The sequence below is a fragment of the Aedes aegypti genome, chromosome 3, assembly GCF_002204515.2.
Source record: "Aedes aegypti strain LVP_AGWG chromosome 3, AaegL5.0 Primary Assembly, whole genome shotgun sequence".
In the NCBI taxonomy this organism is placed as follows: domain Eukaryota; kingdom Metazoa; phylum Arthropoda; class Insecta; order Diptera; family Culicidae; genus Aedes; species Aedes aegypti.
This window is the reverse complement of record NC_035109.1, coordinates 379,721,273-380,288,212: the sequence shown is the minus strand read 5'-3', so window position 1 is coordinate 380,288,212 and position 566,940 is coordinate 379,721,273. Positions and strand designations below refer to the sequence as shown.

The 566,940-nt window shown below is 38.1% G+C and overlaps 16 protein-coding genes and 3 long non-coding RNA genes across 45 annotated transcripts; 8 read left to right on the top strand and 11 right to left on the bottom strand.

The window, feature by feature from the left end:
- Positions 1-7,094: 7,094 nt before the first annotated feature.
- LOC5567459 (Bardet-Biedl syndrome 7 protein homolog) lies at positions 7,095-9,728 on the bottom strand. The gene is made up of 4 exons (XM_001657410.2): positions 9,012-9,728; positions 8,102-8,956; positions 7,564-8,050; positions 7,095-7,502 (listed from the first exon to the last, which is right to left on the bottom strand). The coding sequence occupies exons 1-4, from the start codon at positions 9,507-9,509 to the stop codon at positions 7,117-7,119; spliced, it is 2,226 nt and encodes a 741-aa protein (XP_001657460.1). The 5' UTR covers positions 9,510-9,728; the 3' UTR covers positions 7,095-7,116.
- Positions 9,729-32,757: 23,029 nt separating this feature from the next.
- On the bottom strand, positions 32,758-89,644 carry LOC5567461 (transcription factor GAGA). Of its 8 annotated transcripts, none has more exons than XM_021852843.1 (7): positions 88,593-89,644; positions 73,578-74,107; positions 49,073-49,357; positions 48,505-48,889; positions 48,286-48,438; positions 47,927-48,222; positions 32,758-39,079 (listed from the first exon to the last, which is right to left on the bottom strand). In XM_021852843.1, exons 2-7 carry the CDS (start codon positions 73,767-73,769, stop codon positions 38,927-38,929), a joined length of 1,464 nt encoding a protein of 487 aa, XP_021708535.1. In that variant the 5' UTR covers positions 73,770-74,107; positions 88,593-89,644; the 3' UTR covers positions 32,758-38,926. The 8 variants fall into 8 exon arrangements, with proteins under 8 accessions (XP_021708535.1, XP_021708534.1, XP_021708541.1 ...); XM_021852842.1 differs by having other exon boundaries at positions 89,358-89,644; XM_021852849.1 differs by having other exon boundaries at positions 48,295-48,438; positions 89,358-89,644.
- A 21,448-nt stretch (positions 89,645-111,092) lies between these two features.
- Positions 111,093-112,144, bottom strand: LOC110679000. 2 transcript variants are annotated; one of them, XR_002502125.1, is made up of 4 exons: positions 111,945-112,144; positions 111,606-111,880; positions 111,443-111,549; positions 111,093-111,377 (listed from the first exon to the last, which is right to left on the bottom strand). It is a non-coding gene; the product is annotated as an uncharacterized LOC110679000 (long non-coding RNA). The 2 variants fall into 2 exon arrangements; XR_002502124.1 differs by having other exon boundaries at positions 111,606-112,144.
- Positions 112,145-112,463: 319 nt separating this feature from the next.
- LOC5567463 (ubiquitin-like-conjugating enzyme ATG3) lies at positions 112,464-130,336 on the top strand. Its single transcript, XM_001657413.2, has 5 exons — positions 112,464-112,963; positions 113,020-113,155; positions 128,084-128,424; positions 128,484-128,764; positions 129,706-130,336. Exons 1-5 carry the CDS (start codon positions 112,892-112,894, stop codon positions 129,863-129,865), a joined length of 990 nt encoding a protein of 329 aa, XP_001657463.1. The 5' UTR covers positions 112,464-112,891; the 3' UTR covers positions 129,866-130,336.
- Positions 130,337-145,651: 15,315 nt separating this feature from the next.
- On the bottom strand, positions 145,652-172,765 carry LOC5567464 (calcium channel flower). 3 transcript variants are annotated; one of them, XR_002502122.1, is made up of 6 exons: positions 172,369-172,765; positions 172,039-172,159; positions 159,503-159,710; positions 159,332-159,439; positions 158,095-159,111; positions 145,652-146,869 (listed from the first exon to the last, which is right to left on the bottom strand). XR_002502122.1 is itself a non-coding variant. In XM_001657415.2 (6 exons), exons 1-6 carry the CDS (start codon positions 172,369-172,371, stop codon positions 146,810-146,812), a joined length of 606 nt encoding a protein of 201 aa, XP_001657465.1. In that variant the 5' UTR covers positions 172,372-172,765; the 3' UTR covers positions 145,652-146,809. The 3 variants fall into 3 exon arrangements, 2 of the variants coding, with proteins under 2 accessions (XP_001657465.1, XP_001657464.1); XM_001657415.2 differs by having other exon boundaries at positions 159,006-159,111; XM_001657414.2 differs by lacking the exon at positions 158,095-159,111 and having other exon boundaries at positions 172,369-172,741.
- A 5,653-nt stretch (positions 172,766-178,418) lies between these two features.
- Positions 178,419-196,928, top strand: LOC110679289. The gene is made up of 2 exons (XR_002502366.1): positions 178,419-179,015; positions 196,726-196,928. It is a non-coding gene; the product is annotated as an uncharacterized LOC110679289 (long non-coding RNA).
- A 544-nt stretch (positions 196,929-197,472) lies between these two features.
- On the top strand, positions 197,473-198,378 carry LOC5567465 (ER membrane protein complex subunit 4). Of its 2 annotated transcripts, none has more exons than XM_001657418.2 (2): positions 197,473-197,719; positions 197,788-198,378. In XM_001657418.2, exons 1-2 carry the CDS (start codon positions 197,664-197,666, stop codon positions 198,248-198,250), a joined length of 519 nt encoding a protein of 172 aa, XP_001657468.1. In that variant the 5' UTR covers positions 197,473-197,663; the 3' UTR covers positions 198,251-198,378. The 2 variants fall into 2 exon arrangements, with proteins under 2 accessions (XP_001657468.1, XP_001657467.1); XM_001657417.2 differs by having other exon boundaries at positions 197,505-197,719; positions 197,785-198,377.
- LOC5567466 lies at positions 198,266-204,861 on the bottom strand. Its single transcript, XM_021852807.1, has 3 exons — positions 204,720-204,861; positions 204,406-204,459; positions 198,266-198,618 (listed from the first exon to the last, which is right to left on the bottom strand). Exons 1-3 carry the CDS (start codon positions 204,732-204,734, stop codon positions 198,532-198,534), a joined length of 156 nt encoding a protein of 51 aa, XP_021708499.1. The 5' UTR covers positions 204,735-204,861; the 3' UTR covers positions 198,266-198,531.
- Positions 204,862-215,043: 10,182 nt separating this feature from the next.
- Positions 215,044-279,587, top strand: LOC5567468 (sorting nexin-8). 10 transcript variants are annotated; one of them, XM_021852795.1, is made up of 8 exons: positions 215,044-215,186; positions 215,434-215,671; positions 216,496-217,004; positions 254,758-254,855; positions 255,403-255,494; positions 270,550-271,092; positions 271,188-271,305; positions 278,983-279,587. In XM_021852795.1, exons 3-8 carry the CDS (start codon positions 216,560-216,562, stop codon positions 279,289-279,291), a joined length of 1,605 nt encoding a protein of 534 aa, XP_021708487.1. In that variant the 5' UTR covers positions 215,044-215,186; positions 215,434-215,671; positions 216,496-216,559; the 3' UTR covers positions 279,292-279,587. The 10 variants fall into 10 exon arrangements, with proteins under 10 accessions (XP_021708487.1, XP_021708486.1, XP_021708494.1 ...); XM_021852794.1 differs by having other exon boundaries at positions 215,431-215,671; XM_021852802.1 differs by having other exon boundaries at positions 215,044-215,671; positions 278,983-279,192; positions 279,260-279,587.
- Positions 229,949-232,416, bottom strand: LOC110678992. Its single transcript, XM_021852792.1, has 6 exons — positions 232,140-232,416; positions 231,920-232,072; positions 231,444-231,848; positions 230,980-231,385; positions 230,454-230,900; positions 229,949-230,389 (listed from the first exon to the last, which is right to left on the bottom strand). The coding sequence occupies exons 1-6, from the start codon at positions 232,236-232,238 to the stop codon at positions 230,271-230,273; spliced, it is 1,629 nt and encodes a 542-aa protein (XP_021708484.1). The 5' UTR covers positions 232,239-232,416; the 3' UTR covers positions 229,949-230,270.
- A 9,061-nt stretch (positions 279,588-288,648) lies between the features above and the next one.
- On the bottom strand, positions 288,649-389,111 carry LOC5567467 (transmembrane channel-like protein 7). 5 transcript variants are annotated; one of them, XM_021852787.1, is made up of 6 exons: positions 364,860-365,162; positions 363,890-364,188; positions 309,131-309,440; positions 308,937-309,068; positions 291,833-291,933; positions 288,649-291,767 (listed from the first exon to the last, which is right to left on the bottom strand). In XM_021852787.1, exons 3-6 carry the CDS (start codon positions 309,291-309,293, stop codon positions 289,161-289,163), a joined length of 3,003 nt encoding a protein of 1,000 aa, XP_021708479.1. In that variant the 5' UTR covers positions 309,294-309,440; positions 363,890-364,188; positions 364,860-365,162; the 3' UTR covers positions 288,649-289,160. The 5 variants fall into 5 exon arrangements, with proteins under 5 accessions (XP_021708479.1, XP_021708480.1, XP_021708481.1 ...); XM_021852788.1 differs by having other exon boundaries at positions 363,890-364,175; XM_021852789.1 differs by having other exon boundaries at positions 364,884-365,162.
- A 19,775-nt stretch (positions 389,112-408,886) lies between these two features.
- Positions 408,887-432,044, bottom strand: LOC5567469 (protein LTV1 homolog). Its single transcript, XM_001657423.2, has 5 exons — positions 431,885-432,044; positions 431,599-431,784; positions 430,637-431,391; positions 409,321-409,593; positions 408,887-409,255 (listed from the first exon to the last, which is right to left on the bottom strand). The coding sequence occupies exons 1-5, from the start codon at positions 431,885-431,887 to the stop codon at positions 409,006-409,008; spliced, it is 1,467 nt and encodes a 488-aa protein (XP_001657473.1). The 5' UTR covers positions 431,888-432,044; the 3' UTR covers positions 408,887-409,005.
- LOC110678987 lies at positions 409,600-414,666 on the bottom strand. Its single transcript, XM_021852775.1, has 2 exons — positions 413,398-414,666; positions 409,600-413,330 (listed from the first exon to the last, which is right to left on the bottom strand). The coding sequence occupies exons 1-2, from the start codon at positions 414,239-414,241 to the stop codon at positions 409,627-409,629; spliced, it is 4,548 nt and encodes a 1,515-aa protein (XP_021708467.1). The 5' UTR covers positions 414,242-414,666; the 3' UTR covers positions 409,600-409,626.
- Positions 432,045-454,724: 22,680 nt separating the features above from the next.
- LOC110678982 (protein PET100 homolog, mitochondrial-like) lies at positions 454,725-455,218 on the bottom strand. The gene is made up of 2 exons (XM_021852765.1): positions 455,117-455,218; positions 454,725-455,056 (listed from the first exon to the last, which is right to left on the bottom strand). The coding sequence occupies exon 2, from the start codon at positions 455,028-455,030 to the stop codon at positions 454,782-454,784; it is 249 nt and encodes an 82-aa protein (XP_021708457.1). The 5' UTR covers positions 455,031-455,056; positions 455,117-455,218; the 3' UTR covers positions 454,725-454,781.
- Positions 455,200-471,481, top strand: LOC5567471 (testis-expressed protein 10 homolog). The gene is made up of 4 exons (XM_021852764.1): positions 455,200-455,533; positions 455,660-456,255; positions 469,306-470,187; positions 471,084-471,481. Exons 1-4 carry the CDS (start codon positions 455,330-455,332, stop codon positions 471,439-471,441), a joined length of 2,040 nt encoding a protein of 679 aa, XP_021708456.1. The 5' UTR covers positions 455,200-455,329; the 3' UTR covers positions 471,442-471,481.
- A 32-nt stretch (positions 471,482-471,513) lies between these two features.
- Positions 471,514-477,313, bottom strand: LOC5567470 (signal peptidase complex subunit 3). Its single transcript, XM_001657426.2, has 4 exons — positions 477,126-477,313; positions 476,912-477,058; positions 476,576-476,842; positions 471,514-471,872 (listed from the first exon to the last, which is right to left on the bottom strand). Exons 2-4 carry the CDS (start codon positions 477,052-477,054, stop codon positions 471,743-471,745), a joined length of 540 nt encoding a protein of 179 aa, XP_001657476.1. The 5' UTR covers positions 477,055-477,058; positions 477,126-477,313; the 3' UTR covers positions 471,514-471,742.
- Positions 477,314-478,907: 1,594 nt separating this feature from the next.
- LOC110678673 lies at positions 478,908-479,320 on the top strand. Its single transcript, XR_002501825.1, has 2 exons — positions 478,908-479,094; positions 479,153-479,320. It is a non-coding gene; the product is annotated as an uncharacterized LOC110678673 (long non-coding RNA).
- A 4,567-nt stretch (positions 479,321-483,887) lies between these two features.
- On the top strand, positions 483,888-491,803 carry LOC110678979. 3 transcript variants are annotated; one of them, XM_021852762.1, is made up of 6 exons: positions 483,888-484,045; positions 484,105-484,766; positions 488,994-489,281; positions 490,507-490,852; positions 491,443-491,636; positions 491,702-491,803. In XM_021852762.1, the coding sequence occupies exons 2-5, from the start codon at positions 484,614-484,616 to the stop codon at positions 491,610-491,612; spliced, it is 957 nt and encodes a 318-aa protein (XP_021708454.1). In that variant the 5' UTR covers positions 483,888-484,045; positions 484,105-484,613; the 3' UTR covers positions 491,613-491,636; positions 491,702-491,803. The 3 variants fall into 3 exon arrangements, 2 of the variants coding, with proteins under 2 accessions (XP_021708454.1, XP_021708453.1); XM_021852761.1 differs by having other exon boundaries at positions 484,102-484,766; XR_002502106.1 differs by lacking the exon at positions 490,507-490,852 and having other exon boundaries at positions 484,102-484,766.
- A 26,577-nt stretch (positions 491,804-518,380) lies between these two features.
- Positions 518,381-526,244, top strand: LOC5567472. The gene is made up of 4 exons (XM_001657427.2): positions 518,381-518,643; positions 518,977-519,171; positions 519,488-519,613; positions 525,907-526,244. Exons 1-4 carry the CDS (start codon positions 518,577-518,579, stop codon positions 526,152-526,154), a joined length of 636 nt encoding a protein of 211 aa, XP_001657477.1. The 5' UTR covers positions 518,381-518,576; the 3' UTR covers positions 526,155-526,244.
- The last annotated feature ends 40,696 nt before the right edge of the window (positions 526,245-566,940 follow it).

The window sequence follows — 566,940 nt, the reverse complement described above, 5'->3', positions numbered from 1 at the left end:
TCAGAGAGTTTTCCAACAGTTTTATCAACTTTGCTTTCGAAGTTCTTCCTAGCTTCTTTACAGGATTGTTTAAAAAAAAGCAAGATATCTTAGAGAATTATATTATTTATCTGAGATTCATCTAAGTATTTACCAGAGATTTTTTTTCTTTAAACCGCACTAAGGGTTCATTCCCATATTTCATAACGCCAAAAATTGCCATTTTCGGAACCCACCCACTCCCTTTTTAAAGCTTTTTGTATCAATATTTTACAAATTTTATATGAACCGTTACATCACGAGGACATCCACCCACCCCCTGCAGCGTTATGAAATTTATAAATGCGCCCTAACGATTCTTTTGGGATTTTTTTTTGCAGAAATGTTTCTTCAGATATACTAAGATTTTAAATTTCATTCTTGAACATCTCAAAAAATTTCTCAAAGGGTCCAAAAGTATTGTTTCAGGTTCTGGAAATAGCTTCAATATTTTTTTATGAATGGTAATTTTAGGATTCTTTCATAAATAACAATTGGAAATTTATCCACTCTCCATTTTTTTTGGTTCAAAAACTGCTTACTCCAGGAATATCTAAATATTTTTAGAGATTGCTTTACAAAATCCTCTACGAATCACTCCCTATCAGATTTCTAGAGAAATACATAAAAAAGGTTCGAAAGAACTTTGTTGGTATATTTTTGAATAATTGCATCTTAAATATAATTAGGAAAAAATCACTAAATTTCTGTCGTATAATTCAAGAACTAAACCGTAGAGTTTATGAAACTTTTTGAAAATGTGCCTCACAGAAAAGCTTAAGTAGATTTGCTACAACAAATCTTGTTCTTTTGTTTTCTCTTTTTATAAAATAAAATGATTGCTGTTAAAACGGATGGAATTTTTACTGAAAGTATTTGTAACTAAAATCTTAGATAATAAAAAACTGTATGAATTCCGAAGTTTCATGATACTATTGATGTAGAAAGAACCCATTTTCTTTACTACCTTTAGAAATTCCAAACAATTTTTTTTAAAGGATCTATTATCGATTATTTTTCAGTACTGTAGAAGTTTAACGCGAAAATATTGCCGGTATTTTTTGAGAACATCACGGAAGATGTATTGTTGTAAAATTTGGAATGTAAGATTTTAATAAATTTAAATCTTAGGGAAAACTTTTGCATTACTTTGAAAATTTGCTGAGGGATTCCTGATAGACTTTCAGAAATCAGGAATCATACTTATAAGAATTTTGTAAAATGAGAGAAAATTTTATAATCTTTTCTCTAGAGGTAAATTACAGGATAGTTAAAACCTCTTTAATTAATTCACAAATAAAACAAGAAGTTCTATCAGAATCTTCTATAGAAATTATTCTTAAAATCTATCCTTCCTGTTACATGTTTCTCTATAGATTTTTTTACCGCTATGCTAATTTCGGAAGCAAAAGTTTTCCTGGGGTTTTTAACAAATTTCTTCTGAAGATTCGAAGGCAAGAGACATTTTAAAAACGAATTTCTTCCCAATTCTCAAATAATCCGGGGATGCGAAAAATATAGAAGAATATTCGACGCAATTTGTGATGTATTTTGAAAAAATTTCTAAAGGACTTTTGATGAACTTCGCGGAAAAATTTGAAATTATTTTTTGGGAAAACTATTTAAAGAAATTCACATAAGAATTTCTAGTAGAACTTTAAACGAAATATCTCATTATTAGATTTGGCAATATCAACGGTTTTTTTGAACTCTTGAATGATTAAGTAACATTTTTGGGTAAATCCTGGAACATTCTGGAATCAATTTGCTAATAATAAGTAGACATTGAAGGAATGATGTAAAGTAGAATAAAAAGTAGACCAGGAGGAATACGCTTTGAAAGTATGAACAAGTCCCACAATATTATTTGACTAATTTCCAAGAGATTCGCAAAAGTTCTGCAGCCACCCTTCAATATTCCTTGAGCAATTTGATTATACAGGTCGGACTCGATTATCCGGGATTCGATTATCCGGAATTTAAGTTTTCAAATATGATTTTCATATGAAATTTAAATATTATGATAACGATTTAATCCAAGAAACATTTGCCTATTTTACAATCAATGATTTAAGTAAAAATATATTCAGCTATGATAGCTGTTATGCAGCTTGTATTAAACACGTAAGTATCTTCAAAGCTAACAATTGGGGTCATGCACAAATTATGTCACGGCTCAAGGGAGGGAAGGCCAAAGCCAAACGTGACAAGCCTTACCAATTTTTTGGAGGACTTATACAAAAAGCGAGATACAGGGGGGTGTAGAATCGTAACCTTTATTGTAACGCTCAGAGAAATAAATTATATAATGGTTGCCGACTTTGGCGTCTAGCGCATTGAGCTACTACTGATAGCGATCGTCAGTTAACGAATAAAGATCTTTTTTTTTCTATCTTTATTAACGAGATTTTTAGCCCTGGGCTAGTTCATCTCGGGACCAACGGCTTTACTTCCCTTCCGAAGGAAGTCGTCACTATAACTTTTTTACGTCATAAGTGACTATGTCGGGGATGGGATTCGATCCCAGGTCCTCGGCGTGAGAGGCGAGTGTTCTAACCACTACACCAGGTCCGTCCCCGAATAAAGATCATTAGTGTTTGCATTGGCGTAAATAGGGAGGGGCCTGGCCCCCCCGAACCATGGCCTTCACCCCCCCCCCCCCCCCCCGAAAAAAATGGAGAAGAAATGACAATACAGTTAAAACTAGTTTTTAGTATCAAACACTTATGATACTAGACGCATTAAATGCATTTTGAATATGAATTTATGGATGATCATTGTTTGACAGGAAATAGCAATATGTAATTTTAAAACGTCACATACTGCCATACTGTTTCCTTTATGTCTTGTTTGTTTTAGAACTATAAGAACTAGCTTGATCCATTTGTGGTGGTATTGTTGATTAGAAAACCAAAGTCTTTTCATATTTTAAAACAAGCTGCGATATTTTGTGATCAATTATCTAGAATGAATCGTTGTTACTGGAAAATGTTTGTGTATGAGAGTTATGGTAAAGTTCTACAAAAAAAAAAATCTCGAAAATAACAATTGTGCAGTAAGCGTAGCAGTTCGTACGTACACGACAGTGAAGCAGTTGCATTCAAATGTGAACTTTGAAATTCCTTTACATATAGTAAGATAGTGGCGGATTCGTACAAAAAACCACATCGAATGTCGCAACAATGTTCAATGCTATGTTGACACCAATTTTCTGAAGTTTTTTGATTGGAAAGATAATAAGACCATGTTACTATTTGTTTCTGTAGAATAAACGTAAGCCTTATTCATACTGAAGATTGTTTTAAGACACGTTTTTAATTCTTCTATAAGTGTTTATAATATGACCCTTTTTTATTTATTTTTATTATTTTTTCTTGCGCCAATTATTTTGGCGTCTTACGTAGTTTATATGGACATTACATTAAATCTTTTTGTTTGTCTTTGTTAACGAGATTTTTAACCCTGGGCTGATTCATTTCGAGAAGAACAGTTTCACTTCGCTTCCAAATGAAGTCGCCACAATAACTTTTTAAGTCATAAGTGACTATCTTTAGAATGGGAACTACATCAATTCGGTTCAGAGATGTTATTTTTGTTATAGATATATATGCATTCATGTAAAATTTCTGTAATTAGAAGACGTTGCGTTATTTGTAAGAAATATAGATAAAACTTGTTTCTAGATTAATGATAAGAAATCGAATGTTTAGTATTCGATTTAGGATCTAGCTCAAATCAAATCAAAGCTTATAAATGCTATAGTGTTCAAGTAAGAGACTTTCACTACACATATCATAAGAGTGGATTATGATTTGGAAAAATAATGGCTATTTGTTGTTTTTGACGTAAACATTATCATTTTTTATCAAACTTTCATTGCATGAAAATAAATAAGGATAAAATCACAGACAAACAGACGTAACACTTAGAACAAATCCTAATCAAAATCATAGTCATGAAGACATGTACGCCCAATGCTATAATCGGTGTGTTTGGCCGACGGGCCAACAGATGGCGATAGTGTGTAAACGTCAAACACGAACAAAAACGATACGAGCGCTGCGGGTGGCGGATCGGCCACCTACCATATTTTTGAATCGACCGTTAAAAAGGTGGTCGATGAACAACGATGAGAGTGTGACGTCTGTTTGTCTGTGATAAAATCTTCTTAGATTTCTTATGTAAGGGCGTTTTTATGCATTATAAGGATGATTTGAGATGTATTAGTAACTACATAATTGCTTGGAATCAATTTTTAATCCATAGTGTGGCAACAGTTTGAATCAGCGGGCTAAAAGTTCGACCCACATAATCTAGCAGAGAAATTTACTAATTACCCCAAATTCACATATTATCTTCAAGTTTAGCGAAATTTGCCTGATCGTGCGAAAAAAGTCACCAAAATTTCACATTTTCACCCAGTTTTGCAAAAAAACGTTTTTTTGGGCTTTGGGCAATTTTTTGATGAAAAAGTAGAGTGTATTTGTGTAAACATAAGTTTATATAAAGTATGACTATCGTAAAAGTGTCGAGCCCTACCGATGGGGCAAAAGTTTGTTTAAGACAATCAGCGAAACTGTAGCAAATATGTTGAAGGTTCACTGTATGGTATTTATTTTCAACTGCTATTGTTTTTATAAAAAAAAATGATTATACCACTAAGGTCGAAGTTTTGCTCTGCCTTACTATGATTGGATATTAATAAATCCATGAGCAAAATACCTTTCATCCTTTTTCTTAAAATAACTGTTATCGTACGAATTTTCTGACAACAGCTTTATTTGAATATAAAAAAACTTCAATCCTTCAATATGATGGTAGCCAAGCAGCTTTAGGATTTAAAGTTTTTAACTCTGACAAAAAAAAAAAGGTATTATTCAATCCTATGTTCAAATTTTGTATTCGAGAGGTTTAGAGAAATGAATCGTTTGCTACAGAAATGTTGAGCAACAATAATCCATATTTTCAAACTAGCAAGCATTTTTTTTTTTTCAAAGGCTTGGGTGATACATTTAAATTTTTATCTTGTTTTATAACTTTGCAAACATCTAGTTCAAATCGAATTGGAAAGGTAAATCCTGATTATAATCTGCTTTTAAATCCTTGTATTCTATTCGAGATCTAAAAATAAGATTGGGTTGAATCCGTCATCTTGGCAATATAAAACGAAAACATAGATTTTTAATTAAATTTTTACTATTTTTTCATAAAAGTGACATTTGGTATCCAAGAAAGTTGATCAGTCGGTTTTGGACGATTTTTAGGTTTTGATCTACCTCTGTGTGAAAGTACGCGACTATAATCGGTTCACAAATATTATGGAAACAAGCATTGTTAAGTTATCTTAATCCTTTACGACTTTTATCTCTCATGAGAAGGGGCCGTGGCCCCCCTCAAGTCTGATAGCTATTTACGCCCATGAGTGTTTGAGAGACCAAACGATATCGACGAGTCATTCATTACTCCTGATACTCCCGAACGAGATCCCGACACTAGAGGGGTTGTTGAAATTAAGCGTGACATAATTTGTGTACCATCCTATTGTTCCTTGGGACATATGCTGAAGATTTAGCGGATTCAGTACCGCTGTCTTCGCATCGCGCTAGACTGCATGAACTCGACTCCCACAATGAGTTCAAAGGTACTTGCCTCTGACAGATCGTTTAGCGAAGTTAACACTCAGGTTCCTCATCCGTTGTGAGTTTCTCAATCCATTGGTTATTGAAAACCTCGAAAAGCTGCTAACTCTCAAAATCATTTCCTGAGTGTGTACTACTGGTACAGTTAACTTTCGTTCGTTGCACTAAACCTGTAGCCCACTTAGTGAAAGACTTTCGCTAATCGGGCTGAGTTTCGAGCTGTCAAATAACATAGAACAAAAGAAAAACAGAGCTACCAACATTTATGAATTGCGTCTTATGTCAGAAAATGACGTTTGCCTTCGTTTTAGGTGGGCTATAGCCCAACTAACGGGCCCAATTAAAACGTAGCCCACTTAAAGATAGTGCAACGAACGAAATTCGACTGTACATGACGCTAGAGGTCAGCCCATCTTCGGTTAACACCAATCGTGACAACTTCCTAGACTACGACTCTTCCTCTGTAGTATTTGACTTGTCCATGAAGCAAGATATTCGTGGTATGGTTGCAAGTAAATTCGGGCATGTCAGCAAAAACCTACAGTTTTTCACTGATGGGTCAAAAATGGATGGTATTACTATTTCGCTGTTTACAACGTTTTTCATAGCGCCTTCTTCATGCTTCAAAAGCCATGTTCTGTATGTTTCTGAGCTTGCAGCTATACAATACGCCTTAGAGTACATCAGATCTCTCCCACCCGAGCACTTCTTCATTTTTTCCGACAGTCTAAGCTCTCTGGAGGCGTTTCAGTCAATGAAGCCGGTGAAGAACTCAGCGTACTTCCTGAATGGAATACGCCAAGCATTGAGTGCTTTGTCAAATCGCTCTTACCTGGGAGGGAGGCACCGATACTACACACAAAATATAGAACAATGATTGTTTGAACTGCAAGATAACTCCAGCTTGCCAACAACAATCAAGGCAGGCATGGGGAAAATCGCTAGTTTTCTTTTGTTGTGTACTTTCGATTTTTTCTGACAAACATGGAAAAAGGGCCACAGTTTTCTATGCACTAAATATTCATTTTTATTGGAAAAAGTAAAACGATGCGTTTTTCAATACTTTATATTCAATCCGATTGAAAGGTGCTCACGTGACATTACTTGCATTGTGTGCATGAATTGATTTTCATTCGATTTTTGTCACTTTTGATCAGTGTTTTAATCAGTTACGCGCTTTTTCCATGTTAGTCCAATGTTAGAGATCTGGGCTCACAGTGACAGTTCGTGACAGCGGGATCCCGGCTCACTATGACGTACAGAAATTTTGTATTGGTTTCTCCCTCCCAGGCTCTTACCATCGCTATACCATATAATTCCACTAGAGTTTGTATCATTTGACAGATACGCGTATTTTGACCTCAACTGTAAGGCCGTCTTCAGTGTTGTGTACTAGACTCGAAAAGTCGAGTCTATGGTCACAGGTGAAGACAAAGGTTACTATATTGTAATCTCATTTTTATTGATCATCATCGCCACCTTTCAAAACACTATAGAAATTCACCAGCTCGTCATAATTGTAGTTATCCAGCAGTTCGATCAACTGCGGCAGTTTCGTCTTCACGCTGACGCCTTTGAACTTGAACTTGTCGATGTACAGATCCGTCAGTATGCCATAGATGCGGTTTAGAATGGTCGGTTGCTTCTTGAACTCCGCCTCAATCTGCCGCTGATTTTCCAACAACTGTCGATATTCCTCCGAAAGGGTATCGAACTCCTCGTCGCTCCGGATATCCAAATCAATCAGCGCCTGCAGGATTTGGTAGTCCTTGGTCAGTTTGTTGTAGTGAACGATTTTCGGTTCGATCAACTTGATCAATCCAGGGATCGTCTGTTCGTTGATGTCTGCGAAAAATAGTAAGAAATTACCATGATCGTGTGATTTGTATCAATATGTTGCACTTACTAGTATTAATTTCAAGTTTGATCCTCTTCTTCGTAGCTTCCTTCGTGATGAAGTCTTTCAGAATAGAAATAGTGGAAATGTTATCGCTTCTGAAGTCCGCTTCCGCCTTTCCGTAGTCGCAAATCAATAGTGTCCCGATGAAGACATGGCGAAACATGAGGCGGTTCCGCTCGTTGCCGTAGATTTTCTCCGGTATCTCCGGAATGCTGTTGATCAACCAGTTGTGCATCTCAGCCTGACTAAAGGCACCCTTAAGAACAAGCACGTTCATAGGTCTGGCCAGCATCTCGTCCGAAAGGTTGTGGACAATCATATGTAGCGATAGCGGCTTGATCGAGTAGCGTTTCAGCTGGCAACACTTGGGCTGTAGATTAGGCGTCGTGTATACCTGGAGGGTTCCGTTCTGACCTTCGACTGTACGGAACTTCAGGTCCACTCGATTGGTGTTGGACTGGCAGCGATAGCTTGCCAAAAGACTGTTGCCGCTCTGAAATTTCAAAAATTACTTTACGAATAACCGGCATGAAGATGATCTTACCATCTTGTCACATTCGCTGAAGCTGACAACAGCGGAGTTCTTCTCCACGTCAATCAGGTTGATCGGGGCGTCACATTGCAACAGTACATGCTCGATCGGGGTAGGGAGCTCTATAGTCAACGAGTAAGTCGCGTCTTCTTGGCAGAGTATCAAAGAATCGTTGACTGGGAGCATAGGTATGGCAGACACCCCGGTAGATAGAGCTTGTGTCGATAGTTGATACCTTTCGCGTTCCCTTGTGATCGCTTGCTCAAGCTCATAAATCTCGGCTCGCAGTTTATGTAGTTTACTAGAGGCATCCGGTGCCATGTTAACCGAGCCACGTTTGTTTGAATCGCTTAGACTTTTGCTGATGCATTGCGTTGTTAAGCCGAACACCCGTCCGGAATACGTGCAGACAACGATCTCTGCATAGTTGTTTGCACCAACGCAACCGCCCTGAACACTGGAAATGCTCTCATTGAAGTTCTCCCGATAGATTTGGGTGCATTCCATCTCGAACTGATATTCGTCCGAATTCATTGTAAACACCTGAAGCGTTCCATCTCTGCGTCCAACGATCAACTCGTCTTTACCATCGCCGGAAAGATCATACGTCCCAATACAAGTAACGGCACTCATGTTCTCCGTATCCTCGACCAAAGTTTCCCGCTTGACTTCGCTAATCGATAGATTGATGTGAAAAAGTATCACCTTGCCATCTGCGAAGCCACACAGGAGTCTATCGCCGAGGCACTTCGGAACATGCAGTACCGTGGGAACACTTTCCAGCTCCAGCGTTTGGCGAACACGTGAGTGTTCGAGAATTCGCAACACCCGACCCGAACATGCCAGGACAGTGATTAAACGGCTTGTCTACAATGTAATAAACGCTTCATTAGGTCAAACACCTTGAATTAATCAAACTTACATTATTTGGACAAAGTGCAGCTACGTCAACGATCGCGTCCCCGCACAGGTAAGATCCATGCTCCTTGCAGTCCTTGTAATGGTTGTACACGTGGTTGCCACATACCAGCAGATCGCTTCCGCTCACAAACATCGATCGGATGTTCTCCGTCAGGTTGGTCTCGAACGCTAGAAACATCTTACCTTTCTTGTTGAAGCCCCGAACTTTGTTCTCGGCAGCCGTGAAGATCTTGTCCGCTACCGATCCCGCCTGACCGCCCAATTTGACCGAGGCGATCTTATCGTGCGGCAAGGTCTTGAAGTGGATCTGCAGCTCGTCCTTTTTCATGGAGAAGACCTGAAGCACCCCGTCCTGGTCCCCGACGACTACCTTCTGCTGTTGTTTGCCGTTCCGATCGCTTCCACTTCCGGTGCCCGACGACGCCGGAAGCAGTTGGAGACAATTGGATGCCGTAAGACCGACGGTCGTGTAGTCGACGTGGGTCAGCTCCAGCTCCATTTCGGATCGTTTGACGAAAGTTTCTCAACTGCAACTGGGAACTGTTTTGTTGATGCCACTGGAAGCCATTGGCGACCGAGAAGTTTCGCGGGCGGAAAATGTGCGCATGTGCGGTGCCGTTGAAATGCAATCAAAGATGGTTAGCTTCCTTCCAACCTGAGACGAGACTCGCGAAGACGGTCTTCTTTTTCTGTGATTGCTGAGTTTTTTTCTTATTCCACTTTGTGTTTATACCAATTGTATGTATGTATGTATGTAAGGGTTACCACTCATTGTTGCAGGGCACAGCCGTTAGACAGTAGACTGTCCTCTTTGTATGATGTTATCCAGTTGATTGTTCCAAACCTTTGTTAAAATTCAAGGTTTACTCAAGGCAATCCCAAAATTACAACCCAGATTCTAGCCACTGATCGACTGGTCATGTCATCATACAAAAGGATGTCTCAATGAATGGGGTTGAAGGACCATCCTCTATCAACAATATGTTACTGACAAGGAGTTGGCAATTCCACTCTCCCCATCCATATTGCTTCAATTGGGTATCCTGTATGGTTAATGGTATATTATGATAGATACGATTTGTACAATTGATTATTAATTGTAAATAATTGACTTACCATCAGATTAAACCTCACCTGTTTGTTATTCCATTGTGTATCTTACCTTTCATACACTGAACGAAAGCTTCTGCCGTCAAATGAATGATTTGTAATTCACATTGGTCCCAAACTCCATATTCTTCAATTTGAATGAATATGAAGGAATATGCTGCATTCATCGTCAATTGAATAAAAATCATCCAATTCTAAGATGAAGTCCAATCTATTTTCGTATGACTATAATCAGGTAGTTGAAATATGCTAATCAAAATGAATAACATCGGACTTTTGACGGATTGTAATTTCTGCTATGACCCAAATCGAAAATCATTCAATTATTGTCTTGACTATCATACAGAAGATTAATGATCCTAGATAGAAAATCATCCTTGTTGACAGTTTTAGTTTAATGACGGCAGCAGCGTGATCACTTCGAAACTTCTTCGTGAATTCTACAGGTAATTGCACTTTACGATGGTATAATCAACATTTATATCGTTTCATAGCATTTGTTCACTCTTAAAGGCTCGACTCAACGGGTGCCTAAACCACAAACCGCTTAAATTCGAGGATTTCGGTTCCAGAATCAACAACTCTTAGCATGTACGCTTCAGCATCTTTTCCAGCAACTAAGAACAGTTATTGTGTTATGACCACTTATTTGTTACAGTGCCAATAAAACTGCATAGAAATGGGGAAAATTCGACTATCTGTTTTATTTATTTGTTTTCAATTATAAACTACCATGCAATGAGGTTTGTTTACATCATTGAATGATAATCATTCGATTTTTTGCAGCTTCTAGAGGGATTGAAATCATATCAAGATTGGATGATTTTCATTCGGGGCGATATGTAAACAGATGATTTCAACGCAGATGAAAATCATCCTGAATGTGTCTGAAAATAGGTATGGGGCTCGGATGAGGCAGAAATCATTCAATTTGTTGCGGGAGATTTCGTTCAGTGTATATTTGGAATCTTGATATGTAGGGTAAAAAGGGACAAAATGAGTCAGAGGGCAGGATAGGTCATTGTCGTTTTGACGCGCATTAAATATTGTTTTTCCGACATTAATATTTTTAGAGCATGTAAAGAGGCATTGATTTGAATCTACATATGGGCTACGTATTAGGATAATTATTTTAAACAATTCTTACTTGTTCCTTCAGCGATGCAATCGAAACATAATTGGAAAAGGAGGAAGTAAGTTCGCTCTGTTTTCTGAAGTCATTTGTGAAATCTTTTTTTTCTGCTGAAGGACTATTCTGTAATATATATCGTTGAAACACCATATGGCTTTGAAATTATTATGTAAGGTTGTTTTTATATTAATAGCATACATTCTGAAAACTGATGGAAAAGCGGATATCCAACTCAATGACTTTTCATTTGCCTTCTATCACATCATATTAGTGTATGAAATAGTCTTACGACCGATTTCTTCACCCCCGCTTAGGCCCTAAACTTAGTTTAGTCATATGGGCAAACGTGATTTACGGCCCAAGCGAAGATGAAGAAATCGGCCCTTGGAAGGAAACAAGTTAAGTCGATTTGTATATGGAATGTTATAAAGATCCTTTCCTTCGGTGACCCATCTTGCCCATCCTTACCCTACTCAAATACATTTTTTTACAATACACCGGTGATCTCCTCTCCTAAATACTGTTACTAATACCAATTCAGACCGCCTCACTTCGTTGCGATCTTCCTCCGTGCTCTCCATAGTAAAGGTTTTAGATCGACCATTGTTCTGCTGTTTTTTCCCCTCTGGCCAGGTACAACACTTCCTCCCCACACAGATGCACTTTCTCAATATACACTTTTCTCCCTCATAGCACAACAGAACCTGTGTTGGACAGCAGAGCCCGTTTTTGTGTGAATCAAACTCTAATACCTATGTGTTATTATTTTTAGAACTCCATGGCTTCTGTCTTCACCAAAAACTCGCATTCCACTTCTACAAAGTCACTATTCGACATGTTTATTAGATTTGAATTTTTCAATAAATCACTAAACACATTTTAGCATCACACAATTGTCTTCACATAATTTGCCGGGTGGCATAGCACCATCAGCCGAATCAACTTTTCACCACCCGAACTTGAAATAGCGCGGAAGCGAAACAAAACGTGACAGGAAATTTCAAACGCAGCCACCCGCGCGCACAGCCTGCTGCGATGTTTCTCGCTCTTTAAAGTGCACTAAGTCTTTGTGTTTATACCAATTATGCGCAAACCGTTCAAATCCTCACATGAACCTCTCAGCAAAAAATGATTGAATTTGCATCACATCGAATCATAAATAGCCGTTTGAGTGAAATTTCATGCCAGCAAACGTAGCAGACATTAGAAATAATTAATCTTCTGCTTAGATTTATCAGCAACTTTGGAAAAAACTGCTCCGCTGACTGAGGTTTTCAATAACAATTTCCTTTGAACACAATACTTTCCACTTTTTCAGCCATTGAGCTCTCGCCGAGCGGTGTCACGAACACGTGCGCAAATTTGCTGGTTGAAAATACTGCCGTTTGATTTTGCTGGGAACAGCTGATCTTTGTTTATATTTTCAACCAGCACTTTTTAAGTAGTGTTGGTGACATGTTACGTGTATGTACACGAGCGCAGAAACCACTATAAAAACGGTGGGCTGCATTTGACGTTTCGTGAGAGGGGAATCTGGGCTGCATATGACGTTGATATTTTTCCTCTTCGCGAGTCTCTCTCAGCTTCCAACCATCTTTTATGTTTAAGGCGAAGTAGGCCGTCATTGAAATTTGTAAGCGTCGTTGATGATTGTTGCTAATTCATCTCACAATTTCGAATCAAAGGAAATCAGTTGGTTTAGCACTGACACAGCTGAAAAAGTATCAGCATACTTCATGCATGTTAGCGCTTACAGTGATACATTTTCAAGTCAATATAAACTATCAAGATTGAGTTTTATCTCTTTGAAATGCAAGCTAAAAAGTCATCATTGTTGCCAAAACGAATGACAGGCTACTTAGCCTTAATATCCCAATGATTAACTTTTTTTGACTTGATTTATTTATTTATTTATTTATTTTTACTGATAATTTTGAAAGAGGGAAAAGCCCCTTTGAGTGATTTCCTTTCGAAATCTTTCTCAAAGAGGCACAAAACCTCTTTATCTTTTCTTATAACGTTACAAAATAACAAAAAAAAATCTTAAACTATAGGCTCATACGGCAAAAAAGAACCATAACAGAGCCGAGAACTGCAATATAATCTAGACTTGAGTGACCATTGATATCTTGAAAAAAAAGGGATGAGGGGGAGGGGGGTTCCAAGCATCATCTAGGCATCCAAACGCTATCTTGATACCTGAAAATAAAAAATGCAAAAAAAAGCGAGTATCAAACAATATAAGAAATATCGACTAAAAATTGGAATAAAAGTTTAAGTATAGGGTAGTGCTTTGTACCCAATATATCCCGAATTGAAACAGGAATTGGATGACCAAAATTGATTATATTGTTAAATAATTTTTCTCTCGGTAAAACGTATCTTGAACATTGAAGTACAATATGATCAATATCTTCATAATAGATTCCACACTCACACAAATTGGAATCCTTAATATTGATGCGATATAAATTACTGTTACATGAATAATGATTCGATATCAGTCGTGAAAAAGAGCAAATAAAATTTCTACTACCTGGTATATTCTGAAATTCTGCTAAGAAAATAGAACAAGGAGCTTGCAATTTAAAAAAGTGAGCCGAAAATTCATTATATACTCCGAAACCCGCGGTATCTTGAATTAACGAACCATCTGTAAAATAAAATTGTGCAGGGGTGATTCCATCAAATTTACGCTCAAATAAGATATTGGCAAAATAAGGATGCACATGTTTTGGAAATTGTTTTAATTCATGAAACAAAGACAAGTCAATCCATGGTTGATAAGTATGAACATCAATTTTACAATTGTAAAAACCATTCAATGGAACTGGTACAATATTTTCAGTGGAGCAATGAATATAAGGTTCCAATATTTTGCTCGTCGGGTTTATTTCAAATAGTGACTTCAAAATATTGATAATTGGATGATTAGTTGAGAAACAATTCATCAAAAATTTACAATTTAGTTCTTGAAAACGAATTTTGAGTGGAGCAACACCAGTAAGAACTTCTGTTGATTGAGTATGAGTTGAATTCATAAGTCTCAAACAAATTCTTAAACAACGAAATTGTATTTTTTCAAGTTTAACAAAATATGTTTGAGCAGCACTTTCAAAAGCAAAGCAACCGTATTCCATAACTGAACGGATAGTAGTTTTATAAAGCGTTATTAAATCAGATGGATTTGCACCCCACCAAGTACCCGTGATTGTGCGAAGAAAATTAATTCTTTTCGAACATGTTTTTTGAATTTGTTTGATATGAATGTTCCAAGTCAATTTAGAATCAAACCATATACCAAGATATTTATACTCATCAACTTGTTCAATTTCAATTCCATTGAGGTACAAATCAATGGTTATGATTGAATGTTTTCTTGAAAATATGATATATTTAGTTTTTTGAACGGAAAATGAAAATCCATTCTCATGAGCCCATGAATCAATATTATCAAGAGCACATTGCATAAAATGTCTAATGACTTCTCTATTTTTGCCGCTAATAGAAATAACATTATCATCGGCAAACTGAAGCAAATAACAACCATTTGGAATAATTGATGCAATATCCCTGGTGAACAAGTTATATAAAAATGGACTCAAACAAGATCCTTGTGGAAGTCCAAAATAACTATATCTTGATAATTTTGAGGATCCATTATGAAAAAAATTCATAATTTTAAAAGAAAATAAATTATAAATGAAATTGGAGATTAAATGTGGTAGATTTAGATAATTCATTTTTTCGAACAGTAATTCAATAAGTACAGAATCATAGGCTCCAGAAACATCAAGAAAAGTGGAAACTACATCCTGTTTTTTATTAAACGAAAGTTGAATTTGTGAAGCCAAAAGTGAAACACAGTCACGAGTACCACGACCTCTTCTAAATCCAAATTGAGAAGATGAAAAAAATGTTATTGTTCTCTGCCCACAATTCTAGACGATTCAGTATCATTCTTTCTAAAATTTTGCGCAGACATGATAACAAACTAATGGGTCTCCTACTATCAGCTAATGATGGATCTCTACCAGGTTTAAGAATACTGATGACTTTGATGAAACGCCATTCATAGGGAATTATATTTTGAGATAAGAAATCATTATATATTGAAAGTAAATGAAGCTTTCCATCATCAGGTAAATTTTTCAAAACAATAAATTTAATATTATCAATTCTGGACAAACATTTGAAAAGGGCTCAAGAGGTCTTGAGCCTTTTTTCGGAAACGTTGCTGTTGAGCCCATTTTTGCCCGCCCACGCAAACTAACACCACTATCAAGAAGATTAGTGTTAGCTCTTCCTGATAGTGGTATTGGTGAGCGCGATCGAGTTGAATTGGGCTCAACAGCGTCTTGCAAAGCCATTGTTTACCAATGTCGATGTGCCCTTTTGAAATGTTTGTCCAGAATTCCTGGAGAAGTATTTTTAGTAATTGACAATGCTAAATTAAATTCAGCTAATGTAAGTGGACTACAAAGTTCAGGAAAATGATCTTGACTTCAATTTTTAAACTTAATGGATTTGGGAACAAAATCAGGACAAATTGTAGATGCAAACTCGTCTATCCATTTTTCAGAATATTCCAAAACAGGATTTCATAGCTTCAGCATAAGACATAAGGTTTTTGTTTTTGATTTTTTGATTAAATTTCGACTGATTCTCAATATAAACGACACATTCATTTAAAGAATTATGTTTAGCGGACTTTGGGGCAAGTGTGCCATAGGGGCAAGTGTGCCACCCCTGCTTTTTATAAAAACTACAATATATATTTTCTATTTGAGCTTAGCAATATGTTCCCTTATAGTTCACAATACAATAATCAAAATATGATGAAATTTGCTTTATTTTTCACATATTTACATCGACTTTTGCAAAGACAACCAAATTTGAGTGAATTTTTATAAGATTTCGTTGTTTCTAAATAGCATGCTAAAAGGTAAATTATTAACAGATTTTTTTTATGTACTGTAGATCGTGAAACTATTCAAATGTTTATGTTATTGTGGCAATTGAACGAAAAAAGTATTTAGATCTACATACGAAATCCAGTTTGGTTGAAATCTATACTTATTGGGGCAAGTGTGCCACCTATTTGGTAAACGAAAATTGTTGGAGTGAAATTTATAAAAATGTAATCATCATCATTAAAATCATAATAATAAACCAAAATGAGGCACCAGTAGTGGTTTATGAAGTATAGTAGGGGAATAACTGACATTTTTGTCCCTAAAGTGACTTTTTCTCTAAATATTCAAAAATAACTTGTTTTTCGGCTTATTGAGTACCGTTTTACATATCTACATCAATATTTTACCGTTATATAGTGCTGATCTAGTGTAGTATTATACATATTCACCGTAATATAAGGGTAATACATATATTCTATTGAATGGAGACAAAAACATCCATTTAAGTTATTCGAATTGAGTAATAGAAAGCTAGGCATGTTTTGAACCTTGTTATAAATCATCCCCTTGTTACGGTAAACTTAAATTATTTTTTTAAATTATCGATTAGCGTATGCTTTGTAAGTAATATTATTAGGAAATAAAGAAAATTTTATTACAAGTAGAATTACATGCGATGTTCATTCGGTGGCCGTCTTGCCCCATATGGGTGGCACACTTGCCCCATAGTGTCGAAAAATAGGTTATTTTGGATGGTATTTGAGAAGCTCCAAAACTAATACTTTTTGAAGTTATTTTCTTTTTGAATGATACAGTGGTTATGAAAAGATGTGAAACTAACATCATGAGGCTAAATAAGTGGATTTTATAAGCTTTAGGCAAAGTTAGAGATCAATTTGCTTAAGGTGGCACACTTGCCCCAAATTCCGCTATGTTTACAATAAATACAAACTTCAGATTGATTTTTACAAGTGGAAGAATCGTGAAGTTCTCCACATTTCAAACATTTTTGCTTGTTTGAACAAAAATTAGAAGTGTGACCGAACAGAAGGCATCGATCACAGTGCATAAGTTTTGGATAATAAAGCCGCACGTGAAAAATAACATTATCAACCATTACATAATCTGGAAGTACAGATCCAGAAAACGTAATCTTGATACAATTAGAATGTACATATTTTGAATTGTTTCCATCAATGAATAATTTAGATAAACGAACACAATCCAAAATCTTAACCGGAGAAATGGAATTGTTCTTAAATAAGCCTGAACCATGATTTCTTATGTCATCACAGTTCAAAAACTCGTCATAAATAATTCCGTTTATTTTGCATGCATCACAAGGTGCGTACACACGATAGGAATTGAAAAATAATCTGGATTCTAAAAGAGCATTCGCATCATCGCGTGATCGAAAAACTACTCTTAATTTATCAAGAGAACTTTTTTTAATTTCCTTCACAGATTTATACTTTTTATAAATCTCTGAGGAAATAAGCAACACATTTATAGGTTTCTCTTTTTTCCTGAAATAGACAACAAAGGGTCCAGAGAAACTAGAAGGGTAAACCTTCACTCGAAAAGATTTGGTCATTGAAGTGGTGGCAGAATGCACAGAATTCTCTTTTGATCCCCCCTCATCCCCATCAGTTTCCATAACGGAAACAAAAAGATCAATATTACAACAAGATCAAATGTGAGATGAACAAACGAAAACAAAAAAAAGAGAAAGAAATTAATAAAATAAAATTATACTCAAGGTTTTCCAGTGAGCCAAACTCCAGGGACGGAAAAAAGGTGGAAACTTGAATTCAAATAACTTGAACAGCAACTCTTCAAGCAACCACACTGGGAAAATCCACAAACCAACTCGTCAAAATCATAAATCGAAGCCTCGGAAAATTCGAATCTGAAACGGGAAAAAAATTGACAAGCGAAGAAAAAAACCTTTTAGCCAGGTCAAGGCCTACTTACCGAGTATGATTTTTTTTGACTTGATATTAAGCGAAGTATGCACTTCAACAGAAAAGTAATCGCCTATCTTGATGCGTGGGAAATTTCTTGCAAGAAATGGTCAAGAAAAGCATTTTTCTTTGATCGCAGTACGTTGTACGACTATCTCGATGCGTGGAAAATTTCTCCCAAGAAATGGTCAAGAAAATCACTTTTTTCTGATCGCAGTACGCGGTTGAGAAGAAATGTCACTTCAAAGGGGGCTCTCTGTAGGAAATTTCTTGACCCTTTCAGTCAAGGAATTTCTTTACTTTTCTTGAGCGAAACAGCATACTTAGCTTTAAAAAGAAATGTCAATTCGAATGGAGCTCACTGTAGGAAATTTCTTGACCATTTCTTGGGCAGAAATTTTTACTTTTCTTGAGCGGAACAGCGTACTTAGCTTAAAGGTTTATTGATTTTATTTTAAAATAGATTACCGTGGACGTACCATATTTGACGCGGTTAAGAAAATTCTAAATTCAAACTCTTGTCAAATCGTCTAAATCTTTCCGATTTTGTTGAAATTTGAACATATGCTAGCTCAACTATTATAGAATTAAGGAAAAATCAGTAAAAAAATATGAAACGTTTTTTTCTTTATGTTTGATTGACTTTTTGTGGAACACATTAGGTTCCTTAATTGACGCATCAATTCTTCAATGTGCCTAATTTGACGCACTATGTTCCTTATTTGACGCACTTACAAATAATTGCTAAAGTTTAAAATATACAAGAGTTTCAGTATTCAATAGTTCAATTAATTGAAAAAAGCGCTTTAGAGTGGACATAAAAGTTAGAACCTTTGGAAAACGTTTTGAATGACGTCATCCGGTAGTACTTTTGCTATGCGTTTACTGCCATGAATCGCAAGTCAGTCCCATCTGCATTTTCGTCAAAATTGAGTTGATCTCAGTTTTCAACATATCTTCCAATGCTCTTTCAGCTGCACTAATGAAATAATATAATTTGTTTGAAAAAATTAGAAAAAAACAGCAAGTCAAATTGTCCCATAATGAAAAGTAACCGCATATCAGTCCCACTACAGACTTTCGCACCGTCAAACACAAAAATGTAACTTGTTTTGATCATCTTTATATTTTTCTCGGAAAGATATCGTAGTGAAAAGCAAGTTGTGAAAGTTGCATCAAGATTGGAACATGATACAATCCTCTGGAATTTTTTGAATATTCGTATGGAAAACGAGTTTGAAAACTTCACAGCCCATTTTCTCAATGCCTACTTTTTACAGATGGGACTGACTTGCGATTCACGGCAGTTTAGTTAGTGTAGAAAATAAAACCGGCGATTGAGTTCAACCCATAGTTAAGCATTATTGTTTAGTTTAATGAATTTTCGTCGCGATGTCAGACAAGGGCAAGGTTTGAAAACTACGTTGCGCTGGAACGGGGAAGGTAGTTGCTAAAATAAGGACAAATTGGTCAAAAAATAGAACGAAAACAACCGGTTCCAAAAATGTCCGTTTGAGATCTTCGTTACTTATAACACGTGAACTACGCCTACTTGTCCCATAGTCTATGTCACCCTTATGGACCGCGGGACAAATATGCGTAGAACTAACGGCAGTATAGGCCTTGAAATAGATCGAGAACCATATATGGGGTCATCCATAAAGTACGTCATGTTATTAGGGGGTAGGAGATGTTCTACCTTCACTTTCAATTCAATTTTTCGAATTTTTCTTCTATTCAAGATGTGACGAATCATATAAGTTTTTTTAAGGCTCCATATAAAAAGCGTGACGTAGGGCGGATGGGCGGGGTTTTTCTAGAAAATGGTATTTTTTGTGACACGTAACTCATGGACACCCCCTATTGTAGAAATTATACGAAACAAACCATTGAACCTACACCTCACCTCCTGGAGCATTTATTGAAGCTTCCTTAAAACATTAGGGGACGTCCATAAACCGCGATAAATTGTTCAATTTTCAACCCCTCTCAACCTTGGCCACATTTATTTTATGAAAAGTGCACATATTTTGTATGAATCGTTGCGTTTCCCTGAACTTTCTCCTCTTCCTAAAAACGTGACGTAATCTATGGATGACCCTTTACATGTGATTACATACACCATTGGGTTGTTCAGCGGACGGTTTTTTTTAATGCAATTACCATAAATATTTCTTTTCCTATTTTCGATTCAACAAAACATGCTGAACAAAATAGCAAATAATTAGGAACATTGTGTGCCTAATTTGACGCACAAGATTTTCATACAAAAATATGTCTTAAACCTTAAAAATAGAAAAATTTTGACATCAATTTATGAATAAAAGAATATTACTGACTGTTGTTGATGATATTGCTGTAAAACAGCACAATATTTTCATGAAAATTGTTTAACAATATTTAGCACATTCATTAAGGAATGAAAAAATTGACGCACTTGTCGGATGCATTTTCAAATAATGTTTATTGTTTGCCTATTTTTACTCAAAAATAAACTTTTTTTTATTGAAATCTTACAATAACATGTAAATGAAGATTTAGGAATAAATATTTGAATGCTATTCTGAACTAGAATAAATTTATAATCAAAATAATTAGAAAATGCGTCAAGTTTGGACCCGCGTCAAATATGGTACGTTCACGGTACTTGAATGAGTGGAGAGCAATAATTTACTTTTTACTATAATATACATATATAACTATAGTTTACTATAATATATACAACTATAGTTATTATTTTAATTAGCGTATAAGTTGCTTTCATGACATTTTTACTATCAATGTTCATAACAATGTTTGATAGCAAAATGTAAAAAAAACAAATAATTTATGTTTGTTTTAAATGGAACATTAAATACACTCATTAATTAATTAATTGGTATTACATTGTTATTACAATAAAACCGCGTCAACAATTCTACGCCATACAACTCGGTTCGCAGCTGCCTCCCTCCAGTTTCGGCTGCGGCCCACACTCGCCAGATCTTGCAGCACCTGGTCAGCCTACCGTGCCCGCTGTGCTCCTCGCCTTATTGTACCTGGCGGATCGGAAGCGAACACCATTTTTGCAGAGTTGTTGTTCGGAATTCTCACAACATGCCCCGCCCAACACATTCTTCCAGCTTTTACTACCTCCAGCATGTTAGGTTCGCCGAAGTGTACAGCGAGGTCATGGTTCATCCTTCGCCGCCACACACCGTTCTCCTGCACACCGGCAAAGATCGTCCTAAGCATCCGTCGTTCGAAGACTCCGAGTGCTTGCAGGTCCTCCTCGAGCATCGTCCACGTTTCATGCCCGTAAAGAACCACCGGTCCAATCATCGATTTGTACATGGTACATTTGGTGCGGGGACGAATCTGTTTTGACCGCAGGTTCTTCTGGAGCCCATAGTAGGCACGACTTCCGCAGATGATGCGTCTCCGTATTTCACGGTTAACACTGTCGTCCGCCGTCAGCAAGGATCCGAGATAAATGAATTCATCTACCACCTCAAAGGTATCTCCGTCAATCGTAACGCCGGTTCCTAGGCGAGCCTTGCCGCGTTCAGTTCCGCCCACCAGCATGTAGGTACTTTGTTTTCAACGCATTCACCACCAGTCCATTTCTTGTTGCTTCGCGTTTCAGACAGGTGTACATTTCTGCCACCGTTTCAAATGTTCTTCTGATTCTATCCATGTCATCAGCAAGGCAAACAAAGTGACTGGACCTTGTGAAAATCGTGCCTCGGCTGTTAAACCCGGCTCTCTGCATGACACACTCTAGCGCAGTGTTGAACAACAGGCACGAAAGTCCATCACCTTGTCTTAGCCCCCGGTAGCATTCTAACGAACTTTGCTCCCGAAATCTTCTGCACACCGTCCATCGTCGCTCTAATCAGTCTTGTGAGCTTCCCGGGAAAGCTGTTCCCCTCCATGATTCTCCATAGCTCTATGCTGTCGTATGCAGCTTTAAAATCAATGAACAGGTGATGCGTAGGAACCTGATATTCCCGGAATTTTTGGATGATTTGCCGTACTGTAAAGATCTGGTCCGTCGCCGAGTAGCCGTTTACGAAATTCCCTCTACGGTATTTTCTCTACGTATTCTACCAAGATCGATTTTAAATCGGCCTATGATACAATCGATCGAGAACAGCTATGACAGATTATGCACGAATACGGTTTCCCGGACAAACTGATAAGATTGATCAAGGCGACGATGGAGCGAGTGATGTGCGTAGTTCGAGTATCAGGGACACTCTCGAGTCCCTTCGAATCTCGCAGAGGGTTACGGCAAGGTGATGGCCTTTCGTGTTTACTGTTCAACATTGCTTTAGAGGGTGTGATAAGAAGAGCGGGGATAGACACGAGTGGCACGATTTTCAAAAAGTCCGTTCAGTTACTTGGTTTCGCCGACGACATTGATATTGTTGCACGCAACTTTGAGACGGTGGCGGACACGTACATCCGACTAAGGGCTGAAGCTAGGCGAATCGGACTGAACATCAATGTGTCAAAGACGAAGTACATATTGACGGTGATGAAATCGAGGTTGTCGAAGATTTCGTGTACTTGGGCTCCGCCGACAACGACACCAGCAGAGAAATCCAGAGACGCATCGTTGCTGGAAATCGTGCCTACTTTGGACTCCGCAGAACGCTCCGAACGAGCAAAGTTCGCCATCGCACGAAGTTGACCATCTACAAGACGCTGATTAGACCGGTACTCCTCTATGGGCACGAAACATGGACCCTACGTGCAGAGGATCAACGCGCCCTTGGTGTTTTCGAACGGAAGGTGTTGCGGACCATCTACGGCGGAGTGCAGATGGAAGACGGAACGTGGAGAAGGCGGATGAACCATGAATTGCACCAGCTGCTGGGAGAACCAACCATTGTCCACCTCGCAAAAATTGGGAGGCTGCGGTGGGCCGGGCATGTCACCAGAATGTCGGATACCAACCCGGTGAAAATGGTTCTCGAAAACAATCCGACCGGCACAAGACGACGTGGTGCGCAGCGAGCAAGATGGGTCGATCAAGTTGAGGACGATCTGCGGACCCTTCGCAGAATGCGTGGCTGGCGACGGGCAGCCATGGACCGAGTCGAATGAAGACGTCTCCTACGTACAGCAGAGGTCACCCAGGCCTTAGCCTGACTGGTAAGGCATAAGAAGTTATTTGGAAAAAAATATTAAATTTCAGAAGAATTCATGGAAGATTTTGTTGTTAGAGCATTTCATGAGAAATCACCAGGAGGCAACACTGAAGACTATGTAAGAAAATAATTAATAACAATTCCGAAAAAAATCGGTAGAAATTGTTGTTTGTTTGTTAGAGAAATTTCAGGAAAAAAAGATAAACATCGTTTGCACAACTATTACCGCTTAGGTATGAAAAAAAATCACGTGCTCGGCTGGGATTCGAACCCAGGACGCTTGTATGCTAGACGAGCGCTTTACCAACTAAAAGCCACTTGATGATCCAATAACTTGGATGGTTACAAGTTTCGAATTCTATACACTTCCCACACTTCATCTATACACTTCCGCCAAACAGTTGTTGTGGAAACAGCATAAACCTTGGCTCATAACAAGCATATAAGGAAAGTTTTTTATGACTTTCGAAATTTTTTTGTATTTTTGAAAAATTGATTTTTTTTGTAACCTACACTGAGGAAAGCAAACGTAAGACTGTCATAAGATTTGCTTATGGAATTACGACACACGAAAAATCTTTGAAATTCATAAGACCATCGTATGGTTTTCGGCAGATGTTGTTTCCATAATACATCTCGAAGGAATTTCGTAAGATGATCTTATAAACCAGCATTGAGTTGATAACAAAATCCATAGATAGTCTTATGAATTACGTTCTGATCCATTCTTGGTTCCATAAGACTGTCTTGTGTCATTTGAGCTTTAGATTATAAATTTCAATGAATGAATAATATTAATCCGCATTGAAAATAGTTTAACCAACTTGGGAAAATCAAATTTTCATCCATTTTGTCATGTCGCAATTCGATTAAAGCACTTTACTGTAAGCATTAGAATCGATTTGCGATACGACAAAATGGATGAAAATTCGATTTTCTCTAGTTGGCTAACCTATTTTGAACGCGAAGAAGTATATTATAGCAGCGAAACATTATTGAGAAAAGTTGTGAAGAACGCCTGAATTGGTGCAGGTGTACGTTAGGGGCGGATTATTGGATGAGGGGGGTTTGTGATTTCTTACGCGTCATACAAATTGTTTTAAATTTTCATTCAAAATCTTATTCTTTGGATACAATTCCATAATCTGATCGAAAGAAAGTGTTAGTTACAGCGGAATTGATGATAAATAGAAAATATTTACCCTTTGATGCATTAGAAACGGAGTCAGCCAGCGACAAATCAGCAAACACGTCCATTTCGGAAGCCATATTGAATTTATGATAGTGAAATGGCTGTACCGAGAAAATTTGCCTCACGTGGTTCTTCACAATGATGAGCAATGGGGTTCATAAGCGTTCTTATGACATTGACAATTGATTGTTGAGCTTGAGCTTGAGCTTGAGCTTGATTGGCCGCCCGTGGATGCACTCCAGTATCGCCAGATCAGCTGCACTTACACAAGGAACCAACCGAATGACTGCTTGGGACTAACAGGTATCCTCAGTGTATAAGTGCTGGTGATCTTCTATTTTTAGGCAACAATGGCACCTGCCACGTCAGAATGCAGACCAATGAGGGGAAGGGGGAGGAATTGATGATGCATTGAACTGACTCCCACGTAGACCGTATATTCCACTGCATCCACGTCAGTTCATGCGGGAGTGTATGGATTGGGGGAAAGGCATGGCAGAGAGGTTTGCTTTTGTGGTTAGCAGACTGCCTATGTATCAGGCGTAAGAAAGGCGTGCGCGTGGAAGTAGGAAGCGTTAGGGAAACGGTTTCTTGTCCGTCTCTGGTTCTAGCGTTTGCTATGAACGAATAGTTTGAGTGTGATATATTTAGAATGGAAGATAGAAGCAAGTGAGAGATATACAACTACAAAGTACGAGGAAAGGGACGGGCCTGGGATTGAACCCATGACCTTCTGCATATGAAGCAGAAGCGGTAGCCATCAGACCACCAATCCCGTCTTTATGACATTGACAATTGATTGTTATGGAAAAATTACACTTGTCTTATGAATCTCAATCTCGTCGAATGAAATACGCAAGTGTCTTATGAACCAACAAAAAAATAATAAAAAACGCGTTCATTAGTGTGATCTTATGAAAATCATGCGAGATTTTTGCCTCAGTGTACAAATGCCTGGGGCTCATTTAACGTAATTTTAATTTAATACAAAAAATCATACCTTTTATATTTTTCTACGATCAATTCATGACAGAAGAAGATTCTGGTGATATTAAAATAATTTCAAACCTGTTTTTCGTTAGTTACAAATATGCTGCTTAACAAATGTAAAAAAATAAGTACCGAAAAAAAAAGATTATTGCCAAAAATAAGCAACCAGAAGCGGCTTCAAGAAAAAATGAAAAAATATAGGGATGTTCAAAAATAAAAATAATAAAAGTAAAAAATTTGCGAATGAAAATAAATCATTGGAAATACTCCTGCGTCTACGCCAGTTCATGCGCGAAGGTTTAGAGGGGTGAAGTGTTTTTAAAGGCAAAGAGGTTTGCTTTTGGTCAGCATTCTGACGTGACAGGCGCCATTGTTGCCTAAAAATAAAACATCGCCAGCACTTATACACTGAGGGTGTCTGTTAAACCCAAGCAGTCTGTGGTTGATTCCGTGTGTAAGTGCAGCTGATCTGGCGATACTGGAGTACGGGCGGTCAATCAAGCTTAAGCTCGAGGAATTTCTGATTAGTTCCATTTAATGTTTATCATGGTTTTTTCACATATTTTTTTACTTTATTTTCTTCTGTATGTACACACATCTATAATTGTTTCTTTTCAGTTATGCTTTGATGTTATTTCCAGTTTTTTTTGTTCTCTCACATATTGATTTCGCTCTCGCTGTCCATTCGACCACAGTTGCTGCTAAAATGTAAACTACGATTACCTACTTCTCTATGATGGTGATTGCTGTACTGTCTTAATGGATTGATGTTTCATATTTTGTTATGAAATTTTCGTTTGCTGTGTTAGTGGATTTGTGTTGCTGATGGTTGCTATGCGGAGTTATTTAAATAGCGGAATTCATGGTTTATTCTTATCCAACATTACACGACAATAACTGTCTTATTTCTTTGCTTACGTTACTGATGTACAAAATATCTAAACGAAACAAATAAATTGATGTCCACGATTTCACCTCAAACTCGCTTCAGTTTTGAGATGATTTGTGTTTTTGAGCTACGGAAGGTGCCATTTTCGATGACTATTTTATCAGACTGTAGTATTCTACTTCAAGGTAATCAACGAAAAAGGGTGAATTCGTGATTAAAATGATGAGTTTCATAAATGCGCACCACTTTCAAGTGGTGTGTACTGCGTTCGAAGCGGTCGTAACAGAGAAAATCAAAACTGCACGTACACGTAAGTTTGCGTATTGAACTATGAGACAAACACATGGTTTACACTGTAGTTTTACAAGGGAAGGGGTGTTACGATTTTTGTCTCGTCAATGCACAACTATTACCGCTTAGGTATGTAAATTTAATTGTCGATTTGTATGTTTTAGCATTCAACAGCGCGGGTAAATCTAAAGTATGAAAAAGTTTTTCATTATGTTTTCTTTCTTTAATATTTGGTTGTACTTTTGTTTTCCGAAAATTTGGGTTCGAAATTGTTCCGTTTTTTTTACTGTTTTCAGGGTTTTTTTTCATCACCCATCTTATTCGTTTCCTTGTTCGGTTCGTTTACACTTGCGAGAGGGATAAATCTGCTTCATACATATGCTATATTTTCCATATATTACTACTTTTAAAGTTAAAAGAAATAAATTTCTTACCGGCTAGATTCTTGCATTTGTTTTCAATGTTTTTCTTTAACTTTTTAATGTATTAAAATTTCATAGTTACGGTCATTTTCATGTCTGTTGTTTTTCACTTAAGGTCTAAGACGCACTCACTCGTTCACACAAACAATGCATGATTCCTGCTGCTGTTCTCTTTCTACTTTTCTAACGCCGACGACACTCAACGACTTTTTTAAGTTTTCTTCCACCGATACGGTCAGTTTGTTGCTTCGTTTTTGTTAGTTTACAAGCTCTCGGCAATGTAAAGATAATTCAATCACCAGCAACTTTCCGACAGCCAGTATTCGAAAGCTTCCATGGATTACTTCATTACACTATTCAGTATTGTTCTAAGCCGAATCCTCCGAAAAATTGACGGTGGCGCTTATTCAGGAGCCGTGGGTCAATAAAACCAGGATACTAGGTATTCAACTAAACTCATGTAAGTTGGTATATGATGATAGCCAGCTATCTCCAAGAGCGGCTATCTTAATACGCAATAACACTAAATGTTTTCCTATTACAGAATTCGTTAAAAAGGACATCGTGGCAGTCAGGATGGAGGTGCCCACCGCTAGGGGAAAATCTGAGATCCTCATGGTTTCAGCGTATTTTCCTGGCGATGCGGAGAATATTCCTCCACCAGAGATAGCTGCGATTGTCCATTACAGCCGTATCCACAACATCACGTTCGTCATTGGTTGCGACGCGAACGCGCATCACACCGTATGGGGAAGTACAGATATCAACACCAGAGGTGAGTATCTTTTACAGTTTCTTTCCTCCAAAAACATCAATATATGCAATGTTGGCGACAAGCCTACATTTTCAAACTCCATTCGACAGGAAGTGTTGGATTTGACTTTATGTAGTCCATCTATTTCTGACAAAATAAAAAATTGGCATGTTTCTGATGAAACATCAATGTCAGAGACCATAAACACATAATATTCGACTGGGATGGGGGTCTAACGATAGAAAGAACGATTAAAGATCCTAAGAAAACTGATTGGGAAACCTATTCAGCAATTCTCCAATCTGAACCATACTTAATTGAAAATAATATTAAATCCATAATGCAGTTGGAATCGGCGTCCACCTGCATTAAAAACAAAATTCTTAATGCTTTTCAAGAGAGTTGTCCGACTAGAACAACTAGTTCGAGTAGAGATGTTCCATGGTGGAACAAAACTCTAGATAAGCTCAGAAAAACAGCGCGTAGAGAATTTAACCGCGCTAAGCGTACTTCCGATTGGAGCCTATACAAAAAGCTCTAACAGACTATAATAAGGAGCTAAGGCGCTCAAAACGGAAATCATGGGTTAGTATGTGCGAGAACATAGAGATGACCCCCGTGGTAGCCAGGCTTCAAAAAACACTCTCAAAAGAACACTCCAATGGTCGGGGTAGTATCCGTAGAGTCGACGGTTCATTCACTGTAGAGCCAAGCGATACATTGAGTGAAATGTTAAGAATTCACTTCCCTGACTCAATTCCTCAATCAAGAATAAGTGACGAAGGTACTGAGATTGTTGTTTCAGTTCACCAAAAGACCATATCTTTGGATTCTGGGACAAAAAGAGACGCAATTAAGGTTGCTAAAGAAGCTTTTACTTGTGCCAGAGTTGAAAGGGCTGTGAGATCTTTTGAGCCATTCAAATCTGCTGGCATGGATGGGATTTTCCCAGCGTTAATCCAAAAAGCGGAGAAAACGCTAATCCCACACATGGTAGAGATTTTTAGGGCGAGCTTGATTTTAGGGCATATTCCAGATGATTGGCGTCAAGTTCGAGTTGTCTTCATTCCTAAAACAGGTAAAAAAGACAAAACAAATCCCAAAGCATTTAGGCCGATCAGTTTGTCATCCGTGATGCTTAAAATCATGGAAAAGGTATTGTGCGAATACATAAATTCTAAATTTATGAAAGCAATGCCTCTTTCACAACACCAATTTGCGTATCAGAGTGGCAAATCCACGATCTCAGCACTACATTCGTTAGTCAATAAGATCGAAAAAACTCTACAAGCTAAAGAAATCGCTCTTGTAGCATTTCTTGACATTGAGGGTGCATTCGATAATGCTTCTTATTCGTCTATAGGATCGGCAATGTTGAGGAGGCATTTCGACCCATGCATTGCTACCTGGGTACATGCTATGCTAGCCAATCGACAGATCTCCTCTGAGCTAAGTGGTTCGTGCGTCACTGTAAAGGCTACAAGGGGGTGCCCACAAGGTGGGGTACTTTCACCGTTGCTTTGGTCACTGGTGGTGGACGAGCTTCTAGATAACTTGGAAAGGAGAGGCTTCGAAGTGGTAGGATATGCAGATGACGTGGTCATTATTGTACGAGGCAAATTTGAAGACGTTATATTCGAAAGGATGCAGCTAGCTCTTGATCATACCTTTTCCTGGTGTCAACGAGAGCAACTAGGAATAAATCCTTCCAAAACCACCATCGTACCTTTCACAAAACGTAGGAAGGTACAATTGAGAACCCTTCTCCGAAACGAAACACAACTGACCTGCTCAAAGGAAGCCAAATATCTTGGTGTCATACTTGACTCCAAGCTAAATTGGCATTCACATCTTCAAACAGTGGTGCAAAAAGGCCTCAATTCACTCTGGGTATGCTCCAGAGCACTTGGTAAGAAATGGGGCCTGAAACCAAGTATGATTATGTGGATCTATAAAACCATTGTTCGTCCTAGAATAACTTATGCTTCTCTTATCTGGTGGCCTAAAACAAAAGAGGCTACGGCAAGGGCAAAGTTAAATAAAATCCAACGTATTGCCTGTATAGCAATTACTGGTGCAGCACGCAGTACACCCACCTCTGCCTTAGACGCGATGCTTAATCTGCCCCGGCTGGATAAATTCATAAAGCTGGACGCTGAGAAAAGTGCGTTGAGGCTGAAACGAACAAAAACCCTACTATCAGGTGATCTTACGGGTCACCTCAGTATATTAAATGAATTTTCTATAAATCCAATTGTAGAAAAGTGTAGTGACAGGATGGAAATGGTAGTCAACTATGACATACCCTATCAGGTGATCATGTCTTCTCGTCAAGAATGGGAAGAAGGTGGACCCAACATCCCTCCAGGGTCTATTAAATTCTACACAGATGGTTCCAAAATGAATAATCTGGCAGGTTCTGGAGTCTACGGATCCCGAACAAAAACCTCAATTCACTTAGGACAGTGGTCTACAGTATTTCAGGCAGAAATATATGCTATCTTAGAATGTGCGTTACTATGCCTGAAGAGGAAATACAGACACGCAAGTATATGTATTCTCTCCGACAGCCAAGCGGCTCTTCAGGCGCTTAACACTTACACGTGTAACTCAAAACTAGTGTGGGAATGCATTCTAGCTTTGAAAAAACTAGCTCTCTGCAATCGAGTTAACCTATATTGGATCCCAGGGCATGCGGGTCTAGAGGGAAACGAAATTGCTGATGAGCTGGCCAGAAACGGATCTGCTAATAGGTTCACTGGCCCCGAGCCATTCTTCGGAATATCAGACAGTTTCTTAAAAATGGAACTGAACAACTGGCTGGTTAGCCAGACCTCATCAAACTGGGATGCATCTCCTTGTACGAGTCAGTCAAAAAGGCTTGTAAATATAAACCCAAAGAAAACCCAACAACTATTAGGTCTCAGCAAAAGGGATCTCAGTTTATACACTGGTCTAGTAACAGGACACTGCCCCAGCAGATACCATTTACAAAAGATCGGTGTTGTTCAAAACTCTAACTGTCGCTTCTGTGACGATGAGCGAGAAACATCAGAACACCTCATCTGCTATTGCAGTGCACAAATTCATTGTAGGTCCAGGATATTTGGTAAGTCCTTCTTAGAGCCTGCCGATATAAGGATCGCAACCCCCAGCAATGTTATAGGCTTTATTAAGCTAATTGCACCAGACTGGGGGAATCCTCACACTGCAGCTTAGGACCATTATTTCTCAATAATAAGGTGTTCATGAGCTCAGAAGTACATAGATCATTTAGTGACATACATGTCACTGGATGATGTATGTACTATACATACAGTAAAAGGGTATATCACAATAGTTCAAGTTAATTGAACGCAGTGATTCAACACCCGACAAAGAAGGAGAAAAAAAGCCGAATCCTTGAAATGAGAGATTTCATGACTTTCCAGTTAGAATTTTGATTTTTTTTTAATTCGGTAATAAAATGAATTGAAGCTTATTCTTATATGGAAAACATTGAATTGATAATCTCTTACACGGTTCTGGGTCATTTGGCTTAACAGCATAATGGACAATTGGCAATTATTTTTTAATCAAGAACAGGCATTAAAGAAGGGCTATAATTCAGGTTATGCCAAATGACCTGCTCCCAAGTTACACTACCAACATTTGTGCTTTTGAACCTCTCAAAGCTACTGTTAAAGTTTGGAGAGCGCTACTGTTAAAGTTTGGAGGGCCTGGTGTAGTGGTTAGAATACACCCGAGGACCTGGGATCGAATCCCATGCCCGAGATAGTCACTTTTGACATACATGTTCTACTGACGACTTCCTCGGAAAGGGAAGTAAAGCAGTAGGTCCCTAGATGAACTAGCACAGGGCTAAAAATCTCGTTAATGAAGACAGAAAAAAATTCAACTATCATCAATTAGCGAAATTAGGAGCCTGTTCGCAATAAAAACCATTGAGAAATGTATCTAGAGCGAAATTCACATGGAATAAGTGCGGAGACGTTAAAAAGGCATGAAGTTTGGCCTGGACGAAATTGTACGACGAAGAGGAAATTGAGAAAAAGGCACATTACAAATCTGTGATGGGTTCTGCTGACATCACAAATAATTAGCCAAGGATCAACTAAGGATTCTGCCAGAAATCCGGCCGAGATTGCGCCTTATTGTTAAAAAAAAAAAAACAGAATCTAACAAGAGTGAATTAGAAACCCCGTAGAGTCAAGAGTATTCCAACAAATCCCAGACTTTCAGATAAAGTAGGACTGATATTAACTAAGTTTCTTGAAAATAGAAACTATAGTGACCTCTTGCTTGAAAAACAGACCTAATAGAAACCAAAAGAGGATCAAATAGGTACCAAGAAAACAAATAAAAAAAGGAACAAAGGAATAAGATGTTTATTTTTCAGAGAATCTTACAAAACATGTCTCTAAGGGCCAATTTCTTCACCCTCGCTTAGGCCTTAAACCTAGATTAATCATATAGGTAAACGTGGTTTACGGCTTAAGCGAAGGTGAAGAAATCAGCCCTAAGAATATTTTTCCAAGGCTAGTTACATCAGAGATTCTTTAAGAAATTCCTACCCTTGTTTTCTCTGGAATTCCCGCCAAGATTCTCGTGTAGAACATCTTCTGGAATTTAAACGGTATTTTTTCGAAGGATTTCTTACAATATTGTTATTCAAGATTTCTTTGACTTCAATCAGAATTTATCTAAGAATACCATTAGGAAATACTCCAGAGATTACTCCTAAGATTTCTTCAGATTTTTGTTTAATTGTGCTCATTCTACGCAGCGTGTGAGTCGAGACGCGTCGCTCTCACCTCGACGTGACGTGAGCCAACTAATGTTAATCAAATGGGAGCGAGGAGAAAATTGTCACCTCATTCGATTCGTCTCACCTCACACGCCGCGCAGATTAAGCACAAATTTTTCGTAGAATTCTTTGATATGTTTTTTCCAGGGACATCTCCAGGAAAATGTCAAGAATTATGTCAGAAATTTTTGGAGATTTTTATTTAAATCCGCTGACATCACAAATAATTAGCCAAGGATCAACTAAGGATTGTGTGTGTGTGTGTGTGTGTGATCCATCTAACCCCCACTGTCCGGCAGTGGTATTATGGAAAAAAGTTTTCAGCAAAACTGCTTTGGTACTGCATTTTTGCAAAAAGCTTCAGTCCGGGAGTTAGAAGGTGATAGCTCTATTGCAGATCCGGTGACCCATTTCAGAATGGCTGGAGAGACACGTCCATTCAGAAGTCACTTTCACTAACAACAAGCCCCGCATGTATACATTACCGTTATCAAATGGATAATGATAATGCATACATACTTCCTGTTTCAAAGATGGTTACTTTGGAACTGGCGCGTATTTACTGTTCAATTACAGATAATTATATAATCAGAACAATCTCACCAAAATTCATCCAAGGCGGCGTTGTCATCACATCAAATCTGTAACTAATTTGGTATGCATTTTATTCTTCTTGTGACGCACATACCACTTGTCATTTCTAGACCACATTTTTTACTTCTTCTTTCACGCATTTTTCACAATTATTACAATAATGTTTTTTTTTTCATTGTCAAAAAAATCTGGTGGCTTGTCAGTCAAAATACAAACACAGCAACAACAACAAAATCACGTGGAAATTCATTAGCAAAGCCAATTAGAACCGGTCATAAAACATCACATTAAAGAAGTCTTTGATCGCACGGAACGCGCTGGTTTTTTTTCTTTTCACTATTAGATATCGAGGTTTTTTCAATATTAACATCCGAACTACAATCCGGATGGCGTAGCACCAACCAAATCATCGGCAAAATCGCGAAAAACTAGAGCACGAAAAAAGTGTGGCAAGCAAAACAAAACACGACCGTTCGCGGCAACGCCTACTGCGATCTCTTAGCCAAGGATCAACTAAGGATTCTGCCAGAAATCCGGCCGAGATTGCGCCTTATTGTTAAAAAAAAAAAAACAGAATCTAACAAGAGTGAATTAGAAACCCCGTAGAGTCAAGAGTATTCCAACAAATCCCAGACTTTCAAATAAAGCAGGACTGATATTAACTAAGTTTCTTGAAAATAGAAACTATAGTGACCTCTTGCTTGAAAAACAGACTTAATAGAAACCAAAAGAGGATCAAATAGGTACCAAGAAAAAAAAAAGGAACAAGGGAATAAGATGTTTATTTTTCAGAGAATCTTACAAAACATTTCTCTAAGGGCCAATTTCTTCACCCTCGTTTAGGCCTTAAACCTAGTTTAATCATATAGGTAAACGTGGTTTACGGCTTAAGCGAAGGTGAAGAAATCAGCCCTAAGAATATTTTTCCAAGGCTAGTTACATCAGAGATTCTTTAAGAAATTCCTACCCTTGTTTTCTCTGGAATTCCCGCCAAGATTCTCGTGTAGAACATCTTCTGGAATTTAAACGGTATTTTTTCGAAGGATTTCTTACAATATTGTTATTCAAGATTTCTTTGACTTCAATCAGAATTTATCTAAGAATACCATTAGGAAATACTCCAGAGATTACTCCTAAGATTTCTTCAGATTTTTGTTTAATTGTGCTCATTCTACGCAGCGTGTGAGTCGAGACGCGTCGCTCTCACCTCGACGTGACGTGAGCCAACTAATGTTAATCAAATGGGAGCGAGGAGAAAATTGTCACCTCATTCGATTCGTCTCACCTCACACGCCGCGCAGATTAAGCACAAATTTTTCGTAGAATTCTTTGATATGTTTTTTCCAGGGACATCTCCAGGAAAATGTCAAGAATTATGTCAGAAATTTTTGGAGATTTTTATTTAAATCCGCTGACATCACAAATAATTAGCCAAGGATCAACTAAGGATTGTGTGTGTGTGTGTGTGTGTGATCCATCTAACCCCCACTGTCCGGCAGTGGTATTATGGAAAAAAGTTTTCAGCAAAACTGCTTTGGTACTGCATTTTTGCAAAAAGCTTCAGTCCGGGAGTTAGAAGGTGATAGCTCTATTGCAGATCCGGTGACCCATTTCAGAATGGCTGGAGAGACACGTCCATTCAGAAGTCACTTTCACTAACAACAAGCCCCGCATGTATACATTACCGTTATCAAATGGATAATGATAATGCATACATACTTCCTGTTTCAAAGATGGTTACTTTGGAACTGGCGCGTATTTACTGTTCAATTACAGATAATTATATAATCAGAACAATCTCACCAAAATTCATCCAAGGCGGCGTTGTCATCACATCAAATCTGTAACTAATTTGGTATGCATTTTATTCTTCTTGTGACGCACATACCACTTGTCATTTCTAGACCACATTTTTTACTTCTTCTTTCACGCATTTTTCACAATTATTACAATAATGTTTTTTTTTTCATTGTCAAAAAAATCTGGTGGCTTGTCAGTCAAAATACAAACACAGCAACAACAACAAAATCACGTGGAAATTCATTAGCAAAGCCAATTAGAACCGGTCATAAAACATCACATTAAAGAAGTCTTTGATCGCACGGAACGCGCTGGTTTTTTTTCTTTTCACTATTAGATATCGAGGTTTTTTCAATATTAACATCCGAACTACAATCCGGATGGCGTAGCACCAACCAAATCATCGGCAAAATCGCGAAAAACTAGAGCACGAAAAAAGTGTGGCAAGCAAAACAAAACACGACCGTTCGCGGCAACGCCTACTGCGATCTCTTAGCCAAGGATCAACTAAGGATTCTGCCAGAAATCCGGCCGAGATTGCGCCTTATTGTTAAAAAAAAAAAAACAGAATCTAACAAGAGTGAATTAGAAACCCCGTAGAGTCAAGAGTATTCCAACAAATCCCAGACTTTCAAATAAAGCAGGACTGATATTAACTAAGTTTCTTGAAAATAGAAACTATAGTGACCTCTTGCTTGAAAAACAGACTTAATAGAAACCAAAAGAGGATCAAATAGGTACCAAGAAAAAAAAAAGGAACAAGGGAATAAGATGTTTATTTTTCAGAGAATCTTACAAAACATTTCTCTAAGGGCCAATTTCTTCACCCTCGTTTAGGCCTTAAACCTAGTTTAATCATATAGGTAAACGTGGTTTACGGCTTAAGCGAAGGTGAAGAAATCAGCCCTAAGAATATTTTTCCAAGGCTAGTTACATCAGAGATTCTTTAAGAAATTCCTACCCTTGTTTTCTCTGGAATTCCCGCCAAGATTCTCGTGTAGAACATCTTCTGGAATTTAAACGGTATTTTTTCGAAGGATTTCTTACAATATTGTTATTCAAGATTTCTTTGATTTCAATCAGAATTTATCTAAGAATACCTTTAGGAAATACTCCAGAGATTACTCCTAAGATTTCTTCAGATTTTTGTTTAATTGTGCTTATTCTACGCAGCGTGTGAGTCGAGACGCGTCGCTCTCACCTCGAGTGACGTGAGCCAACTAATGTTAATCAAATGGGAGCGAGGAGAAAATTGTCACCTCATTCGACTCGTCTCACCTCACATGCCGCGCAGATTAAGCACAAATTTTTCGTTGAATTCTTTGATATGTTTTTTCCAGGGACATCTCCAGGAAAATGTCAAGAATTATGTCAGAAATTTTTGGAGATTTTTATTTAAATCCGGGAGGTGTTTCCTAAAGATAGAGGAAATCGGAAGGTAACATCTGATGTCACTACATTAATTGCTCAAGTAACTCTTGATTAACGCACACAAGGTCTTCTGAAAAAAATCCTGGACTCTTGAGGAAATCTTGGATAGTTACCTAGACAAGTTGGTGGTAAGATAACTGAAAAAATAACCAATAACATCTTTAGATAGCATCTCTGATAATATTTCTTGAACATTATCGGACGAAATCCCTTAAGATATGTATGTAGGAATGATTGGAGGAATTACTGAAATTAATCTGATCTTCTTAAGAAAAAACCCTTAAGAAATTCCTCTAAGCACCCCATAAAACACAGCTGGAAGAATTGGTGGAGGAATCATTAGAGGATTTCGGAGAGATCTCTGGAGAAGTCAGAAGAAATCTATAAAGAAATCACTAGCAGTATTCCTGAAGCTTTTCCTCGAGGAATCGGAAAATAAATTTCTGAAAAACCTGTGAAATAGCTAAAATTTTTCAGCAGGATTAACTGCCAGCAGAATAAGGAAAATAGTGACCATTTTAGTTAAAATAGTGACTTTAGAAAACATCCGTTAAAATAGAAAGACCTACTACTACTATGTGTGTTGTGCTGGTAAGAAGTAATTCTAATCGCACTGTGGAGCGCAAAACATCACGACCAAATCGTGAGCCTGGAATCTTCATGATTCGTCATACGATGCCTCATACAATCCAATATTTCCCATTCTATTCGTTGGAATACTAGGTCAATTAAAAGAGCAAATCAAAAAGGATATAATTCAAAGCGTTCCAAGAGATACCTGGCGGACGGTGCGGATACCTAGCTGGTTGACTAGTAGCACCGTCAAGCCCCCTCTCAAGGTCGATTGAATATGGTTTCTAATCTGCTGAGTTAATATCGACTCATCGACTCAAAACTTCCGAATGGAGATAACCTTAGATCAGGTGCCTTCCTTAGCCGAATGGTTAGAGTCCGCGGCTACAAAGCAAAGCCATGCTGAAGGTGTCTGGAATGCTCTCAGTTAATAACTGTGAAAGTGCTCATAAGAACACTAAGCTGAGAAGCAGGCTCTGTCCCAGTGAGGACGTTAATGCCAAGAAGAAGAAGATAACCTTATTTCCTGCAGGAACATATAAGTAAGTGGAGTGAATCCTAGTCTTTGAAAAGAAATTCAAAAGTTTTTGAGCAAATTACTGGAGGTAGTAGCATTCAGAACAATGAAATACCAATAAATGAATGAATGAATAATTATATTTTTCTGTTGCAAATGGCTACAAACACTATGTAAATGTTCCATCACGATGAAACTGCCTGTCGATAGTAGTAATCTGATACCAAGAGTCCTTAACTGGATCACGAAATGCTTTTTCAAACCGGATCAAGTTCTGCCTGAAAGTGCTGCCTAAAATCGATCTATACAATAACCTCATTGTATCCTGTGTCTAGCCGCCCGTTTGGGGGCGGGAGAATGTAACCGAGTTTTATCATCAATATTTATAATCGCGTTGGTGGCTGTCTCCCTATCTTAATGCAAGCTGCTATTTACAAAGCGATAAAATATGCCGAGTGTCTATAAGTGTGCTGGTTTGTGTTTTACGTTTAATATGAATCCTTCATCTAGGTTGTTTGATTTTTTTTTCGTTTAAAAATATGTAATAATTATATGAGAGATAGAGCCTAACCTGTGCTTGTCGTTAGGTGTGCTTCGTGAAATTGAATAACTTTACTCCTTGGGCGCCGATTCGCTAAAATTTTACTAAAAAAAACGTTCTGTATCCTTTCATCTTTGTTTTACCCTAATTTTTAAGACTGCCAAGTCTAACTCACGATAAGCATTTGATCCTGTGACTAAACAAAACACTATCCTCTTCCTAATACGTGTTGCTTTAACGTAAACTTGATACTCCTTAAGTTGCTAGATCGGTCATAAAAACGTAGAAGGTAAGGGGTAAATGGTTTCTACTTTTGGGTGGTGCAAAAGTAGAAACCACTTGGTCAACAGAGGGCTTCTACTCAAGAGTTGACCATCAACTGCATTCAATAAATTAGAGAATTAAAAAGTGCTTATAGGACGACGCCATGTCACCATCGGTGGTGTTGTTACCCCTAGTGTTGCTGTTGCTGCCGTTACCACCATTGTTGCTGCTGGTTCTAGTGATGGTAATCGCATTACGATTGTTTGCTGCCACCGCCGATGCCGAAGTTACGGTAACGACGGTCGTTTCCCCCGTTTGAGTACCCACCTGGTGATGTTGCGGTTGGTCGTCATTGTCCAGGTCTCCTTCCCCGCCATCGTTAGTGGTATCGAAAATAACGCCGCTGGCATCGACACCGGATGCCGTGCCAACGCCGCCATCCATAACTACTTCCTCTTCGTCTTCTACGACGATGCCTTCGCCGGTTTCCTCCTCGATCTCCACATCCACGCCACTATCGATGATGCAATCGTAATCGACTCCCTCCACTATTTCGTACACGTCGCCTCCGTTGTCGACGTCATCGTCATCGTTCTAAGTCAAACGATTCGGCTGATCCGGCCGACGTTCCTCTATCGTGTAGACGGTGTTGCCGACGCGGAACAGTTCCGTGTGGGGGCGCAGCGTCGGTTCGTGTGTCGCTATGATGCCGGCTTCAATTGATTCGCTGGTACGGATGAGAGTGGCCTGTGGTGAAAAAAAAAGAAGAAAACGGTCAACCACTGACGGTGTTTCCCAGGATCCCAAAACTTTAGCCCGAATATCATAAACATGAATACGATGATCATGTATATGAGGAATTCAAATTCTAGTCTCGTTTCACTGCATACAGTTCGAAGAAGGAACAGTTCCAGCAGACTCTTTAGCAGGTCTGGCAAAACATTGTCATTTGGCAAAAAATTGTTTCATGAAGAACACGCATTTTTTGAAAGAAGGGATATAATTCTGTTTATGCCTTATGGTCATTATGACAAATTGGTCTAGGGGGCAGAATCCGTCATCGATTTTGGAATTTTTGAAAGCAGTTTTTTGTTTAAAATCAACAAAGTTTAAATAAAAACATAATCACTGATTCTATTCTCCAACCGAAAAATAGTGAACATTTTTTCAGTGAAGAAATTTCAGTTTTGAGCAAAAAATTGCTTTTGAAATTTCGATGATGACTCTTGTCCCTTCTCTTCTGCTTTTCGACTTTTTGTCATAGATTCGCCAAATGATAGTTGTGCCAGATGTCCATTATGTCAAACGACCTTATGCTAAACAACCTCACGCCAAATGGCCTGTTTCCCTTTTTAACCCGTATCCGTAATTTTTAGAAAATGTCCACCGGTTTGAAATAATCAATTCGGATAAGAATGACCTCAACCTCTTTTCAATGAATTTTTACCGAAATTTTTAGTATAAATCTGACTCCAACTCAACTTTCTTTTAGTTTCGACTACGGACGTCATGTGAGAACTAAATTGGCAATGAGACCAGCTTTGACCTTGGCTATTTTTTGTGTATGTTTGGGACATCCTTAGAATCGGTCAAAGATAGATAAATTTTATGTTTTTTTCTCATCTGTCGAAATTTGGCTGTTAAACATTTTCAAAAGCTAACTCAGACATGTTGACGGGGTTGGTGGTCTAATGGCTACCGCTTCTGCTTCATATGCAGAAGGTCATGGGTTCAATCCCAGGCCTGTCCCTATCCTCGTACTTTGTACGTGTATCTTTCACTTACTTCTATCTTCCACTGTCAATCTTTCACACTCAAATCCCCAACTCGTTCATAGCAAAACGCTAGAACCAGAAACGGCCAAGAAACCGTTACCCTACGCTTCACTCTATCATCATTTCCTTACGCCTGATACATAGGCAGTCTGCTAACCAAAGAGCAAACCTCTCTGCCATGCCTTTCCCCAAACCCATACACTCCCGCATGAACTGGCGTGGACGGAGTGGTATATACGGTCTACGTGGGAGCCAGTTTAATGCATCATCAATTCCTCCCCCTTTCCCTCATTGGTCTGCATTCTGACGTGGCAGGCGCCATTGTCGGCTAAAAATAGAAGATCACCAGCACTTATACACTGAGAGTGTCTGTTAATCCCAAGCAGTCATTCGGTTGGTTCCTTGGGTAAGTGCAGCTGATCTGGCGATACTGGAGTAGCAACTAGGGGCGGCCATGTTGTTAAACCTTGACGACTAATGGTTTATCGTTTTTGCTAAAATAAAACGCATCATCACATCCGTGCTGCTCATTTGGCAAACTTGCCTCTTCAAGAATCAACATGCTTACCAATCTGGAAAGTCCACAGTGACTCTTTTACACAAAGTTGTATACGATGTCGAGAAAGCGTTCGCCCAGAAGCAATCCTGCTTGGGTGTTTTCTTGGATATTGAGGGTGCCTTTAATAACGTGTCTTTCGATGCCATATTGGAAGCTGCACGAAACCATCACGGGCTGCCTACAATGATTTCCAATTGGATTCATCAAATGCTCAAAAACCGACATCTCTTCTCGACATTGCGTCAAGCAGCGATTCGAAAATTGAGTGTTTGGGGATGCCCACAAGGGGGAGTCTTGTCACCATTTTTCTGGAATCTCGTAGGAGGTACACTATTAAGGCAACTCAATAATTGCGGTTTTCCAACTTATGGATTTCACGACGACTATCTAGCTTTGATAGTTGGTATGTGCATAAGCGACCTGATGCAAAGTGCTCTTCAGGTAGTCGAGAGTTGGTGTCGCCAATATGGCCTATCGGTTAACCCGAATAAAACATCTATTGTTCTTTTTACTGAGATTAATGTGACTGATCAAGTAAAGTATGTCGGAGTCATTCTAGATTTCCAACTTTCTGGGACACCTCACATTGATTTCAGAATCAAAAAAGCTTGCCTGGCCTTCGGTCAATGCCGGCGAACCTTTGGTAATACTGGAGGCCTCAAACCCAAGTATATCAAATGGATTTACACAACAGTTGTTCGATCATTATTGGCACATATATATCTTGTGTGGTGGCAAAAGGGCGAAGTGAGAACAATCCAATCAAAATTGGGCCATCTTCAAAGGATGTGCTTGATGGCGATGTCTGGTGCGATCGCTACAATTCCCACAGCAGTGCTCGAGGTTCTTTTCGACGTTACGCCACTGCACATACATCTTAAACAAGAAGCACTTTCTTACTCTTATCGTTTATGGGTACTGGATCTACTGGAGAAAAAAAACAATGAATCGTAAATCTACACACACTTCGTTTCTTCCACTTTTGGTGAATTGGGACAAAATTGTCCTTGCTCCAAGTGATCTCACAATTGCTTGTCACATTCCTTACAGGACATTTACCACACAATTCCCTTCATGGGAAGAGTGGACGTCTGGCTATTTGGAAAGAAGTATATCAAACAATATAGTGTGTTACACTGAGGGTAGAGCTGGTGCTGGTGTATATTCTCGTGAGCTAAAACTGAATCAGTTTTACTCACTTGGTAGAAACTGCACCGTTTTCAGGCGGAAATAACACTGCCGAACACGTTTTTGTCTCCAGCACCAAAATACCGCTATTCACTTAACTAAGGGTTGCTGAATCCATTGCCGTTTTCAGAAATATCATAGCACGTCTAGTTTTTGAGATATTGACTGTTGAAAATGCAAAAAATGACTATTTCAGCCAACTTGCATGTAATGGGTAAAATCATATATTTTTGTTCAGATAGTCAGGCTGCTATAAAAGCTCTTGCTTCGGCCAACTCAAGGTCGAAGCTTGTTATCGCATGTCGAACTCAAATTGAGACCTGGCCTCGCTGGAAATGAAATGGCTGATGAGCTAGATCGCGATGGAGCCTCGCATGACTCCATGGGCCCTGAGCCAGCTATTCCAATTTCGAAGTGCTGGGTGAAGCTTCAGATAAATTCTTGGGCGGCAAATCAGCACAAGCAATATTGGAATTAGTTTGGAGTCGTGTGGTCAAACAAAATTGTACATTACTGAGTCATTTCCAAGGCTGGCGAAGTATTTAACAAATCTGTCAGAGCAGAATTGCAGTCTCTTGGTCAGAGCATTGACAGGCCACTGCCGACTCAACTATCTCCTGACAAATATTGAGCGTGCTGACTCATTTGTGTGTGATAGTTGTGACTCCGATTATGGAACTTCGTATCACCTGATATGTAACTCCAGATGTGTCCAGTTTTTGCGCAAATGCGATTCCAATTACTTGGTAAACACTTATTAAATGAAACTGAATCCAGAAGCCTGAATCTTCAGGACATTCTGTCATTCTTAACCCGCTGTGGTAATGAGCTATAGGCTCTCTTTACGCTCATGCGTTTTACAGTGTCTTTTTAAGGGCGCTGTTTGAACCCATTGAGGTATGGAGCTACATGCTCTCATTTCGCTTATGCGATTTTCCTTCAAGAGACCCCACTCCTATTTCCTCCCATCTTTCCCTTCCCTTTCCTCTCACATCGGGTAGATGATGAAATAGGCTCAAATATGGCGATGGCATAAATCTCCCAACTGGTGGGGAACATGCTTTTGGAGCCGGCCTTCTGATACCTGATCAGGAAACGAAATACCGCATGTCCTTGACAAGTACATCCTAAGATCATCTCTGGAATGCATCACACTGCCGTGAATCGCAACTCAGTCCCATCTGTAAAAGCAGGCATTGAGAAAATGGACTGTGAAGTTTCCAAACTCTTTTTCCATACAAATATTCAAAAAATTCCAGAGGATTGAAACATGTTCAAATATTAATGAAACTTTCACAATTGCTTTTCACTATGATACCTTTCCGAGAAAAATATAAAGATGATCGAAACACGGTTCATTTTTGTGTTACCCAGTGCGGAAATCTGTATCCGATTACCATTACCGAGATGAGCCAGCCTCGGGCTGCAAATCTCGTTGATAAAGATAATAATAATAATAATAATAATAATAATAATAATAATAATAATATGAATATGTATGTGATTCGCTGCTACTATGTCTGCACAAGGATGGAGACGGACATGTCTGGCAGATCAGGGATGCTGGAGATGTTCAACGAGCGATTTCCTCGCTTTGCGCGCCAGCTTGACTTGAACAAGCTGTACACACGGCAGCGTGCAATTATGTCTCATAATATGCTCACCGCTGCAGAAGTGGAGTACATCAAGCTGGAAGTGCAGAGGGAGATAGGAGAGGAAGGGACAAGATCGAGAAAAAATAATAATAATAATAATAATAATAATAATAATAATAAGGATGGAGACGGACATGTCTGGCAGATCAGGGATGCTGGAGATGTTCAACGAGCGATTTCCTCGCTTTGCGCGCCAGCTTGACTTGAACAAGCTGTACACACGGCAGCGTGCAATTATGTCTCATAATATGCTCACCGCTGCAGAAGTGGAGTACATCAAGCTGGAAGTGCAGAGGGAGATAGGAGAGGAGGGGACAAGATCGAGCGATACGTCGAGAAGGAGTTCTGTAGGGCTGGATGCATCGATCACGAGTGAGAGTCGTGATTCACCTGCACCCACTGCTCCAGGACCGACAGCGGATATGCAACGACAGCAATTACGAGACGAACTAGCACTCCATATGGGCACAGCAGTTACGCAGTTCCGTGGGACAGACCCCATGTCCCGGCACCGGATACCAAAGCTGCGGTATTCCTACCGGCTGACGAGTGCAGTAAGCATCCTAAATCAGGATATTTTGCCACAGTACTTGGAAGCCGTGGAGAACCTTGAGGATCTGCAGTTTATCGTGTATTCAGCTGCAATAGCTGTAGTTAAGACGTTGGGATTGCGAACGCGCCCGCAAGGAGAAGATGGCACACGCCCCAACGCACAGAAACCCGTATGGATGCGACGCCTTGAGAGCCGAATCGCAACACTGCGATCAAAGGTTGGTCGATTAACACAGTACAAGCAGGGGAATCGATCAACGAGGCTGGTTCGTCATGTTGCTGAAATTGTTAGGCCCGCAGAGCTCCGAGATCTCAGAGAAGTCGACATTACTGAGATCCTCGACACCCATGTACAGCGGTTGAGTGCTCTTGCGAAACGATTGCGACGTTATGGAGAATGTTCGAAGCGGAAGAAACAAAACCGGATGTTCAACATAAACGAGAGGGAGTTCTACAACCGCATCCGAAATGACAAGGTCGACTTTGGCGAGGGACTTCCAGAGATTGGCGACGTTACACAATTTTGGGCCAATTTATGGGAGAACCCCACCGAACACAACGGCGATGGGATGTGGTTAGCAGAAGAAGAGAGACAATGTGATGGAATTGGAGACATGACCGCGGTCGTGGTAACCGCTCAGGATATACGTGAAGCTACCCGGTATACCAGGAATTGGGCTGCACCAGGACCTGATTTTGTGCACAATTTTTGGTATAAAAAACTCACAACGATCCATGGGCGGATGGCGGAATGCTTCAATACGGTACTAGGAGACCCCACGCAGCTACCGGAATTCATCACCAGGGGTGTCACATTTCTTCTGCCAAAGGACCAACACACAGCTGACCCAGCGAAGTACAGACCAATAACGTGCCTTTCAAGTCTGTATAAAGTGCTATCGTCGGTAATAGCGAGGAGGGTGCAAGCCCATTGCGACGCCAACAACGTGATGACCGAGGAACAGAAAGGGTGTCGCAGAAACACGCAAGGCTGCAAAGATCAGGTCATCGTAGATGCAGTCATTGTAGGGCAAGCTACCCAAAAGCAAAGGAACCTGAGTATGGCGTACATCGACTACAAAAAGGCATACGACTCAGTACCGCACTCGTACCTTCTCAAGGTACTGCAGTTGTATAAGGTAGACAGGAACGTCATCAGGCTGATGCAACACGCGATGGGGATGTGGAGCACATCCCTACACATTACCGACGGTACAGCTGTGTTACGGTCCAGGACTCTCAGCATCAGGAGGGGGATTTTTCAAGGCGATACCTTTAGTCCGCTGTGGTTTTGCTTGGCCATGAACCCCCTCAGCAAAGCACTCAACCAATGCAACTATGGCTACCAACTGAAAAGTGGGGAAAGGAGCACAAGAGTTACCCACACCTTCTATATGGACGACCTGAAGCTATTTGCGGAATCAGTGCAGAGGCTGCATCAGCTGTTGCAGCTAGTTACGACATTCAGTAACGACATCCGGATGGAGTTTGGTATTGACAAATGCAGGTCAATTCATCTACGTCGGGGTCAAGTTATGGATGCCAGCTGTTTCCGCGTCAACGAGCAGGAGGAGATTCGGAATATGGTTGAAGGCGAAACGTATAAATACCTTGGATTCCTGCAACTTAGAGGTATTCGCCATACGATGATCAAGAAGGAGCTGCAGGAAAAGTTTTTGTCACGTGTCAACTGTATTCTGAAGAGCTTTCTGTCTGCCGGCAACAAGGTGAAGGCGATCAACACGTTTGCTGTGCCCCTGTTGACGTATAGTTTCGGGGTGGTAAAGTGGACCAAGACTGACTTGGAGGCGATAGAACGAGCAGTACGAGTGGCGTTCACCAAGCACCGAATGCGCCACCCAAAATCGTCCATTGAGAGAGTCACCCTGCCACGTGCAGCAGGAGGAAGAGGCGTCACCGATATCCAGGCACTATGTGTCTCCCAGATCCAGCAGCTGCGGGCATATTTCGTAGAAAGCCAGAACCGCCACGAAATTTACCGCACTGTATGCGAAGCTGACCACGGCTTCAGCGCCCTGCATCTGGCGCAGGAGGATTACCAGCTGAACTGCGACATCAAAACTGTCGATGAGATGATCGCAATGTGGAAGCAGAAGGAGTTGCATGGAACGCACCCCCATCAACTGGAGCTCGAGCACATCGATAAGGTGGCGTCAAACACGTGGCTGGTGCGGGGTGACCTCTTCTCAGAAACAGAAGGTTTCATGGTAGCCATCCAGGACCGGGTAATTGCGACGAAGAACTATCGGCACTACATATTGCACGAAGACGTGGAGGACCGCTGTAGGAAGTGCAATTCAGTAGGGGAGACTATCGAGCATGTCGTTGCCGGCTGTTCAGTACTAGCTGGATCAGCCTACCTCGATCGTCACAACGAAGTTGCCAAGATTGTGCATCAACAGCTTGCCCTTAAGCACAACTTAGTGGATCGATTTGTGCCCTACTACAAGTACCTGCCTGACCCGGTTCTGGAAAATAGTTGCATAAAGCTGTACTGGGATCGCGAGATCATAACGGACGTCCTCATCCGTGCCAACCGCCCCGACATTGTAGTCTACGACAAAAGGATGAAACGAGTTACACTCATCGACATCGCTGTACCGCTGGACCACAATGTCCAATCAACGTTCTCTAACAAGATAGCGAAGTACCACGACTTGGCGGAGGAGTTGAAGCAGATGTGGCACCTAGAGGACGTCCGTATAGTTCCGGTAGTCCTCTCAGCGACCGGAATTGTCCCGAAATCTCTCCTAAGGTCCCTAGACGAGCTGGAATTGAAGAAGGACCTACACAGCATCCAAAAAGCGGTGATTCTTGGAACCTGCAGCATAGTTAGACGGTTCCTGAACCACCACAACTGAGAAGCTCATCCAGCAGACTCATTAGGATAAGTAAAACCGACCAATGAGATCCACAGAGCCTAATCCCCTTTGGCATACAGATTGCCCGGGGTAGGTGAAAGTTTCCAGCATTTTTTTGCTGAGAAGTGCCAAAACTCTAATAATAATAATAATAATATGCGATTACTTTTCATTATAAGACAATTTGACTTGCTATTTTTTCCTATTTTTTCTAAATAAATCTTATGAACTCATTAGTGCAGCTAAAAGAACACTGGAAGATATGTTGAAAACAGAACTCAACTCAATTTTGATGATGTAATGTAATGTTTGAAATTAACCAAAACTGAAAGTTTCACAGAATATATGAACCTAGGCATCTGTATTTAAAAAATACAAATCTTTTTAGGGTTCTCATAAGCTGTAGAATCTTGAAATCGCTAGCTATGATCCTGATCCATGTAACTTCATGTATGAGTTTGGATTTTTAAGTTAATCATATAAAATCAAGCACAGTGATTTTGAATTCAATGAAGCGAAGAAATGACGAAGCTCCTTACTTTTCATAATCATCTCTCAGGTAGTGCTGATTTCTATTCCTCAATTTCAGTTCTGGCACGCCCTACACTGAAGTTACATTGATTTCGATTCTACTTGATTCTTTTCATCAGAGTGAGACTCGAACGAAACAATAAAAATCGGACAGAAAGATTCATTTTGAATCTCGGTATTAGAATGGCTCTTTACTCTATTCATCACCTCAAAAGCTACGTCCATGTTACAAATGGCTCAACAAAACAACTCCGAACCAAATTTTGTGGGAATTTTTCGTTTGACATTCACGAAAAATAAAAACCCCTTTTAATAAATCTGATTTCCTTTGAATGTATCAACTTCTGTCACAAAAAGGACAGTACTGATGAGCACAGATTCAGAGATTTGTCCTGACAATAACGATCGAAGGAGCATCGCCGTGTTACAGCTTCCATTCCACAAACACCTACCTGGTTCAAGTTTCCGATCGCTAGCTGGTGTCCATCCAACGTCTGTACCTGGGCAATCGAGAGCGAAGTCGTTCCGTCGGCATTCTCATGCTGCGTGACCACGTGCTGTTGTCCGTTTGCCGCTGCCTGTTCCAATTGTTGTGCCTGTGCCTGGGAAACCGTAACCGATATCGTTCCTGCCGTTTCAATAGTGGTCTGCTGTTGGGCTTGCTGCTGTACCTGTACCTGCTGTTGGTCCGCAGACGTTGTTCCATTACCTGACGTGCCGCTGGTGTTTGCCTGTCCGTTTGCGTTGCCTGTGAAAATCAAAGCATCAAAATTGTTTGATCATCCTTCTTATCCACTACCATTGAAAGTACCTTGCTTACTCTTCTTGACGCGTTCCTTCTTCATGCCGGGTTTCTTGAAATGCCTCAGTTCCAAATGGCGACGCAAGTTACGAGACTGACGGATAACGGCCTGACAGATGGGGCAAGTGGCTGGTTGTTCCGATTGAGATTTGTTCTTGATCTCTACAAAAGGTTGAGGTTGAGGTTCACATTCAATTGCACCCTGATAAGCAAATCCATCCGACTTACTGATAATGCCGTCCTTTGTGTCGATAACTGCAGTTCCATCAACCACCTGGGCTTCCTTTTTGATATCCTTTACAACATTGGCGGCTTCTTCTGCGCTGTTTACGATGATCGTTTGGATGGTGCCTTCTTCGTCCGTTTTCAATACTTTGGCCGCTTGGGTTCCTCCAGCAGAGACGGTAGCGGTTGCCTGTTGTACGACGCCGGTAGCATTGGTTCCCTGGGATTGCGATGGTTTCTTCACGCGCTGCTTGCGCTTACGGGTAGGCAAGAACTGGCTGATGACATCCTTGGTGACTTCGTCGCTCATCTGATCCGGTGTGATGGTCTCGATAACTTGGGCCTGGACGGTTTGCGTGGGGGTCAGCGTTGTGATGAGATCTTCGGTCTGGTGAAAGTGGAATGGTAATTCAAAGATTAGAGAATGCTTCCCAATGCTCCCTTGGAATGAAAGGGAAAACTTATTAGACTTCTAGGAAAACTGTATCAGTTTTGGACTGCTGAATTCTAGTGCGCTAGTCCAAAACTGATACATCCACATCAGGTTCCTTTGGAAGTCAAGGTTACTCACGCAAACATTGTTTCCAACGTCGATGACGGCCTTGACGGCCTGATGCTGCGGAACCAACGTCGGATGCAACTGGATCGACGTGGTGTACGTTGTGTTGTCATCCTTGTGGGACACTGTCTGCGGGGCCAGTCCTTGGATGTTGAGGCAGTGGGCCGCCTGCAGAAGTGAGGGTAGCTGAGAGTGGTCAACACTCACCTCGCCTCGATACACAAACTCCAACAGTGCTTCCAGATCGTTGGCATTGACGCCGGCCAACATGACCACTGGATGCTTGCATGGTGTGTTCTATTCGTTCAACCAGACACGTTAGCCGGAGTGAAAGAGAAAGAAAGAAAACAGAGAAAACAAAAATTAAAACGCGCTTCTATCGATTTCACAACCTCTCACACCACCCTCACTCACATGGCTCATTCATTCGCAATCCAAATAACTATCCACTTCAGAGACGTCGTAGAGATGCTGAGAAAAGTCTCATTCCATTACTCTAGAATATTAGCAATAGCTATGCATAAGAACACAAACATCGTAAGGAGGTTCCCAATCGTTTTGTGCTGACGGTTCATTAAGAAAATGTAGTTTCGGAATTTGGTATAATCTTCTAATATCCAACCCCGCCTTTAGAAGAGGTACCCTTTGGAATTTAGTGTATTTTCTCGTAGCTCGAAAATCAAAATGATTTTACTTTTGATCTGAACTTTGTATCATGACACCAATATACTGCTCATAATCGCATAACAGTCCCATGTCGACTTTTGACCGATTTGCGTTTTTTGCATAAATCAACTCAACATCGTCAGAAGATCGATAAAAACTGCTGAAAAAGTAGCCTTTGTTCCTAATTTGTACAAAAACAAATTCCATTTGTGTTGTCCCATCTTGAAAATATTCGCATAACAGTCACATCAAAGTCCGTATAGTGATCGGGCTCAGAATGGATACCACTTCTAGTACTACATTCGGACTCTCGATACTACTAGTTATTCACTGATGTGTAGCGAAAAAGAGGGAATTCAATTATACAGTGAAACCTTTATGAGTCGATGTTCTATGTCTTAATATCGACTCATGGAACCATACTTAAACAAAATTTCATGGTAACTATGATGATTCGCTCAAACAGCTTTCCAAAGCATTTCTGTTCCATGATTCTATGTTTCCATGAGTCTATGATTCCTTCAGATATCGACTCATGGAGGTTTGACTGTATTTAATACACACTTGCTTACGACATTGTAAATGTCATGTATTCACGTTATTTCGAAAATATTTTTAAATTAGTGAATATCACACATAATTATGTATTTTCAATTACGATGCATTACAAATTTTCATTTTAAATAAGGCTTATACAAATATATATTTTTTTTTTTTATTTTTTTTTTTTATCGGTAGCGATAGGGGTAGTACTGGCACTCTTAATCTGCCCTAAGCTCCTTCCCAGCATTTGCTTTTATAAGCCTCTATTGCGTTCATCACACAGACGATCCTAAGCAATGTTGCTCAAATGGTCACTGTGTACGCTAGCAGCAATCAGCCCTTGCCGTAGTTTTGCAGTCTAGTAGTTCAGACTACTATCAAACTATGATAAGGCCTGAAATGCTACTAGAGTGGTTAAAGTGAAGAACGAAATAGTTTTTTTTTTTTTTTTTTTTTTTTTTTTTTTTTTTTTTTTTTTAATTTCTTTATTAGTATCATTCCAAACATTACATTCATTATTTCTTATATCTAGGTGTTCTGTGTTATTAGACAACACTATCATCCTAATTTGGTAAAACAAATCTAAGATTTTATTAACATTTTGTTAACAACATATTACATTTCATTTGCCGTAGCAGTTCAGATTTTTTACAGGTGAGTTGATTTCACCTGCTTATAAGAGAAAAAAAAAAGTTTTTAATATACTTAACCTAACTTAACCTAAACATATAACGCATTAATCGTGGCAATAGAAGATTGTAACGATTTTTGCCTGAAATTATTGATTATTTTATTTGACATTTGTTCCAATGTTTCAACATTGGATATCCTATGTAACTCATTGGTACTATACCAGGGAGGAAGCCTCAGAATCATTTTCAAAATTTTATTTTGAATTCTCTGCAGAGCTTTCTTCCTGGTATTACAACAGCTAGTCCATATTGGTACAGCATACAACATGGCTGGCCTGAAAATTTGTTTGAATATCAAAAGCTTGTTCTTAAGACAAAGTTTTGATTTTCTATTAATAAGGGGATAGAGACATTTTACATATTTGTTACATTTGGCTTGAATGCCCTCAATGTGATTTTTGAAAGTTAAATTCTTATCTAGCATGAGTCCTAGATACTTAACTTCATCTGACCAATTTATTGGAACCCCTCTCATCGTGACAACATGTCTACTTGAAGGTTTCAAATAAAGAGCTTTTGGTTTATGTGGGAATATTATTAGTTGAGTTTTGGAAGCATTAGGAGAAATCTTCCATTTTTGCAAGTATGAAGAAAAAATATCCAAACTTTTTTGCAATCGACTACAGATGACACGCAGGCTTCGTCCTTTGGCGGAGAGGCCTGTGTCATCCGCAAACAAAGATTTTTGACATCCCTGAGGTAACTCAGGTAAGTCAGATGTGAAAATATTGTATAATATTGGTCCCAAAATGCTGCCTTGGGGTACACCAGCTCTTACAAGAAGTCTTTCAGATCTGGAGTTCTGATAATTAACCTGAAGTGTACGATTTGACAGATAACTTTGAATTATTCTAACAATGTATGTTGGAAAATTAAAATTTTTCAATTTTACAATCAAACCTTCATGCCAAACACTGTCAAATGCTTTTTCTATGTCTAGAAGAGCAAGACCAGTAGAGTAGCCTTCAGATTTGTTGGAACGGATCAAATTTGTTACACGTAAAAGTTGATGAGTGGTCGAATGTCCATGGCGGAATCCGAACTGTTCATTGGCAAAATTTGAATTCTCGTTGATGTGGGCCATCATTCTGTTCAAAATAACCTTTTCAAAAAGTTTACTGATGGAGGAAAGCAAACTGATTGGACGATAGCTAGAAGCTTCTGCAGGATTTTTGTCTGGTTTTAAAATTGGAACAACCTTAGCATTTTTCCATTTGTCAGGAAAATATGTTAATTGAAAACATTTGTTAAATATATCAACTAAAAATGATAAGCTACTTTCTGGAAGTTTCTTGATGAGGATGTAGAAAATTCCATCATCGCCAGGAGCTTTCATATTTTTGAATTTTTTAATAATAGTTCTCACTTCTTCCAAATCAGTCACCCAGGCATTTTCGAAAACGTTCTCTTGATTGAGAATATTTTCGAACTCCTGAGTAACTTCATTTTCAATTGGACTAGTAAGTCCTAGATTAAAATTGTGCGCACTTTCAAACTGCATAGCAAGTTTTTGAGCTTTTTCGCAATTAGTTAGTAATAATTTGTTTTCCTCTTTCAATGCCGGTATAGGCTTCTGAGGTTTTTTCAAGATTTTAGATAATTTCCAAAAGGGCTTAGAGCCGGGGTCCAATTGAGAAATTTTATTTTCAAAATTTTTGTTTCTTAATTGAGCAAAACGTTTCTTGATTTCTTTCTGCAAATCCTGCCATATAATTTTCATAGCAGGATCACGAGTGCGTTGAAATTGCCTTCTCCTCACGTTTTTAAGACGGATCAAGAGTTTAAGATCATCGTCTATAATCACGGATTCAAATTTTACTTCACATTTTGGAATTGCAATGTTTCTGGCTTCAACAATGGAATTTGTTAAAGTTTCAAGAGCATTGTCAATATCAATTTTAGTTTCTAAAGAAATGTTAACATCAAGATTAGAGTCAACATACGTTTCATATATATTCCAGTCGGCTCGTAAATAATTGAAAGTGGAGCTGATAGGATTGAGAATCGCTTCATGCGATATTTGAAATGTAACAGGGACATGATCAGAATCAAAATCAGCATGAGTAACTAATTGGCTGCAAAGATGACTAGAGTCGGTTAAGACCAAGTCAATCGTAGATGGATTTCTAGAAGAGGAAAAACATGTAGGGCTATCAGGGTATTGAATTGAGAAATATCCTGAAGAGCACTCATCAAATAAAATTCTGCCGTTGGAATTACTTTGAGAATTATTCCATGACCGATGTTTGGCATTAAAGTCACCAATGACAAAAAATTTTGACTTATTGCGAGTTAATTTTCGCAAGTCAGTTTGAAGCCAATTAACTTGCTGTCCAGAGCATTGAAAAGGCAAATAGGCAGCTATGAAAGTATATTTACCAAACTGTGTTTCAACAGAAACACCTAAAGTTTCAAAAACTTTAGTTTCAAATGACGAAAACAGTTGATGTTTTATACGCCTATGAATGATGATTGCAACTCCCCCACATGCCCCATCAAGTCGATCATTACGATAAACAAAAAAGTTAGGATCTTTTTTAAATTTGGATCCAGGTTTTAAATAAGTTTCGGTAATAATTGCTATATGCACGTTATTAGCTGTAAGAAAATTAAACAGCTCGTCCTCTTTACCATTCAGAGAACGAGCATTCCAATTTAAAATATTTAAATTATTATTTGGATCCATTAGAAAAACGTAATCCAATAACAATTTGATTTGTAAATTTTACACCTACTTGGACTGCTTCAGTCATAGTGGTGGCTTTGAACATTGCATCAATCATTAGATTCAATTGTTCAGTTAGAAAATTAAAATCAGAGGCAGACATCTCATCTGATGATTTCCCATTGGAATTTTCGGTAGACGAAGAAGCGGGGTAGGAGTTACCTGTGGCGGTAGGGTTTTTTCCATTTGATTTGAAACAAGTAGAATGGGTACTCATGGAACGAATAGGGGAAGAGTTCAAATTACCTGCTACGATATCGGCAAAGGATTTACCGTGGGTAGATACATTCGAAATTGAAAGATTCGAACGGCTACCCGACGGATTAAAATTTGTTTGTGAATGAGCATGATTATGATCTTCCTGGTGGGTATGATTCCTAATCAAGCGATCGTTAACTGAAAAATGAGCATTGTTCGATACTCTACCAGGCAAATTCCGGAAACGACCGTTATCGTAACGGATATTATCCTTCATCTGCTTGGCACGAGCCTCAACGACTCTTTTGCGTGAAATGCATTCCCAAAAGTTAGCTTTGTGAGGGCCCTTGCAATTGGCGCATTGAAATTTTCTGGTATCTTCTTTCACAGGACAGTCGTCCTTAGCGTGAGAAGAACCTCCGCAAATCATGCATTTAGCATCCATGCGACAATTTTTTGTACCATGACCCCACTTTTGGCACCGACGGCACTGAGTGGGGTTCTGGTAATTTCCTCCAGGTTTCTGGAAATGTTCCCACGTCACACGGACATCGAACATAAGTTTAGCTTTTTCTAAAGCTTTAATATTATTTAGTTCTTTTTTGTTAAAGTGAACTAAATAAAATTCTTGAGAAAGCCCTTTCCGAACAATGCCAGATTGGGTTCTCTTTTTCATAATGATTACTTGGACTGGGGAAAATCCAAGTAAATCATTTATTCCATTTTTGATCTCTTCAGGTGACTTATAGTCACTTGAGAGACCTTTCAAGACGACTTTGAACAAACGTTCAGTTTTGTCGTCATAAGTAAAAAATTTGTGCTTCTTCTCCTCAAGATATCTGAGAAGAAGTTCTCGATCTTTAAGAGTTTCCGGCAAAACGCGACAGTCTCCTTTCTTTGCGATTTGGAAGGAAACCTTGATTCCCCTAATGGAGTTCAAGATCTCCTGCCTAAATCCCCCAAATTCGGAACAACTGACCACGATAGGCGGCACTCTTTGCTTCCTCACTTGAATCAAAGAGCCTGGGCTAGAGGCTGCTTCGATTTGGTGTTCGGAAAATTTGTCTAGAGCATCGAACTGATTGCTCATTTCAATACAATTATTCATTTCACCCTTGGAAGAAACTTCGCATTCCGGGGAAGCGTCCTTTCTTCCATTCTTGCCACGTGTAGTGACAGTTTTAAAACCCACTTTTTTGAAAGGAAGTAGTGAATTCAGAGATTCACCCTTCCTTTTGTTAGTTGTTGATACCATGTTTAGTTAATAAACGAGAAAGACGTGACCTTCGAGAGGTTTTTTCCCTAGACGGTGTCCAAGAAGGATTACCACCGCTAGCTTTCGCCAACGGGTCCAACGAAAAATCGAAGGCACGGGTCCAAACAAGGATCGTAAAGGGATCAATAGTAGAAAAAATAGTACTGAAAAGTACTGTTTAAGTAGCACTGAAAAGTACCGTTTTTAATTTTAGCACTGAAAAGTACTGTTTGAGTAGCACTGAAAAGTACTGTTTTATTGCTTTAGGTAGTTTTTAAGAAAACTTCCAAGAGCAGAGAGAATTCGTGTACGCACAGCACGAAGGTACGATGCGCACTGAACGAAATAGTTTTATTAAAAGGTCCTCATTCCCCATTTCATTTCATCACTCACTATTAACACTTTTATTTTCGACACTATCACGTATATCACCGATTATCACTCATCAACTTTTGTAATACACTTCAGATATACTTTCCATTATATCACTTTTCACAGCACACCATTTTCATATAAATTCATTGTTATTATTTACCATTTACCATCTGTTATCATTACTAAGTAATTAAAAGATAATCAATTTAAATTTTTCATTATTTTTGTTGCTGTTGAGTCATTAATAGCATAAGCATAAGCATTGATGACCGTACAATTCGTAGTTGCTACTCCGTGATTGACCAGAATAATCGAAGTTGCACAAGGAACCAAGAGATGTAGCTTGGGAGCAGCTTTCCATCTTCAATGTACACTTTCGAGAACTCCAGACATTAAAAAGTCAATAACGGCGCCGGCCACGTCCTTACGGTCATCGGGGGAAGGGAAGGAATGTTAGTGTGACATCCATTGTTACTAGAGACCGAGATCACCTCTGCATCTCCATGGTTGTCATGGGAAGGAGTTGTGTTAGTGGGAAGGGATCATAGCTGCATGATCAGGATTCACCTTGGTAAGTGATGCGACTCATGCAACCTCAGTTCAAAAAATCACCCATCAATACTCTAAAGACAACGTGAACATACGACAAGTCGACTCTTTTAGCGTTGAACCATTCAAAGGTTATTTTTTTTTTAAAATGATAAAAATCAGGCAAAAGGAAATGTTTTTTAATATAAATGTACAAGAGTCTATGTTGACGAACTGTTCATATTTTGTTAGGTCAATTCATTTAAGTAACATTCCTACCGTTGTCATAATGTATAGATGTTCCATAATATGTGTTATATTTAAAGTAAAAGCATAAAACGAGCTCACCAAATTGATCCTCATCCATCCTTGATTAAGGAGCTGTAGCTAATTTAATCAGCATGCTCGTTTCACAAAACGAAAAGATCACTCCGGCGACGAGAGAACCTAAACTCAATTGCACTTAGAACGCGTGCAAACTAAAACGAGAAAAAAATTCCGGCGACGCGACGACGCAAAAAACACGATTTTTCTAGTGAAGATGAAACGATGCCAAAACCCAAACCCCCAAGACACGAATCTAGAGATCCAGACAGCATGTCAAGCAGAAAACCTTATCGATTGGTTACCACCAGCGAGCGAGCATTCGGTCAAGCCCTCAGCCCGATCCGCTGTCCGGCTTTCCAGATCCGTGCCCCCGAAAATTTGAGATCCGGCTAAGATTCATATTCACCTTCCGCTTGGGCTTTAACGAAACACTGCCCATCAGAACGCGTGCAGAATAACCGTTTCATTTTCGCTTTTTTTCACAAACTGCACCAGTCGTTTCACTGTTTTCACCAGCCGAATCTAGTAATTTGCAGAGACGATAAAAACGTGACAGATAAATTTTCAACACATCCGTTCGCGCGCGCTGCCTACTGCGATCTCCCCTTTTTTGTTGCTGTTGAGTCATTACTATTCAAACTACGATTTAGCACTACAATCAAGAAAGTTACAGTAAAAAAATCACTTCGATCCATTCTTCTGCACTCGCTGTCATTATTAACGTTTTTATCATGCACGTTTGAAGAACTAGGCACAACTAGGCAATAAGTTTATATTCAGAGAAATGATTGCACAATGTATTATGGCCATTATTAAATTAGTAGAGTTCACATCATTATTATTATATTTTTACAAAACTATCAGAATCACTTCCACTTTCATTTTCAAATTTTCATCACCATAGATTTTATTATAAAATCACTATTAGCACCTTCACAATCACTAAATTTAATAAACGACGAGTGTAACGCACAGTTCCACCAAACACCCATTCTTATGTTGCATTATAAAACGATTGATCACACGTTAGCTTCGAAACTTAACCACCATTGCTGACTAGTACAAAGGATGCTACAGCTCGTGTAAACGAATTGAAACATCAACAACCAGCACTGGTTTATAAGTAACTAATGAGCCCTGGCGGTCCCACCGTTCGAAGAGGACCTGATAATATGCCGAAACGTATTAACAGATCCTCCGCCTGAATGCAGCCGTTTCATGATAAATCATGAACCGTTGGAGGTGTGCCAAAGTATTGGGAAGGTGATATGTTTCACAGACGGGTATTATTATGGTGCACCTTCTACTTTGGCACCGTCAAACCCTGTGATCGTGGCCAGGGAATTACGATGCATTACAAATTTTCATTTTAAATAAGGCTTATACAAATATTAATCTTCTTTTATGTCCGTAGGTAACCATTTGGGTGGTAAGAGGGGAATAAAAACAAATGAGCAACAAAAAATAAAATAAAATAAAGTTTATTTTACATTTTTTATTTAAACATTGATTTTTTGCTGATGCTCAGGAATATCGCACAAGAACTTATTTTTGCGTTTTTCGATAACTGGTAAAATTGACTTAAGGAGTACTTGCTTGTAAGTGTGCAAAATAAAAACATTTCAATGCGAAAGATTTCCATATAAAATAATTAGCAACCACATCGTCTTCTTCATCTGCTTATTGAGAGAATACAGAAAGACTTTGGCTCGGCACATCCCACGAGCCACTGTATTTTAGATCTGCGGTCAAGGCTTACAGAAGTTGCATAAAAAATTTGTTTCGTCATTCTGGATCTCCCAAAAGATCTTATCCAAAAGATGATTAGCTAGGTTGTTTTGGAACATCTCGAATCATTTCCATCGGATTCCATTTCCGCATTATCCAAAAGATGATCATCTGGGTCTCTCATGACTGGGACTCATGACTGTAAGCGCGTTCCACATCATAACGTGTGTTTTGAGAAATCATTCAATCCGATGTTTTTTTTATCTGGTAATTCATCCATGGACATATAGTATACTATCCGTAACTCGCTATTCCGTATCTCGACATCGAGTTATAGAATGTGTTACAGTAGTAAATGTGGGTTTTCATGGATACCTCGATGGTCCTTTCAACCAAAGTAACCCTGATTTTGTGTTCTTTAACACGATATTTTCCTAACTCGATAGTCGCCTTAATATCGAGTTACGGAGAGTTGACTGTACTATAATAACTAAATTTTTACGGCCAAAGAACATAAATAGCAAATGAAACAACCAGTGCATTAATAACAATGAGTGTTTTAGTAGCTGTCGAACGAGCCGATGAACATGATGGGACTGGTATGCAATTACATTGGTATATTATATTGTATATAATCGCATAACAGTCTCGCTACGATTTTTGTGCATTTTAAGGCAAATTTTCAACCTGAATTCAAAAGAAATTTATTAGGTTTGTTCGTGTACTCAACAAACAGTGATATGTAGAAATTTGACACATTTTAGGCCAAATAGAGATTCAAAATAAAGCGAAATTGTTTCCACATTTCAATCGTCTTTTTCTCAGTTTGTCGTTTTGCAACATGGGACTGTTGTGCAAAGAGGGGCAGTATACCTCTGCAAACCTGGAAAGGATATTGGGTTAGTGGGATAAGGTGGTGATCTAACCGGATTCCCGATATTACCGTGAAATGGAGTGAGTTGATAACTTTTTAGCGATTCAGTTCGATAAGATTTGGTGGAATGCATGTACATATTAGCATCCAAATATTTTTTTAAACACGTACTGGTTGAATATTTATCGAATTATGTGTATTTTTTTTTTATTTCAATAATAACAGAAACATATTTGGAAATAAAAAAGTGAGGTTTATGATCCGGGGTAAAAAAGAAGAGATATGCAATTCACTAGATATGGTATCACTGAATTTGAATCATGTCTCAGAAATCTTATATCTCGTTGATTTTTTGATAAGTTTTATAATTAAGGCGAAGTAGGCCGTCATTGAAATTTGTACCCGTTGTTGATGATTGTTGCTAAATCATATTACAATTTAGAATGATTGAAAATCAGTTGGTACTGCATCTACGCATTTCAAATAGTATCAGCATACTCTCTGTATGATTTTATAGCATTCCCCAGGATCTTATTCCCCAGAATGGACCATTCCCCAGAAAGCCATTTCCCAAAATGTACCATTCCCCAGAAAGCTGCATGTTTAACCTTTTTTTATTTTTATTTTACGTGTAGCAGGCTATGATCTGATTTGACATAACATATACGTAGATATTCATGATTATTTTGCATATTATAATGATTCACCCTTCTTTTAGAAAATTCCCATAAATGATATAGGCAAAATATATCGATGAAGAGCCTATATGGCATAAACTTATTCGGCATAAAATGACTTGGTATAAAGCAATTCGACGTAAACATTCCGCAGTAAGTGTAGATTTATTTCTTAATGGATATGAAATCGAACAAGTATCTTGGTATTTGGAATGATTCAAAATTAAATTGGAACTTTCAAATTAAATACATCCAGAAAATTTGTTCTAAAATGAATTTTCTTCGTACTATAACTGGTACTTGATGGGGAGCTCATCCTTCCGATTTGATTATTCTTTATAAAACAACAATACGCTCAGTTTTAGAACATGGTTGTTTTACTTTTGGTTGTGCCACCCAAACTCACTTTTCTAAACTTGAAAAAAAAAATCAAGTTTCGTTGTTTAAGAGTTTATTTAAAATTAATGAATTCTACTCATACTAAATCTGTTGAAATTTTGGCAGGAGTGGTTACACTCAAAATTCGTTTTCATAATTTATTATTCAATGTTTCACAAATCAGCATCCTCTTATTCAAATTATAAGTGATTTACACGGGATAAATCCTACTAGTAAAATGTTGTACTCATTTAATCATTGTTCTACCGAAAACATATTACCTGGTTTGTCAAATACATTTTATATTAACCCCTCTACCGGCAGGTTCAATTTTGAACCCAAAAAAAAAATCAAAACGCGATAACATTTTTGTTTCTTGGTATTTGTGCACCAGTTTTTCACAAGCTCTCAAAAAACTCTTCTTGTTTTAGAATATGTGTCGATATTGATTATTGGTCATCTGGATCCGGAGATGTTCCAAAATTTCTTGGGGGACCGACGCGTAGCCATAACCCACGTGCATATCTAAGGCTACAGATTTTTTATCGCATTCGGATATTCACTCCTTGGAACAATACATTAATGAGAGTGTGTTGTGAAAAAATGGTGCAGCCGTCTTTGAGTAATAAACATTTATGTTTCTGATACCACACTGGCCAAATAAAGATCTTGAGAACTTCAAAAAACCTCATACCGTAATTTTCAGATTTCTCCAAGAATACTGAACCGATTTGCATGACTTTTTCAGAGAAGCTCCTTATTACCTGGCAATGTATAGTCCACATTTTATTTTTTTGATAAATTGATTAAAAAACAAAATGGCCGCCAACTACATTTTGTATGGAGAATGTCGGTCCCCCAAGGAACATTGGAATATCTTAAACACAAGATTACCAATGATTAACATCGACATGGATTCTTAAACTATAAGAGTTTTTTTTGAGAACTTGTGAAAAAATGGTGCAAAAATACCAAGAAACGAAAAAGTTATCGCGATTTGAATATTTTTTTTTTTGCTATAGAGGGGTTAATGTACATTCTTTTCAACCTTTGTTGATAAATCTTTACATTGGGAATTAAATCAAATACCAAGCCATATGTGTGTTTGATATGCCAAATTATTTTTTGAACGAAATGTTGTGGCTTTGACGAAAAATTTGTTTATTACACAGATGGATCATTAATTCAATGATCGAGCTGAAATTTTGCATAGTTGTTATAGAACCCAAATGCCATCCAAAATATGCACTAGAGCGAAAATTTATAAATTTCATATATCCGTGGCCCAGGCTAATGGTCTCCCTACGGAATGTTTTGTCTATATCGTCAATATGACAATACCGAAAAAAGGGTACACACTATGCTGTGCAAAATTGAGCAAGTCATTTGTACATTCTTTAGATTTTACGTATAGAAGGGTGTATCATTTAAATGTGCAGAATAGTAATGAATACTTATTTATTGCCGAATTTCCATAATATAGCTAATCAGCTCGGAGATGTAACATAATACTAAGAGAGGCTTTCTTGTATTTGAAAACGACTTTTGAAATTTGTATGGAGGTTCAAGTACATATTTACAACTAGATTTTTTTTTAAATTTCAAATAGGTTCATAGTGTTCTGGAGAATGAAATTGCTGAGTGGAATCAAGCTGAAAAATTCATTCTACTACTTAAAATCAAGATGGCGTCAAAATCCAAGATGGCCGCCAGATTTTATCACTCAAAATAATATACTCATTCGTCATTCGACTCGAATAAAACACCAAAGATTGAAAACTTGTTTCTTTGTTGGACAAAAAATAACGTTTGCATTGATTTCACTCGCCATATACGTCAAAATCGTAGAACATGATTTACAAAACCGTTCATTTCATAGGGTAAATACCATACCCACACAGTTACGGATCACCCACAGTGACGGATCACTTTGGCGCTCAACATTGGATAACTCGCTCAAAACATAAAAGTTGACGTTAAACATATTTTCCCATGTTATACTATTTGTCTTCTACCATTTGTAGTGTTAAGCACAACGTTCAACCGCTAAATAGCGGTGTATTTGACAAATGTTTAGTTGGTACCACACAGCTATCATTATATGTTCGTTTTCTGTAAGAAGTGCCGTCAGCATTCATAAGCTCCCACAGCTGTGTACAGGTGGTAAAATTCAAATATTATAGCATAAAACATACTCATTCGTTTTGATTGAGTATGAATTCATCTTTGGAAAACATTTTTCTCGATTGTTGATTCTAAATATCGAATATTAGCACTTCTAACTAGTGATCCATAATATGGATCAGGAAATGATTGTTTACCACGGTTATGGATCACTTCCAAAGAATCTAGATTTCTGCCATTTTAAGCATTGGATTCGACATTTTCAGAAAATAGTACTAAGGATAAATCTAATAAAACATCAAGGTTTGTAAATTTCATTTTTTAGCCGACAAAAATGGGTGAAAAACTTGGTGTGGAGCGAAAACAGTTCATGTCTCAGTTATTACAATGCAGCATCACAAACAAAAGGCATTTTACCCTTGTTTTCAGCTCGAACACTGCTATTTTTTGCAGTAATATATGATGCATTGTTAACTTTCGTCAAAACATACAATACATATGCATTGAGTTGAAAATCTCTTGATTTTGCGCACTGATCCGTAATATGTCACAATTTGATCCATAATATGAACGTTGATCCATAATATGGTTTTCAGAAACCGATACAATTTTTAATTTTTATGCAATCCTATGTAAATATTATACTCAAAATAGTTTACTAACCGAAGTTCCAATTTGAAACGATTCGATTCGTGCTTTTGAATAACCATTTTACATTTTCCATGTTGTTTTATTGAATTTTATAGGTTGGACTCCACACTATTTGATCCATAACTGTGGGGTCATGGTACCATTGCTCACCTAGTTTCTGTAGCCTATCTTACGCAATTTTTCCTCAGCTTTCTGAAAATTCAAGATGGCGACCAAATTCAAAACGGTCGCCAAAAATTTTTTACCTTTAAATGAAAGCTATATCTTTTCTCTATACGATGCCACTAAGTTTGCTATGTGTTCCAAGGGTAATACGAGACATATCACGTGAAGAATTATTATTATTTATTTATTTAGTTGGTGTTACATCAATTAATTTGATAAAACCTCGTTAACGATGTTACGCCAATTTACTCGGTCCATGGCTGTGTCTCTCCAACTTCGATTTTGGCCCACGTTCTCCAGATCTTGTTGCACCTGATCAAGCCACCTCGCTCGCTGTGCTCCTCGCCTTCTTGTGCCAACCGGATTCGACGAGAACACCATCTTTGCAGGATTGTTGTCCGGTAGTCTTGCAACATGCCCTGCCCATCACGTGAAGAAATACTCAATATTTATCAAAAAATGGGCTTTTTCGCGGCCTGGTTTCAGCGAGAATTGCTCAGTGGTAGAGACAGTAGAGCAAATCCACAGTTAGAACAGTTAGCTACTCTTCAAATAATGGTGATTGGTGTTTTGAATTTAGTCAACTGATCAATCCATTCAAACGTTTTTTTACCGTGGATGAATCGATCATGCGACTTACGCCCTTATTCTAGCACACGCTTGGCGTTTGAATGCGATATAAAAATAAATTGATAGTGAGGTGGTCTTGAAGTTTAGACAATCGCTATAAATTATGTCAATGTCAAAATAAATCGAGATAACATATAACCCGCATGGCCTTGCTTCATTGAACTAAATGCCAACCCACATAATATCACTACAGTACACGTACCAAAAATTTACAATTCACTAAAACTTCAAAGAGTGAGTGATTAACTGCAACTTTTGAGATATCCGTTTAAAGTTCCTAGCATGAATCGCTGATCAGAAGTTTGCCAACACCTGACCACCACCAGACGTCGAAGCATTATTATCATTATCAACAAGAAAACAGCCAGTACAACAAAAATCAAAATATACAGAGCGCAGCAGAAGAAACAGGCGACCTCTTCTTACGCTCACCTATCAGGGCTCTGCTCACACTCTTCTCCCCGACTCTCCACGTGCTGAAACTGCTATGACTTGATCTCGACCCTCTTTTCTGCGGAGTAATTTCAGCACTTTTGAAAACGCGTGCACGCGAGTTCGTCTCTTATTTCTCCGGGCTGCTGCTGTTCCCATATATGTATACACAGAGTAGAGTGATCCGCACCAAAACAACGGTGCTTCATCCCACAATCCCAATCCAGCCATCATTCCCAGCCAAGAGCAAACTTGCGTTGAGTTGAGTTGAGTTGAGTGAGCGGTGCTCTGAAGCCGGATCGGACGGAGCAAGAGGAGGGAGCAATCAACTATCGGAGCCGCGTGCACTCTCCCAGAAAAAAAAATGATAAAATAAAGTGGACCATCTCGGGCTCATCAACTGGTCGACGACGATGTCCATTAGGGTGGTTCAGAGGAAACAAGGTTCGAAAAGTCATAGAGCTCAGATTTAGTATGAAGAGTAAGCTGATTTATAGCGTTCTTGTATAACGATTCATTTTTTTTAATGTTTAGATGTTCCAATAGATTAATAAATGAAAAATTCACATTTTTATTGAGATATGACACACAATAAAACCTCCATTAGTCGATAATTGAAGGGACCGTCGACTCATGGAAATAACGAGTAATGGAACAGAATTTGACGTCCAACTGTAATTCATCGTGCATTTAAGAAAGATATCTCGCGTAACAATTCAAAAGGGCCAATCCTCAGATCGTTAGATTTAAGAAAATGCGATGTGAATATTGTTACGTTAGAGTGCTGCTTTTCCTAAGTATTTCGGAGCATTAAGCATTAAATAAGCATATCTTTCGTTCTAGGATTACCATGATTTTTCGAACCTCCTTCGAGGTGAACCAGCCACGGGCTGAAAGCCGCGTTAATAAAGACAATAATAATAATAATTTTTCGAACCTTGTTTTTTTTCTGGGACACCCTAATGCCCATGGTACACAACGGAACGACACTGCTCTGCTCTTTCGTTCGGCTATAGACGTTTGTGAATGTTGCCAGCCATTTGGCCAAAGCCATTCACCGTCAGTCAGTCAACCGGTCGTCGTGTACCTACGTTGGTTGAAGTTGAAGCACAGCAAGTTTCTCCCGCCCATTCGCTTGTGGTTCGCTCGGTTTGTTGGCGTATTGCGAGACGATGACGATCGCTACGAAAGTCATAAACCCGCATACATTGGACGGACAGAAGGCTTACATTTACGCTCGTCGTATCCTACCGATTGGCGTAGGAACATTGACGGCTCGTGGGTATGAAGTTTACAGCAAAGGTCGAAATTATTCAAATGTTGGAACATTTTAAGATATGATACTGAGTAGTCGTTATCACGGATTTTTATTTTGTGCGACATAAATGAAAAACCTCGCCCTACATACACAGTATCAGCGCGACGATAGTATCTATCTGAGAGAGACTCGCGAAGAGGAAAAATATCAACGTCATATCCGAAACGTCAAATGCAGCCCGTCGTTTTTATGGCTGAAAAGGTGATAAGTATTATAGGCCTTTTCACAAGACGTTTTAAATCAGCTGACCACGAAGCACTTTGACAGTTCTTGTACGGAAATGACAGCCCCGTGTTAGCACCGGTCCTCCACCGATGTAAACAAATGCATAGACGGACCTGTCAAATGAAAAGGCCTATATTCGAAATAAACTATTATTTAAAACCTCAGTTAGCGGATGCTGATAAATCTAAACACAAGACTAGTTATTTATAATGACTGCTACGTTTGCTGACATGAAATTTTACTCAAAAGGCCGTTTATGCTTCGGTGTGAAGCAAACGCAATAGTTTTTTTTTTTCTGAGATGTTCAAGTGAGAGTTTGAACGGCTTGCGCATGATTTATGAAAACACTATGTGGAATAAGAAAAAAAAACTCAGCATTCGCAGAGACAAAGAAGATCGTCTCCGCTAGTCTCGTCTCAGGAATCTGCTAGAGACGAAGTATTAGAACAGACAGAATCAGTTACGAGTTGGCGAATTGGCATGTCATATGAGGAATCATTATCTGGCCATCGCTACATCTTCTATGATCATTTGAATGTAACTTAGGTCTTGGGAATCCCCGGACAATTGGGAACTCTATACTAATTTGATTGCGACCAAATTTCATGGATATTTTCCGTTCATTGGAAATTGAAGTAATTTGTGTAATGCTGCCTAGGTAACCAGTAAGCACTGTTATAAGCGGTATATGAACCGTTAAACAGTTCTGCAGTGCCAACTAGCATTATAAGACATTTTCAAATGCTTCTAGGCACTGTGACCTTCAAACCCTAAAATAAGCCGTATATGAGTATATAACACTATATTACAGGGCTTGTAAACCCTGTGCCTATAGGCCGAATGCTACGGCTGTCAATGCTTATAAACGGCTTAAGGCAAAGTAGGCCGTCATTGAAATTTGTACGCGTCGTTGATGATTGTTGCTAATTCATCTCACGATTTCGAATTAAAGAAAATCAGTTGAATTTGCACTGACCCAGCTGAAAAAGTATCAGCATACTTTATGCATGTTAGCGAGTACAGTGATACATTTTCAAGTCAATATAAACTATCAAGACTGAGTTTTATCACTTTGAAATGCAAGCTGAAAAGTCATCATTGTTGCCAAAACGAATGACGGGCTACTTAGCCTTAACCCGTATAGGCCTGAGTGAAAGCAAAAATACTGAAACCCTCACCGCTCAGAGAATTCTTAACGGATTCCAATTATTTTTTGTCAGTTCACTGGCCTACATATCTTGTTTCTAGAAGTGGCCAGAGGAACTCGGAAATATTCCTGTGGCCGGAGTTATTCCGGTGGGTCACTGGGTCAAGTCGGGTAGAAAAGGGCTATTTTTTGGGACATGCCAAGATACCTTTGTTTATTTGCAATGACAATCGTTTTAATTTGCATAAATCATTAAGATCAGACATTCAACATTATAAATGAAGAGTTTTGCACCGTTTAAAATATACCGGATGTGGTCATTCGGACGTAATTCCCGGAAGAACCGGCTATCGATTTGTTGGATACTAATTCGTTTCAATTCACGAAAAGTAGAAATCAAACATAATTGTGCACTAAAATACATTCCCATATGCTTGGCACAGATGTTCAGATACAATTTGGCCACTTTATCGTAAGTTAAAGGTGTCCCGGGACCTGAAAATGGTCATTTGTAGGATTAATCAAATGCAATACTCATAGTTATCCAATTCAAACGTTTCTCAAAAGGTTTACACTGATCCAATTTTCTTAAAATTCCGTCATGTAGTGGCCACATTATAACCTATTCCGGAAATTATCTGTGACTTGAAATTTGACCACCTTCAGGGGCACAAACGCACAGTACCCTTCTCACCCGACCTGACCCAGTGATCCACCGGAATAACTCCGACCACGGGAATATTTCCGCGTTCCTCTGTCCACTTCTAGAAACAAGATATGTGTACCAGTATACTGACAAAAAATCATTTGAATCCATTAAGAATTCACTGAACGGTGAGTTTTAGAATTTTTGCTTTCACTCAGGCCTATACGGGTTAATACCTTGACGTTTATATCGAATAGAGCAAAACAGATTTCAATCAAAACAAAACAGTTATGAACGATGATGAAATTTGGGAACATTTTTTCCGATTCATAAATGTTACCGTAGTTTACATGATTGCATGACTCTTGAATTGACGATTGTTGAAATGAAACTAATGTGTGAGTAGAGAAAATACTGGTGAAATGCCTTTGCCCAATATAGTTTTTGATAATGAAGTTGGTTTGGCAGTTTCCTAACACGAACAATTGGAAGGAAACGGGAAGGAAACGAATACAAAATGTATCGTGAAAGCGTTTGCGGGGAGCTTTATCTCGGGAGGTACCATAAATCTACTTTTCGAGAAAACATATTCAGACAGCTTTTTATGCATTCTCCAGCCAGGTAGTAAGAAATGTCCAAGAAAGAGTCCAGGTCTAAATAACTATCTGCATGATCATGCTGGCATTATCAGCATCTTAATTTTTCTTTTGCTGGATGGTTACTGCAACTTTCCTTACTTTATATATGATGCTGGGCGACGTAAATCATAAGTACGTCGGTGGATGAAGTGGGGAAATGCAATGAAAATCATCCGATAGGATCTGGAACAAGCACAAAAAAAAAAGAACTTCGAAGAGGAACATAGAAAAAAGACGATGCAGAAATAAACAACTTTTTTTTTTTCTTTTTTCTTAGTTCACATGCTATAATATTTTTACATCTCTGATTCAGTGACGCGGAACGGATAGGCAGTTTATCAGCCGAAAAATTCGCCAAAAGTGACTTTTTAGCAGCCCTTAATCACGATATAGTTCCAATCAGCCCTGTAAGCCATGCCTTTAAATCGACTATAGAACCGACTTGAGGCTGATTTATACGGCTTAATAGTCACTTGGGTGTTGATACTACAACGTCCTACATTATGGAAGCTTTTGAAGAAGTTTGTCCACTGCGATCTGTGAAGATTACAAAAGGGTCCACATGATGGAATTCCGATATGATTAGATTCAGAAAACAATCTTAAAGTCGTTCAAATCGGCTCCAAAGGCTTACAAGAAGGTTCTTCGATCTGCTTAACGATCCGACTGAAAAAAAAAATTGTACCATCAGTGCACCAGTGGTTGGTAAATGGCTGGGCATGGCGTACCATTGGTACCTCGCGTACCTGAAGGAATAAAATAGACCCATGTGTGCGGTCCTCAGCTTCTTGCCCAGCAACTCCTATCCCTACTTCCTCACGGTACTGACCGGGGTACGAGTAACCTTAGGGAAGATCGGGTAACCAACCCCCGATGGGAGCTTTGGTTGTATGCTGACAGGGAAGGGGGGGTTTGCTTTTGCTTCTGCAAACCTTGAGCGTCTGTACTCCATATTAGGAGCGGCTCACAACAGCGTCTGTCCCCCATGTCAGGGGCGGCTGATCATCGTCCGAGTGCCAGAGAAGGAATCTAAGCTAAACTGTGCACTATGGTCCTCCGAACATTTAGGGGGAATGGTCCTCCGGAAATCTAGGGGGTTGGTGTCAGGCCCTGCAAGCCAGCCGTAAAAAAAATCAAGCAACGAATAATCAACGAGAGAATACGAACCGGGACAATCGGCGAAGACCACAGCGACGTAAAGGGACTAGCGATTGGAAGCTCGGTACGTGGAACTGTAAATCTCTTAACTTCATCGGGAGCAAACGCATACTCGCCGACGTGCTGAAGGACCGCAAATTCGGCATCGTAGCGTTGCAGGACCAGCACACTTCAATGGTGCGAACGTTTAGAGGTAACCATACCATCTACCAGAGCTGCGGCAATACACATGACCTGGGAACAGCTTTTATAGTAAAGTGACCAGACGTCCCGGATTGTGCGGGACAGTCCCGGATTTGAGCAACCTGTCCCACATCACCAAACGTCCCGGAAAAAGTCCCGGATTGTGGAGATTACCCAAAAACTTTGTACTTGAAACATGAACAATGAAAAGTTCTTAATTGTTATATAGAAATTCAAAATCATCCTTCACATACTGGTCGGCTTTCTCCATGGAAAAATAAGATTCTAATCGAGATCTTAACAGGATTCTAATCAAAATTTGAACAGGACTTTGTCGCAAAATATTATTGGAATCTTAACCTAATTCTATTCTCACTCAAAATGAATTAATCTGATTTCTGATCTAAATTTATTGAATCTACAAATTTTCCTATTGTCAGAAATTCTGGTAAAATTTAAAATTTTCACAAAATTTACACGAAATTTTCACAATATTTCAGCCGGAGTCTTGACAAAATACTAATAACTATATTTTCTGCTCATGATGTGGTGCAGAGTTTTCTCATGACACTGTTAGGAAACCTTTTATGATTTTGTTCAGAATCTACTTTTGATTTCCAATTGTTCTCAAAATGTTTTGTTCTATTCCTGTAAAGATTTTGATCGTAATGCAATCTGAATTCTTAGGATTTTGTTAAGCATATTAAATCACCGTGTCTAACTCATAATTTTTCTAGATTCTTCCTTGGATTATATTCAGTCTAAAAAACTAACAGTTCAAAATACCACACATTTTTGCTTCAATATCTCTTGAACTGGTAAGTGAGGCTTACAAAATTCTGATTGCAACTCATTGAAAATTATGGTTCGAAAATATCACGTGATCCAGATCTATATTTAATCTTATTTTGTCATTTTTCATCTATTAAATATTCAATATTAAGTCTTTCAAAACAGATAATGGAAATCCAACTAAATATTGGAAAACACATTTGAAATTTTGAGCAAAAGTGCAAATCAGAAAATGACTGTTAAATTAAAACTTCATAAAAAATAGCTTAAAAATCCAAATTTTATTATTAAAAAAAATAATAATAGGAATGTGTATACTGTGCTTGTTTGATTTTGGCACTGTTAATCTCATTGTTTCTGTGGGCCCTTTTGAGACATACCTTGTTCAAAATAGGTAAATTCAACTCGTGGTCATTATTACGGTGATAAAAGTTTTGATGGAATCAACCGTTCGATTTTGGCGCGTTTCAATTCAGGGAACATGAAAATTTTTGTCATGTTGGTAAAATCGAACCGGCATTGTACTTTTTAGTATTTCTTACAATAATTTTCAAAAGTTTACCATTTTTGTCCCGCATTGAAGCCAGTCACATCTGATCACTTTATTTTATAGTGATGGGTGATATGCAGAGGCGCGTGATCGGGTGGTGGCCGATCAATCAGAGAATGTGCATGTTGAGGATGAAAGGCCGGTTCTTCAACTTTAGCATAATAAATGTGCACAGCCCTCACTCCGGAAGCACTGATGATGATAAAGACGCTTTTTACGCGCAGCTCGAACGCGAGTACGACAGCTGCCCAAGCCACGACGTCAAAATCATCATAGGAAATCTAAACGCTCAGGTTGGCCAGAAGGAGGAGTTCAGACCGACGGCACCCATCGGCTGACGAACGAAAACAGCCTACGACTAATTGATTTTGCCGCCTCCAAGAATATGGCCATTCGTAGCACCTACATTCAGCACAGCCAATACACCTGGAGATCACCACAGCAGACATAATCGCAAATCGACCACGTTCTGATTGATGGTCGGCACTTCTCCGACATTATCGACGTCAGGACCTATTGTGGCGCTAACATCGACTCTGACCACTATCTGGTGTCAAACTGCGCCCAAAACTCTCCGTCGTTAACAACGTACGGTACCGACGGCCGCCCCGGTATGACCTTGAGCGGATCAAGCAACCGGATGTCGCAGCGGCATACGCGCGCAGCACCTCGAGGCTGCATTACCGGAAGAGGGTGAGCTGGACGAAGCCCCTCTTGAGGACTGCTGGAGAACAGTAAAAGCAGCCATCAACAATGCAGCTGAGAGCAACGTCGGAGGAGTGTCAGGAGGTTTTGGAGGAGAAGAATGCAGAGCCCAAGGCTTCAAAAAACGACATGCTGCGTTGAAAAAGTATTTATTTATTCTGGATATAGATGTGAAGTTTACCACCAAGAGTTTATTCGACTAGTGAACCAAAATATTCGCAAAAAAAACTCTTACCTCGTGAGATACCAATTCGAAACCTTTATTAATGAGTACCCGGAATTGGCATATTCCTAACACAAATATCATCAGGAATTCGGATTCACAATCTTTTCCAAAAATAATTTAACCTTTCGGTCGTCGCCCGAATTTTTGTAACGCGAGTAGTCGCGCGTTGTACTTTGTACAACACCCTTAGTTTTGCGAATATCTCAGGAGTCTGACCACTTAGATGGATGACGTCTTCGGCAAAATTGATCAGTAGCTTATGGGCTATCATTATTATAGCCAAGAAATTCGGGATTTTGCCACTAGACGGCGCTAGTAAGCATTAAGCTTTTGTTTCCCAGATCTCATGATCCTGACCACTTAGAAAGATGGCGTCTTCGGCAAAGTTGTTCGGTAACTCAAGGACAATCATTGTTTGAGCTAGTTGATTCAAAATGTTGCCATTAGGCGGCGCTAGTGAGCATAAAACATTTGTTTCGCAAATATCTCTGGAGCCTGATCACTTAGAAAGATGTTGCCTTCGGCAGAGTTGTTCAGTAGCTCAAATTCTTTCTTTGTTTAATCCTTAAAATTAGAGATTTATTAAAATAATGATAGTCCCTGAGCTTCTGAACAACTTTGCCAAAGGTGCCTGTCTAAAAAGTCAAGATCCTGCAGTATCCGCAAAACAAAAATTTCATGCTCATTAGCGCCGCCTGATGGCAAAATATCGTATTTTCTGGCTCAGATAATGATAGCCCTTGAGCTACCAAACTACTTTGCCGAAGACACCATCTTTCTAAGTGGTCAGGCTCCTGAGATATCTGCAAACAAAAGTTTCATGCTCACTAGCGCCGCAAAATTTTGAATCAACTAGCTCGAAAAATGATAGTCCTTAACTTACTAAACAACTTTGCCGAAGACGACATCCTTCTAATTGGTCAGGATCCTGAAAAATCTGCAAAACAAAAGTAAAACTTCCATGCCCACTAGTGCCACCTAGCGGTTAAATTCCGAATTAAATGAGGTACCATCAGATAGCGCTTCACCTCCAGAACAACTTTACTAAAAACCCCAAGTTTCTATATTATCTGGATTTCAAGATATGTCGATTTCAAACTGTGGTTTCCTTGAACCGTACATAGTGCGTTCATTATTATGCGACTTCCATGTACATTTGTTGATTTTACCGTATTAAAAAGGGTCATACTGTAAATAAAAACTGTCGAGTATTGTTCTTAAGAAGATTCTTGAGGAATACATTTTGGTTTGGTGTCGATAGATATCTTTGTTGCAAAATGATAGCATATTAGTCACAACTGTTGTACAAAGTACAACAGCGCGACAGCCCGAAGGTTAAAATCGAAGAATTTCAGGAATTGTCTGGGGATCATTTTTGTTTTAGCATAAAACGAGCTATTTTTATGGACCTTCTTGTGTGGTTTCATTTACAGAACTGTTCAAATATCTGTATTTCTGCACCTCAGGCCAGATATTTTGCTTGAAACGAATGCCTAACAATGCAAACGAAGTTCCCCCGGTGGATTTTTATAGGACTAAGGTTACTTTGAGTGTTAATTTTATGTTTTCTGTAGGGGGTCCATAATACGCAAAAGGTCCAAACCCGGCATCGACTGCCAATAAATCTCATATTTGGCTTTCAAATTCAGGAAATCACAGCAATGCCTAACACTTTTGACCGATAGTGTACAAAAAAGCGACAAACGACACCCCGCCAAAGTGTCTCTTTACGGTCGGTCGAAAACTTTGCATAGTAGTAGCTAATACTGCTGCTTGTCTGCTTGCTTACAATCCACGTACTTTCCCAAGTCCACCCCACGATAACCCCAACAAACTCTTCCAACGTCTCCATAACACAAACGCTCATAAAACACAAACATCCACGCTCATTCATCATAAATAAGTAAAACATAAGTTACTACGAGCACCAAATTTTTAAAGTGGGAAAGAGCAAAGCTTACCTTTAGCAAATCCAGCAGAAAGGGACTGGCCGCACAGAGCACAATCTTGTGCGCCGGGAAGCTTCGGCCACCGGCGGCCAACGTAACATCGACCAGATCTCCGTGGCACCGGAGCAGCTGGACGGCCGACACTAGCGATGTCCCATAGTCGCCCCACGTTAGTGAGTACAGTGAGTTTATCGGAAGCGACATTTCGCGGCACCACACTTCTCGTACACGCTCTGGGGTTTCTTCTAGCTGGTCTGGTTTTCTTATTCTTCCTCCGGTTTCAACTTGTGTTCCTTATGCACTGCCACTAGTGATATTATTATTCCGCACGGTACACTCGCGGGCACCGCTGCCGTAGCCTGTCGTCGTCGACCCGTGTTTGTGTAGACAACGCTTTGACTATGTATTTTCACTTCACTTGAAAAATATATTCCCTCTCTGCGTCTTTCACCGCCCTGGCACGTTTGGTGGAGGGCTTTACTTGGCTACACTGCTCATTCGCTTCGAGTCTCTAGCGTTTACCCGCACTACTGTTCTGCTACCTTTCGAAATAAAAATTGTGTTGAACATAAGGCCAGATCGTTCAGTGTTGCCGCAGACCGCGTTAGGTGGGTTAAATAGTTGAATATCTCAGATCTAATGACATAGGCTTGGTAAGCAGACCACAACTATTCTTTCCACGTAGTGTCGAATAAATTCGGATTGGATACAATTCCTTTAGGGATGTATAAGGATATTAGAAGGTGTACACTACCTGCTAAAAGTATGGAATCACTTCAACAAGTATTGCAAAACCCCCCAGAATCACTACAACAGAAGCTTTGGTGATTTTAAGCTATATTAGGTGTTACAAAATGATTTAATACTTTTGACGGTTAAGGTATATCTATATCATTGGATGTCGCAATACTCGGTAGAGCGATAATTTTGGAAGGTAATGTCTATAATATTAGGGGCCCAGATAGCCGTAGCGGTAAACGCGCAGCTATTCAGCAAGACCAAGCTGAGGGTCGTGGGTTCGAATCCCACCGGTCGAGGATCTTTTCGGGTTGGAAATTTTCTCGACTTCCCAGGGCATAGAGTATCTTCGTACCTGCCACACGATATACGCATGCAAAAATGGTCATTGGCACAGTAAGCTCTCAGTTAATAACTGTGGAAGTGCTCATAAGAACACTAAGCTGAGAAAGCAGGCTTTGTCCCAGTGGGGACGTAATGCCAGAAAGAAGAAGAAGAAGTCTATAATATTCCTACATATATATCGAAGAAACAGTACAACAGCTATTTGAATCCGGGAACACCACAAAAGCTTTGCACCACTGCACTTGACTTCCTTGGGCATAGAATATCGTCGTACCTGCGTATACGAATGCGAAAATGGCAACTTTGGCAAAGAAAGCTCTCAATTAATAACTGTGGAAGTGCTTATTGAACACTATGCTGAGATGAAGCAGGCTCTGTCCCAGTGAGGACGTAATGCCAATAAGAAGAAGAAGAAGGTTCAGGTCAACATAAGAGAAAGTGTCTTTAAAAAAAATAAGGAAATGCACGAGTTCACTAACTTGACGTTTGAGCGGTGCCGTGTTATTTATGTGGTCATGGTAACCAATGAATTTGGCACCGCTGAAACGTCATAATAATGAACCCGTGCATTGGTCCATACATATTATGTATGAAAAATATCGGAACTGAGCTGAACGCATTTTTTCGCTTTGAAAATCTCGTTGGTCTATATTGGCCACCATAATCAGTTTTGGCCAGAGATTTAGCTTCGGTTCCTAAATTGGCCAAAAACATTTATTTCTTATGAGAGGCCAAATTAGGAGAACCCTGGCCAGATAAGGTGTATTAAAGTTAAAATAATAAGGAAAATGAATTATTTTTCTCATGTTCATTCTTTTCCTGCTTTATTGCAGTACTCTGATGATTGGACTGATCAATTTGCATCAAAAATTTGCCCAGATCTTGTTCCTCAATCTATTAATTTTAAAACAAAACAATCAATCAGTTATTTTCCAGAACTATGTTCTCCATTTTTAATACATGAGTTTAATTTAGCATTATCTATTACTAATCATACTGCGCCAGGTATTGACAATATTAAATTTTATCGTTCTTAAGAATTTACTGCACGAAGGGAAAACGCATTTACTTTCAATTTACAATTCATTTCTTTCACACAATGTTATTCCATTAGAATGGCGTTCAATTAAAGTAGTAAGTATACTTAAACCGGGAAAATATGCTTCATTGGCTGATAGTCGTAGACCAATAAGTTTACTATCATGTCTTCGTAAACTTATGGAAAGAATGGTTTTAAATCGTCTTGAGATATGGGCTGAAAAAAATATATTTTATCTCCTAGTCAATTTGGATTCAGAAAATTCAATATAACCCATATTTAAATCACGTAACATCATTGAAAAAAACTATATAAACGTTTGAAAAGTTGGCCAAACTGTTATTAACTAGTACAGTGCTGTTCTGAATAATAGCAGCGCATGTCGATTTTCATACAAAATGCTCAACTTTGACATGCTGTAGTTTTGTTCCCTTTCAAGCAATCGAGTTGAAATTTTCTCCACAGAACTACAAATATGCCCAATTTTGTAAACACAAAATTTCAAAATTTTCTAAGCCCCTGCCGGAAAGTGAGATACTAGGTGAAATTGTTCGAAAAAATAGCAGTTTTAAAAATTTGAATTTCGGCTTGACATTATAGTTTTAAATTGTATATTGCTTACCATTGGAACAATCTCCTCTTACTTACCAAACCTACACCTAAACCGAAAATGTTTAAAATATTTGTAGAAGAAAAATTTTAAAATGAAAAACTGTTATTTTTTCGAAAAATTTCACCTAGTGTCTCACTTTTCGGCAGGGACTCAGAAAAAACTGAAATTTTTTAGTTACAAAATTGATCATATTTGTAGTTCTGTGGAGAAAATTTCAGCTCGATTGCTTGAAAGGGAACATAATTACAGCATGTCAAAGTTGAGCATTTTGTATGAAAATCGACATGCGCTGCTATTATTCAGAACAGCACTGTATATAATTCAAGCATAATTCTTCAATCTGACGTATCTGCAAAAATAAACAAACCGAGATTTGCTTTGCATGGGCTTGACAAACGCATAATCTACATATTGAGCCAACAAAAGTATTCCTAAAAGCATTTTTCGATTTTTTGAAATAAATTTCAATTCTGCCCTTTGTGCACTTTACTCAGTGTTTTTAATTTGGCTACATACACCCTGTGATTGTAAAGCGACTCAACTGTCAACATTTTCATGCTAGCACATACACCGTACATATGCTCATAGTAAAGCGACCTATATGCCGAATCAAAACATAAAATTTGAATCAGCAGATACGTCATACCGTTTCCGAATCACTAAACATGTTGGAAATTGAGAAATTCGGATTTCTACAATTGTAGCTAGCTGACGCGTCGGCAAACTGATGTGGAACATCATCAGTATTCGGTTCTAGACAATGTTTCTTACCAAATTTCTCACAAGAACTGTTCTCCATCTACTTTTGTTACTCACAGCTCCGTCCGGTGCTCCTGTTAGTCGAGTTGAAAATGGAAACATTCGCAAACCAATATTCGTTGTAGTTGAACGTAGAAACTGTCGAATTAACGAACTCTATTAGGTTTTAAGGGAATTTGCAAATCGGTGTATGTGCAACTTTAAAACAATACTGGTGTATATGACGTGACGCATGTGAAAAATGAACTGCAAAACCGACGCATCAAGCAAGGTGTATGTATCGATCAAGGTATGGTATCGACGAATCATCATGGTGTATGTGAGCAGTACAAAGCAAAAGGGTTTATTTGATAATTTCACCAGTTTTTCAATCTAATTCAAAACGAATCGTAATTGTTTAATAGTGGTTAGAAACAGTGTTATTTTTTTCAACTTGTATAAGACACAACAATAGAAAAAATGCAAAACATTTTAAATAGGATTTAAAATGCTTTACAATATATTGCATCGCATTTTTCTCGAATCCATCCAAATGTTAGATACGCCGATTTGAAAAATTATGCTTGAATTGTTACCGTTGGTATAATTAGAAACATTTACAACTGACTTAACTTACCAGAGTGGCTTAAGCCTGATTCGCTGCTGACAAGTAAATTCTCTTGATGCATGGTAAATTTCTAAAAGGATTCGCTCAAGAATTCGCGCTTTTCTGATCGCCGTACGCAGTTGAAAAGAAATGTCAGTTTAAATGGGAATCGCTGTAGAAAATTTCTGCAGGAATCGACGAGGAATTTCTTTGGCGATACCTTTTCAGTAGTAAACCAGGCTTTAAGTCTGTTTTTACATGGCTTAAACCAGTAAGCTGAGTTTTATAAAATGAAATCTAAGAAATGAATTTCAATATAATATTGAAACATTCAATGCTGAATATTATTTATTTACACCTTTTTCTTCGACTTTCACACTAAGTAACCAGACCACTAAATTCTGCCGTATTTATTCTGCCTAATAAAAATTGCTTCTTTCTACACTCAACACTTAAACACTCAACACGTAAAAATTATCCTGTTCTACATTCTCAGCCACAACAGGAAACACGGGAAACATGATTGTCATAAGTGTCATAGTCTGCAAAATCAAAGAGTTTACGCGACAAAACGCAATATTGAACAGTGAATTCGGAAACTCCTTTTCATTCCAGACAAAGTCAAAGTCTTTAACAACTTCAAACAAATCCCCAATCAGTGTTGTGAAAAACTCAATTTCTCTTAATTCACGCTTGAGATTTTCGTCAATCACGCAACTCAGCAGCCAAAAAATCATGAATGAGTTGGCTCACCTTTTCGACTCATTGTCTCGTATTTCCACAGTTTACTCAAACGGCAATAATTTCTTGTTAGTCTGGTAAAATTATAGTAATCATTTCTAACGTAAACAACAACATTTGGGTTTCACGAGTTTTTTATGTGTTTTGCGACTGAATATTTTTTTACGGTTTGAGTTGATTGAGTGATTTTGCATCAAAATCTCAAGCGTGAGATTTGCGAAGCAGACCTATAATGAGTTTGCTGTCACGGGAGAGAGTATTGATAGAGATTTGAGTGTGAGTCTATCAACACTGTCCCCAATAAGTACTACTTACGTATAACATCACTTGGACTTCAACGCTCTATACCTGCAACCGAACGAAGTAAAAAACAGAATTCATCGTCAATCTGTTTATTGAATTCCAGATCGCGTTCGACTCGGTAACGAAAAGAAAATCTAGCTGTGACAGGTAATATCATGGACTTAAAAATAAGATGGTAATATCTAAACATGAGCTGGAAACGCAGTACAATCAAGTGTAAGAATTATAGACGAGGTGCCTATGTTTTTACATTACTAAATTACATGGAATGAAAAGGAGATGACTTTCCGAATTCACTGTTCAATATTGCGTTTTGTCGCGTATACTCATTGAATTTGAAGACGATGACTTTATTGGAAACGATCGCAGTGCATTAGAATAGGGTTTCACTATTTTTTAGAAACAACTAGGATAAGCTTGTAATTCCATTAACTCTACCCAAACGTATATGGTTGCAGGTAAAGAACGAAGCAGCTTCTGTTATATTGGTTGCCTAAGCAAGGGGATGGGGATTTAGTTGAAGTTGTTGAAGAGCCATAGAATATTTGTGACGTGTGATAATAATGTTTCGCGTGTAGTGAAACACGTGTTCTGGCTGCGAATATATCTTTTTAAAGATTACGTAACCAGCTTAGAGACCCGCAACTTGCAAAAAGAAACGACATTTCAACATTATTGCCTAATAAAGGCTTATCTGTCATAGTGTTAAGTGTTTCAAAAAATAAATCAGTTTTTCATTATATTACAAGGGAGCAACAATGAATGCAAGCATGTCCAAATGAAACATTGTCAATTTTTCCTGTATAAAACGCTGATTCTTGGCTCTCTAAGCACATTTATTTAAGGACAGGAGCGAAGATTATTAAGGTGAAGATAAACCGAAGCCAAACATCAAATTTTCAAGAACTCTGATCTGGAGAACCAAACATCCGTTCGAGCAGAAAACTTAATCGATTAGACGGATTCCATGTCAAATCGGTCAGTCACAGAACTCGACCATCTTCGATTTGGATAAAATTTTGCACATGTTTTTGGTATGGTAGAATAAGTGTTTTCCATAGAAAAATTGATCATTTTGACTCAAGTGTAACTTTTGAAAATGGCCTATAAATTTTTGCTTGCAACTTATTTGAAAAATTTTAACTCCGAGACTGTTGATTTTAGAGAAAAATGTTCTATGGAGAAGTTGTAGTAAACCGTTTGGACTATAAGAAAAAAATAAACACTGAAAAAATATTTTATTTATTTTCATAGAAAAATCAAAAATAAAACTTGAATTATAAACTACACAAAAACCCCATTTTTAATATTTTTTAAATTTTCACCATAGAATCTTGATAGTAAAAAGATGTTTAGGGCAAAGTTTCATGATGCAGCAATTTTTAGTAAAAAAGTTTTTCTAAGAACAACTTTTGGTCGATTTTCCAAATATTGATATTTTGTCAAAATAAATACGTTCTGAGCATCTTGAAATGATTATAAGCCATAATGACTATATGAATAATTACTCTAGAAGTAGCCATTTTCGAATTATTTCGAGTTCAATGCAAAAAATAGTGTTTAAATATTAAAATAGGCCATTTTCATAAGTTATTCGCGTTTCTCCATTAATAATAATACGTTTTCGAGAGTTATGACCATATTTCTTTCCACTCACTTATTTTCCTTGATGGAGAATCATGAATAACTAATGAAAATGGCCTATTTTAATATTTAAATAATATTTTTTGCATTGAAATCGATATAATTTGAAAATGGCTACTTCTAGAGAAATTATACATTTAATCATTATGGCTTAGAATCATTTCAAGATGCTTACTGTATCATCAGAACGTATTTATTTTTACAAAATATCAAAATTTTGAAAATCGACCAAAAGTTGTTCTTAGAAAAACTTTTTTATTAAAAATTTCTCCATCATGAAACTTTGTCCCAAACATCTGTTTACTATCAAGATTCTATGGTGAAAATTTGAAAGATAATAAAGATGAGGTTTTTGTGTAATTTAAAATTTAAGTCTTATTCTTGAATTTTATATGAAAATTAATAAAATATTTTTTCAGTGTATATTTTTTTCTTATAGTCCAAACGGTTCACTACAACTTCTTTATAGAATATTTTTCTCTAAAATCAACAGTTTCGGAGTTAGCATTTTTCAAATAAGTAGCATGCCTAAATTTATAGGCCATTTTCAAAAGTTACACTTGAGTCAAAATGATCAATTTTCTCTGGAAAACACTTATTCTACCATACCAAAAACATGTGCAAAATTTTAGCCAAATCGAAGACTATCGAGCACGATTTTTATTTTTTTCGACTCATTCTGGGTGGAATTCGTCATTAGTCACCGCCAGCTAGTAATCAATCGATTAAGGTTTCAGTTTAAACGGATGTTTGGTTCTCCAGATCTGTGCTATTGAAAATTTGATGTTTGGCTTCGATTCATCTTCACCTTAAGCGAATAAAATACGGTTAACTTCAGTGAGCTGGTCATTTAGTGCGAATGCCGGAAGAAAAAGTTGCATCAATCATGTGGAGGTCACTGGCCCCGTGGATGACATCCACGTATGTTCATTCTGATATTGACGTGAGCGTGTCAGAGCAACAAAATCATTCCAAATTAGAAACAAACGGTTGATACTTGCTCTATTCAACTATAACAGTAATCACATGGCTTATCTTTCAACTATAATTGTGTTACATTTATTCTCAGATCCTTTTTATCCGAAATAACAACATTGGTAATTTATTTATTTAACCTTTAAATCGGTTCATCATAGCGAACAACAATCAATTAAACTTAAACCTGTAAACTATAGAAAAAAAAACACATACTTTAGCCACTCCGATAAGTTGAGTCAGTTGTAAATATGTCTAATTATAACAATGGCAACAATTGTATACTAGTTGGGAACAGTTTGGCCAACTATTGAGTGTTTTTGTAGGTTTTTCCAATGCCATTGCGTAATTTTATATGGATTATAAATCAAGATTTCTTGAGATTCCTCCTAGGGATTTTTTAAATTGGCCTAGAGGTCTATCGGGCACCGTGTTTCTAGATTTATAACGGCGCCGGCCACGTCCTCATGTCCATCGAGAGAAGGAAGGAATGTTAATTAGATAACCCTTGTTATTATAAAACCGGAGAATCTGTATTTCCCACAGCTACCTTGAAAGTAGGAATGTTTTTTTTTGTTAGTGATGGCTCATGTATTCGACCGGGAGGACACTACTGTGGTAAGTCAAGTTATTGAATTCTAGAACTGATGATGTTTATGATAATTATATATATATATATATATATATATATATATATATATATATATATATATATATATATATATATATATATATATATATATATATATATATATATATATATATATATATATATATATATATATATATATATATATATATATATATATATATATATATATATATATATATATATATATATATATATATATATATATATATATATATATATATATATATATATATATATATATATATATATATATATATATATATATATATATATATATATATATATATATATATATATATATATATATATATATATATATATATATATATATATATATATATATATATATATATATATATATATATACAGGTCGGACTCGATTATCCGGAGTGTCGATTTTTTTTCACTCCGGATAATCGAATTTTCCGGATAATCGAATCACTAAGAAAAATATTAAAATCTTCGATAAAAGAACTTAAATATTATCTTTTTTCGTTATTTTATTCATATGATGCGGTGGTGTAGCCAGAATTTTTTTCTAGGAACAGTACGGGCCTTTATAAGAAAAACAAATTTTTGACCAGCATACACAAAAAAAAAACAGTTTTTCAAACCCCCTCTTCTTAAACACGTTCTTAACTGCAAAATCATTCATATTGTATATGGCAATACCAAATTTTCTCAGATTTATGCATAAAAATTGAAAAACAAGAACATCAAAAACAAAACTCCGGATAATCGAGTCTAAAATTCCGGATAATCGAATCCCGGATAATCGAGTCCCCGGATAATCGAGTCTCCGGATAATCGAGTCCGACCTGTATATATATATATATATATATATATATATATATATATATATATATATATATAAAATCCCACAGTTTTCTGTCTGTCAGTAACGCTTTGAAATGTTTCATCAAAAAGTTTCATTGAGCGCTACAACAGCAATTTCAGAGCGCTACAATGAACAATTTTAATATTAGAACCAATAGCAAATTGTGCAACACTACAACAGCTTTTTGACAGAACACTCTGGAGTTTTCTGAAACATTGTTCATTCCAATACGTAGAATATCTTCGAACCCTTCATCATTGTAGTGTGTTTAGGAATTTGGTTGTTGACTAAAATGTAAACAAATCGACTTCAAGTAAACTTGAATCGGGTTAAAGTTAAGAATGTGAAACGGGTTTCTCCAGTTCCAACTCAGGTTCAAAAACGAACTCGACATATGCAAAAGCAAGAACATGAATGAGATGATGAGCGCAAAATATTCGAGTTTTATTATTTTCAGTTAAACCTTGATGAGTCGATGTTCCATGACTCGAAATCGACTCATGGATGCATACTATAAACAAAATTTTATGCTTACTATGATGACTCGATATTTCCATGAGTCGATGCATCATACAACAGTGCAACAACTAGGTATACAGGATAATATTCTATAAATTTTGGTGAGATTATACTCCCTAAAGCTAAGTACACCCGATTCTGTTTTTGCACGGGGGATGCGTACCGTGCAAAAAAAGTTTTCAGTTGAAAATTTCAAAAACCGTGTAAAAAAAGTAACACAATTTCTCCATGTTTCATGCAAAAATAAGATTTTGGTGTAAAAAATTGTATGGAACTTTTTTTTGCACGGCCGTGTAAACAAAATCCGTGCAAAAACAGAATCGGGTGTATGATGTTTCGCTCAAGAAAAGTAAAGAAATTTCTTGACTTAATGGGTCAAGAAATTTCCTACAGAGAGCCTCCTTTGAACTGACATTTCTTCTCAACTGCCTACTGCGATCAGAAAAATGTGATTTTCTTGACCATTTCTTAGAAGAAATTTTCCACGCATCGAGATAGGCGATTCCTTTTCTTGTCAGTAGCAAACCAGCCTTAATTCATAAAATCTTGTGGAATTTTTGAAACATTTCACAACAAAAGCAACACTACAACAGCATATAAGGCTGTAGTTATTTCAGATGCATAACGTTACAACCGTATTGAGGCCAAATGCTCGATGGAGTATGGTCGGAGCATCACGGTGTCTTTGTGGAGCAACTTTATTACAAAAAAATAGGTAAGCCTGAAATTTCAAACTAAAAACAATTAGACTTTGCTCTTTCATTTGCGACCAAAATCAAAAAAAAAATCGGTCGGGGGGTCCAGAACATTTTTTTTTTAATTTTGTGTAAAGTATTTATGGATATGTGCTTCTGTAAAGACGCACATTGCGTTGAACGTATGGAGATACGGAACAAACTGAAAGATCAAACCATTTGACTACCTTGGCATGGAAATCAAAGTTGTTCTTGGTCAAAAGAGCTGTAATAAGCATAAATGACATATGATATACGCATAATCGCGAAACTACCATTTTATTTTTTTGTTTTCACGAAAACCCTTGAAAATCGTACTTAAATTGGTCATAATGATGTAAGAAGTTGTTGGGAAATATTTCTTAACAATGGCTTTTTAAAACCATTGGTAACCGTGTGTGTAGCTCGTTGTTATGAAGCAGATAAACGAACCAAAATAAAAACTGTCACCGCTGGGAGACAGAGGAGGATCTTCTCTTCATCGTAGCATTGTGCAATACCGTTTGATCAGTGACAAGTTACACACTTGGTCACCTATGGCTTTTAGGACGAGATCATAAATTATGCGAGATTGCTCTTTTTACTCGTAGATACAAAAGTGAAATACCGGAATAGTTTCAAATGTTTTACATACTTGCACATAAATTACAAATCTTGATAATTTTTTTTTTTTTTTTTATTGGAAATAGTTGATAATAAATCTTCGAGCTGTTTAGTGAAATACCTATAAGTTGAGGTCGAAATGCGCGTATCTGTCAAAGGATACAAACTCTAGTGGAATTAAATGGTATAGTACTAAATTCAGTTTTTTCATCTACTTTTTGGAAATGGTTGTTTTATTTGTTATTATAATAGGTGGATACTAATAGATGGATAACATTTTTTTTTTATAAAATAACCGGTCGCATTTGAAAAAAGCACTGAAATCTCGATTAATATCCATTCTCCAGTATTCCTAGTATACTTAAATATTTACTTGCAGATATACATACGTACATTCATTTATACATGCATCCAAACATATGTGCATTATGGCGATTCAAATTTTAAAATAGTTTGAAAATCCAATCTCCCATATGCTTACATCCTTACCATAAAAATAGTGTTCTGTGAAATGTTCAGCTTTCTAGGTGGTGATTTAAAGGTGGCCCAAAGACAATGTAGGTTTATATGGAAATTACTATGGAGAAATTTTGAGAAATATACGCTAGTACTGTAATGTAAGTAGAAACGTATCATCCCATATTGAAAACAAATTCTTCAAACCTTAATGAAGGATGTTGCTTAAGAAACAAATCCTTTTGAGCAAATTTTGTTTGGGATTTTTGTACATGTTTGCAGGGCTATAGTCCCATATTAAGCTAAATAATAGAAAGCAAACTCTTGAAGATCTCTTCTGCTATCCGTCGGATTGAATTTCTTTCTTCAGCAAATTTCTTTATTATGGTTTGAAGAATGATTTTCACAATGGGATAATAAGTTTGTACTTACATTACAGTACAAGCGTGGTTGGAGCATATTTCAAAATATCTTCATAGTAATTTCCAAATAAACCTACATTGTCTTTGGGCCACCTTTACATCACCACCTAGAAAGCTGATAATTTCACAGAACACTATTTTTATAGTCAGGATGGCAAGGAACACATGGGAGATTGGATTTTCAAACATTTTTAAATTTCGACTTGCATTTTGTCACCTTTATTCGCAGAAGAGAGGATCGATGAAGAGAAATCGATCATGCGACTTTTTTTTTTTTTTTTTTTTTTTTTTTTTTTTTTTTTTTTTTTTTTTTTTTTTTTGTATGGTATTCAGTTGGAGCTGCCTGACAGCTTAACTTGTCAAGGCTGAACCCTCGGTCTGGCTTTTGCCAAGTTTCCCCTCTACCAGGACCAATACTCAGACGGACTAGGCAATGGCGCCCACATGAACACTGTTTTTTCATTAGTATTGTGACGTGGTAGTTTTTGAAAAGTGCCCATATTCCCTTGCTTCTGAGAAAAGGAAGCATTGTGAAAATCAGCAGCTCCATCAGAATTTGTTTGAAATAGTTGTGTAGTAGTGTCATTACTAATACTGTCTAGTCGAAATGGTTTTGAATAATTTGTCATTCAAGTGCTATTCTGATTACTCCTGTCTTTTACGTAAGATTAGAGTCTTAAACGTCAATTGTCGTCAAGTTTCAACAAAATTAGGCTGTTTAGTAGTAGTTCTAGTTAATTTTATTTTTTGTTGTTAAAAGTGTTTATTGGTCTCATTACGTTCATATATCCTTAAAGAAAAAAGTCGCTTTCCTTGTCTGTTCAACAATTTTTCGAAACTAGCAAGTGTACCCTAATGATCGATCTCAGCGTCTTACTTTCCATAGTCATTTTATAGTGAATATTGAAGAGTAAAGTTACCTTAGGCTTCTATTACAGTCTCCTACATGATTCACTTTTCGGTGGCAAATGCAATGCTTCACAACGCCTACTTTCTACTTGTAAATTTTGCGAAAATGAAGCTGGAATTAGATTATTTATACCGCTGTTACAAAAGAGGTATTTCTTATTATGGCAATGTAAAAACCATATTAAAATAAGATTGTCGCCACTTATTTCTACTCAGTGAATCTACTAGTCATTTTCCTAAGAGTTCCTAAGTATTCCCTACGTCGTATATGATAACGATGTATCTAGCTAGCTAATAGTAAGAGTGGCTACGGATCATTCTGGTTAGCAAAAGGCAAACTGAACATCGCCAATAGTATTAATGTCCACTTCGAATAGATTAATTATTTGAAATGGGCATCAATTCTACCAATGACGCAGAATGTCCGTTGGATCACATCCGAGATATTATTGCGTCTATGCCATATGAATTATGACGCGGCTTTAAGCAAAAAGTGCCAAAATGTGATACCACCACTACAGGTTACGCCTTTGGTTTCCATCATATGGGCTAATGGATTATGCCCTCCCATCGCGGCAAGGTCGCATAACCAAGGGGAGGGAAGAGAAATCGATCATGCGACTTAAGCCCTTATTCTAGCACACGCTTGAATATGTGCAAGTCTCTCGAAATCAAACAAAAATAAATTACTCTAGACCCCCCGACCGATTTTTTTGGTTTTTGCAGCAAATGAACTCGAGAGACCTAGACCTAATTGTGGGGAAGTTTCAGACTTATCTATTTTTTTGTAATAAACTTATTCTATGAAACACACCGTGAGCATAAATATAGGCGATTTTGTGGTCGTCAGTATCATGCAATTTCAAAGATTATACATAGCTGTTCGCCTTAAAATTTCCTTGGTAAGCTAGTTAAGAATAATGTTACAAAAATTATAAAGGGACGGGCCTGGGATCGAACCCACGACCTCCTGCTTGGGAAGCAGAAGCCATTAGACAATCAGCCCCGTGTAGTTCTTCTTCTTTCTTCTTTCTGGCATTACGTCCCCACTGGGACAGAGCCTGCTTCTCAGCTTATGTTCTCAGTGTTCTTATGAGCACTTCCACAGTTATTAACTGAGAGCTTACTGTGCCAATGACCATTTTTGCATGCGTATATCGTGTGGCAGGTACGAAGATACTCTATGCCCTGGGAAGTCGAGAAAATTTCCAACCCGAAAAGCACCTCGACCGATGGGATTTGAACCCACGACCCTCAGCTTGGTCTTGCTGAATGGCTACGGCTATCTGGGCCCCAACCAGTAGTTATTTTGAACTTATCTTAAGAAAGGTCAAATAATTTGTCTTTGGGTCACAAATTAACCCTCTCTTTCCCACGACTTTGATCGACTATTTCTTTACGAAAAAAGCGTTTTTATCAAAAGTACTTGAACAAACAATGTTGCAAATGGTCTTAATTTTTCGAATTCGGTAAAAAAGTTTTTAGTTGTTTTTCAATAGTAAATTGATTGTTTATCAATAGTTTTAATATTGAAACAGTTAGTTTACTTTTGGATTAATCTGATGAGTATATAAACATATTCTAGTAACTATTACTAAGTATTCATCTAATTCGGGTTGTCTCCAGTTCGTCGAAAACTAGTGGAGCTCTGGAGCTACCATGGGAAAGAGAGGGTTAATATTATCACTAATGACAAATTAATATTATCACTAATGACACTTAGTTGGAAATTTTGTATTATATATACAATTTAATAAATGTCTTAACTTATTTCCCAAATTTTGAAACGGTCAAGCTTTTCATTCTTTCTTTTAAAAGATCAGGAATTTTTCAAGCTAAACATCAACCCTAAATTAATATAAGAAAACTAGACACGCCGAACGCTCGCATTTCATAAATAAAACAAACACAAAAATGCAATATAGAACCAAGAAAGAACATAAACAGAAAAATCAATGAGAATAATAGGTTTAGGATCACTGTTTTGGACGACCGGAGAGATGATCAACATAAACAGAGAACACAATAATGCTCTTGTTTACAATCTCCAGCCCCGAGAATATTCCACCACGGACGGGAGCGCTATCTCGAGAAACCCTCCCCCAACAACTGGCAACACTGAGGAACGATCCGCGCTTACGGTACGCTCACCTCTCACACCACTACTCTTCTCTTCCTGATGCTTGCTTGTCTTCACACACTCCCCGTTTCTTCGTTTTCCCTCTCTTTTCCGCGCTCTCCCTAACACCCCCTCTCGCTTCCACAAACGAACGGAACTGTTCTTGCTCACACGACTCTGGTCCAACAAAATCCCGAAAACGAAGGCGATGACGCCTCTCACTCACTCTTGCTCAAGCGAAAAAATATCGACCCTAAAAATTCAGGCGTTTTCTTCGGGATGGAAAAATTTGATTTCGACGAAAAACTTGGAAATCAAAATATTATCCCGCTTAAATCCCGGAGTGGGTTACCACCTGCTCGCAAGAGGGATTCGTTGTTCCGGCTGCTGCTCCGGGGGTCTCCGGGAGCGAATAATCCGTCCGCGTATAGGAGCACTACACTCTTCACAGCTCTTGTCTGCTCTTCTGGCCACTGCTAGCTTCTTTTTCCTACTATACACTTTCCCAAGATGTCTCTCCAACAAAAACAACGACAAGCGACGTCGTCGTCAGCCACCAGAAAAAAAGAGGGCCACACGAATGAAAAATTCCCGTTCGATTTTTACGCACCGAAACGCGTTCCAAACTGCGCAAAAAGTCTGCAAAACGACGGTCTGATGGTCAAACTCGCGATTGGACAACTTTTCGCGACCGGAAGTGGCCGATTTCAATAGGTTTTACGTCCAATAATCCAAGCAGGCGATAGGTTTCCACTTTTGCCCTCTTCGATTCACCACACACTGAAATTCCCTCTTACCGTAAATCACCAAAATCGCGTTTTGCTCGCGACTTCACCAAAAACTTTCAAACTTCACTTTGCACACTGTTTTTTTTAGTTTTCTTACTATCCAGGAAAACAAGGGATCAGAAAAAGAGCTAAAGCTCCCACCGTCGCGAATAATGATCACACTTCGGACTCAATTTTGTGCTCCCTAAAATGCGAAAAGGAAAAGAGGCCTCGTAATAAGCCAAGAGCGATATTTCGAGAAAGCGCAGCGTTTCCACTTCTTCTTCACGACACGAATGCTCGAAAATGATGATGGCCGCCACGGAGTAGAGTAGAGAAAAAATTGCGCTTGCGGAGAAAAAATCGATTTCAGTGCGAGAGGGAGAGAGCTGGATGCGGGCTGACGCGAGAAAACGGTGTAGAATGGCGTTTGGTGGTGTGCATGTGTGTGTGTGTGAGTTGTGTTGCGAAGAGAGCCTGCGTGGAAAGCAAATTTACCGCAATCCCGTGTGAAAGTGCGAACGAGAGGGCACGTGGAATGTCCCCTACGATGGAAAGAGATAGCAGTATATATGTGATGGATGGGAACGATTGAATACGGGACTTGGTCAGAAATGAAGAACTCTCAAAGGAGACGGATTTTGGTGTTGTTCTCATCGAAAAAGTATTAAAACAGACTTATCTCGTTTTATGTCGTTTTCGTCAAACCCGAATCGGGTTGGGATTGAAACTGCGATTCTGAACAGGTTTCAACTTAGGTCCATAAACGAATTTTACATTATAGATTCATAACATTCCACAGTTTAAAACCTACACATTCCACTCTGAACCTACTATGTTTTCATTTTAATAACGTTTACCGAATTTACGAACACCTCTCGGTTATATGGAGAGACAAAACGACGTAAGCACCAATCAAAATAACAAACTACTTGGGTCGATTTCACAATGGTACAAAAAGTCGTAAGTTATAGAAAAAAAAATTTCTCACAGAAATTTAATGACAAAAAGATACACCGTTTTATTCGACTACTCATGCGAAGTTTTTGTACCACTGTTGGAATTGACGCAAGTAATGTTTTTTTTTGGTTCGAGTCTACGCCGCTTTATATCTCCATAACTAGGACTAAAAATGGGTGAACCAACGTGCGAAGTTCGATTTTTGATTTACGAAACGACGAAAGTAAGATTTTTAACTTTCGCATCCTAACCACCACTTTCACCGCCCCACTGCTTTTCATTTTGTCATAAAATTCTTGTGTGAAATAATATGAACTCCGTAGTTTTTGAACGCGAGCTCATTGTATGCAAAATTTAAGCAATGTACACGTCAAAAAAATGTTAAAAAGGTGATTCATTTTAAAACAGTTGTAGAAGACTGGTTGTGATTCTTCTGAATTAATTTTCTCAAAACCATGTGGAAGTTACTTAGGTCTATTTGAAAAAGTAATCGAGATTTGTTTTTCATTTTCAAGGCCGGTTTGCTACTGACAAGAAAAGGAATCGCCTATCTCGATGCGTGGAAAATTTCTTCCAAGAAATAGTTAAGAAAATCGCATTTTTCTGATCGCAGTACGCAGTTGAGAAGAAATGTCACTTCAAAGGGGGCTCTCTGTAGGAAATTTCTTCACTCTTTCAGTCAAGGAATTTCTTTACTTTTCTTGAGCGAAACAGCATACTTAGCTTCATGCTGCAGAATCCATCTATCCTGTTTCCGATTTTTGATTCTGCTCGCATGTGGAGACAAAAGATTGTCCTGTTCATTAAAAAAAAAATTAAAGTATTCAACAGCGAAAAATTACCATAACCTATGCTTTAAGACTTTAACCTGGGTTTGACTCTACCCAGGACGGAAGAAGTTAGGCGGTTGCCATTGTTAGACATTTGTTAGATATGTTGCCCACCTAAAAAAATCGAAGAGCATAAATCATAAACCCGAATTTATGCTGCATGTTCGATTTTTTCGCACATTGTTGACGGTTGAGAAAACAGTGCGGACAAAACCTGCAGCTATCTTTGCCGCATCAGTTTGTAAAAAAAAAGTCGCGTGCGTCGGTCAGAGAAATAAAAGTTCCGCGTCGTTTTGTCAGCTGCCATCACCGTTTACGTTTTGGACTTAGCCATTTTTCTTCATTCGTATTCGTCTTGCGGTTCCTGCTTGTTGGTGATCGTCTAGTGAACATGGAGCAGGCTCCTAGTTGTTCGTTTTTCCGGCTATCCCTTGCAATACAGGAGTTGTCGGGTGTCGTAAAGAACCGATATTTAGAGAAAATAAGTGTGATCAATTCTATCGATCCTTACTGTGCCCGAACAAATGGTGTGGAAATTCCAACAACCGTAACAACCGGACACGTCGTGGACTATCTACTCAATCACAAATCGCCGTTTTCGGGAAACTTGATTCAATCTGAAAAAAGTTTTCATGCGTACAATAAATTTGAATCTGGTTTTGTTACTTCCGTTGAAGGCTGCTGCATTAATAATTTATATGTCGTTCGTGGGAAGGTAAGTTTTGGTTTCAGCTAACTACGAAGTGGCATACTACAAATGAATTCAAAAGTTGAACAAAAAAAACTATTCCGTTCTAACATCACAACTGTCTGCAGATCCAACGATCTATGAATCTCTCAAAGCCACCACACACTCCCTGGATCATCGTCGAGAAACATGGTTCCATTAGAGTGCCTGTAAACAAGAGTGACGTCATGTTCCAGTTTTGACAGGTCTCCTGCTCGATTGGAACGCGGATTTGTATGGAAATGACAGTTCGCCGCTGTTCCAATTTTGACATTGACGCCACTCTTATCTAGATCCACTCTGGGTTCCATCAAATCCGCACACTGTAAATGCCCTGTAGGAGTTACCGAGTCTTGTTCTCACGTGGCAGCTGTATTATACGCGTTGGCCAATTTGCATTCTATTGCAATTAATCAAAAGGTGAGCTCAATATAGAGATAATTGGCATATCCTTTCCTTCAAGCCATCTTGTTAGGATTACCATACTTAGGAGGAATTTGCAATTATAGGCGAAGATTATAAAAGGCATGGAAATCTAGATAACATTTACAAAAAAGTAATTAATTTTATGATATTAGGTGTCCCAGAAGGTATGGGCACGACTTAACCATACTGCCATTTTGAGAATTGTGCAGATAGAAATCTGAGCAGATTTTGAATTTTAAGCTTTTCTTCGTTACCTGTTTGATAATGGTATATATATCGATATATCGAATAAAAAAACGTTTTGACAGCGGTTAGGGCGAAACGAGGGCGAACCTAGGTTCGCTCTAGGAATAAACGAAAACGCCATTAGTTACCAATCCAAGTTACAATTATTGTTTATTGTGAAAATTCTTATGAAAACTGAGTGAAATTTATTAAGAAGCTTGAATTAGTTTGGTAAGTAAATATACCGTTGCTCGGTCTTGCTCTTGAGCCTTATCTCCATACAGTGACTCTAATTCATATTCGTACAGGACGCTGTTTTCTCATCAAGTTGAAAGAAAAATAATATTGTCGCACCGCCACCAAACCAGATCGCGCCAGCGAGACTCGCGACGCGCCTCAACTTGCACCATTTTGAAATCAGTTTTTTAGTGTGGCGCTGCATTCTTACGATTTTTATGAATACAGCGCACTATTCACATATTAGCTGCGATGCTCGTGGCCCGAGAAAACAATAATTTAAAATAAGTGTTGGTCTGGATTTCTACCGGATGCATAATACGATATCTCACGTAACAATTCAAAAGGGCCGATCCTCAGATCGTTGATTATGAGAAAATTCGATTTAAATATTATTTACCACATTTTAAATGGGTTACATGCATGGTCTGATTCGCTACTCAGCGCACAGTAACGCACATGCGCTAGTGTTTATGCACGAAAAATCGCTAGAAGGAAACGCGAAAAATTTTTGTGTGGCGAAATGCATCTTACGAATTATTTCTCAAAATTGGGAACTATTTTCGAAAAAATATTTGGTACCGGTTGTAAGTAATGATGATGGCTATCACGCCTACCAAATATATTTTCGATTAATGCTTTCATTTACGAGAAATTCGAAGTTAGATGCCTTTCCCCATATAAAATAAAACGAAAAAACTTCTGCTGATCAAATGTGGACAAGAGCAAAGCCTATTTCTCAGTATTCAAATCAATCAATGTGATTTTTTGCTTGTTGAGTGACGATTTACTATTACTACACGCTAATAATTGATTTTATTCTGAAAACTGACAAAAATGTGGAAACAAGGATGAGTTTAAGGTGACACATCTCGGAATCCAAACATGGCAGGCACAATGGCCGGCACTAATCTTCTGAAATAATGAGAATACAAAGTCAATCTTCTTATTTTAAGCTTTCTGCTAGTGCACAAAGCTAAAATAGAAATGCCAGTGTAGTTTGATGCTTCTTTCGCTAGATTTGTGCCTTTAAAGTTTTGGTACATTATTGAATTTTGATTCCAAGCTGTTTCACCTTAAATCAATGTCGTAAAAATTCAGCCGAGTGATACCCGAACAGTGCGAAAACGAAAAAAAAACAAACTCCGCTAGCAAGAAGCCAACCTGACTTCGAGTGCGAATGCGACGAGAAAGAGAGTGGGTACAACACACGCACACATTCAGTTTCACCCACTGTTGGTGTCATTTCAAAATTCAATTTCACCTAGAGGCACTGAAATTGAAAATTGAATATAAAAAAATACAAATGAATTTTATATTACTGGTTCAAGAAAAAGGCAATGTGATGCCTCCAGTTGATGAATCATGATTGTCTTTTAATAAACAATACAACTTTTGCAATTTGCGAATGTTTTTGTGGGGTATTCTGAAAGAAATGATTTTTTTCACTAGCGGAATTGAATTTGCTGTAGGTGGATGAGAATCAGTGGGGAAAAAGTAATTGAAAAACTGAATGCACGTTCTGCCAGATTCGTGCATGTATTGTCAAAAAAACATTCACACAAAGAAGAATTATTCAACGATGACGGATCCTACTGAGGATCGACGATGTTGACTGTATATTGAAATATGCAGACACTGGTTTAAATGCTTGGCCCATTTTCGATTTTCAACAAGGCATGGGCCTTTTTTATTGGCCAAATTGAATTTTATTAGCGTGCTTGGCTCTAGGCTAGGCCTTTTCGGTTTTCAATGCATGAGCAAGAGAGAGCCATTGGCCTCTCAAGGGTTTATTCACAAATTTCATAACGCCAAAAATGGCCATTTTCATCACCAACCCACCCCGTCATAACGCATTTTATAAGAATATTTTCCGGATTTTGTATGACCTGTAACAACTTGAAAATACTCACCCACCCCTTCAGCGTTATGAAATATGTGAATAGGCCCCAACTTGCTAAGGCCAATAACAGTTTGCGAAATTTTCCGATTGTAGGCCCTCTTGATGAAGCGAGAACCGATCCACAGACAAACAGACGTAACACTTAGAACAAATCCCGATCAAAATCATAGTCACGAGGACATGTACGCCCAATGCTAAAATCGGCGTGTTTGGCCGACGGGCCAACAGATGGCAGTAGTGTGTAAACGTCAAACACGAACAAAAACGATGCGAGCGCTGCGGGTGGTGGATTGGCCACCTACCATATTTTTGAATCGGTTGTTAAAAAGGTGGTCGATGGACATCGATGAGAGTGTGACGTCTGTTTGTCTGTGACCGATCATTGGCCTTTTCGAGCGGGCGCAATGAATGATTTGGAAAAAAAACGATTAGGGTCCTAAAATGTTGAATGAAATCTTTTTTTTATTTAATAACACGAAAGAGCATGTTACTGTAACTACTTTAGCAAGTTTTCCCGCTCAAATAACGGCTATATCATATTTAAACCACAGACAAACAGACGTCACACTCTCATCGTTGTCCATCGACCACCTTTTTAACGGTCGATTCAAAAATATGGTAGGTGGCCGATCCGCCACCCGCAGTGCTCGTATCGTTTTTGTTCGTGTTTGACGTTTACACGCTATCGCCATCTGTTGGCCCGTCGGCCAAACACACCGATTATAGCATTGGGCGTACATGTCTTCGTGACTACGATTTTGATTAAGATTTGTTCTAAGTGCTACGTCTGTTTGTCTGTGTTTAAACTTTAATTTAAAAATTGGGTCTATAAATGAACCTTGACACTTTTGATCATGTTTGACGTTCGCTTAGTCGACAAAAACACCACAGGGGTTATAGTTTTGTCACTGGGGTTGTTCCTATATTCCTATATTCCTATATTAATATTACATTTCGGAAGGGACACGGAAAACAAAATACACCTAAAATTTGAGTTTAAGCCAAGGGGTGTGATAACATCTAATAAAAAATATAAAAAATGTTTTGTGGATTTAAACAAACAGAAAACATTAAAAAATTAGTTAGTTAGTTAGTTGTCTTTATTTGAGACGCTTTAACTGGTTAAGTCGTTCGCGTCTTGAGATTGATTTTGCTTAGTTACATACAATTCATTCTATCTTAATTACAATTCATTTTATCTTGATAAAAATTAGATTTTTTTAAACAAACCAGATTCTTTAAGAAATAGCAGTAAATTTTCTTCAACAACTGGGTCGTTGTCGAGAATTTGTCCAATTGATAACTCCAGGTGATACCTTTTTCGTAGGTCATCATATACAGGGCAGTTTACTAGTACGTGTTCCACAGTGTTCGTTCTAGCACCACATTCGCATCTGTCTTCTCTGCTTCCGCCACACACATGTGGATGAGAAAATCTGCAATATCCCACGCGTAATCTTGAAAGATTAATTTGGTGTTTCCGATTCGATTGATCGTTCCATTTTTTTGTTGAACTTTTAATCTTCCTTAAGAACGCATTTCGTTCAACATTCCATCTTGCAGCAAAAGTGTCATCTATTGATGATTTAATGTAGTGCTTTATGTCATCTCCTGGTGTTTTGATTCGTAAGCGCCTTGCAGTACAACCCCGCCCAGCTAACATATCCGCTTTAACATTTCCAGATATTCCACTGTGCCCTGGTACCCAGCAAAATACAATGTTTCCTGAGTTGAACTCCTCCAGTGATTGTACACAGGGATGTTTTGATCTAGGATTTTCCAACGCCGTTAACACGCTTGCTGAATCCGTAAAAATAACTGATTTTCCACTCAGTCTACACGCCATTTTGGCTGCAAGATTAAGGGCAACTGCTTCTGCGGAAAATACAGACATTTGATCTGGAAGACGGTAGTTTATTTCTTCAGTGGAGCTGTATATTCCAATGCCAACTTTGTTATCTCTGCGAGAACCGTCGGTGTATATTTGATGGTATCCTTGATACTTTTCGTGGATGGTACTCTGGAAGACTGCTTTCGCTTTGGCCGGCGCTTCGCCAGCTCGAATCGCTTTTTTGATGGTCCAGTCAATCGGTGGAGCAGGTACATCCCATCTTCTGTCTCCGACTCGACAAAGTTGGGACACAGGCGGAAATGTAGCATTAGTTAGTCGGTGAAACAGATTTTGAGCACTTGTTAGCAATTCTTTGAATTTGTTTAGGCCAGCCTTCTCCGCTAGACGAACTGCTCTAGTAGCGATAGCTGTTGCTATCGTGAGGTCAAAGGGAAGATGTCCGGCTTCAACACAGCTAGATAGTGTAGGGGAACTTGGAAGGAGTCCAGATGTCATTCGAATCGAAGAATTATATACTGGGCCGAGAATTTGAATCAAGTTTTCGAAACCAGAATAAGTAATCTCGATGCCATATAACAATTTGCTGCAGATAAGTGCATTTGCAACACGTTGTAGTACATGACGGTTACTACAGGTGTGTCTGCTGCTAATCGTTTTTACCAGCTGAACTCGACTCTTCACTTCTTGTTTTATTCTTTGGAAGTGCTGGCAGAAATTTAGATTGCGATCTAGTGACACTCCAATAACTTTGGGTGCTTTACGAAATGGAATTGCATTATCATTCACCTTCACTGGCCTCAGCATTGGATTGTGACGAAAAGCACAACAATGAGTTATTTCACATTTCTCTGTAGACATCTGGAAGCCTACTCTAGATGCCCATTCAAATACCATTTTGATGGCACTTTGAATTTTCCTTCTTACTCTAGTAGCATTCGGTCCAGCGACAACGATGACAATATCATCGGCGTATACAAATACATGAACACCAGATGGTAAATGCTGGAACACGGAGTTCATTACGATCAAAAACAGGGAGACGGCAAGCACTGACCCTTGGGGGACGCCATTTTCCTCAGTGAAGGTTGAAGAGAGTGATCCTCCGATGGCCACTCGAAAGGTTCGATTAGCCAGGAATCCATTGATGAAATTAAGGACATTTCCAGCATATCCCCATCTTCCCAATTGCTCAAGCACTCCTTTTCTCCATACGCGATTATATGCTTTAGAGATGTCCAGGCACGCGATGTCAGCATGCAGATTGTTGGCTTTTGTGTGGGCGAGAACCTCCCCCATTGATGCAAAATAAGCACCTGCACCCTTTCCTCTACGGAAAGCAAACTGACGTTGATCAAGCAGCTTTGATTTTTCTAGGGATTCCATAAGTCTTCTATTTACCATCCTTTCCATAAGTTTTGCCATACAACTCGTCAAACTAATAGGTCGGAAATCTCGAAGCTGGCAACTTTTTGGCCCAGCTTTTGGAATAGGTACAACTATGCTGGAATGCCAATCATCTGGAAATTCGCCAGTTTGCCAGATTTTGTTATAACCATCTAATAATTGGCATTTAATGATATTCGGTAATTTTTTTATCATTGGATAACCTATTCCATCGGGTCCACATGATTTGCTTTTACACGTGTCGAGAGCAAAAACGAGTTCATCCAAGGAGAAACGGTAATTGCAAGCTTCAAGAAGATCATGGTTAACTACGCCAGGACAGAACGGGAAGGGCCTATTTCGCTCACGTTCCATCAAAAATCTTTCGGAATATGCGTTGGTAGCAGACATTTCGGCAAAATATTGGGCCAGTTTTTCGCTAATTTCTCTTGGATTATCTGAAAAAGTGTCACCAATCATTAAAGAGAATCCTTTTATTCTCCTCTTTCCGCTCAAAGAGTTAATCCGACGCCAGAGTTCAACTGGAGAGCTGGATGCATTTATTCCGTCTAGGAAGCTTTCCCAGGCCTTCCTTTTAGATTCCGCCATTATTTTTCGACAGGTGCGACGAGCTTCACGGAATCTTCCTATGTACAGCTCTTTATCGGGATGTTGAGAGTTGATTCTTTTCATTTTTCGAAGTGCTTTCCTCCGCAATTTGACGGCTTCCTCTACTTGTGGGTTCCACCAGTAGGTTGCTTTGAGTCCCACTTTAGACGATGACATAGGTATACTTGATTTCCCTGCTTTTCTCATAAGTTCTGCGATTTGTTGTATCGAATACTGTGGGTCTTGGTCGAAGAGTGCTAGTAGATTACTTTCGTAGCTCTCCCAGTCGGCCGAATCAAACAGCCATTTTTTGCGGCGAGTGGTTTCAGGAAGTGCGTCGTTTCCCAGGATAAATATTGGATAGTGATCACTGCCGGACGTGTCGTCAGCCCTACGCCAACTAATATTCCTAACTACTCCGCTAGAACATATCGACAAATCTATAGCAGATTCAGCTACACCACGTGAAAATGTGTTGCTGCCGTCATTGAGTATAATAAGGTCCTTGTCTTCTGCCATTTGTGCGATGATATTTCCTCTCTTGTCATTTTGTGGTGATCCCCAGGCCATGTTGTGGGCATTGAAGTCGCCTAGTAAGAGAAATGGAGGTTCGAGCTCGTTCAATAGATCCTGAAGTTTGTTTTCAAAGTTTTCACAATTTCTCGGAGGAACGTAGATTGACACAATTGTAAGTTTGCTGTTCTGGTACAATTGAATCGCGAGTGCTAGCAAATCACTTTTCAAAGGGACTACACGATGAGGTGTTGTAGAATTCACAGCCAGTGCGATGGAATGATGTGAAATCGGTCTACTCTTAAGATACCATTTGTAGGTTCCTCCTAACCAAGAATCAATGCAGCGTGTCTGCTTAACATGGGTTTCTTGAAGCGCAAGAACGATCGGTTGCAGTTTGTTTGTTAGGACAATCAGATCATTAAGATTCTTAGGGAGGCTGCTTATATTCCACTGCAGAGCGATTATCTTCTTGGAGTCATTTTGGTTTGTTGATGTCGAGGATGAACAGGAACTCACAGAGGCTGATCTGTGCTCACTCGATGACTGGTTTTGCTGAGCGTTTTCGAAGATGTTCTGGAAAATATTTTCTTGGAGATCGTTTTCGTATTCCGATATTTTACTAGTTCTACTTGCCTGAGATGTTAGGCAACCCATGTCAACTGCCGCCCGAGGCTCATCAGAAAAATCTGGAACATCTCGGGTCAGGGTTGACATGGGGGGCCTTGCTCTACTAGAGCCATACGATTTACGGGCGACGTGGTTATCTGGTGCTCTACTGGTGGATGGCTGTTGATTTATACAGTAGATTGCGTCGTACTCTTCAGCGGATAAGGTGTTCGATCGGGTAATTTGAATTGAACAGTACGTTCCCATGACATTATATGCTTGATGATGATATGGTCGATTGTTTGCAGTGTGGTTATTGATTTCATGCGATGATTGCTGGGGACAGACGGTCACTGTGGTAGGTTGAAGGTCGACGGGTTGGGGTATTGCGTCCCGGACTATCTTCCTAACCGACAGTGCTTCTCTTCCTGGAAGTGAGGGGGGTACGTTACATTCCCCTCCCTCAAACCGCTTGGATGATGAAGAACTGCTATTGATGATTGATCTATTGTAAGTTGGGCTATTTGATGATGGGGATGTATTGGCCATGATCGAATTAGTGTGTCTGGCGATCAAAACTGTCGGCTACAGCGTTCTGATTGACAGCAACAGTATCATCGAGACATTCAATCATCCATAAAGCGTCGTCGTCATTTCTTAAGGGCTCTACCTCTAATACCACTTGTTTGGCTGGTGTGGCCTTAGGAGAGGACAGCGGGGAGACATTAATTCTTTTTTGAGTTGCTCGTGAGTTGTCAGTGGGTTTTCGGGCTCCTTTCGGTGGTGTAGTCATTCCGTTGTTGACCGATATATACCGGCTGAGGGCCAAACCGGTGCCAGGCGTTATTTCGTTCGGCGAATTGTTAGTTTCATCTTGATGGTTGATGTTTTCCACAGTTTCGCATGGAGACAAAAGAGTATCGTGTTGTGAAAGAGATGTTTGATTCATAACCAGTTTAGTTTTGATGAAATCTTTCATTTTTTCCATTTGCTGAGTTAATGCCTGAATTTGAGCATCTTTCGCAGCAATAACTTTTTTCAGTTCATTGACGAGATCTGACTCCATCATTCGACCCTGCGCAGTTATTTTGGCGTAACTGCCCGAACCTTCATTTACTCTTCTTCTGGCTTCCGGATAGGAGAGGTTGTGGTCGATCTTAGTCTTGATGATTTCAACCTCTTTTTGATAGACAGGACATTTTCTGGCACTCGGTTGATGACCTCCTTGGCAGTTAATGCAATATGCATCCTTCTTACAATCATCCTTGGGATCTGTGTCTGAGCAAGTCTTACACCGTGCTGGACCAGGACATCGCGATTTTGTGTGACCATACTTAAAACAATGGTAGCAAAGCATGGGTCCGGGATAATAAGGACGGGTCCGGACGTACAGAGGGCCGACCTTAATAGCCTCAGGAAACGTAGTGCTACACAGTGTGAGAATTAATGTGGGCGTTTTAATCTTCTCTTGGTTCACATTTCGGTAGATTCTCCGAACTTCCGTTACTTTCTGTGCTGTTAATTCCGTCAAAATGTCATCCTCAGTCATTTTCAGCAATTCTGGGCATGATATGACGCATTTGCATGTATTAAGCGTAGGGTGGTAAACAACCGAGACTATCGTACCGTCAGTTAAAGTTTTCATCGCTAGCAGACTTTTCACCTGTGTAGGGTTTCTTACTCTGAGGATGTACTTTTCGCCATCGTTCACCGATTTGGTATTTTCAATTTGCCCAGCAGCTCGTTCAATTGACAGACCCACAATAAAGGGATTAGGCAGATCGTTGTTTCCTGCTTTTTGCAGTAATAGGACAGTTAGTGCTCCAAATCGGTCTTGTGGGTCCAGAAACTCAGGAACAGTTCTTCCAGGAGGCCTTGTGCCCCCATAACTGCCACCTGTGGCCATGGGCCACGATTTCAGTTAGTCGATCAGCAGAAGAGCAATGTAGTTTCCTACCATGCAGTATAGACTAATTATAATTTTACCACTCCACCAAGCTGTCTCTTAAACCCCTAAAACACCAGCCAGTGTGATAGCCGTCACCGACTATCTACCCCTAGGTATGAGGTTTAAAGGGAAATAAACGACGATTGTTCACTGTGTGATGCTATCAGTTGCTCGGGCACTCACTGATATAGGTACACAATAACAGCACGTGCTACGACGACGACAACAATAGAATACTCTCACAGTACCGATGCTTTCTTGATTCTGAACTGAATCATAAAATTGTTCGACAATACGCAAATTGAGTATTTCTCACTACACCTCCATCAAATATCAGTGTCCCGATACGCGATTTTCGTATTTAGATACTATCTATGTTTTTAGAATAATTCTTAGCTCAGATTTTACGATAAAATTCGATGAGCATACAAACTATCGATATCACAGATGACAGTATCCCGACAAAACTGGTTAAAAAAAATTGAGTAAACATGTATTTGTGGCCTAAACTTAAGCGTTTGGCACTAAAATTGGGACAAAGCTTTAGGACCCTATTGGCCGTTTTGAACATCGAGTTTATAACGGTAAGTTTTATGATTATGTTGGCAATGTTTGCATAGTGTTGGGAAATGCTATCAAATGGTTTGAACCCGATTTGTTTACAATTTGATCATTAGCCCTTTAGAATTGTTACGCAAGATATGATATATAGCGTATTATATAAGTGTGAGATTGCGATTAAAAGTGCGGGATTACGTCGGTCGATCTTTTGTCTTCACCCCACTTATTCAGCATGAGATGACGAATAAGTGCAGTGAAGACGCCAAACCGATCAGACGTAATCCCGCACTTTTATTTACAATTCCGTACATAGAGAGTCAATAGTTTCCAATGCAATTTATAACATCGAATTCAAAATACTTTATCAGTAATGAAGGTCATAGGTGTTATCTATGAGCCATTTTACCTGGGAGTAAAGTTTATCTTTGCAATCATCGTGATGGAAAAACTTTTAAAATCGGTGGTTGCGAACACCATGGAAATTCAGTTTTTTCCGAGAAAATCCAATATGGTGGCCAAATTCAACATGGCCGCCAAATATTTTTATTTTTGCAAATGAAGCTTCTATGTTTTCTCTTTCTAAAACCATGTTATTGTGAAGGGGTTGTTGAAGAAATTTTCGAGTTATGGCAGTTTGAGTGTGGCAAGAATTGCAAAAAATCGAGGGGTCCTCAATAACAGTTTTGATTATAACTTTCGAGGGATCCATCAATTTGAGCAACCGAATGCAGTTTCTTAAGTTACTTAACAGGAGCTTTCGAATGAGCATAATTCAATATATTTTGAAAGGCCAAGTATAAATAGCGGACCGGTCTCAGCGAGACTTACTAAGGGGCCTTTCTCGACATGGAAGCATCACAAGCTCGTGATATCACAGCAATTATCTCTTCACCGTTTAAGTCTAGAGTGTTCCGTTCGCGGCTCAGGGCTTCAGTGAATAATTCGCCGTCGAAGCGCGCTGTTTTCCAACCTCGGGCTTGGGTCGTGTTACATCGCGCTGCCTTCCGCCCTACTATAGCGAATCGATTGATGATCACTATGAGTATAACCATAATCAACGCGCCAGTTCATGGTACATACCTAAAACCTTTTTTGAAAGGTGAGAATAGGACTACAAAACATCACGTCGATAATCGATTCTGCAGCATTTCTGCGGAAGGTACTCACTGTACCCACATTTGGCAGCTCTAAATTTAATGCGGGATTCCAACAATAGTTGGCCTCTTGGGTTGGTGCAGCGGCTACCGCACTCCACTGCCCATGCATTAAAGTCGCTAGCTATCACTACTGGCTGCCGAACAGCTAGTTCGGCTATCATCCTATCGACCATGTGGGAAAATTCCTTAATCGACAACCTTGGGGGCGCGTAACAACTGCAATAGAACACGCCGTTGATTTTTGCTATCGCAAAACCGTCGTTTGAGCTAGAGACTACTTCTCGGAATGGGTATCATCCTGTCATCCTCATAGCTGCTAGCTGTTGAGACCTATCCGCCACCCAGTTCCCGTTGTTGGCTGGTATGCGGTATGGGTCCGATAGTAACACCACGTCAGTCTTGGTTTCCGAGACTGACTGCCAGAGCAGCTGCTGAGCTAAAACTTCAAAGGCACAAATCTCACGAAGAAAGCATCCAACAACAGTGCACTTTTTATTTTGGCTTTGTGCACTGGCAGCAATGTTGACCAGACTCATTTCCCCGAAATTCAAATTGTGAAGCCATGAGCTGTTATAACTGTGCGTTGTTTTCCTGAGATGGAGGGGGAGGTGGTTGGGCTTGAGTGTTGCACATGGGGTCCGACAGTTTCGATCTCGGTGGGCCGCAATTCAAGTTTCGGTGAAATGATTCGCACTCACTCACTCACTCATTTCATTTCACCGAAACTTGAATTGTGGCTCTCTGGGATCAAAATTGATCGATTTTGTGTGCAGTACTCAAGCTTAATCATCTGCTTTTCTATCTTAGGAGGATAGAGCATGGTTGTAGTAGATCGTGGCTTCGTAGTTCGGAAAACGTTATTTTCGAGGAAATGAGTCTGAGCAACACTGACTGGCAGAAAGCTTAAAATAAGAAGATCAGAAATGGTTTCCAACTATTCAGTTTTGTGCCTTTGAAAACGTGAGTAGGCCATCTTTGTATTCCGAGATGTTTCACCTTAACTGTGTTACTTCCGTTTTGTCTGCTTTGATACTCCGCTTGTGTCCGGACATTTGGGTCCGCCCGTTGAGTGTCCGTTGTCTGCTCTGTCGACACATATTAAGCACTTAGCGATTTGCTTACAATCGCTTGCCCTATGGTGTTCGGTGGAGCATTTTCTGCACATCTTACTTCTGTCTGTGGGACCATTGCAATAGAGTGACTGTAGTACATACTACATATCTAAAAGATTTTTTTCATACCAAAAGTGTAGTAAACTTTGTGGATTTTGTTTTTGAGTAGATGCTACATGTATTAAAGCGATTTTTATTCATACCACCCATTGTTCCGATCATTCATACATTTTTTTTCTCTCCGGGGCATTATTCAAATATTCAAAAGTTTTTAGTTATCTTAGCAATTTATGAAACAGAAAGAATTTCATCAAGGCATATATAGAACGCACATAAGTTAAGGAGCTGTCCATTAATTACGTAAAGGATAATGAGGGGAGGCGGGTTTGAGATGTCTTACGCGTCATACAATTTATTTATAAACTTCAAACAAACAATTTAACCATGAGGGGAGGGGAGGTCGATAAATCGCCAAAATTGTCTTACGTAATTAATGGACCGCACCTTAACTCTTGCATTTTCTTTATAAATTCTTATTGGATTCTAAATTTTGTACAAAAAATTTCCTGGAGTGAATGATTGAAAAAATTTGATTTTTTTTTAATTGGAGATTTTTTGGTATTTTTGTTTTAATTGGAGGAATTGTTGAAGATGTTTTGAACGGAAATGTTGCAGAGTGCTAGACAATCAACAAAAGAATAGATGAATAAATTTTAGGAGAACTTGAAACTTTATTGAAAATTAAACGATCTTTAAAGGGATTCCTGATCCATAGAAAAAATCTACATTGAATTCGAAGTTCGTGTAATTACAAATGAAACTCCTGAAGAGATCATCGTAGTAATATGTGAAAGAAATTTACAGTAAAATGAGCAATTATATTTGTCGTAATGTCATGGGGTAATTCCAAAAGAAGTTTTAGACACATTCTCAAAGAAATATCTGCTCATAAAAGGAAATAAACCCTCATGTCGTGGTTCCTATAAGGTGCCTTTTTGTTGTTTTTTTCAGGTTGGAGGTCTCTAAAGTTGTTATTTCGAAGATGGTCGTTCACTTCCAGTCTTGATTTCGCCATTTGCTGTGTACGTTTTTTTTTTTATTATTTATTTTAAGCAAAAGGCTTTTTTTTCGTAAGTACTATTCGAACTGTATGTTCTTCACTGAAGTAAATTTTTTGAATTATTTTGAAAACTTGGAAGCCCTACATAAACCCTATTTTCTTGTCTAAATCTCAAACTTTGGTGAAGATAGTTGATGAAGACAATTATTAACTTACTCTCCCGCTGTTCTTATGCAGAGCAAATAGTGACGTCACTATTTGCGCTGCATAAGAACAGCTGGAGAATAAAAGAGAGAGCTAGTGGAACGCATCAATGATCTGCGCCACCTGAGTAAAATCCATAACATTGAGCCTGCTTCTCAGCTTAGTGTTCTTTTGAGCAACTCCACAGTAGGGCAATTCAAATTTAAAAAATGTTTGAAAATCCAATCTCCTATATGCTCCTTACCATTCTTATCATAAAAATAGTGTTGTGTGAAATTTTAAGCTTTCTAGGTGGTGATTTAAAGGTGGCCCAAAGAAAATGTAGGTTTATATGGAAATTACTATGGAGAAATTTTGGGAAATGTTTCAAACACGCTAGTACTGTAATGCAAGTAGAAACTTATTCCATATTGAAAACCTTCAAACCTTAATAAAGGATGTTGCTGAAGAAACAAATCCCTTTTGAGCTAATTTTGTTTGGGATTTTTGTAGATGTTTGCAGGGCTATAATCCCATATGAAGCTAACTAATACTAAACAAACTCATGAATATCTCTTCTGCTATCCGTCGGATTAAATTTCTTACTTCAGCAAATTTCTTTATTATGATTTCAAGAATGAGTTTTTACTGTGGGATAATAAGTTTCTACTTACATTACAGTACTAGCGTGTTTGGAACATATCTCAAAATTTCTCCATAGTAATTTCCATATAAACCTACATTGTCTTTGGGCCACCTTGAAATCACCACCTAGAAAGTTGAAAATTTTACAGGACCCTATTTTTATGGTAAGGATGGTAAGGAACATATGGGAGATTTGATTATCAAACATTTGATTTGTTTCTCAAACATTTTTAAATTTTGAACGGCCCTACTCAACAGATAATAGGGTCCTAAAGCCCTGTCTCAATTTTAGTACCAAACGCTTAAGTTTAGGGCAGAAACACATGTTTACTCAATTTTCAAATGATTTTCATTGGTTTAAGTACAAAGAAAAACATTTTTTTATGATTTTTGAGATTTTGTCACACCCTTTGGTTTAAACTCAAATGTTGGGTATATTTTGTTTTCCGTGTCCCTTCCGAAATGTCAGATAGGAACAACCCCAGTGTTAATACTATATGCCCTGTGGCATTTTTGTCGAAAAAACGAATGTCAAACAAGATCACAAGTGTCAAGGTTCATATTTGAAACCATTTTTAAAATTGAAGTTTAAAAATGTTCTAGCCGTTATTTGAGCTGGAAAACTTGCTAAAGTAGTTGCAATAACATGCTCTTTCGTATTATTAAATAAAAACAAGAATTCATTAAACATTTTAGGACCCAATTAACTGAGAGCTTTCTTTGCCAATGTTGCCATTTTCGCATTCGTATCGTGTGGCAGGTACGATTATACACGGTGCCCCGACAGACCGTTATTATGAAAGAAAATTGTCCATCAAATCTGAGAACAGGGCTCGATTCCTGAGGTCATTCTGCACCTCTGGGCCAATTTTTGAAAAAAAAACCTTAGGCTCTCAAGAAATCTTGATTTAAAGTTTTTGACTTAAAATTTCAATATAATTTATATAAAAATTACACAATAGCACCGAACTGGGAACTGATTTAACTGATACATATATCCAGCTTTTTACGCTCGCCATAAAAACAATATGCTATAAAATATTTGACAGAAGCTGACTTCCACCACTGAACTGAAACTTGGAAATATATCCTCAGCATGCCGTGACGAACAGTCAAATTTCATTGTTTTTTTTTCTGTCAAATAATCATGATTTGTTTTTGCTATATTTCTCAAGTAAAATTTAGTTATAAAAAATTCTTGAGTTGATGATGATGAAGTTGGTTTTCCATATCTCACAACAGCTAGAAGAAGTATTTAAAAGACCCGGCTTAGCTTTTCAAACTTTGCAAGACCAAGGCTTACAAATTTTCAAAAACAGAATCAAATAGATCAATCATATCCTCACCAAGTCATAGGAGGAAGTCTCAAAGAATCATGTTAAAAGTTTTACCTTATTTAAACAAACCTGGAAGGAGTTTACGCAGCATGTCGTCATGCCGTAATTCTCACAAAGTTCAAAGCATAGTTTTCACATATTTCTTGGTAGGATTATGATAAAATCCTGGACTACATCCTAACAAATTCCATGATAGGATTGTAGTTAAGAATTTCGGAAAATGTTCTGATGAAAAGTTTATTACAGATTCCAGCACACGATTCTCACCTAATCTTAAGAAAAATTGTTACTTAATTTTTGTAGGGATTATGAGAAAAGAATAAGAAAAATAGAAGAAAAAGATTCTCGCAACCTCCTTTACAATATTCTTACAAAATTCGAAGCTTTATTTAAGTTATTTGGCGAGATCTTAGAATTATTGTAAAATCCTGGAAATCATTCTCACAGATTGGCAAGAATTGTTCTTAGAATTCTGAGCTAGAGTCTGGTGTAATATTAAGCACGATTTTAAAAGTGGGTAATATTATCATAAAATCCTGGAAGATGTTCTCACAATATTTTGTGCAAATTGCAATGTAGTAGAGAGATTTCAATTTTCACGACAAATTTCATTCAATTTTTCAGACATCAATTCCTTGACTGATTTTCATTTGATTTACGGAAGATTTGTACCGCACTATATTGTTTCAAAGATTTGGCCTACAGCTCAAAAGATATAGCGGGAAGGAAACCTAAAAAAAGAAAAGGAACGATTAGGTATTAAGCCATTAAAACATTATCAATGCAAATCGGAATTAGATTTAAGTTTGAATGACAGAAAAGCAATGAAAATTATTTCAGTGAGTGATGGGTTACTAAGGATTTATTTTCAAGTTTCAGTTCAGTGGTGGTAGTTAGCTTTTGTCAGATATTTTATAGCATGGCGAGCGTAAAAAGCCCAGATAGCCGTAGCGGTAAACGCGCAGCTATTCAGCATGACCATGCTGAGGGTCGTGGGATCGAATCCCGCTGGTCGAGGATCTTTTCGTAAAGGAAATTTTCTCGATTCCCAGGGCATAAAGTATCTTCGTACCTGCCACACAAAGAAAGCTCTCAGTTAATAACTGTGGAAGTGCTCATAAGAACACTAATCTGAGAAGCAGGCTTTGTCCCAGTTGGGACGTAACGCCAGAAAGAAGAAGAAATATGGCATACCTCAGTGGGCTGCTCACTTAGTGTGAAAGTCGAAAAACAAGCTATAAACAAATAATATGAGCAATTGAAATTTTTACTTTTTGCGAAAAGTGCATCAACAATAAATTGTTTTTTTTTTTAGATTTCATTCCATTGAACATTGAACTAAGCTTACTGGTTTAAGCCATATAAAAACATACTCAAATCACTCTGGTTAGTTAATTCAGTTGCAATTTTTTATAATTATAACATTTATAACAATAATATACTAGTTAAAAACAGTTTGGCCGTCTTTTTGAGCGATTTTTCAGGTTTTCCCGGTGCTATTGTGTAATTTTTATATAAATTATATTCAAATTTTAAATCAAAAACTTAAAAAGGGATTTTTTTTAAATTGGGCCAGAGGTGCAGAATGACCTCAGGAATCGAGCCCTGTAGCGGAAATCAGGGTAAAACTGTGGGTAAGATCGACACCCTTTGTATTTTTATGTTTTGAGCAGATTTCCACGAAGTTGTGAAATGTTGTGTTTCGGATGACATTACAACTGATGATACCAATAAACTGCAAAAATAAATAACAAAATCATATTGGATAACAAGAAGCAACAGCAGTTGCAATATTTCGCAGTTATCCTTTAACTATTTTGGATGTGAAATTTTTAAAATGTCAATATTTCAATCCATCATTATTTACTATTATTAAGTTGATACAACATGTAGGAGAATTTATTTTTTGTATTTTCGACAGCTGAAAACGCTATTGAAAAATAGATGTCTACTCGGGGTAAGATCGACACTTTCATTTGGGATAAAATCGACACCTTTCTTTGCTTCATAATCTAACTTCAGGGAACCTTTCTTGTCGGAAGACTTTCTCTGTAGTTTATGTGAGTCTTTATTTTCGAATTCCAGTGAAGTTCGTGGATGGCGAACTTGTTAACATCTAAAATATGACACTATATGACTTGTCACAAGCTATCATTAAGTATTAACAAACATATTTCTATTTTGCACGTTTAAACTTATTTGATAAAGCTTGAAGAAATTTTTCTCATTTAAAATTGAAGAATTAATAGAATTTGAAATGTTTTCACATAAGGCGAAGTAGGCCGTCATCGAAATTTGTACGCGTCGTTGATGATTGTTGCTTATTCATCTCACGATTTCGAATCAAAGAAAATCAGTTGGTTTTGCACTGATACAACTGAAAAAGTATCAGCATACTTTATGCATGTTAGGGCGTACGGTGATACTTTTTCAAGTCAATATAAATTATCAAGACTAAGTTTTATCACTTTGAAATGCAAGCTGAAAAATCATCATTGTTGCAAAAACGAATGACGGACTACTTAGCCATAAATGAATTTTATTGTTTATTTACAAACCATGAGGTTCGACAGTTTTTATTTTCTAAAAATTACACTTTTCTGTTTTGTCAAAATAAAACAGTATTTATTTTCACAGCCAATCATTCGCCACAACTTCATCTTCTTAAACATTCCATGAACACAAATCTATCATATCCATTGCTATTCACCCCAACTTTATAACCTTTGGGACATTTGAAATATTTACATATATTTAGTGGATTTTTGGTCTCTCCTAAATAATTTACATAATATATGTATAATCCATTAGAGAAAGGGGTCATGGAAGTCGAAAGTCATGTTTGAAGCATTATTTTTAATATGTCATATGATGGTGATGTTCACAACGTATAAGTTCTACTCAAAGTGTATGTGTCGGTTTTACCCAACAGGGTGTCGATCTTACTCGCACTCTCAATTGTCTCACCTAAACATGATGAAATATCAATTTGGTTTTAATCACTATATATTTCTAATATATCATCCAGCGATCACAAAGATTGATTGATTGATAATGAATATGTGATTCTACAACAATTTTAGGTTCGTTTAACAAGCGAAAGTAAACAAAGTTTATCAATAAGCTTAGGGTGTCGGTTTTACCCCGAATTCTCCTACTCAGATTTGATGGACAATTTTTTACATAATAACGGTCTGTCGGGGCACTGTGCCCAGGGAAGTCAAGAAAATTTTCATTACGAAAAGATCCTGCACTGAGCCAACCTTTATCGTAGATGTTATATGGTAGGCATATAATCTTGCACTATTGGAATTTCATATAGGTCTTATCGTACAAGAAAACCGTCGACTTAGAATTATATGCAATGCATATAACATGTTGTTTGGTTAAGCATGTTATGATTATATGCGATGAATATAATTTCAACTAGTGGATGTGGGATAGAGAATATATATGCTTTCGTCATAAATATTAGTAATCAAAAATAGTTCTTTTTATATGAAGTTCTAATTCGTTTGATTTTGCTTCACATGTAATTTAAATTAGGATTCTATGAATACGATAAGAACATACCCAGACCATATTTTTTTGAAATTATTAAACTTATTAAATTTCAATTTGCTCATATTTTCATGCTTCAGATTAAATGTACATACAAATTTAAGAACTATATAATTAGTTGCAGTAAATCGATCCGCCACTCCTTAACTTAAGAGTTGAAAGTTTCTCCAGCGCATCTTGGCATCTTGTCAATTTCATTGTGGTTGCAGTTTCTACGACAAAATTGTTTAAATTATTATGTGATTACAAGAGCTAAAATTAAAATTTGTTTACTTACGAAATGAAATGCCGACATAGAACATCTTTGAGAATCGGATACCGATTTAGTTTGAAAACAGTGTCGGTCACCTTTGGATCTGGTCATTTCCGGTTGGATTACAAATTCTATGGAAAAGAAATATTGTTAGAGAGAAAAACATTGTGAAAACTGGCATACTTACCAAAAAATCAAAATTCTGTCCTGAAAACGTGTGGATTCGTACTAAGCACTTTTTGCTCTACCGCTTTGACATGAAAATGGTACTACCTACATGACACTCGCGCATATGTGATGTGCAACCTGGACAATATAGTGAAGGTTATATGCAATCCTTGTATCTCTTCCTATACTGTACATTTGACTTGCATATAAATTCTTCGTATACGAATCTTTGTAAAATACATAAGGTTGCAGTTACACTCAACCTGTTTAGCATATGGAGCGTATGGGATACAACTTGAAACAAACATGTCGATCGACAGATTAATACTATATGAAATTTCCGATAAAATAGCCTTACTGATTTATTTCAGTGTGAACCGACCGGAAATCGAGCCCAGACACCTTCAGCATGGCTGTGCTTTGTAGCCGCGGACTCTCACCACTCGGCTAAGGAAGGTCCCTCATTTTATATGGGAAATTTAAAAAGTTGCAGAAGCATCGTTCACTACTGTAGGTATCCACATGTTAAAAAAATGCCGATCCCCCATCTGAACATATGTTATAGGCCTATTCAAATGACGTCTCAAATCAGCTGATCGGGAAGCACTTTGACATTTCTTGTATGAAAATGACAGGCCCGTGTTAGCACCGGTCCTCCACCGATGTAAACAAATGCATAGACGGATCTGTCACATGAAAAGGCCTATATGTTTTGATTATTATTATTTTGTATGAGTCTTCTCCATTATAAGATAAGTGGAGTGAGACTGGTATGCGACTTTCGCATATGCAAGTCAGCTGGTCTTTCACTTCTCACGACTCACCCTAAATGCTGATAATCACTGATAACGTGCTCACCACAGCGCACAAACTACTGATGATGCTCCGTCATCATCGCGCATTTTTCGCGAGTTTCTCCTCATCCATCATCTGGCGATTGCAAGTGCCTATATGCAGCATTACTAGTCGGTGCCCATTGTGTGTTGTTTTGCGATTGCTAATCATCATCAGAATCCGTCGACGGTCGAACAGTCAGGGCGAAGGAGAACGTCGTAAACTGTCTTGGGTTCCTATGAAAATTACATCGTGTGGTCCCCAGATTATTAGCCACAGGTCTGAGTTCTCGCGTTCTAGCTCGTCTTAGGTCGTATAAGTGATCCACAAAAGAATACGCGATTGATTGAATTACGTACGGAACATTGCCCAAATAATACTCTTATTTGCGTTTTGAGTTGCTAATTGGAACGGGCTCTATTTGGCCAGCCTTTGTTGTTGATCTACGAAGACGACCAAGTTGTTCGAGTCATGCAGAACGTGATCAATTCGGTTAAGGGTACCGCCCTTGGAGTGGCGGAGTATTTGACACCGGTTCTGAAGGTTGGTATACCTGTAAAGGGGATGTATTGATTTTCTATAACGTGCCTTGTTTTTAGGAATCCAAATTCCGGGAGACGGGAGTGCTGACACCGGAGGAATTTGTAGCAGCCGGAGATCACTTGACGCACCATTGCCCCACCTGGTCCTGGGCGGTTGGAGATGAAACCAGGATAAAACCCTATCTGCCCAAAGGTAATCCATTGATAGTGCAAGCTCGGGGTGTCCATCCATTCGGGGAAATCGGGAAATTCCTTGCAATTCCCAAACGACCGGGAAATAGTAGAACATACTATAAAACGGGGTATCATTGATCAGCGGGTAACATTGATCGTAAATTGTTCAAATATACATTTTTCGTTGAAACCATTTCGATATATGAATAGTGCTCCGGAGGATTTATTTGCAGTATAATTATTAATCTGAGCCAATTTGTGTCTTCACCACTTTTATTAACCAATACAGGTATGTTCCGTTTTTATCAACACGATCGTCAATTTTCAGTTGACAAAAACGGAACCGTGACAAAAACGGAATAATTTTCTTAGACAAAATATTTTACAAATTTGAAAATAAAATTGCAGTTTGATCAGGATAGTACACATTTTCATCATATAAATGCACAGTATTGATCTTAAGGAGCTGTAAGAAACATTTAGATTTTGATTATTCATTTTTATAGGTTCGTAATGAAAGTTGATTGCCGACTCCTATCAATCAATATGATTTTGAAATAAATCATTAATAGTTTTAGTTTTCTTGGTTAGAATTTCAATAAATGTAATATTAAAACGATAATCACATAAGTGTCCTTTGCATCATGAGGTGCGTCATATTTGTAAAAATAATTACAAGTAAATGGGTCGAGCTGATCATCGTTTTTTTTTTTCAAGAAAGATTGAACAAGAAACAAATACTTTTTCTACTATTCATTCTTATCCTTCTGCTTCTTATGCTTCTTTTTCTTTATGGAATTACATTCCAACTTAGGAAGAGCCTTCGTCTCAGCTTAGTGTTCTTATAAACACTTACGTAGTTATCAATTGAGAGCTTTTTTGCCAAGGTACATATTTTGCATTTTTGGTCAAACCCAATTGGCGATTAAATGTGGAGTTATGTTGCGAAAATTTTGCAAACTGAACTAAATATGTACGGTTTTCTGTGCTTTGAATTGCCAAAATCTTATCAGTAAAATGATTGTGGTGATCTTGCTTCTAAAGTTATTACTACCAACTTTGATAGTGATGCACTAATCGCCTATCTAGAACAGCGCCATGCAATCTCCCATACAAAACGACAGATTAGTTTTCAGATGTTTTTCCAGAACAAACACCATTCCATTGGATTTATATAGAAGTTTATCAAAAACCACAAAAGCAGAACACTAGGAGGAAATTCCAGTGTTCGATCCCTGGATCAATGGACAACTATGGAGCAAAAATAACCTTTCTTAGCTAAATCACTCCCAACGATTATATTCCGATCGTATCACTCGCTTGTAGTGAATCCGAGACCACTACCTTCCCACCCACCAAAATCCTTGATATCTATGAGGGCGTCGGTCAGTCGCTGGCCTCATTCCATCATACCATTATCGTACCATCATTATACTTTCCTATTCCTGTAACGGACAATATGGAGCAATGGAAGCTTTCATGTCTTTTCAAGTCTGAACTCCGATCGGATGGCTATTCATTCCCTTCTTCTCCTTTTCTGGCCAACTGACACCTTTTGGTATCGGGTGTAGTTTTACGTCCGCCTATTTCTGGTACTAAGCCTAAACACGGACGCCCAGGGAGGCCTCGGGAATTGATACCCGACTGACTGGGGTGAGAGGCAACCACGCTTATCACTACACCACCGACGCCACTTATTCATTCCCAAATAGTCCTCCATAAGCAATTGGAATAACATTGAAAAAGCAAAAACATGACAGCTCTCGGTATGCAATCTACGAAATACTCCATTACTACGCAACGCAACGCAAGAAGTTTATCAAAAAATACAAAAGTGTACAAACTCTAGAACAAGCATCATCAAATTAGAAAGTTTTGGTAAGGAACTCTTTTGTAAAGTTTTATGAATAAGCGTAAGGCGAAGTAGGCTGTCATTGAAATTTGTACTGGGAATCGATGGTTGTGGCTGATTCGTGATTGTGTGGCTGATTGTGGACTTAAAGAAAATCACTCGGTTTTGTACTGACATAGCTGAAAAAGTATCAGCATACTTTCTGCATGTAAGTGCAAGTAGCAATACTTTCTGAATCAATGTTACTTAAGATGACTGAGTTTTATCACTTTGAAATTGCAAGCTGCAAAATCCACATGGCTGCCAAAACGAATGACGGCTACTTAGACATAAGACTCCTAATAAACCTTTCAGTCTCCATGTGGGGAAGTGGTTCATGTCTGCTCAAAGATCAAGATACCAGTAAATTTTGGATGGCAACGTGCGTGACGTGGGAACGTCCAGTATCAACAGTTTCTGAAATTGTCATCCATTTCAGACCTTTACCCTCTTCCTCGATGCAAACTTGTTCTATGGAGATTTCTAAATTCTCTATAGATTGCTTAGTTTTGCTGAAACTTCTCCCCTACTCCTTGGAACAGTATCTAATCAATGGCTGTTTGATATTATTTGTCCAATTCTATCTAGTTTAGGAGATAGAAGATAGTGTCCGTATTAGGGCACTTGCAGCCTTTGTTTAGTGAGCCCAACGTACCCCTTTGATTTTGCCGGGAAACGTTTTGTAACGTGTTTTCCGTTCCAAACCGTTACTCAGCAAAATCAAAGGGGGCTTCATTACTATCAAATTTACATAGAAAATTCTCTAATGCCATGTAATATAAGAAAAACGGAGAGGTTTCTGCAACTCTCTTAAGTACGTATTCTACTAATCACAAATTCTAGTTGTTGCTAGGACGTGGCCAGAGCAACTCTCGATTGTTAAAGGATGGGTCAATCAACAGACCATGCTAAGTTTGAAAACTATAATTGATTAGTGGATAAGAAGGAGTCAAACCTTATTGAATCGTATATGGCTTGACACGTACCATGCATCGTAGGTGCTCAACATCAACATAATGTCGAAAATTTAACTCTTTGGCTATTGAAAAGCGTTTAAATTGCTCAAAAATAAGTATTAACTAAATATTCTAAACATTTTGAAAACGGAATAATTTGTTGACGAAATCGGAACGTGACAAAATCGGAGCGTGACAAAATCGGAACGTGATAAAAACGGAACATACCTGTATATGCAATACAACCAGGCATGAACATTTTTTTGGAACATTATCAATAATAACAGGATACAAAAGAAAATATATCGAAAAAGTACAAGGCACGAAACTTTTGCTATGTAAACATTGTTAGAATTTTCCACGTATCCTGCAAAGTTATTGAGAGCATCACAAAACTATAGAATCGTCATGTCTCATTGAAATTTGTGATAGTTTTATGTAAAAAATTGTTGATTTTTTAAAATATTGGATCAAAGGTCTCAATTTTACGACTTTTTTTTATTATAAAGTGTTTACAACAGAATGAAACAAACAAAGCATTCAGAAAAGTAAAAAACTATAAAACATATATATTGTCAGTGCGCAGAACGAACACAAACTTCGCTCTACTATTTCGCGCGATCAAAACGTCGCTGGACTCTAGCAACCTTTCCATGTTACGTACGGGTTTCTGCGGTGCTTATTCCTAGGTTATTTCTATGGTCACAAAGAAACAGGGTGGCCATCTACTCTTTTAGATGGGTAACCACATGCTCAATAAACTTGAAAGATTGAGCCGTCGATTGTCTGCATTTGGTACAAAAAATAATGTGTTTCACTCCTATGAGTTACCCATATGGTCTTGTCTGGGACATTCAGTGGCAACAAAAAACCCAGAGTGACAAATCACTTGTTTTTTGTTTTTTGTCACATGTTTAAAAAACCTAGAAGATTGAGCCATTGAATGCCTCGCACGGTGTGTTTCGTAGAACAACTTTATTACAAAAAAATAGGTAAGTCTGAAACTTCGCCACAATAAAGTCTAGGTTTCTCGCGTTCATTTGCTGCAAAAACCAAAAAAATCGGTCGGGGGGTCTAGAGTATTTTTTTTTTTTTTTTGATTTCGAGAGACTTGCTCATATGTTTCAATTTGCGTATCTATGTGTTTATGTACATAAGGTCGGTTCAAATTTTAAAAATGTTTGAGATTCCAATCTTTCATATGTTTCTTACCATCCTTACTATAAAAATAGTGTTTTCAGCAATTTTCAGCTTTCTAGGTGCTGATTTAAAGGTGGTCCAGAGACAATGTAGGTTTACATATATGGAAATTACTATGAAGAAATTTTGAGATATGTTCCAAACACGCTTGAACTGTAATGTAAGTACAAACTTATTATCCCATTGTAAAAACTCATTCTTCAAAACATAATAAAGAAAATTGCTGAAGAGAGAAATTCAATCCGACGGATAGCAGACGAGATATGCATGAGTTTGTTTGCTAATATTTAGCTTAATATGGGATTATAGCCCTGCAAACATGTACAAAAATCCCAACCCCATTTTAGCCTCAAATTTTTTGCTAGTGAATGTTATGTCTGATTATTGTAGTATATTCTGACATTACTTTGCTATCCAGGACAATTGTTGTCATATTTTTTTTACTGTCCTAAATAATGTAATAAAGCAAAGAAGTTCAAAGGTTTTGGCCGCCAAAAACTAGAAACAGCGTCTGATTGTCGTATACTTTGGTGATAAACTTTCCACCTTCAAAAAACACACTTTATTGTTGAAAATTTTAGTTTGTTTGGAATCAGAAGATGGTGGAGTTTTTAGAGAACGTGTTTTTCATGATCACAATAAATAATTTTGCTAGGGTCATAGTTTTGAGGGCATTTGCATCTTAAAGGTTTGATATGCCTTCATTTTTTTTAAAGTTGAATAAAAATAAATAAGGAGGCCTATAACAGATTTTTGAGGATGAAATTTGTTCCTTCGGTTAGAGACAACTTATATCAATACGAGCTCATAGATTTTGAGCAAAACGGAGCCGTTTGTCACACTTATATGAGGGTTCAATCAAAGCTCTCCAAAATGAGCCGTTTTTTCGAAAATATGTTTAAGTCTCCAATGACCCAGGTATGAATCAATTCTATCATTTGATATTCACGTATGCTGGAGAGAAGGCTTGTGAAGAATCTCACGCCATCGTTGATGTGTTAGAAGCTTTCATCACACAGATATTGAACCCGACGTCCGCATGATAAAATTTGAAGGGATGTTTCCACTTCCTCTCTGGTAAGGTGAAAGTAACAGATAAAAATCATATCCAAAGCGAAAAACTTAGTCTAAATAGATTAAACAATACAAGTAATGAATAATATTTATGTTCCATTCACATTTTCCATGTAAAAACTACCATAAAACATGATATGACGATTTTCGCATTTTTTATGGGCCATACCAAAGACAAATTAAAGACCGCCAGGTCCCTTGCAGTTGCCCGATATTTTATGGCTCATAAGGTAATCTAGAATGCCGTGGTTCTCTAGATTTGTGATCTTGCAGTTGCCCGATATTTTATGGCTCATAAGGTAATCTAGAATGCCGTGGTTCTCTAGATTTGTGATCTTGAAAGTATAGGTTTGACCTCGATGCATCTTCACCTTAGGATGAGATCATAAGTTTTGCGAGAAATATTCTCTAGTAACTTCTTACATCATTATAACCAATTTAAGTACGCGTGGAAAATAATTAAAATGATGCTTGAGATAGTTTTGCGACTATACGTATATCATATGTCATTTATGCTTATTACAGCTCATTTGACCAAGAACAACTTTACCTTCCATGCCAAGGTGTGCAAATGGTTTGACCTTGCAGTTCGTCCCGTATCTCCAAACGTACGTCCAGGTCCGTCCCACTCGAGCTTGGTACCACTTCTAGTACTGCATTTGGTCCCTCGGTAGTACAAAAGGTACCCATGTTTGACAGATCGCAGTACACTTTGCACGGCATTCTAGATTACCTTATGAGCCATAAAATTTTGGACAACTGCAAGACACATGGAGGTCTTTAATGTGTCTTTGGTACGTCGGTACAAAAACACATATGCATAAGTACTTCACACAAAATATAAAAAAATGTTCTGGACCCCCCGACCGATTTTTTTGATTTTAGTCGCAAATGAAAGAGCAAAGTCTAATTGTTTTTAGTTCGAAATTTCAGACTTACCTATTTTTTTGTAATAAACTTACTCCACAAAGACACCGTGCTCGTCTTGGAACAAAAACTGAAATATCCCTCAATACAGAACACTCCGGTGGTAATGCCTAGCTTATTTCAGAGGTCATAAAGGACTTGAGTGATCATTCACTAATTACTGTATAGGATAAGTCACATACCTGAAAAACAAGGAGGAACATCGAATGCCTAGTTTTGGTACAAAAACTTAAATGCCCCACTATACAGGTTTCACTGGTGGTCATTTCTGGGTTATTTCAGAGGTCACAAAGGACCCGACTGGTCATTTAGTCATTATTGTGTGAGTAAAGTTACATGCCCGAAAAAACAGGGAAATTGAGCCGTCGTAATGTCTTGTTATGGTACAAACTAATGTACCACACGATACGGGTTCCTTCGCTGGTCATTCCTGGGTTATTTCAATGACAGCAAAGGACCAGACTAGCCATCCAATCATTATTGTGTGAGATGAGGCACGTGCTCAGAAAACCAGGAAAATTAGGCCGTCGCATGTCTAGTTATTTTGGTCAGATGAAGGCTCATTCAGCTATAATTGAACTATAAGAGTCACAGGTATTCAAACTCTTTAACCGGGTATGAATAAGTAGATGATTTGAGAATCTCTATTCACAGTCCACGTGAACACCTATTCAGCTTCGGTTCGGATTATTTGTTTAGTTACAAAACTACGGGTTGTCAAAGTAAGGGTCTCTTAAAGGGACATTTTTCAGATGTCGGTTCCCGGTGACCACAGTAACTGAATCCGGATCTCCATAAGGGTTTCTAAAACTAGACATGTGTGCCTTTCATTTAATTCATTAATAAGCAGATACCCACACTGTATTCGTCGCAAACATAAACGGGACCCTAACGAAAGGCGGAAACACGAATGGCGGAATCACAAAAGGCGGAAACTCAAAAGGCAGACTAACTTAGACGTGTAACAAAAGGCGGAATCGTTCAAAAACGATTGTAAAATGCTTACTTAAGCTTCCACACGATAATTAGACTGAGCTGTTTAGGTTCCTATTCATATCAACGTTTTCAAAATTTCTAAGCGGACTTCGAATTACTTTTGAGAAAAGGTGCTTTTTTGTTTTTCAATTAATATGTAGGTATTAGCCACTATAACCGATGTTGATGTTAGGTGGAATATCTGTCGCCCGTTTCTATTTCTTTTATTTATTGGCGACTGTTTCAGCCTTAGGTTTGCTCTAAATTTTCGATATTATTGCTTTTTCTTCTTGGCACTACGCCCCCACTGAGGCACAGTTTGCTTCTCAGCTTAGAGTTCAATGAGCACTTCCACCGTGATTACCTGAGAGCTTTCTTTGTCAAAGTTGTCATTTTCGCATTCTTATATCGTGCAATTCTACGTCACTAGCCCGAAAGACACTTGCTCGAAAGTAACATTAGCCCGAATGATGGACATAGTCTATTATTTGGAAAAAAAAAATCTAATACATTAGGGGCCGTCCATAAATGACGTAGCATTTTTTCACTGATTTTTTACAACCCCCTCCCCCCTCGTAGCATTTCGTCACAAATGCAGGTACTCCCCCCTGGAAAATACGTAGCATATCAAGCACTCCCCCCCTATATTTATTTATTTGTTTTCCTTAGTGACTGGGTTGAAACAAAAAATTGGAATTGAGAAGTTCAATACAAAGTTTAATATTAATTACTGACTGAAATGAAAGGATAATCTTTTCTAACATTTTCCTTGGTTTTGGTTTCCAGTTTCTTATAGACTAAATTATATTACTACTGCTGTTCTTAACATAAAAAACAAGTTTACTATTAAAATTGTGAAAAAAAAAATTGATTGGATTGATGAAGCTCGTTACTGTCGAGTTAGGGTCCAATATATTTTATAATATATTGAACAAAAGTTTCGTTATATTAGAGGATTGCTTTTTTAAATTATTCGTTGTTAGGAATTAGATTTCAATGAAAATGATCAAGAAAATATATTAATTTGAAATCAATCATCGTTAATATTATCCAATTTCAAATCATTTTAGCAAACAGTGGCCAGATACATAAAAGATTACACTTGAAATATTTGGAATGTTTAGAAAATTTTAGCGATTATTATACAAATACAATAATCTCTATTAATATTTCAGTTGATTTTCATTATCGTTTCCATACTGAAATGATCATACACAACCTATAAATAATAAAAATTCTTCAAATTACCGAGTTATTACCAAAATTTAATGATAGGGCAATTTTGTTAACACTCGAATCTACTATCCTCATTAATATTCGGGCTATTTCATCAAGAGCATTGATATATCAACACAAATGATGAGTTGATTGGGTGGAGATCTCTTGCAACATTGAAGGCATAATTCACGGAATAAATATCTTGCTTTAAATGTAATATTTGTCAAGAAGAGCATATATTATTTTCTTGAAGAAATAAAGCCCCAAAAGAAAATATGGATAAAACTAAAACGACTGACTTTATATCATGTTTACAAATGGCAAAAAAAATATACTCCAAGTAGTTAGAGCATTGATTTTTAATCAATTCATTAAAATTATTTTGTTTATTTATAAATTTATTAATTTGGACACGAATATAATATAATATTCACATAATTATTTAAAGCTTCAAAACATCTGTTTGATTGCATTTATCAAGAAAATCTTAAGTTCATTCAATTTTCAATCTTGTCATATGAATGTTTTGAAGCCTTATCATAATTTTATAACCCAAGTTTATAAGTAAAATAAAAGAAGTTTCATAAAAAATAATTGTCTGCAATTTTTTTCAGCGTTTTTCTTTTTACGGACTTGATTCAAAATGCTACGTCCGCTAGCTAAGACCCCTCCCTCCCCCTCGTCACACTTCATCACAAATTCGTGAAGACCCCCCTCCCCCCTAAAAAGCTACGTCATTTATGGACGACCCCTTATCAGTTCTTTTAATCATCGGCTATTCTTTCTGAACTTGTCAGCTTGAATATGTTTGGCGCCACGAGCCACTAAAGAGCCAGTTGAAATTGATTCTTCTGCGAAACATATACTTTTTTTTACCTAATATTGCTGCTAGTGGTATTTAAGCTGCTCATATTCGCGTTAATGTTATGGCACAGAAAAACAGACGTAACAGTTAGAACAATTACCCATCTGAAACTTTGAAAATGTTACTGTCCAATACTAAAAATCAGGTGACAGTAGTGCGCAAAAGCGATACGAGCGCTACGACTGGCCAGTCGGCCAACCATAAAATATTAGAATCGTGCACAATTTTGCTGTACGATGCAAATAATTTGAGTGTTCCGTCTGTTATCAGTGGTTATATAATCCTCACATTCCAAAATGACTCATGGAAGTGTCTTTGTAGTTATTTTACCCAACACGGTGCTATAACAGATTTACTACAAACTCCATGACTCGGATCATCGCATTGGCTCATGGAAACATCAAATCATGGAACAGAAAAGCTTTGGAGAGCTGCACAGAATGCAAAACTATTAAGTCATATTCTTTACTAGTGTGAAACTCAAATTTGATTTGTGAACATTTGACATCATTCCTATCGTAGCATTACCATCCGGACAGCTAGATCATTTTTTTACAAATTTGTTAGAGGGCGGCCGGCCGTTTGCTCTGCTGGTTCAAAAAGTCCGAGTCCGCCCAATTTAAATTAGCCTTATGTGATTCCGCCTTTCGTGTTTCTGCCTTTCGTGATTCCGCCTTTTGTGTGTAGTCGCCTTTTGTTAGTTCTGCCTTTCGAAATTCCGCCTTATGTGTTTCCGCCTTTCGTGTTTCTGCCTAACGTAGGACACCCCCATGAGGGTTTCTAAAACTAGACATGTGTGCCTTTCATTTAATTCATTAATAAGCAGATACCCACACTGTATTCGTCGCAAACATAAACATTTAAAACGGGAAGTACTGTGCGGAATCTTCTTAACCATATATCTTAAGGTGAAGCAGTTTGGAATCAACTTCTAAGATTGCACTAAAACTTCAAAGGCACAAATCTAGCGAAAAAAGCATCCAACAACCGTGCACTTTTTATTTTAGCTTTGTGCACTGTCAGAAAGCTTAAAATAAGAAGATCAAAAACGTTTTCTAACTATTTCTCCAGTTTTGTGCCTTTGAAAACGTGAGTAGGGGCATAAGTCGGCCATTATGCCGGCCATCTTTGGATTCCGAGATGTTTCACCTTAAATACGACAAATATCTTCTCTTTGATTGCCGGCATTCAAAAGATTAAATTCAAGACGCTAAAACAATAAATGCCATGGGTCTATCGCTAGCTTTAAAAGCGAATCCTGACTTTTATTTTCCTTTCCCAACCCCCACCTCCGTAGCACTTATGAGGGTGTCGCTGAGTCGGTGGCCTCTCATTAAGTAAGGGATTATTCAAATATTACGTAACGCAAATTTTGTCATTTTAAGACCCCCTCCCTCCCCCACGTAACAGATTTTGTATGGCAAATTTAAAAATTTTGTATGGACCGTAACACAATGGCAGACCCCCTCCCTCCCCCTGCTGCGTTACGTAATATTTGAACGAACCCTAAGTGCTACATCAACATTTCCTTCCCCTATCCCAAGTTACGGTAAAGATGGGCGTGGCCAGGAATAGCAATATTTATGGTTTTGGTCTTTTTGTTTAGGATTGGATCAAGGAATACTCCCCATCCTTGTTCTTGGGAGCAGTCTGAATGAGATTATCAAAAAGAAACATAAATGTTGCTACACGCAAAAAAATTGTGCGATAAAAACTACCATATTAGGGGGTTAACTTAAGCGCTCGCACCGGCAATTTTCAGCAGACCAGAAATGCGCTTGATTTTACCATGTCTGTAGTCGAAATCAGATTGTTGTAAATTATTGCTGTCAAACGTACCAGTAATGTGGTGGGATGTACCGTAAACATAGTAAATTGGTCTGAAATTGCATGGTAGTTTCAAGAATGGGCGTAGTCAGCTAAAATAGTCATTTTTATCGCAGAATTTTTTCCCGTTTTTCCAATCTACAAAGTATACCGTAACTACGCTAACGCTAACGCTAGACATGTGTGCCTTTCATTTAAGCCCAACAGAACAAAATTCGGCCAACGCACTGCCCAAGTAACCATGAAGCATTGGCTTATAGAGTTACTGTGCACTTGCTGTGGCCTTAGGTGCAGGGGCTTCATTGCTTGCAAGCGCACGAGCGCACTGTACATTGAGTGTCCTTTTTTGATGCGCCTCATTTTTCTTGAGATGTGTCTCACTGTGGTCTCATGTGCTGTTTAAAATTCAGCGCAATAATTGAAGTGATTACAAAAGTTTTCAACGAAGATCGAAATTGTTACTCTTGGATCACGAGTCTTCCACCATATCATGTAGACCATCTACACACCTGCATAATGAGACGAAAATAGTTGTAAAGGCTCTTCGATACTAAGCAGTTGTTTCACAACTTGGATACCGATAGCGAACCGTAGCGCCGAGACAGTGCATGAGCACATCACCTAGCGCGATTTTAAAACTTTCGCGAGCCTCCGTCTAGCGCAGCACACTAGGATTCTGATGAGCTGAAAGACGGTTTGGTTGGAGGCTCGTCAGTAGATTTATGAGCTCCTGATAAATATGTAACTCTAATCGCTTATATAAAGCAGCTGCATTGCCGTAAGTCTACCATTAAATAAGTTTAAAAGTGTAAAAAGGCCCTATAGTCCCTATATAGTCGAACTAATGCAAGAATGTTTATAAAGCAACCAAGCAGTTCATAAAGTAATATTAGTGCATTGATACATTTGTAATGTAGCGTTATTGCCTGACAGCTCTTGAAAAGTGTCGAATAAAAGCAATGTCGCATGAGTATTGTTGAAATGCAGTAGAATACGTGCAATTTTCGTATTCATTCATATTTGGGACTACGAAGCTGCTGCTGTTTTCCTCGGTTTTCTGTGAGAAAAACAAGGAGAGATATATTTTTTGCTTTTTTTCACGCACACGATGACAGTTCCTTACGAGGTTTTCCATAAGTGCGAGTGCTTTGTAAATCTCTTTTTGTTTCGTAGTCGCGAATAACATTAAGAATCAGAAAGAATGTTTTTGTGTAAAACTAATTAAATTCATACATCATTGCACTATGGGCCAGGGACGCAATCTGGCGGGACAAAATTAATAACTCGGTAACGAAGCGTTTCTGGTATTTGGTGTCTTCGGCAAAGTTTTTTGTAACAACGAGGACCATCTACTGCCATAAACGGATAGTTCGTAAATCGTCGGCATAGGTGGCGCCACAATCTAACTTTTTACTGTGACGTTCTAGAGACTTGGCGTGTTCGGCAAAGTTGTTCGTTTTGATACAATAAACAACTCTCTCGAAGACGTCAAAATTCCACAGCCTACTGTTTTCGAGTTATTGACAAAATTAGTGAAAATTTTTGAAAAAACCATTTTTTTCACCGAATTTGACTTTTTTTCTAAGAACCATGTCATATAATATTTTTTGCTGATAAATATATAACAAACGCTGGTGGAAAAAAAATAATAATACGACGCATAAAACATAAGAAATTATGAAAAAACTTAAAAAATAGAGCAATTTTTGAATCTTTATTTCTCCAAAAGCGCAAAAAATCGCAAGCTCTAATTTTTAGGCAACATAAAGTAATTCTTGATGAAACGGATGTTAAAATTCCAGAGAGGTATATTTTGGTGTTTTTGAGATATTTAATTTTTTACAATGATTATATTACTCCAATACAGTTAATTTCCATGAGGAATCGGAACGGGCGATCGACTTTAAGAAATAACGAGTCGTAGAACAAAAACTTTAGAAAGCCATAAAATTCAGTTTAAGAGCAGTTCCTTGAGTTGATATCGAGTAATGTAGGTGAAAGTGTAGATTAAAACTGGGTACATATGTGTGTTTCTTCAATAATTCAAATGATATAGTATGCCATGAAAAACTTGATCATGTGTCAGTTAATTGTTGTCATCATGGTTCGAGGTGAGCAATTTTTTTTATGAATGTGTTGCTTTTAACACGGAAAATCAAATTTTAAAGCATATTCATGTCGATACCTCTAAATACTAAAATTTCAGAGCGCACGAACTCTTGTTCGGAGCTTGTAGATTTGTTTCAAAGCGGAAAGAGCGTTGATCCTTGGATGTTTCGACACAGAGGATACAGATCAAAGGTATCAATTTGGAGATTCCTTCGATTTTGAGAACTGTTAGGTTGTTTAACCTCAAATATATGTTAAATCACCGGATTTACTTAAATTTTGAGCTTCCGGAAAACTGTTCCAACGAATTCGAGATGAAATCCAAAAAGCTGGCTGGTACTGTGAGCAGATATAATAATTTCATGAAATAATAAAATATAACTTTCCGCTAATTTTAAAATACTCTTAAATATTTGCCACGAAAATATGATTCGCGTAATGAAAAGAAAACCGTAAAAAAATTAAAAAATCTCAAAAACACCAAAATATACCTCATTGAAATTTTGACATCTTTTTTTATCAAGTGTGGCTCTATGTTGCCTGAAAATTTGAGCTTGCGATTTTTTGCGCTTTTGGAAATATTAAGGTTCAAAAATTGCTCTATTTTTCAAGTTTTTTCATAATTGCTTAAGTTTTATGCGTCGTAATATTATTTTTTTTCACCAGAGCTTGTGTTTGTTATATATTTATCAGCAAAAAATATTATACGACATGGTTCTTAGAAAAAAAGTCAAATTCGGTGAAAAAAAATGGGTTTTTCACTAATTTTCTCTAATTTTGCCAATAACTCGAAAACAGTAGGCTGTGGAATTTTGACGTCTTCGAGAGAGTTGTTTATTTTATCAAAATGAACAACTTTGCCGAACACGCCAAGTCTCTAGAACGTCACAGTAAAAAGTTAGATTGTGGCGCCACCTATGCGGACGATTTACGAACTATCCGTTTATGGCAGTAGATGGTCCTCGTTGTAACAAAAAAACATTTCCGAAGACACCAAATACCGGAAACGCTTCGTTACCGAGTTATTAATTTTGTCCCGCCAGATTGCGTCCCTGGCCCATAGTGCATTGATTTATATCAACTTAAACAATCAGACAATTGGAACTGTCCAATTTTAACTAAAAGTTAAACGAATCGGTGAAACGGTTCACAGCCTTAATAAAAATAGTTTCTCTTAGTAGTGCTACTATAGGAGCAATAGGTTTACTATAGGTGCAAGGGAGTTTAAATTTTAAGTAAAATTATTTATTTCAATCATTCTGTACTAAGGAAACACCGACCCTACCTCTATAAGAAATCGTATCGCATTTCCACTTTAAAATAAATCATTTATATAAAAAATAATTCAATAAAATTCTCGCATAACTCTCACTTAGTCTAGGATAACGCACCAAAGCCATTGATAGCCACGTGTGTAGCTTGTTCTTCCTGATAAAACGAATGGACTTACACGTTATTAACAACGCTACGATTATGAGATGATCCTCCTTTATATCCCAGCGGTGATAGGTTTTATTTTAGGCCATTCATTTGCTTAAAACAACGAGTTACACAATCGGATACCAATGGTTTTAGGGCGTTCATAAGTTATGCGAGAATCTCTCAAATACGGGCCTGTTGTGAATATTATACACCGATTTTCGTTCTAAAAAATGTTGAATGGTGATTTTTTTTTTGAGGCTGGTTTTGGTATGACAATTAGTGTTTGGGAGTGACTGGTTACATCCCAGACATTACGAAATTTTTAAAACAATGAATATCTCAAACCAAGTACTCCAGTTAACGATCATTTTGTATGAAAAAAAAAATGAAAAGCTTCGTATTACTTTATATCTATCAAGATTTTGAATGGACACCCTGCTGCGAGGATTGTAACATTTTTCACACAACGATTGGCATTTTCAGACAAACAATTTCTCATAACTCGTAATGTGCCATGTTACCGACGTTGCAAGCAGATGGAATACGTCGGGGAAGAAACGTTGGTCGAGGAGAGTGACCAGGACGGCGGGTGGGTGGAAACACACCATTTCAATCCGGATGGAGCCAGTGGATCCGGATTGGAAGATAAGGTCTGCGAGATGACGCTGGAGGGAGCCAAAATGGATGATGATGTGGCCGCCGATATGGATGACCCCAGGAACCTCGAAGATGGAGACGGGAATGGGGATGACGACGATGATGAAGGGGCGGCTATCGATATGGACGAGTTTGAGGAGAGCGGTATGTTGGATCAGGTGGACCCGGTGAGTATACGCTGATCGATAACTGTTTGGAGTTTACTCAAACCTTATGAATTTTACAGTCATTAGCTACCGTGGTTCCGACGGAGAATGTCCCAAAGAAACCCTCGGAACAGGACGGCGACTCGGTAGTCCACACGCGAACCTACGATCTGCACATCACCTACGACAAGTACTACCAGACGCCGCGGTTGTGGGTTGTCGGGTACGACGAAAACCGCAAGCCGCTCACCGTGGAGCAGATGTACGAGGATGTCAGTCAGGATCACGCCAAAAAGACTGTCACGATGGAGACCCATCCGCATCTGCCGGGACCGAACATGGCTTCGGTTCACCCTTGCAAGTACGTTTAGGGTTTAGTGAGGGCCGGTAGCAGGTCTCATTTTGGAGATTTAGTCACTATTTCAATGTCTCTAAAATGTATATTTCCAATAAAAGGTCCCTAAAGTCCCTTTTTCCATCAAAGTGGTCTCTAAAACCACTTTCTTCCTTTTTATCTTTGTGATACCTTCAGAGTTTCGCATGCGACCAATTCTCAGGTTCTTTAGGCTTTTCTTTTCAGATTTTTCGAGGAAAAGCATCAGGAGTTATTGTAGTGATTTGACCAGAGGTTTCTTCTGGAACACTTTCAGAAACATCTATAATCTTTCAGGTACTCCTCAAATAATATGTATCTGAAGATTTTGCCACCAATTCTGCTAGAAGTTTCCAGAAATTACAGGGATTATAACAGAATTTCATCCAGTTATTCTCTACCGATTGCTCCAGTTGAAACTCAAAGAGATTTAGCTAGATTACGGTAGTAATAACAATGTCATGAGAATTAAAAAAGAAATATTGTTGGAAAAATGTCTGGTCAGATTCCATTGGCGATCAAAAGTGAGATTAGGTCGTGAAAGTTTTCCAAATTGAAATGAATATTTACGATTAATTATGCCTTAAATTGCAAAAATTTGGCAGTTAAATGATTGCGGTGATTTTTCTTCCAAAGTTATCACTATAAATTTTGATTAGGATGCACTAATCCCTATTCTAGAAGAGCGCCATCTCCTAATTTTAGCTTTGTGTTAGTTCACCAATAAGAAATCAAACTCTTATCTCCTGGTTCCTGTTACCTAGGTTTCTTTGTGATTCCTTGATTCCTGTTTGTTTTCCTTTCGATCTATTTTTTATTCAAGAGCTCTCTAAAGTTATTTTCAAGACACCCACTCGCTACCAGCCTTCAGGTTTATCTATCAAAAACCACCTCCATCACTAATTGTCACCACTATTAATCATCCACAGGCACGCAGACATTATGAAGAAGATCATCCAAACTGTGGAGGAAGGCGGCGGCGAACTGGGAGTTCACATGTATCTGATCATCTTCCTGAAATTCGTCCAAACGGTGATACCGACGATCGAATACGATTTCACCCAAAATTTCAACATTACCAATAAGTAAAATACATCTGTCTACACCTAGAATCATACGATGATATTAGATTGAAGATGAAAACAGCATAAATAATAACGCTTAACGCGAATGTCCATTCGAGCAGTCACCCACGCCACCCTGCACTTGTATTAGATGTAACAACATGTATTTGGCTTGGATCATACATAAGCAATAATCAGCAAACACAAAACAGCAGCTCATCGCAATTGCTTCAAGTAAACGGGTTTGAAATTGTTACAAAAACATCACGATGAATCGGTCGGGAATTATGATAACCACCACCCGACCACGAATGGAAGCGCGCTGACGAGCGTATTACGGATGGAAACGGAACAATGAACAGTGGAGAGGTAGAAGAACCACAGGATGGGTTCCACCTCCATCAGGAAGAATGAATTAATTAATATTGTTTGGTGTATAAAAGTCATTCAGAGCAGAATAAAAGTGTATTTTAATATTGCAGCTTTAGAAAAACAATCTCAGAGACTTTTAGCGTAATTATGTTGAAGAACTTCTTGGGCTGATTCAATTTGGCAATGTGAGTTTTCTCGGTAAGTGTCTAAAACTATGCATTAGGTAGCCCGGAGAAATATGGATCACCTATGAACTTTCTAAATATCAACCAAATGGATGTTTTTCCCTATTAGTTTATTTCTGAGTAGCTGTTTCTGACATTTGGGTATTTATTGCGATGGTAAGACGTTCCTAGTCAGAATTCCGATTGTGATATTCAAAAAACGACTCAACAACTGATTTGTTTAATCCTTCAGTTATCTTGGTTTATTGGTTTTCATTATATATCGTACACAATAAATATATTATGTAAATATCTCGTTATCTTTACATAATGATTTATTCTGTTGTTTTCTTGGGGGTTGTTTCATGTTTCTCCTTGCTTATCTTGTTAATCGTTTTTGCTTTTTTTCTGTTGTTTGCTTGTCAACTTGTATTGAACTCTTACACACATTAGCTGTGTTCAACGAGCTGCTCGAACTTGGTTGCAACCACTTGCGAGTCAGCTTTTGGTGTTCATTGAGCCACTCCAACCTACTTCGAGTCGCTCGGGTTTGTGTTCATTGAGCCGAGTCCAACCAACTCCGAGTCGCTCGAAACAGGTTGGAAGCTAGAGTCCGAGCTAGTTCAACCAGCTCGCAGTAGCTCGTGTTTTTGACGTTTAAAACGTAAACATTGAGAAAAAAAAGCAAAATTCCGAAGCGATACGGATTGTTAAGTGCGCGAATTTTTTTCACGTGGAATTCCGGTAAATTAGTAAAAAGAGTAAAAAGAGCGTTCATTGAGAAAGCAGCTTGGAGTTGCTCGAAGTAGCTTTGACAGTTATTTGTTGACAAAAAATACGAGCTAGTACAACCAACCCCGAGCAAGTTCGATCAAAGTCATTGAACACAGCTATTGATAATGATGGTTTCCAATAGTTTTTGTTTGTTTGCAATAATCTGTTTTCTGTTTCTATTCAATATAATTACATGCTCGTGTACTGTTGTTTAATTGTTTAAACTTCGAGTTTGCTTCCGAATTTTTCCTTAGACACCGTTCTCCGTTGTGGGATTCAAATAGTTTGCCGGTAGTCGATATTTTGTATTGCTATTCAAACCTTTATTTTATTACTTCAACACAGTGAAATGCCACTCGAAACGACCTTTCACCTAAAGGTTGATTCCCCTTTGTTGGTAAAATGAGATCCTCTGATTGTTTTTTTTTTATTCAGTAAGCGATTTAAGTCTAACTTTGTAACGCATTCTCTTTCTTTTTTTTTGTTTACTGAATTGATATAAGTTTTCATATTGGCCTAATTTTTTCTACCGTTTCCCCCTACATTGGCGTTATTACTTTCACTTTGACGTTTTTGGATTTTTTTCTATACCGCCGTCGGTTCCCGGGTGGTTCAACGTGAGCAAATGACGTATGTGTTTGGGTGTGTATGTGTGTAAATGCGAATGTATGTATTTTCTGGCGAACAAAACTATAGCCATAACAGTAACATGTTTATTTAAATCCAATTGATTCGACGTCATATTTTACGCATTGGGTGCTAAAAATATAGCGATAAGCTGGACTACTGATCGAAAACTTTGAATGAGACGAATACATCGAATACATAGTAATCAGTTTTCAATGAGTATTTAAGTTAAATGGAAATCTTTGCAAGTTCTGACGCGCTTCACATAACATTCGAGCCAATTTTAAACGGGATAAAATATTTTAATTGAACATGGTTGGATTAAGAACTATTCGGAGCAGTGCAAATAGATATTCTTACCGAAATAGAGCTTAGTGACATTTGAACCACACGTAGACTAGCATACGCTCGTCATACACAGTTTGTTTTTGTTTTCCTCAAAGAAACTTGCACACGCTTTGCAGACTCATCAAAATGCATATGTAAATATTACCCAATTTGAAAAATTTAAACCCGGTTTCTGGGTGTTTTTCGAGACTGAGTGCATATTGTTTTCCTCTAAGGTTCACAACTACATCTACACTAGGGCACCCATCCCATTAGGCGTGATAACCTGAGAGAGAGGAGACAGCTGGCTTAGATTGCGAGCTCCCAAAAGTCAAGGGAACCTGTCATCAACTGTCACAGGAAAACCGCACATTGGAAGGGCAGAGCGTGAAAAACCGTCAACATTTGGCCAAACTAAAACTGGGTATGATTGAAAATTCAGGTTGTTTTCCTGTGATCTCGCATATAAAATAATTGATTATTTAAACATTGACAATTGGACTCAAATTGATATTGAAATTTTAAAATTTTATGACCTTTTTGATAGCAAATGGAATGTGAAAATGGTTTTGACCCAGTTTGTGCTCTCCGATCCATTGTGCACAACCCAAACATGAGAAGAAGAAATCCAAGAAGCCTAGAAAACAAGCCAGTTGTCAGTGAGCTGTCTCCTCTCTCTCAGGTGATAACCACTATAGCGTAGTCGACATGTTGCGAGTCGTACACTGAGGCAAAAATACTTAGATTTTCCATAAATCATGACTTATGAATCAACCAAATTATGGTTTCATTGGACGCTTAACCATTTCGAAAAGGGCTCATTCATTTATTTCATAACGCTGAAAATGACCATTTTTGACACCCACCCACCCCTTCGTAACGCTTTTTGTATGAATATTCTACAAATTTTGTATGAGCCGTAACATCGCGAGGACACCCACCCACCCCCTTCAGCGTTATGAAATTTGTGAATAAGCCCAAATGGGATCATAAGTTTCATAAGTTAGAGCCTTGAATTTTTAAAAAGCCATCACACGAAATATTTTTTCTAGCGATCGCTAGAGGAACTGCCCCGCTATCGATGTTGGGTACAAGTTAGTACAAAGTAGGTCACATGTTATCCAAACATGTCAATTTTTGAGCACGCCTAAAATTAAAGGCAAATATTATTATTTATTGATAAATTAAATTATGCAATTTTCATTGAATTGGTTACAGATTTTCATTGGTTGACTTATGAAATTAAGTAATAAAATACTTCACCAAAATCATAAGTAAAACTTATGAAATTCAACAATAATCGTTGTGGCGCCAGATCATAATTATTCCTTAAGAAATTATTTTTTTTTTTGCCTCAGTGTAGTGTCCAGTCATGTTTGAAAGGTGGAAGTGGCACCACGACAAACATCGGAATGATTCACGCGAAGGTGTGTTTGTCATTTATAGACGAACGCTGAACGTATTGCAGCGCTAATATTGTCTCTAACCACTACTGTAATTTCTGGTTAAGTTTCGTAAGCAATGTTCATCCTAATGAAATTCCTGGATTTTGTTTTGGCTGGAATTCTATAGGCTTGTCTGGCTACTCTTCCTAAGCAATTTATGCTTAATATTAGGTATAACTTATGATTTCTATGAATTGTGTTGGATATATTTCAGTAGAATTTAATATAATTTCATAAGGATCTCAGAAGAAGTTTCTCAACAAATGACATTGTTCAATTTCTGAAAGAATTCATCGAGAGATTCAAGAAGAAACCTGTTAAGGATTCTCTAAAACTATTTCTGTATTGATTTCTGACGTATAAACTTATAAGTCCTTGTGAAAATTATGGTAAAATTCTTAAAGTGATTGTTTGGAATAATTTGAAGAAGTAATTCTGGTTATCCCAGTATGATTTGAAGCCGGTTTTGCGACATTTTGCAGGGATTGTCACTGGCACAGCATTTCTCTCTGATTTTTCTAGTGGACTTGGTTTATCCAAGATGGCCGTCAGATTTTTTCACTTAAATTATTGCTCTTATTCTTCACTCGACTCGAACATGACACCAACGATTGAAAATTTGTTTGTTTGTTGTACAAGAAATGATGTTTTCATTGATTGCACTCGCCATAAACGTTAAAATCATAGAACATGATTTAGGAAACCGTTAATTTCGTAGAGTAAATACCATTGCTCACCTAGTTTTTGTAGCCTATCTTATTCAGTTTTTTTCTCAGCTTTCTGATAGTGGCCTCAGAATTCTAAACGAGCGGTGCGCTAATGGTGAAAAAACGGATTTTCCAGCAAAATTCAAGATGGCGGCCAAATTCAAAATGGCCGCCAAAATATTTTTAGTCTCAGGTGAAAGCTATATCCTTCCTCATTACGATGCCACTAAGTTTGCTATGTGTTCCAAGGGAAATATAAGATATGTCGTGAAGAAATACCTATGATTTATCAAAAAATTGGCTTTTTCACAATCTTTTAGCTAGCTGGCGTACGAGGTGTCCACTAATTTAATAAAAAAAAAACCGAAAACCTTTAGTTTTTGCATATACTATCGATCAGTGACATAAAATTGTAATTCTAACGATGGGTGCCGATGGCGGCCTAGTTTCAGCGAGAATTGCTCATCTAAGAAAGCATAACTGTTCCTCTCAGATGGATAATCTTGCTTAGGTTTTTAAATAGGTAGGTATATTCGAAAGTGCACTGAAAGCATTTACAGTTTAAAACATACAACGAGTGCTTTCATATTTTTTCGTTGTGGTTGGTTGTTCATGTGGAATGTCCTGGAGAATGTTCAACAGAAACATGTTGGCAATTTATTAAAGGGTTAAATTTACAGCTGCTAGGTTTCTGCAGAAGAATTCTCCAATAAATTCAAAATTTCTCCATAGACAACCAGACGTAACAGTTTATAATTCAACATATTTTTGAATTAATTCATTAATTAATTAAAAGGATGCCAATGGAAAGGGAGTAACGTACGTGTCACGTTTGTTTGTATGTGATTTCTCTTCCAAAGCTCGATTTGGTGGAGTTTTCCAAGGACAACTTTTCATTGAAAATATATCATAAGTTGGCAAAACTGTAGATGTCTAAAGGTAAGATCTTCTGATCTCTACAGGAAGTCCCATAAAAGCTGATCTATACAGGAAATTCATAAAAAAGCTCTTTACAGCTTTCAGAGATAGTTCTTCAGAGTATTCACAGCAACTCTCTTTAGAGCCTGTCGGTAGCATTCCTAAAATCTGCTAAGGAAGGATCTTTGCAGTATTCCGAGGAATGCTCTTCAAAGCTTCTTATAAAGAAAATCTTTGGAGTTTTTAGAGGAAGTCTATTAGGAACTTCCAAAAAATCTCTTAAAGCATTTCTTCTTATAACAATCAGAGAAAAGTCTATTAGAGTAAATCTAGCTTATAGTCTAGAAAAAGTCTCTTCAAAACTTCTCGACAGATATTTTTTCAAAGTATAGGAGCTCTCATACGAGCGTCTGTCAGGTTTTTTTTTGTGAGCTCATACTCCAGTGGAAGGCTCTTTCGAGCTTTCAAAGAGAAGGCTCTTCTGAGCTTCCATGGGGAAGATTCTTTTGAGCTCCCATGGGCTCTTAGGTGTCTCCAGGGGATGGCTCTTCCGTACTTCCAGTCCAGAGGAAAGTTCTTACAAGCTTCCAGAGAAAGGCTCTTCCGAGCTTCTATAGCAAAGGGTCTTTCGAGTTTCCTGGGAAATTGGGTCCTAAAATGTTTAATGAATTCTTGTTTTTATTTAATAATACGAAAGAGCATGTTATTGCAACTACTTAAGCAAGTTTTCCAGCTCAAATAACGGCTATAACATTTTTAAACTTCAATTTTAAAAAAGGTTCCAAATATGAACCTTGACACTTGTGATCTTGTTTGACATTCACTTTTTCGACAAAAATGCCACAGGGCATATAGTTTTAACACTGGGGTTGTTCCTATCTGACATTTCGGAAGGGACACGGAAAACAAAATATACCCAACATTTGAGTTTAAACCAAAGGGTGTGACAAAATCTCAAAAATCATAAAAAAATGATTTTTGTACTTAAACCAATGAAAATCATTTAAAAATTGAGTAAACATGTGTTTCTCCCCTAAACTCAAGCGTTTGGTACTAAAATTGAGACAGGGCTTTAGGACCCTATTCTCTTTCAAGCTTCGGGAGGAAGATTTTTTCGAACTAACAGAGGTTCACTCAAATAATTCAGTTAGAATTGATCTTGAAATTCATCCACAAATTCTACATAACATTCATTCTTAAAAAAAAGACTTTCTAAAACATGCATAGGAAGGCTCGTACGAGCTTTCAGGTGAAGAATTTACTCCTTGAATTTATCCTTTCATATATTTATTTAGTGTTGATATCCCAACTGAATTCAAATTTTCGGCTGACAGTGTCCACATTATCCGCGAAGCAAACAAATTGACTGGATCTGTTGAAAATCGTACATCGGTTTAACCTTCTAGCGCAATCGACTGGAATGTTCACCTAACATTTTCACACAGTTTTCGTCGATTTTGTCTGTACGTAATTTACACGATTCAAGCGGTAATTTTAATGAACGCTGACTATCACTCCTTTTACGTTTAGCTATCACAATAGGGTCCTAAAATGTTTAATGAAATCTCGTTTTCATTTAATAACACGAAAGAGCATGTTACTGCAACTACTTTAGTAATTTTTCCCGCTCAAATAACGGCTATATCATTCTCAACTAGAGTTGTCATGTACTTTACGGCTTAACCAGCCGACGGTGTTTTGGAAGGTTCCGGATCATTTGGCCGAATGCCGTTTGGCCGAACGCCATTTGGCCGAATGCCGTTTGGCCGAAATTGAAAACAAAAGTGAACTACAGTTAGCATGGATTTATGTAAATTCCAAAGAACTTATTCATCTTATTCATAAAAAAGGATGAATCATCATTAATATACATAAGTTATTTAGTGTTAGTTGAAAAAACAGACAGTGCTAAAAGAAAACATCCTAAATGTAAGCAGTTGTTCACTTCGATGCTAGCGATAGTAGCCACCAGCAGATGTTTTGGAATTGCGTTTGTAGTTAGCTTTTGACAGTAACTAAAACGGTTTAAAACTTATTCGTTCTTCTGCTGGATCGGCTTACTTCGATCCTCGAACCGTACTAAGTAATATATGTCATAATTCTGACACAGACAAACAGACGTCACACTTTCGTCATTGTCCATCGAGTACCTTTCAAATGGTCGATTGAAATATATTGTAGGTGATCAATCCACCACCCGTAGCTCTCACATCGTTTTTGTTCGCATTTGACGTTTACATATACTGCCATATGTTCGCCCATCGACTAAACAGGCCGATTTTAGCACGTACATGGTCTCTCGACTATGATTTTGTTACGGAGATGAACCAGCCTAGGGCTGAAAATCTCCTTAATAAAGCCATAATAATAATATGATTTTGATCGTGGATCGCAATTCGTTCTAAGTGTTATGTCTGTTTGTCTGTGGTTCTGACATCAACAAGTCTTGGCTTCTTCTTTTCACAACGGAGAAACAGTGTGCTTCTTTGACGAAAGTGTTCATCGAATCGTTTATTGCTATACGCAAGCAACGGTGCAGTGTTCAGTTCTCATGTTGTAATCTTAGGGCCCTATTTTATAAGTCGAGTCGATCAAAAACGACTCGACTGGAGTCACTGTGGACCAAAAATTTCACTCGACTCGGCTCTCTCACTCGAGTTTATCGACAGTTGTCACTCTAAGTGACTGGATTACTATGGACCTATGCACGGGATCATTATTTGACGTTTTAGCGGTGCCGTGTTATTTATGTGACCATGGAAACCAGTGAATTTGACACCGCTCTAACGTCAAATTAGTAAACTTGTGCATCGGTCCATGGGAGTCGACCACGGCATAAAAAATTAACAAGGCAGGCTCTTCACTGATGTAAACATCAAGTTTGGTTGAAAACATGTGACGTCACTCCTATCGTACCATATACCATCCGGACCACTAGATCATTTTTTTTGAAAATTTGTTCGAGGTGGATAGGAATGACGTCGTCAAGTAGCTGTCAGTTTTCGGAATATATCACCTTCTTAATTATAGTACACCGTGGGAGTCGACGAGTAACATCTGAAATATGCATGCTTACTTTGATCGACAATGATTACAAACGAGTCACATGAATCCGCTCGATTTACAAAATAGGCCCCTTAATCTTGGAGGAGAATGACATCTCACCTAAGTTAACCCTTGAGCTAAGAAAATGTGTTTTGAATAAAACGTATTATAAGCTTTAATTCCAATAACTATGAAAAATACTTTTCTCTTGAAAGAACAGCCTATGATCAAAAGAAGGAAAAATCTCTTATGAAAATTTAAGCAAGTGTAATGCATATAATCATTAGTGTGGGACAAAATTTAGATTCTCGCTCCAGTCCACTTTTTGGATTGCATTTAGGTCCCATAACAACTGCGCGAAATTTCAGCTCGATCGGAGAAACTATATTTTAGCGCCAGCCGTTCAAAGTTTGTATGGGATTTACTATGGGAGAACTTACTTTTGCAAAGAAAAATCGCCAGAGGTCGCCCATTGATCTCTATAAAAATTCTGAACACATACCTCGATAGGTATTTTTACGATGAAGAATATTGCCGAAGACCGCGAAACAATCCGACACTTGTGAAAAAAGTTATTCAATGAAAACCTTTTGGCAACGCGACGTTGATTAACACGTAAAGGAATAACAATAATAACAAAATCGAGCAAAATTTCTGAATAGTCTATGCTTAACAACTTTTTTCACAAGCATCGGATTGCTTTGCGGTCTTCGGCAATGTTGTTCATCGTAGAAATGCCTATCGAGATTTGTGTTCAGAATTTTTATAGAGGTCAATGGGCGGCTTCTGGCGATTTTTCTTTGCAAAAGTAAGTTTTCCCATAGTAAATCCCATACAAACTTTGAACGGCTGGCGCTAAAATATAGTTTCTCCGATCGAGCTTAAATTTCGCGCAGTTGTTATGGGACCTAAATGCAATCCAAAAAGTGGACTGGAGCGAGAATCTAAATTTTTCATATAACCGTGTCCCAGGCTAATAATCATATCATCAGTACAATTACAAAGAACTGTCGATGATTTAAAGAAGGAACAATTCCCAATTAAAATATAAGCTAAACTATTCCCGATAGTAATGGAACCAGTATAACTCGAAAGAATAGCCTATGTTTAAAAGAAGGAAAAAAATTGATGAAATTATTAAAAACACTTGAAACCTTATTACACCGTTGGTAATCCAGTGGCTAATCAATCATCACCTCAGAGTCTTGACGCGAAGTGTGGAGTTCACTGCTTTGTCTTGAATTAAAGGGTCGATGTTATCATTCTCTTGGAGCTCATATAGTGGCAAACATGACGCCCTGTCACCATACAAATCATAAAAATAAATTAGCTTATTAGTCATTGGGTCACACTTATGAATCCTACACATCAGCGTTGTAGCCATTTGAATTTTTTTGTTCATGATTCGGCCAAACGGCATTCGGCCAAATGACCCTTTCGGCCAAACGGCATTCGGCCAAATGGCGTTCGGCCAAACGGCATTCGGCCAAATGGCCGGACACCGTTTTGGAAATACCTGAAGGTCGTAGACTTTTGTGTCTACGACCTTCAGGCTATATCATATTTAAACTTTAATTTAAAAATCGGATCCATATATGAACCTTGCCACTTTAGATTATGTTTGACGTTCGCTTAGTCGATAAAAACACAACAGGGGTTTTAGTTTTAACATTGGGGTTGTTCCTATCTGATATTTAGGAAGGGACACGGTCAGATGAACTGGATTTGGTCAAAATCAAATTACCTTCTTGCTATTTGCTATGAAAAAGCACATTAATATAAAACAATCAATTGCAGTTCGCCAACACACAACTATATTTAGGTATTCAACTTTTTAAAATGTGAAATCATCGAAAAACACCTAGGAGTTTCAATTACGTTTGCTTGAATTTTGTCGGTTTTCACGTTCTGCCCTCCGAATGTACGGTTTTCCAGTGACAGTTGATGACAGATTCCCTTGACTTTTGGGAGCTCGTAATCTAAGCCAGCTGTCTCCTCTCTCTCTCTCAGGTTACAACGTGCAAAACATTGCCGATCATGGTCCGATACAGATGGGATGTTTTTCTTCGCTTGCTTTGATCGTGCCTCGAAATCAAATGAGAACGAATTCTGCTATGCCTGAGCTCGATGCATTATTATCCTGCAAAGTGTTCGCGATATGCGTCAATATGTGGAAGAAATCAGAGCTGGAGCATCTCTTCGAAAGGTGGAAGCAGCATCCCAACAAACACCTGGGTGCCGCAAAATGCATTAGTGTAGACGTTCATAACAGCAAAGATAAGGGTTTATTCATATATTTCATAACGCCAAAAATGGTCATTTTTAATACCCACCCACCCCCTCGTAACGCATTTTGTATGAATATTTTTCAAATTTTGTATGAGCTGTAACATCCCAATGATACCCACCCATCCCCTTCAGCGTTATGAAATTTATGAATGGGCCCTAACGTTAAGAGAACAATGAAATCTAATTTTTGGAATAGGGTCCTAAAGCCCTGTCCCAATTTTAATACCAAACGCTTAAGTTCAGGCCAGAAACACATGTTTACTGAATTTTTGAATAATTTTTGTTGGTTTTAGTCCAAAACACCAGATTTTGCCTCACCTTTTGATTTAAAATCAAATTTTGGGTATATTTTGTTTTCCGTGTCCCTTCCGAAATGTCATAGCCCGAGCAACACACATGTTATAATTGAGTATTATCAACTTTTATATGACTAGTTTTGTGTTATATCAGTTGATAATACACAATTCTCTTGTTACGCGGCCAAAAGGGCCAATCCTCAGATCGTTGACTCTGAGAAAATTCGATTTGAATATTACTCACTTCATTTTCAATTCCTATTTCTCAGTATTCAAATCAATCAATGTGATTTCTTGCTAGGTGAGTGACGATTTACTATTACTACACGCTAATAATCGATTTGTTTCTAAAAACTGACAAAAATGTAGAAAAAATGATGAGTTTAAATGCTTGGCCCATTTTCGATTTTCAACCAGGCATGGGCCTTTTTTATTGGCCAAAATTGAATTTTATTAGCGTGCTTGGCCCAAGGCTAGGCCTTTTCGGTTTTCAATGAATAAGCGAGAGAGAGTCATTGGCCTCTCACCATGCTAAGGCCAATGACAGTTTGCAAAATTTTTCGATTGTAGGCCCTCTTGATAGAGCGAGAACCGATCATTGGCCGTTTCAAGCAGTGGGCCAATGAATGATTTGGAAAAAAGCGGTTATTGGCCGTTTTGAAAATCGAGTTTATAAAGGTAAGTTTTATGATTATGTTGTCAATGTTTGCATAGTTTGTGGGTGTTAGGAGATGCTATCGAATGGTATCAAAACCTGATTTGGTAACAATTTGATCATTGGCCCTTTAGAGTTGTTACGCGAGAATTATAACATGTGTGTTGCTGGGGAGGAACCAAAGACAAATTAAAGACCTCCATGTCCCTTGTAGTTGCCTAAAATTTTATGGCTCATAAGGTAATCTAGAATGCCGTGAAAAGTGTACTGCGATCTGTCAAACTTGGGTACCTTTTGCACTACCGAGGGACGAAATGCAGTACTAGAAGTGGTACCCAATCTGAGCCCGAGTGTGACGGACCTGGAGGAACCCCAGTGTATTGTAAAATTGGTGTTTGGCAACATAGGTTATAAACTTCCGGATTCTTTGTTAGTGGTTGAATTTGTTGTGAAATCACGCGTATCGCAAGAATAAATTCATTTATTTTTTTAGTAATTCGGGTCTCATTTGCTTTAAATTAAAAGAATTTAGCACTTATTTACTTCATTACCATTACTGTGCTTCAAAAGTGAATCAAGTCTAATTCACTTTATATTCAAGTGATTCAGGACTGATTTACTTCATAGTGAAGTGCTTCATGTTAGATTCACTCCTTATCCAAGTGATTCGTGTCGGATTCATTGCGTATTAAAGTGCATCAGATCTGATGTCTCATGTGGATCACAAGAAAAACTTGTTTAAAACAGTGAATCAATTGTCATCCAACAAGCAGCAACAAAGACATTGTCATCTCCTATTCTTGTTGCAACAATTCTATTCCGCAACATCAGTTTTTCACCACTTGAACAGAATATGACAATGATCGATCACCACGTGCGCAGTGATTTTCTGGGCTTCGCATTGCAATTTTTGAGAACTTTCTCCGTGTTGGTAAACAATGACACATTATCGAACAGCATCCAGAAAAAAAAGGTTTTGTGTTTAACATAACTGGTTAATCGCGAGTTGAAAAGGTAGCAACAATGTTGCGACCTGTGATTGTCATGACAATTTTGCTTTTGATTGTATCCCTACCCGCAAAAGTTGGGACACACGGTTGTGAACGGGCTTGCTTTGTTGTTTGTTTTCGTTCGTTTAGATGGCCATTTGATTCACTGGTTAAAAAGGTACATTTCATATGCTTACTAGCGGCAACACTAAGCTATTTGCTTCCGGATGTACACTTTCTAAACAACTTTGTCAAAGACTCGAACTTTCCTTGGATCTTGAGATGTAAAGGGTGTCCACGATGAAATTGCCACACTATGAATTTGCTTTAACTTTTTAACCGTTGGGTAGAATTCAATGACAATTTGGGTGGATTCAGTTCATAGTGCATTATTTACATCCTGCAAGTTTTAAAGTCCTGTGATCAAAACTCGCGAAAATGGAGTCGAAAGAACAGCTCGTGCGTTATAAAATCTTGCGCATTCATCACGAGAACAAGGATCTCTCGCATCGTTCCATCGCTAAAACGTTGGGAATCGGGAATTCCACGGTGTCGCGAGTGATTAAGCGGTTCGAAGAACGGTTGACCACCGATCGGAAGCCCAGAAGTGAAGGAAAAAGTATTCCGTACAACACCAAAAATCACAACCGCGTAGTTGGGGCCTTCAACCGAAACCCGAACGCCTCCGTTCGGGATGTGGCTAAATTCGATTATGTACGTTATAGTCATTTTTTTCATCAATTGCAATCTTAACTGTAACAATAAAAAAGATGTATATCTTACGTTACAAGGTGATCAAAAAATAAATAAATAAATAAATAAGAACCTGCACCTAAGCCGAAGTTTTGTCCAGAAGGCCAAAACTAAGGCTGGGCTTCGAACGTTCAAGGTACAAAAGGCCCCTAATCGCGACGAGACGCAAACAAGTCCGCCAAAACCCGTGCCAGGAAGTTGCACCTCAACATGCTGACGAAAGTTGAATGCTGCATCATGGACGACGAAACATATGTGAAGGCCGACTTCAAACAGATCCCCGGCAATCTGTTTTTCGCGGCCAAGGATAAGTTCAGCGGTCCGGAGCATGTCCGCACTCAGAAGATGTCAAAATTTGCGAAGAAATTCCTGGTTTGGCAAGCCATCTCGCGTGCGGGAAGCGGAGTGCTCTTTTCGTGACCCAGGACACGATGAACGGACAGGTTTTCATGAAAGAGTGCCTCCAGAAGCGGCTGCTTCCTCTCCTGAAGGCCCACAACGTCCCAACAATCTTCTGGCCGGATATGACCTCATGCAACTACTCCAAGGAAGTGCTGAAGTGGAATGCGGACAATAAGGTCAATTTCGTGCCGAAAATGTTCAACCCTCCCAACACTCCGCCCCATCGAGAAGTACTGGGCGATTATGAAGCAGCACCTACTTAAACGACCTAAGGTAGCGAAGACAGTCGAGGAATTTAAGAAAGTATGGGTTTACATTCAAAAAACGGTTGATTCACAGGCTGTGCAGAATCTTATGGCCGGGGTTAACGCCAAGGTGCGGGTATTTGCGTATGGACTGTAAATAAAATACGAGTAAAATGGTAAAATGAAGTTTAATAGTTATTTTTCAATTCCTTAAAATTTAATGGGAATCGGATGAAAAATCGAATTTTGCGAATCAATTTTGTGTGTGGCAATTTCATCGTGGACGCCCTTTAGCAATATAAATTTACTTATTTTGAGATGATGCTAAACTTTTTGGTGGGTGAATTTTATCTTGTTGTCGTCTATCTATTTTATATAATTTATAGCTTTTGCTGTCTGATGTGTTTATTGAAGACTTTCGCATGTTTTTGATTCGAATTTTCTTACTCGATCTCATATTTCCATACTAATATCACAAAATTACTACTTCTGAACATGAAAATTAATTATGTGTATGAAAATATGTATGAGACAGAATAAACATAAATTACTTATATGAAAATATGATCGGCATCGGCTCATAGTTTTCGAAACATTATATGCCCATAACGACCACGTTAAAGTATAGAATCCTTCCGGTAAAGCTTGAATAACTGAAGAGAACGCTTTAGTTTGCTCGAAATTTGCAGTGAAATGCGTTGCAAGGGGCCAAGCTAACGATCAGATTGAACAAACGGCCAAAGCTCCATTTTTACAAGAGCCACTCAATTCGTTTGCTTTACTGATGATAAGGATACTACCGATAGCATGTTCTATGCAATTAAATTATGTAAATCTGGTTGGAATAAAAAAACGTGAATAGCAGAGATAGTCAAACTCAAAACCATTAGGACCTACCAAAATGAGAACTGCAATCGAAGTTGAACAATAAAAGAATATCGTTGCTACGACATGGGTCATCATCAGGCCGGATAATATAGATTCAGGAGATCTTTCATTACCGGAAAATAAAAGCAGGAGCATCGCGAAGAGCGGAGTGTTTTGTTTGAAAGGTGAAAGCAGCATCACAACAAACACCTTAAGTATGTTCTTCTCCGAGAGCTGTGCAATTGGCTCATAGATTTCGAAACCTTATACGCCACCAAAGGGGCGTTTCTTAGCCAAGTTGTTAGAGTCTGAGGCTACAAAGAAAAGCTCTCAGTTAATTAACAGAGGAAGTGGGCATTGAACACTAAACTGAGAAGCAGGCTCTGTCCCATTGAGAGCGTAATACCAAGAAGAAGATACGCCACCCAAAGATTACGTAAAAGTATAGAATCCGTTGGGAAAAGCTTGAATGACTGAGTGAAGATTCAGGACAAACACTTTAGTTTGATCGAAATTCATAGTGGATCAACAAGGTAATGATCTTTCTCTCCATTTTTGATTGAAATTGCGCTGCTAGGGTCAAGCTAAGGCTCGGATTTAACAAACTGACAGAGATACGATTTTGACTAGATCCACTCAATTTGTTTGCTTTTCTGATGATAGGGATACTATCGATAGAATATTCTATACCACTGATTTATGCGGATCCGCTTGGAACAAGAAGGTGTGGAGCAAAGCGGAGATAATCAAAATCATTGGGACCTACAAAACATGGACTGTTTTCGATGTTGATCAAAGAAAGAATATCGTTGCTGCACTATGGATATAAATCCGCTACCCCCATAACCACTGAATCCAACCAATGTTCATAAATTTTGTTCGTAACTACCCATTTAGGTTGCTTAAACTTATTCGAATTCAAACGAAACACTCCAATTTCAATTTTGTCACATATTTAATGGAAAGTTTATTCACTGCCAGTCTTAACTTTAGTGTAATTTAACTCGATAGACTATTACAAGCATTTCGTTTTCGCATTTCTTCTCTGTCTATTTTCTCCACACTGTTGTTAACCTATTACACCATTCCTTTCTGCTATTTGCTGTACATTTCGTCCAGAACGTACATCTCACTATTCATCTCCACTGGCGCTCAAGTGTTAGAATTAGACTAAATCCCGCCAGCTGATCTCAGCAATCAGAAATCATTCGTTATCCTTCGTCCCGGTTAGTTTTCAGTTCAGTAAATTAAGTTTGCAATAAATAGAGTTTAGGCTAACTAAATTTGATGTGTAGTTCTTTTTTCTTCTTCTCACAGAGTGCTTGTCTGTCTAATCATTCTCATTGTTTCCTGATGACGAATCACTTACGAGCAACAAATTTACACCTAACGCAAGAGAAAAATTTACAGCACATATCTCAGTTGGGTAGTTCAACTTCACTAATAAATATAGTGTATTTCTTCATGTAATCGTAATCAATTAAGCTAGTTCAGTAAGTTTCGCTAGTTAATGGGATTAAACTTTTTTGTTTCATAATCAGTATCCATAGGTGATATAATCAATAATAATAATAATAAGTTTATCTTTAGTTCACATACTTTGAATCGCCCACTAAACAGCAAAAATGCACATAGGTAATAGCTAAACTAACAGAAAAGTTTCATATGTGAAATAATCGGGTTCCTTAGCTTAGGGGAGGACTTGACTGCTTTTGGCGCAAGCAGCATCTCGATCAGAATCAGAACGTTGTTGCTCACCAATCCTAGAGTACAATTGTAGTAGTTATACTAGTATAACTAGCAGGAAGTTAGGGAAGGATCGGGGGAATGAGTAGCGACGTCTTAAGGGATAACAACATCTTCCTATATAAAGTCTTTACGCTCGTCCTTCGCTATCTTTGCACGTCTTCTACCCTTATAGTATTACACAACGAACTGTTGATTAATTAGGCTACACTATCGTACGGTGGTGGCATACTGTAGGCGATCGGTTGCACATTGTTGACCAGGGTCGAGCTTTGCTTGCTGTTCGGCATGGATCCTCCCAGGTTGGACCCGGATGTGGCACCGTTGGCGCCGCCGGCTCGACCCTGCTCAGCGGACGAGGCCGCCGTTGATGCTGCTGCCGCCGCCCGCATTTCCGCAAACGACGCTCTGTTGAGGGGAAACGGGGGGAAGGGAAATGATAAGAGATTTCATTAGAATGGCAAGATTTATTACTTAATACGGCGATAAAGCAATGGGCAAGCTGCTTCTGGCTAACTAAATGCAAAGCAAATCTACAATGCAAAGCTGAACGAACGTGAGCTGAAATGTAATGATGGAATTTCCTTTCTTTTTCCTTCATTTCAGGTGCTATTTGTGACACTGTGAAATTGTGCAAAAAATACAAAAATCGATATGGATGTTTGACGAGTGATTCATCTAGTCTTGCAATTTGAAGAAAAGCAAATCAAATCGTGTATTTGAAAATTGTTGTGTAAGTGATTAATTTAAACATTTTTTATAGTTTGTCATGCCTGTTTTTAAATATTTTTCAATTTTATTGTGGCACGCAAACTTTCTATTAAACATTATATTTGGGCAAAACATTATTTTAGAAAATTGATGATTCGTTTAAATGATAATATTTTGTTTCTAAATCAACTCTTTATGTGTAGTATTTGGTCTTTCGATTCCTTTGTATGCTCTTATAAGGTGAGCGACGAAAACAAGATCAATCGTGTCCAGTTCAAGTGCCGAAAGATATCCATGTTCAGTCGAAAATGGATTACCAACTGGTAAGCTCGTTTCATGCTTATGACAACGTTATTTTCATGTAATTTTTTATCAAACTATGGATGGTTCGTCATTACAAGTGTCGACCCTTATTTCTGTTTCCTTTCTTTTTTTGTGATTACTAAAAATAACCTTTGAATAGTTCGAAATTATGAATGTCGACTTAATTTTTCAATATTCTACCAATCTACCTTTATATTTTTACCGCAACACAAAAAAGGTTTTAAATACTTTATTGAAGTATTCCGTTCCAAGAAATTATTTCTCCCGAAGAGTTATCCGACTTTCTTAAAAATAATAACGAGCGATGGAAATTCTACAGAGCAGAAATGCAATTTCTGTCTCATGATGTAAGAAATAACATTGAAAATGTTGTAGTTATAATGTTGTTGAATCATTTAAGCAAACATAACTAAACAGAAGAGAATTGAATTGACAAGGGTAAATTTTTCTTCGTTTATATGGCATTTATGTTTTTGTCATTGGGACTCCTTAACAAATGTGTAAGTTGATATAAATCGTAAATATAACTATTAGTTTTTCAATTTATTGTTCAAAGCGACTTACTTTTTCCCACTAGTGGGGCAAGTAAAAAACAGAAATGCGTTTTCAAAAACTTGTCCTGTATTTTTCTCTTTAATTTTACATACAAATCAATTTCAGCGTACCACTTAGATTTGGTGGAAGTCAAGCTAAAAAATATTTATATAGAATTTAAAGAATCTCAACTATACGATTTCCACTACCCACTTGCCCCCCAGTACCTCATCTATTATTTACTATAATTGTCTTAGTAAAAATGAAACTATTAATCAAGCTGTTTTCCCCCAGAAGTGGAGAATCTATTCAATAACGTAGCATAGAACAACGTATGAAAGTACCAATAAAAACACAATTACGTAGACTCTATACTCTTTATTCAATATTGAAACCACCAGTTATCCATTGAACATTCAGAAATGCTTGATCGGCGTTTGTCTAACAGATTATAGAAGTGATTATTACCTATGAACAAGGTCATTCAAAATAACAGCCTTAAATCAACGACATGTTTTCATAGGATTATTAAGTCGTACGTTTCACTAGCAATTTTCAACAATAGTGTTCACAAGCAAAATACTTAGACTATGCTTGAACAATATAGGGAAGATCCATGGGGTATTTGGGTATTACCCCGTATCTTATTGTTTCTTTAAATACTGCTTTTACCTGCTGATGTATATAATCATAATTGAAGCAGTGGAGATGCATGCGCCTGTAAATCGGAAGGTCCCGAGTTTGAGCCCCGATATCACAACTATGTTTACTTAATTGAAATTTAATAATAATGTGTCAAATTTTTAAGCGTATATAACGGGACAGTATCGTTTTCACCACCTTGGCGAGCTGTCCCGTCGCTGTTTATTAAAAATGTTCAAATTGTCCCGTAATTTGGGAAACTGAGAATAGACACAGCATATTTTTATTTCATTTGTGAGTTTTTTGACCTACTCATTTTTTTCAGTCGTTATCAGTTTGTCATTCACAGTTTAACTAAATTTGTATACAGCATATGCTTCTGATACTTTTCTTTGTTATATGTTTATATTTATGCCAAATTTTAGCCGATTTCCAAAACATGGCTTAGTCTCATTTGTTTTGATAAATAAAAATAGTATAAGTAAGTTTAGAAAATCCTGGTTCAATAAAACATTTTTTGAACAATTGTGAAAGTCTCATATGAAATAGCAACATTTTTTTAAAGTCTAGCCTAAAAATGGGGATTAGAAGACCAAGTTTGGAGATGATTCCAGCAATCGAACCTATTTTCAAATTTCTTACAAAAATTATTCTTAAACAAAAAAATATCATCTTAAAACTCCTCTAAAAAAAAAAAAACATTTAAATCGACCAAAATTTGAGGTCATTTATCGATGTCATGTATTATTTAAATCTTTCAAATAAACGGTATCTGTTTTTGAAGTAATCTGTATTTAATACATACAGTCGACCAGAGGCGCGTCCACGTTCGGAACCATGGGTAGGACAAACGTTAGCAATTTTTTAGCAGTGAAACTAAGAAAAGATTAAACCCTGGGCTGGAAATTGAAAGCTATTATATTTGAAGAGCTCAAACACAAAGCAGTGTAAGTGACGTTTCGGCCGTTTTGAGTTGAGTTGAGATGAGGATTTTTTTTCTGTTTCCAAGCGTTCTAACGATATTTTCAGGTGACTTTTCCGCTCAACTAAAAAATAGCATAATTCTTGGAAGACCAGTTTGTTTTTTTTTTATTTCTCATCGTAATAGACTGTTTTTTATCCCGCCAATAATGGTGAATGATATGATTATGATTTCTGATACCCTTAAGTGGACCTCTACCAAAATACAAAAAAGGTGTAGAGTAAAGTGGGGCAAAAGTTCGAGTGGGGTAAGAGTTTCTTTTTAAGATTTCTAGCTCAATTCAAAACAAATCTAATAAATGTCATTGCGGTTCGAATGCTATTCAAGTAAGAGACTTTTACTCCAAATATCATAAAAATCGAAAAAAAACTGGGTTTTTATCACTAACATTCCTTTACTTCTGCACCTCAATTCGATGCCAGCATTTACCACAAGACTAAGAATGCTTTACGTTGGGCTGGTCGCGACTAAGTGTCTTAAAAATAGAAAATAGAAGACTCCTTGCCAAAAAGAGATATAAAGGGAACCATAAAGAGACCGAAAAGAAACCAAACATGAACCAAGAAAACAAAATTAAATCTAATAAGAGCCGGGAGATAAAAGTTTGACTCTTCATAGCATCAAAAGAGACACTTCTCTAATAACCTGAATTTTGGAACAGAAAAGTAATGTATCTAAACAATATTTCAGAAATCATATGAATTCCTCCAAAAATTCTTCGAGATTTTTTTCAAGACAGTCATAACTCCTCCATGATTTTATCCAGTGATTCATCCGTCGATTTCGCTGGGACATCCTCCTAGATTCAAGTTCAAAACGAAAGTTTTTTTCTTTCAGGATTTTTTCCAGGAATGTCTCCAGGGAAATGCCGAGAATATTTTTCTGAAAAATAAATCAGTGAGGTATTTCTGAAAAAAAAACTTATAGTAACATCTGAAAATATTGGGGTAAGTTTTGAAGTCACCCTTAATGAACAAGGATCTTTGAAATAACTCCTGGACTCTAGAAGAAATTTTAGAAGATTTCCCAAATAATTTGCTAAAAATCAATCGAATCGGAATAGTATTCTGCAGGATTTTCTAAATAAATTTCTGGAAAACCATTGGACAGAAACCCTTTACACATTTGTGAAATAATCGGAGAAATTATTGTCAAAATTTGTTTAGTATAAACTAGTGTAAAGACTTAAATGAACTTAAGAAAAAAAATGTTCAAGGAACTTTGGATTTTAGGGCGGAAACATGGATGAATTCTTGAAGGAATGCACATGAACAAGTGGAGAAATTCTTGAAGACTAACAATGGATAATTCGGTAGAAATATTAGTAAAAAATATCTGGAAGAAATTCTAGGATAGTTTTGGAAAAAAATCAAAGTTATACCTAAGGAAATTACTGGAGGTAGAAGCTTTGGAGTACTCAAGGATTACCTGGAGCAAATTCTGGAGAAGTTATTTAAGTATCCTTTGAAAAAATAGTCGAAAGGATTTCTGAAAGAAAGGGTAGAGAAATCTCTACAAAAACTTCTGAAGAGAGTCCTGTGGAAGAATTTGAAATAAAACAGCCTGATTTTTTTTAATAAAATCCCTATGATAATTCTTGAAGCTTTTCCGCGGGGAATCAAAGACGAAGTTCTTGAAGAGCCCATTGAACACGTTATACTTTCTGAAAGTTTTTTTGGAGCCTGTACATTCCTGCAATAGGATTCAATGTAAACAGAATAATTAAAAGGAGAGACTTTAAAGACCGTTTTGGTTGAAATAGATACTCTAAAGACCTTCCGTTAAAAGTAGAGACTTCTTGCCTCTACTACCAGTGTTGTTGTTCTAATTTTCTCATTTATTTCTAGACAATAAATGGATAAACAGCATATATTCTGTGAATTTGTGTATTTTTTTTTCTTTGCACCGAAGAGACCCGGATATTTGCAAAAGCTCACAAGTTCAAAAGTTCTAATGGTTGAAGAAGTTTCTTGTAGCAATTATTATACAGTTAGTTTCCCTTGATTTTCATTACAGATATTCTCAATCGCTCTTCTCGCGAGCCAGAACTTTTGGGGGTCATGTACAAATCATGTCATTCTTTACTAAGCATGCGAATACGATGGAAAACCTTACGACGTTGATCGTGTTTCTGTTAATCTAGTGTTTTGTTTTGTTGAATCGTGGGTAGGACAACCCTTTGACTGTCCTACCCAGGTGTTTTCGTGCGTAGTACATGTCCTACCTGTCCTACCCACTTCCCGCGCCACTGCAGTCGACTCTCCACAACTCGATATTCCATAACACGACGGATTTTTCGGTCCCTTCAAATTCCATACATCATGCTCTCCATAAGTCGAGATTTCTATAGCTCAATGTCTCCACTGTTACGCGGAAGGCAAATTTCCATCCATAACTCGATATCCATCTAAAAATTCTCTTATACAGGGAAACATGGACCACTTCTGGTTTGGAAGTGAGTGAAGACTTGCAAGTTGTAATGAAAGTTGAAAAACATGAAAATAAAAATATTAATTTTCAGTAAAATAAAACGTGATTTCTCGAGCATTTTGAAAAAAAGTTTTCAAACACATTTTTTTTTCAAGATGCCATCAACAAAATAATAATGCTTTCTTACAAAAGTGAACATAAAAGTATTGGAAATAAAGAAATTCGATCATCTGATTTCAGGATATTTTGTGTCGGTATGTTCTATAACTCGATAATTCTACAAGTCGATGGTCCCGGTTGGAAGGTCGACTGTATTTCAAACCCCATAAGTACACTATATTCCAAGCATTGTAAATTATATTGAACAACAATTCTATTTTTACTATTCATACACAATTGATTAAATTATCTTATTCAATGAAAGTATTAAAACAATTCAGGTCTATTATTTTTTTCTTATTTCTTAATATTTATTAACGAAATTTTTAGCCCTGGGCTAGTTCATCTCAACGTGTGTCACTATAACTTCATAAGTGACTATCGTGGGGATGAGATTCGATCCCGGGTCATCGGCGTGAGAGACATGTGTGCTAACCACTACAATTGGATTGGTCTATGATTTGATCATCATAACGAAAACATTTTCGTCTTACTTTTCCCAGAATCAAATTTTTAAAGTTCAAAACTATGATGAATTTTTAGAGTAAAATTTGTATTTATCGATATTTTCCAGAAATCATTAAGCAGAGTTCTTCATGAGAACATTTGTTTTCGTCTTTTACGATTGTCTAGTTTTTGTTCTTCATTTGTCCCGTTCAGCTTATGGTGAACCTACAAATTTTAGGTACACAGATTTGACTATGTAATAAAAGGTACAAATTAATAGGGTAGAAGCATCGGTTTTGGCCATATCGCCAAAGTGCCATAGTGGTTTATACATCGTCTTACAGAAAATTAGCGTTCATGTTTCAACATTTCGCGTTTGAAAGAACACGTTCACATAAGGGGCTGACCACGTGGTCTTTTTTTTTGGATTTCCAGATCTCCCTCTCCCCCCTCGTGGTCTTTTGTCCATACAAAAGTTTTGAAATTTGTATGGACCGTGGGCATTGGCGGTGCCCCCCATAAATGACCATGTGATTAATGGACCACCCCTAAGAAAGTTTATTCGTCCAAATTGAGCCAAATAAAAAAAAAAAACTTTATAGTTTTACATTCTTTACACCTAATTTGGCCAAGGTCTTCCTAATTTGGCCACACACATGAAAAAATCAATGTGTTTGACCAATTTAGGAACCGAAGTCAAGTATGTGGCTGAAACTGGTTCTGGTGGCCTAACGCGATTTTCAATTCGAAAACAAGGTTAAAGCTTTCATTCGGCCTTTTTTTAACCAATATTTTCTCTTGGGCTGACCAAAACCGGTGCTTCCATCCTACGAATGGCTTTGCTATTAAAATTATCAAATAAATGTCGAAGAAATACCGAACAAACATTTTATTGGTACGTTTATATAATCAATTTTATAAATAAATATGATAACCATTTTAGTTGAATCAAACACCAAAACAGACTGTTCAGTACAGGGTTGTCAAGTATCATGACTGGCTTGCGACACTGACGAAACGAACGTTTCACTGTCACTCGTCGAAACATTTGTGCTTATTCTGCGCGGCGTGGGAGGTGACAAAAGTCGAATGAGGTGACAATTGTCGACTCGTTCCCCGTTTGATTAGCATTAGTCGTCTCACGTCACCCGAGGTGAGAGCGACTCGTCTCAACTCATACGCCGCGCAGAATAAGCACAAATATTTCATGAGCTCACTTCGTCTTTCGTCAAGTCGCAATGACGGAACTCTCACGAGAGCAATTTTAATGCTGTTGTTCTATTCAAATTTCTATCTTATTTTGGACAATTTCGGGAAGTAAATGTGTTTCATGCTTGCAATACAAATGCAACTATACAAATAGCTGGGTCTATTCTACGACTGGCATGAGGTGAGAATTGTCGGTGTCGTATAGCGAGGTGACAATTCTCGATTCGAGTGAAGTGACTCGCCGTGTAAATCAAATGGAGAGTCACTTCACTCGAGTCGAGAATTGTCACCTCGCTATACGACACCGACAATTGTCGCTTCACGCCACTCGTAGAATCAACCCAAGCAATTATACCAGATAATAAACTAAAAATAAGCAAATTAATGATTCCGACACAGGCCCTAGCGACGGATAAATGAAAGAGAACTTGGAGAGAATCTTTGTCCCTGTCTCTCCGTCCGATGACAGGGAGAGAAGCATCTATGTAAAAGTCGCGCGATACCCTCCATTTACATTGACGCTTTCCAGCCCTGGTTCAGTAAGTATTATAGTTGCACAAATGCTGAACAAAGCCTATTATTTTATATAACCGTGATCATAAGTAGTAATGGCAACTATAACTTTTCTTCGATATTTTAGGAATAACACTGCATGTAATTCTATTAGACAATCGCTGAACAAACATTTCTGGATGTTTTGTGGAGACCTGGCGATTTAAATGTTGAATAAAAGTTGTGACTTATAATGTTACTAATGTTGAACAGCCGAGAGAAAACATTGAATAAACTTGTGTTATACTACGTAAATAAAATGGCTGTTGTTGAATACGTTCTCAATTCTTGGACAAATAAGGCTTGAATAATAGTTTTATTTTACTGAGTCGATTATAACTCTGAGTAACTTTTCTCAACTCTTGGGCTGTCGCGCTGTTGTACTTTGTTCAAAATTTTGCCACCAGGTGGCGCTAGTGAACATGAATCTTTTGTTTAGCAAATATCTCAGGAGCCTGACCACGTATAATGATTATTTTGTTCAAGAGATTCGAGATTTTGCTACCAGGCGGCGCTAGTGACATTGAAATTTTTGTTTTGCGAATATCTCAGGACCGTGAACATTTAGAAAGATGGCATATTCGGCAAAGTTGATCTGTAGCTCAAGGTCAGTCTCCAATTCCACGGCCTAAATAAAGATAGCAATTGAGCTACTGAACAACTCTGCCGAAGACGCCATCTTTCTAAGTGATCGGGTCAGAGACAAATAGGGACCTCCATGTATATTTTGATTTTTTGACTCAAATAATGATAGCCTTTAAGCTACTGAAAAACTTTAGCGAAGGCGGCATACTTCTAAGTTGTCAGTATCCTAAGATATCCACGAAACAAAAGTGTCATGCCCACTAACGCCGCCTGTGGCAAAATCTCGAATTTATTTGCTCAAACAATGATAGCCCTTGAGCTATTGAACAATTTTGCCGAAGACGCTATCTTTCTAAGTGATCAGGCTCCTAAAATATTAGCAAAACAAAACATTCATGCACACTAGCGCTGCCTGGTGGCGGAATTCTGAAACCTAATAATCACTGCTTGTCAGTCCTTGATCTCCTAAGCAACTTTGTCGAAGATGTTTTTTTTTGTATTTAACCTAGATCGCGAGGTGTGTAATGTTGAACATAAAAAAGCAAGGGTGTTGTACAAAGTACAACGCGCGACTATTCGCGTTACAAAAATTCGCGCGGCAACCGAAAAAATTTTTCTTGGGTATTCTGGACACTATATATTCATTTCGGCAGAGGAGATTTTTCGAAGCTACTGAGCTCATGTTTTATCGCAATATCCTATATATACACTCCCGTGCAAAAGTTTAGGGTCATTCCCTAAAAAAACATACAAAAGTGTTTTGTCCATATCTCCGTGATTACGCGTCCAATCAAAACTCTCTATGGCGTATTCAAAAGACAATGAGTTACTTCGTCTTACTTCATAGGTATTTTCCATTAACATTTTTTGAATTGTGTATACCATCAGTAGCCGCTCATGTTCTTATTACCACTCACTAGTGTAAAAACGGACTTTTCGTATGAAAATGCGATCTTTTTCTCACGGATCGGCAAAGGACATTAACAACTTTTAAATGAAGCCATCTGAAATTATGTTCATCTGTTTAAATTAAATAATTCTTTATATTAAAACTCGCAGAGACCTTGTGAGCGGCTATTAGTGAACTAACGTAAAGCTAAAATGCATAGATGGCGCTCTTCTAGAATAGGGATTAGTGCATCTTAATCGAAATTCCTAGTGATAACTTTCGAAGAAACATAACCACAATCATTTATCTGACAAGATTTTTGCAATTTAAGGCAGATTCCTGTGCCTTAAATAAATAAATAAATATTCATTTCAATTTGAAAAACTTTCGCAACCTAACCTCACTTTTGATCGCCAATTGGATCAGTTGGTATTTTTGTGTTTTCCAATTACCGCTCAGGCCAAAAATTCAACAAAATTTAAAAAAAAATGTCGGTTTTAGTACAGTCATCTCTCCCTTACTCGATATTGAAGGGACCATCGAGTTAGGGAGGTATCGAGTTACAGAACACAAAAGTAGTGCAACTGCGTTCCAAGGAACCATCGAGTTAGCCATGAAAATCAACTTTTACTATGGTTCTCTAACTCGATATCGAGATACGGAATATCGAGTAAGGGAGAGTTAACTGTATACAGTTTTCTTTATTGCTGTTTTTTTTAAATTCATTTTTTTGCCGTTGATTATCTATACTCGGAGCTGCATTGCGACATAAAAATGGTATTGATCGACTCAACAGATATTTTGTTAACTTCCCTTAAATGTGCGGAATCTGATGATACTATTTTTTTACTTTAAGTTGTGACATTTTTCAAAGAAAAACACTGAAGAAACATGGCTAATTTCCTCAGCATTGGATTGACCAAAACTTTAAATCAATGTGTCATTAAAATCCTCACACATCAATGAAACATTCAAGTCATTGTGCAAAAGTTGGTGTATTTTAAATGATTGTTTCATTGATTTTTAATTATTGTTTCATGAACAGTTTTCTGATTTTTCCGCAAAAATTTCGTGAGTGCTCTTCAAAGATTATGAGATTACGATTCTAATGACACATTGATTTTAAATTTGGTCGAACCAATTTTAAGGAAATTAGCCATGTTTTTTCGGGATGTTTTTTGAAAAATGTCACGACTTGAAGTTAAAATTTGTTAAACAAAATTTTAAAATATGTTTTTGTAAAAAAAACTACGAAGTAAGGATAACTCATTGCATTTCGAATACGCCATAGAGAGTTTTACTTGGACGTGTTATCACAGAGACATGTATAAAACAGTTTTGTATGTTTTTAAGGAGGGAACCCAAACTTTTGCACGGGAGTGTATAAGTGCATCCCATTACAAATTTCCAGACGATTTTGTCCGAAAAATAGAGTCCAAAGTAAATTATGGAGATGCCCAAGTAGTTCTTTACCCTATCTAGGTTCTTGTCAGAGAGAAAATCATCAAAAATAGAAAATTAGATTTTTGATCAACTTCGATCAATTAGAAAAAAGTTTTGCTTTGAAACCTTTAAATTTCCATCACTAAAAATTATAATAAAACAGAAAATTCGTTTTTCAATGTTAAGGCAATATCTTTTTGAAAAACTTCTATGCAACAAAACCGATAAAAAAAGCAATCATGCATCATCCTACTAAATTAGACTGGTACAAAAAACAGCCAAAATATGCTGTAAAAATATTAAGATGTAAAATTAGACGGGATAACCACTAGATTTGTGACTTCAGTTTGAAAGAACATTCTTTGACAGTTTTAGCTCTTCTGGTTGTCCCTTAGACTGAGGGCTTAAAAATAGCATGGAATTGTAAGTCAACCGTTGATTCTAAAATCTAGTTGTTTTGAATACTATACCGAATTTCGAAACAAGTAGAAGAAAAATGAGATGCAATGTTCTATACAAATGTACTGAATGGACTGAAAATTCCAAACGCAATACATTGATCGATATATCTAGTGCCCCAGGAATTTTACAACTTTGTTTTCGTTTCTGAACCAATCTAATACTACTTCATACCACTTGATAGATTGAGATGAAAAAAGAAAAACTACTACCACTACTGATACCACACTAGTTAAAAAAAGCCTCCAAAAAACATGGCCCACCTACATGTGTTATTCCTAACAGGCAGTTTGAGAGTAAAACTTGTCCTAATTATGATATCGTCGCGCAATACGCCCATTGGATTGAGAGTCCGCTAATTTATATTCCGTTCTTGTGTCGTGTTCCAATATAGTTTGTTTTCGTGTGTGAGTGTCGCTAATGTTAGGTTTGTGTGAGTGTGAGTCATAGTGTGATAAGTGTGCGTGAGTCTTTTTCTTTACCTGAAGGACATTTTCAAATACCTAACGAGATATTCTCTAGATTTTACTTTCATACGCGTCAAACTATTGTTCTTATGTTCCATATATTTCCGTTTAGCGGTCGAATGTAAGTTCAGACCGCAAACAACTACATTGCTGCTGCTGCTGCTTATTACAATCGTACGTACTTTCGTCTCAATTTATTTCTAACTTTATATGGCTAGGGGTTTACAATTACAATTACTGTTTGCTTTGGAAATGCTTAACTGTATTTGTGAGTGTGTGTTTGTCACTTTTCACATCGTTTAACATTATCGGCTTAACAAGTTATGAAATGTATGCGTGAGCTGCTTCTTGCATTTGTTTGTTGGTATGCATGTGTGTGTGAGTGTCTTTTACAAAGTTTCCCTCTCCTTGTCGTCAATTGTTTGTCTCAGCGCAGGGTTTGTTCTTGAGATGATTGTTCGTGGGTCAGTGGGATATTGCTGTATGCCTTTCTAAGATTGTTTCGCTGAGAGAGGAATACGTCCGTTTAAATGTATGTAATGTGTTAGTGATGGTTGGTGAGTGTTCTTCCTGATTTTAGAGGGTGAGTTTCAAAAATTCGAGCAATAACGCAACGCGATGCTTCTAATCATGATTAGTAGTATGCTTTGGATGTTGGTTGCTGTTTTTGGGAAAGTTAGTCTAGCGACTGATTTATGTTGGACGCCATACGTCGGGATCCTCCATCAGGGTCGAGTGCTGATCCGTTGAAGGTACGCCCTGTACCGGGGACATCGCGTTCGGCGAAGCCATCGCTGCCATGTCCTCGCGAGTTCCCCTTTTAGGAGCGCGGTCATAATGCAAACCATTCGACAAGTTCAATGAGTTTGTTAGCATGGAGTGGAAGCATAAAAGTCAGACCGTTAGAATGAGACTCAAATGTGGACATGAAGACACACACATGATGAGCTTAGTTAGTACATTAATATCAGACACCACTCTGAGACATTGTACATCTGCTTAAACAAACGAGATAATGTGAAAGAGCGAGTACTTACTTTTTGCCGAGCGACATCATGCCGTAAATCATTCCGGTGACGAAAATGAGCCCGCAACCGAATAAGCTACCCAAGCCTAGGCAGAGAATTACTGGTGGAAGCGCGATGCTACAAATAAAAATAAAGTAAAGTAATCGGAATACTCTCCAGAACATTCAGTCTGTCCCTTACATGCAGTACAGGGCGGCTCGGTTCCAGTAGGGCCGTTGGTCCGCCTTTTCCGCAATCTGCTGCACGTGGTCGATGAAGATGAAACAGCAAGGCGCCTCTATCGCTAACACCACAAAACCGGCCAGAATTTCTAGAATGCCACCGACCAGGCAGCCAACGTCCCCCAGCAGGATCCCGATGCAGTTGTACAAACCGAATAGGATGGCGACTGTAATAAGAAAAAAAATGAAAGAACTGGTTGTTGATCTATCGCTTTCGAAGGTTATTGACGAAACCAAGTGGTTAGTTTAAATAATCCAATTAATAAAGAATCCAATTTTTATTATAAATTTCTAAGTTGACTGCTCTTGAATCATTATAGGATGAATTTCTACCTTTGCATAGTCGTACTGACGAAGTGTTGCACAAATTGTCATTCAACGATTTTAGATTCCTAGATAATACGAAAAGATAAAGTCTAACTAGTCTTCAGATAATCCATAGATTTAAAATCTCCAATGAAGTTGTCATTACAAGCCCAAGGCATACACATGAATTGAGTGATACCTAACTGAGAGGTTTATACATAGGCACCTGATAACAATCAATTGAGACAAGTTGCAATGCAAAGCTATTTCAATCAACACAACACCAATCATCTGCAGTCCAGTTGAGATGATGATTCACCGTACGTAAACCACAAACAAAACAAAAATTCGCTCGCTCAATCCGCATAGATTTATCTGTGTGTTGCGTCTTTCTTATCTTATCACGAATCGCGCACAGTGTGCAAGCAATGCTAGAAAAACGCGTAGCTCATTGAACGAAACGTCACAACGTCGGTTTAGAGCAAGATCGGTGACAAAGTTTCTCCGGTGCGACGTACCCAGTACTGGCTTTAATTGGAATTAGTGGGTTGTCTCATTTTATGTTTTGCAGCCGAACAGCAGAGATGGCTTATCTCTTGTTTGAACTGATCAAGCGTTCGCAAATCGTGTTGATAGAAGCGACCTATTGAAATTCTTTCAAAGTGTGCTAAAATATTTAAATATCTTTTGCAAGATTGCTCTTTTCGATAAAATTTTATTTTAGAATTTCAAGCCTTTCATTGGTTTGATAAATTAATCTATTAGCTGCAATCAGCACTTTCTTTCAACTTCTTACCGCGTATGAAACGAGCGGGAGCTTCAAAGCCAACCAAAGCGTAACACTGCGGAACACGTTTTTGTCTCAAGCACCAAAATATCTCTATTTACTTAATTCAGGGTTGCTGAATACATTGCCGTTTTCAAAAATGTCATAACACGTCTAGTTTTTGAGACATTGGCTGATGAAAATGGAAAATTTGACTATTTCAGCTAACTTGCATGCAAGTTTACCAGCTTGTATGGCAAATTATTTGCATAATTTGCTACCTAATTGAAACTTCATGTGTATAGCAATACTTATCAACAAAGCTCATAATACTTTCGATGCTCAACAATTATTTTTTGGTGGTTCAGAAAAGTATTGTATTTTTCCATACAAGAGAGATGAAGAATTTTGTATGGAGACTGCAAGCATGCTAAAAAAATCGATTTAATATAAATTTTATGGCGCAATTTCAACCAAATTATATCTGAAATGAAAGTTTAAGTCCTATTTTGCATGCTCGGTGGATTAGATCACTAAAAAGTATGATAAATCACACTAAAAATATTATGTAAACATCGATGAAACTAATGATTTATTCAACTTTGACGACCTGTAGCTAAAATTGTGACGTGCTGGAACATTTCTGAGAATGGCATCAGATTCAGCAATCCCAAATCTACTCGAGACACATAACTTGATACTTGAGACACGTAAAAATGTCATTTTTGTTACGCTGTGTAATTCTCGACACTGCATAGAAACAATTGTGCCTATTGAAAAATGTAAAGGTAAAACTACATGACTCACAACTTTATAAAATTTTAAATTGAAAATACTGAATAACACTTTTAGTCCGCGCAAGTGAAAAACTTGGCAAATCTCGACACAAGACCAAATTACCGAAGAATCTATTACCAAAATGGAATCATTTTAGGGGTCATGCACAAATTATGTCACGCTCCAAGGGGAGAAAGGGGGGTGCTCGAGCCCAGCGTGACAAGCCTTACGAACATTTCGGGGAGGGGGTCAAAAAAGTTGAAATTCAGCGTGACATAATTTGTGTACCATCCCTTACTCCAACAAGATAGCTCAGTCTAGTAGTCGATACCCTACTTTCATATTGCTCATATCGCCATTAATTAGGAAAGCTGCTCGTCCACTAACTTTGCACGTCTCATTCCAGTGCCAAGCGATGGAGCTGAAAGCCGTACGCGCAAAACATTTCGAACCAAAATCCCAATGCATGTAGACATAGATATTAATTGTGCTACACATGTCCATTTACAGAACGTAAAATTTCAGCGAAGCTCTAATCAAATTTATCGTGCAGCACTTTTCGCCTCTACTCATTGCGCGGAAGATGTCCGAATGCAATGTTACAGATTATGATTTTTAGTATGATTGTTTACTCAAATGTTATGTAATAAATTAGCCTTGCGTAATAAATCATGACGCAACTAAACTCAGTTACAAAATATTCTATACACGATTCCTGGCTTGGTTTGCTGGGCATTATATAGGGTTAATAGTTATTTAAGCAACAAGTTGCAAAATGATGGTTTTTTCAGCACGAGTCGTACATTAATTACGTCGAATGCTGAAAAAAGGGTTTTGCAACGAGTTGCATACAACATTATTTGCGATTACGAAAAATGCCTTTCAAGTTGTTTTATTTCTAGGAAAACAAACATTTTTGCGTAGCAAGAACCTAGAGTATGGCCCACAAAAAAATGCGAAAAACGTCATATCATGTTTTATGGTACTTTTTCTATAGAAAATGTGCACGGAACATTAATTTTATTCATTTTTTGTATTGTTTAATCTATTTAGACTTAGTTTTACGCTTTGTAGATGATTTTTATCTGTTATTGTCACCTTACTAGAGAGGAATTGAAAGCATATCTTAAAATTTTATCATGTGGTCGTCGAGTTCAATATTTTTGTGATGAAAGCTTCTAAAACATCAACGATGGCGTGAGATTCTTCAAATGATAGAATTGGTTCATATCTGGATCATTGGAGACTTAAACATATTTTCGAAAAAACGGCTCAATTTGGAGAGCCGTTGTTGAACCTTCCTATAAACGTGATAAGCGGCTCCGTTTTGCTCAAAATCTATGAGCAAGTATTGATATAAGTTGTCTCTAACCACAGGAACAAAATTCATCCACAAAAACTGTTATAGACCTCCGTATTTATTTTTTTATTAAACTTTAACAAAAAATAAAGGCATATCAAACCTATAAGACGCAATTCCCCTCAAAACTATGACCATGGTAAAATATTTTATTGTGACCATGAAAAACACATTCTCTAAGAACTCGTCCGTCCTTTGATACCAAACAAACTAATATTTTCAACAATAAAATGTGATTTTCGAAGATGTAAATTTTATCACCAGAGTATACGACAATCAAACGTTATTTCTAACCTTATTTAGGACAGAAATATGAAGTTATGTCAGAATATACTACAGTAATCAGAACATACATTCACTTTTTAGAGAGTAAACTGATTGCCTCTGCTAGATGATCCAATTCCAAGCCAAAATCCCTTATCTGAACTGGATTTGGATCATCGGACGGATGTAAAATCAGAATCGCTAGCTGATGAAGTCATTGGGAAAACCAGAGTAATTTAACGAATGGTGTACTCTTGGTAACTTTGAAAACAGAACTGAAAAGTGCTACTTTTCAGCACCGTTTGCAGTGCTGAAAAGTAGCACTTATCAGCTTTATTTTCCCAAGTAACAATTCCACAGCAATTTGGCATTCGTGTGGATTTATTAATGTTTTGACAGTTACGTGCATGCTATGATAGCTAGAGGCGACATTTAACGTTGCTAGAAGATGACATTTTGTAAGTCAGCTCTTAGTTGTTTACAAAATCTTCTAGAGACAAACTATAAAGTTAAAATTTTGTGGCTACAAAACCAGCTTTATTGCAGCATAGAATATCTCATTTAAACTGCAAGTGGTGGCTGAATGATACTTGTTTGTGACGGCTATGATAAAAGATTGACATAATACACCTTGTTGTCACAAAAGCTGCCTTTAAACTGATTTACTTGCACTTCAATCTTGATAACCTACCTTATTTATACCTCCTAAATCGATATTTCTAGCGTAACATTTGAAAAGGGCCTATCTGCAAAACGTAAACATTGAGAAATTCTCCATTGAAGATTCCGTACCATATTTATTATTCCTATTTTAAACCCATTCGCATTTTTACTAGTTTCATACCTGTGTTCGACACCCATTAAAGTCTGTTGCGTGGCCCATTATGTTTCTAATCTCATATAACACAACAACTCGTAAAAATTGTTGAATTCAAACATCACCGGCAGATAGGCCCTTTTATGAATCTTCAAACCAGTTAGGCCCTTTCAGTTAGGCCCTTTGATCAGTGTTGCATTTGAACGCGTTCAGTTTGCGTTCCAGTTCAAACTTTTGAACGAGGGATCAAGTAGGCTTGAACATTGAGCAGTTCAAAAATTTGAACCCATGCGAACTGAAAATTGAACGCGGAATGAAAACTGTCGTCATGGCAGACACACGACTTATTTCAATGTTGCAAAGTTTTGCAAACATGTTAGGAAACATTTAAGGTGCCATATATTTGTAACGATTGGAATTCAATATGTTATAATGTAGTGTTTTCGTGTTTTCAGCTTCATTGTGCATTTTGAAGTGAACGGGCCGTTCTTGAGCAGGTGCAGAATCTTGTACGAGAGTTCAGTGCTTACTAGGTTCTCGTGCAAAATTAGAACGCGTTCAGTTCACTTTTGGCTCGCGTTCAGTTCAAAATGCATCACTGCCATTGATTGAACATGGTTTCAGTTAGGCCCTTTTATAATTTGCTAATTTTATTGATTTTTGAATTGGTTTGCATAAATCTTGAACAAAAATGTGAAAAACACTATATAGAGCTTAGTGACATTTGAACACACGTAGACTAGCATACGCTCGTCATACACAGTTTGTTTTTGTTTTCCTCAAAGAAACTTACACTCGCTTTCCAGACTCATCAAAATGAATATGGAAATATTATCCACTTTGAAAAATGTATACACGGGTTGTGGGTGTTTTTCGATACAGAGTGCATATTGTTTTCCTCTAAGGTTCACAACTACATCTACACTAGAGCACCCATACCACTGGGCGTGATAATCACTATAATAGCTAAATATTGGAAATTTTCGGTTGAAGATTCAGTACCATATTGATTATTCCTATTTCAAACTCATTCGCTTTTTACTAGTTTCATACTTGGGGAAGATCCAAAAATGACGTCCATCGTTTTTCGGGATTTCTAGAACCCTTCTACCCCCTCTGTCACGCTTTTTCTAATACCCAATCCATGCACTGTCACATTTTCGTACATCCCCCCATTGGAGAAGGCCCCAATTGATGGACGTAATTTTCGGATAACCCCTTGTGCTCGACACTTATAATGGTCTATTACGTGGCTCACAACGATTTGAATTTGAAATAGCACAACAACTTGTAAAAATAGTTCAATTCAAACATCATCCGCAGATAGGCCCTTTTACAAATTTTCAAATCAGTTAGGCGCTTTTTGAATTTGCTAATTTTATTGATTATTGAAGTGATTTGCATAATTCTTCGACAACATTTATGGTGGTAAGCTCCATCGAGCTTACCACCATTAATGATTATGTGAGAAAACAACACAATATCATACAAGCTAAATATTGGAAACTATTCTATACAAAATCAGCAACATATTGATTATTGATATTTCAAACCCATTCACTTTTTTTTACTAGTTTTATACTTGTGTTAGACACTCATTATGATTTATTACGTGGCCCAGATCGTTAGTAATCTAAAATAGCATAACGACTCGTGAAAATGGTTGCATTCAAATATCATCAGCAGTTGGGCCCTTCAATGAATCTTCAAACCAGTTAGGCCCTTCGATTGGACATGGTTTCAGTTAGGCCCCTCCAGTTAGGCCCTTTTATTAAACATAGTTCCAGTTAGGCCCTTTTGGAATTTGTTGATTTTATTGCTTATTGAAGTGATTTTCATAGTTTTTAAATAAAATAAAGCGAGAGAAAAACAATGTAATAGCTAAATGTTGGATATTCTTGGTTGAAGGTTCAGTACCTTATTGATTATATCTATTTCAAACAAATTCACTTTTTTACTTGTTTTATACTTGAGGGCCTTCCTTAGCCGAGCAGTTTAAGTCCGCGGCTACAAAGCAAAGCCATTCTGAAGGTATCTGAGTTCCATTCCCGGTCGGTCCAGGTTTTTTTCGTAATGGAAATTTCCTTTACTTTCCTGAATATAAAGTACCTTCGTACTTGTCACACGTTATACGAATGCGAAAATGGCAACTTGTCAAAGAAAGCTCTCAGTTTATAACTGTGAAGTAATCATTGAACACAAAGCTTAGAAGCAGGCTCTGTCCCAGTGAGGACGTAATGCCAAGAAGAAGTATAAGAAGAATTCTTGCAGGGCTGTTACAAAAACAAACGAATTTGTTTTTGTGAAAATCGCGACTTTTGGAACTCGATCCACAACTAGAGGCTACAAATAAAAATTATTCAAAATTTTTAATGTAATAATTACATTACATTACACAATTATTGATTTTTTTTTTCAGGATAAAAAATCAGTTTTTCAACTAACTTTGCATTGAGATTATGATAAAACTAGTAAAAAGAGAATGGGCTTGAAATAGGAATCAATATAGTACTGAATCTTTAATAAAGAATTTTTATTAAGCAATGTTGATTTTCTCACATACCTAATCGATTGATTTTGATCTAAAACTTTGAAAATCACTTCAATAATCAATAAAATTAACAAATTCCAAAAGGGCCTAACTGGAACTAAGTTTAATAAAAGGGCCTAACTGGAGGGGCCTAACTGAAACCATGTTCAATCAAAGGGCCTAACTGAAAGGGCCTAACTGGTTTGCAGACTCGTAAAAGGGCCTATCTGCCGATGATGTTTGAATTCAACCATTTTCACGAGTTGTTTTGTTATTTAAGATTTAAAACGTTATGGGCCACCTAGTAGACTATTATGAGTGTCGAACACAAGTATAAAACTAGTAAATAGGAGAAAGGGTTTGAAATATGAATAATCAATATAGTACTGAATCTTCAATCAAGAAATTTCAATATTCAATGTTGATTTTCTCACATAATCGATTGATTTTGTTCTTAAACTTTGAAAATCTATTCAATAATCAATAAAATTAACAAATTCCAAAAGGGCCTAACTGGAACTAAGTTTAATAAAAGGGCCTGATCGCGCACGGGAATGGTTTAGATCCTACGTTGTGTTCTTTTTGTCGTTAGTTAAAATAAAACAACCTTCTTTTGGACCGTCCTGCCATGGCGGAGGTATAGAGCGTACTGATAGTTTATTTAGCTTCTCTTTAATGGTGTGTGATACAAAGAATAGGGTTGGTGCACATATTGTTGCGTTGCACAAACATACCGCCCCCCAAAACCTACGGTTTTCCAACAAAAAAATCGTGTATTGGCGAGGGTAACGTTTCACTCTTAAATTGAAATCAATGAATGTACGTGTTCGTGAAAAAATACAATGCGATTTTAGCTGCTATGGAACTATTGTTCACTGATGTTTTGTCTCCTTGCAATATGTTGATAGTAGCGTTGCAAATAGAGTAACTACGCAAGTATCCGGTAATCGTACTCGCCGTTTGATGTGAACATGTTTCTTGGCTAGAACTGTCCGTAGTTCGGAATGAGCCAAGAACGTACATGCTCTGCCAGATGGCTACCTAATGGGCCACACCACCGTAGCTGGGAGTCGACAGGATTGATCGTAGTTGACAGCGTCTTCGCTCCGCTTCTGCACTATCATCACTTGCTCCAAATGGCACAAACAGCGATGAAAAATGTTGCCCGAGGTATCACGTTAATGGTCACGGCACCAATTATGATCGCGCACGGGAATGGTTTAGATCCTACGTTGTGTTCTTTTTGTCGTTAGTTAAAATAAAACAACCTTCTTTTGGACCGTCCTGCCATGGCGGAGGTATAGAGCGTACTGATAGTTTATTTAGCTTCTCTTTAATGGTGTGTGATACAAAGAATAGGGTTGGTGCACATATTGTTGCGTTGCACAAACAGGGCCTAACTGGAGGGGCCTAACAGAAACCATGTTCAATCAAAGGGCCTAACTGGTTTGCAGAGTCGTAAAAGGGCCTATCTGCCGATGATGTTTGAATTCACCATTTTTTTACTAATTTTTATGTTATGTTAGATTTAAAACGTTACGTGGCCCAGTAATAGACTATGAGTGTCGAACAAAAGTTTAAAACTATTAGATAGCAATGGGTTTAAAATAGTAACAATCAATATGTTACTGAATCGTCAATCGAGCATTTCTCAATTTTTACGTTATGCTGATTACTATACAAGGGCTAAATATTGAAAAATATGGAGGAAAATTAAAAATGCACGGAAGGGCCAATCTGATTTTGATGGAAATTTTCAGTTAGGCCCTTTCATGACCAGTTAGGCCCTCATAGTTTTATCATTTTCAGATAGGCCCTTTTAAATTTGAATAAAATTACCATTAATAATGCATTTTGCATGCCCGTAAGAGTATGTAGGAGTAATTTACGTAAAAAATGATACGAATAATCAAGTTTGTTTACATTTTGCAATTAGGCCCTTTTCAAATGTTACGCTAGATTTGGGCTCTTCAAATTAGTAATCCTTTAAAAGAGAGATTCGCGGAAGCTGACATTTCTGTCAAAGTGTGAGCCAAACGAACATGCGTTATGTTTGTTTTGAACTTTTCTTAAGTAGGGGAAGGGGTGGTAAAATGAACACCTTAAGGAAATCATCTTGTTTCTGATAGAAAAACGAGGAATTTGTATAGTTCTTTCGCACAATATCAAAAATAGGGATGTAATCTATAGCAGCGACATGGATTCAAACTAAAATAGATAAATTTTCACATCTTTTCATCGCTATCAAAAAGCGATGCAAATGTTCATTTTACCTGCACTATGTGGGTAAAATGAACAACTGTGTGTGGTAAAATGAACACCATGCAAAAAACGTGAGCAAAACAAATATTTCTGAAAATTTTCATTGCCCCACCGAAAATACATCCATTAAAGATGGAAACCCATTCAAAAAAAATTCTAAAGGTATCAGATTTGACATCATATCATAACGATATTCACCTCACTGAAAAACCTCAAGTCTTCCGAGCTAAAAGTTACGTCAGTTCTAATTTTCAAAGGTGATTTTCTAAAATCTTAGTTTTCGTTGATATTTTACTTCAATTGACCTACGTATCAACTCGAACACTTAGATTTATGCTCTAAATCGTCCGTGTGTGATAGAAAATCATCGAAATTTGATTTTTCTCGGTAAAAGTCACGGTGTTCATTTTACCACCCCTGTTCATGTTACCACCACTTCCCCTAGTAATGTAATCCGCTTGAAATTATTTCGATAAAAGTAATTTTGCATGAAGCAAAAATATGGAATATGTTTCTTTTTTAAATTTTTGTCAATGCGATTTTTAGTTGTTGATTTTTTAGTTTGAATATGTAGCTCAAAGATATATAACGTAACAAAATACACCTTTTAGCAATGAGGAAGTCATGTCCGTGTTACAATATTATTCTCGACGCCGAGCGAAATCAGCACTGCTGGTCTGTTGCCAAATCATTCCATTTTACTTCCGCATATCTCTCTATAAAGGATCACTACTTCAGATGCATTGCGAACACTTATTCCTGACGGAAAAACGACGAACGTTTTCATTTTTATAAATTGACGCTTATATTGAGCTGTTCGGTAATCCAATCCGCATGGTTATTAAATCAATTAACTCATTACGCGTGGTAAAGATGGACAATTTATGGGTGAAATCTCTGTAGTAGTCATGTCGTCACTTGAGTGAGAACGACACGTTGATAGCCTTCCCGGATTGGATTACCGAACAGCTCAATATAAGCGTCAAGTTATATTAGAGTGTTACTGCCTCTTTATTTGACCCCTAGTTTATTTATTTGACAGATTTGCAACCCGAAGCTGGCTCATCTTTTAATTTTTTTCAATACTTCATTTAGTGATTATTTTCTATGGAATCGCTTCGAGAAATTTCCTGAGGAATTGATTAAAGAATTTCGTTTTGGAAATCTCAGGAGTACAACCTAGTTTTTTTTTGCCAAATAACACTATAGAAATTAACTCAGAGATCTTCGGGAATTCCCGTAAAGATTGTTTAAGAAATTTTTTCATGAAATCCCCAAGTCCTCCAGGATTTTATCCGATGATTCTTATACCGATTTCCCTAAGACATCTTCAAAGACTCACATGTAGAACTTCTTCAAAAATTCAACCAGATTTTTTTTTTCAAAATAGCGTACAAAGATTTCTTACAACATTGTCCTCTAGAATTTCTATAAGATTTTAACTAGAAATTTATCTAATGATATCTCCAGGAATTACTCATAGATTTCTTTATGGAATTCGTATTAATTCTTTGAGATTTTTCAAGGAAGTCTTCGAAGGTTTGTCCACGTATTCTTCCATGATTTTTTCAAGGCATTTCTCTATGGAAATGTGAATGAACTTTTTCAGAAATTTGAAAAAATGTTCATAAAACAAATCATAAGCTATTTCTAAAGAAAATTTTGGAGAAACCTCTGATTAAACTTGACAATTCTTAAATCATCCTTGATGGATAAGGGTTACTAGAAGAACTCATAGACCCTTGAGGAAATTTTAGAAGAGATTCTAGATGATTGAAAAAAAAAAATCAATGCGAGCTCTGGATAATATCCTGCAGGATTTTCTGAATAACCTTGAAAAACATCTAACGGAATGCCTAAAAAAGGTGTAGGAATGATCGGAGGATTTTCTGAAAAAAAGCTGCAGTATTAATTAGTATGGAACCTTAAATAGACTTTTTTACATGGATTTTTTTAAAGAAATTCATTGAGAAATGTTTAAAAGCACTGCACTTGTAATCCTTGGGTGGAATTCATAGAAAGAAGTACTAGACTAACTAGACATAATTTGTGTACCATGCCTTATTAGATTTTCGCGAATAACCTTTTGAGGGATTTTTGGAGAAATTTTAGGGTTACGTAATAAATGGATGTTGCCAAAGATCCTCATTGAACAGTTCAAGGAGCGTTATAATGGCAGCGTCTTGAAATTTTTGGTGGATTTTAGCGCGAAAATCCTATGTTATGAACATATTCTACCATCAAAAAAATTTTCCTGATAATCCAGGTTTTCCAGTTTTTTTAGGTAGTAGACACCCTGCACTAGAATTTAGAATATACCAATATCTATTTGGTTTTTATGGCCAAAAATCAAAACTATCTTGATATCGAACGTTATACTTTTATTTCCAGAAACTAGATGTAAGGTTTCTGATATCAAAAGAGTCTATTTCACGTAATATCAACTCAAGTATGAATGTAGCATTAGTATTTTAGCATAGAATTGCTTGAGCCACGTGTTTTAGTAGCTGCGTTAGTGCTCCAGTAATATAAGTTCGAAAATGATACAAGAGATTCCGCTCATTTAAGGGAAGTTATCTATTCAAATGTTCATTATAAAAAAAAACTATCGTGTCGATCAATATTATTTATTTGCTATTCCGTTGCATATCATCCTACTTTTCATCAAAAGGATGAACAACATAACGGCCTACTTTTCCTAACAAAAGGAGCAGTATCGAAAAGTCGGAAAGTGCTAGTTTACAGCACTGTTAACGGTGCTGAAAAGTAGCCTTTTCAGTTCTGTTTTTCTTGTCGTCAATAATATATCTCATCCTCTTCTTGCGCGATTTCTTTAATGTTTATGGATTTCTTGTACGACTTGTGCTGAAAAAATCATCATTTTGCAACTTGTTGCTTAATAGTAGTTTACGGAACAAGTTGCAGAATGACGATTTTTACAGCATTTTACGGCTAGCTGAGTAGAAGACCACTTGAGGGAATCAGAAATGATATCGGAATGCATTCATCATTGTTTTACAATTTCTGAAAAAAATGTTGTGTAATGATTCATTACACAACTCAAAACAGTTGCGTATTAAGAAAACGTTGCGTAATGAATCATTACAGCACTGATTTCAGTTGCGTAATGACTATTCCCGCACTGCATACTTCAGCCGTTTCATGACAGATTGGCGTGATGAAAAACAACCTATTACGATGAGAAATATGCAAAAATATATTATGTCACAGTGTAATTTGTAACTGCATCTAAGTGTTCCTATTTCCGCTTCTGGTACATAACAACCATTTGTACCGAGACCCTACCGTTTTTATTTCATTGATAACTTTGTCCAACACATATTACAAATTGAACCACAGTGCTTGGATGGTATCCAGTATAATTCAAGCATAAAAATTACGATAATACTTACAGAATCCTCCCACAATTCCAACGGCGCGTCCACCGTACTTTAGGTGCCACGGTACGTCATCGCGGGGAACGTTATCCTGGCCGGGGCGGGCCATCAGCCCGGCTAATCTCTCGGCGAAAGACTGCAAAACACAGAAATCAAACGCAATCAATTAAACACAAAATTCAATGCGATAAACAAGAGTGTTCACCACCCCCCAAAAAAGAAAGGAGAGAAAAGCCACACATGAGCAAAAACCCCCACCCCCCCTCCGGGACCCCACCATGGAACCTGATTAGTGATAAACTCGGAAGGGGGTCAGAAATCGATCGGATTCTCCCATTCACTTACCATTTCTTCTTGTGCGGTTTGCTGTTACTTCTGAGTTCCGCGGAGAAGACGAGGGTAAGAAATTGGGCACTACGCTGGCAGAAAAAAAAACTGATGATGATGACGAGTTCAAATACACTGACTGACAAGCAGAACAACGGAACAACCCCGAACCGTACCGGAGGAGTAGTGTTAGAGCACTTCACTATTCTCACGCACGCACTCACGAGACGGTGGCTTTTCTTCGTTTAGCGCATCACACGGCGGTCGAACGGGTTGAGGATCTGTCCGGAACGCGAAACGGGACGATTTTTCCGATAAAGCGGACGAAAACTGCTTATCGCGAAATGTTGCGCGACGATCCTCCTTCGAAGGCGAGTGAAAGATTTTCTGTGTTTTGCTCCCGTGCGGTTGGCAGCGAAAATCGATTTTTGACAGCGACCGACGGCAGGCCGAAAACTGACAGTTGCAATAGGGGGGACTCCGGAGATTACGACACGGATGATTTCGACTAAAATCAAGCGTGTGCTAGAATAAGGGCGTAAGTCGCATGATCGATTTCTCTTCATCAATCTTCTCTTCTGTAAATAAAGGTGACAAGATGCAAGTTTGTTAGCATTTTTTTCACTCGAGACCGCTTGGCAGCGATGCAATCTTACATCCTGAGGTGAAAAAATGCTGACAAACTTGCATCTTGTCACCTTTATTCACAGAAGAGAGGATCGATGAAGAGAAATCGATCATGCGACTTACGCCTTTATTCTAGCACACGCTTGAAATATTCAGGCTATCGACATCGATGGAGACACCATCCCGCATAAATAAAAACCGTACTAGAACTGTATAAATTATGGTTTACATTCCTTGCCCAACCGTACTGGCTATGGTTTAATGAATCATAAGACGACCATTCTTGGGTAAAGTTTCGACTGTAATGGATGCAGTTTTCGGACTCTCGTCCATACACGGAGAAAACGAAGTACTTAAAAATAAGTTTTTTTAACTCAAAATTAAGTAAAGACGGTTGAACTCAAGAAATGGGTGATTTACATTCTGTCGAATACGTACATTTAACCCAACTTTTGAGTAGTTGGACGAAAACCCAAATTTGAGTAAAAAATAACTTATGCAAATTATTGCGCCTTTGACCATACAATAGTTGACAATTATTGTCATATTTGAACTTGCCTGCTTTCTGAGCAAAACTAGTTGCATCGCTCGAATTGTCACTTAACGTATTTTATTATGCCACAAAACGCAGTCAAAATGGCTAGACACATAAATATCTCTCATAATCTGAGATAACGCCCTAAAAGCCATTGGTAACCATGTGTGTAGCTCGTTGTTTCTAAGCAAATTAATGCATAAGCATCCAAACCAACACCACTGGCAGGTAGAGAATGATCCTTTCTTCACGATAGAGTTGTTAAAAAACGTGTAAATCTATTGAAATGCTCAAAAAACAACGATCTACACACATGGTTACCAATGGCTTTTAGGGCGAGATCATAAATTATGCGAGATATGTTAATCGATCATTCAATTGCCAAACACTCAAAAAACAAAATGTTGAGTAAAAATAACTCAACTTATGGCATTTAAGTTGCGTACTTTCCGTTGGGTAGTTTTAACTCAATTTTGGATGAAAAAATGTGACAGCCATAATGAAACGTCAACACTGTTCATTCCAGCTTAGTCGTCGTCGGTGTAAGACGTAATCGTCAAAATTAGTTATTATTTTTTTCAATTCTAAAAAATGTATGCAATCGGCCAGTGAATATTCCGGAATCCGGATCTACTAAAGGTAAATAATATTATGCTTGATTTATTTCCCGACGTACAGATCAGTGTGCATAAATGTAGAATGGTCCCTTTCTGTTTTTTCCAGGAAAAGTGTCGGATTCCTATGAAGTTAGTGCTCTGCTCTCGATGACTACCACCCTCTTAGAACTACTGATTGCCGTTCCAGCCAGCAATCGTTCAAGATTCCCGGAATCGTTACCGATTAACAATTGTTGTAAGTGAGAAGCTGGATGCTGTACCCAATATGTGTCGTTTGTTGCCTGCCCACTACATGCTGTTCCTGCCATCCTATGCTGCAAGTATTCTCACCCGATCCGAATTGTGGCCGGCAATGATGTCGTCGTTCCTGCCACCCACGCCCTTGGCTGAATTTCGTGAAGTATCCCAAAAATATCGGTTTTTAATATTATTCTAGATGTAATTTCATTGCATTGTTCCCTTCTTGAAATAAAATAAAATGAATGGTTGTATCGTTCAAGTTGAGTTTAGTTTATTTCCATGAATCATAAAAATATAGCTTATGCATATTGCATTTATGAATATTTTTTAGGTTGCATTTTGGACCCATTAAAAATTACCTATTTTTGAGTTTTGATATCCGAGGTGACATTAGGTAAAAATCACCCACTGAGATAATTTTGTGCGATAACCCAAATTTGAGTACTAGGCTATTTACTTAAATTTGGGGTAACGCACAAAGGTGCCAAGTTGGGCACAAAGAACTCAAATTTGAGTACTTCGTTTTCTCCGTGTACGATAAACGGGTTGTTAAGAATGTTTACCATTCCAAATAAGCACTTTTTACATTGAAATTTTGATCACCGACAGTATTACAAACATACGATCTATGGTTCGTGTTTCGGGTGAAAGAAAGTATGACTTATGGTTTTGAAATGTTTCGACCGTAACGAATAGAGCGAGCTTTTATAGTATTGATGCATTTTTAAAATGTATATAAAATATCATTTCAAATAAAACATGGACATATTGATGGAAACCCAGGCGCAGCGGACACGGTAACACCAAAGACAAAATAAAGACCTTCATGTCCCTTGCAAATGCCTAAAATTTTATGGCTCATAAGGTAATCTAGAATGCCGTGAAAAGTGTACTGCGATGTGTCAAACTTGGGTACCTTTTACACTACCGAGGGACCAAATGCAGTACTAGAAGTGGTACCCAATCTGAGCGCGAGTGCGACGGACCTGGTAACACTACCGTTCGACCGGATAATATCCGTCCCGGGTTTCGCGTGATAAACAGCAAAGAAAGATTACACGGGATGTAAGTTTTTAAACAACTTTACTTTCTTGCGGACAAGTACGGACTTCAATAATAACAAACATTAATATCACACATTTACAATTATGCTTCGTCAAACTTCTACATACACATACATATTCAGACACAATGTCATCGTTAACTGTCATCATCATCCAAGGTACTGACACATCTCAATGATTGCTCATCTCACCAGGGGGCTGCCTCTACTCTACTCCAACACATATTAGATGTATATAATCACGATTGATACCGATTTATTTTATACGATACTATTCATTATAGCCTGATTCGCTGCTGACAAGTAATTTTTCGGCCTATCTTGATGCATGGAAAATTTCTGCAAGGAATCGATCAAGAATGCGCCTTTTTCTGATCGCAGTACGCAGTTGAAAAGAAATGTCAATTCAAATGGAGCTCACTGTAGAAAATTTCTTGACCATTTCTTCCGCAGAAATTTTTACTTTTCTTGAGCGGAGCAGCATACTTAGCTTATAACACAAACTGCGTTGATTAAAATATTATTTAATTTTACTCCTAACTGTCTTCCATTCTACGGTGTTGAAATATTTTGGTACTGCCTATTCGGCTTCTGCGCTTGTTTCTGCACAAGGTTCTCCGTGGCTTTGTCCACTCTGCATAGTTCCCACATAATTCCGACGGACGATTATTCATATCCAGTTTTTTACGAGCTCTAATGGCTGCCGCAAACAGGCTCGCTTTCTGATAGGAATTAAACGATTTGACGTTTAGCTTGGGTCCGTTCTATCCAGGTTTTTACGATCGCTAATGGCTGCCGCAAACATGCTCGCTTTCTGGTAGGGATCAGTCGATCTGACGTTTGGCTTGGGTCCGTTCTGTATAAAACGACCCAAGCAAAACGTCAAATTGGCTGATCCCTACCAGAAAGTGAGCCTGTTTGCGGCAGCCATTAGCGCTTTTAAAAAGCTGGATAGAAAACGACCCAAGCCAAACGTCAAATCGACACGTCCCTACCAGAAAGCGAGCTTGTTTGCGGCAGCCATTAGCGCATTTAAAAACCTGGATTGAGACACAGCAACGAATGATCCGGAAAGACCTATAAAATTAGGCGGATAGTACTGCACTGCTATACATTTCACAAGGCAGAAAAATGCTGCAAAACTTACCTTACTAATAATTTTCTTCGATCCTGGTTCGAGCGCTAACTTAACGATAAAATAATAAGTCTTTGCACTTCTAAAACGACCTGAGGGAAAACATTAACGCTATTGAAAAGCTCTGCAAAAATGCTTAGGTATGTAAATAATGACGGCTGTTGATTTTCTGTTCGGAACCTCCAGACTAGCCTCGGAAACGAACATCAATGCTTATGGTTCAACTACGATTTGAAAATATCCTCTCACAGTGGGATAGTTTCGAACAATAATTGAACAATACTTGATAATGTAACATTAATACTAATAACCTGCTATATTGTTTAGCCACAACGAATAAACCATACATGTAGCATATAGAAAATAGGTGACAACAGGAGCTATGCTTATAACATGGTACGAACCCTTTCAGTTAAAGTAAATTTCCATGCGGGATCTTCTATGGTGACAGAGGGCTCGATTGGCTTGTCAGAATATTAGCGATGCTTCAACCCAGGTGAATTGACAAATACACGCAGCGAACTGGACTATCGAATTTCATACATTTTGCCTTATGAAAGGTGGAACTATTATTGCAATACGAACGCTTTATGTATCGATTTAGCATCACACCATATCAAGGCGCGTGGTGTACGCTCGGGCCTATCGTTTGCAAGGTTCTTGGTTCAATTCCGGGTTGCCGCGTAAACGTTTTTTGTTTTCAAATTCTGGTTTCATAAGGCAAATTTATGAATTTCAATCCGATTTCTTGTGGCGAATTTTCATAAGGGGATCCTATGTTTATCGATAGTCCATTTGCCTGAGTGTAGGAATAAAATTCCCTGCAGGATGAAAGAGAGGCAGATAGAAAATAGTCATAAATTCAGGCATAAATTACTAAAATTTAGTCATTCTGTGACTACCCGTGTTTCCGAGTATGAGCCTCTGTACGTGCCATAAAATCTTTTGTTCGTTTGACTTTTACTGTGCGCCGTGTGTTGGTGCTGTCTCGCTCTCTCTCACGGGCAACTTGAAAACATGACGCACAGTACACTTTATTTATACCGCCCACTGTAAAAAAAATATAACACTACTTAAAGAGTGCTGGTGGAAAATATAATCAAAGATCAGCTGTTCCCAGCAAAATCAAACGGCAGTATTTTCAACCAGCAAATTTGGGCACGTGTTCGTGACACCGCTCGGCGAGAGCTCAATGAGCCTATGCATGCTATAAAACGTTTGACTTTCACTGTGCGCCCTGTTTTCAAGTTGCCCGTGAGAGAGAGCGAGACTGCAGTAAAAGCACACAGCAAAAAATTATGTAATATGGCTCGATGTAATAATGCCGACGTAACGAAAAATCAATGTAATCACAAATTTCAGATGCATAATAATATTATCTGCTGTGTGATATCACATTGCCCTTAAATTACATTGAAACGACATCATCACTCTGCAGTACGTTGGTCTTGTGTAATATTTACATATGAAACATGAACAATATTACACATAAACTGCTGAAACCACATCATTCCGACCTGCTCAAGTGATATTACACAAAACCGATGTTATTTCACATTCAATCTCAATGCGATAATAAATCTCGCAACACTGTCCGCAAGTTGTTGTTTGATAGTCGACAAGTGACGGCGCCATTTTCTCGGAGCTGTTCGTGTTCGAATCTTTTTAAGTGATTATATTAGGAAAATTTAAAACAAAATCGAAAATTTAGTGCATTAGACCATGAAAACGTGTATTAATTGTGGTAATTGTGGTAAGTATCGATTTCGACGAAAAAAAACCATGATACGACGGGATCGGAATTTCGATCAACCGGGGGTTAAAATGAAAAATGTCCCAGCGGCCGTGGAGCGAAATCCACCAAAAATAACTTATGTGAATATTTTCTCTCATTCAACAGGATCAGGAAGAAGTTCAATACATCCGGTGCTTGGCCCACTACCAACGGTAACTTCAGCAATCCGGACAGGTGCCCATCAATGTGCCCCCGAAGGACATAGTCATTCCGATGCCTCCGCTTTCTCAGACCATTCCGGATCTTCCGCCAGGGACCAGGGGAATAAACCAAATATATGGAGCTGACAAGACTTTCAAATTGATTGCGTCGGAGAATCAGTTCGACCAGTTTTGCACCGTCGGTGCAGGGATCGGTTCCGATCCGCGCTACAAGATGGTTTACTCCACTAGGGTGCCCTGCTCTGTGGAGAAGCTGGGCTTGCCGATGGCGATTTTTCCGGCGAAAGGGATACCAATTTCAAGAAGCTGGAGAAACGCGGCGTGATTTGTGATTACCACAGCCCATGGGACACATTTGCCTATGTGCAAGGGAAATTATCGACCACCAAGGGAGTTGAACTAGAACACTGTTTATCATTATGGGACGATGAAGGATCTTCGTCAGCTTGTTTGGCTCGAATGGATCTAATTCCAGCGACGACAGTGAAAAGGGTAATTATTCATATTAATATCTTTTCCAACTTCTGCTTCATCTTCTTTCTGGCGTTACGTCCCAACTGGGACAAAGGCTGCTTCTCAGCTTAATGTTCTTATGAGCACTTCCACAGTTATTAACTGAGAGCTTTCTATGCCAATTGACCATTTTTGCATGTGTATATCGTGTGACAGGTACGAAGATACTCTATGCCCTGGGAAGTCGAGAAAATTTCCAACCCGAAAAGATCCTCGACCAGTGGAATTCGAACCCACGACCCTCAGATTGGTCTTGCTGAATTGCTGCGCGTTTACCGCTACGGCTATCTGGGCCCGCTTCTATTTAGCGTTACGTTCCATTTGGATTATATCCTACGTCTCAGCCTAGTGTTCTATGAGCTGTACTTTCCTTGCTAATTATATGGCCCATTCACAAATTTCATGACACTGAAGAGGAAGGATTAACTGTTATAGATCATACAAAATGTGTGGAATATTCATACAAAAAGTGTTACTAGGGATGGGTGGTTATCAAAAATGGCGTCATTTTCGGCGTTATGAAACTTGTGAATAAACCCATATATGTTCTTTTATCGTATCGTTATACGATCAACATGAAAATACCTTGAATTTGAAGAAATTTTACAGCTTTTTCAAACGTTTTGATAGTGATTTTTTTTTACAGAAGCTGAGTGTTCTCTAAAATTTGGAATGATTTCTGTGGTTTATTATAAATAGGCATTGCTGAAAATACTTGCTTTACTATTAATTGTCTCAGATTCCAAATACATTGATTTAAATACAAATTCAGTTAACAGTATTAATTACTCAATTCTCAATAGTTCCAGGGCTGGTAGCATGTCTTTTAAGAGACTTTGTCTCTATTTCACAGCAAGTCTCTAAATAGGTTTCTAAAGTCACTTTGGAATTTTAAACAAAATGCTTTAATTTTACATATGTTTAACTTTTTTCCTTCGGAGCAGCAACTCAAATTTTTCGAATGAAGCATCTCTGGGACAATTCTTTATTTTTGTACATCTATTTAAAAAACTGCTTCCGCCATTTGATCCATGACTGGAACACGAACGCAACTACTGGTGCAAGGGAGCAAACTTTGTTAATTAAAAAGCTGAAATCTGGCATATCGATCAAACTAGAGGCGATCTACCTACCAAAAAATAGTGCATGTCGTTGTTATCGAAAAATCTACGTTTTGTTCCATAGTCCAATCTACTGGTACATTACAACCACTTGGTAGCGGCACCCTATTAATTAAATCTAATACTTTTGGAGCGCTAAAAACTAAGAATATTTGTCAGTTATTTGAAATATTGAGAATCATTAAAAATTAATGATGATTACTTGGGACTTCTAGGTGAATATTTGAGCCTACTGTGAAACTCTCCCCTCGACTTGACCACCCCAAGGAAACTTTTTTTTAATCTTAACTAAGTATGTAGGGCTTCCATATTGTCGCATTATGAGCATAGCGCACTGTTAAATTTAAAAGTCTCGCGTTCAGTACCATAAGGGGATAACTGCAATGGTCTATGTCTCTTCATCGATTTTATCTAAGATAATTACTTGGTCAAGCGACAGTTTTCGACTGCTATTTTGGAATCAGTAGAAAGAACCCATCGTCCTTTATCATGGTGCATCGTAAAAAGTTACCAATATAGATTGAACTTTTGTATTAATTCAAAAAGAAAATCGATCACTGAAGATACGCGAGAAATGTTTGTATCTGATTTCTGCCGAATTCATAATATTTGAGTCAACCTAGAATGCTAGTAAATTATTTTCAAAATTATGAAAATATTTCTGAGTAGTTTAGAGCTTATAGCTTAAAGTTATTAGAGCTTTTGCAAAAATATTCGAAGACAACGACAAACTGAAAATGTTTATGGAATATTTGAAATTCTATGAATATTTATGAACACTCTATGAGTGCTCAGAAGTTGAGTGAATATTTATCAAATCTAAAATGAAGAGGATCAAATTATCTGAATCTATTTATAAATCTCAAAACAATTTCTCTCAATCTTGTAGTATTTTCGTAAGCTGGAGTAAAACACGTGAAGTCAGGTTACTAGTTAGAATACGAATGCCCTTTTATTGTCTCCTCGAGTATACTCTCCCCCATACATCTAACATGTACCCATAGTATATAAAATGGATGCTTTACGACAAGATCATTATTAAGGAGGTATTACATTAGTTTAGTTTAAAACACTACATTCACTTTCTCTTTTTTATATAAATTTAGTTTCTCGGCACTCTAATCAGTTTTAACCGCTTGAACATAGTCTCGCATATAAGCAGGCTTTCGGATGACCCGTTTAAGTCCAGGTACTTGTTTCCTAGTCAAATCCTCTGAACGGCTCTCCTTGCTCAACGAACTGTCTGGGGTTGGTGTGTCATCTGCTTCTTCAGGAATCGAAAGTGTATCATCGTCACTGCGGATCTGCTGTAGATGAGAAACATGTCTGCGGTATTTTGCGCCGGATTCTTCTGAAGATACAATGACATCTCCGCCTTTTCTTTTTAAGACTTTGAAAACATTTGGTTCAAAATTTGGCGTAAGCTTATTTGTCTTTGCCATTTTCTTTAACAGAACATTGTCACCTTCGGAGATTGGACTTGGTTTGGCACTCCGGCGTTCGTCGGCATACAATTTTCCTTTCTCCTTCGCAATCTTGTCTCGATCAGCAGTTTCTTCATCATCATCTTTCGGTTGGTAGATAGATGGCAGCCGATCCCGTATGTTGTAGCCGAAAAGCATTTCCGATGGCGTTTTCTTCGTAGTTGAGTGAGGGGATGAGCGATACATAAGCAGATATTTGTTTAATTCTTCGATCCAATCAGCATTTGTTGCCTGACTGATCGTTAGCCTTTTCAACAGAGATCGGTTCTGTCGCTCAACCTCGCCATTCTGCTGTGGCCAATACGGGGTCGTACTGATCAGTTTGATATTGCTAGAGTCACAAAAAATACGGAATTCTTCGCTGGAGAACTGGGGACCGTTATCAGCAGTAATGGACATAGGGAGGCCGAACCGTGCGAAAATCGAATTCAAACGCTTGATAGTCTCGCCAGAATCAGTCTTTGTCATAATCTCGACTTCTATGTAGCGGCTGAAATAATCAACAACTACAAACAAATAGTGCCCTGAAGGAAGCGGGCCGAGAAAATCAATGGCTACATGTTGCCATGGACCCGATGGCAACTCTCTCCGTTTCATTGGTTCCGGTGCAGATGGGGCTGCGACCAGCATGCATCCACGACAACTCCTGACATACCGCTCAACCTGCTTATCCAGTTTTGGCCACCATACCTTCGCTCTCAACCGTTGCTTCATGATGGTCATGCCAGGATGACCCTCGTGAGCCAAGCCTAACGTTCGCTCCCTCAAGGTTTCTGGTATCACTATCCTAGTTCCTCGCAACAAAATCTTATCAGCAAAGCATAGTTCCGTAGCAAATATTTTAAATGGATCCGCATCTTCGGACCAAACACCTTGGTCAATACCAACTCGAACCGACTGAATTATTTTGTCGGAATCTGAAGCTTTCTCTATTTCTGAAATTTTAATCGCCACCGGTAATGCATTTGAAGCAACCCATGCAATATAATGCTCAGCATATTCGTCGAAAGTTTTTCCAGTCGTGCTACCCGTAATTGCTAATCGGGACAACGGGTCAGCAATATTCGATTTTCCCGGGCGGTAAACAACTCTTGCCTTATATGATTGCAGCCGAACTACCCACCTCTCGATTCTAGCGCATGGTTTTGATCGTGATCCGAAAATAGTTTCCAACGGTTTGTGATCGGTTATCAGTTCAAACGAACGACCGTACAAATAAAAATGAAAGCGCTCAACCGCCCACACGAGAGCTAGCGCCTCCTTCTCAATCTGCGCGTAACGTTTTTCCACGTCTGAAAGACTTTTGCTGGCATATGCTATAATTCTTGGGCCCGTTTTATTTATCTGAATAAGGACCGCTCCTAAACCAACTGGGCTAGCATCAGCCACCAATTGTGTGCGATCCGAAACATCAAAGTAACCAAGCGTCGTCGGACGAGTCATATGTTCCTTCAGTTTTTCAAATGCTGTTTGTTGCTCCACTCCCCAGACAAAACATTGCTTCTGAACCGTTAGTTGCCGTAGTGGATACGTTAGTGTCGCAAGATCGGGAATAAACTTACTAAGGTAATTCACCAGACCCAAAAAGCTTCTAACCTCTTCTCCGGATTTTGGTTCGCGGAAGCGCCGAATGGATTCCAGTTTATCTGAATCGGGTTTAATTCCATCCGCCGAGAGAATATGTCCCAAAATCTTCATTTCAGACACCCCATACATACATTTACCATCATTTAGAGCCACATTCCAGTCATCTAGCCGCCGAAGAATCATTTTAAGCCTCATGTCGTGCTCTTCCTTGTCAGAGCCATGCACTATGACATCGTCAATGAAAATTAAACAGCCTTCACAACCACTAAGAACTTGTTCCATGGTCTTTTGGAATAGTTCAGGCGCGCAGTTTATACCAAACATTAGTCTGGTATAGCGAAACAGGCCTCTGCGCGTGATAAATGTTGTAATTTCACGCGATCGTTTTGAAATTTCAACCTAAAATAAAACAAACTAGCTCAATTTTCCAATGTTTGAAATCTCTTTTATTGGAGTCAACAACTGACAGTTTTATTGTAAAACAAATCTCAGGTAGTGCATCGAGAAAAAAATAAAAAAAATAAATCGAATTCAATTATGATCAATTGTTTGCACATCGGTAAACGTAAACGTGTCAATTCAGACTGAAATTACTCAAAACAAGGATGACATACCTGATGGAAAGCATTTCTCACATCCAAACGAGAGAAAACCTTAGCTTTCGCCAAATGCGGTAGAAAATCTTCAAACGTTGGAAGGGGGTGATTCTCTCTTTCCACGGCTTCATTCGCGCGTCGCATATCCACGCAAATGCGTACATCGTTATCTCCCTTCGGCACCACGACTACCGGAGAAATCCACTTTGCCGGCTCGTTCACCGGCTCGATAACTCCCTGGTGAAGCAATTCGTCAAGTTTTTTATCGACCATAGTTTCCAGCGCAACCGGAATGCGTCGATATGGTTGAACAACTGGTACAGCGTCCGCTTTGATCGGAATATCCACCACGATGTCCTTTATGGTTCCTAGTTTCTTGGATTTCGCACCAACTTCCACTTCGTTCACAGGTATGTCGATCTTTAGAACACCCATTGCCGTGGCAGTATCGCGACCAATCAAGATTTTACCGTTTCCTTTAACAACGAAGAATTCAGCTGAATTACGCGCATTTCCCAGTTTAACTGTAGCGGTAAATACACCAATCAGTGGCAACGACTGCCCTCCATAAGCTTTAAACACCATCTGCGCTTCCCGTCGTTGGTTCGATACAATCACTTTCTTATCCTTTAATTGCTCCCAGTTCGACTGACTGAGCAGATTGTATTTGGATCCTGAGTCTATCACAGCATATGTGCTTACACCGCCAATCTCACACTGCACTTCTCCGTTACCATCAGGTGTGGTTAAATGGAAGACGTATTCCACATGCTCATCGACTATGTGCTTCACCGTGTGAGTTTCGTCATCTTTGCGATCAATTTTATTGCTGCGACCGATTCCTTGTGGTTGAATTTTCTCGTTTCCATCCGTTCTTGCGTGTTGACTGATCGGATACTTGGTGCGACACTTTTTAGCAAAATGGTCCTTGCCGCCGCACTTATTGCACACCTTCCGTTTTGCTGGGCATCTGTCATCTTTAGCGACATGTCCGAAGTACCCGCAGCGATGGCATTCAAGCTGCTTTAAATCACTGATTCTCCTCCTTTTTCCATAGGGTGTAGTGTCAATCCTGTTAACATCGACGTCTGGTTTTGATTCACTTCGACTAACAAAAGACTTTTCTTGCTGAGCAACAGTCTCAAAAATTTTTGCGATGCTCAACACTTCCTCAAGACTGGCATCTCCTCGTTTCAGCAAATCGCGGCGTAGCGTAGCTGACTGGCAGTTCTGAATGATCTGGTCTTTAATGTTCTCCTCTACCCTATCGCCAAAGCCGCAACGCTCTGCTTGGACTCGCAGTCTGATAGTAAAGGCGTCAATATTCTCACCCGCTCGTTGTTTCATCTGCCGTAGCAAATGCCGCTCGTAGGTCGAATTCTCTTTCGGTAAGAAAAACTCGTTCAGCTTCGCTCTAGCCTCTTCGTAGCTCGTCATGTTCGGTGTATAATGTTCGATGTTCAGCAACGGACCACGCATCTCGGTTCCAGGTACTTCTGGTAGCGTATCAAATAGCTGCTGGACGTTCGATCCAGCGTAATGCAACAACAAGTCCTTTTTCCATTCTTCATCATCAATCCGACTCGCGCGGATCATTGTCTCAAACGATCTTAACCACTTTCGCCACTCAATGCCCACATCGTCCGTGTGGGTGGCATAATCGAACGGTTGCAGCTGCAATCCGAGTGAGCGTATCATGTCTGAAAAAGATCCAAACACGGCAACTTTAGCGTTTCCTTAAACTTATCAGTTTTCAACTTTTTAGGTCTCAATAAATATTAATTAATCACACTGTTTACATACTTTTTACGATTTGCAATTGCAGAACAGAAAAGGAACTGTAAACACGTCTTTCTTCAAAACAACACTTTCTGTCCAACTTTCAACCTCGTCGTCTTCTTGTCAAATCATCTGTCAGTTTTCGTGTGCATCAGTATTGGTTACGTTTGCCCCAGTGCAAAATATACGGCTCGCTCACTGGCAGATCATGTGCATCGTACCTTTGTCGTCTTATACCAATACTACCATATAGGCTGCTCACTTTGGAAATCAGTGCCCTTTTCTTTATAGATCAGATGTTTTTTTTTTTTTTTTTATCTCCGCATTGAAGCGACCATCTTGCAAACATTCCTTGCTCTTTCGCAAAACAGGTTTCGACTCACTGCATTTAAGCATCTGTACCATAACCAATAATCTGCTTGAACGCATATTAACTCATAATCCGACATAATGTTTCCGCATTTAAGCCAATTTTCATTTTACTGATTAATCTTCAAAGTCTTTTTTCCTCTTCCGAGTAAGTTCCAAATATACGAATTTTGAATATCAATTACTTACCAAATGAGCTGGCCATTTTTTTTTTTATTCTCGCCGCCAAAATGTAGTATTTTCGTAAGCTGGAGTAAAACACGTGAAGTCAGGTTACTAGTTAGAATACGAATGCCCTTTTATTGTCTCCTCGAGTATACTCTCCCCCATACATCTAACATGTACCCATAGTATATAAAATGGATGCTTTACGACAAGATCATTATTAAGGAGGTATTACATTAGTTTAGTTTAAAACACTACAAATCTAAAATGTTTGCCAGCCACTTACAGACTTCTTCAGTGTCGAGTGCTCGAAAAAAAAACCTTAGATTATTGCCGAAGATATCCTATTTATAGATCCATTAACGAAACCATCGCCCAAAAATGGTTTTGTTTTGAGCTGCTGGCAATATTATGGGCAATATAATAATATGTTTTGGCAAAATCTTTCAATAACTGGTTAGCATTGTTCTTTTTCATTGATCATGCATCGTTTTTTTCATTGATCATTAGAAGAAAGCTCCCCTCTATGCTCCTCTAACAACTAATCGGTCTCCTATGTTGCAGATATGTATCATCGTCAAAATTTTTCTAATTCTTAGATGGAATTGACCACTAGGGCGATTCAAATTTTAAAAATGTTTTCTAGGATTTCCTTCACATATTTTACACTTCATCTTTCGCTGATATCTCTACAGGGTGTCTACTACCTGGAAAAACCTGGAAAACCTGGAATTATCAGGGAATTTAATTCAACCTGGAAAAAAACTGGAATTCTCAGGGAATTTTGGCTACACTCAGGGAAGTTATTTAGAAACATTAATAGATGGAAGAATATGTCGGTTTTGTGACACAAAATCTCCTCAATCAAAAAATTTTCGGCTGCGCCGCTATTGTTCACAATTCGAGTGACAATCAGAAGTTCGGTAGTCAAAACTTCGGCGAAGTTCGGCGTCGGCATTCTAATTTAGTGCTTCGCCGACGCATAAGCAATACCTCTGTCGGCGTAGCACTTCGGTAGAATGCCGACGCCGAACTTCGGCGAACTTTTGTTGGGGATATTACATTTTTTTAATGAACTTTGGTCTGCACAATAAAACGCTAATTGACATGTTCAGACCTTTCAACGATTTTTAATTAATCAGCGTAAAACATGTTTCGACCAGGAATCTTAAGATTGCCAAATTGGTAAAGGCAAGTACAGCTCCAATAAGGAGGCGTTCATGAGCAGTTGATAAGTTAAAAACATTCAAAAAATTTAACAGAAATGATTTTTCGCCTATTATACAAAAATAATAAACTTTGTAGGAAATGAGCAAAAATTACAACAGGCACGGTACATAGTACATTTCTCAAGTAAACAAATTTTCTTTAAAAGTCTTGATCACTGTTTTAATGCAAGTCTCCATTTTTGATTATGGTCCTTAAAGTCTCTATTTCAATAAAAATTATCTCTCAAGTCACTTTTTCAATCTGCTTGCAGTGAATTCTGGTCCAAAATTCTGAAGGCTCAAAAGAAATCTATAAAAACTTTTTGGCGAATTTTCCACAAGTTCTTAATTATATTTTTCTTAGATCTCGCGATGAATGTTCCATTAATTCTAGTCATTTATCGAGGGGTTCCTTCTTTAATACACTCAGAAATTACTCCAGAGATGCTACCAGCGATTTTTCATTGGCTGCTTTGAGGAATTTCTTCAGAATTGGGTCCAAAACTCTTAGAGCACGCCAACGCTTCCACAAATGTTTATTCCAGAGATTTTGGAAAAAATCGTTTCGACTTTTTTCCACAAAATCCTACAATAATTCCTAAGCCGATTGTGTCATTTATTCCAGGCATTTTGATAAGGATTTTTCAAATATTCATCCACAATTACTCTCCGGAATTGCTCCAAAAATCCTTCAGGCATTATTAAATGATATGTATTATAAACATTCCTCGATAATTCCTCGATAAATTTGGCATAGGATTCCTCATCAGGTTCCTCCAGAAACTACTTTTGTAATGTCTCCAGCATATCATCGAAATATTGTTGCAGGGGCTCAAACATTTCTCTAAAAAAAATTCAAATAAAATTAACCAAATTTCCTTTAATTCTTCAAAACATTAGTCAAGGTTCAGGGATACGGTTCGAATTTCTCCAAGTAATATCTTAAAATCGTCTTGTAGGACATTATTTAAAGATTTTTATAATTTTTTTAATATTTTAGGAAAAATTTTATCAAAGAGATCCTCGAAGGAATTCATCAAGACGTACTTAGAACTCACACGAGATTCATCTGAGGTTACTCAAGGATTTTCTTCAGAAATCAAACTCATTTATTTTTTTATTTTTTCCAAAACAATCTAAAAAAATCCTTAATATTTCGCTGGATGAAAGAATATTTAAAAACTACTTTGAGAAATAAAAAAAAATTGGGGCATTCCTGAAGGAATTTTGAATTCTTGAAGATGCTCTAAAAGAAAATCAATGGAATAACTTTTGGATGGATAATTTTAGATGTGATTATCCAGATTGAATTATTGAAGGTATATAAAACGAAATTCATGAAAAAAAATACTTAGAAACTTCGTGACAAACTCTGGAAGAGATCTGCGAGCTGTTTTACTTGTCGTAATGTCATGAGAAGTTCCGAAAAGGACTTCAGAATTATATTTAGAAAAATGTCTGTTCAACTTAGGAATCAAACGCTCATCTCGTGCTTCCTCCTCGTTTTTTTTTTTGTCAAGGAAGAGGTCTACAAAGTTTTTATTTCTAATACGGTCATACTACCAGCTCTGATTTCCCCAAAAATGCTCTCCAGAAATCCTGAATCCCATTTTAAGGGAAAGGATATTTTTTTCCTTAGATCGAATAGACTATTTTTTTCATATCTGACTTTGACGATTTAAGGCACTTTCAGATCATTTGATAAACATTCTTTATTTCCGTGGAAATTTAATAGAAATCGTAGCTTCGTAGCCGTGCGGTTAGTGTCACCAGGCATTTAGCCGCATCGTGCTAGGGAGTGTGGGTTCGATTTCCACCTCAGGCCGAAACTTTTCGTGAGGACTGTTTTCAGACTGGGCCACTGGGCGTTGCATGCTAGTCCGTTGTCTAGTGTGGTGCTTCCTTCAAAGGGCATAAATGCCCACTGGAAGCATTAACGTGTCAGTGTCTTTAAAAAATCACCATTTTTTTTTAATTTTTCCTATGTTTACACGAAACACAAAACAGAAAATTGTTTTTTATTGAAGTGAAAAAAAACTTTGAAATTTTTTGTTAGATACATTTATTTTCAAAGATACCTTTCATTTGAAAAAAAGGTTTAGTCATCTAAAATTTACTATTTTTATATTTTGAGGGATTTCTTCAACCTGGAATTATTTTTTTAAAACCTGGAAATCTCAGGGAATTTCTTTTCCGTGAATGAGTTGACACCCTGTCTCCAGTAGTTATTCTAGCACTAGTGGTCCCGTCAAACTTCGTCATGCCATCAAGTAGGCTGTTGTATACGCTATGGATCGTCCTATACAAAATAACAGTTCCGTCCACTCTCGATTTTTCGGCTTTCCCGGTAAATATCCTGGGATTTTTATACGCACGAACATGTCGGAACCCTTGACGAACAAAACGGAGAAATAATCATTCAAATCCGTTAACCCGTTCGTAAGCCATTTCGTGACATACAAACACCATTCCATTTTTATTTATATAGATATAGACTAGTTGTCCCGGCAAACTTCGTCTTGCCATCAAGTAGGCTGTTGGAATACGTCAAAAAATCCCCCATAAGGTGTCATTGGTCTTCTCCCGTTTTCCCGATTATTCCGGAGACTTTCCCGAACTTATTCCTCGTACGAACACGTCGCATCCCTTGTGGAGGGCAACAGTGAAAAACTTGCGTAGATCCATTGACCCGTTCTCAAGCCATTTCGTGACATACGAACACCACTCCATTTTTTATTTATATAGGTATACCGTTTTGTCTCAAATTCCGAACACTCGGTTCTTGTATGGCGATTTGGTTGGAATGTTACAAAATCAACACAGTGTTCGGCATTTGAACGAAAATGTTGTTCCAAACTTTTACGTAAAAACAATACCAAACAAGTTTAAACAAACAATTTTAACGGCACATCCAACAGCTAACAGTTAGACTTTGTGAAGAAATTAAAATTTACACGAATATCAGCTAATTTATGCCTATCAGATGCATTTGAAGTCACTGTTAGCCTTAAGTGCTAGGAATATTAGTCAAAAAGGTATGCCAGTGATTATTTCAAGAGTTCTTCTAAGAAAGTTCTCGAAGGTTTAGTCCACAGCTTTTGAAGAAATTCGTTTAGTTCTAAACATTTTCCCAGAATTTTATTCGGGATTACTACTGCAGTTATTCTTAACATTTATTGAGTACTTTCTTCAATAAAATTCAATAATATCTTCAAATTCAATTCATGGTTTCACACCAGCAAATATTACAGGAATTATTTTAGCATTTGTTCCGACAATTTCCACACGAATTTCATCAGGACTTGTGCTTTCAGAGATCATTCCAGGACAGTGAATCAATTGTCACCCAACACACAGCAACAAAGACATTGTCACCTCTTATTCTTGTTGCAACAATTTTATTCCGCAACATGAGTTTATCATCACTTGCACAGAATATGGCAAAGATCGATCACCAAGCGCGTAGCGATTTTCTGGGCTTCGCATTGCAATTTTCGAGAACTTTCTACGTGTTGGTAAACATTGACGCATTTTCAAACAGCATCCATAAAACAAATTTGGTTTTGTGTTTCAAATAACTGATTAATCGCGAGTTGAAAAGGTTGCAACAATGTTGCGCTCTCCGATTGTCATGACAATTTTGCTTTTGATTGTGTCCTTATCCGCAACAGTTGCGACAAACGGTTGTGAGCGAGCTTGCTTTGTTGTTTGTTATTTGTCTATTTTGATGATAAGTTGATTCACTGTTCCAGGAGTTTATCATTAATTTTTTCAGACCTTTCATCATATACATGTTATCGGCCAAAAATAGAACCATTTTGATTTCCGAACTACGAAAAATACACAATATCCAGAGGGTATCCCGTCTGAAGGCGGGCTGGGTATATTCGACAGGTTTTTCAGGAATGTCTTCTCGCTTTCCTCAACGAAACTTCAGGAATCCTTCCAAAATTTTACATCCGATTCTGTTTTTGCACAAGGGATGCGCACCGTGCAAAAAAAGTTTTCAGTTCAAAATTTCAAAAACCGTGCAAAAAAAGTAACACGTATCATGCAAAAATAAGATTTTTGTGAAAAAAAGAGTATAGAAACTTTTTTTGCACGGCCGTGCAAAAATAGAATCGGGTTTATGTCACGTTTAAAATTTTTCAACCAATTCTTCTAGAAATTCTTCCAACAATTTTCAAAGGCATGCTAAAAAGATTTTTTCCAGAATTTGCTCTTGAGCACTTCAAAGCTCATTACATTTCATTTATTTAGTTAACATCAACGGATAACATTGAATCAACAATTTTACGCCAAAATGGTCAATTCGTGGCCGCATCTCTCAATCTTCGATTCTGTCCCACGCTCGCAAAATTGATGCACACTTGGTCCGCCCACCTAGCTCGCTGCGCTCCACGCCTCCGGATCCGAAGCGAACACCATCTTTGCAGGGCTGCTGTCCTGCATTCTTGCAACATGCCTTGTCCATCGTATCCTTCCAGCTTTGGCCACCTTCTGGATTCACTTCCATGGTATCTCCAAGAATTTTCATAGGGATTACCCTGAAATGTTTTCCAGAGTCTATCCCAGGATTACCTTCAAATAATTTTACACTTATTCTTCCAGTTCAGATTCTAAGAGACATTTCAACGATCACTTCTGAGTTCTTCCAACAAAATTGACCAAGTTTTATTGTAGGCAATTGTTCAACCCTCTTTTCCCCATTGTAGCTCCTGAGACAAACCGAATTAGATGAATACTTAGCAATAGTTACTAGAATATGATTATATACTCATCAGATTAATCCAAAAATCAATTATAGCTGTTTTAATAGTAAAACTATTGGTACACAATCATTTTACTATGAAAAAAACCCGATTTCGAAAAATATTTTTTTATAGATACGCTTTTTTCGTAAAGAAATAATCGATCAAAAACGTGAGAAACAGAGGGTTAAGATGAAGATGAATCGTTTGGCTTCGATCTCAAATTTTGAAAAGCACAAATTTGGAGAACCAGACAATCGTTTTATCTGAAAATTCGATCGATTGGGCATTCCATTGGTCACTTAGTGGCCAATCGATAACAATTTCAGAGTGAATGGCTTTCCTGATCTCTGGTCTTGAAAACTTGAGCTGTGGCTTTGATGCGTCTTCACTTTAAATTCCTACGACGATTTTGTTAAAAAAATCCTCCAGTTATAATCCGCACAAATCTATTACCAACTCTTCCAAAAATTTCTTAATAAATTCAAACTTAGTTTTTTCACGAATTTTCGTCAAAAAAAAAGTCCGGAGATTTCTCCAGCATTTCATCCATGGATTATTCCCGCAGCTCTTTCAGACCTTTGTAAAGTAGTTTGTCAAGTAAAATCTCCATGTAATTTAAAATTCCCAGGCCAGTCGATAAAACTGCAATTATCCTAGTAATTCCTCCAATAATTTGTACATTTCAGGAATTCCGTCCAATCTCTCGAAATCTCCAATAATTTTTGAAATACTTTCTTAACATTCCCCTGGAGACATCCCTGGAAGAAATATTACTGAAAAACAAGACATTCTTGGGAAATTTCTCAAAGAATCTTTGAACGAGTTGAAAATTGAAGAAATCTTGATCGACAACTTTTTACGAAATACTTCAAAATCCCTGAGGTAGAAATTACATACACTTGAAAATGTTATAAACCGAAAATCTTAGATAAAATCTTAAGAAATCTAATGATATTTGTCTACAAGAATCTTAAGAAATTGCTGACAGAAGCTCTTACGTGGTTTTTGTGATTCTATGATCTTTAAAAAAAAATCATGTTAAATTCTAGATGGTTTCTAAAACAAAATTTGTGTATGAATTCCTTATTCCTAAAAATGCTAGGAAAATCACCAAACTACCTATCCAGAAGAATTTTTCGGAGTTATAAATAGATATGAATTTGATACCTTTTATAGAACCCCCTGCCGATTCAAATCAAAGGTGCCAAGCTTAGAATTCGGCTCCCTACTAGGATTCCACCAAAAATATTTACAGGGATGTTTTGACGAATTTATCTAAGTTTATTTCAAAACTTTCATCAAGTAATTCCATAAAAAAACTGAATCATTGTCAACATTTCCAAGAACTGCGCTACGAAACTTCTTCAGTAATTAAAATAAAGATTGTCCTAGTAATACTTGTATCTACACATTTCTGTACCATTTCTAGAAATTTGTGGGTTCTGTTAGCAACCGTCCAAAATACACAAAAATAATTCCGCTAAAAATGTTCCATGCATTTCTTATCTGGAAAATAAGGAAGTGTAATGGTTTAATTCTTTAACCAGTGCATTATTCTGTGTGTTCGGCTGCGTACATGTTAGCAACGCAACTAACATTTTTATGCGGATGTAAACATTCTCGAAGCTTTCTTTATAAGGCTTTATGCTGAGTAAATGTGCTGTACATACGAACGAAAGCTTTTATGCGATTCTTTTACCAACAAATCTGGCGAATCTACTCAGCTATTTTAAAGCTGTGCTTAAGTCTATTGATCATATTCAATTTATTGCGCAAATGTTTGAAGGCTATCTTTAGAAAATCCAGATATTTTTCCATTTTTACACGTTTTTTTTTTCAGGCATTATGCTAGAACATCCACGAGTTTCCACCTTTTTCCGAATAGAAATTTTCATAGTACCTAATGTAAGTATTAGGTACTAGATATGTTTTCCTCAGAATTCCATCAAGAGATGTTATGACATTTAAAAACGAATTTACGACTCCGTCTCATTCATTCCCAATTTGTATATTTTGTTTAGAAAATCTATCATTTCATGATTTTTTTTTATTAGAAATAGGTAATTGTGAAATACCTAGGTGTTTATACTAAAATGTTGTATAAACTTTTCTCAATATTTATGTACATTCTACGAATCTCAAAATTGGCTGTAGATAAATAGATATTAAAAATCATAAAGTAACCGTAACTAATATTTCTTTTTATTTTTTAGGTCCCAATTGAATTAGCCTGGAGATATTTTTGATACAGCTCAATGAACTCCGTTGCAGAATTTTAGCAGCAATTAAAGTTCTGAGAGTCTGCAAGAAGAAACTTCGTTGGAATTAGTGCATCCGTGTAATCGCTGCAACGTCGCTCAACTGTCGCGTCGCTTAGACTGGCGAGTGCTTTTGCAGTATCGATATTGCCTGTGTCGCTCGAGCACTAAAATTAGAAGTTGAACGAAGTTTGTGTTTTTTCTTGAGTTTGTCTGTACTGACAATATTTCTGGCATTCACGAGCGAGTCATACACAAAATTGGTAGAACCCTGGATGACCGGAAAAGTTTCCGAAGAGCTTCTTAAAAAAATATCTAAAACAAACCCGATTATTGTTTCATGCGCAAGGTCATCATAATGTATTGAAAAGTCTTACGATGTTCTATCCCTCCCCTTGGTTATGCGACCTTGCCGCGATGGGAGGGCACAATCCATTAGCCCATTAGATGGACATCAAAGGCGTAACCTGTAGTGGTGGTATCACATTTTGGCATGTTTGCTTAAAGCCGCGTAATTTATATGGCATAGACGCCTTAGCCGAGTGGTTAGAGTCCACGGCTACAAAGCAAAGCCATGCTGAAGGTGTCTGGGTTTGATTTTCGGTCGGTCCAGGATCTTTTCGTAATGAAAATTTCCTTGACTTCCCTGGGCATTGAGTATTATCGTACCTGCCACACGATATACGAATGCGAAAATGGCAACTAAGGCAAAGAAAGCTCTCAGTTAATAACTGTGGAAGTGCTTATAAGAACATTACGCTGAGAAGCAGGCTCTGTCCTAGTAAGGACGTAATGCCAAGCAGAAGAAGAACGCACTAATATCTCGGATGTGATCCAACGGACGTTCTGCGTCGTTGATAGCATTGATGCCCATTTCAAATAATAAATACCTACTATTCGCGACGATCAGTTAGCCTTTTGCTAACCAGAATGATCCGTAGCCACTCTTACTATTAGCTAGCTAGATACATCGTTCTCATATACGAATTAGGGAATATTACTCTGAAGAAAATGACCAGTAGATTCACTGAGTACAAATAAGTGGCGACAATCTTATTTTATTATGGTTTTTACATTACCATAACAAAGAATACCTTTTTTGTAACAATGGTATAAACAATCGAATTCCAGCTTCATTTTCGCAAAATTTACAAGTAGAAAGTAGGCGTTGTGAAGCATTGCATTTGCCACCGAAAAGTGAATCCTGTAGGAGACTGTAATAGAAGTCTAAGGTAACTTTACTCTTAAATATTCACTATAATAATGACTATGGAAAGTAAGACGCTGAGATCGATCATTAGGGTACACTTGCTAGTTTCGAGAAATTGTTGAACAGACGAGGAAAGTGTCTTTTTTTTAAGGATGTATGAACGTAATGACCAATAAATACTTTTAACAACAAAAAACTAAATTAACTAGAACTACTACTAAACAGCCTAATTTTGTTAAGACTTGACGACAATTGACATTTAAGACTCTTATCTTACGTAAAAGACAGGAGTAATCAAAATAGCACTTAAATGACAAATTATTCAAAACCATTTCGACTAGACAGTATTAGTAATGACACTACTACACTACTAATTCAAACAAATGATGGAGCTGCTGATTTTAACGATGCTTCCTTTTTCAGAAGCAAGGGAATATGGGTATTTTTCAAAACTACTACGTCACAATACTAATAAAAATCAGTGTTCATGTGGGATAGCATAGTTCATCTGAGTATGGTCTTGTCCACTGGTGTACTAAACTAGCTCGGTCGAAGAATTTTGACACCAGAGCGGGTCCAGATCACGTGGGGATCATACGGGAGCGTGCCCCGCTCAAGTGTCACAATTCTTGAACCGAGTGAATTTAGTACGCCGGTGAATAAGACCATTGGTCCTGGTAGAGGGGAAACTTGGCAAAAGACTAATCGAGGGTTCAGCCTTGACAAGTTAAGCTGTCAGGCAGCTTCAACTGAATACCATACAATAAAAAAAGAAAAGTTTTACGATGTTCTACATCTTTTTTTTTTCAATAAAACGTTTAAGACATTTTGTAAATAATCGTGGTACCGCATACAATTGTTACACAAACGTTTTTAAAGCTTCCATATTGATTGATTCTAGGGCAATCCCTATAGAATTCCAGTAGAAGTTATAGTGAATGCAAGAGTTTCTTGGCCATTTCATATAAAAATGCGTAAAAATCTTGGTTGAGTTCACGAACAAACACATCCAGAACTTTGTATAGGCATTAGTACACGAAACTAGAAGCACTTAAGCATAACTATTTTGTCTATCAACGTACTTATCTTCAAACACGTGAATGTTATGTTTTATATTCAATTAATATTTTCTCTTTTTGTTTTATTTCTTCATGCTAGGTCAACGAGTTTGGATTTGCTGATCGAACTGTACTAACCGTTTAATTGGCTGCTTTTAGGAAATAAGCACATTTTGTATTTATCAATACCTTCAGATCAAAAGTTCATCCATCAACGACCTCTTGGGCCATACTTCCATGACGTATCTATTAATCATGTAAATAATTATAAAGAAAATAAAGAAAATATAAAAGATCAACGTATTTTCTTCGTTTCAATTATCATGCATCTGATTACATTTGAATTCTATTCAATGGCCGAATGAATTGCTATATATCCTTTTATTACTAAAATAATATTTTAATTCAATAAAAATCGTTTTTACACTTGCAAATGAAGTTTATGAGCGTAAAATCTCGCGTAAAAGGATAAAAATAAAGCAATTCAAAAAAAGCCATTGAAAAGAATTCGTGATTGCTTTATCGCTTTTTAAATAGCTTAGATTACATAGTTTTCATATTACATCGCACATATTACATCGTATTGTGTACGTTGAATCTATTACATCGGAAGAATTACATTGATTGCATCTATTACACCAATAGCCCGCGAGTACGTCGAGCCGTGTAATATTACACAACCTAGGGAACGACTTGGTTGCAGCGGTTTCGATGTAATATTCAACAACTTTTTTTGCTGTGCAGTAAAAGTCATCAGAACAAAAGAATTTATGGCACGTACAGAGGCTCATGCCAAGTCAAATTTTATTTGTGGCGTTATTTTTTAATTAGCCAACATTTTTCAAGTACCACCCTAATTAGCGTAACGTTCAGCTGTCAAAGTTTTGAAATAATCGCGCAGAAGATCTGTCACTTGCAATCGTGTGTTTTTCTGGATGATTTTTAATCAGCAGAGGAAATTAGTTAATTTTATCATTCTTGATTTTGTTGGATTTAGTATCGTAAAATTTGACCACATTTCGCATTGACTTCATAAAAATGTCCACCAAAGTCGCCAACAAAAAGTTCAAATGGCAGCTGGATTTTACTCCCAGGTAGGTGAATCTGAAAAATTTCCTCTTATAATTCACCTGATTCTTATTTTACCCGAAAACGGAAGCAGATCTCGCAACAGTGGAGGAGACATTGCCTCCCCACCGGGATTTAATCCATCCGCCGGGCAGACCCACAGTGAAGTGGCCCGGGACAACGACCAAAGCCACCTGATCCTGAAAAAATCCTGGGATATTGCGCTGGGCCCTATTAAGCAGTTCCCGATGAACCTGCTGATAATGTACATGTCCGGGAACTCGATCAGCATCTTCCCGATCATGATGGTGGTGATGATGTTCATCCGGCCGATTAAGGCGGTTCTCTCGACGGGAGCCACGTTCAAGGTGATCGAAGGAATTCAAGCCACCGGACAGAAGTTCGTCTACTTCCTGGGCAATCTGGTGAATATCGGATTGGCTCTGTACAAGTGCCACAGTATGGGATTATTGCCGACGCATGCCTCGGATTGGTTGGCCTTTGCAGATCCACAAGCCCGGCTGGAATACTCTGGAGGTGGTATGTCACTACTGTAGGAAATTAGGGGGTTCTTTCGCGAGACTTATCAAGTAAATAATTTATATTTCATCTATCAAAAAAAGATCATTTTTGTGGGAAAGTAAGATTTGGACGAAAATAATCGATAGCTGTTGGATACTATAAGCGATAATTTGTATTATTTATTAATGAGGTAAAATGAAAGAACAATCCTTTAGCCCCTTTTCGGTTGGGTTCTTTGTGGAGGCTGTTCTGATGTAAAAGCATAAATTTAATATAGGCTAAAACACACTTTCACGCTCCGGGCAATCGTCGGATTTTAGGGCTTTTTGTTCTGGTCCATGAAGTCTTTCACCTTCTCGGAAGCTTTGGCCCATAGCTTCGCTGGTTCGTCAACGGGAGGAACCTGCAAGGGATATTTTTGTTAGTTTTTACGAGTTCACATGATATTTAATCATCAATAGGGTGTCCCAGAAACAGTCCATGTCCGAAAATCATGGTGCTCAACCTAGTATGGAAGATATGCTTAATTATACCATTTTTGTAAAACATCAATTTTCCAAAACATATTTTAGAGATTGCTCCTGATAGATTTATGAAAATTGGTGATTTGTGATGAAAATTATAATTCTGCGGACAGTTTATTACCGTGAAGCAAAAGCGTAAACTCATGAGTTTCATCAAATTGTGCTACGAATTATATTTCAAACGCAAGTTGATACACTAAGACAAAGACACATGCATTTTTTTGTACCTATGACTGGCGAGAGCCTACAAATCACGCCAGACTGTTATTTCTGTCTCGTAACAGTTCAAGAAATTTCGGCAAATCACAAGAAAATGATTTGTTATCCAAACGTACGATAGGTTTACCAACTACATTCAAATGATTTGCCGATACCAGTTCCACCCAACTACCAGAGTGAAGAAATGGATGGTGTAGAAACATTTTTCGATATATTAACAGAATGTTCTTCCATTGCAACTTACTCTTCCAACGTCGAAATTCGCTCGATGAGTCAAGCTGATTTTTAATGATTTAATGAGGGATTTGAACTGGTCCAAGAAACAATCGGAACTTCTTCTCGGCTTCTCGGAACTACTGGATTGAAAGAAAGATTTTTTTTGGAACGCAAGTTTAGATTACATTTTATCGACAAAGGCAAAAGAAGTTTGAAAACTTTTTTGTGAGGAAAATGGACTTCTCTTTTGTCAATGGATTGTTATGGATGCTTTAGGAAATTCACATGTCCCAAGCGAATGGTGACTTTTTATAGATGCGTCTAAGTCAAGCCTCGAAGCAGCATCGCTTCATACTGGAAACTAATATCCTACAATTCCAGTAACCTATTCCGTTGCTATGAAGGAAACATACAATAATCTCAAACAAAATACACTATGATGACCACTGTTGGCCAATTTGTGATGATTTCAAAATTATTGCGTTACTTCTCGGCATGCAGTTGAGCTTTACTAAGCATAGCTGTTTTCTATGCGAATGGGACAGCAGAGATCGAAAGAAGCACTATGTGAAGAAAATATAGCCAAAACGACAAGAATTCACACCAGCCAATAAGTGTGTCATACATTCACCATTAGTTGATCCTCTCGTCGATCCTCTAATGCCTCCGTTGAATATCAAACTCGGATTGATGGAAAATTTCGTAAAGGCAATGAATCACTTTAGTTCCGGGTTTGATTACAAAAAACACAAAATTTCCTAAGATTAGCGAGGCGAAGAAGGAAGGAGTTTTCATCGGTCCACAAATTGCCAAGGTAATGAGGGATCAAGAATTTGACAAAACTGAATTGCGAGCATGATATGCATTCAAAGCAGGCTGTCGGGATTTTTTGGGAAACTGGAAAGCAGAAAAATATCGAGAAAAAATAAACGAACTTTTGAAAGCGAGACGTGAGCGACGAGCAAGGTGAAAGATTTCACCAGAATTTAAGAACTTTAGAAAAAAGCTACACATGAAGGACAAAACAATACAAATTTGCTGGCTGACTACTTGTGGACACTACAAGCTGGTTCTTCCATCCACAATCTAAAATCATTTAGATATATTCACGATCGCCGATACCTGTTTCGTGTACAAATATATAAATAGAAATCTCCAAAGTAAATATAATTTTATTTGTTCTTCATTTATACAACCGAACAAAAAAAAAAACACTTCAGGAAAACTGTGTCTCAATCTTGAAAAAAAAAAAAAAAAACATGGCGCTGCAAGGTGATATTTTCAGCGAGCTTTTCACATGGTCAGTGGTTCACTGTTTAAACAAAGCGCTGATTACGATTTCCATAAATATTTTAAATTGCTGCCGGAACTATTCAAACTTATGATTATTTGACCGTTAGTAAGTTATGAATTTATTCCAAAGGTCTACAGTGTTTTAGCTATGTAAAGATATTCTTTGAAGAAAGTAGAGAATATATTGAGTTATTCTCTTATTTTCGTTTGTTTACTTTATCATATCAAAGCTTTGTATAAAAAAATGTCACGTGCTAAGGAAAATGCAGAAGTCAAAGAAGAGCCATGCTATCACGGTTTAACTTGCATGCAACATCTTCAAGCAAGCTTGTAAGGTTTTTTTTTACATTACCGACACTACCTCCAACAGATCTGAAGTCAGATTCGGATACAGCGAGCCAACAAAAATTTGGACACATAAAATTATGTTTGAGACAAACCAAAGGCTATTTTTTGTTCCGCTGTGTTATGGTTGCATTCGACCATGCTTGCATGATCTGGATTCGTCAACTTTTTTAGTACAGATACTGTACTCATCTACAATACAGTTGTTGTGGAAGTGATGTAGGTATGATAGGCAAACAGTTTCAACACTAATAAGCCGCACTCGCTTTGCGCGCGTGTGTAGTATACATTAAATAGACGGATAAGGGTTATGGAAAGCGTCTGGAGTTGAATTCGAAACTTGTACCCTTCTGAGCTATAGTCACCAAGTGGCTCGGTAGCTTAGTTGGTAAAGCGCTCGTCAAGCATACAAAAGTCATGGGTTCGAATCCCAGCCGAGCACGTGGATTTTTTTCAGAATTTCACCCATAATTTATCCATCTTTACCACGCGTAATGAGATAATTATTTTATATTTTTTTTTAATTCACCGGCTTTTTTTGAATGAATGTTTTTAGCAACCTATTACAAAATCTAGATTGTTTATCAAGACATATCTCATTCTTCTTCTTTTAGGGATCGAATCGACAATTTAGCCGAAAAAAAGTGTTTTCTCTGTTCTCGTCGATTTTAGACGTTCGATGTCTTCAGAGAAGTTATTCGTAATTGAGTTTTGCATTTTTTAAGAAAAAGGTTGAATAGGGTGGCCCTTATTTAAGTTAAAATTTTGGCTCAAACTTTTTTTATTTGATGAAATTTGTGGCTGCGCTTTTCTGTGAACTTTTAGAAAATGTTATTTTGAACAACTTTGTCGAAGACACTTTTGATCTAGCTCTTCATTTGAGCTAAGTAAATTGATTTTAAAAGTTTTAACTTAGGGTAGACACAAAAAATCAGTTATTTTGGTCTAACTTTTTTATTTTCAGTTTTACGTGAATATGGTTTTCAGAAGAGTTGCAGAGGAAGTAAAAAAATTTTTTTTTTCTGAACATCGCAAGTTTGTAGTTCTTGTAATTTTAAAGTTATTAGCAAATTTAAGTGAAAAACTATGAAATCTTTAGATGCCCAGAACTTATAGAGTTGGTTCGATAAATGTTTTCTTTTATCGGCATTAGAAAGGCAATACAATAAGCAACTTTTGCTACAAAAATTGTGAGAACGTAATTTCTGTAAATTGAGAAAATTCACTTCAAAATTACACTTAAAAAACTCGAAATTCGCTTGTAACTCACAAGATTTTAAAATTAACGGCGAGCTGTCTTCAGCAAAGTTGTAGGTTTTAGCCAGATCTACAACTTTTTCATATCGAACCTTATGAATAAATGTGAAACAAGAAAATGTAGAACTTATAATACATTTTACTATTAGTTAATACAACATTATTCGAGTAGTAGCAATATAATTGTACTTTTATTCTATCAATAATTTTCCAAACCTGCACACTTTTTGATAACCTTAGCTTTTTCAATAATGTTAGATTATTCCACCATTTCCACAGTTCTGTACTCCAGGACACTATTGTATGTATTCAGTCACAATAATAGCAGTCACAATGACGAAACATTTAAAGTTTCTTATATTCTTATATATTGGCACCATTTCACATTTTGAATTATATGTGAATTATACCACTGAGTACTGATAAAATAATAATAAAATCATAATACCATACAAAGTTTACAACAGCAAGTATGTGAAAGCGATTACTGATGAAAGTGACGAACTTAATGTTTTATAGTTAATAAATATAAGGTGACCTACATCTGAATCGTATCATCATTTCTTCATATTTTATTTCACATTTCTCTAAAAAGTGATATATAGAAAAGTTGTAGATTTAGTTAAATTCTACAACTTTGCTGAAGACAGCACGCCGTTAACATTAAAATCTTGTGAGTTACAAGCGATTTTCGAGTTTTTAAGTGTATTTTTGAAGTGAATCTTCTCAATTCACAGAAATTACGTTCTCACAGTTTTTGCAGCGAAGGTTGCCTATTCTATTGCCTTTCTAATGCCATTAAAAGAAAAATTTTATCGAACCAACTCCATGAGTTATGGGTATCTAAAGATTTCATAGTTTTTCACTTAAATTTGCTTATAACTTTAAAATCACAAGAATCACAAACTTGCGATGTTCAGCGAAAAATGTGTATCTTTACTTCCTCTGCAACTCTTCTGAAGATCATATTCACGTAAAACTGAAAATAAAAAAGTTGGAGCAAAACAACTGATTTTTTGGGTTCACCCTAAGTTAAAACTTTCAAAATCAATTTACTTAGCTCAAATGAAGAGCTAGATCAAAAGTGTCTTCGACAAAGTTGTTCAAAATAACATTTTCTAAAAGTTCACAGAAGAGCGCAGCCACAAATTTCATCAAATAAAAAAAGTTTGAGTCAAAATTTTAACTTAAATAAGGGCCACCCTATTCAACTTTTTTCTTAAAAGATGCAAAACTCAATTACGAATAACTTCTCTGAAGACATCGAACGTCTAAAATCGACGAGAACAGAGAAAACACTTTTTTCCGGTTAAATTGTCGATTCGGTCCATTGTGGTGTGGCAGGTACGATGATACTTTATGCCCAGGAAAGTCTAGGAAATTTCCTTCACGAAAAGATACCGGACAGACCGTGAAACGAACCCAGACTCCTGCAGCATTGCGTTGCTTTGACTTTAACTACTCGGCTAAGGAAGGCCCTAAGACATATATCATAATTGTTGGAAAAATTGTGAAATTCTTTGAGTTAGGTTAGAATGTTTATAAGCAAAAGACTTGCATCTTTTAACGCGACTTTATAAAATTTTTTGTGAGAATCTCTTTTGACGTTGCGCTAAAAATTGCTACATGTGTTTAATGATTTTCCTTAGAAATATCATCATCAGGTTATTCAGGTATTTCCCTCAGAATTTATGTTTGAGTAATGATGCAAGAGCAATATTAGATTACGGTTCTAATATCACATACCGGTTTAAAATGTTGGTCCAGTGCAATTTTGGATTATGTAAGAACTCTGTCCTCGATTTTGTGAACAGCGCGTGATTCAGTGAGATTGTGTTTGAAGAATTTAGTTTTCACTTTCATTTCAATTTCTGCTTATTAACTTCTCAGAGTCATATGAGAGAAGGTGTTTGTTGTAATCCTTATAAAACAAATTTGAACAATAATATTTTTTGTTTCTTCTCATTTTTAAACTAAATTTAAGTGATACCTAACTGTATATGTATCTCAAACAATTTTACACATCTTGAAGCCCATTTACAAAAATAAATGTTTTCAAAACTAATGCAGAAATGCGCCATAATGATTATAGGAAAATTATTAATACAATATACATTACAATATGATACGCTTTGAAAACATTTGCACAAAACGTGGCCTTTTTTTAAAATGACGGAAACTCGATTTTTTTGAAAGTTGATTTGTTCTACAATAATGCTATAAAGTAAGCATTATTATTATATTATTATCTTTCATTCTATGTTTGATCTTGAGCGCCATGACTTTGTGGACATGGATTTTTTTCCTGGTACACCCTAATTATCAACGTTACATACCTCGAAGTTCTGAGTAATGTATATGCCAGTGTAAACACCGGCGCCGAAAGTCACCTGAAAGTAATCGAATCAAAGGGAAAGAGAAAATCATTAGCGAAGGGAAAATTTTTGATCCGCGAGAGAAAACAAAAGTTCCGAAACGAAAGTGAGCGAGATTTTCTAAAAATAACTTATTTCGCACACTTAACTAGCTTATATAACAGAGCGATCACTTTCACGCCACCGAGAACTACTGGCCGGTAAATCTAGGAAATTTCCCGATTGCCTTCCTTATCCAAAAAAGACGATTTTTCCAGAGAATTTCACAAACTTACCAAAAATTTGATCATGTCGGAAAAGCCAAATGGATCCACTTTGACAGATTTCTACGGACTGGAACGGGCAGAAAAAGGAAGCGGGGATGTCAGCCTGCTGCTTGTTTGTTGTGATGGAAAATAATATGCGCTGAATGAGGAGGAGTGAGCTGCGATGGGTGAGATAGAACTCACTGAGTAAATGAAAGTTCTCACCTGCGAGCTTTTCCCCATCAGCTGATGAAATTTACCGTTACTCACTCTTCAAGTTGTGGGCGGATGAGAAAGAATAGCCACACGGAAAATCCGTAAATTTTATGTTTCTAATAAGCGGTTTCTTCACCACCGCTCAGGCTTTAAACCTAGTTTAACAATAACTTGGGCGAAGGTGAAGAAATTGACCCTTATTCTGTTCTTACAAGATGAACAGTAAACAGTAAAAATACTGTTTAATTGCATACTTTTTTTTTGCTTTGGACTCATCGCCAAATTGTGACCTTAAAAACGAGCTTAACAGAGTTTACTGGAAGAAATTAATACCTAATTCCTTAACTGCCGTGGATCGTCAGTCCCATACCGTGTTGATTGGAATTCCCCGGACGCTTCGAATGCCGGACACCTGTCTCAATTGAGCTTGAGCTTGAGCTTGAGCTTGAGCTTGATTGGCCGCCCGTGGATGCACTCCAGTATCGCCAGATCAGCTGCACTTACACAAGGAACCAACCGAATGACTGCTTGGGACTAACAGGCATCCTCAGTGTATAAGTGCTGGTGATCTTCTATTTTTAGGCAACAATGGCACCTGCCACGTCAGAATGCAGACCAATGAGGGGAAGGGGGAGGAATTGATGATGCATTGAACTGACTCCCACGTAGACCGTATATTCCACTGCATCCACGTCAGTTTATGCGGGAGTGTATGGATTGGGGGAAAGGCATGGCAGAGAGGTTTGCTTTTGTGGTTAGCAGACTGCCTATGTATCAGGCGTAAGAAAGGCGTGCGCGTGGAAGTAGGAAGCGTTAGGGAAACGGTTTCTTGTCCGTCTCTGGTTCTAGCGTTTGCTATGAACGAATAGTTTTGAGTGTGATATATTTAGAATGGAAGATAGAAGCAAGTGAGAGATATACAACTACAAAGTACGAGGAAAGGGACGGGCCTGGGATTGAACCCATGACCTTCTGCATATGAAGCAGAAGCGGTAGCCATCAGACCACCAACCCCGTCAGCCGGACACCTGTCTCAATTCACCAAAAAAAAAAAAAGATATATTTCGTCATTTTTTATACTTAAATGCAGCATTTAGAAGGCGTCATAATTATAGATCCCAAGCGAAAAATATTGGAATTTAATTCAAAAATACCAAAAATGCGAGGCTTTCGAAGTTGACGAACTCGTTTTCAATACGAATTAGCTTAGACTGAATACACATATCAATGACTGCTATTGCGTGATTTATCGAAGTCAATGAAGATGGTGCTGGGAATGGTAATAGTAGTAGGCTTGAATTTCGCGAAAATCACGTGGCTCTCTCACTACAGCAGTTTAAAATCGTGAATCTCATCAAGTAGCATATATTGGGTACATGATTTTCTCTAAATCAGTAGTGTCATTGAAAGCTCTGAATGCGGGAAATGCAGCGGGAAATAGAACATTTTTCTACAGTAATTTTGGGTTGCCCTTAGCAACGGGTGTTTTGCTATTTTCAAGGCTTTTTGTCTACAGCAGCGATGGGCGTGAGTTTCACTGGCTTCGCTGACTGTGATTGGCTTTGTTTGACTACTGTAGAGTGAATTTCAGATTTTTTTCCCAACCCTGGTGAAGATGCACAAATAATCAACTAGAAGTTTTGCTGGGATTGGCCATAATCTTCTTCAGTGTGCATAATTCAGTACATCTATTTATACAGGGTCAATAATGGCGCCGGACACGTCCTTGCAGTCATGGGGAAAGGAATGTTGTATTTCTGTTGCTGTCTGTTGTCCTTTGCTATCTGGAGACCGTATTTACCTCCGCATCTCCACAAAGGTTACTGGAAGGGATGTTTGTTAATGGGAAGGATCGTTGGGGTCACAGGATTCACTTTTATGACATAAACATGCTTATAAATATAACATTTTCAACTGATATGAATAATTTCCAAGTAGAAGAAAATGATGCCGACACTTGTAGTGACGAACCATTCAAAGTTTCTTGAACAAATAGGTACACGGTAGTTTGCGAATACCCTTTAATGGGGAAAAATTCACCCATTTCCTCTAGAAGTGCCTCTCCACATTCAAAGAGTATACACGGTTTACTCTTTAACGGGTAAAAGCGGTTTCTGTCAATGAATGGGTATTTTTTTACCCTTTTTGTAAATCTCGCTCACGGCATAAAAAGGGTAAAAAAATACTTTTTTTGGCAGAAAAAGGGTAAAAATTTACCCTTTTTGCGATTAATAGATATAAATAATTATAATTATAATCTCAACTAAAATAAGACCATCAAAATAAAATTGTCAAAAATAAGGGGATTTTATTATAGAAATCAATGACTTACAAAATCAATTACTTATCAACTAGGTAAATTTGATTTTCACACCATCTGCTCCGTCATTTGAACGGTGGCTGGAATCATCTGGCATCTGTTGTAGCCTGCAGGAACAACGACAGTACAAATTAAATTTATAATATAGATATTAGTTTATTGCAATGCTTTATAAGTGCATAACTTACCGCTTGTTCAAGAATTGTATAAAAATAGTGGAACTAAAACAAAACAAACAATTTATATTTGAACTTAGCAACTGCGCACAAGACAACTGATATTTATGAAACGTGCGCTAACACTGCGGAACACGTTTTTGTCTCCAGCACCAAAATACCGCTATTCACTTAATTAAGGGTTGCTGAATCCATTGCCGTTTTCAGAAATATCATAGCACGTCTGGTTTTTGAGATATTGACTGTTGAAAATGCAAAAAATGACTATTTCAGACAACTTGCATGCAAGTTTGCCAGCTTGTAAGGTAATATATTGGCTTAATTTGCCACATAATTCAAACGTTATGTGTATAACAATACTTATCATCAAAGTTTGTATTACTTTCGATACGGAAAAGTTATTTTTTGATGGTTTAGAGAATTGTCGTATTTTGCCATATAGAGGAAACGAAGAATTTTGTATGGAGGCTGCAAGCATGTTAAAAAAATCGGTTTAATCGAAATTTAATCGCGCAATTTCAATCAAATTATGTCTGAAATGAAAGTTCAAGTTCTATTTTGCATGTTTGGTGGATTAGATTACAAAAAAGTATGATAAATTGTACTTTAAATTTCATGTAAACATTAATAAAACCAGTGTTTTATACAACTTTGGCGACCTGTAGCTAAAAATTGTGACCTGCTGGAACATTTCTGAGAATGGCACCAGATTCAGCAACCCCAAATCTATTAGAGACACATAATTTGATCCTTGAGACACGCAAAAATGTCATTTTTGTTACGCTGTGTAATTAGTTTTTCACCCATAAAAGGATTTTAAAACACCCATTTTTGATCTACATTGGCTTTACTATAATGGGTGTTTATTTACCCATTTTGTATTTCTGAATTCCCCCATTTTTTGACAGATACATGTTCTATTTGAAAATGAGTAATTTTTTACTCTTTAAAGGGTATTCACATACAACCGTGTAAACGCAACATTCCTACAGCTGTCAGGACGAAAGCATACCGAATGAATGTTTCGGTGACGTTGATCCATTAACTCTGGATTATAAATTGAAAGTTAATATATTTGAGGAGCTCAAACGCAAAGGGGTGTAAGTTACATTTTGGTATAGTGGTAATCACGCCCAATGGTATGGGTGCCCTAGTGTAGATGTAGTTGTGAACCTTAGAGGAAAACAATATGCATTCAGTTTCGAAAAACACCCAGAATCCGGGTATAGATTTTTCAAATTGGGTAATATTTCCATATGCATTTTGATGAGTCTGGAAAGCGTGTGCAAGTTTCTTTGAGGAAAACAAAAACAAACTGTGTATGATGAGCATATGCTAGTCTACGTGTGTTCAAATGTCACTAAGCTCTATATCTAAACATATTTCCAGGTGATTTTTCCGCTGAATAGAAACACATGACATTACGACAAGTATTACTATATTTTTTAGTTATTTTTCTCTAGGAATTTCTTCAGAAATTAATGCAGGTATTTGCCCTAATGTTTTTATATAACTCTAGAAATTTCTAAATTGAGTTCATTTAATGATTATTTCCCAAGGAATTTCTTCAAGAATTTTGTTTAGGATAACTCATGAAAATCCTGGGTTTTCCCAAAGAGATCCACAGAAATAGAATTTCCCCAAAGATTATTTCAGAAATCTTCTGAAGAGTGTGCAGGCTCATTGGACTCATTTTTCGAGAAAGTTCTAACTGCTCCAACATTTCAACGAATTTTTTTATTAAAAATGTCTTTCAGGATTTATATAAGATTGCAACTGGGGAATTCTCTAGAGATACCTTCATCAATTCCTTCTAAGATTCTTGAAATGTCTCCAGGGAAATGCCAAAGCAATAATTCCTAAAGAAAATTATAGAGTACCTGTTGGCGATCGGCGGAAACAGGTACACAGCGGAATGTCCAACGACCGAGATAAACCGTCAGGGACTTGCGCTACCGCAGAAAGAAAAGCGGGACGACTTCAACAAATGCACTTTATTGGGAAACGGTTGGATGTGGAATGATACATAATGCGATACACTTACACGACTGTACTTGTCTGTTCTCTCTGGTGTTCGTTCGTGGCAGACAGCAACGTCAGCCCAAAACGTTCAGTGGCGGCGGGTGAAAATATCGCCCCCACCAACACTCCTCCTCGATCTTTTCATCCTGCCTTGCCGAACTTGGAAACTAATCTCTGCTTAGTTGTTCCCACGGCGATCGATGAAATCCTTCCAGTAATCAAAATCGTTATCACCGCAGTCCAAAAACTGTTCATTACTTCCTTGCAACTCTCCTCGTGACACCGAGATTCCATTATTCTTCTTCTTGGCAGTTAACTCCTCCTGAATACGACCTTCTGACCCGGACTTCCGTTGCTCAAGTTTCACCGGACGCTTCACTTCCTTGCTCCGTACAAAATTACAGCTTGGCAAACACTTGGCTTCATTCTTCGACATTCTTCTTCCTACCTTTAGCTCGAACAGATTCTCTCGCAGCTCACCTATGGCCACTGTATCACCTGCATGACCGACGATACTGCACCTTGATGCTCCGAACTCCACCTTGAATCCTTTCTGCAACAGCGTGCGTACAGAAATCAGGCCACTGTACAAACTCGGAATAAACATTACGTTCTTGACCAAAATCTTCGTTGCATTTCCATTGCCGTCGATACACTGAATTGATCCTTCGCCGATACCAGCAGACTTCACAACAGAACCATCAGCCAGCACTACATCGACCTCAGCCTTTTGCAACTTGCTGAAAAATTGCTTGTCATTGGTCATGTGGCTGGAACAGCCACTGTCAATGATCCAAAGACCTTTCTGTTGACACTTTCTGACTGCAAAACACACACTCTTGTTGTTCTCCGTTGCTTGCTTGGCTTCAGCCGTACCTTCATCGTCATCGCTCCGTTGCTTCAGCCACAGACGACAATTTCGTCGGAAATGCCCCGGCTTCCGGCAAAAGAAACAAATTTTCTCCTCCTGTCGCTTTGCTACCGATTTCAATGCGCTTTCACCAGTACCAAAAGACGAACTTACATTTCGCTCCGTTCTGCGCTGCCACTCGTCGAGCAGCTTCTGCTTTACGATCTCCATCGTCAAGTCTTCGTCCTTCCGGCTTTCTAACGCAGTCACCAAAACGTCGAAGGAATCTGGGAGGCTCCGGAGAATCATAGCTATTTTCAACGATGGCTCCAGCTCTTGTCCCGCACACTGTAGGCGGTCGAAAAGCTCCTCCAGCTCGAAAAGATGCTTTTCCATGTTCGGCCCCTCTGCACTACCTTCGCTCAAATTTAGACTGCAAATTCGCTTCAAAAGCGACACTCGTGATGTCATACTTGCCTTTTCATGATACGCCTTCAGCTTGAGCCAAGCGTCTCGCGCCGTCGCGGCACCCTTCACCAAATTCATCTGACTATCCTCTATAAACAACACAATCGTCGCCAACGCCTTCTGATTGGCCTTCTTCCAAGCTGACGTAGCTGGTTCTGGCTTCGGATCCTCCACCGCAAACCAATAGTCATCGCGAGTCAACAACATTTCCATTCGAACTTTCCAAGTCGAATAATTTCCGTTGTTGAGCAGCGGGAACGAAATTTTCTCAGCCATTTTTGCTTCTTGACGTAAGCGTACACAGAACTCGGCCGAACACTGTTTTTCTACGCAACGTCTCACTTGCAAATCGCGCGGTGACGAACTTTTCCTGCGTTCACGCAACCGATCACACTCAAGTCTGTTTGTCTGTGATAATCCTCACTTTCACCGTCTGCTTCTTTGACGAACAAATTCTTTCTCACTCTACTGTTCTCACTGCTGCTCTTCAGCTTTTAGCCAGCCAACTCTTCCGCTGCTCACACGATCGCTTCACCGAGCTTTCGTTTCGAATGGGAACCAAAACAGCCACACCAACACACGCGCCGAAAACAAAACGAACCACCACGACGATGAGGAAACTTTTCCTTCCGATCAGCACGCCGTTTTCGTTTTCGCGAATTCACTTTTCCTCTGCTCAATCTGGGCCAATAACCTGTTGGCGATCGGCGGAAACAGGTACACAGCGGAATGTCCAACGACCGAGATAAACCGTCAGGGACTTGCGCTACCGCAGAAAGAAAAGCGGGACGACTTCAACAAATGCACTTTATTGGGAAACGGTTGAATGTGGAATGATACATAATGCGATACACTTACACGACTGTACTTGTCTGTTCTCTCTGGTGTTCGTTCGTGGCAGACAGCAACGTCAGCCCAAAACGTTCAGTGGCGGCGGGTGAAAATATCGCCCCCACCAACAGTACCCTCTGATAAAAGTTGGGTAGGTTTCAAAGTTACCCTTAATGAAGAAGGATCTCTGAAATAACTCCTGAAATCTTGAGGAAGTTTTAGAAAATTTCCTAGATAGTTTGCTAAGATAATAAAAAAATCCGAATCTCGCAGGATTTTCTAAAAAAAATTGTCGAAAAACATTGAACAGAATCTCTAAGAATTTGTGTAGGAATGATCGGAGGAATTATTGGAAAAATTGCTGTGGTAGAACTAGTGTGAAAACTAAAATAAACTTTTGAACATTGCATAGGATTTTTTTGAGAAACTTTTTAATAAATGTTTGGCAAAACTCGAATGAAATGCTGGAAAAATTCAAAAAAAAAAAAATGATTTGTTCATAGAACCCCTTAAGGAATTATGGATTTTTGGGAGGAAACGTGGATGAATTTTTGAAGGAATCCACATGAACAGATATAAGAAATCTTGCAGGGTTTCAACTCAACCCCTCGAAATTCTGTAGAAATCTTTGAAAGACCTCTGAGAGTAACAACAACAGGAGAATTCGGTATAGGGATTATCGAAAAAATCTCTGGAGGAAATTCTTGGATAGTTTTGGAAAAAAAATCAAAGCAATGCCAGAGAAAATTAAAGGCAGTAGTAACTTTGGAGTTCTCAAGGATTTCCTGAAGCAAATTCTGGATAAATTCTTCTGAACATTCTTTGAAAAATCGCTGGAAGAATTTCTGGTAGAATTGGTAGAGAAATCTTTAGAAAAAAGTAAGAGGTTGTTTCCGAGATACGACCGCCAAGTTGACGTTGGATAACTTTAGCTTTTTCTATTTCCTGACTTGAGTCCATCACGAACTTATGAAAGGTTTCTACTTAAAAAAATCCAATCAATTTCCATACTATTTGTTGCATGTCAATTCTGACGTATTATGGACATTGTGTGTTATTATTTGGTTGGTTCGGTTACCACTTGAACACCGATATAGAATCGGTCGATGGAAGAAGAAGCATGAGCGGTAGGGGAAATACCCATAGGGGGCAAAACGCGCCACCCTCGATTTGGACGAACGATGTGTTTTAGAAAAAGTAGGGTAAAATGGTCCAAAATGCCACTTTATGGATTTGCGTCGTTTTCTACTAAAGAGATCCACATTTTAACGCCATTCGAAGTCTTTTTTGCTAGCAACCATCATGAGAACATTTTCCCAATTTGAGTTTTTTAACGGGTGTAAATCGTGTAGGAAAGTTGGTTGAAAAATAGGGGTGGTTCAAAATGACCAAATGGATGGGGTAGAATGCCATTTAGTATGGAGAACTAGTAGTTAGCAACCATGTTTCTCCATGAGTTTGCTCTGTGGTATGGAAACGCTTATTCCTTAATGAAATCATCGGAAAACCTTAATATATAGGCAAAAAAGGGAAAACTGTTGAATTTCACCGGAAAATCAAGTAAAAATCTACGAGTTTATGTCCAAGGGTTATGGCGGCAACTCTTGGGTAAACATATTTTTAAGACATCGTTTGGCAAAGAATACAAATTGAAACGTTCTAGGTATGATTTAATGAGGTGAGCCATTTTACCCCATCAGTGCGTCTTGGACCATGTTCCCCTATTCACCCTAGGTTATAGAAAATCGATAAAAATGCTTCTCTTAATATATTTTTATGTGTTTTTCTCAAGAAAATCGTAGAAACGTTTTTCACTGTTTTCGTTGCAATTTTATGCGATTGTCAAGGTCATCTTTTAGGTCGATAAATAAATAAATTTTTGAAACGATCGCCGAGAGCCAACTTGTGCACTAACATAGTTTGTATCTCATGCAAACAATATGTTAAATTTGTCCTTAAAAAGCTTATTGAAGGACCTAAACTTCAATCAACTCGTGGGGAAAAACGCCCACCCCTATTTCATAACATCAAAACAGCCGTTTGAATTCAAATTCTACCAAACGTAATGCCATATTGAAGTTACGCGCAATATGGAACCTTACAAATGTGCATTTTTCGCATCAGCATGAATACTATTATTGAACAATAACATCTGAACAAACGCCCGGTTGTATGCAGCATATAAGCAGGCGTGATTGCGTGGGTACGTTTACAGCACGAGTAACACCGAACCCCGCAAAACAATACATATGCAGTTAAGCAAGCATTTAAAAAAAATGATTTATAAGACCCAGAAAAGTTAAAATGGATAGCTGTTCCCACTATTTGATAGAAAACATGTTTGTTTATCCGCCCATCATTAACAAAGAGCATAAAATAATGTTTTTCACATCTAAAACCGATGTTTTTCTTAACATGGACAAACTACCCCCAGTCCCCCTAACTCTTGCTCCCTAAACAAAGATTACGGTTGAACGTTAGGTCCACGCATGATCCACTAGGATTGGTTGCTTTAGTGAGTTTCGAAGCCAGTTTGAGGGTGTAGTACTTCTCCATGAACCGCGAACTCTATGTTCTCCTCTTTGCTCAAATCGATGTTAAAGTTGCGTGTACATGTTAACTTCAAAACGTCAAAACCTTATAACAGCAAGAAAAATGTGCTTTTTTATGAAAAATAAGACACACCTCGATATTTCCCAACTTTGCAATAGTTTAGTCATGAAAATCAATAGTTTTCATTGTTGGAGTAGATTCGTAGAAAGATTTCCAATCGATTGGTGCAAAAATCTGGAAAATCTATCCGGGCGTTAGTAAGTTATTAACAGTCAAAATCTAACCACTTTTCGTGACGCGAGCGATTTTTCGTTTTTCAAAATTGTACCCCAGTATGTAGCCGTAAGACGTTATCCAACGTCAAAAAATTGGAGGGATCCCTGTAGGAGACTCTGAAATTATCTATCTATATAAATAAAAATGGAATGGTGTTTGTATGTCACGAAATGGCTCACGAACAGGTTAACGGATTTGAATGATTCTTTCTCCGTTTTGTTTGTCAAGTGTTCCGACGTGTTTGCGTGTATAACAATCCCAGGATATTCACCGGGAAAGTCGAAAAAAAACGTTGTTTTTGTGCGTAGTACATGTCCTACCTGCCCTACCCACTTCCCGCACCACTGTAGAACACTAAACTGAGAAGCAGGATCTGTCCCAGTAAGAACGTAATGCAAAGAAAAAGAAAAAAAATCCTTCGATTTGATCTGGCATCTTCAAAGTCAGCATAATTTGAATCCTTGTTTGAATCATGCTTTTCAATATAGAACATCGCTGCCTGAATTCGCACCGCACAAACCTATCATATGAGAGACCGACGCGGGCGCCGCTCCAACTCTCTCAGTATCGAAACATGCCGACGCGACGCTGACGGCAGACATGACAAGACGGACGAACGACAAAAAGCGCGAGCTAATGCAACGCCTGCTTCATTCGCTCGCTGCCCACCACCCAAACGGTCTTCGTCGTCGTTGTTTCTCTGTTCGCGTCGTGCAGTGAGTGGCGTCGTGTTGAATTCGATATCGCGTGTTCCGCATTTCTTGTTGGTTGGCGTTTAGTGGTTGGTGCGTATCTATGGGTTTTTATGTGGGGAGCATATGTTTTTACTGATGCTGCTCCTGTGTGTCCGTATAGTGCCGAAATCTATCGATGGATTTGTCGAACAAGTGTATAGCTAGTGCACGGTGATTTGCACAAACTTCGAAGCTAGTATAATTTTTACTTCAGAACCTTGAGGGATTATTACTTGCGGGTAGCATAGAAGCACGAAACGACTGTGCAGTGAAGTAATTGAAGTGCTTTTTCAAGTAGCGACGATAGGTTCAAGTGCAGGTGTTAAAGTGTCGATCCGGTGCAGACACGATTTAGCGAATGCAAAGTGCGTTAAAGTGCAACACAAGTCGAGTGGTACAAAGTCAAAGGAAGCTCATAATCTGCTGGAATCGTGCACGGAAGCAGTGAAAAGAAATCAAATATCGATCGCTTCCTGGTGGATGGATGTCTGGATGAGAAAATCACTCAGCATCGGTCGCATATAGGGGTGCCTGGGGTAATATGCACTGTTGGGGATAGACGCACCATCTCTGGGATAAACATTTTTTGAGTGAAAAATACTACGTAGATTGATAAAACGTTATAAATTGTTTAATTACCCTGTGGGAAGTAAGAATCCGGGGTGTCTCACTTATTTCAGGCATAGCTCATTTGTGGATTTTCATGAGTGTATTCTTCTTAAAAGTTGAAGCCATAGTGACAAGAATTGTATTAGGCACAAAATATATTGTTTTTACATGAGAGAGATTCGCGAAGAAGGAAAAATGTCAATATCTCTGCCATATTTCCTCCGATTTTAATAGTTCATAGCTTTTTCAAACGCAAATAATGGCGCGTACATTATTGGTTTGAGATTTCACAGAATGTTTGCGTTTAAAGTAAGTTTTGCACGATGACTTTAATGACTGTTTCTTCAATTTGAATAGTTTTCAGATTTTTCTGCCAAATTTTGTAAGTGCTCTTCATACAATATAAGATTACGATTCTAATGACACATTGATTTAGAATTTTGATCGATTCAATGCTGAGGAAATTAACCATGTTTTTTGAGTGCTTATTTTTAAATGTCGCAATGTTAAATAAAAATTTAGTATTCATAATTCAAAAAATGTTTTTGAAAAAATACCTACGAATTAAGAATAACTGATTACCTTTCGAATGCGCTATAAAGAATTTCAATTGGACGTGTAATCTTAGAGATATGGACAAAACACTTTAGTATATTTTTTAGGGGGTGAACGCCAACTTTTGCACGGAAGTGTAAATGCTGTTTGGTCTTCATTTCGGCACATTTTTCCTAACTGGTGCATTTTACCCCAGGTTCCCCTAGAGAGTGAGAAGAGCAAAGAAGAAAATCGATAATCTCATCCAGGAGTAATAGGAGATGCCAGTGCGGATGATGGAGTCATCTCCGGTTGCTATGGTTATGACCTCACGTGGTCTGCTGTCGGATTCCAACCCAAACAAACTCAGGACAGAAGATTATCCTATGACCAGTATGAACGATAGCCGGTTCGAAAACAATCTCAGTCCGAGTTCGATTGGCATCGTGGATGTTTCAAGGTCGCCCTCGGTTGGGGAGACTTTTGTATCAGCTGCAACCGATGGACCCCATTCGTCGTCGGATGAATCCGATTCCAGTGACGATGACCTGGAACCGGAAAAGGTGGGGTCTCGTTCCTCAAACAGCAATCCAAACTCGGCCACCGTCTTCGATCAGGTTCCCTCGCTACCGCTGGAGAATAACCTGAGTGCCATTCGACGTCCACTGTCTCCGGGCGAGGGCCCTTCAGGATCTACGTCAATCTCGATGTCGATAGGCTCGATGGGTAAGTGAACAACGCCACCACACGTAAAAGTTGCGCGCGCGAAACGCGGATTTTCGGGGGAATTAGACGCGTAGTAATGTATGATTGATAACGGAAATTATCTGCGCCCAACGACTGCTATATCGGAGGTGTGGAATGGCCATCACCATATCGCCGAAGCTGATAAGAAAAACTTCGAAAGTTCGAGGAGAGCAATTAATTTGCACATTGTTTGAATGCTATCTCAGATAGGGTGATTAAACCTCTTTGCTATTTGAATATTATTTCCTAGGTTTTTCAAGGTATAAGATCCACAGCTTTGATTAAAGCATTCTACAGCTTAGGGAGACGTATCTCCCTCATCACTGGAAGGTAGACCATGACCTTCTCTTTATCAAAGCGTTGTTAAACAACGTATGGAAACAACGAGTTTCACACTTAGTTATCAATGGCTTTTAAGGCGTTATCATAAGTATACATATAGAAATTGACCCATTCTTATCACTTCCATGAAGTGACATGAGGTCAATTGAGCTTGAATAACTTCGCAATGTGAATAATTTATCAGCAATATATTTGCCCCGAAAATTATTCTCATAATGTCATTCTATTTTCCATCTGAAAATAATAAACTCTGTTTAAATATTCATTCTTAATTATTGGTGGATAATTTTCTGCGCAACTTCCTTAGGAATTCTAAGAGGATTGGTATGTAAATTGATTTGGGAAAATGAGGATAACTACTCAATAATTTTTGGCAGTGCTTGTCCAGTGTGTCTATCTAGAAATAACTGGAAAAACCTGGAGAAACCTGGAAAACCTGGAATTATCAGGGAACAAAAAATAGTACATTTCTAAAGTAAGCAGATTTTTTAGAGTCTTGGCCACTAATGCATGTATCTATTTTTGGTTAAGGTCTCTAAAATCTTTATTTCAATCAAAAAGGTCGCTTCTCTAATCTGCTTGCAGTGGATCCTAGTTCAAAATTCTAAAGATTCCCGAGAAACCTTCAGAGATCATTACGCGACTATTCCACAAGTTCCTAATGATATTTTCTCAGATCACGAAGAATACTTCATTAATTTTAGTAATATTCCAGTGATTTCTTCTGCAATACTTCCAAGAATGCTATCAGCGATTTTTTAATGAATGCTTAGGTCAATATCTTCAGATTTGTGTCCATAAAACCCTAGAGCAGTCCAACGCTTCCGCAAAAATTTATTCTAGAGTTTTAAAAATTTTCATAGAGATTACCCAGAAAACAAATTCTAGGGATTATTTCAGATTTTCCTCCAGAGGTTTTTCCACTTATTCCTTCACCAATTTCTTCAGGTTTTACTTCCAAAAGATTTCCCACTGATCCTACAGGAGCTGTTCCACAAAGGTTTATTTCAGAGTATAGAAAAATCGTTATTTTTTTTTTATTCGTAACATTTTCATAAGCATTCTTTTTCAAAATTCAACCGAAATTACCGTTTTGATTCATATTACGGACACTTAAGGCCTCATTGAGGTATAACTCATCAAAAAGCATGTAAAATATACCATTCCGTATGATTCCTCTGCGTTATTGAACCTTCAAAACACTCAACTTTCGAATGGTGAGTTAAATAAATAGAAATGTGTGGGCTTATCCTGATTCTTATTGCGGACGCTCCATCACTTTTGCCTCATATTCCGGACACTTCGATTCAAATTCCGGACAGGTCAAACAAATCATAAATAGAAAAGTCAAATTATCAATTGAAATTATCAAACCACTTGAGGGACACCTAAGGTAGTTGGGTATTATAAATTTTCATAGATATCTATGGAAAATGCTCATTAAAACGAGCCTCGAAAGTGAGAACTTTCGAATGGCAAAAATTGAAACATTTCGTGTGAAATGTTTCCCATACAAAGTAAAGTGTCCGGAATTTGAAGCTGTCCGTGATATGAATCAAAACGGTACTCTCGGTATTTGCTCCAAAATTTTTTCAGGCATTGTTCGATGAATTCTATTATGAACTTTTCCAAAAACTCCTCGATTAATTCGACCTGTGGTTCCCCATCAAATTCCTCCAAAATATAACTGCTTCGGTTCAAACATTTCCCTAATAACTTTTCGAACAAAATTTCCAACTTTATTCAAGGTTTTACGTACCAGTTAATACTATTCATTACATTTACAGTTATCGCTCAGATCATTTATAGATATTTTTTAAGTTATCTTAGCATTTCATAAAGGAACGTGATGCTCTTCGTGATCCTTTTTTCATGCAACTTTTTTTAAGTTTTGTATGGATCGTGGTATTTTGCCAGAAATCCCTTTCCCCATAGATGACCAAGTGGTTTATCGACGGCTCCAAAATCATATCAAGCATATTTTTTTCAATCTGACGTAATCTATTTTTAATCAATCTGTGGAAGTCTAAAGGAAATGTTAATAATCTTCTGCCTAAAATGATTAATGTATGAATGCACGTTTGATGACTTTGTGTATTTTACAACGCCGAAACCTTCGACATCGAAGAGTAGCAGAGAAAATTGTCAATATTATACATACACTACTCTGCTGCGGATACGTCACGACTGATACATATTTTAACCATACACTGTTTTTAGAGGAATCCATTGATGAATGCTTGGTGGAATTATTGAGGAAGTTATCTTAAGGAGTTCCTGGAGAAATCTCTGAAGAGTACGCTTAGGGAAATTTGTTCGAACAGCATTTGGAGAAATTCTTGGAGGAATCGTTCAAGGAATTATTTAAGCAGCTTCTGATTGAATCCTTAGAGTAGTATTTTGAAGTTATCCAATGAAAATCTCAGAGTCGTGAAAGAAGATACTATTGCAGAAATCTCTTTTGATATTATTGAAAAAAATCCTGGTAGGATGAATCTCTGGAGGAATCCCTGAGCGCATGTTTAGAAGAACTCCTGCTCCCTTCTCAAATTGCTTTCAAAATTTGCGGTATTCCTCTAACATGTTGAAATTTATCATGCATTCCTTAATTTTCTTATAAAATGTCTGACCTGCTTCTGGGGTTCTCTAATCATTCTTAAATTTCCATCGTTTGAGATATACCATTAGGTATACCATTTGCCAATGGCTGGTAGCGGGTACAAGTTTTCAACTCGCTTTCCGTTTTAAGCTCCACATATGTTATGTGCTGCAATATTTAAATAAATAAGAATACTTAATAATGAGCAGTATTCTTCAAATTGTATTCACTTTCTATGCAAATATCGCCAATTTATTCCATTTATTATTTATTATCTTTATTCCTACATTTTTTGCACTCATTACTTTACACTATTACATCATTTACGCTGGCTGTAAAACTGCGAGGGGTGATTCAATTTTAACATTTCTTGCCTACACATTTTATATCAATTAACCTAAAAGAATAAAACCATTAATATCATATAATAAGAAGATAGGGAATATTTTTTCGATTTTTTTTCCAAATTCAGCTAACAACCAAATGAAAATATTTGACGTTACCTTGTCAACACAAAAATAATCATAAGTATCAAAGCTTACCCCGACCCAGCTATAAAAATTGAAGTGTATGCAAGAAATGTCAGAAAGAGGTGAATCAAAGTTTATAGCAAGCTAGCCTAAAAAGCTGAATACTTTTATATCCTGTAAATAAAGAATAAAATAATATGTTAGTTCGTTAGTTCGAGAAGTCTCTCTTCTGCGCCAACTGCAGCCAGTACTTAAAACTCAGAAATACCATAGGTACGAACACATAAAAGGTACCAAGTCAAAAGGTAGAATAATTAATATCACTTGAGATAGGTAGACATGACAGTCCTTTCCCCTTTAGAAACTTTCTAATAACTCTTGAAAAGCCACCTACAATTTGCTACAACTCATACAACGATCAATCGAAAATATATCCAAAGAATTCCACGATCTTAAATACGCAAATTTGCTAATTCCATGACTAACAAAACATTCAAATCATTGGATTGTACTGCTCAACATTTGACAAATTCGTCAACACTAAAGAACAATTTCGTTCGTCTCAATACAGCAATCGCTTCACAAGAGAACAACTATGTTCACAATAAACGACAATTTCGTCAGCTCTGAAGAACAATTTGGTTCAACTCAAATCGGCAATTTCACCACACTTTCAAATACAGATACAATTGGCAATTCGCCACCCCAAAGAAAATCGATTATCTTCAACACACGTTTCCATGATCCTCGTCGCCACTTTTATATCCTGTAAATAATAGAATAAAATAATATGTTAGTTCGTTAGTTCGAGAAGTCTCTCTTCTGCGCCAACTGCAGCCAGTACTTATAGCTCAGAAATACCATAGGTACGAACACATAAAAGGTACCAAGTCAAAAGGTAGAATAATTAATATCACTTGAGATAGGTAGACATGACAAATACGTGCAATGAAATATCAAATTGCGAGCCTTTATACTTTCATTTGTTCACGAGATTTAAAAATAAATAAATATTTGGTAGCACTGGCTTTTATGTCGTCAGGGATTTTTTTTATATATTTTAAAGGCACTCTGTGCTCGTGTCCACTACTGTGCCGGAATCAGTTCATCTTTATCTTCTTTACCGATACGATCTATTTTTAACTTATGTATATTTACATTTACTTTCACTCTCTTCTACTCTTTTACTCTTACACCGAGCAGGTAGGAGAGTGCTCTGCTGTTAGTCCAATCGATTTCCATAAGCCATAGTCCATTGCTCTTGCGGTGGTTCATTTTTGCCGTGTTCCTGAGTCGTGAGTTCCTGAGTTCCTGTCTCAGTCACCATCTGATACTGACGGAGGATGGATGTGCTCCCCAAAGCACGGGTCCTTCGTACGGCGTCTTTTGGTGGCTGGACGAGTTTTTTTGTAGAGGGGCTGAGAATTGAATCCATGACCTTCCGCTTATGAAGCGAAAGCGTAACCTCAAGGCTACGGACCCCCTATGTCGTCAGGGATATTGGCTGAAAAACAACGGGGCAATCACGTCCTGTCCTAGATACAAATCATGGGTTTAATTTGTGGAAAAATATCTCATTTTCCAATTTTGCAAAATGCATTTAGTATGAATTGGTCGGTGTTCACATAGACTGGACCTGGGAGGGAGAAACTAATACAAAATTTCTGTACGTCATAGTGAGCCGGGATTCCGCTGTCACGAACTATCACTGTGAGCCCAGATCTCAAACATTGGACTAACATGGACAAAGCGCGTAACTGATGAAAACACATTTTTGCATTTCATCAAAAGTGACAAAAATCGAATGAAAATCAGTTCATGCACACAATGCAAGTAATGTCACGTGAGCACCTTTCAATCTGATTGAATATAAAGCATTGAAAAACGCATCGTTTTTGATTGATTGATTGTTGTTGGCAAGCTGGAGTTATCTTGCAGTTCAAACAAACGTTGTTCTATATTTCGTGTGTAGTATCTGTGCCTCCCTCCAGGGACTGGACCAAGGATTTTTCCACGATTTCAGGAAAACGTATCCCAACATATGGAACGGAGCTTTTGTTATAATGGAACTTATCTATGTGTTGAAACACCCGTTGCTAAGGGCAACCTAAAATTACTGTAGAAAAATGTTCTACTAGTATTTGATTAATAAATCTTAACTGACGCAATGTGTCAAAAATCTTGTAGTATAATGATAGATTTAATAATAAGTCCATTATATTTATATAAAGAGATGGTTATTTTGAATTCAGATATCTCAAATATATCAAAATATACATCCGGAAAACTTTGACATTTGATAGATTAAATATAGCGTATTTAGGAACATAGATAATTTTATGCAAGAACTTGCAACTTTTTGAGTAAAGTTATGTTAAAAATTATGATATTTTTACAATAATTTGTTCAAAAATTCAAATATTTATATAAAAATAAGATATTTTTTTCATACCGTACATGCATGTTATCGAAACCAAGCGACGCATGCTTTTTAAAATGAAACATTTTACGATTTTGACATAAAAAGTATAAAAAACGTAAAATTTAAGTGATTTACACATTTTTTTTACCATAACTTTGTTATTTGAAGTCTTAGAGCTTTGGTGTCTTCGACAACTTGTCGTATTTTTACGCGTTCTAAAACATTGCCGAAAACGCGAAGGCTCTAGGACGTAAAACAAAAAAGTTTGCATCGCAGCGCCACCTATGCGGCGAAATTTCCAACTAACTTTTATCATCATGTTGAAGAACAAACAAATTCAAGATAAGTCTCCTTTGACACCAACCCGGAAAAATGCACTCCTAATGCGCTAGAGGTTTTATCTGGCTAAATTCTGCTCCTGGCCCAGTGTGCACTGTTACCATTCCCAGCACTGGTCTCGGAACTATTTTTAAAACACGTTTAAAGCGAAGTAGGCCATCATAGAAATTTTTACTGGGTATCGATGATTGTGGCTAATTCGTCTGACTATTGTGAATTGAAGGAAATCAATTGTTTTTGCACTGACATAGCTGAAAAAGTATCAACATAATTTCTGCATGTAAGCGCAAGTAGTGATACTTTTCAGAATCAATATTTTTTAAGTTGACTGAGCTTTATCACTTTGAAGCGAATGACGGGCTACTTAGCCTTAAAGTTAGTGTGGAAATTGCATTGGAATCACCACTAGGCAAATTTTACTACGTGACGAGCTATCATCATGTAAATTGAAATGTCATTGAGTCTACAGTTTGGAATCTTCATTAATCATTTATAATGTTAAAATTAGGATATTGATGCCCAATAAAAATGTGCTCTTTCAATCAATCTATGACAACTTTCAATTTTTTCATCACTAAACAACCCAATTCATGAAGTCACTCGGTCTGTGTAGGTGTGAACACCTACCAATTGGGTTGTTTAGTGATGAAAAATTCGCAGTTTTTTGTAGCTTGATCGAAAGAGCACAGTTTTCCAAGTGTAACACGACTTTATTGCGCTTTAATATCTTAATTTTGATATAGTAAATGATTTCCATACGAAATTCAAACGTGTTTTAAAAATAGTTCCAGGGCACGGAAAATTATGAAACTTTGGATTCTGGCTCAGTTTTTAACGTAGAATCAGAATATGTAAAAAACAGGATACTCCTAAACAAGCCAATTCTCGCGTCACTTTTCCAAAAGGGCCTATCTAACATTGAGAGGCTCTTTTTGTTTATTTTCTCTTTATTCAACAACTGAGACACATCAACCCCTTCTATTGTGTTTTTTGTATGAAACGCTAGTATGTTATTCACTATGGATCGAGAGACAATGTCCTTGTTGTCTCTCGATCCTTAGTGAAAAACTTCCCAAAAGCTTTAGTATTGCTCTATGCTCTCTTATAATTGAAAGAGAGCGAAAGAGGAGATAACCTCTCATTGTTACATAGGTCCTTTAGTAAAGATCAGCGAGAATAGTTGTGGAAACTCGAACTTTAACATCGATTATCTTCATTAATGCCTTTTTTACATACGAGTGTTTTCAAATGTTGGTCTAGAATTATAGCTAAAGATTTCCAATCCAGAACCGTTTCACCAATTATTGACGTACTTTCGATTGATTTCAAAACTTGCATATAATAGCAATCGCTCTTGCATAACACATTGCAATATGCAATATACCTTCAGTTTAGCAAGCAAAACACCTGCTTCATACAAACTGCTTAAGTTAAAGTATGTCACAGCAGATGTTCGAGTGAGTTGTGTTGAGATGGCTTTACCTGCTTGCATATTTTCTTATAATTACCGTTTACTTGTCAGCGTTGTTGCAGCTGACCACGGTTCAAATCGTCCAGTTCAGCTCAACCATCAAGCCAGCAGTCCTCTGGTTCAGGTGTTTTGTACCATAGAATAGCCAGGTTAAACTAACTCTGTGTGGTGGTGTGATCAGAACGGCCAAAATAGCTGCCGTTACGATCTTGAAGCATGAACCCCAGAGACCTTTTTGGTCTCTGCATGATTACTAGAAGTTCGCATAGGCAGTTTGAAACCGAAACCAGTTTCACAAATTGCGGGCTCGGAAAGAGAGCTTGATTGCAATTAGGGCTTCATTTCGTTGTAGGAAATATATTCAAATGTATCGCGATCGAAGTACCGAAAACACGATATGATGAACGAAGGGTTCTCGCAAACACCAAAAACTGGATTTGGCCCCGCGGCAGTCAGTGTGACGAAGCTGACAAACACCTGAGGAGCAATTTACTGGTAGACGATAAATATGGGGCCCACCGTGCGTTGTTTGTGCACGCATACTGACTAGATAACTAAAGCCAAAACGAGTTACTATACCATGCCTGATCAGAAAGGTATAACAGAGAAATGACTATTAATATCGTCAATTTTATTTATATCAACGTTTGTTACATTCACAAATTCTAAAAATTTTGGTGTGAGAATACTAAACAACTATTTCAGAATTATAAGATTGTTATAAGTTATAAGAAAGGCATGGAATACCACTTTTTATGGATATAATAATCTAATTTGTAACAACCTTTATTGTAATTGCCATGCCAATCTCGATTTATTGTGTTATAATTTTGATAAAATTATATAAAGATCTAATATAATTGTAATACGATATCACGAATGTGAGCTACAGTCCACTCTCCATAATTCGATATTGAAGGGATCATCGAGTTAGGGAGGTATCGATTTCTAGAACACAAAACCAAAGAAAATGCGATCCAAGGGACTATCGAGGTAGCCATGAAAATCAACTTTACAATGGTTCTCTAACTCGATATCGAGATACCGAATACCGAGTAAGGAAGAGTTGACTATATAATTTCTGTAATTTTAATACCTGACCAGAAATTGTATAACAAATTCTGTTATAAAACATTTTATGAAATAATACCTCTGCTTGTTATAATTGTGGTACTCCTTTCTGATCGGGTTCTGTATCCATTGAGCGGTAAATACCTGGTTTTTCCTTTAAAAAGAGTTGTTTTCGGAGCGCGAAGGCAAATCAACCGACGGAGAATGTTTTGATCGATGTTCTGATGCGTTACTCGGTCTGTATAATAGCGTGAAGCGCATATCTACAGCTGTTCCGAGCTATTCCAGTCAAGGCCGTCTCCAAAGACCTGCAGCTCACTATAAGACAGACAAACAACAAATAATGGGAGTCACGTGAATGAACGCTGTATGTATCAAATTGTTGATTCAGATGCTAAGGCGTTATATTATGATACTGGACGGATTTCAAATTTATCTAGCGATATTGTTTCTCAATAGGACACAAACATTTATCTGCTATCATCATCAGACAGAAAAATACATACAAGTTGTACCGAACGAAACGAAAGAGTACATCGATGAAGTAAAGTCGGTCACTGCAGCTACGCCCTTATGATACAAAACGTGATAAATTATCAAAATGAACAAATTTTCAATATGGAGTGCAATTTAGTTTGCAAATGTAGCATATACAGTATTGGTCAAAACATTTGCAACTTTTTCGATTTTCCATACAAAATGACCAACTTTGGTAAGCTGTATCTCAGTTGTTTATGGACCGATTTGAATGAAATTTTGGCAGAACATCAGTCATAACTTGAATTTTAACATATATTTTTGAGTGATTTTTCCAATCACAGGTTCAAAAGCAGTAACGGTTTGACTAAAGTGAATTTTTTGACGGTTTTTTATAAATGACATAACTAATCATATTGAAGGAATAGCTTTATGGTATTTTTAGCAAAGTTGTAGATTTTAACGAGATGAACAGTTTTGCTGAAGACAGTTTTTGTGTAGAGCTATCAGATTTTGAGATAAATAGTTTTGCATTTTTCGTCGAAAATTACACTTTAGATAAATCATTATAACTTATAAGCTCGTGATTGGAAAAAAATATTTAAAAATATATATTAAAATTCAAGTTATGTCTGATGTTCTGTGAAAGTTTCATTTAAATCGGTTTATGAATAACTGATATCTAGATTACCAAAATTGACCATGTTGTATGGAAAATTGAAAAAGTTGCAAATGTTTTGTCCAATACTGTATGCCTCTACTCTTGTTTCCTAGTATATTTAAGGCGAAGTAGGCCGTCATTGAAATTAGTACGCGTTGTTGATGATTGTTGCTAATTCATCTCACGATTTCGAATCAAAGAAAATCAGTTGGTTTTGCACTGACACAGCTGAAAAAGTATCAGCATACTTTATGCATGTTACCCGAGCAAAGTTTGAGATCAAATTGAAAACTGAATTTGATGTTGTGATGTCGCAAAAATCTGATTACTAAATTTGTTTTCATTTTGGTCGTTTTAACGGTTAAAATATCAAAATCGAAAGCAGAAAATTATTCTCATGATATCAATTTGAAAACTATTTTTGCTGTCGGTGATAGCTAATTGAAAACTAGTTTTGTTGTCGTTTTTTTCTGCTGATATCAAAATGAGTAATCAATATGATGCTATGTTGAAACAATGAAACAAAAATTTGATAACACAGTCTGATGTTGATTTGCTCTTAAAATACACGAATGAAAACAAGATTATTACCATTAAATTCTGCAGTAGGTTTGATCTCCATCTGAAAGACCGATAACTAAACTTAGATAACATATGCAGTAATCGATTTGCTTTAAAATGGTTCTAATTGTTGGAGTATGCAATGATTGTGCCTCGTATGCAAAGCGGCAGCACTGGATGTGTGTAGCTGTATGAGTGAGGCTGCGACGCATGCGCCGGTAGGGCAGTCGGCGAGCGAGCCAAATAGCAAAGGAAGAGAGGGAGAATGGAAAGTTTACCATTCATCCGTAATGTGATGTTCAATCCGTTCAGACGTGTTTATTAAAGCTTTCTCGTTGCGTACAGTAGTCAAGTTGTAGTTGTTTCTTTCCTACCGAAATCCTGGTTCCGCGTTCCGCTTCGGTGACCCTGTTCTGCGTTGTGGTGTGTCCACCTCTGCCCAACAGGTTATTGGCCCAGCAGTGCCGAAGGGAAGGTTCTGGATTGCATAGGAAAAAGGTTCCGAGAGAGCGAAAGTGATCACGCCGTGTGTGAGTGTGTGTGCGTTGTTTTCTCCGCGGTGGTGATTTTGCGTAGGACAAAATGGCGGAAGTGAACAAGTTTGCGTTTGCCAGGTTGAATAACCAAAACTGGCAAATATGGAAGTTCCGGATGGAGATGCTCCTGACCAGGGAGGAGCTGTGGTATGTGGTCGGTGATGCGAGGCCGGCTGTAGTGACCGATCAGTGGACGAAAGACGATAGGAAAGCTCGTGCCACTATCGGACTGTGCATAGAAGACAATCAGTTCGGTTTGGTGAAAAACGTGAACAGTGCGAAAGCGTTTTGGGATCAGTTGCGTGCTTATCACGAGAAGAACACGGTAACGTCACGTGTATCTTTGCTGAAGAAACTGTGCTCGTTAAATCTCGCGGAAGAAGGTGACCTTGAGAGTCATCTGGTGGTGTTGGACGATTTGTTCGATCGTTTGTCGAATGCGGGGCAACCGCTGGAAGAGTCGCTGCGGATTGCGATGATCCTGCGTAGCTTGCCTGATTCGTACGGTGGTTTGGTCACGGCGTTGGAGAGTCGTGCCGATGCGGATATCACGATGCAGCTAGTGAAATCGAAGCTGATCGATGAGTTCGAGCGTCGGAGAGAGCGATCCGGCGAAATAAGTGAAATGCAATGTGAAACGAAAGCGTTGAAAAGTGCGGTAGTGCAAAGCGTGGGTGGACTCGGCAATAGAGCACCAGTGAGAAGATGCTACTTTTGCGACAAGCCCGGTCATTTGCGTCGCAACTGTCGTTCGTTTTTGCTAGCGAAGCAGGAGCTAGAACGAGAGTGCGAAGATAAGAAGAAGCCGGACGACAGTGCGCGTGTGAATCAAAATGCGAAACAAGTGAAGAACGAAAATTGTGGTGCCAGTGTGTGTTTTATGGCTGGAGTGGATCAGCGAAAGTGCTGGTACATTGACAGTGGAGCAAGTCGGCACATGACGAGTGACAGAAACTTTTTCAAAGTGTTCAAGTCGCTAAGAGAAGGACAAGGTCAAAGCGTTATATTGGCGAACGGTAAAGTGGTTACCGCCGCCGGCTGTGGCTATGGGTTTGTGTACGGTGTGGACGGAACCGGAAGTGAAGTGGAGATAAAACTTACCGATGTGTTGTACGTTCCGTCGTTGGCGAGTGGACTCGTGTCAGTGGACAAATTGACGGCGAAAGAGTTCTCAGTGAAATTCAAGAAAGATGGTTGCGACATTTGTGATGCATCCGGTAAGAAAGTGGTGATATGTGAAAAGTCGGGGCCATTGTATCGGCTGAAGCTAGCGAAGATTATGAAGAAAGTGGAGGGCCAGCGGCCGATAATTGGCGAGAAGAAGACGACGAGCGGAAGAAGATCACCAGTCAATGTAGTGAGCAGATATTCGGAAGTGAAGCCGAATACTGTCGATGAACGTGAAGAAGAATACTTCGATGCGAACACTTCAAGCGAGGAAGTGGAGCCGCTGCATGTGGCGGAGTCCAACAGTGGAAGCCCAGATTCGGATGCTGATAACTGGAGGGAAGTTAGGCGATCCAGGAGGAGTAATCGTGGAGTTCGACCCGGCCGGTTGGTTGATTAGTCGATGCTTGAAGCAGGAGGAGATCAACCCAGCAAGGAAGGCAGAGAGGATTAGGACGAGTACGAGGACAACATTGAGGAGGAGTGTTGGAGTATGCAATGATTGTGCCTCGTATGCAAAGCGGCAGCACTGGATGTGTGTAGCTGTATGAGTGAGGCTGCGACGCATGCGCCGGTAGGGCAGTCGGCGAGCGAGCCAAATAGCAAAGGAAGAGAGGGAGAATGGAAAGTTTACCATTCATCCGTAATGTGATGTTCAATCCGTTCAGACGTGTTTATTAAAGCTTTCTCGTTGCGTACAGTAGTCAAGTTGTAGTTGTTTCTTTCCTACCGAAATCCTGGTTCCGCGTTCCGCTTCGGTGACCCTGTTCTGCGTTGTGGTGTGTCCACCTCTGCCCAACACTAATGATAGCAGATCGGATTTCATTGTTTTTTTTTCTAATGATTACACTATACTAGATCGTTGATTAAACTTAAAATTTTATTTTATTCAGTTGAACACGTTTCACAACTAAAATCCAATGGATTGTTTCTATCAGAGAAACTGTGCTCAAAGGTTAACTAGTATGCACCATTTTAAAATGTTCTTAAAGCGTTCTTGAACGCTGATAAAATAGAGTTGGTTTCGTACCTTGCAGCATTTGCTAAGAACATTGTTTAAAAGAAATTCAATTTAAACCAAATAAAAAGATTATAAAAATGTCCTGGAATTACGAAAATGAATTCACGGTTAATTGTAACGGTTGCAGTTACTGATGACGTTCTGCATCAACCTATTGCATTTAGAAGCAATTTTCCGGGCCACCAATTCATTGTCATGTAGCAGAAGCCGTCTCTCCACTAGACAATCTGAAAAAAAAGACATACTGTTATACCTAAAATACAATTGAAAGTGCATATATTTGTTTATTACCGTTGATAAACTGCACTTTGTTTTTCTCCAGTGCAGTTCGACCCGTCCTTGCACGTTCATCGACATGTGCCCGATCGTCATCGATGGGTGGATTTTTCTTGCCACGACCTTTCGGATTATTTGAAGTACGTCCTGTGACAGATTTGCCCATGAAACCGTCTGGCCAGATAGCGTACATCAGCAACTTGATAAAGACATAATCACTATCCTTTGCCACTACGGACATCTTCGCTATCTTGTCAGCACTCGGGCAATCCGGAAATCCTTCGACGTTTTCAAACGGTTTATGAGTGGAAGGTAGCAGCTTTGACATCAAAGCTTGCTGCATTTTTGCATGCGATTGCTCAAGAATGCTTTTACGGTTTTTCAGGTACTTGTTCTGCTTCAGTAACTCAGAATTTTCTGCTTTAAGTTTGGCTACTTCATTCGCCAATCCACATGAACAATCTAAATAATAGGAAATGAACTCGGTAAAGATTAACACAATTGATGTTGGCTTGAACGTTTTTGTAAGCTGCATACTTACCTGGTGCTGAATTCTCCTGCTGGAAGGTAGGCGATTTGCGCACAGTTGGTTCCAACTCGTAATCGTCATCATAAAAACCAAGACAATCGTCTTCGACATCAGACTCTACAGCATGATCGTTAGCAACACGTTCTGCCGGAACCACCTTGGTTGGTTCTCGAGATTTTCTTGGTCCAGGTTGGTGATCATCCTGCAACTCACCAGACTTTTCGATTCCTGTAACCGTCTCATTCAGTTGATCCAGAGCATCGACGATTGGTGTTACTGTAGACAAGGTCCTTGGCTGTGCTAGAACCCAGTTCTGGTTTTGCGTGTTTGTGTCTTTGCCATAACGCTTCTCATTATCCTCAAGGGCATTTTTTTTAGTGGCAAGCGCGCTACTCGGCTTTCCGGATGAGAGCAAATCCTGTAAACATAAAACAAATAATAAAACTAAATTCTAATAGAATCCTAAACTATCTTACTGCAAGTTCCGGATGATTTCCTGAAGTCCTTTCGGAAGCTTTGTCGTTAGTGACTGGCAAAAACGTTCGGTAATATTCATCCACATCAGATCCATCAGAATCGTCAATTCTGTCGTCAACGGCACCGTGTGGAGGATCATTCAGGAAGATTCCACACTCCCGCGGTTCAGACAAACCGAGTATTTTCTCATTTTTTGACATTTGCGCTGTTTTTGAGACTCCTGTGCCATTTTTGCTTGCTGGTTGTCGTGGAGTTTTTGCAACCACTGTCGTATCCGGAATTGTTTTTGTATGTTTGAGACCCAAGTGTCGAGAATTGGCGCTTCTCGTGTTAACCTTACTTATCGCTCTTTTGCCGGAAGCAAGTTTCTTGACAACTGATGCACGTTCATTGCACGATGATTTCTGGAAGAAAAGTATCGCAGAAACAGGTTATAAACGAAGATGATCCAAAATGATTTTCACGTTTCTTTTACCTTGAATACTGGTAGATCGTCTTCGCTGTCGAACTCTTCAAGTTGTCCAGAAGCAACCAATGGTGTTACAGATGGCTCGACACTGGGCTTAAGAGATTCAGTGCATTTTTTTTTACGTTTTTTTAAGTTTTGTTCGTCGGATTCCAGCGATTTCTTGAAAGGAACAAAAGAAAGAGGTTATGAAAACAAAATCGCTTTTTTTCGTATTGGAAATACTTACCACCGATTCGGGAAGGCCTTTCAACACAAATTGTGAGTTCTGATCTTGGGCAAGCTGTAGCACACGTTTTTTAGAAGCAGTAGTACGTTTTCGAACCATTTTTACTAAATGGAGATTGTTCAGATTGTAAAAATATGCAGATCAAAAAACGCGCTTGAGGATAGACGTCAACACAGTTGTCTATAGTTGTCTTGATGGTAGGTTGTCTTGTCTCAAGAAACCCAATGTACACTCAGAAACACAAGTAGTCACAGAATTACTAAATTTTAGTAATTCATGACTATTTATTCTATTGAGGGTGGAAGCTTAGGGTTCATTCAAATATTACGTAACGCGAAATTTGCCAATTTTAGACCCCCTCCCTCCCCCACGTAACAGCTTTTGTATGTAAAATTTTAAATTTTTGTATGGATCGTAACACTATGTAAGACCCTCTCCCTCCCCCTATTGCGTTACGTAATATTTGAACAACCCCTTAGCTGAGCGACAAATAGCATAGAAATTCCCTGCTATATGAAGGAGAGGCAGATAGAAAATCGTCATAATTTACTAAATTTAGTAATTCTGTGACTACCTTTCTGAGTGTAATTCCGCGTTTGTTCAGGCTACACTATATTGACAAACTATGAACGATTGTTTCTAAAACCTGGGGTGCTCCGCGATTTGGGCGATACTGAAAAAATGTATAAAATATTTAAGAAAATATATCGATGAAATTGTAACTTGATTGTCTATTCACTGCACCTTCACTTTTCCCCACGACAATTTAACCATTTAAAAACACAAATTTGTAGAATACAAAACTTCACTGTTTGACAAAAAACACTGTTCATTGATTACGTCTGTGTTTTTGTTTACGGAAGTAATGGACGAATCTGAAATCATAAACAAAACAAGGCGAGCGAAAACGGCGACATTACCAACTCCAATTGGGACTAAAAATGTAATTTGTTATTTTTCTCATTATTATTGATTTGTCGGATAAGCCCTAACCGCGAATTTCTCTCGATATGTAAAAAAGCCAAAAACAAACAACAAAATTGCAAAATACAGCGAACTTATATTTAACATTCAAAAATTTAATTTGCGATTAACAAAACAAACTAAAGTCAGTATGGAACGCAGAAATAAACGGCATCATTATATGATGAGTGAAAATTTGGGACGTAAATATGTGCGAAAGGTATGTTTTTTTTTAATTTAAAATTTTACCTTTAGAACGAACCAATGTTATCTTTAATTTTAGCCTGTTATTCGAGGGCCTGATCCTGCACTATTTTGCGGTGAAATAGTTGAGGAACCCGATTCAATTTTGGAGAAGGCAGCTGAGTTTTCATCTAGCGAATCGGATTTCAACGGATTCGATGAAATTGATTTAATTAACGATGAAAAAATAGAATTTTCTAATCGATTCTTTTCTACTGCGAGTCAAAGCCAATCAATTTCAATGGAGAACGCATGTATTTTACCAACCAACCAAGACGGGGTCAGTTATACAGATCAAACTATGCATGCCGTTTTTGAGAACAGTCAAGAAACCCTTGATCTTTTGGATGAAACCCTTGATGAAACATTATCAGATGATAATATAGAATCAAGCTCAAACGTGGAATCTGATTCATCGGAAGAAAAATTTTATGAGGTATGCCCTATAATTGAGAATGAGTGTTTATACGTATCTCATGCTCGTACAACAATTATACAAACATTTCTTTCTATACCTTTCAGGATACATTTGACTACTACAACAAACCGCTGAAATTCAATACTGACATTCTAGTAAGCGATGTACTGAATATGATACTAAATTTCTACTTAAAATATCAGTTAACTCAGGAGGCTGTAGTACAATTACTTAAAATGGTGAATCTGATAGTTGGTGTTAAGAATTGCCCTGAAAGCTTTGAGGCATTCGCTGCTGTATTTCCCGATCCATATGATTCTCACCGCGTATATTTCTGTGCTGAATGCCAATGTGAATACGGCTTAACAGCTCCTCCAAAGGAAATGGTTTGTCCAATCCTTGGTTGCAATTCAACCAAGTTCGATTTTTTCATCGTGCTCCCCATTGAGAAACAATTAAAGGAAACAGTTTCAAAGTACAAGAAGGATATACAAGATTATGCAGCGATGGTTGAAACTGACAAACTTTCCGATATTAGCCAAGGCAATATGTTAACCAAAATAAAAGAAAAGGATGATGGCCAGTACTTAACTTTATCTGTGAACACCGACGGGGCAGCAGCATACCGTTGGACGTTAAATAAGCCATGTTACCCAATTTTCGTTGTACTAAATAATCTGCCTCCTCGCATACGCTTCAGTAAACATAATATAATTCTCGGTGCTATTTGGTTAAGCAAAGGAGATCCTAACATGTGCTTGTTTTTCAAATACTTTTGTAAGGAAATACAAACTCTGAGAAATGGACTGGAAATAGGTGAAGACCGATACAAAGTAGTTGTTCTCCAAGCCTGTTTAGATACAGTGGCCAGATGCAAAGTACAAGGAACCACACAGTTCAATGGCAAATTTGGCTGTTCAGTATGTCTACATAGTGGAAAGGTTGTGAATGGGAATCAAATTCGTTATCCTGCCATAGTTGTACAACAAAGGGACCATCATACGACTAAACGTATAATGTTGGAGGTTCACGAAACAAAAAATCCAAAACAGGGAATAAAGAATTTGTCGGTATTTCTGGCTGTTCCTGATTTCGACATAGTATTAGGTAATTATAGTAGATTGATTGTATTACAAATTATTAAAATAAAAAAAATAATTTCAGGCTTCCCTCCAGATTACATGCACAACGTCCTTTTGGGAGTGGTGAAAATGATGTGGGAACTTTTTACTGCTTCCTCAAACCACGACAAGCCGTTTTACGTAGGATTACAACTCAAAGAAGTTGAGGAACGGTTGACCAATATTCGCCCTCCAAGTGGATTTTCACATTACCCTGGGAAATTGGAGGACATGAAAAAAAACAAAGCCGCGGACTGGGAAAATATGATGTTCCACTATTTTTTCCCTTGTTTTTTTGAAATACTCCCAACGAAATTTCTTAATCATTTCATGCTATTATCTTCTTCTATCTTTGAGTTATTGGACACGCATCTCACTGAAGAACAAATCAATGCTTGTGAACTATCGCTCACAAAATTTGTAAAAAAATTTGGTGAATTGTATGGCGAAGAGAGCATGGTGTTCAACATACATTTGTTAACACATTTACCGCAGAGTACCAGAAACTTTGGGGCATTATGGAATTCTTCCTTGTTTCCTTACGAAAACGCTAATGGAGTAATTCTTAAATATCGTACAGGTAATAATCACCCGGTTGTACAAATCTGCACAAAATATGTTATGAACAGAATATGTCATTATGAAACAGTTTTGAATCCAGAAATCAAGCAATGGCATTCCCAAATTTGTAGCACAAAAAGGTTTGCCGACGTACACTACGACCAGCGATTATTATATATCTTGCCAGAAAATGTTTGTATTTATGCTGACATACATGAATTAGAGTTTAGTTACCATGACCGAATACATATTGGTAATATTCAATTTCGAACTCATCAATCCTGTAAAAAACTTGGCTATGACGATTCTTATGTTTGTGTAGATGATGAGTTTTTTCGTATTGAGCAGATTTTAACAGATAAAAGTAATGCGTCTTTCATTGTTGCAACAAAGTTAATCATCACAAAACTGTTCAAAAATATGTTTACCTACACCCAAAAGTTGAAACTGTCATTATAGGCGTTTTCTGCGTCTATTGATGGCGGAAAAGTGTTCTTCTGAGCGACATGACGTTTTTAGGCGTCTATTGATAGGCAGATAATCCGGTCATTGAGTCGAGCAGTTTTTACGGTACAAATGGGGAAGTAGAACTTGATATGCTTTTTGCACCACTCATACCAACAAGCGGGTTTAGTGCTGTGGTATAGTATTTGGTTCTCACGCTCATGGCCATGGATCGATCCTGGTTGGTGTCGCATGTGTATTTTTTTCTTTCATGTGCGTGCATCACCAACACATGTATTAAAAAATAAAACTTTCATACATATGCCTTTTAAGTGCATGTATTGGAAGTATGGAAAGACGCAAAAAACCGAAAGGGTGCAAACCAGATTCGAACCATAATCATCGGATCGACTAGCACACTATGTATCTACTGCTCCAAACTTACTTCTGAAATGTTGTGTAACCAAGGTCAATGTGGTTTTACGTTTCATATGCATGATTGCTCATGCTATTGATAAACATGTGAACATGTGTTATCCCCAGCAAAATAAAGATATACAGTCAAGTCTCCTTTAAAGCGTTAATCATCGTATGTTGAACAAGTTTAATGTATATTCATAATAATTTATCACCTACCAGAGTAGCCACATTCTCTATTGTAGAACTTACTTGAGGACTGTTCATTTTATAAAGTGGACACCTTGTGCATGCTATATCTTTATAATATATCAATAGAATCGTAATCGGTTTTCTGTATACAGTATCGTTCGACTATTATATTATTGCACGATGGTGTTATAACAAAAAAGCCATCAAAATAATTATAATTCACACGAATAATGAACAATGTTTAGAATGGTCAAAGATTGGTAGGTTGTATAAGTATAATAGTTGAGTATACCAAAACACAATTCATTCATAAAAATTCGGATTTTTGGTATGTGAAAAATATTGTTTAAGTTTGAAGAACATCTTTTCTAGGAAGTTTTTGTCGAAACTTCTTTGTTCTTCTTTGTAAGATCTTATATTTCCATATAAGAGGAAAATAATAGTATTACGATGCACAGAAAACCGATTATGATTTCATTGATAAACTAGCTAAACCAACCTGGCTAGTCACGTTCCATAAGAATTTTCAAGCAAAAACCTCTTTCAAAGATTAATAATGTTTATGTTCAATTGCAAAATGATAACATGGACAGAGAAATTTTTCTGTTGATAAGTATGCCATTGGTGTATGAATAATAAGCTGAGACACGCATGATATTTATGAACGCAAAATCGCCCAAATTTATGCTATAACCATACTCCATTGTTATAGTGCCGTTATTCTGATCTGAAATAATTACAGCCTTAAATGCTGTTGTGAAATATTTCAAAAGTTCCAGAAGCTTCTATAAATTAGAGAGAAGAATCTGACTGAAAATTCTAGAATATTCTATTGAATCCCGATTAAACAGAGCTACAATTTCTGTATAGATCTTTGTGCTGCGATGGCAATCGTCACCCGACTAAGGGTACATAACAAAATTATATCAGCATATGTTATTATGTTATAAGTTTTTTTCGAACATAGGTTGTTACAAACTTGATGCAGGATGTTGTTAAAATAACTAAAATTATAACAAAAAGTGTATGAGTAGTAACATAAACATAACAAAATGTGTTTTAATTCTATCAAAAACATATCAAACCAAGTTATAATGTTTGATACAAAGTATCAAAATTATAATACTGTTCGATATACGATAATATTGTATATTATTGAAATGCATAACTATCTATTTATTTTGTTATAAAGTTGTTAAAAATGAACAAAAAAATATCTTAAAGGGAAATAAAACACATTATGTTATATTTCTGTTTTATTATGTTCTATGGATAACGGAGCCTAACAAAATTATATCATAATATGATATGCATATCATATTCTGATACAATTTTATTATATTTTTGTTACAAGCCTCTAGTCGGGCAACGATTTAAAACGAATCGAATTGTAATTAGGAATGCTTTGGAAAGCTCTTTTTAGGGACTTTTAGTTACCATAAAAAAATATTTTTATTTTGCCCTCATAAGTCGATATCGAACCATGGAACATCGACTCAAGAAGGTTGTGTAAATAAAAAAAACTAGAATATTCGGCCCACAATCATATTTATCTTTCCTTTGCATATATCTTATTTGTTTTTGAACCTTATATTGAAATGACGAAACCCGTAATGAATCACATTTTCAACTTGCATCGGAATTTAAGTGCGGTCGAACAGCATAAAGTTGGTTTGTTTACATTTTGATTACCGTCCAAGTTCATAAAACCGGAAAACTACAATGATAAAAAGATCGTGACTTTTATACGAATTAGGAAGGACAAAGCTCCGGAAAACTCTAGAACACCCTGTGCAATAGCTGTTATAGTGCTCCACAATTTGCAATAGGGTCCTAAAATGGTTAATGAAATCTTGTTTTCATTTAATAACACGAAAGATCATATTACTGCAACTACTTTAGCAATTATTCTCGCTCAAATAACGGATATATCATATTTAAACTTTAATTTCAAAACTGGATCCATAAATGAACCTTGACACTTGAGATCATGTTTGACGTTCGCTTAGTCGACAAAAATATCACAGGGGTTTTAGTTTTAACACTGGGGTTGTTCCTATCTGACATTTCGGAAGGGACACGGAAAACAAAATACACCCAAAATTTGAGTTCAAATCAAGGAGTGTGACAAAATCTGACAAATGAAAAACATTAAAAAAATTAAGTAAACATGTGTTTTTGGCCTGAACGTAAGCGTTTGGCACTAAAATTGGGACATGGCTTTAGGACCCTATTGTAATGTTGTAACATTCAAATGGACTTTTGCAGTGCTCTTAATTTGACTGTTGTTGTGCTCTTAAATTTCTGTTGTATGCTGCTCAATGAAACCTTTCAAAGCGTTACTGACAGACAGAAAACTCTGGGATTTTATATACATGATAAAAAAGATATAGCATAAACAAGGTGTCCTCTTTATAAAATGAATAGTCTTTAAAACATGAAAACTCTGTGGAATCTTTTGCTGGTGCTATTCAAAGAAACCAACATCACGGTTCTACTTTCACATTGATAAAAAAAATCGATCCAATGCTGATGAATGCTACCCAGAATGAGCCGATTATAAGAAACCGTGCCCCATATATGGGATTAAATTTTAACCATGGTTTTAGTATAATAGTAAAAGAGTTTTCTATAGATGAATCGATCATTTTGACTCAAGAACAACTTCTGCAAATTGGCTATGAGTCTTTGCAAGCAATTTATTTTAAGAATTATGGCACCGATATGTTGATTTTAGAACAGAACGTTCAGTGGGGAGATTGTAGTAAACCGTTTGGAGAAGTCAAGAGAACATATATACTGATTTTTTTATCATGAAAAATATGAAAACAAAATTTCATTTTTATATAACGTAATAATCTTTTTCATCATTTTTAATTTTGACTATCTATGAATTGTGATAGGAATTAGTTGTTCAGGACAAAATTTCATGATGGAGACATTTTCGATAAGAAAGTTTTTCTAAGAACAACTTATGCTGCCCATAAAGGCCCATATTGAAAAAAGTAGGCACTGAGAAAATAGCGCTCAAACTTTGAAGTTTTTCTTTCATACAAATGTTTATAATTTTCTATTAGGGGCCGTCCATAAATAACGTAGCATTTTCCACTGATTTTTTACACCCCCCTCCCCTCTCGTACCGTTTCGTCACAAATGCTGATACTTCCCCTTGGAAAATATGTAGCATATCAAGCACCCCCCCCCCCTCTTCTTCTTCTTGGCATTGACGTCCTCACTGGGACAGAGCCTGCTTCTCAGCTTAGTGTTCTTATGAGCACTTCCACAGTTATTAACTGAGAGCTTTCTATGCCAAAGTTGCCATTTTCGCATTCGTATATCGTGTGGCAGGTACGATGATACTCTATGCCAGGGAAGTCCAGAAAATTTCCTTTACGAAAAGATCCTGGACCGACCGGGAATCGAACCCAGACACAGACTAAGGAAGGCCCCCCTTTATATTTTTTATTATTTTCCTCAGTGATTGGGTTGAAACAAAAAAATTAGAATTCAGAAGTTCAATACAAAATTTGATATTAATTACTGACTTAAATGTAAGGATAATCTAATCTAACAGTATGATATACAGTAGCGCTCGAAAGTAATTTGGAAAACAGTTTCAAATAAACACAGTTCCTGTAACATAATTTTGGTATCTAGTTTCATATAGGCTAAATTGTATTACTTGTGCTGTTGTTACCAAGACAAACAAGTTTACTATAGAAAATGTGAAAAAAATTGATTGGATTGATGAAGCTCGTTATTGTTGAGTTAGGGTACAATATATTTCTAGTTTATTTTGAGTTAGAACAGAAATTTCGTTATTAGAGGATTGTTTTTTTTTTTTAATTATTCTTTGTTAGGAAATAGATTTCAATGAAAATGAACAATAAAATATATTAATTCGAAATGAATTATTATCCAAATTCAAATCCATTTGGCAATCAGTGGCCAGATATAGAAAAGATTACACTTGATATATTTGGAATGTTTAGAAAATTTTAGCGATTATTATACAAATTATTTATCTCTATTAATATTTTAGCTGAACTTCATTATCTTTCTTCATAATAAAATAAACCTACACAACCTATAATGAAACAGTTAAATAATAAAAAAATATCATATTACCAAGTTATCAATAAAATTGAATGATAGGGCAATTTCGATATCACTCGAATCTGTTGTCCTCATTAATATTCAGGCTATTCCATCAAGAGCATTGATACATCAAAACAAATCGATGAGTTGATTGAGTGAGATCCATGAATGCATAATACACGGTATAAATATCTTGTTTCATGTAATATTTGCCGAAAAGACCATATTTTATTGTCTTCAAAACGGCTGACTTTATGACTTGTTAACAAATGAGAAAACAATGTACTCCAAGTAGTTAAAGCATTGATATTTAATTTATTTATTAAACTTTGATTTTGTTTATTTATAAATTTATCAATAGGGTCCTAAATCCCTGTCTCATTTTTAGTGCCAAACGCTTAAGTTTAGGCCAAAAACACATATTTACTCAATTTTCTAATGTTTTCCCTTGGTTTAAGTCCAAAAAATATTTTTTTAGATTTTGTCAAACTTTTGGCTTAAACTCAAATTTTGTGTGTATTATGTTTAACGTGTGCGTTCCGAAATGTCAGATAGGAACAAACCCAGTGTTAAAACTAAAACCCCTGTGGTGTTTTTGTCGTCTAAGCGAACGTCAAACATGATCTCAAATGTCAAGGTTCATTTATGGACCAATTTTTAAAATTAAAATTTAAATATGATATAGCCATTATTTGAGCGGGAAAAATTGCTAAAGTAGTTGCAATAACATGCTCTTTCGTGTTATTAAATAAAAACAAGATTTCATTAGAAATTTTAGGACCCAATTAAGACACGAATATAATATAATATTTACATAACCATTTAAAGCTTTGAAAAATCTGTTTGATTGCATTTATCAAGAAAATCTAAAATTTCTCAGATTTCTTTTCAATCTTGATGAATGTTGGGGCCCAGATAGCCGTAGCGGTAAACGCGCAGCTATTCAGCATGACCATGCTGAGGGTCGTGGGTTCGAATCCCGCTGGTCGAGGATCTTTTCGTAAAGGAAATTTTCTCGATTCCCAGGGCATAGAGTATCTTCGTACCTGCCACACGATATACACATGCAAAAATGGTCAATCGGCAAAGAAAGCTCTCAGTTAATAACTGTGGAAGTGCTCATAAGAACACTAATCTGAGAAGCAGGCTCTGTCCCAGTGGGGACGTAACGCCAGAAAGAAGAAGAAGAATGTTTTGAAGCTGAATCATCATTTTATAAACCAAGTTTATAAGTCAAACCTGGCGTAGCTAAGAAAGTTAATGCACACTTCATCGCTGTGTTCCTTTTCCTGGGATGGGACACAGGTATTTCCCCCGTATGTCCTGGCTCTAGAGCCTTGGCTTAAGCGCCATTACTCGCTCTCTGAAACGAAAAGAAATTTAAATCTGATCCCTCTCCTATTATGCTGTGAATTCAGATAAATGTGTATAAAAACCCACAAAATCATCACATTGAACAAAAAAAAAGTATTTTGAAATTTCTCACCAAAACTGCAACTCTGCATCAATTCCTATGCAGCAGAAACTAAATTTGGGGGCAACATGTATGACACATGAATGTTTTTTTATCTTACCTGAATGTGTATACGATCAAACACATACAAACTCTAAGTTTTCATAAACAAAAACTTTATTACCCGTTAACGGTAGACTAAATAATGCAACGCATTAGAAAAAAAATGAACATTTTCTGTTCACATCAAATATGTAAACTGATCATACCACACTCTCTACTTCTTCTTAGAAGTTTTGTCTTCACAAGGTTTCATATACCATGTACGTATCATTGCAGGCCATAGCATTTAAACAAAATATTAAATTCTCCTAGTAAGCCGACAAGTCATCACAGTCAGTTTCCTTGGAAACGCACGTGTTGAGCAAAATCAATTGCATCAAATTTTTCACCTTCCGGCCGACAGCGTGACACTTTTTCGATTGTCAAGGCTGTAGTAGCACACTCTGCTGAACAAAGTGATTTATTTTCACTACACATTTGTTCAATCCAATCTTCCTTAATTAGATTTTATAATTTCACTTCAATCAATTTCCTACGTGACTTTTACACTTAGATAAAATTTAGTAAAGCTAATACATAAACATTTTTATATATTACTGATTTATCAATTCTTGCAAGCAACGCATTTAGAATGATCATTACTTTAGAACCTGCTAATATTTCTATATAAATAATTTTATAACAAACACATGATATCTATTCGAGATATGTTGAAAAACATTATTTTAATCAATTTTCCATTCTTTCGATATTGTTTTTGATGTACACTTTCAAAATTCAAAATTTTTCCTTCTTTTACTAAGTAATTTTCTTCAAGAGTTTCATTCCAACTGGGACAGAGCTTGATCCACGGCGGAATGTTCTATGAGCGTTCCCTTTATTATTAACTGCGAACATTCTTTGCCTATTTACTATTTTCAAATAAGTATATCACAACAAGCTCAAAGACACCCTATTTTATTTAGTTATGCGGCTTGGCAAACCTCTGAACGAACACCAACACCAAAAAATCCACTTAAGGGTATAAGAAATCATTTCGTGACGCGTTCACCATTATTTTGCGATTATGTTGTGCACATAAGTTTTTTGAGAATTATTATTTATGTATATCAATTCCAAAAATATAGAAAATCTGGCTTTGGTGTAAAATGTTGAGTGCGATAATTAAACCTTATTGTAATTTCTGTAAATTCCAATTAGGTACTATTGCATCTTCTTTACAAAAAAAAAATATAACGGTAAATGTAAATGACTGCTAATAAGAGCGGTTTAAAATTTAAAAAAAGTTTGAAATTCCAATCCCCATATCTTTCTTAGGGGTCGTCCATAAACCACGTGAACATTTTTCCTGACTTTTCAGTCACCTCCTCCCCCCTCGTGCTTTTGTGTGGTTTAGACGAATAACCCCCCGCTCGCCCAATGATCATGTGTTTCATTTGTTCATGAATGAAACAGAAATTTGAAAAATGGGAGAAGAGATATTTATGAATTGGTTTGCTATTATTAAGCGAAATATGAGATTATAGTGTGACAAACTTCTGCAAAAATCCCGAACAAAATTAGCTCAAAAAAGATTTGTTTCTACTGCAGTGTTCCTTATTATTGTTTGAGGAATTAGTTTTCATTTAGAGATAATTTTGTATTAACATTACAGTACTAACATGTGGGGAACATATTTTTCAAATTTTGTCATACTAATTTCCATAGAAATCTTAATCGTCTTCAAATCGTTGTTGGTAAAGAAGATATGAAATATTGAATTTAATTTTTTTTTTAATTTGAACCATTCGACTGCTAATGAAACCTTTCAGGTTTAGTTGATGGTGGAATTTTCTTTGAAACACAAATGGGTGGACCGTGGTCTTTGGCTAGATACCCCCTCCCCGCTAAATGATCACAGGGTTTATCAACGGCCTCTATTTTGATAAGTAATTGTTAAAAGATACATAAAACATCCATGTCGTGATAATTGTTCCACTTCTAATATTGCGAAAAAATTACGGTAATCCTGTTTGCTGTATGCACACTTAGATGTTTGATTACAATATTACATCGTCAAATGAATCGAATCCCACAAACCCTGGGTCTCCTACTTCGAGGAGTCTCATACCGTCCCCAACCATGCGACTAATAGGAGACCAAAATGTAAATAAATGAAAAGTAAATCAATCAGCAAACGTCAACGATAAAATTCAGCTTATAAAGCGCCCGACTGTTATAGTCAAGTGTGTTTATTTGTTACTCCCTAATATATTACCCAATCCAACACGCACGGCATGAAATTCTATTTTCACTGCAAATGTATAAGTTATTGCCGATAATATAGATATACAAACATATAGATTTTGACTCTGGTATAAGTAAGAAATTCCCGCAGCACCGCGTTGGTACTTTAAATATATTTATAGAACATATCATCTCACCCCTTCTCGCACTTGGCTGTCCAACGGGTGTTGTATTTTGCTCCTCTTGCAGGTTGTCCTCCGTGACAAGATGGTTCCATCTTGTGGGATGTAGAGAACTCCATACATGAGAAACCATGTTAGGCCTGTGGTGTGGGCTTATGTTTAAGGATCCAAAGGTTGCAGTTTCGATTCTAGTTTTTGTTATTATTTTTTTGTTTTTCATATTTTGGTGTCTAAGGCAAAATTCTTGTGGCGGAGCCTTGGGGCAATCGGGTATATGGGGTAGCTAACAAGGGAAGGTCACGATGGTGTTACACGGGGTTTTCAACCGGACTATTTTTGTTGGATTCAACATGTCGAAATATGTAAAACCCAAAAGCCTTTCGGGTGATGAGCCAGGGAAATGTAATATGTTGTTAATAAAATCTTAAAGTTGTTTTACTAAATTAGGATGATAGTGTTGTCTAACACAGAACACCTAGATATAAGAAATGAATGTAATGTTTGGAATGATACTAATAAAGAAATTAAAAAACATGTACATCGTAATGTTCTGAATGGCTTAAACGGATGACGCATGAGTTTGGATACTAAGTTCAAGTAATGACTTATTCAGTAGGTACAAGAATGTTGACACTTTTGACCGGGTTAAATCCGCTCGATAAAGGCAATACATACATTATTTAGAAAAGAGATAACATAACTTTATATAAAATGAGTAGTAGAAAATCGGTAAAATAGAATGGTGTTTGATTTTCGATGATGTTATTACTTTTAATAAAAGTAACATTGTTGCTAAATAAATAACTTAACTCAAGAAAATTGTTTTAAAAAGAACAAAATGTTTATTATGTATTTATGTGTGATTTTTTGTGTATTCATACTCTAACAAATGAGGCCATTTGAAATCACAGATCTGACTGTTATATTTTTAGTTTCAGTTCAGTCATTTAAAACGACAATATTTTCACTTGTTCCACTAGTTTCCAAAATTTTCAATATTTACCTTGAACTTTGGCACAAACATTAAATTTAAATATAGCATAGATTTAGTAAGAAACAATCTGAAAAATATAGTAGATCTTATTCATTTTATTTTTTAAGAACCCTCTCTATATGATTTCCTTTACCTATTTGTCACACGGTACCTTATTTCGATAGTCACTCAAGCAAAATGATTATCTAAATACAGGGACCGGAATCTATTATGATAATTCGCCACAAGAAATCGGGTTGAATTTCATAAATTTGCCTGAAGAACCAAAAAATAAAAACAAAATACATATTCGCGCTTATTCGGAATCGAACCAAGGACCTCCCGATTTATAAACCAGTACTAACTACACCCACCTATCGACGGCTCGATGAGAGAAGTTACAAAAGCAATATATAAAGCGTTTCATATTGCAATATTCATTCCATTCCTCTGACATGTCCACCATCCATTTGCCGCGTGACCATTTGCCTAAGTGTGCGTTTCCGATGCCATCATTCGGCTTCGGATTGGTTGTGCAATTGTGTGGGTCGGGCGTTAACATTTAGATTGCTCGAATTTTCAAGTCCAATGTGCTCGATTTCAATTGACGGGTTTGCCCGTCTACGCTTAGGAGGCGAATCTTACCATCAATAGGTGGATTTAGCACCTAATACGCTAGGAGGGAAATCCGCCATCCGATTTATTTTGGGTGTACGAAATAAGTGATATTGTAGTACTAAAAAGAATCAATCTTAAATTTCGACAATGTGTTAACGTTGCTATAAAAACAGGAGGTAATACTAGGAACTTCATTTCATTATGTAAATATAACACTCAAGTTGATTGATGATTACAAATGAAAAGCTCGAAAGCTTTTGCATATAACCATTTTAGAAATATATGTTTTCCAAAGTTGAAAAGAATTATTTTATTCTTTTCTAGCATAAACAAACATACAACTCCGAATAATTGCTAAAAGTGCTAACAATTCAGAATAATAGCAGAATGAAAGTAAAATTTGATGTTACATAAAATTTAAATAAGCTGATATCAAATGGTGATATCGATTTGATGTTGAAAACAAAATATGTTTTCAATTTGCTGTTGTTTTGATGTTGGACTTTGCTCGGGTAGCGCGTACAGTGATACTTTTTTCAAGTCAATATAAACTATCAAGACTGAGTTTTATCACTTTGAAATTGCAAGCTGAAAAGTCATCATTGTTGCAAAAATGAATGACGTGCTACTTAGCCTTAACTTGTCTATAGTGAAACTCTTGGTCTGAGGAAACGCTAATGAAAAAACTGCACTCAGTGCACCTTTACCTTAATAGTCTTGCAAGCAAGTAAAATGGCCTTAGGCGTATTAATATCGACAAAATATAATTTCTCAAGATCGGAGGTGATTCTGTAACCCAAAAACGACAAAGGGGATTTTGATGATTGGCTCGAACCAGCTGTGTAATTACCAAAGCTTCGCTAAAGCTAACGAGCACTTTGCGTTTTACGATATCGAATAAAAAAAAACATATCGAGCTTTGCATTTGCAGCTTGAAAACAAAGAACCCGTCATCAAATCCACGATCATCGTCAAGAGAAGCCATTAAATACCTTCTACGTGACCAAGATGAAGTTCAATTTGCGCACCGACACTGGATCTCAGAGTTTGCGGCTGCCAGTAAAATTAAACAAAATCAACTAACATTTGATAACAGACAGGGCTGATTACACGGATCTCGTCGCTTCGCGTAGCTCTTACTGATGCAGGCCTTCGTCGAAGCTTTCCCTAACCTAGCCGTCCTTCAACGGCAGTGTGTTAACATACCTACTTTGAATAATGACAAGGCGTAAAGCAAAGTTGGCAAGCCCTGCAAATGAAAAATACATACATATACTGATAAGAAATCGTTCGCAATTTTTATATTAAGGTAAAACAGCTTGGAATCTGAATTCCATAATGTACCAAACTATGAAGGCACAAATCTCGTGAAAAAAGCATCAAACGAAATTGCAATTTTTATTTCAGCTTTGTGCCCTAGCAGAATGTTTATAATAAGGAAGAACAATTTCGTACGTTCGTTCTTTAGATTTAGATTAGTAACTTTAAAATCGTGGTTAGGGGCACAAGCCGGCCATTGTGACTGCCATGTTTGGATTCCAAGCTGTTTCACATTAAAGCTGTAATTGTTAGTTCAGAGTTGGCTTTAACTGTAGGGGCAACACTCGGTCTGGTGTAAATTAGTAAATCTCCCAATTATAGCTGATATGATCGCCCAACGATACCGATGCTTCAATGAGCTCGGTTGAAATATTCTTATCTTATCGCATAGCAGCGCAACTCGGTAGACGGTGGAGCGCGTTCAATAAAGCTTCCACAAATCGGTTGTATTTGCCTATACAAAGGTGGTGCGGATATTGTGTAAGCTTTATTGAATTTGCCTATTTGATACAGGTTTTGTGCTGCTGCCTCAATCCGAAAATTGAATTATTTTACGAAAATGTCATCAATATTGAATTTCAATTACTAAATACATATGTACATTCGACTCTCCACATCCCGATGTTCTACATCTCGATATTTCTCCCTATGTCGATGATTTCATGAGTCCCTTCAGTCTGCATACATTTTCACTCTCCATATCTCGATGTGTTTCTGTTGATTTTTCGTTCTCAATTTTCTCTCCGTATGTCGATATGACCAATATCAAAGGTTACTAGACCAAAGTTTTGGGATTCAAAACAAATTTGTAGCGCAAAATGACGTTTGTTTGTGTATTACTTTCTTGGCAACGGAGTGTTTTTCAATCTAGTATTCATCAAAAATTTGTTCTTTGTCTCTATCTCTCCTTATCTCGATGGTCTCTTTGATATCGAGATGTGGAGAGGCGACTGTATCATACTAACATGACTCACATTCAGAACACTCGTCTTAAAATAGTAAACATAAAAAAATCCCTAAAATTTCTTCACAAACTAAGTCCTCCATAATTAAAAGCTCCGAGGAAAATATTTTTTAAGCACAAAATTTTTGAAAACAACTTTCGAATTCAACTATAAACTGATATTTGAAAACATATTACTATCTTTTTTCTTCAATTATAACTATAAACGCATAACTGTCTCATTTGGATTTCCGAACCAACACATATTTTTCCATCGGAAAACTCTTGTGTCAATCCATACTTTACTATGCATTTAAAAATTAACGCAGTTTGTCTGAAAATGTTGTGGAAAAATATGACGTTACTGATGTTTCAAGAATGAGTGATCTACGCGATTATTATAAATTTATATGACATGCAGAAATGAACTAAATAATTCTGAATATTTGTTTGAAAAGACAAGCTTGAGCGATGTTTTCTCAATGTCTACTATTTCCTTAATGGGCAGATTATGCTTGGTACGTGAAATAAACAGTTTGAAAAAATTACGTCACTTTTCAAGGTGCTTGAATTCGGTGAATGGTAGCTTAACGGTATAATTGGTAACATTTTTCTTTTCTTATATCTGTATAAGGCATTGAAGAATCCTCTTTCAATATTTCCATTTTTAAGGCCAATATGACCTAATTTTTGGCGCGTACTCTCCATACGCCCATCCATGCTCCATATGCCAAGCACGTAATTGAATACATTACTACTTCCATCATATCCAATCGGTATAACGATGAGTCTTGACAAAAGACAAGACCGATGTCCAAAATTATCAACTTCCGTCAAAGCACAAATAAAAGAACGATCGCTAACTATAATACGATACGCTTTTACTGGTGAAATCTGTTTTGGATTTGAAATTAACGTAATTTATGACGAATGAGTTTGTTATTACATCGCATTGACGTTTACTTTGCAGTTGGAATATGAAATCTTGGAAACCATGGGACAAGTATGCTTGATACAGCAGAGTACTTCCCATAAAAGCATGACTGTTCAATATAGATTTATAAACAAAATGACGAACGAATTAACAAACTTTTTTAAGTGTTTCAGAAAAGTGTGAAAGGTTCAAAAGAAAAAAAAACTGAATTGAGAAGCAGACCCTGTTCTAGTTGAGACTTAAAAAGTAGAACAGATTGTAACCGATTGTTACAAATTGTTAGTCCTTTTTTAATTCGTGCTATTTTTTATTTGTATACTGTCACGTTTCTAGTATTCAGTGGTGTTGGATTAGGCTGAATCTGGCCATTTCGGTCATAACCGTTAAGGAGGTCCATAGCTCGGGGTACTCACCCCTAACCGTAAAAGAGCTTTCCCCTCTCGGCACGGTCTCTCCGGTACCGTCCTGGGCCGTGTCGATTGCCGTCAAAGAGGGACGACGCCTTATTTAACCAACCCCTTACGGCACTACGTCTACAGTGCCGTCAACGTTACCACCTGTCCGTCAAGCAACAACTCCATCAGCCTGTTAGCAGCATCAGCGAGCGCTCGCAGGACATCGGGAGATCGTCGGCAGCAACCAGAAGCAGCAAGTCGTACCGGTACGTGAAAACCCATTAACACCCACACCCCCACAATAGCTTGCAATAAATTCGGATAATTCTAGAAACCCGCAATAGTCAATCTTACCCAAATAAAACCCTAGCTTTCAATCTTTCAATCCACCCATTTCAATAGCCCTAGTCAGGTGACGGTACACTGCACACTTTGATCGCGTAGCCCCTCAGCTTACCCAGTAGCAAGCCGACCCTGAGACCCAGCTCGAGGGGTCTCTTGTTACTGAGAGATTGCCCGCCGATGAATCCCGTCTGCGCGAGGGGTACACCGAAGCGGAAGATCGAATGTGATCTGATGGACTTATCCACGGTCTTCTTTTATCCTCGACTTTCTTTTTCTTTTCTGCTCTAAATGCGGGCAATGTTTACATAAAATGACATCCGGACCAACATCCGGACGACGAATGTTCACCGGATGAACATGAAGTGGATGGATGCACAACGAAATCGTTCATTTTTTGTAAACATGGCCCGCAGTAAAAGGTGATCTTCCCGATGGAAGAAGCAGCGTGACGCCATTGTAAATTAGTTCATTGTATAAAATGTAAATAGTATAAATAGGGTTGTAAAATTGTTTTGCTGTGAACACACTTAAATTATTTCACCGACCTCAGTAAAATTTTTCGCCGAGAACCCAACAGCTGAGAGCTCGGTAAATTTTAACGCCGAATCTCGGTACTTATTTTACCGAGATTTCGGCAATCCGAATTTTTTGCCGAGATCTCGGCGAACGTTACCGAGATTCGGTAAACGTTTACCGAGATCTCGGTAAAAGTTTTACCGAGAATCGTCAAATTATTACCGAGATATCAGCTGTTGGGTTCTCGGCGAAACCGTTTAAGTGTGAATATTGTAAATATGTATAAATGAATTAATTTACCCATATTTCGGGATTAATTTTGTTATTTATTCGTAATTGAATGTTTCAAATAGTGCACGTTTTATATATTATTTTATTAATTTGTAATTATTTATTATTTTAATTTGTATGTATAGTACTATTATGATTTCGCGCGTTATCTTGTAAATATTTATTTTGTTTGTTTTATTTGTCGGTATTTTAAGTTGCACATCCACAATACCGCTTGAGCCGAAGATGATTTTGTAAATAGTTAAAAAAAAAAATGTGAATCACTTCGTGCTTTTACATTTTTTCATCGGGGTAGTGGATAGTGTAACCAGTTGGTACCAATAGAGCCTAACAGCAAAGGATTCGTCCTCGTCCGATTCCGGACAATTCCCTCAGGCCTTCGGCCTTAACCACCAAGGAGGGTCCCTTCTCGGCACGGTCATTCCGGTATCGTCCTGGGCCGTGCCGATTTCGCCTATGAAGGAAGACGCCTGTTCACCGAAACCATCACCGGCAACGTCCGCTGGATCAGCCATTCCGCCATCACCAACCCCGAGCAGCCTCGCTGCGAGTTTCTGGCCACACGGTAGTGCAGGAGCAGCCGTGTGGGCCAACGCGACGTAGAAGAATCAAGAATAGCTGCAGCAGTGAGTACAGTACTTCCCAAAGTCTCGCTTACACGCCACACCAATGTTCGACCCACACCCACACGCCACACAAGGGCTTAAATAAATGTTAGAAATGTGAATCTTCTTTTTTTTCATACTTTGTTCGCGAAGCCCCTCCGATTACCCAGTAACATGCCGACCCTGCGACACAGTTCAGGGGTCTCATGTTACTGAGCTAGTTACCCGGGAGTGGTTGGTAGCCTCGAGCTCTTCAGGGGTTCCCAAGGGAGTCTCGGGGGAGTTATAAGATTCACTATGGACCAATGCACGAGTTCACTATTTGACGTTTGAGCGGTGCCGTGTTATTTATGTGACCATGGAAACCAGTGAATTCGGCACCGCTCAAACGTCAAATTAGTGAACTCGTGCATTGGTCCATTCCGTTATTTACTTAAATGAGGGTTGATGAATCCATAGCCATTTTTGAAATGCTGAATTCACCACATAATTCAAACTATATGTGTTAAAGAGTACTTTTGATGTTCAAGATTTTTTTTTTGATTAGAAAAATTTCATTTCATTAGTTTGCTTGGGCGGGCTAAAAAGACTTCAACAGCAACGTTTCTGACAAAGGCTCAAAACTTCTTGGGCCCTTTTCAAATGTTTGTCCAGTTATTATTACGGTAAATTTTATATGCGTAGTAAAGTATATATTAAAACATGAATGTTGCGATAAAAAAAGGTGTGAGATCGAAAATCCATATGCGACAGTCATAGTTTTATGGGTAGTGCAATCATGTTAAAATTGATCTAATTGAAATCTAATTTGAAGTCAGGACAATTAACATGCCGTTATCTAGAAACAGTGGTGGAAAAGATCGCATCACGAAGCAGCTCACGAGTGTATACCAACCCATAAGGTGTGAGTAAGTCCATACCCGTCTGCTTGGGAGAACATACAAAAAGTAGCAACAAAAAGCTCCGGAACGTTTACTCGCGAGTAACCGAGTAATGTGTAATTTATTATGGTTTTGAAAGACAAATTAATTGTATAATCATCAAATCGACAGTAAACTACCAGTTTGTAGTCAAAAACCCTTGAAAACCATAAATCTCGGAGGGGAAGCAGTTTTTTTTCCCAAAAGCACAATTGACTTTGAACAGCTACGAACACGATCACGAATCACTTTAGCTTCGATTACTCGGGAGCACGATAGATGCAAGTAAAGCTAGTTGTTCGCCAATTTTCATCATTGCCTAGAAACCGCCGAGTGAATTTTCAGGTCGAATGGATTGTAAGTTGTTAAATCAGGGTAATTTGCATTTCCTAGAAGCCCACAATATCCGCTGTAAAAATAACTAGAAAGAACAGCTTTTGATTAATAGAAGAAAAAAAAAACACTGCTGAATGTGTTGAATCATTTTTGAAATAGTAGTAAATGATCAAATGCTATTTCGGCCTAACGACCCTTTCGGCCGAACGACCTGCATTCTTTTTATTGCATCTTTGATACCATGATCATCCGAGAAAAATGAATACATTTGAAGACACTGGTGCAAAAATTACAAAGATATCATGTAACAAATGAAGCTGTCCGAAGCTGGGGGATAGGAGGTACTAGACCAAAATTGTAGTTCGACCATATTTAGTTTTAATATGATACAAAATACATTCTCACTTTCAAACTACGATCATGCGCACTATTAAAAATCCCATCTACAGCGGCCCATGGTCGACAATGTATCGCAAATTGTAACAAGTTCTATAAAAAAGAGCAGAGAAAGAGAGCCTCAAAGAGAGAGCGGTGATAAAATCCTTTTTTTCTCTCTTGTTTACCATTGGGGGCAGATGTTTTATTTTATTGACACGATAAACAATCCCGAACATCCGATTAGTGTCGCCCCAGGTTAGTGTAGCAGTTTACGATAAACGGGCTCTCATGATGTGCTGCAATTTATGAGAGCGATAAGTGAAAGATTCTCTCAATTTTCTCAGGATTCAATCCCTGATTTCAACCGTTTATATCCTGTATCTTTTCCACCTATAGTGTCGAGTTCAATCACCTTTGATTTGTAGTCGCTTGCTGTAAGAGCAAAATAGAACTAGTAGGGTGCAGAGCTACTTGGGCACTTCCATGATTCACTTTGGCATGGGGGGTTTTCTCGGCCAAAATGTCTGAAACTTTGCAAAGAGAAGCACTTCAATACGACACATATTCTGGCCAAATAGGAGTTACGTAGCTTTCAAAAAACCCCACTGCCGAAGTGAATCAAAAGTGCCAAGAATAGGATCCGGCTCCCTACCTAGAGGCCTTCCTTAGCCGAGTGGTTTGAGTCCACGGCTACAAAGCAAAGCTATGCTGAAGGTGTCTGGATTCGATTCCCGGTCGGTCCAGGATCTTTTCGTAATGGAAATTTCCCTAATTTCCCTGGGCATTGAGTATAATCGTACTTGTCACACGATATACGAATGCGAAAATGACAACTTTGGCAAAGAAAGCTCTCAGTTAATAACTGTGGAAGAACATTAAGCTGAGAAGCTGGCTTTGTCCCAATGAGGACGTAACACCAAGAAGAAAAAGAAGAATACCTCCTAGGGTTATCTGGTATGCGTAAAACGACTTTTTAGGGTTGCTTTGAATATTTCGGAAAAATTGATACATTTTTCATGGAGTTTTTTCTTGTCAAATCGTATGTATGGGATCCTTGCTAAAAGATCATCGTGGATCGTTTCGCCTCAGGGGTGCATATTACCCCGGATTCCCTCATATTGCAGATCATTGCCCATCATTATTGTCTGCGTCCTTTACTACTCGTTCGTCAATCTCTAGGGCTTTGTTTGCAGACGGGGGAATCCTTTTGCCACACCTCAACACTCTTTTCGATTACTTTGTGATTCCATCAACGTTCCTTCACGATGCTAATAATTGACGCCGAGTAGAACCAGTTACACACATTGTGATTCACTTTATTGCGATTTCGCTCCGAGTGCGATGAAATTAGCGTCTTGTTTAGCGGATTTTGTGTTGATAAGACGACCGAAGAGTTTGGGCTGTATACCTTTTAAGATTATCGCAAAATGACACCATTCGGCGTCATATGACGACGACTGTGTATTGTATGTGATCAAGTGGCGAATTATTGGATAGCATTTGATCCAGTTGCGAATATAAGCTTGTGGGAGGTGATCGTATAACTCGAACATAGTTTATAGACAAATAAAGATGATTGAAACTAGTGGGTGAAATATACATCTCTACGATTGAAATTATAGCGATACTTATTGATAACTTGTATATCTGTTCTGTTTTGTAGGTGACGATTCCGTTGACGGTAGTCCAAGTGAACCTAATATTATGGTAACTCTCGTTCCGGAGAAGAAAGGACTGTTTCTGAAATATTCGGAATATGAGGTGAGTTGCAAGTATTTTGTTCAAACTTATCAATGGGTTCCGTCATTTAAAAAAAGGGTGTTGAGTTTCATGTAAATTAGAATAAATCAAAAAATGGTATTCCAATTTTTACACTGAATCCTCAATTGAAATCGATCCTTATTTAATATTATCAGACACAGCAATTCAAATAAAGCTTGATATCGTCAACTTCTACCAGGGTAATTGCTGTATTCGTAAGTTACTCGATTCACTTTTTTTTGTCGATTACCTTGCCGTAATTAACATTAGTGATAACCTCAGAAACCATCTAGGCTATAACAATCACTAATAGTGTTCACTAGTTGACGCTAGTGTGAAAAGAGTAACACTCTGTGTAAGATTAGATTTGGTATTTGGTAAAATTTCGTACTCGTTTATTACTCCTTTGTTTTCTAGAAAGAAAACTTTTTACAATTCATAATACTAGCACATCATACATCTGGATCATTGATTTTAAATACAGTTCTAAACAGAAACCAACACACCTTAAACTTTTATTAGATTTTATTAACATTTCCTGTTGCAGGTTAAATCAAAATCCTACGATACGGTTGTGCGACGACGCTACAAGGACTTTGTTGCACTGTACGCCTACCTCATGGAGCGATACCCGTACAGGTGAGTTGATTGAACAATCAGACGCAGACTATATAAGTGATTCATTAACTGGTGATTGATTTGCTTTTTTGTTGGAAGTTCTGCTGTGCTGCTATACAATCGTCATCGGTTTCCCTTTGGTCAGACGCTTCATGCATTGTTGATAGTAAAACCATAGACAAACAGACGTAAAACTGAAGAAATTTTAATCGACCGCTCAATTAACGATCATTTCAAATTTGCGATGTTTCAAACCTCACACCCGTGGTGCGTATCTTTTTCTTCGTGTTTGACGTTTCACACTACCGCCATGTGCTGCAGCAGGTCTTGTTGCACAAAACAGTATTCTGTGCAATATGCCCACCAGATGATGAGGGTGTAAATTGGGCGATGAATTTGATTAAAATTTACTCTATGTGTTACGGTTGTTTGTCTATGGTTAAATCATCATCATCATCATTATCAATATCGGATACATGTGGGCGGGTATATAGAAATATCTTACAATAGCCGGCAGTATGTACGAGTGCATCGTTCTACAATCTTGAACAATGAAGTTAGTTAGACAAACGAATTGCACTGATAACAAATGAATGTGCACGTGAGAATGAGGCATTATTGCTAGTCAGTTTTTATTTTGCTGATATCGCTAGTCAACAGTAAACGATTCACAGATGCTAAATATCTTCAATCTATGAGATAAATCTTCTCGTTGATAATACATCTTCTATTTTTTTAATACTGCTTTGAAGGAGACAATTTCCTAAATAACTAATATTAAGGTGAAGTAGGCCGTCATTGAAATTTGTACGCGTCGGTCATGCTAATTCATCTCACGAATTCGAATCAAAGAAATTGCACTGGTTTTGCACTGACACCACTGAATTACCGTGGAATAACGCTCCTCAATTCGCCGTACAAAATAATGTCACGTATTCTGTTCAACAGATTGAGACCGCTTGAAGAGTCCTGCGTCGGCGAATACCAAGCTGGTTTTCGTGAGGGCCGATCGACGTCGGATCAAATGTTTACCCTGCGACAGATCCTCGATAAATTCCGGGAGTACAACTGCAGACTCATCATCTGGTCATTTCAAGGCGGCGTACAATTCAGTTTATAGAAACGAGTTGTGGGAAATAATGATGGAACATGGCTTTCCGACGAAGTTGATTAGACTGATTCGTGCAACGTTGAAAGGATCGAAATCAAGTATACGGGTGAGATTTCAACATCCTTCGTAACCTCAGACGGATTGAAGCAGGGTGATAGGTAGGGATATTTTTGAAGTAGTTGAAGAATTTGTGTACTTTGGAACTCTAGTGACTTGCGATAATGATGTTACCCGTGTAGTAAAAAGGCGTATTGCAGCTGCGAAACGGGCTTTTTACGGACTTCGTAACCAGCTGAAGTCCCGCAGCTTACAGACGAAGAGCAAACTCGCATTGTACAAGACTCTAATTCTTCCGGTAGCTCTGTACGGCCACGAATCTTGAACGTTGAAAGAGGTCGACCGAAGAGCTTTTGGGGTCTTTGAACGTAAAGTGCCGCGAACAATAGTCGGCGGTAAATTGGACAATCGCATCTGGCGGCGTCGCATGAATCACGAGTTCTACCAAGTCTATAATGAAATGGATATTGTTAAGCGTATAAAATACGGCAGGCTGCGGTGGGCTGGGCGTGTAGCTCGCATGTCGCATGAGGAGGATTTATGGTCGCCAGGGCGACTGGAAGCGATTGGCCCAGGACCGGGTCCAATGGAGAAGGCTTCTTCATTCGGCGTAGATTCAACGCAATAGCAAGGAATTGTTGCCCATCAAGTATCAAGTTACTAATGGAAAAACAGGTTTGAAATTATCAATATCAATACCATCAGCCTTTTCTTCTGTGATAGGTTGATTGTAGAAAAATATTAGAGATACGATTTTTTATATAACACGTTAAATTAACCCCAGTCATTTTTAGGTTCTATAAGAATACAATTTTTAAAACATTTTTCAAAAATACAGAAAAGTTTCAAAAGTCATAAAAAACTTCCCTTATATGCGTGTTATGAACCAAGGTTTAAGCCAAAAATAAAATCATTTTGATTTCCGAGCTACAAAATAATACAAAAAATTGCAAAGTGTACCCAGTCAAAAGGTGGGGTTGGGTTTAAGAGGGTTAACAGTTTTGAGTTGAAGAAATTAGTGTAGGGCTGGCAGCAGTTTTTTTTTCTAGAGTTTTCTGGTCTGTATTTTAATGCGACTCTCTAAAATTTTTATTTTCAATGGAAGGTTTCTAAGGTCTCTATTTTAATCAAAATAACTTTTAAATTTTCTTTTTGCTTGGTCTGATTGCAGTGGATCCTGATGGAAAAATCTACAGGCTCCAGAGAAAAAATCAAAGACTATAACGCAGCCATTCAGCAGGTTCTTCAATAATTTTCTAGTGATTTGTCTAGAGATTTTTTTCTGGATTACTTTCAGAGACTAATACAGGGATCTGTCTAGAAATTCTTCTAGTCCTCTATCAATTATCCAGAAATACTGCCAGCAATTTTCGAAGGATGCGTAGAGGATTTTCTCCAGGAAATCCTTGAGCACTTCAAAGATACTACCTCCAGTAATTTCTGCAGCGATCATCCCGATTTTTTCAAAAGAGTTCCTCCATATATATTTTTAGAAATCCTTCAACCGCATTCTCTAGTTGTTACTCTAGAATATCTTATAATTTTTTTTTGAATCCTGAAGGACTTAGAACTTCATTGAAAAATATATTCAATGATAGAATAATTTTGTAGAAATTCTTGATTAGGTAATTTCTTTGGTTATCCTTGAAAATCCTCATGGGATATCCAAAACAAAATTCTTGGAGGAATTCCACGGGAAATAATCACTTAAAGAATGCCCGGAGAAATATTCGGAATAATCTATGAATCTTTGGGAAAATACCTGAATTCCCACGAAATTCCTAGAGGAAATCATGCAGAACTACATACAGTAATACGAGCAGTAATACTGCCCTAATGTCACGAAGAATTACAAAAAAAAAGAGAAATGTCGTTCTTGATTCTATGATGAAGAATCAAACTCTTATCTTATGGTTCTTATTAAGTCACGTTTTTGTTTTTTTTTTGTTTTCTGCAATGTCCATTTTTTTATCTATGTTTGATTCCTAACTGGGTTTTGTTCTCTTTTTCTCAAGGTAGCGCTCACCAATTTAAAGTTCCTATATTCAAGGCACTTAACTACTACTCGCCATGCAGTGTGATCAATAGAGTCATTTTCAAAATAAATATTTAAATAATTAAGTCCTGTTACTTGATCTGCAGATATACAAATTGTATTCGAACCTAGTCTAAAACTTTATTGAGAAAGGTTTCGTTTCAGTTAGAAAAGTCACGTTAGAAAAGTGTTAGGAATTGAAGCAGAAAGATAGCCTATCCAAATCGTTTTTAAGGTGAAACAACATTAGAAGATCAGGAACTTTTGCCTACTATTTCTCCAGTTTTGTGCCTTCAAAAACGTGAGTAGCAGCAAAAGTCGCCCATTGTGACGGTCATCTTTGGATTCCGAGATGTTTCACCTTAAATCTTTCTTAAGCTTCTTGTTTCTTGTGAAGTCAACAAAATCCCACTCTGAATGTTCTAATATTTTGTTTTAGTAATATTACACAGCGCAACAAAAATGACATTTTTGCGTGTCTCAAGGATCAAATTATGTGTCTCTAGCAGATTTGGTGTTGCTGAATCTGATGCCGTTCTCAGAAATTTGCCAGCACGTCACAATTTTTAGCTACAGGTCGCCAAAGTTGTATAAAACATTGATGTTATCGATGTTTACCTAAAATTTGAAGTATATTTTATCAAACTTTTTTGTCATCTTATCCATCTAGCATGCAAAAGAGGACTTAAACTTTCATTTTAGATGTATTTTGATTGAAAATGCACGATTAAATTCAGATTAAACCGATTTTTTCAATATGCTTGTAGTCTCCATACTAAACTCTTCGTTTCTCTTATATGGCAAAATACAATACTTTTCTAAACCACCAAAAAATAACTTTTCCGGGTCAAAAGTATTACAAACTTTGATGATAAGTATTTGTTGAATAGTTATAATAGATCCCTCGTCATAAGATCTAGATAAACTGTGGTAGATGAACTTGTATAAGTACTATCTTGAAGATAACAATTATCTTGACATGAATTGTATTTCCGGTTTACTACTATAAAAGGGATTGTAACGAGAGGCTCAGCCTCTTTCTCCTGTTGGATTTTGTGGAATAAAGAACATCAAGTAACAGTGGCGACGAGAAAATAGCAAAAAGTTTGCGGTGAGCGCGTGTGGATAAATAGTCTATCGTTTCGAAAAGTGCAAGTGGTGCAAGAGCACGTGGTCGCGAGTGTCGTTTGAATCTACGGTGTGCACAGTAAAGTAATCGCTAGGAGATGCCGAAAGAAGTAGTGCCTTCCGTATCCGGGTCTCAGGCTGCGAAAGTGGAAGCAGTCAGTGGAGTGAAGCTGATAGGAACACTGGAAAACTTCGTTCCAAGTGCGGACTTCGACGATTACCTGGAGAGAGCGGAAAATTTCTTCGAGCTGAACGACATCAAGGATGATACGTTCAAACGGAAGCTGATTGTTCACTTCATCGGATTACCTGCGTTGAAAAAGCTGCAGCAGTTGTTGTATCCCGACACACACAGGGATGTGACCTACGAAACGGTAATAGAGAAGCTTAAGTCATACTTCAGTCCCAAGAAGAACCGAATAGCCCAATCGGTGGAGTTTTTCAAGCGAAATCAGAAAGAATTCGAGAATGTGGCGGATTTCGCGGTTGAGCTACAAGCACTTTCAAAACACTGCGTTTTTGGAGAGTATCTGGACAAGGCGCTCAGGGATAAGTTCATAGCTGGCCTTCGGAACGCCAAAATCCAAGGCGAGTTGTTGAACAGCGACGACGACACCACGTTTGAACGAGCAGTATCCAAGGCGAAAAACCTGGAGCAAATCGAGGCGGATTTGGTGAAGATGAAGAGCAAACAGGAGTATACCAATCGGATTAACGCGGGGCAGTACATGCGACGAAGCCGTTCGAAAACACGTGGCCAAGATGATGGTAAGCACAGTCAGCAAGGAAGCCGGGAGAGACGGTCCTTTTCCAGGAAGAGTTCAAGGAATCAAGGTAGGAAGGTGATAACGTGCTTTGGCTGCGGTAAGAAGGGGCACATCGTTAGGAATTGTTGGAAGAAACGAAACATGAACGGCCTGGAGAGCAGCGATGATGAGAGCGACCTGCGGCAGACCGGAAGCGAGAGTGAGCTGCACCACGTGACAAATCTTCCCCTGTATAGAAAGTTATGACTAAACGGTAAGTGGTTTTATTTCGAGATCGACACAGGAGCAACGTATACGGTTATGAGCAAGTATGATTATATAGAGAATTTTTCCGATTTGCGGCTTCGAAGAAGTGAGGCAAAGTTGAAGGTGATTTCTGGAAGCTTTCTAAAGATAGCAGGATCGATTAGAGTTGAGGTTAGGGGCATAGGAGATCGTTCTCACGTTTTATCGTTGATTATTGTCGACGGGGATAGATTTCGTCCGTTGATGGGTCGAGATTGGCTTAGTCTATTGTATCCCGAATGGCGAAGCTTTTTTGTTCACGAATTAGGCGATAGTGCGAATATGAATGTGTCAGTGAGTGACCAGAAGTGTGAGAGAGAAAAGAGTAAGTTACTCGCTGTGTTGAAAACAAGGTACCGGGAGCTTTTTACGGATAATCTGCAGCATCCAGTGGAGGGCTTTGAAGCTAGTATTCGCGTGAGAGACCATGCGTCTCCGTTGTTCTATAAACCGTATGAGGTGCCGTACACGCTCAGAGAAAAAGTCTCAGATGAGTTGAATAGGTTGATCAGTGAGAATATTCTAAGGCCAGTGCGGCATAGTGATTGGGCTACGCCCATTGTGGTGGTTCCTAAACCAGATGGTAGTGTGAGAATCTGTATGGATTGTAAGGTGACAGTGAACAAGGTCATTTGCAATGAACATTATCCGTTGCCTAACATCAACGATGTGTTCGCCAATCTGAGTGGTTATAAGTATTTTGCTAAGCTGGATCTACAGGGTGCATACATGCAGATTAAGGTTACGGAAGAGTCGCAGAAGTATTTGGTTGTAAATACTCACAAAGGCCTGTATGCGTTTACGAGATTGCCGTTCGGTATTTCAAGTGCAGCGTCGACTTTCCAAAGAATTATGGATGAAATTCTGGCTGATATAGAGGGAGTGCATTGTTATCTGGATGACATTTTGATGGGTAGCAATACTATTGAAGGATTGCTTGCTACACTGTACAAAGTACTTGATCAGCTGCAGAGGCACAAGGTAAAGGTCAACTTGAGTAAGAGCGAATTCATAGTTCAGGAGATAGGTTATTTGGGTCACAAGGTGTCGGAAAAGGGACTTAGTCCATCGGCGGAAAAGGTTAAAGCAATCGCGGAAGCTCCTCGACCTAGAGATGTGATGCAATTGAAATCGTTTTTAGGGATGATTAATTATTATTCGAAGTTCGTTCCAAACTTGTCGATGAAGCTTAGTCCACTCTACGCACTGCTAAAGAAAAATGTGCGCTTCGAATGGAATGAACAGTGTGAAAAAGCTTTCACTGAGTGCAAAAAGCTTTTGCTGAGTCACAACCTGCTAGAGTTGTATAATCCTGAGTTACCGATCGTTATTATTTGTGATGCGAGCTCAAATGGGGTCGGAGCAGTGTTGTGTCATAGAGTAGGGGAATTCGAGAAGCCAGTCTTCTATGTGTCTAGTACTCTCTCTGCGTCAGAGAAAAATTATCCGAATCTTCATCGTGAGGCGCTTGCGGTAGTATTTGGATTGACGAAGTTCTTCAAATACATTTACGGGAAAAAGTTCACAGTTGTTACCGATAACAAACCGTTGGCAAGTATTTTTGATTTTAGGAAGGGTATTCCGTCATTGACCGTCACTAGGTTGCAGAAGTATGTCCACATGTTGTCAATATTTGATTTCGAAATTGAGTACCGGCCGGGTTCGAAAGTTACGAACGCTGATGCTTTGAGTAGGTTGCCCATTCAGGGTGAGACAGGAGTGGAAGATGTTGCAGATCTCCGTTGGTTGAGTGACGAAGCAGAAATTATTGATCTGGAGATGATCGGTCAGGCCACTCAAGATGATCCGAGAATGAGAGAGCTTTATGTGAGTGTGAAGAACGGATGGAACGAGAGTGCGGTTCCAGCAGATTTGAAATTCTACTTTTCGAATCAGAGCTGTTTGTCGTTGTACAGGAACTGTGTGATGTATTCGGAGAGAGTAATTGTTCCAATGTCTTGTCGGAAACGTACTTTAGAGTTGTTGCATGGATGCCATCTTGGTGTTATTTGCATGAAACAGTCGGCTCGAAGGTATGTGTTTTGGCAGGGTTTGGATAAGGAAATCGAAGAATTCGTTCAGCAGTGTGAGGTGTGTAGTAGTATGGGACGATCTGTTAAGAAAAAGTTCTCTGAATGGCCAAAAGCTCTTCGCCCGTTTGGTCGAATACATTTGGATTTTTTCCATTTAGCAGGGAAGACGTTTCTGATTTTAATTGATGCCTACTCTAAATGGATGGATATTACGATGATGCAAAGTACGGATGCAGAAGCGTTGATTGACGCGCTTAACTCGGTGTTCAGAATTTTTGGGGTTTGCGATACCATAGTCAGTGACAATGGTCCTCCGTTTAATAGTAATGCCTTCTTGAAGTACGCAAAATCGATGAAAATTGAGTTGTTGAAAAGCCCGCCTTACTCGCCAGAAAGTAATGGGCTTGCAGAGCGAGCAGTCCAGACTGCTAAGAGTGGGATTAAGAAGCTACTTGTCGATCCGAAGTTTAATCACATGAAGTTGGTGGCGATTGTAGATATATTTTTATTTAGTTATCGTAACAGTTATTGTCAGGCTATCGATTGTACGCCTGCTAGTAAGGTATTTTCGTTTACTCCTAAAACTGATCTGGACTCTAATTTGGGTATGAAATTCGAACAGTTGAAGAAGAAAGTTAGGTTTAGTTTAGACGTAAACGATCAGGAAACTTTGAAAGATGGTGGAAGGAGTTGCCCACCAAAATATAAAGTAGGTGATCTAGTGTGGTATAAAAGTGAGGTTAGGTCCACCAGATCTTGGCTGGAAGCAGAAATTGTGGGAGTGAATAGTACTAATACGTTTTATGTCGACATCAATGGAGCGGTAAAATTAGCTAGTAGAAATCAGTTGAAACCCAGAGTTCTCAAAAGAAATGACTACATCTACCCTAAAGTTGGAATTGAAAAAAGAGTTCCAGTGAGAACCCCCAATGAACCCAGATTATTGAGAAGTGTTAGTGTTGATTCTCCGAGAAGTTCTCCTGATAAAACAATAGAAGTTCGTAGGAGTAGAAGAGTAGGAAAGAAGCCGGAGAGATTAGTAGTAGGTTCGTTATAATTGTATAGAACCGAATTTAAGCAGGGAGGTGTTGAATAGTTATAATAGATCCCTCGTCATAAGATCTAGATAAACTGTGGTAGATGAACTTGTATAAGTACTATCTTGAAGATAACAATTATCTTGACATGAATTGTATTTCCGGTTTACTACTATAAAAGGGATTGTAACGAGAGGCTCAGCCTCTTTCTCCTGTTGGATTTTGTGGAATAAAGAACATCAAGTAACAGTATTGTTATACACATAAAGTTCGAATTCTGTGGCAAATTAAGTAAACAAATTGCCTTACAAGCTAGAAAACTTGCATGCAAGTTGGCTGAAATAGTCAATTTTCGCATTTTCAACAGCCAATATCTCAAAAACTAGACGTGCTATGATATTTCTGTAAACGGCAATGAATTCAGCAACCCTTTATTAAGTAAATAGAGATATTTTGATGCTGGAGACAAAAACGTGTTCCGCAGTGTTATTTAAGTTAATTTGCATGAATTTCGCCCATTATTCAGGATTTATGGAAACACTTGGAATCTTTCAAATCATATGATGCGATTCCAAAAACTATGTACTATTGAATCGATTATAATTATTTGTAAAAGTTTAACTAGAAATATGTTGGTCGAGATTTGTGCAGGCCCGAGTGCCATGCACCCCTCCGCTCTCCCGTAAATTCGACCCTGGAACTGAGGTAGATTATCTAGCTTTAAAAAAAATATCTAGCCTAGATATCCTAATAAGAAACTCTTGCCCCACTCGAAGTATTGTCCCACTTTACTCTACTGTGTTATTCTTGTAGATCTGAAGGACAATATTCAGATGAGTTCTTAGATAACCTTACATATTAGTTTGTGTCAAAACTTGTAAGACTACACCGCGGAATATTTTGCTTCGTCTCAAACATTGCAGAGTTGCTGAACTCACTGCTGTTTTCTAAAATATCATAGCACGTCTGTAGACTACAGTTATATCTCAATAGATCATTGAATTTTTTTTAATATTTCAGTCAACTTGCATGCACGTTTATCAGCTTGTACGTCGACTAAACTATATGTTTAAATAGAATTTTTATCAAACAAGTTCTTAACCTGTTGTACTGTTGTACTTTGTACAACAGTTGTGATTTATATGCTATCATTTTGCAACAAAGATATCTATCTACACCAAACCAAAATGTATTCCTCAAGAATCTTCTTAAGAACAATACTCGACGGTTTTTATTATACGGTTCGAGTAAACCACAGTTTTAAATGGGTATATCTCAAAATCCAGATAATATATAAACTTGGAATCTTTAGTAAAGTTATTCTGGAGGTGAAGCGCTATCTGATGATACCGCCTTTTATTCGGAATTTGACGGCTAGGTGGCACTAGTGAGCATGGAAGTTTTACTTTTGTTTTGCAAATATTTCAGGATCCTGATCATTTATAAGAATGGCATCTTCGACAAAAATGTTTAGTAAGTTAAGGACTATCATTGTTCGAGCTAGTTGATTTAAAATTTTGCCACAAGGTGGCGCTAGTGTGCATGAAACTTTTGTTTGCAGATATCTCAGGAGCCTGACCACTTAGAAAGATTCGGCGAAGTAGTTCAGTAGCTCAAGGACTATCATTATTTTAGGCAAGAAATAGGACATTTTGCAACCAGGCGGCGCACAGTGCTTCGAACGTATGGCACTTGGGGACAAAAGTCAGAACTGGATGTTTAATGCGGTTTTGCCCTACGAAGTTGAGAAGAAAGTCGTTATACACAAAAAATCTCATTATTGGCATGAATGACACATATTACATCAGTAATGGCATAAGTGGCTTATACGTCTCGTTTTACATTTGACACCATAGAACAGTGCTCGATTTTAAATAAATGTTTAAAATAAAAACGCATGAAAACATGCTTGAGTCGTTTGCATAAACGATGTATGTGGTATGCGTAAATGTAAAAGTGTCTCAATAACCAAATTTTAAAAAACATATTAAAGCAGGGGTTATTCCAACGACTAAAATCAAACCCAATAAAAAAGGTTATATAAAATTTATTTTTATTAAAAATACAATTCATTTACCAGCTATTAATCATCCAAAAACATATCAATCGAATCATTATCTTTTTTTCTACAAAGATAGTTGAAATGTCGTGGGTTTCTGTTTGATGATTATTAGAAACAATTTGATACATAGGCTACGAACGCGAGCTCTTCAGGTTCATTATTGTTGATAAGATATATATAGGTTTTTCTTGAACATTCATTGAACGGTATGAAAGGCCTTCCCATGCCAGCCTTTACAGCCGAATAGGAAAACTCTGCATCGCCAATTTTCTGTTGGCGTGGAAGCAAAACTGGCTTTGCTAATCAGTCGGAGTTTTGCTTCACAAAAATATCGTATAATCTTCTGTATTTACCCCATTTTTGGTGTTTTTTGCAGCAATAAAATTTGCTAAATGCATTTAACTTGTTTTCAAATATCTGGGAGAAAAAATCAGTGCTATAACAACCGTACATGAAATCCACAACATGATTTTTTCGAATACGTGGATTGGCAGAATACCATTACTTGAAGCAATCTTTATTGATGATTGTGGCAGCATAACTTAAAAATCATAAGATGACATACAATCGGCAAACATATGCAGCTGGAATCTTTTTCAGAATTTGAAAAATACTTCAAATTTTATTTTAAAGTGGATTTCAGAAAGGTACTTTGAGGTACTTTTTTGTATGGGCTAGAAGAAGATAGGAGTTTTAATTTTCTTCTGTATTAAAGAGCTTATTGTTCAGAAGCATCTTTTCCTTCAATTTTTAAAATATATCACAGAAAATAAAACGGAATGACTTCTACTTACTTGTTTCAACACGATCCTTAACGACTTTCACTTTGAAAATGTGATAGGTATGGGAATAAAGCGAATTAAAGAGGGATTGGATTGACACAAAAACAATAAATTATATATAACGATGAAACAACTTGTCAACACCTGGTGTTTTGGTTTGTTTTGATAAGCGCACGGACTTTCTAGTATCTGTATTACACGCTCAAAATATATGTCAACATCATGGCCTACTTGATTCTTTCCAATATGAAAGTTGATTTTTTGACTTTTGTCCAAGGGACGAAGCACTGTGCGGCGCTAGTGAGCATAAAAATACTGCAGGATCTTGACTTTTAAGACAGGCACCTTCAGCAAAGTTGTTCAGAAGCTCAGGAACTATCATTATTTTACAAAATCTCGAACTTTAAGGATTAAATGAAGAAAAAAAAATTGAACTACTGAACAACTCCGCCGAAGACGCCATCTTTCTAAGTGATCAGGCTCCTGAGATATTTGCAAAACAAATGTTTTATGCTCACTTTGCCGCCTATTGGCAAAATTTTGAATCAACTAGCTCCCACAATGATAGTCCATAAGTTACCGAGCAACTTTGCCGAAAACGCCATCTTTCTAAGTGGTCAGGATCCTGAGATCCGCGATACAAAAGTTTCATGCTCACTAGCGCCGCCTAGTGGCAAAATCCCAAATTTCTTGGCTAAAATAATGATAGCCCTTGAGCTACTGAACAACTTTGCCGTAGACGTCATCTTTCTAAGTGGTCAGACTCCTGGGATATTCGCAAAACCAAGGGTGTTGTACAAAGTACAACGCGAGACTACTCGCGTTACAAAAATTCGTGCGAGGACCGAAAGGTTAATACTTTCGATGCTCAGAAGTTGTATGTTGATGATTTGGAAAAGTATTGTGTCTTGCCGAATAAATTTAACACAAATTTTGTATGGATTCTGCAGATATGTTACATGTTCGGAGGATCAGATCACTAAAAAGATGAATCATAGTTAAATTTCTTATAAACATCAAAAGAACCTGTATTTACAAGTTTGGCAACCTGTAACTTAAAATTGTGACGTGCTGTAATATTGCTAATGGCGGCATCAGGTTTAGCAAACCTAAATTTACTAGAGACACATAATTTGATCCTTGAGACACGCCGACAATGTTATTTTTGTTACGCTGTGAAAATAATTATTCATTTTTGTTTGAACACAGGACCATAAATTGCAACGATGAAGCTCCCGATGATCACTAGTTATCCTTATATGTCTGAATACCTAAATACTTCAAATGATTCGTGCGTTCGAGAAGACATTTATTTTCAGCTTTATTAGGGAAATTTTCAGCCCGTGGTTGATTCATCTCCATTTGAGAAGGCATATCTTAGATCATCAAGTATGATACATGGTTCAATGCTACGAATTTACAAAACATTAATAAGTATGAGCTAAACGAATGCTAAAACGTTTTAGCTGACTGACAGAACCGATAAAACTTCAGAAATAAATCGGTCATCAAAGCCGAAATTATGTAAATGTAAAGTTGTATAAGTTATGTAAATGGAGTTTTCATATAAAGAAGTTGAGTGTACAAATTGATAAGTGTCTGTCTGCTACGAAGTATAGATGAAGAAATTTCAGATATACTGCTTCGCGTTGAAAAATGGGATAACCAACGTGCGAAGTTCGATTTTTGACCAACTTCGCCGTGTCGCGAGTGACTTCGCTATAGTGCGGCGCATCAGATTTAGGTAAGGGTGGCGGCAATGTCAAAATTGGAACAGCGCCGAACTGTCATTTCCATATACTGCTTCGCGTTGAAAAATGGGTTAACCATCGTGCGAAATTTGATTTTTGACCAACTTCGCCGTGTCGCAACTCGTTTTCAATAGTGCGCATAATGCACACGGTGGAGGGCATAGATGCGCACTATAACGAAGTGACTCGCGACACGGCGAAGTTGGTCGAAAATCGAACTTCGCACGTTGGTTCACCCATTTTTAGTCGCGAAGCAGTATACAAATCCGCGTTCCAATCGAGACATGTCAAAACTGAAACATGAAGTCACTCTTGTTTACAGGCACTCTAGTGCGCATCTTCGCACTATTGAGGATCGAGTTGCGACGCGGCGAAGTTGGTCGAAAATCAAACTTCGCACGTTGGTTAATGTTGAAATAAATAAACGACAAAACACAAGGCTTCTGGTCCACACCGCAGGCTGCTGACTGATATTGCTACCACGTCAGCATCTCTCTTTTATTCAATATCTGGGTATCAACCTATTCACAATCTAATTCTCTTTCCTCTACAATTCTTACACAAGACATCTCTACAGCAGGGTGTGTGATGTACCTGCCCTCCAAAAGTTCACTCATTTTATAACGCGAAGCAGTATATTTTTCGCAAAAACATACATTTTACAGGGTTTCTAATCCCGGAAAGAATTTTCCGAATTCAATTTACGGATAATATAAAATTTATACATACATTACTGGGAACTTCTAAACAAATCATTCAATTTATTTTTTTTTGCGTTTTTGAGAATTTTCCGAAATTTAGGTAATTTTTAGGAAATAACAATTTTATTTCCGTTCTCCGGGAAGTCAAATCCCAGGAAAATATGAATCTCTATCTATAACTACAAACAATGTTCAATCCAAGATTTTTAAAAACTAAAATGTGTTGAAATAAATAAGTACTGAGTACTTCATTTGCTTTGAACGCATTTAGTCTGAATACTTTTTAATTTGACTCATTTAAGCTCATGGAATGCAATGCAGTGAAATGGAACGTTGTGAAACTGAACGCAGAATCAAAACAAACCAGCCAATTAGGTGACCGGAAATACGCTTTTGCTTTGTGCGTAGGGTAACTTAACTAGACTAAAAATGAACCCCGATGATACCGTTCAAATTAGCGGGGGTGCACGGTAAATTTGAATGTAGTTCAAAATAAAAAGAAAAGTTAGAAAAATGTTCCCCCTAAGCTAAGATGGAAGATTGAAAAAAGTAAATGTATTTGTCCAAAATCACAGATGCTTAATTACGATATAGTTAAACGCACAATTTCAATTTACGACTCACTAACTAACTAACGAACTAATTACTGAGAGGTCCGATGTGAATACGGTCTAGGGCAAAGTTGTAGCTGATAAATGTATCTCACAGTATCAACGTAGCTGTAATCCCCAAGAGCAAATGGGCAAACACTATGAGCGATTGAATGATTTGCTTGCTTTTCTCATAGTAATTCCCATATAAGCATAGGGGAGCAAAAACTTTAAAATTTGCATCAGTCTAGTGAACACACTTTCGCCGAGTAAATTTCAAATTTGAACAGAAAAACTGCTGCTGAAGTTTCGATGATGACGATGATTACGATAACGAATCCTTAAACGTTAAAGTGGTTTTCATCATATTCATCTTTTATCTCGGGAATCCCGGGATTCCTGGGACATTCCGGGATATAGGGGAACGAGATGTCCCGAAATGGACACTCTTATATATCAGTATGATACTAGATCTAATTTATTCTAAAAATAACCTCCAATTCGCTGTTTTGCATAACTTTGATTGTTTTCATGAAACCCCGGGCTCGGTGTAAATTAACATGTGAATAAACATGAGAATGCAAAATTTTATAAGTACCTCGATGCAATTGCATCACGCCGAGGGTCGATCATCTGGTGCAACGTCATGTTGCTTCCGTGCAGTAGCTCTAGATGCGTAATCTGTTCATTATCTCCATGAGGCTAATATATTCACCACACTTTTTTTTATTTCGCAGAATGATCCCCCTACTCCCGCCAAAGCAGCTCATACTGGACTCCTTGCTTGAAGAGCGCCGTCACGGACTGCAAACCTGGCTCACCGTCGTCTCGATGCACCCGGTCCTCGGTTGCTCCCCGATCCTGGTGACGTTCCTGAGTGACAAAACGGCCGACTACCAGTACCGGATGCGAGTCATGTACGAAAAGCAACCGGACGAGTTCAGTCGCCTCCGGGAGGACGTCGAGTTGCCCTGGGAGGATCAGGAGAAGCTCCTGGCCAGTCGCGATCGGCTGCGCAAAATCCTTTACTCGCTTCATCGGTTGCGCAAAATCTTCGACGAGCAAGCATTCCGTGCCGAGCAGCAGGCACGTGACATGGCCGAGGTGGATCTGATCCTGCAAGGTCTCGAAGTGCGGGACGTGTTCGGCGAGCGGACCTTCGACGACGTGTCCCAAAGTGCCCAGGCAGCGGCACGGCAATCCGAGCGTTACGTGCAACTGCAGCGCAATGTCGTCAACGAGAGGATCCACGTGCTGATGGACCTTCTTGCCGCGCACAAGTAAGTAAGCGATTCCGATTGGTGGCACGTCCGTCACGTAGGAATCAGTTCGCATCGGAATGGATGTTAAATGTTGATTGATTTATAATTTGCAGCGACCTGTGCCAACGCGTGGAGAAAGGAATCTTCAGCGAACATCAAAAAGCTCTCTCAAAAACCGTCGGTTTTAGCCGGAGTCGGTTGAGGAATTCCGTTCGAGGTGGTAACGCAACGGTAAGCTTACTAAATGTAATTTTGGCTTGTGGTAACATGGTGCTCCTCTAATCGATTGATATATAGATACATATGTATATGTCACAGATGCACATCAATTTCATCGCAGCTTATGATCATAACGTTTCCTGTTTATCAACCGGATCCGAAGCGAACACCTTCCAAAGATGGTGGACAGCGATGCTGTCCGGCATTCTTGCAACGTGCTTTGCCCGTCATATCCTTCCAACTTTGGCCACCTTCTGGATATTCTCTTTGGTACAAACAAAGCAACAGTGAGACGCTAAAAATAAAATATCTCACTGTTGTTCGTAGGCACGCTTAGAAGAGTCGAATTGGGCATCTAAGAGAGCCGAAGGAGATGTAGAGTTGTGAAGGAGAATGTGGGGTCGTGACGGATTTTGGTTTCAGGTTGGCCGACGCACACTGTAACCTTCGCTGAAAAAACGTGATCGAAATTGTTTTGACCTTGAAAACATGATTTTAGTACTATAGTGTCTTCGGGAAAGTTTTTCCATAAATTATTATTTAGTTGGTGTTACATCAATTAATTTGATAAAACCTCGTTAACGATGTTACGCCAATTTACTCGGTCCAAGGCTGTGTCTCTCCAACCTCGATTTTGGCCCACGTTCTCCAGATCTTGTTGCACCTGATCAAGCCACCTCGCTCGCTGTGCTCCCCGCCTTCTTGTGCCAACCGGATTCGACGCGAACACCATCTTTGCAGGATTGTTGTCCGGTAGTCTTGCAACATGCCCTGCCCAGCGCACCCTTCCGGCTTTAGCAACCTTCTGGATACTTGGTTCGCCGTAGAGCCTAGCGAGCTCGTGGTTCATTCTCCGCCGCCACACACCGTTCTCCTGCACTCCGCTAAAGATCGTCCTAAGCACCCTTCGTTCGAACACTCCAAGTACTTGCAGGTCCTCTTCCAGCATGGTCCATGCTTCATGTCCATAGAGGACCACCGGTCTTATAAGCGTTTTGTACATGGTACATTTGGTGCGGGGGTGAATCTTTCTCGACCCATAGTAGCCCATAGTAGGCGCGACTTCCACTGATGATGCGTCTCCGTATTTCACGACTAACGTTGTTATCAGCCGTTAACAAGGATCCGAGGTAGACGAACTCATCAACCACCTCAAAAGTATCCCCGTCTATCGTAACACTGCTTCCCAGGCGGGCTCTGTCGCACTCGGTTCCGCCTATCAGCATGTACTTTGTTTTTGACGCATTCACCACCAGGCCGACTTTTGTTGCTTCACGTTTCAGGCGGGTGTAGAGGTCTGTCACCGTTCCAAATGTTCTGCCGACAACATCCATATCATCCGCGAAGCAAACAAATTGGCTGGATCTTGTGAAAATCGTACCTCGGTTATTGAACCCGGCTCTCCGCATGACACCTTCTAGCGCGATGTTGAACAGCAGGCACGAAAGTCCATCACCCTGTCGAAGTCTCCGGCGGGATTCGAACGAACTGGAATGTTCGCCCGAAATCTTCACGCTATTCTGCACACCGTCCATCGTTGCTCTTATTAGTCTTGTGAGCTTCCCGGGAAAGCTGTACTCGTCCATGATTTTCCATAGCTCTTCGCGGTCGATGCTATCATAAGCCGCTTTGAAATCGATGAACAGGTGATGCGTTGGGACTTGGTATTCACGGCATTTCTGGAGGATTTGCCGTACAGTGAATATTTGGTCCGTTGTCGAGCGGCCGTTGATGAAACCAGCTTGATAACTTCCCACAAACTCATTTGTTATTGGTGATAGACGACGGAAGATAATCTGGGATAGCACTTTATAGGCGGCATTCAGGATAGTGATCGCACGATAGTTTTCACATTCCAGTTTGTCGCCCTTCTTGTAGATGGGGCATATGACCCCTTGCTTCCACTCCTCCGGCAGCTGTTCGGTTTCCCAGATTTTGACAATCAGCCGGTGCAGACAGGCGGCCAACCTCTCCGGGCCCATTTTGATGAGTTCAGCTCCAATACCATCTTTACCAGCGGCCTTATTATTCTTGAGCTGGCTGATGGCATCCTTAACTTCCCTCAATGTGGGGGCAGGTTGGTTTCCTTCATCCGCCGTGCTGACGTAATCACTTCCTCCGCTGTCGTGACCCTCGTCGCCTGTGTTCTCCGTGCCATTCAGGTGTTCATCGTAGTGCTGCTTCCACCTTTCAATCACCTCACGTTCGTCCGTCAAGATGCTTCCGTCCTTATCCCTACACATTTCGGCTCGCGGCACGAAGCCTTTTCGGGATGCGTTGAGCTTCTCGTAGAACTTTCGCGTTTCTTGAGAACGATGCAGCTGTTCCATTTCTTCACATTCCGCTTCTTCCAGGCGGCGCTTTTTGTCCCGGAATAGTCGGGTTTGCTGCTTCCGTTTTCTTTTATATCGCTCCACGTTTTGTCGCGTTCCTTGCTGCAGCATTGCAGCCCGCGCTGCATCCTTCTCCTCCAAAACCTGCCTGCATTCTTCGTCGAACCAATCGTTACATGTCCTCCTTTCCGCGTACCCGACGATGCTCTCGGCTGCGTTGTTGATGGCTGCTTTTATGTTGCTCCAGCAGTCCTCAAGAGGGGCTTCGTCAAGCTCGCCCTCTTCCGGCAACGCTACCTCGAGATGCTGCGCGTATGCGGCGGTGACGTTCGGTTGGGCCAGTCGCGCTAGGTTATACCGAGGCGGGCGTCGATACCGTACATTGTTGATGACGGATAGTTTTTGGCGCAGTTTCACCATCACTAGATAGTGATCAGAGTCGATGTTAGCGCCACGATAGGTTCTGACGTCAGTAATATCGGAGAAGTGCCGTCCATCGATCAAAACGTGGTCGAGTTGTGATTCCGTCTGCAGTGGTGATATCCAGGTGTATCGATATGGGAGGCTGTGCTGGAAGTAGGTGCTGCGAATGGCCATGTTCTTGGAGGCGGCAAAATCTATCGGTCGTAGGCCGTTCTCGTTCGTCAGCCGGTGGGCGCTGAACCTTGCAATCGTCGGTCTGAACCTGACCAACCTGAGCGTTCAAATCACCTATGATGATCTTGACGTCGTGGCTTGGGCAGCGGTCGTACTCGCGTTCGAGCTGCGCGTAAAATACGTCCTTGTCAACATCAGTGCTTCCGGAGTGAGGGCTATGCACGTTTATGATGCTGAAGTTGAAGAACCGGCCTTTGAGCCTCAACTTGCACATTCTTTCGTTGATCGGCCACCACCCGATCACACGCCTTTGCATATCACCCATCACTATAAAAGCTGTTCCCAGCTCACGTGTGTTGCCGCAGCTCTGGTAAATGGTATGATTACCTCTAAACGTTCGCACCATCGAACCTGTCCAGCACACCTCCTGCAGCGCTACGATGTCGAAACCGCGGATCTTCAGTACATCGGAGAGTATGCGTGTGCTTCCGATGAAGTTGAGAGATTTGCAGTTCCACGTACCGAGTTTCCAATCGCTAGTCCATTTCCGTCGCTGTGGTCTTTGCCGATTGTTCCGGTCCGTATTCTCTCGTTGACGTTCCTGTGCTGATGTGTTTTTACGGCGGGCTTGCAGGGCCTGACACCAACCCCCTAGATTTCCGCTATTTTATGAAAGTGTCAATTTGGCGATTAATCCACCTAAAAGTGAGAACGAAATTTTAATTTTTGTATTTATGAATTTAAAAATAAACTTTATTCGGGAAAATTGTAGGTAATATTAGAAGAAACAACTTTGCTGAAGACACCGTATGCATAGTTTTTGATTTTCATGTACATTTCTGTAGTTTTTTTGGAACACCCCTAAAAATCACTTTTTTCATCATAACTTGGTTGGATGATTTTGTACAATTTTCAATTGTTCTAGTGTTATTTGTTACTTGCAAAAACACATAACTTTCTCCAGAAGAGCATATTTTTATCTCTCATACTTTTCGAGTTATTGAAGGTTTTATATAAAATTTTGCACCTTTTTGACACTAAAAATCATTAGGTCGCGCACATTTCCGCAGTCTGAAACATGTTCATCCAATGGTTTGAAACTAATACTATGAAATGCAGAGAAAGCCGCTTTTAGCCTGCTTTAGCCTGACGGTCAAAAGAAAGTCTGGAAAAATGTTTACTTACATGCAGAATATCTGGCATCAGTGTATCGAATTTTATGCAATAAAGTCAACAATATAATCAATCAACAAAAGGTCGGAATAATCTGTTCAGACAAGTTTATCACAGACAAACAGACAACATATCCAACACACTTTTCGTCGTTCACCATTCCAACGTTAGCTGTTTATTTTTTGCAGAAAAACACTTATTTCTATTTTTTCTGCAGGAAGTCTCAGTCCTTTCTTGAGAATTTTTCGGAGCTCGCAGCAAAAACTAAAATGTATAATATAACTATGAAACATTTATTTTTTCCTTTAAAATTCATATTCAATCCATAAATCAGTAAATATTAATGTTTAAGATTATCATCATTATTTTTAGCTTCACTATCACTGGTTTGTTCGTTATCTTTTTTAACCAAAAGATTTTCCCATCCTGATAAGGAAACACTTTTTTCTCGGGAATGCTCTAATAGATGTAATCACAGGATTTTATGTCGCCAACAAACAGTGTAATAATTCTTAGTCAGTATAAATTCTGGACTCTTAATATCCTTGTTACATCCTCTTGAGCCTCTTCGGTCAACTGTCCAATAGAGACCAAGAAAGAAATTACCTCACTTCCTCGTATAAGGATTCAGTGTACAAAGCGTTGAGCAAATTTCTCCATAGCATCGATGTTACTGACTCGATTCACATTTGAACTGTCGAATCTATTTATTGATTTAATCGAATCCTTTGCATCTATATATTTGAATTGAAATTTATGAAGTTTGGGTGGGATCAAATGAATTAGCAGTTGACACCAACATCTTTCAATAAAATCAGTTTTCATATTCGATACAACAAATTCACTAATTAAAAATTTGGTTTCTCTCCCATCAATTCATTAAGAAATATTTATCGATTTCTACAAAATGAATCGAATCAAAAACTCGAATTAAGAAAATCAATTCATTCGGTTCTAGATGCTCCAAACATCGATTCAAAATATCGATTAATCGTAATGACAACTTAAATATTTGAAATATCAATTTAAACTCAGCCAAAGCTAGTACGGATGCTGATATTGGATGCCACTCATATAAACCAAAAAGCAATTAAACAGTTTGAAATGCATACTTACCGATTTTCTCGCATTGAAACATATTTACACAATTATGAAGAAACAATCCACAATCGCCTTCGTGTACTGCCGTTCTACGCATATTTGGCTCGCAGCTCATAAGGTTTACATAGAAAATGGGACAAGTAAGTGTAGATGAGCAGTGTAAGCAGGTTGTAATTTATTAATGGTCTCTTTTATACATGGGTTCGATCACCACAAATGAACAAATTCAACAAAATGTTATCATAGAAAAATGTATGAACAAATTTTGTTACATGATCTTTAATATGATCATCTTAAGATTTCAGTAATTCCGCTGTTTTATTTTGTATGATGCTGATAAATAACCTTCGCCAATCGTATCATCAATCAAGCGGTTCTGGTGATGGCAAATCACATGACACGAGGGTAAATATTTCCGATAACTATTACTAATATTCTAAAATATTTCAACAAATGTATTTTTTTTCATTCTCCACAAATTATCAACTATTTATTGTAAAATGCATAAATGTTATAATTGTGAATAAAACTAAAATATAGGGATTTATGAACAAACGAAAACTATAACATTTTTTATTGGTTTAGTGGGAAAAAATGTCATTATCGGTATTTTACTAGTATTACCGATAAATCTATGACAAAAGGTTGAAAGACAAAAGGCCGAAAGGACAGAAGGTCGAAAGACAAAAGGTCGAAAGGACAAAAGGTCGAATAACAAAAAAGAAGGGACAAAAGGTCGAAAATCTTTTTTCAAAGAAGGAAAAATTTCCCACCAATTAAATCATTTTCGACCTTTTGTCCTTTCGACTTTTTGTCTTTCGACCTTTTGTCCTTTCGACGTTTTGTCTTTCGACCTTTTGTCCATAAACCCTACCGATACTGATCGATGTAGTACCGTTGAATCGGTATTCAGCAAAAGTAGTCGGAGCCGGAATCCCTAATTGACCACCTACTTCATATATGGAACTAACGTTAGAAAAGTGAACGATGAAAAGAGTGTATGATATTTAGTCTGTTTGTCTGTGGTAAACCTGTCTGAACAGATTATTCCGATCTGTTGTTGATTGATGTCATTGTTGATTTGATTGCATAAAATTCGATACAGTGATGCCAGATATTCAAGTTAAGCCAATATAAGGGGTAGTGAATAAGTGTATATTATATCTGCATGTAAGTAAACATTTTTTCAGACTTTCTTTTGACCGTCAGGCTAAAAGCGGCTTTCTCTGCATTTCATAGTATTAGTTTCAAACCATTGGATGAGCATGTTTCAGACTGCGGAAATGTGCGCAACCTAATGATTTTTAGTGTCAAAAAGGTGCGAAATTTTATATAAAACCTTCAATAACTCGAAAAGTATGAGAGATAAAAATATGCTCTTCTGGAGAAAGTTATGCGTTTTTGCAAGTAACAAATAACACTAGAACAATTGAAAATTGTACAAAATCATCCAACCAAGTTATGATGAAAAAAGTGATTTTTAGTGGTGTTCCACAAAAACTCCACAAATGTACATGAAAATCAAAAAATATGCATACGGTGTCTTAAGCGAAGTTGTTTCTTCTAATATTACCTACAACTTTTCCGAATAAAGTTTATTTTTAAATTCATAAATACGAAAAATAAAATTTCGTTTTCACTTTTAGGTGGATTAATCACCAAATTGACACTTTCATAAAATAGCGATTATTTTATGGAAAAACTTTCCCGAAGACACTATAGTACTAAAATCATGTTTTGAAGGTCAAAACAATTTCGATCACGTTTTTTCAGCGACGGCTACAGTGTGCGACGGCGCTGCAGAATCGTTACCCGTTCTGTGGCGTAGTTTATTAACGCGCCCAGTCTAGTGTTCCATATAATTTGTATGGAATGAAAATTTATTGAAAACACTTAAGTCTATTTTCTCAAAACTAGGTTTTTGTCACTCACACCCCTCAATAGTTTTTAGAAAAAAAGATCATAACTTCATCAGGTGAACAATTTCACTCCGAAATTGATTTTTTATTTTGAAGATAATTTTTAGCGCTTAAACACTTTCGATAGAAAATTTGATAATAAATAAAATGTAATAAAATAAAAACGTTTTGAAATCTTTTAGAGGAGTACAGTGTGAACAACATATTTTCGTGGTAGTAAACTCAAACAGAATATTGTTTAAACTGTACTAGAAGTATGTACTGATAAACCGTCGATAAGATCTAATATAGTTTATTTGACAAAAAAAAAACCCGGTTAAGTTATTTTCCGGTTAGAGCTTACCACCATCAACATTTTATCAAGCGGTCAACAGGTGAAATCCGGGTAAATCGGACTGCCTTCATTTGTCTCAGTCTTCATTATTTAGGAACAACCTGCGAAAAATTTCAATTCTAGCTTCGGTGAAGGTAACGTGTGTTGGATCATTCAACATGGTTTAAAAAAAAATCGGTCTCAATTTATTAACCCATATGCTAACGTTTCTCACTCTCCATCGCTTTTATAGTCGGAAAACGGTGCCACCGTGACAGCGTCCCAATCGACGGCGCCAGCTAGCGACACACCACCGGCCACATCAGACCCGCACCTGAACCGGAAGTGCGCCTTTGCCCTGCAATGCGTGCGCAGCGAGACGGCCCTCGCCGAGCAGTACCTGCAGTCGCTGCCGGCCATTCTGCTCTCCTATGCCACCGAAGAATCCCAATACCACAGCAAGGTAACCGATATCGAGTTCATACGGGCGAATCGTTGGAAGTATTTCATAAATTTCTCTTTCGCCGCAGATGTCGAAGATTTGGCATCAGCTAGTAGCTAACGAATCTGCTTCCAAAGTGTGCTAGTGGCTTCTCAGGCTGCTAGAGCTAGCTAGGGTTATTTTAGTGTCACGATGAGCGGGGGTTTTCCTGTTTCCTGTTGGAGACAATTCGTTTGTTTCGAGGGGTTGCCAAAGTAGACGTTAGAATTCCAGTAGAATAAAACTAAGACTATACTGAAAAACTGCATCATGTTATATGTAAAAGTTTATACGTTCCAAGAAATCTACGGCGAGAAGCTTATTTAGTGATAAAGATATTGACAAAAGATTAGAATACATTGTAGTTGCCATTTTAATTTCTGTAGAAATATTTATGAAGTATTGAAAGAATGCCATTATGTGTTTACCTGCTAGATTGTAGCAAATATCTTAGGGATGTTGAGCTCTTCATTACGTTAGTGTTCTTGTAACGGCAGGTGTTTATCACAAAGTCCTTGGGGACTCACAGAATACGTAACTAGGGATGTCATGTCTATTAACTCGCCCTGTCTAGTGTACTGGGTGTCGTGGGATAGAAGCCCACCAGAACGATTAAATTATTTTTCACAATTTGACATCTCAATTTGTCCAAATTGACTCTTGTATCTACGAGATTTAGTTTTATTTCACACAATTTGTTTATTTGACCTGTTTTTTTTTTGTTTTTTACAAGGGGGAAATCTGCAAACAGATCCCCTGAGAAGGTAGCTCAGAGAATGCGGGGATGACGCACCAACGACGACCCGCTAAAACCAGCCTATGCACTGTACTTGAGCAATTCTTTTAGAATTTAGGCAAACTGCTTGTCCTAGGCGACTTAAACAATGTTACAAGGGACCAGCCTCGGAAGGGCTAATCCTCTGCAGCCAACTCTTGGTCGGCGCGCCATAGGTGCTGCAATTCTAACATAATGTGACAGCCGTAGTTACTGCATTCCAGCACTCGGCATCCGTACACATTCTCTCATGACATCGAGTTGCTCAGTAGCTACCTGCATTTTTGGGAGGTACTCCCTATACGACCCATGGCCTCAATTAGTCACGGGCCATCGCACAATGGTCGGGAAAAAATGAAGTTTGGCCAGCACTAGTTTTATCACCTTAATCGATGAAATATGTAATCTGAATATGTTATTTGGCGTTTGTATCGTTTCAGAAGGGATTATTAACATATTACGTAACTTTTTTAAAAAAAGTTTTTTTATATATTTTTTTATTAGAAATGCAATCAAACTTGGCTGAAATCATAAATTTTGTTTATATTTGACCGAGTTTGATCAAAATGTGTATGAAAAGTGGATAAATAAGTTTTAAATAAACTTTGTATGAAAAATATCATCAAAATATATGAAAAATATTGTATTATTTAAATAGCTCTAACTTGAAAATCAGCAAATTTGTGCAAAAAATTCAAACGGTTTTTGTAAGATCTAAGAATGCTTTTTGATGTACAATATTTATTTATTTGATTCTTATTCAACTGACTTCCCCGAGTCTAATTGAATGTACTTAATCTAATATAACACAAATACAATCCATTTCGTACTGATAACATACAAGAGAATTCTACATAAACATAAACATACTGATAAGAAAAAAAAAATGTGATAAAGTACATATCATACCGACATAAATCATACAAACGAAACATAATTTATCATACGTGATTGACAAACAAAATAGAAATACGTTTTAACATGGGCTTATGGGTTTCCAAGGAGTGCTCTGGCGGATAAATTCTCGAAACTTTATACCACACGGCCAAGTCGATGCTTCCAATGCTCTATGCTTCCATTTAACATTCAGTTCAATTTTGTATGAAACGTAATCTAAATTTTGCATTCCTTTGGGAACTAATTTTTTGACACTTTTTAAATCCATTTGTGTCGTCAGCTATTTGCGTAGATTGTAAACGATCGTCGTGTACATCACTCTGCATATCCTCGTTAGTAAATGTGTGCCTGCTATTGGTTCCATCTAGTACTTTGGGCGTTTGAATCGGTGTAGAATGTCGCACTGCAGTGGTCGACAAAGGCGATGAAGACAACATTGAAGAGTACGATCCAATTGTCTCGATGATATCAGCTACTTGGGTTTTGATCGTTGCAATATCACGAGCAAGGGCTAAGGAATCAGCTTTATCTGCTTCCAACTTCTTTTTCCAGTCATCAAATGAACACAAACATCTATCGCAGAACCAAAGCACGTTTTTGGACAAAAACTGTAGCTGATCCATTTTCACATTAGCACACGTTATGTGGAATATTTTTTCGCACGGCCCCCCACACACGACGAATTGGCCGATGGCTGAATTGATTGCAAGCGGGCATTTAGCGCATCGCATTACAACGTTGTGATCTGTAGTAGGCATGATAAAGTTCACAGTTTTAAGATTTTAAAAAGTCTTAAATACTTTTCGCACAATGCCAATCGAACCGAGATGAAGTAATACGTTCCTTAAGCACTTTTTCAAAAATTTTCGTAATTTACAACAAGCGGAAATATACGATAAACCGACGGGCAAACAAAATCGATCAACAGCGTAAACAACACTTGCTCTTTTTGCGCGACAGTTCAATATTTGAAATGGTGGCGACATGACGCGACAAGAGTTGTTTTTCATGTTCAAAATCCTCAAAACTACTAAAGTGTAATTTTGAAGAGTACAAAAACTTCAACCAACTTTGGGGAAATATTGCATTCCTAAAATATGAATTTTGTACCTTATTTTAAAACAAAATTTTTAAATTGTTTAACTTCAGCCACTTTGCCGTCATAAAAGTCAAAGAAATTGAGATGTTAGTTCAATTTCAATTAAGGATAATAATAATATAATATAGGGTCAGTGTTCCCTTAGTGGACAGTCCCCTATAGTCGCACTAGTGGCTTTTTACGGCCGTTTTGCTATAAACCTTTTCAAAACATTTTTTGACATGAAGGTCAGGAGCTATTTATCTAAGTACCATTGATGCATAGCTTGATTTTGTTCAAAAAATGATCGAAATAATTAGTTTTGCTTAAAATTTGAGCTCCCTTGCGCCTATAGTAAACCTATTGTTCCTATAGTAGCACTGCTCAGAGAAACTATTTTTTATTTCACAAAATAATCGATGAATTAAGAACTTTTTATACATCAAACGAAAGCTTTTGATCCACACTTTGTAGGAAAAATATAAAAGTTTTGTAAAAATACGGTTTTGATAAGTGACGGGGTTAGTGGTCTGAGACGGGGTTGGTGGTCTGATGGCTACCGCTTCTGCTTCATATGCAGAAGGTCATGGGCTCAATCCCAGGCCCGTCCCTTTCCTCGTACTTTGTAGTTGTATATCTCTCACTTGCTTCTACCTTCCATTCTAAATATATCACACTCAAACTATTCGTTCATAGCAAACGCTAGAACCAGAGACGGACAAGAAACCGTTTCCCTAACGCTTCCTACTTCCACGCGCACGCCTTTCTTACGCCTGATACATAGGCAGTCTGCCAACCACAAAAGCAAACCTCTCTGCCATGCCTTTCCCCCAATCCATACACTCCCGCATGAACTGACGTGGATGCAGTGGAATATACGGTCTACGTGGGAGTCAGTTCAATGCATCATCAATTCCTCCCCCTTCCCCTCATTGGTCAGCATTCTGACGTGGCAGGTGCCATTGTTGCCTAAAAATAGAAGATCACCAGCACTTATACACTGAGGATGCCTGTTAGTCCCAAGCAGTCATTCGGTTGGTTCCTTGTGTAAGTGCAGCTGATCTGGGGATACTGGAGTGCATCCACGGGCGGCCAATCAAGCTCAAGCTCAAGCTCAATACGGTTTTGATAAGTATTTTACCAACGCCGTGATGCTAGTGCTACTATAGGAACAGAAATTAGAAATAGTGCTACTATAGGCATATGTATTCCTATAGTGGCACACAAGATAATAAATGCAAACATTTGAGTTTTCGTAGTTTTCATATTTTTCCCACAAGACCAAGATAAAAAGCTTTCAATTGATGAAGAAATAATGACGATAGCGTTATTTTTCGATTTTATATGAATATTTGTTCTTAGCTATGCGGCTATTGGTACATCGACCCTATGAGGTATATTTTAAAATAATAAAAACATAAAAATCTCAATAATTTTTGGTAGTTCTGGCCGCCCCTTTATATGGAGCCCGACCATTGTGCATCGGTCGTCTCACATGTTGCATTGGAGCGGCCAGTGCCTGCCGTCGCCACAATGTCTAGGCTTTTGCCCACACTGTTCTCACTGATGTTGCTCGCCTCGTTTCTTGGCGGGAACCTGAGCCGGTTACTGATGGGTCCAGAAGCCTCTCCTTCATATTTCGACACTTTCATATAAAATCCTCTCCTTCATATTTCGGTGCAAGTCAGATAATGGCATCTGTAACGGTTCGTAGTACCCCCTCAGCAGGTTATCGAGGTTTTGTGGCGGTTAGTGTAGTTTTCGTGTCACTTGAATATTTATAATTCAGGAATGTGTTTGTGTTGTGTTTCTGCTCTATGTTGGGTCATCCGATCGGTACGCAGCCTTCCAAATGCTACCATAACTTGAAGCCACCGACCAATAGAGGACTCAGCCTAAATCTCATGGGAGCAACCATTGCTAGCAGGCCATGATTAATATTCTGTAGCTCCGCAGTAGCTGAGATCGGCCATTGCCCAAGCATTCCCACCAGTGATAGATATGGGACAGTGAGTGAGGTTTTTGGAGGACACAGGTAGAATTTGGAGCCCTCAGTTGTGAAAGGCAGTAATACCTTGATATCCCCATCCCCCGCTCTCTACAGAACCCCGTGGCTATACCACAGAACCGTGGTTTACTCCAAAATTGGGCAACAGATCCGGCCAACGCAACATCTGGCCGAAGACTAGAAGACAATGGGTTGAAGTCATCCCTGGCCCATTCTTCAAGCTGATCATCGTGTGGTCCAGTTAGACTGCAAAGGTCAAAGAAGTTATTGGAAAAGGACAAACAGATGACGCCAGCTGAAGAAAGGGGCCCTTGAAGAAGCAAGAATGTTAAGGTCAGAATAGTTCTAAGAAAGTGGGTGAAAGCCAAGCTAGACAAGAAAACAGTGAGATAGAGAGAAGAAGAAGAAGAAGAAGAGGAAGAAGAATAATAATAAGAAGAAACAGGAGTGTGAAACGGTAACGCAAGTATTTTCCTGAATCCGCGAAACAGCATAGGATAAGCGTGTCGACCCTAGGGTTGAAGGGTATACAGAGTCTCGTTAGCCGCTGGGCAGGATCACCTTCTGTGAACCCTCCTTAAGCTGACTGTAGCTGCCGGTGAAGAGCCGTGAGTTCCACATCTGAGGCTACTCCCGCCTAGTTGGAACAACCAGGCGACGGATTTGGAACGTACTCTGGAAGGCGTACTTGGAAGGCCTGCCATGGTTTTACGGGATGGGGGCAGCGTGCGCCATTAGCCCACTCGCCGTTTCGGTCTGTTAAGCCCCTGGACTTTCGTCCCTGCTACCCCGGTAGATCTTACCTCGTAACGCACTACGTAAAGGTGATCTACCTATGTTACGGACCACTGTGCACTGTTGAACAGTAAATTCGTTCCCTTGCTTCAATTTATCTAATGCCATAAACTTGACACCTCGTCTGCAACAGGAACACTTGATTTCGAACCATCCAGCGTTGTACGTATCTGCCTAATTATAGATATTTTCGCCAAAAACGCCGGAATAAACTGTAAAATACCCTTATATCAATAGAAAGATAGTGGCGTTGGAGGTTATACCAGGTCCGTCCCACTCGGGCTCGGATTGGGTACCACTTCTAGTACTGCATTTGGTCCCTCGGTAGTGCAAAAGGTACCCAAGTTTGACAGATCGCAGTACACTTTGAACGGCATTCTAGATTACCTTATGAGCCATAACATTTTAAGCAACTGCAAGGGACATGGAGGTCTTTAATTTGTCTTTGGTTATACTCTCAGAATTTATCATCCGCGAGGTGAATATCTTGTTCATTTTTAATCGGTCCTTGATCAACATCCAGGCTTCCTTATGTAAGGCATTGGGCCACTGACCTTTTCCCTGTTGTAGAAGGCCAGGTAATATTAAGTATTGAGTTCGGACATAAAAAAAAACATACACTGCTATTTATTTCAATATTGATTTATTTCATACAAATGATGCTTATTTCCACTGTACTTCCCTCTCCAGAGCTTTTCCGGAATTCAGTACAAGTTAAATATATTGGGTATGTTGCATTACAAAACAGCAAAATACAAACCGGTCCGAAGCCACGTTTCGCTACCTTTCGTCGATCATCATCATGTCGGTTTTTTGTGAACCATGCTGAAGGATCAGATAAAGGCGTATGAAATACCAGTCTTCTAATCTGAGGAGAACAAAAAATCTATGGCATTTATATTGTTGAACTTGGAATGAGGAGATCGCACGGAAACCGGCAAGAGTATCGACGAAAGCCAACGACCAGCTTCAACAGAGTGGTATTGAATCTGAATGATTCAAATTTGGATTGGGTATATTTGTGTCGCTTGGTTGTACTTGCTCTGAAGCACAATGTTGCATTGTTTCTCCTTGAAAATATTGCTACAATAAAAATATGTTACACTTAGTACGGATGATCGGTTGTTTCGTGCTTCCTCGCGCATAAATATAAATCACTAGATAATGTGGTGAAGATCGAGTGAACTGTATATGATACAAACACTGGAAAAACGACCTTTGCTTCGCTAGATTTGTATGGTATGGGGGTATGCTTTCTATATGTATATACGTATGTGTTTTATCGTTCAGCTGAACTGCGGTTATGTCCTATGTTCCATACAACGAGTAGATTTGTGATGATCGTTTGCTTTGCTGACGGATAGTGTGCTGATTGAGTAGTATTTGTTCATATGAGTTTCTTTATGTACATGATCGTAGTCTCTGTGTGTTAATTTTTGTCTATGCTTCACAAAGTAATACCTCTATACAAACTAGCTCAAAATGGCAGTCTTATTCCTGTGTCCTTATTGTGTTTTGACTTTTGATGCTGGGTAAAAACGAATTGATTTAACTATTTCATGATTATCGTTTGTCTAGAACTGTTTCAAGCACACAGAGAAATAATTTGTAAAGATATTTTTGTATAGATGATAATTGAACTACTACCGATTAGAAGTGACATATTCCCGTCCTATACCTAAATTTCCTTCATCTCCCTCGTGTAGGAGATCATTTCTCGGGCGTACTTTTGAAGCGCGACCATTCGGGGTCTAATTTGATAGTCAAATAAATATGCTCGTCTCGCGGTGTTGCCCCACCGAATTTTTATTCACACAACACGTCAGAGCTCTGAATAATCAAACGAGTGGCGGCTTTCGATCGATCGAATTTGCTAACCGTCAATATTGGTTCTACGAATAAATATACATGCACATGTTATTAATTTACACTCTACCGTAAAAGGTGGAATATAATATCACGACTGCTTTTTTTATATTTGTTGTTTGGTTTCTGCTTACGGACTTTCCCGAAAACTCATCGCAGATTCCTCGTTCTGTGATATAAATTTACATTTTTTTTCTAAACTAAAACCAGTTCACAATACGGAAGCTGTGCGACTACATAATCTCATTCGATGGAAAACAGTCTCTATATATATTCGGGGGACTTAAAATTTGGAAATGCGGGGGTTCTTTTTTCAAGAGCAGAGGGATTAACTTTATCTAACTTATACCGACAGTGCAAGCGAAAAACTCTCCCCAACTTGTTCTAATCAAACTCATTTGAATGAAGGCTTGAATCTTGATCCATGTAGATAATTTGCAGGTTGCATGATCACATATTTGGCTGGAAAACATTACTAGTAGGTACCGTAAAGTGTCCTAATTCATCGCATTTGGTCCAAAATTTGTCGAAATTTAAGAAAATTCTGGTGTTTGCTCATACTGCTATATGTATATGATGGTAATAAATCACAATTGCACTTCTAATTATCATTAATAATCATTTCCAATTTATTAGAAATATTTCAAAATGCGTGGAATTAGGATCTTAGGTGCGCAGAATTACAGCACTTTACGATACTTGAAGATGAAACGAAACAATTAAGACATAACTCTCCATTTAGAGGCTCTGTGCTCTGCGCGATGATGAGCGACGTGTGCTTAAATTTGAAAATACCTCGTCGGATACACTTGAGGTGATTGCAAGGTGAAAGCAGGCTTGAACATCTGAATAGCGAATCCAGCGGGCGAGGAAACCCTGAGGTAATTGAGTCGAGGAGGTTCTAAGTTGCTCCTTATGTACTGACCTATACTTCAACTGACCCGAACAAGAGTATCACGCTCCTGAAGGAATAAGAAGAATTACTTTTTGATTAAATCTCTACAGGAAAAACAAGATGAAACCTTGAGCTATTCCTGGAAGATTTCTAACAGAATCCATAGACCAACTCTTTCAAATGTATGAAAGTCACTATTTATTTCAAATTTCCTTGTTAAAATCCTTGCACCAATAATAGAAACACTGTGCCTTTAGGGGAAGTATGTTTTTAGCAAGGTTCCTTTAACGAAACAGTCTGTTGGAGAAATATCTCATTGCTGTAAGAGTTTTACGAAATACGTCCGTACATGCATGGGCCTGTCGCATTAGAAAATGCCATCGACACCAACTTCAAGTTCCGGCAGATCTTCAAACCTCCCACTCGAGCAATTGGCAGGATGAGAAAACTGGTCTTCATGGAAGTTTGCAGCAAAAACTTTGCTTCAGCTGGAAGGACTATGGGAAGCCGTGAAGCCTGAGAAAAATGAAGACGAAACATTTGAAGCAATCGAAGAGAAAAAGGACCCTCAAGCCCGATTGAAGCTGATCCTGGTCCTGAATCCGGCAATCTACGTCCACATTGAAGATGCGTAATCGGCGCGCGTGGCGTGGGAAAAAATGGAAACGGCGTTCGAAGACAAGGGGCTGTTTTGGCAAATCGAAAAGGCAAACGGTAAAATGATTGCAGTGAACGGAGGTACGATGGACATCGTGTTTGTGGCAATGCAAACCTTCAACCGAAGTGCAGAGGTGGTCAATTTAGTGTGGCAGGCGAGCGGCGTGCAGCTGATACCGGGATTGACGGCAAACCTTCGTTCGGTGAGAAGAATTCGTGCAGAAGGGGTAGGTACTCCGTTCAATTCAACAACGCTGGTTGTAAGGTGCACAATGGCCATGGCGAGGTGGTGGCGACTGGTAGCCACTCCAACCATCAATTTGACAAGTTCATATTTTTACATATTTTACAATCCTTTGAGTAAATAAGCTAAAAAGTTGATAGTAGTAAATGCATCAAAACTCAAAATTGAAGGTCTTAGTGAAATTGAACAAAAAGGAAGCATTGTTGCTGTTACTTGTGCTGGATTGTGACCCTGAAAGCTCTATTTAAAGACATAGTTCTCTCCATTACTAGAAGGATTATAAGGTGGACTTTTCATCACCTCATTATACCCAACCTCATATTGAACATTTAATATTTCGATTTTTTTTTCTCTAAAACGATCTTATCAAATGCTCTTGGTACGGGATAAATGAATCTGTATTAACCCAAGGGTCGAGGAGACAGTGAGAGCTTAGTAAGTTCGTTATTCAACCTGCAGGATAAGGAAATTGCATTTATTCGAACATGACTGGCTTAAGACAACGTGGATCTCGAACAAGAGATTGGCGCAGATGCATCGAGATTTGGCAAGAGTAGGCATTCATCACCAGCAAAAAGATATAAACGCAATATTGTGGGGAAGCTTTAATCATTGGACGCATCACAAAGAACAAAACATAATAGAACAGGTTTAGGAATATAGTGCAATTTCGCGCGAGTATGTCGCTGCCGGTACCAAATTCAAGAAACTCCCTCCCGATTCCCCCATATCACCTTACTTAATCTCCCCTCCGGATCCTTCCTTCCGATCTCGGTCCCTATCCCGACTGCTCGGTTTCGAGTCGCGATCCGCTCGCGGTGGTAGAGGAGGCTGCTGTTCTTCCTGCTTGGGTGGAGGCTTCGGTGGTGCTACCGGAGGAGCGGATTGCGGATGGCTATGCGCTTGGATATTGTTACTACCCTGGTGATGCTGCTGCTGCTGTTGCTGTTCAGCCGCCTGTCGCATCATTCGTTTCTGGTATTCCTGCTGCTGCTTGATGAACAAACTCAACCGACTGAGCAGGAATTGTTTGTCGTGCCCTTCGAGCACTAGCTGATGCTTCAACACCGATACCATGTGGCGATTGGCCGCTGATACGGCGTAGTAATAGTAAATGAAAAACGTGAGCACCACGAAGCAAGGTATGGCAAACGAGGCAGTGCCGAAGTAGAAGATTATGTTCTGGCAGAACAAGGGCATTTTCATGAATGCATTGATGGCACGGTCCCACACAGTGGGAAGACCCCGGAATGGACCACACGATCGGGAAGGAACGATTTCGGCCCATGCGTACACCACCGGAATGATGGCCACGGTGAATGAGATCAGTAGGGTAGACATGAACAACGAGTTCGACCGCGAAGCTCGATACAGAATCGTCGATGGATTCGAGTTGACTAGACAGGCAAACTTCTTGATGTAGAACATCAGGAAGAACAAAACAGCGGCGATCGCTGGCAGGAAGGGCGTGTAAAAGGTGCCCAACCAACAGAGCGTCTGTGAGTAAATCACATCCAGCACGTGCTTGGACAGTTCGAACTCTTGCTCGCCTATAAACTTGGCGATTCGACTGTTGGAATGTCGTGCGAACATTGCTCTCGGGAAGTTGACAAAGAAAGTCACCAGGAAATGCGTCACGAAGTCAACCATGAACAGCTTGTAGAACTGCTGCCCCACAAAGGTTTCCCAGCATTGAGGCGTTCCTCGTTCCATGTCGTAGCACTGATCGGTCATAGTAGTGCCATTGACTACTTCCAGCGTGAAGTTAGTCATAGTGTCAGTCCCATTCGTTGGCAAGACCGTTTGATGGATTTTTGGCTTCACCAGGAAGTAGAATCGACTCAACAGCACAGCGAGCGACGACAACCTGAGAAAGACCGTCCGGAAGAGAGTAATTTTGATCACAAAAAGAGGAGAATATTTTTCAAATTGAACTAAATAATTGAAAAATAAAGGAACTACCAAATTCATGCAAACGATCGCAATGTAAGGAAGGAACTCGTAAAATAGCACTTCCAATCGCGCTGTCAGATTCGATTCCAGCCCTTCGGGAATCGGGGACGATGCCGCAGAGGACCCGTCTCGCGAGATCATGTAGTACGCAGAAGTTGAACTAGTGGATGGCACAGCCACGTTGGCAGAGTAACCAAATGACGGGAACGACGACCACGAGGATCCTCGCGGGAAATTGATCAGATGGTTGTTTTGAAAGTTGGGATCCAATTTGGACATCGACACATTGAACAGCACATATATAATTACGACCGCTATCGTTAATATCACAAAAACTATCAAATTTATCATAAACCGGATGGAAATTAACTTAACCATAAAATCTCGAGAGCGATTGATGCGTTCGTTTTCAAAACGCTTCGTATGAAGCAACGAACGAATCTCGTGGTACAGCGCCTTATGCTTAATATCAGCGGATTTTTCGTTGTGAATACAAAAATCCCAGCCTCCGAAGACTAAGTTACAGTACTGGTAGAACAGCCCTTCGCCCTCCGCAATTCGATCTTTGAATTGTCGCACCACAGCCTTCATCATGGCAATCAGAGCCACCACGTAGCAGATGGCCGTAATAATCACGTAAACCAACGGGAAGTCATAGTACAAAACGGTACCTGAGCTTACCTCCGCTGCACTTTGGTCGATAGCTTCCCCCATTTCCATTATAAGCCCCTCGTAATAGCTGCCATTGAGACTACTAAAGTTACTATTCCTAATCTCTGCTACCGCTCCCAGCGGAGTTGTACTAGACATTGTAGTAGTACTACTAGAAGTACTGCTGCTACTACTAAAACTACTGCTACTGCTAATTGTCGTACTACTAGCCGTAGTCGTCGTAATGGGCACTTCCATCCGCGCAGGACGTGCTGCTAGTCGATCTTCTAACGGACTGTATCCATAGATCATGTTCGTATACATTCCGTAGAACAGCAGGGTGCCCTCCATGAAGCCCGTCCCCTGTATCACATCCAACACGGCGAACTCGACCCGCTTCGTCGCATTGACGTACGACTCCGAACAGCACTGGACAGACCTGGGATCTATCTGCTGCTCGCACGGAAGATCCTGTGGCTCCCGCAGTACTACGTAGGGCAGCACTATGAAGGCCGACACTAGCCCAAACACGATCAGGTTCAAGAACATCAACCACCGCAGAAACAGGAAGTACGCTACGACGCCGGTGCCGAAGTTTCCCTCGATGGTTTTCAGCGACATGCGCCACAGTTCCAGTTTAGAGCGGTACTCGCTCCACTTGGCACGGACACTTTGCCACGCTTTCCGTCGGCGCCATTTGATCTGTTCGAACCCCTGTAGGCGGAGTTTAGTGGCATTCTGGAAAACGAAGTGGATGTGGAAATTAATCAATACGTTTGAGATTGAAATGTGTGAAGGCCTACCTGTAATTGTGCTTTCATTTCTCGCTTTTGTGCCATCGGAACAGGCATCGATTTGATCTCCTGGATCTCCTCCCATGTGCGTTCCTCGTTGATAAGATTTTCTGAAAATAGGGAAAAACATCACAATGTAGCATTTAGTAAATGTTGTAATCAGATGGAAATCATGGAAAAATATCTAAATTGTAGTACAATAACTAATTGATATGTCCACTGAATTGATTATTATTAGAGTGTTTTTGCCGTAAAGGCATATCGTTTTAATTGTATTAGGAAAGGCGTAAACTTGATTCATAGTGTATTTGCCAAATGTTTATAGCAAATACCTTCTATAAACGATCCGACGACTGTCGGTCTCTCTTGTTATCCTGACATCGAACGAAGTTCTACGAAGCTCCGAAACCTACAAGTATCTTTTACTTATCTCTTTCACCGTTACGATAAGTCTGCCCGCGAGTGTCCGCCTGCTGAATCTTAATCTCCTTTTTTAATCAAGTTATCGGAATATAATACCGTTTTGACTCATATTCCGAACACTTAAGGTCAGCAGTGACTTCAAATGCATCTGATAGGCATACATTAGATGATATTTGTGAAAATTTAAATTTCTTCACAAAGGCTAACCCTTAGCTGTTGGGTGTACCGAAAAAAACATTTATTTAGACTTGTTTACTATTGTTTTTACGTTAAAGTATGGAACAACATTTTGATTCAAATACCGAACACTGTGTTCATTCTGTCTCATATTCCGAACACCTTGACTCAAATTCCGAACAGCACGAATACATCTTATTCAAATGAATAATTTCGCAAATAAATTTATCTGAGCTAGTCTTACTGCTCTTGAACTAGAGAATCATCACTACTCCAGAGCTATAAAATAGATTTGAAAACGTTAAAATTACATTGCAATTGACAGCCATTTCGTAGTGATTTGATGACATATTTCAGCGAAACATTTCAACCAAGTCGCCATACAAAAACCGAGTGTTCGGAATATGAGTCTGTTCGGAATTTGAGACAAAACGGTATTTGGCGACGAGGTAAAGCAGGAAACCGTAGTGAAGTGATTTTTTTTCCTTCGCTGCAAGAGGCGGCAGCAGAAAAGTGCACTACCACCTGAGCGGCGGCTGGAATTTAACCTTCAAGAGGTCGGATTCCCCATCATCACGGCGGTGGAGTTTTCACGTTCGTGGTGGCAACAGTAACGAAGGGTATCGGAAGTCATCCAGAGACGTTCCGGAGGATTGGTAGAGGTAAGAAACAGGTTTTTTTTGGTTATCATTTTCGCATTAATAAGGTGGCGGATGAGAATAAGAAGGACCAAATGTTCCTCTTGGGGGGCGAATATCTTTTTGAAGTGGCACAGAATTTGTATCTCAGCGAGCAATTGCTTGACGCAGCTCCGCTTGATGAATTGGTGCAGAAACTTAAGCAAAAACTAGACAAGACGGATTCAGCTTTAATTCAACGTTTTAAATTCGGTTCTCGTATTCAGCAACCTGGTGAAACTGCCAGCGATTTTCTTTTGACGTTAACTACGTCTTACGGAAATATACTGGGTGTCCATTGAAAATCTAAAATTTTGCGACCGTCACGAAATTATGTAAGATTTTGAACGCTAATAACTCAGTCATTTATCGATAGATTTTAAATATTTTCCCACCAATCGATCGGAAATGTATACAACAATTTCCTCAAATGGAGAGAACTATTGATTATTGACAATAAACTATTGAAAATTGGGAAAATTTCGACCCCTTTCTTACGCAACCAATCACGTGCAAGCAGTTTTCCACGCTTCTTTTGCGTTCCGCTTCGCACTATAAAAGCAGACCGATTCCTGCTTCTTCGCTCATTCTTCTTTTTGCCGTCAGATTGTGAACATGGTCGGCGAGCAAGTCTCGAGTGCCTTTCGCATTCTCAGCTCAGTTTTCAATGGAACGCGAATGGAACAACAACACGCCGCCGCGACTGAAGCCGCTTGTTAAAGCGCCCATCGTCATCGCCACTGCAAACCTCATCGGGTGAGGAGGATTTCTACCAGTGCGCCGTCAGTACCTCGCTACCAGAGGCAAGCTCTTGATCATCAAGCGGCGGCAAAACACCAGCGTCCGGATTGTGAAATCGCTCAAGACTCGCGCTTCCAGAATTGGCGCTGCAGGAATCGGGGCGCAAAGGTAAGTTTGTACGAGGTGGCTGAAGAAAATCCACCAAAGCCGCTTGTTGAAGCGCACATCGTCATCAGCACCGAAAATCTCACCGGGCGAGGAGGATTGCAACCAGTGCGCCGTCAAAATGTGTCCGTGTTACGTAAATTCAACAATTCAATCGGCACTTTTCAGAGCCAACAAATGTGTTTTAAAGAGTTGACTGTGTAATATTCCCAAATTAGTTCGAGATGGCTGAAGAAAATCGACCAAAGCCGCCAAAATGTGTCCGTGTTACGCAAATTCAACAATTCAATCGGCCCTTTCCAGAGCCAACAAATGTGTTTTAAAGAGTTAATTGTGTAATATTCCCTAATGTGTTTACCACATACTAGCTATAATTTCTTAATTCATCTCATAGCAGCATACAATAATTGATTTATTACGAATAATTGACAATACGGCAATTTGACGATGTTTCCGAGGACGCTGCTGCAGTGCCGTCGGGATGCAATAACAGCATAATGCTAATCTTGTACATCCCTTACCCAGACATCAGTTTCATATAGCCTATTTCCCAGATAAGAAAACGAAGAATTTGAAAGGAGGAGCATCACCTGCTATTCTAAGGGTATAAAGCATCCCTTCTTCGTTGAATTCGGTTTCATTCTGTTTTCGCTTTCGAGCTGGTAAGAGCTCCTCCAAACCTGCTCAGCTCCTCGTTACCAGAGACAAGCTGTTTGTACGAGATGGCTGAAGAAAATCGACCAAAGCCGCTTGTTGAAGCGCACATCGCCATCCGCACCGAAAATCTCTTCGGGCGAGGAAGATTGCAACCAGTGCGCCGTCAAAGTGTGTCCGTGTTACGCAAATTCAACAATTCAATCGGCCCTTTTCAGAGCCAACAAATGTGTTTTAAAGAGTTGATTGTGTAATATTCCCTAATGTGTTTACCACATACTTGCTATAATTTCTCAATTCATCTCATAGCAGCATACAATAATTAATTTATTACGAATAATTGACAATACGGCAATTTGAGAATGTTTCCGTGGACGCTGCTGCTGTGCAGTTGAAATGCAATATATTAACGTTAACTACGTCTTACGGTAATATACTGGGTGTCAATTAAAAATCTATAATGTTGCGACCGTTACGATATTATGTTAGAGTTTGAACTAAAGGAAGGCTGCAACTTTGACAATCGACTAAAATTCAAATGCAGAAAATCACTTGGCGTAGTTAACGTCATGCGGTCGTGTCTTGTACACAACCCCCCCTGATTTTTTTCTCTAAAACTCCAAGCTGAGTATTGTAATTTTAAGGACGACAAAGACGGTCGCATCCTTGATCGTGTTCTCATTGGTTTGTCGGATGACGCTTTGAGACAGAAGTTATTGGCTTAAGATGGGGAAAAACTTAATCTAGCTCAAGCCGAGAAAATGATTACAACTTGGGAAATGGCGGCTTCTCATGCCAAAGCTTTAACAAAAGACGATATTTCCACGCAAATTGCTTCTGTCGGTAGCCTTACTGGAGGTCGAGGTGCTGTTTTACAGCGTATGGCGAATTTATCGCGCGGCCGAGGACCGGTAAAAAGCCGGCTAGGGTACAGGTCCCAGTTTCAGTCCCCGACAAGAAGTACCGAACGCAGCACTACACCATACAACAGGTACAACGATCGATCCTCTTCGCAGTCCAGACAATCGAAGCAGGTGCGGTTCCGTGAATATCAGCGCAGATTCCAAGATGCAGAGGTTTACCCAGCGGAAATGAAGCGCAGCCAGGAACCCATATACGATCAGAGATGGTGCAGCTATTGTGGTGTGCGGGGGCATGTGAGAAGGAAGTGTCTCAAACTGAAGCAATTGAAGCAAGATCCAATTAACAACATTGATCTGGAGAATCCTGGCTCAAGTATGGAGAACAAGTTGTCCATCGGATGGCGTGGGAGGATAAAACTGATGATTCAGATCAAGGTGAATTAGACTGTATGCACATTTCAACAATTAACCAAATAAGTAGCCCTTGTTTACTAGAACTAACCATAGAGGGGAAGACATTGCAGATGGAAGTTGATAGCGGAGCTTCTGTTTCTGTTATTGGGAAAAAGTTATTTATGACTAATTTCAATGTTCCTCTTCAGATAAGTTCAAAGAAATTAATTGTGGTTAATGGTTCCAGTTTAAAAGTTGCTGGAGAAGCTGTGGTTTATGTTAAATTTCGAGATAAAAGGAAAATTTTAAAACTTTTAGTGTTGGATTGTGATCATGATTTTGTTCCTTTATTGGGAAGAACATGGTTGGACGTCTTCTTTCCCGATTGGCGTGACTTCTTTGACAATTTAGCACCTGTAAATAATGTGATTAGCAATAAAAACAATGAACTGACGAATGAAATCAAAAGCAAATTTTCAGATTTCTTCATTAAAGACTTTTCCTCTCCAATTAGAGGTTATGAAGCCGAGTTGGTTTTTAAAACAGACACACCTATTTTTAGAAAAGCTTATGACGTTCCCTTCAGGTTGAGGGATAAAGTTTCAAATTATTTAGATAGATTGCAAAGAGAGAATGTAATAACTCCGATACGAACAAGTGAATGGGCATCTCCTGTTATAGTTGTAGCAAAAAAGAATGACGATATTCGTTTAGTAATTGACTGTTAAGTTTCGATAAACAAACTCATTATTCCTAATATTTATCCTTTACCTGTTGCACAAGATCTTTTTGCTGAATTGGCAGGGTGTAAAGTTTTCAGCGCACTTGATTTGGAAGGCGCTTACACCCAATTGTCATTGACTGAACGTTCAAGAAAATTCATGGTAATAAACACTATAAAAGGTATTTTTACCTACAATAGATTGCCACAGGGAGCTTCCTCTAGTGCAGCTATTTTTCAGCAGATAATGGATCAGATTTTGCAGGATATTGAGAATGTGTATGTTTACTTGGATGATGTTCTCATAGCAGGGAAAGATTTGGAAGATTGCAGACGGAAACTTTTTATTGTTTTGGATAGATTGTCCAAAGCAAATATTAAAGTAAATTGGGAGAAATGTAAATTCTTCGTTACTAGTTTAGAATATCTAGGGCATAACATTAGCGAAAAAGGTTTGTCGCCGTGTGCAAGTAAAATTGCCACAATTCAAAATGCAGAAACACCAAAGAACGTAACTGAGCTCAAATCATTTTTGGGTTTACTCAATTACTACAACAAGTTTATTCCAGGGTTGTCTTCTAAGTTATTTTGCTTGTATAATTTATTGAAGAACGATGTTAAATTTAACTGGAATGATGATTGCAACAAGGCTTTTGAAAACGCGAAGAATTTACTTCTTGAAACAGATTTTCTTGAATTTTATGATCCAAGAAAACCGATTGTAATTGTCTCTGATACTTCAGGCTATGGACTTATTGCGCATTGCATTGATGGTGTGGAGAAACCCATTAGTTTCGCTTCATTTTCACTCAATTCAGCTCAAAAGAAATATCCAATTCTCCATTTGGAAGCGCTGGCACTTGTGTGCTCAATAAAAAAGTTTCATAAATATCTTTATGGACAGAAATTCACGGTATTTACCGACCATAAGCCATTGGTTGGAATTTTTGGTAAAGAAGATAAAAATGCGATATTTGTGACAAGATTGCAGCGCTATATTCTGGAGTTGTCAATATACGATTTTGAAATTCAGTGCAGGCCTTCTGCGAAAATGGAAAATGCCGATTTTTGTTCGCGATTCCCATTGGAGCAGTCGGTTCCTAAAGAGCTAGATGTACAGTGCATCAAACACATAAATTTCAGTAATGATTTCCCAATTGATTTTGAGGATATTGCCAAACAAACAAAAACTGACTCATTCTTGCAGCAAATCATAAGATTTATGCACCATGGTTGGCTTCAAAGACTGGATAAACGTTTTGTGGATATTTTTGCAAACCAACACGAATTGGAAATAGTGGAAGGTTGTTTGCTTTACCAGGACAGAGTAATAAGAGAAAATTGAATCTAAATGGACACCTTCCACAAGACCATTTGGTAGAGTACACATTGATTTTTTCTACTTCAAGCAACACGTTTTCTTATTGACAGCTTTTCAAAATGGGTGGAAGTAGAGTGGATGAGAGAAGGCACATCGTGTACAAAAGTGATGAAAAAGTTATTAGCATATTTTGCAAAGTTTGGTTTTCCAGACACTTTAGTATCTGACAACGGTCCTCCATTCAATGCATTTGATTTTAAGAAATTTCTTGAAAGGCAAGGAATAAGGGTCCTAAATAGTCCTCCATACAATCCTGCTAGTAATGGCCAGGCGGAGAGACTCGTTCGTACGGTTAAAAACGTTTTAAAAAGTTGCTTCTCGACCCAGAATATATGAAATTGGAATTGGATAACTTGATTAGCTTATTCTTAATAAATTTTAGGAACAACAGCTCGACGATGAAGGGTTTCCTACCTTCTGAAAAAGTTTTAGCATAAACAAATAAATTACTAATCGATTTGATTAATCCAAAACGACATTCTAGCAAGTCAAATGTACATACTAATACCCATAACCGCAATGATGAGATGTCTTCTGGATCTAACGATAACTGTAGTATGGCGTTTCGTAAAGATCCTATGGACAGTCTGATGGCGGGAGACGTACTATGGTACAAAAACCATAATCCCCGACACCAGGCTAAATGGCTTAAAGCGCATTTTCTAAAACGTGTTTGTAAAAATATGTTACAGATTACAATTGGAAACGGAATAACTACAACCGCGCACAGAAGCCAAATCAAGATCGCCAATGACTCGAGCAGAGAGGTGCGTCGGAGGATGGTGGTACATGTCGATCCCAATGTCGATAAGCCTGATCCATTACCACTACCAAGAGTCGACGCCGAGGAACCTTTCCTGAGTAGGGGAAGACGGGGTAAGACCGCCCGCCTAAACAATTTAATTCTTATGTCAAAAACAAGAATCAATGAATCCTTTTTCGACGCAGCATGTCGTTTTTTGAAGCCTTAGGCAAAAAATATCACAGATGTTGTATTTCTAAAAAATATTTGTTTCTTGAAGCTCTAACAAAGTGATGTCTTATCACGATTATTTTTGGCGACGGGGTAAAACCGCCCACCTACGGGGTAAGAGCGACCACCACTATTTTCGTACACAATTTTGCGAAAAAACATATCAGTTCCCTGTGATTCTAAAAAGTATTATGTTTTATGAATTTTACATTGATTAACGTGGATATTTAATCATTTTTAGGGGTATTTTTTTCAAAAAACTTAAACATATACTTATTATTACCTTGAAACACCCATATTTTGGAAAATAATATGCGGATTTGGCTTGTATTTTTTCACAAATTGATTTCATTCTACTTGAAAAGTAATTTACAACGTAGTTACAACTTTTAAAATGGTTTGTTCAGTTATTTGGTATAAATTAGGGGTGGCGGTCTTACCCCGTCAACAGTGGTCTGTTTTACCCCGCTTGCGCAGTTTTCACAACTATGGCCTCATTTCAAAGCTTAATATTTACAATTCATATTTAACTTCACCGAAGCATATTTTACATTTCTGTTAAAGCATGGACGGGTAATTTGTTATGCTTTTCCAAAAAAATCCCTTCCGAAATCCTTAAGTGAGCATCTGTTAAATTTAGATCAAATTCAATATCGACGAGCAGAAACTTTGTTGTTGACATTTGTTATGAAAAATTTGATGTAGATATCTCACTAAATGCTCCGGAATGTCAAAAATCTTGTGTTTATGGAAAGTGCTTAGTGAACTTTTAAGAAAATTGCCATTTTCATGCCAAACTGAAGGTGGTCCGTCTTACCCCGGCGGGCGCTCTTACCCCGTCTTCCCCTAGTAGTCCTGATGCATCACCGCCACAAGAAACGAGCGATGAAGAAGAACCATTTCGGGGTTTCCCGGAGTTCGAGTTGGAAGAAGCTACATCAACGGTCAAACCGAATAGGAAACGAAAGATTGAGACAAGTGTGGCGCTCGATGGCCAGCCACGACGTTCAAAACGAAAGAGAAGAAATCATTTCAGAAGTGAATTCGAGTATTATTGATAATCTAGTTTTTTTTACATTGTTTGTAAATTTCAATGATAATATTAGTTTTTTTTTTAAACTCCAGTAGTTTATCGAATAACTCTAAAAGAGGAAGGACTGATATGTCCACTGAATTGATTATTATTAGAGTGCTTTTGCCGTAAAGGCATATCGTCTTAATTGTATTACGAAAGGCGTAAACTTGATTCATAGTGTATTTGCCAAATGTTTATAGCAAATACCTTCTAATAAACGATCTGACGACTGTCGGTCTCTCTTGTTATCCTGACATCGAACGAACAACACGTATCTCTACGAAGCTCCGAAACCTACAAGTATCTTTTACTTATCTCTTTCACCGTTACGATAAGTCTGTCCGCGAGTGTCCGCCTGCTGAATCTCAATCTCCTTTTTTAATCAAGTTATTGGAATATAATACTAATGCCAGTTAATTAAAAAACTGTTCAGCTAGGTTTTTTATCTCAAACGTTTAGAAAGCGAATTTGACTAGGACAAGCTCTACTTAGGTTCTATAACATCTGAACAAAAATAATCTTTTCGCGTGTCTCAAACATCAAGTAAATTTTATGGAGCTTTAAAGTCAGCTGGTATAATAAATGTTCCATCCAGTCATTACAGTTTTAAACTACATATAGATCGTCGGGGACTTTCCTTAGTCGAGTGGTTAGAGTCCGCGGCTACAAAGCAAAGCCATGCTGAAGGTGTCTGGGTTCGATTCCCGATCGGTCCAGGATCTTTTCGTAATGGAAATTTCCTTGACTTCCCTGGGGATAGAGTATCATCGTATCTGTTATACGATATACGAATGCAAAAATGGCAATTTAGGCAAAGAAAGCTCTCAGTTAATAACTGCGGAAGTGCTTTTAGAACACTACGCTGAGTAGCCGGCTCTGTCCCAGTGGGGACATTAATGCCAAGAATAAGAAGAAGATTGACGAAAATGTGCAATATTTATACTGGTTTCAGTGATGTGTAAATGGTTTTTTTTTGACGTTAACCACGTCTTACGGCAATATAGGGAACCGGATCCTATTCTTGGCACTTTTGATTCACTTCGGCAGTGGGGTTTTTTGAAAGCTACAGAGCTCATATTTGGCCACAATATGCGACGGACTGAAGCGCTTCTTACTGCAAAGTTTCAGACAATTCGGTCGAGAAAAACCCCTTATGCCAAGCACCCTAGGGTATTGATTGAAAATCTAAAATATTGCGACCGTCACGAAATTATGTTAGATTTTGAACACTAATAACGCCATTTATCGATAGATTTTCAATATATTCCCTCCAATCGGTCGAAAATTTATACAACAATTTTCTCGAATGGAGGAGACTATTGATTATCGACAACAAACTATTGAAAATTGGGAAATGTCTTACGCAACCAATCACGTGCAAGCAGTTTTCCACGCTTCTTTTGCGTTCTGCTTCGCACTATAAAAGCAGACCGTTTCCTGCTTCTTCGTTCATTCTTCTTTTTGCCGTCAGACTGTGAATAAGGTCGGCGAGCAAGTCTCGAGTGCCTTTCGCATTCTCAGCTCAGTTTTCAATGGGACGCGAATGGAACAACACGCATGTCGAATCCACCGCGACTAAAGCCGCTCTCACGTGACCAGCATAATCGTTTTCGGCACGAAATCCGTTGCTACCAGCCAGTGCTCAGCTGTCATTGCCATGCACGAGGCTCATTCTGCACGGGTAAAAATGCGGCACTCGAAATAAGGAGAATGAATTATGATTTCGGGAGGAAAGTGTGTTTTTATGTTATGAAAATACACCATGACCAAAAGTCATGAACGTTACGTTTTCAATTTTAAGCGTAGAAAAATGTCAATTGAAATCATCCTCAAATCGTGAAGCTTGTATGCTGGAACCATGAATAAAATTCATGGAAACATAAGCACTATTCATGGATCTAGTCATCTTTCATTTATGATTCTTATTTTTGGTACGAAAAGTGGCAATTACGGTCATGAAATCATGAAGCAGGATCTGATATCATGAACACAGTTCATGAAAGCGTAAGCACTGTACGAGATGGCTGAAGAAAATCAGCCAAAGCCGCATCGTCATCGCAACCATAAACCGCATCGGACGAGGAGTCCAATATGTGCGCCGTTAAAATGTGTGTTCGTGTTACTCGAATATCACAGTTCAATCGGCCCTTTTCAGGGCCAACAAATGTGTTAATTGTGTAATATTTCTTAATGTGTGTACTTGCTATAACCACTTAAGATGACACGGAAGACCGTGTTATTTTCCCTATCTTTTGTCTCACTCTAACAATTATCATCAAAACTTTGTGGAAGCAAATCTCGAGTTTTAGTGAACCGATGGAGCTGAAAATTTATTGGGTTGTGCACTACATATATAGAATCATAGTGATACATTTTTCACGTCAGCTTTAATCTCATATGAAGCTAATAATCAGTCAAAAACGTCCGTTCACACATCGGGATTGACCCATTTCATTTAGTTTCATACAAGACCAAATAGCATTTTACAGAAGGCATATAATTATCATTATGCCGAATATCCGTTATGCAAAACGTTCACACTTAAAATGATGCGAAACATCTTCATAAAAAATCGCTCACCCCCGCAATTATCACCGAACAAACAGTTCGCACATACAGCTGTCCCTCAATTAGAGACCTAATTTGCATCAGATCTCCTCCCCTCTACGAGTCGCGCGGCTTTCATCTACATCTCAATTTGCGACATCTCTTTTCACATTGCGGATAATAAATTACACTTGGAGCGACCATGATTCCAACCATTCGAACCATTTATTGGTCGTTTGCCTGTTTGAACCTTCCTTCCTTGCAGTCAATTAAGTAATTTACTTATTACAAGTAAGTCGGCGGCGGATACAACCGCAATAACCGGGATACCTCTGCTCTAGAATCTAGATCATCTTTGTCACTCGTCTTCCTATGTGATCGTCATCATATAAAATGTTTAGTTTGTATCTTCTTACGTTAGATGGCCGCATGGTATCCGAGTCCATGACAATCGTGCTTGCTTGATTAGCGCAGAGTATATTTCACGCGCATGGAACAAATTGTTTCTGACGATTGGTATAATGACCTCAATAAATGGAAATGAGGGTAATCTTTTCAATAGAATAAATTTCATCTTATGTCTTGCAATTGACGAGAGTCGTGGTCGTAGAAGTGCTTCCGTTCTCCAATTGGTGATATAAATTGTGTAGTTACAAATCACCGTTGCTTCAATGAAAAATAAAATTGGGAAACAAATGCATTCGCATTCTCTAAACAAAAAAACACATAATCGAGATAGTAAGGCATCGAATTGAAGAACACAAAACCAGTGCAAATGCGATCCAAGGAACCATTGGGGTAGTCATGAAATTCAACTTTTACTATGGAATATCGAATAAGGGAGAGTTGACTGCATTGAACATGAAAGAACCTTAAATTTTCTTTCACAGGGTTTTAGTTAATGTTAAAACCGTTCAGAAATTTCTTTTTTCAAAATGATCGGGTGATTCTAATAATGCCATAAACTTTGCCGAAGACTTTTAAGGCGAAGTAGGCCGTCATTGAAATTTGCACGCGTCGTTGATGATTGTTGCTAATTCATCTCACGAATTCGAATCAAAGAAAATCATTTGGGTTTGCACTGACACAGCTGAAAAAGTATCAGCATAATTTATGCATGTTAGCGCGTACAGTGATACTTTTTCAAGTCAATATAAACTATCAAGACTGAGTTTTATCACTTTGAAATGCAAGCTGAATAGTCATCATTGTTGCCAAAACGATTGACGGGCTACTTAATTTAACCCTCTAATCACTGAAACAAGCGTTGAAGTAGTGAGAACCATGAACAAGTTCTTAAATTTACTATTCCAATCACAATTGAGCTAGGGTAAAAGCACCGGTTTTGGCCAGCCTAAGAGAAAATGTCAATAAAAATTAAATGGGAAGCCGTATTTATACTACAAATATATCAAATGCAAGCTTTCAATCCATATTATGTGTGTAAAATATCAAAAGTGAGCTAAAACCATTGTTTCGCTTTAAAAATCCCGTTGGTCAATATAGGCCGACGGAACCAGTTTTGGCCAGATATTTATCTTCGGTTCCTAAATTGGCCAATCGCATTGATTTCTCATGAGAGTGGCCGAATTGGGAGTGCCCTGGCCAAATTAGGTGTATGGGAGTTAAAAGTATGAGCAAAATGAATTGTTTTTCTTATGTTTTGAATCAATTTGGACGATTAAACGAATGTAGCTCTATCATGTGAATGTGATCTACTGAACACAAAAGGTTTCATGCTGATTGGCTATGTAAAACGGTGTATAATACTCTATGGCTAAAACTGGCGTATGGCCAAAACCGGTGCTTCTACCCTATCAAGAACGCTTTTTTTTTGCGTTTTGGTTCCTCTCAATTCAACCGCATCGATAGCCGAGCGGTAAGCGTTCGCGCTTGACAATCGCAAGATCCTCATATATGATCTAGATCGCGAGGTACCGTTCTGATTCATATTACGGACACTTAAGGTTTCAGTAAAGTACAACTAATCACTACACATATAAATTGAATCGTTCTGTAAAAAACTTTAGCGTAATCAGGCCTTGCAAACACTAAAAATGTGAATGGTGGGTGAGGATTCGAATTCCACATCTTTAATTCACTTTGATTAATAAAAATGTTCGGCCTCTTCATGATTTTTATTCCAGACACAACCACACTTTCGCTTCATATTCCGGACACTTTGATTCGAATTCCGGACAGCTCTTGAAAAACACAATCAGAATAGTCAAATAATTAATTAAACGCACTTAACCGTTAGAAAGACGTCAAAACTAATTGAACATTGTAAATGTTCATGGATTGCTATGTGAATTGTTTATAAAAATCATCTTTAAAATTGGGAACTTTTCCACGGCGCATTTTGAAACATTTCGAGTGAAACGGTATTTTATGTTGAATATGAAAAACCAAGGATGTTGTATAAAGTATCGTTTTGATTCGAATCCCGGACAGCTTCAAATTCCGGACACTCTACTTTGTACGGGAAAGATTTCACTTGAAATGTTTCACAATTTGACGCTAAAAAGTTCCCAATTTGAAAAACGATTTAAGTAAACATTTTCCATAGGAATTTACAATGCTCAACCAGTTTTGACGTCTTTCTACCAGCTTAGCACGTTTAATTTATGATTCGACCATTCTAATTGTGTATTTCAAGAGCTGTTCGGAATTCGAATCAAAGTATTCGGAATATGAAGCAAAAGTGTGGTTGTGTCCGGAATAAAACTCATGAAGAGGCCGAACATTTCTGATTATATAAGTGAACTCAAGATATGGAATCCGAATCTTTATCCACCATTCGAAATTTAAGTTTACGCTCTGGTTTCATGCAGAACGACGACATTTATTTGTGTTTCGATTTGTTGAACCTTACTGAAGCCTTAATTTGTCTTTGCCTTAAGTGTCCGTAATATGAATCAAAATGGCGCAACTACCAAAAATAGACATTTTTTTTAAAATGTTGTTTTTGCATGAGCGGTTATTGGAACACACAAAAATACCTAGTGATCCAATAGCCACGTAAGTACAAGGTCTAGTGTTTACATATAAACCATAATTTTGACAAATGAATTAATGTGAAATGATATTATTTGGAAGATATCAATGCACTATGGGCCAGGGACGCAATATGGCGGGACAATATTAATAACTCGGTGACGAACCATTTCCGGCATTTGGTGTCTTCGGCAAAGTTTTCTGTAACAACGACACTTTTTTACCCGACCCAGTGACCCACCGGAATAACTCCGACCACAGGAATATTTCCAAGTTCCTCTGGCCACTTCTAGAAACTAGCTATGTGTGCCAGTATACTGACAAAAAAATCATTTGAATCCATTAAGAATTCGCTGAGCGGTGAGGGTTTTAGAATTTTGGCTTTCACTCAGGCCTATACGGGTTAAGAACCATGTCGTATAATATTTTTTGTTGATAAAAATATAACGAACACAAACTCAGGTGGAAAAAAATTAATAATACGAAGCATAAAAACAGAAAAATAATGAAAAAAAAACTTGGAAAAAGATTTATTTTTGTACCTTAATATCTCCAAAAACGCAAAAAAATCGCAAGCTCAAATTTTCAGGCAATATAGAGCTAAATGAATTAAATGAAACGGATGTCAAAATTTCAGAGAGGTATATTTTGGTGTTTTTGAGATTTTTTCATTTTTCTAAGTTTTTTTCACTACGCGATTAACATTTTCGTGGCTGAGAAATATAAGTATTTTATTATTTCATGAAATTATTTTATATGCCTACAGTACAAGTAGGCTTTGGTTTTCATCTGAATATTCGTCTGTTACAGTTTTTGGAAGCTTTCCGTTTAAGGAAATCACCGGAATTTGAACATAAATTTAAGCTTAAACAACCTAGCAGTTGCCAAAGCCGAAGGAATATTTAAATCGCTACCTTCAATCTGAATCCTCCGTTTTAAAACATTCAAAGATCAGTAAACACTCTTTCCGCTTAAAACCAAAACTACAAGCTCATAACAAGAGACCGTGCGCTCTGAAATTTAATATTTAGAGATATCGACAGGAATATACATTATAATTTGATTTTCTGTATTAAAAGTAACACATTCACAAAATTAAAAGTTTTTGTTCCATGACTTGTCATTTCTAAAAGTCGATCGCCTCCTCAGATCGACTCATGGAAATTTAACTGTATTGAATTATCTCAAAAACACCAAAATATACCTCCCTGAAATTTTGACATCCGTTTCACCTAGTATTGTTCTGTGTTGCCTGAAAATATGAGCTTGCGATTTTTTTGCGCTTTTGGAGATATTAAGGTACAAAAATGGTTCTATTTTTTTAAATCTCAATTTTTAGGCGTCGCAGTATTAAAAATTTTCCTCTCGAGTTTGTGTTGGTTATATTTTATCAACCAATAATATTGTTTCTCAAAAAATATCAAACTCGGTGAAAACAACGAATTTTCACTAATTTGGTCTAATTTTACCAATAACTCGAAAACAGTAGGCTGTGGAATTTTGACGTCTTGGAGAGAGTTGTTTATTTTATCAAAATGAACCACTTTGCCGAACATGCCAAGCCTCTAGAACGTCATACGTATACGTCCATCATATCCACGAATAAAGACGCAAACGCAATGATAGCGGAACGGCAATGGAAAGCGGAACCGATTCACCAGCATGAACAACAACAAGTTTGTCGACTTAGTGTTGGTTCACTTTCATTCGTTTACAGCTCAGCCGAGATGGTGTGATCCTTTCTGGCCGAACCGGTCCCGCATCCGTTACCGCCTGTGCCTTTAAAGAATTTATAAAAATAAATTCTTTATACAAACGGCTCTGTAATGCCAAATGCTGTAACGCCGTAATGTCAGAGGCTGATATTCAATACTGATGGTAAAATCAATATATTGTCCACCAAAAAAGGTTTTTTTTTTTCAATATCTTCAAACATGTTAAATCCTTGATTCTGTAGGTATTCACTGTAAACAAAATCCACGTGAGAGAAAATTTTAGGCTCAACTTTGATAATACAGTCAACTTTCTTTTACTTGATATTTCATATCTCAATATCCAGTTAGCGGACCGTTATAATTACGATAGTTAAAGTTGGTTTTCATGGTTAATTGGATGGTTCCTTGGATCGCAGTTGCACTGGTTTTGTGTTCTGTAACTCGAAACCTCCCTAACTTGATGGCCCTCTCAATGTCGAGTTATCGAGAACTGACTATAGAATGGTCCCAGGTTAGCGTGCGCTTTATGCATTTTATTAGGTACCATTGAACCGAACATGTCTGGCCAGAATTTTGGCATGGCAATGAAGGATTGAAGCTATTCAAATTATGGTCATACGATTGTGCGCCAAAAATGTGCCTCCATAATGTGAGAAGAAAACGTCCGCTGGACGTCACAAGCGTCCGACGTAATTAGTGTTTCGAGTGCTCTGCCGATTGGCCGATTGTTTCGCATGCCATCGCGAACTCAAACAGACAATCGAAACGAATGATGTTATCAACATCCGTCGTTCTAACTTCGAGTGCTGCTATCAGCACACATAGTTCAACCCTGAGACGAGACTCGCGAAGACGGTCTTCTTTTTCTGTGATTGCTGAGTTTTTTTCAAATTCCCCTTTGTGTTTATACCAATTATGCGCTAGCCGTTCAAACCCTCACATGAACCTCTCAGCAAAAAATGATTGAGTTTGCATCACATCTAATCATAAATAGCCGTTTGAGTGAAATTTCATGCCAGCAAATGTAGCAGACATTAGAAATAATTAATCTTCTGCTTGTATTTATCAGCAACTTTGGAAAAAACTGCTCCGCTGACTGAGGTTTTTAATAACAATTTACTTTGAACACAATACTTTTCACTTTTTCAGCCATAAAAACGGTGGGCTGCATTTGACGTTTCGTGAGAGGGGAATCTGGGCTGCATATGACGTTGATATTTTTCCTCTTCGCGAGTCTCTCTCAGGTTCAACCCTTCTAGCCATCGATTCGTTAGTGCCCGAGCAGAAGCAAATTGCTGCAGAATACCAAAGCAGGGTATTCCATACCAAATCATTTTCGAAAATTATCACCTGAATAAGGTATAAGAAAGCCTGATAAAAGAGGTAAAATAACTTCAATCATATAATACGAACACCAAATTGATAATTGGATTTGGTATTGCAATACCGTAAAAAACATGAGAAAATTTCATATAGAAGTGAATAGTACCCGGACTAATGAACAATACTGAATTATGGTATGCCCAGATACGTGCGAGTTATTCATTCCTGCTCGGGTAGTTATTAGCTACTTAGTGAGACTGTTGGCACTGGCGATTAGTATATGTTTACCTGATAAATCTGGAAGCGTTGCCACTTGAATCTCATGGTATTGCGAACCGCGCCGAGCCACCGTCGAAAAGCTGGTCCTCCTACGAGTTCCCTTCGTGTCCTGCTGGGACGGCCGCACTCGTCGAGTTGTAGCTAAAAATGCGAAAAATTGGTATAAATTACATCCACCACATGGGCATACCATCATCTCTTACCATTTCTGGTTTGCTTTGAGGGCAACAGGGTCGCAATCTTGGACGGATCCCGCTGCATGCCCTCCAGATCGGCGGGGTAGCTTTCCTGGTAGAACTCGCCGCCGGCTTCCTCCCAGCCTTGGGTTTTGCTGGCCCGCGAACGTCGATCTTTTCCGCCGGACATGATGGCGTCTCCTAAGTTTCGAACGCGCTTCTGAGGAGCAGAAGTAGTCTAGTCGTTCCGCTTTAGAACCCAGTCCCGCTGAGGATGACAGCCGGTGGTTCCGGTGCTACTACTGCTAGGGTGATGCATTCGCCTCGAATGGTACACCTGTAATGAATCAGGGTGGAAAACAGCGACACATGAGTGGGGAAATTAATGGCAATCCAGAATGAATGATACAAGCGTTCCACATGGTTGACGTGATGATTTAGTTTTGATACGAGCCGTTTGAAGTGGTTTCGAGGGGACAGTGGGGTCGAATGGATAGTGAGAGTAGATCCAAAGATCTACATTAGCAATCCCTATACGCCCAGCAAAAGAACATAAATATAGAATATAAAGCCTTCCTTAGCCGAGTGGTTAGTCTGCGGCTACAAAGCAAAGCCATGCTGAAGGTGTCTGGGTTCGATTCCCAATTAGTTCAGGATCTTTCGTAAAACAAAATTTCCTTGACTTCCCTGGGCATAGAGTATCATCCTAACTGCCACATGAATGCAAAAATGGCAAAGAAAGCTCTCAGTTAATAACTGTGGAAGTGCTCATTGAACACTACAATGAGACGCTTTGTCTCTGTGAGGACGTAATGCAAAGAAGAAGAAGAATCTGCGAGCTAGTAATGTCGTATACTGCCCATACTCACATAACCTAACTTATACACACTTCCGTGCATAAGTTTGGGTTCACCCCCTAAAAAAACATGCAAAAGTGTTCAGTCCATATATCTGCGATTACAGGTCCAATTGAAACTGTCTAAGCCGCATTCGAAAGGCAAAGAGTTATTCTTAACCCAAACCCTGGTACCCTGGTTTGATATTGCAAGTGCTAACAGTTTTCGTTCCAAGAAGCATATCATATATTATTTCTATATGAGCAAATGAGAGCAATTTCCTTACGACGTAATCGTGCAAAAAACTATTTTTGATCTCCTGGACAGTTAAATAATCGTCAAGTTATAGGTAATTCCCGCCTAAGGATTTTTGCTGTTATAAAGTTTTGACGTTTTGAAGTTCAGTTCGCCTTCGAGCGTCGGGGTCTCTCAAGGGGCTTTGCAGCTTGTAGGTTGAAGCGTGGGTTCGATCCCCACCGGAGCACGTGGTTTTTTTTTCGCAGTTTCGATTTCAATTTGTACATTTGACACGTGTTTCGTCGTGTACATGTAAACTTCAAAACGTCAAAAACTTTTTTGATCTCATTATATAGATTTTATTAAATTCAAATTGGTAACGAAAATCAATTTCACTTCAAATCTGCATAAAGTGTCGCATGCATAGCGTTCGCTTGCGTTGAATTTATAAATTTATTTGTTTTTATAATGTACCCTACAGAAAAGAAGAACTTGATTATATGATTAAACATGATGGAATCATGTACACAGTCTTATGAGTTCAAATTGAAAAAAGGATATAGACTTGCAGTTGTTATGCAATATGTACTGTAAGTATTATGTTTCAAAATCCAGAACTTATGATCTTCTTCTTTTTCTTCTTATTTCTGCGTTAATTCTTCTCAGCTTATTGTTTTATAAGCACTTCCACAGTTAATAATTATTATAGAGTGTGGTTTGCCAATTGGCCATTTTTGCAATTTCCATTACTATAACCTTCAAACTGTTGAAAGTGTTATGTTGAATAATGAATATTATAAGTAATTACAACATAAAATCGGCTCCGTAATACCTCATTGAACTTGAGGCTGCACATAATCAGCTAAATACGGCAAGTTTTTTTTTATAAAATTTAATGATTTTATGTAATTGCAAGCATTCCAAAGTGTCTTCTGGTATTTAAATATATTGTTAATGAATTGGAAATCAACGATTTTGACGATAACGTCTTCAAAAGGGTGTTACTCAAAATGTCGTCAAAGGTTTTTTTTTTAATCTGCCCAGATGTAGAATATGCATATATTTCAACTGGCGTTTGAAGTTTCCATGGCTATTTTTTAGATTTGATAATAAATGAAGCACTGTATGATGGACTTTGTAGCCGAGCATCTAGCGACGTCATTAGAGTGGACGTTTTGTGCTACGGAGTATACACGGAGAAATCTTTAAACTCAAATTTGGGTAAACTGCCTTTAGTTTTTATCCACGGTTGGGTTGTTTTGCCTCTCTCGCAACAGTAATATTGTTAAAAACAGAGCGAGATGCACCGACTCACCGTCGAAGTTCAATGGAATAAGCCAAATTTGAGTTCTTTCGAGTTTACCTAACATTAAGTTGTTTTAACCTACTACGGATACTTCGAAAGTTAACGATGGGTAGATTTTTTGCACTGAGTTGTTTTTCGCTAATGTCAAATGAGAACTACTTAACGTTAGCTAAATGTCAGTTTACCCAAATTCGGGTTATCCCACGGAGGAGGCGAATTGCGTCAAAAGTTTTATAATCAAAGTTGGGTTGATTTGTGGCTCCGTGTAGGCTCTATCAGACAATTTGTTTATATTTTCTCTGGGCTCGATTTCCGCTTTAATTGGAGGAAACTTTAGAGTGTTTTAACAAAAAATATATCAATTTTAAAGATGAAATTGATCATTGTGCTACACGTTTTCATTTTTTTACATATAGAATACATATATCACTCTAAGTTATGCGCTAAACGAGCATAGTTTATCTTAACCAGTGTTGTAAAAATTCAGCCGAATGATACCCGATTAGTGCGAAAACGAACAAAAACAAACTCCGTTAGCACGAAGCCAATCTGACTATGAGAGCAAATGCGACAAGTAAGAGAGTGGCTGCAACACACGCATACATTCAGTTTTACCCACTGTTGGTGTCATTTCAATATTCAATTTAACCTAGAGGCACTGAAATTGAAAATTGAATATAAAAAATTACAAATGAATTTTATATTACTGGTGTAAGAAAACGGCATTGTGATGCCTCCAGTTGATGAATCATGATTGTCTTTTAACAAAAAATACAACTTTTGAAATTTGCGGATATTTTTGTGGGGTATTCTGATGGAAATGATTTTTTTCACAAGCAAAATTAAATTTGCTGCCACCGAATTTCAGTTGGTAGATGAGAATCAGTGTAGAAAAAGTAATTGAAAAACTTAATGCACGTTCTACCGGATTCGAAAGAAGAATTCAACGATGTCGGATCCCATCGAGGGTCGGGATTCTTGACTGTAAATTGAAATATACAGACACTGGTCTCAACAAATATTGATTTGTAGTTTGTGAAGTTTCACGCGTAAACAAATATTTACATCTGTGTAAATTTGCTGATTTATTAAACCTTTATTCATGGGTTTTTTTATCTGACATTTCGAAAAACAAAATACACCGAAAATTTGAGTTTGGTCTTTCGCTAGTGGTGACCAATCGATTATATTTTCAGCTTCAATGGATCTACGGTTTTCCAGATTTGTGCTTTTGAAAAATTGAGGTTTGGCTTCGATTTATCTTCACCTTGACTTTGGTTGTTTTTGCCTTTGCAAGTCTATGCAATACATAGTGTGTGTCATCTATAGCGAAGGTATTTTGGGACGATACTCGGTAATGTTTATGATCTTTCTCGGCTGGAAATTCTTTGACTTCTTAGGGTGTAGAATATCTCCGTGCCGACACTTTTGATGATTTTCCATACCCCGAACTGCGGTACTTAAGAGTGTATTCAGAGTGAATTGACAGGTATGGATGCATTTTGAAGTTTTCACGACATTCGTGAAAAGGTGTCCAACAAATCTTCGTTCCCCCTTCGCAGGTATCGGCTAAGACATGGGAGTTCCCAATCGTTAGAGAATGCGTCACGTTTGTCTAAATGATAAGAGATTCCCTGATTTTATTTTATGATGTCGGTTTTGCGACCTGCGACTTGTTTTAAATTACACTGAGGTACAAATAGGACAAAAAACTTAGCGCTGGAGGAATGATCTATTACTTTAGGAAATCACACTTCTAACACGTCCAAAGGGTGTGTATATTGATGTAAATTTATTAAGTGTTCAACAGGTTTCAATTGCCTTAGAATTTTCACCATGAACATAATTATTTCTTGAAAGATTTTTTTATTTTTTTGAAATTCAATAGAGAATGAAAATTGTGTTACATATTATCAAGTTACTATAATAGTAAACACTCAATAACAGTTTTAAAGCCATATCTTTAAATCAAGTTTTTCAATGGTATTAGACTAAATCTTACACCTACGACGTTAGGTTATTTTTATTGCAACACAGTGTTGATAGTTTTAAGAACTTATATGGCATTTAGTGATAAACGATACAAAACATGTAATTTCCATTATGTTTTCATGTCATGTTGCGTTTCGTCCTCAAAAATTTTCCGTGAACTGATAAGCAGAATGAAAATATGTCTCTGTACCTGAGACCTTCACACCATTTAAGTTCATTGTACATCAAGCAATAAATAACTCAGATATTTTATTACAATCACTCAAAACATTTCATTGTCATAGCTGAGTTATTTACTGAGAAATAAATAATGGATAATCCTTTATAAAAACTCCTTTTGTTAAAAAGTCATTTGATACTCAATTACAGGAAATACCTCTCAATGAAAGTCAATTAACCACTTCATGAGTTCAATATAGCACCCACAATCGTCGCTTTCGCTTCACACATTCATTATTACAGCCGATAAGATATCAATTATGTTTCCCTGCAATAAAGCGTTTAACGTAAAAGATGATTGCCTTTCACCGAGGTTGTTACCTTTCGTCGAACGATTGCAGACCGTTATCGGCAGTCGGTGTCAATAGACACATCACAATTCTGTGGCGGAACAAGACACATTGTTCATTGACTAGTAATCAGTGTCAGTGGTTAATGGCATTTTCCATGCGAGTTCCAACAAGCGTGACCGATGATGGGCGATAAGAGCGTTTGAATCATCGAATTGATGCAGAGTTGGAAAAGGACGTAATATCTTTGGTTTACACTCCGAGAAAATAAAATTCCGAGATCATCTCTTCATAATACTTAATCCTTGCTTTTAGAATCCATGTTTTCTACACAGAAATAAGATAGACTTGAGTTGGAGTTGAATCGAATGACTAATCGATCATGTTTTCAGCATGAATGACTGTTTGATTCACCTTAATCCTCTCTTCCCCAGTAGCTCAAGAGCTCCATTGATTTTCGATTAATTTAACCCATTTGCTGCATAGTTTGTTCAACCACTTTCCATAAAAATGCTTTTATCGTAAATAAGTAATGGATCAATGCCTTGTGGAAGAAAGGGTTAAATACTCATCGTCAAAATATGTTACAAGTCAAGTCAAAAAGATTACAAGTCATACCTGTCAATTTGAAACAGCAATACAAAACTCAGCTTGTCGCGATCAAAATTTTTCAAATAAAGCGACATGTAGGTATGTCGGCAAACAGCCATAAAACTTGACAGTGAACTTTCAGTTTTATTTGTCATCCCATCCCAGCAACGATAACGGGCTTGGTTTGAGATATACCACTTGGTAGTCGCACTTGCGTTTACAACGCAATCGCTATAATTGCAGTTGGCACTTGCGTTATACGATGGATACATAGGCTACCAACCAGCTGAACCTGAAACAACGTCGCTTACGAGAGGGAAATTTCAACATTTTTGTTGGATGCTGAGCGCTAGGGGACAACGTTCAACTCGAACTGGCTTCAAGTTTTGCGCGCTACTAAATAAAAACACTTCTGCAGTCGCACGCCAAGAGTACTTACAGGTTGTTTTATACATTAGGAGCAAAAAATATGAGTAAACCATTTAGAGGCATTACTTTTAAGATAAAAACTTCATTGCATGATTCGTTTGTATCCTCATATCATTATAGACTTACAATCCTACGTAATATTCAATTGGAGAAAACTACAAAAAGTTTAAAATGAACTCCACAGAACTGAAACGATAAACGAATACTAACTTCTAGAACAACATGACAAAAAACACTTACAGAATGAAACGATAACCTTTCCGATGAACTTAGTCATATTGAAATCGGAAAAAAGAGTGCAACAAAGCAACGAGACAGATCAAGCAATTATCTCGATTTTTTAATCATCATGGTTCGCCACAGAGAGCTCGAGGAATACATTTCCAACTAGCAGTTGAATCAGCTGGAGACCTGTCATATCACAGCGTCTACTATCGATACATGCGCATTTCTATACAGATGCAGGAGATGATGTGTTACAGCTGTTACAGTTGACTCTCCATACGACGATTTTCCTGCATCTTCGACTGGCTCTCATGATATCGTTTCGGTCCAATTTTTTTTTGCGTTCCGTTATTTCAAAAGATTTAAATACGAAGAGTGACGCAGAGTCGACTGTTCGTGCAATGATGGGGCTGATGATAATAACTATAATCACCGGTAGTGAGAGTAAGATAGAGGCGGCTTAATATGATCCGATATTACCGTACTGAGATCACAGTGGAGTACATATGTACTGTACATAGAGGAATTGTATTACCTAATTTAGTGATCTCAGTACTATTGCGCGGGAAGAGTGGTTGATTTACGATGTCATTTACAGTAGAAGCTCGTTAGAACGACATTTTTTATAGCGACAAAAGCTCTATATAACGACAATTTCTGGTCCCTTGAAAAATATTTTTATGTTACATCCATTCTCTATACCGACTTTTCTCTATTACGACGGTAGCTTCGACTGTAGTTGAAATAAAATAGGGAAGAAGTAAAACATACTACAGTTAACTCTCCCTTACTCGATATTGAAGGGACCATCGAGTTAGGGAGGTATCGAGTTACAAAACACAAAACCAGTGCAACTGCGATCCAAGGGACCATCGAGTTAGCCATGAAAACCAACTTTTACTATGGTTCTCTAACTCGATATCGAGATACGGAATATCGAGTAAGGGAGAGTTAGCTGTAGCATACTTTTTAAAATTGCACCTTGTGATCGAGTATTAAAATATTCAAATAGCAAAAGCATTTAAAACCACTGGCCAGTTTGACATTACTTCATGACGCGGCTGTAAAAATGGCGTGAAGAGGTTACAGCAAAATGGGGACACGGTTTCACGAATGGGCTGAAGGGTTCGAAGGATGCGGCCATCGACCACTTTCAATTAGGCGAGCGTGTAGACCAGAAGTGCTCAGTGGAGTAATAAATTTTATAAAATAGTGCGAGCAGAGCCGTAGCGTGGCCTCATGGCGCCCTAGGCAAACATCCTTTTGGGCGCCCCTAAGTTAATTTTGTTTCCATGATGCTAGCTTGTATGTAGTGAAAATTATTCTTTTTATAATAGGACGACTACTGTATAACACATTTGTTATAAATCGACAAAAAAAACATTATGTCGAGACTTAAACATTCACTGATCTTCTTCTTGAGAAGCTGTTGAAGATTATGTAGAAAATGTTTCGAAGAAATTCATTAGAAAAATGTTTTTTCATGAGACGCATCTGTTGAAACATCTGAGTAAGATTTTTTTCTTGAAACCGCTGAACCATTTATTTATTTTTTTTAAATTTCCTGAATACAATGTGCTAATTATATTTTCACTTTCAGCAGTATTTTTTTTTATAATTTTGCTTAACAACTCCACCGGATTTTTTCTTCTTGGCATTAACATCCTCACTGGGACAGAGCCTGCTTCTCAGCTTAGTGTTCTTATGAGCACTTCCACAGTTATTACCTGATAGCTTTCTTTTCCAAAGTTGCCATTTTCCATTTTCGCATTCGTATATCGTGTGGCAGGTACGATGATACTTCATGCCCAGGGAAGTCAAGGAAATTTCCATTACGAAAAGATCCTGGACCGACCGGGAATCGAACCCAGACACCTTCAGCATGGCTTTGATTTGTAGCCGCGGACTAAGAAAGACCCTACCGAATTTATTTTGAGTTATTTTTCAAGTGGCTTCTAATAAATAAAAGCGAATTCGTCAAATCATTTGGATAAAGTTAAATGGAAATATTAAAAAAGCATTTTTTTAGTGGAATCAGAAAAAAAGTTATCCTTCCAGTCGTCGCGCGGTTTGCCACCGTCAAAACCACCACGCTGCTGTTGTGAACGAATAGCGAGGTTTTTTCAACGGTGTTGTACAAAATACAACAGCGCGACGACTGAAGTGTTAAAAAAAAGTTTTTTGTTAAGATATCATTTAGAAGTTCAATTCCTAAATACTAACATCAGAAAATAGAACAAAAACGCTTCGAAATAAGCGCAGTATTCACAACGAGTTTTTAAACACTGCATATTCAATAGCCTGAGGCATTTACTAACCCAAACACTTCCCCTTCTTGGGGTTTAAATTCCGTGTAATGTTATAAGGTGATCCAACATTGGTTAGTGTTAAATCATCTGCAGTAAATCAAATATTTTCGATAAAAAAAAAACTTTTGTCAGTCAGTGTGGAATATGGTCATACTATGGAGAAAAAATAATTTCATTATTTTTAACTCGTGCTTGATCTTCACTGACACAAAATTCCCCGAAAATGTTGTTTAGGATTATGTGAGATTTCTTCCCCGGATTGTTTTTATTTTCATATTTTGCCCAGCTGTGAAGAAGTTACCAAAATAAATCCATTCCATACATAATGTGAACAGCATATTAAGGGTTTTCTAAGCTAATTTTGTGCAACGATAACCCTGTGAATGATTCTGTAAGTTTCTTTCAGGATTTGGTGAGAATGCAACCTATGTGATTGCTATCAGTGCACAGTGGTCCAGGAATCAGTTTTACGCGGAAAGATGCATTTTGAGCTTTAGAATGAAACATTAGACAAAAACGGTCTTCTACAAAGTTGTTTGTATTAGTTAAGCCCTTTGTTTGGTGTTATTGAAAATAAGGGTGGACCACATTTTTATAGAAATTGTGTAACTAACTTTCTTATTTGTAGAAATTATATTATACATGCTTCAGCAAAGTTGTAGACCATTCAATTTCAAGCAACTTTGCCAAAAAAAGTTTTTTTGTATCTCTTAAATTGACCGATTTAGAGCTTTTTTCCTACGGTGACATAGGGTGGTCCGAACAAAACTGGTTTTCTGGCTCTAGAGTTTTCAATTCAAATTTCTCATCAAAGTAGTCTATGAAACACTTTCAGAGCTTTAAAAAATGCGTAATTTGGTGAGTGAAGAAACTCGCTATCTCATTCCGTTTAGAAGTTATTGTTGTTTTTCTCTCAAAAACATGCCTACTTTGATTGTGAATATCTCTGATTGGGGCAAACATAAAAAATATCTTTTGACGGCATTCAAAAGACAAAATAAAATTGTATATTATATCAAAAAATTACAGATGTGTTATTTTTGTAACTCTAATAAAATGCCTTGTTAAACAAAGGATTTTAAGTAGAAAAACTTTAATAACTTTTGAACCAAAATAGATATCATCAATATTTTTGCATGGAAATTTGCGTTTTATCAAGTTCTTAAAGTCGTTCACAGACGACTTTGACGAGAAATCTAAAATAAGAAACATAGGGCTCTAAAACTATTTTGAAGATTTTCATAGTATGTATTTCTTTATTATTTTGCATTATGAGCATGAAAATGAAATTTTAGACAAAAATGGTCTTCTACAAAATTGTTTCTTAAAATGTAAGCTTACATACTGTGTCATTTGAAACTAGGGTGGTCCACAATATCACACATATCATATAATCAACTTTTTTATTTGCAAAAATACTGGTATATGCTCTTAGGCAAAGCGGTAGAACTTGAAATTTTGATCAACTTTGCCAAAAAAAGGTTTTTCTCTAGCTCAAAATTTGACCAATCTAGAGCATTTTTTCCTAATCATCGCAGGGTGGTCCAACAAAAAAAGTTTTTCTACTCTAGTTTTTTTAATATTATTTTCTCGTCAAAGTCGTCTATGAACGACTTTTAGAACTTAACAAAACACATATTTTCATGCAAAAATATTGATGATATCTATTTTGGTTCAAAAGTTATTAAAGTTTTTCTACTTAAAATCCTTTGTTTTTCAAGGCATTTTATTAGAGTTACAAAAATAACACATCTGTAATTTTTTGATATAATATACAATTTTATTTTGTCTTTTGAATGCCGTCAAAAGATATTTTTTATGTTTGCCCCAATCATAGATATTCACAATCAAAGTAGGCATGTTTTTGAGAGAAAAACAACAATAACTCCTAAACGGAAGGAGATAGCGAGTTTCTTCACTCACCAAATTACGCATTTATTAAAGCTCTGAAAGTGTTTCATAGACTACTTTGATGAGAAATTTGAATTGAAAACTCTAGAGCCAGAAAACCAGTTTTGTTCGGACCACCCTATGTCACCGTAGGAAAAAAGCTCTAAATCGGTCAATTTAAGAGATACAAAAAAACTTTTTTTGGCAAAGTTGCTTGAAATTGAATGGTCTACAACTTTGCTGAAGCATGTATAATATAATTTCTACAAATAAGAAAGTTAGTTACACAATTTCTATGAAAATGTGGTCCACCCTAATTTTCAATAACACCAAACAAAGGGCTTAACTAATACAAACAACTTTGTAGAAGACCGTTTTTGTCTAATGTTTCATTCTAAAGCTCAAAATGCATCTTTCCGCGTAAAACTGATTCCTGGACCATAGTGCAGTGCTGTAAAACGGTGAACAGAGTCTGTTCATGCACACCAGAAAAATGCTACCGCATCGGTGGTTCATTTTGTGCGATTGCGTTCTTGCTTTCTTTGCTCACGATCGCCCGAACACATATACTGTAAAGGGCATCGCATCACTATATTTTGACATGCAATCACGCGTCCGATTCCCTGTGATATTTCTACAATAACGCCACATATCGGTCAATTTTCTCGATACTGTCGTACATTAGTTTGTAATTTATCTATTATAATCATAATCCATGCAATTATTCACAAAAATAGCTAGGAACGGAAAAAACAACGGCTGTGAGCAGACTCTGCTCATCCAGCAATCACGCTCTTTTTACATTTGTTTTGTTCTGGTTCTCCGATGCAAGAATCTGTGACCAAATCGGTCGCTGTTGGTTCGTGAGCGTGTGAGCGTGGATCCTGCTTAATATTGGTTCATTTTGCGTAAACGGCATGATTCTTTCCACCACTGATTGCTATATAAGATTGCTTTAAAAAAAAAAGATATAAAGCAATAACACGCTTAATAGAACTTTTGATTTGTGTTGTGTTTTCAGAAATCCATTTTTTTAAATTTCATCCTTTTAAATTTATTTGAAAATTTTCTCATTTCTTCTCAATATGAACAGAACGCTACAAACTTGATTTTTGCGATTTCGTTGCAAATCAATCAACTTTTCATTGACTATTTGCACTACAAATGGCCTGCTTTTCCTACCAAAAAAAAAAAACAATGCTGAAAAGTAGCACTTTTCAGTACTGTTTGGGAGGCGTCAGTCAAATATTCCAGTCTATTCTGCCCTTGATTCTGCCATAGCATCTGTTTCTATAGCTGATGCGCGATACAGATGCAAGACTGGTGATATTGTCGGCGCGATAAAAAGTTAGAATCGGTTTCTCGCCGGAGTTGGAATTTTCTCAGAATCTATGCGAGATACCTAACATCGGAAATAGTGCATTCGATTCGCATCCTGATATGCACTAATGCACTCTACTTACGATGCAGGGTATCTTGCATGGATACCGAGAAAAATCCGTTACCTGCGAACTGCATTTTCTAACGATTAATCAACAATACTGGTTCGGGAACGGTTCGTCCAGGTAGAGGATTCGTAGAAATGGCAGCAGAACCTACTACTGTACGCGTCGTCTTACCTGTTATGTCCTAGGGAATATATGTCGGTGAGCGAGAAAATTTGTGACATTCGTACACGGAGAAATATTTTTACCTAATTTTTGAGTTTACTTTACCCAAAATCAAGTATATCGATTATAGTTTCAACCCAAAATCTCTCGGTTTTCTCTTTCTCCCACACGAATGTTGTCAAAAATAGAGAGAGCTGCATCTACCCAATGGGGGTACTTTGGCCCAATAAGAGAAATTTGGATAAATGCAACTTGTCTTATGTTTGGGTCGAAAGAACTCAATTTTGCGTTAAATCAACAAAAAATTGAGTATATTTTTCTAATGGAATTAAAGCCAAACTACCTAGTGGGGACCTTGGAAATTCAGCCAAAATTGAGTTATTGGGATCAACTACGGAATTGCGTTGAAACAACCCAAAATTGAGTTGAATTCCGTCTCCGTGTAGATATCTACTGCTAAGTCGCAGCCTACGCGATTGAAAAACACTGAAATGACGTAGTAGGATGTATGCCCACGTGGTTTCTGTTGAAATGTTTGTTTGTGCTTTTGGAAATGATCCAGCTTAAACGGAGTTTTCCGTAATAGCAAAAAATGTTGTATGCAACTCGTTGCAAAACTCGATTTTTTCAGCACTCGTTGTATTTATCCAACTCGGCGAGCCTCGTGCTGAAAAAATCAACTTGTTGCATAAATAACTATTATGTTATCATCCAAAATCTAAAATAATCTTCGAAATCTATTCATGAAATGTTTCAATTTTCCATTATTACGTAAAGGAATATCTTTTGAAATTATAACTTAAACGGTGCCCTTATTTAATAAATCGCGCTCAAAATTTACTAAATGTGCGACGCATTTTGGCGCCCCCCAATGGCTGGCGCCCTTGGCGGGTGCCAACCTGGCCAACTGCACGCTACGGCACTGAGTGCGAGTAGTAAATCGAGTTACGTTTGGGAGACCGTTCACCGCAATTCAGAACCTTTTTGTTCTTGCCTTAAAGCATTCTGGTTGGCGCGTCCTAAGAACGCCATTGCAAGCTACGGTCGAAGTGACCTTTGTAGTCACGAGACCTAACAGTCAAGGATCATTTTTCTTCTGGCCAAGGGCCATCAACGTAAAGGACATCGCTCGGGCAACGGCCCTAAATATCAAGAAGTATCCCAGACAACCAAAATGTACGTAAAACGAAATCACCTGGAGGCTTTGTATGTGCAAAATTTCACTTATAAGATGTCGCAAAAAGGCCTTCTACGTACAAAAGTGGAGGCGATATGCGTGCATATATTATGTGATGAATAATAACATACATTGCGAGTGTATACATATTCTACCGAACTAACCTGTGATCTTATGCGACTTAACTTATGATAATAAATGTTGATTTGGCAGCTGCTACGGATTGATTCAACTTACTTTGTACAAGTGTACGGGACGAAGCAAAATGTACAAATGAACTCAGAAAAAAGGCGTTTTATCCGAGGAAACTCATCAATTTGACGAGTTTATCCACGGCGTTTTGCAAGTTTGATGTAATTAGTATGAATAAACGAGTTATAACGTGAACTTTCATGCGATTTCTGGTTGTCTGGGATTCCCTTCACAATTCGACAATTTTGCTGTCGTCGACCGATTTCGTCCGAAGGAAGCGCCTGTGCATTCAAACCGACTCCACATCGCTGAAAACCACCATATGCCTCAAGCTTTGTTCACCGGTATCGATGCCTTTGCCATCTTGCTGATCATCGCAGCGTCAGTAGGAGAGACCGTCAACGCCGGAGTGAATCCGGTAAATCGTCGCGAGCGTTCGCTGGACTGCAGATCACGTGACCCACGGAACAGGTTGGCCAAAATACACCGTTTAATTTGAACCGCTCGTGTGTACGATAATTTGAAAATTGACAATTCGAGTGACAATTAGAAGTTCGGCAGTCAAAACTTCGGCGATGTTCGGCGTCGGCATTCTAATTTAGTATTGCTGTGTGCGTTTGAAATGCAAATATCAAATGCGGGAAGACCAAATTTGGTAAGATTTTTCACAAGAAATGCGGTGTCAACGAAGGATTTTTCTTGCTAGGGTGGCGGTGATTTATATAATCGTTGCTAGGTGTCCTTTGATTGTTTTGTGTCATTTGGAGGATGTTTAGTCGAGATTTGTATCTCAAATGCAAACAGCAATACTTCGCCGACACGGCGTAGCACTTCGGTAGAATGCCGACGCCGAAGTTCGGCGATCTTTTGTTGGTGATATTTCATTTTTCTTATGAACTTCGGTCCAAAGTTAATCCGAATGCACAATAGTTGAGTGCCCTTTGAATCCGCGGAATTCCTCCGGCTGCCCGGTAGCGCGCCGACCCTGTGACTGTGTCCGAGTCTCGCGCTGCTGAGTTGTTGTTGGGTAGAACATTAGTTTCAGTAGAGCAGAGATTTAAGTTCACCTATTACAGTGGGACTACTTTGCTGAATTCAGTTTACAAAATACTTTATTATTTAATTAACTCATTACGCGTGGTAAAGATGGACAAATTATGGGTGAAATTATGAAAAATCCACGTGCTCGGCTGGGATCTCAATCATATTTAATATGCTCATGAAAGACTCTCAGCTGTAATTGGGAACTTTACTTGACTTTATCAGCTTGGTAAGCCCTGCTTTCTAGTCAAAGCATGTTTTATTCTTAATAAATAGAAGCCACTAAACACTTAACGTTCAAAAATCCATCATCGTTGAAGTTTCCAGAACTCTTTTTCCATTCAAAACAAAAGTTTAATTGATTTAAGTATGTTTATTATGTATCGATTAGAGAATGTAGAATGTAGTGAACACATTTTTTTTGTAACCATTCATTATATTTTGAAGAAAATGCTGCTTTCAAAAATTAAAAAAATAGTTATTTAAGCAACAAGTTGCAAAATGATGTTGGATAAATGTACGACTCGTTCTGAAAAATCAAGTTTTGCAACGAGTTGCATACAACATTTTTTGCAATAACGGAAGATGTCGTTAAACTTAAATTTTTGGAGACATTTCAAGAAAATCCAATTGGGCATCCATGCGTTGTAGCAACTCCGTATTTCTAAATCAGGTAGGCTGTGCAATGACTGTCACAAATTTTCGCACTTTCATTGCTGATTCTAAATACTTTGAAAGACAGACCAGGTAAGACGCCGTTTACAATTTTCTACCATATTGGAGGCTATTCAAGTGCAGAATTTCTTACATATAAACATACACGAACCGCCACAGAAGGCTCCCGTCTTTTTTGATAGTGAACTTATACATTTTACTGCCTCCTCTACTTTCGTAAGACTCAGAATCCCTCATGGTCAACTAGCTTCTGATTCTGGGATCCGAATCCGACTAAATTTGGTTCGATTTTATACCTCTCATTATACTGAAAAGTGATACTTTTCGATACTGTTATTAGTGATGAAAACTAACACTTTTAAGCACTGTTTGTATCGGTAGGAAAAGTAGGCCATTATGTTGATCATTCCATCATATCGGCCTATGCAACCGAATTGCAAGAAAAAAAATGAAGAGTTTTTTTTTTAAATAGGGTGATGTGCTAGTATCCGTCGTATTAAGCATTGATCAGTGAGAACTGCAATTTTCCCAGTATTGCAGTGAATGATGCTGATACAAACCGATGCCAAACAATTCTTTCTCAAAACGGCTTTAGCATTGTACAATAACATTTTGATAAATCTTGATCTGTTTTTGGAAATAATGCAAAGAAAATGCATCTTACCGTATACTCAATACGTCGTATCGTTTTCAACTCCGTCGCAATCAGTTTCCAGATTCGTCTCACAACTTACGGCTCACTGTGATGTATTGAGTGGTTAAAACACAATATATCAACGCTATAATAAAATGTCTCACTAGATTATATAGATCTACGATCATCTCCCTCCATTCCTTCAGCATGTTGGAATATACTAATTTCCTTTAAAATTAATTGTTCGTCATCAAAATTCAGCCCAAACATATGAACACAATTCCTTTTGACCGTACAATTGTGGCATTTGCTCACAGTACAGCGAAAACAACACAATTAAAGGAACCGTATTTTTACGTCGAGCGTCGAGCACACATTGATGCGCATAAGCTTTTTTTTCTCAGTACGACGGATAGAACTTTGTTTATATTCTCAATTATATGCGGCCGTTGAGGAAATTTCGTAAAATTTGGTGATTTATTGAAGTTTTACGGCGTGTGATTGGAATGAGATCCTTCAGTGAAGAAGTACGAAGGTTTTCAATAGTGAAAATAAGTGCCCGGCGAAGTAAGTCACCCACGGGGGCAAAAAGAAACTTGTGTTGGAAAGTGGTGTGACTGATGTTGATCTCTAATCATTTCTCTCAAATCGTGTTCGTCCATGCGATTTCGGTGAAAAAGTGTAAAGTGGATAATTGAACTGAAGTTATTTATCGAAATACATTAGTTTCATTGCATTTTTGGTGTACAGGTGGACGAATCATAAAAGCTTTCACAAAATTACATTTGGAAAATGAATCTATGTTGCAGGTAAGTTGGAATATCCGCCGTAGTGGAACATTTTAAGTTTGATACGACGAATAGTAGCTCTTACGACGAAGTAGAACGAAACCATACTTCAGATTCAATATTAATTCCCGGATTGTTCACTGGTCGACTGGTTGTTCTCTGTGTCCGTTGTCTTATGTAAATTATATTCAGTCTGTGCAGCCTTTGGCTGAAGATGGTGTAAATTGTCTTCTTTTTTAGTTTCCTCCTATGATTTCTCCCAGAAAGTCTAGCAAAAATTCTTTGATAAATTTCCCAAGGGAGTTCTCAAAGAAATTATGCAAGATTTTCCCGGGTAATTATGTATATATGTCAAGGGCAATTTTTAGGACATTTTTGGAGAAATCTCTGGAAAATCCCAAGAGTATAAGTATAATGCACTCTTGCGAGGCAGTGTTGTGAAAAACTGAATTTCTCACAACTCACACTTGAAATTTTTCATGCGTGAGTTGTCAATCATGCAACTCAGCATTCAAAAAATCATGGATGAGCTGGCTCACCTTTTTGACTCATTGTCTCGTATTTCCACAGTTTACTCACACACGGCAAAAAATTCTTGTTAGTCTGGTAAAATTATATTAATCCTTTCTAACGTAAACAACAACATTCGGGTTTCACGAGTTTTCGCCGGGTTTTGCGACTGAATCATTTTGTACGGTATGAGTTGATTGAGTTGATTGTGCATCAAAATCTCAAGCGTGAGATTTGCGAAGCAGATCTCTAATGAGTTTGCTCTCACGGGAGAGCGTATTGATTGAGATTTTGAGTGTGAGTCTATCAACACTGTTGCGAGGATTCTAAAAAACTCTGAAGAAGTGTTGGAAGTTTTTCTAAATGAATTTGTAAATGAAATAATTATTGAAAACAAAATAATAAATTGAATACCTGGATAAAATCATGCTGAGTTTTCTGAAACCATTCTATGGTAAACATTGAACAGAATCATCAACGAAACTTGCGTAAAAATGTTCCGAATAATATCCATAGAAGAACTGTCAAAGTGCTTCAAGATCAGCTGATATGAAACGTCTCGTCAAAAAAGCTTTAATCTGCAAAGAATAAGAAAATTCAGCGGGGATTCGCTGACCACGACTGCATTCCCTCTAGCAAATCCAGTTGAACAGCTGGTGAAAATGATTTATACTCACGCATCCGGAGAGCAAATCGTCACGTAATGCACATACATAAGCACATTGGTTCTATATATGTAGACTTCAATGCGACGGCGCTCAGACTTCGAAGTCTACTTGACTTCTAGTTTTCACATTCGAGTGCTTTTTAGATGGGCTTTTTTTCGACCAGCGAATACCCAACCATCGAGTCATTTCATGTAGTCAACGAGCGAATACCCACTGTAGTGACTTTAGAGACCACTCTGAGTAAAAATGAGGAATTGAAAATAGAGGTCAAGCCTATGAAAGGAGATACCAGCCCTGTATACAGTAATGTCCCTATTTTGTCAGCCCCATGCTGCAACAAGGGTGGACAAAATCGGGAAACAAATTCGACTGGTTACAAGTTTTATTTTAACTTGAAGACTTAGTTCTACAATTTTATCCATTAAAACAATTTTTTACTTCCGTTTTTCGTGTATCGTAAACCAAGGTACCATTGATCAGTTGCTTGGATAATTATTACAAATTTCAAAATTTCGGTTATTAGATGATTGTATAAACGTGACCAATATCATGATTGACTTTATACACCAAATTTTGCCAGTATATACGTGTTTAGTCTGATTAAAATAAATATAAATATTAGGCTGACAAAATCGGGCGCAAAAAAGAATGCCTAAATCGGGGTTTAATAAAATCGGGTTAAAAAGGGTGCTAAAATCGGGGGTAGATAAAATCGGGGGTAGACAAAATCGGAGGCTGACAAAATCGGGTCATTACTGTATAATGTATGTGCAGTGCATATTATTCAATTATGTCGGCCCACACGATATACGAATGCAAAAATTAGAGTTTTGGTAAAGAAAGCTCCGAGTTAATAACTGTGGAAGCGCTCTTAGAACACTAAGCTGAGCAGCAGGCTCTGTCTCAGTGAGGACATAAATATCAAGAAGAAGAGGAAGAAGAGCTGTTTCGACCCATCCATACAATTTTGGTCTATTTTGTAGGATAGTCCTTAACGATCAACGCTCCGTCATCGTAATCATCGTCATCATCGGAACTTGAAAAGCAGTTTTTCTGTTCAAAACTAAAAATTATTCGATGAAAATGTGTTCACTGTGTTTCGGTAGGGGAACAGAATACAGTGAACACATTTTCCTGTTAATTTTGTTGATTTTGAACGAAAAAACTGCTTTCGAAAATTCCGAAATCAATGACGGATCCTGCCCACAATTATGGCATACTGAAAATTAGTGCTTTTCCTTTGTTATGACACAAAAAATCGCCTGTCATCATCTGCGCTGAGTTGAATTTAACACAGTATCGCAAATATCATCCGCTACGCTTGTGCAATATTTCAACTTCTTTATAATTAAACATTATCAATTATCACCGACGGATTGATAGGCACGTCGATAAAAGAAGAAACAAACCAACAAATAACTTGCAGAAATCTCCATGTGATGAATTTGTAAAATGCTGCACGATGGTCACGAAATGGTGAGTTGACATATTTTGAACAGTGGATTTTTTGCAATATGATAATTTCGTACGGGAATCGTGCCTCTAGGGCCGGTATTCTGAAGGTACTGTCAACTCTCAATAACTCGATATTAAACGGACAATCGAGTTACAGAACACAAAACCATTGAAACTGCAATCCGAGGGACTATCGAGGTTCTCTAACTCGATATCGAGATACGGAATATCGCATAAGGGAGAGTTGAATTTAGTTGCAATTTTACAACTAAAAAATGTTCATCGCGTTTATCGTTTTCGAAACAAAAAAGCGATCAAAGGTTAGCTTCAAGCTAACAAGCTAACAACTCTTGTGAGTTCATTTTCGATCTATGTTAGTTACATAGTGGACAACCTAGCGGGTCACTTAAAACAAGTACTGCTATCAGTAGTATTCAATGAAGATGTAAAGATGTTGATAATCATGGTGTCACTTCTGGCAAGCATCAGTGATATTTTGACATGCTGATAATCTCTGACGAGTATTTATACATTGCTTATGACGATTTAAAGTTCAACATATGTGCATATCTCTATATTTTGCTGAGAGCTTAAGCGAAAGATCGCAAAACGCGTGCAATTTACACCTCACAAATCTACAGCGCGTGTATCCCATCGTGCGATACGGCCCGTTTATTAGAAGAAGCTGTATCTTTTTAGCGAAGCCGAAAAATTCTCAAGTTCAAAGCTACATACTCAGCATGTGATTCACATCACGAGGTTTCCGCAGAAACGTGTATAAATTTAGAACAAGCAACAAAAATGACGTGACATAGCAAGGGAAGCGTATTCTTGTGTTGTAGTACAGTAGAACCTCTATGAGTCGATGTTACATGACTCGATATCGCTCACCAAGCTAGAAACGAAATTTCATGGCTACCTTGATGGTTCCTGGGAACAGTTTTCCAAAAGATTTCTGTTCTATAACTCGATATTTTCATGAATCGACTCATGGAGGTTTCAATGTAGTGTTTTTTAACAGAAATATTGCAATCTTAGTAATTTTCCATTCCTTCCGATGAAGATTGGTAAGAGTGCCCTTCCAAATGAAAAAAAAAAGTGTTAGCTTTTACAAAACACTCCACACCCATCCGCCCTATGCGATTAGTTCGTACCCAATCAAATAGGGTTTACCGCTCTAATCATAGATTTGTTTACATTTCCTATATGCAGTACACACATTTCCACTTCCCAATCCCAAAAACCAATGACTGGAAACAATATGCCCACCCGGCCGTGCCTCTCGGTCTCCACGTGCAATATGAAAACATGCTATTTGCAACTACAGTCGCACCTCGGAGTGTGCGGAATACACAATTTGTTCAATGTTGAATAAGAAATATGAATACAACAAAACTCCTATATTCAGGCATGTGTTGTACATGAAGTTTACATCAAAACTACAAAATTTAACATGATGAGCATTGATAAGGTGAGAAATTCATTCTAATCATTCAAATGCTTAAGGTGAAGATGAATCGAAGCCAAACTTCAATTTTTTTCAGAGCACACATCTGGAGAACCAAACACCCGTTTGAGCTGAAAATTTAATCGATAACCAGCTAGTGACCAATCGATTAACTTTTCAACTTAAACGGATGTTTGGTTCTCCAGATTTGTGCTCTTGAAAATTTGAGGGTTGACTTTGATTTATCTTCACCTTAAAACAAAGATGGTGTCAAATTCAAATATGGCCGCCAGAAGTTTTCACTACAAATGACAGCGGTATTCTTCAATCGACTCGAGGAAAGATCATCGATTGGAAACCTGTTAGTTTGTTATACAAAATGTTCGAATCGTCAAAATCGTAGAACATGTCTATCTAGTTTTCGCAGCAGCTCTTACTCAATGTTTTCTTAGATTTGATGATAGCCTCAGAAATTTAAAAAAGGTGCACTAACTGTAAAAAACGGATTTTCTGATAAAATTCAAGTAGACGGTCAAAAAAGTCCGGCAATCTTTTTTTCATTTTCAATAAAGGCTACAACCTTACTCTGTACGATGTCACCAAATTTACTGTATGTTGAAGGTAAGCATAAATTATATCACGTAAAGAAATACCTTAGATTTTTCATAATGGGCGTTTTTACGGCTATCGAGGGATTCACCAATTTGAGTGAACCAAAACGCTTCTAATCTAGTTTTAGCATATTATAGTGAAGTCGACAAACATGAATTCTAACTTAAAAGTTTTGATGGCAACCAGCGGAAAAGAAATGTGTATTCGAAATGTGAACTCCCCATTAGCCGTGCTTCTGAGGCCATTACTGCCCAATACTACCGCCAAACCTGCATGGTTGCTTTGTTAAAGCAACTAACTATGTATGAAGCCATGTCGGGCTGTACGCCCTGTGCCCATAGGCAATCTACGAGCAACGGTTTTCAATCAGTAGGCTTGGACATCGCCGACTACTACTCGTCTTAGCTTAAGGTGATTATAAAACGAAGCCAAACTTTGAATTTTCAAGAGCACAAGACTGAAGAATCTGACAACAGTTCGCATTGAAAATCAATCAAATTACTTGCTTGCTGGTGGTAAACAATGGGATAAATTTTCAACGCGGAGCGCTGTTTGGTTCTCAAGTCTTGTGCTCTTGAAAATTTGTGGTCTGGTCTCGTTCTATAATCACCTTAACTACTGACCGATGATGGCACGTGCATACTGAACATGGGCTAAGTAACTGTACCTATAGTTGACGGGTTGCAGCACTTGCCTATATGTAGGTGGCTGGCAACTTTGCGGGGAAATTGAGGCTTCCTGAGCCATGCGAGTGAGTGAGTGATACAGTAATGATCGCACCACTGAACAGGTGAGGAAAAATACTTTGGTTAAAATCACGTATGTGCTTTGCAACAACATTCCTGCGATGAAGGATGTATCAAGTAAAGCCTATACACGAAGGCTAGAATGTGGAAGTTCCATACAATTGGTCAACTTCGGAGGGTTGAAATTCAAGTGTGTTGTGTCAATTGCATTCAAATCGGTCCAAATATAATACGGTCCTAAATTTTTTGATCAAACCTTGTTTTTATTGAATAACACGATAGAGTGTGTTCTTGCTACTATTTTGGAAAATTTTCCTGCTCAAGTAACGGCTACAGCATATTTGAACTTTATTTTAAAATTGGGTCCAAATTTGAACTTTGACACTTTTGATCATGTTTGATGAACGTCGACAAAAACGGTACAGGGGTTCAACTTTTTAACACTTGTGTTGTTCTTATCTGACATTTCGGAAGGAACGCGGAAAACAAAATGCACCCAAAATTGGAGTTTAAACCAAGGGGTGTGACAAAATCTCGATAACCGGGACCAATTGTATTTTGAATTTAATTCAAAGAAAAACATTTCAAAATTGAGTAAATATGTGTTTTTGGCCTAAACATGAGCGTTTGGTACTAGAATTGAGACAAGGCTTTAGGACCCAATAGAATTCTTCGTATAGAAAATCGAAAAACTTGCAAGTATATTGTTGAATATACAGGAATCGCTGGCCTTTATTGAGATTCTTAATCGAATATATTGAAGAACCCTTAAAAATCTTTATATGTTTCGAATAAATCTCTACAAAAATTACTGGAAAGATCCATGAAACATTGTTAGATACATTTCGGGAATGTCGTGAGAACTCAGAAAAATAAATAAATGTGAGTATCGTTTTGATTCATATTGCGGACAGCTTCGAATTCCGGACACTCTACTTGTAATAGAAAACATTTGAAACGATTTTTTTTTTCAATTTTTGCCGTTCAAGAGGTCTTACTCTCGAGGCTCGTTTTAACAAGCATTTTCATAAATATCTATGAAAATCTATAACACCCATCTGCCTTCGATGTCTCGTTAGTGGATTATCGATCATTATTTTTATTTTGTTCGGCTCATACTGGATGGAATTCGTCTCAAGATCTAGTTGCCGAACATCATGGTCGCTTAGGGGAATCAGAAAAAATGTGTTTTAGCTAGCGCCATCATGCGGTGAAATTCTCAATTAATCAATATAGTAATATAGCTTTCTCTATTACAAATCTTCCTCGAAGAAATTATACATAGAACTCCTTCTGAGATATAAGCGTCCAAAGTTCCAAAAACTAGGTGTTTTTAGACCTGTTTTCGCAATAATTCCTCCCCGCGATGAATCAGCTTTCTTTTGAATTTCTTTATATTTTCTAGTAAAACTCAATGAAATTCGCTTTCCAAAACTGCAGAAAATCCGTTCAAATTTGACGAAGGTATCATGAACGATTTGAATTTGGGGTCAATATAACCCCAAATTACAGGCAACGTAGCTTTTTTTTCGCACATAAATGAGATTAACTGACTACTGCTAAATACTAAAATTTATTTTTTTTTCTGTCTTAATTAACGAGATTTTTATCCCTGGGCTAGTTCATTTAGACGTTTTCAACAAATTGTCCATGTTTTAGCTTCAATGAACTCGTACAGATGTCTAGATTTACCAGGTACTTTGGAACATTGGGAAATCCACACCGGTCGGCAGTTATTCCGGTCACTTTTCCAGTAGACGAATTCCGGCGCGTATTTTCTACGAAGAAAAGAAAATTTTCGAGATAGCTTCCGCAAAAGGCTGTTAAGATTTTTGTCCTATTAATGGTACCTTCTTCTTCTTATTGGAATTATGTCTTCACTGGGACAAAGCCTGCTTCTCAGCTTAGTATTCAATGAGCACTTCCCCATCTATTAACTGCGAGAGCTTCCTTTGCCATTCGTATATCGTGTTGCATGTACGATGATACTCTCTGCCTAGGGAAATCAAAGAAATTTCCATTACGAAAAAATCCTGAACCGACCGGGAGTCGAACCTAGACACTTTTAGCATGGCTTTGCTTTGTAGCCGCGGACTCTAACCACTACGCTAAGGAAGGTCCCTGATGTCACCTTCATGAGTTGTGGAGATCGAGAAAAAAATGATTTAACTCTCAAGGAACCACTGGTGTCATGTTGCTTCATATCATGCTAATGTTAAAAGCTGATAGTAATGCTCAAGCAATGATAGAGCAGACAAAATGTTGGAAACACTTCGAAGCACTTTCTCACCCAGTATAAGTCCCGTACTACTTAAACAATTGTAACTTATATCCCTTTCCGCTTGTTCAGTGCGATAACGTTAGCGATAAAAGAGGCAGACGACAAACATAAACAATTTTGGCCACATGACCCCACGGCCGCCACGCGTCACACACTTGTTCTTAACCAGCCGGTGCCGATGACCAGCCATACCGGACGCGAACGATCGCATTTGGAGTGTTGCTACGCATTTACATTTAGGTACGTGCGTCTAAAGAAAGAAATCACTTGAAGTAGATTAGATGTGCCTGTCTGTTTGCAGCTATGTTCAACTTAAACTCTATAGCAGTGGTTTCCAACTTCTGAAAAGAGTTACGGCACTTTTTGATGATCTAAGGACGTCCCGTGGTTCCTAAAAAAAATATCCACTTAATTTTTAAAATCAGCACAAAATTTCATAAAAATTTACGATTTAACTAAATTTTGTTGTTCAGGTAATTTTGCAAATAAAATGTTGTGAGATATTTAAAGATTCAAAGAAAAGATACAACTAGTAAGAAATTCGAAGAAATTCAAACGTGAAGTTTCCTTAAGAACTCCCCAGAGATTTGCACAAAATATTGTCGACGGATCGCATTGGAATCTAACCAAGATTTCATCAGACATTCTTCGAAAGCCGTGTGATATCCGCTATATATGTTTATGGTATTTACTGATAGCTTAGAAGCATTGTCATTAGTATATTTTTAATGTATGACAACAACTTCAGAAAGAAAACGCATAGAATTCGACCCATGAGTACGTTGGAGTGTTCCAAGAATTTTAACGAAAAGCCACTAGAGATTATTATGTCGGCTAAAGATTTCTGAGAATATCTATGGTACATTGGAACAGCAATACACGTCATACTGTCATAGAGTCATTACTATGATAGATTTAGAAGAAAAGCATATATTGATTTTAATTTGTTAGAATATGTTAATTATTAAAAACCATTCAACTGTTGTCATTTAAAACTTACTGGCTTCATCCAGGTCTGCAGACCATTGGTTGGGCAACAGTACTTTGTAGTCTCTATGCCTGAGGTGGCGATGGCGATCACTAGCCACAGTGACCGTACTGTGGGAAAGTGCTTCCAATTCGTTGATTGATTCAATTGCCAGCAAATGTAATTTTCCAATTTCGAACGACAGCTGGCCAAAGAGCTCCGACCAAACGACGCACGCTTTGCTAGATGGCGGCGGCGGCGGCAATGAAATGCCGCGGCGACGTGTGGCGATCGCGATCGTCTGTTATCAGTAGGGGAGAGTGGGGATACATGATACCCGGAAAGATTTGAACCCACTCTATTTTCTAGGCATCTTAAACAGTTTTATTCCAAGTAGTTTAGTGAAATACTTCTTCTTAACAAAGGATAAGTTCAGAGCTGGGAATTTTTCATACAGTATGAAGAATAGTATTTAACGAGCAGTTTGGTTGTATTACACACTTAATTTAAAATGCCGAATCTCGGCAAAACATGTTCACTGGAGAGTCTAGGCAAAAGCTTGCCACATTATGAGCCGCATTAGTAAAAGAGAATCAAGTCTCCCCTATGGTTATTGTGCCACCGGGCGGTGTGTGGATGTCGATCTTGACTTGATGCGGTTTTTGTTTGCGCTGAAATGCCTTTTTTATTGCCACGACTCTCGCGAGCGCACGAGAGAAGGTCGAGCGTCACGTTTTCATGAATCACCCAACAACTGTCGAAATGTGTTCTGCCGAATCGGAAGGTTGCCGAACCGATCTTGGACGATCATCGATCGGCGTATTTGGTAATTGATGGTGCATTTGGTAATTAAAGATGCATCTTTTTCGGTAATGAATGTTGTACTCATCAAGAATTGACATTCATTGTCGACGCATCATGGCTTGTTTGCCAGAGACTGGTTTGAAGGTCGTCGCAAGTATCATAACGACTAAGCGACAGCCGCATTCTAATTATATGCACTAATTACGACAAGGATGTTGCCTCGCTGTGCAAACATTTAGTTCTGGGAAAATGGCGTTTCCCAAGAACTTTGACTCTTTGAGTTGAAGTAGTTGGTGTCTTTATGGAATGGAAAAATACATAACTAAACAAGATGGTTTATCACTATTTTTCTGGCACTTATGTTTAAAGAGCTTAAGGTCGTGTGATTTTTGTAAGTGTTGTCTCTTGATGACAAGGGTACTTATTGTTGTTTGTCTTCATTATGGTGATTTTCAGCCAGAAGTTGGCTTATCATCAAACAAATGTAACTATCCATAGATAGTCCAGCTTGAAGACAAGTCTCCGTCCGATGGCTTTCACATATCGCGTGTGTCAGGATGATAAATGTTCGCTCAGGGCGAGGCGTTTTAGGTGAAAGGGGGAGTTTATGATTACATTGCCATTTGGTAATGCAGGCGATTCCAATGAGTTGATGGTAATAAACAAGAAATTCAAATCTTTTTCTTTAAGGCTCAATGTTGTCATTCTTGATTGTGCCCTAAAGAAACTCATGATTTGTCGTCATGATATCAAAACCTAACCGATTTATGAATTTCATGACATGTAAGCTCAGAGGGGTCCCGTAGCCTCGAGGTTACGCTTTCGCTTCGTAAGCGGAAGATCATGGGTTCGTTTCCCAATCCCCCCACACAAAAAGCTTCGTCCAGCCACCAGAAGACGCCGCACGAAGTACCGTGTATTGGGGAATACATCCATCCTTCGTATAGGATGGTGACTGAGACACACTGACCCTCTTTGTAGGCTGTTGCCTCACACGACAAATAAACATGGCAAAATGAACCACCGCACACCAATAGACTTCGATATGGATATGGATTGGACCAACGGCAGCACTCTCCTCTACCTGCTCGGTATGAGAGAAATAGCAATAAGATAAAGGATATAAATAGATTCTGTATATGATAATCGGCATTGTAGTGGCCAAGTGCACGGAGTGCCTAACAAATAAAAGTAAGGGGAAATGACATGTAAGCTATGCCTTCAGAATCGGATTTTTATCCGCGGAAAGTAATAAAATAAGAAATACCCAACTAACAATTCAGAGCCACAAACAAGCATGTATGTTTAATTATTGTTTAATAATGGTAATGGCAGCTGAATAAAAAAATTGCTCTATAAAGAGCTAAGAAGGTGCTTTTTTAACACAAACTTAGATCAATGTTCAACGTTATGCATTAGAATGAACAAAAGTTGAATCGCCACTTTTTAAACGTTTCCAAAGATTCTCATTCGACTAGTCAAGATTGTTCTACAAATGAGCTGAACAAGACATGTTTCCCCCAATTAAAAAGCCAATATTCCACTAAACAAACGTATATGTATAAAAGGATATTCAAAAGACGAACTAACGTTTTACTTGCGTCGCACTTCAGCTATTCCCACATGTTTAACATAAGCATGAATAAGAGCTGAATAAGTATCTTATAAAATCCTAATTCAGCTTCAGTATATTATAAGAACAGTTGATCCAATAGAGGCCAAAATGACGATTAACAAACACATTGTTCAGCAATAAATAAGCCTTGTAAAAGCGATCACACTATAGCTAAATTTCAAAAAATGGACAAAATATCCGAAATTCGTGTTGAGTTCCGAATGCATTTCAACACTCATAAATTATGCTTTCTTAAAACTTTTGAAATAGCTGTTCAGAAAATAAACATGGTCAGTTTCCAGAAATGCAGAATTATTGTGAAAAACAAAAATAAACATTTAAGCTAAGTATTCCGAGTAGGAGCAAAGTACTGACAAACATAGCGAGAAATTGACTTGATTGACATAAGAGATAAAATATCTGAAGACAATATCAAAATTTTGTACCTGGAACTTCTAAACCTATGAAAAATTTGATGTACGCAGATCTAATGAATAGCTCGCAGCTATTGGTAAAATCTTGCAGAATCTAAATATGACATGCCAATTTTGTTCTAGTAGATTTTAGATATATATATATATCAAGTTAATATCACTTTTAGCTATCCATATTATATTTTCTATTGCTAAGCTTTTTTCGCCTGCTCGGGATGTTTTTCCGTACAAGAAAAATAAAAATTTCTTCGACAGAATTGATTAAATAAATTTCTATAGCCAGCTACATTTGAAATGACATTTCTTCACAACTGAATAAATACTGCGCTCTAAGAAAAATGATTTACTTGGCCATTTCCGAAAATAAAAATCGCATCAAGATATTCGAATATTTTTATATTAAGGTGGGTTTTGAGGACTAACCCTTCAAATGATTCAAATATATTCATACAGAGAACTTTTACTTCAATGCATATGTAATAGGTTTATGAAAAATACAAATAAAAAAATAATCAAACTATAATTTATAAAACTATTTAAGTTAATTAATCATTTTTGAACAAACTAAAGCTTATTATGAAATTAGATTAATCATTTCAGACTGTTTTTACTTTGTGTAAATAAACATTATTTTGACCAACATCGACATAAATTTTCTCACTGTGCGCTAAAAATAGCCAACTGAACTCAGCTTGGATCAGCACTAAACAGCAGCTGAATAATATGCTTGTTCAGTTATAGATTAGCGTACCATGTGTTGATTAGACGTTGTCGAATAGAAGCTCGAACATGGTCAATATTCAGCTATGAGAAGTTTATATTTTGCACTGGACAGAATAAACATCAATTCTAGGAAGGCGCAGATGGCAAGGCATACCGCTGACGATTGGAAGGTCTCGAGTTCGAATCCAGTATACATACGATTTTTAAATAAGATTGTTATACTATCATAATAATAGTGCACACTACATTTATAAAGTGCCTAGAAAAATATTTTTTTGTTTTGATCTTTAATTATTTTTAGACCAGCCGTATAAAAGCTGAACTAAATGCTTGTAAAACGTTTTTAAAGCTGAAAAATAAAGTTGGTATTCAACGACATGCTTTAAAGTTTCTCCAAATTTGTGTGAACAATGCTTTAACAAAGGTTGGCCATGGAAATTATTAAAATGTTATAAAACATGATGCTGGATAAAACTGCCATAATGGTGTTTGTTAAATGAGTGAATGTTAGTTGGGTAAGATGTCAAGGTTCACGTTTAGATTGCAACTAATACGAAGAGCTGAGCGCATATTATCTGTACTCTTGGACATTTTTCTAAAACTACCTAAACCAATAGAACAGTGCTTATCAGTGCTACTAAAACAGTACTTTTCAGTACTATTTTTCTACTATTAATCCCTTTATCCTTGTTAGGACCCATGCCTTCGATTTTTCGTTGGACCCAGTAGCAAAAGCCAGATGTCAAAGAAGGACTACCACCGCCTTGGAAAACCCCTTGGAAGGTGACTTCTTTTTTCGTTCATTCACTGAACATGGTTGCAATCACGAACAAAAGAAAGGAAGAAACTCTGAATTCACAATTTTCTTCCAAAAAATTGGGTTTTAAAACTGTTACTAAACGTGACGGAAGAAATGACGTTTCTCCTGAATGTGCGCTTTCTTCCAAGAGTGAAATGGTTAATTTTGATAATTGCATCGAAATGAGCAATAAGTTCGATGCTTTAGACAAATTTTCCGAACGCCATAGCGAAACAGCCTCTAGCCCAGGCTTTTGATTCAAGTGAGGAAGCAAAGAGTGCCGCCAATCGTGAGCAATCGTTCCGAATATAGAGGATTTTGGTAGAAGATCTCCATTAGGGGAATCAAGGTTTCCTTCCAAATCGCAAGAGAAAGGAGACTGTCGCGTGTTGCTGGAAACTCTTAAAGATCACGAAATTCTTTTCAAACATTTTGAAGGAAGCACATTTTTCACTTATGACGACAGAACAGAATGTTTGTTCAAAGGCGCCTTGAAAGGTCTCTCAAGTGACTATAGTCTAAGTGATGTCACCTAAAACATGGAATAAATGATTTACTTGGATTTATCCCAGTCCCAATCTGGCATTCGTCGGAAAAGACTTTCTGAAGAATATTATTTATTTCACTTTGACAAAAGTGATCATGTATAAATTAAAGCTTTAGAAAAAGCAACACTTATTTATGTTCGATGTTTGTGAGACATGGGAACATTTCCAGAAACCTGGAGGAAATTTCCAGAGCCCCATTCATTGCCGTCGGTGTCAAAAGTGGGGTCATGGAACAAAACATTGCCGCATGGATGCTAAAGGCATGAGTTGGGGAGGTTCTTTTCACGCTCGACGTTTGTCCTGTGAAGGATAGCAAAAGCTTGTAGGGTAGAAGCACCGGTTTTGGCCATACCGTCGGACGGGGCTACTTTTGATTCCGGGGGCTACTTTGGACACTCACCTTTGGTATTTATTTGCAGCGTAAATATTAATCTGAGCAATTTTGTGTCTTCAGCACTTTTATTAACCAATGTATGCTCTACCACTAGACATTATTTGTTTTTGGAACAATATCAACAATAACAAGATAAACAAGAAAATATTTCAAGAAAGTCAGAATAAATATTCTCAAGGTATAAAACATTGGCTATGCAAACATTGTTGGAATTCTTCCCATGTCATGGAAAGTTATTGGGAGCATCACAAAACTATCAAATGGCCAAGTTTCATAAAAATGTTGTAATTTGTTTTGCTTAAAATTGTTGTTTTATTAAAATAATTGATCAAATGTCTTATTTTAAAGACTTTTATTTTATTATAATGTTTTGGTTTGTATATTTTACAACATAAAACAATTGAAATAAATATTTAGGATAGTGAATAGACATGAAACACACATGTATCAATACGTATCAATGACAAGTTTATAAAATCATCTCGAAAATTATTGTCCGTCATATTTTACATGAATTTGCAGTACAAAACAATTGCATCCTTCAATTCCTAAAATAAACTACACTTAAGCCAGCTCTAAACTGCTAAGAAGCTAAACTGCCCATAACTGCAAAACAGTCACATTCGACATTTTTGACAAAATGGAGTTAATACCATGGAGAGTCATCAATTGATAAATACTTTCGATCAACTTACTGAAATCTGTGAGATTGTTCTAGAAAATTCGAAAAAAATACCAAGTTGTTTTGTCACATCGGTAATTATAACCGCATAACAGTCACATTGAGATTATAAATGAGCCTCGTAATGTAGTAGCAATGAAATTTCTATCAGAATTATTTTCTGACAATTCACCTAGTATGCGATGTGAGTTGTACAAAATATCAGCCTCAAATAAGCACTTTTGAGTTCCTGATAATTTTTAGAAATTTTAGTTTCCTCCCATACTGCCATGAAATGCTCACTTGGTATTCCATTTACTCAATGCCTACTTTTGTCGAATGTTACAAATATGCAGTTATGGGCAGTAAAACCATATTACAAAAGCAAACTTTTACTTCTTTACGACCTTGCAAAACTTTACTACACAGATTGCGTTGTTGATGAAAATTACTTTTTAGTTACAAGTATTAATGTGATCCTTCTATATATCGGTCATATAACAGTAAGAATAGAAAAGACAGTTTTTGTATATAGCTCATTTATCATAGCAGTACTTAGTAGTTACATCATTCGTTTATGTCAACTTACAAATCAAGCATTCGTAACTGATAGGTCCATTTAAGAGGAGATTGAAAGTTTAAGTTTAATACCGCAAACTAAAAATAGTGAATAGCATGTTTCGCAGAAATTTGTTACATATGAATAATTGTTTCGAGCTTTGCAATTTTTTAAATTATGTGTATCAATGAAAAACGTTCATTAACATCACAATGGACCATAATCTACAGAATCAGTTTGAAATTTATAAGAAAAAAAAAACATTCCATTATCAAATTGCAAAAATGTCCAAAGTAGCCCCTTTTTTGTCTTGAAGGACACACTTTTTTCGCTATCCAAGCATTTTTGTTATTTCTAGATGGATTTGCCTCATATTTTGCATATATGTTAAGTACATATACAACTTAAATATATGCAAGAATTATCAATATCTATCCAAAATTCTAAGAGTTACAAATCCTCAAAGTTGAAGAATGTGGAAATAATGTCAAAAGAAGCCCCGTTTGACGGTACGACAGTTGTAGCCATAGTGGACTCTACACCGTTTTACATGGCCAATCAGCATGAAACTTTTTGTGTTCAGTAGATCACATTGATATGATAGAGCTACATTCATTTACTCGTCCAAATTGATTCAAAACATAAGAAAAACAATTCATTTTACTTATAATTTTAACTCCTACAGTGATACCTCCATGAGTCGATGTTCCATGACTCGATATCGACTCATGGAACCATACTAGAAACCAAATTTCATGGTTACTATGATGGTCCCTTTAAGCAGCTTTCCACAGGATTGCTGTTCCATTACTCGATATTTCCATGAGTCGATGGTCCCTTCGATATCGACTCATGGAGGTTTCACTGTATATACCTAATTTGGCCAGGGCACTCCTAATTTGGCTACTCTCATGAGAAATCAATGCAATTGGCCAATTTAGGAACCGAAGTTAAATCTATGGCCGAAACTGGTTCCGTTGGCCTATATTGACCAACGGGATTTTCAAATTGAAAAAATGGTTTTAGCTCAGTTTTGATATTTTACACATATAATATGGATTGAAAGCTTGCATTTGACATATTTGTAGTATAAATACGGCTTCCCATTTAATTTTTATTGACATTTTTCCTTAGGCTGGCCAAAACTGGTGCTTTTACCCATGCGCAAATTATGGGGACAACCATTTGGGATTGTTCTTCGCGTAGGCGAGTCGTCAAGGCTCGTACCAGGCAGATAAACGGTAACGTCTTTCGTTTCCGGAATCACCCAGGCAGAATCTCCAATAATGCTCATTTTTCATTTAACTATAGCTTGCTTAAGAATCATATCCATCAGGTATATCATAAACATGCTGTGGGGCGGACCTGGTGTTTATTAAATTAATTTAATTATTCCTATTCGATAGAAGCACGAGTAAATTTTAAAGAATGAGAACTCACTAATTGCCTAAAGTTCTAGTTGTCAATTTGATGGAATTTATGTCACTAATGTTGAAAGAATGAGTGTATTTTGAAAGAATACATAATGCACTATTTATCAACAGATCGCTCAACCAGTAGCAAATTCAATTCACCTTTAAACAATTGCTGCAAAGATTCATCTTTAAACGTAATGTTTACGCTCGAAACATACAGACTATTGGGGATATTCGTTTCTAGTTCGATGAAACTCATATTGAAAGCAGTGTATATGTTACGCTAACTTCAATGCTGTAATAATATATTTTAATTCATTTATCTACATTCCTATACCGTTTGAAATGTCTTACATGATAGTTTCCAAATTAATATAACTAGAGACACAAACTCTCCAACCAAATGTATTGAATACACTACATACAAGCTATCAATCTCTCATGGCGTTTTCGGTTTTAAATCTGGGGTCAGACACGACCAGCAATAAACGTAAAAAACGGTTCCAGGTTCGAGTTAAATCAACTGTGTCATTTCTCCACTCGAACCAAAGACAAAATAAAGACATCTATGTCACTCGTAGTAGTCCAAAATTTTATGGCACCTCAGGTAATAGAGCAAAATCTATAATGCCATGAAAAGTGTACTGCGATCTGTCAAATTTGGGTACCTTTTGCAGTACCAAGGGACCAAATACAGTACTAGAAGTAGTACCCAATCTAAACCCGAGTGGGTGGACCTGCTCGAACTGTCAGAAACACAATTTCATCAAATTCTAATTTTTTTTTAGAACAATTGGACAAACAAGCCTTATTTATAAATTAATGAAAAATGACGAATTCTGTCGTAAACATCAGATGTCACTAATATATGATTATAATAGTTAATTTTGATAATTGCAAAAATGTAAACAGTCCATGAGATTTCTTACGCGCCATACAAATTATCTTTAATTTTGATACAAAAAAACTTCTAGTGTCAACTTCCTTCGGAAGATAGAAAAAAATGAGTCCAGAGGTGCGACGAAAGAAAGCTAAGCGTCTTTTTCATACTTTTATCATTTTTACATATACCCCAGGCTTTCTTTTTCAATCTTCTTCTCGAAGTGCTGCACTGCTTCTTCTGTGATCAGAAATGGATGTAAGAATGAAATTTTTCAGAACATGTGTTCCATGCTCACTTTGATGGATAAACACTGTAAATTTTGCAGTTTCCAACGACGTTCGCATCGCAAACATTTTTGTTCTTGGAAACGTCATAGTTCACTTGAAAAATTACTGATTTCGACGTATTGGGTTTCGACGTTTTGTCTTTCGACATTTTGTCCCTAAGCCTTCTATTCCGTCTCTTCATTTCCGGAAAATCCTAACAGGAAATCATCCTACTTCTAGTAACATGTCTCCCTCTGATTTTGATTTTTTTTACCACCCAATGGCTGAAGCAGTCCAAGTTGGTGTAAAATTTACTAATAAAACTGTTATTGGATTACGTTTCTTTAATGGATCTGAATATTTTTTCAAATATTTTGAATGGGACGGATTTCACGCCAACTCGACACGCGATTGGCAGCACCCCTTCAGAATTCAATGAAACTTTCTGGATGTCAAAAGTATGTGAAACTAAGATACTTTGCATATTTTGTTTTTTTCAAAATCGATCTAGACTAACATTTGGAAAGGGTCAGTTTTTTTTTTACTTTTTTTATAAATCCGTATAACTCAAAAACGGTAAGACCTACAAAAAAGTGTTGTATGGGGGACTGTCGTGAAATTTCTTCAAGTTTTAGAAAAAAATATTGAAAAAATAAAGAACATTTTGTACACTGAAAAAAAAAATGATTCAAAACTTTAAAGTCATTTTAAAAAAATACGGCCACTTTAGATTTTGATCATCCTTAAGCAAAAAGTTTCGTAATTAAATTTACTAAAAGTCGATTGTTAGACGGAGTTGATTTTCTCATAAGCGGTTTGGTGCGAGATCAATTGAGTTTAATTTTAAAAAAACTCTGTATGATTCCGTTTTATTTCTTTGAACTACTCCCAATAAAACAAATATGATCTATTTTGTGAATAAAACTCATTTATCACTTGAAATTATGATCATACTAGACTATTTAAAGCGACTATTTAAAATGTGTTTTTATTTTTTCAATATTTTTCTCTAAAACTTGAAGAAATTTCACGACAGTCCCCCATACAACACTTTTTTGTAGGTCTTACCGTTTTTGAGTTATACGGGTTTATGAAAATAATAAAAAAAAATTGGGACTTAAAAAATTCGATGTTAGAAAAACTTTTTTCCCTAAAATATGCCCAATTTGCAATGTGGAGATCGCAGCAAGCTGTGCGCGAGGTTGGCTGCGTTTCGTTTTCTGTCACGATTTTGTTCGTTCTCTGATAATTTCTAATCGGCCGATCAACGTACGGGTTGCGTACAAGCATGAAGTGGTAGTGAAGTTAGGCGTTTGTCAAGTAAAAAAGTAGTAAATCGTGTACGATAAGTTTCTTTGTTCGGAAATTTTCAATGCAGTGTGCGATAGAAGTTGAAAGGAAAGCATATGATTTTCCCGTCCTCAGTTACGAGTGAGCGAAAAATGAAAGATGGGCTGTAAATTTTGGAGCTGAATGTCATGAAGATTGCGAAGGCTCGCGATTGCAGTTACTTGGAATTTGAATTCAGTGTTGAAGTGAAGCTAACCACAGAAGGGACCGAAATTACCTATCAAGAAAGGTTCCGCTACTGGTGCTGCAGTTTAAACTTCATCAGAAGGCTTCTGTAGCTGCACCAATGCCTTTCGATTGTAAACGCTAATTGAGGAATTTGATGAGAGATTTCCATTTTAAACTTTATTTGTTCTTCTATACTTTAATTGTTTTGCGCATTTGTTTTTAAATTTATGGGAGACAGTTCGTTTCAGAGAGCGAGCAAAGCCGCTTAAACTAAGGCTCTAGGGCCAGGACATGAGGAGGAAATGCCTATGTCCCAACCCAGGAGAACAACAAGGAGTGTGCATTAACTTTCTTAGCAGCGCCACTCCCAACGACTATACCTATAACCCTGAATTGAAACGGTTGGTACGGTTGTCCCCGTTTCATTCTTTAATTAGTTGAAAACATTTTGGCTATCAGTTTATTCATGCGTGAATAACCTGATCGTCATGATTGTTTTCAATTATCTTCAACCCCAAAGTCTACACAGTGGGCCTGGCCATTTTAATATTTGTATCATATCGCTTATATTTTGCAAATATTAATGCTGACAAGAAAATACCTGAATAATTTTAGGTATTTCCAGGATGCTTTTCAATATTGGCTGTGTAAGTGCTTAGATTAGATTAGATTAAAATATGCCCAATTTGCAATGTATGGACGACTTTTAGTAAATTTAATTACGAAACTTTTTGCTTAAGGATGATCAAAATCTGAAATGGCCGTTTTTTTTTAATCGACTTTAATGTTTTGAATATATTTTTTTTTTCAGTGTAGAAAATGTGTTTTTATTTTTTCAATATTTTTCTCTAAAATTTGAAGAAATTTCACGACAGTCCCCCATACAACACTTTTTTGTAGGTCTTACCGTTTTCGAGTTATACGGGTTTATAAAAAAAAGTAAAAAAAAAACTTTGACCCTTTACAAATGTTAGTCTAGATCGATTTTAAAAAACAAAGTATGTTAAGTATCTTAGTTTCACATCGTCTTCACACCCAGAAAATTTCATTGAATTCTGAAGGGGTACTGCCAATCCCTTTGTCGAGTTGGCATGAAATCCCATGGAGATGCTCGTTCTTTTAATGGAAACGAGGAATAGCTGTTTAAATTCATAGCTGCCTATTTGCCTTTTCAATGCTCTGGGCAACTTTAATGCCAAACATCGGTCATGGAATAATTCGCAGAGTAATTCCAACGGTAGGATTTTATTTGATGAGTACTCTTCAGGATATTTCTCAATTTAATAGCCTTGTTACTTGTTTTTCCTCTTCTAGAAACCCTTCTACGACTGATTTGGTCTTAACCGACTCTAGTCATCTTTGTAATCAACTGGTTACTCATGCTGATTTTGATTACGATCATGTCCCTGTTAAATTTCAAATATTTCATGCAACGATTCTTAATCCTATCAGCTCCACTTTCAATTATTTTTGAGCCGGCTGGAATATATATGAAACATAAATATATCAATAGTAAACTTGATGTTAACAATTCTCTACAAACAAAATTTAATATTGACAATACTCTTGAAACTTTAACAAATTCCATTGTTGAAGCCAGGGGCATTGCAATTCCAAAGTGTGAAGTAAAATTTAAATCCGTGATCATAGACAATGATCTTAAACTCTAGATCCGCCTTTAAAATGTGAGGAGAATGCAATTGAACGCACTCACGATCCTGCTATGAAAATTATATGGCAGAATCTGCAGAAAGAAATAAAAAACGTTTTTCACAATAAATAAACAAAAATTTGGAAAATGAAATTTCTCAATTGGACCCTGGCTCTAAGCCCTTTTGTAAATTATCTAAAATTTTGAAAAGACTTCAGAAGCCAATACCGGCATTGCAAGAGAAAAACAAGTTTTTACTAACTAATTGCGAAAAAGCTCAAAACTTGGAAATTTGGAATTTATACTAGTCTAATAGAAAATCAAAGACTCAGGAGATACTAATTTGGAAGAAGTAAGCAAATATTATATAAAAAAATAAAAATAATGAAAGCCCCTGGTAATGATGGAATTCCAGAAAGTAGCTTATTATTCTTAGTTGATATATGTAACAAATGTTTTTAGTTGGCATATTTTCCTGACGTGCTAAGGTTGTACCAGTTTTAAAACCAGACAAAAATCCTACAGAAGCTTCTCTAGCTATCGTCCAATCAGTTTGTTATCCTCCATCAGTAAACTTTTTGAAAAGGTCATTTTGAAAAGAACGATGGTCCACATCAACGAAAATTCTTTTTTTGTGAAGGACAGTTCGGATGCCGCCATGGACATTTGATCATTCATTAACTTTACGTGTAAAAAATATGCCTCGTTCCCACAAATCTGAAGACTTGGTCTTGCTTTTCTAGAAAATAAAAGCATTCGACAGTCTTTGACATGAAGGCTTGATTGTAAAATAAAAAAACTTCAATTTTCCCACACACATTGTTAGAATAATCCAAAGTTATCAAATAGAACACTTCAGGTTAATTATCAGAACTCCAAGTCTGAAAGATTTCTTGTAATAGCTGGTGTTCCTCAAGCCAGCATTTTGGGGCGAACGCTATACAATATTTTCAAATCTGACTTACCTGAGTTACCTTAGTAGGTGAATTCCGGTGAACAAAGAAAATACGAAGAAAATACGCGCCGGAATTCACCTACAAAATTGTCAAGAAGACGCAATGTGCGTGTGATCTGTAGTTAGATAGCGAAAAAGTTTGGATATTTTTTCTTTATATTGGCAAAAACGGAAGATTTCTCCTAATGCTTCCAAAAAAGTATATTGTTCGAAATGATACTAATAAAGGAATTAAAAAAATCGCGATGAGATGTTCAAATTGAGACCTAACGCAAGAAGGTAGAAGAGGAAGTGTAACACTCCAACTTATTTAGATCATTCGTACTATGACACAGAGTTCGGAAAATAAATACTCAACCAATCTATCGCCAAACTATTAATACAGAGAAATCGATGGATCATCAATTCAAGTAACACTCCAAAGGCTGTTACTTCCCTCTAGTTATTCTCAACTCACAATCGTTTTCAAGCGAAACGCAAACTGTTTGTAAATAAAACATCCGCCCATGTGGTGCCTTTTGGCAATGATTGGCTGATGTGTACAAAACCTCGAAAACCACACAAAAAGAAGTACAAATTTTGCATACGCTTGCCATACCTTGATAAACAAAACTGGCAGGCACGCGTCTTGAAAAGTGCACAATTCTGCTTTCAAAAAGTGCAGTACCTATAAATCGTTGGATCTTGAAGTGTTAATGGGGCACGGCATGGGAAAACAATTTTGCGTCGTCTCGCACGTCATAATCGAATTTTGATACAATTTTCGAAGTAGGTTGTTGAGCTGACTCTCCTCGCGGACGGTTTCAATGTCAACAGGAACGGCCCGGAGAAGCGAAAACAAGCCACTCGGCGTCGGTTCTTGGACTTTCGTTTCGGAAAATATGACGGAAACATATTTTCCCATGACTGGTGATCAGGGTGCGGCTTATTCCTTGAAAATTTTCAAAACACTATCATGGGTCATTTCCATTTGAATTGCATGTAGAAAAGTGTATTTTGTAGCTTGAAGATTTATCTTAAATCACTTGCGCCACCCCTAAATTTTAATACTTAGGCTCAAATTCTAAACTTTCTCTCATTATGTGCTTTAAATTGAAAAAGCACAATTATTGGTTTTGAGAAACTTCTGAAAATCAATCCTCACCCGTGGTGGTCCGTTATATGGAAACATAGTTGTTCCTATCAAGATCAGCCAATTTTTAACCCCACCATATAGCGGAAGCTGCTCGTTAAACAGCAACGCGGATTACGACGGTGTCAGTTGGTTTAGCAGTGTTCTCGTCCATTTCCACTCAATGCCAGTGATCGTCGTCGTCGTCGTCGTCTCAGTATACTTCAACCATGATGAGAATTCTATTTTTGGGTCGGTTGTACTTTCATTATCATCTCGTTTTGTCGATGGCTCGAAACAGAAAAGCGCCATCGTCAGTCAGTAGAGAAGCAGCAATTTTGTTCTCGTTTCGCTTCGCAAATTGGCATCTCCTTGAGCGCAAGAGAAAAATTCAATCCAACAGGCGGCAACAGCTGACGGGTTGCTGCACGAGTCGCAAATTTCGTACAGACAATTTCGACACTGAAATTGCTATTAATTTTGGAGGGGCCCTTACGAAGAAACAATTTCGAAACGTACGCACATATGACATGATTCAGATTTTTACGTAAAATGCAATTATACCACTGTCGACTATATAGTAGCAATATATTGGAAGCATTTGCACTATTGGTAATTTATTTTGAAGTATCAATATTGTTGAGCAAGATCGCAACCTTGCTGGTCGTTCATAGTACGAATGAGAGCCATTTGATTCGTGGAAGAACATCGACGAATCACAAGCTGACCTCAGTGTCCATAGAAAGTCGCTAAGGTTGAAAGGATACAATGGGCGGGGCATGTTGTGAGAATGCCGAACAAAAAGCCAGGAAAAACGGTGTTTGACTCGAATCTGGCGCAGAGGTTCTCCTCTGGCTAGGAGACTCGACCAAGTGGAGAAGGGAATAAGAACTAAATGAAAACTAATTTTGATGTTGTGATCTGCCCATACTCGCATAACAGTCCCATATGAATTTTAACCATTTTTTAGTTAACTTCATGAATGGTGTTTATATTTCATGTATTTTATGAAATCATGCTTAAAATTTTATTTTTGTATAAACAAAATGCGAAAAAAATACCAAATCATGTGCGTCCCATGTTGAAAGTACCCGCATTATAGTCCCATTAGTGAATTCCCAGTAAACACAAACTCGTATACGAATGCGCATTAGAGTACACAAGTGGAGGCGATATACGTACATGCGCCATAAGGCTGCATGCAAGATGTACGTATATCGCCTCCACCTTTGTACTCCTATATACCATCATATACGATGGTGTGTTTACTGGGTTACAAAGAAGTTGAAGCAAACCTGGCCCTGTTATAAGTTTTGTAATTCTGCATCGTATTGTTTTTATTAAATGGGGAAATAATACAAATTTCAATGTCTATTCATGTAAAATATCTATTCTTACGTGTTATTAAAGTTTTCCCAGAATGAGTTCTGTTGCGATGTGGTAGAACCACATCTCGAAATGTGTGCTTGCGAGCCTCTACATCAAAAATAGTCAAAATGGTTTCCCTTTAAGTCAATGCTACTGCTCTCACTATTATTGTACTCCGGTCAATCATTACCGGACTCTCCGGCAGGCTTATCTTTTGGCATGAAATAGGGTTGACTTTTTTGGCCAGCCAGAGTTTCCACAGTCTCCCTAAGTAGGTACATGCAACATCTAAAAAATGGCATACAGCAGGATTATTGTGGATAAGATCTAAGAAATCTTCAATAGGTATGCCGTCTTCATACTGACCGACAATTGCTTTCTTGCTTTGCTTGAAACTCTCAGCTTGAAACCAACATCCCCGTGGTGCATTCAATTAACTTTCTAAATTTGCCGACCAGAACATGTTCTGGTCTCTCAATTTCTTGGGAAGTACCCGCATTCTTTCCGAATTATTGAGGGTCCGCAAGTTCGACATCGTAGCGCTGCAGGAGGTTTGCTGGAAAGGGTCGACGGTACATACGTATAGGGATGGTTATACCATCTACCAGAGCTGCGGCAATAGACATGAGCTGGGCACAGCTTTTATCGTGATGGGCGAAATGCAGAGGCGCGTGATTGGGTGGTGGCCAATCGACAACAGAATGTGCAAGTTGAGGATCAAAGGCCGTTTCTTCAATATCAGCATAATCAACGTGCACAGCCCTCACCTAGCAAGTGACGATGACGATAAGGACGCTTTCTACGCGCAGCTGGAACGTGAATACGACGGCTGCCCAAGCCATGATGTCAAAATCGTTATCGGAGATCTCAACGCTCAGGTTGGCCATGAGGAGGAATTTAGACCGATTATAGGGAAGTTCAGCGCTCACCAGCTTACGAACGAAAACGGCCTTAGACTGATTGATTTCGCCGCCTCCAAAAACATGGCCATACGTAGTACCTACTTCCAGCACAGCCTCCCGTATCGGTACACCTGGAGATCACCCCAACAGACTGAATCACAAATCGACCACGTTTTGATTGATGGAAGGCACTTCTCGAACATTATCGACGTCAGAACCTATCGCGGCGCAAACATCGATTCGGACCACTACCTTGTGACGGTTAAAGAGCGCCAACGACTCTCCGTTGTGAACAACATTCGGTACCGACGCCCGCCACGGTACGATCTGGAGCGACTCAAGCAACCCGAAGTCGCAACTGAATACGCGCAAAGCCTTGAGGCAGCGTTGCCGGAAGAGGGAGAGCTCACCGAAGCCCCTCTTGAGGACTGCTGGAGTAGTCTCAAAGCAGCCATAAACAACGCAGCGGATGGTGCCATTGGGTTCGTGGAAGCTAATCAACGGAACGGTTGGTTCGACGAGGAGTGTCAGACGGTTTTGGACGAGAAGAATGCAGCGCGGGCGATGATGCTGCAGCAAGGCACCCGTCAAAACGTGGAACGATACAAACAGAAGCGAAGACAGCAAACCCATCTATTCCGGGATAAAAAGCGCCACCTGGAAGAGTTGGAGTGCGAAGAGATGGAGCAGTTGTATCGTTCTCAAGAAACACGTAAGTTCTACAAGATACTAAATGCATCCCGCAAAGGCTTTGTGCCGCGAGCCGAAATGTGCCGGGATAAGGATGGAGGTATCTTGACGGACGAACGTGAGATGATTGAAAGGTGGAAGCAGCACTACGATGAACACCTAAACGGCGCAGAGGAGGAATATCAAGACAGCAGGAGGAATGGCTTCATCAGTACGGCGGATGAGGGAGACGTGCCAACTCCCACAATAGGTGAAGTTAAGGATGCTATCAAACAGCTCAAGAACAACAAAGCAGCTGGAAAGGATGGTATTGGAGCGGAACTTATTAAAATGGGCCCGGACAGGTTGGCCACTTGTCTGCACCGATTGATAGCCAGGATCTGGGATACAGAACAGCTACCGGAGGAGTGGAAGGAGGGAATAATATACCCAATATACAAAAAGGGTGACAAGTTAGAATGTGAGAACTATCGAGTGATCACCATTCTTAATGCAGCCTATAAAGTGCTTTCCCAGATCATCTTCCGCCGTCTATCGCCACTGGCAAGCAGATTTGTTGGAAGTTATCAAGCCGGTTTTGTGGACGGGCGATCGACGACAGACCAAATCTTTATGTTGCGGCAGATCCTCCAAAAGTGTCGCGAATATCAAGTCCCTACGCACCACCTATTCATCGATTTCAAAGCGGCCTATGATACCATCGACCGCGAAGAGCTATGGAAGATTATGGACGAGAACGGTTTTCCCGGGAAACTGACTAGACTGATCAAAGCAACGATGGATAGTGTACAGTGCTGTGTGAAGATATCGGGTGCATTATCGGACCTGTTTGAAACACGCAAAGGACTTCGACAAGGCGATGGTCTTTCCTGCCTCCTGTTCAATATTGCGCTAGAAGGTGTTATGAAACGGGCAGGTTTCAACATGCGGGGCACGATCTTCAAAAAATCCAGCCGGTTCATTTGTTTCGCTGACGACGTGGACATTGTCGGAAGAACGTTCCAGGTGGTTGCTGAACAGTATACCAGGCTGAAACGTGAAGCAGGTCGGGTTGGATTGAAAGTAAATACGTCGAAGACGAAATATCTGCTGGCTGGAGGAACCGAGCGCGATAGAGCTCGCATAGGCAGACGCGTGACGATCGACGGGGATGAGTTCGAGGTGGTGGACGAATTCTTACTATGGACTCCACAAGACCTTGCGGTCTGGTAAACTTCACTTCCGTACTAAGTGTTCCAAGACGCTAATAAGACCGGTAGTCCTCTAGGGGGCATGAGACGTGGACAATGCTCGAAGAGGACCTGCAAGCGCTAGAAGTTTTTGAACGACGTGTGCTTAGGACGATCTTCGGGGGAGTATGTGAGAACGGCGTATGGAGGAGAAGAATGAACTACGAGCTTGCGCAACTCTACGGTGAACCCAGTATCACGAAAGTCGCCAAAGCTGGAAGGGTACGATGGGCGGGACACGTTGTGAGAATGCCGGACAACAATCCCGCAAAAATGGTGTTCAACTCAAATCCGGCCGGTACAAGACGAAGGGGAGCGCAACGAGCTAGGTGGTTTGACCAAGTGGAGCAGGATCTTGGAAGTGTGGGACGATCGAGGAATTGGAGGTTAGCACCCATGGACCGAATTAGTTGGCGTAACATTGTGGCGCAGGCATGTCTTGAAAGACGTAGCGCCAGCAAAAGTAAATAACATGTTCTGCAGTTAAATAAAATCCAGGATAGTCTTCAACACGATCACTGTTACCACTGTTACAATAACTTTGAAGCGCATTTGTAATCCAAATATACTTAGCACTTGCAGTTAGGAAAATTCCTTGGATATAGCGTGGAATCTATTGTAAACTTGAAAACGAATGTGTCAAGGTGCGTAAAAACATAGTAAGCCAGTACCCCGTAATGGGACTGGTATGCGGGTATATTTGTGTTTGGCAAGAAAAATACTCGGATAACGAGTCCCATTGGATTGAATCTTAGATTAAGGTATGGAAAACAGCCTTTTTAACTGTATTGTAATTCCTGAAGGTATTATTATACTACAATGATAATGTGTTGAGTAATGCCACCACGATTTATTACTGTCAGCAACGGTGAAACGAAAACCTTTTATTTTATGTTTAGAAGCGTTTTTCTCGACATGATGATTTTCCTAATGGGACTGTATTGCGAGTATGGGCAGTGATATCATCGTATTTGCCAGTGATTATCAACCTTTCCGAAGTTGCGATCCCCTTCGAAGTCCTACAAACATCTCACGGACCACAAAAACTGGATTTGCTTATAATCAATATTTATGAATACCTGTCAAAGATCTCAGAACAATTAAATAGCTGTACTCGAAATTGATGAAAATATTTCAATTTAGATTTAGGAATATCAAAATAAATCTAATTTTGAAGATAGATTCAGATCTAGAAAATTGTAATCAAAACCTACTTTCTAATTGATAAATTTGACACACAAAAGAGATGTCTGTGATCCGTAACACTTTGTAGAGGGATCAATAACTACATGTACTCCGCTTTGCGAGGCTAGTAAAAGTAGTTAAGTAGGATCCCCGAGCTCAAAACCAAATGTTCGTCTTACTGGCATTCTCCAACTTGTGTTGTTGCAAGTTGATGCCCCGATTCATCCACCTTACATGCGACTCAACCGGAGTAGATTTTAATAACTGCCATTTGTATGCTATAAACCGACACCATTCGAGAACACAGAACCAGAGTGTGTTCTCTTTGTGGTTTGCGTGGTTGGCTCTTTGTTGAACAAGGAGTATCAAATCACCTACACCGCACATTTTGATACGCGATTTCCTGCGTGAACTAATGGGTGATCATACGGTCGGTACGATTCCCGAGCAAAACAAAAAAAAAAAACAAAGGAATTTTTCAAGGCGCCCACTCTTATTACTTATCGAAGCCGTTGCTCATTTTTACTTGCTATGCTTTCTTCCTCACATTCGATTCGACCGGTAACCAGCTTATGCGATGCGTGGCTGGAGACTTTTTTTTGTCGATTTGAAACTTGAATAATTCAACAAATCGCCGTCGTCATCATAATCAAAAAAGTGCTCGCAATAGGTTTCCGCATGTGGTAGGTTGCGCCTCAGCATTGCCTTTCATTATCCAGTCAATCGGCCGGTCTTAGTCACGTCATATGGTCGAAATCTTGAAATTGAATTTTCTGTGGTAGATATCGGATGGAACTTTCGAGTCGAATGGATGCGACAGAGGGACGTTGACCGTTACCGTCTGTGATCGCACTAACGACTGTTAATTCGTTGCGTGAAGCGCTCTGAATCAGCGCGTGGGCCTGATCAATTGAATGATCTCTCGGCGGCGGCTGCGGTGATGACACAGGCGAACTTATTCGTCCATGTGAATCATTTTTAGCACGCAGTGGTTGATTTTTTTTTGGAAAGCATATGTGATTGTTGCTAAAGCTATTACGACAATTTTACGACTGGTGTGGCGCGCCGGTTGTGACTTATCAACAGCAGAGGTGAAAGAGTAAACTATAGACAACAGATTCTATTATTTCATTCCATGGAGATTGGCCTGAGTTACCTATTTCTTGAATGTTTAGAAATATTCTATACAGTTGTCAAGGAGGGAGTTTCATCAAGAAATTCAAATTTTACGCAACACATTAGGGTCCTTCTTTGGCCTAGTCGTTGGAGTCCGCAGCTACAAAGCAAAACCATCCTGAAGGTATCTGGGTTCGATTCCCGGTCGGTCCAGGATCTTTTGTAACGTAAATTCCCTGCGCATAGAGTAGTATCATCGTACCTGCCACACGATATGCGAATGCGAAAATGGCAAATTTGGCAAAGAAAGCTCTCAGTGAATAATTGTGGAAGTGGTCATTGAACACTAAGCTGAGAAGCATGCTCTGTTCCAGTGAGGACGTAATGCCTAGAAGAAGAAGAAGTAAACAAAAAAAGTAAAAATACTTAACGTCCCATTTTACATTGGAACTTTGCTTAGTAAACGATTTGGTGTGTAATATTTCATGGGGATTTCACAAAAAATCAAAGTTTTTGCAATTGCTGAAAAAACACTATATGGATCACTTTTCAAATAATGGATCAAATTGTGACAATTTATGGATCAGCGGGCAAAACCAAGATTTTTTACCAATTAATTAATGATTTGTCGTATGTTAACAATGCGTTACATGCACGCTGTGAACTAAACTATCAAAATTCATACATTTTGCCTTATGAAAGGTAGAACGGTTATTGCAATACGAACTCTTTATGTATAGTTTTAGCATCAACTTACTTCAAGGCATCGATAGGCGCGTGGTGTAAGCACGGGTCTAACGAACGCAAAGTCCTTGGATCGATTCCAGGTTGCCGCAAAACATATTTTTGTTTTCAAAGTTTGGTTTCATGAGGCTAATCTATGAACTTCAACCCGATTTATTGTGGCGAATTTTCATAAGTGATTCCTATGTATTTTGATAGTCTATTTGCCTGAGTGTATATTATAACGAGGAATATCACTAAGGGCGATCAGGTGGCCAATAATCAAATAAATTACTTGTTTTGATAGTTTTTTCTTCTACATCATTACATAGCAGGGATTGAATCCTGAAAAAGATGAGTGAATTTCTCACGCATCGCTCTCTGTAACTGTCATAATATGCAGCACATTATGAGAGACTGTTTATCGAATACTGCTACAACTTTAATCAGATCGGGGGGATAGCAGTGCATGATAAAACCCCTCTAAACAAGCTCTAAACCTGGGGGACACTATTGCTATCGGAAGTTCTGGGATTGTTTATCGTGCCAGTAAAGTAAAACACCTACCCCCAACGGTAAACAAGCGAGAAAAATTGATTTTCTCGCTTGCTTTGATTGTGCTTCAACATCAAAAGAGAGCAAATTCTGCAATGCGTGTTACATTGTAAACACTTCTATTAAGATATGAGAGTAAGATTTTCTGTAGAAGTCGAGTCTAGTACACGACACTGAAGACGGCCTTACAGTTAAGGTCGAAATACGCGTATCTGTCAAAGGATACAAACTCTAGTGGAATTAAATGGTATAGTACTAAATTCGGTTTTTTCATCTACTTACTTGTAATTGTAAATTGTTGTAATCTTCTTGGTGTAATTTCTTGGCTTTATCAAAGGATCCGATTTTGACTGATAAAGGGGTGCGCCTGTGGAGAGTGTACCCACCATATTCTTCAAAGGATATAAATAGCGGAACCTTTCAATTAGAATCCTTTCCTGCGATCAAGTTAGGAATTACAACTGTAAGAAAACCGAATACTTTATCACTTCTCAATAGTGATAAGGTAACACGACATGCACTAAACAAAGGACACGGGATATACTACAATATATCAAATATTGGTCGCAGTGGTTATGTTCCGAAAAGAAAAAAAAATGTCAAAGTTAGAGTTTTTAAGGAAAGTGAAGAATTCAGTGCAAACACGTAGCATACGTTGAATGACATATACTGCATAATCGTAAACTTTCATATAGATTTTCATACACTGATCGAAAACTTACTCAAAAAGCTATTTAAAAAAAGAAAATAAAAATTTGTACTTAAATTCGGGTAAATGTGAAGACTACATTGGAAAAATATATTTGATTTTATTTATTAAAAATTTAGACATCCCATATTTTTTTCTCCCAAGTTGTTCCATTCTAAAATTTATTTCCAAGAGTATTTAAAGATGTAAAATAGAGGAATTTACAGTTTTAATCTTGGACTTTTTTATTTTTTCAATATTTTTAACAATTTTCCGACAATTACAGCTTAAAAAGCAGGGGATAATCGAATATCGCATAAGTGGCCTAACTAAACTCATTAATGCGATTTAGATAGGGCCTATTAAGGTGAAGATGAATCGAAGCCAAACCTCAAATTTTCGAGAGCATAAATCTGGAGAACCAAACATCCGTTTAAGCTGAAAACTTGGTCACTAGCTGGTGGTGAAAAATTGATCAAGTTTTCAGCTCAAACGAGTGTTTGGTTCTCCAGATTTGTGCTCTTGAAAATTTGAGGTTTAGCTTCGATTTATCTTCATCTTAAAAAGTTTGTCTCGAAAACTTGTTTTTTTTTAAACCAAACAAATGTGTATCACAAAACATATTTTTATGACATGAGATGGCAAACATATTTTTGTTCGCTATTCTACATGGGAACTGCCCATAGTGGAATAGCAGAATTGGCACTGGAAACAGGGGTTAAAATTCTAGAGAAAGAAAACTAATATTCGACTCACAAGAATTCTGTGCCAATTTTCAAATGTTCATACAAAGTAGGCCAAAATCGTATGAATAGGTCGAAAATTGGTGCACTTCCTCTATTATAAACAGTAGGAAAAGAAAATTTCAAGTCCAATGTTTAAATTGACAGAAACCTACTGTGTGTGGAAATGCTCCATAATTATGGAAAACCAAGACTTTCTGGTCCATATCCCTAGATAGAACTGCTAATATTAAGAATTTAGAATCAAGATATAGTTTTTTACGGAAAACGACGATATTTTGATAGTTGTGCACAGTCCATAAAAGTATAACTGTGCCACTGTTTTCGAAGCAAAACTTTTTTTAATTATCACATTTATGTTTTAATAGGGTAATTTACGGCTTCGGCACCATTCAACTATTATCGGCATCAAAATAAAAACGCCAAATTCACAGTACAGTCATCCCGCACAGTTGAATCACCCACAATTTATGAATCAACTGATTTTAAGAGACAAAATTATAATGGAATTTATTACAAAACATCACAGAAATATTTTTGCTTATAAGCTACACAATGTGTCTAACCATTTTAATGATTTCAATCGCTGTTAAAAGTCTTTTGATTTCGGTTTAAACCAAATAAATCAATGAATTCTGGTTGTTTTCAATGAGTATGTATTTTTAGTCAATTTCGTGAGAAGCACGTCTGTAGACGGCTATTTAGAAGTGACGTTTTAAAAGGTTAATGCAAACATATTTGTAGGAGAATGAGTTACATACAACATTCACGGATTAAATAAACATGGTTATACGATAAACATGTGAAATATGAGAGGTTTGTCTGAGATTTTTGCGTGAAATACTTGATTCATAAAATGTGGGAAATAAACACGCCTGTCACAATTTTCGAATCAGCGTTCAAACTTGATGAATTTTAAATGTTATACCCATTTATAATTAATTTTCAAAATCAGATTTTGTGATGGGAGTGCAAAAAGTGCATGATATGGCTTTGGGGCCGTTCATTAATTATGAATGTCAGACAAAGTAGTGCAATTCCATAAAGGTGAATAAATTGTTGCAGTCAAGTCTGGAAGGAACGAAACAGAAACAGTGTCAAGGGAAAGGACTTTTGAAGAATTTATGGCGTACTTGATATGCGCCTCCTTTTTCTTATTTTTTTCTGGCATTACGTACCAACTGGAAAATAGCCTGATTCTCAAATGATTTCTTCCACTTTGTCATTCATTCAACTAAGTTCTTCCACAGCATTATTTTCTAATTGATCATTGATCAAAAATTGTCTTTTTTTCCCACTCGAAAACATCTTAGACCGGCGGAATTCAAACGCACGACCCTCAACATGGTCATGATGAATTGCTACGGCTAATGGGCTCTTCCAGGTGCTTCCTGATCTTGTTTGCTTCTGCAGAAGAACCATAATTATCCAGTAAAAAAGCGCCGGTCTGCATCGCTCCTTTTTTGTATTGATATCAGGTATATGTCATAACTTGCGATCTCATTTGTGGCACGTAAGGTGATTAAGGGCATAATGAACACACGGGGCGAAATTGACACCCCCTTATTTTCCAACAATATGCATAATTCATAAAATGTTCATGCAATTTGTGAAATCTGTATTGTATATGAACTGTTTGATGGTATAAAACATAATCTTCTGCTTCTTTTGTCCTCTCCAATATAAGCAAGGTGGTGGAAGAATCTAATTTTTGAGAAGAGTAACTAACCTAGAACATTTTTATTGCTAATGTGAAAGAAGTGGAGCTCTTCTATACATCATCATGTTTGACACTAACTTATAGTATATTTTTCTCTAAACTCCACGAAAGTGTTCATTTTCCCCCCGATACCTTTTGACTATCCTTGCTTTTGACACAATTTTCTATGTCGTTTGTCTGACATTTGATGTGATTTTGTTCACCATGAATGAATGCAACACATCGTACTAATTGGGTTGTTTAGTGAAGAAAAATTCACAGTTTGTTGCAGCTTGATCGTAAGAGCACATCATTCTAAGTATAACACGATTTTATTGCACTCCAATATCTCAATATTGATATTATAAATGCTTAACAAAAATTTCAATCCGTTGACTCAATGACGTTTCAATTTACACAATGACAGTTCGTCCCGAAGTAAAATTTGCCGAGGGGTGATTCAAAAGTGATTTCCATACTAATTTCAAACGTGTTTTAAAAATAGTTCCAGGTAACGGAAAATTGTGAAACTTTGGATTCTAGTTCAATTTTTAGCGTAGATTCGGAATATGTAAGAAAATTGATACCCCTAAACAAGCCAATTACGAACTTGGTAATTAGCTGAGGGTAACTGAATAATATTGCAATTTCATGTTCTTAAAATATGTATTCTGCCTCTAATAGCCCTACGTTTATATGGATTAACTTTCAGGCTACTGTTGGCTCACGGCTAAATAAACAGACTTACTAGTATACTAGTCTAGAAATATATGTTTACTTTGACTCTCAGCAGCATAATTAAAAAATAAAAAACGAAAATGGCTTGAAATACTAACCAACTTGACCAAAGACGAAAAAATCAAATCTCTAGGATAAGACTAAGATTAGCAAAATTTAACTTTAATTGCCAAATGGTACAATTTCGAATCAAGTCATCAGTATTCATTTCCTGAGTTCTCGGAACTGGTTCCGGTCTTCCGCTGCATATCCTTTATGATGCCCGAGGCAGTGTTCTCCTACAACATCTATTGTAAAATAAATGGAAATAATCAGCTGATTCATATATGGTGGTCATATTGATTCATATTTGTGGACAGGTTTTTTGCCGAATCATAAAATTTGGTTTTAGACGATGTGTAAATAAGTGAAAATTTTCAATATTAGTAGCTATTCCAATAATTACAATGTGCAAGAACTGTATTGCTTCACCATTTGGTGTTGAATGCACTGAAATATGTTGTTTAATTAGCTTGCTAAATTTATTTGATTTTTACGCAAAGCCTTATTTAATTAATAATTGTGAGACCAGTGTCAAAAACGTTTCCAAAATATCTTAGACGATGATCAACAAACAAAAAAGCTTGCTTTGCAACTCCGTTGTATATCAGCCTACTTTTCATCTAGGAGATGAACAATATAATGGCCTACTTATCCTACCAGACGAAACAGTGCTGAAAAGGCCGAAAAATGACCGAACATGAACCAAGAAAACAAAATAGGAGTCAGGAGAAAAGAGTTTGATTCTTCATACCATCAGAGCAGATATTTATCTATGATCTAAGAGTTTTTTTTTTGAGAATTTCTTGTGACATTACGACAAGTATTGTGTATGTTTTTTTCATTATTTTCTCTAAAAATTTCATTTGAATTATTTCAAGTACGTTCAGATATTACTCCGAAAACTTCTAAAGGAGTACGTTTAGTACTTATTTCGTAAGGAATTTCTCCACGAATATTCATAGGGAATTTTTCAAAGAATTTCGTTTAGAATACTTCAAGAATTCAACCTGCATTTTCCCAAGGAGTACCACAGAAATTTATTTTTTCTCTTTAGATCATTTCAGATATCATTGGAATTCCTCCAAAAACTCTAAGATTTTTTCTAGGATTGTGCTAATTTCTTCAAGATCTTATCCAGTCATTCATCCATTGATTTCCCTGGGACTAGATTCCTGGGCAAAACATTTTCTAAAATTCAATCAATTACTTCTCCAGAAATTTCTAAGGATTTCCTGTGATTTCAACTAAAGATTTCTCTGATGAATTGCAGAAGGAATTGCTCCAGAGATTCTTTCTAAGATTTCTACAGAAATTCCTTCACTAATTCTATGTGATTTTCTAGAGTATGTTTTGAAGGTTTTTTTTCAGTAATTATTCCAGGGAAATGCCAAGATGTTTTACCGTAGGATATTTTCAAAGAACATCCTAAAGTAACCTCTGAAAAACATGTGAAAGTTTTAAAGTTATCCTTAATGAATAAGTATCTCTGAAAGAACTCCTGGACATTCGAAGAAAATTTCTTTAGTATTAACTAAAATCTTAAATAAACTTTTGGTGATTACATGGAAAGTTTTTGAAAAACTTATGAAGAAATGTTTGGATGAAATGTTTGCAGAATTAATCTTCTTCTTCTTCTTTCTGGCGTTACGTTCCAACTGGGACAAAGCCTGCTTCTCAGATTAGTGTTCTTATGAGCAGTTCCACAGTTATTAACTGAGAGCTTTCTATGCCGATTGACCATTTTTGCATGTGTATATCGTGTGGCAGGTACGAAGATACTCTATGCCCAGGGAATCGAGAAAATTTCCATCACGAAAAGATCCTCGACCAGCGGGATTCGAACCCACGACCCTCAGCATGGTCATGCTGAATACCTGCGCGTTTACCGCTACGGCTATCTGGGCCCCATTTTTTTTTTTTGCAGAATTAATACTTGGATGTAATGCTTGATAAATCCCTAGAAAAAAAAATTGGATTCCTTGGAGGAAACGTGGATGAATTCGTGAAGGAATCCACATGAACAGGCTGTTTTTCAAAAGTTTGGGAATAATCCTTTGTGGGTTTCCTCGGGAAAAATTCCTTAGAAATCTTTGAAAGATTTCCTAGAGTAACAACTGGAGAATTCGGTTAAAGGATTAGTGAAAATTCTAGGATAGTTTAGGAAAAAAAAACATAATAATTTCAGAAAAGGTAGTAGCGTTGCAGTCCCCATGGATTTCTTGGGGCGAATTCTGGAGAAATTTTTGTGGGCATCCTTTGGAAGTATTTTTGGGAGAATTGGTAGAGATAACTCTAAAGGTATTTCTGAAAAGGTCTCTCTAGGAGACCCTGAAAGTTTCTAATTAAAATCACTGTGGCAATTCCTGAAACTTCTCCATGGGGAATTGAGATTGAAGAAAAAAAATCGAAAAACAAATCGTCACAATCTGTTCTAAATATTTTATAAATAGTGCCATAAAACAACAGAGGGAATTTTAATCAATCAGTTTTCAAGAATTAATTAGAATTCCTTCAGCGATTTTTTTCAGCAGCAAATCAGTTTTGAAGAAATTTATTGTGACAATGCTTACAGTTAGTTTCCGAAATATTCATTGTAGATCTTCTCAAACTTTCTTCACACGACCCAGAACTTGTTGGGGGTCATGCACAAACTCTTATCGTGTCTTCCATTATCTATGAGAAGAAGTGCGACATTGATATATTGAACAGATGATAAATAGTTTAATTTATTTCTCCAGCGTTTTGCTGAAATTGTTTTTTTTTGTTTTAGTTGAATCGTGAGTAGAACAATCCTTTGACTGTCCTACCCAGATGTTTTTATGCGTAGTACCTGTCCTACCCACTTTCCGCGCCACTGTTCGTAACTGTGTGATCATGGTATGTGTAGATGGGGTTGTAAGGACCATCGGGTAGCCATGAAAACCAATTTTCATTAAGAAATATTAACTTGATATTGAAATATAGAGCAATGTAATACCAAGTATCAAATGCAGTACTTTTACAGCACAACTCAGTTCCATTTGTTGCTCATCACATACACTGAGGCAAAAATACTCAGGTTTTCCATAAATCATGACTTATGAACCAGCCAAATGATGGTTTCATTGAACGCTTAACCATTTCGAATATGGGATCATAAGTTTCATAAGTGAGAGCTTTGAATTATTTAAAAGCCATCACTCGAAATATTTTTCTAGCAATCGCTAGAGGAACTGCCCCGCTATCGATGTTGGGTACAAGTTGATCGAAAGTAGGTCACATGTTATCAAAACATGTCAATTTTTGAGCCCGCTTAAAATGAAAGGCAAACATTATTAATAATTGATAAATAAATTTTGCAATTTTCATTAAATTGGTTACAGATTTCCATTGGCTGACTTATGAAATTTAGTAATGAAATTCTGCACCAAAATCATAAGTAAACCTTAAGAATTTCAACAATAATCGTTGTGGCGCCAGATCATAATTATTCCTTGAGAAATTATTAAGTTTTTTTGCCTCAGTGTATGCCCATACCTTCCTGATTCATGGTCAATAACTAAACAGCGGATGCTGTGTCTCGCGTAACATACCCCGTTTCATTGAATTAAAGCAACAATGAGAAAGGACAATGGACAAATTCCAGCCTCCATTTAATATACTTACATATGAATATTCATTTATCCAGTACGGCTGCAAACGTTGTCTTGAGTGTTTTGGCTTTCAGCATTCAGGTCCCGCCCGCACACGGAACTAATCTCTTCCACTGACTGCGCCCTATATTGTGTGTATGTTTTATTCTGCGCTTGGCTCCTTCTACAGCTTCACGTCTGCCTGCCACCTTCTCCCCTATATGTACCCTTCTCACTCACGTTCTTGTTTGATCACTACACTTCACTGCCCTGCGGCTAGTGCAACATTTTCCGCTTTATTATCAGCCTGCCACCTACCACTGTAATTTATCACTGGTTTTATATATTTTTACGATTATTAAAAAAATCAATTCATTTTGCATTCCTGATCTTGCTCCAGAAACCCGCCCTGAACACCATATTCTGCATTATGAGTGCAGCTCTTGCCTTGCATAGCTGGAGGACAGGAAGGTGGGTTGGCTGGCTGCAAAACCTGATTTATTGTGGCAAATCTCGCCCAATCAACACTCCCTCTTCGCCTATACGTGTATGCATGTATGTATGCTGTACTTCCTGCTGCTTGGCAAAACCTCATACACAATATGCGAGAAATGGGCTACCACCACCAAACTATGGCCAATTTTTTCTTCACTCTTCTTCGGCCTCTATCTGAAGCCATTGGCACAAAGCTCTTCACCTTTGCTTATACACTTTTGCTTTATTCAACAACGCTGACGACTTCCACCGAAAAGTGGTGTTATGCATCCGCTATTCTTTCACGGTTGCTTGAATTTATATGAAGACCCATTGCACACAGTAGGTCGTGGCTTCGTGGAGAAATTCTTCTTCTTCCTCTGCTGCAATCAAACGAACCAACCTATTTGGCAGCTTTGTTTTCTGGGCCGCCTTCGATCGGTCACAATAAATCGCCACTTTGCCAAGTTCTCTAGACGACGAATGCGAATATTTTGCAAATTTCATTCATTACCACACAAATCACTTACTATTTTTACCCGACGAAAAAATACCTCTTTTGCATCACCTTACAGCTCCCTCTTCTTCTTTTTCATAGGTTGGCCTATGTACACTCTCGCACCAGTAGCAGCAGCAGCCAGCAATCAAGAGAAGAGGATGATGAAGATGATGAGCCCCAACAACCCTCCTCCACTATCCAGCTGCAGTGAAACGTGAACCAGTGCCACCACCCCGCGACGACGATTCGCGAACTAAACTGTAGCGAGCGAGCAACCGACCGACCAACCAGTCAGCACGAGTGCTGAGCGAGAATTGAGACGGGCGAGTGGTGAGACCATTCTATACAAGCAGAGCACAAAGCGAAACGCGATGATGAACAGGAAAAGATGTGAGAGCACCCCCTTTTACTTCGGTTCGCTCACATTACACTCACTATGCAATTCTTTTCACTGTCAACATTATGTTTTCTCACCGTATGATTTATGTTACTCACCGGTTAGCGATAAAGGTGCGTTGAAGAACAGGTAAACTACAAATGAACATGCGCACACATGTTTCAGCTAGAAACTGGCATAGGCCTCCAATCGCGAAACGCAACATACTGTTAGCCATCTGTACTTTGGTAGCGCAACTAGTCAGATGATGAGAGATTTGATTTTTCACGCATCCATCACATGCCGCTGGGGGGAAAAATATTTTATTTTCCTGATATAGGACGGTTCACAGTGAAACAGTTAAACGGAAAAGGTAGGAATATCCATTCTCTATGTTCTACATACGTTTGTTTTTTGTATTATTGCACTACTTTCATAAAAAATGAGATCCGGCTGGTAGGAGCACTAGTTTGAGGTTGGAAAACCAGGATATGTGAGGTTAGTTTCATTGGAACTTTCGCCTGAGCGATTTTTGCGCTTGAATAAAACACGCTTCGGGACATTCTCCGCTGCCCCTAAAACTACCATTGGGTAGATAAATGAATTCTCTACCATTGGATCTCATTCAATTTCATACATAAGTGAAGTAAGCGGTGAAAATAAATAATTTGTTCCGAATGTTTTGAAACCATGAATGAGTTTGACATTGCTCTCGTCAACCATCATCATGACGACAGCAGCACACCCCACCGGACGAATTGTCGTATTGGGAGCGAATTGGAAATCCCAAATGGTTTAGGTTTTCAATCCATCTCTTAAGGAATGCTTGAATTTGAAATGAATTTGAATTTCACCTAATGCCTGATTGCGATTTGTTTCGAAATTTCCAGAACATCTTCTATTTTTAAAATCCGTGTTGATTTTGATCATTGGTCGACACTATCCGTATAAAAAAAGGTCTAGCCGACATCTTGCTGTAAGTCAATTCATAAAAAAGGGCTGTAAAATGTGAGGTATAAGGGCGAGATTCTTCTATAAAATCATGCAAATCGGTAGAAAAACGAATAACCGAACATAAGAAAATTTTACGTGTTTTATGACACGTCGTCTCCCCAAGAATTTAGAAGCAGGGCAAAGTTGTTGGTCAATTTGGCCACCTGAAGGATAAATAGATAAAAGTGCAGAAAATATTATGAAATCTTCAGATTTTCATATTTTCCCATGACTGGCGATTAGGGTGCGGCTTATTCCATGAAAATTTTCAAAACACTATCATGAGTCATTTCCATTTGAATTGCATGTAGAAAAGTGTATTTTGTAACTTGAAGATTTATCTTAAGTCACTTGCGCCACCCCTAAATTTTAATACTTAGGCTCAAATTCTAAACTTTCTCTCATTATGTGCTTTAAATTGAAAAAGCACAATTTTGGTTTTGAGAAACTTCTGAAAATCAATCCTCACCCTTGGTGGTCCGTCATATGGAAACATAGTTGTTCCTATCAAGATCAGCCAATTTTTAACCCCACCATATAGCGGAAGCTGCTCGTTAAACAGCAACGCGGATTCCGACGGTGTCAGTTGGTTTAGCAGTGTTCTCGTCCATTTCCACTCAATGCCAGTGATCGTCGTCGTCGTCGTCGTCGTCTCAGTATACTTCAACCATGATGAGGATTCTATTTTTGGGTCGGTTGTACTTTCATTATCATCTCGTTTTGTCGATGGCTCGAAACAGAAAAGCGCCATCGTCAGTCAGTAGAGAAGCAGCAATTTTGTTCTCGTTTCGCATCGCAAATTGGCCTCTCCTCGAGCGCAAGAGAAAAAATCAATCCAACAGGCAGCAACAGCTGACGGGTTGCTGCACGAGTCGCAAATTTCGTACAGACAATTTCGACACTGAAATTACTTATAATTGTTTGTAGGGCTCTTACGAAGAAACAATTTCGAAACTTACGCACAAATGACATGATTCAGATTTTTACGTAAAATGTAGTTAGACCATTGTAGACTATACAGTAGCAAATTTATCTAGAAATTAGAAGCTATTGCACTATTGGTAATCTATTTTGAAGTTTCAATATTGTTGAGTAAGATCGCAACCTCGCTGACCATATTGAGTACGAGCGTGGTAACGCCAGTGGTGATCATTCTTCAAAACGATATCTCAACGAACCACAAATATTTTGCCTCCGAACACTGTGATATCGTCGATGGGCATAACAATAGGTGTAGAAGGGTGAGAATGGGTCAAACATAATTTGAAATATATCCGCAAATATCTGAAATATTGATGTACAATTTAAATGATGCATTCTCTCCCGAGGGGCCCAGATAGCCGTAGCGGTGAACGCGCAGCTATTCAGCATGACCATGCTGAGGGTTGTGGGTTCGAATCCCGCTGGTCGAGGATCCTTTCGTAAAGGAAATTTTCTCGATTCCCAGGGCATAGAGTATCTTCGTACCTGCCACACGATATACACATGCAGAAATGGTCAATCGGCAAAGAAAGCTCTCAGTTAATAACTGTGGAAGTGCTCATAAGAACACTAATCTGAGAAGCAGGCTTTGTCCCAGTTGGGAAGTAACGCCAGAAAAAAGAAGAATTCTCTCCCGACAAACTTATATTCGAAACTTTTAGCACCATTATCCTCAAAATTAAATTTATGATAACTTTGTAGAACATCAAATTTGTCTAAAATAAGAGGTGAACCCGCCTAAGGCTGAAAGCCTCTATAATAAAGAAAATCAAATCAATCAATTTGTCTAAAATGGAAACCAGTCTTAGTAAAAAATAGTTTTCTCCAAAATATTTTTCATTTTTATTAAAAAACAAATCATCTTTGTTTGAGCATAACTTCATAAATACTCAACCAATTTCAAATATGTTTACATGTTTTTGAAGCAAATTTTTATGTTATTGAACTGTTCATATAACACATATTTCTAAAAAATGTTTTTGGCTTAGTTATTTAACAAAAGCTATCCAAAAACATGATTTTTCAAAAAAAAAATATTATTGAAGTTTTTTGCCGGAAATTGCATGTTTTTAAGCTTAAGTGGATAAAGCATCGTGTTTTAATTACGAGTTGAACAGTGCATATATTTTTTTTAACATGCGCAAAAATATTTTTGTTTCAAAATTAATTAAAATTTGTTGCGAGATCCTTGTTAAAGGTTTAACAAATGAGAAAACCCAGTTTCAGCTTTAGAGGTATTATTTAACTGGCAACATTTTGAAGAAAATCGGTTAAGTATTCATTAAGTTAAATTTTTTAGTAAAATGAGGAAACATTTGGAGTAAAATACTTTTAACAAAAACTTGTTTTGAACTAGACGAGAAAATGGTGCTAAAACTTTCAAAATTGGTTGGTAACGAAGTTATGGGGACTTCACTGAAGGCCTTTTTTAATAATTTGACGCTTGTGCCACCTCTAAATCTCAATATTTTTAACTCAAACTTTGAAGTTTCTCTTTAATTGTGATTTGAATTCATAAGAACACACGAATTTATGGTTTTGAGAACTTTTGAAAAATAAGCCGCACCCTTCTTTTCAGTAGACATTGAAGTTTTAACATTCTATAGTTTCGTCAAAAATTCACAAATAAGAAATATTTTTAATTCATGCATTAAAAATTAAAATTTCGGAGATGGTTTTCCGGATTCATGTCCAAATTTATTGGGGTAGCTAGGGTATTTCTAAATGGAAATTGTGGAAAGAATTTAAGAAACCTTATCAAAAACTTTAAAACAATCAGAAGAACATTGATATTTGATAGAATATATCGCCTGTTTCAGTTTGGATACTATTGTGGTTCATTTCGGGAACGTGGCAACGAATACTGGTAGCGACACTTCCAGAATATCATATACTGATACCTTTCGACGGCTCAAAATTCATGATTTTTCACGCAAAAGTGATTAAATATCATATCATGAATTTTAAAGTAATTTTACCATTTTCAGACACTCGGTGACAGGTTCCGATAGGGATCCAAATGACTTATTTTGTCATTGGCGTACGGCGGCTTGAATTTCATGGTTTTTCACACAGAAAAAAGTTGACATTATCTCATATATGTAACTGTGGAAGTGATTACAAAAATACTAAGCTGAGAAGTAGGCTCTCTCCTGCCAAGAATAAAAGGAGAAGTTGTAAGATTAGATTCTTCAAAAATATTTTCAAAAAAAAAAAATCGTGGGGGAAATTGCAAACTTGAAAAATCAACCATAGAAAAAAAAATTGGAGGTAATCCAGGAAGAATTTTTTTTTAAATTGTTAAGGAAATGCGGAAAGATTGTTGCAAAAACGTGTGAAATTTCTGGTAGAAAAGCTTAGGGATGTTTAAGCAGTATCTATTTGAAAATATGCTGAACAAAACCGATTGAAAATCTATGAACAAAGTTCTGCGCAAGTGTCTAACGTAATTCATGGAAGAGTCCTTGTGTGTTTCCTGTAGGAGTTATTCATGCAATCCTTCAAGAAAAAATGTAATAATTAGAACAATCATTTAAAGATTAAAGATAAGCGGTAAAAAATTGAGAAAACCGAGAGGTGAAAATAAAATTTGGGAGCTCCTGATGATTTTAAGTTTTCTTAGTATATTTTTGAGGAAATTCACAGAAAAATCTCTGAAGGCTTTCCAAGAAAAATTAAATATAGGAATTCCGAGAAGGATTTTTTTTAAATGCCAGAGAGATTTCTTGTAGTTTTTTTAACGTCAGCTTTCATAATGACTCGTTCAAAAGCAAATTTATACGGTTCGAATGCGCATTTAAATTGCCATATATTGATTTTATTCGAAGTTTTCTTGATGGAGGAATATTTTGAAAACTCCTAATTTTTTTACAGGATATATCCCTGAAACTAACTCCAGGCTACTCATGGTCTTGTTTAGAACTTTTTTTAAAATGGCAACTCCAGGGAACTTAGCAGATCTCTGCTTAAGGCAAACCATGACCTCTCAGGTAACTCGTTCAACATGTGTAATACTTCTCATAGACCAGAAAAAAACTCTTTGAATAATCTCCAGTGGCAGTGATGCATTTTAAACAGAACGCGAGCCAAAAGTGAACTGAATGTTCTAATTTTGCACGTGAACGCAGTAAACATTGAACTCTTGTGCAAGATTCTGACGCTGCTCACTTCAAAATGCTCAGTGAAGCACAAAACGTAAAAACACTACTTCAAACTACATTGAATTAATATCACGCACAATCTATGGAACCTTAAATGTTCCTTGATATCTTTTGTAAATAATTTTGCTTTAAAATATCGCTTGAATCCGCCAAGAAAACAATTTTTTTCTCGCGTTCATTTTTCAGCCCCTTTAAGCTGAAACTTTTTAACTGATCAATGTTCAAGCCTACTTGAACTCCCATTTGAAAGTTTGAACTAGAACGCAAACTGGACGCGTTCAAATGCAACACTGGATTGATACCCATATTGTTGGGTTTATACTGATAAGCTTGTAGTCGCATATAAAACCAGTTCTAGAATGACCATCAGCACATCAGATGAAACCCTAACAAACAGAAACAGTTCTCTGATATAGTATTTGGAAGTTTGGTACCCATACTTATGGACATCAGGACATGACTAGACTGGATAATATTCCTAGCTTTTGAATGTAAATACTTGTGCGTTGTGCAGACAATCTATACGAAATCCGACAGACTTGAGTGGGCTGGTCACTCAGTGTAAATGTAAGAGAAAAGATGTTGAGAATTCAGTATAGATGCATATAGAGATCGCTGATTCCGTGAAACATTGCATACACATGACCATTCCGCTGTAGAACAGTGCGAAGCGAAAGAGTATTAATTTAAAACTTTCATTTGAATCGAGAATATTTGAGGCTTTATATTCGAATATTAAAAATTGATATGATTTAACCCTCTAATATTCAAAATTTTATTTTGGATCTAAATATCATTTTTAGATTTCTGAAATCGTTCTAAACACGTTTCGAGCAACGATTTATTTTAATTCGCAAATCTATGAATTTGGTTTTTGGCTTTCATAAATTTTATTTTAGAACATTCTTATCCTTTTTCGTTTTTCCTGAAGCATTTTCTATTTACTGATTATTGACAATAAAAAAAATGTCTTTACGGTTTTTGAAAATATTTTTTTTTGTTTTATTTTCAGGTACTTTTTTATTTTTCGTGTAACTAACGGGAAAACAGGTTTGAAATTATTTTAATACCATAAGGCTCTTCTTCTGTTGTTGGTTGATTGTAGAAAAATATAAAAGGTACGATTTTTTGTATTACACATTAAATGAACCACAGGTATTTCCATGGTACAAAATACATTTTTTTCAAGCATTTTTCGAAATTACAAAAAAGTTTCAAGTCATGAAAAACTTTCCATATATGTTTTGGTACAAGGTTCAAGCCAAAACTAAAATCATTTTAATTTAAAATACAAAAAATTCCAAAATGTACCCCGTCCAGTAGCGTAGCTATAGGGGTGCGATAGGTGCGGTCTGCCCCGGGCTATGGATTCTTGGGGGTGCCAAAATTCATGGTGGAAATTTTCTTATAGAATTAGGAATTGAGTTCCCTCCAAAACTTGTTATGAAGTCTCCTCTAGCAGGAATTCGTCTAGAAATTCCTTGCATGATTTCTTAATATATGCAAAAGAGGAATTATCCTTCAAAATTTGCTCCACCAAATCTTTCAGCAGTCTAATAACGGATTACAATGAAAATTCTCTCAATTTTTTTACGAAATTCCTGTAAATTTCTTGTAACGATTCCTCCAGATTACACTGAAATACCTCGTAAATATTCATACATTTTTTTTCCTGGAATGAACAAAGGTTTATTCTAGGATTGGTGAAATTCATATAGATTTTTTTTCGAGAAATTATATATGAATTCTTCGAAAAGATCGCTTGGCAATTTTTCAGAACTACTTTCAACCGTTTTTGGAATCAATCTTACCCCACAAACTCTCTCAGGAATTGTTCCATAAATTCATCCAAGTATTATTCCACAAAATATATTAGGAATTCTTCCAGGAATTCTAACAATAAATTTAACCAGGGATTCTCCATATTTTTTTCCATAAATTAGGAGTTTTTTTAAAGATGTCTTGAATCATTTTTGAAGTAAATTTTACTTGAACTTTTTAATTTGAAAAATGATTAAGTTTTTAAGGCAAAGAAACATCGAAGTCAAACCTCGAATTTTCAAGAAGCACAAATTTAGAGAACCAAGATTTTTCTCAGGTATTCACTTCAATAATTTCTGAAAAATTTACTTTGCATCTTCTTGGACAAATTACTAGTATTGTACCAATAATTGCTCACTTCGTTGGGAAATTGTTGTTTGTTCTTGTTGTTTACCAAACAAAAAGCTAAAACGACTTCAACAATGGATCAATGCACGAGTTCATTATCTGACGTTTGAGCGGTGCCGAGTTATTTACGTGACCATGGCAACGAGTGAATTTGGCACCGCTCAAACGTCAAATTAGTGAACTCGTGCAAAGGTCCATAGATGAACACAAAGTTCATTATTTTTAATCCCAAATATTAATGTTGATTGAAAGTATATTATTATTTATATTTATATTATAAATTGACTAGTCACCTGACACACCAGGCACACCGAATTTGATTCCGCACCGGGCCCCAAAAACCCAAGCTACGCCGCTGACCCCGTCTAAAGGCGGGGTTGAGTATTAGAGGGTTGAGCGTTTTAGAAACGCTTACACACAATCTGTTCTACGATCACTAGAATTTAGTATCAGATTTCTTAGCGAGAAGCATTTTTACAAATTGGGGCCATTTTTGTAATCAAAGTAAGACATTTCCATATATCGCTAAACGCCTAGTGTTGCGACCGCTTAGAGAGTATTTCAATGGAACTGGCGACACTGCCATCTGCAAGTCGGTTACTCGATTGTGCTTTGATTCGTAAATAGTGTGAAGGAATCGCTTGGAGTGTAAGTGTCTCTGGAAGTGTCGATTGTGAAACTATCATGTGACCAGGTGATTTGTTCAATAAATTTTGTACTTGAATGAAAGAAATGTACTCCACGTTCTTTATGATCATTATCCAATTCAATGTCAACTGCAATGATGTCAAACAGTAGTTTGGTTTCGGGATCCATTGCACATCCTTCATCAAAGTTACCCCAAAACAGAAAACCGGCTTTCGAGCACTTGTTTTAAAAATATAATTTATTAATCTTTGAAAAATATTCAGAATTTCTTTCAAAAACTATCAAAGTTATCCCGTTTTACGATATTTGGAATAATATCGATGAAGGTGGGACTCAGAGATGTGATTGGATCCATTTAGTTGTCAGATTTTATCTAAAATTTGAATTTTTACAGTGCACCTGTTACCGAATTGATAAATTTAACTCACAAAAATGATGTCTGTGATCGGTAACACCTTGTAGAGGAATTAATAACTACATGTTCTCCCGCTTTCCAAAGGCTAGTAAAAGTAGTTAAGTGGGATCTCATGGCTCAAAAGCAAAAGTCCGTCTTACTGGCATTCTCCAACTGTGCTGTTGATGCCCCGATTCGTCCACCTTGCATGCGACTCAACCGGAGTAGATTTTAATAACTGCCATTTGTATGCTATAAACCGACACCATTCGAGAACACAGAACCAGAGTGTGTTCTCTTTGTGGTTTGCGTGGTTGGCTCTTTGTTGAACAAGTAGTATCAAATCACCTACACCGCACATTTTGATACGCGATTTCCTGCGTGAACTAATGGGTGATCATACGGTCGGTACGATTCCCGAGCAAAACAAAAAAAAACAAAGGAATTATTTTAAGGCGCCCACTCTTATTACTTATCGAAGCCGTTGCTCATTTTTACTTGCTATGCTTTCTTCCTCACATTCGATTCGACCGGTAACCAGCTTATGCGATGCGTGGCTGGAGACTTTTTTTTTGTCGATTTGAAACTTGAATAATTCAACAAATCGCCGTCGTCATCATAATCAAAAAGTGCTCGCAATAGGTTTCCGCATGTGGTAGGTTGCGCCTCAGCATTGCCTTTCATTATCCAGTCAATCGGCCGGTCTTAGTCACGTCATATGGTCGAAATCTTGAAATTGAATTTTCTGTGGTATAGATATCGGATGGAACTTTCGAGTCGAATGGATGCGACAGAGGGACGTTGACCGTTACCGTCTGTGGTCGCACTAACGACTGTTAATTCGTTGCGTGAAGCGCTCTGAATCAGCGCGTGGGCCTGATCAATTGAATGATCTCTCGGCGGCGGCTGCGGTGATGACACAGGCGAACTTATTCGTCCATGTGAATCATTTTTAGCACGCAGTGGCGGATTTTTTTTTTTGGAAAGCATATGTGATTGTTGCTAAAGCTATTACGACAATTTTACGACTGGTGTGGCGCGCCGGTTGTGACTTATCAACAGCAGAGGTGAAAGAGTAAGCTATAGACAACAGATTCTATTATTTCATTCCATGGAGATTGGCCTGAGTTACCTATTTCTTGAATGTTTAGAAATACTCTATACAGTTGTCAAGGAGGGAGTTTCATCAAGAAATTCAAATTTTACGCAACACATTAGGGGCCTTCTTTAGCCTAGTCGTTGGAGTCCGCAGCCAGCTACAAAGCAAAGCCATCCTGAAGGTATCTGGGTTCGATTCCCGGTCGGTCCAGGATCTTTTGTAACGTAAATTCCCTGGGCATAGAGTAGTATCATCGTACCTGCCACATGATATGCGAATGCGAAAATGGCAAATTTGGCAAAGAAAGCTCTCAGTGAATAATTGTGGAAATGGTCATTGAACACTAAGCTGAGAAGCATGCTCTGTTCCAGTGAGGACGTAATGCCTTAAAGAAGAAGAAGTAAACATACTTAACATCCCATTTTACATTGGAACTTTGCTTAGTAAACGATTTGATGTGTAATATTTCATGAGGATATCACAAAAAATCAAAGTTTTTGCAATTGCTGAAAACACTATATGGATCACTTTTCAAATAATGGATCAAATTGTGACAATTTATGGATCAGCGGGCAAAACCAAGATTTTTCACCAATTAATTAATAATTTGTCGTATGTTAACAATGCGTTACATACACGCTGTGAACTAAACTATCAAAATTCATACATTTTGCCTTATGAAAGGTGGAACGGTTATTGCAATACGAATGCTTTATGTATCATTTTAGCATCAACTTACTTCAAGGCGTCGATAGGCGCGTGGTGTGAACACGGGTCTAACGAACGCAAAGTCCTTGGATCGATTCCAGGTTGCCGCAAAACATATTTTTGTTTTCAAAGTTTGGTTTCATAAGGCTAAGCTATGAACTTCAACCCGATTTATGGTGGCGTATTTTCATAAGTGATTCCTATGTATTTCGATAGTCTATTTGCCTGAGTGTATATTATAACGAGGAATATCACTAAGGGCGATCAGGTGGCCAATAATCAAATAAATTACTTGTTTTGATAGTTTTTTCTTCTACATCATTTTCGGCTGCTTGGGCACGTCAGGAGTTAATCATCAATATTAACCTCCTTTTCCCGAGCAGCCTAGATAGCCGCGTAGTGTCGGTAGCGGTTGTTTCAACTGGCTAAGAATTAACACTACGGACTGCCTGTTCCGGTGGTAAAAGTCCACCTCACAGGTGACCCCTAATTTATGGTGTGATGCGTACCGTGCCTAAGAATGAATGGTTAGGGGGGTCTAAATAAAACCTAACCGCAAACGGAGCCTGTGGGGTACCAGGGCGCCCTCCACAGTATTGAGTCCTTCCTGTGCTACCCGGAGCAATGGTGCAGGTGACCTTGTGTTTCTCCGAGATAATCGGCTGCCCTTCTTCAGTCTCTATCTTGAGGCTTAATAAGGGTGGGATTATGAATATGTTGACATTTAATTTAAATTATCACCTATATGGATTCGCATTATGCGTTTTACACAGTGTATTCTGTGCTCTTTCGCCTTTGGCGACTTTAAATAGATACCGATCTGGTTTTTTCGCTGCTGGTCCTTTTCGTGCTGAGATTGCAAAAAGCTTAATCCTGCCTAGTTTGGGTAGTGGCTACGGTTAGGTTAGCTCAGATCAATCTTCAGCATAAAAGAACAGCAACGATCAATCTTTGCAGACTCATGCAAAATGGTGCAGCCCAAGTGGCGCTAGTTCAAGAACCCTACTTTCGTAGAGGGAACTTCTATCTAGGTAACCTTGTGGACCCAGTTTTTGCTACTTTTAGCAAGCTTGAAATGGCAAACTCGCGCTCCATGCCCCGCGCATGCGTGCTCGTTAATAAAGCAATCGTTGCTACACTCATTTCTGAGTTAACTACCAGAGATGTATGTGCTGTCACAATCGATGTTTCTGTTGGTGACCTCAACAGGAAATACGTCTATTGTTCGGTATATTTACCACATGATGAACCATCCCCAACGGATGACTTCAAACGAGTTGTCGTACACTGCGTAACAAAAGGCCTTCCGCTGATTGTGGGCAGTGATGCCAATGCTCATCACATCATCTGGGGCAGCTCGGATATCAATTTGAGAGGCTCCAGTCTGATGGAATACTTAAGTAGTACAGACCTTGGATTACTTAACATAGGCAATCGCCCAACCTTCATGGTTTCTAATAGAGAAGAAGTGTTAGACATAACGCTCTGCTCGAATAGAATCAGTCACGAGTTGACGAATTGGCATGTATCAGATGAGGAATCATTATCTGATCATCGCTACATCTTCTTTGAACATTCAAATGTAACTGCGCAGACTTTGCGTTTTAGGAATCCCCGGTCAACAAACTGGGAACTCTACATTGAATTGGTTGCGACCAAATTTCATGGATATTCTCCGTCCATTGAAAATCCAAGTGATCTGGATGATGCCGTTGATACTACAACATCCTACATTATGGAAGCTTTTGAAGAAGCATGTCCTCTGCGGTCTGTAAAGACTACAAGAGGGACCCCATGGTGGAATTCCGATCTGACTAGACTCAGGAAACAATGTAGAAGGAGTTGGAACAGACGCCGTTCAGCTGGATCAGAGTCGTTCAAGTCAGCTCGCAAGGCTTACAAGAAGGCTCTTCGTTCTGCTGAACGATCCGGCTGGAAAAACCTTTGTACAAATGTTTCCAGTTTGAGTGAAGTCAGTCGGTTGAACAAAATTCTTGCAAAATCTAAGGATTTCCAAGTTAACGAAATTCGCTTACCTAATGGTGACTTTACTTCTTCCGATGAAGAAGTTTTAGAATGTTTATTCAATACACACTTCCCCGGATGTGTGGACATAACATCTACGGATGAACCAAATGTCTTTTCATGTAGTTACGAGTCTCTGGCCTCGGCTCGCAGTATCGTAACTACTGAATCGATTCAATGGGCACTTAATAGTTTTGCTCCTTTCAAATCTCCAGGAGCGGATGGGATTTATCCTGTTCTGCTCCAAAAGGGATTTGAGTTTATCAAACATGTTTTGAAAAAGCTACTTGTAAGCAGTTTTGCTACCGGGTACATTCCCAAATCCTGGCGTGATATTACTGTAAAGTTTATCCCAAAAGGAGGACGTGCGTCGTATGAGGAAGCGAAGAGTTTTAGACCAATCAGTCTGACCTCTTTTCTTCTGAAATGTCTGGAACGCATTATCGATCATCACATCCGTGATGTTTATTTGGCAAACATGCCTCTTCATGTGAATCAACATGCTTACCAATCTGGAAAGTCCACTGTGACTCTTTTACACAAAGTTGTATACGATATCGAGAAAGCATTCGCTCAGAAGCAATCGTGCTTAGGTGTTTTCTTGGATATTGAGGGTGCCTTTGATAACGTGTCTTTCGATGCCATATTGGAAGCCGCACGAAACCATGGGCTACCTACAATGATTACCAATTGGATTCATCAAATGCTCAAAAACCGACATCTCTTCTCGACATTGCGTCAAGCAGCGATTCGAAAATTGAGTGTTTGCGGATGCCCCCAAGGGGGAGTCTTGTCACCACTTTTGTGGAATCTCGTAGCAGATACGCTATTGAGGCAACTCAATAATTGCGGTTTTCCAACTTATGGATTTGCCGACGACTATCTAGCTCTGATAGTTGGTATGTGCATAAGCACCCTATTCGACCTGATGCAAAGTGCTCTTCAGGTAGTCGAGAGTTGGTGTCGCCAATATGGCCTTTCGGTTAACCCGAATAAAACATCTATTGTTCTTTTTACGGAAAGACGAAACCGCGATGGAATTCGACCTTTACGTCTTTTTGGCACTGAGATTAATGTGACTGATCAAGTAAAGTATGTCGGAGTCATTCTAGATTCCAAACTTTCATGGACACCTCACATTGATTTCAGAGTCAAAAAAGCTTGTATGGCCTTCGGTCAATGCCGGCGAACCTTTGGTAAAACTTGGGGCCTCAAACCCAAATATATCAAATGGATTTACATAACAGTTGTTCGACCAATATTGGCATATGGATGTCTTGTGTGGTGGCAAAAGGGCGAAGTGAGAACAATCCAATCAAAATTGGGCCATCTCCAAAGGATGTGCTTGATGGCGATGTCTGGTGCGTTCTCTACAACTCCCACAGCAGCGCTCGAGGCCCTTTTCGACGTTGCGCCACTACACATATATCTTAAACAAGAAGCACTTTCTTGCTCTTACCGTTTATGGGTACTGGATCTACTGGAGAAAAATCCAGTGAATCGTAGATCTACACACACTTCGTTGTTTCCACTTTTGGTGAATTGGGACAAAATTGTCCTTGCTCCAAGTGATCTCACAATTGCTTGTAACTTTCCTTACAGGACATTTACCACACAATTCCCTTCACGGGAAGAGTGGACGTCTGGCTATTTGGAAAGAAGTATATCAAACAATATAGTATGTTACACTGATGGCTCCCTTCTTGAAGGTAGAGCTGGTGCAGGAGTATATTCTCGTGAGCTAAGGCTGAATCAGTTTTACTCACTTGGTAGAAACTGCACTGTTTTTCAGGCGGAAATATTTGCTCTTATGTGTGGAGTGCAATCAGCACTTCAACAGCGCGTAATGGGTAAAGTCATTTACTTCTGTTCAGATAGTCAGGCTGCTATAAAAGCTCTCGCTTCGGCCAACTCAAGGTCGAAGCTTGTTATCGCATGTCGAACTCAAATTGAGGAACTGAATTCAGTCAACTCTGTAAACCTTGTATGGGTACCTGGCCATTCTTCCATCGCTGGAAATGAATTGGCTGATGAGCTAGCTCGCGATGGAGCATCGCATGACTTCATTGGCCCTGAGCCGGCTATTCCAATTTCGAAGTGCTGGGTGAAGCTTCAGATAAACTCTTGGGCGGCAACTCAGCACAAGCAATATTGGAATAGTTTGGAGTCGTGTCGTCAAACAAAATTGTATATTACTGAGCCATCTCCAAAGGTGGCGAAGTATTTAACAAATCTGTCAAAGCAGAATTGCAGTCTCTTGGTCAGAGCGTTGACAGGCCACTGCCGACTCAACTATCACATGGCAAATATTCAGCGTGCTGACTCATTTGTGTGTGATAGTTGTGACTCCGATTATGGAACTTCGTATCACCTGATATGTAACTGTCCAGTTTTTGCGCAAATGCGATTCCAATTACTTGGTAAACACTTATTAAGTGAAACTGAATACAGAAGCCTGAATCTTCAGGACATTCTGTTATTCTTAACCCGCTGTGGTAATGAGCTATAGGCTCTCTTTACGCTCATGCGTTTTGCAGTGCCCTTTTTAGGGCGCTGTTCGAACCCATTGTGGTATGGAGCTACATGCTCTCATTTCGCTTATGCGATCTTCCCTCTTCAAGGGACCCCACTCCTATTTCCTCCCATCTTTCCCTTCCCTTTCCTCTCCCATCGGGTAGATGATGAAATAGGCTCAAATATGGCGATGGCACAAATCTCCCAACTGGTGGGGAACGTGCCTTTGGAGCCGGCCTTCTGATACCTGATACCTGATCACTAAGGGCGATCAGGTGGCCAATAATCAAATAAATTACTTGTTTTGATAGTTTTTTCTTCTACATCATTACATAGCAGGGATTGAATCCTGAAAAAGATGAGAGAATTTCTCACGCATCGCTCTCTGTAACTGTCATAATATGCAGCACAATATGAGAGACTGTTTATCGAATACAGCTACAACTTTGATCAGATCGGGGGGATAGCAGTGCATGATAAAACCCCTCTAAACAAGCTCCAAACCTGGGGGACACTATTGCTATCGGAAGTTCTGGGATTGTTTATCGTGCCAGTAAAGTAAAACACCTACCCCCAACGGTAAACAAGCGAGAAAAATTGGTTTTCTCGCTTGCTTTGATTGTGCTTCAACATCAAAAGAGAGCAAATTCTGCAATGCGTGTTACATTGTAAACACTTCTATTAAGGTGAAACATCTCAGAATCCAAAGATGGTTGGCACAATGTCCGACTTGTTCCCCTACTCACGTTTTCAAAGGCACTAAACTGGAGAAACAGACGGCAAACGATCCTAATCTTCTTATTTTAAGCTTTCAGCTAGTGCACAAAGTCAAAATAAAAAGTGCACTGTTGTTGGATGCTTTATTCGCGAGATTTGTGCCTGTAAAGTTATAGTGCAATCTTAGAAGTTGATCCAAAGCTGTTTCACCTTAAGATATTCCTAATATGTGAGAGTAAAATTTTCTGTAGTTTCAATGATACAGTATGTCAAAGTTATACCCATAACGCGGGTAGATCACCTTTTCGTGGTGCGTTATGGGGTAAAGATCTACCAGTGAACCCTAGACCTGACTACTTCAAACGAAGAGACCTGGATATTATAGTAATCAAAGGAACATGTTTTTAGTCCTTGTTACATTTTTGAACCTTGTTTAAGGTGATTATAAAATGAAGCCACACCTCAAATTTTCAAGAGCACAAGACTTGAGAACCAAACAGCGCTCCGCGTTGTAAATTTATCCCATTGATCACCACCAGCAAGCAAGTAATCTGATTGATTGATTGATACTAAGATGACCGAAAATCTTCAGAAAAAATTCCGCCAACCGTTCGTCCGTCTTGGCGGCATACTTAATTCTTAAGAATTAAGTATACCGCCGAGACGGACGAACGGTTGGCGGAATATTTTCTGAAGATGACCGAAATAAAGTAGGTTGAAACGTAAAATTTCTAAATCGGAAATCATTACCCGTCACCGAAAAATACCAATAGAGTGGAAACGATTAAATTGTAATTGTAAATTGTTGTAATCTTCTTGGTGTAATTTCTTGGCTTTATCAAAGGATCCGATTTTGACTGATAAAGGGGTGCGCCTATGGAGAGTGTACCCACGATATTCTTCAAAGGATATAAATAGCGGAACCTTTCAATTAGAATCCTTTCCTGCGATCATGTTAGGAATTACTACTGTAAGAAAACCGAATACTTTATCACTTCTCAATAGTGATAAGGTAACACGACATGCACTAAAAAAAGGACACGGGTTATACTACAATAGATCAAATATTGGTCGCAGTGGTTATGTTCCGAAAAGAAAAAAAATGTCAAAGTTAGAGTTTTTAAGGAAAGTGAAGAATTCAGTGCAAACACGTAGCATACGTTGAATGACATATACTGCATAATCGTAAACTTTTATATAGATTTTCATACACTGATCGAAAACTTACTCAAAAAGCTATTAAAAAAAAAGGAAATAAAAATTCGTACTTAAATTCGGGTAAATGTGAAGACTACATTGGAAAAATATATTTGATTTTATTTATTAAAAATTTAGACATCCCATATTTTTTTCTCCCAAGTTGTTCCATACTAAAATTTATTTCCAAGAGTATTTAAAGATGTAAAATAGAGGAATTTACAGTTTTATAATATTGGACTTTTTTTATTTTTTCAATATTTTAAACAATTTTCCTACAATTACAGCTTAAAAGCAGGGGATAATCGAATATCGCATAAGTGGCCTAACTAAACTCATTAATGCGATTTAGATAGGGCCTATTAAGGTGAAGATGAATCGAAGCCAAACCTCAAATTTTCGGTAGCATAAATCTGGAGAACCAAACATCCGTTTAAGCTGAAAACTTGGTCAATAGCTGGTGGTGAAAAATTGATTAAGTTTTCAGCTCAAACGAGTGTTCGGTTCTCCAGATTTGTGCTCTTGAAAATTTGAGGTTTATCTTCGATTCATCTTCACCTTAAAAAGTTTGTCTCGAAAACTCGTTTTTTTTTAAACCAAACAAATGTGTATCACAAAACATATTTATATGACATGAGATGGCAAACATATTTTTGTTCGCTATTCTACATGGGAACTGCCCATAGTGGAATAGCAGAATTGGCACTGGAAACAGGGGTTAAAATTCTAGGAAAAGAAAACTAATCTTCGACTCACAAGAATTCTGTGCCAATTTTCGAATGTTCATACAAAGTAGGCCAAAATCGTATGAATAGGTCGAAAATTGGTGCACTTCCTCTATTATAAACAGTAGGAAAAGAAAATTTCAAGTCCAATGTTTAAATTGACAGAAACCTACTGAGAAAGGAAATGCTCCATAATTATGGAAAACCAAGACTTTCTGGTCCATATCCCTAGATAGAACTGCTAATATTAAGAATTTAGAATCAAGATATAGTTTTTACGGAAAACGACGATATTTTGATAGTTGTCCATAAAAGTAAAACTGTGTCACTGTTTTCGAAGCAAAACTTTTTATAATTATCACATTTATGTTTTAATAGGGTAATTTACGGCTTCGGCACCATTCAACTACTATCGACATCAAAATAAAAACGCCAAATTCACAGTACAGTCATCCCGCACAGTTGAATCACCCACAATTTATGAATCAACTGATTTTAAGAGACAAAATTATAATGGAATTTATTACAAAACATCACAGAAATATTTTTGCTGATGTGTCTAACCATTTTAATGATTTCAATGGCGGTAAAAAGTCTTTTGATTCCGGTTTAAAGCAAATAAATCAATGAATTCTGGTTGTTTTCAATGAGTATGTATTTTTAGTCAATTTCGTGAGAAGCACGCCTGTAGACGGCTATTTAGAAGTGACGTTTTAAAAGGTTAATGCAAAGATATTTGTAGTAGAATGAATTACATACTACATTCACCGATTAATTAAACATGGTTATACGATAAACATGTGGAATATGAGAGGTTTGTCTGAGATTTTTGCGTGAAATACTTGATTCATAAAATGTGGGAAATAAACACGCCTGTCACAATTTTTGAATAGCGTTCAAATTTGATGAATTTCAAATGTTATACCCATTTATAATGAATTGTCAAAATCAGATTTTGTGATGGGAGGGCAAAAAGTGTATGATATGGCTTTGGGGCCGTTCATTAATCATGAATATCAGACAAAGTAGTGCAATTCCATAAAGGTGAATAAATTTTTGTAGTCAAGTTTGGAAGGAACGAAACAGAAACAGTGTCAAGGGAAAGGACTATTGAAGAATTTATGGCGTACTTGATATGCGCCTCCTTTTTCTTATTTTTTTTTCTGGCATTACGTACCAACTGGAAAATAGCCTGCTTCTCAAATGATTTCTTCCACTTCTTTGTCATTCATTCAACTAAGTTCTTCTACAGCATTATTTTCTAATTGATCATTGATCAAAAATTGTCTTTTTTTCCAACTCGAAAACATCTTAGACCGGCGGAATTCAAACGCACGACCCTCAACATGGTCATGATGAATTGCTACGGCTATTGGGCTCTTCCAGGTGCTTCTTGATCTTGTTTGCTTCTGCAGAAGAACCATAACTAAAGCCTGTCCACGTTAAATTTCGGACACCCAAATAATGGCAGCAAAAAAAAGTTACTCATAATTTAACAAAAACAATTGTTTATTTCAGAATAAAAGAGTTATATCTACAAAATAAACAGTTGACAAGGATGTTAATCCTTCTTTCTGTAAAATTCTCGAACTTTCTGTGGTACACCCGCCATCCGTGTCCGAAATTTATCGTGGACAGGCTTTTTCCAGTAAAAAAGCGCCGGTCTGCATAGCTCCTTTTTTGTATTGATATCAGGTATATGTCATAACTTGCGATCTCATTTGTGGCACGTAAGGTGATTGGGCATAATGAACACACGGGGCGAAATTGACACCCCCTTATTTTCCAAGAATATGCATAATTCATAAAATGTTCATGCAATTTGTGAAATCTGTATTGTATATGAACTGTTTGATGGTATAAAACATTATCTTCTGCTTCTTTTGTCCTCTCCAATATAAGCAAGGTGGTGGAAGAATCTAATTTTTGAGAAGAGTAACTAACCTAGAACATTTTTATTGCTAACAAGTGGTCCCGGCAAACTTCGTCTTGCCATCAAGTAGGCTGTTGTAGACGGATCGGCCCGGCCCATATAAAATGACAGTTCCGTTCACCCTCGTTTTTTCTACTTTCCCGATGAATATCCTTGGATTTTTATACACTTAAACACGTCGGAACCCTTAACGAACAAAACGGAGAAAGAATCATTTAAATCCGTCAACGCATTCGTGAGCCATTTCGTGACATACAAACACCATTCCATTTTTATTTATATAGAAGATGTGAAAGAAGTGGAGCTCTTCTATACATCATCATGTTTGACACTAACTTATAATATATGTTTCTCTAAACTCCACGAAAGAGTTCATTTTGCCCCGATACCTTTTTACTATCCTTGCTTTTGACACAATTTTCTATGTCGTTTATCTGACATTTGATGTGATTTTATTCACCATGAATGAATGCAACACATGGTACTAATTACGAACTTGGTAATTAGCTGAGGGTAACTGAAAAATATTGCAATTTCATGGTCTTAAAATATGTATTCGTTTAATGTGTCCAATCTGCCTCTAATAGCCCTACGTTTATATGGATTAACTTTCAGGCTACTGTTGGCTCACGGCCAAATAAACAGACTTACCAGTATACTAGTATACTAGTCTAGGAATATATGTTCACTTTGACTGCTCAGCAGCATAATTAAAAAATAAAAAAAAAAACGAAAATGGCTTGAAATGCTAACCAACTTGACCAAAGACGAAAAAATCAAATCTCTAGGATAAGACTAAGATTAGCAAAATTTAACTTTAATTGCCAAATGGTACAATTTCGAATCAAGTCATCAGTATTCATTTCCTGAGTTCTCGGAACTGGTTCCGGTCTTCCACTGCATATCCTTTATGATGCCCGAGGCAGTGTTCTCCTACAACATCTATTGTAAAATAAATGGAAATAATCAGCTGATTCATAAATGGTGGTCATATTGATTCATATTTGTGGACAGGTTTTTTGCCGAATCATAAAATTTGGTTTTAGACGATGTACAACAACAAACAAACAAACAAAAAAGCTTGTTTTGCAACTCCGTTGTATATCAGCCTACTTTTCATCTAGGAGATGAACAATATAATGGCCTACTTATCCTACCAGACGAAACAGTGCTGAAAAGGCCGAAAAATGACCGAACATGAACCAAGAAAACAAAATAGGAGTCAGGAGAAAAGAGTTTGATTCTTCATACCATCAGAGCAGATATTTATCTATGATCTAAGAGTTTTTTTTTTGAGAATCTCTTGTGACATTACGACAAGTATTGTGTATGTTTTTTTCATTATTTTCTCTAAAAATTTCATTTGAATTATTTCAAGTACGTTCAGATATTACTCCGAAAACTTCTAAAGGAGTACGTTTAGTACTTATTTCGTAAGGAATTTCTCCACATATTCATAGGGAATTTCTCAAAGAATTTCGTTTAGAATACTTCAAGAATTCAACCTGCATTTTCCCAAGGAGTACCACAGAAATTTATTTTTTCTCTTTAGATCATTTCAGAAATCATCGGAATTCCTCCGAAAACTCTAAATTTTTTTCTAGGATTGTGCTAATTTCTTCAAGATTTTATCCAGTCATTCATCCATCGATTTCCCTGGGACTAGATTCCTGGGCAAAACATTTTCTAAAATTCAATCAATTACTTCTCCAGAAATTTCTAAGGATTTCCTATGATTTCAACTAAAGATTTCTCTGATGAATTGCTGAAGGAATTGCTCCGGAGATTATTTCTAAGATTTCTACAGAAATTCCTTCACTAATTATATGTGATTTTCTAGAGTATGTTTTGAAGGTTTTTTTCAGTAATTATTCCAGGGAAACGCCAAGATATTTTACCGTAGGATATTTTCAAAGAACATCCTAAAGTAACCTCTGAAAAACATGTGAAAGTTTTAAAGTTACCCTTAATGAATAAGTATCTCTAAAAGAACTCCTGGACTTTCGAAGAAAATTTCTTTAGTATTAACTAAAAACTTAAATAAACTTTTGGTGATTACATGGGAAATTTTTGAAAAACTTATGAAGAAATTTTTGGAAAAATTGCAGAATTAATACTTGGATGTAATGCTTGATAAATCCCTGGAAAAAAATTGAATTCCTTGGAGGAAACGTGGATGAATTCGGGAATAATCCTTTGAGGGTTTCCTCGGAAGAAATTCCGTAGAAATCTTTGAAAGATTTCCTAGAGTAACAACTGGAGAATTCGGTTGAAGGATTAGTAGAAATTCTAGGATAGTTTAGGAAAAAAAAACATAAGAATTTCATTTAGAATACTTCAAGAATTCAGCCTGCATTTTCCCAAGCAGTACCACAGAAATTTATTTTTTCTCTTTAAATAATTTCAGAAATCATTGGAATTCCTCCAAAAACTCTGAGATTTTTTCTAGGATTGTGCTTATATCTTCAAGATTTTATCCAGTCATTCATCCATCGATTTCCCTGGGACTAGATTCCTGGGCAAAACATTTTCTAAAATTCAAACAATTATTTCTCCAGAAATTTCTAAGGATTTCCTATGATTTCAACTAAAGATTTCTCTGAAGAATTTCTGAAGGAATTGGTCCAGAGATTCTTTCTAAGATTTCTACAGAAATTCCTTTAAAACTTCTTCAGCGATTCTTTTTCAGCAGCAAATCAGTTTTGAAGAAATTTATTGTGAAAATTCTTACAGTTAGTTTCCAAGATTTTCATTGTAGATATTCTCCAACTTTCTTTATACGAGCCAGAACTTGTTGGGGGTCATGCACAAACAATATCACGCTTTACTAGGCATGAGAAAACATTGGAAAACCTAATCGTGTCTTCCATTCTCTATAAGAATAAGTGCGATACTGATATAACGAACAGATGATAAATAGTTTAAATTATTTCTCCAGCGTTTTGCTGAAATTGTTTTTTTTTTTGTTTTAGTTAAATCGTCCTTTGACTGTCCTACCCAGGTGTTTTTGTGCGTAGTACATGCTTTACCTGTCCTACCCACTTCCCGCGCCACTGTTCGTAACTGTGTGATCATGGTATGTGTATATGGAGTTGTATGGACCATCGGGTAGCTATGAAAACCAATTTTCATTATTAACTTGATATTGAAATATAGAGCAATGTAATACCTAGTATCAAATGCAGTACTTTTACAGCACAACTCAGTTCCATTTGTTGCTCATCAGATATGCCCATACCTTCCTGATTCATGGTCAATCACTAAACAGCGGATGCTGTGTCTCGCGTAACATACCCCGTTTCATTGAATTAAAGCAACAATTAGAAAGGACAATGGACAAATTCCAGCCTCCATTTAATATACTTACATATGAATATTCATTTATCCAGTACGGCTGCAAACGTTGCCTTGAGTGTTTTGGCTTTCAGCACTCAGGTCCCGCCCGCACACGGAACTAATCTCTTCCACTGACTGCGCCCTATATTGTGTGTATGTTTTATTCTGCGCTTGGCTCCTTCTACAGCTTCACGTCTGCCTGCCACCTTCTCCCCTATATGTACCCTTCTCACTCACGTTCTTGTTTGATCACTATACTTTGCTGCCCTGCGGCTAGTGCAACATTTTCCGCTTTATTATCAGCCTGCCACCTACCACTGTAATTTATCACTGGTTTTATATATTTTCACGATTATTAAAAAAATCAATTCATTTTGCATTCCTGATCTTGCTCCAGAAACCCGCCCTGAACACCATATTCTGCATTATGAGTGCAACTCTTGCCTTGCATAGCTGGAGGACAGGAAGGTGGGTTGGCTGGCTGCAAAACCTGATTTATTGTGGCAAATCTCGCCCAATCAACACTCCCTCCTCGCCTATACGTGTATGCATGTATGTATGCTGTACTTCCTGCTGCTTGGCAAAACCTCATACACAATATGCGAGAAATGGGCTACCACCACCAAACTATGGCCAATTTTTTCTTCACTCTTCTTCGGCCTCTATCTGAAGCCATTGGCACAAAGCTCTTCACCTTTGCTTATACACTTTTGCTTTATTCAACAACGCTGACGACTTCCACCGAAAAGTGGTGTTATGCATCCGCTATTCTTTCACGGTTGCTTGAATTTATATGAAGACCCATTGCACACAGTAGGTCGTAACTTCGTGGAGAAATTCTTCTTCTTCCTCCTCTGCTGCAATCAAACGAACCAACCTATTTGGCAGCTTTGTTTTCTGGGCCGCCTTCGATCGGTCACAATAAATCGCCACTTTGCCAAGTTCTCTAGACGACGAATGCGAATATTTTGCAAATTTCATTCATTACCACACAAATCACTTACTATTTTTACCCGACGAAAAAATACCTCTTTTGCATCACCTTACAGCTCCCTCTTCTTCTTTTTCATAGGTTGGCCTATGTACACTCTCGCACCAGTAGCAGCAGCAGCCAGCAATCAAGAGAAGAGGATGATGAAGATGATGAGCCCCAACAACCCTCCTCCACTATCCAGCTGCAGTGAAACGTGAACCAGTGCCACCACCCCGCGACGACGATTCGCGAACTAAACTGTAGCGAGCGAGCAACCGACCGACCAACCAGTCAGCACGAGTGCTGAGCGAGAATTGAGACGGGCGAGTGGTGAGACCATTCTATACAAGCAGAGCACAAAGCGAAACGCGATGATGAACAGGAAAAGATGTGAGAGCACCCCCTTTTACTTCGGTTCGCTCACATTACACTCACTATGCAATTCTTTTCACTGTCAACATTATGTTTTCTCACCGTATGATTTATGTTACTCACCGGTTAGCGATAAAGGTGCGTTGAAGAACAGGTAAACTACAAATGAACATGCGCACACATGTTTCAGCTAGAAACTGGCATAGGCCTCCAATCGCGAAACGCAACATACTGTTAGCCATCTGTACTTTGGTAGCGCAACTAGTCAGATGATGAGAGATTTGATTTTTCACGCATCCATCACATGCCGCTGGGGGGAAAAATATTTTATTTTCCTGATATAGGACGGTTCACAGTGAAACAGTTAAACGGAAAAGGTAGGAATATCCATTCTCTATGTTCTACATACGTTTGTTTTTTGTATTATTGCACTACTTTCATAAAAAATGAGATCCGGCTGGTAGGAGCACTAGTTTGAGGTTGGAAAACCAGGATATGTGAGGTTAGTTTCATTGGAACTTTCGCCTGAGCGATTTTTGCGCTTGAATAAAACACGCTTCGGGACATTCTCCGCTGCCCCTAAAACTACCATTGGGTAGATAAATGAATTCTCTACCATTGGATCTCATTCAATTTCATACATAAGTGAAGTAAGCGGTGAAAATAAATAATTTGTTCCGAATGTTTTGAAACCATGAATGAGTTTGACATTGCTCTCGTCAACCATCATCATGACGACAGCAGCACACCCCACCGGACGAATTGTCGTATTGGGAGCGAATTGGAAATCCCAAATGGTTTAGGTTTTCAATCCATCTCTTAAGGAATGCTTGAATTTGAAATGAATTTGAATTTCACCTAATGCCTGATTGCGATTTGTTTCGAAATTTCCAGAACATCTTCTATTTTTAAAATCCGTGTTGATTTTGATCATTGGTCGACACTATCCGTATAAAAAAAGGTCTAGCCGACATCTTGCTGTAAGTCAATTCATAAAAAAGGGCTGTAAAATGTGAGGTATAAGGGCGAGATTCTTCTATAAAATCATGCAAATCGGTAGAAAAACGAATAACCGAACATAAGAAAATTTTACGTGTTTTATGACACGTCGTCTCCCCAAGAATTTAGAAGCAGGGCAAAGTTGTTGGTCAATTTGGCCACCTGAAGGATAAATAGATAAAAGTGCAGAAAATATTATGAAATCTTCAGATTTTTGCATGATTTCCAACAATTTTTAGAGGAACGTGCCAGATCCACAAGATTTCCGTTGTCTTATAAAGTTCGCGAATGAATGAACGATTTTTTACCGATGGGGTGATATGAGCACCCTATTTTTGGTTTTTGAATTATCTCATATAACCTAAAAATTCATTTTTTTACTACACTTGAAAGTTATTAGTATTTATAAACACTCCATGCAGGAAGATTAAATTTAAAGAACATTCTAACAGTCATACATCATCATTCTGAAATGACGAAATTTGAAAGAGTCATTCGGGGCAAAATGGTCAGTTTTTTCGAGCATCAATTATTTATTTTTCTTTGAGCTTGAAACTCTGACTTATAACATGCCTATTGTTTCATTTCATTATCAACTTTGGGTTGCATGTTACAGTCGACTCTTCACATCTCGATATCTCTCCCTATGTCGATGATTTTGTCGGTCCCTTCATTCTGCATACATTTTCACTCTCCATATCTCGATATCCTCCTTATTTCGATATCTCCCTATCTCGATGTGATTTTCGTTCCAGATTTTCTCTCCGTATGTCTATATACTGCCCATACTCGCATAACAGTCCCATATTATATGGGATTTCATATATAAATGAGACTGTTATGCGAGTATGGGCAGTATACCCATTATCAAAGTTTACTAGACTAGTTTTTGGGGGTTCAAAATAATTTACAAAGACAAGATTGCGTCTGTTTGTTTTTAATTTTCCTGGTAACGGAGCGATTTTCAATCTAGTATTCATCAAAAGTTTGTTCTATGTCTGAGACAATGTAATCGTTTTTATAAAAAGTGCTTGAACAATTTAGGTTTATTTTTCGACAGTTTTCAAAACCAAAACTTTTTGCATTACTCTAAACTTAAATCACATAAAATGAAAAAACTCAAAGTTTGAGCCAAATTATTTAGAGCTTAGAGGTGGCGCAAGCGACTAGTGAGTTTTAAAGGTCTAAAATATGACTTTCGGTGAAATCTCCATAACTTTGATGTCCTTTAACCATTTTTTCATGTAGAATGTTTGTAGAACACCGAATTTGTATAAACTATAAATTAGTATTCTTCTTCTTCTTCTTGGCATCACGCCCCCACTGGAACAGAGCCTGCTTCTCAGTTTAATGTTCAATGAGCATTCCCACAGTTATTGGCGGAGAGCTTTCTTTGCCAAAGTTACCATTTTCGCATTCGTATATCCTATGGCAAGTACGATGATACTTTATGCCCAGGGAATTCAAGGAAATTCCCATTACGAAAAGATCCTGGACCGACTGGGAATCGAACCCAGACACCTTCGTCATGGTTTTGCTTTGTAGCCACTCGGCTAAGGAAGGCCCCTTAAATTATTAGCTAGTCTTAATTAAAAAAAAACTCACTTTCCTTTCAAATGTTTACATACAGTGACTTAATCTCATTTTCGTACGGGGCACTGTTTCCACATCAAGTAGGTTTAAAACTATTAAATGATTTCCGGACTTCGATATACTTTATCAATTACAAAGGTTGTAGGTGTCATCTATTGCTCGGCAATAACAAACTCTATTCATTAGCTAAAATCTTTGAAATAATGGAAAAGTATTGAATTTGTGTCTAAAATTGAGCCAATCCCATATTCGTACACCTAACAAAAATCAAACATACAACATTCAAAACTATTTTTTTATGTGCAAGATGATTGCTCAATATCTTCATTACGTTGTTCAGATGTAGTAGAGTACATTTGGAAAAAATATAAGCGGACATATTTGAAGCTTAAGTAAACTTAAGAAAAATACCACTTTTTCAATGTTTTTTGCTAAAAACAATCTAGTAAATCGAACAATAGCGTAGTTTTTTTCAAATTCATTTAATTAGCAATGATTAATACGAATACTAAACGAGTTTCAAAAACTTATAATCAGTTAGAGAGGACTTACGAGTATCTCATATTTCACAATCCTGGTTAATATAACATTTATAAAAAATCTAAAACCAAAAATCTTAGTCAATTTCTTTTAAATTGGCTCTTAAATGGATGTACATAATCCAAAGTTAATGCTCCTATCTAAAAATTGCGCAATTATTATTTTTATTTCATATTTAACTACCAAACATTATCATAGAGATTGATAGAATATAAATATTGCCGTAACCGCAACACATGCGTTGTTTGAAATGATGAAAACAACAGGTTATATTCTAGTAAAAATTATATCAATGCTCTCCGCTCACTCACAATATTTTGTATTTTTATTATAAAATAAATTAACCGCATAATAGGATCCTATTTTGAGTATGATTTGAATATGAATTCAAAAATAATTGAATATTGAGATAACATCAATTATATGAAGGTATGTACAGAATAGTATAGGGTACGTTATTGTAAAACGAAGTTCTCATTGAGGATTCTTTCTACAGTCAAGTTTAAAATTAACCTTTTACTGTCGTTTAGAAAGAAAATTTGGTTTACATTGTTTGAAAATAGCATTTCAGAAGAGTTTTGAAGTTATGGCATAACATTTTTTTAAACTCAAGGGGGATAAAACTCTTTTTATGATTTCTGTTATCTGAATATATTTTAACCAAAACTCTTTCAGTGCTTACGAATATATATTTTAGATTGAATCCTACAACAAAAATGAACGCTTTTGCTATAATTATTGGGTTTTATAGCAAAAATAATTGAAAAACTGGTATTATTAATAATTTTACCAAAGTTTCATATGTGTCCGCTTATTAATTGTTCAAATGTACTCTACAACGTCTAAACAACGTAATATACTGTCCATAAACGCATAATTGTCCCATGTGAATAGGAAATCCAGCAAACATGGGACTGACATGCGTTTATAGGCAGTATAGCACTTGAACAATCAACTAGAGCATTAAAATTCAGTTTTGAATGTTGTATGTTTAAATTTTGATAAGTGTACGAATATGAGATTGGGTGAATTTTAGACATGAAATCAATTCTTTTCCATTAATCCAAAGATGAATGTAAATGGAAACACTTTATGACTGTTAATAGTTTTTTACTTACTTGATGTGACGCTAGTGTCCTGTACGAATATGAAATTGTACCACTGTAAACTTCCTTTTAGAACTCATTTGTCATTTGGAAACTAAATGTTTTCATTCAAAAGATGTACAGACAAGTTATTTGTAATAAGTAATAAGTTGTTGTAGGCTTCGTGGCCTTGCGGTTAGCGGCGTCAGTCGTTTAGGGGTATTGTCCAAAGTAACACCGAAAACATAAATCCAAATTTAAAAATACACAGTTTGTCCTACAATGATTGCTAGAAAGTTTTTGAAACATGTCTTGTCTCACGTAAGTCGCTATTTTGTTTTGTTAAACCTTTCAATATTGAACTTGAATGGAGATGTTCTACTAAGGCATATAATTTGTTTTGCAATACAAATCTACCATTTTACTGAAAATGTTCTAATTACGTTTACTATGTTTCAACCATATTATGTTTTATATTTGTCTTCTTATGTTTATCAAAACATGTGTTTGGATATATGTCTTATTTCGGTTGTTTTAGAGTTGTACGACAAATAAACAGTCTCAATATGTCATATTCATGTTACATGTATGTCATAATATATATTCTTTTCAAACATGTTCTGAATAAACAAATTATGTTTATTTTCAGTCAAATATAAGTTTTTCTAGTTGTCTATAAAACAAATGCAACAAAAGTGACATTTAATACTTTTGATAGCATGGATAATACACTGCCAGCTAAGAAATTCGCCATTTGGTGTTCACTGAATACTTTTAAGCAAATGTTTTGAGTAAATTATTATTTTTAAGGTATGCTCTAAATACCGATTTATCAATTTATATAAATGAATAGAGTGTGGTGGTTGTTTGCCACTGTTTAGTACGAAAAAGCTTCAATGGAATTACCTAACTCGCTTACAGTTGTGTTCATGCAGGGCTTAAGTGTTTTTGTGAAAAATTGTAGGAAAAAAATATAACTACTTAGAAAACACTTCATAGTCATTTGGTATAGGAGTTTTCCGTCAACAAAATTGTAACATAAAGTTTGCCGGAATAGTTTTTGGCAATAACCTGATTAGACTATTTTATTTCGGGTACAAATCAACAACGGTTCGTGAGATTTGAGAAGCAACTTCCATGCTACAACTTCAATTCATGCTGTCATAGTCAAGTGATTCATCAAACTTATATCACACTGTAAATTTATGATCACACTAGTTGTCCCTGAAAACTTTTCACTGCCTTGAATGAAACAATGGCAAATGAATGGCAATGCAATTTTTGTCTTTTCCCAAAACATTTGTCATGCAGTGTTTCTAAGGGGACCATCTTTAATTTTTGAATTTTATTTTGAATATTTACCATAACGATGAGATTTTTGTTCTGAAGCTTTGAAAAAAGTAATAATAGTTCAGTAAAAAATCAGTGTATTAGTAGAAAACAAAATAATGAACTAATTTGCAAAATGTGATGATTCCTTTTTGGAAATATTTACTTGGCTTGATGTCGAAAAATGTATATTGAACGATTTATAAGGGCGAATTGATTTTTTCGAAGCAAAAGTGCATATTTCACCATAATTTTTGATTCGCATATTAATTTAGTGTTAAATAACAGTTATGCAATCAAATATGAAGGCTTGTCAATGTTTGCACTTTTACATTTTTCATTGTCGACCTTCCAATGCATTTCCACTACCAAATGTTCTCAGTTATTTTGTTGCGTTAATGGTTTTTTGGACAAAGTATAATACATAATTATGTTTACCTAAACCCATATGAAACATAATTTTGACAACAAAAATATGTTGCACAAGCTCCACCTTCTGCGCTTTTCCAGTCATATATAAGTATGAATTCCAGTTTTTTCGCTATGAAACAGAACATTCTCATTAGTCATATTGAAGTCATTGTGATTTATATGAGACATGTTGTGTTACTTGGGGCGCCACGGGGTGTGGGTTCGATTCCCGCTTCAGTCGGTGGAAACTTTTCGTCAAACGAAAAATTCATCGCTGGGCTACTGAATGTTTCGTGTTGTCCGTTGCCTAATGTTAGTGATCCTGCAGTCTGTGCAGCCTATGTGCTGAAGACGGTGTAAATTGTCTTTTTTTAATAAGTTACGATGCACCAGGGGATTCAGAAATGTATAATTAACCTGAAACAATGCTACGGCCTCCAGAACATTCTGAAGTTTGAGCATAATCTACACAGGTTCATAAATTATTTCAAGCAAGTGATGTCTACTTTTAGTGCTTTACAGCACTCATTAAGCCCTAACAGACGTGTCCACAAATTTTGACAAGATATTGGATTTTGGAAGTCATCCAAATCGTCCTGGAGTTCAGGTCCTTTTGATCTACCGAATCTACTACAGTCTAAACTCACCCAATACTCGTGAAACATTTTTGATTATATCCATAAAGCTTCATATGACTCCAAAAGTGTACTGCCATTACACGCATAATTGTCCCATGTTCCAAAATATGCAACCGAGAAAAACGCGTTTAAAGATTTTAGCACATTAATGTGTCGTATTGGCTAGGTTTGTGATAAATCTAAATGAAATTATTGCAATAGTATGAAGTATACTATTAATAGATCACCACTGTTTCAGGATCTCTTTTGAAAATGAATAGCGCTTGAAAAACGGCGACGGTATTACTAAGCCTGAACGTCTCGAGATGTCATTCGCAGCTCCATATTCTCGAGTTTCCCTCGATGTCATCGGTTGCACCTGTGCATCCTGTTTAGGAGCTAAATTTAATCAATATAATTTTAAAATCTCATCCGCACAATGTTATTGATTTTATGAATAAACCGTATGCTATACCTACAGATTTGAAAGTAGTGTTTTTTATCGCCCGTCAAGGATTTTACTCGTCATTTATTGCAATCCAAATAATAAACACTATCCGAATGTTGATTTGTCCTGTGATAGTAATTGACGTTCATCTCACTATTGAATTGAACTACGGTTGCTGACCCTGTGATTGCCATCCGATTTTTAACAGCGTTCTGTCACCGGGCACAAGCTCAGTTTGTGTGCACTTGTACAGTTTATAGGTAGTTAAGTGTTCTGAAATTATTCATCCTTCATATGTGAGATTCCGGACCATTTATCCTAGATGTAAGTTGTCCTTGATCTATTTATTTATTTCGTCAATCAATAGTAGACTGCATGTTTGCTTAATTCTATGTTGTATCATATCTTAAGGAATTAAAATATTGTCTTAGCTTTGTTCGCGACATGGTCAGATCAATTTCTGTGCAATGCTGATTATAAAGAGACATCATTCGATTCATTGGGCCGAATTTTGCATAGTTAGTTCGATGATTATTTGATGCAAACAAATTCCGATTTCTTAGCTGTCTACCCGGATAAAAAATACAATACAAAAACAATATAACGTATTGAAACAGTACCATTCAATATATTGGAAATACAATACAGTATTTTGTGAAATGACAATACAATTACAGTACAATATATTGTTTTCAACAGTTCACTGTATGGTATATGAGATTTTTGCAATATAATGTATGGGTGGTTAAGTATCGTAACAATACAAATATAGATATTTTCTCATACAAATATTTTGAAAACACAATATGATATATTGTTCATGTATTGTCTTGATAAGCAATTCGTGTATTGTTGTACAATACAAAAACAATTCAACAAACTGTATCATGGTTGCATGTCAGCTAATGTCAAGTGACTTTTAAAAAACTACTTATTTTGACTTTTTGAATATTTTCCACCCAACATTTCTTGCTTTTTGAACTTGTTTTGTTTATTTCTTTCAGCAAAGCTACATAGAAAAAAGCAACAGTTGTTTTACGCGAAAATAGGAATTTGACCAAAATTGTAAGGTATAAAACCAATTAAAAACAATACAATGTTCTGTTATAACATATTATATTGTTTTTGAATTGTATATCCAAACATGAATAATATTGCTTCGACATTCACTTACAATACGCTGTATTGTATCCAATACGTTATATTGTACATTAATGGTTTATTCCATTCACTGAATGATACGTTTTTATCCGGGTAGCGGGCGTATAGAAATTCAAACATGATAAAAGATTGGTGGAATCAATACGCTGCGATACAATATCAATGACAAATGATCGTACTAGCCTGTATCAAAATTTTGGTGGATGGTATGGTCCAGCTCTAAGGTCGAATGACGTTTTTCGCACGTTCGTCGAAAATTTTGGAGATCACAACTCCATGATCAATCTAGTCATCGTTTGTGTCTTCAGGAAACTGAACATGAACACGAGAGCAATCAAAGGATCACTTGAGAACGCTCACAGAACATGAGCGTTCAAAATGCGTCTCTGGTGCGAAATCGTTTGACCGAAGAGTTTCCTCGCATAAAACGCTTAATTATGGGTTCATATGAAGATTTCGTTTCATCCCGCATAAACATACAAAGTAAATAGGATCAATCCGTAGGAGCTGTCAAATCAATTTTGTTGTTACAAATTAAGTCGTATAAGAGTACAGATTTAGGGGGGTCCGTAGCCTTGAGGTAACGCTTTCGCTTCATAAGCGGAAGGTCATGGATTCAATTCCCAGCCCCTCCAAAAAAATAACCCGTCCAGCCACCAGAAGACGCCGCACGGAGGACCGTGCTTAGGGGAACACATCCATCCTCCGTCAGTATCAGATGGTGACTGAGACAAACTGACCCACTTCGCAGGCAGCTAGCCTCAAACGACTCAGGAACACGGCGAAACGAACCACCGCAAGAGCAATTGACTATGGCTTATGGAAATCGATTGGACCAACAGCAGAGCACTCTCTCCTACCTGCTCGGTGTGAGAGCAAAAGAGCAGAAGAGAGTGAAAGCAGATGTAAATATAGATTAGCTAAAAATAGAACTGTATCGGTAAGGAAGATACAGATAAACTGATTCCGGCACAGTAGTGGCCACAAGCACGGAGTGCCTTAAAAAAAAAAAAAAAAAAAAAAAAAAAAAAAAAAAAAAAAAAAAAAAAAAAAAAAAAAAAAAAAGAGTACAGATTAGTTCGCGATAAAATATACACACTCACATTGCATACTACTTTTCATCATATAAAATATGCACGTATATCGCCTCCACTTTTGTACGTATAAGGCCTTTTCGCGACATCTTATACGTGAAACTTTGCGCATATAAGCATCGAATAACGCAAAAGGTGATTTCGTTATATGTATATTCTGGTTGTGTGGGTGGCCAAATTATCCAAAAACGGTTGAACTATTCTTTTTTAGACATAGTTTGCTAAATCATGAACTTTGGTGTGCCGCAAGCCTTGGACTTGAAATTAAATTGGTTACCAATTACCGTTTTGATTCATATTACGGACACTTAAGGCCTCAGTGAAGTATAACCCAGCTTGGACCATACAAAATAAATCATTCTGTATGATTTTTTAGCGTTATCGAGCGTCGGAAGCCCTTAACTTTCGGATGGTGGGTAAAGAATACGCGTCCGCAACTTGAATAATTTTAAATAAATCAAAACATGTGGCCTTTTCATGATTCTTATTCCGGACGTTTTGATTCGAATTACGGACAGCTCATAATAATCATTAATGGAACAGTCAAATCATCAATTGAAATCGTTCAACCACTTAAGAGACGTCTAAGGTAGTTGGGCATTATAAATTTGCAATGATATTTATGGAAAAAACCTAATAAAACGAGCCTCGAAAATAAGAACTTTTGGACGGCGAAAATTGAAACATTTCGTGTGAAATGTTTCCCATACAAACGAGAGTGTCCGGAATTTGAAGCTGTCCGTAATATGAATCAAAACGGTATTTAAGTTGGTTTACCTCAGTTCTCCCAGTAATAAATCAGAAATAACTATAATTTTCTAATCGACCACTGATGTACTACTGTACGATTGTAGGGACCCTGAAATTCAAAATAAAAATAAACACCGATGGTAAGGGATATTGTTGAAATAAGTGGGAATTCACGGTACCATTGAATATCCGTATGCCATTTCTAAAGCTTTGCGGATGTTTCTAGAGGCTTGATAACAAGAAATGATAAAAAACAAGTGAGAAACAGCACAGTTAGATTCAGTAGATATTGTAAATTTTATCATCAGAGTAATTTAAACTTCATAGTACAACCAATAAGCTCACAAACAATTGTTTTGGCCTACAACGGAATTTTATGATCAAGTCTAGCTGTATACCGGAATTGATGCGCACTACTTCAGTGTGTTCTAAAAACCTTAATATTAACTACAGTGTAGCTTTATGGGTAGAAATGGGAATGTTTCACGAGAATTGGGTGAGTATACACTGTAGTAGATTTTGTAGATCATAAGGACCTGAATTACAGGACGATTTGGATGACTTTCAATATCCAATATCTTGTCGAAATTTGTGGACACGTCTGTTAAGGCTTAATGAGTGCTGTAAAGCCCTGAACGTAGACATCATACGCTTAAAATAATGTGTAGATAATGGCCAAAACTTCAGAATGTTCTGGAGGCCCTAGCAGTTTTAGGTTAATTATACATTTCTAAATCCTTTGGTGCATCGTCACTTATTACAAATAACTGGTCTGTACACTTTTTATATGAAAACATTTAGTTTCCAAATGACAAATGAGTTCTAAAAGGAAATTGAAGGTTCAACGCTACGTCATCGTAATCATCGTCATCATCGAAATTTCAAAAACAGTTTTTCTGTTCAAAAATAAAAAAAATAGATGAAAATGTGTTCAATGTGTTTTGCTTGGAGAATAGAATACAGTGAACAAATTTTCCTGTAAATTTTCTTGATTTTGAACGAAAAAACTGCTTTTGAAAATTCCTAAATCAATGACGGATCCTGTCCCCGTATGTGATTTTTACCCTACCTGACCCAGAGATTCTCTGTGGAGTGCCAGCCGGAGTCAAGGGCTGAAGTAACCGTAACATCCTTGTAGATGGGTTCTTCTATCCAACAGTTGTAATGGATTTGACGCACCCTTCTTATAACAAACCATCCCGTGGAAAACTTGACAGGTATTGCAAATTTCATTATACTTTCCGTTGGAGAGTGATTCCAAGCAACAGCACCAAAATTTGGTAATTTTTTTAATTCATTTTACTCTATTGAGCTGAAACTTTGCACAGTTTTCCAGTTCCATCTAAATCGTCATTTTCCGATATCAAATCTTCAAGTTGAGTCACGACTAACTTTTCAAAAGGGTGTATGTGAATATGGTTCAAAAATATTCAAAAAGCTGCACAGCAAAAACGGTTCGTTCGATTGTTAGACAACTAAAAAAACAAAGTTAGACAACTAAATAAAGATTCCAAAAAAAATACACACAGTAAAAAAAATTTTTTTTGCATTAAAAACATAATTTTTGACACAAAAACTCAAATATCTCAAAACCCTATCGGAATACCAACGTAATTTTTTGAGGGAAAACGGTCCATTATATTAGCTATCTACCATAAAAATTTGGTGATGGTAAACCAATAAACAAAAAAGTTATGACATTTCAAACATGTCACAATTTTCACATTTAGTAGAAATTTTTTTTTCCGGTGTAAATTATTACGGGAACCGCAGTTTGTTGCTGATTTTATTGTTAAGGGCCTTGCGTGAATTAAACAAGTCGTTTTCATGTATTCATTAGTTTTATGTATATTATATGTATATGTATAAATATTATATGTATATGTATATATTTATAAATTAAAATGAATTAACAGATTACACGAAAATATTTTTTTTTTTATCAGGATATTTTTTTAGAGTATGATCGATTAGTTTCTAAATGTTATATATAAACTTTAAAAGTTTTGGATTTGGGTATGCGTTATGAGATCATGAAAACATTTTATTAATACTTATTTATTTATTTATTGTTATTCAATTTTTTTACAATATCGAACACTTTTGCATCATTATCAGCACAGTTCGAGTATAGTTTTGCTTTAATTTTATTTTCTGACAATGGAATGAAACAGTGAAATTTTTGGGTTCCTTGGATCGTTTTCGCGTTATTATATTGCTCGCTGAGCTCTGATGCCGTTAATTCGTACTCTTCAGTAGTAGTAAAACAAAATGATAATTTTGTTAAATCTTCTTCTTTTCTGCGATTCGCCCAATCAAATAGTTCTTTTGCAGTTTTAATTGGATGCTCACGTTCTTTGGCTAAACTTGCTCTTGTGGCCATGCGCTTTATGGTTCCTCCAATAGCATCACAAGGACCTTTGCCATGTGACGTAGCAAAGAAATGCCATTCTGCATCAATTCCGTACTTTGATTTAAATTGACATAGGCTCGAAAAATTCTTACGGTTTTTGTACTGCGATGCTGCTCCATCAGACATGAAATATATCTTTCTGATTTCTTTATCCTTATCAACGCGTAAAAAGTTAATCATTCTGGCAATGAACAAATTTACAGATACTGAGTCGTGTCTTAAATCTTCGGAAATTACAATAAAACTAAAATGTTCAATTTGCGTACTTCCATTGAAATAAATAACGAATGGATGAATTGTAGCTTGTTGTACGTTCCAGTGATAGGACTGCACTTCATCTTGCAATACAAAGCTATAGTTTTCAGAAAAATCACAAATGACTAAAAATTCACCATCTTGTAATGTATTTTTCGTATTTTTTAAAAAGCGGGATTGCTCTGTTTTAATAAAGTCGTGAGGAATTAAACTTTCTAATTTCAAGCAAAAAAATGACACAAACTCATCTACAGGTTTTACAATAGTTTCTAGGTCACACCCTGGGAGGGAGAAACCAATACAAAATTTCTGTACGTCATAGTGAGCCGAGATTCCGCTGTCACGAACTGTCACTGTGAGCCCAGATCTCAAACATTGGACTAACATGAAAAAAGCGCGTAACTGATTAACACACATTTTCGTATTTCTTCAAAAGTGATAAAAATCGAATGAAAATCAATTCATGCACATAACGCAAGTAATGTCACGTGAGCACCATTTAATCTGATTGAACATTAAGCATTGAAAAACGCAGCGTTCTACTTTTTCCAAGGAAAATGAATATTTAGTGCATAGAAAACTGTGGCCCTTTTTTCATGTTTGTCAGGAAAGATCGAAGGTACACAACAAAAGGAAACTACCGATTTTCTCGAAGCCTGCCTTGATTGTTGTTGGCAAGCTGGAATTATCTTTCAGTTCAAAATAACGTTGTCTTATATTTCGTGTGTAGTATCGGTGCCTCCCTCCCAGGTCACACCTATCCGTGGTCACCCATTGCTCAAATGATAACTGATCAATATAATTTTCTTCAAACTCAGCGAATAAAGTATTTTCCAATGATGAAGAATCTGGACAATCCGAACAAGATCGTAGATAGCAATTTGATGTTGTATTTTCACACAAAAGACTACCAGTTAACATTTTAATATCCTTTGATAAATTGATTCTTTTCAAACTATGTAAGATTAGGTTAATATTTTCGTGTGTTGTGCACACACAAACATTATGTGTTCCTGAATTGGATAGAAGCTTGCATTGCCTTGGACGAAGGCTTGCAAATGAGGAAAAACCTACCTTAATATTTTTGTTAATTTCCTTGAAGCGTGTATACGCTTCTTTCAAAGTAGTCATCATTAATCGTTTTTGGATAGCTTGACGCTTTCCATCTTTTTTTACAGATACATAATCTTTTTGGCCAGGCATAGCTCTACTTACTTCATCGTCTTCAAAATATTGAATTATTTTTTCTTTTGTCTCATCTGTTAATGAAGTACTCGACCTAGCATTTTTGGTTGCAAGACAGTTATTTTTGAATTGTTTTGCCTCTTTTGCTGTATTTCTATTGGTTTTGAACTCATCAATGGCGTCTTGAATACACCACGAGCTTGGCAGCATCGACAAAATCAATAATTTTTCTTTCCTTGTCGTGGCTAGATTCGAGAACCTTTCCTTCATATTCATAATTACCTCATCGTAGTCTGTATTTTCCACATCCTCAGGTCCTAATTTGAAGAGGTTTCTTCGTACAGCTTCGTTGATTTCACGGTATTTTTTCTCGGGATAATTGACGTAACCCATCTTCGTCCATTTAATCGGAGTCACGTTTATTCCAGCTATCCCTTCGTTGAAGCGTTCGATGTTGACCTTCTGGATGCACTCATCTTCTGATTGATTTGTTGAAACAGATGTCGCTGATGGTACCGCCGGTTTCAGTTTATCTATGGTGCTTTCGGTGAGATTTCGTAGCTCTTTCGAACACTTTTTTTTTCTGCAACCGGCCTGCAACAGTTGAGAAAGCGACTACTCATGTTGCTCGTTAGATTTTAATAAACAAAATCACTTTTAAGTTTTTACTGACTAGTTTGGTGTCGTTTGCTTAACTGAAGAAAAATTTTACAATTAAATCTTTTATAACCATAGTGGTAGTATATTTTTAGCTTTTTCGTGAGTATGTTCATGGTATGTACCTATCATGTTTTTGATGTTGTTGAAGTTACTCGCTTTCTCCCAAATATGATTAACAAAGTCTATTCTCTACCAAGGCGGGTCTATACCCAGGTGTAATCAGATTTTAACTTTGTGGAGAAAACCAGCGCCGAGAAAACCGACCTGCTTTACGTATACTAGATCACCTGGGTATAGACCCGCCTTGTTCTCTACGAGGTAAACTTTTTGCAGGTAAACTAGTCGTATACCTGTATAGAAAACTTTTTTTGTAGCTTTTGTTTTCAATATTAGATTTCTTATAGGTTTCTTTTATCAAAAGGTTTCAACACTATTGAGAGAATTTTTCTTCAGTTACGTACAATAAAAAATATGACACTATCAAGACTTTAGATCACAATACTGGATCGCGTCTAACTTTCTAATAGATGCTATAATACTTATGAATAATTAAATAAAATATCATGAAAACAACTTGTTAACCTCATGTGGTACCCTTAACAAAAAAATCAGCAACAAACTGCGGTCCTAAAAAAAATTAACAATGAAAAAAAAAATTCACTAAGTGTCAAATTTGTGAAATATTTGAAATGTCATAACTTTTTTGTTTATTGGCTTACCATCACCAAATTTTTATGGTAGATAGCTAATATAATGGACCGTTTTCCCTCAAAAAATTACGTTGGTATTCCGATAGGGTTTTGAGATATTTGAGTTTTTGTGACAAAAATGATGTTTTTTAATGCAAAAAAAAATTTTTTTTACTGTGTGTATTTTTTTTGGAATCTTTATTTAGTTGTCTAACTTTGTTTCTTTAGTTGTCTAACAATCGAACGAACCGTTTTTGCTGTGCAGGTTTTTGAATATTTTTGAACCATTTTCACATACACCCTTTTGAAAAGTTAGTCGTGACTCAACTTGAAGATTTGATATCGGAAAATGACGATTTAGATGGAACTGAAAAACTGTGCAAAGTTTCAGATATTTTTGAAATGGTCGATCAGAATCGACTTGCATGCCTCCGTGGAATCCCTCTGGATCATATGATTGGAAGGAAATTCTTTATTTCCCGCGGGTTTCGCGTAAGTGTTTCTGCTTACGGGTCTGCCACACCCCATTTTGGCCCTTCATACAATGGTATGTTGAATTTAGATTGATAATGAAAATTGACTGTACTGTTAAGTGGAACCGCATGCAGAGCAAGACTCAAGCTAGGATGATGGCTACCTACATACATACATGGTTGTGCTACTTTTCCCCGAATGTCGGTTCCCCGAATGTCGTTTCCCCGAACGCCACTTCCCCGAATATCCCGTTTCCCCGAATAACCCACTCCCCGAAAAGTTTTTGCAATCATAATTGTCGTAACTTTTTACATTTCAAGGAAGTGAACGTACTGGTCATCTGATATGCTCCCTTCTTTATTTGATTGGCGGTTCTTAGAAGTTTTACCGTCCTCAGCATTTTTGGCACTATGTGTATAGTCCAGAAAGACCAAATAGCTCCTTCTTTCGTTTGCTTATCGTTCTTTCTAGTTCACCATCTTGATACTAAAAAATATTAGAGCTCCTATTCGAACAGTATCACTTTTCGGGGAACTGGGTCATTCGGGGAAAAGGGTCAGTCGGGGAACTGGCGTTCGGGGAACAGACATTCGGGGAAAAGTAGCACAATCACATACATACATACATACCTGACCCAGAGATTTTCTGGAATAGCTTTGTCAACAATACTCCGAATGTATACTACAACTAATAGTGAAGTAATCCTTAAAATTTCATTAAACCATATTGAATTATGCTCAAACACGAGCAACTTGAATTTTGTATGTCAGCCCTGTACTGCCCATACTCGCATAACAGTCCCATTTATATATGAAATCCCATATAATATGGGACTGTTATGCGAGTATGGGCAGTGTAGCCTACAGGTTAATTTAGTAAATAGCAATATTTTGATGCTTGAGACAAAAACGTGTTTCGCAGTGTTATTTTTAGTAACTATGACAAATAAAAAAAACAATAAGCTCGTGCATCTATTTTTTTAAATAATAATAAGAAGGGCTTATGCCAAATCACAAACGGCCGAATCATAGAAGGTCATTATTTGAAAATCAACATTCATCATATTTTTCTACAATATTTTTACAGTAGAGTAAAGCGAGACAAGATGCCCAAGTAACATTACTAGCTGAATCAGAGTTTATTTAGTTGAAATATGCTCGGTATAAATATGTCCGTAAAGGCCTGAGTGAATGAAAAATTACTAAAACTCTTACCGCTCAACGAATACAAATACGGATTTCAATTATTTTTGTCAGTATACTTTTATTTTATTTTATTGATGTACAAGGGGGTCAGGGGCCAAGTCTCCAGCATAAGTTTGAAAACTCACACCGTCCATAATACACCGAGGGAATTTTGGAGTTTGGGAAGTAAGCAACGCAACATCTTTGACCAGAAGGTATTTAAGTTTTGCTTCTACTCTTGACTTCCAATACACGTATGAATGATGCAAGGTCAAAAGAACATGAATCAGTCATACATATAGCGGTATTGAAGTGTTTTGCCTAAGGATGTGGGAAAGGAGGGATTTTGGATGGTATTTTGTAAATAGCTCTGTGGAACAAGTTTGTTATTAGTTAAAAATTTAGTTAATCTGATTCACCTTGCAATCAGTAATAAGAATATTTACAAAAACATGATACTTATCTTTTCTCGGCCAATACGCTGCATGTCTTTCCTCTCCGATGGATTTTTCCTCGTTGTAATGGCGGGTTAGACATGAAAACAAGGATAAAGAGAGAAGAAATGTTAGTGATTGTTACATGCTTTATTGCTGTATTGGCCTACAATGAAATCATACAAAATTCGCTCTTTGGATTCCCATGGTAACAATCCCCATGCAGCTTACGAGAAACTCCATGGCAATGATAACTGTACGCCATGTGCGGCATTAAGGACATCTCAACAATACTGATGACGAACAACAAAAAATGAATCCAAAAGAGCGAAAACCTCAATGTTTCAATGTAGGACAACTCAGCTTTATTGCATGTGAGAAGTTCTTGGTGATATTCTCACAACGGCCATTCAGAATGGTTCGACGGATGTAGATAAAAGATCATTATGATAAAATTAACGCGACGATATGTTAGTGAGCTCAGAGCGATTATTATATTTGCAACTGTTAATTTAGATAGTTAAACTTAGAGTCGGTTATTGTATATAACTTTTAAGATAAGCAAGAGTAAAGCACGAACGCGAAGTAATGACCTTTCATCCCATCTTCAAGTGCTCCCCACAAGCACAACACTTCATTCTGGCACTTTAGAACGTCCATGTTGTAACTTGTTCACACAAGAAATCTGCCTCGACCGAGTTGGCAGAACGCGCCCATACCCCTTTCTGAATCAAAGGACAGGGGGATTTCAATTATTTTTGTCAGTATACTAGTAAAAATATTTAGTTTCTAAAAGTGGTCACAGGAACTCGGAAATGCTCGTGTGGACGGAGTTAATTCAGTGGGTCACTGGGTCAGGTCGGGCGAAAAGGCGCTTTTTGGGACATGTCAAGTTTTCTTTATTTATTTGCAACTAGATATGTGTACTGCGACATTGATATTGTTGCATGCAACTTTGAGACGATGGCGGATACGTACATCCCACTGAGGGCTGAAGCTAGGTGAATCGGACTGAACATCAATATGTCGAAGACGAAGTACATGATAGCGAGGGGTTCAAGAGAAGACACTACACGCCCCCATCTCGAGTTCATATTGACGGTGATGAAATCGAGGTTGTCGAAGAATTCGTGTATTTGAGCTCACTGATGACCGCCAACAACGAAAACCAGCAGAGAAATCCAAAGACGCATCGTTGTTAGAAATCGTGCCTACTTTGGACTCCGCAGAACGCTTCGATCGAGCAAAGTTCGCCATCGCACGAAGTTGATCATCCACAAGAAGTTGATTAGACCGGTACTTCTCTATGGGCACGAAACATGGACCCTACGTGCAGAGGATCAACGCACCCTTGGTATTTTCGAACGGAAGGTGTTACGGAGTGCAGATGGAAGACAAAACGTGGAGAATGTAAATCAACCATACATTGCACAAGCTGCTGGGAGAACAAACCATCATCCACCTCGCAAAAATTGAGAGGTTGCGGTGGGCCGGGCATGTCACCAGAATGTCGAATAACAACCCGGTGGAAATGGTTCTTGAAAACAATCTGACCGGCACAAGACGACATGGTGCGCAGCGAGCAAGATGGGTCGATCAAGTTGAGGACGATCTGCGAACCCTTCGCAGAATGCGTGGCTGGCTACGGCCAGCCATGGACCGAGTCGAATGGAGACGTCTCATACGTACAGCAGAGGCCACCCAGGCCTTAGCCTGATTGGTAAGGTAAAAGGCATGATAGTCGTCATCATTTCACACAAACTGTACCAAATATTTTTTGTAAAATATTTCCCAGTTTTAAGAAATAATTCGTTAGATGCATTTCACCATACAAATATTTTCCGAGTTACCTTTTGACGATTTTTCGCGCATAGACACTAGCGCAAGTGCGTTACTATGTTCTTCTTCTTCTTCTTCTTGGCATTAACGTCCCCACTGGAACAGAGTCTGCTTCCCAGCTTAGTGTTCTTATGAGCACTTCCACAGTTATTAACTGAGAGCATTCTTTGCCTTAGTTGCCATTTTCGCATTTGTATATCGTGTGGCAGGTATGATTATACTCTATGCCCAGCGAAGTCAAGGAAATTTCCATTACGAAAAGATCCTGGACCGACCGGGAATCAAACCCAGACACCTTCAAAATGGCTTTGCTTTGTAGCCGCGGACTGTAACCACTCGGCTAAAGAAGGCCCCTAATATGTTACTCACCACATATCACACAAACACATATAATCTGGCAGGAATCTAGAATTCTAGAAAGATTTATTTTTGAAACAATTATTGTTTCTTCTGACATAGTGTCAATTGTTCATGAACGTAACTCGAAAGTGATTTGAATAAAATTGCCGCACTTTCGAAATGATGGTGAAGCCCATAATGAATTTCTCATATTTTCTGCCAACAATAAATCTGTAAATTAGCTTATCTAAATAGTTACAAACATTTAATTCATACATCTCTCCCGTCAACCGGAAGTATTACTTCAATAAACTTACCAGAAAGTGCCGCCCCTCGCTTCTCAATCACACGTACGAATTACACAATCCGTACGCCCGCCGTGGCCCGCTTGTTGATCTGGATCTTCTCCTGCTGTTTCTTCTCCTCCTTGAACGCCTCGGTGTTGGCCTTCCGCTCTATCCTCCGCTCAGCGCGATATTCCTTCAGCAGCTTTTTGCGTTCTCGTTTTTCCTCCAGCGTTTCATCCTTCGGTCTGATTGATAGGACACTCAAGGTGGAAATCACACTGCCGTCGCACAGCGACTTCGGTCCACCGGGTTTCGGAGCGCTGTGAACAAACATGTTAGTGATAAGGCATTTAAGTGAAATTGATAGAAAATTCAAGTTAATTACCTCGCGTCTAGTTCGTGCTTGGCCAGCGATTTCATCGTGAGTTTGCCGCTGTCCGATCCGAGGGTGTTCATCGGGAGTCCCGTTTTCGGGTTGATGCTGATCTTGGCTGCGGATCTGCGTTTCTTCGGTTCTTCGATCAGCTTCGGGTGGTTGTAGCAGTTACTGTAGGTGGATAGGATACTCTCGCAGTCCCACTTCTTCTGGGTTTCATCTTCCACTTCAAGTACGACCATTTCTTCCTCGTCCGATGACACTTCATGCAGCTTGAGGATTCTGGGGGAAAAGGATCATATATGGCGATCACAGTTAGTGAATGGAGGAACTCGATAGTAAGGCAACTACGGCATGGTGTCCCTGTTCTCGAGCATGATCAAGGGCGGTTCTACCGCTGTCATCGAGCAAGGATCGATCGAAGGCGCAGTGCTGGAGCAGAAATTGAACCATGTAGAACCGATTTTCGTAGGCAAATTTGTGCAGAAAGGATGCCTTGTAGAGATCGAATCTGTACGATCGAACGGAATCAGAACTCGATCCTCGTGAAAGGAAATATTTAGCCAGAACTGTGAATTCATGCTCAACGGCTATGGTCAGGGCAGTTCGTTTGAAGTCATCTTCCGATTCTAGATCACAACCTGCATCGATCAGGCGTTCGCAAATTTCAAGATTGTTGCTGCCGGCAGCAATATGAAGAGCTGTTAGTCCACCACGGGTACGCGCGTCTAGATCTGATCCATGTGCGATCAGATAATCCAACATGATCAAGTCGCGATCAATGACGGCATACATCAGTAAAGTTCGATTATAGACGTCTTTGGTTACATTTAAAAGTCTGGGACTATGCTCAAGCAGTATTCGAGCTATGTCGTAAGCTTTGTAGTAACCAGCCTGTATTAGGTGTTTGTCCATCACAGTAGATCCCTTGGAAAGAAGGTAACGGACGTTTTCGATGTTCCGCTTGCCGATTGCTATACTCAATACTGTGAGCTGGCCATCAGCAATTGTGTTGATGTCGACGAGTGGATTTTGAAGCAAAGTATCGATGATAACCCGTTTCTGACTGTACACTGCACAGTGTAGTGCGGTAAAACCACTTTCGTTAACAAATGAAGCGTCAGCTCCGTTATGAAGTAGTTCGCAGAGCATTTCCGTTCGCCCGCAAACGGCTGCCATCATCAATGGCGTAAATCGCACTGAGTTGAGTGTTTTGAAGAGTCCTTTACCCTCTTCAGAAGAAATAATATACCGAAAGAAATGAGTTCGTTTAAGGTTTATGGCCTTATGAAGTAACTCTCCAGCATCGTAACCAAATCCATAGTTTTCGTGGAGTGAGACGAAGAAGCGCAGATTGTTTTGCTGTAGCGCTCCATCCAGAGGATTGTTTCTTTGAGGACATCTGTCGGTTTGATCGTTGACTAGATAGGGGAGCAACTTCAGGTCGTTCAATTTGGCTGCAATCCACAGAGGGTGCCACTTTCCCAGATTGATGTTTGCTTTGTATTCCAAAAGAAGGTTAACGATGTTTGTGAATCCGTATCGTACAGCCAGTGCTAGCGGAGTATCTTCGAAGACGTTCAGCTCGTCGATGAAGGCTTGGTGTTTGCTGAGGAACAGTCGTACCATTTCTACGTCGCCTCGTAAGACTGACCAATGGATGATTGTGTTCCGAAACCTTGAATCCACGAGGAATTGATCGATTGATAGGCAGTCGATCACTGCTGTGATCGATTCCTTTGCATAGCTTCTAAGAATACGTTCGATTTCTTGATTGTGGAGTCGTCTATTAAGATTTTGTTGTTGGGAAAGTGATTGGATATGACCGATCAATTCAAATCGGATGGATGTCGTAAAACAGAATTTGTAAGGATCATTCAGGAGATGATGGATCATGCTGCGTAATTTGAACTCTATCGGTTGATTCAGAACGAAAACGAAGAAATTCGGTTCGATTAAAGGATTCAGTAGATGTTCGATGAACGTGGAAGGTTGGCTGTTGAGAGCGATCGTCACGATATCATTGTTCAGCTGGTTACGCTGGAAAATACGCACCTTGTCGAACAATGTCATTCGCTTCAGTAGATCGATGTCGAAAGCTTCAACGGCTTTGAGAAATTCTTGTTGCTTGTTGATCCATTCCAACTTGTTGCAGAACGAGCGATCATACACTTGATCAGTCATCTCAATGGCAAGAATCGGTTTGCAATAGAGCTTGATCGGGTGACGAAGTAGGTAAAGTGCAGAGAATTGGATCATAGAGGAGTTTCCAGTTAGAGTTTCGTACGCTATGCGGTCATGGGCTAGACAATTCCGCAGATTGCGACCTGCGATAACCGGAGTATGACCTTTCAGTGAGTGGGAATTATCTCTGAGTACCTTCAGACTGCACAATATCTCGCACGCTTCCAGAAGGTGATATTCCAAAGCAAAGCGATCAACTGGCGACAAGTCCAGAGAGATGATCTTGTCAGGATTTCCGTATTTGATGACAACTTTCCTAATAGCTTCAATTAATGAATTAAATTTTCCCTGAAAATGATGTTCTTCTCGCGATCTCATCTCCTTGAGCTTCAGTTTGAGTTCCCTCGTGGATTTCGCGATCCGTCGATCCTTGATCACTTCGTTCAGTACGTGATATTTGTTGTTCAAGTCGAACAAATTTTGATAGTATTTCTTCTTCAATCTACTATTCACCATTCGAACAAATCCCTCATCATCTACTGCCATGCCTAAATCAGTCAGTATCTTCATCGTCTCATCCATGCATTGATCCTCGTGAACGACTGTTTGGTGTTTCAACGAATCAATGGCCGCAGTGTTCTGTCGAACCAAACGCGTCCAAAGCTCCTCCATCAGCACCCTTCTCTCCGGACTAGTCTCCTTCAATTTAAGCCGAGCAATTATATCCGCTGCTGTCCTAGTCAAGGCCTTATCCACACTTGCGTACCGCTGCGATCGAGTGGTATCGTTCAGCATACACTTCACTAAAGTTCGGACTCGATCAACACTCGCTGCATCCTGGTCGATGTACATTTCCAAAAAGAAAAATTGATCGACCGCATACCCGATCGTGCTCACGTCGTTTCTGATAGCGTTCCTGTGAACTGTGAGATCTTGGAGAACCTTAGAAAGGTCTTGTTTTTCACAAACGTCCTGAGATGCGAGGATCAGTTGCTCAACCAAGGCGATCGAGTCCATTATATCGGTGGGCTCGAAGCTGGGGATTAGTTTCGCTTTGAATTCCATACCGATGAAGTTCACGTACGATCGCATCTGATCGAGGCTTTTCATTCTGTAAAGCCTGCCGAGATACTGCCGGAAAACGTACGCATTTTGAAGGAACGATACGTAGGACAACCATCGAAGACAGTTTTTGAGTGTGGCGAGCGTAGAGCGGAAAAGTTCCATCGGACAGTGTTGATCCAGTCGCTCTTTGGCCAGTGAGTAGTCATGGCTGAAGAACTGCCGCAGATCTTTGGCCAGTTCGACAAAGGACTTGGATGGGAACATGCGAAGAATGCTGTCCAGTTTTTTGGTAATGTTCGGGGTCTGCTTGGAGGATTTCAACGCTTCACCAATGATTTGGAGAGCACGTTTTAGAGCTGCTATCGACACGGGTAGCGTAGATGGCTCCTGTAGATCGAGGTTGTGAATTGTTTCGATGCACGATATGATCTTGCGAACCGAGTAGAATTGCTTCGCCGTGTAGTAAGTTTTCAGTAGGATTCTGAAATGTTTTCGGTGTGTCGATGTAATCCAACGTTTCTTCATTTCGATGCAAATGTTGTCAAGTATGGTGATCTGATTCGACGTCAGTTGTTCAAAGGATCCGACGGTTTTGATGTTCTCGAGTTCGGAACGGTACTTGCTGTTCTGCCGAATTGAAGCAAATATTTTGGGTGGAATACTCTTGTCGGAAATCATATAGTTAAACAGCTTCTGAGCAGTCAGGGTTGTCACATCCCAATATTCGCCCAACACAATCCTCAACGAAGAAAGGAAGTTGATTACAGTATCTAGAACCAGATAACGGTAGTAAAGTAAAAGTTTCTTCTACTAAGTCAACCCTGTATCCCATCATACCTTTATCAATCATGAATCCAAAAATATCAACCTCTTCATTCCGACCTCCCGTTACCGTTCCCAGAAACATCGACAAACAAAACTGCAGCTGCATCAACGGTAGATCCTTCAGCCAGGTCTTCAGGGAGAACACATGTTCAAATATTTGCCTCACGTAGAGCAAAAATCGTTCGCCCATATCATTAAGTCGACAGCCACCTCCTCGGTGATGCCTTTCCAAGAATTCGATGCACTCGACCAAATGGCGCAAACGCCATTCGCGTTCCTGCTCGCCCATTCTGTTATCTTCCGCACTTGAAAGACCACGCTGATAATCGGCTTCGACGAGCAAATATTGCACCCAATCAACGATTTCCGCCGATAGGCGAACGTTACGAATACGCAATTCGGCGAAAGCTGCAGTCACTTCAGCCAACATACCAACGTGACCTATCTGTTCCCGGACTTGATCCGCAACCATCTGGACCAATTGCAGATTTCCTCTTAGCATAAACTCTTTGAAGCTTTCAACAGGCGACAAATTCTCACACTCCACGTGCAACATTTCACCAGCCAATGCGCCTTCGGGTTGCAGCGAGAGGGCCAATTGAATTGGAGTCAAACCATCAGCATTCTGCATCCGGCAGGCCTCTTTGAAGGAACGTATTTGGTCCAGTAAGGCTTCGACGCAAGTGTGGTCTCCCTTGGTGCACGCCTCACTAACTGCATGGTGCAAATCCGTACCAAAGAAGAGTGGGAACATCTTGACGATTCCAAGCGTGAACTTGAACTGAATATGCGAGCGAACGCACGCATTCTTTCGTCGATGGTGGTGATTGACTGATATATTTTTAGGGTCAATCATGAATGAGCGTTGCGAGCATGGTTAAGCGCAAACTGTGAGTGGGGGAATCCCCTTTGAGTCATGCGAATGTCGATACATAGCGTGGGACAGGTTTTGTTCTTTCTGTTTTGATCGTTTCATTCCATGCAGCGATGCATCGGTAATCGGTCCCATAATAAAAACCTTTATTTAAGGCGCTGATGTTCGAACTCAACCACCAATCACTATTCTCGCTTCGTTGGCGTTGATGTAGCTCTGAACAGAACCAATTCCGGATGACAAAATTCCTAACTACATAAACACGGTGAACTTTTACGGTAATCTTGAAATATCCTTTATAGATTTCTATCAAAATTTCAAGTTAATTCTCACAAAAACTTAAGGGTGGCATTCATAGGGTTCATTCACAAATTTCATAACGCTAAAAATGACCATTTTTGACACCCACCCACCCCCTCGTAACGCATCTTGTATGAATATATTTCAAATTTTGTATGAGCTGTAACATTTTTGAGAAAACCCACCCACCCCCTTCAGCGTTATGAAATTTATGAATAAGCCCCATAATAGAGTAAATCTTGTAGTTCGCATAATGTAATACAAAATTTAAAAAATCACTGAATAGATAGATAGTTATGGATGGCGGTAGTTTCACCCATGACTGACAAGGAAGCCTTGACATGACTGAAGGTTAATCGACCAGGTTTGCGCGTTACTTATAAAATACAAATACAAATAAATATATTTTGAATCTTGTGGTTGGGAGTATCGTGAATGTACCATATTTGACGCGGGTCCAAACTTGACGCATTTTCCAATTCATTTTATTATAAACTAATTCTAGGTCAGACTAGCACTCGAAAATTAATTGTTTAATCTTAATTTTCAAGTTAACTATTGAAGGATTCCAATCGAAAAAGGTATATTTGTGGTTAATAACAGGCAAAAAATAAAATTTATTTAAAAATTGATCCGACAAGTGCGTTATTTTTTTCATTCCTTAAGCTAAGTATACTGTTCAGCTCAAGAGAAGTAATTTCTGTAGAAAGAAATGGAAATGGCCATTTGAATTGACATTTCTTTTCAACTGCGTACAGCGATCAAAGAAAAATGTTTTTCTTGAGCATTTCTTGCAATAAATTTCCCACGCATCGAGATGGGCGATTACTTTTCTGTTGAAGTGCATACTTCCCATTAGTGAAAGTGCTAAATATTAAATTCTTTTTATTGAATTATAAATTTTGAATGAATTTGAATTCATTTCTAACATTATAAATTTTGAATGAATTTGAATTCATTTCTAACAATAGGTCTTAAATGGCTTCAAAAAACTTTAACAAAAAACAAAGATTTCTTTAGTTCTTTAGTGATCATTTTCCACCTACAATTTCATTTTAGAAACCTCAAGAATACAATATGGATTTTTTGAAGAAGAACCACAGAAAACACCTCAGAGATTTCATTGGGAATTCCTCCAAAGATTCCCCAACAAAGACTTAAGTTCTCCAGACAACGATTCTTCCATCGCTTTCTTTTGGGCACTATAAAAAATACCCGTTTGGAACATCTAAAAACAGTATCTTCTCCAGAAAGCACCTCTGGGTCTTTCTTTGAATCACCTACAACATTGATTTTCAGGAATATCTTTAACATTTCAACTTGAAATTTCTCTGTGGATACTTTCTGAATGTACCCTAGAGATTCCTTCTTAGATCTCTTAAGAAATTACTCCAGTAATTCTTTGAGATATTTCCCAAGTAAGTCTTCGAATATCCTAGACACTTGAGGAAGTTTGAGAAGATCAATCAATTGTTAAGATATTGAAAACAAAAATCGATCGAATAGCTTATCCAGTAGGATTTTCAGAATTCTAATTCCTTGAATAACATCGGAAGGAATTTCCAAAGAAGTTTGTATGAGAATGATCGGAGTAATTGTTGGAAAATTTGCACATCTTCCTTTGTACATCTTCAATGTACACTTTCGAGAACTCCAAACATTGAAAAGTTAATAACGGCACAGGCCACGTCATTACGGTCATCGGGAAAAAATGTTAGTGTGACATCCAGAAACTGAGATCACCTCTGCATCTCCATGGTTGTCACGGGAAGGAGTTTTGTTAGTAAGGAGGGATCATGATGCGATTCATGCAACCTCAGTTCAAAAAATCACCTATCAGCACTTTAAAGACAACGTGAACATATGGTAAGTCGACACTTTTAGCGTCGAACCATTCAAAGGTTATTTTTTATAATGATAAAATCAAATAAAAGGAAAGGTTTGGGATTTTTAATGTTAATGTACAAGAGTCTATGTCGACACTTACTATGACGAACTGTTCATATTTTGTTAAAACAAATTATTTAAGTAACATTTCCATCGTTCTCATGATAAATATAAGTTTTTTTTTGTATATTGTACATTTAAAATGAAAGCATGAAACGAACTCACCAAATTGATCATCAGTCCTTGATTGAGCAGCTATAAGCTACTTAAATCAGCATGGTCATTTCACAATAGCAAAATATCGCTCCGGCGATGCGAAAACGGGAACTCGATTTGAACTCAAAACGCGTGCAAACCAATACGAGAAAAGAAAAATCGACGATACAAAAACAAACGATTTTTCTGGTGAAGATGAAACGAAGCCAAAACTCAAACCTTCAAGAGCACAAAGCTAGAGTACCAGATAGCAGTTCAAGCTGAAAACCTAATCGATTGGTCACCACCAGCGAGTGACCAATCGATCAAGTCCACAGACCGATCCGCTATCCGGCTCTCCAGATTCGAGCTCCCGAAAATCTAATGTTCGGCGTCGATGCATCTTCACCTTCCGCTTGGCCTTTAACAAACCACTGCCCAGCAGAAAGCGTGCAGAATAGTCCGTTTTATTTCCGCTATAAGCACTTTTTATCAAAAACTGCACCAGCCGTTTCACCAGCCGAATTTAATAATTTTCTCTTGTGCGATTCCTTGGTAAAATATCTAAGCGAATTTCTTCAAAACTATGGTGGGTTTTCTTGAAGAAATTTCTGTATACGAATGTTTGGAAAATTCTTTAGAGTAACAACTGGAGGAATCGATTGAAGAATTAGTGCATAGTTTGGGATAATTTTCGAAAAAAAAAATAAATCAAAGAAATAAATTTAAAAAATACGGGAGCACAATCTGAAAAAATTCCTCTAAACATCCTTCGAAAATTCGGTGGATGAATTTCTGGGATAATTGGGTCCTAAAATTTTTAATAAAATCTTGTTTTTATTTAACAACCCGAAAGAGCATGTTACTTCAACTACTTTAGCATTTTTTCCCGCTCAAATAACGGCTATATCATATTTAAACTTTAATTTAAAAATTGGGTCCATAAATGAACCTTGACACTTGAGATCATGTTTGACGTTCGCTTAGTCGACAAAAACACCACAGGGGTTTTAGTTTCAACACTGGGGTTGTTCCTATCTGACATTTCGGAAGGGACACGGAAAACAAAATACACCCAAAATTTGAGTTTAAGCCAAGGGGTGTGACAAAATCTAAAAAAATGTTTTTTCGACTTAAACCAACGGAAAACATTAGAAAATTGAGTAAACATGTGTTTTTGGCTTAAACTTAAGCGTTTGGCACTAAAATCGGGACAGGGCTTTAGGACCCTATTGGTAAAGAGAACTCTATAATAAAAGTCTAAAGAACATCTTTGAAAGTATTCCAGATCCAATCTCTTGGAATTACTGGGATATTTCTTGAAGCTTTTCCTTGAGGGATCTGAGAAAAAATCTAGATGAGCCTATTGAATATTCGCATTATAGTCTTTGAATGTTACTGAGTAAAATTGTGCATCAGGATTAACTGCAAGCAATATAATGAATATAGTGACTTAAGAGACAATTTTGTTCAAAACATAGTCTTTAGAGATCTTCCTTCAAAAATAGAATTTTTTTCGACTTGTATTAAAATAGACACCAAATATCTTAAAAGAGAGGTTTACCAACACTGCAAAGGAAATAAAATGATTTTTTTTTTGTATTTCATTAGAATTTCTACAAAAAACAGGAATGCTTAAAATGTATTCTGAGATCGGGCTGAGATCTGACGAAAAAGGTCTATTCAGAAGTTCCATTAAAAACACTGCGGAACATTTTTTTTGTTTCAAGCTAATTCAATACTGCTATTTACTCAAATTATAGTTACTGAAAGCATGGTCGTTTTCAAAAATATTTTCTAGTTTTTGAGATATTGGGTGTTGAAATGCACTGTTTAACGACTACAGTCAACTTACATGCAAGAACCAGCTTATATGAAGATTTATTTGCTTAGTTCACTAAAGAATTCAAAGTTGATGTGTAAGAGAATACATTTCTACGAGTTTTATGATACTTTCAAAGCTCAAAATTTATTTGTTGATGTATTAGAAAAGTATGGTATCTTGCCATATATGCCATATAATAGGAACGAATAATTTTGTGTGACGATGGCGGCATGTTGAAAAAATCGATTTATTCAACATTTATTCGTGTATTCAAACCAAATCCTACATAATCCTATTCTGGTGATTATTGGTGGGATAGATCACTATATACCAATCATAGTTTAACCTTCAACATTAAAAAACAGCATTTTATACTATTTTTAAGATCAGTAGCTCAAAATTGTAATATGCTGGAACATTTTCATTTGATCTTTGAGACACGCAAAAATGTTATCTTTGTTAAGCTGCGTAATATTGAAATCTTTAATCATGCAGATTCATACTTGCAACAAACAGACATTTTTTCCGGAACTACGAATACTCGATGATTATAGTACTTTATGACAGATATATGGTGCATTATTTGAGAGCATTTCACGGAAAACATTGAAGTTTATTAATGAACTGAGTGTGCAAAAATAGTTTTGAAATAGTTAATTGTGAACATATTCAACCATAAATTACTGTTTCAAAATTATTTCCCTGAGTGTGGCCAAAATTCCGTGAGAATTCCAGGTTATTTCCAGGTTGAATAAAATTTCCTGAGAATTCCAGGTTTTCCAGGTTTTTCAGGTAGTAGACACCCTGTCTATTTTTAAGGGTCCTCACTGGGACAGAGCGTGCTTCGCAGCTTAGTGTTCTTATGAGCACTTCCATAGTTATTAACTGAGAGCTTTATTTGCCAAAGTTGCCATTTCGCATTCGTATATCGTGTGGCAGGTACTACTCAATTTAAAATTGAATTTAAGAAAATACTTCTGGTATGATGCAGTTGAAGAATATTTGGAAATCTCAATGAAATAGAAAATTGTTGCCTTCGAGAAAGTTGTTCAGAGTAAGCAGAGCTTCTCCGTTGGAATCTATGAAGTCCTAAATAAATCAATTCGTTTTTTTATTTTCCTAATAAAATCCCTAATGTATCCTTGGACAAAGTCCTAAAGGATGTATTTTCAAAAAAATCCATGAGAGATTTCCTTAAGAAATCCCTGAAAGACTACCGAAGTTCGAAGTTCCTAATTCGTCAACTTAGTCCTAAGAGAATTCTTGAAGAAATTCGGAAAGACTTTCGAAGTCTTGAGCTATTTCAGAAACAAATTCTGCAGCAATTCCTGAGATATTGCATTGAGGAATTCCTATATGAATCGCTAAAAGAATACCTGAAAGTATTTCTGGAAAATTCTCGGAGTAAGAATTTCTGAAGGTATCTCTGGAAGCATTTCTGTAGGAATCCCTGTAGGAATTCTGAAGAAATATTCGGAAAATTTCCATAAATAATGCTTGGAAGAATCCCTGAAGGGATAATTGGAAAGATTTTTGAAAAAACTAGAAGGAATTGATTGGGTACATCAAGGGTTAATCATCAATATTAGCTTCCTTTTCCCGAGCAGCCTAGATAGCCGCGTAGTGTCGGTAGCGATTGTTTCAATTGGCTAAGAATGAACACTACGGACTGCCTGTTCCAATGGTAAAAGTCCGCCTCCCAGGTGATCCCTAATTCATGCGGCTTTAAGCTTACCGTGCCTAAGAATGAATGGTTAGGGGGGGGTCTAAATAAAACCTAACCGCAAACGGAGTACAAGGGCGCCCTTTAATGTATTGTGCCCTTCCTGTACTACCCGTAGCAATGGTGCAGGTGTCCTTTTGTGTTATTCCGAGATAATCGGCTGCCCTTCTTCAGTCTCAATCCTGAGGCTAAATAAGGGTGGGACTATAAAAATGTTGTAATTTAGTTTAAATTTTCAGTTTTATGGTTTCGCATTATACGTTCTATACAGTGTATTCTGTGCTTTTCGCCTTTGGCGACTTTTGAGAGTAAACGTTTTTTTCTGCTGCTGGTCTTTTTCGTGCTGAGATTGTAAGAAGCTTAATAGGTAAGTTTGGGTAGTGGATACACAGGTAGCATTGGCAGCTGAATAACAGATTATTTAGCTGAAAAAAAGCTGTATAAAGAACTTTTTAGCTGACCAAGCTGTTGTTCAGCTACCAATGTTACTTGGGTAGCTCAGATCATGTTGTAGCATAAAAAAACAGCAGCGATCAATCTTTGCATACCCATGCAAAATGCTACAGCCGAAGAGGTGTTTATTCAAGAACCTTACATTCGTAGGGGAATTTCTGTCTTGGTAATCTTGTGGACTCAGTTTTTGTTACTTTCAGTAAACATGAAATGGCGAATTCGCGTGTCATGCCTCATGCATACGTGCTCGTTGATAAATCAATCCCTGCTACATTTATTTCTGAGCCAACAACCAGATATGCATGTGTTGTCACAATTGATGTTTCTGTTGGTGACCACAATAGGAAATACGTCTATCATACGGTGTATCTACCACATGATGCACCATCCCCAACGGATGATTTCAAACGAGTTGTCGTACATTGTCTAAGAAAAGGCCATCTGCTGATTGTGAGCAGTGATGCTAATACTCAGCACATCATCTGGAGCAGCCCAGCTATCAATTTGGGAAGCTCCAGTCTGATCGAATACTAAAATAGTACAAATCTTGGATTACTTATTATAGGCAATCGCCCAATCTTCATGGTATCTGCTTGAGAAGAAGTATTAGACATAATGCTCTGCTCTAACAGAATCACTCACGAGTTGATGAATAGGCATGTTTCAGATGTTGAATCCTTATCTAACCATCGCTACATCTTCTTTGAACATTTGAATGTAAATAGACTTTGTATTTTTATACTCCTTCTTATTGGCATTAACGTCCCCACTGAGACAGAGCCAGCTTCTCAGCTTAGTGTTCTTATGAACACTTCCACACAGAGGCGTCGCGTGCCCAACAAGAAACATTTTTTTTTTAATTTGGTTAATAACGCCTATTTTAACAGTAAGTTGGTGATTAACCGGATTTGGCACGTTTCCGCCACAAAACATATCAGAAATAAAAAAATGTATCAATGTGCAAATATGAATTCTTGCATTTAGTAAGATAACTGCAGTGATGGATATGTTAACAATTTCCTGCTACGTTTTACTTGACTAGGAAATATTTTCAGTCACATATTAATCTCGTGTATCCGGCAGAAATTCAGATTTTTTTTAATGATTTTCTTAAATAATTTTCTCGGTCTTTATGCATTGCAACCAATATGTGAACATGAGTGTATTGTGCTCTGCAAGAAAAATCCACGGAATGCGATTAACTGATGATGTCGATATACAAAATAAAAATCACCAAATGTTTCAGATTTAGCTCATTTTAAACATTCGCGTCTTTGAAGAACGAACAATTCAAGCCTACTTGAATTTTGACGTTGTGTTGAATTGCGCGCATATCTGCTTGTTACCGCCGCCGCTAGATGTGGATTTAAAATGAGCGTCGTAATACTTGAACATCGTAAGAATGCAGCGTAACCCAAGTAGTAGCTGAGTAACAGCTTAGCCAGCTGAAAATTTTACTTGGGAAGAGCACATCGCGAATAATTTGTACGCCGTCCGCTTCGGTGGCGATCCGACAATTACGTTAGAAAGTTTAATCCTTCTTAAAAAAAAAAAAATCAAAAACATAAATTCCACAATAATCTGTAGAGAAAACAAATAAGAAATCACATATTATTCAAAAAATAAAAATTGGAGCAGTCTACGAAGAAAAAATAAATGCGATAATTTCATTTATATACATAATACCCACATTCTTCCTGGGCTTTTTTTTATCTCCCTGAGCCTGTTCAATCGGCTGGGTTGAACGTGTCGAGAAAAACCGACGTCGTATTGCATGAAAGTTAGCAGAATACTTGCATGCTCAACACTCTAAGAACAGTCTTTTTCCATATTGACTGCGCTAACTTCACCAAAGACCACAATTTATTAGTTTAACAATGGATGAATCAAATTTACATATGCTTGGTGTGCATTTGATTGTTAGCCATATTTTGTCAGCATCTTCTCGTAGAATTGCCGTGCCCGAGTTTTAGCCATCGATTGTTGCCGCTCATCGCGGTTTGAGAAGTTCTGTACCTTGTATGTATGTAGTCTAGCTCTCTTCTTTGCATTATGGACGTAGCTCTGCGACATGCCGATCTTTTTAGCTAAATCACGGCTTGAGACGTTGGGATTTGCTTTAATCATCCGCTTCACCTTTCCCTCCGTTTGTTTTTGTTCTCCGGTCCCGGTTTTCTTCCAGCTCCTTTGCCGTGGTGTAATGTCAACCGCTCCTGGAACCGCTTCAACACTCTGGAGACGGTTGAATGGTGAATGTTCAACATTTTTCCCAATTGCCGGTGCGACAGGTCAGGAAATTTCAGGTGTTTGGAAAGAATTTGTTCTCTCGACTCGCGTTGGTTCACCTCCATTTTCGTTGAATCGAAAAACACGACGTCTTCGAGTTTGACAGCATGTAAACAATACACATCAATGAGAAAGTGTGCAAAATTTGGTTGATTTTTACCCAATGGTAGAAAAGTTATGCCCTGTTGAATGTGTCGCAATAATTTCGTTTTCGCCCTTTAGATATGGATGGATGGACACTGAACAAAAAACATTGTATTAGGAAACTTCTTAGAGTGTACAAATCTTTCGGAAAGACAAAAAGTGTTCAATTAATTCCGTTAAACGGGTTGTTTCCACACATGTATGCTTTTGAGCGTATACACAAATAACATAAGTGGAACTGAAGCTCAAAAAGTGGTACCCATTTTAATATTTGCATGCTGGTATAAGGTCATCGAAATGACAAAAGAGTTACATCACCAATACATAAATTGGCTTAGTATTGAAGTGAACCAAAGATAACATATATCCAGAGTGGCAACGAAGGAATTGGAAATAACTATTTTTTAAACAACATTAGAATCAAATTCACGCCACTGATATCCGACATAATTGAATCAATATATCCATGTTTTTTTTTCTAGCATAAAGTTTTTTTCAGGTGAATGGAAAGATTTTCGAAAACAGAAGCATTTTTACGTAATGAAAATTCATGTTCCATAAACACAGAATGTGATTTTTTCGAAAATAGTATTTCCGATCTTAATGTCTGCAATTTTTGCAGCTACTGGTCTACTGCTCGAATCATATGGTTTTTGTTTACCATCGGCAATGACAGTTCGGTGTCTTTTATACTAGATATACCGCTTGCCGGCAGCTGAAAGTGAGTACAAGTTTTGAACTCGCTTTCGCTTCTAAGTTCCACATATGTTATGTGGTACATATACAGATTACTAAGCTGTGAATGTATGTGGGACCTTAGTTATATGAGATTTAGTTCAACAGTTGCAGTTGAACAGATTGAATCACAGCAGTGTTTTCCGACGGCATGTCTCTTCAACTTTTGCGCTGCTGTCTTTAGTGAAGTATCACGCTCGTGCTGTGGGTATCAAGCGAGCTTTTTACATGGTGCGAGAACTAAGCACACTACGCGATCGTGGCGCCTTGGACAATTACTTTGCTACTTTCTATGTAGTGCGTATGAACCCACACTATACTGTAAACCCTCTTGCTATGTTAAGATTTGTTGAATTTGTTTTGGTTTTTTAAATTAGTTGTACGATTTTGATTCAAACGGTCTACCTGTTCAATGAACAGGTTGAACTGGCTGACGAGACGCCTCTGTTCCACAGTTATTAACTGAGAGCTTTCTTTACCTAAAGTTGTCATTTTCGCATTCGTATATTGTGTGGCTTATTTTTCAAAAGTTCTCAAAACCAAAAATTCGTATGCTCTACTGAATTCTAATCACATTAAAAGAGAAACCTCAAAATCTGAGCCAAAAATATTAAAATTTAGAGGTGGCGCAAGCGTCTTGAAGGTAAATTTTCAGGTTATGAAAAATGACCTTCAGTGAAGTAAACATAAATTTGTTATTTTTCAACCGATTTTGAAACTTTTAGCATCAATACCTTCAAAATTAAATTTATGAAAACTCTATAGAACATCAAATTTGTCTAAAATCAAAAATAGTTTTAGTTATAAGTAATTTATTCAAAAATTTTCCTCATTTTTCTAAAAATTTCAGCTTTGTTTGACCATAACTTCATGATTACTCAACCGATTCCAAATATTTTTATATGATTTTGAAGCTAATTCAATTGGTTTCAAACCTTTCATACATCACATTTCACTAAAAAAATGTCTTGACCAAGTTTTTCAGCAAAAACTGAACAAAAACATGATTTTTTAACGAAAAATGCCAGTTTTTTAAATTATTTGCCAGTTGAATATTATCTTCACAGCTGAAACTGGTTTTTCTCATTTGTTTAACCTTTGTGAGTGACTTTGCAACAATTTTTAAATAATTCTGCAACAAAAATATTTTTGCGTATGTAAAAATATATATGCACTATTCAACTCGTAATTAAGGCAAGATGCTTTATAAACTTAAGTTTAATAGAAAAAATGCAATTTCCGGCGAAAAAAACTTAAATAATCAATAAAAATTTGATTTTTTCATTGAAAAATCATGTTTTTGGGTAGTTTTTGTTGAATTACTACGTCAAAACCATTTTTCAGAAAAAGTGTTGTATGAACAATTTAAAAACAAATAAATTTGCTTCAAAAAAATGAAGAAAGATTCGCAATCGATTGAGTAATTATGAAGTTATGGTCAAACAAAAATGATTTTTTTAGTAAAATGAGGAAAAATTTGGATAAGAGTATTTTTAACTAAGACTAGTTTTGATTTTAGATAAATTCGATGTTCTACAAAGTTTTTACAAATTTAATTTTGAAGGTATTTATGCTAAAAGTTTCAAAATCGGTTGAAAAATTACAAAGTTATGTTTATTGCACTGAAGGTCATTTTTCATAACTTGAAAATTCACCTTCAAGACGCTTGCGCCACCTCTAAATGTTAATATTTTTGGCTCATATTTTGAGGTTTTTCTTTTAATGTGATAAGAATTCAGTAAAGCATACGAGTTTTTGGTTGTGAGAACTTTTGAAAAATAAGCCGCACCCTAAGGTACAATGATACTCTATGCCCAGAGAAGTCAAGGAAATTTCCATTACGAAAAGATCCTGGACCGACCGGGAATCGAACCCAGACATCTTCAGCATGGCTTTGCTTTGGAGCCGCGGACACTAACCACTCGGCAAAGGAAGGCCCCATTATACTCCACAAACTGTTAGTTGTGGCCAAATTTCATGGATTATCTCCGTCCATTGGAAATCCTAGTTATTTGGATGTTTCCACTTCTGATGAATTGGGACACAATTGTCCATGCATCGAGTGATCTCACAATTGCTTGTCACTTTCCTAATAGGAAATTTATCATATAACTCCCTTTACGGGAAGAGTGGATGTCTGACAAAGAAGTATGTCAGATAGTCAGGCTGCTATGAACGCTCTTGCTTCGGCAAACTCAAGGTCTAGGCTTGTTATCGCATGTCGAAATTAAATTGAGGAACTGAAATCAATCAGTCAACTCCGTAAACCTTGTATGGGTAGCTGGCCATTCTTCCATCGCTGGAAATGAATTGGCTGATGAGCTAGCTCACGATGGAGCATCCATTGCTTCATTGGCCCTGAGCCAGCTAATCCAATTTCGAAGTGCTAGGTGAAGTTTCAGATAAATTTTTGGGCGGCTACTCAGTACAAGCAATATTGGAATAGTTTGGAGTCGTGTCGTCAAACAAAATTGTACATTACTGAGCCATCTCCAAGGATGGCGAAGTATTTAACAAAAAATTGTCAAAGCAGAATGGCAGTCTCTTGGTTAAAGCGTTGACAGGCCACTCAACTATCACATGGCAAATATTCAAGGTGCTGACTCATTTGTGTGTGATAGTTGTGAATCCGATGGTGGAACTTCGTATCACCTGATATGTAACTGTCCAGTTTTTACGCAAATGCGATTCCAATTACATATTAAGTGAAACTGAATTCAGAAGTCTGAGTCTTCAGGACATTCCGTTATTCTTAACCAGGCTCTCTTTATGCTCATGAGTTTTACAGTGCCCTTTTTAGGGTGCTGTTTGAACCCATTGTGGTATGGAGCTACATGCTCTCATTTCGCTATGGGATTTCCCTCTTCAAGGGACCATCCCACACCCCCCCAATTTCCTCCCATCATCCGCTTCCCTTCCCTTTCCCATCGGGTAGATGATAAATAGGCTCGAATATGGCAATAGCACAAATCTCCCATCTGATTGGGAACGTGCCTATTGAAGAGAAACCTTCCATTGAAAATACATACTTTTTAGAGACGTGTATAGTGGCCAAGTCCCTAAAAAGAAACCTGCTACCTGGGAGGGAGGCACCGATACTACACACAAAATTAGATACAATTGTTTTACAAATTGCAAGATAACTCCACTTTGCCAACGACAATCAAGGCAGGCTTAGTGAAAATCGCTAGTTTTCATTTGTTGTGTACCTTTGATCTTTCTGGACAAACATTGAAAAAGGGCCACAGTTTTCTATGCGTTTAAAAAAGACAAAAAAACACTGTGTGGTTTCTCCCTCCCAGCCTGCTACCATTTCTGTTCTCTGGAATCCAATACTGGCAGAATCTAGAGAAAGAATTTCACAGAAAACTATTTTAGAAAACTTTGAAACAGTGAAGTGAGGACATTAGTAAGACGCACGATGTCTTTTTCATGTAACTTTATAACAAAAAAAAAAACGGCATGTCTCAAATTTGGACCGATGAAAGGCAAGACTTTCCTCTTTTTTTTGCTGCTAAAATCAAGTCTATTGCAACTTTTTTTTTGAAGTTTTGTTGTTTGTAATATCATTTAACATGCACCGTAAATTAATAAATTTTGATAAGGTGAACTGTTGTAACGGATTTAGATGAAAATGGTACATAAAATCTAGTGTCAATATCTTGTAGATTATATTCTAGACAGCTCTACACCTAAAAGATTTACAGGCATGGGTTCGAGTTGCCACTTTTTTGCTTTATTCATTGTTGAAATTTGCATTGCTTTTACAACTAAGTATATCAAATAACCTTTTTTCAATTTTAATTTGTAACTCAAGAGCAATATTCATCTTTCTGACTTGGTTTAGGAACAAACGATCGAAAGACAGAAGGTCGAAAGGACAAAAAGTCGAAAAACATAAGGTTGGAAGACAAATGGTCGAAAACGCAAAAGGTCAAAAGGACAAAATGTTGAAAGTGATTTGCATTATGGAAAATTTAATCATCTTCGAAAGAAGATTTTTGACCTTTTATCACCTCTTTATTCCTCTTCGATCTTCTGCCCTTTCGACCTTATGTCAAAGATTCCAGAATATTGACAAGTTCACATTTGTGCCAATGACAGACGTAATATAACACTTAAAAATCCAATATTCCAACCCAAATGCAAAAGCAGTACAATGTTGACACTATTGTCCATGTGCTGGTTATGATGATTGACAGAGCATTTCTTTTGTTTGCGATGGAAAAACAAACAGGATTGTTGACAAATATTTTAAGATTAGCCAGTCTATGGCTGAAAATCTATTAAATAAAGATAAGAATATTAATAAAAAAAATGCTGACAAATATACACTTCCTTGTTAAATTGATGGTAGAAAAGTGCTAATGAGTTCAAACATCGATAGGTTTAATTCATAACAAATCTACCTGTGAAAAATTGATGGTGTGATCGTGGCATTTTGCTTAGAGATCTCAATAAGATGCTGTAATGTTCAGTTTTAGCATAGTTTTATTAGAGTTGTACGGAATTTTATAATAATACATAAAACAAATAAATTCAATCAGTTTTGAAAATGTTACTTAGTAACTTTACGATTTTGCTAGCCTAATAACGAAATCATTCGAAGCTTTAACAAAAATCTCATGCGAATCATAAGAGTATCCGATTACTCCAGAAACGAGCCAAAAACGGTGATCTTTAGTGCATACAAACTTGTTTGCCATTTATATCCAGCAGATCTCAAGTACTATGTTTCGTAGGGGTAGTCGGGGCGGTTTGGCCAATGGGGTGAAATGAGCACCCCCTTAAAACTGCATAAATTCTTTAAATTTCATCTGAAATAACATGCAACCCCAAAGCTGATGAGGAAATGAAGCAATAGGCATGTTATAAGTCAATGTTCGAAACTCAAATAAAAATAAATAAATGATGTTCGAAAAAACTGCCCATATCGCCCCGAATGACTCTTTTAATTTTCATCATTTCAGAATGATGATATTTGACTGTTAAAATGGTTTTAAAAAATTATACCTTCTTGCACGGAGTATTTATAAATACTAATAACTTTCAAGTGTTGTAACATAGTAATTGATTTTTTAGATTATATGAGATTATTTTGCAATCAAAAATGGGGTGCTCATATCACCCCATCAGTAAAAAATCGACTCGAAAAATGAGAAATTTTGAAAAATCAATAATTTATTCGTGAATTTTATGAGACAAAGGAAATCATGCGGATCTAGTGTATTCATCTAAAAATTGTTGGAAATCATGCAAATATTCGAAAAATTCATAATATTTCCAGCACTTTCATCGACTTTTCCTTAAGGTGGCCAAACTGCCCCACTTTCCCCTATATATGTTGTGTTCAAAACATATGAAAGCGCCAACTCGAACGACTTTTAATACTAATGTTCCATCAAAAGACGTTCGAGTTGGTGCTATAATTGAACTAGAAGAGTCACAGAATACAAAATCATGAAGTTTGAGCCGTCGCATGCAGTTTTGGTGCTAGTGGTCACATATTACGGAGTTTCCGGTGGATATTCCAGTGCTCCAAAAAGGGCAAAAGGAATAACCATCCATTCATTCTTTTGGCAAGATACATCCAAACATAATAAATCGTTATGAGTTGGACACGATTCATTTGGTTTTGGTGCATAAATTCGAGTAATTTCATCCAGACATCCATTTTCAAATTGTCCAGATTTACTTCCTTCCGGGACTCCAGGAACCGGTTCCGCATGAACCAGACTGGACCGAAATTTTCAAGGGATGTGCGCCGGTAATTAATTCCTTATTACAGAGAAATTTTATGCCAAAATGTCCATCAACCGAATAGTACCGATATGAATTACATATACAAAACGTAGATGGAAACTTACTTTTCGATCTTCCGGGTTTCCAGAACCGGGTATAAAAAAGTAAATGATTTGAGAATCTTTAATCATAGTTCACGTGAATACCTATTCAACAATATGAGGACGGTTCAGATTACTTCTTTAGTTACGAAACTACAGGTCGTCAAAGTAAGGGACTTTTTTTAAGGGACTTTTTTTAGATCTATCAGGTTTCCGGTGGCCAAAGCGATCCAATTCCGGATCTCCGGAAGGGTTTCTGAAACTAGACATGTGTATCTTTCATATAAGCTCAACAGAACTAAATTCGGTAAACACACTGATTTTTTCAAGCTGTTTAAATTTCCGTGTCGAAAACGACCCTAAGTCACAGTTTGTACCTTTTTTATAGAAGCTCCCCTAGGGGTCATTCAAAACTTTTGTTTTCGCAAAAATAAAATTACCCACAAAAAATAATAAATTATTTCAATCAAAAGTTACAATGATTTGAATTTTTAAATGGGTCGAAAAAGACCCTAGGTGCTTACTAAAGAAAAGTTATAACCCAAAACTCCGTAAAAAATATTGAAAAAAAAATTGCTCCAACCGATTATTTTCGTTTTAGTTGCAAATGAAAGTGGACAATCATGGCTTTCTTGTGTCAAAATTTCAGACATGCCGATTTTTTTGTTTTGAAATTGCTCTACGAAACACACCGTGAGACACATTAAAACTAACGTTCAAAACACCACAAAACTAAAATCAGTAAAAAATGTCTCCAATTAAAAAACTTGTTAAAAACTATTTAAGAACATTTTTAAAATGAAATCTGCAAAATTGACATTAACAACTGCTCTGCAAATAAGGGACATTTAAATGATTTACATTGCGAGTCACTTTCCAACGTGGGACAAATGGTCGAAATTAGGGATTTTTCTACGAAAAGCGATACCCTAAGTCTGGTCACTTCAACGAATTTAGGCTAAAGCTATTGCTGTCAATCCACCTACCTTTCTTTGTCCCACTGCTTATCGTAATCCACATCGTACTTCTCGTCCCGCTCCTTCCGATATTCTTCGGCATACTGCAGCAGCACACTATCGTTGATCTCCACATGGCCTTCAATGTCTTCGCAATCCAGGGCGCCCAGTTCCGGGTCGTCGTACTGTTCGTAGAACTTCTCGAACCGATCATCGAGCAGCGACAACTGTTCGTTTCTCCTGATCACACTACTACTCATGGAGTACTCTGTGAATCTGGATTTGGTTTCTTCCCGATCGAAAGCCAACGGTCCCAATCCGTCCCGTTCTTCGTCATCGTCGTCCGACATTGCCGCATCGTTAGAATCAACGTCGCTGTATTCCCCATCTTCGTCTTCTTCGTCGAAGAAATCCTCATCGTCTCCGGCCCCCTCTCCGCCCATGGCCAGTTCCATAAAGTTATCCTCCAGCTCATTGTTGGGATCTTCAAAGTTGAAGTCCTCATCCAGGGCGGCCACTACGTCCGGATCCCAATCGGGTCGTGGACCAGGACGCTGTTGTGCCTTCTTCTTCATGAGACCTTCCGCCTCTTCCACCTCCGAAGCAAACACCGAGCTGGGCAGTTTGATGCTAACTTTCTCGGCACCGGCGGTCTTGGCGGGTTCCACCGGTTCCCAGTACACTTCGTTGCGGCCGGGTTCCCGCAAGTGCTGCAGATAGTCGTAGTCATCGTCGAAGTAGACACCGAATTTGGCCTGTTCTTTTTTGCGCTTTTCTGTGTCCATCTGGAAGAGGAAAATGCGATAGATGTTAAATTTCAGATGGGGTCATATCAAGCAGAGCGCCAATGACCAAAGGCATTTTTGTAGGACCTTTAAAACAAACAAAAGATATCATTTAGGTCATTCGCCGCAACGCACACTTTGAGAAGTATGTCGTATCGAGCATTGATTTTGTCTGGAACACCCTTGAGAAAAAAAATCATTGCTTACCTGGCCAGCGGAACTGGACGGACGCATTGCACTTGCGAAGGAGCGAGGATCTCCCTTGCCGGGTGCCGAAATCGGAACCAGCACATGCTGAGGGGCCGTTTCGTCGACGTAGAGCGGATCCTGCTGACTGCGGTTCACCAATCGGAATGTGACCGCTTTCTTTTTGTCGATAAACTTCTTTTTGCCCTGTTATGGGTGGGAGAGGTAAACAGAATGGGATGAAGAGGTTAGTCGATGCGTTGCTGGTTGAAATTAAAGCTCAATTTGGAGTTAATCGTAGACCTACCATTTTCACGATGTGATTCTAATGCTGTGCGAGTTGTTGGCTATTGCGGAACACAAATTTTCTTCGATTTTACGAGGATTTTAGTGGAAAATGTGTTTTCTCAAACACGCACTCGTGTTTACTTCTGGTGAAGTTTTGTTTTGAAAGGACTAACTGACAGCATTTGGGAAGAATTTGATCGACGCTCGATCAAGAGTGCACTCAAACGTCAACTTTGTTCATCGATTGCATTTGGCAAGGAACATTAGGTCGAGTGAGCAATAGGTCGAAAGAGATATTACTGGTTGCAGTCTGGGAGGGAGAAACCAATACAAAATTTCTGTACGTCATAGTGAGCCGAGATTCCGCTGTCACGAACTGTCACTGTGAGCCCAGATCTCAAACATTGGACTAACATGAAAAAAGCGCGTAACTGATTAAAACACATTTTCGTATATCTTCGAAAGTGATAAAAATCGAATGAAAATCAATTCATGCACGTAACACAAGTAATGTCACGTGAGCACCATTTAATCTGATTGAACATAAAGCATTGAAAAACGCATCGTTCTACTTTTTCCAATGAAAATGAATATTTAGTGCATAGAAAACTGTGGCCCTTTTTTCATGTTTGTCAGGAAAGATCGAAGGTGCACAATAAAAGGAAACTACCGATTTTCTCGAAGCCTGCCTTGATTGTTGTTGGCAAGCTGGAGTTATCTTGCAGTTCAAAATAACGTTGTCTTATAGTTCGTGTGTAGTATCGGTGCCTCCCTCCCAGGTTGCAGTGAATTCGAAAAACAGGTTCCAAAGAGTGAACCATTACATCGATAAAGCTGAAATTTTGCAAAGTATAGGGTAGGGGCCCAGATAACCGTAGCGGTAAACGCGCAGCTATTCAGCATGATCATGCTGAGGGTCGTGGGTTCGAATCCCGCTGGTCGAGGATCTTTTCGTAAAGGAAATTTTCTCGATTCCCAGGGCATAGAGTCTCTTCGTACCTGCCACACGATATATACATGCAAAAATGGTCAATCGGCAAAGAAAGCTCTCAGTTAATAACTGTGGAAGTGCTCATAAGAACACTAATCTGAGAAGCAGGATTTGTCCCAGTTGGGACGTAACGCCAAAAAGAAGAAGAAGAAGGGTAGGTGTACCAGTTATGGACATAGTGGTTCCCTTTTTCACCATACGTGATTACTTTTCTGTCTTCAAATTTTGAAAACATTGGTGTGTTGTAGTAGTTAGTGTAGTAGTTGCACAACTTAAATAAATATTCACAAATATTCGATCCCTTATCATTTTTTACAACGATCACTAGCTCTTCCAGCAAAAAGAAATCAAAACAAAGTACATCTGACAGATTATGCGGCCAGTGTTGCTAAATTTTCGTTTAGGTTCAATTTTGTTGTCAGTGTTGCCAATATCACTTTTCGTGCAACTTGATCAACAGATGTCGCTAGTTCACATATGGGTGATGAATTTTAATCATTTTTGTTCAAGCTGTTACGTCTGTTTGTCTGTGGTTTAACGATAAACTTGCGACGATCGACGCGCCACCATATTTCATATAACGGAGGGCATTAGAACTAACTTGGAGGTGATGATTTGAAGGTTATTTGGCAATTTGGAGGTTAAAATCCCCTCCAAACACTGGCGATTTTGCGGTGGGATGTTGACGTTTGATGACCAATAATCATCAACTTTTAACCACAGACGTAACACTTCGAACAAATGTCGATCAAAATCATAGTCACGAGGACATGTACGCCCAATGCTAAAATCGGTGTGTTTGGCCGATAGGCCAACAGATGGCGGTAGTGTGCAAACGTCAAACACGAACAAAAACGATGCGAGCGCTGCGGGTGGTGAATCGGCCACCTACCATATTTTTGAACCGACCGTTAAAAAGGTGGTCGATGGCCAATGATGAGAGTGTGACATCTGTTTGTCTGTGTTTTAGTGCATTTGCTGAACTCGGTAGCTCATTTACAGAAGAACAGCATGCACTGAACTAAATTTGCTTAACACACAAATACAACAATATACAAATTTCAACAGTTAGTTATTGACTAATTTCTTCACAGATTACCCCAGTTGTTACTGTAGGAGATCTTCCAAAGATTCCTACACTCAGGCAAATGGACTATCGATAAACATAGGAACCCCTTATGAAAATTCGCCACAAGAAATAGGGTTGAAATTCATAAATTTGCCTTATGAAACCAAAATTTGAAAACAAAAAACGTTAACGCGGCAACCTGGAATCGAACCAAGAACCTTGAGATCGATAGGCTCGAGCGTACACCACGCGCCTATCGACGCCTTGATGTTGTAACGTTCATTTCTACTTGGACGATTGTCATCACTAGAGGTATGAACTCTCACGCTTTCCAGTCAAGAATGATTCTTTATTTCAAATTGATTTGTTACAAGGTCCTACTGGAGACACTCGAAGCTTCGATCTATGTGAAACAGCATGTAGGCGATCACCTATCAGTGATCGATGCATGCGGAAAAGAGAAAGATAGAGTATTCCAAAAAGGGCCATGCCTGCGGATGGCAACAGCATGGTTCAATAAATTGTTACCCGACACTTCTGGCAGTTGCCATAAGTGCTGACTATTTTGAGCAGGCATTGAACTGATGGTTCAATGCCTATGACGGTAATTTACGATCGCATGTTTCCACTGGTGTGGTCTGCTGGATATGCTAAAATGTAGGAATAGGAATGACATGTTGAATGCACATGTCACACCATTCCCCTACGGGCGAGAAAGGATAATTATATAGAAAGGTTCAGCTTCAAATGTCTCTCACAATTGTTATTATTATTTTTGAATTTTGTTATCTCGTAAATATGTTTTATAATCTAATTATTTTCCAAAATGTATATTATGTTATCTCTCCTAATACTCTCCTTCCCCTTAAGGAAAAGGTGGGAGCATCTCTCTTCTGTATTTATTATATATTATAGTTATTTATTTCAATACAAGTCTTGATTTATGTATTTCCATTGTTTTATTATTACTGTCTTTAATTATTGCATTTGATTCTCGTAGTTGGATTATTTTATAAGGACCAGCATAAACTGGTTGTAGCTTATGTCTATTTTGAATCTGTAAATATACTGTATCATTTATCTTCAAATCTGTAGATTTAATTCTGTCATTTATTTTATTTGTTCGTTGTTCTTTTTTGTTAATTATTGTTTGTATAACATTGGCATGTGTAACTTGAAGTCTGAATTTTAATTCGTTTACGTAAGAATCTAGATTGTAGTGTGGATCAACTTGTAGATTTTCACTGATTTTAAAAGTGTTTAGTTTTTTACCAAAAATAATTTCAAACGGGGTGTAGTCATGGTCTGTGTTTGGGGTTGTGTTATATGCGAAGCAATAAAATGCTAACCACTCATCCCAATCATGTGTACGATCATTAGCGAAGATCCTTAAATACTCGTTTAAGCATTTATGGTTGCGCTCTACAGCACCAATCGTTTGGGGGTGGTAAGCGGTCGAACAAGTATGGTTTAACTGCAGTAATTTGCATACTTCATCGAATACGCCTTTGTATTCGGTTCCTTGGTCCGTTTTTATGAAACTCATTGGTCCATATATAAGAATGCATTTTTCTACAACTGCTTTAGCTATTGAAGCAGCTGATTTGTCTGGGACAGGAATCGCAATCACGTACTTGGAAAGATCGCATTGCAATGTTACTGCATAGCGGTTTCCTTTTTCAGTGAGTGCAAACGGTCCGATGGTGTCAATGGACACAACTTCAAAAGTTTTGTTAGGTGTAGTCGTTACTACAGCACGCGTTTTTACTGGTATCGCGTGTTTATTAATTTTACAAAGTTCACATGAGTTGACGTAATCTGTAAGCGTCTGTTTCATGTTTGGCCAAGAATACAACGATTTGAGTTTTTTATATAGTCTGTTTATTCCTGGATGACCTCCTGTTGGGGAGTTATGGTATTGTTTCAATATACCGTTCATTTCTGCTACTGTTGATATTTCAACAGGCTTTTCATAAATTAATATGGTAGCGTTCCTAAGAACAGCATTACCTATTGTTTTGAAACTGTTTATATTGATATGTTTAAAAATAATGTCGTTTTTCTGTATTGCTAGCTTTTTCGGGATTGTTCCCATAATATTTGTGTTATCGGCAGGCCTGCCATCGATAATTTGTAGTATGTTTTCAAGGTTTAACTTAGTTTTTCCGGGTTTTTCCAATGCGAGTGCTATCCCTGGAGATAACCTCTTCCGAAATTTCTTATCATAAATGGTCATATATACACACGTTTTATTTATATTGTATGAGAAAGTTAGTTTTGGCAAATCGAATGATTCCAAATTGTTCAGAGCTTCGTACACGTGAAGTTGATCAGGCTTCTGTGAAGAAAGGTCAGAATTTTTGGTATCTTTTCGTTTTGTCATTGATCTTGTGACTATAAACATTTGTTTCAGAGAATCAGAGGTAATTTGTATTCTCGATAACGCATCTGATAACACATTGGACTTTCCTTTGATGTATTCTACTTCAAAATTATATTCTTCTAAATCCCATCTCATTCGAGTTAGTTTAGAAGAAGGATTTTTAAGCGAAAACAAATATATCAAGGGTCGATGGTCTGTACGTATAGTAAATTTCCTACCATATATGTATGGTCTGAAATGATTGACCGCCCAATGTATTGCAGTCAGTTCCTGCTCTATCGTTGATTTATTTGATTCGCCTTTCGTAAATGCTTTGCTTGCAAATGCGACTGGCAATTCGAATCCATCATGAACTTGAGCAAGTACTGCACCACAAGCAAGTTTTGAGGCGTCTGTAATTATGATGAAATCCTTTTCGTAATCAGGGAATTGTAAAATTTGTGGTGAGATTAACTTGCTTTTTAGTGTGGCGAATGAATTCTCACATTCTTCGCTCCACTTGAATGGCGTGTTTTTTCGTAATAATTTGTTCAGGGGGTTAGTTATTTCTGCAAAGTTTCTGATGAACCGACGATAGTAGTTGCAAAACGCAACAAATCGCCGTACGTCATCAGCGTTTTTGGGTACAGGATAGTTTGAGATGACGGAATATTTTGTTTTATCAGGCTGTATGCCTTTTTCTGAAATGTTGTGTCCGAGATACGTCACTTCATTTTTGAAGAAATGACATTTCTTCGGGTTTAATTTAAGATTAAATTTTCTTAATTGTTGAAATACTTTATATAAATTTGTAATGTGGTGATTCACGGAACAACCTACCACAATGATGTCATCAATATAGAGAAATGCACATTGCGGTGGTAGTCCGCTCAAAGCGATGGACATCATACGTTGAAATGAATTTGGGCTGATGTTTAGTCCGAAAGGGAGTCTATTAAATTCAAAATGTCCCTTGTCGGTGGAGAAGGCTGTATAACTTTTGGAGTTTTCATCTAAAGGTATTTGATGAAATCCGGACATGAGATCAAGTGTAGTAAAATACTTTGCTCGACCTAAATGATCTAGAATATCATCAATACGGGGAAGTGGAAATTTATCTGGTACTATTAGTTTGTTTAACTGCCGGAAATCAATCACCAAACGCCATTTTTTCTCGTCTGGTGAGGACTTTTTAGGAACCAATAGTATCGGTGAGTTGAATGGTGAAGTTGAGTTTTTAATAATTTTTTCATTTAGCATTTTTTCGACCTGTGCATTAATTTCAGATTTTTGGCTTTCCGGTGTTCGATAATTTTTGATGTAAACCGGTTTTTCATTGTTAAGCTGTATATTTTGTTCATAGAAATTATTATGAGTCAAAATATCGTTTTCAAGTGAAAATATGTCGTTGAACTCTTGACACAGGGTTTCAACTTTTTGTTTAATATTAGGTTCTAAATGTTGTGTTATAATTTCATTTTTTAGTTTCTGTTTTCTCATTTCGTCGCATGGTACATCATTTGAGGCATAATAGTGGTATTTCGCTAAAGGGGCATGTTTTGGTGTAAATCCTAATGGTAATATGAAATCATTGTTAGTCGTGTTTATAAACTTAATGAAACAACTGTTCATGCTTACAATTGAATTTGCACAAAATACACCATCTGAAATTTCTTGGGAAAAAATCACGCTGTCTTCTGCTAAATTTGTATTATTGAGTCTTCGGATGATTTCACATCTGGCGGGAATGATAGTTTGGCGTTGAAAATTATTCACAATTGGCAATTCTAACGTTTCTGAGTTCATAGGTATATGCAGTAACCAAGACTCATAGTCTATTTTACAATTGTAAGTTACGAGAAAATCTCTCCCTAAAATACCATCGGTGGGGATAGGAAAAATTTTCTCTACTATGTGGAATTTGTGTGGTATTAACATGCCATTGATTAGTAAATTTGCATGCGTTGTTCCTATTGTGCTTGTATTACCTTGACCTATTCCGATTATATCGCATTTGTCAGAGGGATAAAAAATTTGTGTTTTCCTAATTTTGTTAGCTTTTATAATCGATATGTCCGAGCCACAATCAACAATGAATGAAGATTGGGAATCTGTCATATCGAGCATTAGCTGTACGTAGTTGGTGGCGGTCACATTTATTGTATATGCCGCCCGAGTGGTACCCCTAAAGGGTGGATATCACTATTATTTTGTACGTTTTGAGGTTGTTGGACTGCAAAATGCTGTGTAGGCTGCATTTGATACGTAGGAATTAGTTGTTGCCTTTCTTGAGCATTTTCTGGAGGGTACTGTGTATGTGCATAGTAAGTCGAATGACCGATGTGTCTTCCTCTTCCTCTCGGGTTTCCTCGAGAGTGAAACGTGTTTTGCTGTCCACGGTAAAAATTATTTTGGAACCTATTGAAATTGTTTCGTCTCTGGTTGTAATTGTTTTGGGCATTATTATTTCTATTAAATCCACGATTATGATTTTGTCTGGTATTTGCTCTACCACGTGACTGAAAACTACCTCTTTTCGCATACATCATTTGCGAAATGCTCTGTGGCTCTTTGGTTGGTTCGTTTTCGATAGCCTTTTCAACTGCAGCAGATAACGTGTTAAATTGTCCTGCTTTTAAAATCATTTTAGTTTCACTGCTGCGAATACCAGCAGTGAGAGCTTTTACACCGGCTCTTGTGGCTAGGTTAGTAGCAGTGTTAACCGGGACATTTTCTGCCAGGTAGCACTTTTCTAACTCCGTAGTGAGCGTTTCTATTTGTTGCGCAAACTGACTTATGTCACCGGTTTGTTTTGCTGCATTCAGCTTTGCCACTACCGTTTCCGGATGTGGTCTTTTGTTACACTTATCTTTCAGTATGTGTATTATTGCATCTATTGTAGCAGGATTGTCACCTACCGCGGCGCGCGCTTTGCCATCGAAACGTGATAGCACGACTTGAATCGCCGCTGCCCTGTTATCGTTCGTAATAAGCGATTTCAGAGCAGTAAGCGCAGATATAACAGCTGGTAGTTTATCCACCGATCCGCTGTATTGCGGAACAAGTGCTGCCACGATTTTAATTGTTTCAGCTATAGAAGTCATTTTGATTCTATTATAAGATTTAAGAAATATGCATATAACTTTACACAATATTTTGAAGGATGGTAATGTTTTCGATGGTACACCCAATTTAGTGTCTAAAATTTCACTGATTTCTGTGAAAATCTTGGAAGCTGATTCTTTGTAAATTGTCTGTTCACTTACTGTATAATTCACTAGATTAGCTAAAATTTTGTTGTATAATATTTTACTTAACTTCGATACTCTTGTTAAATGCGTCGCTGAGTATCGACGATTTGGTACTTTTTTAAAATTTAATAAAACGTTTTTTAACTTGATAAACAATTCTTCCATTGATGGACAAAATTTTTTTTTTTGTTTTGTTTTGTTGGTTACAATTGTTTACAGGCAAAATTTACTTACATAGATTACAGCTAATTCTGCCTAACGGTGGAGGCGCACTCCTCAACACTCGTTTGATGGGGCGGAGGCGCACTCCTCAACGCCCATTGATGAGTTGTTCTTCGCGTTGATGACGAACGAGGGAGGCGCGCTCCTCAACGCTCGTTTTGGTTCAGGTTATTATTCTCCTCACCTTATCAGGAATCATTAAGATACCATCGGGTCGTTCCGCGCACTTGCAAATTGTCTTTATTTGTTCGATTTTGTACTAGACTTTGTCTAGTTCCGCGATGGATTTAATTTTTCTAATAGCTTTTTGCTGCACTCTTCTGCGCCACATTTTGTACACAACTAAAATAAGCTGAGCCGATACAACCACCAGAATAATGTTCAGCTTGATTGCATGTTCTTCGTGGAACTCACTATGAATTTCTTGATTATTCACGATTCGGATCTGAGGATCCGCGTTATGTACAACGTCCGATTTCGAATCAGTTTTGCCCATTTTGGGACTTTGTTCATTCACTAATTTGCTTTGCGTTCGAGTTTCAATGGTCCAAATTCCATTGTCTGGGGGAATCACTTTTCTAGTGGATGGCGTTTTTAGCCATATCATTTATCGCTTTCATATCTTTGAGGTAAGCAGATAAAAATTCAATTAACATGAACCCACTTGCGATACAGATAAGCACTAAACAAAGTCCTAATTTCGTATTTTTCTCCATCTTGAACACAACACTTAATAGATTCGACTAGTTACGATCGCCATGTAACGTTCATTTCTACTTGGACGATTGTCATCACTAGAGGTATGAACTCTCACGCTTTCCAGTCAAGAATGATTCTTTATTTCAAATTGATTTGTTACAAGGTCCTACTGGAGACACTCGAAGCTTCGATCTATGTGAAACAGCATGTAGGCGATCACCTATCAGTGATCGATGCATGCGGAAAAGAGAAAGATAGAGTATTCCAAAAAGGGCCATGCCTGCGGATGGCAACAGCATGGTTCAATAAATTGTTACCCGACACTTCTGGCAGTTGCCATAAGTGCTGACTATTTTGAGCAGGCATTGAACTGATGGTTCAATGCCTATGACGGTAATTTACGATCGCATGTTTCCACTGGTGTGGTCTGCTGGATATGCTAAAATGTAGGAATAGGAATGACATGTTGAATGCACATGTCACAATGTGAAGAGATGCTGAAACGATACATAAAGCTGATAATAAATCTTCGAGCTGTTTAGTAGAATACCTAGAAGCAGATGAAAAAACCGAATTTAGTACTTTACCATTGAATTCCACTAGAGTTTGTATCCTTTGACAGATACGCGTATTTCGACTTCAACTGTAAGGCCGTCTTCAGTGTCGTGTACTAGACTCTACAAGTCTAGTCTAGTACACGACACTGAAGACGGCCTTACAGTTGAGGTCGAAATACACGTATCTGTCAAAGTATACAAACTCTAGTGGAATTAAATGGTATAGTACTAAATTCGGTTTTTTCATCTACTGATACATAAAGCGTTCGTATTGCACACGCAGCGAACTGGACTAACGAATTTCATACATTTTGCCTTATGAAAGGTAGAACGATTATTGCAATACGAACGCTTTATGTATCGTTTTAGCATCACTCCACATCAAGGTGTTGATAGGCGCGTGGTGTACGCTCGGGCCCATCGATCGTAAGGTTCTTGGATCGATTCCAGGTTGCCGCGAAAACGTTTTTTGTTTTCAAATTCTGGTTTCATAAGGCAAATTTATGAATTTCAATCCGATTTCTTGTGGCGAATTTTCATAAGGGGTTCCTATGATTATCGATAGTCCATTTGCCTGAGTGCAATAATCGTTCCACCTTTCATAAGGCAAAATGTATGAAATTCCAGTTCGCTGCGTGTAGAGGAGTTCTTTCAAGAAAATCCACAAAAGATCATCAAAAATTTTTACATCATTTCCTCTAGTTTTCCCTCCAAGCATTTTCATATGGTCTCCTTGACATTTACTTCCAGAATTGCTCCAAAAACTCTTCTAGATCCAACATTACTCTCGCAGTTTTTTTTTCTGAAATATTTCTCATGTTGAATTTTAATGGCTTCATCGAAAGTACATTCAAGGCTTCACCGTTTCATGTTTCACACTAGCTAATATTATAAAATTGCATTGCTAACTAGGCTGCCTTATTAATGCAGTATTGTTAAAAGAAGTTCGGGATTACCGTTTTGTCACAAATAGGGTCCTAAAATGTTTAATGAAATCTTGTTTTCATTTAATATCACGAAAGAGCATGTTACTGCAACTACTTTAGCATTTTTTCCCGCTGAAATAACGGATATATCACATTAAAACTTTAATTCAAAAATTGGATCCATAAATGAACCTTGACATTTGAGATCATGTTTGACGTTCGCTTAGTCGACAAAAATGCCACAGGGGTTCAACTTTTTAACACCGGGGTTGTTCCTTTCTGACATTTCGGAAGGGACACGGAAAACAAAATACACCCAAAACTTGAGTTTAAACCAAGGGGTGTGACAAAATTTAAAAAAAACATAAAAAAATGTTTTTTGGACTCAAACCATCGGAGAACATTAGAAAATTGAGTAAACATATGTTTTTGACCTAAACTTAAGCGTTTGGCACCAACATTGGGACTGTTGAAGAGCTAGTCCGCTAAGACCACGCAGATCCCAGCGAGGCTAGCCCGTCCACATCCGATAGGCCTTTTCATGTGACAGATCCGTCTATGCATTTATTTATGTTGGGCAGAGGTGGACACGGCACAACGGAAGCGAAAACACCGAAGAAAAGGAACCGGACAAGGAATGAAACACTTGTGTGAATGAAACGAGATAAACTTTAATGCACGTCTGCTCGGGTTGAATATAAACGGATGAATGAAAAAATCAACTGTACTTTGCACTGTTGCTTTGCCTTCTCCTTCTCAATGATGCGCTTTTGGCGCGCTAGCTCGACGGTGCAGTGGGTAGCATTCAGGGTTGCCACCTTGGTTACCACTCACCGAATACTGCACGGAGAGGAAACAGCATTGCATATTCCATCACTCCTCCTCAATGCTGATCCTCGCTGCATTCCTCGGAATATCTCCTCCTGACTTCTTGCTCTTCTGCCTTCTTGCGCTCCTGCCGTCGGCTCTTGCTATGCCAACAACGTATTCCGACAGATGACCGGGTGGGACACCCCGATTACTCCTCCTGGATCGACGTATGTCTTCAGCAGTTTCCTCCTCACTAGAATATTGAACCTCTTCCTTCACTTGCAACGGATCTTGCTCTTCTCCCGTATCGTCCAAATCAAAATAGTCTTCTTCTTCAGTTTTGTCCAACTCGGATCCTTCGAAATTGTCTACTTCGGTAGGCTGTGCCCCCGAGAACCACTCAACTTCACTACCTTCATTCACTTTCTCCCGTGATGAACACTTCGGATCCTGCATTTCTAAAAACTTCGCATCTTGGCTTATCGTCACCATATCCGTTCCGGTATCCACGAACCGGTAGCCTTTATGCTCCTCCGAATAACCGATAAACGTTAATTTCTTCGCCTTGCTCTCGAACTTGCCACGTTTCACTCCTGGAACATGCACATATGCCTGACATCCGTATGCCTTCAGATGTCCCAGCTCAGGCTTGCGACCACACCACTTCTCGTACGGTGTCGTATCTACTGACCGGGACGGAAGCCTGTTCTGCAAGTATGCAGCAGCAACGCAAGCTTCTCCCCAGTAACGCTTGTCCAAACCAGCATCCAATAGCATCGTTGTAGCCATCTCCTGTAGCGATCTGTTCTTCCTTTCGGCCACTCCGTTTTGCTGAGGCGTATACGCAGTCGTATACTGTGCCTTTATACCTTCGTCAGCAAAGAATCGCCGCAACTCTTCGTTGGCGTACTCGCCACCGCCGTCGGATCGGATAACTTGTGGTTTCCGCCCAAACAAGTTCTCCACGTACCTGACATATTCCTTTATTTTTCCAGCAGCCTCCGATTTCTTCTCCAGTAGATAAACGACCGTGTATCGACTGAAATCGTCGATCATCGTCATCAGAAATCGTTTTCCACCAGGCGTCGTCGTTCGCATTGGACCACAGAGATCTGTGTGGACCAACTCCAAAACACGCTTCGACTTTCTTTCCGCTACTTTCGGAATCGGATGCCGCGACAACTTACCCTCCAAACATGGCTCGCAAGTTTGTCTGATGCCGCAATCCGTGACCTTCACGCCTACGCCCAATTTGCCATCGACAATCTTCGACAATACTGCCGGGTCTCTGTGTCCGAAACGCTTATGCCACTGATGTTGACAATTATGATTGTGCATCTTACCTTCCACTTTCCTTGCGACTTCCGCCAGCTTCAGCTTGTACAGGGATCCAGTCTGCTCTCCGGCAACAACCACCTTACCGCTGACGTCGCAAATGGAACAGCCATCCTTTCGGAATTTCACCACAAATCCTTTCGCGGTTAACTTGTCCACAGATACCAGTCCACTGGTAAGGGAGGGAACATACAACACATCGCGTAACTTTACTTCGATTGTATTTCCATCTCCACCTACACACAACACTACACCATCACCGCATCCAGCTGTGGCAGCAACTTTGCCGTCGGCCAAAATCACATTTGGACCAGCCTTCTCCTCGAACGTCGTGAAAAATTTCTTGTCACTTGTCATGTGGCAGCTCGCTCCACTGTCTATAAACCAGCATTCACGCTGTCCATCATCCGCCACCATGAAGCACACACCGGCACTGCAGGTTTCGTTTTTCACTTTCTTCGCAATCGATTTTTCTTCTGGCTTCTTCTCGTCTTCGCCGCTTTTCTGCTTCGCCAGATAAAGCCGGCAATTCCGACGCACATGGCCAGGCTTTTTGCAATAATAGCACACTCTTTCCGATACGCCACCCACACTAGGCATTGCACTTTTCATCGCTTTCATATCAAACGAATCACCGGATCGCTCTTTCCGCCTCTCGAATTCATCCAGTAGCTTCGATTTTACCAGTTGCATGGTGATATCAGCATCGGCACGACTCTCTAGGGCCGTCACCAATGTTCCGTAGGAGTCGGGCAAGCTGCGCAGAATCATCGCGATCCGCAGCGACTCTTCCAGCGGTTGCCCCGCATTCGACAAACGGTCGAATAAATCTTCCAACACTACTAAATGACACTCGAGATCACCACTTTCCGCGAGATTCACATTGCATAGTTTCTTCAATAAAGACACACGCGACGTAACCGTGTTCTTTTCGTGGTATGCTTTCAACTCATCCCAGAAAGCTTTCGCACTGTTCGCGTTTTTCACTAAACCGAACTGATTGTCCTCGATACACAAACCGATTGTGGCACGTGCTTTCCGGTCGTCTTTCGTCCACTGATCGGTAACCGGTTCTGGCTTCACATCGCCCACCACATACCAGAGCTCCTCCCTGGTCAGAAGCATCTCCATCCGGAACTTCCAGATCTGCCAGTTGTGGTTGCTCAACCTAGCAAACGCGAACTTGTTCGGCTCCGCCATTTTGTTTTCCGAACTGAATCACCACAGCAGGAAACAAAATCTAATCACACGCGGCGCGAACACCCGAAACAGGAAAACAGTTTCTCACACTTTCTTCCTAAACTATCCGGAAATAATATTTCGGATTTCCTCTGGGACCATTACCTGTTGGGCAGAGGTGGACACGGCACAACGGAAGCGAAAACACCGAAGAAAAGGAACCGGACAAGGAATGAAACACTTGTGTGAATGAAACGAGATAAACTTTAATGCACGTCTGCTCGGGTTGAATATAAACGGATGAATGAAAAAATCAACTGTACTTTGCACTGTTGCTTTGCCTTCTCCTTCTCAATGATGCGCTTTTGGCGCGCTAGCTCGACGGTGCAGTGGGTAGCATTCAGGGTTGCCACCTTGGTTACCACTCACCGAATACTGCACGGAGAGGAAACAGCATTGCATATTCCATCAATTTACATCGGTGGAGGATACAATACAGTAGATGTTTCCTTCAACTGGGCAGCTAACTGACTGATACCTCAATCAGCAGCTGCAACTCTCTTTAATCAAACCAGGTATACATTTACAATTCAATATCCTACACAAATATCATACCTCTCTCAACGAACATCCACACTTTTACCTACGACGGTGCATGCTTCTCAACCGACGATTCTTCTACCTGAGGTGCGACACTACCTCTATTCCAACAGGGACAGGGCTTTAGGACCCTATTCCGAACAGACTCATATTCCGAACACTCGGTTTTTGTATGGCGATTTGGTTGAAATGTTTCGCTGAAATATGTCACCGAATAACAAGGAAATGGCAGTCAATTGCAATTCAATTTTAACGTCTCCAATATTATTTTTACCACGGGAGTAGTGGTGATTCTCTCGTTTGAGACCAGTAAAACAAGCTCAGATAAATTTATGTGCGAAATTATTTATTTGAATATGATCTAATCGTGCTGTTCGGAATTTGAATCAAGGTGTTCGGAAAATGAGACAGAATAAACACAGTGTTCGGCATTTGAGTCAAAATGTTGTTCCATACTTTTACGTTAAAACAATACAAAAAATAATCAAATCAACATTAATATTGGTACACCCTAGTGATCCTTTATAAGAAGGGCCGTTGTTAATTGTACCACGATTTTCTGGTGAGTTGCAAGCTTAGTGTCAATGATGATGTCGCGCTACACGATGATTGTTCATCTGCAACAACCAGACAGCTCACCAATCCACCAGGAGGTGGATCGTGCTGAGTTGTTGAGTTGAAGGAGAGCGAAAGAAGAAAGGCACAAAAGTCTGTTTGACAGCTCTGCAGAAAGCGCGTGCGCACGGACAGAGCGCGTGCGCACGGAAAGAGCGCCAGTTCGGCTCGATTTGCAATGATCGGTTATTATTATTATTTTTTCGCTATTGGATATTCTATGGTTTGGTTGATCGATGTTAAAGTTTGTTTTAAAAGCGGAGCTACTTATTTTGAAACATATTGCCGTGTACAATAGTAGACAACACAACTAATTTAATTAAAATAATTTGAAATTATAATTAGTACATATACAAAAGGGGAAGAACGTTTAGGCTGGTTGTGCATTACGATAAAATCTCTTAACATAAGCAATGCTTGTTGTTGGTTCTTGTGGAAGGATCAACATGTTCGGCTTAACGAATCTTATTTTAAATATCGAATAACACCACATGCAATTGAACAAAAAGGATGTGATTACAATAGACTTTTGATATTTTCAATTCTGAACCACCGCAAAAAAAAAAAATATTGGGAATCAAAATTCTCCTGAGAGGGATGATGTGGGGGAGGCTCATTCTAATTAATATTGTCGTTCAATTATGGGTATAAATTAAAATTGTTATTGTTCTATACATACTTATTTATTATAATTACCTGTAAATATTGATACAGCCCAATTCAAGTATTTAAATATCAAATAACAAACATAGATATGGTCGGTGTTCAGACAGACTGAACCAAGTGTTTTTTTCAATCGAGTAAGAAAAATGTACCCCAAACATGGGAAACATCAAAATATTATAGATATTTACTGTAATAATGGAACTTATCTATTTGATGATACATTTGTATCAAAATAACATGGAAGATTTAAAATTGATGGAGTTCTTTACGTATCCTTAGAGCTCCAAAATTCATCTAGTCTGGTCTGTCTAAACACCGACCATATGATTCTCAAAAACTCATGAGAATGGTATTTTACTCTTTGAACTGTTATTTAATTTGGATGTGTTTAAAAGATTTATAAATTTAATTTATTATTGATGTTACGAGCTATGTCTGTAGTTAAACTTAATGCTACACAAGAAATATATTTGAATCAAAGTATTTTTATATATAAATCATATGAAAAAAAAAATGTTCCAGAAAGTACTCTAGAATTCTTTGGGAGCGTCTCCCGGGATTCTTCCTTAAATCATTCATGAATCCTTCAAATCCTCTCTGGGATTGTTCTGCTGAAAATCTTGAGATTATTTCTGAATTTTCTTCCAGATATCGCTTTGGGATTCATCCAAAAAAAAACGTTACCATTCCGGTATTACTTCTGAGATTCTTTCGGATATCCCATTGCGATTATTCTGGACATCTTTTTGGATTTTTTTTGCAGAACTCTGTATGTGATTTTGCGTGTATCTCCTTAAGGATTACTTTTGAAATCCAGGAAATTAAATTCTTTGAAATTCTTGAAAATTGTTTTCGAAATACTATGGAAGATTTTTCCATAAATCCTGATGCAATCCATTTGGATATTTAAAGAGGATTTTATCAAAAAATGTACGACTCTACTAGAAATTCTTCGAGAATTCCTCCGAAAATAACTCTAGATTTTTATCCGGAAATACTTCTGGTATTCTTATGAGAATGCCTCTGGTATTCTTCCAAAAATGACGAGATGCTTTCGGAAATCTTTCTGAAATTCTTCAAGAAATTCCACTGAGATTTTTACGCCAATATCTTTGAAATACTCCTGGGACTCTTACAAAAATCCTGTTGGAGTTTTTTTTTTCGGATATCTTTCTATTCTAAATTTTTCAATAAATTTTGCTGGGATTGTGCTGTAAAACCTGCTAAGATTCATCCAAAAATACGACTGTCATTCTTCCGGATATCATTCAAGAATTCCACCGGAAGTTTTCGTGAGATTCAACCGTAGATCGTTCTGGTATTTTTCAGAAATTCCATTGAGATTCTTAAAAATATCCTTCTGAAAAATTTTCTGAGAATTGTTTTGGGATTATAGAAGGATTTCCAGAAGAATTCCAAGGCGATTCACAGAAACATCACTTCTGTATGAAGGATTATCGTTAATATCTGAAATAATCCCATGAGAATTATAAATCCAAATTACAGTGATATTCAAAAGAATCCCAGAAGTTATTTCGCCAGAATCCCTGAAAGATTTAAAGGATATTCACATACATCCAGAAGATTTCATGAATATTTTCCAGAATAATTCCGATGTCCAGATGAACTGCAGAAAGATTCATGGAATAATTTCAAACGGGATTCGGAATCATTTGAAAGTAACTTTTAGAAGATCCTCAGAAAAAGAAATCAGTAATCAAAGTAATCGAAAAAATCTCATTATTTCAAGCAATGCTCGTTGGTTAATGTCGAAGGATCAACATGTTCGGCTTAACGAATCTTATTTTAAATGTTGAATGACACCACATACAATTAAACTAGAATGTGATTACAATTCTGAATCACCGCAAAAAATATTTAGAATCACAATCCTTCTGAGAGGGATGATGTGGTGGATGCACATTCTAATTAAAATTGTCGTTCAATTATGGCGATAAATTAAAATTGTTATTGTTCCATAAATACTTGTTTATTATAATTACTTGTAAATATTGATACAGCATATAAAAAGACATTGGTCCAGAAATTACTCCAGAATTCTATGGAATTTCCCTCCTGGGATTCTTCCTTAAATCACTTATGAATCCTTCAAAACCTCTCTGGGATTGTTCTGGAAATCTAAAGATCATTTCTGATTTTTCTCTAAGTTCTTCTGGAAATCACAGAATACTTACAGATATCGCTTTGAACTCATCTAAAAAACATCGTTAGCATTCCGGTACTATATCTGAGATTCTTTCGGATATCCTTTGTGATTCTTCTGGACATCTTATTGGAATATTTGCATAAATCTGTATGTGAGTTTGCGTTTATCTCCTTAAGGATTACTTTTGAAATCCTGGAAATCAAAATCTGAATCGAAATTCTCGAAGATTCTTTCGGAAATTCAATGGAAGATTCTAACAAAAATCCTGATGCAATTCTTCTGGATATTTTTAGAGGATTTTGCCAAAAAATGTACTACGACTCTACAACAAATTCGTCGAGAATTCCTCCGAAAATAACTCTGGCCTTTTTCCGGAAATACTTCTGGGATTATTATGAGAATACCTCTGGTATTCTTCCGGAAATCACCTTAGATGCTTTCGGAATCCCTTTAGAATACTTTCGAGGATGCTTCCGAAAATCTTTCTGAAATTATTCTAAAAATGCCACTGAGATTTTTACGTCCATATTCTTGAAATTTGTCTGGGACTCTTCCAAAAATCCTGTAGGAAATCTTCCAGATATCTTTCTAGCATTCTTTCGGGAAGCCTTCTGGGATACTTTCGAAAATCTTTCTGAGGATCCTTCAAATCCTTCTGTTAAGGATTCTTGCAGAAATTCTTCCCGAATTACCTCTAGACTCTGGGAGTTTCCTGAATTTTTCAAGAAAACTGTTATTATTTCGACTATCTCTCTAGGATTCTTTCGGAAATTCTTCTACAATACCCCCAGATTTCTTTCTGTTATCCTGCTGGAGGACTTCAAAACATCTTTCAAAGATTCTTCCAGAAATTTTACTGGAATTTTTCAAGAAATTCTTCCGTAAAACCTGGCGAAATTAATCCGGAAATACGACTGGAATTCTGCTTGAATGATAAGCATTCAAGAATTCCACCGGAAGTTTTTGTGAGATTCAACCGTAAATTGTCCTGGTATTTTGTTTAAATACATTGAGATTCTTAGGGAAAAATATACAGGATTCTTAAAAATATCCTTCTGAAAAATTCTTCTGGAAATTGCTTTGGAATTAAAGGAGGATTTCCGGAAGAATCCCAGGTCGATTTACAGAAGAACCACAGAGAAATCACTAAAATATTATCAGGGAGATTTCTAAAGGAATTATTTTAAGGATTCTCGTAAATTCCTGAAACAATCTCAGGAGAATTTCGAATGGATTTTGAATGTTTTTTTACAGTGATATCCAAAAGAATCCCAGAAGTTATTTCGCAAGAACCCCTGAAGATTCAATGAAAAGTCACAGACATCCAGACGATTTCATGAATATTTTCCAGAATAATTACGATGTCCAGAAGAGCTCCAGAAAGATTTACGGAATAATTTCAAATGGAATTTCCAGAACCATTTAAAAGTCACTTTCAAAAGATGCTCAGAAAAAGAAATCAGTAATCAAAGAATCTCATAGGTATTTTTTTAAAGTCCCAGTGACTGTCCGGTAGTTTTCTTGGAGGATTTCCATTTGAAGTCAAGAGGGATTTTCAGAAAATTCAGCCAAGGATTTAAGAAAATTTTCAAGGAAAATCAATGATAAATCACGAAAAAAAATCAAAAACACTTCCTTATGAATTTCCAGAAGAATCACAGAGTTTTTTTTCTCAAAAAATCTTAGAAAAAAATTCTAAAGAATCACGAAGGAATTTTCGGAATAATTCTGGATATATAAAATTATCTCAGGCAGAAACAATAAAATCAATAGCAATAAATCTGTAAGAATATAAGAAGGATTTCTGTAAGAATATAAGGAGGATTTACAAACAATTACAGAGGAATTTTCGGATGATTTCCATAAATAAAGATTTAAAAAAATCCCCGTCATCTGGAAGATTCTTAGCAGGATTTTCGGAAGTATTCCACAGGGATTTATGGGAGAATTCCATTGGGATTTACAAAAGAATTCCAGAGGAATTTCCGAAAGAATCCCAAGAATTTGCACGAAAGAAAGTGAAGTGAAATAATAGATTTATTTGATTATAGTCCCAGGCGTCTTTCCGAGATTATTCTAGAATAATAGGTATAATCTAAGACATTTTTCGGAAAGAATCTCAAAGGGATTTTGAAGAACTATCAAAGAGTTTCACGGAAGAAATACTGAAGAATTACGAGGAAAATATCAGAATTTAAATAATAATTTCGATTGGATTTCCAGAAGAAATCCCGAGAAATTTTGTGAGAATCCCCGAACCCAGATTTTTAAAATAGATTCCATTACACTGGAAAGCAATCATTAAATCATTTTCGGCAGAATTCCAGAATTTTACGGCAGAATTACAGAATTTTACAGCAGAATCCTGAAAAGATTTCCATAATAACCCAAGATGGGTTTCTGGGATAGTCCAATAGGAAGTCCCAAGGAGGTTATTGGAAAAATCAGAGCGATCAAAGAAATAACTACATATAATAATTTCAGAAGGGTTTCTGAAAGAATCTCAGTGAATTTTCAAGATGTCCTCTAGCAACACAACTAATATATACTAATATTTACAACTCAATACTTAATTATAAATTGCGTTAAGGTGATTATAGAACAAAGCCACACCTCAAATTTTCAAAAGCACAAGACTTGAGAACCAAACAGCTCTCACCGTTGAAAATTTATCCCATTAGTCACCACCAGCAAGCAAGCAGATTGATTGGTTTTCAACGCAAACTGTTGTCAGATTCTCCAGTCTTGTGCCCTTGTTTGGCTTCGTTTTATAATCACCTTAAGCTGAGTGTACGCCATCCAGTTTGGGGGCGAATTGACGGTATCGAAGTGGATTAAAAACAATTATAGGAGAACGTGTGGAAAATACATATGAACTGCGCAGAATATTACGGTTGTTAAGAAAATTTTCCGGTTTGCGGTAGCCGCAGATTTCTACCGCAGCTGTCAAAGTTCTACCGCAGGCTTCGAAATCATTCCATCATTGAAGAAAACAATTCAATCATAGTATGCTTGAAAGAGAGAACGCTATGAAAAATAGCAACAAACAACGATCATCAAGACGGTATCCCCTTGGATACCTTGAATGATACCTTGAAGCCTACTGATGATTTACCAGTGCAAATCAGTGATGTGACAGCTGCGGTAGCTTTTCGTTGAACCGTAAAACGGAAAGTTTTCCCTAAAATTGCAATACATCAGACCGATTTAGCATTGCTGCGCACTTCTAAAAGCATTTTATTTTTATTAAAATGTTTGATAATAGTAGAACGACAATGATCATCAGTTGATTTTCCGCTACTGTTTTTTTTTTTAAATCACAATTGTTATTTCTTTCCGTGCACGCGCTCGGGAAATGAATCTGGCCATGGTGCAACAACCGCGCTACATTCGATGAATCCTATGCGACAAAAATTGTCGGCGCTATCCGTCAAATTCGCTCACCAAAGCTATTTTGGTGACTTTAACATCACAGCTAGAGAGATACGCGGAAGCTGACATTTCTGTCAAGTGTGAGCTAATCGAGCAGCGAGAGCTGTCAAAGCGTGAGCCAAACGAATATGCGTTATGTTTGTTTTGAACTTTTCTTGAGGAGTAATGTAATCCGCTTGAAATTATTTCGGTGAAAGTTGTTCTGCATAGAGCAAAAAATATGAAATATTTACCTCTTTTGAATGTTTGTCAATGCGATATTTAGTTAGTAATTTGTTCTGCTGTTTATTAGTTTGGATATGTAGCTCAAAGATCTATAACGAAACAAAATACACTTTTTATGAGAAAGTCATGTCCGTGTTATAATATTATTCTCGACGCCGAGCAAATTCAGCACTGCTGGTCTGTTGCCAAATCGTTCCATTTTTCTTCCGCTAATCTCTCATATAAAGGATCACTAGTACACCCAACAGCTAACAGTTATGTCGTTTTCGTTTTTAGGAACTGGGTCGGTGATCAACACATAAACAAACCAACGTCAAGCTAATTGTGGTTCGGTCGAACCTGAACCGGGTTGGGGTTGAAACTGTGATTCAGAACGGGTTGCGCCAGTTCCAACCTACACTCAAAAAAATCCAAACGTCATTGCTACGTGAAAAATCACGTAGATCATTCCAAATTCATTTTGCCTCCACTTTACCTTACTAAAATAAAGATCACTTAGCCATTCATAACCATCAAATAGTGAATCAATAATTGTTACTGAGGTTACCTATCGCACTTACGTGAAATTCACGTAAGTGCCTAAGTTCATTTTGACATCTGCATGTTGTGCGTACATTCGGTGTTGAGCGCAAATCCTAAGATGGCGCCCGCTTGATTTTTGAGGAACTTCAGAAGCTGCTGAACTTTAAACCCTGTGTTAGATTGATTTCAAGGTAAATATGCTTTGAATACCGAAGAATCCCTGCATTATTTCATATTTTATACCTGATTTATAACCTCTGTCAATTATAGCACGCCGAAGGCGAAGGCTACAAGACAAGACAGAACAAACTCACAACATTTGTGAAACAGGATTCACAATGCTCAGATTGAATATAAAAATATCACAATCTTTTAGGTCTGTTTACATTTTCCAATTGGGAATTAGTTTTCTTCCAAAGCCAATTAGAGATAAGTTTGGTCTTTATTCCAGTTAAATTTAATGCAAAACCATCTAGGTCCTATTAAAACGCTTCGTAAAGGCTACCGGAAAATCCACGTAGCTCTTACGTGTAGCGCCGGTGGAATGGACGAAGTTCAAAAGTTCATGCGTTCATTCTGGGCTACCTATGATTAACGTAAGAGCTACGTGGAAAGTGCGATGGAAAAAAACCACGTATGTTTTCACGTAACAATGACGTTTGGATTATTTTGAGTGTAGGTTCAAAAACGAATTCGACATTAGACAATAGAGGTAATAAACTATAGAGGAAGAATGTCGCTGGCGTCGTTGCAGGAACATCTTTTGCTGGCGGAGATAGACGGGGTTATAAATGTCAACGCGTAAAAGTATGCAGTTTGACACTTATGTACCCGACATGTTTCTGAGCGAGAACAAAGGGAACAGCAGCGACATTCGTCCTCTATAGTTTTCTATCTCTATTCATTAGACTTTGCGAAGAAATTAAAATTTACACAAATATCAGCCAATTTATGCCAATCAGATGCATTTGAAGTCACCGTTGTCCTTAAGTGTTCGGAATATGAGTCAAAACGATACGTCGGATCGGTTTGGTGTCTTCATCGCACTAATTTGTTATCTCATGCTGAACAAAGGCAGTGAAAGCGCCACATGGTTCCAACGTAGTCCCGCACTCGGTATGTGCTCAATATGCCATAATTACTACGTCAATTTTTCCCAAGGTTTCCTATTCATTATAATTTGAAAACCTTCCTCGGTTTCTGCCAGTGACCATATTAATAAAACAGTAACTTCCTTAATTAAATAAACCAATTTATTCTCTATTTTATACAAGAACCATCCACCACTCTACTGTTTTTCCTTCTGTTCCAGCTCTTCCAGCGCCGCAAGCAGCTCCCGGTCTTTCTTCTCCCGCAGCGTCCGGATGCAGTTCTCCACGGCCTCCCGGTGTTCCTTGTTCTCCGGAGGATAGATCTGGCGCTTCGTTTCCGTCACCCACTTCTCAAAATACTCCGGCTGATTGAACCAGTGGAACATTGCCACCGGGAACGTCATGTAGAGGGCCATCCTGCCGATTTCCATCATCCAACCGCCCATGGTTCGTTTATGCTGCGGCACGTGCCCTAAAATCGATGTAAAATTAACGTTAAAATACAGTAAAATGATGGAAAATCCGAACTTACCTCAAAAGTTATGTAAAATGACTTCGCGTTCAATCAGCTGGAGTCGGTTTGTTTTGGTTGGGATGCACTTTTTTGACACTGTTGCACTGACAGCATGCATGCTGTCAGATTTCACGACGGCGACACGTGCTTGCGTTTATTTGTTTTGATACGTTAGTGCGTCGTGTTCAGGAGTTCGATTTGCGGGAAATTTTGCAGATTTTCACAAGGAAAATGGGTGGAAATTCGAGAAAATTTAAGAAAGCGGAAAAGAGTAAAATCAAACTGAAAAGTTCGCTCAAAGGGGCAAAACTTCCGAAGGGTACCAATGTGACGAAAACCAATTTCAAAGTGCGCAAAATCGTCATACCGGATCAGATCAAGCAACGGAATCTTACGGATGCGAATGTCCTCTCCAGTCGGAGTCTGACCGTTAAGGTGAGTCTGGGTCATCACTACTTGTGTTTTAGCATTGGAACAAATAATTTATACGAATTATATTTAAACATATTTTTATGAAAATCATGCACAAAGAATTTAATCACTGTAATTTGCTTCTGACAGGACTGCCTTGCAAAATTGAAGCACACCAATCCGACGGCCAAATGTGAAGGCCTCCGAGGTCTGCGAGAAATCCTCGCTAAACTGCCCACCGAGGTGACGGACAATCACTTGAGTACGGCCATCAAATCGATCGCCAGTATTTCCATCGACATCGAACGAGATGTTCGGCGAGATTGCTACAAAACCCTGGGGCTGCTGTTCGCCGCCGCCGGCCAGGAGAACGTGCTTCCCTTCTTCGATGTTCTGCTGTCGTTCCTCCGGTGTGCGATGACCCACATCCAGCCGAGAATTCAGGAGGACTCGTTGCTCCTGTTGGACACCTTTCTGCAGCATTTGCCACAGTTGGTGCTGCTGAACAGGGACAAGATTTTCCCGCAGTTCCTGGATATGATCTCCAAGCTGCGAAGCGAATCCAAACCGGAGCGGACGCTGACGTTGAGCTTGAACAAACAGTCAACCAACACCAAGTGGAGAACGCGGGTACTGATGCGATTGATCGGTATGCTGAGGATCTTGATCGATAGTAAGCGGGGCGACGGAAAGGTGGGGCCGGCGAAGGATGAACCCATGGATACCACCGGGGATGAGAGTAATCCGTGAGTATTTTGATTGAAATGATTTGAAAAGATTTCATTCGACTACGTTAATGAACGAGTACAAAACATTTTAGTCTAGATTGAGGCCCTAAGAGGCAATCAAATTTATGACAAGCGATACCGTTTGGTATTAGGCATAGAATCTTACAAATTACTAGTAGATGCAGACATACGAAGTGTGGGGCTGGCGCATCTCTGCCGACCCACTAAAACAAGCCCATTCAGAATGTACAGGCCATGGCCTCAGACCCTTTACCCTAAGAACCACCTACCAATATTAGAGAAGGGTCAGTGCATATGCAATTTAACAAATGCGGCTGAAATAGCCTCGGCAAACAGCTTTTCCTAATCGACTTAACCTTTACGTTCGGCTCCCTGAAAGATTTCGATTTCGGGGGTAAGATCCATCCAACAACAAAGTTATCACTCGCAACCATGTCAACGATTATTTCTCTTCTTCTCGGCTGCAGAAGTCGGCCTAGCAAAGGCGCACGTACCCTTTTTATAAGTTGTGTCTATCGTCCTCATCGTCCTACGTTAAAAACCTTAAAAACCCACAATGGTGAGACCCCATGGTTGGGCTCAAAGGCTGGCCCCTCAGGCCATCCTTCCACTATGGGCGGTTTCCATACAGACTGGCGGCCAAAAATATTTTTTTGCGTTTCATGTCGTATTTATGAGTTTTGTGATACAAATTTGATGTTTTATTTTCAAAAACAAGTTTTCGAGACTAACTTTTGAATAGGACCTATAGCTAAATAATAAGTTTTGTTACTAATGATGCATATAAGCCATTTATGCGATTAACGTTGTGCAAACCATTATAAATGATAGATCTTACTTATAAATGATGATATGAATGATTTAGCGGTACTCAGTTATTCTCTAAATTATTTTTTAACTGTTTTTAATAGATCTTTACATCTCAAAGTACCCTTGGAAATACATTTCAGCCTGGGACAAAAAAGTATGGGATGTGTAAAGTTTCGATATAGAATCAAATATATTTTTTCGACCAAAAGTACGAATTTTTATTTCATTTTATTTTTCAAAGATAGCTTTTTGAATAAGCTTTCAGACAGTGTATAAAGATTTGTATAAAATATTACGATTATGCAGTATATTGTATTCAATGTGTACCTTGTGTGTGCACTGAATTCTTCATTTATCTTAAAAACTTTAACTTTGACCTACTGTATCAATTAAAATATAAAAGATCGTGCCCTGATATTCCAGGAATAACTTAATAAAAGTGTTTACTATAGAATGATGTACAAAAAAAAAAAAAAAACGATCAGAACAAGTCATTTTTTCGAATATTGGCCACCTGATCGCCCATAGTGCCTTCTTTACTCATTTTTCGTGGGATGCCCATCTGGCATGAGCCTATGCATGCTATAAAACGTTTGACTTTTACTGTGCGCCCTGTTTTTAAGTTGCCTGTGAGAGAGCGAGACAGCACCAACACACGGCGCACAGTAAAAGTCATGAGAACAAAAGAATTTATGGCACGTACAGAGGCTCATTCCCAGTCAGGTGAAGAACTAGCCATATGTGAAAAGGCCTATTCACATGACGTTCCAAAACAGCTGATCGGGAAGCTCTTGACAGTTCTATGAAAATGACAGCCCCGTGTATGCACCGGTCCTCCACCGATGTAAACAAATGCATAGACGGACCTGTTAGATGAAAAGGCCTATGTGCTAAAATTCACATAATAAAGAAACAAAAAATAAAAATAACCTTTGCGTACCCGACCTCCGACAAGGCATTTGCAAATAGCTACCATTTCGTCAATTTCCATTCATTTTTTAAACCACCCTCAGTTGATTATAAAAAGGAGCATGTCAATAACTGAAGAATCAACTTAATATCAACTTATGTGGTCACTGCAGAGCTCCAAGCACAGATTCTGCCAGGGCCTCACTGAGGATATTTCCCGTTTATGTCCAAAACAAGCATGGGTTAAGCATAATGAATTCTGAAAAGTTTGATTTTTTTTTGCTGTAGATCTTCTACCGATTTCTTCAAATGTTACTCTAGAACAGGTCTGCCAAACCTTTCTAAAACGCGAGCCACATTTCAGAATTAATATTAGGGCAACTTCACCGGTGGTCAAATGGTGGGGATTGCTCATCAAACCTTCCGGTCCGCCTCATAGTTATGTACTATTTGGTGCTGGGTGTAGTTCTTGTTTTTCCAGCTGTATTGAAAAGCATGAGCCATAGTCTTTGGCATACAATCGGATCTATCTTTAGCAGAAAAGAACCGAAATGTCTATCGACGACCGGTGATTGCTAGCAGATATAGTGGAGAGCTTGTCTTGAAACGTTCATCGCTTCAAGCTAGTTGAAAAACTGAATACACTGATTGCCTGTCGATCAGAGCCGAACTAGGCATAGATCGTATACATACATCTGAATCTACATGTCTCCGATGTATTACATCGTTCCAGGTGGGAGTTATCTGATATGTGAATATGGTACCATAACAGAATTTTCCATCTGAACGAAGTGATAAATCATAATATTCCGCATACTGTATCACACATCTACAGAATGTATTGCGTGAAGTTAAGACACAGCAGAGTATTGGGTACATAGGACCAAGTCCCTGCCGGGTGGCGCGAAACTGATGAGCGATAGACAATAGAATCAGCAACACTGCCATAAGGGATAGTAAGCATGTGACTATTGTCGAAACTATGATTAGGAGGCAAATCAACATCCCAAGATCAAATTTTTGTTACAACCCAATGTAGGTATTATTAAATTAGGCTGTAGAAAATGATAAATATCTGATCACTTAGGAACCTTGCAACAGGTAATAAATGCTCGTAGTCTGTTTTCTTCGAATACACATGTATAAATTGTTAAAATTGCCGAATCATACGCGGAATTTATTAACCCTCTAATACCCAACCCCGCCTTTAGACGGGGTACACTTTGGAATTTTGTGTATTTTTTCGTAGCTCGGAAATCAAAATGATTTTATTTTTGGCTTAAATCTTGACTCATAACACGCATATGAGAAAAGTGTTTTATGACTTTTGAAACTTTTTTGTATTTTTGAAAATTGTTTGAAAAATTGTATTCTTATATAACCTACAAATGCCTGGGGTTTATTTAACGTGTAATGTAAAAAATCGTACCTTTTATATTTTTCTTTTATTAACCTATAACAGAAGAAGGGCTTGGTGGTATTAAAATAATTCCAAACATGTGTTTCCGTTATTTACACGGAAAATAAAAATATTTTCAGAAAAATATTTGAAATTTATTATTTTTAAAAGTACCGTGAAAACTTGAATTTTTATTGTTGCCAAAAATCAGTAACTAGAAGAGGCTTCAAGAAAAAATGGAAAAGGATAGGGATGTTCAAAAATAATTATAAATTATAAAAATCAAAAACCAAAATTCATAGATTGGCGAATAAAAATAAATCATTGCCCAAAACGTGTTTAGCACGATTTTAGATAACTAGAAATGATACTTAGATCGAAAATAAAAATTTGGGTATTAGAGGGTTAAACGGATCATGAAATCAGGACTGAAATCATAATGATGATAGATTATCAACTTTCCTTTCGTCTTGCTATTTGTTACCGTTAGAATCACCAAACTGATTGGTTTCCCACTACTTACACCAATACAACAGCACGATAACTGAAGTATTATTATCGCGCGTTGGAACTTTCAATATCCATATATTACATCAATAGTGAATTCTTGTATGTAGCCAGTATAAATAACAGAATCATCAACTTCTTGAACATTCTTTAACTGAAAACAGGATGCTTGTTTTATCAAACATGCTCAATCTGCACCTAAAATCTCGGATCCAAATAGTTTTCTAAATAAAAATTGTGTCTAAATAAAACGTGTAGGCCAACAAAACATAATTGAGTAGGAGTTTACAAGTTACTTAGCACATGAAAAGCAGTGTAAATTAATCTATTACTAGATCAACACTAATGCTCACATTTTTATATTCCCATTTCATCATGGTCCTCATTGCTCGAGCGGAGACGAATACCCTGGAGATGGAAAAAATCGACAGCGCTACGATAAGGAAACGTAACAGATGAGAAACTATCGATACATTTATCAATTATAAAACCCCGTTTTAATGTTAACACTTTGTTTCTGTTTTTTCTGTTTTTTTCGTTTCAGCAATCAAATAACCGAACCAACTCTACTATCTTTTCATTTCTTCTTCGTTATGCTTATAGTCCCTCTGGCACTGAACCGAGTGGAGCGCCTTCCGCTTTCTTACTGGTGCTGTCTTTCCTGTACATTTGGCATAGTGTCGGATGTGGTGTACTGTATTTGCTATACAACGCGCTACTTTCGATATTGTGCTTGGCGTGTGGGGAAGCAGTACTAGTGGTGAAGCGGAAGGCGCCATTCGGTTTAGTGCCAGAGGGACTATATCTATTTAATGTATCTGAAGCTTGTGGGACCGCTTTAATTCCGGCGCCTGCTTGTGGAAGATCCCGGTGTGCTAAACGGTATAGGACATGTTAACGGGGAGGCTTGGTAGGTCCTCACCCAGCCCGTGTCTAGATGGGCGGATAATTGTCTGCCAGGGTGTGGATTGAGCAATTACAATTACAATTACAACTTCACCGGTGGTCAAATCATCGGTTAGTTCCAAAATTTTGGACCATCTTAAAAATTGCAGCTTGCACCGGTGTTGCAAATAATGTTTCAGTTTTACTTTATGAGCCTTTGAATGCCATAAAACGTTTGACTTTTACTGTGTGCTCTATTTTCTAGTTGCCCGTGAGAAAGAACGAGACAGCAGGGGATTTTTTTTTATTATCGGACAATTTGGGCCGGAGGTTCTCCGATTTGCATGAAATTTTCACCAGAGGTAGAGCTCGTGGATACATGACCAAAAGTGAAATTCAAAAAAATTATAGTGGCCTATTTTCCCGGAAAACTCTAGATGAATTTTCACGATTTCTCTATATACCTCAAACTTTGAAAATTCATATCTCCTGAACTATGCATCGTAGAACAAAAGTTTTTTAGTCAAATCGAAAGGAAATTTTCTCAGCAATCTATTAAAAATATAAAAAGAGAAACATTTCTTGGAAAATTTTTCACCATGGAGAAAATTGTCGGAAAAATAGTGAAAAAACTATCGTCTGTATCATGAAAAATTTTCAAAAAAATATTTTTTGTTTCATGAATCCATACTCTAACTTTCGTCCATAGACGCCAAAGTGGTATCTTTTACCGTTTGTGCGACAGAACTGAAATACCGATGACTACCCGCACGCTTCCCATAGAAAAATGTGTTCTATTGTGGGCCTCATAACCGTGCGCTAACGGCGGCGGTAATTTACACGCATTGTAAGTGTAACGCAGTAAACCATCCTTTCCTTTCCAGTCAGAAGAAGCTTTTCGTCAATCGGAGCACTCTCCTTTGGTCTGTTGGGTGTTTTGTATGTCCTTTATTCGTAACCTTTACTATTGAGACCAACAGTCTTTAATTGAAAACGATCCTAACATTCAATAATATAGGTAATAGGAACTGACCCTCAGCAAGCTTGGGAAAATTCACTCACTCACCCGAACGCCACCGATGAAAAATAGCAAAACATCTGCTGCTATCGAACATTCAGTGATAGCTGAACCGTCCTAGGTGGAGTGTAGCATGAAAGCGTCGAAACCGATTGTGTAAAAGCGACAATCGGAAGGAACGCGAAGAGAAGTAAATACCAATACATTGGATCTGCGAGGCACGAGTTAATGCACTTAGCATCCATTCGCCGAATGCATTGAACTGACTGAGAGGATTCCTACTCACTGAATCATTCCGTGGTGTGGACTGCCATTCAGTGAACGCTCATTAGCACTTAAACCCGAATGCCATTCGAACGGAATCAGAATGTAAACAATCATTCCTGGACAAACGTTTCAAAAGGGCACATCGACATTGGTAAACATTGGCTTTGCAAGCCGCTGTTGAACCCAATCCAACTCGATCACGCTCACCAATACCACTATCAGGAAGAGCTTACACCAATCTTTCTGATAGTGGGGTTAGTTTGCGTGGGCGGGCTTAAAAGGGCTCAACAGCAATGTTTCTAAAAAAAGGCTCAAGACCTCTTGGGCCCTTTTTAAATGTTTGTTCTTTGTCCGAATTTTGGTATTGCATTCGACTGATCAGATGCCGTTTTTTGTTTCGCTTAGTGCTCGCCGAAGAAGCAGAATGGGCACTGGAAATTGAAACGTTCGGCTTGGTTAAAAAAACGGTTTTCTCGCTCCCGACTGTGCGTGGAAGCGAGTGAGGGAAACACAATAACTGATTGAGTGTTTCCCATGCTTGACCCTCAGTATCATATAGTTGCCAAGCAAAAAGGATATTTATGTATACATAAAGTGCTATTTGTAATTTTCTTGCTTTTTTTTTTAAATTTTGTTCAATTTATCAAATGATTAGATAATTAACTAAAAGCGCGCGAATAAATTTTTTGTTTTGTTTTCTATACAAAGTGATATATTTGATATAAATTCTGATTGTTCCTTGGAAGAATATAGTATAGTATTTGCATGTATATCATATCAATCAACTGTATAACACTCAGGGACGCTATCTATTGTTCCATTGATGGCTGCTGTGGAATATTCCACTGCCAGTCAGCGTGCAGCCTCTACAGTTGGCGCCAACCCAACAGCGCGCCAAACTGTATTAAGAAGCGTACGCGCGTAATGAATAATTATTGTATGTTTTGTCTGGCCGTATCGTGCGCCTATATAAGGCGCACCCATTGAATTTGTTAGAATGTAGTTTCTTTCGTTTCTCCACCGAGTAGGCATGCTGCCTCTCAGTGGTAATAAATCTGTTAAAGTGAAGCCGTTCGCTTGATTTGCCGTCCGTTTTATCGTAAAAGACACAACGTAGGAAAGGCGTCCTGGCCGAAACAACATATTAACAATATATTCATAAGTTTTCAAAGAAAGTGGATCTTGAGATTTGATCCTTCAAACGTTACCATAATGATTGATTGTAACAAGACCAATGGAGACCAATGGAGAGACCAATGGAGAGTGGCCGATTGACGAAAAGCTTCTTCTGACTGGAAAGGAAAGGATGGTTTACTGTGTTACACTTACAATGCGTGCAAATTACCGCCGCCGTTAGCGCACGGTTATGAGGCCCACAATAGAACACATTTTCCTATGGGAAGCGTGCGGGTGGTCATCGGTTTTTCAGTTCTGTCGCCTAAACGGTAAAAGATACCACTTTGGCGTCTATGGACGAAAGTTAGAGCATGGATTCATGAAACAAAAAATATTTTTTTGAAATTTTTTCATGATACAGACGATAGTTTTTCCGCTATTTTTCCGACAATTTTCTCCATGGTGAAAAATTTTCCAAGAAATGTTTCTCTTTTTATATTTTTAATAGATTGCTGAGAAAATTTCCTTTCGATTTGACTAAAAAACTTTTGTTCTACGATGCATAGTTCAGGAGATATGAATTTTCAAAGTTTGAGGTATATAGAGAAATCGTGAAAATTCATCTAGAGTTTTCCGGGAAAATAGGCCACTATAATTTTTTTGAATTTCACTTTTGGTCATGTATCCACGAGCTCTACCTCTGGTGAAAATTTCATGCAAATCGGAGAACCTCCGGCCCAAACCTGTCCGATAGTTTAAAAAAATGCGCAGCACCAACACACGGTGCACAGTAAAAGTCAAAAGAACAAAAGGATTTATGCAATGAGAATATGTACCGAGGTGAGGAAAAGACATGTAGTGTGCGTGACATCCGTGTACGGTGCAAAATGTTTCACAACACAAGCGAGCGAGGTTCCATAAGAAGCCGTGTAAATTAGTGACGTAGTTATTTTTGTTTACGTTTTTTCTTTTTACTAATACATAGCCGTTGCTTCTTCTTCCACACCTTAGTATATATTCTCATTGGGATTTATGGTACGTACAGAGGCTCATACTAGTTTTATGGTCTATTTTTTTTTTGGAACAGGCTAACTGTCTGGTTCATTTTTGGTTGGGTTTGGACCGTTTGGACCAAGATTGGAACTGTTGCAAAACTGGTTTGACACATGTTTGTTTATCAGTTCGGATTTTATCGCTGAAACAATCACCGTCTATGATCCCTACTCATTTGAGGTAAACAAAAAAAGGAACAATATTCTATCGCTGCTGTTTTTTTTCAACAATATTCATTCTTCCTCCAGCAATGCATCATCAGCTTATTTTTCCGGGGAATCCCTTAGGAATTCGTTCATGGATTCCGCCCCAAATTTCTACGACAATACATCTGAAAATTCCTCAACAAAGTCCTACAGAGATCTCCAGGAGTTTTTCACGCAATTCTATTAAAGTTCCTCCAATGTTTCTAACAGGATTTTCACTAGGACTTCCTCCAAGGATTTCCACCAGGAATTCCTCCTTGAATGTCTTCTAAGAATTTCCTCAGGGGATTTTTAAGAGAATTTATCCGGGCACTTCCTCCAGGGATTTTTTCCGTCGATTCCTCTGAGCATTTCCTACAGAATTCTACTAGAGTTCGTCCAGAAATCTCGCAAAGTATTGCTCCAGGAATGCTCTTAGGAAATTTCCGGTATCCTCTCGGGAGTTATCCAGGAATTCCTTCATAAATTCCTCTAAGAGATCCGACAAGAATTTCTGATGATTCCGTTCCCAGGAATTCCAAATAAATTCTTACCGGGAGTTCCTTCAAGAAAGTCCGTTTGCTATGTCGTAATTCCACCGGAAATTATTCGATAAGGTCGACCAGGAGTTCCACTACGCAGAGATGAATACGCAAAACCCCAATTATTCCTAAGTCCGCCAGAAATCCTGGGATAAATGAACTCTGCCAAGAACTCCATTGTAAATTTCGCGATATGTTTAATGCGACTTCCTCCGGTGGTGAACTTATTCTGAAATTCCTCCAGGAAATTTCCCCGCTTTTTCCAAGCATCGCAACATTTTTGTTTTTGTTGATCAAGTTCGAAATGGATCGAAAAAAAAAAAAATACAAAAACCGGTGCATGCGCGTGCGGTTTGGTCTCTTTTTACTGGTTTAATTAATTTTTACAGGGCCATTTTTGGAATGAAAATGAAATGGAAATATGGACCACCGCTGAAGTTGCCCTTATGCGGTGGAACAAAATTTTGGATTCACAAAAAAATTTAACAATTTCGTGAAATTAACCAAAAGTTCATGCTGAAAAACTTGATCAAATGATGATTTTTGCAAAGCATTTTGTTTAGGATTTTGTGATCTTCCCAAGATTTAGTAATAATCTTGTGAAATTTTAATTTACATCAGACACTAGCACAGGATCCATTTGAAAATCCAGTCCAGGACTCCGTGAGAATGATATTCAGGATTTTATAAGAATCATACTCAGCGGTCTGAGAATCCTACACCAGATTTTGCGAGATGCTTCTGTGAGAATTATGGTAAGAATTTTTCAGAATCTTTTCTTCAGAGTCCGAGCTGGAATCTGTGAGAAATCTATCTGGGATATCACACAAATCCTTCGGATATTTATGTGAAACGCCTGCCTAGGATTTTGTGAGATGTTGTCCCATATTTGGTGCAAATCTTGAAGAATTCTAAGGAATCATGCTAAAAAATTGGTATTTGTTCGCTGATTCTTCGTCAATTATTCCGTAAAAATAATGTAAAAGATTCTGGTTCAAGACTACGTGAAAGATTCTATATCGCTTCCTGGATTACGTAAATTTAATGCCCAGCATTCTAAAAAATCCAGCAAATGATTGAGTTAGATTGTATTTGACGAATTTACGTTTTTCGCTAGCGTCATAGGAATTTACTTTTGTCTTACTAATAGGGTAGAAAATATAAAAAAGGAATCATTAATCTTGAAATTATACTCAAATTAATCTATTATTATAATAATACAGTTAATTTTTATAAAAAAAAACATGAACACATGCCATAATCTAGGTTCACTTATAGAACATTTTCTATAGCAATTCAATTTTCAAATTACTCCGGGGAAGCCCAAGCAAACTTTCGTAGTCCTTTGATTCTGTTCCATGTTTCTGTAGAATCAAGGTCAATCGTGACCGGTTCACGTTTTACGAGTGCGAAAGGATGTTTGTGTTAAGTCGAGGATGGATTACCAACTGGTGAACTCGTTTCATGCTTACACTGAACCAAGTAATCATGTCCGATTTATCTGAAAACACATATAGTTTTTTTCCATATAGCTTTTCACATAACGCTCATCAATTGATCACATAAACTTATGCGATTTCGTTTTAATTAGATTCATCTGATAAAACACATACATCTCATGCATATTGAAGATATGAACCATTGGATGTTGCCAATGAATGTTATGTTAAATTCAGATGATAAATACTAGTATTGTCAGTGATTTCTATATGATATTATAATATATTTGCTATGCTTGGATTTCATATTTTAGTAGAATTTACAATATAATTATAGTTGAAACACCGTTTATTTAATAACCTAATAATTACATTGGATAGCCGATCACATTAATTGGTGTAATAATAACTAAAAACAACACATCCCATACGATTCTGGACATTTCTGTTTGTTCTGAGCATTCTGTTCCTTTCGTCCTTGTTCCGCCATCTCCAGCAAGTGATATTTCCTGTAAATTCAATTCCAAAATTTATTTACATTTAATTTATGTTATGAATATTTTACTTACCCTTTCACCTTTCTTTGACGTTATAATTCCAATTTAAGTCGCTTATAATTTAAAGCAATTCAAATCCATCACAATGAAATTATGAAACTCGTTAGCACGAAAGTACGAATAAAATAAGGAAACAATAAGAACGAATTTTCACATCGGCAAATCACATAACATTTATCGGATTGCATAGATGACTTTTGTTCATATACAATTCACAGTTTTGGTAAGTGAATGGTATTGAATATCATAATGAGTGTTATGTGTTCTTTAAATGAATATTATTGGATGCACATAAAATGAATTGGATTTCAATTATCGCAAGGGTATGTGAGGTTTTTAATATTTTCTATGATATTTCTTGGTTCAGTGTAGGATTACACATTTATATTGAGGCAATGTTACGTTTTTGAATTTTTCAAACAAACTATGGATGGTTCGTCACTACAAGTGTCGTATTCTGTTTTTAAATAATATTAATATACATATACCTTTCATTTTTCGTCATTACTACAAATCATTATAGAATAGTTTGACATTATGAATGTCGGCGTACTACAAGGTCACGTGTTCTTGAAGATATCATATACGGTTTTTTTTTACAAAATATTCATGACTATTTCACGAATTCACTTTCCACTTTTTTTTAAACTTCTATTATTATTGTTCTTGTATTTTCCAAACAAACTATGCATGGTTCGTCATTTTAAGTGGCGGCATAAATCCTTATTCTTAATAAATATAATTTTATTACACATAGTTTTCTGTTCTTGTCATTACTAAAAAAGCTTTGAATAGTTCGACATTTTGTATGTAGACGTATTTTGTTAATAATCTATCTTAAAATATCTTTTCACCGCGAGAATAAAATGTAAAAATAGTTTTGGATAAAAGTCGTATTCACCCCCCCCCTTATCCATGGATCGCATCACCGACCAAATGTGACTTTCATATCTTTTTACTTCCTCACTGATAAACACCCTTCCCGTGGTGATTGTGAAGATGCAGATGTATTCTCGGTCTCTGGAAGCAACAATCATTACACCCTAACATTCCTTTTCCATTCCAACTGACTGTAAGGACTTGGCCGGCCCCGTTATTGATCAATAATATGAGATCTGCTAAAATTGCACTTTGAGAGTATGCGAAAACTCCCATCTCATATTAATTTGGATCGAAATGCAATTCCTACCAGTTTCGATCAATCACGGAGTAGCAACCATTGACATGTACAGTCAGTCTATGCTATGCTATGCGTAGGGTTGGGCGTAGTTTATACTTCACAGCCACATACCGTTCTCCTGCACGCCGCCAAGGCTGCATTCGGCAACCCCAAGAGATTTCAGAGAATCTTTTTTGACTGCAGCTACTTCTGGAACTCATAGTAAACCACAAACTATGTGTATTTTTCAACTAACGTTTTTATCAGCTGTCAGAAAGGATCCAATAATCACCATGATTCATTGACCACATAGGCGGATGTACAGGCCTGCCACTTTTTCAAATATTCGGCCGACAATGTCCACATCAACACACAAATTTACTGGATCTGTTGAAAATGATACCTCGGCTGTCAATCCGGATTTGAAGCGTGCATTATTTTTGTATGGTCTCTATCCCGCATTCTTACTACAGGTTTTGCTCATAATATTTATCCAGTTTTTGCCATTTTCTAGATACCTACTGGGTTTATCGTATAGTTGTGCGAGTAGGTCGCCAAAGATGGTCATAAGCACCCAACGTTCGGGAACTATAAGAGCTTGTAGGTCTTCAAGCATAGGCCCGTAGTTCTAGGGTTTTGTCAATGGTACATATGGAACGAAAGTGAATCTTTTTTGACCGCAACTTCTTCTGGAGCCCGTAGTAGGCTTGAGTTCCATGTTACACGAACAACGTTATTATCAGCACCGTATCACTGACTATAGACACATTGACATTCTAGGCGAATCCTTTCGTGGTTTTGTTGTATGTTTCAGACTGGTGTACAGGCAAAGACAGGTCTGCAATCTTTTGAAATATTTCGGGCGATCATCTACGACGCAAACGAATTTACTGGATCTGTTCAAAACCATTCCAAGCTGAACCCGGCTGATTGAACAATTGGCAAGATATCGTTCGTCATACAGTTTAGCATACCATTTATCATTGCTGTAATCAGCTTAGTGAGCTTCCTGAGAGAGCTGCTCATGATTTTTGATAGCTTTACGCAGTCGTATTATACCGCTTTGGAATAGATGTTTATCGTAAACAACAATCTGGAAGAAATTTATAGGGAAATAGGAGAAATCCATGTAACGCTGACTTGTATGGGAGAGGCTTCAAGTATCTATAATTTCACTAATACAAGTTTTTCCTGCTTCTAGCTTCACCGCCAAATCGACGCACATCCCGGCCACGTCTTTACCGCTCAATAACGTCTTCGATTACCGCGCTCCGTTGCACTTTCCGCTGGTCCGCCACCGCCTGTACCAACCCTGCCCGCTTACATGCCTCTTCCGGAAGTCCATCGGCGAGGGCAACCTCTCGCTATCGGATCAGATCGACGAAGGTCGCAAGCTGAAAACCTACGTCCAGATGCTGATGCCACTGCTGTTCGAGTCCTGGCTGGAGGTTCGTCCTACTTCCGGAGGCGGCGAAACGGCCGAACACGTGCTCTCGCATGAGGCGGCCACCACTTTAGGGCTCCTGTTGGAGATTGCCATCCAGCTGTGGGAGCTGGTCGTAATATACGGCCGCGAGACGAACAACGCTGATATGACCCGCTGGTTCAGGGAACAATATGCGGAGGATTTCTGCAATCACATCTTGAAAGGGTTCCCGTTCTATCAGAGCCCTGGAGCAGGAGCCGGGAAGGGTCGAAGCACGACGGATGAGAACAAAGAGCGGAACGTGGACGAGAAGTGCTACTCGCAGAACTTCAACATTTGCTACTTTTACTGCTGCTTGAATGAGAACTTCCGCTCGGATCGGAGCAAGAACTACGACAAGGTGGTCAATTATGTGGAGCGCTGTGTGAACAACTGGAAGTTCCGTTCGCCGGAGGTGAGCTCCTTGTTGCTGAAGGTTCTGCGGTACATGCTGTTGGAGACGGATTGCGTCTCGATCAATAAGAACACCCGAGGACTGCTCAAGACTCTGCTGGAAGTCTACATTCAGGCGAAGTTGCCTCAGGACACGCGCAATCGGATTCTGATCTTGTTCTGCGATATTATCGTTTTGAACGATCGCCTCTGGAGAGAGTACGGGTAAGTTTGGGGTAGAATTGTTATACAGTGGGATTCCATTTTTGGCATGCTTCATTTTTGGTACACTGAGTGACCAGCCCACTTAAGTCTGCCGGTTGTTGAATTTGCAAATTTTTATACTTTCAGCTACATTCAATTTCCAAGGTGAAGAAACCTTTCGTAAAATTGTGATATAAGCCGACGAACTTGATATCCTTGTGTATGTTGTTGATTGAAACCAAAATCCTAAGTAGATCCTTCTGCTTGATAACGCTGAAAATGTCGTTGAAGTAACCTCCTTCATTTATCCAGTAATACTTTTTTTTTCTTTAAATTTTCCACAAAATTAAAAAAAAACACAAAAAACGGGGAGAGAGGTTTTCTATTGTCCTACTGGGGCTCCTATCGTCTGCTTGTAGAAATTTCCTCGAAATTGAAAGTAGTTCTCGTCCATGCACAATCTTGCCAACCTCATGTATGTCTTGTCCTTTCCTTTCCATGCTGCATCCGTCCTTTGGGGTGAAAACGAGTCCTTGAGAAGATTTAGAGCATCTTTTACTGGAATGCTGGAGAAAAGAGCCGCTACGTCGAAAGACACCCTCATCTCGTCATCTTTGATGTTTCCTGACTATAATAATTTTAACAGACCTAGTGGGGAAAGGATTTGGCATACTCTGGAATTACTTGACTAACCGGTTTAAAAAGAAAAGATTTCTCTCATCTCTTCTCCTGGTTTGTGGATTTTTGAAAATTCTCTGGTTCGTCGAAGAATGGAGTTTGCCACTTTCAAACGAGCCTCGCCAGTGATCGCCGTGCAGATCATTGATTGAAAAATGGGAATTGTTGGAGCATTACTAAAGACAGAATCCCGCTGCACGTCTTTAATCAAGCGCTTACATTTCTTCCCTTCCCAACAGCCAAGAAATCTTCACGCTCTGGTTGAGAATGCTGCCAAATTTGCTCAAGAAAACCGTCATCGACTTCAACGTCCTGAAGGCATTGCTCTGTTTGGCCAAACAGAAGAACACCATCTTCCTGCACAGCTTGGAGGAGAACGTGGAGGACATCGTGGCCAACGTTGGCAAGCTTAAGGTGGTGAACGAACAGTTCAAGAATGAAGGACTTGTGCTGTTGATCAATTTGCTATTCTGGATTAGCAAACGGGAGGCGTTGGAGAAGCTGCTGCAATCTGACCTGGTCAAGGCGATGAAGATCGATGACGACATGAAAGCTTACTTCAGAAGTACGCTCAGGACGCGATTAGTTAGTTTGTAAATCTTTGTTTTTATAAATATACTTACCTCCAACTACTTAAGGATTTTCTTTCCAAGAACCAAGAACCCTTCGTTGACTGACAGACATTTCAACTTTTTAATCCACTCACATGAACCTAATTTATCTCGGAACCAAATACTTACTAGGTTTCTGTCCTTAAATCTTTACTTTCCTCGGTCGGAATCCTACTCCTCAAGATCCCGACTAGACTTCCACAGCTTCTTGCGCTTTTGTAGCTGCTTAACGGTGCGTTATCGATCGAAAGATACAAACTAAAAAAGTCTTTTCTCCAACGAACCGGTTAGACCGGCGATGGCATGTAAGATTCGGGGAATTTGAACGAATGGAACCCATGGGCGAACACACTCGGCAGTAGACCGGCATTGGGGATGATGTTCCACGACAGAGTCAGCGTCACGTTTTGATGTCCCCTGGAATTGAAAATCGATTAGTTAGTTTCATCAGATTGGTTTTTTTTTCAGGGATGGTAGCGGTCTTAAAATTAGAAACTTTAGAGACCAAATAGGAACCAAAAATAAACCAAAAAGATACCATACAAGGACTAAGCAAACAAAAGGTAGCCCAACAAGGGGCAGGGGATAAGAGTTTGGTTGCTCATACAAACTGACCAGAAATTTATCTAAGATTTTTTTAGGAGTTCCTCGTAACATTACCACAAGTATTACTGCTTCTATTACTGTACGTATTAATCATGAAGGCCAAAGTTTCCTTTAGACATTATACTCCAAAGATTTCCCAGGAGTTTTATTAGTAATTTTTACGGCCTTTCTTAAGCATTGCTCCAAGAACGTCATTTTAGATACCTTCAAGAATTCAACCTGAATTTTTTCTAAGGATTACCTCAGAGTTTGCATCAAGAAATCCTTCTGCTAATCTGCTAATCTGCTAATATCAACGCACCCCCTAGCCATGGCCAATCTGCGTTGTTTACACAAACATCCCTATAAACCCCCACGCTGGGAAATACGTTTACCGAAAAAGGCGTTATGAGGTTCTGCACTGCATTCTTGTATTGGATTTACTTTAATGGCATTGTTGTTAGCAAATTCACAAAAAAGTGAAAGAGAAAGAAAACATGATTTGTGCAGGCAGAGCCCCATAGGCCATGCTATACCAGTTAGCACGCCCGACGCCCACCGATGACAGAGTGGGTAGGCTCGCACCATCGTCCCGCCCTTCTACCTATTTTTGAGATAGGCAGTTTGCATCAAGAAATCCTTCAAACAATATTCAGGATTTTTTTCAAGTACACCTTAAGTCCTCTAAGATTTTTTCCTATGCTTACATATATTTATCTAGGGCTTCCTCTAAGACTTCGTTAACATTATTTTTCAGAATTCAACCATTACCTGCTCCAGGGCTTTCTTACTAATTTATAGTTCAGGATTTCCTTAAGATTTCAACTAGGAATTTCTCTAAGGATGCTTTCAAGAATTACCCCAACTTCCCACACGCGCGTTCCGATTTGGTGGGCGCGCGACAATATGAATAATTTTTAAAACAAACACCGTCAATATTTCTCGAAAACTTATTCAAACAGTCTTGAGTCAGAAAAGTGAACAAACTTACTTGATCGATCCCACGTGTTTCGCAGACGAAGTTCTACGCGTTCCACCTAAACCAACTTAATTTTTTACATTTTTAGCACGTTTAAATCCGGATTTTCAGAACGGCGTAAGCAAGATTTTCAACTTTCGCAACGTAACCGCTACTTTCACCGCTCCGTTGTATGGAGAGACAGCATGACTTAACCACGAATAAAAACAAAACACTACTTGAGTCGATTTTACACTGGTACAAAAACGTCGCAAGTAACTGAATAAAACGGTATTGGAAAATGGGAGTGAGCCAAAGAACGAATTACTTTGCTTGAAGGTTGAAACGAAAAAGAAAGAGTTTATTCACGACGCAGTAAAATTCAAAGAAGCATAGCCTACTATAGTGGTGGATATAATTCAAATTGCGTTAGGGGATTGCTTGACATGTCGCACTCTAACAAACGGTATATCATTTTGTAATAGAATTGTTGTGAGAAATAATAGAACTTAGTTTTTTGTATGTATTATTGTATGCAAAATCTGTTACAACCTGTTCGATAATTTCAAATTACCTCGTCTCTACCGACTACGTCATTGTAGTAGCTCAAAAGACGATTTCCTCAAAGCGACTTTGCGAGCCAAGATCAGACCAATAACAGACAGTATGTTTCAGCATTTTTCGAAGCCTGCTCATCATACTATGTTGCCTGAATGGATAATTCAATAACACTTCATTTCTTCCTCACAGCGGGGTGTGTAGTTTCCCTGTCTTATTGTAGTATATTTTATTACCTAAGTGCATAGGGGGAGATCTCCCGGTACCGGCACTTAAGCTACTAAATTCATAATTCTAAAAAAAAAATGGTTTTATGTTTAGTTACCCATTTATGATAAATATTGTAATTTTTGTAACGTACAAAAATAAACTGGAAAATATAAATATCAATGAATTAAAATTCAAATTCAAACATTTTGATTGAGTTTTATTTCACCTCTCTTGTTCGTTGCTTAGAAACGAATGAGTGTCGTACAAAAACCGAAGCGCCGTAGTTGTTCGTCACCACACAGGACGACACACTTAAGCCTTCGTGTTTCACATAATGCTTTCGAAAATGCTCAGCCCTGCAAGCGAGATCCCAGGAGCAGTTCCTGATAGCATTCTCTGAAATCAAGAATTATTTAAGAACATGGTGGGCCTCGTGGCCGTGCGGTTAGTGTCGTCAGGCATTTAATCGCATCGTGTCATGGGGTGCAGGTTCGATTCCTGCTTCAGCCATTGAAACTTTTCGTCAGGAATGTTTCACGGTTGTACCACTGGAGCATGCTTGTCCGTTGTCTAGTGTTAAGTTACAGTCTGTGCAGCTAAATGGCTGAAGACGGTGTCCGTGTCTTTTTTTTTTTAAACATCAAACTAAACCATTACTAGAACTATCCACTATCAAAAATAAAAATGGTTAAAAAAAAAACAAAACTGAGGATCACTGGTCTAGAAATTCCTGAAGAGCCTGTGGAAAAGTCACGGACGAATTTCTGAAGGTTCTGTAGCCCCATTATTTTGCACTAAGATTCATTCACAAGGAGACTAAGTAACTTTATAGACCATTTTGGTGAATAAGAGGCTTTAGAGACCTGATACTGGCTTTTCCAAGACCTGCATTAAAACAGAGACCGAGCCTCTAAAAGAGAACAGCTACCAGCCCTGCTTCTTAAGCTTACTTTAAACCGTTTACATCGTCCCAGAAGAAGCAGTTGGTGTTCATGTGGTTAAAATTTAGATTCAGTCTAAGATTTTGTAAGAATCTCACTCGGGATTATGTCGAAAACAGGTTGGAACCATACCCAAGATGTTAAAAAACAATGTCCCGAATTGATTGAAAATCGTGGCTAGGGGTCTGTGAAATCCTACAGAAGATTCTATCCAAATCCAACCAATGTTTTTCATGAAAATCATGTCCAGATTTAATAAGGAATGTTGTCTAAGATTTCATGTTATATTAGGAATGTTTTATATTGAAAAAAGTTTGCAAATCCGATCCTATATCTTCATAACCGTTCTTACCATAAAAATAGTGTTCTGTGAATTTTCTAGCTTTCTCGGTGGTGATTTAAAGGTTGCCCAAAGGCGATGTAGGTTTATATGCAAATTTTTCATCTTTCTGGCATTAAGTCCAAACTGAGACAAAACCTGCTTCTCAGATTGATGTTCTTATGAGCACTTCCACAGTTATTAACTGAGAGCTTTCTTTGCCGATTGACCATTTTTGCATGTGTATATCGTGTGGCAGGTACGAAGATACTCTATGCCCTGAGAATCGAGAAAATTTCCTTTACGAAAAGATCCTCGACCAGCGGGATTCGAACCCACGACCCTCAGCTTGGTCATGCTGAATAGCTGAGCGTTTACCGCTACGGCTATCTGGGCTCCTCAATATGGAAATTACTATGCAGAAATTTTGATAAATTTCCCAAACAAGTTAGTACTGGAATGTAAGTAAAAACTTATCATCTGATAGTGAAAATTCATTGTTCAAACCATTATAACGAAAGTTGCTGAAGAGAGCTATTCAAATGGGAGAAAACATATTCATCTTCTTCTTCTTCCTGGCATTAACGTCCCCACTGGGACAGAGCCGGCTACTACGCGTAGTGTTCTAAGGGCACTTCCACAGTTATTAGCTGAGAGCTTTCTTTGCCTAAATTGCCATTTTTGCATTCGTATATCGTGTGGCAGGTACAATGATACTCTAGGGCCAGGGAAGTCAAGGAAATTTACATTACGAAAATATCCTGGACCGATCGGGAATCAAACCCAGACACCTTCAGCATATGACTTTGCTTTGTAGCCGCGGACGCTAACCGCTCGGCTAAAGAAAGCCCCTAAAAAAAGATATTCATGTTTACTATTATAATTAGCTCCATATGGGATTATTATAATAGCACTACAAACTTTTGCAAAAATCCCAAACAAAATTAGCTCAAAAAGGATTTGTTTCTTCAGCAACATTTTTTACTAACATTAAAGAATAAGTTACATTACAGTACTGACATGTTTGGAACATTTTTCAAATTTTCTCCAAAGTAATTTCCATATAAACCTACATTGTCTACCATCTTCAAATCGCCACCGGAAAAGTAGAAAATTTCACAGAATACTATTTTTATGAAAACGATGACAAGAAAGATGTGGGAGATTGGATTTTCAAACATTTTATAAATTTTGAGCCGACTTGATGTTAAATCTTTGTCACAATCTCTCCAAATAAACTGCGAGAACATTTGCCCATGATTCAGTTAGGTTGGATTGAAAATTAATTATGATATCGCAAAAACTTTTGTTCTGCCTTAAATAGTAGGTACAATTTTCGCTATTATGTGTACTTCAAAAAATAGTGCTTGAAAAGTAGCTAGGAAAAGGGAAATGGTGACTTTAGAGACATTTTGATCGAACAGAAATTTTAGAGACCTTCCATCAAAAATAGACCAACATTAAAATAAGGACCAAGACTTTAAATAGAGATCTGCTACCAACCCTGAATAGGAGATCAGATTCTACCAGTTCCGCTTCATTAACTTACTTCAAACCGTTGCCATCATCCCAGAAGTAGTACTTGGTGTTCATGTTCTTAAAGTCCAGATTGGCGTTCTCGCCCCGGAGGATAATCTTGTCCCACAGAACCACCTGGTTTAGCTCGTTCTGCTCCGTTTTGTACTCGGCCGTCAGATAGAGGAACAGCTGCTTCACGTTCCAGTTGAACAGCCCATTCAGGTCGGTGCTGAGATCGAACGTCAGGAAGCCCAGATCGTTCTTCTCCCGGGAAGCGCTGAAGTCCGGAACGTTTTTCCTACAATAAGAAGAAAGACACAAAATCGCTTACGTGGTCTTTTGGGATTCGGAGCTATGGTTTACTTACACCAGCACTTTGACCGTGTTGATCTTGGCATTGGTTCGGTAGTCGTAGAAAAACGTCGACGCGAAGCAGCAGAAGGTCAGGAAGGCCAACACGCTCAGGGAATAGGCCAGGATTGCATTCCCCCGGGTCAAAACCGTGTGCATTTTGCTGTCGGTGCAATTTAGCGTTTCGATTACAATCGAATTTCACTCAATCCTACCACGTTCAAACTTACCTATACAAATATTCGGAATCCTTCCTACGAAATCACAATCTTCCGCCTAGTCTACAATGGAATGCACAGGTTTTTCACACCGAAAATTCAACAGTTTTCCCTCCCGAGACGACGAAAACTCCGCGATATGAAAGTGCCGCTTGGGTGTCAATCGAATCGCGACACGAAGCAACAAAGTGTCAAACTGCGGAGATGGAGGAAAAGAAAGAAAACAGAAAATGAAACGTCAAAATGCAAAGTGCGCAGAGGCGTTGTTGAAAGTGGGAGCAAAAGGGGCGTTACATGCGGCGTAACGTATCTGTTAAGGTGAAGATTAGTCTTCTCCATATTTGAATTCTGATGCTATGAACAATAGAGTGATGCAAATTTCTAAATTTTAGCTCCCCTATGCAAACGGTTTTTACTATGATAAATAGCATCCTCCCAGAGTTTGAAATGATTCGAAACAAATTTGAATGTACACATACCATTTAAAGTTTATATGGAGATTTCTATGGAATAATATTTTATGGAAAAGTGAGCACAATCTTCTCATGTGAATTCCTTCCAGGTACAACTTTGCCGGACTTTGATTGGACGTCAGGATAAATTGTTATTTATCATCATATAGTGGATATGCATGAAGCATGCTCCTCGAATTGTTCGACAGGCAACAGTAATGCTCCTGGCGGGAAGAATATATCAAATTAATCCAGGCACTTTGTTATCAAAACTAACGAATTATCCTTACGTCCTATCAAAATATCCCAACTAACATTCGTTCATCGAACAAACCTCATAGCGACGTATTTATTCAGCGTCATGCTCAATAACATCTGAAGTATTTTCAAGTACAACATTTGTACAAGCTTTATTCACACAGTTTTGGAGAAACTGTAAAGCAATAGAGTCGAGATGATGCTGTTTATCAAGTGTTTGAAAACGTTTATTCGACTACAAAATTTAATTTTAAAATCACGGAAAAAGCGTTTTATAAACACTTCATTACGACTGGTATGACAATTTGCAGGCGAATTGCAATTCTTTAAGGCACCTTTAACTTCTGAACAATGCTTTTATAACAGCATAAACAGATTCAGTATGTTATGGAGAATGAGTTCTAAAAATAGAATCAGCTTTACAATTATGCTTGAATTCAGTTGAATAAATGTTTGCACAACCATGTTAAAAATCTTTCCTCAGCTTGAACAAAAAAATACATTTGAGACCTTTTATACGAAAAATACGTTTAGTATACTGAGAATTAATTGTGATATCTATTTTAACTCCAACCTGTTATGGTTATATAAGTATACTTTACACATGGTTTACAGGTAGCATATATTATGATAGTTCTTGGGGAGATTTGATACACGGTGCTGCCGATCGATAAGCTTCCTCCATGACTCCAGGGCTGTTTGATCATCTGAAAATATTCTGTAAATTAAACCTATACTTGATTTGCATGATTAGAAGGAAACCTCCAAAAGCAAATCAAGTACAACATTTCGAAACACCCTAATAACTAATTGGGTGTTAATACTATATGCTAAGCAATATCGCATATACTTAATATACGTAAATATCTATAACTTTTAATTTATTCATTGATAACATTTACGGTAAAATTTCCCAAAACCTAAGACAGTAAATATTGAAAGTTCAATATCATTATTGCATTTTCATGTCTGCGGCAATTACTTATTAGGATGTTTTTATTTATCAATCGCATCCATGATAACATCACTAAATAAAGATTACCATAACGGTTAACCAGCTATAGTGTTCAGGCATTGTTTTGAGATGGTGATTCTTATCCCAATAGAGTTGTGCTGTAGCTGAATAAATGTATCAACAAAGTTACCTGGACACACTGCCGGTTTGTTTTGATTGTACGCTGCCGCTCATGAAAAAATATCAGAGTGAAAAATTTGTGGCGGTCTAAATAGGTTTTAGCTTCGAAGCGCTTCACAGTTTGAAATGAATAAAGGTATAATAAATATGCGTCGAGATTTCATAAAAACAACTAACCAAGAGTTTTTTTTCAGTTCGTTTTGCCGTTGTTCAGACCCAAGAAGCACAAGGCCCTGTGCTTTCGGTGGTTCCGCAGCAGTGGGTGAAAAGTGACGGGTTGTTGTGGCCAAACAAAAATGCTGCATCGCTTTCGAAAGACGCCTCATCGAAGCCAGCAGCTTCATGGACAAAATTTCCCTGCATCGTAAAGAAAAGGAATATTCCTTCCTACGAGCAGGCCCAGCAGGAAGCAGCGGACCTTTCAGGGCAATCGACAGATACTTCTCTTGCAGAGTAAAATAAAACTCGACTGTTCTGGTTGAATGTCTAACTAATAATGAAAATTTATTACTAATCAACAACCTACGTTGCTAAGTGTTGCTATGGTATTGCCTAGGAGGCTATGCTATAGTACATAAGAGAGTGGGTACATAAGAAGGTATTCGTTGGTTACAAATTCAAATAATCATGGATTGCTTCGATTGCAACACTCCTCCTTAAGCAACGAATCCAATTAACTTCTTATTCTCTTCCAGCTTCTGATTTACAAGGGCCTTGGTGAATCCGTCGGCAGGTTGCTGCTTTGTGTTCACGTAGCCCAGTTCGACTACTCCTTGATCCAGCACATCTCGGACAAAATGGTGCTTAATGTCCATGTGCTTTGTTCGTGGATTGTATCCTTGGTTCCGTGCGATACAGATGGCTGATTGATTGTCGCACCGGATGGGAATCGCTCGCACGCCGAAAATCTGCGATTGGAAGTGGTGCCACCAAAGTGCTTCCTGGACCGTGCGAGAAAGCGCAACGTATTCCGCTTCGCACGAGGACAATGCAACTGTTGGTTGCCGTTTTACGTTCCACGACACAGCTCCTCCCATGAACGTGAAGACGTATCCGGTGGTGGACTTCCTGGAATCCGGCTCTCCTCCCCAATCGGCATCTGTGTAGCCAACCAAATCCGCGCAACGTTCCTTGGAGTACGTCAGTCGGCTCGATCGGGTGCCTCGCAGGTACCGCATAATGCGCTTGACAGCATTCCAGTGGGTACGTCCGGGATTCGCGTTGAATTGGCTAACTTGGTTGACCGCGAAACTGATATCCGGCGCGTCGTTTGCGCCAGATACGTGAGACAGCCCACTGCCTCCTGGTAGGGTACCTCCTTCATTTCGCGCGTCTCTTCCGGTGTCGTCGGGGACATGGACTTGTCCAGCTTAACATTCGCCTCCGCTGGCGTGGAGACTGGGTGGCAGTTCGCCATGTTGAACCGCTGCAAAATGCTGTCGACGTAGTGCTCCTGATCTACCCACAGCTTGCCATTCTTCCTGTCCCGCGTGATCCTCAGTCCCAGGCAGAAATTCGCTTCGTCGAGGTCCTTCATCTTGAAGCAGTTGTGCAGAAACGATTTCAACTTCTGCTGCAGCTTGGCATTGTTGGTGAAGATCATGAAATCGTCCACGTAGATTGTGACGAAAATCATATTCTCACCGTCGATCCGGAAATACAGGCACGGGTCGACCTTCGATTGCTCCAGTCCGAATTTCTTCAAGGCCTGGTCCAGCTGGTTGTTCCGGAACACGGCTCGACTGTTTGAGCCCGTAAAGTGCCTTTCGCAACCGACACACTTGCTTCGAGGTGCCAGCAAACCCTCTCGGTAGCTCCATGTAGATGACCTCGTCCGATAGTTCCCCTTGAAGGAACGCAGTGACGGCATCCATCTGCTCCACGTCAAGGTCGTGCTTCACTGCCAGCGCCAGAAGGTATCGAATGGTGGAATACCGTACCACCGGGGAATACACTTCGTCGAAGTCGATGCCTGGCCGTTGTGAGCACCCTTTCACCACCAAGCGCGCCTTGTACCGCTCGATGTCACCGGTTGGTCCTCGCTTCGTCTTGAAGACCCACTTGTTTCGGATGGCCTTCCTGTCACTAGGAAGACTGGTCAGTTCCCAAGTTTCGTTCTCCTCCAAGGCTGCAATCTCCTCACGCATGGCCGCGATCCACTTTTCGCGATCCGGTCCGTTGAGGGCTTCTTCGTAGCTTTGCGGGTTATCGAACGACGTCTTGGGGCACATCGGGGTGGACTGGGGGGAAACAACTTCGCCAGAAAACGAACTATACGTAACGTAATCAGAATACTTGCCTGGGGTTCGGCGCTCCCGGTCGCTGCGCCTAAGCCCTTGCTGCTCAACAGCTGGCCTACCAAGTTGCGACGGGAGCGCAGGCTCATTCTCGGAATCCAGGACGTCCATGAACTCAAGATCACTTGAGCCGCTATCGGATGCAGCCGACTCCTCAGAATCGTCTTCGTCGACATCGTCGTCGCCGACACTCGGTTCCACAACCGGGTGTTGTCCGCCACTTGCGTTCGGCTCGTCGACTGTGTACAGCTCCATGAACTGTATCTGCTGCTGTTCCTCGCTGATTCCGACCAAATTTTGCGGTTCTCCCTCTTGAACCACAATCACGTCACGGCTGATCTGGACTGAACGCTTGACCGGATCGTACACACGGTACCCCTTGGTACCATCGGCATATCCTACGAAAACGGCTTTCTGGGATTTGGCGTCGAACTTCTTCCTTCGTTGCTTCGGGACGTGGACTAGTGCTAGCGACCCGAAAATGCGCAAATGTTGCAAATCCGGCTTCTTACCGGTCCAAGCTTCTTCAGGAGTGGTCTGGAGTGACCTCGTCGGGCTTCGGTTGACGAGGTACGCCGCCGTTGAAACCGCCTCGGCCCAAAATTCTTTTGGCAGGCGCGAATCGTTTAGCATGCTTCTGGCCTTCTCGATGAGTGTCCGGTTCATTCTCTCCGCTACCCCGTTCTGCTCAGGGGTGTACGGACAAGTCTTCTCGTGCCGCACTCCATCTTTCGCCATGCTGGTCCTGAAGGTCTTGTTGACGTATTCGGTCCCGTTGTCCGTTCTCAGAACCTTCAACTTCCTCCCTGTCTGGCGCTCGGTCATGGCCTTGAAATTTTCGTAGGCCCCAAACGCTTCGTTCTTTCGTTCCAGGAAATAGAGGAACACCTTTCGACTCGCATCGTCGATGAACGTCATCACATAACGACTGCCACCGACAGATGGAACTTCGATGGGTCCGACCAGGTCCGAGTGGACTAAATCCAATAGCCCTTCGGCTCGCGACTCGCTGGAAGGAAAAGGATTACGTGCATGCTTACCCTCGATACAAGCGATGCACTCGGGGATGACGTCGTTTGCCAACTCGATGCCGTCTGCCATCGCCATCAGCTTCCGCAAGCTCTGACGATTGAGGTGACCAAGCCGTCGGTGCCAGATACCGGTGCTCGGTGTAAGCATTGCCTGCTCGTGCTTCCGGTTCAGCTTGTACAGGCCGCCTGACTGCGTACCGGATGCGATCACGATCCCATCGTGCTCACGAACCTCACACTTGTCCGCGTCGAAGACCACCTTCAGCCCCTTTTGGCAAATCTTGCTGATGGATAGGAGATTGGTGGCCAGTTCCGGAATCTGCAGCACTTCCTTCACTTCGATCGGGCCTTCCGAGAGATCCAACTTGACCAGACCCTTCGCGACTGACATCATGCTGCCGTTGTTCGCCGTTGCCACCGGGTGCGCCATGCGGTGTTGCTCGACGAAACCATCGCCACTCCGAGACATGTGGCACGTGGCGCCGGAATCGAAATACCACTCTTTATCGCTTACCTCGCCCATCGCAAAAACGCTGCACAAAGCTTTGCCAGCCGTTCTTGGTGAGTTTTGCTTCTGTGGACACTTGGCTGCAAAATGCCCCCGCTTCTTGCAGTTGTGGCACGTGTCATCCTTCTTCGTAGGACCATTGTTGCCACCACGCCGCCTCGATTTTGGGTTCGAGTACAACGCTCCGTCACCGCCGCTGGTCTTGGGTCCACTCGGTAGCTTCACGTCCTGCAAAATTTTTGCCTTCACCGCGTCCGACGTTAACGCAGTCCCCGACGCCTCAAGTCCCATAATCATGGGTTCGTAGTTCTCCGGAAGTCCCATCAGCAACAATGCAGCAAGCCATGTGTCGTCGACCCTGAAGCCGATTCCCACAAGTTTATGCGCTGTGGACATCAGCTCGTCGACGTACGATTCCACGCTGCCGCACTCGTCCAGCCGAATGGATGTGAGCTTCCTCAGCAACCCGATTCTCCTCGTCAGACCGTTGTCCTGGAAAGCGTTCCGCAGCTTATCCCAGGCCTCCTTGGCATCCTTTGCGTCCTGGACGAGACTGTAGTTCGTCGTCTCCAGGCTCAAGCAAATTGTGGCCAACGCACGCAAACTGACCTCATCATCGATAACCTGGCCTTGGGCTGGCGACACCGTGTACCAGGAACCTTCTCGAATGAGCGTCATCTTCATGGCGAACGCCCACGTGGTGTAGTTTTCACGCCCCTTCAGCTTCTCGATGATCGGTAGAGCGACCGCATTGATCCGACCGTTTCCTGCGGCCGGCACTCCGGCTCCGCCTCCAGCGGCCGGCAGTCCTCCGCTTCCAGTGCCCTGCGATCCAGCTCCGCTTCCGTTCACCTGCTGACCGTTCGTCATCTTGAACTAACTTCTTCCACGTGGCTTCACTTCTTGAGAAAAAAAAATTTTTTCTTCTTGGCTATGGCCAATCCTGGGCCCATAACCTCTTGCAGAGTAAAATAAAACTCGACTGTTCTGGTTGAATGTCTAATTAATAATGAAAATTTATTACTAATCAACAACCTACGTTGCTAAGTGTTGCTATGGTATTGCCTAGGAGGCTATGCTATAGTACATAAGAGAGTGGGTACATAAGAAGGTATTCGTTGGTTACAAATTCAAATAATCATGGATTGCTTCGATTGCAACAACTTCCGATTTTGCAACTCGGAAGAAGCAAAAAAAAACAAAAGAGTGAAGCCACCACGGGATATGATTTTAATCATATGTTAAGTCAAGGTTTGTGTTCCGTACTCTTTCGTGATATTCGCCACTGATATTGTATATTTATATAGCAGATCCGTCCATTGCTAATCAGTCGCAATCCGTGATCAACAAAAACCAGCCGATGGTTCCAAAGCCTCTTTCTGTAGTATCGCGAATATTGTCTGTTTCATTCACAACAAAACGCGCCGCCAACTTTCGAACAGACTGAAAAAAATCATCGCCAGCAAACCAATCAAAGGAGGTGCTTTGCTTTTGTGTTGGCAAGACTGGGGAAACGTCAAATGCCAGAAAATAAATCAAAGGAGGTGATTTGCCATTGTGTTGGTAAGACTGGTGTAACGTCAAATTCACAGCGGTTGCTTGGCTGGCGACGATTTTGGCGACGGTTTCACCGGCGACGATTACAAATCGTCGCGTCCGATAGGGTGCAAAATTTACAATAGTACCCGGCAAGACATCACAACGACCACTCCAGCAGAATCCTGTCGAGCAAGAACAGCTGCAGATCATCACATCTGTAATTCCAGTCGAATCCAGCATTCCAGTCGCTTCTTCTATTACGGCTGCCGAAGTTGGCAACATGCAACAAGTCATCGATCAATCTGAGGTGTCCCTGCTCAGCGGATCAGAGGTTGCCGTTTTGTTGGAAAATGCTCAAGAAATAGGACAGAACACGCCAGCTTCACATGAGGAAATCAGCTACCATGCTGAATATATGGCTAATGAAGGACAGGTAAGAATACGGTATTGTGAATTTAGTAAGGCAAATGTACCATTAGTGGTACACCGAAGGGAACATAGTTAAAATATTATGATAAAATCATAAAATCTCGATTACTTTTTCAAATCGACGTAAGTAACTTTTATACGTTTTCAAGAAAATTAATTAGGAAAAATCACAATCTATCTTCTAAAACTGTTTTAAAATGAATCACCTTTTTAACATTTTTTTGCCGTGTACTTCGCTCAAATTTTGCATACACTCAGCTCACGTTCAAAAACTAGGTAGTTTCTATGATTTTCCACAAAAATAATTATAAGAAAATGATAAGCGGTTTCATTCAGTTACTTTCGACGTTTTTCTACCAGTGTAAAATCGGCTCAAGTAGTGTTTTGTTTTGATTCGTGGTTAAGTCACTTTGTCTCTCCATACAGCGGGGTGGCGAAAGTAGTGGTTAGGTTGCGAAAGTTGAAAATGTTACTTTCGTCGTTTTGTAAATCCGGAAATTAAACGTTCTAAAAGTGAAAAGTTGAGTTGGTACAGAGCGGTACGTGTAGAATTCCGCTTGCTTAACACGTAGGATCGATAAAGTAAGTTTGTATGCTTTTTTGACTTGAGTCTGTATGAATAAGTTTTCGAGAAATGTTATTTTAACGTATCAGTCAAGAGATTTCCAATCCTTCTATAATTTCAATATATGAAACATACGATTCATTTAAAATTACGCTCCAAAACTTCTGCACCAATAATAGGAACAGTGGAGGTATGTTTTAATCATGGTTCCTTTAATGCCCGGATAAAAAATACAATACAAAAACAATATAACGTATTGAAACAGTACCATTCAATATATTGGAAATACAATACAGTATTTTGTAAAATGACAATACAATTACAGTACAATATATTGTTTTCAACAGTTCACTGTATGGTATATGAGATTTTTGCAATATAATGTATGGGTGGTTAAGTATCGTAACAATACAAATATAGATATTTTCTCATACAAATATTTTGAAAACACAATATGATATATTGTTCATGTATTGTCTTGATAAGCAATTCGTGTATTGTTGTACAATACAAAAACAATTCAACAAACTGTATCATGGTTGCATGTCAGCTAATGTCAAGTGACTTCCCGCATAGAAAAATATAGTTTGCTTTACATTCCAAACAGAATGTTTATTTTATTGGTAAAGGTTAGTGTACCACAAATAATTACTTTTATGTTGAACAATATGGAACTAAGAGCTTATTACTGTATGAAATGATTTTCGTACTTCATACCGAACAGTAACAATTTGTTTCAGTGTCCAAATAGTGTTGAACAATTTGGGGATGAATGCTCATGAAATACAGTGAAATTGTAACATCACATTTTGCCAAATTGTGTGTGATTATTTTTCCGCTTCAAACTAACACAGGGATATTTCACTACATTTAACCTTTTTTCAACAGTTTGGCAATGCGTGTAACTGGCATTATTATGTCCAATGTATTTGCGAGCGCGCATCAGTATACAGATGCACTGTGCCGATTCCGATTATACCATATGATACGTAAATTCAACAGTTTGGCAAATTGTTTTGCATGTTGGTATTTGTAACCGATCCGTACATGCAAATTTTCATCGTATTGCTGCAAACCGTCGCGTTTGTTTGTTTTTCAAATCCAGATTTCAACAATTCAGGGTGAGTGAAAAATAATTTTGGTTTTGAAACTAGCGAAGAAAACTCTCGTTGCTTCCGTTAAGATCCGTTCCGCATTGTGGCCGATAGTGACAAGATGCAAGATGATGAAACGGGTTATGCTACCTGCAACGGGAAGTGAACTGAAGAATCGAGTGTTTGGAACTGGAATCATGCCGCCGGAAGAAAATAAAAAGTGTTCGGTACGAATTACACGTTCATGAGAAGCATATCTAAAACATCAGATAACGGAAGTAATGTGCTTCTCCAGACGATGTGTATGATTTAAAAATACTTTTTACATAAATTTGTATCGATTTTACTAAGTTCCATTAGGGGAAGAAGTGGCAATATGAACAAGTCTTGTGGATTTTATAGAATGCTGTGAAAAATCATCAAATATTGGTTTGTATAATTGTTTAATGAAAATGTGCTAAATAAAAATTGTAACATAATTTTAAAAGTTAATTGTTTTCTTCCAACTACGTTATGGGTCAAGAAAGGATCGAAAAAAAACCTTTTTTATTTATACAAGAACAAATGAAACAAGTGTGTGTGATGTAAATTTACTAAAAATTGGATCTGTAGTCGATCTAATTGAAGTAAGTTTCTTCCACGCGTCTTTATTTGTTTCATTATTTCTTATTTAGATAATTTATGACTGCTTCCATAATGGTAAAATTATAACAGAACAGTGAAACAAAGGGTTGAAATACTTCAAATTACCGTAAATCAACAATTACACATACGTTCTTTGCTTTCTTTCAAATTTATAGTTAACCTGTATCGAAACTGTTTGCTTTACAGTGGATTGGACCAAAAATGGACAGTAAATCGACAATTACACAAACTGTGAACGTAAAATTTTGTTCGGGAAAATCGGCGTTTTTGAGTGGTTACATAACTTAACCGCCTATTTCCCATATTGTAGTTTGCCCAATCACAATTCACCAAACTGTTAAAACCGTTCGTGAAAGGGTGAGTTTATTGTTATTTTTTCTGTTATACGAAAACATCCAAATATTGTCGCAGATGGTTGTAAACAGTTTTGCAAACAGTAAGCGTACGGTTCAGAATTATGCGGGTTCTAAAAAACTACTTATTTTGACTTTTTGAATATTTTCCACCCAACATTTCTTGCTTTTTGAACTTGTTTTGTTTATTTCTTTCAGCAAAGCTACATAGAAAAAAGCAACAGTTGTTTTACGCGAAAATAGGAATTTGACCAAAATTGTAAGGTATAAAACCAATTAAAAACAATACAATGTTCTGTTACAACATATTATATTGTTTTTGAATTGTTTATCCAAACATGAATAATATTGCTTCGACATTCAATTACAATACGCTGTATTGTATCCAATACGTTATATTGTACATTAATGGTTTATTCCATTCACTGAATGATACGTTTTTATCCGGGTGGCGCAAACCCTATGGGAACCTCCACTATGGTAACTGATGCACCTATATAGGTGCAAAAAAAAACAACTTTTTCAAGCACAATAATTGTTTTAAATAGCTTGACTAGCAAATTTCATGTAACTTATTATGCTTCATCATTGAAAAATATGACATAATTATTCAATAACACTTTTAGTAATTGGGTCACTTCTTTCGGTCTTTTAGAAGTCAATAAAGTCCCTTTACCAGTAAAATGGTCAATAAAATCACTAATTTCGTAATCATATGATTGAGAAACTGTAAGCTGGATCAGCTTCTCAAAGTCAAACAGCAAGAAAATAATGTTTATCAGATAAAGAAAAAGATATGTTCAGATTACAGATCATAAGTTATGCGAAAAATGCACAATTCAGGGCATTATTTTAGGATATATGTTTCACTAATAGATTCAGCATCAATAGTCAATTGGAAGTACCACTGCAATATAGTGTTACAGCCAAAGTAGAATACGACTAGCGCTAGGATATAGAATGCAATACCTACCTAGAGCCCTTATTGAACACTAATTTTCGACCTACAAGAATTCTGTGCCAATTTTCGGATTTTCATACAAAGTAGGCCAAAATTGTATGAATGGGTCGAAAATTGGTACATTTCCCCTATACCAACATTTAGAAACGGATTTGGGAATAAAAAATCGTCAAAAAAATAAAGAAAGATCGTTTTTCATATTTAGATACGTCATTCATGAGAAGTTCCATAATATTAATAGCACAAACAAACAGACGTAACAGTTCGAACAATAATCAATTTTAAACATTGTACCGAAAACATGAACGGCCAATGCTGTGCGATGAAATAAATCCGATTGTTATGTCTTTGTGTCTGTGTTAAATTATAGTTTTTTACTATAAATAATCATTTACCACAGATAAACAGATGTAATACTAACTAAATTTATATTAACCACTTATTTGAAGTTTCAAACTAACGCTAGGCAATGGATTTGAAATGAATGTGTGGTAGGTGATACGGCTGTTTGTTAACGCATTAACTTAAATTTAAAAAAATACGACGAATGAAACCATTTTACGGAACTGCTCTTGTTTCAGTTTGCTAATCAATTTTTATTTTTTGCTTACAGCTACCGATCGGAAACTTGGAAAACAATATCATCCAAGTGATCTCAGAGAAAATCGAGAAGGCGAGTGATTGTATTATCCATGCCATTACAAGTAAAATTGAGGCATCTCTCGCCAAATCTGTTGCGGCAATAAAAAGCGACTTTGATCTGAAGATGCAAGCAGCCCTGCGTGTCCGACACGAAAATACGGAAATGGATCCGAAATTCAAATTTTCGCCGGTAGCAACTGTAGAAGAAATCAGGCAACTGGAAACGGATTTGGCTGATGAATCCAATCAGAACAAACTTGTAAGTATATTAGCAAGATTCGATTAAAGGGGCGTCCACATCACGCTATAGAGAGAGAGAGAGATATGTGGGGAAACAGGTCCAACCGTATAATCACAGACATTTTGTGACGTATTTATATATCCCCTTAACAGTCTTCACGGTGTGACATGAACCCAACGCGAACGTATGTTTTTGCACTCATTTGAACATTGCATCCAATGCTTATGCTGTACAAGGAAACTTGTACACGAACTTGAACACGAGCGCAATGTACAAGTTTGCGCACAGGTTTGTACCCATGTACAAACCCGAGTACGAAACGCGAGTACGAACCCGTGTACAAATCCTGAGTACAAACGCATGTGCAATGTTCACCAGTTGGTGTTACGCTTAAATAAGCATGATATAATGATGATTGCCGTTTTTACACCGCTCAAAAAATTGCTGATGGAATTCAGAAAGTTCTGACAGATTTTCAGACTAAATCAATTCAAGGAGAAATTTGTATACTTTTTTCCACTGAAATTCAGGACAATAAAAATCACAAAACATTTTTATTTTTGAACAAAAAGAAATCTTCCGGGATTTAATATATTAATTTAGTGGCAGAGTTGCTCGTTGTCACTATCAATGCTTAAAATTTGCTGATTTGTACAGGCCGACTGCGATATAAATCGGATCATTCCATATCACATCAACATCATGCTGTCTACTCCATCACCAGTGCATTGATGGCGATAGACTATGAATATCACTGATGGGTTAAGTTTAGCTTTAAATTAAGCAGATAAAATGGCAATTTATCATTACGATATTTTCGACAGTGTTGCAGATAGATTGAAACTATGTGTTGGTCACTGAAAAACATTAATAGCATGGATAATGACCACGTGATCACACATTCTGCAGTGAATTTGATCTAGAGTGCGATGTCGCATCACTGCTGTTGGTTCACACCCGATCGCTTTTGATAACGTTTCCGAACGAACCGCGTCATCGACAATGTTCGTACACCGTGTGTACAAAAGTACAAATGAACCGTGTACAAACTCAATGTTCAAACCTGTGTACAAACTTGAGCCACGCTCTTGTGTACAATACAGGTCCATGATGTTTGCGTTCATCTTGTACCTGTGTTCAAGCTAGTGTTCAAGTTCGAAATAAACTTGCACACGAAGAACTTGTACTCAAGTTGGACACGGTGCATGTTCACTTGAAGATTGCCCCTTAAACTTTATTGCAGATAAATTACATGCGGAAAATCATTGGCCCGAACGGAGACACTTGTAACGGTCAAAACATGTCTTACTTACTCGTGGATTGCTTGTTCGAACGACAAGTTCTGATTAATTGCTCCTGGAGTGGAGGAAGCAAATCGAATCTTCCAAAATTTGCAATGAAAGATTGCAAAAATATATTGGATGTGTTCTTTACAATTGTCCACAACGTAAATCCTACATTTTCGGTAAAATTACTGGAGGACTTTTTCAAACAGATTTTGCGAAACGCAAAAACTAGCTGTCAAGCAAAGGGATTGCGACAATCTACAATCCATCGACGGGTAAAAAAAGGAAAAAAGCATGCTCGAGGTAAGTAGAAGCAGAATACACTGACAAACGTATCATCACAGACAATTGTACGCAACACCTACAAAATTTCAGTTCCATTTCAAGCTCTTTACAAATAAGTTTTCCTTGGAATTTGTCATTTCCTCAAAAACGACCACTACAGGATAAAATTGTATACTGGGCGATAACTTTTGAAGGAAATTGTTTTGCATTTGTTTGTCTGTGGTATCATGATAGTTTCTCCGCCTTAATTATTATAGGGCACTACACTATTCTGATTTTGTATTGGATTTGACTTTTACTGATCTAAAATTTTACAAATTTTACTGGAGAGTGGAAGAGTTTTGTGCAGAGCCCTAAGAACAATAACGTAACACTCTCATCATTGTCCATCGACCTCCTGTCGGTTAAACATACCGATTTTAGCTTTAGGCGTAAATGTCCTCGTGAATATGATTTTGAACGAGATTTGTTCTAAGTGTTACGTCTGTTTGTCTGTGGTGAGAGTATGTATTTCAAAGTTGATGTACTTGCTATTATTTGTCTGTGCCAAATGTATTAGTTCTTTGAATTAGGTTAATTATGTGCGCATATTTGCAAATCGATTTCAGATGAAAATCTTGACTACCGTGATGATCATATTTCAACACATGGATTGAAGCACGAGTCTATCGACCTTGATGTTTCCGACAATCAAGACCAGGATGAATCAGAGGTGAACATTGATGATGAAAACGACAAAGAAAACATCATGGAAGACGAAGACAGCTTCGATGAATGATTGATAGCGATTTTTGATCTGCGGGTAAATTTGGATTAAAACTCACAATTTCCATTCATTTATTAATATTATTTTTTCTTTATTTACAGCTATTAATACTTAACTCTATTTATGTGACCTAATCTTCCATTGTTATGTGAATTGACGGGAACAATTTTTCATTTAGTTTCTTGTATTTTTTATATCTATCTGTTAAAACTTAAACTCAGTTTTGGTTTGGTTTGTAGATAAAAATTCTTTATTTCGTCTGTTAGGTCATTATTGGTAGTCAATGTTCGATAGCGATGTAAATAATCCAATGTTTATAATTCAATATGATTCACATGATAATCCAATAGCATTACTCGCAACACTGAATATTTATGAACCTATCTGCAGCAGAACATTTATAGCGCCCGCATACAACCTCGTATGCAAGTTCCCGTTGGATCTCGTTTGGGCATTATTGGAATAACATGACATACGTCATCAATCCTTCAATGCTGGATTGTTATTATTTTGATCGAATCTGATCATCGCGATCTCCTCGCGAATAGTTCCGCGATATTTCAACATTTCCCCTCAATCCGGACATTAAGGATGTTCAGCAGTTTCCTATGTTGAGCAGCTGGAAGTCCTTTGGTGAATGCATCAGCTGGTTGATCCACCGTCGAGATATATTCTATCTTTAGCTTCCTGCTCCTGACGAGTTCCCGGATGAACATGAACTTCAAATCAAGGTGTTTCATTCGTTGGTGACTTCGAGGTTCTTCAGTGAAGTTTATGCATGGAATGTTGTCTTCCATGATTATGAATGGAGAACTTTCTATGCCCAGTTCATTCAGAAGGTTTGTTAACCACAATCCTTCTTTAGCAGCTTGACAGAGTGAAATTAATTCAGCTTCTGTTGACGACAAACTAACCGTTTGTTGTCTTTTGGTTGACCAAGACACAAGATTGCCGAAAACAAGAAACGAATTTCCAGAAATTGATTTTCGATCATCGATGTCGTTGGCAAAATCGGCATCAGCAAAACCCAATAAAACGTTTGAGTGTTCTCTATTGCTGAATACGATTTTTGTGTTCATGGTTCCTCGCAAATAACGCAAAATGCGTTTCAATCCTGTCCAATGTGCATTTGAAGGGGAAGCTTGGTATTTGCTTAGGATATTTACTGCAGCACTGATATCAGGGCGTGATACTAATGCTAGATATTGCAAGCAGCCAAGCAATTCTTTGAATGGATGTGATGTTAATTCATCATCATTTGACTTGACCCATCGTACATTCGGATCTAGTGGAGTGCTAACTGGTTTTGATTCGGACATTCCAAATCTTTTTAGGATTTTCTCTGCATAACCTGCTTGAGATATTTCCATGATTTGGTTCTGATAATCTCGGTGTATGTCCATACCCAAAAAGTGTTTCACTTCTTTTAAATCTTTCATTTGGAATAGCTTCCCAAGTTCAGATTTTATCCAGTTTAGTTGTGATTCCTGTTTTCCAAGAATGAGTATATCGTCTACATATAAAATCAAAATCAAATCTTTTGCTCGAGACGTATACACACAACAGTCACTCTTTAATGGAATAAAACCCAGCTTTTTAATTTCGTCATCGAATTTCCTGTTCCAAGATCTACTAGCTTGTTTTAAACCGTACAAACTTTTCTGTAGACGTACGATTTGAGAATTACCTATCTCATCGTTTGGAAGCTTCATGAAGATCGTTTCCTCTAAATCTCCATAAAGAAAAGCTGTCTTAACATCCATTTGATGAATCAAAAGTCCATTCTTATTTGCGACTGACAAAATTGTCCTAACGCTTTCCATTCTGGCTACTGGAGCAAAAGTATCCTGGTAATCAAAACCAGGTCTCTGTGAGCAACCTTTTGCAACTAGCCGTGCTTTATAGCGGCCATCGTCTTTCACCGAAAAAACCCATTTCGAATGAATAGCTTTTTGGTTCCTCGGTAAACAGTTGACCACTGTCCAGGTTTTATTTTCATGAAGAGAATTTAATTCTTCATCGATGGCAATTTTCCAATTCTCCCAGTCCTCCCGTTTCTTCAATTCGGCTACTGTTTCTGGAGCATCTTCATCGAATGTTGCAGAAGCTATCTTGGCAGAACTCGGTTGGAATCTTTGGGGAACTTTTCTTTTCCGTGTACCACGTCTTAGCTCTGATTGCTGCTCATCGATGCCCTCATCCTCCTCAGCATCCGCGAAAACCTCATCAGACGTCTCGATTGTTACAACTTCTTCTGCTTCCACTTCTTCCTCAGGCTCAGGAAGTCGAATCACCTCTTCTTCATCATCTTTGTTTGTTTTCCTCTCATCTTCGTTGCAGATTGAAATTTCTTCCTCCTTATCTTCATTTTCGCAGTGTTTCTGCTCCCTCACAACAATTGGTAGATGAACATCTTCGGTTGTTGTATTACTGCGAACAATTGATTCATCAAAGACAACGTTTCTGGATATTTCAATTACTCGGTTGTTTTTATTCCACAACCGATATCCGTTATTCGCATAACCTACGAATGTCAATCGTTTTGTCTTCGAATCAAGCTTGTGACGTTTCTCTTTCGGAATTTGCTTGTAAGCATGGCTACCAAACATCTTTAGATTACTAAGGTCTGGTTTCCTGCCATTCCACATTTCAAAAGGCGTCTTGAGTTCAACAAGAGCATTTGTCGGAGACCTGTTAGTGACGTAAGCAGCCACATACAATGCTTCTCCCCACATTTCTTTCGAAAGTTCACTTTGATGGAGTAAAGCTCGAACCTTCTCCATTAGCGTTCGATTAATCCTTTCACTTACTCCGTTCTGCTGAGGAGTATAAGGAACGGTAAAAATCATTCTGATACCTTTATTCCTACAGTAGTCTTGGAAATCTTTGCCAAGATATTCTCTACCGTTATCGCAACGCATTTTAGACAACTTTTGACCAAAGTGAGCTGTTGCCATTGCTTCGTATTCTTTAAAACGATCGAATACGTCACTTTTTCTTTTAATGAGATAAACAACAGTGAAATGGGTAAAATCATCGGTAAAGGTGACGAAATACCGATACCCATCGTAGGTAGATTGCTCCATATACCCGCATACATCTGTATGCACTAATTCAAGTGGCCGACTTGATCTGGGTAATTGCATAGAAAGAAACTTCTTGCATGATTGTTTGCCTGCTAAACAACTCTCGCAAACTTCATACTGTTTGACTAAATCATTTGATGAAATATCTATTCCATCAACCATATTGTTTTTGAGCAGTTTTTCAAGCCCCGAAAAACTAAGATGACCGAGCCGTTTATGCCAATCGGTTAGACTTACCTTCCTTTGACTAAACAACGCTGCTAGGTCGACAGTATGCTCCAAAAACATATCAACGCAATACAAACCATTTTTATCTTTCCCCTCAGCGATAACCTCGCCTTTATCTTCAATTCGAACCTCTTTATCCTGAAAAGTGACCCTTTTCCCCATGGAATTAATCTTTCTGACTGAAAGGAGGTTTTCTTCGAGATTGGGAATGAAAAGAACATCGTACAATTCAATACGTTTTATTTTGTTCAAGCCAACAACCGATTTCAATGTTACCTTTCCTTTCTTCACAGCCTGTAGGGTCTCCCCCGACTTTGCTGTGCTGATGGTAACCGGTGTTGCCAGCTTCACCGCTCTCTGTAACAATTTTTCGTCGTTCACCATGTGGCTTGAAGCTCCAGAGTCCACAGCAAACGATACCTTCCGAGATTCCTTCTTCTTTTCTCCTGCTAGCATCGCATGACCTTGGTGATGAACAAACCGCTTCTTCTTCTTCTTTAACGCCGGGCATTTATTTTTGTAGTGTCCTGGCTTTCCACACCCAAAACACTCAATTACTCTTCTGGTCGTTTTTAGCGCCACGTCTGGCACCACTGGCTCATCATCGACCTCCATCGTCTCGCTTTGCTCCGCATCCAACAGCATTCGTTTTATCTCCACTAACGGCTTCTTGCAGAGTTCATCGCACGGCAAAACGGTCAATGCTCCCTTGACGTGCTGATATCGCTTCGGTATGGCTATCATCAGAGCGGCCATCTTCTCCGATTGATCCATTCGAGTACCCATCCGATCTAGCTCCCGGATTATCGACTCGTACTCGTCGAACAAGGCCGAAATAGAAGTATGTTTTCTATTTTTGATCGAAAACAATCGATCACGCATGGCAATCATAACGCCCGTTCCAACTTTTTGGTAGGTTTTCACCAATAGATCCATAGCCTCCTTTGCGTATGAGACTCCGATTAGCTTGTTAAGGACGTCATTGTTCACCCACATAACAATTTCATCCAGAGCGTTCATGTCGTCGTTGATTCTCTTACGCAGCTTTGCTTTTCTCACTTCCTCTTGGGCTTCCGAATTACCCGCCACGGGAGTGGCGTATTCTTCTTCGTACGGAGTACGAATCAACGTATGGATGAGGTCCATCATAGAGAGGTGGTGCTCCATCCTCCACTTCCATGCCGCAAACATCCTCTCCGACCCATCGAAGATATGGGCACGATCCCGTACAGCAACGGCGGTATACGGCAGCTGCCGTTCGAATGCTCCTCTCTCGGTCCGATTCTCAACCTCCTGTCGCTGGTTTGCAGGTTGACCACCTGCCTTGACTTCGACATCGTTCACAGACATCTTTCGATTTCTTCAAAAAAACTTGATCGTTGAAGAAAAATAAATCTTGCTCAGTTGACTACTGGGCCCATAACCTGTTAAAACTTAAACTCAGTTTTGGTTTGGTTTGTAGATAAAAATTCTTTATTTCGTCTGTTAGGTCATTATTGGTAGTCAATGTTCGATAGCGATGTAAATAATCCAATGTTTATAATTCAATATGATTCACATGATAATCCAATAGCATTACTCGCAACACTGAATATTTATGAACCTATCTGCAGCAGAACATTTATAGCGCCCGCATACAACCTCGTATGCAAGTTCCCGTTGGATCTCGTTTGGGCATTATTGGAATAACATGACATACGTCATCAATCCTTCAATGCTGGATTGTTATTATTTTGATCGAATCTGATCATCGCGATCTCCTCGCGAATAGTTCCGCGATATTTCAACACTATCTTTATTAAACCATACTGAATATCAATCTACAACAATCTACATTTTATTTTCGGAGCGTGTGGAGCAGTGGTACAAATACAATTTGTTTGTCTTTGAAAGGAACTGCGACGAATTTGCAAAGAATATCATTTACATTATAAGATTTATTGTTCTTCGTTAATAATAATCCTGCCAAAAATATGAGCAAATGTGAGGATTTAATGGGAATTTCAAAAAAAGTAGTTTTATTTTTGACAGTTCGGCCAAGTATTACAATATTCTTATTAGAATCAATAAAACCATCTACCATTCTGACAATTTCCATATTTCTTGTCAAAAACCAAGAGTTTCTGAATGTTTTATTGATAAATACTCCGGACTGAATTTCACATTCAATGCATCCATTTCTGTTTGATAGTTTCGGCATAAAATCACTCAATGGAGGTTTAGTTTTCGTCTCAGCCGATTTTTTTTCGAGCATTCTGTTTACTACTTGCTCTAAGCAGTTATTACCCTGTCGGAGAAGTTGTTTTATTTGGAACAAGAAACTTTCAAATGGATACGCCGATATTGTGTTCAGCGAACCAAACCGATTTACATCGTTTACAACGTGTTCCAGGTTATGGATGTTGCTCGTTATGTACTGTTCTCCATATATTTCTTTGTACTCTTCGATAAATTTCATGAAAATAGCTTGTGCCACTGGTCGCATATGTGCATAATAATCCGATGAACAAATTGTCACTGCAGTAAACAACAATAGAAAATGTTTGTACAATCTTTCACACAAAGTATCTTTTAAAACAACTATTCCGACATACAGCAAAAATGTACGCCACTCTGTCCCTTTCCAAAAAGCAAGACAATCCATGCCTCTCATTTTTCGATGAATTTCTTTGGGCAATTTAACATCAATCATTGCAGCTGACAATTGTTGTATTTGGAAGGCACTTAACTTTCCTGTAAATCCAAAATGCCCGTCTCTCCATCCGGTCATCAGACGTTTCATCACACCTAGTTCTAAGAGATGAAGTGGATCGGCAATTACAAAATCTTGTATCATGTCCAAGTGTGGAATGCTTAGCAATGGAGTTTCTGGTCCAATTTGATGACTCCCGTAAGCCTTTTTACGGAAGTTTTCGTCGGTTCGTAAGGCACATCCGAGAGCAGGGAAAACGACTGTTTTAGAATCATGGGAATATTCTCCTTGAATAGTGCATTTTAGGCAACCATTTTTTCCATTGAAATTCACAACTCCTTTAAAGAAAAGAAAACGTAGTCCTATGTCAAAATATTGATGTTTGAATTTGAAGAAGAGTGTTCAAAAACATTTTCTGTGGAAACGTTGGTCATAGGAGGTAGGGAGCCAGATCCTATTATTAACACTTATGATTAATTTCAGCAGAGTTTTTTTTTTAGCTACTGGGCCCATATTTGGCTTCAACATGTTTCGTATAGAAATGCTTCTTGTTGCAAAATTTCAGAAAAATCACGCGACACCATAATGAACCATGGATGAGGCCAAGGTCTTTACCCTATAGATATATACAGTCAGGTCTCCTATAAGACGCAGCCACCCACTTTCTTCCCGCCGCAATCCTTCAGCAGTTTTAAATAGAATGTAGCAAATTTTTAGTCTATGACTGGTACATGATATGAACTTATTACCTACCGAATTTAACCTGAATCAATCGATCGACAGCTGAAAAAATGAGGTGGACGTTAAATGGGTAGCAGCGTCTAATAGGAGACCTACCTATATGCATTATTAATCAGTCGTGTCGGGTGAATTTCTGCTCCAAGAAAGCCACTTGACATCTTCAGCAATAGCCCTTAAAATAGTAGTAATAGGGTAACTTGTAATATATTTCCGACAACTTTGTTCTCTTTGTCATAGGAGGTTTTCCGAATCCTATTGGGTTGAATTTCATTAAAGTGCTTTGATCAAAAGTTCAATTTAGAAAATTTTGTTGACAAAAACATGCTGTAATGAAAATAACAAAACTGCCGAAAAAGCTTAAGTTTCACTGGATACCAGTTTATCACCAAAAGTAGGTGCTCTGCTCAAATTATCCTATTTTCGTCAACTAATTATGTTATGTAAAAATAAATAAATCATTTACCCTTGAGAAATGCCCTTGCAGGTGAATCACATATGAAGCATTTAAGCTTGACTGTTATGATGTGATGATTTATGATGTATCCATCTTGAAGAATTGGAATTATTTCATCCACAAAAGGAGTAAGGAATTCTTTCAGATCAGTCGGTTTGGTTTTGCCGAAAAATATACCTATTGGCAATGCCTGTAGGCTTGGAATCTCGTGCACGTTGCACAAAATGGGCCAGAGTTGAAATTTTGAGCTCTTGTGGATAGGCAAGCCATCAATATTAATGTTAACACTAATATTAATATCTTCAGATAAGCTACTAAACCACTTAGATAAACACTCTGTAATGCCATGATGCCAATATTTACCACCGGCTATTGGTACGCAGCGTTTTCCGGTGTTTTTGGAGTGTTTAAAAGGGTTCTGGGATCCATTGGCAGGCTTGAATCGTTATCCAGCTTTTTAAAAGCGCTAATGGCTGCCGCAAACAGGCTCACTTTCTGGTAGGGATCAGCCAATTTTACGTTTTGCTTGGGTCGTTTTATACAGAACGGACCCAAGCCAAACGTCAGATCGACTGATCCCTACCAGAAAGCGAGCATGTTTGCGGCAGCCATTAGCGATCGTAAAAACCTGGATATTTATCTTTGATCAATTGTAGCAAATCCTTTAAAGCAGTGTGAGATATATTGTGATCAAGTGCCCAAATGCGCAATGCCTCTTCCGTGTCGCTTCTTCCTTCAGAGATTTCGGGATTTATGTCCACCTCACAGGGTACTTCACTGTTTATGCATTCTTCGAAATCGTTTGGAACTGTACTATCATGAATATCTTGGCTACTACTGGCATTGCTATCATTGTCTGGAGGATCACAAGGCTCGCCTGTTCAAAACAAAAATGTGGCACGAAAGTTAATCAAATTACAAAACTATTTGAATAACAGCATCACTTACATTCTTTTTCCGAAACCTCAACAAATGGTGGATTATCCGGAGAGTATTTCGACACCGTATGATTTTCATCAAAGTTTCCGGAGTACATTTGCTTCAAAGCGTTCTCATACTTTTCACGCATCTGTTTTAATTTCCGACAGTATGATCCACTTTTTCTATATTTCTTATATATTTTATCCATTTTGGAAACAAAATATGCTCTAAATCTTCAAGTGCTGAAAACAATGCAGACAACTGTTTGACAGTTTGTATTTTGAATGTGCAGCTCTATGAGATATAAATAAGAAATCTGAACATCTGCTTAAAAATGTATTACAAAGCTCTTATCCAAGCACAGACATAAAGTAGCTTCCAATGTGTTTTGAAAAGCTTGTATTGAGCATATTTATAAATAAATCATAAGATTTTGAAACATAGATCTGAATAAAGTTTATTCGATGATAAATGTACTCATTATTCAGCTTATCCAAAACCTTTTATTATGGCTTAACTATTTGTAGGTGTTACATTTGTTCAGCTTATTGTTGGGCACATCTGATGATACTGAATTAGCGTGTTTTTAAACGCTATGATCCAATGTAGTAAAACTGTTATTCAGGCTGTAACAATGTCGTCAAACACAAGTAGTAACAGTGACTTACAAATCTTTAATTCAGCTAGTTGTTCAGCCTGAATATATTGTTGATTCAAGATTGACAAAGCGCCTTAAAACCTGTTTCAAAGTACATTATTGGGCTTGAAGCACATAGTGGAATTAAAGCTTTTGTAATGGTAGAAAAAAACTTTTATTCATGACATTATTCAGTACACACAGCTATTCATAGGCTGACCATCAGCCAACCAGATAAAAACGGGACAAATAAAAAACAAAAACGGGACAATTTTAAAAGACATTTATTATGCGATTGTGCTACTTTTCCCCGAATGATCCGTTCCCTTGTAAAGCAATGCAGCTCAAAAAAGTGCTATAAAAGCCTTTACCCTTGCAGGCGAAAAAAGCTAAGTACCGTAATCCGGGGTAACATTGATCATTTTTTTTTAGTTTTTCTTAAATTTTTCATTTCACAATACAAATGTTACAAGTTTCATATTTTTAAAACAAGTACTGGCACCCACCGCTCCTAGCTATGTACTTTATTTTGTTTTTCGAAAGATTTAAACATGTTTAAATAAATGTTTTAAGTGATTTTTTGATTCAGCTGATATGGGGTAACATTGATCACCCAAGTAAACAACGTTCGCTAATATTGGAAATGTCGTTACTTACTAAAATCAGGGCCCCTGAAGCCGAATATGAAGACCAAACTCTTACAAGTCATTTACTTTTTGAGTTATTTCAAAATTAAAAACACCTTGAACCGCGTAATACGCCTAAAAGTAGGCAATTCGTAATAGTATTTAGTTAATGTTGCCTAAATGAATAAACTTATGAAAGATATGACAACGGAATCGTTTTCGGCGATGCCATTTTTAGTAACACCCGCATTTTCCTTGATCACATCGTCTGCAGAACTCATGTGAGACATGAATTTTCGGTAGTGTCAGTGAAAATGATAGAAATCATTGTTTCAAAAAGTTGGCAAATTTGCAAATGAACTAAACGCAATTTTTGCAAAAACCTTAATTATCATTAGCTTATGAATATACGAAAGAGAGGCACCATTCATGGTTCAAAAATGCTTCATCAATAAATCTTTATTTGAACGTTTAACAAGATGAGTCATCCCGATCAATGTTACCCTGCTGATCAATGTTACCCCGGATTACGGTAATAGCAAGTTTTGATATGGACATACAAAAAAGATATTAACTTGAAAGATATAAGAGATAATAGATCCGAAAATAATATCTAAAATTTACTCCTGGAATACTATTAACATATCATATTTAGCTTTTATAAGATCACCAATATCAGCGAGCTATTCCTTAGATTTTCCAACATCAAATTTAGCTAAGGCTCAGAAGTTCCCGGGATAACATTTTGATATTATCTTCAGATATTTTATCTCTTATGTCAATCAAATCAACATCTCGATCTAATGGTCAGAACTTTGCTTCTGCTCGGGTAGTGAAATAGTGTTGAGTTAGAAAGATTGATAAGCTACCAAAGAAGGAGATATTTGATCATTCTCGACTAAATACATATTGCCAAAAATACATATTGTTCACCACCTTGAAATGCGAAAGGTTATGACAATTCAAGACCAACAATTGAAAAGGCCTCAAGTCCAAAATGTAAACAAATCGGGTTTCTGCTGATTTAAGTGTATAAGAGCCTATTCTTACTGTATCATACAATAGTCACGCAAAAATATGCATGAAAGTTGAAAAAATATCATTTTTCTAAAAGGCCCCATCTTATTTCCCGATAATTAGGATATTAATCGCAAATGCGGCCTTTTCCAAAAAAGGCCCCATTTCTATATTTACTTGAAACCGAGTTGAGGCCTATAAAACAAACATCAAAATTGCAACTAAAATTACGAAAAAATGTTTCAAATTTACTAAGCAGCTACAAGTTATACTTCAGCCGCTCCGCTCCATGTATTATTTTACACAGCGATAGTCTCAACAGCGAACATAATCAAATTTTTCGTCGAGTTCGTGTGGAGTGATGTATTTTGTATCATACTGCCTAATAATACCTGTGTCAGCATGTCTGTACTTCACAACTTATTGATAACAACACGATTTCGTTACAATTACATGAAACATAACGTTCAATTGAAATATTACTTCAATTGAACAAATATTTCCATATAATTGCTCGACGACACTCTCGCTTAGCACATCCATTATGTTTATCGATGACGATGATTGAATAAATCACATACTTAATCGACCGCACGAATCTCCTCTTGCTGCAGAGATCCCATGTACCTTGCTTTACCACGTAACACTCTTCTACACTTCAATTATCGTATTTTATAATGAATATTGAATGATTTTCAAAAGGCCACATCTGAAGATGATGAAAAAACAAGCCACAACTAGAAGGCCTCAACACATTTTAGAGTAAACAAAGCCTCATTTCCTTTGACTCGTTTTTTTAGCAGGATTTTTTGCTAAAATGATAGTAATGAATATTCATAGCTATAAATCAGTTTATCCATCGACTTTCTGGACGATAAAATAACATAAAATGCTTAAATTCATAATTTAAATTTGATTTATTGTTTGACAAAACAAGATTGCATTTTTCTCATTGTTTACTTTTTGGAGATGAGGCCTTTTGAATTGTTAGTCTTGAATTATGAGTGTTGGAACTTTTCGGAGAACTGAGCTATTCGGGAAAACGGGGTTTTTGGGGAACTAGCGTTCTGAGAACTGGCGTTGGGAGAGCGACATTCGGGAAACCGGCATTCGAGGGAAAGTAGCAGAACCAGATTATGCAATCCCAAGCTGTCTGCATGATTCAATAAAAATTACTTAAGAACCTTGAAGCGCATTCTTTGATTTCCGAAAAGCAGCGTTACAGCTTTTCAATTTTTCAAATTCAAACGTAAATTTTTCTAATATATCATTACTTTATTGAAATATCCGCTTTTTAAACAGTTAATCAAATCAATTGCGTATCAGAAGTAAATACATAGTTGTTCTTTTTCATTTTAGGTATTATATGAAAAATTATCTTATGAAGATCAGTATTTTGGAAATCCACCTAAATTTGGCATAACTATGAGTAAATGAACGCAAAAAGTGAAGCAGAAGCGTGTACGTATCGAGTTTAACTCTGTTTTAGAAACTAATAATTGCTTGGAAAATAGATGAGTAAGATCATAAACTCTGAAATATTGCTAAAAACTGTTTGTTATGTTGTTGATATTGTACTGGTGTTGAAAAGTACGTACCAATTCTCCATTTCCTAAAATACGGGACAATTCGAGCATTTTCCATAAAACGACGGGACAGCCCGTCGAGGGGATGAAAACGGTACTGTCCCGTTAAATACGGTACGTATGGTCAGCCTAGCTATTCAGCACATCAGATTTTTGTTTGACTGTTATTTGACTACTAGTTTTACAACACTTTTTGTTTATTTGTTGGGAAACGTTAGATCGACTTCTGTAAACTGCTTTTTACAGATACAATTGTTGAGTGGAACTTAAGCTTTTTAATAGAATAAAGAATGTTTTATTCAGCACATTAGTAAAACATTTCATACAAGTCGAATAAAAATCTTTCGAAACGTTTAAAAAGTGTTGATTAGATTGTTAATCATTCCAATTCAAGATGCTGAACATTGACTTTAACTAAAATCCAAAAAACATCTTATTGGCTTCTAGTAGAGCAACATTTTTATTCAGTATTCATTACCACTATTAAACTATAATTAAACACACATGCTTATTTGTGACTATGAATTGTTAGTTGGGATGGTCTTCGGCAAAGTTCTAGCTGGGAAGATTTCATATGAACAGGGTTTGTCCACTTTTCCATAGATTTTTATGACGAACAGTTAGAGGACTGAACACAAAAAGTTGGCTTTTACATAGTGATTTCCATATAAACTTCAAATGGCGTGTGCACAACCAAATGTATTCCAAATCACTTAAAATTAGGGGAAGGGCTTATTCACAAATTTCAAAACGCTGAAGGGGGTGGGTGGATGTCCTCATGATGGTATAGATCATACAAAATTTGTAGAATATTCATACAAAAAGCATTACAAAGGGGTGGATGAGTGTCAAAAACTGTCATTTTCAGCGTTATGAAATAAGGGTTTATTCACAAATTGCATAACGCCGAAAATGGTCATTTTTGACACCCAGCCACCCTCTCGTAACACAATTTGTATGAATATTTTTCGAATTTTGTATGAGTTGTAACATTTAAGGGACACCCACCCACCCCCTTTAGGGTTATGAAATTTGTGAATGGGCCCTAAATGAATGAGCTCGAATAATTTTCATCATTATTGACACCGGAACAAAAACTTCAAAATTTGCATTAGTTCTACAGAACAATGTCTGGTAACATTTTCAGCTAATTTTTAAAAGATTCCAGTATACCTCAAGTTAAAAATCTGTTTTTGGGCTTGGGTTTGAAAAAATATAACTAAGGTGAAGAATGCCTTTGGACAGAGCGTTACGCGTATATAATTTGGTCATTTGCGGCAAAATCAAATGAAAATGTCCAAATCATATACGCGTAACGGTCTGTCCAAATTACTTTGAATATCCTAGCAATTGGAAAATCAAAACCACTTGCTACCTATTAGGGTGCTGAGCTACTTGGGAACTTCCATTATTTACTTTGGCATGGGGGTTTTTATTCGGCCGATTTGTCTGAAAATTTGCAATAAGAAGCGTTTCAATCCGATGCAAATATGCGCTTTGTATCTTTCAAAAAGCCCCACCGCCGAAGTGAATCATAAAAGCTAAGAATAGGATCCGGCTCCCTGCCACTAATTAAAAGCTAATTTTATTCTGTTCAAGTTCTGGTAAAATTTGCCGAAAACTATAATAAGATTAAATAGAGTTTTAACATTGTTTGATCGAGATTTGTTCTCAACAGTACCCACAAATCAGCTTTAGGACATTCGATCGAATGATGTTTGGTCGAATGACATTTCGTCGAAAGTACATTTGGTCGAATGACTTTAGAAAATTTCGTCGAAAGATAATTTATAAAAAAAAAAAATCCTCTGAAATATTAGCGTCGCTCAGTTATTGGAATATCAAACATTGTTCAATTTATTATTCTTTAAAACTGTCATCGTTATTCATATATAACTACTGATCTATATCCAATGACAACTTCTAGTGTGAGTGCTTGGAATCTTTATTATCTAACAAATTTTACAGCGTGACCTTGAGTACACGCAGCGAACTGGACTATCGAATTTCATACATTTTGCCTTATGAAAGGTGGAACGAATACTGCAATACGAACGCTTTATGTATCGTTTTAGCATCACTCCACATCAAGGCGTCGATAGGCGCGTGGTGTACGCTCGGGCCTATCGATCGCAAACTTCTTGGTTCGATTCCAGGTTGCCGCGAAAACGTTTTTTGTTTTCAAATTCTGGTTTCATAAGGCAAATTTATGAATATCAATCCGATTTCTTGTGGCGAATTTTCATAAGGGGTTCCTATGTTTATCGATAGTCCATTTGCCTGAGTGTAAGAATTTGGAATACGGGGACTTTCAACTAATGGGTTACATGCATGTCCTGATTCGCTACTCGCTAAAAGGTAACCCGAAAAATATGTGTATGGCGAAAAGCATCTACCGAATTATTTCTCAAAAATTGGGAACTATTTTCGAAAAAATATTTGGGATATTTGAAGTTAGATGCCTTTCCCCATACAAAATAAAACGAGAAAACTTCTGCTGGTCAACTGTGGGCAAGAGTAGGTAAACCATGGTCATTCGACCAGATGTCATAGATTCCCAGAAATCACAGTTTTCTGAATATAAATTAGAGTGGTTCAAAAAATTGTTTTTTCTCCACAACGCTCATTCGATCCTAAATCAAATTCTGAGTGCCCTCCCAAAATTTGAGCTCATTTGGATGAAAACTGACACTGCACAAACCTTTCAAAGCTTATATGGGAATTACTATGGGAAAAGCAATCAATTCATTCAATCGGTCATAGTGTTTGCCCATGTGCTCTTGGGGATTACAGCTGCGTTGATACTGTGAGATATGTACATTCATCAGCTACAACTTTGCCGAAGACAGTTTTCAAATCGGACATCTCAGTAATTAGCAGTAACAGCTTCAACTAGAAATTCCCTCGGGGAAAATCCTTAAGGCATACCTTTAGGTGACATTCTTCCAGAGATTCCTTCAAAGATTCCTCTACTAAATTTAATCCTTTTATTCCTTCAAAGATTAATCCGAAAAAATCCTCAAGTTATTTCTTGAGTAATTCTTCAGAGGTTACTCCAAGCTTGCCTCCCAGAATTCCTCCAAAGATGTCTATAACAATTTCTTCAAAGATTCCTTCAGGAATTATTCTAGAAGTCAGTTCCAAGGATTCGATCGTGCAAGAATCACACAAAGTATTTTTTCAGATGCTTCTCAAGGAGTTCCTCAAGAAATCCATTACCAGAAATTTCTCAAGGACTTTTTTTCAGGACTTCCTCCTTAAATTCCACCAGGAGTTGTTTTGGGAATTCCTAAAGGAAGCTTGTGTTTTTTCTACAGATTCCTCTAGGGATTCATCCAACAAATTCCAAAAGGATTTATGCAGTGATTCATCCAATGTTTACTTCGAAAATTCCACCGGAAAATTATTCAAAGATTTATTCAGGAAGCTTCTCTTCCTCGAGAAACTTTAGGAATTTCTATACAGATTCCTATTTCCACGATTCCTTCAGAAATTCCTCTAGAAATTCTGGTAGAGATTTCTAAATGAATCCCTTCCAAGAAATTCCACCAGGAATTGCTTCAATCAAAAATCTGCCAGTTATTTTACATGCAGGAATTTACTCTTTGAACTCTGACAGTGATTCTACCCAGAAGTTCTCCAAGGATTCATCGAGGAGCTCTTCCTGGGATTCCACCAGAAAGTCTTCAGGGTTTCCACAAAAAATACTGCAAAAGAGTTTAAAAAATTTCCTTCAAGGGATTCTACCAGGAATTCCTTTAGAGATACCGCTTGCAATTTTTTGAGAGTGTCCTCCAGGTTATTTCCCGGAAAGTCTTCAATAAGTTCTTTTATTAATTCTTCCAGTGTTTCCTTCAAAGATTCTTCTTTGTATCGCTGAAGGGACCCTACGAGGCATTCGACCTGGGATTTCTGAAGGAGTTAATTCAAGAATCTACCAGAAATTTCTCCGAGGATTCCTAAGGGCATTTCTTCATCAATTCCTTCCAGTATGGGTTAATTGATGGAGGAATTCCTGAAAACCAATCTTCAAGTGAACATGCACCGTGTCCAACTTGAGTACAAGTTCTTCGTGTGCAAGTTTATTTCGAACTTGAACACTAGCTTGAACACAGGTACAAGATGAACGCAAACATCATGGACCTGTATTGTACACAAGAGCGTGGCTCAAGTTTGTACACAGGTTTGAACATTGAGTTTGTACACGGTTCATTTGTACTTTTGTACACACGGTGTACGAACATTGTCGATGACGCGGTTCGTTCGGAAACGTTATCAAAAGCGATCGGGTGTGAACCAACAGCAGTGATGCGACATCGCACTCTAGATCAAATTCACTGCAGAATGTGTGATCACGTGGTCATTATCCATGCTATTAATGTTTTTCAGTGACCAACACATAGTTTCAATCTATCTGCAACACTGTCGAAAATATCGTAATGATAAATTGCCATTTTATCTGCTTAATTTAAAGCTAAACTTAACCCATCAGTGATATTCATAGTCTATCGCCATCAATGCACTGGTGATGGAGTAGACAGCATGACGTTGATGTGATATGGAATGATCCGATTTATATCGCAGTCGGCCTGTACAAATCAGCAAATTTTAAGCATTGATAGTGACAACGAGCAACTCTGCCACTAAATTAATATATTAAATCCCGGAAGATTTCTTTTTGTTCAAAAATAAAAATGTTTTGTGATTTTTATTGTCCTGAATTTCAGTGGAAAAAAGTATACAAATTTCTCCTTGAATTGATTTAGTCTGAAAATCTGTCAGAACTTTCTGAATTCCATCAGCAATTTTTTGAGCGGTGTAAAAACGGCAATCATCATTATATCATGCTTATTTAAGCGAGAACCAAATTTTATTTTTTCGCGGATTCTACTAGAATTTTCCAATGAATTCTTATTTACCAGGTGTGGGTAAATCTGTTGTACAGTCGCCTCTCCCCATCTCGATATCGAAGGGACCATCGAGATACGGAGAGATCGAGACAAAGAACAGATTTTTGATGAATACTAGATTGAAAAACACTCCGTTGACAAGAAAGTAATACACAAACAAACGTCATTTTGCACTTCTTCTTTGTTGTGAAACCCAAAACTTTGGTCTAGTAACCTTTGATATTTATCATATCGACATACGGAGAGAAAATTGAGAACGAAAAATCAACAGAAATACATCGAGATATGGAGATATCGAAATAAGGAGGATATCGAGATATGGAGAGTGAAAATGTATGCAGACTGAAGGGATTTATGAAATCATCGGCATAGGGAGAGATATCGAGATGTAGAACATCGAGATGTGGAGAGTCGACTGTACTATTAAAGGCAGCTCGAAATCAACCGTGTTTTGAGCCGTGTTGAAGTCATTTTTTTTTTTTTTTTTGATTTTATATTGATTGATAAGCTTTAAAAACCGAGTACTGATTCGTTGAAGTTCTTGGTTTGACATATCCTACAAATTTAAAATTATTGTGTTTTCCAGTATTTGACATATGATTTAATATGCTACGTGCATGCATAATGGTTGGAAAAATATAAAATATGGTTTTATCGCCTTAATCGATGAAATATGTAATTTGAATGTGTTATTTAACGTTTTTTATATTTCAGAATGTGTTATTCACATTAGACTGGCCCTTAAACAAAAAAGTTGGAAACTCAACGGGGCACCCCCTTGATATGTGCCTCAGGGTTAAAGAAAAGTTCTCTCAAAATTTCAACTCGATTGATTGCTTCACCAGCTGGCGCATTCCATTCAAAGTTTTTATGGGATATTCGCTTCAAATTCATTGAAAATTTTCCCTACGTCACTGTTTCGTTCCGTTTACTAATTGATCGCGTTCAATTGAGCTCAGAATGATAAATACGCTAGTTGATACCCTAATGAATATAATTGCAGAACGTTGTATCTGGATATTAGCTCATTTTCATTAACATTTTTGTTGTTGAAAGTTAGGGTTAGATCAGCACTCCCGTACAATCATATAAATGCATGCGCCTTGTGCAGCAGCTATGACGCTGGTCGAGGTGGCTATGATGCGCTTAGTGGCTATAACCTGGGAGGGAGAAACCGATACAAAATTTATGTACGTCATAGTGAGCCGAGATTCTGCTGTCACGAACTGTCACTGTGAGCCCAGATCTTAAAGAATGGACAAACATGAAAAAAGCGCGTAATTGATCAAAACATATTTTTGCATTTCAACAAAGTTGACAATAATCGATTGAAAATTAATTCCTGCACACCCAAAAGCAATGCCACGATAGCGCCTTCTAATATGATCGAATATAAAGTATTTAAACACACATCTTTTTACTCTTTTCCAATCAAAATTAAAATTAAATGCACATCAAACTATGGCCCTTTTTCCAAATTTGTCCAGAAAGATCGAAGCTACACAACAAAAGAAAACTAGCGATTTTTCCCAAGCCTGCCTTGATGGTCGTTGGTGAGCGGGAGTTATCTTGAAATTTGGAGAAGTGTTGTTCAATATTTCGTGTGTAGTATCTGTGCCTCCCTCCCAGGCTATAACCTGGGAGGGAGAAACCAATACAAAATTTCTGTACGTCATAGTGAGCCGAGATTCCGCTGTCACGAACTGTCACTGTGAGCCCAGATCTCAAACATTGGACTAACATGAAAAAAGCGCGTAACTGATTAAAACACATTTTCGTATTTCTTCAAAAGTGATAAAAATCGAATGAAAATCAATTCATGCACATAACGCAAGTAGTGTCACGTGAGCACCATTTAATCTGATTAAACATAAAGCATTAAAAAACGCATCGTTCTACTTTTTCCAATGAAAATGAATATTTAGTGCATAGAAAACTGTGGCCCTTTTTTCATGTTTGTCAGGAAAGATCGAAGGCGCACAACAAAAGGAAACTACCGATTTTCTCGAAGCCTGCCTTGATTGTTGTTGGCAAGCTGGAGTTATCTTGCAGTTCAAAATAACGTTGTCTTATATTTCGTGTGTAGTATCGGTGCCTCCCTCCCAGGCTATAACCAAGCTATGTGGAAAAAGCACAAAGCAGTATTGTGTGAGTTTAACAAATCTACTTCAGATAAGTAAAACACCAGCTTTCGCAATATTAATCATGATACAACCTTCTACAATATTTTTCGTCATGGTATCAAGTAGTGTTTTTGACATTCTGGGTTAAATTGAACGCGATCAACAATTTTCCTGAACCAAACAGTAGATGATGTGTTGTTTCCCATATGTTTGAGCTGGAAATCCCATATTAATTTCAATTCAAATGCGCCAGCTCATGGAATGACCAAACGAGCTGACATTTACAGGAATTCTTACTCTAAACCTGAAAAATAATATTGAAGGGTGCCTCGTGGAATTATACAACTTTATTTTTCTCCCATACTGAGCTGAGCCAGACTAATTCACATATTACGTAACTTTTTTTTCATTAGAAATACAATAAAATTTGTCTGAAAGCACAAATTTTGTTTGTATTTGATCGAGATTGAGTTAAAATAAAAATATATTGAATTATTCAAATAGCTCTAACTTGAAAATCAGCAAATTTCTGCAAAAAAAAAAATAAAGTGTTATATTAAATTCTATGAAACCTTAAACCAAATATATTTATACTTATCATGCTCGATCATTTTGCTCATTATCAAAGGTTAGACCAGATTTTAGTGATTCAAAATATTTAGGGAATGAAATGACGTCTACTTGTTAATCATTTTCCCGGTAACGGAGTGGTTATAAACAAATTTGTTTTTGATCTCGATCTCTCCCTATTCCGATGGTCCCTTCGATATCAATATGTAGATAGACGATTGTAATTTAATGCTTGTGAGATGACTATACTATTATTGTTTGATTTCCTTTCTATATTATGCTAGTAAATTGTTTTATTCTGAGTATTAAACATCGAGGGTTAAATTATTTAGTTAAAAGTAATTAGATCTTACTTTCAGAATATTAAACAAGATATGTAATGGTCGACAAGAGAGGAGGTTAGAAACAAAGGAGTGATAAGGGACGGAAACCTTTGAGAAAATCGACTAAGAAAACAATTTTTGAGCAGTTTTTCATTCTATACAAATTGTATACGAGGTAAAAAAAAAAACAAGCCAATCTTCAACAAATAATGCTATTTTCGCTATTGAAAAAATATAGTTGAAGAGATTGAAGAAAGTAAAAAAAATTAGTGTTCTTAACTCAAAATCGATCAATTTGTTACTCGCACCCCTTTGCGGTTGGCTCCTCACATGATCCTGCATAGTGGCAGGATTTTTCTAATCCCTCTGCCCTTCTTGTGGTCTATTAGCATTAGCATAAGCATTATGCAATTCGCACAAATTCGTAAATGGTGCAGTCGGGGTGGATTGAATAAGAGAAAAGTTTGAAAAATCTGTCTCCTATTTCTTTCTTTCATTTTTCATGTTGAAAATAGAGCTTTCTTCCATTTTTCATGATAAAAATGAGGTGGTAAATGTTCAGGTTTATTTTCATTAATGGGACGGGGCTTTAGAATGTTTGTGTCCTCAGTCAGACACAAACATTATACAAACTCTAGTATTTTTCTTATTGTACTTTTAATCCCGCATATTTGTGTAATAAGTCCCATTTTCATTTGTCGAACTTACGACTTACTTATTTCTTACAAGAAATGGTTTGATATTTAACAAAAAGAATGCTTAGCCAAGTGGTTAGAGTCTAGGGCTACATAGCGAAGCCATGCTGAAGGTGTCTTGGTTCGATTTCGGTCGGCGCAGGATCTTTTTGTAATAGAAATTTCCTTGCCTTCCCTGAGCATATATGTACCATAATACCCAGTGCCGTAGCGTGCTATTGGCCAGGTTGGCACCCGCCAAGGGCGCCAGCCTTAAGGGGGCGCCAAAATGCGTGACAAGCTTGGTAAAATTTTAGAAGAAACATATTTAATAAGGGCGTCTCTCATAGAGACAGTTAAAAAAAACCCTAAACATTACAATGAAAATTTTGGGGCATAGATAGTCATATAATGAGGGTTGTTAGTTCAATCTCCTGGGCATATTGTATATTGATGTTTGCCACACGATATCCAATCCAAATGCAAAAATGGTCAATCTGCAAGCAAAGCTTAAAACTGTGGAAGTGCTCATAAGAACACCACTTAGTTTAGTTTAGTTTTATTGAAACGTGACGTAAGACAAAGCTTTTGTGTGGCGTTGTGGATATTCACATTGTGGTGACTCAAGTTCTAGCGAATAGTAAAGTATTTTTTTAACAAGTAGAAATGAAACTAGTCTCTGTTAAAATATTCCAGTGCAGACTTATTCGACATTGCTTCCAAGTGTTTTTCACCTCTATTGGTTGCTAATTTCAATAAAGCACTCCTCTCACAAAGAACAAGTTACCATACATCCACCATTTAGCTGAAAAGTAGGCTCTGTCCAGTTAGGATGTAACACCAGAAAAAAATTAGGTAAAAAGTGAAAATTTGAGGAAAAGTTACTAAATTGCTTTCAATAAAATATATTTGAGACATGTTAGAAAATGATTAAAAATTAATTATTTTAAAACTCCTGTGGCAAATCTCAGACTTATTAAAAAAATCTAATTCAATGTATTAGAATCTAATTCAAGTAATGAATTGGAGATAAAGATACAAAAAAATCAGTTTCTATAAAATATCAACCAAACGAGTGGTTAGATAAGGGCTCATCAATTCAAAGTTAAGGTGAAACAGTTAGGAAGACAAATCAATCAAAACTTTAAAGGCACAAATCTTTCGGAGGAAGCCACGAACAATAGTAAAATTTTAATTTAATTTGTATGTAATAATGCAGAAAGCTTAAAATAAAAAAGTTTGGTCAGTCAATCTACTATTTCTTCAGCCTTTAAAACTACTATTGAGATAGATTTCTGCCAAATTTTGATTCTGAGCTGATTGACATTAGAATAGTAGGATTCCACATAATTATTACCCATATTCTCACATAACCAGGATATAAAGTCCATTACAAAATCTTGGTTGGTCAATTTCCACATAGTTATATGTGAGATTTTGTCAGAACAGTTTTTGACAAAATTTTAAGTAGGATTCCTTGTCAGTTCTGGAGAATGTTCTCACGTGACTCTGGGTCGAATTTCCATAGAATCTTATCTAAGAAATCAGATCGAATCTTCAGAACAATTCTCACAACATTCTGATCCAGGTTATTAGAGAACTATTTGATATTGAAATGAGGACAGGTATGAGAAGCCATAGTACTAAGTATTACTCGTAACATGAGCAAAATTTTCAACATGAATTGAAATGAATGTTCTCACTCAATAATATGAGTTCGATTGAACTAAAAAAACGAAAACGAAATTTCAATAACATTCTAAGAATTCTTTTAATAAATAATGATAGAATTTGCCAAATAATCTCATGCTGACATTTTTATAGATATATAAGGAGATATTTTAGCAAAAATTACTATCCCTCTGAAAATGTTCTTAAAATTTTCTGCTTTTTATTTTTGTCGCATTTTTTGGTCAGCAATGGGTTATAAATTATGTTGATGGAATTTATGCAAAAACAACAAGAGCTTGAGAAACCTAAGCAAAAATAAATGGGTCAGCAATGGGTTATAAATTATGTTGAAGGAATTTATGCAAAAACAACAAGAGCTTGAGAAACCTAAGCAAAAATAAATGGGTCAGTAATTGTGTACAAGCATTTTATCAGGATTATAAACTAAACTGATATTTTAATAGATCCCTCTGGTTTCTGCAGATTCATGTCTAGCCAAAACAGGAAATGTATTAGAAAATCTAATAACCTACTGACTATCAGACAGACCTCCCAAGAATAAAATTTGATATATTGTGTATGACTTTTTACAGAATTGTATCCAATACTTCAATTTATGTATTCAAAGTATTAATAAACAGCATTACCATAACCTTTGAGGATTTTGTTGAACCATTTGTACAGAAGTCGCGCTAGAATTTCGAGTGTTATAGTTAATATAATGCATTTTTAATATATTGAGAAAAAAAACCTTGAGCTTCAAACAAGGGGCGCTCAAATTTTGGTTCGCCAAGGGCGCCATGAGACCACGCTAAAGCTCTGATAATACCTACCACACGATATACGAATGCGAAAATGGCAACAAAGGCAATGAAAGCTCTCAGTTAATAATTGTGGAAGTGCTCATTGAACACAACTACAAGCTAAGAAGCAGGCTCTGTCCCAGTGAGGACGTAATGTGAAGAAGAATAATGCTTTTAATATACTAAAATAATGATACGTATGTTGGCAGTTAAAGCAGAAATAAAAAGCGAATCAGCTTTCATAAGCTAACTCACATGTATTCAGTCTCCAAAGGATGCCGAAAATCTCAAATTAAACAGAACGGAACGCAAACCGAAGCATCAACTGGTGAACATTGCACATGCGTTTGTACTCAGGATTTGTACACGGGTTCGTACTCGCGTTTCGTACTCGGGTTTGTACATGGGTACAAACCTGTGCGCAAACTTGTACATTGCGCTCGTGTTCAAGTTCGTGTACAAGTTTCCTTGTACAGCATAAGCATTGGATGCAATGTTCAAATGAGTGCAAAAACATACGTTCGCGTTGGGTTCATGTCACACCGTGAAGACTGCTGAAAACCCCCAAGAACCCCTGAAGATATTCCGCGAGAAATTCCGGAAGGAATCTCTTGAGTAATTCCAGTGACAAAATACTTAGAAAAAAAGTCTGGTAAAATCTCTGGAGGAATTCCTGATAACCCTTGAAGATCTTTGGAGTTTTTCCGGTAGGAATTCCCTAAACAATACCGAGATAAATGGCTTGAGGAATTTCGGGAGGCATCCTTTGAATTATTCTGAAGACTAGAGAAACCCCTGGAAGAATCCCTTTATAAATTCCTGGAGGAATTCGTGGTTTATAGTCTGATGGAACCCAAAATAACACTGAAGTCCTAAACGATCCTCTGGAAGAATTCCTGATAGTATAAACCCTGAAGGAATCCCAGAATGTGTTAATGATGGAGTCCCAGGAGGATTTTATAATGAAATAATTGAAGTATAACGAAAGAAATGCACGGAAGATTTTCTGATGGAATTTATGCAGAAACTCCTGATGAAATCTATTGAAAGACGCTAGATGAAATACCTAGAAGAAACTTCTGAAGGAATCCTTGGAAAAAACTTCTGATGTAATCCCTGGAGGAATTTCTGATGGAATCCCTAGAGAAACTCTTGATAGAATTAAATAGAAAACTCCTGTAGGAATTCCAGTTAGAATCTTTGAACAAACTTTTAATGAAAACCCCGGAGCAACTCCTGAAATAATCCCCAGAAGGTCTTTTTATGAAACCCCTTACTTATGAAAGTAATCCTTTTAGGAACTTCTAGTGGAATCTCTGAAGGAACTCCTAACGGGATCCTTAAGGCGAAGTAGGCCATCATTGAAATTTGTATGCGTCGTTGATGATTGTTGGTAATTCATCTCACGATTTTGAATCAAAGAAATCAGTTGGGGTTGCACTGACACAGCTGAAGAAGTATCAGCATACTTTATGCATGTTAGCGCGTACAGTGATACTTTTTCAAGTCAATATAAACTATCAAGACTGAGTTTTATCACTTTAAAATGCAAGCTGAAAAGTCATCATTGTTGCCAAAACGAATGACGGGCTACTTAGCCTTAATGGAACTTCTGATGAAATCTCTGGGGGTGTTCTATGTGGAATCTCTGAAAAAACTTCTGTTCTAATCTCTAGAGGAACTCCTAGATGAATCTCTATAGAAATTCCTGTTAAAATTTCTGAAGAAATTAATGATAAGATTCCTTGAGGAATTCCCGATGGAATGCTTAAAATAAAAAAAAAAATCCTTGTGGAACTCCCGATATAAGCTCTGGAGGAATTCCAGGTGAAATCTCTGGAGAAACTTCTGATGTAATCTCTACAGAAACTTCTCCTGATCTAATCTCCGGAGGAACTTCTGATAGAATCATTGGAGGGCTTCTATGTGAAATCTCTGAAGGAACTCTTGATGGAATTCCTGGAGGAACTCCTGATGATATCCCAAGGCGAACTCTAATGAAAACTAAAGGCCTTGATAAAATTCCTGTAGGAACTATTGATGGAATCCTAGGAGGAAATTCCTAAATATATTTAATTACTTGTAAAATTTTGGCCAGAGACGAATGGAAACATTGTAGGGAGCCGGATCCCATTCTTGACACTTTTGATTCACTTCGGCAGTGGGGTTTTTTGAAAGCTATAGAGCTCATATTTGGTCACAATATGCGTCGTACTAAAGTGCTTCTTATTGAAAAGTTTCAGACAATCCGGCCGAGAAAACCCCCCATGCCAAAGTGAATCATGGAAGTGCCCAAGTGACCCTGCATCCTAGTAGGGTTCAGATCTGTTCAGATGGGTACTAGGGGAACTTACGTATTCTCGGTAGCTTAAGCCGATGCCGTGCTTCTTTTGTAATTTTCTAGGACATCAGCAGACAAATTCCGTGTTTGTCTATTTACATTTATGCGTTGCTCAATCCTCTATCGATTCACACCGACAGACTTGGCAAAATGCTTTTGGAAACGTTTTAACAACTCTGCGAACATCCCTTGTCAGTGTGACTATTGTCGGCAGCCTCATTCTCTTCGGCAACTTTCCCATAACAACTGCTGGTGAATCTCTTCGGCAGCTCCAAATCAGTCGCATTTTGAGGCGTGCTCATTTGAATTGATGACATCTCCGGCGATATCGTTTGTTTAGTCTCGGAAATCTCGCCAGCGGGAAGCGGGCAGAACAAAGAATCATCTATATGTTTCCACTGATGTGTTTTGATAGAAAAATACTGTGTACTTGACGTTTGAAATTAGGTTGCCGATAATAGTCGAATGGTGCCGAAGCCGTAAGTCTCCCTACTTCTAAGTACTGCATTTGGTGCCTTAGTACTGCAAAAGGTACCCAAGTTTGACAGATCGCAGTACACTTTTCACGGAATTCTAGATTTTGTTCTATTGCCTTATGTGCCATAACATTTTAGGCAACTGCAAGGAACATGAAGATATTTATTTTGTCTTTGTTTCGACCTTAAAATTCGGCTTTAATAAGTAACGATATTTTCAACATTGCCGAACAATGTTTACATGGGTGATAAATGTTGTTACCCCATATCAGCTAAATAAGAAAAAAAAAACACTTGAAACTTTTTTTAAACACGCCTAAAATTTCTAGAAAACAAAATATAGTATACAGTAACGAGTGATAGATGTCAGTACTGTTTCAAAAATATAAATTATACAACATTTGCAGTTTAATATAAAATGTCAATGAAACATCCTCACTTGTTGCAAAAGAAATAAGAAATTTTAGGCTCAAAACGGAAGTATTTTGAAAGCGATGATTCCGTTGCCACACGACACTGTTGGCTATCTTCTCCTATAGTTGCATTTCCGGCTGTAAAGCTCGATGTTCGCTATCATGGGAAAAGCTCTATTTATCCTAACAGCACGAAAGCTCCATCCATTGAAATGATTATCTTCCGACTGTAGGAAACATTTCCATTTCGAATTCCAAAGAATGTTCTTTCTCCATATGACGAAGTGAATCAGCCACCTGTTTTCCACAGATAACATTCAACTCAAGACGCGATAGATAGGCCTTCTGAAGGGTGTTTGAAGCCATTTGAAGTGCTTCACTTTTCGGGGGGACGGGACGAACCTCTCCGCACCTGGCTGCTATCTATCGATGATGACCGAAAGATAAGATAAGCGTGACAATTTATTGAAATCTGCTGTTGTCTACAATTGCTTCAAGTGAGCGACCTGAGAAAGGGAACCGTCTTGCGGCCTGGCAATTGATTAGTCGTTTGCTGGCATTTTCTTTGTCATAAAGTGACAACGCGCGCACGGCGGCCGTGATTTATGGGCCTTTTGGGGAATCCGTCCCGTTTCCGGTATACGAAAGTGAATACACCCGCGGAAAGATAAGGCACCCGAAATAATGAAATCGAATTATCTGCTACTGTTGGGGATGATTTATTGCTGTTGTGTGATCGCTGCCGATGGGGGTAATTCAATTGTGGGAAAAATTGTTTTTGAATGGGTGAAATTGGTGTTTGAGTGATTTCTGGGACTTTCAGGCGTGTGAAATTCGGTTCCGGGAAATTACAGAAATCTAGACGAACATTTGAAAACACCGTTTGTCGCAAATGTAAACAAAACTCAAACTTTAACATTGATTACCTCTGTTCGCAACTTTCGTTAGATAGAGTGTTTTCAAATGTTAGTCTAGAATTCGCCAAAACTTATTTGTTCTTGGATGTGAAGAACATGTAGGATGTTGAACATGTTCAAATGAAGACTCGGTCATGATTCTGGTTTTGCTTTCCGAAAATGTGCAGCGACCGATGATGAAGATGACCCTCTGGTGACGACACTTTCCCCGGCGGAGGAATACAAAAACTATCCGTACTGCTTTCGGTTCACCTGGCTGGGGCCAAAGTACAACAAGGACAGTCAGTACAAGAACGTGACGTGCGAAAGCCTACTGAAAAAGGCCAACGGGATTCCGTGCTTTCATCCGCTGGTGGTCACGAGTGAGTGTGTTCGCAGGGATCATAGTTGGATCACAGACAAACAGACGTAACACTTACATTTTTTCTCATATCTTCATCTGGTGAACACGTTGCACGAAATACTGTTTTGTGCAACAAAAGCACCAGATGGCGCTAGTGTGAAACATCAACCATGCACAAAGAAAAGTGATGTGCATGCTCTGGTTGTGAGGTTTATAACAAAGTGAATTTGAAATGATCGTTAAATAAGTGGTCCATGAAAATTTAATCAGTGATACGTCTGTTTGCCTATGATTGGATGATGGACTCATGTTTTTTTTCACGTACATCCTTGCAGATAATAGCAACGTGCCCGATACGGAGTACATGTGGAACGAGTACAAAGACAAGCCGGCGCAAATTGCGTGTCGGTTAGTGAGAGGCGAGGTGTGCGCGAGGTTCACCTATCGATACAACGGTGCAAGTAAGACTTGGCGGGATGTTGCGTACTGTAAATAACCTACCTATCAGCAGGGAGGGTTTTCGTTAATGGAGTGTTGATTTGAGCATGGTGTATTACACGAATCATACTTTAGCATCTGGGTATTAGCTGTATTACACACAATGAGCAATACCATCTTAGAGCTTTAGTAATCTAAATCAACTTAATACGTAATCCATACGACCTCCATTATCCAATGATGAATCGCGTTGTCTAAAAGCGATGTGATAAATCTACTAATCACCCACTCATCAGGACAAACTTAGGGTAGGTTTAATCTCTTACGAGTAAGGCTATGAAGGACTTGGCAAGCTTGAAAAAGGCAAAGTGGAAAGATGGTCATTCTTCATTAAAATAAAGCAACGAGATATGTCCCGCGAATCGCAGGACGCTCTACAAGATCTCGTACCAAATTAAATATCATTTTCATGTGTTGTGTGATTTACAATCATGTTAGGCCTAAATCATGATGTAAATGCTCAGTTAAGTCAAACAATTATATATGGTGCTATAATATTATGTTGAAAATACCCAAGAAATAATTTTTGCTTTAAAAAAAGTTTCTCAGAATTTATTAACCATTTTATTAACGTATTTTAGTACATGCTTATTCAATGACCTTATCTTGGCTGTTAAACAGTAGTAACATTATAAGTAGACTTTATAATGTTTATTCAACATTTAATCCACCAGGTATAAACCAAACATCCAGAGATGCTTATTAGGCGTTTGTTTGACAGGATTTCATGACATGTTATTTCTAAATTGTCGAAGAAAAGTTGTAGATGCCATTAATAAGTCTGTTTAAGTGTTTTGTTAAACTGAATTAGACATCATATTTATTTATAGAATTAATTGTATAAACTTACAAAAAATGTTTGTTCGATGTTTCTTCAACAATTGTTTTATAATGAAAAGAGCAAAAACATTGGTAGTTATTTGCGCACTTCATCAAATACTCATATCTGGATGCCCAGGAATTTGGCACTTCATTATTAAATTTCAATTCATCAAACATTGTTGGGATGTCGAGTCTCGAACTCAGGACCTTCCTATTTACAGGCACATGCTTCTCTACTGCTCTAACCAAGGTTTTATAGAACATTATATAAAGAGCAGTATTCAAAGATATAATAAGATACTCGAACAAATTATCGTACATATGTTGTTTAAACATTGTCTAAGTATTTTGCTTGTCTGCGGTATATGTTAACATCATTGTTGAACATTGGTTTTAAAAAGGTCTCAAACGCAAGACTTATTCAAGCTATCAGCTTTAATATAAAGACAAATAAGACAATTTACACCGTCTTCAGCCAAAGGTTGCACAGACTGAACAATCACTAACATTAGGCAACGGACAATACATAACACCCAGTAGCTCAGGGATGAATTTTTCGTTTGATGAAAAGTTTTCACCGACCGGAGTGGGAATCGAACCCACACCCCGTGACACAATACGCCTAAACGACTGACGCTGCTAACCGCACGGCCACGAAGCCCACGATTACAGTTTAGTAACAGATGAATAATCACGTTATCAAAACATGTTGTTGAATTACCACTGTATCTCTGATCATATATAATTAGGACTTGTTCAACTTTTCTTCCACAATTTAATTAGTACTCGTTATAAACCCTTGTTAGACAAACGATGATCAAGCATTTCAAAATGTTCGATGGACAACTGGTGTTTTAATTGTCGAATACACATTGTAGAGTCTATTTATAATGTTATTAATGTTCAGCCGAGGTAAGGTCATTGAATAAAGATGTACTATATTACGTTAATCAAATGGTTTATTATTGAATACATTCTCCCTTTCTGCGCGAATAAGGCTTGAATAATAGTTTTATTTTTACTAAGGCAATTATTAAACAATCAATAGCTGAATAAAACAGCTCTCAGAAACTTTTCTTAAAGAAGAAATTTCTAAGACAATACTTAAGGCCCAAACGCAATGATAGCGCAACGGAATGCGGAACCGGTTCGCCAGCATAAACTACAACATGCTTGTTGACTTGGTGTTGGTTCAATTGCATTCGTTTACGGGTCAGTCGAGATGTGATTCATGCTGGCGAACCGGTTAAGTTTTCCGTTGGCGTTCCGCTATCATTGCGTTTGGACCTTTAGCGGATTCCTCTCAGAGTCACTGGCGGATAAATAAGTTTTTTTTGCTATTTTCTTAATGAGACCTAAAAAACGATATGAATCAGTGATATTTAGACAGTGTACCGTGATTATCAGAAGGATTATACCATAAAAAAGTGCAATGCTAGTTGTCTAGTTGTTTGTATTCCCTAGACTGAGTATTTAAAACAAAAGTGATTTTCAAAACGAAGCGTAACCATTATACGCATTAATTTTAAATAGATTCAAAAGGTATTCTAGTACCACAGATAAACAGACACAACACTTAAAGCATTTTTTTTTAAATTCATCGCCCAGTTAACTTAATATGGTGAACATGTTGCCAAAATACCGTTTCATGCAACCTGCAGATAGCGATAGTGTGAAACGTCAAACGCGAAGAAAAACGATGTTGTTCACATGTTGTCAATGATAAGCTTCAATTACATGTCATAATTGTTTCTCACAATTTATTTGTTCTTCATAGGTTCAAGTGCTTTAAAGCATTACGAAGCCAGTTAAATTATGTAAATTATATTAATTAACTAATTACGCGTGGTAAAGATGGACAAATTATGGGTGAAATTATGAAAAAAAAAATCCACGTGCTCGGCTGGGATTTGAACCCAGGACTCTTGTATGCTAGACGAGCGCTTTACCAACTAAGCTACCGAGCCACTTGCTCAATCTATGGAATACAACAACCGTTTTGAATTTATCGTTATAAATTTACTTGCAGATCTTTATTTTAAAATTCATCTAAAAAATTGTATAGTTATAAACAAATCGAAGAAGATTTTCAACTTTAACATAAACTAACACACAAAGAATTAGAGAGTTCAATAGTTCAGAAAAAATGTATAACCTAAAGTGTACGATGATTTTTCTCTTGTCTTTTTCGGTTATAAAGGGCTGGTGTTTCTTAACTTGTCAGGGTGACCAATTGAAATGGAAGCTTATACATTAGACTGGCCCTTAAACAAAAAAGTTGTAAAACTCAACGGGGCACCCCCTAGATATATGCCTTAGGGTATGAAAAAAGCTCTCTCAAAATTTCAACTCATTTGGTTGCTCCCCCAGCTGGCGCATTCGATTCAAAGTTTGTACGGAATATTCGTTTCAAATATATTGAAAATTGACCCTATGTCACTGTTTGGTTCCGTTTACTTATCAATCGCATTCAAATGAACTCAGATTGAGAAATTTACTAGTGGATACTCTAATGAACATAGTTGCAGAAGGTTGTATATGGATTTAAGCTCATTTTCATTAACCTTCCAGTTATCGTTCCAGTTTCGTTATATGGGTTTAAAAAAAAAAATAAAAAAAGTTTGACTCTTTCCAAATGTTAGTCTAGATAGATTTAAAAAAAAACAAAATATGCAAAGTATCTTAGTTTCACATAGTCTTCATACCCAGAAAGTTTCATTGAATTCTAAAAGAGAGCTGCCAATCGCGTGTCGAGTTGGCGTGAAATCCGTCTGTTGTATCTCGATTATTCCAATTTCTAGTTATGATCTATGCAAAACTAGAAACGTCTTGTGTAAGCTAAACTAATAAGGTATGAAAATTAAGCTCATTCAAAATTTTCCATCGCCTTACACCGAAGTTATATTGAAATTACATCTAAAATTGTGCCGTTCAACAGAGTTAGATTTGATACAAAAGATTGATAAAAAAAATCATCAAAGCATGGATAGCAGCACACACTCGTAAGCTCATATTTCTCAAGTGTTAAGTTAGGTAAAGTGAAGTTTTAAATATGTTAAATGTCAGTGCTTAAGTTCTTTTACTTATCCAGATTATTATGCTATAAAAAATATATCATGATTCATAATAATTAAAAACTGGCTTCGTAATGTCTTATAGTGCTTGAGCCTATAGAAAAAGAGCGGATTATGAACATATTTTGCGGTATGCAAAAGTAGTTCGTCGTTTTCAAGATTTACGATATTAGAATACCTTTCATCTATTTAAAATTTATGCATCTGATGGTTGTGCCTCAAAAAGGGCGAAACTCTAAATTTTGTCAATCTTTTGATTCGAAACTGCGCCCAAAGGTTAAAAAACACTGCACAGTGGTCCAGGAATCAGTTTTACGCGGAAAGATGCATTTTGAGCTTTAGAATGAAACATTAGACGAAAACGGTCTTCCACAAAGTTGTTTGTATTAGTAAGGCCCTTTGTTTGGTGTTATTGAAAATTAGGGTTGTCCATGTTTTCATAGAAATTGCGTAACTATCTTTCTTATTTGTAGAAATTATATTATACATCCTTCAGCAAGTTGTAGACCATTCAATTTCAAGCAACATTGCCGAAAAAAAGTTTTTTTTTTCTATCTCTTAAATTGACCGATTTAGAGCTTTATTCTTACGGTGACATAGGGAGGTCCAAACAAAATTTGTTTTCAGGCTCTAGCGTTTTCATTTCAAATACCTCATCAGGGGCCTCATTAGGGGCCCAGATAGCCGTAGCGGTAAACGCGCAGCTATTCAGCAAGACCAAGCTGAGGGTCGTGGGTTCGAATCCCACCGGTCGAGGATCTTTTCGGGTTGGAAATTTTCTCGACTTCCCAGGGCATAGAGTATCTTCGTACCTGCCACACGATACACGCATGCAAAAATTGGTCATGGCATAGTAAGCTCTCAGTTAATAACTGTGGAAGTGCTCATAAGAACACTAAGCTGAGAAGCAGGCTCTGTCCCAGTGGGGACGTAACGCCAGAAAGAAGAAGAAGAAGAAGACCTCATCAAAGTAGTCTATGAATCACTTTTAGAGGTGTTGAAAAATGCGTAATTTGATGACTGAAGAAATTCGCTATCTCCTTCCGTTAGGGAGTTATTGTCGTTTTTCTCACATGCCTACTTTGATTGTGATTATCTGTGATTGGGGCAATCAGAAAAATATCTTTTGACGGCATTCAAAAGACAACATAAAATTGTATATTATATCAAAAGTTTACAAATATGTTATTTTCGTAACTCTAATAAAATGCCCTGAAAAACGAAGGATTTTTAGCAGAAAACAGATTACGATTTTAAATAAATAAAAAAGATATAGCATAAACAAGGTGTCCACTTTATAAAATGAGCAGTCCTTACAGTCACGTCAAAGTATTTTATTCTTGTTTAATCAATTTGTACTATGCGTGTTAAAATAGTGAATGTTGTTAAAATAGTTACATTCTTCAAGTCGATTTTTTCTACTAAAAATACCTTCACAAATAGCATTAATTTGGAGTTTACAAACCCCCCCCCCCAGAGCCAAATCCTGGTTGCGCTACAGCCGGGACCACTAGTTCTGAATAAAAATGGAATGATGTTTGTATGTCACGCGTTGGCTTGAAAACGAGTCAACTAATCCGCATAATTCTTTCACTGATTCGTTCGTCCAATACTCCGACGTATTTTATAAAGAAAAGTTCAGGTAAGTCCCAAAATAATCGGAATAAGAAAAAAGAGGTTTTTTAACAACCCACTTGATGACAAGACGAAGTTTGCCGGGACCATTAAAAAGTAGGGGTAAAAGTTTCTTTTTAGTATTTCTATCTCAATTCAAAAATAAGTTATAAACGACATAGTGCACAGTGGCCCAAAGCTGGCAAAAGTAAAAAAAATGAAGTTTGCAAATTCCTTCTCGAATATCTTTTCTTGATTTCTTTAGTGTTGTATAACAATTCCCCAAAGTTCCAGATCGATCAGTGTATATTTCGATTTTTCACAGCATGTGACCTAGAGATGTCAGCTGAAATTGACCCTCTTGATTTTTTTTTTCAAATTTCGTGAAGGTTGTTCTATATAAATTGCAGTTTCTGTACTAAATCATGAGCATATCTTTCTCAACCGGTCTAATGCGAAAGAATATACCATAGTTTTGTTTTGAAGATATTTCGAACCATATTTGACATGTTTACCATTTGGAATGTCAAGAAATGTATAACATGAAGCTCCTCCAAAAATAAGGCATTTATTCAAAGGTAGTGCAAGATATCTGGGAAACGCTCTAAAATGATCATTTACATCACAATGTGTGGCAAATATTCCATATTTTATATTTTTCACGGGAGGGACAAGTTTAAATGTCGCCTTGCTGACGCAATCCCTGTAGCAATCAATCTCACTACTGAATTCCATTTCATCCACAGTTGAAAACATCACGTACATGTGCGCCAAGATGAACGTGGACAACGAATCGTCAACGACTTCTACGTGCTATACCGAGGATCGAAGCGGTCGCGAGATTGAGGTTTGCGTGTGTGAATCCGCCGCTGGAAGGACGCCCTGCAATCGGAGCAGCACCATCCTGGCCCAGCTTGGACAACCCGTGGTTCTGATTGCGTTGGCTCTGGTTCAACTGTTGACCCTTCGTGCCCTGTTTCCCTGCAATCAGTGAATAAATTTGTAAGGAATATTGTTTCTAAAAAAGATGACATCAATTATCTAATTTAATCAGCGATTACCATAAATTAGCATGAACTACGAACGAAGGCACTTTTCCTTCAAGGATTTCTCTTTTCTCCCCCTTATCCGATGACTTGTCTTCATCAAAATGAAAGCTTAATAACGATGTCACTATAAAAGATCGCTTTCTTCGGTCGATGTCGTCTTCGTCGTTGTGCAGTGGCGCGCCCTCATACAAAGGACGGACCAATTTTGAAACCGGACAAAAATCCTGCTGAAGTTTTTAGCATTGTCCAATCAGCTTGCTTCCTCCATCAGTAAACTTTTTGAAAAGGTCGTTTTGAACGGAATGCACATTAATGAAAATTCAATTTTTGCCAATGAACAGTCCGGATTTCGATATGGATATTCGACCACGAATCAACTTTTACGTGTAACAAATTTGATTCGTTCAAACAAATCTGAAGGCTATTCTACTGGTCTTGCTCTTCTAGACATAGAAAAAGCATTCGACAGTGTTTGGCATGGAGGCTTGATTGTAAAATCAATAAACTTCAATTTTCCAACATACATTGTTAGAACAATCCAACGTTATCTGATCAATTTTAATTTTTTGGAATTAATCACTCAATGGTACAGAAGACTATAACTAATGTTAAAAAGTGATTTAGAGAACATAAGGTTTTGAGGTTTTCTGCGACCATGCGACGCCACTGTGCGGTCGCGTTGTCGGAGCTTTCAGATTAAATTTACATTCCCTTTCCCAATCTGGAAATCTCAACCACCTCCAGCCACCACGTCCAAGGAGTGCACATTGTGTTTGATTAAATTTAATTTGCTAAATTTAATTAAACAGATCCCTCGATGTCGTCGTTGTCCCGGGCTGTCGTCGTGCTACGTTTGCCGCTGCAAGATTGCAAACTTTCACGTTTCCCTAATTTCTTGCAAATTATCCGGTGTTCGTGTACGTACGCGAGGTAGATGCCCCTTCTAGGAGGAGTCCTTCTTATAAGTTGCTCTTCGCTGTCTATTAATCCGCACGCGGTTTGGTGCGGTCCAGTTTCTGGAAAGGGGGAGGACAAAGACATTGCTCTATTTTATGTGCTGTCAGTGATGTGTAAAGGTAAGTGAGTGTTTGAAAATGCATTAGAATTACATCAGCCGTGCTTCAACGTTTCGAACAGACAAACAATGTACTGGTTACCTTGGTTGATAGGGGTTTGAATTTGCTTTAGAGTGAGGTGGGATTTGATTGATTGATTGACTCTTTATTAAGGGGAAATTCAGCCCGAGGCTGAGGTGGGATTTGATTTTTAACACTTCAGTCGTCGCGCTGTTGTATTTTGTACAACACTAGTGAAAAAAGTTCGCTTTTTGTCCACAACAGCAGCGTAGTGGCTTTGACGATGGCTAACCGCGCGACGACTGGAAGGTTAATAAGAACTTTGGCTATGATTTTGTTTGAATTTCTTCATTAGTATCATGTCAAACATAACATTAATTTCTTATATCCAGGTTAGAGTGGCCCATAATAATTGAACAACAATGTCTTGAGTTATACCCTCCAAATTTGTTCTTTTGGACCCCATAATCAGCTGTGAAAATTTGTGCGGAATCCTTCAACTCTAACGGGGGCTGAACGAGCTTGACGTTTGTATGGAGAAATTTAATTGAATACAAATACGGAAAAGATTGCTTTTCAAAAATGCTCTGATTTTGCTCAAATTTTGAGAGTCAAATCCTTTTTTTATATTTTGTCATAAATGTTGATTGCTCCAGAAATTCTTTCAGCGATTTATTAAGAAATTCCACCAGGGATTAGTGTGTATAAAATAACTAAGAAAAAACCAATATTACTTTGGAAGTACATTTCATGGTATGCTAAATGCTTGAATTAAAAGTGAAATGACGTAAATTTGATGGTATTTGAACTTAAAATACGTTATTTTTGTAAAATTACGTCCAATTTGACTGATTTTCGTCATTTTACTTGCTTCAACATGTCGGGCACATATGACGTAAATATCAATGATTTTTTCTAAATGTGTAAGTAATCATCAGAGACATCTTCAGAAATTTGGCATAGAAAGCTCTCAGTTTATAACTGTGAAAGTGCTCATAAGAACATTAAGCTAAGAAGCAGGCTTTGTCCTAGTGAGGACGTCATGCCAAGAAAAAGAAGAGGTTCAGAAATTTAATTGCAATTTCCTTTCTGGGTTTCCTGCAGAAATTCTTTCAGAGATCCATGCTGTTATCCCTTCAAGGATGGCCTTATGAACTCTTCAAGAAATGTCTCTAGAAATTCCGTCAAGAATTCCCAAACGAATTCCTTCATAAATTATACTTCCTTCATAAATTATTCCAAAAATTTAACCAGGAATTCCTCAGCAAATCACACCATGAGTTTTTTAAGGAAATTCTCCAGGGATTCCTTAAGAAAAAAAAAATACAGAAATTCCTCCAGAATTTCTTCCAAAAATTCCTTCGGCGTTTTTTTCAGAAATTCTCCAGAAGTTGACTTCAGACATTCATTCAAAAATTCGTCTAGGATTGATTCCTCCAAGAATTCCACCAGTGCTTTCTTCAAGGAGTTTTCCAGGGATTCCTTCGAGAATCTCCCCAAAAAATCCTCATAGTATACTTCAGGTGTTCTATCAGGAGTGTCTTCAGCAATTTCATCAGAAATATCTCTGAAAATTCCAGTAATTCCCCCAGGAAGTTTTGCAGGGATTTCGTCCGGAAAAGCTTCAGGGATTCTTCCATCAGTTCCTTCAGGTACTCCTCGGGAACTTACTTTAGGGATTCCTCTTTAAATTTGATCAAGGAGATTCCTTCAAAAATTATCAAAGAGAATGTTCCAAAAATCCTCTATAAATTAATTCAGTAATTCGTCTGAGCATTTTTCCAGGAATTCTAGGCATTCCTCCACTAATTGATTCAGAAAGTCAATTAGGATTTCCTCACAAATTTATGCAAGGATTACGCCATGCATTCCTCTGGAAATATATCGTATAGAGGAAGGATGTAGCTTTCATATGAAGCTAAAAAAATTTGGCGACCATTTTAAATTTAGCCGTCTTCTTGAATTTTGTCAGAAAACCCGTTTGAGTTCTGAGATCACCATCAGAAAGATGAGAAAAAACTGACTACGTGAGCAAAAGTATTAACCCTATGAAATGAACGATTTTCTTAATCATGTTCTACGATTTTGATGTATAACACAATCAATGCAAACATCATTTTTTGTACGACAAAGAACCAAGTTTTCAATAGTTAGTGATTTCTTGAAGTCGAGTGAAAAATAAGAGTTTTAATTTAAATGAAACGATCTGGCGGCCATCTTGGTTCTAAGTAGTGGAATGAGTTTTTACCTTGTTAGCACTTGTTGAAATTTAGAGCTACCGTATCTCTTACTCTTCTTGTTCTTATTTTACTGGCGTTACGACCTTACTGGAACAGAGTTTGCTTCTTAGCTTTATTAGTTATAAAAACAGATTTCCAATTATTTGGAATCTAACAGCAAAAGCATAATAATTCCGTTGCGATACATATAAACAAATTCAATTTTATGCTGTATTCATGGAGCAAAAATGCAAAACTCCGAAAACCGAAAAAATCGTGTTACCACTGAGCTCCAGTCTTTTTGTATTCGGGTTTGAATAATGAACGAGCCATGACATTTTTGTTTTGTTTTGAACTGTCATGGTCACCAATTCCTTAATTAACCATTACAAGAATTCGTACAGGTATTATTTCACAAAATTTCATTCAGGAATTCCTTGCAAAATTCCTCTAAAATATCTATAGGGATTCCTACAATAGCTCCAGGTATTACTTTGGAAATTACTCCAAGGATTCCACCAGAGATCCCTTTAGAGATCCCTCAAGATATTTCTTCAAGGAATCCTCCAGGAATTTCTCCAATACACCTTATGACAAAAAATCTATTTAAATTCCTATAAAATTTGTCATGTATGCTTGTCAAGCAATAGCTGATCATGGCTATTCTTGAAAATTCATCAGGAATTCAACCGGGAATTCGTCTGAAACCTTCACTGAAATATATCATCAAATATTTATCCACATAATTCTCCAGTGATGTTCCATGAAATTTATCTACAACACTATCGAAGGATTCTTCCAAGACAATATGATTGTATTCCTACAAGCATTTCAAAATGGATAAATGGATAAACATATAATTTAATAAATGCAATTTCTATCAGAATACCTTTTACGAGTTCCTTCAGAATTTTTTTTTTATAATTCCTTGCGTGTCATTTTTTTAGAGATTATTTGAAGTTTTTCATCGAGAAACTTTTAGTTCTTCCTCCAAAAATTTCTTAAAATGTTCCATTATGGATTTCTGCAACAAATTATCCCGGAATCTCCAGAGATTCTTTAAAAAAAAAATTTCGAACATTTTCATGGTTATACCTAGTGTTAATATATAATGTGTGCATACGATGGTTTTCTTCAAGTCGAGTCTAGTACACGACACTGAAGACGGCCTTACAGTTGAGGTCGAAATACGCGTATCTGTCAAAGGATACAAACTCTAGTGGAATTAAATGGTATAGTACTAAATTCGGTTTTTTCATCTACTTATTTTCATGGTTTTCTTTAGGCTCTTTAATAAATTTGTCACTCGTGAAATAAGTAGCCCATACCTCATACTTCTCTTTGAACTTTTCTCGCGATTAACCAAGAAAATCTTAGCAATTTTGCAAACATTTTGCAAACAAGTAACAAGTAAGGGATAATTTTTAAACTATCCCCAAAAATGTTTTTAATATATTTTTTCATTATTTTTAAGATATTAGCAAATCTCTATGCCTAAAACATTACCTCTACTTGTTTTAATTATGAATCGTGGTTTACGGCCAACCAGCCGAGTGGAAGTTTAACAACTACCGAAAAGCTAAACATTACATATAATTTGCAATTGGATTAGATGGACAAATTGATGTGAAGATTTGCGAAAAAGTTACACGTCTTCTCAGTGAGAATCGAACTCACGACTCCCCGATCTCTAGTTGGGGCGCGTTAACCACTACGCCATGAGAGGACTCATGAACGCAGAAGTTAACCTGAATTCGATTTCAGCTCAATAATCACGTGGTCCTCTTTCGCAAAGTGCACCTCTTTCGGAAGAATTAGATGCCCATCCAAACACAACGCTTTCTATATATATCCAATGCCTAGCCCGAGAGCGCATTGTTTTTTAGATATAGGAATAGCACACTACACTAGCCAGCAACTGCGCTGGCTGAGGTTTCTATTGTGTGGGCTTCCAATGGGTCGCGACGTTCTCAAACGACCGGTTACGGAACATGAGTCCGTTGCTCGATAAATACTTGTTTTAATTATGAATCGTGGTTTACGGCCAACCAGCCGAGTGGAAGTTTAACAACTACCGAAAAGCTAAACATTACATATAATTTGCAATTGGATTAGATGGACAAATTGATGTGAAGATTTGCGAAAAAGTTACACGTCTTCTCAGTGAGAATCGAACTCACGACTCCCCGATCTCTAGTTGGGGCGCGTTAACCACTACGCCATGAGAGGACTCATGAACGCAGAAGTTAACCTGAATTCGATTTCAGCTCAATAATCACGTGGTCCTCTTTCGCAAAGTGCACCTCTTTCGGAAGAATTAGATGCCCATCCAAACACAACGCTTTCTATATATATCCAATGCCTAGCCCGAGAGCGCATTGTTTTTTAGATATAGGAATAGCACACTACACTAGCCAGCAACTGCGCTGGCTGAGGTTTCTATTGTGTGGGCTTCCAATGGGTCGCGACGTTCTCAAACGACCGGTTACGGAACATGAGTCCGTTGCTCGATAAATACTTGTTTTAATTATGAATCGTGGTTTACGGCCAACCAGCCGAGTGGAAGTTTAACAACTACCGAAAAGCTAAACATTACATATAATTTGCAATTGGATTAGATGGACAAATTGATGTGAAGATTTGCGAAAAAGTTACACGTCTTCTCAGTGAGAATCGAACTCACGACTCCCCGATCTCTAGTTGGGGCGCGTTAACCACTACGCCATGAGAGGACTCATGAACGCAGAAGTTAACCTGAATTCGATTTCAGCTCAATAATCACGTGGTCCTCTTTCGCAAAGTGCACCTCTTTCGGAAGAATTAGATGCCCATCCAAACACAACGCTTTCTATATATATCCAATGCCTAGCCCGAGAGCGCATTGTTTTTTAGATATAGGAATAGCACACTACACTAGCCAGCAACTGCGCTGGCTGAGGTTTCTATTGTGTGGGCTTCCAATGGGTCGCGACGTTCTCAAACGACCGGTTACGGAACATGAGTCCGTTGCTCGATAAATACTTGTTTTAATTATGAATCGTGGTTTACGGCCAACCAGCCGAGTGGAAGTTTAACAACTACCGAAAAGCTAAACATTACATATAATTTGCAATTGGATTAGATGGACAAATTCGGTCGTTTGAGAACGTCGCGACCCATTGGAAGCCCACACAATAGAAACCTCAGCCAGCGCAGTTGCTGGCTAGTGTAGTGTGCTATTCCTATATCTAAAAAACAATGCGCTCTCGGGCTAGGCATTGGATATATATAGAAAGCGTTGTGTTTGGATGGGCATCTAATTCTTCCGAAAGAGGTGCACTTTGCGAAAGAGGACCACGTGATTATTGAGCTGAAATCGAATTCAGGTTAACTTCTGCGTTCATGAGTCCTCTCATGGCGTAGTGGTTAACGCGCCCCAACTAGAGATCGGGGAGTCGTGAGTTCGATTCTCACTGAGAAGACGTGTAACTTTTTCGCAAATCTTCACATCAATTTGTCCATCTAATCCAATTGCAAATTATATGTAATGTTTAGCTTTTCGGTAGTTATTACCTCTACTGTTTCTTGTGCAATTTAACTTTCTGAATTACTTTAAAAAAATTTTCTTGAAGTTTTAAGGATTACTTGGATGATTTCTGCCCTTTTTCAATCCATGAAATTCATCCCAAAAAATACAACTAGCCTTTTTCATGGTCACATAAATGACTTATGGGCTGCAAAACGGTGAGTCGACAACTAGGAAGGAGCGTTCAACACAGCTCTGGTCCTCACAAGTTCCTACCTCACGCTTCCACGGGTCAAACGATGACAAAGACCGCCAGCTAAGGATTGCGTACTTAGCTGGTAGTGCAGCCTGGGCACTGTTGTCCTTCTGACATCAGCTAGATTGAGGAGGTACGTCTCGAGCGTCTGTTCACCAGGAGGTGCGGCTCAAACAGCGTCTGTTCTGGTATCCAGCGGCTGAGTAAGAAATGCTGAATCGCGCACAGTTAAATCCAAGGTGGTGGCCCCATCAGCGCGATCGTCCTAGTGTTAGTTGGGACGTTAAACAGAGCTGGCACGATGGCGCTCCGGCGAGACAGGAGTGTTGGCGTAGGCCCAATAAGCCACCCGTAAAAATCCTTATTGCGAATAACATAGGAGATAATACGACCCGGAACAATCGGCAAAGACCCACGCGACGAAATAAGGATTACGATTGGAAACTTGGAACATGGAACTGCAAGTCACTTGGTTTCGCAGGTTGCGACAGGATAATCTATGACGAACTACATCCCCGTAACTTCGATATCGTAGCGCTGCAGGAACTTTGTTGGACTGGACAGAAGGTGTGGAAAAGCGGGCATCGAGCGGCTACCTTCTATCAAAGCTGTGGCACCACAAATGAGCTAGGAACTGGCTTCATAGTGTTGGGCAAGATGCGACAACGCGTTATCGGGTGGCAGCCGATCAACGCAAGGATGTGCAAGATGAGGATAAAAGGCCGTTTCTTCAACTACAGCATCATCAACGTACACTGCCCACATGAAGGGAGACCCGACGACGAGAAGGAGACGTTTTACGCGCAGCTGGAGCAGATTTATGACGGATGCTCTCCGCGTGACGTGAAACTTGTTGTTGGCGACATGAACGCACAGGTAGGACGAGAGGAGATGTACAGACCGGTGATCGGGCGGAACAGTCTGCATGCCGTATCTAACGACAACGGCCAACGATGCGTCAACTTTGCAGCCTCTCGTGGTATGGTAGTCCGGAGCACCTTCTTCCCCCGCAAAGATATCCATAAGACCACCTGGAGATCACCCGATAACCTAACCGAGAACCAAATCGACCACGTTCTAATCGACGGAAAATTCTTCTCTGACATTACCAATGTTCGCACATACCGCAGTGCGAATATAGATTCGGATCACTATCTAGTTGCTGTATGTATGCGCTCAAAACTTTCGACGGTGAACAACTCGCGTCGAAGCCAAACGCCGCGGCTTAACATCGAGCGGCTACGGGACTCAGAAGTAGCCCAAGAATACGCGCAGCAGTTGGAAGTGGCCCTACCAACGGAAGAGCAGCTTGGCGCCGCCACTCTTGAAGATGGCTGGAGGCACATAAGATCCGCCATAGGTAGTACCGCAACAGCAGCACTAGGTCCAGCGGTCCCGAATCAGAGAAACGACTGGTACGACGGCGAATGCGAGCAGTTGAAGAATGAGAAGAATGCAGCATGGGCGAGAATGCTGCAACACCGCACGAGAGCGAACGAGGCACGGTATAAACAGGCGCGGAACAGACAAAACTCGATCTTTCGAAGAAAAAAGCGCCATCAAGAAGAACGAGATCGCGAAGCGATGGAAGAGCTGTTCCGCGCTAAAGACACACGGAAGTTCTACGAGAAGCTTAACCGTTCGCGCAAAGGCTTTGTGCCACAAGCCGACATGTGCAGAGACTGTGACGGAAATCTTCTCACGAACGAACGTGAGGTGGTCGAAAGGTGGCGGCAGCACTACGACGAGCACCTTAATGGTGATGTGGCCAGTAGCGGAGATGGCACGGAAATAACTTTGGGAGCACGCGCGGACGATGAAAGACTTCCGCCTCCAGATCTCCAAGAGGTAGAAACGGATATTAGATGGTTGAAAAACAACAAAGCCGCTGGAGTGGACCAACTTCCGAGCGAGTTGCTAAAATACGGTGGTGATGCACTGGCAAGAGCGCTGCACTGGGTTATTTCCAAGATTTGGGAGGAGGAAGTATTGCCGGAGGAGTGGATGGAAGGTGTCGTGTGTCCCATCTACAAAAAGGGCGACAAGTTGGATTGCGCCAATTATCGTGCAATCACAATTTTGAGCGCCGCCTACAAGGTACTCTCCCAAATTCTATGCCGCCGTCTATCACCAATTGCTAGAGAATTCGTTGGACAATATCAGGCAGGATTTATGGGCGAACGAGCAACAACAGACCAGATATTCGCCATCCGCCAGGTGTTGCAGAAATGCCGCGAATACAATGTACCCACACATCATTTATTCATCGATTTTAAATCGGCCTATGATACAATCGATCGAGAACAGCTATGGCAGATTATGCACGAATACGGTTACCCGGACAAACTGATAAGATTGATCAAGGCGACGATGGAGCGAGTGATGTGCGTAGTCCGAGTATCAGGGACACTCTCGAGTCCCTTCGAATCTCGCAGAGGGTTACGGCAAGGTAATGGCCTTTCGTGTTTACTGTTCAACATTGTTTTAGAGAGTGTGATAAGAAGAGCGGGGATAGACACGAGTGGCACGATTTTCAGAAAGTCCGTTCAGTTACTTGGTTTCGCCGACGACATTGATATTGTTGCACGCAACTTTGAGACGATGGCGGACACGTACATCCGACTAAGGGCTGAAGCTAGGCGAATCGGACTGAACATCAATGTGTCAAAGACGAAGTACATGATAGCGAGGGGCTCAAGAGAAGACACGGCACGCCCCCCACCTCGAGTTCATATTGACGGTGATGAAATCGAGGTTGTCGAAGAATTCGTGTACTTGGGCTCACTGGTGACCGCCGACAACGACACCAGCAGAGAAATCCAGAGACGCATCGTTGCTGGAAATCGTGCCTACTTTGGACTCCGTAGAACGCTCCGATCGAGCAAAGTTCGCCATCGCACGAAGTTGACCATCTACAAGACGCTGATTAGACCGGTACTCCTATATGGGCACGAAACATGGACCCTACGTGCAGAGGATCAACGCGCCCTTGGTGTTTTCGAACGGAAGGTGTTGCGGACCATCTACGGCGGAGTGCAGATGGAAGACGGAACGTGGAGAAGGCGGATGAACCATGAATTGTCCACCTCGCAAAAATTGGGAGGCTGCGGTGGGCCGGGCATGTCACCAGAATGTCGGATACCAACCCGGTGAAAATGGTTCTCGAAAACAATCCGACCGGCACAAGACGACGTGGTGCGCAGCGAGCAAGATGGGTCGATCAAGTTGAGGACGATCTGCGGACCCTTCGCAGAATGCGTGGCTGGGCAGCCATGGACCGAGTCGAATGGAGACGTCTCCTACGTACAGCAGAGGCCACCCAGGCCTTAGCCTGACTGGTAAGGTAAGTATAAATGACTAATCAATAATTTTATTTTAAAACCTTCCAAAAGATCCTCTATGGATTTCTAAAGGAGTTTGCTAAAGAATTAGATCAGGAATTTAATTGAAATGTCAGATTTTTCCCAATCTCCACACTTTTTTTATTATAACAAATGATCCGAAAGATTTTTCAAAATCATTAAGGATTCTTAAAGAATTTCACCTACGGACAACTTAAAGAATCTGTAGGATTTCGAATTTGGAATGATTGTGCTTCGATTTTGGGGGGGATGAAAGAACGACTTTATTCGCTCGACTGAATATACGCGGCGATATACAGTGTGATGCGGTTAAGAGTTTATTTGTAACTGAGTTAGAGCTCTGATGGCTATCGAGTTTTATCGATAAGCGGGAAGATGGTATAGAGATAGGATCTGATAACGATCGGTAATCCGATCGGATGCTGTGATCTTCTAATAATATTGGCACATGAGCGAAAGCGAGACAACTATTGATGTAACTATTCGAGCAGATGAAGTGAGTCCATTAATGACGCTACAGTATAGTTTAAGATTCAACATGCCGGCCACCGTGAAAATGCAAATTTTAACTAATTTATCTACTAATCCTATTGGCCGGGCTTCATACTAAACTATGTCCTAATCTACTATTTCGAATTCATTATTGGTTCTTTCCAATTCCAATCCGCTTTATCCGTCGCTTGAGAGTTCAAATAACTTATTCTTCGTGCTACGATGGCATGTCGCTCCTTCTGCTGCTGGGTCTCCTGCTTGCCGTCTTCATTCGGTGTTCGCGCTAACTTCGTCCAGTATTTAGGTACTTCTCCACGTGCTATTTCGGCGACAGTTCGGCAATTGCTGGATCGGGCCATGTGACTGTTCGGGTATGGCCGATCGTGTCTGACCTTGGCCTTGCTTGGATGGAAATGGGGTGAATGGTGGGTGTTGGGCTTCCTTCTCATCGGGCTCCTCGGGTCGTCGTCTTCGGGGTGGTATACTGCAAACAAACATAGGCGGCTTTTTCATACTATCGAGAACACAATAAAAACAATACTTAACTGGAGCGGAGGCAACCGGCCTCCACGGGTCCTCTATCGGACGATGACCGTTGGCAGCGAAGCACTGAGCGCGCTTGTGCATTGATGAGTCTGATTTGGTGAATGGTGACATCCTTCAATGAGTGATGATGAGTTGGGTAGCGGAACATCCTTCGAAGCGGGATTCGACGTTGATTGGTTACTAGCTTGGTATCTCAAGTCTTCGCTTTCCACCTAGCTGATCCACAAGTCTATCCGACGTACAGTGGATGCATTGGGTCAGCTACAGACCGTTGAAGCCAGCTTGAACCTCTCTCGTAGTGGTAGATCGGTGCTCGATGACATCGCAGACGCAGGGGGACGAAAATTCTATTATTTTTTTTGAAATATAATGAAATACAACGACTTACATGAATGGGAGGCCATTTGACCTCCCAATGGTGCGCAGTGGAACACTGCGTTCGATGGAAGGATCCTAGTTTCCTTCTTTGGGTTCGGCGGCGTCGCCACCTTCGGGTTGATTTGGTAACACGCAGATCTTGGAGATACCTCGGCGATATTCTCCGTCCTTTGTCCTCACATCGACGACTCGGATGCAATCGTCGTCTCCCCGGTAGATCTTCGTGATACGTCCGATGCTCCATTTCAGCGGAGGAAGATTGTCCTCCTTCACCAGTACCAACGTGCCAACCTGGATGTTGTTGTGCCGCTTGGTCCACCGAGTACGAGGCTGCAGCCCGGACAGATATTCGGACTGCCATTGACTCCAGATTCTACGGACGTACTCCTGGGTCTGTTGATACCGGTCCAGTCAATAGGACGGTATGTCGGCTAGGCTGGGCTCTGGGATGGCTGTGAGCGATCGATGGACCAAGAAATGCCCAGGTGTGAGCACCTCTAGATCATTTGGATCCGATGATAGCTGTGTCAAAGGACGAGAATTAAGGCAGCTTTCTATTTGGGTTAGCAAGGTCCAAAATTCGTCCTGGTAGAGAATCACATTCCCTACGGTCCGACGCACATGGTTCTTCATGGACTTTACAGCCGCCTCCCAGAGTCCACCGAAGTTCGGGGATCTGGGAGGGATGAATTTGAAAGTAATTCCATCTTCCAAACAACTACGGGTGACTTGATCTCGATGCTGTTGAGACCGAAACAGACGGGCTAGCTCTTCAAGTTCCCGTTTAGCTCCTTGGAAATTGAGCGCATTATCACATTGAATTAGCTTCGGTTTGCCTCTGCGAGCAACGAAACGCTTCAAGGCGGCTAGAAAAGAGTTGGCGGTCAAGTCTGCTACGCACTCCAAATGGACCGCCTTTGTCACAAGACAGACGAACACCGAGACGTAACATTTCACTGCCGTGGCGCGGCGGGTAGGACGACACATGAATGGGCCACAGTAGTCGACCCCGGTGTGAAGAAATGGGAAGGCTGGTTGCACACGTTCAGGTGGTAGTTCTCCCATAAGCTGCTCCAAAACCTTCGGTTTGCAGCGGAAGCAGCGTGTGCAAGCGTGGACCACTCGTCGAGCAAGATTTCTGACCCGAAGCGGCCAAAAACGTTCCCGTACAACCGCGGCGAGAAGCTGCGGTCCGGCGTGTAAGAGTTTCCAGTGGTAGTGGACCATTATTAGCTCGGTGAGAGGATGTTTATCCGGCAAAATCTTCGGATGGCGTTGTTCGAACGAAATAGGAGCATGGCGCAGCCGGCCACCGACCCGCAGGACGCCATCTACCAAAATCGGGTTGAGAGCGACGATGCGAGAGTTGGGTTTCATTTCTTTATCACGTGCGACATCCAGTAGTTCCTGACCGAACCGTTCTGTCTGTGCAAGCTTCACGAGAATTACTGTGCCTTCGTTGATCTCTGTAGTAGAGAGGAATCCAGTACGACGACTTCCCTTATCTGCAGTCTTTGTGTTATGCGCGAATCTACGAAGTAAGGCAACGATTCGGACGAGCCTGGAGTATGAAGAATACAACGAAAAGAGCTCGTTTGGGGTCTGTATTTGGGCGGGTAGCGATACTGTCCTTTCCTCTAGTTCCTCGGAAGTGAACGTTCGGTTAGTTGGACGACCAAGAGCCGGCCAGAATCTGGATGGTTGCGAAAGCCAATCTGGTCCCTTCCACCAGATAATGTGTTCACGAAGTTGAGCTGGAGGCATTCCTCTGGAGATTATATCCGCAGGGTTCTCCGAACCTGGCACATGAGACCATATGCCATTGGCTGTAATCCGCTGTATTTCTGAACAACGGTTCCCGAGCAGAAGCGAAGTTCTGACCATCAAATCGAGATATTGATTTGATTGACATAAGAGATAAAAGATCTGAAGGTAATATCTAAATTTTATTCCTGGAACTTCTAAGCCATATCAAAATTTGATGTTTGCAGATCAAATGAATAGCTCGCTGATATTGGTTAGATCTTACAAAATCTAAATATGATATGCTAATGATATTCTATGAGTAAATTTTAGATATCATTTTCAGATCTTTTATCTCTTATATCTATCAAGTTAATATCACTTTTAGATGTCCATATCAAAATTAGCTATTGCTGAGCTTTTTTCACCTGCTCGGGTTGGCGACAAAGGTTTTCCAACGAGAAGGGTTTGCGGTAATTTGATAGAGCGTGATCTCAGAATCTGTCCAGAAGAAATTCTTGGCCTTCAGGTTCAAACTGGACTCGACCTTCTCGAACAAGTGGCTCAGCAAGAGAGCGCCACAAAGTTCGAGGCGAGGAAGACTTACAACTCCTCCTTTCAATCCCTTTCCCTTCTTGGATTTAGCAGTAAGTAGGTTGACATGGATGCTACCAGTGTTGGATACCGCGCGAATATAAACGCAAGCTCCGTACGCTCTTTCAGACGCATCGGAAAATCCGTGAAGCTCGAGACTCACGACATTGGTGGTTGCGACAACCCATCGGGGTATACTGAGGTCGGCCAGTTGACGAAAACTATCTCGAAGCTCTAACCATTGATGTTGACGAGATTCTGTGAGCGGCTCCTTCCATTCACAACCGTCTCTCCAAAGATTTTGAAGAAAAAGCTTTGCTTGAACCAATATAGGACCAGCTAGACCTAGAGGGTCAAACAAGCGAGCTATGTCCGACAGTCCGGATCTCTTGCAGTTCAGTCGGAACGCTGAACTGCAAGAGATCCGAAGTAGTGTCCCATTGAAGTCCCAATGCCTTTATGGGTGAGGCTGAGGAATCGAGCTCGAAAAGAGTTCGCTCATCCCTTAGATGCGAAGGTACTGCTTCTAAAATGGCCGAACTGTTTGAAGCCCATTTGCGGAGAGGTAGACCAGCTGAGTTAGTCAGTTCGATTAATTCTTGGCAGAGATTCCGACCTTCATCGATGCTATCGGTTCCGGTGAGCATGTCGTCCATGTAGAAGTCACGACCGAGAACAATGGCAGCAGCGGGATGACTTTCGGCACCCTCTTCGGAAAGTTTCTGCAGACATTTTGTCGCAAGGTACGGAGCCGAAGACGTTCCGTAAGTAACCGTAGTAAGCTGGAAGGTTTGCAATGGTTGAGTCGGCGAATCTCTCCATCGGATTCTTTGTAAAGGCTGATCTGAATCCCGCACTCGGATTTGCCGATACATCTTTTCGATGTCTGCGATGATGGCAAACTGGGGCTTTGGGAATCTAAGGACGATGGTCAGTAAGTCGTCCTGGATGACAGGACCTACTCGAAGAGCGTCGTTGAGGGAAATGCCGCTGTCGGTAGTACAAGACGCATCGAAAACCACCCGTAATTTGGTGGTGAGGCTATCTGGTCTGACAATGCAGTGGTGAGGCAAATAGTAAGCCGGAAATGGACCCGGTTGTTCATCTTCTATAATCTTCATATGTCCCAGCTGGACATACTCATGGATGAACGCGGAGTAAGCTTGCTTAAGTGCAGGACTAGTATTGAGGCGACGTTCCAGAGAAAAGAAGCGACGATTGGCAGTGTCTCTGGAGTTTCCAAGCTTCGAGATCAACGAAGGTTTGGTAGGAAGCGCGACGATGAAACGGCCAGAAGAATCCCTTACAGTCGTTTTTGCGAAAAACTCCTCGCATTCTGCTTCTTCAACGGAGTGCGTGCTCTGGATGTAGCACGATTCTATTTCCCAGAACCGCGCTAACTGGTCCTCGATCGTAGAACTTGGCGAAATATGGGCAAGCTGGGAGACCGACACAGGAACCTTCCCTTCTACCTTTCCGGATACCACCCATCCTAGGGCGGTGTTCTGCAAAACTGGCTCTCCGCATCCATTCTTGAGTTGACCGTCACGGAGCAGGTCGTAGAAGATGTCCACGCCTAGTATCAAATCGATTGAACTAGGGCGGTCGAATGTTGGGTCTGCTAATACAATATCCGAAGGCCAATTAGATCGAGAAACATCGACAGCTTGATTCGGCAGCTCCAAAGTTAGCTTGGACAACACATGGAATTTCCAAGTCTCTTCGAAATCAGCACAGTGGGATTGGATACGGATAGGTGTGGTGTGTTTGGACGAAACGGACGAAAGGCCAACCCCGCTGATTGGAACGAATTCCTTGGTTCGACGAAGCTTCAGTTTTTGGGCGAGATTCTCCGAGACGAAGTTCAGCTGCGATCCAGAATCCAACAAGGCGCGGGCCCACAATGGAGAACCAGATGAAGTGAAAACCTTCACCAGAGCCGTCGACAAAAGAACGGTGGCAGGAACAGTGCGCTGGGCTTCGGTGAAAGTCATCGAAAAGTGGCTGGTTTGAGGGGCAGGGACCGCGGTGGCTTGGGTTTGGATTTCGACTTGCTGAGACTGTTTATGCAGAAGACTAGACTGAGGACGGTTGGTCGGAGTTGTGGACGACGATGGCTGAGAGTCTGACGGTTTGATGATTGGTTGGACCGATGGATTATTCGAGACGACGGGTCTCTGATGCAACATTGTGTGGTGTCTTTGCTGGCACACTCTGCAGGTTCCACTCATGCAAGCTTTAACGATATGCGAAGGTGACAGACAGTTGATACAAAGAGCGTTTTTCTTCGTGGCTTCAAACCGCTGTGCAGGAGTCATTTTTCGAAACACTTCGCATTGGTAGGGCGAGTGAGCTACCTGTTTACAGAAGGGGCAGGATTTTTGAGGGGTAATGGCTGAATGTGCTAAATTCGGCTTGTTTGCTTGTGTAGGGGGACGGTGTGTGGAGGAGCGATAGGGATCGGATGGTCGACCTTTGGAAGTGTCGATTGATTGCAAGACGAGGCTATGGCTGCGTAGGAAATCAATGAGTTCAGTGTATGTAGGGACCATGGTTGACTTTCGATGAGTCTCCCAGTGACGTAACGTTGCAGGATCTAGACGAGAACTGACCATGAAGACCAACAACGTACTCCAGTTGGCTGGCTGTTCTCCTGCTTTCTCCAGCATCATCAAATTACGCTCGAAAGTATCTATTAGGCGATGTAAAGACTCATGGCATTCCCTCTTTATTGAATCGACAGAAAACAGCGCTTCAACATACGACTTTACAATCAGGTATTTGTTTTCATACCGCTTCTCAAGGAGCTCCCACGCCACTGCTTAGTTGGCGGAGGTTACCTCAATCACCTCGACCACACGCTTTGCTTCCTTCGAGAGTGACGAAAGAAGGTAGGAAAATTTATCCACGTCGCTGAGTTGCGGGTTTGAGGCAATTAGCGACTGAAAGGAATCACGAAACGACGGCCATTCTTTAATAGTGCCGTCAAAAGTTGGCAATTTGATCTCCGGTAGTTTTACTCGAATCTGCTGTACCGGTGCCTGGACCAGTGTGGGTTCCCGAGGAATATCTCCATTAGCGCGAATTTTGGATAAAATGAAACCCTTCAGCCTCAAATACGTGGATTCAAAATTTGCACGTGCTTCTCTATTCACTTGCTCGAGAGATTGTGGATCAACTTCTATTCCTGCCTCCGATTGTTCTAGTGCCTTTGCTTCCAACTGTTGCTTGAGCGTGTTCTGGAAATCTTCAGAAACCTCTAACTGCAACCTAGTGTCCTTATAATCATCAAAAATCTCCTCTAAACGCTCCTTCCAACCCTCAAGCATTACCCTATCTCTATCTTCTTGATAGTTATCTACCAAATGCGCTAAATTCTTCAATGAATCGCGGCAGAAACGCTCTCCTTTCGCCAACCTTCTCAAATTTGGAGCCATCATTAGCACTTAAACAATCGTAGTAGGCTATACACGTGCTTAACACAGATCAGCAAATTCTAAAAATCCACGATTTACTACCAATCAGCTCATGCAAAAATTCTCAAAAATTCAGCGATGCAGGAAATTGCAGAAAAGTGGTATTTCCTGACGATCGGGTCACATGCAGCATGCAGTTCAGTACTTACAGTCGTTGATAAGGTACCCAAGCCACCCCACGCGGTGATGCCCAAGCCACGCTGCTCAGCGACACCCAAGCCAAGCTATCGAATTCGGCGCCAAAGAAATCTGGAACAATACTTCCTCACTCTCAATAGCACGGCTTCACAATTGAAATATTCTTCGGTGGCTTCTTTTTGCACTTTATCAGCGACCGATAGCACCAACCACTTGATCACAGCGACCACGCAACTTAAGGTTCAATCGTTCAATTCGATTCGTTTTACATTTATCCACTTGTCCGTTTCTTTTCTCGATCAGTCACAGTTTTTGCACGAAATCACTCGAGATCACTCCAAACCGACGACGACAAAATCGCAAGCACAATTCCCAAAAGCAAATCATCCGGTTCGAAGGACCATACTTTGAATTTGGAATGATTGTGCTTCGATTTTGGGGGGGTGTGACGAAAGAACGACTTTATTCGCTCGACTGAATATACGCGGCGATATACAGTGTGATGCGGTTAAGAGTTTATTTGTAACTGAGTTAGAGCTCTGATGGCTATCGAGTTTTATCGATAAGCGGGAAGATGGTATAGAGATAGGATCTGATAACGATCGGTAATCCGATCGGATGCTGTGATCTTCTAATAATATTGGCACATGAGCGGAAGCGAGACAACTATTGATGTAACTATTCGAGCAGTTGAAGTGAGTCCATTAATGACGCTACAGTATAGTTAAAGATTCAACAGAATCCCTCCGTGAATTTTTGAGGTAACTAATAAAATTCCAAGAGGGCCCTTCAATGAAAGTTTCAAAACGTATTAAAAAAATATTGTTTACCACTATTTTAGCATTTTTTCTCCCTTAAGAAAAACTATATAAAAATTATTTTTTTTTTGGAAGAGAATCGTGTAGAAATCTCCTGAGGAAGAGTTGCCTAGTCTTAGTGAAATTTTTAAAATAATTTCCTTGGTAAATTCTATGAATTTAAATATTTGCCGTCACAGGAACATATGAAATATTATGGTATATTGTATTACAGTGGCATTCTGCTCTATTTGAACTCAGCTTTGAAAGCTTCTGAAAAAAAGGCTTCAGAGATCCTTGTTAAAAGTCTGGGTGGTATTTTTTTAGAAAACTCCATGAATCGCTGGAAGAATTTGTGGGAAATTGAAAAAAATCTAGAATATATTTCTGGAAGAACTTTTATAAAAATTTTTGGAGGTATCTCTGGACGGATATATGAACCAATAATTCACTGGGATTTCTCGTAGCAGTTGAAGTCAAAATCTAATAAGGTATACTTATTTATTATTGGCAGTAATCATATACATTCCAAAGAGGAATTGTGGATGATATTTCAGGACGGAATGCCAAAAGGATTAAGAATTTGTTATGTAAAATTATTCTTAGAGAGTGCTTTGTAAAATGGATATTATTTTGATGAACTACAAGAAATCTTCAAGAAGTATTCCACGGTCTAATTAGCGTTAGCGTAGTTACGGTATACTTTGTAGATTGGATACTAACAACATGTGTCATTTGATAATCTCATTCAGACTGCTTTCAGGAACAAGGCTGGGGAGTAAACCTTGGCCCAATCGTGAACAATAATAGCATGAATAATGTTATCCTGGTCACGCCCATCTTTACCGTAACTTGGTTACAAATGGTTATTTCTTTATTTATTTTAACTATGAATTTATAAAGAGGGAAAAGCCCCTTTGAGTGATTATCTTTACAAATCGTTCTTAAAAAGGCATAAAACCTCTTTATTTTTTCAAACAACGTTTTAAAATAAAACTATGGGTAAGATATAACTTTTGAGCTGTCAAGTTTAACCATGCTCCAGAGCAGGGTTATTTTTAACCGAATGGAAATAATGATCGAACTGTTAAATTTTAACTAAAAGTTAAACGAATCGGTTAAACGGTGCACAGCCTTAATAGTTCTTTCAGATAGTTTTGAGAATTTCGAAAAAGAATGGTTTTAATTAGATTCATCCATAAATAAAAAGAATACTCCACAGACTCTTTTGAAACATCCCTAAGAGTATTCTAAAACGAAACTGAAAGAATATCATTTAAGTTTATTAAGGATATTTTTGCAGACATTATTTGAAATATTCTTAAACGAAGGAATTCTGAAGGAGTTTCAGGAGAAACCAAAATCTTGGTAGATCTTTCAAAATTACTAGAAAGTAGAGTTCATAGAAGAAACTCTGTAAGAATCCTTGACAGAATTCTCAGATCAATATCTGACGGAATCCATGGAGTATTTTCGATAGAAATTGGAGTGGGATCACTGAAAATTAAACAAGAAGTGCAAAAATCTTCTAGAGGAGTTTCTGTAATTTTCAACTCACATGTTATTTTCCATATCTAAGAATGGTAAAAATGCCAAAAAATTAAAATTTTATTCTAAATGTCTTCACAAATTTTGAAATGTCTTCCAAAAATCTTTCGTCTACCAAATGTTTTTCACACTATTCACACTATGTCTTCTAATGGAAGAAATGTCTTACAACCTGGCATCCCTGGATAGTACAATGAAGGGGGGAAGTATTTTAGGTATTCCTTCAACAGAAATTTATTTTTCTAGCAAATTCTCCAGGAACTCGTTTTTAAATTCTGTCAGGGATCTAACATTTCTTTAAGACTTTCTCCAAATTTATCTGCAGGGAGTCTTCCATGAATTTCTCATGGAAATCCTCAAGAGATTCATCTAGGTATGAATTTTGAAGAAATTCGTCCAGATATTCCTTCAGGAGTATTTGCTAAGTTTTTCCATGAATTTCATCAATTTCACACAAACTCTAGAGATACAGTCGCCCTTATGATGCTTGATACACCCTAGTTTAGCTTCTGTCCCATTATGTTTGAACATTCTCCAGCACAAATTATCCAAGTGAATTGAATTAAAAAACGTAAATCGCTACTCAAAGCTGACATCATACTATAACGTAGATTCCCACCCCTCCAAGAGGCACGTTCGCAGCCAATGCGATTAGAAGATCTGCACGTCCGTCGCCCAATTTGGTGGTGCGCACTAATTGCGTGATGGTAATATCCTCGGCTCCCGTGGGGGATCCAGCACCAAGCCCGGGCTCGTGAAGAAAACTTAATTAAATTTTCACTTAATTCGAGACGCGCTTTCAATGAATAGACAGACGTTTGAACGCTTCGCCAAATCGGTGGCTCCTGTGGATGTCAGTTTAATCTCGTCTCGTGGGATGTTCGTGGTGGAGGGGGGCATTCGATGTCACAAAAACTGTCATCATCGCTAGCTGGAAACATATTTTCCAGTCAAATTGGTGGAATTCAACTGGTAAATTTACAACTTTTCGTGAACGGTGGTGAGGACAAGTGTGTTATTGGTTGATAATTGTTTCAGAGTTGAAATTTCGAGCAATTTTTCCATCTGAACTCTCCTAATCGATCCACCGCCAGCAGGCAAGTTGTCACCGACACGCGTCAACGCCTACACGCATATTAAATGCACTATAAATATTACATTTTCATACATATTGATGCACATGACTGAATGGCAACATGTGTCACCGCTTCTGGCTGGGACGCGACGATGATTTGTGTCGTCCGAACATACCGCCACCCCCCACCATTGGCCATCGGCCGAGGAAACTCTTCACGATACACTCCATGTCCAAAGGCGGTTATTATGCTACTTTCCATGAAAAGTTGCTCTTGATCATAAGAAACAAGCTAGTGAAAACCACTAAATATTGGATTTGTTTTTGGGAAATCGATTTTTGACGTTTTTTTCATAGTTGTCCATATTACTTTAATATGAAGAACAACGAATATTTCAGCCGCTTATTCTTTTGAAATCTAGAACAATAATGTAAAATTTAAGTTATGCTGTTCATTAACCGTGCCTTTTTTTGGATTTCAAGACCCTCCTTCCTCTCGTGGTATATTTTCTATACAAACAATTTGTAATTTGCACAGACCGTGGCCAAAGTTTTTCATATCTCCATATCATACCATTTAAAGTTTTTTGTTCTTCATTAATTAATTACATCTTTCCACCAAAATCGATGCTTAGATTATTTTGCTTATTTTCCCTTAGATCAGGCTTGTAAGTACACATATGAGAATTTTTTCCTTATAGCCGAAGCGGAAGATTTGATGAGTTTGATATACGACGAATAATAGCGCTTACGACGAAATAGATCGAAACCCTATGTGAAAATAGCCTAATAACCTCCTTTGGACATAGCGTTTGACACCCCTTACAGACCTAGATCCTGTCCGTATCGACGCACAGGAAATCCACAGAAACGGAAAATAGTATGTAATTAATTTTATGGGAATGACCCCTCACCCCCCCACAACTCTTCCGGATGTAATCCACCTTACCGCAGGTTAGTAGCAAATGATGGAAAACTATCGCGGAAATGCAAACGGCCGGGTTTTCAGCTCGAAACAATATGAGGTGCACACACATCCACTCGTTCAAATATGTATATCAGAAAAGGCACATATTTGCATTGTTGCAGTGAGCGGTGGTCGAGCGCTAATTTGATTTGTTCGAAAGGATGTCGAGCGGTAGGTATGTGCCCTGGAAATGGCGACCGGTTGCGCAAGTGGCCTATGAAAATTTACTGGTTACTAGCTGTGGTGACACTATGGACAAATTACCGCAATTTTCTAATACAATTTCCGGCTGATGAATCGTATTATAACGAAACGAAACGGGACGCGATGACCGATGCACGTGTCAGGCTAATGATGTGACGCCTACACATTGCGCGCCTACCATTCCTGCGGAATATAGTTTCGAGGACACTGTTGATTATGAATGACAAATGAGACCCATTTTGGGTGCCATTTTAGAGAAAGGATTTTAATGAGACCAATTTGGAATGTTTCATTTGGAGGGTTATTTTCTACGGACGAATGAACGTGCTGTTTACTAAATCAGTAAATTTAGTTAAAAATAACCGTCTGAGCAGAATCTCAATAAAGGGAATCAAAGAAGTACTTTTGAGTATTGTAATTTTGAGATTCCGTTCTAAATGCTTATCTCTTGATAGAAAGGCGCATTTCGACTACATTTATGGTTCTCTTACTTTAGAACGCTTCTTCAGGGAATTTCGACAAACGTCTCTCAAAAGCACTAGTAAGGATTTTAAGACACTTTTCCATACACTTTGGAATTGGATCCAAAAGAGCTTAAGATAGCTGATCGTGGGATCAGCTATCTTGAGCTCTTTGATTGTAGGATACGCTTCTAAAAAAAAGTAAAAAACAAAATCAAGAAGTTTTGGAGTACTTTTTCTAGAAGCTTTGAGATTTTCTCCAGAAGTCTTAGAAGACGATTCAAGATAGCCTTGTAAGCATGTAAGCATTAGACAACTTTTCATACAAGTCATAGAATATCTCAAAACACTTCTTCACAAAACCCACAAAACCTTGAGAAGTTCTGTTTTTGAAACTTTGATTTTATCCCATAATCATTGAAAGGCGTCTTCTAATAGCTTTGAACAGTCAAAATCATTTTTAAACAAAATCTCGAAAAGCTTTTTGGAAGTGCTGCAATGCTATCCCCAGAAACCTTGGAGAGGTTCTTATTAATAAACATCCTGCTGTAAGCTAGGGAAGCTTCTAGGAACCAACAAACCTAGGCCTTGGAAGCATTTTCAGACGTTTTGAAAAGCGTTGGAAACCCTCCCCAAGAAGTTGTCTTAAAAAGATTCTTCAAACCTTTTGCGTTTTTCGAAAATTAAAGATTCTTCTAGATACCTTTGAAACGTTTGTATAGAATATTACTGTTTCTATGTATAGAAAGCTAAGCCCAGAAAGAAGCCACGTTTGAAAAGAAAATTTTCAGTATCTTTGCAATGCTATTCCTGGAAACTCCAGAAAAATGATTCCATGGAAGGCCTTTTTTAATGTTTGAATGCTTTGAACGTTTCTCCAGAAAACCACGGATGATATATGTTTTTAAATGTTTTGGAAAACTGCTCAAATAAATTTTGGAAAGCTTCAGAACATTGCATTTTCCATTGTATTATGAAGCTACTTCAATAAGCTTTGAAACGTATCCACGAAAAAGTCATCTGCTGGAAGCCATAGGAAAAATCATTAATAACACTGCGGAACACGTTTTTGTCTCCAGCACCAAAATACCGCTATTCACTTAATTAAGGGTTGCTGAATCCATTGCCGTTTTCAGAAATATCATAGCACGTCCAGTTTTTGAGATATTGACTGTTGAAAATGCAAAAAATGACTATTTCAGCCAACTTGCATGCAAGTTTCTCAGCTTGTAAGGTAATATATTGGCTTAATTTGCCACTGAATTCAAACTTTATGTGTATAACAATACTTATCATCAAAGTTTGTATTATTTTCGATACGGAAAAGTTATTTTTTTATGGTTTAGAGAATTGTTGTATTTTGCCATATAGAAGAAACGAAGAATTTTGTATGGAGACTGCAAGCATGTTGAAAAAATCGGTATAATCGAAATTTAATCGCGCAATTTCAATCAAATTATGTCTGAAATGAAAGTTCAAGTTCTATTTTGCATGTTTGGTGGATTAGATTACAAAAAAGTATGATAAATTGTACTTTATATTTCATGTAAACATTAATAAAAGCAGTGTTTTGTACAACTTTGGCGACCTGTAGCTAAAAATTGTGACGTGCTGGAACATTTCTGAGAACGGCATCAGATTCAGCAGCCCCAAATCTACTAGAGACACATAATTTGGTTCTTGAGACACGCAAACGTGTCATTTTTGTTACGCTGTGTAATCATAGTAATCCTTTGAAAGTCTTTGCGGAAAGTTTTGGTGAGCATGCTTCGAAAACCAATCCTAAGAATTATGGAAGGCACCTAGTATTTCATCAGAACTCTTGAAAAGCTCTCCTTTCATAATTTTCTCTGAATCTTGTCGTGAATGCAATGGGAAGGAAGCTTTGGAATGATTTTACTGAAATTTTTGAGACGCAGGTTATTCGGAAGAAAAAATATTGTGAACTGCCGTCAGATACCTTGGGAAACTTTTCCTGGGGTTTTTGTTTAACAGTTTATATATATGCGGTATGAAGCCCTGGAAACTTGTAGTAATCGTTGGAAAACTTTTCTCAGAGGCCAGAGAGCATTTATCCATAAGTCCTGGTGAGATTCATTCGAGAAGGTTGGAACCATCGCCTAACATCTTTTGAAAACATGGACAGTTCACTGACTTTAGACTGCAACTCCAAGAAAGCTTTTCTGGCAAAATTGGAAAATAGCACAAAAATGCCTCAGCTTATCCGTAGAGAGTGCCTTCCGAAACATTGGGAAATTTTTCCGAAATGTTATGGAAAGAGTTTTTTACATCTTGGAAAGCGTCTTCCAGAAGCTTTTGGAACGATTAGGAAGCATTTTAAAAAACGTTTGTATTGTCTTTCAAAAAGCGTCTCCAGGAAAACAGCTCTCAAATGACAATTTTTCACTGATGCGAAATGAAGTTTCTTTTAGAAATTTTGGGATGCCTTTTCTGGAATCCCCAAGAGGTTATCTAGTAGCCTTGGAAAACTGATATTTGATACATTGAAAATAACATGGTGTATTTAAAAACCTCTTTAGTAAACAGCTCTAAGAAGTAACATAAAGATTTCCTTAGAAGTATTCGAAAACCTTGCCGGGTGCTTCTTCGAGAATTTATCAAAAATATTTCCAAAGTATTATATTATATGTCAACAAAGTGAGAAAGAAAGTTGGGTCAAAAACAAGGCTGGTAAAAAGGTATCGGGGCAAAATTTGATTAATGACAATCGTTCCTATAGCAAAAGGGCTCCCACTCAATTATAACAGCTAGAAAGAACCTTTCTGGGTTCGTTATTTTGATCAAAAATTAGATTCTTCCTCCGCCTTGTTTATGTGCCAGGAATTGCTCCAGAAATTCCTTTAAGAGTTTCTTCAAGAATTCCTTCATGAGTATCTTCAGGAATTTCTTCAAGAGTTCCTTCAGAATTTCCTCTAGGGTTTCATTCAACAATTCTTCCAAGAGTTCCTTCAAGAATTATTCCAGGAGTTCAGTCTGGATTTCCTTCTTGACTTCCTGCAAGATTTTCTTCAGACATTCCTCCAGGAATTCCTCTAGGAGTTTCTCCAGGGATTACTCCAGGAAATCGTCCAAATATTTTTCCAGGAAATCCTTTAGAATTTCCTCCAGGAGTTCCTTCAGCAATTCTTCCAGGAGTTCCTCTAGCAATTCCTCCGGAGGAGTTCCTCCATAAATTTCTACAGGAGTTCCTTCAGGCATTCCTCCAGAAGTTCCTTCAGAAATTCCTCCAGAAGTTGTTTCCAGAAATTCCTCCAGGAGCTCCTTCAAAATTTTCTCAAGGAGTACTCCCGAAGTTCTTCCAGGAATTCCTCTGGAATTTCCTTCAGGAATACACCTAGGAGTTCCTCCATTAATTCCTACAGAAGGTCCTTCAGGAAATCCTCCAGAATTTCCTTCAGGAATACATTTAGGAGTACCCCCTAAAAATCCTTCGGGATTTCCCTCACGAATTCCTACAGGAAATCCTCCAGAATTTCCTTCAGGAATACATTTAGGAGTACCCCCTAAAAATCCTTCGGGATTTCCCTCACGAATTCCTACAGGAAATACTTCAACCACTCCTTTCGACGTTCCTCCAGGAATTGCTCCAGGAGCATCTTCAGGAATTCCTCCAGAAGTTTGCTCAGGAATTCCTCCAGGAGTTTTTTCAGGAATTCCTGCAGAAGTTGCTCCAGGATTTCCTTCAGAAATACCTCTAGGAGTTCCTTCGGAAACTCCTTCAAGAGTTCCTTCAGTAATTCCTTTAGGAGTTACTTTAGGCATTCTTCCAGGAGTTCCTTCAGGAATTTCTACAAGAGACCCTTCAGAAATCCCTCCGAGATTATCTTCAGAAATTCCTCCAGGAGTTTCTTTAGGAATTCCTTTAGGAACTTCCTCAGGAACTCCTCCAGAAATTCCTTCAGAAATTGCTCCTGGACTTGCTTCAGAAAATCCTCCAGGAGTTCCCTCAGGAATTCCTCCCGGAGATTCTTCAATAATTCCTCAAGGAGTGCCTTAGGGAGTTTTTTCATGAATTCCTTCTGGAATTGCTCCAGGAAATCCTTCAGGAATTCCTACAGGAGTTCCTCCAGGGATTCTTCTAGGAGTTCCTCCAGGGATTCTTCTAGGAGTTCCTCCAGGGATTCTTCTAGAAGTTCCTCCAGGGATTCTTCCAAGAATTCCTTCTGAGACTCCTCCAGGTGTTTCTCCAGGGGTTTTTCCAAGAGTTTTTCGGCGGATTGCTAAAACACTTCCGCTAGAGATCCCTGAATCATGAATTGCTTCAAGAATTCCTCTAGAAGTTCCTTCAGAAGGAACTCCAGAAGTTCGTTCAGGAGTTCCTTCAGAAATTCCTCCAGGAAATCCTACAGGAGTTCCTCCAGGGATTCTTATAGGAGTTTCTTAAGCGATTCCTCCAGGGATCCTTCCTAGAATTCCTTCTGGAACTCCTTCAGGAGTTTTTCATTGGATTCCTAAAGAACTTCCACTTGAAGTTTCTGCAGGGATTACTCCAGGAGTTCCTCCAGGTGTTCATCGAGTAGATCTTCTGAATATTCCTCCAGGAACTCCATCAAGAATTCAAGGAATTGCTCCAGGAGCTCTTTAGGAATTTATTCAAGAGTTCCTTCAGAAATTTTACCAAGATTTCCTTCAGGAATTGCTCCAGGAGTTTCTTCAGGAATTCCTCTAGGAGTATCTTCAAAAGCTCATTCAAGAATTTCTCCAAGAGTTCCTTCAAGAGTTCTTTTATGGATTCTTTTAGGAGTTTCTCCATGGATTATTCCATGAGTTCCTGGAAGGATTCCTCCAAGAGTACCTTCAGAGATTCCTTTGGGAGTTTCTCCAGAGATTGCTCCATGAGTTCCTCGAAGAGTTCCTAAAGGAGCTAGAGATCCCTAAGAAGCGATACCAGGAGTTTCTCTTGATATCCCTCAAGGGATTTCTTCACGAATTCTTCTAGGGATTGTCATTTATTGATTACTCCAGGGAATCCTTCAGGGATTCCTATTGGACTTTCTTCAGGAATTATTTCAAGAGTACTTTCCTTGAATCCTTGAAGGAATTAAAACGCAAATCCCTGAAAGAATCACTAGAGAAATTCCTAACGGTATCACCGATGCAATTCTTGTAGGAATCTCTGGAGGATTTCCTGAAGAATATTCTAAAGGAATTCTCTGAAATAATCCTTAAGAAATCCTTAGAGGAAGTCTTGGAGGAATATCAGGAGTAACTCCTGGAGGAATTACTGAAGGGACTCACTATTGGAGGAATCCCTGAAGGAACTCATGGAAAAAGTCTTGAAGTGATTCCTTTGAAGAATACCTGAAGGGAATCCAAGAAGAATCCAAAAAGGGTATCCTTGGAGGTATTCCAGGAATCCCTGGAGAGATTCTCGGAGTAATCCCTGAAGAAATACCCGGAGAAATCCGAGGAGGAATCCTTAGAGCAACTATATGTGTAAACTCAGAGGATTTTCAGGATGAATCCCTGGAGGAATTGCTGATTGAACTCCCGGAGGAATCTTCGTATACAAATTCACGTAGGAATCATTAAAGGAATTTCAGTAGAAATCTCTGAAAGAATTGTCGTTGAAATTCCAGGAGAAATTCTCGGGGGAATTCATAAAAAAATAAGAAAGATCCCTGTAGAAGTTCCTGGAGAAAGTTCTGATAATTTTCATTCAAACTTGAAAATGGAAGATTACTTATAATGCTTCCAAAACTCAACTAATAATATTTCCATATAAACCAAATGCTCTTTGTTTGAAACCTTCAAGTAAACATAGTCATGAAAATATTTTGACATTATCTAAATTTTACTACAAAAAATTAAACTAGAATCAAAATACATACATAAAAAAGCATTTTACCAAGCTGTATATTTTGATCTACGACAGTGCTATGGCATCATATACTTAGAACATATGACTATCGTTTCTTGACGAGAAATTATAGATTATGGTCTTGATTTTTTTTAATTTCTAGTTTATCGAGCTCATGAACAAGGCAATGGAATATTCATCTGCAGAATGTTCGCTCCTACAGAAAAGCTCCTTAAGCAGTCGCATCATCAGAAACAGGATACAAAGTTCCACTCCGATAAAACAAACATAATTTTGATCCCCTTAAGCAACTCGTAAACTACAATCCCACATAGATCGTGCGGAACCAATCTTCTAACGATACGGTCACTCAACGGAAGCAATTTCGCTTCATTATTGAAATACTGACCCGAAACGACCACGGTGATCCCTCGCCATTAATGTCCCAGCCCTCCCCTCGGGCAAAGAGATCATATAAATAAGCACGTTGATTCCCACCGAAATCCCAGTACCTACTCGTAAAATTATAATTATCGTCAGAACGGCTGCTAGCCAATAACGAAATTCTTACCAGTTGAGCCGTTATGAGAAATCCCACGGCGCTAAAGCCATCAGCCTGGCGGAGAGAAAACTCGTCCGCACACTCAATTTACGCAAGAGTGCAATAAATTGTCCCCGATATCCCCCCGGCCCCGGAAGCCGAGCTAATGTTTGCTTTTATGGTCCAACTTTATCGTGCACACCCGAATTGAGCTAGGGAAAAACCTCCAACTGGTTGCTTGGGATCGTCGGAACACGGAGGAACAGACATCAGGTGAGTGCGTAAGTTTGCAAACGTGTCCCAAATTGAAAATATCTTTCGTTGGTGTGAGAATAGGTCCTAGAGCTTCCCGAATGGAGCGAGAAACTAATTGGATGTTTTGGGAAACAAGTAAATAATAGAGTTGAACATTCATGATTCAGATTCATTGTGATATGAATCCCACTAAAATGGCATTTTTATTGTCAACGGTCGCCATGTGATAAGTAAAGGGATAAGATCGGTCACCAAGTATTAGAGTGCAAGTTGAAAATTACAGATTCTTGAATGTATCACAAAGCAAATCATGACCTTAGATCAGAGCTGTTCAATGTGCATTCTTCACCCTAAATAATTTTGATGGAATACTTTTTACAATAAACTTGACAATTTGTGTTACTAGAGTACTTATTTGCTTCACAATGTTGATGGTCTTTTCTGCTCATTGGGCGACATAAAAGTCTCAGCAGCATTTTTTTCTTGCTAAAAAAAAAACAAAATTTGTTCCATTCGATTACATCGCACGCTCGGGTCACAAAGGTGGCCTAGGCTAATCTAACCCCGCACCCCATGTCGAATTGCGCAAAAGGCCCATAATTCATTACGACTTTTGTCGCCCGTCCGTCGTACCCGCCGGTATTCCATCGAGAAAGGCAAACAGCGCGCGTTAGGCCGTCGTCGGTATAATACCCAACTAATCCAGCTTTCGGTTCCGGAAGCGAAGGATTTACTCCCGGTCGTTAGTTGCGCTTTTAAAGTATAAGCCCATATTTCACAGCCTTGCGCCCTCTCATAACTACACGAACCTGTTGTCGTCGTTTATCACACCTTACCGATGCTGCTTTCACTATGGTAGGTATAATGTGATGTTCGTTTATGACCGGAGCTGGAAGACGGAGCAGGATTTACACTGTCAACGGAGGAATTTCATTAAACTGACCGTATCCTGGAGGATAGTGTAGTTTTCGGCGTTTTATTAATATTTTCGTTGATCCGACGATGATCCGCGGGTAATGGACTAGGTGAATTTGATTGAACTCACAGGTAGAACAAGAAAACACGAAACATGAATCTCATAATTTATTCATGAAAATAGTAATCCCGAATGTCACGATTTCATTATACCGGCATTACGGTAATAAAATTAAAACATTCAATATCCTCAAACCATTCTCTAATTCTTATGTAGTAGACAATAATTCTAACAAAAGCGTTTGAATGCCTTAAAATTTTCATAGCTTCTACGGATTTTTGGGGAGTATTCAAGAAAAAATCTTCCGAAAACTTTTTTAAGAAGCATTAAGAAATGTTTTTAAAGTTTTTTTGAAGCATGACCATGCTGAGGGTCGTGGGTTCGAATCCCGCTGGTCGAGGACCTTTTCGTAAAGGAAATTTTCTCGATTCTCAGGGCATAGAGTATCTTCGTACCTGCCACACGATATACACATGCAAAAATGGTCGGCAAAAGAAATCTCTCAGTTAATAACCGTTGGAAGTGCTCATAAGAACACTTATCTGAGAAGCAGGCTTTGTCCCAGTTGGGACGTAACGCCAGAAAGAAGAAGAAATGTTTTTAAATTACTAGTTTTTCGACGTTTTGACGTTAACTACGTCTTACGGCAGTATACTGGGTGTCAATGGACTACCTGCTTTACTTTTGTCCACAGTTGATAAGCAGAAGTTTTCTCGTTTCATTTAGTATGGGGAAAGGCATCTAACTTCCAATTTCTCATAAATGAAAGGATTAATCGAAAAAATATTTGGTAGGCGTGTTAGTCATTGTCATTACGTACAACCGGTACCAAATATATTTTCGAAAAAAGTTCCCAATTTTGAGAAATAATTCGTTAGATGCATTTCGCCATACAAGTATTTTTCGCGTATGCTTTTAGCGATTTTTCGTGCATTGACACTAGCGCATGTGCGTTAATGTGCGGTGAGTAGCGAATCAGGCCATGCATGTAACCCATTGAAAATCTAATATTTTGCGACCGCCACGAAATTATGTTCGGTTTTGAACGGTAATAACTCAACCATTTATCGATAGATTTATAATATTTTCCCACCAATCGGTCGGAAATTTATACAACATTTAACTCGAATGTTGAAAACTATTGATTATCGACTATGAACTATTGAAAATTGGGAAAATGTCGACCCCTTTCTTACGCAACCACCGTTCAAGCAGTTTTCCACGCTTCTTTTGCGTTCCGCTTCGGTATGATTAAACTTTTACGTAATGCAAAATTTACAAATTTTAGACCTCCTCACCCCCTCCACGTAACAGGTTTTGTACGCAATTTTTTGACGTAGGACTACGTCTTTGTTTTTTATATTGGGGTGCACTTTAAAAGTACGGAAAATGAGACATGTAACGAAATTAGGGGAGATTTTGAACGTTAATAACTCAGTTGTTTATGAACCAATTATTACGATTTTAGTATCATTCGATCAGAAATGTATCTACGCATCGTTAGTAATATATCCGATAAGTGAATTTTGTTGTTAAACTATTGAAAATTTGATAAATGTTGACCCCTTTCTTATCCAACCAATCACGTACGAGCACTTTTCGACGGTGTCGCTTCCCACTATAAAAGCAAATGGGTCCCTGCTTCTTCCCTCAGTCTTCTTTTTGCGGTCGGACTGTGAACACGGTCGGGCGAGTCATTCTCGCTTTGCTTTTGCACCCGCGTCACAGTTCAATTGGTGTCGTCGGAAGAGGAAGACGCAAGATTGATTTGCGGCGGCGATGACGATGGCTTGGGCGCTTCTCCGAGCGGCAAACTACTGCTGCTCGGAGAAGCGTCCAAGCCATCGTCGTTGCCGCCGCAAATTTATCCGCGCTCCCAGATTTCGACCCGTGATAAATTTAGCATCGGTGGTCAAGAAGCAAGCCCGATAGGAACCAGATACCAGAAGCCCCCAGAGTTGCTGATCCGAGGAGCTGCTGCTAATCGAGCGTCGGAATCGCTCGAGATTCCAAGAGTGAGCATCGTTTCCAGATTTCGACTTGTGCCCGGGGATCCACTACCCGTTGCTGTTGCTGTTTGCGTTTAGGATTTCCCGTTTGACCATGGCAATCAAGTGATAAATTCCCGCAGTGCTATATATCTACCATCGGACCTTGTCAAGACCATCAAATTTGTGGAAAAGAGTTGAAGGAATAATATTTCCGACCTTATTAGATCTTCTATTTCTCAATCAATCTCGCAGCTTCATACAAAATTTAATTTGTTATGCATAATTGATGGCACGTCAATTTGAGACTATTCGTGGACGCTGCTGCAATGCCGTCGGGGTGAGTGATCAACATTTCACAACGATTGTAAACTAGAGTGGAATTTCCGACAGTGTCTTTGATTTTCCATATTTTACGAGAACACTTCGATTACGAAAATGATCACATGTAACAAAATTGCGACATGTTTAGAATGCTTTTGAAAAGAAATTCTGATAGAACAATTTTCATCATTTTGGCACCATGGATCAGAAATTTACCTTCATATTAAATAAAAATATTGATTATCAATAGCGAACTGTTGAATATTTAGTAATTGTCAACCCTTTCATTCATGTTCGACCAATTTCTCACGCATTATCATTTTTCGCAATTATCAAGTAATTCTAAGTCCAACTCATTATTGGCACATATGCACTTCCCAGATTGGTCGACTAGAAAGAGAAGAGCACGAATGGGAGGAGCATAATCTGCTAATCTAAGGGTATATAGCATGCTTCCTTCGTTGGATACGGTTTCATTCCGTTTCGACTTCCGAGCTGGCAAGAGCTCCTCCGTTCCTGCGCAGCGACGTCCTTCAAGCTAGCGATCCAGCGTCTGGTGGTCGGTGGTCAAGAAGCAAGCCCGTTAGGAGTTAAATTCCAGAAGCTGATCCGAAGAGGAAAGAGCAGCGAATCAAGCGTCGGACTTATGAAATCGCTCAAGATTTCAAGAATGAGCATCGTTTCCAGATTTCGCCTTGTGCCCGGTAATCCACTACCCGTTGCTGTTGTGCGCCATCTAAGGACCATGGCAATCAACTGAATCCCGGAGTGCTATTTATCTGTGACCGTATCGAGGCTAAGAAAGCCATCGGCCCTTGTCAGGGCCATTAAATTTGTGGAAAAGAGTTGAAAGAATAATATTCCCGACCTTATTACATATTATATTCCTCAGTCAATCTCACAGTTTCGCACAAAATTTAATTTGTCATGCATAATTGATGGCACGACAATTTGAGACTATTCTTGGACGCCTTGCTGTGCCGTCGAGGTGAGTGCTCAACATTTCACAACGAATGTAAACTAGAGTGGCATTTCCAACAGTGTCTTTGATTTGCCATATTTTATGGGAGCATTTCGATTATGAAAATTATCACATGTAACAAAATTGCGTCATATTTAGAATGGTTTTGAAGAGAAATTCTGATAGAACAATTTTCATCATTTTGGCACCATGGATCAGAAATTTACCTTCATATTAAATAAAAATATTGATTATCAATAGCGAACTGTTGAATATTTATTAATTGTCAACCCTTTCATTCATGTTCGACCAATTTCTCACGCATTATCATTTTTCGCAATTATCAAGTAATTCTAAGTCCAACTCATTATTGGCACATATGCACTTCCCAGATTGGTCGACTAGAAAGAGAAGAGCACGAATGGGAGGAGCATAATCTGCTAATCTAAGGGTATATAGCATGCTTCCTTCGTTGGATACGGTTTCATTCCGTTTCGACTTCCGAGCTGGCAAGAGCTCCTCCGTTCCTGCGCAGCGACGTCCTTCAAGCTAGCGATCCAGCGTCTGGTGGTCGGTGGTCAAGAAGCAAGCCCGTTAGGAGTTAAATTCCAGAAGCTGATCCGAAGAGGAAAGAGCAGCGAATCAAGCGTCGGACTTATGAAATCGCTCAAGATTTCAAGAATGAGCATCGTTTCCAGATTTCGCCTTGTGCCCGGTAATCCACTACCCGTTGCTGTTGTGCGCCATCTAAGGACCATGGCAATCAACTGAATCCCGGAGTGCTATTTATCTGTGACCGTATCGAGGCTAAGAAAGCCATCGGCCCTTGTCAGGGCCATTAAATTTGTGGAAAAGAGTTGAAAGAATAATATTCCCGACCTTATTACATATTATATTCCTCAGTCAATCTCACAGTTTCGCACAAAATTTAATTTGTCATGCATAATTGATGGCACGACAATTTGAGACTATTCTTGGACGCCTTGCTGTGCCGTCGAGGTGAGTGCTCAACATTTCACAACGAATGTAAACTAGAGTGGCATTTCCAACAGTGTCTTTGATTTGCCATATTTTATGGGAGCATTTCGATTATGAAAATTATCACATGTAACAAAATTGCGTCATATTTAGAATGGTTTTGAAGAGAAATTCTGATAGAACAATTTTCATCATTTTGGCACGCATTAATCAGAAATTCACCTTCATACAAAGGAAAACTATTGATTATCAACAGCTATCTATAGAATATTTAGTAAATGTCAACCCTTCCAACTATTCATGTTCGACCAATTTCTCACGCATTATCATTTTCCGCAATTTTCAAGTAATTCTTAGCCCAACACATTATTGACACATACCCATTTTCCAGATTGGTCGACAAGAAGAGAAGAGCACGAATGGGAGGAGCATCATCTGCTAATCTAAGCGTTTAAAGCATGCTTCCTTCGCCGGATTCTGTTTCATTCCATTTTCGCTTTCGAGCTGGTAAGAGCTCCTCAGCATCTAGTTTATGATATTTCGGCTCGTGATAAACTCATCTGTGGTGCAGTCAAAAATCAAGCCCGTTAGGCAAGTCGCTCAAGATTTCAAACTTAAGCTACGTTTTCAGATTTCGACTTCAGCCGTGTGATCTAATACCTGTTGCTGATGTGTGCCATCCACACCACGAAACATTCAACTGGTTCGTCTTATAAGCAGAGAACTTATACAAATTTCTACACTTGCGTTGGGGATTCTTCGTTTAACCATGGCAATCAACTGATAACATCCTGTAGTGCGATTCATCTATGACAGCATCCGAGCTAACAAAGCCTTTGGCTCTTTTCAGTGCCACTAAATGTGTGTAAGAGAGTTAACAGACTTCCGACTTTATTTATCACATTGCCAAGCAATGAATAATATTTCTCTCAAACCATAAGATCAACAAAGCGATGACTGAAGCTTTCATTATAATCCTCGAATAACTTCTTTCCAATGCTATCATATATTTCATAGGAGGTTACTAATATAATTTCAAAATGATCATACAACCTGCTTCTCTTCTTATCTCAGTGCTTATTTTTGCTTCTCTTCTTATCTCAGTGATTCATAAACATTTGCGGGAATCCAGTACCTGTGTATTAAGGTACATTGGTTAGGTTGGGACGAATAACGTGGAGGACGCAAGGCTCGTTTAGAGTAATTCTCTTTAGAGCGATTATTCTCAATTTTATCAATTTGCCATTATTATATCGTATAGTATATTTGTGGCTACATATCATGCCTGAAAAATCAAGAAAATCTATATTATGAAAAAATCATAGATCGTCACGGAATAATATGGCGTAGTTAACATCTAGCGGTCGTGTCTTGTACACAACCCCTCCTGATTTTTTTTATGCATTTCTAACATTCTGCCAGTAATGTCTCCAAAACACAAAAAAAATATAATGAATTCTTTCAAGTGTTGTAGCAAAGAACTTTATCCTAAACATTGCATTAGGCAAAGATTTCTCATGATATTGGTCCAGAGATTCTTCAAAGTAATTTGCCTTCGAAAGCGTCATCTATCAGAAGCCTGCTGAAAAATATCAAAAAAAAAAAAAAAAATTGAGTGGTACTGGTATGAGTAGAATTTGTAGGTTTAAAGTACGTTCTGATGGAAGTACTAATATATTATCAATATGGAAAATAGCCTACGCCTTCAAAGAGTTGCTAAATTGGTTCCCATGTCACATTTTAAGCACAATAGAAAAACAAATTCTTTATTTCCAGAAGACCTTCTAAAGCACATCATGAAAGTTGGGAACACTGCTGTATTGAAATCGAATTTATTTTCCATGTTTTGTTTTCATAATGTGTCATTCTAAGATCACCCATAAAAATATTTGAAGAAAAACGCTTACAATTTGCTGTAGACCGATAAGTATGCGTACAAGATTTTAAAAGTATGAGATTTTTCAATAAAACAACCATAAAGGGAGAATAAATTGCCTAAGAATGCGGTTAGGACTCACGATTTAGACTCTTTCATACAAATATAATTTCTTTAGTAATCTAAACCAATTTTTAACGCGATTTTAACTATACTTTTTTACTGGGAGTAAAATAATGGCGTTTTAGCAAATTTGGTCATAAAGCATAAATCACTAGAATGACCTAGTGTCAGAGAACGGTGGAATATTAATGATTTTTTTTAAAAGCGCTACGTTTGGTAGAATGATAGAGGATACTGACATACAAATAAATAATTTTCTTAGACAAAATATTTTACAAATCTGTATAGAAAATGGCACATTTAACAGGAAAGTACACATTTTCGTCAAATACATGCATAGTATTGATGTTTAGGGGCTATTAGGAACCTTTCAATTGTTAATTCGTGTAGGTTCGTAATGGAATTTGATTGCAGTCTCCAATCAATAAGTATGATTTTGCGTTAAATACTTAAAAGTTGTAGTCTTACTTTTGGTCAGAACGTCAATAGATGTGTTATGGAATATTAAAACAATAATCATATGAATGTGTTTTTCACCATTAAATTAATCATATTTGTATAAATGACGAACGCGAAAGTTTGTCGAGCTGATCATTATTTTTTGTAAAGAAAAATTTAACCATTTCTTTTTTCTCCTTTTTTCTAATTTTTACTCTTTTTCTTCATATCATTACATCCCAAATGGGAAGGTCTGCTTCACAGCTAAGTGTTCTTTTAAACTGAGATCAACTGAGAGCTTTCATTGCCACATGTACACTAGTTTGCATTTGTCGAGAAAACTTCTAACCTGAAATCATTCTCGCCTGGCCGGGATCTTGAAAAAGCTTTATTTATCGATATCGTCCAATTTGCATGCAAGTTTATCGGCTTGTATGTAAATTTTTTGTGATGAATTTACAACTTTTATGGGTTTTGGAAGTTAATTATTGCGAATTAATGAAGTTTGTAATACTTTCGTTGCTACAAAAGATGGATTATTTAGAAAACTTTGTAACTGACATGTATAAGAAACAACTTAATTTGTGTGGAGGCTGCAAGCATGATCGAAAATTTGATCAAATTGATAAAATTTCTGTAAGCAGCATAAGATTCAACATTCTAAAATTTAATGGTATACATAATTTGATCTACGCTCACGCGGAAAGGTTATTTGTATTATATTTTTGAACTGAAAACTTAACTAAAAATCTTGTTGTATTTTCAGTAGAACTAATGTCGAATAGCTTCAACGAAAACCAGCATCCTTGCCAAAACATTGAAGCTTTTAGTTGAAAAATGTTATGTTAATAGTTTCAATAAATTAGTTGCAATAATTAGCCTATGCCAGTTTGTATGAGGCTCTTCATAAATCTCTTGATTTACAAGTGGAGAAGAAATGAGTGTCTACTCGAAGATCAGGATCCCAAAAAGATTGTGCGATATTTGCCAGAAAACCATTCGCCAGAAAACTATTCGCCAGAATGACATCCGCCAGAAAGTACCATATGCCAGAAAACCATTTGCCAGAAAGTACCATTCGCCAGAAAACCGTTCGCCAGAATGTACCATTCCCCAGAATGGACCAACCCCTAGATTTTTTTTTTATTTTTTTTTTTCTTCAGATGGATCAAGTTTGCAATTTTAGGAGAAATAATCGAGCCAGAGCGTTAAAACGTTTTGTGGGATTATTTTTGTTAGTATACTCAAAAAAAAAAAAAAAAATACAGGGTCTCTTGGACACTAGTTGACTTAGTGAGCCAGTTTCGAATATACGTTTTGGGTATAGTGGTTCTAGTATTCTAATTGTTGGACTAGGTACACATGGCTTCCTCATGGTTAAAAAATATCGATTTTTCGAGCATTCAATGATCAACATCATCATTTGAAGCTTTATATATATGAATTGAAAAGACTGCACTTAATCCTGAGGGACCATGAAACAGAAAGCAGAAAACATACAATAGAATAACAGTTGCATTCATTAAAAGCTGCTCCACAATGTATGCTTACTGTGTAACGATTTTATATTCAGCATAACGGATAATAAAGTAGGGGAAGGGGCGGTAAAATGAACACATTAAGGATATCATCTTGTTTCTGATAGAAAAACGTGGAATTTGTGAAATTCTATCGAACATCATTAAAATTAGGGATGTCATCTATAGCAGCAACATGAATTCAGACTAAAATAGCAAAATTTTCACATATTTTTATCGCTAGCAAACAAAGGGTGCAAATGTTCATTTTACCTGCACTATGTGGGTAAAATGAACAGCTGTTGGTAGTAAAATGAACATCGTGCAAAAAACGTGAGCAAAACATATATTTCTGAAAATTTTCATCTCGTTACCGAAAATATATCCATTAATGATTGTAACCCATTCAAAAAGAATTCTAAAGGTATCAGATTTGACATTATATCACAACGATATTCACCTCACTGAAAAACCTCAAGACACCCAAGCTAAAAGTTACGTCGGTCCTAATTTTCAAACGTGGTTTTCTAAAATCTTAGTTTGCGTTGATATTTTCACTTCAATTGACCTCCGTATCAACTCGAACACTCCGATTTATGCTTCAAATCGTCCGTGCGTGATAAAAATTAATATAAATTTGTTTTTTTTTTCTCGATAAAAGGCACCGTGTTCATTTTACCACCCCTGTTCATTTTACCACCCCTTCCCCTAAGTTTTTTTTTAATATATTGTCCCTGTAAAATCAGATTATGGTTTGGAAGACTTCACAAGAGATTCGCCCTTCTTTTCAGCATAGGCTGTTCTTAAAAGTTTTGATTTGTTTTATCGACTAATTCATTGAATAATTACGAGATTTCAATATACGCTGCAACTTTTGTTATACAAATGTTATAGCATGAAATAATGTTATTTTATAATTAGTAAATTCCATACGATTTTCTTTCTGAATTTTTCAGTTTCAATTAAATGTTTTTTTTTATACTATTAAGTTTTATAGGAAATTATGGTTTGGAATATCTGACAAGTAGTTTTCTCTTCTTTTCATCATAAGCTGTTCTTCAAAGTTGTGTTGCCTCTTAAGGGCTAGTTCATTGGAAATTTAAAAGATTTCGATATACGTTGAAACTACTTGTGCCGTCTGTTCGATGAAGTAAATAATGCCTCCACTCGCAAACCAAAGTTACATTTCCTATAACAATTTTCAGGAGCTTTCAGACAATTGAAAACAATTTTAAAATTAATAAGAACATCCTATATATGAAGAATGAAAAATTCTTATTTTCACCAAACCATACCAAGTAGCGATAGGCAATGATTCTTTTTTGAATACTTTTTCGTGTACCGAAATTTAGGTGACCATTATCACTAAAAACCTTTTGGTCTATTATTACCCGAATGTTGTTCCCTCGAATATCATTTCCTCGAACGCCAGTTACACGAATGACACTTTTCCCCGCAATCCATTCTCCCGAATGGCCCGAAATTTGTATGGAACGTGGTATTAGGATAGAACCACCCCCTTCTACCCCCTTGAACGACCACGTGGTTTATGGGCGGCCCCAAAATAGATCCAGTTCAATATGAAGAAACAATCTTCAGAGGCAGAGTGGTGAACTAGAAAGAATGCTGAGTTTGGAGAAACTTTAAAGTACCGCTGATCAAAAAAGAAGGATGCATATCATATGAACCGTTTAGCACCCTGAAATATACAATAAGTTATGATAATTATGAGTGCCAGAACATTTTCGAGAAAATAGGCCACTTGAGCAAACGGGATATTCAGGGAATTTGCGGAACTGGTGTTTGGCGAAACGACATTCGGGATACCGATATTTGGTAGAAAGTAGCACAATCCCAAAAAACTGTCAATTGAAAAGCAAAAATTATCGAGAAATTATGTACAATACAATATTCTGATGAAGAACAGATCGCGGTGAAAGGAAATGCATTTTCTCGAAGTTAAAACTAGGTAAAACAGCTTAGAATATTGTATTAAAACCTTATAGGCAAAAATCTCGCAAGAGATGTAGAATAACATTGTTATATTGTCTCTGCTCTGTGCACTAGTAGAAAGATTAAAATGAGAAGAACGAGAT

Bases quoted from the DNA above. Each gene is read 5' to 3' on its own strand.
- LOC5567469 (XM_001657423.2), bottom strand. The intron at 431,392-431,598 runs GTAAGCAATGAT...TTCCTCTTCCAG, and splicing joins CGTCCAGTTCCGCTGGCCAG to ATGGACACAGAAAAGCGCAA. The intron at 409,594-430,636 runs GTAGGTGGATTG...CTTTTCCCCCAG, and splicing joins AAGCAGTGGGACAAAGAAAG to AATCCTCAAGCTGCATGAAG.
- LOC5567468 (XM_021852801.1), top strand. From the start codon at position 216,560: ATGCCAGTGCGGATGATGGAGTCATCTCCGGTTGCTATGGTTATGACC. The intron at 254,856-255,402 runs GTGAGTTGCAAG...TTCCTGTTGCAG, and splicing joins TGAAATATTCGGAATATGAG to GTTAAATCAAAATCCTACGA. The intron at 271,306-278,982 runs GTAAGCTTACTA...TCGCTTTTATAG, and splicing joins TTCGAGGTGGTAACGCAACG to TCGGAAAACGGTGCCACCGT.
- LOC5567472 (XM_001657427.2), top strand. From the start codon at position 518,577: ATGAAATCGAATTATCTGCTACTGTTGGGGATGATTTATTGCTGTTGT. The intron at 518,644-518,976 runs GTAATTCAATTG...GAAAATGTGCAG, and splicing joins TGTGATCGCTGCCGATGGGG to CGACCGATGATGAAGATGAC. The intron at 519,172-519,487 runs GTGAGTGTGTTC...ACATCCTTGCAG, and splicing joins TCATCCGCTGGTGGTCACGA to ATAATAGCAACGTGCCCGAT.
- LOC110678987 (XM_021852775.1), bottom strand. From the start codon at position 414,241: ATGATTGACCCTAAAAATATATCAGTCAATCACCACCATCGACGAAAG. The intron at 413,331-413,397 runs GTATGATGGGAT...ATCTGGTTCTAG, and splicing joins TGGATTCATGATTGATAAAG to ATACTGTAATCAACTTCCTT.
- LOC5567463 (XM_001657413.2), top strand. From the start codon at position 112,892: ATGCAGAACGTGATCAATTCGGTTAAGGGTACCGCCCTTGGAGTGGCG. The intron at 113,156-128,083 runs GTAATCCATTGA...TGGCATTTTCAG, and splicing joins AAAACCCTATCTGCCCAAAG to ACAAACAATTTCTCATAACT. The intron at 128,425-128,483 runs GTGAGTATACGC...TGAATTTTACAG, and splicing joins TGTTGGATCAGGTGGACCCG to TCATTAGCTACCGTGGTTCC.
- LOC5567470 (XM_001657426.2), bottom strand. From the start codon at position 477,054: ATGCACACGGTTTTGACCCGGGGGAATGCAATCCTGGCCTATTCCCTG. The intron at 476,843-476,911 runs GTAAGTAAACCA...TTCTTATTGTAG, and splicing joins AACACGGTCAAAGTGCTGGT to GAAAAACGTTCCGGACTTCA. The intron at 471,873-476,575 runs GTAAGTTAATGA...TTTCAATTCCAG, and splicing joins GATGATGGCAACGGTTTGAA to GGGACATCAAAACGTGACGC.
- LOC5567465 (XM_001657417.2), top strand. From the start codon at position 197,664: ATGTCCACCAAAGTCGCCAACAAAAAGTTCAAATGGCAGCTGGATTTT. The intron at 197,720-197,784 runs GTAGGTGAATCT...CGAAAACGGAAG, and splicing joins CAGCTGGATTTTACTCCCAG to CAGATCTCGCAACAGTGGAG.
- LOC5567471 (XM_021852764.1), top strand. From the start codon at position 455,330: ATGGGTGGAAATTCGAGAAAATTTAAGAAAGCGGAAAAGAGTAAAATC. The intron at 455,534-455,659 runs GTGAGTCTGGGT...TGCTTCTGACAG, and splicing joins GTCGGAGTCTGACCGTTAAG to GACTGCCTTGCAAAATTGAA. The intron at 470,188-471,083 runs GTAAGTTTGGGG...CCTTCCCAACAG, and splicing joins CGCCTCTGGAGAGAGTACGG to CCAAGAAATCTTCACGCTCT.
- LOC110678982 (XM_021852765.1), bottom strand. From the start codon at position 455,030: ATGGGCGGTTGGATGATGGAAATCGGCAGGATGGCCCTCTACATGACG.
- LOC5567467 (XM_021852786.1), bottom strand. From the start codon at position 309,293: ATGTCCGGCGGAAAAGATCGACGTTCGCGGGCCAGCAAAACCCAAGGC. The intron at 291,934-308,936 runs GTAAACATATAC...CCCTATTTTCAG, and splicing joins AACGCTTCCAGATTTATCAG to AAAATCTTATCAACGAGGAA. The intron at 291,768-291,832 runs GTAGGCCTTCAC...TTCGTTTTCCAG, and splicing joins AAATGAAAGCACAATTACAG to AATGCCACTAAACTCCGCCT.
- LOC110678979 (XM_021852762.1), top strand. From the start codon at position 484,614: ATGCAACAAGTCATCGATCAATCTGAGGTGTCCCTGCTCAGCGGATCA. The intron at 489,282-490,506 runs GTAAGTATATTA...ACTTTATTGCAG, and splicing joins AATCCAATCAGAACAAACTT to ATAAATTACATGCGGAAAAT. The intron at 490,853-491,442 runs GTAAGTAGAAGC...AATCGATTTCAG, and splicing joins AGGAAAAAAGCATGCTCGAG to ATGAAAATCTTGACTACCGT.
- LOC5567461 (XM_021852843.1), bottom strand. From the start codon at position 73,769: ATGTCGCTTCCGATAAACTCACTGTACTCACTAACGTGGGGCGACTAT. The intron at 49,358-73,577 runs GTAAGCTTTGCT...TTGAACGAATAG, and splicing joins TTCTGCTGGATTTGCTAAAG to AACACACCATGCAAGCATCC. The intron at 39,080-47,926 runs GTAGGTGTTTGT...TTTTCACCACAG, and splicing joins CGATCGGAAACTTGAACCAG to GCCACTCTCATCCGTACCAG.
- LOC110678992 (XM_021852792.1), bottom strand. From the start codon at position 232,238: ATGGTTCGAAAACGTACTACTGCTTCTAAAAAACGTGTGCTACAGCTT. The intron at 230,901-230,979 runs GTAAGTATGCAG...CCTATTATTTAG, and splicing joins GCAGGAGAATTCAGCACCAG to ATTGTTCATGTGGATTGGCG. The intron at 230,390-230,453 runs GTAATAAACAAA...CTTTTTTTTCAG, and splicing joins CAAAGTGCAGTTTATCAACG to ATTGTCTAGTGGAGAGACGG.
- LOC5567464 (XM_001657414.2), bottom strand. The intron at 159,440-159,502 runs GTAAGGGACAGA...TTTTATTTGTAG, and splicing joins CGAGCCGCCCTGTACTGCAT to CATCGCGCTTCCACCAGTAA. The intron at 146,870-159,331 runs GTAAGTACTCGC...TCCCCTCAACAG, and splicing joins ATGATGTCGCTCGGCAAAAA to AGCGTCGTTTGCGGAAATGC.
- LOC5567459 (XM_001657410.2), bottom strand. From the start codon at position 9,509: ATGGAGCTGGAGCTGACCCACGTCGACTACACGACCGTCGGTCTTACG. The intron at 8,051-8,101 runs GTAAGATCATCT...TTGAAATTTCAG, and splicing joins TCAGCGAATGTGACAAGATG to AGCGGCAACAGTCTTTTGGC. The intron at 7,503-7,563 runs GTAAGTGCAACA...TATTTTTCGCAG, and splicing joins CAAACTTGAAATTAATACTA to ACATCAACGAACAGACGATC.
- LOC5567466 (XM_021852807.1), bottom strand. The intron at 198,619-204,405 runs GTATGTAACGTT...TATCCCTTGCAG, and splicing joins ACATTACTCAGAACTTCGAG to GTTCCTCCCGTTGACGAACC.